The sequence below is a fragment of the Colletes latitarsis genome, chromosome 9 (genome assembly GCF_051014445.1).
Source record: "Colletes latitarsis isolate SP2378_abdomen chromosome 9, iyColLati1, whole genome shotgun sequence".
In the NCBI taxonomy this organism is placed as follows: domain Eukaryota; kingdom Metazoa; phylum Arthropoda; class Insecta; order Hymenoptera; family Colletidae; genus Colletes; species Colletes latitarsis.
This window is the reverse complement of record NC_135142.1, coordinates 28,344,111-28,783,892: the sequence shown is the minus strand read 5'-3', so window position 1 is coordinate 28,783,892 and position 439,782 is coordinate 28,344,111. Positions and strand designations below refer to the sequence as shown.

General features: G+C 40.9%; 24 protein-coding genes and 3 long non-coding RNA genes across 44 annotated transcripts; 15 read left to right on the top strand and 12 right to left on the bottom strand.

Moving 5' to 3' along the window:
* Positions 1-942: 942 nt before the first annotated feature.
* On the top strand, positions 943-4,623 carry Fa2h (Fatty acid 2-hydroxylase). Of its 2 annotated transcripts, XM_076772521.1 has the most exons (6): positions 945-1,593; positions 3,400-3,625; positions 3,849-4,009; positions 4,100-4,232; positions 4,315-4,434; positions 4,498-4,623. In XM_076772521.1, exons 1-6 carry the CDS (start codon positions 1,306-1,308, stop codon positions 4,581-4,583), a joined length of 1,014 nt encoding a protein of 337 aa, XP_076628636.1. In that variant the 5' UTR covers positions 945-1,305; the 3' UTR covers positions 4,584-4,623. The 2 variants fall into 2 exon arrangements, with proteins under 2 accessions (XP_076628635.1, XP_076628636.1); XM_076772520.1 differs by having other exon boundaries at positions 943-1,593; positions 4,315-4,583.
* A 371-nt stretch (positions 4,624-4,994) lies between these two features.
* On the bottom strand, positions 4,995-5,844 carry Kappab-ras (NFKB inhibitor interacting Ras like 1). The gene is made up of 2 exons (XM_076772522.1): positions 5,668-5,844; positions 4,995-5,509 (listed from the first exon to the last, which is right to left on the bottom strand). Exons 1-2 carry the CDS (start codon positions 5,764-5,766, stop codon positions 5,003-5,005), a joined length of 606 nt encoding a protein of 201 aa, XP_076628637.1. The 5' UTR covers positions 5,767-5,844; the 3' UTR covers positions 4,995-5,002.
* A 340-nt stretch (positions 5,845-6,184) lies between these two features.
* Positions 6,185-8,187, bottom strand: Irbp18 (Inverted repeat binding protein 18 kDa). Of its 2 annotated transcripts, XM_076772524.1 has the most exons (5): positions 7,987-8,187; positions 7,605-7,795; positions 7,249-7,359; positions 7,022-7,178; positions 6,185-6,955 (listed from the first exon to the last, which is right to left on the bottom strand). In XM_076772524.1, the coding sequence occupies exons 3-5, from the start codon at positions 7,357-7,359 to the stop codon at positions 6,852-6,854; spliced, it is 372 nt and encodes a 123-aa protein (XP_076628639.1). In that variant the 5' UTR covers positions 7,605-7,795; positions 7,987-8,187; the 3' UTR covers positions 6,185-6,851. The 2 variants fall into 2 exon arrangements, with proteins under 2 accessions (XP_076628639.1, XP_076628638.1); XM_076772523.1 differs by having other exon boundaries at positions 7,605-8,187.
* Positions 8,188-8,569: 382 nt separating this feature from the next.
* Put (activin A receptor type 2 punt) lies at positions 8,570-16,820 on the top strand. 4 transcript variants are annotated; one of them, XM_076773172.1, is made up of 10 exons: positions 8,570-9,315; positions 9,986-10,164; positions 10,317-10,494; positions 10,564-10,718; positions 10,820-11,199; positions 11,286-11,472; positions 11,534-11,671; positions 11,747-11,878; positions 12,081-12,258; positions 13,922-16,820. In XM_076773172.1, the coding sequence occupies exons 1-10, from the start codon at positions 9,264-9,266 to the stop codon at positions 13,999-14,001; spliced, it is 1,659 nt and encodes a 552-aa protein (XP_076629287.1). In that variant the 5' UTR covers positions 8,570-9,263; the 3' UTR covers positions 14,002-16,820. The 4 variants fall into 4 exon arrangements, with proteins under 4 accessions (XP_076629287.1, XP_076629288.1, XP_076629286.1 ...); XM_076773173.1 differs by having other exon boundaries at positions 8,571-9,315; positions 9,974-10,164; positions 10,564-10,703; XM_076773171.1 differs by having other exon boundaries at positions 8,571-9,315; positions 9,974-10,164.
* An 892-nt stretch (positions 16,821-17,712) lies between these two features.
* Positions 17,713-30,076, bottom strand: LOC143345770 (uncharacterized). 3 transcript variants are annotated; one of them, XM_076773167.1, is made up of 13 exons: positions 27,557-30,076; positions 24,560-24,710; positions 24,265-24,478; positions 23,869-23,964; positions 23,308-23,545; positions 22,922-23,223; positions 21,209-22,850; positions 20,862-21,148; positions 20,665-20,770; positions 20,222-20,564; positions 19,905-20,145; positions 18,940-19,814; positions 17,713-18,545 (listed from the first exon to the last, which is right to left on the bottom strand). In XM_076773167.1, the coding sequence occupies exons 1-13, from the start codon at positions 27,735-27,737 to the stop codon at positions 18,374-18,376; spliced, it is 4,848 nt and encodes a 1,615-aa protein (XP_076629282.1). In that variant the 5' UTR covers positions 27,738-30,076; the 3' UTR covers positions 17,713-18,373. The 3 variants fall into 3 exon arrangements, with proteins under 3 accessions (XP_076629282.1, XP_076629284.1, XP_076629283.1); XM_076773169.1 differs by having other exon boundaries at positions 19,911-20,145; positions 27,557-30,075; XM_076773168.1 differs by lacking the exon at positions 23,869-23,964.
* LOC143345775 (uncharacterized) lies at positions 24,800-26,193 on the top strand. Its single transcript, XR_013080310.1, has 3 exons — positions 24,800-25,208; positions 25,342-25,507; positions 25,585-26,193. It is a non-coding gene; the product is annotated as an uncharacterized LOC143345775 (long non-coding RNA).
* Positions 30,077-33,461: 3,385 nt separating the features above from the next.
* LOC143345774 (uncharacterized) lies at positions 33,462-40,297 on the top strand. Its single transcript, XR_013080309.1, has 3 exons — positions 33,462-33,598; positions 38,491-38,641; positions 38,731-40,297. It is a non-coding gene; the product is annotated as an uncharacterized LOC143345774 (long non-coding RNA).
* On the bottom strand, positions 34,101-41,053 carry LOC143345771 (angiotensin-converting enzyme). Its single transcript, XM_076773170.1, has 13 exons — positions 40,689-41,053; positions 37,989-38,176; positions 37,720-37,872; positions 37,568-37,649; positions 37,356-37,496; positions 37,082-37,264; positions 36,915-37,009; positions 36,700-36,851; positions 36,467-36,594; positions 36,135-36,381; positions 35,938-36,027; positions 35,681-35,788; positions 34,101-35,602 (listed from the first exon to the last, which is right to left on the bottom strand). Exons 2-13 carry the CDS (start codon positions 38,172-38,174, stop codon positions 35,002-35,004), a joined length of 2,166 nt encoding a protein of 721 aa, XP_076629285.1. The 5' UTR covers positions 38,175-38,176; positions 40,689-41,053; the 3' UTR covers positions 34,101-35,001.
* Positions 41,054-47,801: 6,748 nt separating this feature from the next.
* Positions 47,802-49,621, bottom strand: Pig-f (phosphatidylinositol glycan anchor biosynthesis class F). Of its 2 annotated transcripts, XM_076772491.1 has the most exons (3): positions 49,271-49,334; positions 49,027-49,150; positions 47,802-48,950 (listed from the first exon to the last, which is right to left on the bottom strand). In XM_076772491.1, exons 1-3 carry the CDS (start codon positions 49,275-49,277, stop codon positions 48,233-48,235), a joined length of 849 nt encoding a protein of 282 aa, XP_076628606.1. In that variant the 5' UTR covers positions 49,278-49,334; the 3' UTR covers positions 47,802-48,232. The 2 variants fall into 2 exon arrangements, with proteins under 2 accessions (XP_076628606.1, XP_076628607.1); XM_076772492.1 differs by lacking the exons at positions 49,027-49,150; positions 49,271-49,334 and adding an exon at positions 49,540-49,621.
* Positions 49,016-56,487, top strand: Ltn1 (E3 ubiquitin-protein ligase listerin). Its single transcript, XM_076772490.1, has 22 exons — positions 49,016-49,438; positions 49,728-49,937; positions 49,999-50,265; positions 50,358-50,473; positions 50,552-50,906; positions 50,979-51,166; positions 51,247-51,382; positions 51,474-52,145; positions 52,219-52,429; positions 52,513-52,858; positions 52,925-53,426; positions 53,510-53,625; positions 53,701-53,854; positions 53,930-54,105; positions 54,194-54,377; positions 54,466-54,640; positions 54,719-55,079; positions 55,140-55,286; positions 55,371-55,501; positions 55,572-55,975; positions 56,060-56,227; positions 56,298-56,487. The coding sequence occupies exons 1-22, from the start codon at positions 49,394-49,396 to the stop codon at positions 56,355-56,357; spliced, it is 5,124 nt and encodes a 1,707-aa protein (XP_076628605.1). The 5' UTR covers positions 49,016-49,393; the 3' UTR covers positions 56,358-56,487.
* A 74-nt stretch (positions 56,488-56,561) lies between these two features.
* Positions 56,562-58,953, top strand: LOC143345404 (natterin-4). The gene is made up of 4 exons (XM_076772493.1): positions 56,562-56,729; positions 57,115-57,314; positions 58,457-58,600; positions 58,699-58,953. Exons 1-4 carry the CDS (start codon positions 56,723-56,725, stop codon positions 58,783-58,785), a joined length of 438 nt encoding a protein of 145 aa, XP_076628608.1. The 5' UTR covers positions 56,562-56,722; the 3' UTR covers positions 58,786-58,953.
* Positions 58,954-60,601: 1,648 nt separating this feature from the next.
* LOC143345489 (putative peptidoglycan muropeptide transporter SLC46) lies at positions 60,602-70,984 on the top strand. Its single transcript, XM_076772657.1, has 6 exons — positions 60,602-62,289; positions 67,101-67,202; positions 68,161-68,298; positions 68,392-68,475; positions 69,165-69,321; positions 69,676-70,984. Exons 1-6 carry the CDS (start codon positions 61,299-61,301, stop codon positions 69,863-69,865), a joined length of 1,662 nt encoding a protein of 553 aa, XP_076628772.1. The 5' UTR covers positions 60,602-61,298; the 3' UTR covers positions 69,866-70,984.
* Positions 70,985-71,188: 204 nt separating this feature from the next.
* Atms (RNA polymerase II-associated factor 1-like protein antimeros) lies at positions 71,189-73,834 on the bottom strand. The gene is made up of 8 exons (XM_076772659.1): positions 73,636-73,834; positions 73,418-73,510; positions 73,028-73,352; positions 72,622-72,765; positions 72,438-72,541; positions 72,145-72,361; positions 71,832-72,075; positions 71,189-71,759 (listed from the first exon to the last, which is right to left on the bottom strand). The coding sequence occupies exons 1-8, from the start codon at positions 73,707-73,709 to the stop codon at positions 71,341-71,343; spliced, it is 1,620 nt and encodes a 539-aa protein (XP_076628774.1). The 5' UTR covers positions 73,710-73,834; the 3' UTR covers positions 71,189-71,340.
* A 67-nt stretch (positions 73,835-73,901) lies between these two features.
* Positions 73,902-78,557, top strand: LOC143345494 (uncharacterized). Of its 4 annotated transcripts, none has more exons than XM_076772666.1 (6): positions 73,902-74,111; positions 74,253-74,333; positions 74,434-74,541; positions 74,614-74,900; positions 75,550-75,751; positions 77,188-77,376. In XM_076772666.1, exons 1-6 carry the CDS (start codon positions 74,051-74,053, stop codon positions 77,229-77,231), a joined length of 783 nt encoding a protein of 260 aa, XP_076628781.1. In that variant the 5' UTR covers positions 73,902-74,050; the 3' UTR covers positions 77,232-77,376. The 4 variants fall into 4 exon arrangements, with proteins under 4 accessions (XP_076628781.1, XP_076628780.1, XP_076628779.1 ...); XM_076772665.1 differs by lacking the exon at positions 77,188-77,376 and adding an exon at positions 75,817-76,096; XM_076772664.1 differs by lacking the exons at positions 73,902-74,111; positions 74,614-74,900; positions 75,550-75,751 and adding exons at positions 76,004-76,726; positions 77,530-77,585; positions 78,110-78,557 and having other exon boundaries at positions 74,255-74,333; positions 74,434-74,493; positions 77,188-77,442.
* On the bottom strand, positions 77,819-79,872 carry Rtc1 (RNA terminal phosphate cyclase 1). Its single transcript, XM_076772669.1, has 7 exons — positions 79,489-79,872; positions 79,050-79,289; positions 78,799-78,965; positions 78,551-78,725; positions 78,313-78,463; positions 78,134-78,238; positions 77,819-78,057 (listed from the first exon to the last, which is right to left on the bottom strand). Exons 1-7 carry the CDS (start codon positions 79,628-79,630, stop codon positions 77,913-77,915), a joined length of 1,125 nt encoding a protein of 374 aa, XP_076628784.1. The 5' UTR covers positions 79,631-79,872; the 3' UTR covers positions 77,819-77,912.
* A 2,162-nt stretch (positions 79,873-82,034) lies between these two features.
* Positions 82,035-91,449, top strand: LOC143345500 (coiled-coil domain-containing protein 170). Its single transcript, XM_076772679.1, has 15 exons — positions 82,035-82,242; positions 86,555-86,650; positions 86,712-86,843; positions 86,945-87,133; positions 87,288-87,557; positions 87,648-87,792; positions 87,984-88,156; positions 88,244-88,444; positions 88,513-88,656; positions 88,764-88,841; positions 89,012-89,175; positions 89,449-89,561; positions 89,645-89,877; positions 90,527-90,696; positions 90,767-91,449. The coding sequence occupies exons 1-15, from the start codon at positions 82,141-82,143 to the stop codon at positions 90,906-90,908; spliced, it is 2,352 nt and encodes a 783-aa protein (XP_076628794.1). The 5' UTR covers positions 82,035-82,140; the 3' UTR covers positions 90,909-91,449.
* Positions 91,450-95,283: 3,834 nt separating this feature from the next.
* Melt (melittin) lies at positions 95,284-95,983 on the bottom strand. The gene is made up of 2 exons (XM_076773104.1): positions 95,816-95,983; positions 95,284-95,444 (listed from the first exon to the last, which is right to left on the bottom strand). Exons 1-2 carry the CDS (start codon positions 95,915-95,917, stop codon positions 95,367-95,369), a joined length of 180 nt encoding a protein of 59 aa, XP_076629219.1. The 5' UTR covers positions 95,918-95,983; the 3' UTR covers positions 95,284-95,366.
* Positions 95,984-107,727: 11,744 nt separating this feature from the next.
* On the top strand, positions 107,728-140,061 carry Mesr3 (misexpression suppressor of ras 3). 2 transcript variants are annotated; one of them, XM_076772672.1, is made up of 4 exons: positions 107,728-108,091; positions 134,881-135,141; positions 135,260-135,472; positions 135,551-140,061. In XM_076772672.1, the coding sequence occupies exons 2-4, from the start codon at positions 134,887-134,889 to the stop codon at positions 135,887-135,889; spliced, it is 807 nt and encodes a 268-aa protein (XP_076628787.1). In that variant the 5' UTR covers positions 107,728-108,091; positions 134,881-134,886; the 3' UTR covers positions 135,890-140,061. The 2 variants fall into 2 exon arrangements, with proteins under 2 accessions (XP_076628787.1, XP_076628786.1); XM_076772671.1 differs by lacking the exon at positions 107,728-108,091 and adding an exon at positions 112,598-112,837.
* Positions 140,062-153,989: 13,928 nt separating this feature from the next.
* LOC143345488 (uncharacterized) lies at positions 153,990-186,785 on the bottom strand. Its single transcript, XM_076772656.1, has 3 exons — positions 186,235-186,785; positions 165,306-165,411; positions 153,990-159,583 (listed from the first exon to the last, which is right to left on the bottom strand). Exons 2-3 carry the CDS (start codon positions 165,409-165,411, stop codon positions 157,200-157,202), a joined length of 2,490 nt encoding a protein of 829 aa, XP_076628771.1. The 5' UTR covers positions 186,235-186,785; the 3' UTR covers positions 153,990-157,199.
* A 4,234-nt stretch (positions 186,786-191,019) lies between these two features.
* On the bottom strand, positions 191,020-194,510 carry Phm (Peptidylglycine-alpha-hydroxylating monooxygenase). Its single transcript, XM_076772670.1, has 3 exons — positions 194,016-194,510; positions 193,644-193,862; positions 191,020-193,555 (listed from the first exon to the last, which is right to left on the bottom strand). Exons 1-3 carry the CDS (start codon positions 194,139-194,141, stop codon positions 192,884-192,886), a joined length of 1,017 nt encoding a protein of 338 aa, XP_076628785.1. The 5' UTR covers positions 194,142-194,510; the 3' UTR covers positions 191,020-192,883.
* A 710-nt stretch (positions 194,511-195,220) lies between these two features.
* Arl6 (ADP ribosylation factor-like 6) lies at positions 195,221-199,676 on the bottom strand. Of its 4 annotated transcripts, none has more exons than XM_076772673.1 (3): positions 199,207-199,676; positions 196,455-196,634; positions 195,221-196,373 (listed from the first exon to the last, which is right to left on the bottom strand). In XM_076772673.1, exons 1-3 carry the CDS (start codon positions 199,382-199,384, stop codon positions 196,162-196,164), a joined length of 570 nt encoding a protein of 189 aa, XP_076628788.1. In that variant the 5' UTR covers positions 199,385-199,676; the 3' UTR covers positions 195,221-196,161. The 4 variants fall into 4 exon arrangements, with proteins under 4 accessions (XP_076628788.1, XP_076628791.1, XP_076628789.1 ...); XM_076772676.1 differs by having other exon boundaries at positions 195,221-196,272; XM_076772674.1 differs by having other exon boundaries at positions 199,300-199,676.
* Positions 196,495-199,065, top strand: LOC143345491 (uncharacterized). The gene is made up of 4 exons (XM_076772660.1): positions 196,495-197,306; positions 197,391-197,878; positions 197,953-198,279; positions 198,360-199,065. Exons 1-4 carry the CDS (start codon positions 197,141-197,143, stop codon positions 198,960-198,962), a joined length of 1,584 nt encoding a protein of 527 aa, XP_076628775.1. The 5' UTR covers positions 196,495-197,140; the 3' UTR covers positions 198,963-199,065.
* Positions 199,677-199,681: 5 nt separating the features above from the next.
* Positions 199,682-201,805, top strand: Ltv1 (LTV1 ribosome biogenesis factor). The gene is made up of 7 exons (XM_076772662.1): positions 199,682-199,822; positions 199,941-200,493; positions 200,564-200,760; positions 200,835-200,960; positions 201,019-201,207; positions 201,278-201,526; positions 201,591-201,805. Exons 1-7 carry the CDS (start codon positions 199,820-199,822, stop codon positions 201,702-201,704), a joined length of 1,431 nt encoding a protein of 476 aa, XP_076628777.1. The 5' UTR covers positions 199,682-199,819; the 3' UTR covers positions 201,705-201,805.
* LOC143345501 (uncharacterized) lies at positions 200,330-204,920 on the bottom strand. The gene is made up of 3 exons (XR_013080275.1): positions 204,842-204,920; positions 204,661-204,739; positions 200,330-200,426 (listed from the first exon to the last, which is right to left on the bottom strand). It is a non-coding gene; the product is annotated as an uncharacterized LOC143345501 (long non-coding RNA).
* Vha13 (V-type proton ATPase subunit Vha13) lies at positions 202,202-203,824 on the top strand. Its single transcript, XM_076772678.1, has 4 exons — positions 202,202-202,360; positions 202,741-202,841; positions 202,907-203,005; positions 203,082-203,824. Exons 1-4 carry the CDS (start codon positions 202,279-202,281, stop codon positions 203,154-203,156), a joined length of 357 nt encoding a protein of 118 aa, XP_076628793.1. The 5' UTR covers positions 202,202-202,278; the 3' UTR covers positions 203,157-203,824.
* Dnr1 (E3 ubiquitin-protein ligase defense repressor 1) lies at positions 204,867-336,775 on the top strand. Its single transcript, XM_076772661.1, has 7 exons — positions 204,867-205,586; positions 306,795-306,991; positions 330,637-330,877; positions 331,349-331,518; positions 331,935-332,151; positions 332,724-332,924; positions 333,867-336,775. The coding sequence occupies exons 1-7, from the start codon at positions 205,500-205,502 to the stop codon at positions 334,191-334,193; spliced, it is 1,440 nt and encodes a 479-aa protein (XP_076628776.1). The 5' UTR covers positions 204,867-205,499; the 3' UTR covers positions 334,194-336,775.
* An 853-nt stretch (positions 336,776-337,628) lies between these two features.
* Px (MAP7 domain-containg protein plexus) lies at positions 337,629-438,511 on the top strand. Of its 3 annotated transcripts, none has more exons than XM_076773598.1 (16): positions 337,629-337,830; positions 339,206-340,116; positions 340,802-341,058; positions 341,167-341,807; positions 341,886-342,077; positions 342,172-342,856; positions 343,170-343,266; positions 398,382-398,429; positions 424,939-425,189; positions 428,232-428,479; positions 430,667-430,819; positions 430,973-431,118; positions 434,176-436,617; positions 436,831-437,037; positions 437,117-437,512; positions 437,648-438,511. In XM_076773598.1, exons 2-16 carry the CDS (start codon positions 339,318-339,320, stop codon positions 437,845-437,847), a joined length of 6,762 nt encoding a protein of 2,253 aa, XP_076629713.1. In that variant the 5' UTR covers positions 337,629-337,830; positions 339,206-339,317; the 3' UTR covers positions 437,848-438,511. The 3 variants fall into 3 exon arrangements, with proteins under 3 accessions (XP_076629713.1, XP_076629712.1, XP_076629714.1); XM_076773597.1 differs by having other exon boundaries at positions 337,629-337,957; XM_076773599.1 differs by lacking the exon at positions 398,382-398,429 and having other exon boundaries at positions 337,629-337,957.
* The last annotated feature ends 1,271 nt before the right edge of the window (positions 438,512-439,782 follow it).

Genomic DNA, 439,782 nt, shown 5'->3' with positions numbered 1-439,782 from the left:
CTAACCGGAAACGAGAGACCGAGGGAACGTCCGCGATATTCCCGGTGTCTCTTTCCGTGCCTCGATAGATAATATCGGTCACGTTATTGGCGCTCAAACAGCAGCCATTCTGGTGAACGCGCGTAAGAGCCGATTATCTTATTCTCGAGAACTGTGACGCCTCCTCCAACACCCCCCCCCCCCCCCCATTGACAATGTCGGTACAGTGATTGGAACAAATATAACGACCTCTTGAAAATTTCAGAAAGCAAAGACGATCGCGCGCTTAAACGTAGGATGTAAATAGTTCGAGACCGGGTCTAGAATGATCCTACGAGCGTATCTAGAGTTTAAAAGGCCTGAATGCCGCGAGGCAGCCAACCATAAACACGTTTCACCGTATAGTATTACCATAGAACTTTTTAAGGGAATAATTTTGTTTCCTAAATAGAAACGAAGTTAATTGAAAATCTGTTAAGCGCGGGTCTTATAGTCCTATTAGCGGCTTGTACCTAGCGAAGACGAATAGATCGCTATGTCTGTTCCATTCGCGTGTACCTGGACTCGAGAACACCGCTGAGAACGCTAACGCGGAAGATACCCATTACTGTTCGTCGCGTTGCGCCGACAACGACGACACTCGAAGCGCTATGTTTTGGCAGCGCGAATGCTCAGATCGCTCGGAAGCGTGTACAGTTCCTTTCGTTCTGTTACTTTGTTTCTGCATCACGCCGGAGCATGACCGCTGCCGCGTTCGTAGACATTTTAAACATTAGATCGTACATAGGGGTATATTGTATACACGAGTATCCAGGAAACGTTTAAATAAAAGATTATTTATTGCCGAGCACGAGGATGATGATTCAAATTATTCCCCACCTAGGTCGTTCAAGGTCTGTTAACACAAGACAAGGTTCGAAACACGAGGGCATAGCTGCGTACGCGAGGAAGATATTTTAGATAAAAAGCTACAGAGAAACGTTGGACATTGACACGCGCGGTGATTACGGTTCCATCGAATCAACAATATATTCTAACGATTTTCGAATAGTTCAACGTAAATGTATGAGAGAAAGAGATGAATGATTCGAAAATGGCGACACTGTATAGACAGGAACTTATCACGATAGATAACGTTTCTCAAAGGTAATACAATCCACCTACTCGCGCAATAATCGCGTACGTGAAATCTTATCGAAAGATTCAGAGAACGCCACGATAAAACAGTAGTTTAAAGGTCGACATTTGCGCGTTCAACGCGGGATTTAGTTTCGACCACGACGCCGATTCGAACGCTAAACTGCTGACCGGCGAACGACCGGTTCGATGATGAAAGACGCGTCTGCTTGCGACGTTCGTGAACGGCCGGGAAAAGTTAAAATCGACGGCGAACCGTCCGAAAAAAAGGAAGATCAGTTTCTGGTCAGTTATCGGGAGCGATACTTCGACATACGTAATTTCCTGAGGTATCATCCCGGCGGGAAGAAAGTACTTCGTTATTTTAAACATGGAAGCCTGGACAAAGCTTTTGACGAGAATCCACACTCGAAGGGCGCTTTTCATCTTCTAGAGGATTTCACGTTGAACTCTGAAGAAAAGTATCAGGAATACGAAGTAAGTTACTTCGAAAATGCGTAATTGCAATACACGCTATTCCCATTAAACTGAAGAGGATAATTACGCGGTCTGTTTCTAGAAGGGCATCGCCTTCATTATAAATAAGATTCAAACAAGGCTATTTAAAATTGACTGAAACACCCGCCTAATTAGCGAATAAGTGATCGTCGAAATTGTTGCATAATAGTGCAAAATATCATACACTAGGTTTGACAATAGATGAAGTAGAATACAAAATTTTACCTTAGCATTTACGACACGTAAACTAAAGTGATTCGGAAAGTAAAGAATATTCCACGCGCAGCGCCTTAAATATACTTTTCCAAACGCAGTAATCATAGAGTTATTAATGATATTCCTTGTGCCATTTTTGAATGGAAATAACTTTTTTTATGGGAGTATAATGACTGACGACCGTGAGAATTACCGTCTAGCAACCAGTCGTTAAAATAACTGCGTAATGTGCCCCTAAAAATGCAACAAAAATACAGTGATTAATAACATGATAATATATAACAGAAGAAAAGGCCCCATTTACCTTATAATTACAATATTAATATACTATTGCTAAACGAAAATTACGGAACAAATAACCTTGTAAGATGCAAGTAATGACAAATTTATACAAGTTTTTGCTCTCGGTGCGAGGTCAACTGTGACTGGCGCCTATAAAAACATCATATTTATGCAACAATCGTATTTAATTATTCAGAGAGCTCTGATCTAATAACAGAGAAAGAAACTTTTAAACAACGTTACGATTATTAATAACTTACACACTAATGAAAATAATTTAGTTAGTGTCCTATTAGAAACAGGCCATTTAATCGTCCCCTAAGAAAAATCTTTCCAATGTCATTTTTAGAAGCATTTACTAGGTCACTGACATTTTTATAACATACAACTATATTTGTGTTCTTTTCTTATACTTTTAACAATATAATTCATTATAATAATACGACCTTAAAACGGTCGCGATCAACCTTGTAGATATCTGTGATAGTAAACACGTATTTACTATCACGATTTTCCTTCAATTGCCACTGATACTTGAAGGCGAAAAAAACATATTAGATATTACGTATTTAGTATTAAGTCCTAGAATTCAAGATCATTTTACAATTATATCATAACAAATGAACGCGTATTAATTATAACGTATAAAAAAGGGAAATCAGTGACCTTGAAATCTCTGCAAAAAATGATATTGAGAAAAAATTTAGCTTACAACGCCCAACCAAGACCTAACCCTTTCAACTATTGGAAATTATGTACGAAATATTTTTTTGATTTTATCACGACTAAACGAAATAATTAAATAATTACTTTCGAGTCGAACACCCTGTATTTCTGCTACATTTCAGCCTGGATTTTAATAAATTATAATGAATAGTTTTTGTATACGATTAACCTAGTCGTGTCCGTCTATTATGTAAAATTTGCTTTTTATCACATTCGACGAACCATTAAGAAACGAATTGTGTTTGATTTACCTGACGTAACGAAGCGACTATCTCTAATCGCTTAAGCTTTTAACACTGTCTGACTCAAACGGAACTCACTCATTCGATTTCGTTACTTCGTCAATTTTAATCAAGTTAGGAAATAACACGTACTGTTCGACATATGTTGATTACATATTTTCAACGACCTTTTTCAAAATCTCGTTTTAATTCTCTACGAATGGCTGACTTTTCCTTTACATCGTTCTTAGGACGCTATAACCAAATTTGAACATTCAAACGTTCTTCGACAACGAATACTATCGTGGACTTTTTATTTTTTCGATTTAACCGTTTCTAGGAACTCATTGATTGGAATGCGCCTATATTACACCAAGTAGGCAATTTAGGTGCCCAATATTGGGAATGGATGAATCTACCAGTAAATCGACAAATTCGACTATTTCGATCAAACATTTTAGAGATCATATCAATTACTCCTTGGTATTTTATACCGATCGTCTGGATCCCGTTATGTATCTATTTCCTTTATTCCGGATTTATGGTCACCGCCGACAATTATACTGGTAATTATTTCACACTATTTTCTCTTACACGTTTCTAGTAGTTCTAATCGATGTATGCACATACACTATCTACTATCGATTTATCGATACTAACAAATTTAACCTCCAATTACCATATTTTTAATATAAACTCCTAAATATAATCTCAATTACCGTTAATTAATAGTGTTTTAAGTTGTTCATTAACTAGTATGAATTTCGCTGCATTCGTTCGAACTTCCAGGAAGCACCTTGCTCGAAGCTTCGATCTCGTACATATTCGGTATATTATTATGGACTATTTTAGAGTACGTACTTCATCGCAAACTTTTTCACTTTAAGCCACCAGCTACCTCGAAAGTACTTATTACTTTGCACTTCGTGCTTCATGGAGTTCACCACAAGGTAAGTAAATTCGAAGCTACAAAAAAAAAAAATGTAATTCGATACTTGAGAAATATCCTGAATCATCCGAAACTTTTTTTCCCGCCTAAGGCACCATTCGATAATAGGAGACTAGTATTCCCACCTGGAGTCGGTTTATTAATAGCAAAATTAATATGGTCTATTTATAAATTATTATTCTCTGAGACGACGGTTTATTTTATTGCCGCTGGTACTACAACAGGTACTACTATCGACATACTTATATCTAATATGCGTATTACGAACGTTAACGGTATTTTGAATACGAAAAATTTTATTTGTAGGCTACGTCTGTTATGACTTAATCCATTATTATTTACACCATGGTGCACCGAAAGTAGGAACCTATCTATATACTATGAAAAGAAATCACAATTATCATCATTTCTTGCATCACGAGTTAGGTAATGGTTCTCTATATTTATGGAATACTAGGCAGATATTTGACAAACAAAACATTTTTTCAGGCTTTGGTATTAGCAGTAAATTATGGGATTACGCGTTCGGAACGAATATTTATTTACGACAATTAACAAAACCAATAGAATGGTGAATCAATCTATTAAAATTACTTGTACACCGTTTGTGTAGTAATTTTTTGCGATACGCGATCAAGACAAATGACGTTAACTGCAATATATGGTCGATCTCTCTCTGGTAAAAATAATTTAAGTACAAATAAGGAACAAAAATGTACAAGGTACAAAAGAAAGGACGGAATGAAAACTTAATAAAAAAAAAAAAAAGAGAAGTTGCAAACAACTTAACAATTTGTGCCAATTTAAAGCTACATATGTCATTGTGCATAATTATAAGCTTTAAACAAATTGATATTTTAAGTACTTGTCATGTTATCACTGTACGCTAATTTTTTACAAAAGTAATTTGATGCTAAGCGTACCAAACAAAATAAATCAATATTAATGGCTACTATAGAGCCACCATTAACTTACAAAGCACAAATAATTGCGATTAAAGTGCTTCAACTTTGAAATTTTTCCTACCCATACTTAGCTGTGGGAAAGTACTTTTATTGGTTGGAGGATTCAATCTGGAGGACAGATGAACAAATGCTTCGAACAAACTAGTCCTTTCCATGACATTTACTTCGTAATGCTTAAGCTTTTCTCTAGTACACCAGTTTGCAGCCTTGCTTGCTGTATTCTCCAAACTATGGGAATCTTCTTCTGCTTTAGATCGATTTCCAACAACAATCACAGTTATTTCTTTCTTATCTTTGTTTCTATCAATATCCTTTTTTAATGGGAAAAGTACATCTAAAGACTCTGGCTTTGCTGTATCATACACCAAAACGTAGCCATCGGCAAAACCAAGGTAATGCCGTGGAAGTTGTTGATTATTCGCGTTATTTTGGGGTGATTCCAATCCTGCTGTATCATAAAATCGCACTTTCTCCTTAGTACCACGATCCGTCTCTATGTTCGCAACATAGATATCTTCAATCGTAGGATGAATTTCCTGTTTTGTTGTAAAATTAAAATTGTAATAAAAAGAATGCAACGTAACATTAACTGTATTTATAGTCGATAAGCAAATATACTTCTTAAGATCATCGTATAATATAAGAATGTGTTTTTTTATGAAATATTTTAAACGAACATAACCTAATTTCTTACTGTCTTGGAATTAACATTTCCGTATACGAGTTGTTCCAATAATGCAGTCTTTCCTACACCTTTCATTCCGCAAACAACAACTTTTGTTGTTTTTCCCATGTTCAACTCTTCATTTAAATGATAATATTGTTTACTTAAACTTGAACACCAAAGCTCCCGTACAAGCGGGAAAAAAGTAACTCCGAACTACTGAAGTCAACACTGAGTCTAGTGATTCGACAATGAGAAGTCCAATTTTCTAGGGGAAAATCTCAATATCTGTATTTAATGAAAGTGTATCTTCCGTCTAGCAAAATTTTTACAAATTACTTCACATTCGTATATTCACATGCATTCCTTAATTAAAACAGACTTCACATGTTGAATAAATACTTATTATATTTTCATATTTTGATTTATTTAATTAAAAATGCTCTCGATAATTCATAAATACTCAAGGAAACAATATTTCTTTATCAGTTTGCATATCTAAGGATTTATTATACATATATTTATTATTTCTTGTTATTACCTTCTAAATTATTGGAGTATTGCTTTTTATTGAAATCGCAACTGCATAAAATGTCTAAATAGCAAATTAAAATACTATACTGGAATGATCAAAACAGTGCTTTTATAAACAAATTAAGGCAGCATATACCAAATATATAATAAATCTTTGTTAAAATGTTTTCTTCATGGAATCATTTTGTTTTTTTACATTGTAAATACTCTTATATATATTATAGTATTTATCCACCAATGTGCTTTTTCTCATTATTTCTTTTGTGTCAAATGAAATTAATATATGTACAAAATTTACATTTTTCAAACTTCAAACACCAATGTGTCTTTCTTTCATTGCACATTATGCAAATTTACATATATAATACACCGTTCTTCCCTTGTTACAAATGATTTGTACTTCATGTGTGCATTTTATGTAATTTTTCAACATCCATTCACGTATTGAATTTTGTACACTCTTTCCTGCAATATCCCAAATTTCAATATTGATCAATTTCGAGTGCAATGAATACCACGTATAAAGATTTTATGCTCCTCAATCTAGGTAAAAATCAAGTGGGAGCAGACATCTTTCCAAGATGTCTGACTTGTTGCTGGAATTAGACGAACTAAAGTACATCCTCATCTCAGATTTTATCAATACCACGTTACTTCCTTCACGTGGAACTTAATATAACCTATAGTTTAGCTTCTTCCTTTGTCTGTTGTAGAGGCTTTATATCATCAGCCAAAAGGGCATTCAAGTCTAGATCTTGAAAATTCACAGAATGCTGACTTGAACCTAAAATAATAAGCATGACTTATATGTTAAGTATAAAATAATTATTGCATAATGTGTAATACATACCTGCATGTGCAAGAAAAAGGTCTTTCAAAAATCCTAGTTCTTTGGTGAGCATTTTAATTTTCTCCTCAAGTAATTCATTCTCTGTCTTTAATTGATTTACACGTTCCAATGTTTGTTGAGTACGTAACTTACTTTTAACTCTAGAACGTTTTACAGCCTGTAAAAACGAAACAAAATTAAATAAAATATATACTACATAATCATAAACATTACCTGATTACATTTACCTGATTATTCCTATCCCTGCGTTTTCGATAATCTTCATCATCTTCCTCCTCAGAAATTTGTCGTTTCTTTTTATTTCCAGGTATAGTGTTCACCTTATTTTTTGGTGCCATCTACGTTCAATATTTATATGTACGATTTGACAGTATAATTTCCAATTAGTTTTTATCATATTGTTTACATAAAAATCTCACATAACATACGTCATACACGCATACAGCATGCACGTCCAATAGTGCGTCGCATAAGTCAGAGTCAATGTTTTTGGAATTCGAAAAAGTTTCAAATGTTTAGGATACTGCGAAGCACCATTGAATGACGAAAGATGTCGTATAATATACGTATCAATTTAACTCACCTTTTACGTTTCATGCAACTTTTTACATTCCTATATATAATTTTCGAGAAAACTTTAAAAAATACACTTTTACAACCAGTACACTATCCTGCGTAACACGGTACAACACAGTTTAAATACGACGTGCGGATGATGAAATGCTATTTAAAGCAAGCTTGCAGGTGATCTGTGATGTGGCGACACCTCCTTAACTAAGTACAACCACCGATAAGATATAGAATAGAATGGACATTCAATGGGAATATGTATTTCACGAACTGAAGTACTGTCTTTGCAAAAAAATTCGTGTTTTTATAGCAAGTTCTACGTTTACGAATAGTGACTTTGAGAGCTATATAAAGCGTAGAAACGTAGTAAACCAATAAACTTATATAGCACTTACATATACAGATAAAATACCCGTTATTCAGAACGCATTTTGAAGCATACGCTGAAGGACAAAAATATACTTTGACTTTCTGACTCCCTATTCTCAGAATGACTCAATTTTGTTCCAATGAATTTTACATTATGCTTATTAATTGTTATAAATATTAATTCTACCTATACATGGAACAGCATCTGCTCTTAATTTAATACACAACAATCACATTGTGACTAAGCCTTTACTACTAAAGTCAATTGAAGTGTTGCGAATATAAAATGAGTAATTTATTTGTCACAATCTCATACCAGAATGCGTCATCTTTCGAACCCGCGCCCATGGCACTCTCGTCTTAAACTCTCGAATAATCTATTCATTGGATTGAATTACTTCTTATAGAGTTTAAATAACCCCATCTAGCGTTTCAGCCACACGACAATTAGAAACTTGTCTAAAAATTTGATGTACTGTATTTTTCTCAAATGACAAGAATAATAATTATGCATATGTAAGTTTTAAGTAAAGATTGTCATTGGTATTATTACTTTTATATAGTAATATTTATCTAGTTTGTCTATACTTTTTTACTTCTTAATTTAGAGTAATAACAACATGCAATAACACAAAAGTGCGTGTGCTTTTCATCTATTCTCTAGTTTCCTAGTGCATAATTTAAAATTCAACAAAAAAACAACGCTACAAGTTGTAGATGCAGTCTTCAGTTTTGCGTTGACGTCGTCATTCTATCGCAATCCATTAGTTTATGATCAATCCTCCCGTGCGTTTGGCACGTTCTTTTGCGAGTTCGGTTGATTTTCACAAACTTTTCGGGAACCTGTCGCATCGTGGGCGTGCTTCGCATTCGTTAAACTCAACTGTTCGTTAATTGAGATAACTGTGATCGGTTAAAAGTGACCGGAATCAAAGTGTTCGAACGGTGAAAAATAACATAAATCCATGGTGTCCGCGTTCCTGCACGAATGTGGGAGGGGTGAGGAAGAGAGATGTGTCGGTGGATGAATTACTACAATTTGCTTAATAGCTAATAGGACTGAATTCTTCTTTTCTCATTTCTTAATTTGATGCGATTTCAATCTCCTCGAGAACATGGAGCCATAAACAACTATTCTAAAAGCAGGCACATGCGATGGTGCGGATCACGTAGAAAATAACCCAGATGTGACGGCTAAGCGCGAACCCCGGACCTTGCGCACCGAAGTCCGGTGTTGTAGCCACATCTCGCGAACACCGTGCATCTAGACTTTAAATTTCTGGTATGCTTTTACGATCCGTTCATGATGTCCGCATACGTGACGATACTGCCATATCTCATCCTAGGATTGTTAGGTAATTGCATGTTCCATTATCTTCCGTTTGACAATTGCATCCGCAACATAAATTATTCGCTGACGCGAAATCTTCCTGGAGATTACGATGCTATTTCCATGCCGAATGCATTTTAAATCGTCACTAAATCTTCTGCATTCGATGGACCGATATTTTGTTTTGTGTTTACAAACGTAACTCGTTGTCCGATATACGCGTGGAATTTCGCTAAATATGCTTTCAAACAAAAGAATAATAGTGGTATATATTATTATTAAGTGTGATCGGCGGTTATTGAAATGAAATGCTATTTTTATTTGCGTTATCGTGAAAATAACAGTTCCATTATTTCTAAAACGACTATTTTTTTAAATGAACACATACAGACTTGGATGTTATTTGAAATATTATTTGAATCTTTCTATTTCAAATTTTATCCAGCTCTGTATATGTATAATAAAATAATTGAAATATATGTGGTTCTATTTTTTCATTTCTATATATGAATTATTTAATACCAATTGTAAGCAGCATTTATTACAATATGTATGTATTATTTATTATACATTTCAGTGCTATTTAACAAATTATTTAATTTCTGCAACTGAAAATTTTATTTACATAAACTGTAACTGACATCTTTTAATGTTAGAAGGTTCTAAAGGATTATAATTTTTAGGACCTATTTTAGGACATGATGTCAAAGGTTCATCTGTTTGTGAATTTTACAATGAAACATTATGTACAGAATCCCAGCAGGAATGCTCGGGAAGAGAAGAATGTGGTCCTCATGACCCAGGCAAAAGAAACCACTGTTATGTATTGTGGCAGATAGATAATGTTACAAAAAAATCTATAATTAAATTAAAGGTATAAATATATACTACTAATATAATATTCTGATAACTCTGTAATACTACTATTATGCATTCTGTATTACATTGTACCACTTTGCATCCATTTATAATGTTTATTTTCTAACTTATTGCTCTATCATTGAAAAGCTATGACATAACTTTCAGGGATGTTTTTTGGATAGTAATGATTGCTATGATAGGCCACATTGCATTGAAAACAGTGCAGAAAGGAAGAAAGAATTATTTTTCTGTTGCTGTGATGGCAACATGTGTAACCAGAATTTTACATGGGATCCTCACCCAACATCTTCTTCTAAACCTATCCAACCTTCTGTTATACGTGGTATGTATTTGTGGTAAATAATATATAATCAGTCTATATTCCTGATCATTGAGTAAAATCCTGTTTCAGAGTCAGAACCTGTTCCAAACACAGAACAACAAATAATAACACTTGTTTTATCAATATCAATACCTATGCTCCTTCTTGCTATCATTTTACCATTTTTATATTGGTGCTATCGACGTAGAAAGTTGGGATATTTCAACGAGGTTTGGAAGACATATGTACATAATATTAAATTATTAAACGTTATAAATCTTTTGTTTTGGTGTTATATTGTCAACCACGTGTGGCATGTAATCGTAATACAAAGTAAATTTTCTAGGTACCCACATTAGAACCTCTTCCATTGCCACAACCATCTCCTAATTTAGGATTACGTCCAATTCAGCTTTTAGAAATTAAAGCTCGCGGACGTTTTGGAGCAGTTTGGAAAGCACAATTGAAAAATGAAATTGTTGCAGTTAAAGTATTTCCTACACAAGACAAGCAGTCTTGGCAGACTGAACAAGAAATTTTCAAACTCGCACATATGGATCACGAAGATATATTACGTTTTATAGGCGTTGAAAAAAGAGGAGATAACTTGCAAGCTGAATTCTGGTTAATTACTGCATACCATGAAAAAGGATCGCTATGCGATTATTTAAAGGCAAATGTTGTTACATGGCCTGAGATGTGTAGAATAGCAGAATCCATGGCAAGGTAATGCCTCAATACCTATTTCACAAATATTTTATGCATTTGAGATTAAATACAATTTGATATAACAATGACTTCAATGTTATCAGAGGTTTGATGCACCTACATGAAGAAATACCAGCCAATAAAGCAGATGGATATAAACCTGCTGTTGCTCATAGAGATTTTAAATCGAAAAATGTTTTGCTTAAAGCTGACATGAGTGCCTGCATAGCAGACTTTGGTCTAGCATTGATATTTCATCCTGGAAAACCTTGTGGTGATACACATGGACAGGTATGTTTATCGTGCGCTTTATTTAATAGATAAAACTCGATTTGCATCCTACTGCTTTTAGGTTGGAACAAGAAGATACATGGCACCAGAAGTTTTAGAAGGCGCAATTAATTTTACGAGAGACTCGTTTTTACGAATTGACATGTACGCTTGCGGACTAGTGCTTTGGGAATTAGCTTCACGATGCACCGTGCAAGATGTAAATGTCCATTTACATATTTAAAAATTTTTAAATATATTAAATGTTACATTATACTGTTTTTATATATTTCAGGGACCAATTGGGGAATACAGATTACCATTTGAAGATGAAGTTGGTCTTCACCCGACTTTGGAAGATATGCAAGAAAGTGTTGTGCATAAAAAAGAACGGCCACTCATTTTAGAAACATGGCGTAAACATCCTGTAAGTAAACTCACATATATGGCATTTTTATTTTTCGATCTATCAGGAAGGATAGTATTGTAATTCGGAACTATTTTGAAAATTTTTTTTACGGAAAAATATGTCTTGAGTCACCTTGACCACGTTCTGACTATTAAACACAAATTTGTACGTTTGTTAACACGATCGCGTCTAAACGGCAATTTCTCTATCACTTTCTTAGGGACTTCAATCAATTTGTGATACAATGGAAGAGTGTTGGGATCATGACGCTGAAGCACGTCTTTCAGCGTCTTGTGTAATGGAAAGAGTTGCTACATTGAGTAGGACGCTTGTTTTAAATTCTTCGACGTTAATAAGAGTTGATAATACCAACGAGACTATCACCACTAAGGAATCTAGTATGTAGTTAATCTACGTGTATTATAGCCTTAGTTACATTGCACAACCATTTTCTGTATCATAATTTTTACATATACATCAATGAGGAATGTTAAGATATTGCATGTCATTTTTTAATAATCATTATTTGCTTTTATCCTCGTTTTTTATACAAATTTTATTTGAAACTAACGTAAACAATTTTATGATCATCTAACATGTTCGTGGATTAATTAACAAAATATGAAGTAAATCTATTTTTACAATGCCATTTTTATAATTATTGTTATTTATTAGAGGTTATATAACACATTTCTGTATCGTTCATATTTAGAATATTTTGATATAAATCATTAATGTTGTTTACACTTTGTAATTGGTGTTGCAAACCAAGTATTTAGCTTTTTTGTACATTAATAGCCTTATTACTTAGAGGTACGAAATGTAAAGCATTAAATCATATGAACTCATAAATGAAGGATTAATAGCATGAAAGACAGTTCTGTTACTAAAGGTTCCTAGATTTTTATCTTCTAAAACATTTATGTTTTACACGTAAATTTTGCTTAATTGAATATACAATGCAATTACAACTACTTCCTCGTGCATGCAGTATTACCGATCAACAGAAAGTTGAGATCTATACTCTTTATTTTATATTAAAAATACTTTCATTTTAGTACATAAAATGGAGATAATATATACACTGCTACAGTTTTAACGTGAAAAGTTCTCTTTTTTTTTTCTATATACGGGACGATTACATTCCTCATTGATGTCAGCAACCACGCAATGATTGTTCAGAAATAACAAAATGGATAAAACACTAGCCAAGTGAATTTCAATGAATGACTTTTATCTGTAAAATCGTATCATATGTGAATTGTTACAAAGATGACTCAACAACCTTATACAAAGTACCTGGTAGGAACAGTCGAGTTAACTGATTGGAAGCCATGAGGAATTTATTAGGATTTCGCGCGAAATAAATGAGCTATTCCGATTATTTTGCATTTTGTAATATATAGTATTTAAGACGACTAGTTTACTTCACGGAACAAGATGTTTTCCATGAACTTCTCTTATTTAATTACGTTTTCACGTTGACCGAGGAAGCAATGAAAATAATACATATTGAAAGTAAATTCATATATTTTATTCATATCGGAATATGATTTAATCTATATGAATGTATAGCTATAATAAATGTAATAACTTCGTCTATTGATTCTTAGTACTGTACATTATGAAAATTCACATTGGAAAATCAAAATTGATGTTGCATAAGAAGAATTCATGGATTATATTCGATCATGTGAAGTAACAGTCTTCCTTTTACATTTTGCTTCGATTGTGCTAGTTTCTTTATAAACATATATAATTTTGTGAAAAGAAGATAATTCTCCAATTCGTATACACATGATCTAGCTTCAAAACGAGTCTTGCATCCAATGTACAATGGATATGTAAGGCCCTGAATACGTGATTATTATATATTATTTATGTATTAGTAATATTTAAAGAAGCGGAGCATCTTGCTTGAACCAGCTTTCTACAGTTCACATAATATAATTGTCTCAATATGAAATATCTGATCAAAAGCGTTCTTATCGTGTTCATTCAATGTAGTATGCTTTATTTTAATTTTTTTTTTAGTAATCGAGTAAATTATTTTCTTTTTAGCATATATGTATAAATGTTCAAATAAGCTTAAATTGAGTGAATCCAATAACCATTGGATATGGATAACTAACAGAAGTTGACAGATTTAATGTTTTTTAATAATAGTTTGTACAAGTTTTTGTCAAAACCTGTTCTACTCTATCAGTACTGAAAAGATTTTGTGCCAAATTTATGTTTTCTCAATATTCTTTCTAAAAATTTAGAATTGTACATTAAGTTTCAATGTCCTTCCAACTTGTTTATGTTAAAGACTGCATAACCAGACTGAATAAGTTTAAAAAGTATTTGAAAATACTTCACCTAGTGAATCTGTGGCAATTTTACTCAGAAAAAAAGATGATCAATATCTCTCAGTATTCTATTACTACTTCATAGATATTTAAAACACTTTGGAATATACGCAATTTCAAAATGGAGTCATTAAAATTTAACGGTCATTTATCGAGCAGTCAATAATAATATTTGAAAACAGACATACCCACGAGCGCCGGTCCTCGGTTATGTATCCACTAGTTGCATATCAAAATTCGACACAAAAGTACGCAACCGATTCGATCAATCATCTGTCGGTTCTTTTTATCGTCATATTAAAAGAATGGCACGGCACTTCACTGAGCTAGTATGGACGATTAATGAGGAACTGAGAATATATCGATAGGTCGTATCGTGTTTCGATTTCGATACGCAATGATGGTACTGAAAAAAATCACACGCATAAGACGATAACTAATGCACCGTTTTTCATGGGAAATATTCGTGTTGAGCGAGTAGAGGAAAAAAGTGCTTGAGCTTCGATATTTGGTTTGGACATGTCTGCTTTAAAATGGTATCGTATAGAATTTTTTCTGGGTTGAAGTGAATATACATATACCATGGCGATTCAAGATGCACGTTTCGAATAACTCAGATTTATTTAAATTGTGGTTTCAATGAGTCAATTTTAAGTACACGATTTCTTTTACTTGCTCTGAATTCTCTTAAATTAGAACTATAATAACAAAGAAATTTTCTTTAAATTAGTGATAAATTGCATTATAAATACATTATAACAAACTTTCCTTGCTTGAGAAATGAGTAAGTCATTGGACTCCAGAACACTAAATTACTTTTATATAATCAAGAGGGTATAAATATACTATAAGCTGTGATAATAATTATGCGAATTAAGTGTTGTAATAACAAATAAGGCCTAAGTGTATTTTGAATATTGCCCATTATTTACAATCATAATTTATCAGAGCAAGTAAAAGACAGCAGGTTTATTTATATTTGATACTGGACTTAACAGTGCCAAAAGGTTAATAATATATGCACACATTAGAGCTTCTTCATCTTTGGATATTCATTTCTAGCTATGTAAGACGCATTGAAATCGGTAACGTGTACCTATTAATCTTTAATACATGATGTTATTAAATGATAAATTAACCCATAGTTGATTATGTAGTATTATGTTTATTTTATAGAAATACAGATTTTTATGTATGATATTCATCTTTGCAATGCAATATAATTATAATAATGTTAAGCAATCTGAGAATCATAGAGCACAGAGTTTATTTAATAGTTATCTTAAATAGTTGATTACACGATCTTGCACATTGGAATCAATTATGGGTTAATTGCAACACTATCTAGATTTAAAAGATTTTTGGACTTTTACATATCGAAAAGCAGAACAACTGCATCCTTTAAAAAAATTCCATTATAAATTTTATTTCATATATGTGCTGTATATGTTAAAAATTTAATTTGTAAAATTCATGTAATAAGAATATTCTAATCTCATCATTGCTAATTGTTGCACAATTCAAAAGGATTGTTGTATAAGAAGTTAGGAAGCAATGCATTTGATAGAAACATCAGTCTATTAAGGTACGATTTAAATATAAATAAAACGTTTGTTTACAATATAAAAAAAAATCTTTCGAATTTTATGGTCTTATATGTATATTGATTCAATAGAGAGCAATGATGAGGTAATATTTTGAAACTCCTTGTATGGTCGACCGCGCATATTCTTCCCACCTCCTAGTAAAATCATCACCTCCACCACCAATCAAGATACTTGTATAAAAAGAGTCTTATTTGGTGCGAGAGATGACTTTCTTTGAGCTGGTAAAAATCCGTGCTGCTGGATGTGTAAATACATAGGTAAATATACAAGTCATAGCATGCATACAATGTATCATGCCACATTGCTTGTCTCTTACTAAATCATATCCCATCAATATATATGGAAGTTAGGTTTTAATATTGACAGTACCATAATGGCATTCCAGTCACATATAATATACTGTATATTAATGTAAATCAATATTGTAATTTGTGACTTTTAGTATATACAAATTCTGACAGATATAGTGAAGATCTTGATTAAAAATTAGAAATTATTAAATACTTTAATAGTTTTCTATCATTTAAATTATAATTCTTTCAATTTTTAAATCTTGAACAAACTACAAAGATTTTTATTAAAAAAAAAAGCTAATTTTAATAATTAATTACATTGAGTTGCAAAAGTTTCCTCATCTTGTAAGATATAAAATACTTGTTAAAATGATGTTTGTAAATATGGTGAATGTCTTTTGTAATTTAGCATTAAAGCATCAAAATACTTCCAATTCCATAGTCGGTCTGATATCATACATAACATGTTATATCATTCAGTATCATTGTCTGTTTCTGCTACCATTATTGGTAAACAATTTTAAGCAATTGATTACATAGTAATTTTTTATAAAGCTTTGTTTAATCATGTATTTTCTTTTAATTACATCGTATTATAATATAGACTAACCAGATATGCTCTGTCTGCATCTAGTCTAATATAAAGGAAAACAATTGTAAATAAAATTTAGTAAGATGTAATTTAGAGATAAGACTTTTAAAAAAACAAGTAATTTCTTAATTATCGTTTAAAAATAATGTGACTCATAGCAATAGAATGTTCCTACGCACATTGGATGTAACTGTTTTCAAAATCATGTTACTTAATAACAAATTTTTGTAATAATGGCCTGATAAATTTTTATAGCACAAGAGTGCAGAAACGTTACTTTACGCTATGAATAAAATGTACTAATTCTAGCACATCATTTTTTTCATAGAATTGTATGAAAGATGTGTTAATTACAGAAAGTTCCTCAGAATATAAAATGATTATAGTATCGATCATAGACATTAACATTATACAAGAGGGAATAAAAAAGCGGTGCTTGAAAAATAGTGTAACATTTTTTAACATTCAAACATGTAGTATAACTTCATCTTTGTTTTAGAAACTAGCATTATTAATATGTTAAAAATGAAAACAAATTATCATCTGTCATATCATAACTGTTGTGTAACAACAGTTTATTTTTTCAATGATATAATACACAATTGCATAATCAAAGGCAAACGGAATAATAAAAGTTTTAGTTAGTCGGACAAATAAAAATTGATCTAACAACTTTGCTAGAAGTGGGAACATACTTAGAAAGTATATTTAGTACATGTGGACAGTTTAATTGTATAAATATATACCGACCAACACGTTTTTTTATTTGCCAATTGTATTAATAAAAAATTATATGCATTGAATACGCGAATGGTATATTTGCACGTCACGTTTCGTCGTTGAATTTATTTGCTGTGTATAAAATAATTAAAAACCATTTGAACGATATTTAAAAGTTCAGTGTTTCTGATGTTACACAACATTGTTTACAGTATATTCATTCATTTATTCGTACTACTCTCATATTCTAAATAAACAGGTTGCCTTACAGGAAATATACAGGGATGAATACAATTACAATTTTAGATTTTATTTGATTACACAGTATGTCGCCGCATACTAAAGAATACATGAAGCAAGTAAAAAAATGTGATTGTTGCGACCACAAGCGCGCGATGTAATAATTTATACATCAGATAAAACTAAATACAATACTCGTTAAACGTGCGATGTACGGAATAGATACGAATAAAATATAAGTTAAAACGGTAAAAATAAAATTTAACGTTATCGCACATTCGCATTAATAAACTTACTCGCCTATACACTATGATCACAGTTACATTCATAATAATTATAAGTTATTACATGTCATTATCGTCTTTATCATCATTATCATTATACTTTACTGTATATATGTACATTCTGGTTATAAATAGGTGTATGTTCAATTAATTAAATATAATCTGGTTTGAAAGCCTATGACTAGTGATACCTATTTACTTACCGATGATATTATGAGTGATAATACTATCGCAATTCGATATAAATGAAGCTTCAAACAATTACGAATAATTACTATGTCATAGATTAGAAACAATTCTATGCCTCTCATTTAATACACTGTACACATTTCCTTTGTCTCATTAAATATCTTCATAATTTTCGAAGTCTTATATAACATTGTTTCACTTAAATTATTTCGTTTTACCTCCACGTGAAGTGTAGGGCTAAGTCTGAATATTATACACACACATCCGCGGTACCAAACCTTTCCGATCACCCCTCGCACATAATAACCAGTTATTATCTACTTCCAAAATTACTTTCAGCTTCTCACCTTCACCAAATGCAAGGTGCCCATTATCTGACGAAATTCTGTGTGTAAGTGTGCGAACTTCTCTGGAATCGAGATGCGCGAACTGTTATTTTACTAATCTATAAAAAGAAAACAGAAGAAACAACAAAACGTTAAGCAATAAAGCTATGAACAAAAAAATTTTACGGCACTAAAAAACACAAATAACATGGGTAGATTCTACAAAAGCTAATAAATGCGAAATACATAATAAAATAATATACATAATTCTACTATTATTAACTATTGCTAATTTCTATTTTAACGATCTTCAGAAATTATTCATTCAATATATCTACTGTGGAATGAAATTTGCAATTAAATTAAATAATTTACATGCTAAGAATTAATATTATACATTACTTTATACTAATTTGTTTCATCTAGGATCTATAGATTGAAAATCATTTAAGAAAAATAAAATATCTCTGTTCTTACTTGAGTGGTTTCTTTGAGGAAGGATTTTTTGTAGTGGTAGTGGTGGTAGTTGGTCGTGGTAACGATGTAGATGCTGCTCGTCTTTGTGGCGACACTAAGTTTTTATCTTTCGACATTACTCCGTACGATTTGTAAGGTAGAGAGCTAGGTCGCGTTAAATGAGTCCGTGTTGTTCCTACAACCTCTTGATCCACTCTACTAGTACGCTTTGTTACTTCTTTGCTTCTTAATTCTACAGATTTTTTTGGTACAGTTTTTGTCGTCGAAAGCATAACAGGTTTTTTCAAGGATGGAATTCCCGAAACAGGGGACTTCGTATTCTTAACAGTTCCCGATACTGCACTCGACTGCTTTACTGGCGAAGTAAGAAGCCTAGGTATTTTAGATTTTCCTACACTCGTAGGTGTTCGAGTTGGTGACAAAGGTGACGATATTGCTGGTTGATTTTTCGTATCCTCCTTTCCAACCATTAACTCCCATTTTTCTTGAAGTTTCCTAAATTTCGCTTCACCGGATATATTTTCGTCATCGTCGGTTTTATTCTCTGGACTATGAGATTTTATAGATACAGGATGATGCTTATTTGACGCTCTGTTCAATGGCGAATGTTCTAAACTATCACTATAGTCTTCAGAATCTTCGGAAGTCAATTTATCGAGGGTGCGGAATACTTTTGAACCTATAGGATTACTTAAACGCTTTTTTACAGTTTCCATGTCTGGATTATGTGTATTGCCAGATTTATCGTCGTAGTTGCTATAAGTAACGCAAGATCTTGGACGTATTTTTCTTGGACTAGAAACCATTGCACAAACGTCCGTTTTATCAAATTGATGTTCCTTTGGAGAAATTTCAACGTTCCTAAAGTTCACAGTCTGTAAAGTATTAATATTATAATAATACTTTGATCTTGTGTAAGAAAAACTATAATAAAAAAACGTTTAGAATATTCTAAAGATACCCACACTTACAATATGATTATTTAAATTTCCGAAACTATTGTGAAGCTGACGATACTGATACAAAAGATCAAGCTGAAACGGGCAAAATGTGAGAGGATTTAAAAAGTACACGAGGGAATTGACAATTGCTCGTGCATTAGCATTGGCTAAAGCTCCTACAAACAAACTGTTATTATTATAATGTTTCCTTAAAATGGATTCCCTTGTACATAAGTATGCGAACCATGCGTCTAGAGCTCTTAAACTAAAAAAGAAAACGGGAAATGCATTTAGACTGTAATGATATATACGTACCACATGTGCCATAACATACAACTTACTTTAATAAACCAAATACAAATGCATGAAATTTAAGCATTCCTTCTGTAATAATATCTTCGCCATTAATTTTTTGTACTAATTCGTTCAATGTCTTAGTAAGTGGACCTTGTTGAGAAGATGCTTCAACCACCTGCCAAACACTATTTGCTATTGGTCCAAATGTAGAATTTAAATGTGGTTTTAATCCATCTGACATGATGGCATACAAAACCGGACATAAATTACTAAGACAAATTTGAGCACATTCACTTTTATCATTGTAATTTTGTCTAGTGCGGATAGATTCGCCATCCCAATATTTCAATAATAAATCTACTGCTTTATTTGCAGACAGTACCATTTCTGAAAATTTATTAATACAATAATTAAAAAAAAAAACTTTTAAAGAAAGTTTATTAATACAATAATTGTTTAAATATGCAAGGATTTTCAATATATTTACTTTTCTTCTCATCTAAATCTAATGCTTTGTTTTCTGGACTCGTATCCCTCCTTTCTTCTGTAAGTGCACAATGTTTAGTTTGTTCGTTTGCATTTAAATTATTGGGCTGGAATAACGAAAGGTTCCATGTAATATGCACTTTGATGTATGCAAAATTTAATACAAAACAATAATCTGAAACTTATGCTTCAAATTACCTTATTATCTAAATATTTTTTCCTTTGGTTTACAGCAAAACTGACAGTCTTTTTCTGCGATTCTATCATATCGGGGGTTTTGGTAACATCTTTATTCATTCGGAGACCTAAAAACTTTCTTACATATGACCTTAATTTAACGTCAGGACCTTCTGTATCTCCGTCGCTACTTTGCGATGAGAAACCACTACGTTTCAAATATTCTTCCAATTGCTTTACATCATCTTCACTATTTTCCAAATTTTCAGTCTCTATGTCTCCTGTACTAGTTGTTTCATTTACTCTCTCTGTACAATACAAGAGAATATGACTAAACTATATAAAATAGCCCATCAATTGATACATACCTGTATGATATCTTTCTTCTGCTTCATCAACATCTTTTTCCGAGTCAATAATTTTTCCACGGCACAACAACTGTAAATCATTGTTCATATAATATGGCTCTTGTAAAGACATTCGTTTATTTACTTCGGGAGATTGATCTTCTATTTCTTCTACATCTCCCATTTCAAACATGCTATATCTTTTATTTGCAGGAACCTTATTCTTTCTTAAAATACTTCTGGGTAAAGGTGGTCTTGGTGGCACTTTTCCGCTACTAAAGTCAGATTCACGATCTCCATGTGGTAATGAAATCGATCGTTTCGGAAGAGACGGGCAATTTGTTTTTGTCTTACTAACTTGCCTAAGGATTTTTTTATCGTTACTTACTAAACTGGCCTCGGAACTAATACTATCGTAACGGTAAAGATATAGTGGATTAGTTGTATTATTTGACGTCTGTTGGTTTGTTGAAGAATCGGTTAATATCGTAGAAGAACCTCGATATCCAGAGGATGGCTGCGTTGCTGTACTACTAGTGGAGGATGAGTTATTTGGTATGATTTCACTTAGGGGGCGAGTTTTATGACGCATTGGAGGCGACAAACAAAACAGAGGTTTTTTCATTTCTTCGTTAATATTTATATGTCTTGAAACTTCTGGCACATCGTGCAAAATTTTCTTGTACTCAGTAGGCAAAAGGAATGTCAATGACTCCCAGTCTTTAACGTGAGAGAATCCACGTTGACGTAACGCATCTATGTCATTACACGAGAATGGTCTACCAGACCGACCAGTATGTTTCCAACTAATTTTATTTTTTCCAAAGCATTGCGGTTTTAAGGCTACATTATTTAATGTTGTATCTTTGATATTGAGAAACGATAAGTCAGGTAATGCATAATTCGGATATACAACATAAACTGGTTTTTTATTAACAATTGTTTCTTTTAAAGATGGATTTTCTTTTTCTGCGGGTGTTGCAAATACTAAAGACGTTTGAACTCCATTATCCTCCGTTTCAGCTATTGCTTGAATGCCTGTAGTTTTGCAAATTGGATACTTCTTTTCTAATGATCGAATCCATGCAGTTTTTCGCTGATGATCAAATGTGTTAGGAATGACATCGAAACTGTTTTGAATATTGTCATTATCATGCATTAAATCCGATTTTGACATGCTTTCTGATAATTCCTCTACAGACGCGGACGATATCATTTCGTCCTTTTGTTCGTTGATTACCGATGAATGTTTTGGAATGTCCTTAAAACTGTCTTTTTGATTCTCTATTTCTTGATTATTGTGAAGATCACCTTTGACCCAATTAATAGAAAAGTCACCTTCTGGAACTTGACATTTTGAGGTATTATTTATATTTTGCCGTTGTATTTGTGTGTTTGTATTAGTACCACTATCACTAGCACTATTGCTTGTAGGCCATCCATTATCGCTAACAGAGTCTGATTGATCCAAAGTAAGACTCATTCCTTCTGCACTCATACTTTTTTGTTTCATAAATAATTTTACAAGACTTAAGTTCTGTAGTTTCTTTCCTGTCGAATTATGTTCTCCACTGTCAGAACTCTCCTCATTCATAGATCGACTCATTACAGATCCTGAACTCTGTAGTTGTTGTGCATGATTATTTGACTCTGCAGAATCAACCTGTTTAAAAATGTTTAAAATGTTAGTAAACATTTAATCTCGTGAAAATAGAGGATTTCTTTGAGACTTACAGAAAAATTGAGAGGTATATTGAGGTGATGTAATTGAGTAGCTTGAGTTAAATCTGGTAAACTCTGACTTCTCTTATTTGTCCCAGACATAATATTTCCGACACCTTGCAAAAATTCTGGTATTGTGTTGTTATTGCCTGAAGGGTGACGCGTCATAATTTTGTTCACAGAAGAATGTTTCAAATTGCTCCATGTAGTATATATTTTAGAATCAGAACATGCCATTGATAAATCTAATACATTTTTCAAATCTGTATTTCTGTTGTAGTATATTTCTGCTGCTTCGTAATTTTTTTGTTTTTCTGCAAAAAAAAAAAAAAAAAAATCACCACTATAATTATATCCGTTTAATACTATTATACATTAGGAATCATTTACTTTCATACCTTGATTTTCAAAATCTTGAGAGCCATCCGAGTACATTGTAATACTGCCCTCAAAAGCAATAGTATAGTTGTTTTTGTTGTTTACTTGGCACGTGAGTAACATGTCTTCACAGTCCAGAGAGTCGACGCTGTAACTACCCCCTGGTGGTAGCACGGGTGTCTCTTTTAGAGGAGAAAAGAGCAATGACGACTTGCATATGGAAATTGTGTCGGTCGTTGAACAGGCTGAATCTTCTCCCTTCAAATTAAGATATATTGTTATTATATTTCGTATGTTAATGAATTATTTACCATGCATTTTGCAGAACTAGCAGAGCTTATCTTCATGCATTGGTTAAGTGGCAGAATTCGTCTGATTAGCTTAAATGTTTGTAACATCTTTTGTGTTTATTACATAAACAAATCAGTTTAAACTCATTTCCTTCATTGGCCATGCAGAATAACTGCAACCAAATTGCATTTTATATTTCATATTAAGCAAAACTCAAGTCCATATAAATACTTTCTCATAATTTTTAACGCGGGACAAAAGGAATTTAACGCTCACAGCCATTATCATACCTGGCTGCTAGTATGAGGGCTGATAGATGTACCGATGTCAAGCTTTTCCATAACAGATCCAGATATACTAGCATATCGTTCCCTTTGATAGTTAAACTGCCGCGATAACGGAATACAGAATATATTTAGAATAAACTATTTATATAATGTAAAAAAGAAATAGGGAATTCATTATACTACTATAACAAGGTATTGATAATTATTTGGAAATTAAATATCACACAGGATATGTATTTACAGACATAAGATACTTCCTAAAAAAAATTCATCCCAATTTATCAATGCATTTGTTTGTAAACTATCCATGATAATCGTAATTTTTTAACAACACTGATAATATTCACTGTAATAACAAATTATAAAATTAATAATAAATTTAATAATTCATATATTTACTTCGGAATGCTGAACTGGATCTGTGCACATAACTGGCAATGCTGTAAGCAAAGTATGAATGTCTGCTGTTCGAAAGCTTTCCATATCAATTTCTGCCAAGTTAGCATCCAGGTTACGGGCAAGATCATCATAGTAACCCAAATCTTCCCGGGAATAAGATGCAGAGAGTGAGGACAATACACTAGGATGAACATGAAGTCCTCCATCTCTGTAACTAAAATTTTATATAGAAATATTAATATTCAGGTTTATAAGAAACTAAACATATATCTATTTTAAGTTACTACAAAATTACCCATAATCAATAAACCACTGATATTCCACATTGTCCTGCACAAATTCAGAACCAATTAAATTATGTTGTATAGAATCTGTTGCAGGATTAGAATTGCAATCAGATCCTGGTGTTTGTGGATCTTCCATCACTGCAGCCCCTTTGCCTGCACCTAAAACATGTACAATATTAATAAACTATCAATGGATCTCTTACAATGAAAAAGATAAATAAACAAAGAACAGATTATCTCTTACATACACAGTGCATTCTCGAAGTTTTTTAAACATGTTTGCAAATTCTGGCAATGTACCATTATATATATTGTATTTTATGCGTTGATCACAGTTCATGACAGAATTAGTATATACATGTATCGAGACTTATCGAGATTTATCGAAATTTATCGAGACACCAAGCTGAATTTTATACGTTAAAATTATTTGTCGATGTAATGCGTATGCAGTGTCAGTGTGTCGTAATAATGGGCAAATGACATTTTTGTAGGACTGCAGAAGAGGAATCACTGAATTTTAGTTCGATAAAAACACCGATAACGCACTGATAAGGATATCAACATTTTCCATTTCTCTGTGCCCGTAGAATGTTCACGATAAAGTAGAATTGTCAGCCAATGACGTCAGGCTGAGGTTATGGCGGACGTATTTGAGTAAGTGCGCCCGTGTTCCGTATCGGGAATAATCAAGGCTGCGCGTCATCATAGCACTCTTAAGAGGGCGTGTTTAAGGTTAGTTGTCACGTAATAAATAATTAATTAATCGATCGGAACATGTTAATTTTAGATTGGGCAATCGGTGATGTTGAAAACACACGTGCGATCTAGAATTATCTTAAAGCACATTCTTCGAAAGATCATCGAAACAAAGCTTGTATGTAAACAATCTCTCAACTAATCTAATACTCTATTAATCGATTTATCACATTAGATGATAAAACACTTGACGCAAGGTATGTATGATATGTTTCAAACAATATCAACATATTATATTTAATCAGCTTCTAAATTTAATTATAAATATACGTAGGCGATTGAATGGTAAGCAATATTATAAAATTATAGTCTAGGAACATACGATGTCATCATTCTTGCGTTATAATTTATGGTTAACAATAAGCGGCTCGGTAAACTCTGGTAATACAAATTTAATTTTAAGATAACGTTTAATTCGTTTTGTTGTAAATAACAAGTATCATATCAAAGAAAAAAAAAAAAAAAATTATTTCGAACATGAGTTATCAACTGTACCTCGAAAAATTCTTTTCCATCGCATCGCCACGGTCGCTTGGATCTTGTTCTACGGAAAATATTTACATTTGATAAATGTTAACCGAAAACACTCATGCTCGCGACCATATGGCGACAACTCTCCCGTCACTCATAGTTAGAAATTCATTTTAACTGCGCCTATGGAATACGATTGCTCATGCGGCGCATGAGCATTACCGATCCAGCGTAAAGGGTGGGCAAAAGGAAATCGGATACAACATGCTTGAATTAAGGTTACGATAGCGACACGCTTGATAGAAGATTTCTTCTGTCCCTCATCAAAATACTCAAACTGAAAAGGAGCACGAAATATTCTTGATGTATTTAAAACGCAACATTCATTTTCTCTATGGAATTAACAGTAGTACACGCATAAAATCTGCGGTCATTTTAAATGTACAGTGTCGTGCGTAACTTTCTAGAGTTGCACTGTATTTAGAAAAAATGACAAGACTTAAGTGAGAAATTAATGTTCGTTGAAGGTAAAACATTAATTTAAAATACATATATACGGTGAAAGTACCATCATATTTGTCATCAAATAACCTTAAATTACGGAAAGTGGGGGTCTTGAAATAGTACAAGGACTTGGCACTATCAACTATTTAACGCTTTAATCTAGTTTTTAATATTATTTTCCAGGTGCAACTCGAGTGTCTCTAAGTTGAGAAACATTTAACATGATTCGTAGTACGAACCACAATTTGACGGAAGTTGTTGCATGCTCGATGGTTTTGCTATTAATGTTTGGTTTTCTTCGTTGAAGAAAAAATCTTTCACGATGTTTCGTTTGCAGTGTCGAGGGTATTGGATAATTTTAGCAAAGCGTAGAAGAAGCAAGGGACGCGGGGAAGGAATTGAAGAGCCAAATTTTGCGACTCGACGAAAATTTTACGCGTGAAGCGGCGAAATATAATCTGCGAATACTTGTGCCAAACGAACCGGTTCGTTTGGTTTGTGCGCTTTGCAATTTTTCGGCGAGACAAGTTAAACGTGTACGTTTTATTTAATCCGAAAGAAGCAAAAAATGAGTTCTTTCTTTGTTCCTTATACAAACTGTACATACATTGCTTATCAGCGTTTCTATGTATTGGGTATGTTTCAGCAGATGTCGTGTAAATATTTCTCGGATACCGAGTGTCTAAAACACTCCTATCGAGCTGTTACCCGAAATAGTAAGACATTAAGCCGTTTCTCGTATACAGCTGCGAGGGAGAAGTCTTTTAAAATAGGAAATATTTTTTACTCATAAAAGAAATTTACGTATTATAACTTTACCAACGTTTGAAACATTTTGCGAGTACAACGAGATCTCAAAATGCATTCCCGCATGAAACTATTAACTACTTATTGCCTTTGCGTGTCTCCCCCTTGACACATCGCGTCTATTAGCAATTGGTAATAAGCACATCCTTGAGCGGAATAATATACGTACTCTCCTAAAGCTAATAATTAATGCGATACGTGCATAACATTAACAACGTGTATAGAAAAAGGGTGAACACGAAGCACGCGCAATATGTATATTACAAGGAGAAAAATCGAAATGACGGGGCGTTACGAATTAAGGTATCCACACTGTTGACAGATTATCTCTCTCTAAATCTAGTACATATTTGACAAACCACTGCCGTGTACGGAACGTTCAAAGATCGGGATTAGTTTTCGGGACACAATACGATGTTAGATATTTATCATAGACATAAAGAGTATTTATTGGGTACTCTTACGGTTGTATAGAAAGCAATTGCATTTCTCATTGGGCCTCCGGTAATATTTTCGTTCCTGTCTCTTGCGTTTGCCGTAGTAAAGATGTGGCGATCGTGCAGGCGCTTGCAGTGGTGGGCTCATACGGCCCACAGAGAACTCTGCTATTTTCATGATGACGCACAACAAAAGCACTATCATCATTTGTCAATGTTCAGTGTTTTGTTATTCTATTACGTTACAACATAGTAGTAACGCTTTCACAGTGGATAACCATTAAAAAAAGTTCGGCGAATGTTTTTAAACACGTACGTCCCGTGGTTGAAGTGGAAGAAAAAGAGAAGTAAAATAATATCACACGAAGTTTATCAATCGTCCAAACGCGAAGACACTAAATCTGGTTCGTCCATCGTTTTAAAATGTTCACTTTTCATTATTTCAGACAGCGAGCAATGTACATTTACCACTTCAAAGTTACATCACGGATGCGAAAAGTTCCCGCGTTGCTCTCGTCTCTCGCGACACTCTCGTACATGAAAGAAAGACGTTTGCACTTTGACGAAGGAAACACGCGCGAAACAGCGTCGTTTACTCCTCTGTATTCCAGTCGATGACACCTTTCAACGATCCCTTTGTTTACAGCACAGTGCTTTGCCTTACGATTTACGCCTCCGACAATCAAGACGTATTGTGGCTGAACCCACGTTTTACTTTTTACAGATCGAAGGAACTTCGTCCATCTATAGAAAGTTTACTCGAGTATTGACAATGATGACGAATATTATATCAATGAGTTGAACTTATCAGGATGTTTCATCGATTACACCGAAATCGTAATCGGACATACGTAGACTATGCTGGTTAATCAAAGATACGGAAGGTCAAAGAGGAAGGAAGACAATAGCGAAATGTATTTTTGGCGTCGGTCTAATATTCTACGTGACAATAGTAATACTAGTCGTTGCGTCAGCAGACGCGTTCAACCGCCTAAATTGCAACAAGTGGCGAACCAATTGTTTCGAGTTAATCGAACGTTAAGATAACGAGGGTTCGTCGGGCCGATTAACGCGTTCGAATACGAGCAGAAGATAAAAATTGTTCGAATACTGAGTCATACTGTCGAGAATTACGTTAATCAGGCCTGCGGGTAATTTTAATTCGTATTGAATTTGGATTAAAAATACCAAGAAGTCGATTCTCAGTTTAAAAATGTATTTTCCAGCAAAGATCGATAGGTTCTATTTTAGAAACGAAATGTACGCGCGACTCCGCAATCGGAGAAAGTTAAGTACACGCAACATGTTTATCCATTCATAGTCTACGGAGTATCGATAATATCGAACGATTTATCTCGCCGGCGTGATAGTAAACAATGAACGGTAAACGCGACTCGTCGCAGTAAGTGCGCGCTTAACGAACTTATCGGTTGCACTTTACGAAGAAGAATATGCACGAGGCTGATGAATCGGAATTAATTTTCCCCTTTCAGTAAACGAACGCAGAACTATACGATCGCGATCGATCGTCGAGCGTGTGGCATTCAAAAAAGCGACAAACAATTCCTGTAAGCCGATAAACATGCGGATGGCTTGATGCGATTCATCGATCGAAATGTGGCGAACCTGTATGATGTTTCACAAAGGAAGAAGCTTTCCGCGTGAATGTACACAACACACACTAGTAAAAAAATGTCATCGGTGCACCGGATGCACGCGAACTCGTTTATTCTGAAATTGGTTCGTTCGCTGGCGAATCACTGGACACCGATTGCACGGGACTTTTCCCTGCGACGTGACCACTTAACGCGACACTCGACACATCGACGGCTTGCTTCTCGATCGCAGTCAGGATAGATAGCTTAATCCGTTTGACGATTATAGGCACGTTGGCCGATAGGCACACGATTTTTCCACGTTTATTTTGGCAGAATCAGTTTCTGGACCGCGGTCTGAGTCAGACTGCCCTAACAGCACGCGTCCTGCGCGGGAGAGCGTTTGCACACGGCACGACACGACGCGGAGTTTAATCTCTATTAATAAATACCCGCTCTGCCTCGGCCAGAATAGAGAGCAGCTCCACTGGCGGCTCATTGAATGCATACGCAGTGTTTCATATCGAAGTTTGTACGAACGCAGGCCAATTTCGCCCTTAATTAACCAATTTTCGATCGAAGCTTGGAGACAGGACGTTTGATCGAAACGAAACGAACGCGTTGCAATCGAATTTACGCTTGAAACGTTGTTCGGGTCTGTCTTAATTGTTGTACTGCTGTTTTTACCACTATTTTTTTTTAAAATTGGTAAGTTTGGAAGAAACTCGGTCACTGGAACGAGTAGGTACTAGTTAATCAGGGTAATGCTTCTGATTTGAAAATACGTTCGGATCGATTCTTGGATTAAACGTTAAAAATAACTTAACGACGTTTTCGCATGCACGAGGGCAGAGCTAAAAAGACTTTGAACCAACAAGTGAAGTTCGGTAATTGATACACTCTGAAAAATCAAAACTTTTTGCAGAAATTGAGATCATATTTTTGTATAAATCTTGTATAACACTCTTATCATTTTCCATCTGATCTGATTAAATTCAAAAGTTGTACGTCATTTCTTTTGGAATCACAAAATATCACAAAATACGATAGACGATAACCGTAACATTGATTTAGTTAAACCTAGTTGTACGAACAAGCAGAAGGAAGCAGGAGGTCGAAATAATCGCGTTTGCCACAATCGCATTATAGGGTTTTCTTTGTAGTGCTCTGTAAATGACTCTGGACAAAGGATATGCCGGAGAACCACAATGCAGTCACTTATAAGGGCATAATAATGTATGGAAAAAAACGTCGCCCCTATACGAATTGATATTAAGGGAGTAGCCAACTACCTTCGACCTTTCTTTTGTGGATGCTAAAAATATTCGTAGTAACGTAATCGTAAAATGTACATTAAAATATAAAGGAATTCTGGATGTAACGTATCACGAAAAAAGTATATAAAAATTATATAAGATGTAAAATGTCTAACTTTATCTTTCGAAAATTGATGTACACTTTAAATAGGTCGGGAGAAATATAAATCTTGTAAATGTAAGCGCAACTGAACTCACCAACGCGTTCTCCGTTGCCGTAGACAATATCTGTCGCCAAGGCCTGAAAAATATTATCGAGTTATTAATTCCGTTGGTCAGAGGTTTGCCAATATTTCTAACGTCGAGAAGCAGGGAGTAGAATCAATCTGTTTTTTACTATTTCGTGATACCGTACTAGAAGGCTTTTCGGGGTTCGTATGATGTAATCATACCTCAATATTTAATTCGAAACGACCCTGCTAAATAGAAGATTGATATAGTCCGTAGGTGTTTTGAAAAGTCAACTTTTTTTTTAGTACTTTCAATTATTCGAAAATATTTTACAACGCAACATTCGCATTCTTAAGCTGTTTCGTGTTTCGCACGTTATAAAACGCGGTGTTATTTTTGAACCTCTACAAGTGAAGCGAAACAGTATCTTCGAAAGAAATCGGTGCATTTCCTCTTCACGACTCAAGAGCTAAGATAAATATCGTCCAGATTGATTTGCCTATCGTACGAGTGGAAACGTAACATTAAGAAATTGGATATACGTACGTAAGAAATAATTAGAGTTTGTAACTATCAAATTACACCACGTTATACCGACACTGCATAATTTTTCAAATGTGACGCAGTTGTCTCGTTCGTGAATGTTAAAAACGTGTATCGACACGAATAGCCCTATTCATTGGGATGAAACAGTTCCGTTTTCAAGGGTTTGTTAGTCGGAAAATGTCCGCAATAAAACTTCGTTAGATATGTAGGTTCTTCTGTTGCAATTTCAAAACGCATTTTTCTTTCCACGGCCCACATGGCTTTGTTCCGTTCTTTTTTTCCTGTGGGTATATACGGTATATCCATATAAATCTCAGCAAGCGAATAAAGGCGTCGAATTGCAATTAGCTTTACAACGATAGTACGTGTATATGCAACTGGAAGTGATTCTCAAGCTGTTTTGCAGTTGCAGTCACACAAAACCCGGAGTGGTTCGAGGAACAAGGTCACTGGATCCCAATAAGAGTTCGTATCTAAATAAGTGGAAGATGAATCATTCTTGATACAATTATCTTCCACGCGTTCGACTTTCGAAATTAATCATCGTTACCTCTAATTTACTAATTCAAGGATGTACGAATGACCCGATAAACACACTGGTAGAAGCATCTATTCACTGCATGAATCGCAATCGTTCTTGAACAATATTGCTCTTCCAGCAATCGATTATAACATACCGACATATTTAAACGAAAAGAAAAAGACGAAAATTTCTTAGAACGTCAACATCTATACAAAACACGGTACGAAGCTTCTCGATTAGACGTAACCTTCGCATCGATTTTACGTGTTACAGAGGTCAATGACGTATTAGGTTCAACTATACTTTAGAAATGCATTAAGAAAGGAAGGAAACAGAAAATATCTCGATCCTGTTTTTTTTTTCTACGAGCCAGCGACACCGCATTCCTGCTGCTGATTATGTTAACACGGTAGAATAGAGGAACGCCCACACACTAGGTGTTAGAAAACGAGTCGATATTAGAGGCGGCTAAAGTACTCACGTTCATGGTGAAGGGACAGCTGACAGTCGATCCACGTAACACTCAACACTGCCACGAATTATGACATCGCACGGAATATCGTTAGAATAACACTATACAATTACAATGTAGCGGTATACCCATGTCACTTCTTAAAAATCACGAAGATGTACTTTCAGGAATGCATATTCTGAGTCACTCTGCCGAAGAGAGCCCCTCCCTGACTGCAACAACCCCTGTCTAGCTTTTGTCGCGCATGCTCCCGAATTCGACTGGTCGTTCGCAACGAAAGGGGATGTTTCCGTTCCTCGTTCTTAAGTTCCCTTCGCGTGCGTGCAATTTTAAGCACTATCGCCCCAAGTATCGTCGTTCGAAACCATGCAAAGGGAGTAACAATAAGACACTGTTAATGACCTGGCCATCCCTTAACGTTTTGAGGTTATGCTGCGCATGTCCGAGCACCCTCTCCAACCGTCGATGATCGAACAACTGATCCACGGTATTCTTTCTCTCTCGATTCACCAAATATTTCTAGATATCCTTTGTTCGACCAAACTACCAGTGGTATTACACATGTATGAGTAATCACTCAACGATAACAGCGAACGAGGAATTATTCTCGAGAGCGATATGATTTTTCAAAGAGAATGCATGATCGTATCACGATTCCAAACCGACTTCGCCTTATATTGATTTTCTGCGCTTTGATATCCGTGGTCGCAAAGGTTGTTACTTCGTCGCATGACCTGTACCTTATGCTTGAAGCACAACTGCAAATAAAGAGCAATAGTAAGGAACAGTCTCTTGTTCGAGACATTGTTTGAATAAAATTTTACATAACATGTGCAAGCAGATTTATGTAACAACATAGTAGAAATATTTAAAAAATTTGTATGAATATAAAGAGATCGCTGTTATACCCATTACTTCTTGTTCTTTAATTTTGTGCTTCAAAAGGAATTTGAAAATAGCGCCACTTGGTTCCGCGAATCGTGAACTATCTGTATATGTATAGCTATTTAGTTGGTAATAGAAAAACGAGATATTTTATAGTTATCATATTCAGGCAAAATTCTTTATTATTGTGTGGTAAATAATATAGTTATTTCATTATTTTCTGAATATGAATTTCGTTCTGTATGCTAATCAGTCAAAACATAGCATTTTTGTAGATAGACCAATTAATTTCATAGTTAAAATTCAACCTTAGTATATTAGTTCGTAATATTTAAATCGATACGCGTCAGCAAACAATCCTCTACGAAAGATCAATACCTCTCGTTAAATCGTTCGTATTAGATAAGTGTTGGATTAAAGGTCAATGAAAGCAATAATAAGACATCAAATTAAATGTAAAAAATACAGATATCGATTTTTGGATCTTCATTCGGATATCTTCACATTGGATGGCGGATACGCTTCTTCCAGGCCGCTTTTTGTTTTCTGGACGAAACCAACGTACGTAAATTAATTCATACGTATGTATTATATACTTTTGTATTTTTAGTACGGAATTGTTTCTCGTGTATAAAAACTTAATGAAAACGTTTCTTTTCAATTGATATTTGAAAAGATGCTAAAAGTTTATACGTGTATGTATATTGGGACATAAGTTTGGACTTTAAGTATGCATATTTTGGTTAAACTTATAAAAGATTGAAGTCTAAAGAAGTGCTGATACAGTCAAGACAGCATTGTCGATATATGTATGTATGATCTTTAGTATGCGTGAGTTAGCATAGTGAACAGTGGTTCTCAATGGAAATAATCAGATGAAATTCAACTACTCTTTTATCTGTTATATAACAGTCGAGCTAATTTTTCTAAAGATTTTATTCACTTTTATGATATATAAAATATAGTTCTCTCGGTTTTAGTATAAAAACATATTTACAAGGTTGTAAATCAATTTTGTACCAGAACAATATTTTATTAGCTTATCTTGCTAGGTACAAAATAAATACTTTTATAAAAAATATAAATCTTCCATACAATTCATTGTATATGTATAAATGGTGCACACATATGCAAGTATCGTACACGGTAATGTAATGGTAGAAAAATAAGTCACACATTCTACTGGTTTTATGATATGTTAGATGTTATGGTGGCTACACGCATTCGTGTATTCGCTATTTCATTCTAGAACTATGTAAATGATTATGTACAAGCCTTATATGAATTTGAGTGTATACTACACATACAGCATTCCAGAAACGTTATTAAAATATATTTTTTAAAGGTTCTACAGAAAAATGTAAGGAATACACTTTTTTATGCATTAAAAAATAATCATTTATAGTTTGGCATATTTGTAGAGGAACTGTTGTGCTTGGGAACTATTATATACGTATATAACATATATATGTTATGATAATTTCGTATGTAATATTTCTTTTCTATTCTTAAGGCATATATATATTTGAATTGCAATGTACGAATTGTGTTACACAAAAAAAAAAAAGCGCATTTGATAAAGTATCAATTTTTATCCTGAAATAGTATTATGCATAGTATATGTGTACATGTCACAATTTAAAGTAAATAAGTTTGTTTGAATCGATTAATACTTATCACCTCGTCTGTTTTTAAGCTCTAATTCTCGTTGTTGATATTCTTTCTGCTGTATAGCGTTCAGTATGCAAATTATAACGAGACTAGTGTTAAACAAAATTCAATTTCTGCAAATAATCTCCACTTGTCTCAGTAACAACAGTAAGGAATGTACAATGACGAATATTGTAAATTAGTAAATGTCTTTCTAGACGAAAGACTTTAAAACAATAACTTATTTGGGCAAAAACTTCCTTAGAAATTAAATGCAAGAATAAATACACTCTTTTTAATGCTGAAGGATACTGTTAAACATATCGTCTATTTTTTGGCGTTTTACGACATCTTTGTCTTCCAAAAATTGCAATTATACAAATAACTATCGTAGCTAAAAGTACTGCACCTACAGCCCACACTGCTTTACTAGTATTAATCTTTGGTTTCGTATCTTGGTCAGCGTCTGTGTTATCGAGTAGTGACTCATCTAAAGGAACTTTAGTTGACGCTTCTGACTTTTCATGATTTTCTGACTTCTCTTCTTGTCCATGTATCGACGATTTAGATTCTGAATTCTTATTACCATTTACTACGGTGTTTATATTGCTTCTTCCATTGTTTTTGTTTGTCATTTCATTCTTTATGACTACGCTTTTTGATGTGGTACTAGTAGTAATAACAGTAGTTGTTGAAGGGGCATTAAATTCTTCAATAACTTTTTTTTTTAGTTCATCGAACTCAGACTCCTTAGCGGTAAATGCTTTATATTCGAAATTTTCTTCCCACTCATCAATGAAATCTTCTAATGGAGAGAAAAATGATAGAAGTGGATCAGACGAGATATAGTCTATTCCTAGAAATTTGTCGAGCACTCTCGTCCAATCGTCTGCCCCTCCTTGTCGAATCATTTTGCTGTTAACAAAATAATAAATTCTTAATTTTTTTTATATAAAAGAAAATATCAAATTGACAGTCGTAAACGATACATACACGAACTCAGCTTTAATTTGTTTTTCTAAGATTGAATCATATCTGACTTCTGTGGACTCCATCAAGTATTGATAAAATTGAAATGCAAGAATTGTGCCGGTCAATTTCCTACAAAAGTGAATCTTCCATTAACATTTGTGTGTAAATTATATCATTTTTAATATCCATGACATTTATTCGAAAGCCACGATGATTAACGTTAATTCCGGTCGCGAAAGCCTCAAATCTTATATTATCTTGTTTGTATTACTACTTACGGTAGATATGGCTTGTTGCTAGTAACATAGTCATCATCTAAAAAGGTGGGTGTTCCAATTCCATTGTAACTCAGTCCTTCATATTCTTGCCTTAAATAAATTTTGTTTAAATTTGCGTTAAAACAAGATTTATAATGTATTCTAAATTAAGATTTGAATTATTTGTACGTTATATTAATATTCGAATAAATTAATACCTGTATTTCCACCAGGATGATACTACATCCTCTGGATTTGTAATGCCAGTTTCTATAACATTAATTCTCCACATATCTACTGACATGTAATAAGCAAGACGCGGCAATGTATTCAATGCAGTTATCATTAAAGACACAATTAAATGTTGATCATTATCAGTAGAATTATCCATAATATGTGTGTAATTTAACCAAGCAGGACTGGCTGCTAAGATACCAAAAAGTTCTGACACACCTATTTCTAAGGCTGGAAAAAATACAAATATATCTTAATATTATCTAAAATTGATTTTAAAAATGTTCGATGTCTCTTCTTTAAATGTTATTCTTACCAGAATATCTATTAGCTGTATTAAGTACAGGAATAGTCTCTACCGACATTTGATTGTATAAAATCTTTCCTATATCTTTATGAGCAGAGAGGAAGTTGCTTATAGTAGGCTCAAAGCAAGTAGATACTCTGTAGAGTAAATGTTCAAAATTACATATAAGAGAATTTTGGAAATGTATATAGAACAAACTTATTTACTAAATTATTTGAAGTACTTAATCATAAAACATATACCTCATAATACCTTCTTTACAAAAATTAATTAATTTTGATGGGCATTGTCGATTAAACTGACTTCTATCCCAAAAATCAGCATGTGGAACTTGATTCAACATTTGTGTGCCCATAGCAGAAGCAGCTTTATATAATGATTTCCCAATAAGTTTCTAAAAAAAAATTTAATTAGTAGATTATTCAATTTAGATATTACCAAAGTAACCATTCTTTACCCTTTTCCAAAGATTCATTTTTATATTATACATTAAATCTGGATAAGGTGTTACATCAACTGATATGGGAGTCCAATCACTTCCTTGTAGGGACCCTTTTACAGAAGATTATAGTTTTCAATTGAAAGTTGTTGAACTAGTCTATGATTATTATAATATTAACTTACCAAGTAAATGAGCTGGTATTGTTTCATTCATGGTAATATTATACTTGTGGGATAAATTATTTCCAATAAATTTCAATACTTTTTTATGAAGATTCTCAATTTTACTCCATTCATATTTAATTTTGTTATAACCATCACTGTATCCACTTAAGAGTTCCCAATACTCTGTAACATCTTTGGCACCTAAAACAAAATCAATGATATATTTACATTCAATCAAATTAAATGATTACAGTATATAGAAAAATTGTAAATTGCTTTTTGAGGTACTAACCATTTGCTTTGGCAGCTTTATCAACAAGTGGGAACATAGTTGTAAAATTCTTAACTAATGGAAATAATTTTTGATGCCAAGCTGTCCAAATACTGTTTTTACTCTCAACATTATTATTACGAGATAGTACTTGTTCTACATCTAAAAACATTTATATTTTACATACTAACATGGTCTACATGTTCTTTCTCCTTAGTAAATGAAATTAATACCTTTGTGTGTGTAATTGTTCAAAACACCTGTATGAACTGTAGATAATCTTAACAATTCCACTACCCCAGCAAAGTGAATAAGCTATACAAAATAAAACTATTTAAAATCTTTTAAAATTTTTTAAAATCAATTTCACTAAAAATCATCTTACTGTTTCAAAATCTTCACTCTCCAAGAGATCATCACCTGCTTTATCAATAACATCATATTTGTGTTGTAAAGATAGATCATTAAGCTTTGTAATATTAGTAATTTCTTCCTTTTGTGTATTTTTAAAAGCAGCATAAGAAATTAATTTTTCTTCCTATAATTCGGAAAAACAAATATATTCGAAAGTTTTCTTGATCCAAAAATTTATATAAATGAATTCAAAAGCGCATAGATACATTTATATTGCATTTATTTTTATCAGAAATTTACCCATATTGATAGTGTTTTATTCGACGGAGAATTAATGAATGCCCATTCTGCATCGGATGTATTGTTACAAGCATCCTCGTAATCAAATTCGATTAATTCTATGAAAACTTTGGCGACGTCATTTTTCAATGATGTAGTCGCGCAAACCACAAAACTAAAGATTATCCAAGTCCATTGTGATGGCATCCCTTTGTGATAAAAAAAATACACATCATACATAAAAATGAATTGAAATTATTAATTTACGAGAAAAATATTTCGCCGAAAACGATATTTGTTTGGAATCTTTCAAGTGTTTACCAAATTTACAACACCGTTATTATGAATATTCAATTTTCTTGTTACTGAGAAGTCTTACGAGTTTGTTAGTTTACTAAACAGAAACTATATTAGTCATCCTTGCAGTTAGTCATTTTATTACGGGAATTTCATATTTATTTTTAACTTATTCCTTATCGGGAACAAGAGGGAATGAAAAGATGTTTTTGTTTTGTTTTCGCAGGAATCTGTTTTCAAAGAAACTGCAGGAAGTCATGATGTTAGTATTCATTATGCGTAAAACGCACAGAATGAACAGTTTCGAGGAATCGGTCAATTCAGCTCTGTTTTATACCAAAAATAATAGAAAAAAACGCTTGGAACTCGGAAACAAGGTCAGACAGAATCCATATTTATTATATTTGAGTGTTGACTTTACCCCTAAAGTTCTGTCTACTAATAATACATTTTTTAATGGATAAAGTATATGTAAATTTGTTACGAATACGCCGCTTGACCTTTACCTATGTGCCTTGATTATGTGTCACTTGTTGTTCACATAAGGCATTACGAAGCGAACCTCTAACGTAAGTTAAGAATCATGATCGAGGTTCGTAAATCCTCTACCATCCGATTGGTCACACGGCTACTACATATTTAATTGTTTCCAATTTGGCATGCGTCTGTGCCCAAGCAAATGATTACAATCACAGGCCATTCTGAGACTTTATTGACACGTTGAATTGAGCTAATATCGATCCTTTGTTACGAAGACAGTGTATTATATTTGATGGCGCCAAAGAAAATTGTGGGAACGTGTTAAGATTTTGCATAGTTTCACTTAACGATTAATTAGTCGAATATAAACTCATTTTTTTAAATTAGCGTCACGTCTACTCGCTATTTTATTTTTATAGAATTTATTTAAAATAATATAAATGTGTATTTTATTCCTATTGTTTTATAAGTTTAGTTTGTAAATCTTTTAAACGTGGAATTTTCTTCCCATTAACCGTAAAGAAGTTGACTCATGAGTTCCAGTTTTCGCAGAATTTAAACGTACGATATGATGCACAATGTACACGATTTACATTATACTGTTTGGTCTCATATGCAAAAATTAACTGTTCATCGATAAGTTACATGTTTTGAATTGTTGTGTATATGGATTAAACAAGCACTGATTATATAATGTTATATATGACATTACACATAAACTGAATTGTTCAATTAATTTTACGATATTTGAACGAATTTACTTCGTATAATTAAACGTATTACATATTACTATTTCAAAATTTTCATTCTATTATCGAACCTACGCATTTTGCAAAACAATTACTAACTTTACCATTGTTGATTTATATTACGCGGACGTTATAATCCGTGTAGGTCGTTTCAATGCGTGCAAATGTCATCTCTTTTATTATCGTTAAAGCACATACTACAAAAAAAAAAAGAAAATGGAATAAATCGCTTTGTGTACGAACTAGTTCGACTGGTACTGTGTGCATCGTTATGAATTTATGTAAAATTTTTATTCTTTTCCATAAACACGTCCAGATGACCGTGTATAGAAAAAGAAACGTTCATTCTTCGGATGAAAGATACCTTTGTAAGCTCCACACATTTTCGTAGAATGAAAGATACTTTCCCGTTTATTAGAAACGCAGCATCTGATAAATTTACGCAACGCATAATTTTACAAAAAAATTAATTACGAAGAGCAGCAATGGTGGTACATTATTATATATAATTGACATACATCTTGTTCAAATTAAAACCTGAACGTTGTGCATGAATATTAAGTGGAAATTAGAAATTGTGTAAATAGCTGTGTAACTGCAACACATCTACAATCGATAACTGCATACAGCTGTATCAATATGTTAGTGTGATCATACGTGCTATGCCTAAATTACGTGATTTCGGTAACACTATATAAATAGAATTGTTTAACTCGGCAAATAACAAGATATTGCAATAATAACATTTAAGTATCGAACCTGATAAATTTAAACTACGTACATAAAGTCACATTTTAACTTTTGTGGTATTAAGATTTAAAAGTCGAACGCCTATAGGCGTTCACCGCATGTTCAACACGCATTAAACGTTTATTGTCTAAAGAGATGTATTATTATATTCTTGGCTCTTTAATCGCTATTCGGATTATACCAACGAATGTATTTCGTTCCGATTTGTTTTGTGTATTTTACTACGGTATTCAAGATGTTTCTAGTTGACAGAATTGTTGAATATCAACAAAAAAAATTGAACGATTACAAATGCAATTAAATTAATTCACATTAAAGTATTTCATTTCCTCTACTTTTTCAATGATTTTCAATTGTGAACAGTTTATTTACGTACGAAGGATCAATTCTTACTTGGATCTGTGTCAAGAAAATAGATTTAGTTTAGTTTCCCAAACTTGCTTACCTTTTCTGGCCGAGCGTCACTTCGCTCGACGTTCACGTTTCACTTCTTTTTCGATGAGCACCTTTGGTATGTATGCAACAGAGATCGACTGTGCGAAAATGACAGAGAACATAGAGTGTTGATCAAAGGCAGCTCGCGTCCTTTCCGTAACTTTTCGACTTCAAAAACAAATGAGCAATTTTGGGCGAAAAATTCGTTGTTCTAAATGAGAAATTACCGGTTAACGCGGTCCTGCGGGTGTGCACGATCTTGAATGAACTATTTCACCCTTATCTCACTGCGAGACGTATAACGCATCGCACGTTCACTCTATGACTATTTGTACAAAGTTCGCACGATCCAAATTCCTTCGCATCATGCCACTTCACTTCAGTGGCAGTGCGTTACTGTGGTGCGTGACGTGACACATGGTCTTCGGGAATGCAGTTTCACAGAGATTGTACACCTTCCAACGATTTCGTAATTCCTGATGCGTAGACATAACTTATGTAGATAAGTGACGTATCATGGTCGTCAATGTAGGAATCTGGGTTACTTTACTTCTCTGTCGATACATCCTCTTTCAGATACAATTCCTACTGACCGTGTTTACTGCGCTTCTCTCTTACAATAGCTATGTGCGTCTGTGTGTGTACTTTTTATTTGCAGAGAATCAGTAATTCTGTACATCTTATGAAACGTTTCTGAATTTTTAGAACATGCTCGAAATCGAAAATTAATCGTAGCAATAGATGTATATTTTGTAATACTTTCAAATGTCTAGTAAAGGGGATTAAATAAAATTGAAATACGATTTGCAGCACCCTCTGGTAAGTGATATCAGAAGTTTCAGGGAACCGTTATGAGTATGTAGTATGCAGTCATATTTAATGTGTTTTCTGTGGTACGATATTCACTGTTCAAACGTCGGCGTGCATCAGCGTAATTGTACAGTTTTATTACGTGAATATTTATATTATAAAAGTATGTTATAAATTTTTGGTTCGGTAAAAGAATGTTTGACCAATTAGAATTAGTTCTCAGGAATGGCTGTAAACGGATCCGGATACGCAGAACGTGTATCGATATCGAAATTTATTTCGTTATATTACAATCAAACAGTAAGCTAAGAAATTTATACACGGTTATTATTCCCTTCACCATGTTAAATTCATAAAAATACGTATATATAATATGCTTGGAACAATAAAAATCTTTCACATGAAATTTTTTATTAGAATCTATTACGTATCTTTTGTGTCTATTACGTGTGATATTTTACTATACAAATTTACAAATCTTCGTAGTCTTTGGGAATCTTTCTGCTTCGTGTCACTGACCGCGTATTTTCAGTAATAGGAGACGAACGATAGTCACAGTTCCCGGAAAGAACGTCGACAGAAAATAAACTTGTCGAAAATTATTGAAGCCAGTCGACGAACGGTTCGAATCAGCATCAGTTGTGTTTTGTCTTATTTACATCAGGAGAACCTCGTAATTCTCATAATACTGACATTATAATTTACATTATAAAATATTTCGACCGTTAGCATTACGTAGGAATCGTATGATAGATCGAGATATATCGAGAAACGGTTTCTTCGCATAGTAACAAGGGCAAATTGTGGCGAAAATATCATTTAGAAACAAAATTTTGGTCTTGAATCTTTTGTAGTCGTATTTTCTACCTAAAACATCTATTGAGACGATAAAACTATTCGAAATCTGACGCTTAATCCTTTTTTCTAAAAAATATCGAAAATCGAAGATATTGAATCTTCCCCCTCCTGCCACCTAGTTCGCGATGTCGCTGCTAATGCCCGGCGTAGCCATTCGTAACGAAGAAATTGGCGCGATAAGACGTGTTTGTAAGTCGGCAGTTTTACAGATAGTAAGGACAGCTAATTACTTTTCATTTAATTACTATTACTCTCTATCACTCCCTAGCAGTACCTTTGTTTAATATTAATACATTTCTATCACGAATTGAGTCGAAATCGTAAAGAAAGTTGAATCGGTTTCGTGGGATTTTTCCGACATCTAACCGAGGTCACTCGTTATTATATTCCTTTAAATATAATTATATACAAAGTCGTACAACATATTTCAAGTTCAATTATTGTTTAATTGTGGTATAGACACATTTATATTGACGCATTTAATCGAAATACGTATTTTATTTCTGTTACAGTTTCTGATTTCATCTTGGGGACGCCACCGACTATGGCGCCACCGTAACGGATTCTTGGTTCGATCTAATTCATTATTGGTAAAATCTAATTCAATATAGTAATTAATAGTAATCGTATGTATATTTACTCATATTTTTTTGTTTCTTTATTGAATTTTCTTCGTAAAGTACAATATGCAATTGCGTAACAAGTCAGTGTTAAGATTAAATAAGAATTCGTCCATTTCGTTTTGTAACGGTCGCGTTGATTTCAAATGGGCGGGAGTCAGTAATGGCGTCGGTAGATATGGACGGACAATTGGAAGTATCTATATTTTACTGTATTTTACATTATACTTTACAGTTTAAAAGAACAGTATTTCCTTTGATACACATTAAATTTAGAAAAAAGAGAGAAATAGGAAAGCACACGATGCTTGTTCAACTAACCCAATTCTTTCAGGAATTTTGATGACCGCGCGCAATGCGGTTAATAGAGTCACTTTTTCGTAAAATAGTTGTTATTTTTTGAAGCACAGTTGCTTCAAATAGAGTTGCGTTTACAATTTAGGCATACGTGGAAGTCGAGTCAGTGTCTATTGCGTATTTAAAAATTTTTTCCAGAGCATCGTGGCTCTTTTTATTTTATAAATCGCGACAGTAGAGCCAATTGTTCGCCGTCTTTGATTTTCGGTCGCGTCAGGATTCTATTCACTTCACTATTATTTTCAATTATTCCTTTGAAAATTAGAAATGCTCGTTACCGGTTTTAGAGTCAGTGAATCACTAAAGAGGAATTTTGGGCGATAGTCTGAGAATGAAAAGTGTAAGTATCTTTGTATTTTTTTTTATATATATTCAGAAAAGAATTCCTGTTTCTAAAGTTTTTTAAAAGCAGACTCTAATGTTTTCTATTTTTAGTATCGTATCCATAGGTTCAACAACATCGACAACGATTCACTATCATCGACAACGGTTCACCAACATCGACAACGATTCACCACCGACGTACTTGATCGCATTCTACGATCGGTGAGTTTTTAACATTTTTTGTTCCTCTGATCCCCAATCATGTCATAGGACGAAAGGTCCGAATTGACACGGGTGATCAGTTGTATACGTGGTTTTGACGAGTATTGTGACCACGGGTATTTTCAATACCCGTGACTAGTAACTTATATTATTTAGTTCAGGCTAGGGTCTTCTTGTGCGTCGCGTTTTTTATCATGATAAATGTTGCATATTAAATGAATATAAGCATGTAATGCAGTAATATTAAAATATAAATCTTAATTACAATAAAATTGCACAATAATATTTATAATACGAATGTTTTGCTTTTCATTACATTCATTATACAATGAATGTTCTGTTGTTAATATTGTTCACATATTAAATGTTGGTCTCCTTTTATATTTTTCTCATTTCATGTTAAAGCATAAATTGATGATCATGGAAAATATTATAGACTTTTGTTACTCGTTTAAAAATATAATGTTGATTTCATGCACAAGAAGGTATTTCGCGATGGGTAGATTTCTAAGTCAAAGTAATATGCATTGTTCACTATTTTCATTTTTTAAACAATTCACTTTGACGACGAAATTGTACCAAGGATAATAAGTTCAATATTTTAATTGATAATTTAATAAATTTGCTTCAATCACCTTAAATTTTTAAAATAAATTATTTTATTATAAAATCTTAATTAAAGTCTTTTCTTTTCTTAAAGTCGTTTTCTCTAAATAATTAAATTTTAAAGACAGTAATTTTCTTTCAAGATTCTTTTTAACAAAGAAATAATATTTTGTTAGACGCTGTTATTTACATTATAATCATCTTTTATAGTTTAGGATTTTCAGGATATCTTTCCGTGTTCATTGCCTAAACTCATTCACGTGCCCAGGTGCTACTTGTCTGAGTGAAGGCAATGGGCACGATGACTATAAAATTTATAATAATAATCCATATGTGTGCGGCTGACAATGCTACTGTATCGTGCACGGCGTACTTTCCACATGTGTGTGTATGTGTGTGGTTAGGCTGTGGGAAGTGCGTCGTTTCAGAAGTTATTATAATTACAATTTACACACAGAATTTTTTAACATTAAATTTTTATCAATTACAATAATAATATCGAATTTCGTTTCACCATTTATTTGACAAATGTTGATGTTGCATTCACAGCGGTAATATAAAATGCTTAATAGATTACTTTTTCAATTTTATATAATATATTTTATCAAAGACTATATTACATACATTAAAACATTCTATATAAATGCTTATATAGTATACGTATAATACGCAATGAACACTAGTTTTTGTCAGCCGATTTCAGAAAATGGTACGTACATTAGAGTATGAAAGTTGTATGCAATGTTCGGGTGTCGGAGGAACCCCGGGGAATCCTCTCTAGTTTAGGCCGCGCCCGAACATTATGCGTGAGAACCGTGGAGTGTTTGTTTGCGAAAATGAGTTTTGCAATTTTTTAAATATAGGGTTAGGTAGGTAGGTAACTTATTTGCTGGTATGTGTGCTAGATGTAAGTAGGTAGGGTCAGGACAGGACTGTCCACATTAGTTAATCGGGTAGGCGCGTTTTCGCGTGGCAGTCCTGTATCTGTAGGACGATTTCGAGAGTTGAAAAGTCAGCCGATCCAAACGGTTTCTACCGTTTGTTTTGGTGTTACTTCCCATTCTTGGAATCGCCGCGACTTTAAAGTCGCTCTTCGCGTTCGCGGTCGCGATTAGGCCCCCTCGAAACGCTCGTCCCGCTCGTGTTACTCCACACGTGTCCCGACAACAGTTCCTATTGTTGGAGGTTCTCGTATTGCACGGAGTGCTCGAGCCTAGTATTAAGTTTCAGGCATCGGTAGGACCGCCGAAGAGAGAAAAGACTCAAAGAGTCGAAGAGGCCCTGACAAACTGTCTCAAGAGTGGGCTACAACAAATAGCTTTTCATCTTCATCTTTGGATGAGGATGGAAAGTTATTCCTGTTACTACTAACGTCACTTTACTCGTCTGTAGTTGTAGTAATTGTAGTTTTCCAGATGGTACTTGATATCGCGTTTTGCATTAGCGTTGCGAAATACAAATGATCGCGTCTGATTCCAAGATAGCGTTGCGAATATTATAAACTTATTGCGATTACTGAATATTTTCGCGTTTATTTTCAGAGTAGTGTCGCGAGTAAGAATTTGATAACGGTTTGCTATTAGCGTTGCGAAAAATGAATGTCATTCGCGTTGTTTGTCTAAATAATTTTGCAAATAATTAGTTTGATAGTTAACTTTAAGAGTTGCAAATGATATGAATTTGATCGCGATTGTTTTTAGTGTTGCGATTATTTTTTCGCGTTCGCTTTTCAGGGTAAGGTCCAGGAATCACGAAGCAACTGAGTCAGCTGCATCAGCTGTGATTGATCGGCTGCACCTGATTATTAAAGTTAGCGTTGCGTATTACTATTGAACATGGATGCACGTGATTTTGTTAGTGTTGCGAGCAATTAAGCGCTCTACGTGGCTGCTCTCGGGAAGTTCTTCATTTTTACGAATAATGACGCATCCCGCGGTTGTTTCTGACAATTTTTTAATTAATAAATTAGAGTTGCGTATAAGTAAGCGCCCTATATGGTTGCTCACGGGAGATTTTTCATTTTATATGTTATGAATTAGTGTTGCGATATGAAAAATAGTCCACTTACGGTTTGTTTTGAATTTATTACAAGTGGACGATACTTCATTTTATAAATTAAGTGTGTATCATTGGAAATACTGTTGAAAAGTAGATTTCATATCTAAAAAAAGATACGTTTTAGTATATTGTTTAATGTATTCTTTTTTTTATCCTAACACTGACACAAAATAATATTTTGCTTGAAATTTACTTGCATAATATTCGCGTTTCGAGTCTAACAATTTTTGTTTTTATGCATCAAATGTTGAATTAAAATTTTGCTTTTCTGATTTTTGTTTTAATTTTTGTAAATATATACTATTTATTTGAAGTGTTTTTTTCAGCTATCAAATTTTTGTTTGTTTGTTTACTAATCCATTAAACAAGTTTCTGTTACAGGATATGTATGCATATTTTGAAGGATTAAACAGTGGGATGTAAGAATGTCAAAAATGGGAACTTGATATGTATAAATCTGAAGAATAGAGTGTAAGAATTACTACACATGGGAATTTCATATTCCTGGTAACTTAAACTTTAGTGAATTTTGTTTCATATTGCTCAGTATATGTTTCAGGAAATTATCATGAATGAGTGGCAGAAACAACAAGGAAGATTATGTATATTTTATGTATTTTTTTAGATAATTATAAACAAATTGTATTGAATTTTTTTTCATATTGCTTAGTTTATATTTTAAAAAATCATCATGAACAATTGGCAGAAACAACAAGGAAGATGCAACAAGGAAGAAAGAACAAGAAAGAAGATATTTTCATATATTTTGTTAGGCAGGTTATAAGAAAAGAGTGAACACTTCACAGTGTTTGGTTGTCCACATTAGCCATTGTGTTAGAAAGGCTAATTCTATTGAGAAATTTCGTTTTGGTTGTAAAAATCACTTGATTGACTTCTGTGTCTTGTGGTGAGCCTTTATCCGGCAAATTCTGTTGAAAACTCTACTCTTTTGTTGGTTTCATCGTTTATTGGGTGCTTCCTTTATTGGTTGCACTTTTGTTTGTTAGTTTCTCAAAAAATCTTCAGTAATGAAGAGTGGTTTAGATTTTAGATTCGGTTAGGGCGGGTCTCTTATTCGCAGCAACCTCCTCGTGGTGAGACCCGGTAATTGATGTTACCCGCGACGAAAGTTCTTCATCGCGGGTAACACCGAGCTAATAGCTGCGTATTTATCCAATAATTATGTTGTGTAGGATGTTCATATTCTGAGGTTAATATCCAAAAATATTAATTTAATTTTTTGATAATTTATTAATCATACACTTACATACGGAATGTGTAACAAATATTACTAATCTCAGTCATTATCATATAATTAATATTAGAAACTTTATAAAATAATTTTATAGGTATATAATGTGCTTATCTTATATAGAACATTTATTTGCTATTTTAGCTGTTTTCATAACTTTTACATAGGTCTATTAATTACTTTTGGCACATATACTGCAATATATATACAATAATACAAGTTTGTTCCATTGTAACTATGAAACCTTATAAAATGCAAGACAAATTGCTCTAGAGAAACTAAATCAACAGGAATTAATAGCTGGAATTATTTTGGTGTAAGACATCAGTTTATTATACAATTTCTTAATGTGGAAATGAATGACTACATATACACATTGCTATATTTACAAAAATGACAGACATTCATAATACTATAATATATAATTATCTGAGTAATTATTAATATTTATCTATGAATCTTTTTACCTAATTTTAACATAGGTAATATTTTTGCAAGAGTAATAAAATGTGCTATCATATAACCAAGAAGAGCACCTAACACACATGGTATTGGCCAAGTTTGCCATGGACGGTCCCAATCTAATGGAATTACAATAGCTCCTAACCATGCACCCAAAAGTGTTGTTTGAATGTTGGTTTTGATAGCATCTGCTAAAACATTACCTTTTTGTGACTGTGCTCCTGTCATGATTTCTAACACACCATCTACTCCTAAATGCAGACTTGCAGGAACAAATGTAAGAGTAGTCAGTGTGAGTGTAAGCATAGTAGTTTCTTCATGATGCATAAATAAAGGAGCACCAAATAATATAATAACTATATAATATACAACAGACAAAAGAAAAGCAGCTAACAAAAATTTAAAAATTTCTTTCAAGTATTTTGACCAATACTTTCTAGCTTTTGAGGGTGCCCGTATTTCAGTTTTCCCTATAATTACTGTTTCAGAATGAAACATAGGGAATAATAATTTAATCACTTCTGCAAAAAGCAGAATTAATAGTACTGGAATAAACTTGTATTTTCCCACATTATACAAGTTATCATTTAGTTTGAGTAATATTAGAATACCAGGAAAGTAAATACATGTGAAAGAACAATATGATAATAGTAATCTTTGACCCAATTTGTTTCCAACATTCATGGTTGATAGTTTCCTTAACCTGTAACAAAAACTTATGTGTTCATAATATAAAAATAAGAAAAAGAAATATTTACATGCATTTCATAGTTTCTTACTTGGTGTAAAATGAAATAGTTGTTCTTAATGTAGTACTTGTTATGTTATCATATTTATGCAATATATCATCATATTCTATTATACCATTTCTTTTTACAATGATTAACAGAATTTTTATGCATACTATTTTTTAACAAGGTATTAATGTCAAATTGCATAAAACCGAAAAATTATGCATTAGTTAATTTCAATTTTTCATTAAATTTCAAAAGATATATTACGATTAGAACGTGTATACGTCACACTTCATTTGTCAATATTGAGAAATCAGCTGTTACAAACGTGGTTCTGGCAGAAAATTAAAGGCGTAAAATTATTGTAGAATTGCAAGATCCATTGTTTGATGTTGTTCTTGGGGTAATCATCATGGGGAAGAATAAACAAGCGCAACGAACAAAAAACAATGCAAGAGTAAGCAAAAGTCCATATCAATAATAAAGCACAATGTTAAAAAAATTATAGGTTAAGTTTTGTTATTGTGAGAATTTTTCAAATCTCGAAATTAAATTTACTCTCTTTCTAAAGAAATGATAATAGTGTAGTGATTTAATCAAGCATTATTTACAAAACAGTGGAGTAATTCAAAGCTTTTGTTCATCGCTGTACTAAAATATGTCCATATTGTTTGTTGCCTGATCTATTAAAACAAAATTTCTTAATGAAATACATCTTAATATTGTCAATTTTTTGTCATTTTTAGCCATCAAATAGCAGCCGCAGTGCAGAACTTCTGGGTACTGCATTGCCAAATTTTGTTGGTTTCTCAGCTGTGAAAGATGGTGGATATGTACCTGTATTACCAGGTTTATCTCTCTGTAGTATAAATGAGATAGAAATGAGCAATGTTGATAGTAATTTCCAACTAGTGTTGAGAAAAATGAATAAAAAAGATGCAACAACTAAGTATAAAGTAAGATGGGATTGTTGTCACATATGTAAATAATATTGAAATTAAATCATTATATTTTCAGGCTTTGCAAGAATTTGTTGTTCTATGTAGAGATTTAGAAATATCAGCTGTTGAAGGAATGTTACCATTTTGGCCACGGATATATTGTACCTTAGCTATAGATATAGAACATAAAGTTAGAGAAGCTACACAATTGGCACATGCAGCTGTTGTGAAACGTGTAGGCAAGGGTATAGCATTATATTTGAAACAACTTGCAGGAGCTTGGTTCATTTCACAACATGATACATACCCCCCTGCTGCATCAGCTGCTACTAATTCATTCAATGTGAATATGTGTTAAATGTTAATTATAAAACACATGAAATTGATAAAGTCTGAGTATATCTTTTTAACAGGAGATTTTTTATTTATATATAGGACACATTTTCACCAAAAAAAGTTATTAATGCTATTGTGCATTGTCAATGTGAAATTTTAACATATATCTGTAATAGCATTACTGTTCATACACCACAGTCTTTGTCTCTGCAAAAGTATGTTTTATAACTATGAAATATAAGTGGTATCAACTGTAGGAACTAATATTTATACCAGTTTATATATATTATTAGGAGTCTCACTGCAGAAGAAATGGAAGCAAAGTACCAAAGGTTGTTAATAGCAAGTGTAAAAGCTTATAGTTTTTATTTAAAGAAAATTCCTTTTGAGGAGATTGAAAAAATGATCGATATTCATAAAAAAATTATAAACAATAACAAATTTTGGAAGTTAGAGAAGTATGATGCTTTATCTGTTAAAACAGCATTTTTTAATGTGTTAACATCACTGATTGAGAATACTGCTATATTGATGCAAGAGGAAAAAAAGAGAACTGTAACAACTATTATGAATAATCTTGATGAAACAGAACCTGCACTCTTGTCTGCTATATGGGAATGTGTGCTCGTAACTATAAATAAAATACCGGTAAATAATTGTTACTTATGCAGTATTCAGTATAGTAAGTCTAATTGAATTATATGAAATCATTTTTATTAGGATTGGTATTGTGTAGTGAGCATTGAAAAACTAGTATTGCCAAAACTATGGCATGTTTTACGAAGTGGAGGACAATGTTGTGCTAGTATTGTTTACCCAAATTTGTTACCATTTATCAGTCAGTTTCCAAAACTAAATGTTAATGCTTATAATTTGTACATAAATTTTTTTGATAATATGCGACAAGGGTACGTCATCAGTATAATTAATAATTTATTGTTTATATTAAATTATACATTATTTTGAAATACGTTAATGTATTTTTTAGATTTTCCGTAAAAAACGTACAAATGGGCCGTTCAGAAATGTTTGCAATAGCAACGTCATTTGTTGAATGTTTACGCTACTCTATTCTTCTAAATGTTAATAATCAAGATTTATGCAGTGCACTCCTCAAAAAACAGGTCTCTTATTTTATATCATTTATCCATATTGAATGTTAATGCAGTTCTTTGTGCAGGGGGAGTATTTATAATTAATACTGAATTATTTCAGCTTATGCCATGCCTAGAAATATGTTTAATGGAAAATACTCCTATGAAACAAATTCTTTTTTGTGAAATTACACACTTAGTGCGGTATTGGAGTAAAAATCGATATAACAAAGATTACAAATCATATTCCTACTTAATACAAGAATTTTGGCGTGAACTCAATGCGCTGTTCAATTCAATCATAGACGCATCCAAAAATTTTGAATCAGATACGAGTAATTCTCAAATTGAGTTCTTGATTACATTGAAGACAGCACCTGTATACGGCCGTAAAAATTTAAAGGTCAAATTTTCTAATTCAGAAGAGGATATAAAAATTAAGTCTCAAACTCAAGATACAAAAATTGATGAGGATACTGCATTCCTTGCTGAGTTAAATAAATTTGTTAATTCCCTTTATATAAAATATTTCAATGAAATCACAGAACATCGCACTAAAAAGTATATCACACGCTTAAATAAGCTTATAACATGCTTTGAAAGTGAAGAACTTACAAACCTATCAGAGTCTTCGGAAATAAAAATAAACTTCTTCAATTTCTATGATCAAATTTTACGAAGTTGGTTACTGGAACAATCGTTAGGAACAGATGATATAGTAGAATTAATATTCAATATCATTAAGTACATGAATGATGCTGAGAAAAATGATGTTTTAAAGTCACTTACACAGGTAAAAAATGTTCACAATTTTGTAAAAATTTATAAAATTGTACAGATTAATATTTTGATAAATGTACTTTTAGTTTGAAGATATTGTAACAATAAGAAGTATTCTATATTGTGCTCTATCAAAGAAACATAGAAACGATCCAGTAGTAAAAAAATGGTGTTCACAATCTAGGATGACTAGTTTATTGTTAGATCTAGTAAAAGAAATTGCTTCAGGCAATTATTCTGAATTAGAGAAAAATCAGAATCTTATTTTATTAGCCTTTGAGCCTTCTAATGATGGCAGTAAGTTTTTATATTTAACTGCATTATATTTTATTAATGTAGCAAAAAATAACATGTATATTAGTATTTATTATAATTTTTAGATTTATTAATAAAAGAAGAGGCAATCAATGAAATTCTATCTATACTTTGTAATTCAATTCATGAAGTGGATGAAACGTGTTTATTACATTTCGCAAAATTAATTTCTTGTATTGTTCCATTGACATGGACTCATAAACAGTTAACATTAGGAGCTGTACATGTTTTAGAAACGCTCTTTGAATTATGTTCTCAAGAGTATTTTAGTAACAATTCCACTTTTATTGAAATAATGCATGATGTATGGAAAAAGGGACTTCTGCAAGCTACTCAAAAACTAGCTCAACCAGCACTGATGGAGTTGACTAAAAAGTTTGCAGCCATTATATGGAAGAAGATATATAACTCGTAAGATAATTATTATTATGCGCGAAATGTTTTTGTTTGTTTTATAACATGATTAATGCTTTATAGAAGCGAAGAGCATACCAAAGAAATATTGGTGGACATAGCAGCTGATTTTCTTGAAGTTATAATTAATAACCAGGTCCATATAAATGAAGATTATAAACAAGAAATTATTTTAACATTTTTAACAGATATGAATATAAATGCATGGATAGCTGAAGTAACTGGAATAATTATCTATGGTGAAGTAATAAGTGGTAAATTATATGTATCCACTCTTGATCAGAGGATACAGATTTATCAAAATTCCATGTCCATTGATTTAATTAGTACTACAGTAATAGATAATACTGAGAATTGTTTAAAATGGGCATTATTTAATGCAAATTTATTGAATAATCTGTGCTCAAGATTAAAAAACAGAGATGAAGAAGAAGATGAAGGAAAGGAAGCGAATATTGAAAAATCATTGATACATAATATGAATTTACCAGGAATTACAAATCTTTTAATAAATATTATATATACAATTATTTTAGGACGAATTTATACAAATTATTACAAATCTGCAAGTATAATAATATATAGCATTACAATATTTAATTAATCGTAAAAAATGGAAGTAATGCTTAACTAATTAATCTTTTTCAGACTAAACATTATAGCAACGTAATTAATATTTTAACAACTGTTCAAACTAGTTTTAAACAAACACAAATGTATATTAATGAAGACATTTATACTGAAATTGTGAATCATATAAAGATGTAGGTTCTTCTTTCTATCATGACTGATCATTAATTTTATTCTTTACTAAATTTATTTTGAACATATTTATACAGGAATTATTCAAACTATGGCAGTATGTTACCATACATAATACATTTTTGTTGCACTGAATTATGCATAAACAATAAATCAGAAGAACTACTTCAAATTTACAGCAATATTAATGCATCTACTGCAAATAATGAGATGTATCTTCAAGGACAACAGGTAGTACAATATTAATTTACAATCTTTTGTATTATAAATTAATATTTTATATAATGACAGAATACTTTATTTTAGATTCTGTCAAAACTTCGAAGTTCGGAAGATACTTCAATAACAACAGATGATGTTCATGCATTGATAGCAGCAAGAAATGTGCTTATTAATCAACAAACCAATTTGAATTATTCTAAAATTTTAGAAAAATTAATATCGTATGAGAAGGAAAACCCTATGCTATTACTTCTTGATTGGTATCTATAATAATTTTACTTAATAAAATTTCGTAAGATTTGTCCAATTAATTATGAAATATACATTCGTATTTCTTTTTTTTTATAGTGACATCTCACAGATTCCGTGGGAAAAACTAACTTTACCTTTGGAAGTTATAAGATTTTTAACGGAACTTATAACGCAAATTCCATCCAATTTAACATTCGAACACTGGAATTTTATTACGATATCTTTGGCTCTGTGGCAATTAACCATTGCGAAATCAGAACAGAACGCTAATGACTTCAAAGTGTGTATACATATAATAACTTACATTATGAAAAATAAATTATTAATTTTATTTAATGTATGTACTTTCCTTCATTGTCTTATTATAGGTATCTACACTGACAGTAGCCGTTTGTCAGCTTTACCGTGCGTTCCAGAATTTAATTAAGCAATATGAACAAGGACAGATAACAGACTTACCTAAAATGTTGTTAGAGGAATGGAAAAATTTTTTCGTTGGTGTTATACAAAGCGGAATTATTAAATTCTGGATGTTTTACGCAAGTATGTCTATTTTAAAAAAATAGAATGGCAAACTAGTTTATAATTGTTGACTTTTCTAATTTGTTAAAAACTGTACAGATTCTTATAATGAAAAAACAACAGGATTGAAACCTGTCATAGTGTTGGATCATCTAGGAAAAGCAGTCAAAACATCAAACGGAAATATACTCTTCGAAAATCAATCAAACGTATCTCCCGAAGTATCCGTTGATTTGAACCAAACTGTACAATTGTCGCTAAAATTATTTCAGTCTCCCATAGTTAGTATACAATTGGGCGCATATCATTTGTTGAAACTCGCAGTACCGGTGCTTGTGAAACAAGACAAAGCAACTGTGGAGTTAGAAAACTTTGATGCAAATACTTTGAACATTAAAAAACTGGAAGACGTGTTGCAAAGTACGCAGAACATCGTGAACGCTATTTTGATGGATTTCAAGTAAGTTTTCACGTAGCACACGATCGAAGGAGCATACTGTTCATCATGATATTTTTGTAGATTATGTGATACAGTTAGTTGTACTATCCAACCATACACGGATTCCTACACGTACACCGTGGGGTATTTGTTATCATGGGCTATTGTATTAGACATGTGTGCGAATGCTCATGGAGATCTGCTGTATCAGTATAGCGAAATACTTCAGTAAAATTCTTTTAACGTTTTTTTGAATCTTTCTTATTACTTGACAGAAATTCTTTACAAATTTATAATGGTTTATTATTGCAGAGATAATTTTTTCCCGAGTTTATTAAATAACATATTCCGTTTAATGCCGGTAGAGGTACTCCAAGATAATAAGAATAAAGGTGCAAAATTAACAGAGATATTTTCTACAGAACCATCTCTCGATTTTAGAGGTACTCGTGCTTATTATTTGTTTCCAATAAAATTTCTTTACAAAATTCGTTTATTCTCATTGTTTTATAGAAAGTTGGACGGAATGGAGATTGGATCATATAGTATGCTGGTTGTACACAAATAGTTTAAGGCATTTGCCAGTATTGGTAAGACAATGGTGGAGCACTAGTGACAGTAGGGTCAGTGCTGCAGTAGACAAGATCACAACGCATTATATTAGCCCTATGCTTTGTCAAGAGGAGCTTTCAAATAACAAGCTACATATTAGTGAAAATATGCAAGTAAAAGTTCATCCAACGTTCCGTGAAGTTGTAGCCTTGTATCAAATGGATGAAACGAAATTGGAGCTTACTATCACGTTGTCGACTAATCATCCTTTGGGGCCAATTACAGTCAAACCTGGACAACATACAGGTGGAAGTGCAAATTGGCGAAATTGTCACATGCAGTTGTCCATATTTCTTAGACATCAAGTAAGGATTTAATACTGATAAATAATTAGATCACGTTTTTTTCTGAAGAGGACATTTTACAAATATTGGTTTTGTTCTGTGTAGAATGGATCTGTATGGGATGGTCTTGCATTGTGGAAAAAGAATTTTGATAAGAAATTCGCCGGTATTGAAGAGTGTTACATATGTTTCAGTATTTTCCATATGAGTTCATACCAAATCCCGAAATTATTGTGCGATGCATGCCGGAAGAAGTTTCATACAGCTTGTCTGGTATGTTTGTGTCTATAATATTTACAGTTTTTATCGAAATCATTTTTGAAAGTTACATTTTTACTTTCAGTATAAGTGGTTCAGTACAAGCCAGAAATCCACCTGCCCTGTATGCAGGAACATATTCTAATTTTCTTGTATTATTTATGAACAAAATTTGTAGCTCTAAGTAAGCTAATACATATAAGTTGTGTATACCTAATCAATGTATATTACGTAAATTAATAATAAATTTCAATTTATAATAACATGTTATAACGGAACAATTTGTTAGTGTTTTTCGTGTGTGAGAAATACTTTGAACCGAAAAGTTTCCAAATATGATACCGTTAATCAATTTATCCAATGTTCTTAGAAGAAGGTGTTCTATCATACGATTTAAAGAATACAAATATTACAACACATTTACGATAAGATTAGGACAGTTTATAATCAGGTGTTGATACAAGATAAGCATCATTCCTTCTTCGAGGGACAGACGAAACAGACTACAAGATGCCAGGTAAGTGTTACAGGTGTGCACAGTCAATTCTACCAATCAGGAATATTTAAAGTTTGAAAACTTTTTGAATCTCTGAACATTTTTTAATAGTTATCGATTTATCAACTATAAAAATATATTCTATAATAATCTTATCGGGAATTACTTAACGCTGTTATATTCAGTTCGTAGCGTTAATGTTAGATAAACATGTATTTATACTTTTATCTTATGACTGGTTTAATTATTATAATTTGTTGAAAAATAACATTAGATGTCAAAAGTCTGTGTTAAATATCATGTCAATTTTACAATGTCATTTGTAGATATTAAATGAGAGACAGTTGACTTGTAAACATCTTGCATGATATAGTTGGTACAGTTTGAGCAATTGTTTGCACCAAAGCTTACAGGTGGATTCGTCGAAGTGCGGAGCAAAGTTTACCCGGAAATGCAGTTGTTGGAGGACGAGACGCCGACGGAACAACCATCTTCGTCGGCAGAGCCTTCCACGAAGGTGATATGCTTCCGGCAAAGGTGATTCCCGATAAAAGCGTTGCTTACGTGTGCCACAACGGAGAGGAACACGCTAAATACGATTTCGAAGTGAGTACTTCGCGACAAGTTTACGCGTTTCTCTTCATTAATTCTCTATAATTAAAATCATGCATGGCTTTTGAAAAACATTATACATTTGAATCATACGTAACATCTAATCCTATGTTTCCTATTTTTCATTACGAATTCTTTCCAGATCATTATCTTGCAAAGAGTTAAACATTTCGAGTTAGAAATCGATCCCATATTAGTGTCTATTCGCTAGCAATCTAATCTGACGATCAATAGGTAAATCTCCGATATCGACGCTATCTTTTCTTATTCCTTCGGGATAGTAGCAGAGAAACCGATTAAACTCAAGGCGAACTAGTGGAGACGCTAGCCGGTTCGATGATTTTAACAAATAATAAATCCTTTCTATAATGAACTTAATTTCCTGATGGAACGAAGTAGCCTGTCGACTCATGCAAACACGGAATTGAGATTTCGTGTCAAGGCGAAGCCGTTTTGCTTCGTAAAATAGGAACACACTTCGTGCGATTTGCATCGAAGTTTCTTTTTACGTGACTGTTTCCTCTACCGCTGTCCCGGTAAATTTTAGTCTTTAATTCTTGGTCCGTAATGTCGTTCAATTCGATAATTTATCATCGTCGATTATACCGATTATGCGCGTCGTGTACTTATATTTTCGATTATCCAATGTTCGATCGAAAATTTGTTTGCTCAAGATACGAAGATAGTGATGGTTTGCAGAACGAAACGTGTGTTTTACAATATCGTATCAATACATCGACGTGTTAAATACGCAGTAGAATATTTGTATGTAATAGTTCAGATAGCAGGTCATGTTTTAAAATCAGTGAAAACTGCCAAGTTAGCAAAGTTACACGGGCCATCACATATTTAAACAAATCTGTGATAACAAATACAAAAATGATTGATTTGGAGCGAAATGACATACGTGTATGGAGTGGCAGGTAAAAGGGAGAGGGGGGCTCGAACACTTGTAGTCCCCCTCCATTGACTAACAGAATCTATTACCTGAATTCTAATCGCTTCGATCGATTTCTTAATTTCTTGATAAATGTTGAACACTCGTCAAGGCTTAAATATTTCTAGTTATTAATTTCTAAGGGTGGAATTCTAAAATTTGAAATTGAATGTATCTTTAATGTGTCCCGTTTTTTTAGGTTCTGTGCCTAGGTGAATTCGCATGGGAGTTCAGCAGCAACGGCAATATTCCGAACGATGCGATAGTCGCAGGACAGACTTCTGATGGAGAGTCTCTGTATGTTGGCCGCGTTCTCCATAATGGATCCCAAACAATTGGCAAGGTCGGAATTGTCTGTTCCTAGTATCACACGATGGCGTAAACGTAAGGGGTCGTAACTGACCGTGGTTCCAAGCAATGAGAGATGTTATTCTTTTGCAGGTCCAACCCAGTCACGGTTGTCTCTACATTCCCTTCGACGGAGAGGAGTTGTCCTTCAAAGACTACGAAGTCCTCGTACTTAATTAATTACTGTGAAACTAAGGTTACGATCGTTGTTATACGCATAGAATACATGACTAATGTTTTTATTATATTTGAACCTTCGATTCTCGCCTAAACGTAACAATTTTTTAACGAAGGAAATAACAATAAATAAGAAATAAATACTAAAGAGGATCAATATCGTACTACAAATGGTTATCCTTACGACTTACCATAAAATATACTGCTTCCTGTATCTTGTACAAAAAGAGGCAAAACCTAAAAATCATTGACGCGTTTAACGCGAAGGTTATCGACGACACTAAAAACTCTGCTCAGAGAAATCTTAATTTGTTTGCTGCATATTATTAGCCCATTGAAATTTGCAAATCTATGAAAGTAGATTTTTTAAAAAGATGATCCAGCTTTGCCAAGGGTAATTGGATAATAGTTCTCGATAATAGTCGAAGAAATTGTTATGATCTACGTGCTTGCGTGTTAAGAGCCAAAGAAATTCGTTAAAAATACAATACCAGAAGTTGACGCGATTGCATGTGATTCGATAATTGAAACGTAATTATCTCGTGCACGACGTTGTAAAAGAGAAGAAGGATGCAAGTGTACCGAGCATTCGAACGTACTGTAGCATTTGACCCTTGAAACGGTTTATTCCGAGTTGGAGCATGCGATGACAGCGGATGTGTCGGTGAAACATCAAAACAACGGGTCTGTCACGGCCCTGGATCGAATACTTTTATAGCATCACTCGAATTGCGAGCATTACTCACTTGAAGACGTCATACGATCAACTTAAGTGCCAGGGCCGTAACTCAAATATCGAATCCAGCTACATGTCCTACGATTTTAGCAATTTCCCCGAAAAGCTTCGTGCCCGAACGATTAATTCCCTTCCAGATCTATTTCGATCTCGACGAATTTCATCTTTCGAGTACCATGGAAATCCACGAGCGTTCAACGATAAATTTGACTGCCGGGACCATTGACCGAATTTCTACGGAACCCGGTCCGCTCGAAGGTCTAGAAAAATCTTAAGCCCACGAAGCACGTACGAATGAAGTAACGTAATTGCCAATTCGTCACAATTGGCCGCCCAGCAAACGTCATTACGGGACCAGAAAGATCCCGCGAGCAAATCGTTGTCGTCGGTATACTTAATGCAATCTTTGATTTATCGTTCTAGGTGGCGGTGCTCAGAGGGGGACGGCCCTGCCTGAAATAGGTTCTAGCCGTAGAAGACAAGACAGCCGTTGTGATTATTTTATCAACAAATTGCTACATTTAACGGCACCTCGACTCTGGCCTACCAGGGATGACGATTTCAACGGTGCTCCCTGTTTACATATCTCTCTCGCTGTTGGAAAGAATGTAGAATCGCTCGATTCCCCTTCGGGCACCTAAAACAACGAGCTGTATGCTTGAAGGAAGTGACATTTGAGAGAAGAAACAGATTGGAGAACAGAGAACCGAAACAAGCCCGGGTTAGGATTTTGTAAATAAGGCAACAAGGATAAAGAAATCCATCTCCTTATCTCTGCCGCATGTTCAGCCAGCTAGAACATTGAAACGCATGAGTAATACGATATTACATATAATGAGAGGGACGTTTTCCTGCCACTTTCAAGGTAACGATTTACACCGAATTAAAAAAGAAAGAAAAAGAAACAATATTCAGCGACTCGACCTTCTTCTAAAATACAGATCAGTGCGATTTAGAATCGTCAAAATGAGCTCGAGAGTCCTCAGCTGGTGCAAATCTCACGAATGATTTCTCAAATCGTCAAAAGGAGACGAAGAAGGAGATCGAGTCAGAGGCCGACGTGTCTTTGCTTCGGAGGTGCGATGGCTAACCTTGACCTGAAAAGCCCCTGAGAGCGGAATCGGAAGCGTCGCGGAACCGGGACAGCGCGTGGTTGGGCATCATCGTCGCAGAAACAATTTGTACCGTCGAAGTTTCGACGAGCAACGCGTATTTAGCGGACTAGGTGGACGTACTCGAGGGTACCTCGCCGCACGTGGAGAGGGCCAAGAGATTAGAGGGGACGGAAGAAGGGAACAGGAGGTGGTGGAGGAAGAGTCGGTGCAGGAGGTGGTCGAGAGGAAGAAGAAGGGAAGGAGGTGACACGCGTATCGCAATGCACAATGGTGCATTAGCCAGGAGTAGACGGCCAGACGGTCTCTCCCGCGGACCGGCTGTGAAATCTATCGAAGCGGTGTATACCGTGGAACAGGAACCACATACGAAATAATCGAACGTTCGTAACTGTTCAACGGAGGAACGATAATCTCCAACAGCTCGAAAGATCAATTCGTCGACGACGATCGTACCTCCGACCGTTTCCCGACGTTGACGATCCTCCTGAAACCGGCTCGCATGACTCTGAACATCGGACACGCTTGGAGACTTCACCCGAGAGAGGTTCTGAAGCGTCTCGATACGAGATAGTGTGCACGTTCGAACACACACCGCGCGTGTACGTTGGGTCCGTACGCTTTCGTAAATAGTCAGAGGCTCGATAGACAGCCTCTTCCCGACGAAGATGGCTGACTCTATCCCGAACGATCCGGTGGCTGGCACCACCGTGGAGAAGAAACGCGGTGACTCGGTGAACGCGTCCGACCAAGGCGTCGTCTGGAAGTCGATGACGTTGCGGGAGAAATGGGCCTATTTCACCAGCAACATCACCGTGGAACCCATGATCGCTTGCTACGTGATACCGTGCATGCTCGCGTCCCTGGCCACGCAGAATCTCAGCCTGGAGAAGGCCTGCAGGGTGAACCTGGCCTATCCGGACGAGGTGTGCACGGCGCTGGCGAACAGAAACACCACCGGCTACGAGGCGGAGGAAACGGCTGTTCAACAGCTGGTAGCCGGCATGCAAACGTGGAAGACAGCCCTGACCAGCGGCCTCCCGACGATACTGATCCTCTTCATGGGCGCTTGGAGCGACCGAACCGGCCTGAGGAAGCCTTGCATGCTTCTGCCGATCGTCGGCGAGTTCCTCAGCAGCGTCAGCATGCTTCTATGCACGTATTTCTTCTACGAGGTGCCAATGGGTGCCACCGGTGTATTCGAAGCCCTTTGGCCGTCGTTGACCGGCGGCTGGTTCACCATGTTCATGGGTGTTTTCAGTTACATAGCGGACATCACGTCCGTGGAGTCGAGAACGCTACGGATCGGTGCCGCCAACGTTTTCTTGTCGCTCGGTGTGCCGATCGGTATGGCGTTGTCCGGTATATTGTACTTGAAGCTGGGCTTCTACGGTGTTTTTAGCATATCGACCGTGTGTTACGTGTTGAGCTTTGTTTACGGGCTGATCGTGATCAAGGAGCCGCCCAGGGCGCATCTCAACCAAGCGAAGAAAACCGACGAGAAGAGGATGTCCCTGTGCGACTCGATCTTGGACTTCTTCGCGTTCAAACACATCGAGGAAACGTTTCGCGTGGCTTTCAAACAGGGCAGGAACAATAGACAGAAGAGAGTCGTGGTGCTGATGATCGTCGTCATGGTTGTATTCGGACCGCTTTACGGTGAGTTCGTCGTTCCGCGAACGAATGCACGAAAGCTGATACGGAATCGGAAAACTCCAGGACGAATCACCCGTTAAGCACACGAATTGCATTTTATTTATTGCGTTAATAGCCGAATGGATTAAGATACATGGAAATTCAAAACAAACGAAAACTCTTAGATATATATAACTTCTGAAATCTCTCGAATTTCTATGGAAACAATATTGTAACTTTCACCTCCGATGGTAATGCATACAGAAAGAATAATTGTTATTTAAAGATCGATGAGATCTAGACCAACGCGTGCGTTCCCGGTAATGCGTTCGTTTTTCTAAAGAGATACCGATTATTTTCGAAACACGAGCAAACTGAGTTTACGTAAGTCCGTACGAGTGATCCGACGTCTAAAATAACGAAACGTAAACACGTTTTGATCTACCGCAATTTTTTCCCGCCAAACCTGCATCGTTCGATTTCTCTTTCGTTGCAAGTTACGCGTATACGCTTTTATGTTTACACTTCGTACGGATCGGAGCACGCGCGCGGATCGTTTTCAACGAGAGTGCTCTCATCGGGTGCAATTATTTCTTTGCTCTACGCTCCAGTGGATCGCCTAAACGCGGTCAAACGATAACTCGATCTTCCGTTCGTCTCGAAACGCGGCTTTTTTTTATTGCGATCTATCGTTCGACGTTACTTTCGTCGACTTTCACGATTTTCTGAGTCGACGCTCGAACGCGAGAAACTCGTCGAAGCTTATCGCGCGAATCGACATCGAGCTCGATGGAATCTTCGATATTTTTGTATAATTTTTTGCGATTTTTATTCGAATTGGAATTTCTCTGATTAAAAATCATCGAAAGCTGTCTCGTTATCGAACGAACCGCAGAAACTTTCGTCCAATAACCGGCATAATTTGTCTCAACCATCCACATTTTGTTTTGCATTCCCTTGCAAAACGTGGAACACGTAGGTGTATCCGAACTCTCTCTTTCTTTCTCTCTCACAGTATACATCGAACGATCGAATGAAAGTGGAAAGAGTTTCACGTAACTCTCGTTAATCTTGTCCGTTTCTATCGCGGTAACTGTACGTTTCCACGTTTCCGTAGGTAATTGCAATAATTCGATCGCGACAAGCGAACCGAGGGAAAGTGGAAAAAATGGTGTACAGTGACTATGAAAATGCTTTGCAATCAGCTTCGAGACTACGATTATCGTTCGACGGTTTGGAAAACGCGATTCTATGAATGGTGGATACGGAGGGACGTTTATTAGCGAAAGTACGATCGATGTGCCTTATAAGTGACGAACTACGTGTCGCGATATCGTAACGTTCCCTAAAATGTTTCAAACACCGATTGAACGTAGAAATTTTAGTGTCCTCATTCTCTCGAAATACCGGGTTGCTAATCTTGAATGACAATACGGTGCCTCTTTGCATCGTCAATTACGGATTATTGGCGCATCACGAATTCGTATTGCAACAGAGGATTCAAGGCAACCGTCCTCGTCATAATTTAATTAGACTGCTAATGTGCTCGACATTATAATGTTTTGTTAGGTCTTCATTCAGTCTCGTCCGACCTGTAAAACGGCACGAGTAATCATCCTGATTATTACAATTTTGTATAATGGACTTCTTCCTGATTTTCAATGCTCAACAATTAGGTGTACGCGGGTATTCGTAAGATTTCTGTTTCTTAATACTATTTTCGATGGGACGGTTTTATTTATTATATATTTTCGGTACGAAACGGTTAAGATTTCGTAGACGTTCGTATTCGTTCCGAGATATAGGGTAAAACGGTTAACAAAGTCTCATCGTTGATTCGATAAGGCAACGGTGTTCGAACACAGCAAGCTAGTTAATCTATCAATACGGTCGGTACGTGACCGAAGCATATTAATACCAATCATCTGAAACATTGTGTAATTGGACCATGCAATTGGTGTACGCTAATTAAATCAAGCGACGCTGTTAATTCGATCAACCTAAGGACTCTTTCGACATAGTAAACTCCGCTGCGTGGTCCTATCGTTTGTCAGTAAAAGTTACTAGACCATCGATCGCAGTAATAATTATTATTATAGTCGATGGTAACGGCAAGGACGATTATTGGAAAAAATTTCAGCGACAATCGATACGCGTGGAAACGAGCTCGTTGCTGTAACGCAAATCCGTGCCCTATTAAACAAATCCTTGCCTATATTGCACAATCTTCCACCGCTTCGTTACTGTGAATTCTTTATTTCCATACTCGCGTGTCTATTCGAAATAAATAAACAGAGTTTAGGGTAACACTTTCACTTCGTGCTGCACCAAACGTAGATTATAAACAGTATTACCCCCCGTACCTTAAAATTATTGTCAAAGTCGATGGAAAGAATTTATCAGAATCATCGAGTTGCTTGAAGAAGACGTCAAGTATTAAGTTTGATCGATCGGTTCTAATTACGTTTATTTTTGCGGCTCGATTCGAGCAAAGAGACATCGTCGGTTTACAAATAGCATAATGGGATCGTCGAACAATCATTATGAATATTAGTAAAAAAAAAGCATTCGCTAAGGTAGCAACTGTTCGTCAGAAGTAATCTAAATAGTGACAATGAAGATGATGGCTTCAAACTTATGACCGGTAGTGTATGTGCGAAGTCAACATACCTATTAGAACTATATTCTGAGCGTACGTATGCTAATACCGTCTGATTACTTAAGTACTCTGATGTAATTTCAGATCTTTGACCGTCGGAAATAAGTCTAGTCTTGGTGGTTCGAAGGGTTCGTGCTGTAACATATTGGGGCCGTTACTTTTATATACAGACAAGTGCAGATCTATGTTGTAGACGTAGACTGCTCGAACCACGATCGAGTCTACGATTTATTTATGAAAATACCTCGGAAATGTAGCATCGTAATTACTGCAGAAGCAATCAAAGTTTCGTGTTAGATTATTTTCGCTCGATGACGATGACGATAATTAAAATCTCCCGTTAGAGTATTCTGGGACGGTGTTCGAAATGAGAAAATTTAATCAAAGTTACGTTAAACGTCGGAGAGGATTAATTGTGCTTGAACGACGATCGATTATCATTTGCATGGTAATTTTTCTCCAGCAGGTATAATTAAACGCAACAATGTCAGATCGTTCGATGCATAATATTTCCTAGTGTTTAGATAACATTGATCGTAGAAATATCTAAGTTCACGTGTCTATAGTAAGAGCGAGAAATCAAGGTCGAAGTTAAAAAATCCGCGTCATTTGTGCAAGCGAACTTGACCCACTCGTGTCGAACAATTTTCGAGTGTCTTGCTTATTCGTAATGAAACACGTACGAATTATCGTGTAGGTTCGTGTTAACTGCAGATTATTCTCACTTGAGTCAACTCGAAAATTAGGTTCTTAGTCGGAATTCCCTGAATCCTCGATTTGGCTTGGGGAATCCTAGTTATCAGCTCTTCCGAGCGAATATACAATCTAGTTAAATATTCTTATATATAAACTACGAACGTATCTTTCATATGTGCGTGTGTGGGATGCAACGATCGCTTTAAGGCACCCCAAACGGACACCACCCTCTTCTCCAATTTTTCTAAACGGATTAATTCTTACGTATTTATTTGAAAAAATAAATCGTATTTGATTTTTCGAAGGATAAGATAAATCGATTCGCGCGTATTTTGAGCTTCTCTTTCGACAAATGGACGGTCGTAAGGAAAACAAGACAATGATGTGATAATGACCCAAACTCGACGGAAACGATTAAATGGAGGCCCTGATGAACGAACTTGTTGTATAACGCTGTGTTCATTCTTATGTAATGTCAGGTAATAACGCGTCGAAATTACTCGGGATAAATTCGTATCGCGGTTTCTCAGTAGTTTGTGAAAATCTTATGGTGATAAAAATATCCTTGAGCGGTAACATGGCGCGTCACGCTGATCGTTTTCGATCTATGCAGTTCTGCGTATTCGATTCTCACGATGTTAAAACTTCTCGTAAAGAGGTGAAATACCCGAAAGAAAGAGAATTTCATAGATGTACGAGTTGTTTTTCAGGACAGTCTTAAGTAACGACCGGAAACATTGAAATCATCGTTTTTAAACGATCGACTCAAAAGACTGACTAGTAGTTTTCAGAGTATCGAAACGGTACGCACGCGTAATTGTCGTCCATTGTAGCTCAAAATTATAATTATCACCGGGCACAATGACATCCATCGATTTTTTACGAAACGTACAGCAAACGTGATCCAACAAGATTCTGGTTTCAGTAAAATTGTAACGATTAGGGTGGATGGCACGATTTATCTGCCGGAAGGCTGCTGGAGGAACTCAAAGAATGTTACTAGCTGGCGCCATGATATTACCGTGGACCGTTTTATCGTTGTTCTGGTAATTTATCCGAGCAAAAACTTGCATACTACGAAGGAACTTCGTTCTTCCTCACGGCTAACGTTGGCCTTCCGCCTATAATTTTCAACTTAATTTTTAAACCCATTACGGACTGCGTCGCTGACGGCAATGCAACATTGCAGACGCTGAACGCGAACTGCAATTCTGAAAAACGCTTTGACCATGATCTTTCATGCTGTGCAAACGGAACCGTCCCACCCACATGGATTCGCTTCAACCCATGGTTTTGAAACCGCGACGTAAGCGTTGTAATTTTTATTTTCGACCTCCCTTCGAACGCGAAGTTACTAGAAACGATTGATCGAACGAATCTAGGATCTACGATAAACCAATTCGTTCGATCGTTTCGTAGGGGTTTTAAGAACGGGGCAAAGCAACCGCGAATCGATAAATTAATGCAATTTAAATTTCAGGTGAAATAGCGGTGATGTATCTTTACATGAGGTATAGATACCATTGGAACGAAGTAATGTTCAGCATGTTCACCACGTTCGCCATGGTTACGAATTTAATTGGTAAGTCATGGTTTTGTTTTTTTAAATAATAATTTCTAATCGTCTTGATCTTAATTCTCTGTATGTGTAAATATAAACAAACACACATAATTATAATAATACTTATATCCTACGAACAACTTGTACATTTAATAGTAAGAGATTTGTGGATAATTTTTGCCTTCCAAGTAATGAAATCGCATTACGTTAAAAAAAAAACGCTACAATCAATGGCGTTAATAAATACCATCATTTTCACGATCAATTTCCGTGATGACATTTAATTCTACATCGACGCTAGAATTACTGGTTTCTTTTTCTCTTTAATGTAGAATCGAAATTATATAGAGAAACTCGGGGAAACCGAGTACAGCACGAATGGCATTTTGCACGTGAGATTGCATCTAATGCTTGTCTGATGCGGTGCATCAAAACGTATTTCCATGCATCCGGCGCGTTCGACGCAGAGTATCGTAAATTGAATTTGCCCTATCCCTTCTAACAGACTTTTTAACGAACTGTTCGTCGTTACGTTTCACTTTCAATCATTGGTGCTTAAATTTTTTGTTAAAATCTTTTAAACGAATTCAAAGAAGGCGTTAAAGCTTGTAAAACTCGTTGTTCGATGATTGCCTTTTTGTGCATCGAACTATGAAAGCAACGAGAATCGGTTATGCAATGAACAGCATTGTTGTCGAGCGGAATTGTTGTCCACTATTTTCATTGGAACGGATTGTGAAAATCCGGAGTTCTACGAATTACAAAACCGTATAAAAGCGTCGATCAATGGACAGAGTCGTTGATCCGGCATTGTGCGATTGTAGAAACGTGTAATCACGTATCCTTGAAGAAAATTGACAGACGCTGAAATTGTTGCAAGATAGATGATCGAAGAGTCGAGAAAAATTTCTGCTAATCGTAGAATAAATGTTGAGATTACTCGCCTGTATTTTTCTGATAGAATATTTTTTTATTTCAGGTACCGCGATATCCGTGGGCGTGTTCAGTCACATTTTGAAGATCGACGATGCGATCGTGGGTATCATGAGTTCCATGAGCAAAATATTGGCTGGATTCGTTTATGCGTTCGCGACCACCGACTGGATGATCTACTTGGGTAAATCTAATTTATCACGCGATCGTAACGTTATAAATAACTAAATCCCGGAAGCGTTTATTAACGAAACAATAACGATGCAATTAATTCCAGGGGCAATCGTTGAAATCGTGAATGGAACGTCTTTTATAGCGATGAGATCGATAGTATCTAAGCTAGTGTCAACAGACGAACTCGGTAAGTGGATGCAAATGCGTTATTTATCGCCGCAACATAGCAGAATGATGTTACTGAGCATCTACCAGGTACCGTTATGTGAACGTGGTTACTGCATCATGCACACTAGAGATGTTTGTCTGATATAATTAACGGAATACTTGAATTTGCATAAGACGGTGATAAAATCAGTTAAAGAGGTGATGATAAACAATCGCGTGACAAGAGTGTCTGCGATAATGTAACGAATTGTACAATTATATAATTAATCGACAGTTTACACCTGGTCCAGCGTAACGCGTAACCTTCGACCTAATCGGAATATATTTCAACGCGTTTACCTTCGTCTTGGCTCGTTTTCTCGGAATTGCGTGTAAATAGAATAATTTTATTTGATCGTGTCTTCTAACGAGTCGACGTCGTTTCCAACCAATTTTCCCTGAACTTTTCTCTCGGTACGAACGAAGCCTTAACGAGGCTTTCCTGTCTGCTTAATGATCTAAGAGTCTCCTGACCATGTTTTTTCATCGACTCGTTTCGTTCCACCTTCTTTCATCTTCCACCGATCGCGTCGGCCTCGCCGATCTATCGATTCCATCTTACATAATGGGATATGCGAAATGCAATTAATCGAGGCAAGAAACACGCCGAAATGAAAAAAATTCTTCGATCGCGAAAGATCCTGTAATAATTGTTCCATCGTTTTATAGGCAAAGTGAACTCTTTATTTGGCGTCTGCGAATCGCTAATGCCGCTCGTTTACGGACCAATGTACAGTTCCATTTATGCCGCGACCATGAAAACATTCCCGGGGACGTTCTTCATCGTTGGTGCCTGCATGACCATGCCAGCTGTCTTTGCGTTTTTGTAAGTCCTTCCTTTTCCGGTTCCGACATACGGCCAGGATGCTGCTATCAACATACTTTGCTTCTGGTCGCCAAATGACCGAAAACTATTAGGTCGGTGAGAAAGTCATTTTGATGTTGGGAGTACGCAAGTTAGAAACAGGCCTCCTTAATATCTTTGCTACTGTAAGGGTTGAATTAGAAAGAAATTTCCAGTAGAAAGACTGCCATTTAGACCTATTCTTATAAGTATATTGAGAACAAATAAAGCAAATTATATGTATTATAATTGGACTTTTTGACCGATTTAATAGTTCTTATCGTACGAGGAAAATGTTTAACAAATCAATATTCGTAAATAATTGTTTACAAACAGCTGGCTGTACACGGAACATCGAAGAGATCGTCAACTCTTGGAGCAAGAGAAGAAAGCGAAGAGCAAGGTCGAAAGCCAAGAAGAAAGTGACTCGAAGATAGCGAAATGGCAGATCACTGGCGAGAAAAAGTCGGAAGTACCTACTATGAACGGCGTTACCAACATGGCGTTCGAATCCGATCATTTATAATTGAAAACTTAAATCGGAATACGTAACGCGAGTAAGTGATCAAATTAGAATGCTACGAAGGAGAAATTGGGAGAAAGGTAATGAAGAAAAAGTAAGAGGTCAATGAGACAGTAAGAGGATTGCGCTGAAATAACTTACATGAACAACAGCATTAGAACTGCTCGTAAATTTTGTAAGAAAGGTTTAATGTACAATTGTTCCCGTTTTGACATGGCGCGCAAACGAATTAATGACAGATAAAATATTTTTTTTCTAGTAAATGTAGTATCACTAGTGACGACATTACAGCGTGATTGTCATGCTTTATTATAGATAAAAATAATTAGAGACTTATTATTTGGAAAAGTTGGAGTTAGTAAAAGGACGGTAAGAAAACGAGCCAAAAAATAAAGATCTTAATAATGCATGAAGTTACGCGCTTACTCAAACGACACAAATAAAGGATAACTACATTTCAAAACATAGCAACTGTGGAAATTAAAATGTTTCAAGTACTATGTCTTGATCTATCGATCGTTCGAGTCGATTTGCGGTGGATAACCGAAAAACGCGAGAGCCTGGTGCATGAAGCTATCCTTTATTGCAAGTTCTAGTACAAGCAGTTTCCGGTACTTAAATAAATGAATTGTTACAATAGATAAAACGGAACAGGTATATAACCTGTTCGAGTGTATCAGTATTACAAATGCATACATCTCCCCGACTACTGTTATTTGAGAAAAATGAATTCACGAAAAAACGAGACATCATGTTACGTAACGTTTAATTTCATGGGTAAACAAAGACACAAATTTTATCTTGTGTTTGGTATTCTAAAATGGATGTGAAATCTACCCTTATACTCGTGTAGTGGGAATAAAAATTTCACACTTTCCAAGTGTATTTTATGAAAAATTTCGTATGCGAATGAGATCAATCTGTTGTACATTTTTATTAAATAGTATTTATATTAAGGACCTGCATCATTTCCGTACGTGTATTATAGCTTATTGTGATATAGTACAATAGTTTTATATTTAGGAGATAAACAGAGTTACGGAAATAAAAAGTTTTCATTGACCTTTACCGTTAATCGTTCTCTTACCAATGATGAAACCAACCATGGGAATTATACATATACAAGGTATTAACAAAATCGCGTACGAAATTGATAAAAAACTTATTTCATTGTTTTGACATATCAAATTAACCCTGAAAAAATGTTTCATATTTTTGTTAACACCACGTATAATAATAATTTATAACGATCTTTATAAATCGTAATTTTTTTTATTAATGTCAACTGTTTAATTGTATCGTAATATGCCATACATTTATGACGATCATTATATACATATAATGAAGAAACGCTTTCAAAATAACAGTCCATTAGTGGCTTTAAGAAATGTCTAATTGTTTCAGTTTACCCGCAAATACTACTAAAATTTTTTTTTTCAGTAGCATTAATTACTTTTTAACGAAAAGTTCTTAATTATTTATTCACTTTCGGAACCACTCTCACCACTGCCACTACCGGAACCACTGCCACTGCCGCTGCCTGATCTTGACCTCGATCGAGATCTCGACTTTGATCTAGATTTTGAACTCGATGGAGATCCAGATCGAGATTTAGTTGGCGAACCAGAACGAGATCTTGAAGCTGATTTCGACCGGGACCTTGATTTAGAAGAGTTTTTCGATTGTGGAGTACCGGATCTTGATCTAGATTTGCTGTGTGATCTAGAAGGGGACCGTGATTCAGATCGCGAATGGGAACCAGATCTGGATTTTGACGGAGATCGAGATCGAGATTTTGATCTGGAACCAGACTTCGAACGAGATCTAGATTTTCTACTGGATGCCCTAGAAGATGCTCTAGATGATGCTTTGGATCCGGCTTCGTTTTCGGATTTTTCTAAAATAGATACACGTTGTAAGTAATATATTTCATATAAGAAATAAAAATATTAGCACTCTGTAACATTACCTCTTTCATCAGCTTTCTCAGTTTCTTGTTGAGGCTCTTCTTCCTCTTCCTCCTCCTCCTCTTCTTCGTCTTCATCTTCTTCTCCAGGTGGTTCCAATTGCTTTTCCCTGTATCTTTGCATCTTAAACTCATTAGCATTGAGTGGTCTATGCCTTACAATCAATCTTGTATTATTTGGTTGCTGTCCAACTTTTTGACGACGTTTACTAAGACGTACGCGAGTCTCTAATTCGTTATAATATACCTGCAACATAAATGATAAAATATTATTTATGATTACATTTTACGATTAGATTTAATTAATTCTGCATACCCCATCTTGTCTTATAACAAGGAAATAATTTTCTTCGTATCCTTTTGAAGCTTTACTTTTAACATTCCAATTATATTCTCTAGCCATTTTATATTCATATTCCTCATCATCTGCATAATCAATTTCTGCTGTAAAGTCTCGCCTGCGTTTCTCTAATGTTTCTTCCAAAGGTAAAAAGTAAGCAACAAATTGTTCGCCACTTTCATCCATTACACCTCTAAAACAACATTTCCGTTAGAATATTTGTGTCCTACTAACAGAAAAACAGATAAATATGCATTATGTTATTTTACCGAATCATGGCTTGTGACATTTCCTCAATTTGAGCAGGCACAGAACGTCCTGTTGGAGCTGGATCTGAATCAAATATAACTTGGGCACAAGGATACTTCCACAGCTAAAATTAAATAATAAAAATGCTATAAAAAATTGAAATATTTCAATTATTAAATATTTTATAAATAATTATTAAAATACCTTGAAATCTGGAAATACTGGTAAAATTTCTACAGGTACCACATTTGGTTTACTGTAATGTCTTTCAATTGATACTTTGTTATCTTCAAATGTCTTTTCTATAGCTTTTATTTGACTTTCACGATCCATATATAATGTTTCTTCCTGAAAATATAAATATACAAATGCAAATCTGTTTCTGATACAGTAACATTAGTGCCCACTTAATTGTTCGCGCTCGGGACCGGCCGCGGTCGTTTAAGTGGGCATGGTTACTTCTCCGAATTCAACGGAGATAAGGGAAGAGGATAAGTGCGAGTGAGATACAATAGCTGGCGCTTCGCTTCCAAGAAGTGGGGATAACCGCGGACACTTAAGTGGGCACCATTGTACAAAGATACATTAAACTACAAAAGTATGAACATACTTTGAAGTTCTTCTTGATGCTATAACCGACTTTAGCTTCAACTTTATCAACAGTTTGTGGTTGAAATCTAGTTTGCTCTGTAGAAATATATTCTGTACGTCTAAGCCAAGACACACTTCTGGCATGATGTCTTGATCTTTTAGAATCTTGTGGAGTAAGAACATCTTCTTCTAGGAGTTTTTCATCTGCAGGGTCTAATTGAGCATTAACATCACCAGCATATGTATCTTTGTTTATAAGATCAATCTCCACACCTAAATCATGTTCTGTCAATACTTCGTATTTATAATTGCGTTCCAATGATGTTGGATTATATTGAATGAATCTAAAAGTATCATTTGATCATAAATTATTCAGAAAATTATTTAAATTTAAACATATAAGTCTTACCTAGTGGATTCAAAGGGATATGTGATAAATTTGGGATCGAATGGAATATCTGGCAATGTATTACAATATTTAACTCTACATATTAACTCGGATCTGCAATAAAAATAATTACAAAGTATTACAATTTGATGTACATATACAATACTAATAGATGTTTACAGACACCAAGTGTGCATAGTATGTTAATTTATGGTTATACTCTATGATAACTTGTTTACCTTTTTTCTGCTGGCCTAGCTGTACGTTTATCTCTTTCAGTTGTGCTACCATTAGTTTGAATTGTAGGAGCCATATCACATCGGTGAGTAAAATCTAATAATATTTTTCATATCACAACAAAATTTCGTTTAATAACGTGAATAACTCCATGAGTGTAAAATGTTATACACCTACATACACATAAACCATACTAGTCCACGGGTGGGGTGAACACTAGATGGCAGTGCAATGCAGTTCAAAAGGCAGATCAGTGCCCAGAGGAACTTGTCCCTCCACTCATGCACACTAGTGCACAGCCACGTGTACGTACAGTGAAGGAGTAGTTTCCTTTGAGCACCGATCTGTCATTTGTGTTCTGTACAAAGTTTGTGTATGTTAAGAATGTGATATATTTTATAAATTAAATGTTATATTATGAGTGGTGCAATGCAAAATGTTCTTCTCTCAAGTGGTTATCTTATGCCTCTCATTGGATGTAAGATTATTAACATTACATAAGATAGAATATTAGTTTCAATCTTAGATTTCAGAATGAATTTTATCAAGTTATAACTTATGACTATAACAAACTGCCGTTTATTATAAAGTATTAAATATAAAATCATTTTGTTTTCAGTTGGCACATATAAGATCCAGGGAGCAGATATAATATATCAAGTTGTTGATGAAAGTTTAAAAGTAGGTTATAGGTCTATTGGTATGTATACACATGTTAAAAAATTAATAACACTGATTGCTTATTCAATTGTAAATGTATTCCAAAGAATTCTACCATTTTGTTATTTTATTATATGTAGACACAGCTACAGTGTATAGTAATGAAAAAGATATTGGTTATGCTTTAAAAAAATTATTACCCAAATATAATCTTCAAAGAGATGATATTTTCATTACAACCAAACTTTGTATGTATCATTAAAGAATTAAACCTAGATAGTGTTAATATAAATTATGTTAAAGCTACATGTTTATGATAGCACCAAGTGAAAATGGAAACCCAAAAGGAATAGAACATTCTGTTCAAAGATCTCTTAAAGCACTTGATACTAAATACATTGATTTGTATTTAATTCATTGGCCGGGTGCTAGTGGTATACCAGAGAATTCTACAAATAATTCAATTTTAAGATCAAAAACCTGGCAGAAATTAGTAGATTTAAAAAGACAAGGGTTAATTAGATCTATAGGTGTATCTAACTATACTGTGAATCATCTAAAGCAATTATTACAAGACTGTAAAGGTGTACCACCAGCTGTTAATCAAGTATGATAACTCTGCCTGTGTTTGATCACAGATGAAGTAACGAGTAAACCTTATAATTTATGAACCTTTGTGGCCAATCTAACTGCCACAGTTACCTGAAAATTTGGAAGTAATTAGCACCCCACCTCCCCCATCATGGATGACATCATTCTCATTAAAACGTTTCAAATCGTTCTGAAAAAAATATTGTTAGCTGCGGGGGTCAATAACAATCATTTTTGGTGAACACACATAACCTCGAAATCCTACGCATTTTCGAGAAAAAAATTCGAGGTGTGAAATTTTTCGGCGAAAAAAAAATTTTTCAAATCGTTCTAAAAAAATTATTTTCGGTTGCGGGGGTCAATTACAATCATTTTTTGTCATTACACATAACCTCGAAATTCTACGTACTTTCGAGAAAAAAAATTCTTTATCGAAAATATAATGCGTGACCAGAAATATTTCCCCTCACATCCAATTGTGTTTATTTCTGTAAATTGTTAGTGATGTTGCAAGTGACACGAGAATGGTAATGAGGTTCTATAGCCCCAGAAAAATGGATCGAAAGATACATTGGATGCAAGGTCAACTCGTATACTTCGTCAATGGTTGATTTATGTTTTAATTCACATTGATTACAAAAGTAATATATACTTTTCTATTACAGGTTGAATGTCATCCGCATTACCAGCAAAAAGAATTAATTAAATATTGTAATGAGAATGGAATACATGTACAAGCATATTCTTCTTTAGGAACTAGTAGCAATACTGATCTTTTAAGAGACTCATGTGTAACACTTATAGCTTCTCAATTGAATGTATCACCAGCTCAGTTACTATTAAAGTGGGCCTTACAACAAGGAATTAGTGAGTAATATACTCTTCCAATTTATACATATATTATGTAGTGTCATCTGATAATGGTATTGTAGGTGTCATTCCCAAAGCAGTAAAGAAAGAACATATAAGAGATAATATACAGTTAGATTTTATTATTGATGAAGCTAATATGAAAGTTTTATCTTCTCTGCCTCAACATAAATATGCTTGGGATCCTTCTAATGTATGTTAAACAATTTCGAAAATAAATGTATAAACAAATTCATAAATACAGTTTGCTTAATGATATCAGTTTGATGTCACTTATAATAGTATGGAAGATTTTGCAGACCAAATTGCAAAGCTTTGTATAGAAAAATATACAAAACTTAGTAAAACTGGTAAACCTTCAGAGACAGAATGGACTGTATTGTCGGGTATAGTATTAAAAAAACCTGATGGTTTATTGTCTTTAGTAGCTTTGGCTACAGGGACAAAGTGTTTAGGGGAGATCGATTTAATAAATACGAAATTATACGAGGAAGGTTGTAGATTAAGCGATTCTCATGCTGAAGTTTTATCCAGACGTGCTTTTTTAAGATATTTGTATGAACAAATCAATTTACTGCTTGATGGCATTAGCAGCGATATTTTTACAATGGACAGTATGAATAAAATTAAATTAAAAGACGGAATATCATTCCATTTTTTCACAAGTCAAACACCTTGTGGAGATTGCTCTATATTTTTGAAAGATGAATTTTATGAAAATAATACGCCACCAATGAAAATCGGAAAATACGATTGTAATGACGAAGGAGATTTGATTACGAAATCATGTAATAATAAAAAGGAACAGATACTTAGGGATATATATAGAACTGGTGCAAAATGTGTTAAAACTGAACAATATCAAGACCCTCATCTTACTGGAGTAAATTATCATGTAATTGGGCCATTGCGCACTAAACCAGGGAGGGGTAATCCTACTCTTAGTTTGTCTTGTTCAGATAAAATGGCAAAGTAAATAAAGTTAGACAAAACTATACCATAAGCCTGCGTTTTTTGACGAAAAATTGGAACCAAAAAAATCACAGATAACAGATACTTAAGTGTCCGCGGTTATCCCCATCAATTCTTAGAAGCTAAGCGGCTTCGAACATCGAGCGTGTCGAGCGTAACTTGACACCGGTCGTTATCTATACATTGTATATGTGGTTTCGGGTGCCAACTATTGTATCTCACTCGTACTTACCCTCTTTCCTTATCTCCGTTGAATTCTGAGAAGTAACCATGCCCACATAAGTGACCGCGACCGATCCCGAGCGTGGTCATTTAAGTGGGCACTACTATAATACATAGAGATGAAGATGATTTCGCGTCTAAATAATGGGGAAAAAATTCAGTCATCAGACGCGGGCTTATTGTACTTCCTTCTAAATATGTACAGAACTTACGACAATGACGTTTTATACCTTTTTTAGATGGAATATTCTTGGATTACAAGGTTCACTTTTATCAATACTAATACCTACAATAAAAGTGGAAAGTATCACGGTTGGAGGAAAATGTCCCTTTTCTTTAGAAGCAATGGAACGTGGATTGTATAAACGATTTAATAAGGAGGAGATACACAGGCTAAAAATCATGCAAGCGAAATTTTCTTTCCAACAGCAGAAAAATTCTCAAAGAAAGAATCCATGTCCATCAAGTATCATATGGTGTGCTGTAAGACATCGGTAAATTTTTGTATTAAAATATTTATAATCTTTTTAGTGTTATATTTATGCTGGAGATGAACAATTGTAGTATTGGTTCATTTACAGTGATACAGAAATAGCAGTCGAGGGTAGAAAGCAAGGAGCTACTAGAAGAAAGAAAGGTAGTAATTTATTTATAACAAGACGTGCTCTTTTTGAAACATTTTTACGGACTTGTGATAGGTATTATAATCTTCATTGTAATATAAGACATCCAAAAAAAATAACATATTTGGACTGCAAAAAATGGTCTAAGAATTATCAAAGTTTATGGAACACATTGAAAATGGAGTCTTTCCGCGCTTGGCCTTCCAAACCAAGTCGCACACAAACGTTTGTGCTGTAAAAGCTTAAATGCATTTTCTGAAAGCAATTTATTAAAGTACAAAGATACATTCTTTATTAATTTAAATTACAAAAGTAATCATATCACAAAAATATAATATATTTTACAATGTTCGTTTACTTATATTAGTATATCCTACACCCACACAAGTTAAAACAACTTGATCCGTTATTTCATCCTCTTCTCTAAGTGGTTCAATTTTAAATACAGTTCCAAAAAAATCTCGTAAATCGCGTAAAAACTGTATCCTGTAATAACAATATTGTTTTTTATTCGCGTCAAAAATTTTAATACTTGTAGGAATTGAAATATATAATTGTTTACATTGCTGGTGTTAAAGGTCCTGTTACAACTTTTGAAACATCGTTTTTACTCAGTGCCATGAACATTGCAGTCATACTTTGAAAAGGTGAATCTACACATCCATTTCTAAATTTGCATAAATTTATATTATAATTTGATTACTCAGTGTTTTCTATCAATTAAAATTACACATGCCATACCGGTAAATTTCATCAATTAGTTTCATAGCTGCTTCTTTACCAAGGTCTTCTGGCACACAAGGTAAAGAACCTGTTGCCATTAGAGGTGAAAATGCTTCTCCACCAAAAACAATTTCTGTTGTGGTTTCAGCTAATAAACTTAGTCCAAAACCTGATGTGTTTATAAATATTAGAGGTATTCACAACATATAGAAGTGAATAATATAAATTTAATGTTGGTAATGCACCATGTATATACCTGGTGATTTTCCACTGGATGCACCTTTACAATGATCTGTATGAATATAGACATCTGGCAAAAATTTTAATAGAACACCTTTAGCAGACTCTACAATTCTGTTAGCAATGGCAGGAGATACCCGTATACTACATGCAATACCTCTTATTCTTTTTACCATGCCACTATTTTGAAGCTGTAAATACACTTTTTTTTAAGTATAACTATTAGTTGTGGATATTATATTTTAAATAAAGAATGAGACTAACTTGAATAGTTCTGACATTACGGCTAGCAGGGCATTTGAAATGTATTTCCCCACCACCCAAAGGTGCTGCCCCTCTTTTCTTAATATTAAATACAACCTCGTTATCACCCATTAAGAACCTTTTTAATATAGGTACAGCAGTTGCTTTAATTCTGTCTACACATGGATCTTAAACATTGAACCATTCAATTTTAATAGATTATTTTTATGTTCCTAATCATAATAATTTCCAATGACAAACTATTTACCCACCTATTGTATTATTAGTAATTCCTCTAAGTTTTATATCAACTGGGCTTTTACAGAATGGAGCTAATATCATAATTCCTTCTAAATAATAGCCAATACCTCTTTGCAAGCTACAATCATGCTCTAATTCACCACCATGTAATAAACCAGGATTATAATATAGATTGGTTCCAGTTTCATTTAATTCTATTCTCGATCCGTTTGTAATTTTATCCAATAAACGTATAAAACTCACTTCGTATTCTAATATACATGATATATTAAGTTATTACAATGAAAATTCCGGGTGCCTTAATAGTATACCGTAATTTTGAAATAATTAAGTTTTGCGCGTTATAATATAGAATACAATGTATCATATATGTTTCTTCATTGTTTAAATTTCGTGTCGTGATATAATATTTAAAAAAATATTTTTTAAGTACCATAGATTCAAACTAACCTTTAAGCCCGGGATCATCATCTTTGATTCTAATATCAGTTATTCGCAACGGTTTGCCTGAAAGCGTAGATAGCAGCAAACGATATCGTAAATAATTGCAACCTTCGTACGTTAAAACTTTATTTTTTACTTTAGCCGGCATATTTATTAAAATTCGCGGTAACGAAACAGCATGAGGTTCGACGGTGTAAACGCTTATGAAAACAATAATGACGTCACTGCAACGTCATAATTAGTGATGGAATTTCATGATTCGAAGCCTAAGACTTTTAATAGTGTTGAGGATCTTGCAATCGTCGCAATATAATCTCAAGTCATAAGAAAGCACCTTCAAAGAATACCATGATGGGCGGTCATTTTACGGTTAGTGTAAATTCAACGGTATAAATCTTTTCTCACTCCGTCGGTGATACTAAGATGGTTTAGACCACAGACGAAGTATACGAGTAGACCTTTCACTCAATGTATTTTTTCGGCCCATTTTTCTGGGGGCTCTAGAGTCCCATTACCATTTTCGTGTCATTCGCAACATTACCAACAGATTTAGAAATGAATTTCAATCCCTTCCATAGTCAATTCACATGCATTTACGTACACACTACAGCTGCCTGACCATCAATACTAATTCAGTGAATAGTTTCTCAACTGACCGCCGTCCATGGGAAGAGGACGCTAAAAATCACCTCCGAATTGTCAGGTCGGTATGGCAGTCAGATTGGGCTACGAAAGTCCATAAGGTGTAAAGATCTACTCGTATACCTCGTCTGTTGTTTAGACAGTCCTGTCAGATTATTTTATACTTTACTTTTTTATATTTAAAAAACTTGGTGAGTAAAATATTAAAGTAATGTGGCGTCTCGGAAATAAAATCCCGAATTACATAATCTAATCGATGTCATAAAAATAATTTAATCACTAAAAACTAATCACAGACGTGGTATTATTAATCAGTTATCGCTGTGGTTTTTATTACGAGCCATTCCATACCATATCGATCACTCTTGGATTTAGATGATAGTGAAATATGTTGTAAGTCATACGAAATTAAGGGCACTTTAAATCATTGTTTTTTAAATTTTATACTTTTTTAAAGAATGTAAGCCCCCAAAATTTGTAGGTTTTTTATTAATCTTTAATTATTTGATTTTACTGGCACATTCTGGTACTTGATACAACCCCATAGGGTTAGATGGCGCGTACGTTCTGAACACATACATAGTTTACATTAAGTTATATGGTCGAAAACGGTTAGGTATCTATTGTGAATATTATTGATTTATTCCGTACATTTCATGATGTAATTCGATGCACGAACAACGCAATAAAACGAACGTGTGCATTAAAAATATCAGGTAAATTGTGTTCCAATTATACACAATTTCAAGGTTGCAATCGAATAGATATACAAGTGAATACAGTACTGGTCTCTCTTCTTGAATCCGAATCGGTATCTCCAGATTTCACGAAGAAATATAGATATTAATTATGCAGCTGCCGGCTACCAGAGTTGGGCAAAATTTAATCTGATTACTTGTTTATGCTCATGCTTTCACCGTAATTACCGAGTAGTTATTGTAGTTACCGTGCAATCATAGTCGTATATCATTGAACCGTGCAATTACCGTGTAATAACGTTGAAATTATAATCGTAAATAAGTAAATAGATTACATTTTTGCCTAATTCGTTGGTGATGATGGTCTCTCACCGCGAACGAAAATAAATCGTGGCGGTGGTAATTCCGTTGCAAGTATCCCTAACGCAGATCGTCGCAACAAGCGGGGTACTATTGCACGTATACAGGGTGTTCGGCCATCCCTGTGAAAAATTTTAATGGGAGATTCCATAGGTCAAAATAAGACGAAAATCAAGAATACCAATTTGTTGATGGAGGCTTCGTTAACTAGTTATTAACAATTAAATTCAAAAATGTCAAATCGTGCTGGAAAAATTATTTTCGGTTGTGGGGGTCAATTACAATCATTTTTGGTGAATAGACATACCTCCGAAATCCTATCCACTTTCTAGAAAAAAATTCGAGGTGTGAAATTTTTCGACGAAATTAAAATATTTCCAATCGTTCTGAAAAAAATATTTTTAATTGTGGGGGTCAATTACAATCATTTTTGGTGAATAGACATACCCCCGAAATCCTGCACATTTTCGAGAAAAAAATTCAGTTCGGTCGGAACTTTAAGCGTTAATAACTTTTTAACGAAGCCTCCATCAACAAATTGGTATTCTTGATTTTCGTCTTATTTTGGCCTCTAGAATCCCCCATTAAAATTTTTCCTTGGGGTGGCCGAACATTCTGTATAAATTCGAGTCGCGTCACTTTTCTTGCGGCGCAAACGATATTATCGAGTCGTCTCTGGAGGCAAAGAAGCTCGGGGTTTCGGATCGATGAATTTCGATTATCTTGAGGGTCGTGCGCGTGGGGTGTTGGTAGGCCGACGGGTCCGTCTCGCGTCGACTCTCCGTCTTCGTTGGAAACGTTTTTCCACCCTCGAGCGTCGCGTCCGTGGGGGTGCCGCAGTCGTGCTACCAAAAGATGTCGATAAAGGAAGTAACTCGTTGACTCGTCCAGCGCGGCAAGAGAAATCCCTAGGATCAGAGTGGTCAACGTGGAGCCTCGTCGGTGCGTTCGAGTCAAGATGTCGAGCGAGGAAGAGCCAAGGGCGACCAGAGAACCGAGAGAAACCACCGAGGAGGATCTGCAAATCTTTGAAACTCTGTCTATATCGTCGCCTCGAAAGGTCTCTTCCGTCCGCGACAGGCGAGATTTATCACAGGGATTGAATGCACCGCTTATCACTCAGCCTTTTCACTGCTCACCGTACACGTATACTAACGCGTGTGCGCATTAGCGAAACCTACGGCGTTGAATCGGTCACGTGCACTTCTTTTTCCCATCACAGAGCTTTCCGGTGCACACGTACAACTCGTCGGAACAGAAGCGTTAACTTCTTATTCCGTCGCCATTTTTCATTCGTTCGGAAATTCCGTTTGTTTTTATTTTACAATTTTCTGGCGTAGAAAACCTGTAAAAATCCCGAGAAATCATGCCTCTTGTTTATTCCGACAATATTGTATTTCATGTACAATGTCGCCATCATCAGATTATCTTTCGTAGTTCTCGTTTGGTTTCCGGTAGAAAATTGGGTTTGCAGTTTACGGGCGAATGATAAGAGAGAAAGTGGGAAAACCTTCGGGGTCGTTATCGTTTCGGTGCTTTCAATATTATGCGCGTTACGCAAGTACCAGCCAATTATTCGCGACGGATCGTCGCGTCGTTATTGTCTGTGTACCTTTGCGTACCGTTGCACGTGCTTACTATACGTCGTTTTCGCGTGAATGGTAAATGTATTGACTCGCGCGCGAGGCAAGGGCTCGGTTGCCATAGCGTTGCACAGAATCGATTTCACCTGTCGCCGCGCACCTTTATCGGCGGCTCCCTCGAGCATCCTCCGCCATTCGCAATTTTCGCATCCTCGGAATGCAGAATTAATTATTTTTATTTGATCGTTGGTTCCGTGGAGACGACGCGCTTCGTCGATCTTCGGAGACCTTCGACGGAAACACGTTCTCCGTCCCTAAAGCGACGAATATGACTTTTATTTGATTCTTGCGTGGAACCAAAGAGGCATGTCTAACATGGAGAATAAAACATTTGATATTCCTCCTTTTACATTTTTCTTTACCCTTTCACGAGCTGCGTTTGCTACTGTTCACAAGTTTTTATTACGTATTCGTGTTCGATTGCATGTTCTCATATCAGGGGATAGTACTACACAGGGTGTTCGGCCAACCCTGGGAAAAATTTTATTAGGAGATTCTGGAGGCCAAAATAAAACGATAATGAAGAATACCAATTTATTGCTCAAGGCTTCGTTAAAATGTTATTAACAATTAAATTCAAAAATTTCAAATCGTTCTGGAAAAATTATTTTCGGTTGTGGGGGTCAATTACAATCATTTTTGGTGAATAGACATACCCCCGAAATCCTACCCACTTTCTAGAAAAAAATTCAAGAAGGTGAGAAATTTTTCGATGAAATTAAAATATTTCAAATCGTTCTGAAAAAAATATTGTTAGCTGTGGGGGTCAATTACAATCATTTTTGGTGAATAGACATACCCCCGAAATCCTACCCACTTTCTAGAAAAAAATTCAAGAAGGTGGGAAATTTTTCGATGAAATTAAAATATTTCAAATCGTTCTGAAAAAAATATTGTTAGCTGTGGGGGTCAATTACAATCATTTTTGGTGAATAGACATACCCCCGAAATCCTACCCACTTTCTAGAAAAAAATTCAAGAAGGTGTGAAATTTTTCGATGAAATTAAAATATTTCAAATCGTTCTCAAAAAAATATTGTTAGCTGTGGGGGTCAATTACAATTATTTTTAGTGAATAGACATACCCCCGAAATCCTACCCACTTTCTAGAAAAAAATTCAAGAAGGTGGGAAATTTTTCGATGAAATTAAAATATTTCAAATCGTTCTGAAAAAAATGTTGTTAGCTGTGGGGGTCAATTACAATCATTTTTGGTGAATAGACATACCCCCGAAATCCTACCCACTTTCTAGAAAAAAATTCAAGAAGGTGTGAAATTTTTCGATGAAATTAAAATATTTCAAATCGTTCTCAAAAAAATATTGTTAGCTGTGGGGGTCAATTACAATTATTTTTAGTGAATAGACATACCCCCGAAATCCTACCCACTTTCTAGAAAAAAATTCAAGAAGGTGGGAAATTTTTCGATGAAATTAAAATATTTCAAATCGTTCTGAAAAAAATGTTGTTAGCTGTGGGGGTCAATTACGATCATTTTTGGTGAATAGACATACCCCCGAAATCCTACCCACTTTCTAGAAAAAAATTCAAGAAGGTGTGAAATTTTTCGATGAAATTAAAATATTTCAAATCGTTCTCAAAAAAATATTGTTAGCTGTGGGGGTCAATTACAATTATTTTTAGTGAATAGACATACCCCCGAAATCCTGCGCATTTTCGAGAAAAAAAATTCAGTTCTGGCGGAACTTTAAGCGTTAATAACTTTTTAACGAAGCCTCCATCAACAAATTGGTATTCTTGATTTTCGTCTTATTTTTGCCTCTAGAATCCCCCATTAAAATTTTTCCCAGGTTTGGTCGAACACCCTGTACATTATTTGACGATGTAAAGAGAGACATAAAATATACTTACTGTATTAGTCTAAAACTTTGTCTAAAATAAAATTCCGGATGGTTGTGCGATACATCGATTTGTATAGATCATGTAAACTTCTACGAATGACACTTTTATATATTAATTAATATAATATGTATGGATGTTAAAATTTGTGCGGTCAGCTCTTAGAGTGTAAGTTGGACGAGGCAGGGATCGAATTATAAATTGAATTCTCGCAGCTTCCTAGAAAGACCGCGCGTAGAAAACACAATTATAGCGGTTGCTCCAGATTCGTGTGCATCGACACTTACGATAGTCGGATCGTTGGGCAGAAAATTTACAAGATAGACGCGTTTATCTCGATACGAAACCGGTGTGCGTCGCATCGCGACTCGTCGCGGTGAAAGTTATCGGTATTTGTACAAAAAGATTAATCCGTCACGTGCAGCTTTATCGAAACACCGACCCAGATGCGGGTTTATCGGAACCGTGATCTTCTATCGATGCATAGAACGTGAAACCACAATTACCGATCATGCTTACGGTGTAAACGGGCCTTGTCGTAGGTAAGTTACGATACGATCTATCTTTAATCTTATTTAACAAGCAAGCTTAAAAAAAACAATGGCGTCTCGATAATCCTGCCTCCGTGCAATATTCTATATAATTAGATACATACGAAAGAATATACTGCGTGTCCTATTTTAATTTACGGGAGCAAATGTCTCGAAAAATACGATATGAAAAAATGGTTCGGACAGAGCTTGTTTGCTTTAGAGGGGTGGCAGATAGTGCTGTCGTTTATTTGACCGCACAGTGAGCCTGGGAAAGCTTATGAAAGTCAACTTGGAATTATTTAATTAAACTTTTTATTACTCATTGTTTTATACCAATGGAAATTCGGTTCCATCTTTTATCGTCTCGACGCTGCCGACCTAGTTTCGCGGGACCATCGCGTATAAGAATCTTGCCTATGTGCAGGTTGCTGCTCTGAATTTCAATGGCGCGGTTTCGTGCACGGATGTATCCGAATAAAATGATCAGAGCCAGGTCGCGAAGTCTCCGGGTTCGCGTTTACCCGGCTCGATTCCAGTCACGTAACTCGCTGTCGCGGGCAGACGAAACTAGTTGGTCTTGTACGTTTCTGTGAAACTCATCAGCGCGATTAGCCTAAAAATTATCTTGTCCTCGCGGTTAGGGCCGTCGACGACCGCGGAAAACTGAAAATCATTCGAACTGTTCCGGAGTTCGTGTCGTTTCGAAGCTTATAATTTCATTAAAAAGGTCCTGCTCGGACTCAGTTGTCGTATGTTACTTAACAAGGATCTGTAATTAAAAATGGCACCCATGGACGGGACGCTGGATCGATCGGTTTCCCCGTAATTCGATCCGTCGACGTGGAACATCCCTCGCATCGCTGCGAGACGTTCTCTCATTTTCGATTCCCCCGATACGCGCTTTAATTTTAACTTAACGATGCTTTAATTACCGAAGCTTTTCGGCACGCGGGAAGTAATTACGAGCGACACCCTTGCAGGAGTTGCAGCGCGAAACGCGTATCGATCGAGCCGGTGGGGCGTAAATAAAATCCAACCACCCGATAAAAATTGACGTCATTTTTTGTTTGCTTTAAAATCATTGTATCTAAATCGGAAAAACTCGATTCGTCGACTCTCCGCAGCCCTACGCGATGCCAAAGTCCGGGTATATCTACGTTGTCGAAGCCTGATCAAATCCTATTCCAAATACGCGCGATAACGTATCTAAAGAGAAATCTTTTCGTGTCTTTTTCTAAGTCATCGATATCTTTTATCGAGGTAGAGCAAAGCACGACCTTCGAACGGCCTCGAATATAAAATTACATGTGAAATAAAGGATAATCCGTGGCTTCAGATCTGCCAGGAAGACGCGATGACCCACGACCTGACGACCACGCTGAGGAGCGAACTGGCAGCCCTCGAGTACAAGCGCGACAGGCTTACTTCCGAGGTAAACGAACGATCGTCGTTCTCGACGAAGCGAATTAATAATCCGTGGATTCACCGTTCAGCTCCAGGAGATGAAGAGCGTGGTGAGATCGAGGGATCAACGGGTCGTGGAGCTGCAGCTGGAGGCCGAGCAGCTTCGCGAGCAAGCCGTCAGACAGAACGCCATAGTCTCGAGTCTAAAAAAACGTATACAGGTTGCTCCGATCTCCTAGTCGTTTCTTCTTCTCGTTTCACGCGGTCTGACCTTGTTTCGAGCGGGTCGGTGCGTGCGTTAAAATTTTGTCCACGGTGTCAGGAACTGGAGGAACGCGAGAGGAACCTTCACGCGAGCCAAGGCAGAAACGAGATCACGATACAGGGGTTGCAGCGGGATCTCAAGTACCACGAGGAGAAGATACGCGAGTGCGAGAAGAAAATTCGCCAGCTAGAGCAGAACGTGTCCGAGGAGATCCAGCAAAGGGAACGCGCCCGTTCGAATCTCCAGGTTAGGAGTGTGGTGCAATTACCGCGATGGGTATCGATCGTCGACAAATGAACTTTCGATCGATGATATATCTCGGAACGACGAGTTCGAGTAATAGAATTTCCCCCAACTCTTCTTGCGTTTTTGTTTCTCGATTTTCGTTGGGGGGGAAAAGGAGTGCACGCGAAAATTGGCTCACGCGTTGAACGTCGACTATTGCGAGACCGTGCATCCTGGTCCCGAGATCGTGATTCACAAGGCCGAGGAGCTGGTGCAGGAGGCGAATCGTCTACGCGCGAAGAGCTCGAACCTCGAGGCCCAACTGACCGCCGTCGAGGCGGATTTTCGAAGCTGTCGAGACGCTCTGGATCGTTCCGTCGTTGAGAAGGAACAGCTACAGCGACAAGTGTCCACGCAATCGATCGACTTGGATCGTTTGAAACAGGCACTCAATTTAGATTTTATTTTACGAACGAAACTTCCTAAATATCGTGGCTAGGCGATTTTTAAATAAGCAATCGGTTCAACCTGGCAGGACAAAGAATGCCTCGAGATGCAGTACAGAGTCGCGGAAAGGGAGACGAACGATCTGAGGGACAAGCTGCTGAATGCGAATAGGAACATAAGCAGTGCGAGCGGAAACATATCGAGCCAAGAGACGCTTATCTGCCAATTGCGAGGTGAATCGTACGACGAGTCTGCTCGTTGAATCTTCGAACGATCGTTTCTTTCAATTTGCATTGAAATTTAGTCGTACAAGCAAGCAAACTAAATATTTATGGAATTAGACAACGTTTATATTTCTTAGGACTAAATTTTAATCGCGTAAAATACGAGAATATCCATTTTGACTGTTTCGTTTTGTTCGCAGACGATCTGAAGCACCGCGAGGAAAAGATGCAGCGAATGCAGAACGAATCGCGTCACTTTCTCGAATCCTTGGCGATACTCGTCAGCGGCCCCAACAGATACGTCGAGTCACACGAAAACGCCATCAAGGATCGCATCAGAGAGATCTTGGCCGAGTCCAAGGATCAGGCTATCGTATTACTCTTTTAAATCACAGTAGAACGTCGATATCGACGCTGGTCTCGTTTTGCGTTTCTAACGTTTCGAAAATCCTTTTGTTAGAATATTCAAAATCTACGAGAGAAAGTGAGCGCAGCGACGGAATCGACGAATCGACAGAGCGAACTGATCGATACCACGGTATCGAAGATGAGAAATTTGGAAAACGAACGGTCGAACTTGGAAGGCAAAGTTCGCAAGTTGGAGTCCGAGCTCACCAGTTGCGAGCTGTCGAAGGAGTCTTTGCGCCGAGACAAGCAGACGGTAATCCGTTCAACGAGATCTAATTTAAATAAAAACACGCTTGCACCATTGACAAATTTCTTCGTCAGTTCGTCGCGTTCTTGGATCGACTTGGAAAGGTGATGCAGATGGACGAGATCTCCGAAGAGATGGGCCTGGATCTTCAAACGGAGTCGCTTCTGGTGCGAGCCGAGCAGTTGGCTCGATTGGAAACCGATAAGCTGGTGGACAAGGTGAAAGAACACGTTTCGATTGTTCGTCGTTGTTTCTCGCTGTCACGTTGCTAACGTCTCGTTTGTTCTGTGTGTTCGTTTCCCGCAAATCGCGCGCTTTCTCGCAGTATTCGTTCCACGAGTACACCACCTTGCCGAGGATTCGACGCGAGCGGTCCTTCCACGAGCTTTCTTCTATGAAAGAAGTAAGCCTTAGGCGCCAGTAGTCGATCGTAGAAGCTTTTTTTTTTATTCGTAGCCGAACGAGTTTAATAGGAATTCGATAACTTTTCGCACGGAATGCGATACGCTTTGTTCGCTGCGCTTGCGTTCGCATTTTTACACGGGCTCGAACTCCCGTCTCTCTTTTGTTCAGACCTCGGTGGTGTATCAATTGCAACGTCGCGTGAGGACGCTGCGGGAACAGTTGCAGCGCAGAGATCTTCATCTCGATCTTCTTCGTCGAAAGCTGTCGCTGCAAGAAGATAGCGTCAGAATGAAGTCGTTGCTGCAAACCGAAAGGGACGAGGCGAATCTACGGCACGTACTCTTTACTCTCGTTACGATAAATTAATTCGTACAGATTTAAGCGGATTATTGGGACCGCAAGTTTAAAATAATAATTGTTTGATATATGTAAATGTAATTACTTGAAAAGTTGATTTCCATTTACCAATTTGATAAGAACCAACGTTAAGTAAAATGATTCAGTTGAGATTGAGAGTCCACTTAAGGGTTGATACTGTAGTTGATTGTCTAGTATATCCTATGGACAATTTATACGTTATGTATGAGAATGATTTCTCTTTTAAGGGCGAAGAAGCTGTCGAAGCAGTTGGATCGGTTGCAGGGTCAGCTTTCGGAGGAGAAGTCGCGAAACCGCGAACTGAGCGCACAACTGACGGAGGCGGCTGATTACAAGGGGCGTAAAGTTTTTCGTTGGATCGACATCCGCGATCCAAGGTTCCGTTGTTCCGTTATAAAGGATTGTTTCCCCGAAAACAGATAGCCGCTTTGGAGCGCAGCCGCAAGATAGAGGAGCTACAGAAACGTCTGGTCGAGAGCGAGATGCTGAGAACGCGGTGCAACAGAAAGCTGGCCATGTTGAAAGAGCAGATGAGAAGCACCACGGAAACCGCCGAGCAAGAGAGATCCATAAACGATCATTCGTTGCAGCTTCTCAGAGGCGAGCTCGCCCAGGTCAAGCAGAACCTCTCCGAGATCACCAAAAGAGAGTCTCAAGTACGCATTTCACGCGATACCAGGCAAAATGTAATCTGATCGAGGCCAATCTGTTACTAGGCTAACTCGGGAAGCACTGAAAAGTAAGATAAATATCGTTAACGTAATCAAATTACATTCTGTCCAACTCTGGGAGTACATCGCTCGGAATTCTTCCTCTGATCTTTTCCAAAATGGAATTTTTACCGGGTAGTTTTAGAGCGTTTGATCTCTGATTAAAGATGCGCATATCTCAATTACGAGATCGCGTTCCGCGACAATACCGGTCGAGAGCCAGAGGCCAACGGGCTCGTCAATTCATTGAAACAATCCCGATGGTACTCGTTGACACCCAATCGAGTAATAGCGCTCTCGTCGTCGAGTGCCTGGCGCGCTGGTTCGCCAAACGATTTCAAGCGTTTCTTTCTTTCTTTTTCGTCGCGAATACGAGTTCGCTGCAGAGTCGCGGATGCAGCCACGAATCGTAACGAACGACCGATATTCGTTAAATCGTTCGAAAAGATCGGGCCGACTGTCGTTCGGTCGCTTCTTTTCCAGGGAAAAGAAAATAATTTTTCGCGTTGAGAAAAAGGTAACTGCAGCCGCGAGTTGTCAGCGATTGGCAGCGATACACGGTTACAACTGGCAAATCGTTAATTTCCTGTTTCAGCTGCAAAGCTTCCGTGTCTCCGTGGTGAAATTATTGTCGGAGCCAATTTGCACGCCCGATTACGAGATAATTTCGAGACTGCAGAAAATGGTGGCGGCGCATCGCGATTTCACGATGCTTTCGCGCAGATACGACGAGCCCTTGGAGGCCAGTCCCTCCAGATGCACCAGGTTCTTTAAAACGATAATTACAATTGCTATTCGACGATCGAGAACCCCGCGTGATTCGTATCCGTTCCAGCGTCCATCCGGTTCATCCTCCCAGGTCGCCAGGATCACGGTGCACCCGGTACGAGGACAGCGGTTTCGCGGATCCTCCGGATCTCCACGACATCGAAGACGAATATAACAAACGACCCATTCGGAGCAGCCTTCTCCCGTGACATCGGCCAAGGTTTAAATTCTAGACGCACAAATTCCACGGGAAAGATCCGATCAAAAATGCTGAAAAAGCCGAAGTCTTTGCACCGTCCAAGTATTGGAGAGTTTGTAAATATGTATTTGTCAGTCTGCCAGACAGCCGACGCGAAGGTATTAAAAATCCAAGAAACGGGAACTATTCAAAGGAAAGTAATACTTGAACTTTCACAGAACCTTATACATATTTATATTTAAGAACTGATCTACATTTTTCTCGGACATTTCGACCTCCATTTTTCAGATCTTTGGAAACACTTTCATACAAAGTACAATGCGAAGGAGAACGATTTGAATTAATTGCGTGTAATATGCTTTAAAAGTTCGAGTAGAAAAAAAGTTGCTTCGCTCGATAATGTTGAAAGGCTCTATCAAAGCCTGAGTATGTGATAATTATTCGGCCGATCGTGTTATAATAATTGAATTTTTATGTGTATATTGATAAAGGTGGAGATAGATACTAATCGAGCACTACTTAACACGATTGGATAATTTGTTATTCGATAATAATAATATACCATTAGAGGTATTTTAGATTTAAAGATTAATTTTTTTTTTCGACGTATTTCGTTCGGTGTTTGAAACCTCAATATAAAAGAGTTACATAAAAATCAGTTAGATTTTTTATTTAATCGTGTTTATAAGTAGAAAACCGACGACTCTTTTCCACTGCACGACGTACTGTTTCGCGATTTAGGATCGAGCCCATTCGTCCTCTAGCACGTGGTGCTCGACGCGTCTCGAAGCCCCACTTCCGGCGACACAGTTCCAATTTGCATGGCCTCTGCTCGCAAATGAGCGATCAAAAGCAGTGGCAAATGGATGACCGTAACGGTACACGTTCGTACGCCGATCGATATTCTCGATCGTTGCTGTTTCTTGATTGCTTGTCGACTGTTGAAAACACTGTATGTCGACGAACGTTCGAAAAATGGTAACCGTGAAGTTTCGATAGATCTTAAAATTATACTTCACTCGACTCTACGTTCGATGCATACTTTCCTTAATTTTTCGTGCGTTTCTCTCGTCGTCAGAATCTCCATATGTATTCTATCAATTCGTTCCCACGCGCGTTACCTAATTTAAATACGTGCTCGATCTTATCAAACATTTGCCATTCACGTGCAACGATACGATATTAACCGTGAATTGAACAGGAATGTTTTCGATTTTCATGGTAATTTGTAAAACAGCGACTCCAGTGAACGAATAACCAATATGGCGGCTATGACGTCCCCATTGGGGAATCCTATATCATTCGTTGCGCTTCGATTCGTTACAGGGAGCTTCGCGACAGGTAAATTTGCAATGTAAAATTTTATGTATTCGTTCTTCGATGCCTCGGTATCGGTTTTACCCAATTTTCCAACAGTTTCAGGAGGATAGCGCGTTCGTGGTTCTTACATCATAACCGTCGTTGCGCACGCGGCTTCAGTACGTAGAACGTAGGCGGTAATATCGGTATAGAGTGGAACAACCGCATTCCAGGATGCAGACGGCAGAACGAGCCTCGAGAACCGGGGTATCCGAGGAGTTGCGGAATTGACGGGAAGAGGGACGAGGGGAACCAGCCAAGTACGCGAATCCCTTCGAGCTTCGAAGCGTCGTACGAGCGTGCATGGTTTTCGAGTCGAAAACGGACTCTTCAGTTTGACGAGGAGAACGTCAGACAAAATTGTTGTTCATATACACTACAACTGGATTTAAGTAACGAAGCAAACGAAGAAATTATAAATTATCAACATTTATAAATTTCTCTGGGGAAAAAGGAGAATTTTAATATTCCTTAAGACGGTGTTAAGAAGTTGTATTCGAGTAGCCAGTTACTTCTATTAAAATGAACTCTTTTGAGTGCAAAGGGTTATGTAAATAATTTCAAGCGACGATTCGCAGAACTCGGTTGCTCCGTAGCGTTGATGCTGGTCTCTTCGAAGTCTCTTCGGAGCGTAGAGTTTTTGGTAGCGTTGTCGCGTTGGTGAAGTTCGTGCGCCGTTGGTCGGCCAGGAAAGTGAGTACCGAAGGCGGGAGAAACGGAAAAGAGAAAAACGGCGGTAAGATCGTAGCCGGGGGAGGCGTGGAGGGGAGGATCGGAAGTCGATAAAAGGGTAAAAGGAACGAACGGCGAGTCTGGTTTGGACCGGGGCCTGAGAAAATAGAAACAAACGTATTCCAAGGACCATGAGGAGGGGAGAAAGGGAGGGGAGGAAAGGAAGAGTGGAAGAAAGAAAGGGGAAGCGAAAGAGGGACTCGAACGGCTAAGGGAGTTTACTCGACGTCGAAGTAAGGTTCAGGTTTTACGGCGGAAGATGCGCCTTCTGCGGTGCTCCAACCGACGGAAAAAGACGCGACTGGATCGGATCTTGTTAGCCCTGAACTTGGCCAGCAGGCTACTTCCCTTCCTCTGCGCGATCGCGAATGTAAACCCGTCAGCTTTGGCCTTCTAGGCTCGAACACTCGCGGCTACCTCGCCTGTCATGGTTACGTTATCTGTCTCTAGCCACGTGCGTTACGCGTAGGAGAAAGTTCCATCCTCTTTACGGTAAAATTAAGATTTACACGTATTTGCAATCGAAAATATTGCCCAACACCAGCGTCCCTTTGTTAATATTTAAGATCGTTCGTTTTGTTACCTTGCTACCATTCGTATAGATAATATTAAAATATGGTATGTTTTTCTCTTTACCTGTACCCATCTAATGGCGTTGGAGTTAAGAGCTACCGGACTTAACGCGAAGCAAGGAGGGGGGAGGTGCATCAAAAAGTAATCTAAAGTCGATAAATAAGGAGCACCTTTGAACAGGCGCGAATCTTTTCGCGTTGATGAATCTTAACGGTCAGCGGACAGAGGATCTTGTGACACGACACGACCGGAGTGAAAGTCGGTTGATCAGAGGAGAGGGAATGCCCCGTGGAATCTCGTTTTGTAATTTTAACGAGAGATTGAATCTCGTTGGCCCTGAACTTGGCCGTTCGCGTAACCTGAACCGCAGCCGAGTCACGCTTTGTGTTTCGCCGCGATTCACCACCCACCCACTGATCCTTTCCATTCGCGTGAAAGTTAAGTAAATTTATTATTCGTACGCGCGTGCGCGATAAGTTGCAAATTGGATTCAAATATCGACGTTCGTAAGAGCTTATAGATGCCGGAGATACCCGAGCGAAACGTTAAACGTTTAATGAAACAAGCAAACGAACATTCTCTTCGTTAACCCCCCGACGTACGATTTAATGTAATTTTTCAAACGTATACTACTTTAATTTTGTTTAAATCTGTTCGCACAAGCGAATGTAAAAATGTCTTGATTTTAATATAAGACTCGATGACCAGTGAGTAGCTTCATGATTGTGAAACTTGACGTCAAGAACTTATAACGAGTCAGACTCTGGGGGTTAATCGTATATATTGGTATCAAACGTTACGATATGATTAGAAATTAGAAGAATTAATATTTTTTACTGACGAGGAATAAACCAAGGTAGTTTCTAGTAAACCACACTGTACAGAATCGATGCTCTTTATATTTAAAGTGCCTACTTAACTCAACAAGTTTAGTAAGAACCTTGAAGTGGGGAGGAAACCAGTCAATTAGACTATCGATTTGCCCTACAAGCGTGGTGTATATCAACTGATAATTTTTAGAATAAGTTATACTATGGAAGGATGACAATAATCAACTTGTCTTTTTATTTAACGAGTAATGGATAAACGGTTGTTTGCCGTTTATTCGTTGTTCGAAATTTGTATCGAGACAAATAGATTGCTCGTCTCGATTATCGGCAGATAGACCGATTCGTGTTTACGACGAGTTCCGTTATGTGCGCGCAAATGTAGATCTTGAGGGAATTTTGCACCTGTCGAGAAGTCAATGTTGGAGTCACTTGTGCTTGGTCCGTTTTAATGTGTGCCACGTGATTCGGAAGGAAGGTCGCGACAATGAGTCAAGGCTTTCTCCGTTAGTGCTTTCACCTCATTCGAAGGTTTTTGTTCCGCGAGACTCATTATATGGGTCAAACGTGTGTCAGTCTTGCTCGATAAACGGAAACGACCCCATTAATTTCGCGTCGATGACAAATCGGTGACGAACCAGTTACGCAGACGACAAGCGATTCTTACGATTGATCGATCTTCGACGGATACGATACCTGTCTCGAGATAAACAACGAATTTCGTTTATACAGAGTGTTTGAGAAATATTTGGTCGTTTTTTTCTTCTTTATTTTGTTCGACAAAACCGTGACGAACTTCGGGAATAAAAACGCGAGAACATGGAGGAAACCTCGTTGCCTTAATTTGCTAAAGCAAGAACAGATCGAGGAAATATTAAATCAGGATACGAAAGATTTGCATTATTAATTGCTGTATATTTCAAACACCATTGTACTTATAATATATAGATCTGTGCGACGTTCCCATTGTGGCTAGTTTATCCTTTCATTAGTTTTATTACGTGGGGCAAAACTTTCTTCATCAAAGCGAGTACGCCTGCTTCAGGGTCTGCTTCCTAAAAAAGAAAATAGTTTTTTGTAATTACAGACATCTGATCGAACGAAGTTCGTTATTGCATATTACTTGGCACAGAAATTGTACAAAGCAAGTCCACTCCATAAATTCACCCTAATATCTACGATTTCTTTCTTTTGGCTTCTCCATACCATATTTCATGATTCACTGATCAACACAGAGACTAATACTTTATATTCAGAACGCCTCGAAACATTCAGAAATGCAAAAGCTGGACAGAGGATCGAAATTTTATCAACAGCAATACTCTTCCACTGTTATATCGAATGACAAGCGAGAAATTAAGACTACGGTCACTTAGAAACGTTACTAAACCAAACGATAGTACAAATATAAATTATCTCGACTTACGGGGTCTGCCATAGGATCAGCTTCAGGTTCTGCGTTGCTGAATGATATAAAAGTAACCATCAAAACGACTGCGATGCTGAGTAAGAATCTCATGGCTTCCATACTTGTAGCTGCTTGTCGTCAGTTTTCCTTAGACAGGTTCTATTTTGTTTGTCGAACACATTCGGTTTGCCGCTATTTATACCGAAAAAATCCATTAAAATCACCGTCGGGACTAGTATTATCTTTTAACGTACACTAAAATGTGTTAATAAAAAAAAATGAAGTAAAAAAAATCGAGAACTTCCATTTGCTGTAGCGTTATTACTTTTAACTGTATCTAATGACAACGAATAACGCGTCTATCGATTGCCATGTCTATTTTCATGGTCTCAGGGTTACAGAGGATTTATCAATATATTACTGGATAAACTAAAATACGATTATGATTGTTTACAGTTTGTCATTTCATTGATTTAATTGCTAATTTTATATCGCGGATAGTGACGTTACAGTTGCATATACGATCAGACGATATTCGTTCGTTTTTGCAATTTCGAACACGAGATAGAAGTTATATCGATTGTTTTAATGTTCGTTTGCGAGTATAAGTAATATTACGATGGTCGAAGTTGTCAACAGTCGAAAAAAAACCTAAACATGAAGGTCGTTACATTTTTGATTGGCGGAGCAATGGCTTTATTGATTGCATTTGTTTCTCTGACAGATGCGGATGCTGTAGCTGATCCTTCACCAGATGCGGTAATGTCGCTTTATTTCCATTCGATCGCTTATTTAAACATTTCTGACGATAGTTTGGGTTATAATTTAAATAAAATGTTTCTACACAGAATGCTGCAGCAAACCATCCTGCATTCGTACCTCGTATAGGTAAATGACGCTTGAAATGAATATCATAGTCGTAAAACGATTTTGCATACATGTAATGTATATGTGCACCTAAATTTTGAAGAATAAAACGTAACATTTTCAGCGAGTATCAAATAAATAGGGAGACACGTAGAATGTAATGCATTGAAATAATAAAAAAAAGTATAACTTCATTGTTTTATTAGTGTTGAATGTTAGTTTACTTCTACGTCGATAACTGGAACAACTCATTGTCCCTTAATTTTGTGGGCATCGAACAGTTTATGTAAGTAAGTAATTTTATGAATGAAACGTGAGTTCGATAAATGTTGAAACATCTATAGTGAAACATATCTTTTAATAGAAAAGATGCCTGGGAAAGTTCTAGTTATAAATTTTTCTCGGCACGTCGTTTATCGTGTTGGCTGCGAAGATACGAACTCGCTTAATTCACGCGGGAGCAAGACCCAAAATAATTTTACGAATTGTTTCGCGCGACACACGTGTTATGGCTGCCATCTTTGTAGCTAGCAGGCCTTCCAGGTCGCCACAGATCTAACGTGCGTTTAGAAATATTATTTTCTCTATAGTTGCGTTCATATTTCTACGATGATTCGTTGGCATATTATCTGTAATTACGTCTTCGATCAAGATCGACGATGGAAAAATTGTGTGGCTCGAGATATGTCGTTACTGATTGGATCCGTACGTCGAATAAGGAACTTCAAGTACAACGATAATTATTTTCTATTGATATCTGAAGATAGCACCTAGATTAATTCTACGAGTTTACTAATCTTTTCGAGAATCATGAATTATTGCTTCGAGACGTTACAAAGTACAACTTTTAACGACACTGCGTTGCTTAAAATATTGTGTACTATACTACAACGATGGCCATTCGACGAAATTTCGATTGTTTCAATGGAAAGATTAAAATTAGGTATGATTTTGTATCGCGAGAACTTTGATTCTTTCTAATCCCTAAGTTTACTAATTTAAAAACTTGAATTCCGTTTATTTCCTTTCGGGTCTCCACTCACGACAACCTCCTCGTGGTGAGATCTGGTAATCGATGTTTAGCCACGATAGAAAAGCTTTTTTATCCTGGGTAAAACCGAGCTAATGGCTGCGAATTTAGAATTGTTTCTCAAGATATAAAACTTTGAATGTACTTAGTATATTAAAACCTTTGAATGTTTAAATTTTATTGTTTCTTTTGGGATGAGACTGGGCATCATTTATAGTATACACGTACCGTGATAAGAGTACTACTAGTCAAAGTGGCTTCCATTTTTGAGAAATTTTACTTTAAAGTTTTATTATAAATATAGCCAATGTTTTTCAACCATTAATAGTTAATATCTGAGTTCGTGTCTACGTCAATATGCAAGAGTTGGGGTAGTTCGAATTAGTGGTGAAGGAAAAACAATCACGAACTTTTATTTCCTGTAGCACTATTACTTTGAACTGTATCTACAGTGGTAACATATGGTCGTTACACTTTATAGCTGACAATGAATAACGTGTCTATCGATCACTATGTCTGTTTTCAAGGTTTCAGGGTAACAGAGGATTTAACATTATATTACTGGATAAACTAAAATACGATTGGGACAATTTATGATTTATTTTATACGTATAAAAAGGTTTAGGAATTACGCGATAAATTATGAAACACACTAGTAGGATGCTGAAACGTTTTATTATTCAAAATTTATTATAATGCATATTATATTGATTTCCAGCGTTATTAACCCACGAGGGATCCCAGAAGTTTTGGGTTTAACGGTTCGGCATTCTGAAAGCAAACGTTATTTTTTGTTTTGTTTTTATTATAAATTCCAATGCAAATCATTTTTAGAAGAACCTAATTAAGGTAGTCGAATAATATTAGCATGTTACCGGATCAGCCAGTGGACCAGCGATTGGTTTTGCATCGGCGAAAGAAACGAATGCAATCATTAGAGAAATTGCTGCGCCAAGTAAAAATCTTACGGCCTTCATGTTTCGATATTTTTTTTCTACTGTTGCTGCGATCGACCACTGCGATGCTATTTATATTTTGAAACGTACATTAAAGTAATCAATTTAACGACGCGTCTTATATAAAAAGAACAATACACGAAACTACTAGAAACGTGACTGTAACATTTTTTGATATCTACGATGCATTATCGACAGGAATAATGCATTTACGACTCGTAAAAAGATATGCCTTCGACGAACATCGTGACGGATCCATAAACACATGCTCATGCTGCGGTGGATATCTATAAAGGATACTATAAAAGAAAAAATCGTCGTACGAACATACGTATGTTATAAAGAAAATGTTTGTTTTGAATTCTGCTGCAAGGTATTACACGAAAAGTTTATGTTGCGTCAGCTTTACGTGGATTGCACATCTCGGTTTCACTATCGACAGAACAGATGACTAATAAATATGACGCGAAGAAATTTATACAATTACATTATTAATTATTTAATTCTTTGACGAATAATCTATTTATCTCTTATTCGTCGTTGTCTCCTACCTCTGATAATATGTGACACATACAAGGCTGTATATTATTTTATATTCACTCTAATCGCCATATGATCATTTGTCATGATAGTCCACGAATGCGTGCCTGTTCACAGTTTGTTATTTGATTGATTTCATTGTTAATTTTATATAGCGATAGTCGCATATGAAATCGAACACGAGATAGAACCGTTTCTTTAAATTGATTATTTTAATGCTCGTTTGTGCGTTTAGAAATATTATTTTTTTTATAGTTGCGTTCATATTTGTACTTGTTGGCATACTATCAGTAATTACGAGTTGGGTTAAGATCGGCGATGGAAAAGTTGGTTGTAGTATCTATGATTTTATATATGTGATTATAGATATAATAAGAAACTTCGAGAATGTTGATAATAAGTTTTTTTATCATCGTCGACGATAATGTAGGTACAGAAATTATTATCTGTTGATACCTGAAGATAGCATGTGGACTATTCTTACGAATTTACTTATCTTTTCGATGATCGTCATAAAGGGAAATGTGTCTTTGTCCCGATCGAGAAAAAGAAAATACGTTTAAGTAACGCGTCGATGAATGGTTATCGGGGGTGAGGAAACTCGGTAGAAAACGTTGCCAGTCGTGTTGTGCAATTGTTTCGAGTTGCTCAATTGCGGGAAGAATACGTAATATCGGTTCGTAGATAATTCTTGGTTGCAATGATAACTCATTCCAATATTGTCCGAATTTGAAATCGTCCGTTACTAGTTTCCATGTTTCGCAATCGCCTAACGGTTTAGCTGCAATGGCGGCTCTCGAAATCGGTATTTCCCTTTCGATTGAAAGAGCTTTCGGTGTGAAATTTACGTCCCGGTTGCCGACACCTGTCGGATATCCCTTATCGTCGTTGCAGTATTTGCAACCTTGAATCAGAAAACAGGACGAGTGGCGTCGTTATCGTTTCGATTCTCGGAAGACGACGGTGATTCACTTTCTTCGACGATTCACGCTATTGTAAATCGTAAATTGCAATTGTAATCGATGCACCGTCGCGATAGCGTTTTACAGATGTAGCGTCGCGCGTTGGACAGTTTCAGAGCATGCAGGAGCTACGATCGTGAGAGTTTCACAATACCTAATCAGCGCGATTATCACGCTCGTGGATATAAAACTGAATGCCTACCTACGAAGATTATTCAAGCAACGGTACCTTATCGATTTAATTTTATTTAACCGTTTATCTGTTCAAAAGTACCGTTTAAAAGATAACGACGCTAGCGCTTTATCTGTACGCGATGGAATTACAACAATATAATATAAAGTCGTCCGTAGGAATTTCCTCGGCGTAAAAATACGGGACGTTTTCATAAACATTTCTCACGACACGCGTTTCTTGGAAGACGACGGGGAAGCACAGGAAATATAGTTAAGGTGAATCCCGGGTGCCTCTTTTACGTTCCGTGTTTCATTTAACGAACGATCCTTGACTTTCCTTAATGGTCACGAGTCAAGGTAACGATTCATAATGGAACCCTCCCCTCGAGGACTCGCTCTTTGCTCTCACGACCTGCCGCGACACGCGAACGATCGAAATTAAGAAAACCAAACGTCAAAGCGGTGGTCGTCGAAGCACCAGAATCTTCAATCCATCGATTACCATCGACGCCAAAGCACAATATCGATCGTTGAATATTTTTCACGGTAGTTTGAACAATCTTTCCGAGCGAGAACCAACGATAGTACTCACTTCGAGGCGTGCAAAGTTTTTTAACGACAGTTCGCGTTGCTTGGAATGTTGTTTGTTCGTTGGCCATTTTCAATGGAAAAATTAAAATTAGCTACGATTTTGTATCGCGAGAACATTTCACTAAAAAAAGGATAGTACGCATATAGGTGTAAAAAGGTTTAACGAATTATGCGATAAATTATGAAACACACTAGTAGGATGCTGAAACGTTTTATTATTCAAAATTTATTATAATGCATATTACATTGATTTCCAGCGTTTTTAACGACCTCCGAGGGATGCTATAACTGCTGGGCTTAGCGGTTCGGCATTCTGAAAGCAAATGTTATTTTTTGTTTTGTTTTTTTATAAATTCCAATGCAAATCATTTTTAGAAGAACCTAATTAAGGTAGTCGAATAATATTAGCATGTTACCGGATCAGCCAGTGGACCAGCGATTGGTTCTGCATCGGCGAAAGAAACGAATGCAATCATTAGAGAAATTGCTGCGCCAAGTAAAAATCTTACGGCCTTCATGTTTCGATATTTTTTTTCTACTGTTGCTGCGATCGACCACTGCGATGCTATTTATATTTTGAAACGTACATTAAAGTAATCAATTTAACGACGCGTCTTATATAAAAAGAACAATACACGAAACTACTAGAAACGTGACTGTAACATTTTTTGATATCTACGATGCATTTACGACTCGTAAAAAGATATGCCTTCGACGAATATCGTGACGGATCCATAAACACATGCTCATGCTGCGGTGGATATCTATAAAGGATACTATATAAGAAAAAATCGTCGTACAAACATACGTATGTTATAATGAATAATTAAAGAAAATGTTTGTTTTGAATTCTGCTGCAAGGTATTACGCGAAAAGTTTATGTTGCGTCAGCTTTACGTGGATTGCACATCTCGGTTTCACTATCGACAGAACAGATGACTAATAAATATGACGCGAAGAAATTTATACAATTACATTATTAATTATTTAATTCTTTGACGAATAATCTATTTATCTCTTATTCGTCGTTGTCTCCTACCTCGTATAATATGTGACACATACAAGGCTGTATATTATTTTATATTCACTCTAATCGCCATATAATCGTTCGTCACGATAGTCCATAAAAATATGTCTGTTTAGAGTTTGTCATTAAACTTGTACTTCAGGCTTGTGACAGTATGTGACATTTCAGAAGTAATTACTATGCCTTGTTAAGCTGTATTTTGGAAGGGAATCCATCGAAAGGGCGATACATAATTTTCACGCATTTGTTAAAAGTATAAAAGTGTAACGGGAAGATTGTATGTTATCTTAGCGTAAACAATGGTATTATAACGCTTAGGGGTATTTCAGCTTTCTTTGTTTTAAAGATAATACTTCCAATCGTATCTATGAATTTTATTTATTAATCAACAACGGTAAAAAACAGACTCATTTGATAAAACAGTCAACTAAACACTATTTGAGGATGGAATACGGTGCAGTTACGTTCCCGTAAAATTGTCAAGCAATAATTAAAAAAGAAAATTTCACGATTTCAGCGAAATCGCGGACTCTGCAATTATCTTGATCTTGTATTTGTCTATCTGTCGGCCACCTCGTTAAAAGCCTATAGTCCACCTCGATAAAAAATTTCGGAATCATCCCCACTAAAATCGAATCGAATCTAACGTCTTTATTCGTTACACGAGTGAAAAAATTTGTTCAATCACGGATATGAATATATTTGGAAATCGTGTATTTTATCGTTTGTATATTTTAATTTTATATCAGATTGTATCGACGATGCAAAGATATGCCGAACGTTTCGTAAAGAAAAGATGTGTCGTAACTGCTCGATTGATTCGCCTAATCGTGCGTTCATAGTGGAATGAAATGAACGGAGGAGTCGACGTTGAAATAACGGTCTGGTAGTTTTCTCGGTTGGACGGACAAAAAAATCACGATACGTTACGGTAACGCGTACTCCTTACAACTTTGAGTATAATTTTCAACAACGTATGCATATGATAATCTGTGAAAATGGCGATTTACGCGATAGAGAGTCCAGCTTAAAAAAAATACCACGTCACGTATTTGTTCCATACAGTACGTAACATTTTTTACGTATTATTCTTTTACTAATATACATATAAAACTATTGGTACTCGTAAAACACTTGTTTTAAAAATCGAAGAACCACCTGCACCTCTCAGTCTTTACAGCGTCACGATTCAATCTGTATCGTATAATTTTGTATTTTGGTCCAAGTTCGAGGCGCGCCAAAGTTCGTCAGCCACAGTAACCCGCGGGAATTAGATAATTGATCGATCGGAACGTTGTTTCGTCGATACACGTGACAAATAGAGTACAGATTGTACAGAGTACAGAGTACAAGTCGGTACAGATTGTTCGCGTTTCAATTGAAAAATGAAATTTAAATCATCGAAGGTATTATTCTCGTTATACTTCAGTCGGTTCTCGCGAACGGATAAAAGTGAACACGACGAAGGATTAAGAATAGATAAAGAGGAGCAACGGATGTACGGTATCGAAATTTGTTTGATATACGTTAATCATTTTACGCTATAACGAACACCTAAGAATAGATAAAGGGGAACAACGGATGTACGATATCGAAATTTTTGCGTATACGTTAATCGCTTTACGGCAAGGCGATGGTATTGATTGGAGGTCTCTATTGAGATAAGCTTGAAGTTTATCGTGATAAGCTCGGAAAGAGTATTTCTATTTCTCCAAGCTTCGCATCACTTGCGTTTCAGTAGTCGCAGTATCGACGTCAATCGGAACACAGAATCAAACATGTTGAGGATGTACAGAGCGTTGGTTGTCTTGTCCATCATTGGATGTGTCGCATTTCCATTTGGTAAAGTATCAATTTTAAAGAATACTCAGCAAAACGAATTCTGCCGTATTTGATTCCTGTCGAGTATTTCGTTTCTTTAACTTTTATCCTCGGTCAGATTTACTCGACAACAATATCGATTTCCGACTGCGAAACCGCTGTAAATTGTTTGACCGTAGGTTCGAGTCTCCCTTTTAGACTTATTTATTTTTTTTTCAAGTGCTAACTATATAACAATGATCTATATTTACTTATAAATGTTCTAAAAGTATTTAAAAAATATTTTGATCACGAATATCTATAAAAATAATTTTTAGCGATTTTACTACCTGATTCTTCAATCCAAAAATTTGAAAAGCTTCCAAAATATGTGCCCTGGTACCCGAAATGTCTCTAAATTTTGTTACATTTTTTTACTCGATAGGACAGGAATAATTGTGCAAAAACATGATTTTCTTTATCACCCCATCACTACCCCCATCGTCGAGATTTCAAGTTAAAAATTGGCACATAAGATTTTCTTTCGATAAACTATCGAATGATTTATTCCACGTTCAATTTGGATTGGGGGCACATTTGACTCCCTTATTCGGCTATACCCTTTACGCGAATCTATTTTTAAATTAGGAAGTGCGTTGAAGTGCTACGTATGCACTCCCTCGGAGGGGAATTCATGCAAGGAGGTGAACGAAAAAATGCTTGAGGAGTGCTCTGCTAATAAAACAACACCGGATACGAGTTCTACTACCAGCAGCGCAAGTTCCAGCGTGGAACCTACCACTGAGGGAAGCTCCACTGAGGGAAGCTCCACTGAGGGAAGCTCCAGCGTGAAACCTACCACTGGGGGAAGCTCCACTGAGGGAAGCTCCACTGAGGGAAGCTCCACTGAGGGAAGCTCCAGCGTGAAACCTACCACTGAGGGAAGCTCCAGCGTGAAACCTACCACTGGGGGAAGCTCCACCGAGAAAACTACCACCGAGAAAACTACCACCGAGGAATCTACCACCGAGGAATCTACCACCGAGGAAACTACCACCGAGGAATCTACCACCGAGGAATCTACCACCGAGGAAACTACCACCGAGGAATCTACCACCGAGGAATCTACCACCAAGGAAACTACCACCGAGAAAACTACCACCGAGAAAACTACCACCGCACATAAGCCCGCTAGTTATTTAAGAAATAAGGGTAAGGTTATAAAAGTGTATTAAAACATTTGCATAAACGCAATATCATTATTTTACACGTGCTGTCTTTTGATGTGTCTCAACACTCGCTTCTGTTGTGTCTCATACTAGCAGGGAGCTTAAGAAATTTCGTCTAAATGAATTCAGAATCGAAGTTTTTGAACTGTTGTTGGGGATATTGTGCCACGTACACGAACGCCTGATGGTATCGTTATAAAATTGAAATATCGTTTAAATTGATGATTTTTTGCCAGAAGTGGCTTATCGCATTTGCGCAGGGAATGGCGAGTCTCGCTAATCGAAGTACGTATTACGAAAACAATGTTAACCTTCGTATGCCCTTCACGCGTCCACTTGAGAGAAACATATACTCGTATCGGACTGTGACTACATTCCCCCCCCCCCCCCCCACTCTAAACCGTTTTATTTTTGTTTGAAACACGTTTTAGTATCAACAGTTTCGACATTTACTTTACAGGCATCGTTAGTATCCTTTTAATCGAAAGTCGATTTATTATTGGGCAAAGTATTTATTTTTACTCAAATTTTAATTTTGAAGCGCCTAAGTAATTTTTGCTTTCCGACATGTAAGGGAAAAATTTTTAAAACTTGCTTTTACGTACGAACATGTAACCAAACAAACTTTATTTTTTATTAATGTATTTACAATTGAGGTGCGCCTTTCAATACAGTTTTATATAAATTATCTCAAAATCTGATTACATTTTCAGCAAAATCAATTCATTGATAACGATGATTACCAGTGGTTTGCAGTGCTTCGGTGTTTGTGACATGTTTGTCATTTATAAAAATTATAAACAATGTTTCAAATAAATTTTAGAGAATTTTCTCTATTTTCTCTAATAAGAAAACAATTTAATGAAATCTTACTCGTTGCATATTTAAGCAATTCAACGTTTGAATTAATATATTTATGAGAATGAACTTTTGCTTAAATAATTATTATCTTCGATTAAGTGTCATATTGAAGCAATGAGTCGTATAGTATTGCTATATTTTCAATGTTATTAAGTATATTAAGTATGTCATATTTAAATATAAATTAATCCGCTACGCTTATATTTGCAGCTTACTACGCACAGCAGAGGGATCGTAGAAGCCTGATGGATCGTTTGTCACCAATGCATCCATTCGCCGAAAATACGACGGTACATTGCTTCACACTGACCAGCGAAGGTAACTTATACTTTATTGTAAATGATCCTCTCAGTAAAAGTTGCGTGACACTTGAAATTGTTAGGCATGTCGGTATAAAAATGTCCTCGTATATTTATTCCTAACTTGCTTCTTATATCTTTCGGTCAATAGTATATAACTCGATAATGGACAATCGATAATGCTTGATAAAGTTTGTACAAGTACGCGTAGAAAATGAAAAATCGGTATCTCTAACATCTTTTTTTAAATTAACACGCAAGGAAAAATGTTTTACCTACTTCCGCGATGTATTTCAAAACTCTTCGCTTTACTTTGCAGATGGTGCCGAAGTGACTAGAGGTTGCAGTACAGACGAAAACATGTGCAGCGGAAAAGATAAATGCAAGACATGCGACTCGGACAAGTGCAATTCTGCGACGTCGAATATTGTGTTCACATCGATGATTATGTCTTTAGTAATAGCTTTAATTATCGCGAAATAAGAATGTCAATTTATTTATTATGATCGAAGCATACTGGAGGACCCGATGACATTCCATTAAAAATAAAAAAAACGCCGTACATCTTTGTTCCTCGTCTCTTTACAGCAATCGAGAATATTAATAGCAACAATTCTATTTAAGATTGTAACCACCATGTTCTGTGTTGAGTTCTTTGTCATTGTTTCCTTCTTTAATTTCGTGAAACTATTTATAACTATTTATTTTTTTATATACTTGGAAGATTCCTAATGAAAATATTTTTAATGCCATATAATTACGGATGAAACTCTTCGATAAGAACACTCCGTAAGTACGTAATTTGTACGAAACACACGAGCGTTCTGTAATTTTTGATCAAATTTTTTCTTTCGTCTATAGATGATGACAGCAACAACAATCAGCGATCGATGTCGTACGTTGTACCACGCGATGAAAATAAAATCGATCGTAAACGAAAGTCCATTCAGGACGGTTAATTAGCTGTTTGGCAAGTAGCTGTACACAACGAGCAGTTCGACGCAAGGGTAACGAACCCGATGCATGCATTTACGTTCCGGCCATTATCCGTTCCGTCCAAGCTTTCCGATGTATGCAAATGCTTCTCGCGCGAGTGCAACACGGCTATCGTTATTCCTGGTTTTTAAGCAAAAATTACTACGCGTCACGATACCTTTGCACGAAAATTTCTTTTCGCTTTCTTGTTCATTTTGCGTAAAACATTATTAAGGTATCTTGAGAAAAAAATTATTAGATCTCGAGATATTTTCAAGAGGCATATTTATTGAAGAAGATGCTCAAACGCCTCTCATCAGTATGAGAGAACGGATCGTATTGGTTATGATATATCGCGGTACAGCGAATGTCCTCTCCGTACAGGATTTTCAAGTTCAGCGCGACAGTCGAGCGAGCCCTCGCGCGACGAGCCGAGAACACGGCGCGTACGAAGAAGGACGAAAAGGATGGGCAAACGAGAAACGCACGGACGCGTTAATTGCGCGAGAAGGTGGACGGTGTTGCACTGCGTTGCATTGTGCGCAATTGCGCACGAATCCGGGCGTGCTTGGCGCTTCGCGCGCGCCTCCTCGTCGCGTCGTACAATACGAACGCGAGCTCCACCGTTCGTGGGAGCTGCGCCGAGCGTCCGAGCCTCAGTCCACCGTCGACCTTCGTGCGCGTCGGTTCGATTCGATGTCTGGTGTCGCGCCTCGAAACCGCCTGCTGCGTCTCGCTGGTCGTTCTTCGTCCTAAATCGTGGTTCGAACCGCGTATCCAGACGAGAGAATCCAGGAAGGAACGACAGGAAAAGATCATCGCGTGGACGTCGTGCGTCGATCGGAATTGGAGCTGACATTTCGAAGCTCGCATCATGCACCCCCATCGTCGCGTTTGAATCTTCAGCGTTGCTTTCGGAACTGTGACATTGGATATCGGAGGAGGCTCATTCGCAAACCCACTCGCCCCCTCCTCAGGCAAACGTGAGTACCTTCTACGTCCTATCTTTACGCGCGACAATTCGCTGGCACGATCGAACGGATCCTCGTTCGACACCTTCGACTGGACGTCCGCCCGCATCGCGGAGAAAGCAGCGTCGACCGGCGTTGCGTGGGACGCGGGCACCACGATTCGTGACGCAAGCACGCAAGCAGCGAAAAAGCTCATGTAGATATATGCCCAGAATCCGTGTTTCGTTTCGTTCTCGCTACGGTGACCGGAAGAGGTCCGTCGTTTCGATGATAGATCCTATTCGCTGTCTGGGCTATCATCCACTATCGATCACTATTTCTGTCTAAATCTTACAAATAATTTAGTCTCGAAGAATTCGGTTCGAATGATTTTATTCGCGTTTCGTTAGATTCTAAACCATTTTGTCATCTATAAATCTTGTATTATCCCGTCAAATACGAATTTGTAACTTTGTATAATTCCTCGCCCGAAACCAGTTAAATAAATATTCCTAATTGGGGACCCAGAAGGTATTGGTTGGTTCTTCTCGATATCTTGGAGCAGCGAAACTTGGGTGTATTCTCGCTTGCATGTTCTTCCGAGAAGCCTCGAAGATATCAACAACAACGAAACCGATACTTTTTTTATTCGCAATTGGGAATTTTTATTCCAACTTTGTCAAGTCTAATTCGTTATGGTATTATGTTTCGTGGTAAGTAAAATATTACATTCTCAGCAATTTAGATCACAGTTTGCCTCTGAGATTTTTGTGATTTGAACTGTTTCACTAGAGTGCAACAGGAGTGTCACGTTTACTGTAATTTACCTTACAATATGCGTTTGTCAAAGTTTTCGCAGAGCCACTGAAAATGTACGAGGCCCATTTATTTATTTATTCATCGGTCTCCGTGAACCATGTTTTGTTCAGTTTCTTCGAGATTTACGTGATAGAAAAATGAACGTTTGAAAAAAGTCGAGAACTGCGGGAGACATCGAAGAAAAATTTCGTAAGAATTAATTAATTATTGAAAGATCCAATATCCATGTGATTTTTCTTCGATGATTACACAGCTTTGCGTACGTGAAACAAGGAATTCGGGTTCTCACCGTTTTGAGAATACGCTGATTTCACTGCTTGCACGCTTTTCAACGTTTAATTAAGAATATTAGTTTAACGAACGAATCTAAAATTACCGAGGGTCGAGGTAACGACTCGAAGGTGATCGGTACGAAAATTAGGCGGTCTTTCGAGAGCAATGGCGGGAGAAGGGCGAAACGTTCGTCGCGTTCTCCGATCCGGGAGGGCAAGTTTCGCGAAAGTTTCGTCGGAGGGCATCCGAATTTCGTGGTTGGCGGGTCTTTCCGTCGTACTTGGACGAAAGTTCGAAAGTTTTCCGCGGTCTGGTCGCTCGTTCGATCGGGCCGGGGTAGTTCCAGGCACCTGTGCGCAATCCCGCTTTCCTCCGAATTAGTTCCAGCGTTTGGCTCACCCCTGGCAGGGTCACGAACTCGCTGGGAATCGAAGATTTCCGACCCGCTGAGCCCGCCGGAGACGCGAATCACCATCCGCTTAGTTTCCTTTAACGAGGACAACAAAGCGTTCGTTAACCGTGATTTCGTCCTGGCGCGCAGAACTCGTAACGCTCGGTAGACTTGCACGAGCGTCTCTTCAACGAAGACGAAGGGGTTTCAAACTCCCTCGAAGACGTAGGAAAATGTTCGTTCTCTCGTTTATGTGCTTTGCAAACTTTTAAATTTGTCATTTGCATTCTTTAACCCTTAAGTGGGCTCTGAATCTCAACTGAATTATATTACTTAACGTTAATTTTTACCAAATTGGTAAATGGAAATCAACTTTAAAGCATTTCAAAAATAATATGCTACTGGAGGATTACATAAATTTTCAAATAATTACATTTAGATATATTACACAATATTAATTTAAACTTGCGGAGGCCCCAATAATCCACTTAAGGGTTAAGGAAGGAGAAAATAATTTCACAAGCATTTAAACGCCGTTTTGCTCAATGCAAACCTCCATTGACCTCCATTTTATGTCATCTTCGTGCGTCTTCCATAAAGTATATCGTCAAATTTGAAAGAGAAATGCATTTTAAAAGCATTTTAAACGTCAGATCCTCGAGTCATGCAAACGCGCTCGTCGCCCGACCGCGGGAACGATTCCGTGTTCAGATCCGGTCGCTCGTGTTTCGTTTTCCTCGACGTCCTCGCGAGATTGCGTGAGAAGCCGACATCCTGAGATACTAGTTTCTAGCTCGCGCGAAACTCGTGCGAAACGCTCCCGAGGAAAAACCTTTTCCCGTGGAAAGTGTTTTGTCGTAGCTCCTCGATTGTAAAACATGTCGCGTCAACCAAAAAAGCGCAACGTCTGAAGTTGAATATTGTGACGTCGTCCCATACTCGCCACCAGAGGGCCACGCTCTTAACCCTCTCGCAAGCGCTCTAATATTTTAACCTTCTTAACATTAGGTTCACGGACACTCGTTGCGCATATTTTCATTGTAATTCGCTGTGTTAACACTTACATTAAAATGCAATTTTTCTTTTAATTAGAGTGTATATTCATATCATTACATCAATTAAATCCAACATAAATTGCTGACAAATAATATTTATAAGTTCTGTAACGTTAGGTTTAGAATCTTAATGCGTCAAATTGACGTATTCCGTAAACCTAGTGTTAACCTTCGCTTCCCAATATTCAGTCGTCGAAGACAGGGCCTGCTAGAAAGCTTCACCGATGAGTTCACTCTTTCCTTTCCTTTTCTACCCTCTTACGACCTTACTCGATTTCCCGCAGCCAGCAAAGCAGCGCCAGAAGTATTAAAAGTTGAAAAGCAGTGGACGAGTGACCATCGAAATTCAGAAACGGTTCGCAAACGAAAGTTTCCGAGTTTCCGTCGTTGGTATTTACGACGAGGCGGTCGTAGAGAAACCGCGGCCCCGTTTTCCGGTTCGCGTGAAACGCGAAAAACGGCCGACGCTGGAACGGGACGGACAACGGAAAGAAAAAGAAGAAGAAGAAAAAAAGAAGCTATTCGCATACACGGTCGGCGAACCGCGTGTTTCCTTATCGAGATCGATCGCGGCTAGCGTACATCGAATCGTACCTGTAATCGAAGCGTGTCGGCGAGCAACGCGCCACCCGTTACTGCAATTAATTTTCCCGCGATTCACGGGGAATCGATATATATCGATAGTCGTGTCGGTCGAACGCGCACGCAACGCTTCCGCTTCGAGTCGTCCTCGCGTTCTCGTGGGATCACCACGCTCCCCTGGCGAACGTTATAATTTATATTACAATACGAAACGCGGATAATCTAAATTTAAATCTAAATACAAATACGCGGACCGCTTGCACGTTACTCGTTAAAGGAAAATTGAAGTTTCGATATTAACACATTAACGACGGGGCATTTTTCTTTCAACATCTGTATACTAAAACTGTGATAAGTATTTTTGTAATTAATATAATTCATTGAAATTATCAGGGGTTATACGTGGATAATATTAGAATTACTAGAAAAGACACACACTTGTGTAAAACGAGATTTCTCGTTTCCCATCGGTAATGTATTAATTTGATTCATGATTGAATAACAATTTTTGAAATGTATAAAATATTTGTTTAAACTTTAGGACGAGTGTAATCGTGTTATACGAGGAACGTTGAAGCTTAAATAATCCATATTTCGTCTCCGTGAAAAATGTTCTCTTACGCCATCCACGATTGCAAGCCCATCGTCCGCCACGTTGTACTTTGAAAAACACTTTGAAATTTTTTTTTAAACTTCGAGATCACTGTAACCGTGTTATGTAGGGAACGTTTGTAGAAACTTGTATTGTATTTTGAAAGACATTGTTTCGTACCGTAAAATTCCACATTGCTTGTGAGAAATAAGAAGTGGTTCGATTAAAAATTTGGCGCGAGAACGTTACGATTCGAGTGCAGTGATTTCGTAATAATCGATTTTTCAATCGCGACGCGCGGAGTAGTCGATAAATCGAGTCGCGAAACAACGATATGCCAGCCAAGCACAATTAAAGTCGAGACGCGTGGATGCGCGAAATCGCGTGGCCGATTAAACCGACTCGAATGGCACGCATGGAAATTGGATTAGTGTGTCAGGCACACGCGACGCGGACGCGATTCGTTGCGTGGTCGAACGTCGAGCCTCTGCAATTTCGTTTCTCGTAACAACGCAAAACCTAGCAAAAATTCATCATAAAGCGAACAACGAATATTTTTATAAATACCCGACGAGATTTGCGAACCAAATTAATACGGTTTCAACGTCTATTTATAAGCGAACGATTACGTACGTAAAATAGCGGACGAATAAGTTCTTCGATCGACACCGATGAACTTTTCGATTTTTTTTTTTATTGGAATATCGTAAACTTTGGAGGGTTTATTCTCCAAGAAGATGGACGTTTTAATTTCCGCGTCGGTGGATGGCGGAGCACTATGGGCGTAGAGCGTCGTCGTACCGCAAACAAGGGCGCGGCGACCGTTTTATCGGGATATTAAGAAATCCTGACGTCATCGCCTTAATGCGACGAGCAAACAATAAATTTCCGTCGATCCACAGTCTTGGGTTAACGTCGAGCGTGTTCGTACGTGGCTTCACACACGGTTCGTTAATGCAACGATGCGTTAAGGGATACGCGCGTCCTCGCGGACTTGACCGAACAATAACAGAGGAATGGCAGCTAACAGTAGTGCTTTCAGCGGCTTCCACGATGCGCGAACCAAGGTACGAACGTGTCTGTGACGCGCTTCTTTTTCAATTTAACATTATCCAAATGCACTTCTGTATCTTGATTTATTCCAGGCCCATTAACATCGCTAAAGAAACGCAGTATTCATTTGTTTAACCCTTTGCACTCCATCGGCGCCGCTACGACGACACAATTAAACTTTCTTTTCTGATAACGCAGGTTGAATTTACGAAATACACGAATAAAATTTAAATCATAGGCATCCCTAAATTTTTTCGGAAGAAAGAATATTATTGTTGAGAATAAGCATTGCACGCATGTATTTTTAATGAAAATTTGTATCCATTGGTGCAGTCCCCTCCCTTGCAAAGGTCAGTACTACCTGAGGAGGATGCTCGTTTATTGCGTTACATTAATTAAATACATACTTTGGTCGAAACTCTGTCCTATGTATTTAGCAAATAAATACTCAACAATTATTTTATTTTTAGAAGTTGCACCATAAAATTGCATCGATATTTTCCGTCCTTCGTATTGATAACAATTTGTCGGAGCGCAAAGGGTTAAATCAAACGCAATTGCAGTCGTCCTCGAAAAGATCCAAACGATAGCAGTACCGTTTTTTTACGCGACGCGTAATATTAATTTCCAAGATCGTAGACCGCGAGTTTTCTCGTTTCGATCTTTCTTTCGTTGCAATTTCTATCCGGAGAGACAGAGACGACAGAATCGTTTCTCTCGTTGCTGACTTCGCGACCCAGAAACGAGCAACGACGCGCTCGAATCGCGTACGTTCAATTCGATTAAAGGGCGATTGAACTCAAACTTGGTATTACGTCACGGAATTGGAATACCGCGGGATTAGGTTCCCGGGTCGCGATCGACTCTCGTTCCCCGGACTATCGATCGTCTATAATCTTTTCCAACTCGTAAGCGCGAGCAAACGCACCACACCAAACGAGTTTCTCTACGCTGGCCCCACAATTTTGACAAAATCGGTCCAAATATCGCCTCTGTTCTTTTATCTTGCAATTGAATCTAGCCTAATTGCTGATAAGACGCTAACCCCTTGCCATACAATGACGTGTCCGACTCGTCACAAATTCTTGATGTCAAGTTTCACAATTATGAGGCCACTCGTAAAACAAATCTATTTTTCTTTCGTGGCCATTCCTTGAAGGAACAAATTTAAACAAAATTAAGTAGTATGCGTTTGAAAAATTAGCGACACATTATAATGGAAAATTCGTGTCACTGTTGTTCTCTATTTAAAATTTAATCGCCAAGATTTCGGTTCCATAGTCCACGTTTACGAGTTGGAGTATCTAGCATTATTAGACTAGAGCACGAGTCCCCTTCGACGATAGTTACATCAAATTGTGAACATGGTTGAACAACCACTACAAGTCAAAATTATTTTCTATATTTTTAGCACCATTCCCACGAAACGAATCAAAATTAACGTATTCGTCTGTTTTCGTTGATGTTTTAGAATCATAGCCAAAATGCTGTTCCCGCTTGGATAACCCTGATCGGCTGAAATAGTTGGAAACGACTATGGCAAAAAGTTTACGCAACGATGCAGGATCGGGACTCGCGTGAATCACGATCCGGTTTGATTTTTCGCTTCTTACGTCGGGTTTGCATCGAGCGTCGATGCCCTTTCGCGATCTGCCTTCCGAAGCGTCGCGGAAACAAAAGTCGAAGGCTAGTTGTGCATAAATGTGCAGCCTGAGTCTTGGCCAGTCAGACATTGACGCATCGATCGCGACCTTCTAACGCGGAATCGTTGCTCGTCTCTTTCTTTGTGATCGAGAAGATCAAAGATCAGCTTCCTAAAAGATTACTCTTACAAACACAATACAACTATTATAATTTACTAGAGTAGATATATACATTGTTACAAAATTCATTTATAATAATTGTAGTCTAACACGGAATTGTTTGAAAGCTCTTCGAAGGCTTTAAGTCATAAATAGAAACCCCAAAAGTCGTGTACATCAGAGAATTTTCACAGAATTTGTTATTCATTAATTCTCTGAATATTCGGTTCCGCGTCATTTTTAGAGTAAATCCGGCGTTTGGTTTTCAAACGTAAATACGGCTCTGTGTAAAATGGAAAGGCAACGATACGAGGAAGCGCGAATCGTGTGCAAGCGCAAGTGCAACATTCGTGGTCGGAGAAATCGGGAATCTAGGATTTCGCGAGACCGACTGCCGCACGATCCCCCCGGATATCCGTTTCTGTTACGAGCAACCGAACCTCGCGAAGCCCGTTCACCCGCGACATTGAAAGTTACGACCGGAGAAATCGGCGTGCTCCGTTTTGCCCGACCACCGAGTTACCTATGCCTCTCGATGTAACACGATCTCTGCGAGCTGTGATACACTGTGACAAAGATACTCGATCGTTCAACAGGATTTCCTCCTGCAACCCTCATGCAGGGGTTGAAAACAGTCTTACGACTAAAGCTATCCTTGCATTGTATCGTGCATTAATTATTTATATTTTGTTTTTCATCGCTTATTACTTCTCTTTGTATCAAAGGATCTTTACCGTTATTAAATGAATAGTAATAATAATATCGAAACCAACATAAGCTAAAACTGATATGTCTACAACGGTTATAATATTTTTTCGGTCCTCAGAATTGTTTCGAAAACTGAAACTGATGTTATCATACTTCTCTTTGTACCAAATGATCTTTACAATTATTAAATGAATAGTAACAATAATATCGAAACCGAAATAAGCTAGAACTGATATGTCCACGGTTAATAATAATTTAATAATGGTAAAAATCCTTTGATACAAAGAGAAGTAATACGTGAGGCAAAACAAAATTTTGCAATGCAAGGATAGTTTTAGACTTCTTAAGGATCGTTCAATTATATCATATAATTCTTATATTACGCACTCTATATTAGAATTTTTCGAGGAATTCTTGATCGTGTACTGCGGAATACAGTTCGGGAAACGCAGTTCCTAGGGTTAACGCGCGTAACTGTTGCTCGTCAATAAGAATTTCTGCCGTGCAATCGTCCAACAACCGTTGCGTTCGCTCGCATCCGTGGAAATCGTACTGAAAAGGCAAGTCTCTCCGGCGAATAGTTTGGCTCGAGATCGATGAATTCACCTTCGTTCTTTTCGAATCGAATAATTGTAGCTTTGCCACCAGAGACGGGCACTACGTTCGTTACAAGTCGAATAAAATTGTACAAATTTTGTAACGAGACTGTCGACGCTTTCGTCCACGTTTGTTCGATCCTCGGTTTATATAGGAAAATGGAACAACACGAAGGGAGCAAAAATGTCGCGGGTAAATCGATACGCGTGTTTTTGTTCGTCATATTTCGTCGAAATAAAATTGTGCCCGTCTCTGACACCGAGAGATACTCGGCTAGCAACATTTCGTCGAGAAGAAACACGAACAAGAAAAGGATCCAGAGGGCCTCGAGGCCCTCGTTGGACGGGTTCATCGACCTATCGTCTGGTCTCCTCAGCCTTTCGTTCTTCACCTTTCTCTCGATCTTCCTTCGGGCTCTTCTCTCTGCTGGTCAGCCAAACGACCGAACCCTTCCACAGGTTCGAGAGAAATTCTCCAGACACTTTTACCAGAACTCTCCGCAAAGAACTCTTTCCACTGGAAGAGAATACTACCATCTTCATTATCCGATCTAATAGACAATCCTGTTAATAATATTAGAGAAATGTCCGTCGCACTTATACTAGGAACAAGATTTAATTTTTTTATATAGAAAAGTGCCACGAAAGAAAACTGTACGAAGACTAATTAAATCGTTACTTATTAACTATCGAGGATAACGAATTATCTCCTATAGTAACGTGTTTCGAATAATTGCAAATTATAGTAAATAACAACCATCGGTACTGGTCAGTATAGAAGATCGATGTGAGTGTATGGATGGATAGGAGGTCGATAGAGCTTGTGAGAGAGACGAGTCGAGCGTGAAAACCGTCGTCACAGGTTAATTTGTTTTCTTATCGCGAAGCGGGACGGTGGGTGTATTATTTGAAACCCCGTTCGCATAAAATCTGTACGAACGAGAAAACGGGGGTAGTTTTAAACCTGATGTCGATCGTAGACGTGAAACGAGAGGAGAGAGAAAGAGCGAACAGCGGTGCAGGGACGCGGTCAAAGCTAATTGCAGCTTCGAAAGGTTCTCCCGGCTAATGACAGGGGACTCTTTCGGTGCGCTCGCGCCGAAGATTTCGTTTCCGGTTTCCGTCTAACGAGTAATCGATGGCCGACCCAAACTGCTTCCGAAAGAACGCGTGCACACGTCACTTTACGCGATCCACGGGAAATCTTTCCCTCGTAGTCTCAATTGCATTTGGATAAATTTATTTAATAGGTTCTTTGCCAGTTCGGTTGGTTTTCTAGGATAAATCATAGTTTTCGTCTTCATCGACGTTTCTCATTTACCTTACAATTATTCTTTTTCTTTTGGAGGGGTTCTCCGCTTGATTATGCAACGAAGACTTAAATGTCCATAATTGATTTAGAGTATCTTTGAAAAATACATCAGTTTTTTATACCGACTGTTTATACATCTAAACTAGATCGTCTGGATGATCCATTGCACGAGTGTGTAATTTATACGACAGATAAATCTTTTCTTTTAAGGTTTTTTTCGTTTCTTTTAACACATTCCACGCTGACGTATCGTTACAAGACTATTCCCAATAGCTGTTAATATTTTTCTAGTTCCGTTCTGACCCACATACTGCGTCATTGATCTCGAACGCGTTGAGAACTATTTCTTTTCGTAATGTTTTATATTCTCATAACATTGTATTAGCATAGACTGATTTAGGCAGTTTCTAGTACCTCTGTTGCGTATCTAGGACGTAGAAAAACAGGTCGGAACGTTTACGTTCGATACTCTTCGCGAGCTATGCTTGCAGATTTGTCTTCGACTGAAATAAAAAACCGTGTATAATTATTGGTTATAGGAGACGGTTTCGCGCAGCCCGTGTATCGGAGTTTGCATAGTTGTTACCTTTCCCGCGAGCAATAATTATCTCCAACGATAGGCATTCCTGCCATCAAAATTATCGAAAAACAAATATACGGCGGGAGTAAAAAACCAACGCGGATAATTATAGCGCGATCGAGCACAATTTACGGCCCTCTTGTACGAAGCTGACGACAAGAGTATCCTTATTTTTTTTAAAAATCGTACAAATTTCTGGGAAACGTCGCGTCGGTCACCGGTGGGATATTTTTCTTCCGGACAATGGTCGCGTCAGCTTCGAATCGTTTGCTCGGATAAGCCGCGCGCAAAGAGATTTCGTTCCGTGTAAAAGATGCACATATATTTTCCAGTCGGAAGGAACGCGAAGGAGGTCGTCAGAAACGAGATCCGTGTGAATGCATCTTTCCCAGAGCTTCGTATCCCCCTTCTCTTCCCGTGTCCCTCTTCGGAGACCCTTCTTAGCATTTTCTTCTTTTTTTCCTTCTTACACAACCGACCGAGAGACGCTCAACGGAGAATAATCGTCCGCCTAAAGCCGGCTACTCTCGGTGGACTGCACGCACACTCGGCAATTAATCGGCGCGAAATTAAACCGGTTTCACGATGCCATCTTCGCTGAGCTGGACCCCGTAGAAAATAACGAATATCGATTTCGACGGGACGCCTAGCGAAACGACAATGTAACAAACAGGAGACTCGAGACAATCGATACTGTGGATCGACAGCATTTCATTTTCGATAAAAGAGACGAAGCTGTCGATGGCGCTACGCCATCTTGGATTTTGTTGAGCTGTAGAGACGAACACAATTATGGAGAAAACTATATCGAAAATATCAGTACGGTTGTTTCTTTTTTCTTGACGATATACTCTTATATTATTTGTAGAAGACGAGTATTTCCGGAAATACCGTTTCTCGCGGTATATCTTCTATTTTGCCGTCTTTCCACCGTTCAATTAAAACGGTGTAAGGGCGAGAAAAGAAACTGGAGGGCAAAAAGCGGACGAGAAAGTCTTCGCACTTCGAAATGTCGTCTTGAAAGGTTCGTTTGCTTTCTTCGAACAATGCAGAGAGACAGTGTTTACATTGTTCTCGGTGGAAGTTGTCGTTTCTTTTCCTACCGGCCAACCAAGGCCAGGAGCAGTCTCGTGGGAGGGAACAAGTTCGAATAAATTTTAGAAGAGTCATCGATTCAGATTTATAACACGATAAGGAACGGGCTTAATTGTAAAGAGATGTAATCGCGTTGAAAAGCGGCTGTAACGACGCGCGCACAAAGCCTTCCTTCGTTCTCGGTCGAGTGTCAGGTGTCAAGACCCTGAAACCTCCTTTGAAGCAGGAAGACTGACCGAGAAGACAGGTCCGAACAAGGTCGAATTTGCCATTTGTGGGTCAACTGGTTCGGTGTTCGTTGTTAAAAGCGAGTCCCTCGAACCACCAGGGCGTTATCCAACCATTAACAAAGAAGAAATAAAAGAGTAATTTTAATCAACGTCGCTCGATAAATCTTCGGTAACGCGTTGCAATTAATTGCGAAACGGTTTTTCATTCGCGAATTCAGTTCCACCGATACCGTCCCTTTACTAGACCTCTTATTCCCGAACAAAATGGCGACAGAGCAATAATTCACCGATATAAAGACCCGCCGTGGCCTGGCAGGTTTATAAACTACTTCTTATCTAACCCATTTCGCTAAAAGAGAGAATTATATTTCCTTATAAACAAAGCTATAAATCTCTCGAACCACACTTTCCACAAAACAAACATAGAATTCTGAGCACGCACTGGTATCTAAGATTATCCGCTATACCTGTTCGCGCTTTTAATTAAGAGTAAATGAAATTAACACCGACTACAGAAACAGTCGGAACAGCGTTTCCTTTGTCCGCAATTGTCGGTTACGTAACATGTATACTAAAAACATTTTATACTAACCTTGTCGCAGCGAATATTAAACAGATACGCTTATTGAGATTACAAACGATACGTAAAACAGACGCTCGAAGTCCACTAGATGACCGTAAAATACAGCCACACTTTCAATTTCCAATATGACTATTTATAGGAAGAGAATTACGAAAATATCTTTTTAAACGTAAAGCACGCGAAAAGATTTTTTCCTTTGGTCGTGGCATCGAACGATAATTTTTGCATATTTTTATTCGTATAAAATTCTTGCGGCCTCCGGAGAGGCGATCATCGAAGAAGAGAGCCTCGCGGAGGACTCGAGAACGAGTTTCAGAGTTGGTTGGCAAAACACGACGAGGGGGGTATAAAAGACGTAAACGAGGAAAAGCAATTATATCACCCTATTTGCTTACCCTAAAAGTTCATTGAGCTCAACGAGTTAAATGCTTTTGAAGTTGCGTCCTCCTCCGATGTCCACACGAATTACAGCGGTCGGTTAACCGCGGTGATCCTGGCACTAGCTAATGAATCATTAGTGGTCCTGTTACTCCATTAATGCCTCTTAACCCCTGGGAGTCTGTTCCATATCCGGTTGGATCGAGGCAGTCGAGGACAGAGACGAGGCTTCGTCTCGTTTGCGTCATATGTGTGTGATTCTGAAACGCCCGGGGGGCTACGGAGACGTTCCAACTTTATATTCCTTTCTTCTTTCAAACGCCGCGCGCCGATCTCTCGCGATCTTTCGTCTCTAACGCTGTTAATTAACCGGCCACAGACTCGTTCTACCAGCAGTTTCATTAATTTTCAGCCGGGAAACAAAGTTGTGCTTTTTCTCGTTGGCATTTTCTTTGACAATGTCCTAACATACAAATACCGTAGTTGTTATTATTAATTATATACTGTTACTTCCACTCGTATTTGTACACTATAATGGAGAACGTTTCTTATGAATTTTTTCTCCATTTATTTTTATCAAATATCTTCTTTTTATTACGCTATGGTTACTTCTATTCGTGAAGTAGTTTTTTTATTGAAATTAACGAGCTAATGTAATATTTAATTAGACAATCGATAGAGATCTAACAATATAAACAACATAGAACAGATATAATAATCCCAACGAATACGTGTTTTTTCCCCCCCAAGCGGTAACCCATCCTGTGCAGCTGCACTTCGATGACCAAACGAGAACCCAGCGTGTTTAATGTACCACAACCGTCGACAATAATATTTCTAATTTATTCAAATATAAACCCTCAAGTCTCCCAATGTATTTTCCAAAACTCAATTCATGAGAAACAAGCTTTTCTTCATTTATGGTAAATCACCATTGCAGTGTACGACTACGAGTAACTGTACATAGATACATGGTATTTTCTAGAAACGGTTGACGTTTCAAGTTGACATAACGTATCTTTATTTGTTTCTCGTACACGACGATGCAATTACCAAAGGAATGGGTGATCAGTGTACACGTAAGTGCATATTAAGACTTGCGTTACGTCTGAATTAGGTTCGAGTCGCTTACTAGATCAACTCTCCGTTCCTTCGAGTACACCCACTAGGTTTTAACCCCCAGAATTTATCGCCGATTCGGTTTGCAATTCCCATTAACTCGATTTACAGCATAAACTCGTATACCCTGAGCAGACTCGTAAAATAGAAAATATCGTTCGATAATAGTTTCGCGTTAATAAAATTACTTTTATTTATTTTCATGCTCCAAGTTCCCCCGGTAGTTAACGAGGTTGCGTATAATAAACATCGCGGAGATAATATGCATTTATGTATGTGGAGTCGAATTGCTTATCGGACTAATTAACCGGCCGTTTCCTTAATTGCATTGCCAATTTTATCCGTCCGCGGTCTCGCGTTTTCGAGATTTTTAAGTTTACGAAAAAATTCAATAATTAAGATCTGATACGCTTTTGCCTTTGCGGACGAACGTTTCGTGCAGTTTCGCGTTTCCAAAGCGAGTTTCTTGCTAGTCTGAAGCTCGTTTAACGGTCGTTCTAAACGCAAGAGTAGCGCGTGCTCGTTTTTCGCGCGACTGGAAAGACGATTGCACTCGGCAGCAACTTACGCTGTTATTGCTTCCACCTGTCGCGTTCTTGCGAGTTTCTCTCGTACGGATCGTCGCAGTCGGAGACCATTGTTCCCTAGATTTTAAGTAACGTTGCCGAAACAGCGATCTTTACGATCCACGAAACGTTCGTAGACACGTTTTTGAACGATCGATGCACATTCGTCGCCTCTGCATAAGACGAAGTTGCAATCTAAAGTCTTCTTAATAAAAATTAATTTCAATAAGCATATTTGAATTGCAACAACTTAGAAATGTTATTCCCTTGAATCTGATCGTTGACGACGTCGTTTAAATGATCCGAGGTTTCTCTCAATTTTTAATTTTAATTCTGGTTTAATTCAGATCGTTTCTAATTCCGTACGATGTAAAATCATGGCACATAGGAGTCTCGCTTATTAACGAGGCTAGAAAGGAAACAGATAGTTATCTAGCCGAAGAATCCCGACGGAACTACGCGACTGACTTTGCTCGCTAACCTCGCACCTGCATTCGCACGGTTCACGGTCGTCGTTAACCAGGACTCAGAGTTCGTTTCTTAGCTATATTAACGAACAATGCTGCAACGAATGATATTCGTACGGCACGGCGGCGGACTGGAGGAGCCAGTTATTATTTTTCGAGGACGATAACGCACGTTCGTGGAACGTGACCGGAATGTCACGTTCGTACGAAGCGTTCTGTTCGCGTTCGAGTAGACACGATTCTTCTTTCGCCATTTTCCAACGATCCGGGAACAGAATACGACTTCTGCTCCCTCCCTGTAAACTTCATTTGCACTTCGTATCTTTCGATTTTTTATTAAAGAATTTTAATTTAAATGGTAACTATTATACTGGCAAAAGTAACTGGTTTGGTCGCCCAAATCTTTATTTACCCTCTATAATTCAGCGTGACTAGGTACCAGAAAATTTGTTAGCTGAAATTTACCTAACATTTATACCTCGTTGCTCGGACTCTGCCTTAGACAACGGAATATTAGTCGATCGAGGAGTGCTTGCAAGAGCTTGCGAGAAAGTCAAGAGCGTAGCCCTCTGGTATCGAGTACAGGAGGTACCAGTATTTATCACTGTTTACATCGTACAAATTTTTACGAGAACCTAAACATAATTTAAAAATAAAAAAGTGCTAATTTGTATCGAACCTATGAAGTCCTATCAAGATGTCTGACTATTCGTTGAACTCCCTACTGTTTTAATATTATTACTTTGCAACATCAATCTGGCGAGAAGGTTTAATTCTCAGAGCCAATAATAAAACGATGTATTAATATAAAACGAAAAGTTAGTTTGAACAATCGTGCCCCTCCGGTTTATTCCCCCCGAATTAACCACAAAGGTCTTTTTTGCGATATCGCGATCAAAGAGTTTGCGTCACCGTGTGTGTTGAACTTTGCAAACGCGGCTGGAAAAGATCGAGTAACCTCGGGCAGGGTGGTTTCGTTCAAGTTGGGGGTCTGGCGAGGCCAACTCTGAACGATAACCTCGCGGATACAAGGGACGATGACGTCAGGTTAGCCTCAGAATCAAGGCTCGTCTCCAGTCTCTCCCCTCTTCGAGGATAACCTGTCCCAGCGACCATGATCGATCCATCCTTCGCGCGGATTCTACACGACCATTTTTGCGAATTTCCATTCGCTTTTGCATGCGTCGGGCAAACGGGAATGCAACTCGATCGCGAGCACGTAATTGCCGCGAAAAACATCGACGGAAAATTGCCCGGACACCGATATCGTTTTGCTCGTGGTTCGTTTCGTCGATCGACGCCATGTTGGACGCTTGACTTCTTCTAACGTAAATTATCCTTTTGCACTTTTAATCGTGCTTGGGGCGAGAAATTGTGAAAAACTAGAGAAACAAAATACTTTTCTGCTCGTATTTATTTATAGACTACATTATATAGGCTTTATAGGCTCTAAAGCTTTTCATCTGACCATAAAGAGCAAGTAAACAAAATATCATCCAGATTGGACGAGGATAGTAGGAGTTATAGGGAGCTCACAAACACACAGATCTTTCGTTCTACGGTTAATAACTGTCTCGCGATAGTATTTCTCTAGTAGAGAGGCGAGTTCAGAATCTTAAGAAGCGGTCGATTTCTCAAACTTTTGCTCCAGATACGTTTCGTTTGAAATTTTCAGTCGCGCGTCGTCTTATCGATACGACTAACGTTTCGAAACGGGAGCGAATGGTATCGTCGGTGACATCATAACGTCTGAGAACAACTGGTCGTTTGTTTGCGGATAGACTTCCTTCTGTTGGCAAAACGCGTCGTAAGAAAAGACATGCACCGGGCCCGTGGTCGCGCGTGCTCGTTTGTATTTGTTTAATTTATAAGCCTTCGTACGTGGAAAAATGTTTAGGTAACGCTCGGAAATTTTCCGCGAATCGTTTCAGATAAACAGGAGGAAAAGACGCGCGCTGTCGACTGGAAAGCTCGTAATCGCATGAATTGCAAGAAACAGGATCTTTCTCGGAAAAAATGAACGTTGCGAAACCGAAAAACAAAAACAAAACGCGTTGATTGCAAATTATATTGGTCATTAGTATAATACAATTATAATCCAATGCAGCATTTGTTGTTTTACACTATTCCTAATGTAAATCACATTATTCTAAATTCAAGGGTAAATTGTAGATTTGAAGCATCCGGTCACCGGTGCCATGCTAAAATTTTGCAAACAAATCCGGATTATATCAAATAGTTGAACGTAATATTAAACAGAAAGGCTACAGCACTGTAAAATAAATTTACAAAGCGTATTAATAATTTTGTGAGTGTGTAGCGTATGTTTTGGAAGAAGAGGTGGCTTTGCGGGCCGATTAAGGCTTCCTTTTTAAAATATATACGCGATGCTCGATTTTATATATAATTTTCCTCGTTCGTGCTTGTAAGGCGACGACATGAACACGTTTGATCGGCTTGCGTAATCGGCACGCGGCTCTTATCGTCGACTTTACCTCTTCGACGTGCCCTTGTAGCTTGCAACGCGTGAGAGCCGATTGTCGCGAGGCGTGCGATTTTCGAGTCGCTGTGAGCGATTACGCGATCGACGCGGTTGGGCGTTTTTCGCGACCTAGCTCCACGGTGGGAAACGTTAATGGGTCGTAATCGGCACACATCGATAACGATGACTAATCGCGTGAGTAAGATGCTGCCGCGTGACGAGAATTTAACGACCTACTGCGTCTTACGTGGAACTGCAAACGGTATGCATCGAATTATCTCGCGAATAACAATTTCTGCGCGCCGGTCTGCTTCGATCGTTGAACATCTCGGTATGTATGGGAACCCGCTCGTAATCGCAGCCATAGAATCCTGTACGATCGCACGGAAGCTGTCATTGATCGAACAAGAAGAAATAAAATATCCTTAAAACAAAATTATTTTAAAAAGCACCAAGGTGTCCAGGGAAGAATATATTTCGAAATATCATGGAAATTAACTGGGAAATTATGGTCCTAATAAAGACGTGTTTTTTCTACCATTTTCGCGAAGAAAAATGAGGAACGTCTCCTGGAGAAAAGTATTTGGCGATAGGTCTCGAAGATGTCTCATCGTTCGTTTGATATTCAACGAGGGGGCTCGATGACTAAGAGGCTACGTAGGCGGAAACAAATCATCAGCTCTAAATTGATATCGCGTCGCGTTAGATAGTCGGCGTTATCGTCCTCGCGTGCACCGCTGCGTTTTTTTCCCGCCGCATCCTTTGATTCCGCGGAATTTTTTTGTGAGAAGAACACTTTATCGCGTAAACAACCGGGTATATCTTTCCGATGCGTTTCCTGGACGAGCATTCCATTTTCGGTTATCACCCCTATCTTATCGTTCTCTTTTAACGACCTGCACTTTTGCAACGTCGTCAATGAACGAGCCTTCGATTTTACGCGCGCGATTAGATTAAATCGCGAGCCCGCCATTAAGACGTTATTCCCAACCGACGAGATTTTGCGCCAAGAAACAGTGCTTTGCTAGAAGTTAGTCATCGATCGTTTTTTATCTGGTAACTTAACCATTTTCATAAATTAGCAAGTTGTAAATAAGCTTTTTCTGGTTCCCTCGCTCGCCAGTAGAGGGCTACGCTCGATTTGTCCCTCTCGCAAGTGCTCGATCGACCATTGATTGTTCTGACGTATAAAACAGAGCCTGTTGACTTAATGTGGTCAATAAATGATGTTCAAATAATTTAATAAAGATGATCGAAACTTGAATTTATGCTCTACCAGTCGAATGGATACGTCAATTTTATTTGTTAATTATTCGATGCTGTAGAGTTAGTATGGAATTGACTGTAGTTGGACGTACGAATGCGGTGGGTCCTTTTAAAAGCGTCTGGAACATTTTCCACGAGAGGATTTAATCCTTTCTGACTACTACTTCGTCCTGGATGCGGTCAGGATTAATCTCGACCGCTGCGGTCGGCTGGTTCTAGCTACCTAAGCTGGTGATATATGCAAGTACATATATTTCCCTGCAATATGCCTCGGGACATGCACATAGAGTACACTTAGACGCTACCGAGAGCTTCTCTGCATAATCTTAAACGTTATTGCGACCACGACCCTACCTCAGATTGCGTCTAGAGTCCGTATAGCGATTTCTTACCGAATGTCGATCCTTCTTTGAAACAGTTTTCTATATACTGTAAAAGTCAACGCGTGTCTGGTTATTATATGCATCAATAATAAACGGAAGAAATATTCAGTGTTGACTCTACAGTTTAAAAATTTTTAATCGAATAACAAAGTAGGGAAATGAATGGCAAATTTTTTTAAAATTGTCTACGATATCTGCGGAAAAATCCGACACGCCTCGCGGATGATATTTTACAAAAATGTGGAAACCTACCTACCCAACGAACCGTGATTTCTTTTTAAATATAAACGAGGCGGTCTTTCCATCCGGGGTCCACAATGAAAAACGTAATTGCACGAAACTTGCATTCATAAAATGTGCCTGACGCGGGGGAAACTTTACGCTTTTCATGTTTTTAACGCGGAATATCATCCCTTTATAGCGCGTCTATAAAGGAACTAGAGTAATATTTTTTATCGTCCCGAGCTCTTTTCTCAAACAAAGATCGAATGCTCCGCCGAAAGGCTCGATTTTGACCCTTTCCGAATTATCCCGAGGCTCGGTTTGACGGTAATAAAAACGCAAAAAAAAATATTTTTCGTATCCCAAAGGTACGCTGAAGAAATGGGAAGAATCCCAGACGGATCGATCCTATCGTTTGCTCGGAATAAATTCCACGAAAATTGTTCCTCTCCGACAAGATGGACTACCCCCTTAACTGGAGGACGTTGTTGAATTTATTCCGTTTTCTCGCGACACGGCGGTTTGTTTTCGAAAGCAAGGGCCCTCGTTATAAAATTACACGTCTAAAACACGATCGTAAGAGAGATTAACTTCTGTTTTGCAACGCGTTTGCCCGCGTTGGCCAACGAGTTTCGAGAGGGCTGCGCGGTGCGTTTATTTCGGCGGTCGTCACAGTTACGTCCCGTTCCCGTTCCAGCGTAATTCCTCTCGCGTACTTTGAATTATGACCCTGCACGATACGTCCCGCGCACCGTGCGATAATATATACATCGGCCGTGCACGGATACTCAATGGAGCAGCAACGAATCAGGAAAGCAACTCGGTGGGCAGAATCGTAGCGTGTTGGTCGAGCGGATTTTTCATTCAGATCATTGTCCGTCCGAGTTTTATTCGTCATTGATGAAATCGCGCGCGTTTGTTGGCATCGGAAAGCAGTAAAACTGGTTCCGCGTAATGTATCCTTTCTTATTACACCTCGGCGATTTTACAATTACGTTACGACACGTTTAACCGTGGTACCAGGCGTACCCATTTGTGGGACATTGACAAAAGAAACGTTTACACGAACGTTTTGTAACTTTTCGGGCAATTTTTCAAACCTGGATACACGGTCACTGTCCATGATCCGTATGTGGACCACAACCCCGTGCTGTTGGACACGCAAATGGGAGAATGGACAGTGGACATTAAAAATGCATTTGAATTCCATGCGTTTTAAGGTACGGAGTTGAGATAAAGTGTATCGTAATTTTGTTCCCTTTAGGTAATGTATTATGAACGGCTGACGCTTTGAAACAATTCACTCTGAAGTTGAAATGTTAAAGAAAATAAATTTTAGCGAAGTTAGATGAAAGTTTTGGTCTAGCAAATAATTTTACGGTTTTGAACTGGCAGTCAACGCGTTAAAGCGTTTTGCAGTAATTCAGTCCTCGGTTTGAAACATAGAAGATACTCGTAGCGTGAAATTGGAGAGCCCGAAAGGTACAAACGTTTATATTTTCTTCGTTGTTAACGATCTGACCCCAAGAATATCGGTTGCGTCGCGTGATTCTCGATCGCTTCTAACCGTGCTCTCGCCATTTTGTTTCGCGGGCGATCGGTTGCCGTTCGACCGCAATTTCGCCCTCCGGATGATCCAGGTAAAAACAGAAAGCTCTGAGAAAGTAAATTTCTGCCGATCGTCGGGGCGCGCGGCGACACAGTCTCCTCGATTTCTCTGGCTCGAGCGTCGTTCATGGAGATGACGCCATTCCTCATTACGGTCATTCACGTCTCCGTAATAATTACGCTACTCCTCGGACGGTTACTCGGCCAGTCCGACGTTTCTGTCGTCGTTCACCATGGCGGCCAACTCTCTCAATAACAATCGTGGGTGTCTGCGACCGATCTCGTTGCTTTCGACCGCGTCTAATTGACGTCTACTAATTTCAGCCAGAGTTAGCTTGCATTCGGGACTCGACCGTTTATGATAATTCATTCGTTCGTACTTTGTTCTACGAATTAATTTTAACGTATCAAAATAATATTGTTGCCTAATCCTCCCTGGAAATGGCGGTCTTTGGGAGGCTTCAGCCGATTTTAACGTATTCTTTTCTAGATTTCGCGTCGTTTGCGATCAAAGGGGCGACGATAGAAGAGTTTGGGGGCGATGCAAAACGCGGTTCGCGAAATAATGGCCCGTCGAGGTGGAAAAGACAATGGCTCAAGGCGGAGAGCGACACGGAGAGGACAAGCGAAAGGGGCCCGCGCGTCGATAGATCGTTTCGTCGTGCTTATTGTACATACACGCGTCTCTGTATCATAGTGTTCCCCGCGCCCGTTATGAGAAACGACGCGTTAGAGCGAGGGAGAAGAAAATCCTCCGCAAGAAAGAGAGAGATTCGAAGCGTCGCAAGTGGAAAGCAGCGACCAAAAGGAGAAACTTAATATAGTTTCCGCCATATTGGATTAGTCCAGCGTTTCCCAACCATCACCTTAACGCCTCAAATACTTATTATATCTTTAATCTGCACGAATAAAAGTGCAACTTTGTACACAACTGTAGAATTTCTATTTTCTGATCTCAGACTCGGATTATTTATTTATTCGCTGGACCCTTCGGTACACATAGGCGTAACGCGACAAAGTTTTACTTTCGTAGGGTATCTGTTACACATTTTTAAAATTTCAACCGAGAATATTCTTATCGCGAGCACCCAAAATAATCCGAGATAAATCGGAACCAAAGACGCAAAGTGGAACACGTCGTCGAAGCCAGTGGCTATCGAAACCAGAGATAAAAATTAAGTAGAATGCCCCTCGGTGGTTCTGTTGTCTCGAACGTGCGACGTCGATGAACAAATCTTGTTTTCTCTTCGTGGAAAGGAAACGCTGGCCGCGCGATGCGTTTTCGAGCATTTTGCGTAACGTCGCGACCACGTCGTTTCGTCTCTTGCAGCAGAGAAAATCGCGGCAGTTCGTTAAGGTGCAATTAACCGTGCTGTGTTCTCGAGCCATCGTAAAGTGCATTCCTCGTCGGCGATAACGATTATCGTCCTTTGACCGTTCGAGGAGATAACGAAATCTCCGGTCGTACCATCCTCCACAGTGTTCTTTCTGAAACTCGTGAACGTCGACATTCTTCCAAAATTCATAAAGCGTACAATTTGATGAATTTCGTAAGTATAATAATCTGTTTACATTATTGAATTCTTTGTCGAAGCATTAGGTATCGTTCCGAAAATAGTTTTCTTTAATTCGTACGCTCGGATTCGTTAGGCAGCGTTCAGTGGAGCTGTTTTTCGTTTATGCGTTGGCATTCGGTCGCCTCCTAGCTTCCCAACAACGCGTTTGTTCCCTCGTACAATGCCCTGGTCCCTTTTTGTTCGTCTTGAAAGACGGTAAACCGGGAAAGGCATTTGCAGCATGTGATGTCATACTGGCGTAACCCTTCGTTAGTCGGGTGACATGTGTCACCCACTCGTACATTTCTCTTCGTAGTTCTGAAGCCGTTTGGATCGCCAACGGCGTACAAAAAAAAGAAGACATTTGAAACAGCGCAACCAGTTGCATCCACCTTTCTTTCGTTAACGAATTCCTTCGAGAGCTAATCCACGAAAGTAGAATTCTCTTTCGATTTAAAATTTATCCGATTCTGGGGCACGGGTGATCCCTCTCAGGTGCACCGTGCGCGTTTCTCGCGTTCTTTGCCAACATCCGAGTCGAATCGTTTTTCTTTTCTTTATTGTCGCGCAATCGTCGGCCGATTTCAGCGATCTTGGCTCCGCTCGCGCGAAGAAAAAGTAGAACTCCGGTACCCACGGCCGAACAATTCTGTCGTGAGAACGCGAAACCACGCGGGCCGAGCGAGCCTAATTATCGCCGGTTGATCCGAGAGGCGTCGTGTTCTTATCGGGGTCGAAACAATGGCGCATCCTCGCTGAGCACACTGTAACGCAGACAATGCGCTTCCGGTGTGCATTTCGCGCGCACGAACAGACGTCTCGAACGGCTCCCGTTTCGATCCACGTATCGTTTCACCGGTATCGATACGAGCCAACGCGTGCGGGCGTCACCGTCGATCGAACACCAACGATCCTCTGCACCTTATAACCTCTTAGAAATTTTTTTAAAAAACCAAGCGTACCTCAATACAACTCTAAATCAAATATCGCTTCGATATACAGGGTGTTCGGCCACTCCTGGGGGATTCTAGAGGCCAAAATAAGACGGAAAACAAGAATACTAATTTGTGGATGGAGGCTTCGTTAAAGAGTAATTAACAATTAAATTAAAAAATTTCAAATCGTTCTGAAAAAAATGTTGTTAGCTGTGGGGGTCAATTACAATCATTTTTGGTGGATAGACATACCCCCAAAATCCTACCCACTTTCTAGAAAAAAATTCGAGAAGGTGTGAAATTCTTCGACGAAATTAAAATATTTCAAATCATTCTGAAAAAAATATCGTTAGTTGTGGGGGTCAATTACGATCATTTTTGGTCATTATACATACCCCCGAAATCCTACCCACTTTCTAGAAAAAAATTCGAGAAGGTGTGAAATTTTTCGACGAAATTAAAATATTTCAAATCGTTCTGAAAAAAATATTGTTAGCTGTGGAGGTCAATTACGATCATTTTTGGTCATTATACATACTTCCGAAATCCTACTCAGTTTCTAGAAAAAAATTCAAGAAGGTGTGAAATTCTTCGACGAAATTGAAATATTTCAAATCGTTCTGAAAAAAATATTGTTATCTGTGGGGGTCAATTACAATCATTTTTGGTCATTATACATACCCCCGAAATCCTACCCACTTTCTAGAAAAAAATTCAAGAATGTGTGAAATTTTTCGATGAAATTAAAATATTTCAAATCATTCTGAAAAAAATATCGTTAGTTGTGGGGGTTAATTACAATCATTTTTGATCATTACATATACCCCCGAAATTCTACCCACTTTCGAGAAAAAAATTCAAGAAGGTGTGAAATTTTTCGACGAAATTAAAATATTTCAAATCGTTCTGAAAAAAATATTTTTAGCTGTGGGGGTCAATTACGATCATTTTTGGTGGATAGACATACCCCTGAAATCCTACCCACTTTCTAGAAAAAAATTCGAGAAGGTGTGAAATTCTTCGACGAAATTAAAATATTTCAAATCATTCTGAAAAAAATATTGTTAGCTGTGGAGGTCAATTACGATCATTTTCGGTCATTATACATACCCCCGAAATCCTACCCACTTTCTAGAAAAAAATTCGAGAATGTGTGAAATTTTTCGACGAAATTAAAATATTTCAAATCGTTCTGAAAAAAATATCGTTAGCTGTGGGGGTCAATTGCAAGCATTTTTGGTGAATAGACATACCCCCGAAATCCTACTCAGTTTCGAGAAAAAAATTCCTTACTGGCGGAACTTTAAACGTTAATAACTTTTTAACGAAGCCTTCATCAACAAATTACTATTCTTGATTTTCCTTTTATTTTGGCTTCTAGAATCCTGCATTAAAATTTTTCCCAGGGGTGGCCGAACACCCTGTATCGATGTCTAAAAACTTTTATTTCAATAATTTCGTTGCAACGAATGGAGTCCTATCGTAATAATAATAGGAATATAATGTCGATGGATAGAATTCCAGCGTGGGGGGAAAAATGTGACGCGTCGCGAGACACGGGATCGTTGACACGATCGTCGATCGCCGCTGACCGAGAGAGGGTTGCGAGTTCGTAGACGTTGGAACGCGGTGGAATTCCACGCTAGAGAACGATGGACAGGGACCTATGGATCGTGATTAGTCACTCGGATGGCTCGTTAAAGGCGTCACTGTGATCGAATTAAGGTCGAACGAGAGCGGGACTTTTCTCGCCTCGATTATGTGGGTCGGTTAAAACGCCATTGGCTGATTAGCTTCGGCCGTGGAGCCGCCAGCATAACCGAACGGAACGACCCATTTTACTTTCGCGGCCAAACTTTACCAAATTCCATTTCCGAACAACTAATCGACGCTTCAAAGTCGACTCGTAACATAGTTTTCGTTCAGTTAGTAAATCGTATTGTAAGTTCTCAGAACAAGTAACATTCTTAAAAATTATTAAATAGAGAAGAATAAAAGTGTTGCTAATTCCATTTCTTAAAGAAATCGTTAACTTTAGAACTCCACACCGTTTTAGTAAAGTACTTCTGTCGTTTAAAAGTTTCCAAAGGTGACAGTGTCTACCCTTCGGCAGTTTATCCTAGAAACTCGATAATTTCTTCTTGTAGGACACGATGGCGAGTCCAGGGCAGGGAATTCAAAATTTATTTTGGTTTAATAGCATCGGTGTCGTTAAATTGCTAAATAGAAAACGAAATTGAATATCCTTCGTAGAAGTTCCTGCGATTAAAAGCGAGAAAGTTAACGCCAGGAAAGTTCCGCGACAAACGATGTCAGGTTTTTTTCTAACCTCGGGGTTCAAACCGGTCGCAGAGAAGGAAACCGATACGGGAGAAAAATTCGCGGTCGCGAGTGCATACTAAACGACTCCTCTTCGTCGAAACGTGCAATTGTCACGGTCGAACAGTCGGCGGGATTAATCTCTTAATTCGGTCTAGGTCGGATAGATTTGGATCAATTTAAGGGGTTACGTCACCTGGCGACGAAAAAAAAGATTTCCTCGGAGATGGAAATTCATTTCTGTTCCCTGTTTAGGCGATCCAAGGGACGCGTGTCGTTACAAAATAGCACCCCAATTAGCCAACGCAGACGCAAGGATTCTGTCTGTTTTCGAATTGAGTGGAAATTTTTGAGTTTTCCGGGTCGTCGATAAAGAGGCCGCGGTTATTTATAGAACGATACCACCGTGGCTGCACGGGGTTCAGCTCCGGGAAATCGATGAGCTTTCGTGGGAGCTCGCGAAAGGATCGTCCTCTGGGCAAGATTTCCCCGCGACAGGCCAAGCGAGTAGGAATATTTATTTGCAAGCCCAACGCGAAAAGAAATTTATTTTAACGTATCATTAACTGCCATTCGTTAAATAAAAATGCGTACGAAACCACTCTTCTTGACCCTCTTCGTTTTTACGTCCGATCGTCTGACTTCGATTTTAATGTGCTTTTGCGGAATGATAGTGAAGTGGTCCCTTTAGGTGTACGCAAAATATTGGATGTAAACACTAAATACTTTCTAAAAAATAGATAATTTAAGTGGGACCATTGCAGGGACTATTCGCAGGATGTCTTCTAAAATTTAATATTGATAGAGTCCAGAAGATTTTGTGCGAAAATACAGGGTGTTCGGCCACCCCTGGGAAAAATTATAATGGTGGATTCTATTTTAGAGGCCAAAATAAGACGAAAATCAAGAATACTAATTTGTTGATGGAGACTTCGTTAAAAAGTTATTAACAATTAAATTCAAAAATTTCAAATCGTTCTGGAAAAATTATTTTCGCCTTCAGGGGTCAAATACAATCATTTTTGGTGAATAGACATACCCCCGAAATCCTACCCCCTTTCTAGAAAAAAATTCGAGAAGGAGGGAAATTTTTCGACGAAATTAAAATATTTCAAATCGTTCTGAAAAAAATATTTTTAGTTGCAGGGGTCAATTGCAAACATTTTTGGTTAACAGATATACCCCCGAAATCCTACCCACTTTCTAGAAAAAAATTCGAGAAGATGACATTTTTCGACGAAATTAAAATATTTCAAATCGTTCTGAAAAAAATATTGTTAGCTGTGGGGGTCTATTAAAATTATTTTTGGTGAATAGACATACCCCCGAAATTCTACCCACTTTCTAGAAAAAAATTCGAGAAGATGACATTTTTCGACGAAATTAAAATATTTCAAATCGTTCTGAAAAAAATATTGTTAGCTGTGGGGGTCTATTAAAATTATTTTTGGTGAATAGACATACCCCCAAAATCTTGCGCATTTTCGAGAAAAAAATTCAGTATGATCGAAACTTTAAACGTTAATAACTTTTTAACGAAGCCTCCATCAACAAATTGGTATTCTTGATTTTCGTGTTATTTTGGCCTCTAGAATACCCCATTAAAATTTTTCTCAGGGGTGGCCGATCACCCTGTATAATACTGTAGCAATTAGAAGCGTCTAATAATGAGCGTCATTAGCTCCTGGTGAAGGCAATTCTCCTAATTGCTGCAGCGTTGGAGCATAAATAAACTCCTACTTACGATACAAGAGTACACGAAAGCTTCAATTACACCTAATGGTCCCCTTTCATCCCTGCGCAAAGTTCAAAGTCTTTCGCTGACCGTGACAACCCCATTATGTTTTCAGGAAAAGATGAACGCACCGGTGTACGCGTCGTCCTGCCCTGCGTTGCAGTCGAATCTGTCGCTGCACAGCTCCTCCTACTACAGCGAGTACAACGGAGCCGCTAGGAGGCGGTTGTCCTCGACGGGGGAAGCCGACACCTCGGCCACGTCGAGCTACGAGGGTAGCGACAGTTCCGAAAACAGCGACGAGTCTCGCCTAGAACCGGTCAGCCAGATGGAACGCGAGCAACTCGAGACCTTCTTTCGGGGCTTAAAATCTCAGGTGAACGACTTGAACCCTTTCGAGGTCACTGTTCGATCAGCTTAACCATCACGATAGATTTCGAATCATTAAAGGGCGATCATTGAAGGGTTGGTAATTTTTCGTTTGGACGACGCAGGTGTTCGTCTGCGAGTCGCTGGCGAACCTGTATCTCGGGAACGCGTCGCAGACCGAAAGATGGGAGCTCCGATTCACCGGGATACCGGTGGTGGTTCTGGATCTCGGGGAAACGCGATCGAGATCCAAGCGGCGGATCCAGATCCTGCTGGCGGAGCGCGGCACTTGCTTCACGCTCTGGCGAGAGACCATCGACAATCTCTCGTCGTACAAGGTAACCGATTTTTCGTACGCCCCCGCGAAGATCAGGCGAGTCCTATTAATTATTTGAATACCGCGGATTCGTGTCCAGGTCTCTGGTCCAGCGTTCCACACGATGTGTCTGTCGTCGGATCACACGCGCCTCGCTGGCCTCAGCTTCGACAATCCGAAAGCGGCGAACGATCTCTGGCAGCACATAGAACGGCTCGTCTCCTGTCCGGAGAACATCAGCCTGTCGGTGCCGGGCAAGAAGAAGAAGAAACCGGTGCCGAAGAAGGTGGTGCTGCCGGCGAAGAGCAACATCAGCCAGCCCTGTCAGTTCCAGCACGTGACCAGCGTGGACGCCGCCGATCGGTCGCGATACTTCTCGCTCCAGACGTTGGTGCCGGCTCTGAACGAGCTGGGCAACTCGTTGGAGGCGAACTTCTGAGACAACGGGAAGCCCGACGAGCCCACGGACTCGTAGTTCCCCGGCTCGTCCCTCCGTTCCCTGTCCGATCGGATCGTTCTAGCTAAATTACGCCGAGAAGATCGGAAGAGAAACCACGATTCTCGAGCTAAATCAAACGCGGAACAGACGAACCTCTGTCGCCGCTTTCCCCTCGCAGGAACCAGAAACGAAGATGGATAATGGCGTAAGATCGTCGGTCCAGATTTCGGTCCCAAACGCCTCGAGCAGACGTTCTCGAAAGTCGTTGCACGGATTTTATGCGTTTATGCACGGAGAATATATTTTGTAAAATATATGAAGAGAGAATTACACTCGTGACGAGGTTCGATGCGTTCTACAACGTTCGTGTTTGTTAAATATTTGTAAATTAACGCGTTGACTGCCAATTGCAATCAGTTTTGGTGAATAGACATACCCCCGAAATCCTATCCACTTTCTAGAAAAAAATTCGAAGTGTGAAATTTTTCGACGGAATTAAAATATATCAAATGGTTCTGGAAAAATTATTTTCTGTTGCGGGGGTCAATTACAATAATTTTTGGTCATTACACATATCCCCGAAATCCTACGCTCTTTCGAGAAAAAAATTCCTTACCGAAAATCTAATTAGGTGGCTTTCGACGAAATTAAAATATTTCAAATCGTTCTGAAAAAAATGTTGTTAGCTGTGGGGGTCAGTTGCAATAATTTTTGGTGAATAGACATACCCCCGAAATCCTACCCACTTTCTAGAAAAAAATTCGAGAAGATGACATTTTTCGACGAAATTAAAATATTTCAAATCGTTCTGAAAAAAATATTGTTAGCTGTGGGGGTCAATTACAATCATTTTTGGTGAATAGACATACCCCCGAAATCTTGCGCATTTTCGAGAAAAAAATTCGAGAAGGTATGACATTTTCGACGAAATTAAAATATTTCAAATCGTTCTGAAAAAAATATTGTTAGCTGTGGGGGTCAATTACAATCATTTTTGGTGAATAGACATACCCCCGAAATCTTGCGCATTTTCGAGAAAAAAATTCAGTAAGGGCGGAACTTTAAATGTTAATAACTTTTTAACGAAGCCTCCATCAACAAATTGGTATTCTTCATTTTCGTCTTATTTTGGCCTCTGGAATCTCCCATTAAAATATTTCCCAGTGATGGCCGAGCACCCTGTATAATCGTTAGAACCTCGATTATCACAGTAATTTTCAGACCCCTATCGCTTCTGTGTCTTGTATCTTGCTTGTTGCTTATCCACCAGCCCCTTCACTTGTTGACAGTACGCAACGAACGAGCCTTTGTACAATAACCACCCTTTTGCGTAGAATTTCATAACAAAATAAAATTGTAGAAGCCCACGTTATTTCATTTTTTGGACTTTCGTATCCCAGTACGGCATAAATGCATAAAGTCCACGGTATGTCACGATTGTTCCAAAATCGAATGGAGTTTCTCTAACAAACCGCGACCGTTTCGAGTGTGCTTTTAGAGAACGGAGGAAATTATGATTAACGGAAGCGTGAAGCGAAAATTATGATACAATGTTCGTGGAAACGCGCGCGTAGACGTCAATGGCGGACGTTAAAGCTCGAACTCGCCGTTGCCGTTGCGACGAGAGCTTGGTTGTTGAAAGTACTCGGCCACGTTTTTGTTCGTCGGTCGCAATTAGCCGACCCTTCTGCGTTCAGAAAACCGTTGTAATTCCTTTTGGCGCGGAGGGGTTCTTTCGGTGCGTTTTTTCTCCGCGATTCCGGTTCCATTTTAACCCCTCAATGCCCATATCGTGCCATTCTCAGACAATTTTCATCGAGTCTATTTGCATTCAACTTTCATTTTCTGTTCTTTCGTGCGTGCGAATAATTGGCATAACGATGCATAATTATCCCAATTACCGGAACGATTTTTATTTATTACGATATTAGCGCACTTTCCTTTCGTGGATTATTCTCTGTACCGCGTAGACTTGCAATTTGCATTATATATTCTTTTTCCAATTTAATCGTGTTTACGATAAACTGTTATTAGAGAAAGAGACGATGTTGCACTCGAGCGTGGGCACTGTGGGTTCATTTTTAACGAACAGTTACTCAGATAATTCTTTTTGTTCGTTCAATATCACTCCACAACTCGAATTCTAATTTTGATCCAAGAAAGACTCAACTTGGACGGATAATTTCTTCACGAGTCGAAGTTGAAGAGGTTTACAAATAGAAAAATTAACGGAAAGGAACCTGTAATTAATATGCAAGCACCGTAGGAACTCCGCCATTCATATTCATAAGACAAGACTGTTTGAATGCGGGAACTTTCGAACCATAGAACTCTCACTTCCTCTGAAACCGATCGAAGAATGAATTTTACGTTAAAAAAGAATAAGTATTCGCGAATCCTTCAGAGGCCGTCAACGACGAGCAACGCGCGTTTCAAAATGGTAGACTCTATTCTTTCCGAAATGTCGACAAATTGCGTCTGGAATGTACAAATGTAGCAAGTTTCGATTTCGGCGTCGACAAATCCCATTTAACGCCTTCTCTGTTCACCGTGTAAATAAATTCGCTTACATACACTAATACTCCGACTAATTTCAATTGTTAATAATTTGAAAGAATTCTATACTACTTTTTAATCATTTTCAAGGCACTTCGTGACCAGCGAACGCGTTAGAAGGACCGACGTCGGATATATAAACATTTACAAGAGCCACGGACGTAACGATTTCTCGTAAAATGGTTAATCTGCGCGAAAAATCGTCCTGTCCGTAGCTCTTACGAGACAAATCATAATAAAAGAAAAACTCGATGTTTAAAACGACTTCAGGATTTACGAGTAACAACGTTTTCGCGACTGTTTAGAATTGTTGTAGTTAATCGTTCGATGACCCTAAGTATTCGTCGTTAGATTTGAAAATGATTCGCCGTCTAAAGTCCAGCGATCGTTGCAAAGCGTGGAGCGCATAGAAAATCGAAATTTTCACCGATCCTTGGCATCGATAGAGAATTACCGAGTTTGTCACGGGAACTGCTTCGCTGTGCGCTCGACGCTGGCGTTGGTAATAATATCGCTGAATTTCTATGCACGATGGCTCGCGAAAAGCTTCTTCGACGTTCACCTTTGACCGTCGGTTTCTCTGCGATCGTGCGTCGAGAATCGTCGATACGCTTTTGCCTCGTGTACCGTTCTCATTCCGCGACACTTTGTCATTTATCACGGAGTCGGGGCTTTTGCGTCGATCTTCGAACGAATTTATGTCGCTATACATATGCCTCGATAGCTCTACGCATACGTCGATGTTTAACTCCTATTCCGAGACGGAGGAGAAGGTAGGACAATTCTAAAATAGTAATTTCAGTCGAAGCGTGAATAATCGCGTCGTAGATCTTAATGTTTCTTTCCCAACGAGAAATAAGAACAGAAATTATATTATGAAAATTTAATTTGAATAATTGAAATGCATAGATCGTATCCTTGTCGCCACATCGAAGATACCTAATCTCGTATTTCGCGTTATCGTTTAACATTCCTACCTTCTGCTCTAACGCGCCACGCGTTCGACTAACGACGCGACAAGACTGTTCTCACGACACTACATTTAAACGAGCGATTTTAACGTAGACAGTGTAACGATAATAGCCCTAGAAAACGTTTCGTCGTTACCAGACTTTGATCGTTAATGTTACTCGCCCCTTTGGCAGGCGATCCTCCGATATCGCGTGCGTATTTAGCCCTTGTCCACTGTTACTTCTGTCCCGTTTCGATCGTTAAAAGCGAAACGTTCGCAGGCCCGCGAATAAAGGATCTTGCCCGGCAAGCATTCTATTCGCTTACTTTTTCGTCCAAGGGTTAAACGGTGAATTTTTTCGCAAGTGGAAAATCACACGGATCGTCATTTCTCCCGCGTTGAAGAATAAATTACCGTCGTATATTCGTTCGCTCGCGATCACCGAGGCTTCCTGGCGGATCATAGAGACTTAAGTGTACACGAAGACAAACTTCGATATCAATTTAACATTTAACTTCTTTTGTCTACGACTGTGATATAAATATATTTGTATAGTTACGTTTCGTAATACGTATCCGCATTGATTAATCACTTTGATATGTATAAGTTTACCGAGCATCGTTAAGCATGTAATAATTGTGGTAATAAATAGTAACTTCATGAACGGGTGTCTATGCGTTTCTCCTATTTTAAAACAGTTTCCTTTTATTCAAATGATATCCTACTTCGTCGTAATGCCCAAATTATCGTTCTATAAAGTTGTTTTGTTACTGTTTCAAACGAATTATACAAGCAACAATATTCTGCATGAAAAGATGTTTAATGCGTCTGACCATTATTTGTTACTTCTACTTGAGTTCGTGAAGTGAAAGAGAGGGTGAAAACAATACTTTGCAGACAGTTTGGTACTGTCGTTCTTCTTCTACACATTAACTAGTAATTATATACGTCGACCCTCTTAATTTAAAAGTTATTTTTACAATAAATAATGCGCCGATTTGTGAAGGACTACATCCTCATCTGCTAAAGGAACGTCGGTATTTGATGTCGAATAGTTTGCTCTCTGTGCCGCTAGATGGCGGGCATTTTTCAACCTCAAACCCCCTGGTGCTAAAACGCCCAAGTTTGTCGTGGAATAGTTCGTTACCTTCAACGCTAGATGGCGTGCATTTCTAGACCTCCAGCCCCCTGGTGCTAAAACGCCCAAGTTTGTCGTCGAATAGTTCGTTACCTTCAACGCTAGATGGCGCTTATTTACCGACCTCCAGCCCCCTGGTGCTAAAACGCCCAAGTTTGTCGTGGAATAGTTCGCGTCATTCACGCTAGATGGATTTCTCGACAAACTTGGGCGTTTTAGCACCAGGGGGCTTGAGGTCGGTAAATAAGCACCATCTAGCGTTGATGGTAACGAACTATTTGACGACAAACTTGGGCGTTTTAGCACCAGGGGGTTTGAGGTCGGAAAACGCGCGCCATCTAGCGTTGAAGATAACGAACTATTCCACGACAAACTTGGGCGTTTTGCCGTAGGTGCCAGTGCAAATCATGTACCACCGATGGGTCACACTTGAATATTTTCAGTAAAGAATTTTTTTCTCGAACGTGCGTAGGAATTCGGGGGTATGTTTATTCACCAAAAATGATTGTATTTGATCCCTGCTACCGAAAATAATTTTTCCAGAGTGATTTGTAACTTTTTAATTTCACCGAATAACTTAGGCAGCTATCCCCTGTCGATTTTTCTTAAACATTCGTTTTTAATTTTTAGTAATCTTGTTTGATGCCCTACAGAAAAGTTGTTTAATACCTTTTTTGTAGGTACCCATGAGCTCTACTTCAGGAAAAGGTTTCATTAAAAGATATTCATTATTGCAGGAGTTATGGCCGTTTGAAATTTGGACCACTTTTATGGAGTTTTTCTCATTTTGCGGGGTCAAGGACCAACTTTTCGAATACTTTTGCGATTTGTACATATTCTCCATCAAAATACGCGTAGATTGCTTTTTTAAACATTAAAATCGTCCAATCCGTTCAGAAGTTATGACGTTTTAAAGATTCGCATGAAATTTCCAGGGTACATTCTGGCCAGAATTTATATTTTCGGTAAGGAATTTTTTTCTCGAAACTGAGTAGGATTTCGGGGGTATATCTGTTAACCAAAAATGCTTGCAATTGACCCTTGCAACTAAAAATAATTTTTCCAAGACGATTCGAAAGTCTTTTTTTTCACCGAAAACTTTCAGCACTTAATCGAATTTTTTTCTCGGAAATGGTTAGGATTTCGAGGGTATGTCTATTCACCAAACATGATTGTAATTGACCCTTCTAGCTAAAAATAATTTCTTTAGAACGATTTGAAAGTTTTTAATTTATAAGTACGGCCGCGTTTATGATTATCCGCAGCACCGTGGCAGTTCGAAGCAAAAGTCTCCTTTGTTTTTCGGTTCCCGTGGCTTGATAAAGAATGAATTCGCGACGCGCCAGTCGTTACACGGCTCATTTGCGCGATCGGGCCGCGGAACGCCGGCCATCGCGCTTATAGATGCATGGAAATTAGTATGCAGGCACGGTGTCGACAGCCCGGAGCAATTATTTTAGGGGACCGGCCACGCTGACGTCGTGCACGTACCCTCGTAAAGTTAATGCCTCGATGTTTGGACTCTCGTCGAACGAGTTTCGGTAACGTTGCTTCAATTTCCCGTGAAATTCGCCTCGAGACTCGAGCCACGACGATACCTCCACTCGATTTCCTCGCTTCACAACGACTCCGAGCCTCGAAGATGCCTTTCGCGGCCCAGAAGAATGCCTCCGAAGATACTTCCGTGGATACTGCGCCCCATGCTTCCTGGTGGAGTTGCATTAGACAGCAAAAACGACGCAACGGAAAAAAGGAAACACGCGTGAATCTTCCTTGCGTCGTCCAGAGTCCCGCGGGACTTGTGGATGTGGTCCTTGGTGCTTAGGATAACGATGGAAGTGGTTGGAATGGATTCTCTTCGCGATCCTCGGGTCCAGGAAAAGGAGAAGTATTTTATACTAATTACTTTTGCTATCAGTGAATAAATATAACATTGTTGCGACGGGGAGGGGTGTTTCAACACACAACTCATGAACACAAACTTTATTAATACAGAGATCTTATGGAATAACCGTCTGCTACGAAGTCTCTCGCGATTCTCCTCTTCTAAATCGTTGCTGGTTCCTCTAGCAACCGGAAGGCTCCTCGCTTCAGCTCGTTCGAAGAGGCAGCTTCACATCGTCGGGGAACAGCCTTCGTATGTTGAATTGTTTCTTAGTGTCAATTTTTTCTTGTTCGACGCTGACTTTTGGCCACTGTACTTATTGGATTTTCTCGTCTAAAAGGAGAAAGTTTTCTTTATGTGAGAAAAACCATTGACGCGCATGTTGCGTTTAGCGTCTCGAAATACAAGTCAAGAGGGTGCAGCTGTGTCCCTAGCTTGGCTTCTTCAGCCAAAGTATAGGACCTATTCATTCTGTATGTTCCTTTCAAAGCGTTAAGACCAGAGATGCCGGATTCAGCACCCGGAAAGTCGACAAAGGCTAACTGACACATACCCTCTTTCTCGATTCACCGACGCAGCCCAAACTAAGTTCGGACCGTCTCGTGGGAGTCGAGAGAGAAAGGCTCACACTTCCCTTCTCGCTCTTCAACAACTAATATCCGACCTCTCGTCAACAGGTCTCCACTGGCCTCTGCTGACCGCTGCTGACCATTCTTGTTACTTCTGACAACGTATAACGATTACGACTGGTTACTGTTAGCCTCTCCAAGCCTCTGCTGACCACTGCTGACCACCACTTATATTTCTGACAACGTATAACGATTACTACTGACTTCTACTGTTGCTGACCACTTCTGATGCTTCTGACAACATATAACGCTTACTACTTGCTACTATTCACCCCTGGTGATCTCTGCTTGCCACTGCTGGCCTCTGCTGACCACCGCTTATATTTCTGACAACGTATAACGATTGCTACTGGCTACTGCCACCCTCTGCTGACCTCTCCCAGCATCTCCCGACCTAAGCTGGCCTCTGCCAACATCTCCCGACGTCAGCTGACCATCGCTGACCACTGCTGACCGTTGCTGACAACTTGTCACATGATATAATATAATATAATGTGTTTATATGTATTAAAGTCCTGTATAATGTAAATCTATGACAATAAATGATATAATTTCAAAGTATTCAATGTGTTCTCATCATTTTTTACCGTCCTTTTCCTCTCCAAATCATTCTCTTACCTATAAGATGCGTACCACCTTCTTCGCAAGTTCACCAGCATTTTAGAAATGTTCCGGGAACTTTGGAAATCCGAATTTGACCTTGACCTTGGCCCAGTTTCGAAAGTGGGTCAAGGCCATTCGAATCTTAGAAAAATTCCGGGCGCTTTGAGAATCCGGATTTGGCCTTGACCCAATTTCGAAAGTGGGTCAAGGCCATTCGAATCTTAGCAAAATTCCGGGCGCTTTGAGAATCCGGATTTGGCCTTGACCCAATTTCGAAAGTGGGTCAAGGCCATTCGAATCTTAGAAAAATTCTGGGCGCTTCGAAAATCCGGATGGCCTTGACCCAATTTCGAAAGTGGGTCAAGGCCATTCGAAATTTTAGAAATCTTTCGACCGACTTGGAAATCCGGATGGCCTTGACCCAATTTCGAAAGTGGGTCAAGGCCATTCGAAATTTCAGAAATCTTGCGACCGACTTGGAAATCCGGATGGCCTTGACCCAATTTCGAAAGTGGGTCAAGGCCATCGAATCTTAGAAAAATTCCGGGCGCTTTGGGAATCAGGATTTGGCCTTGACCCAGTTTCGAAAGTGGGTCAAGGTCACCGGCATTTCAGAAAACGCTCCGGTCACTTTGGAATTCCAGTTTTAAGTAGAGAAACGGTTTCTTATAACTAAGGGAATAATGGGGAGAGGAAAAGAAAGGTAAAAGTGATGAGAACACATGGAATTCTTTGAAATTATATCATTTATTGTCATAGATTTACATTATACAAAGTTTTAATACATGTACATCATGTTAGAAGTTGTTAACAAAGGTCAGCGTGGTCAGCAGGGGCCAGCAGAGGTCAGCAGAGGGATGCAGAGGCATGCAGAGACTAGCAGGGGCAAGCAGTAGCAAGCTGTAATCGTTGTACGTTGCCAGAAGCATCAGGGGTGGTCAGCAGAGGTCGGCAGAGATCACCAGGGGTGAATAGTAGCAAGTAGTAAGCGTTATATGTTGTCAGAAGCATCAGAGGTGGTCAGCAGTGTTCAGCAGAGGCCAGGAAAGGCATGCACAGGCAAGCAGAAACCTGCAAAGGCAAGCAGAGACTTGTAGGGGCATGCAGTAGTAAGTATTAATCGTTATACATTATCAGAAATACCTGCAGTGGTCAGTAGCGTGCGGCAGAGGCCAGGAAAGTTCAGCAGAGACAAGCACACGCTGACAGAGATCAGCAAAGACCAACAGAGGTTAGCAGAAGTCAGTAGGAATCGTTATAGGTTGTTAGAAATATAAGCGATGGTCAGCAGAGTCCAGCGGAGGCAGGTAGAAGTCAGTAGTAATCGTTATACGTTGTCAGAAATATAAGCGGTGGTCAGCAGTGGTCAGCAGAGGCTTGGAGAGGCTAACAGTAACCAGTCGTAATCGTTATACGTTGTCAGAAGTAACAGGAATGGTCAGCAGCGGTCAGCAGAGGCCGGTGGAGACCTGTTGACGGGAGGTCGGATATTAGTTGTTGAAGAGCGAGAAGGGAAGTGTGAGCCTTTCTCTCTCGACTCCCACGAGACGGTCCGAACTTAGTTTGGTCAGCTTCGGTGAATCAAGAAAGAGGGAATATTTCATTTTGTCTTTGTCGACCCTCCGAGGTCTTTCAAAGACTTTAACTTAAGACGTGCCTTCCTAATGTTTCCAATAAAAGCTCAATTGAAAGTTATTCCTTCTATAATTGTTTTTTTTTTATTCCACCACCTATTTCCAATAGTACCGGAAAATAGAAAGGTCCTCTAATTTGTTAAACATTCGCAACGTGTCAGGGCTGAAAATGTAGGATGATCGGAAACAATTATTGCGTTGTTTTGAATTGCAAATCGAACCAGGCCAGATTCTCTATTCGTTTTCCATCGAGAGATCCCAAGATGGCGACGGGAGAACTGGCGTCGATGGGACGCACGAGCGCGACGGATTCGTTTAATTGCCCTCTAATACCGATCGATTGTATGCAAAACTCGACACCCGGGGTCATCGTACCCGGAATCGAAGCGGCACTTTCATCGTCGTCCGAATCGGCTAACTTTCTTCTCGCATCCGGTATCTACGTGACAAACAAACGGAGAAACGGATGAGCCTTCTCTGTCCGCATTGACATTCCTCGCGTCGACTGCTCTCTGCGTTAGCGTTACCTCCAGACACGCGCAAGGATTTCGGTTCCTTCGAGCAGGATGTAATTTGCATTCCACTTTCACCGTTCCGGAACGGACGTGAAATGCACCGAACAAGGCTGTTTAGAAACGGTCGCGACCCACCGTGGGACCAAACCCAAGGTTTAGCTGGGAATACTCGTCCATCGATAGCTTGGAAATACCATAGAACCATAGAAACAATAATACTAAGCTTTGGTATTGATTTTCCTGTTTTTCTATTCAAAAGGTCACTTTTGCACCCCTCCCAGACGTATGTTTTCTTTTTAAGGTTAAAATACAGCGAAACATCGACGAGTTTAGCAATGGCGGAACGTCTGTACTGAGCGTGGAGGGTCAAAGGGTTAAAAGGCTCGTTGGATCCGTCTTTTCCAGGGGAAATGTGATTGGACCTGGTATCGATGAGACACGGAAAGGATTGGAAAGGGGTCGTCGCGTGCCATCACGTATTCTCGTTCCGTGACCCGTACGCACGTATCGCGGCGACGACGCTTCGGGTCTACGGCGTCCTGCACATTCCGTGTCGAAAACCACGGCAAATTTCTCGAAGCAGTACGCGTTCCCCCGTGCTGCATTAACAATTCTTAAGATGGACGTCGCTCCGGGGTTCGCGCGTTCATCTTTCGTCATCAACTGATACGACTCGCATCGTATTTCACGCTCTACTGACTCCAAAAGGGAGGAATAGAAACGTACAGTTCGAGCCACGATATAGCAAGGTCGTAAACTAAACTCTTTTAGGGTCGTACATCACGTTCTGCTTAAGGGTGCCAATAATAAATTAATGGTAGCCTACATATGATTTTGTATTTCAATTAATAAATGGTATTTTACTTACAAATGGAAAACATGTAACTACTAGTTACTACCTGAAATATTTGGAATGTCTTTCTGTGCCCGTAACTGCACTACCTTTTTTCATTTTCTACCTGCAGATATTATAAGCAGGTAAATTAAGATATTAAAGACTTGAGTAAGACCTTTACCTGTTACGATACCTCGATAAATGGCTTTCTAAAAATGGCGACATTGGATAAAACATTTCTTCGTAAGGACCTATGGTCTAAGGCCCTTAGCTACTCGTATTTCTCTCCACTTGTTTCGGGCCAAATTATTCAGCGAAAAAAAAGATATCAAATCGTTCTGAAAAAAATATTGTTAGCTGTGGGGGTCAATTACAATCATTTTTGGTGAATAGACATACCCCTGAAATCCTACCCATTTTCTAGAAAAAAATTCGAGAAGGTGTGAAATTTTTCGACGAAATTAAAATATTTCAAATCGTTCTGAAAAAAATATTGTTAGATGTGGGGGTCAATTACAATCATTTTTGGTGAATAGACATACCCCTGAAATCCTACCCATTTTCTAGAAAAAAATTCGAGAAGGTGTGCAATTTTTCGACGAAATTAAAATATTTCAAACCGTTCTGAAAAAAATATTGTTAGATCTGGGGGTCAATTACAATCATTTTTGGTGAATAGACATACCTCTGAAATCCTACCCATTTTCTAGAAAAAAATTCGAGAAGGGGTACAATTTTTCGACGAAATTAAAATATTTCAAATCGTTCTGAAAAAAATATTGTTAGCTGTGGGGGTCAATTCCAATCATTTTTGGTGAATAGACATACCCCTGAAATCCTACCCATTTTCTAGAAAAAAATTCGAGGTGTGAAATTTTTCGACGAAATTAAAATATTTCAAACCGTTCTGAAAAAAATATTGTTAGATGTGGGGGTCAATTACAATCATTTTTGGTGAATAGACATACCCCTGAAATCCTACCCATTTTCTAGAAAAAAATTCGAGAAAGTGTGCAATTTTTCGACGAAATTAAAATATTTCAAATCGTTCTGAAAAAAATATTGTTAGCTGTGGGGGTCAATTCCTATCATTTTTGGTGAATAGACATACCCCTGAAATCCTACCCATTTTCTAGAAAAAAATTCGAGGTGTGAAATTTTTCGACGAAATTAAAATATTTCAAACCGTTCTGAAAAAAATATTGTTAGATGTGGGGGACAATTACAATCATTTTTGGTGAATAGACATACCCCTGAAATCCTACCCATTTTCTAGAAAAAAATTCGAGAAAGTATGCAATTTTTCGACGAAATTAAAATATTTCAAATCGTGCTGAAAAAAATATTGTTAGCTGTGGGGGTCAATTACAATCATTTTTGGTGAATAGACATAACCCCGAAATCTTACTCATTTGCGAGAAAAAAATTCATTACTGGCGGAACTTTAAACGTTAATAACTTTTTAACGAAGCCTCCATCAACAAATTAGTATTCTTGATTTCCGTCTTATTTTGGCCCCTAGAATCTCCCATTGAAAAACCAAATGCATACCAGAATCCTGTTGAGTGCTGTTATTCTCTTAAAAATGAACCAAGATGCCATATCTGTGGTGACGTGGGAGAAGTTGTTTTTTAGATTTAGGAATTTCGTTTTATGTGTTGTTCGGTCTATTTGATTATTTGGCAGGTCCGCTAAGTTCAAGTTGATGGGTAGTGTCTTGTTAGTCCAAGACCAACGATTATCGTAGACAAAATGAATGTGAAATTACGAGGGAATAACACAGTGGTTCGAATGGAGGGAATTATTTTAATGGTAAACGGTGGATAGAGCGTTGGAAATCGTTGGTGTGCGACCGCGATTGGCGGCGATTCCTGGGGATCGGAACTCTCGACGCGGGCACGCGCGCAATAGAGTCGAAGAGAAAAGAATCGGACGGTATTCGCGCGACAGGAAGCGTTTGGCATGCCGGACGAGGAACGGCAGCGATGTCTGCCGCGACACGGCGCATCCATCGGTACGAGGAATCGACGAGTCGTCAGTGTGTTTCTGGAACTCACGTACCATTCGGACGACTACTCCGCGAGCGCTTACCGGTCTAAACAACTCGCTGGCCGAGACAGGCCCCCGGCTACTTCCGCGATGGCGGACATCCACACCGTCCGCCTCGAATTAGGAACGCCGAGCGACATCCGGATTTATTTATTTGTACCCCGTGTCACACTTGCAGGCCTCGACCCTGGAATCCTGAAAGGTACACTCCGGAAGAAGGAGACCCGGGAGAAAAGTTGGGAGAGTTCTGGGGGTCGAGAAGATGGCGTTCGATCGTTCGAAAGTGCCAAAGTATCGTCCCTTGGGATTCCATTTGCAACTGTTGGAAATCCTATAAAAACAATACGAAAACTGAAACGACTAATATAAAATAAACGTTGTGCCTGTGGGAGTATAAAAAATTCACCCGAAGATTCTGGAATTTTCCATTATATCCAGATACGTATGATCGCGTGATCGCTAGTGAATGCAGTCGTTATGCGAATGTCGCTCTGCAAATATCCAATAATATCCAATAGCAACTATGTTTATGTTACATAGAATCAGGGTTCGCAGTATTATCAATTATTTCGATGCAAGTTTTACTTTTGATACTTGTAAGCGTTCGAGCCTCTTTGGGATGCACCAACTGCAAAGGAGAAGTGTTTTATTAGGAAGATGGCGTTCGAGGATTGACTGTAGTTCGACAACGTTATCAGAAAAGATATCGAGGAAAGATTTCAGAAACGAAACATCGGAAGACGCGGAAGAAATAAATGGCGGGCACCGTGAATCAGGAAGGGGGCACGTGTGTGCCATAAAAGTTGGCAGACAGCGCTCGATCAACGGTGTTATGGTACCAGCAATACCTGGGAAACGAGGTTTCAGGTTTATTTTCGAGATTTGACATTTTTTATGAACCATGAAAAAATTGGTACTGTGTTTCTTTTAGTGGGCAACAAGTCGAAGAAGAGGATATGTATCCTTCTCGAATAGTTAACGTGGAACCGCAAGTGGAAGGAGAACGACCAGAGGTTGTCCTAAAGGACTTAGGCTAGTGGATGATTGTCCAGGCAATCGACTTACGATAATTGCATACGTAGCAAACGAAACGAAGAGAACATTGCTACCGCGAGGGAAAGAATTATGCATTGAGTAGTTGTTGCAATTTAATGTCGAAATTAGGGGCATCTCTAGCGGGAAGAAAAGAACCCAAGGAAGGCTCAGCGCCTCCACTTCCGTTTCCCGCGCGGTTTTCGTGATCTCCTTCGCGTAAGAATAAGGCCAAGCTAGATGCCAGGTGCGTGGGTTCCAGGTACCCAGAACAGAAACCGAACGGAACCGAAGCGAGGCCAAGGGGGGTACGAGGACACCGATATTGGGTTAGTTTTTGCAACTGGTTTCTAGTTTCCACAGTGGTGCAATGAGGCCTGCGTTTCCCGTAGACGATCACCACGTTCCAGATTAAACTCGCACCGTGACGCGGCGAGGACGAGGACGAGGACGTAGGATGAAGAAAAAGAAGTCGTTTCCCAGTCGTCGAGGATGGCTCTGCCGTTACGGGAAATTTCATTTACATCCCGAGTAACCATAATCCCCGCGAATTCAAGGGGATCCTCCTCCAAAAACTCCCGCATTCGCGAAATTTTCCAAAATTAAATCATTTATAACCATTTATTTATATAGTATCTAGAATTTCAGCACGATTCGATAGAACCTCTATTCGTTGTACAGCATCGTTTAGTAGAAGGGATGTTCACTGAGCAGCAAGTTCTCGTTGGATTAGTTTCGTATACCATTCCAGGAATTTTCAGATTTTCTGCAACGATCCAAGTTCTACCTACACATTTTTAAAAAACTTAGGAAGACCTCTTCGATTCTTTCGTTTTCGAGGTTCTACTAAAAATTTACGTAAATGTCTCTGGCAGATCTCGATTGGATTACTGTACCAATTTTCAGTCTCAATTTTCTGTGACAATAAATGTACCATTGTGCTCTAGGAACGCGTCTTTAACTCCTGAAACTCGAAGTGATCGAAGAAGAAAACGTTTGTTGGAAGTTTTTAAGTAAAAGAGCTTTTTAATTCGTTTTCCCGTTCGACAAGCTCGTTCCCAGACGTTTCACTCGAGCATCGACGATCGAGGATGGACGAGAACACCTTTGCGATCGTCTTTGCCGTACAGGCTTCGAAGCGTGTCGTGTCCGTGTAAATCGACGACGAATCTTCTGCGTCCAAATTGCGACGAGATCGATGATGTCGTGTAATGCGTTATTTCTAGACGCCATTATCCGCGAAAATACAGGCAAAAACCGATCAAGGGGTGCGTAGGATAGATTGAACTACAACAGGATGCAACCGGCGCATTCGATCCGCCGCAAATGGCCAGACAACTTTTTCCACGATTCCCCTAGAAATAAATATAACGCTCTCTCGATTTAGCTTCGTTCGATCGTTTCTCACGAATCGCTTGACGTGTGCTGCTTGAAAATTTCCTCCGTGATCGGTACACGGGGGAAAACGAATCCTCGTGGTCGATCCGGGGACCGAAAACACGAATCTCGAATGATCGAGGAATTAAATTCTCAAAAATGAAATACGTAAAGGGGAAACTGAGCTCTGAGAGAAACACTCGATTACTTGTTTGCAACATTAGCATAATTACACAATCTAGTAGCAGGATCGATATAAGAAAGGTTAGTTCTCGAAGTCTTTTAATTAATTCCCGTTTCTCGCAATCTCGAGAATTTTAGAAAACATTGGGCGCACCGTACACGCACCCATGTAACTTAAGATGCTGGTCGAGGATGACTTTCGATCATCGACCCAGAGAAATAAATACCCATAAATATTCATAAACCAGCGTTAACGCGAAACGAAAGAATTCCTACGTTTCTGGAATACTTGCGTCCGAAAATAAAACCCGTTTAAACCGATACACTGTGTTAAAAAAAAAAAAATACAATTTGTGTTTTGTGTTTTGAGAGTCCTGGTTCTATTTTGAAGGTACTAACGGCGCATCGTTGCGCCCATTAGCGAGGTTTTCCTCGAATAAAGGGAATTAATCTGCGAATAAAAAATAAATGGATTAACGGCGGCCGAAGATAGGAGACGAGGAGGCAAAAAAACGTTGGCAAAAAAACTGTTGGCCATAATGACTTTTTGGCGAAAGAAAAAGAGACTACGACCGGCCGTGAGACGGAGGAGAATACCTTGTTGGAAGAGAGAAACGAGAGAGCGGTGTGTTACCTTTTCCATGCACCATCCTCCCCCTTCTTGGTTCGAGGCTGCTCGTTTCACCGTAACATTGTTTCGCTGGAGATATATTTGTAGCCACACCTTACAGAATCGTTCCGCCGAGGCTATCGAAACAACCGACAACGCACCGAACATTGCAATTTTCGAAACGCTTCAAAGTCGTCGTTTATTGGAATCGTTCGAACGAAACCGAGTCGAGACTTTACGTTCGTTTGTAAACCAGCTTTTGTAAAAATGACTGAAATTTGGGGACAAGTACGAATAGAAATAGCGCTTACGCGAAGTTCTTTCGTCGTTTTTCGTGCCCCTGATCCCAAAAGTGGGTTAGGATGCACCCTGTAAGCGCGAACCGGTATCCACTTTCTATCCAGTAACATTGTTGTTGCGAGGCCATTTTTTTCTCTGATTGAGCAATTCTTCAGGCTGTCGCGAAACACCCTTTTTCGAACCTCGATCGCTTAATCTCGAGTGAAATCTACGCTCCGGTGTTTCGCGAGACTCCATTCGAATCATCGTTTCGATCAGTTTCTTGAGGGCGTTACAACCCCTTGGGAGGGCAAAGGAAAATCTTCAAGGAAGCGTTTCTCCATCTGGAGGCGTCGATTTTCTCACGATTAAAAAAGAATGGTAAATTCGAATTGTCTTCTGTAATTTTAAAGCAGTATCTCGCGTATTTTGGGGACAGAAATGTTCGTTTATTATTTCAGAGAGGGTATCGGGTCAGAAGAAGTTTGGAAAGCGGTTTAGATCGATGGGTAACGGAAACGGTAAAGTGGAAATCGGCTCGCTGGGGCAAAGTCCCGGGATTACGAGGAGCAAATCGTTAATCATGAAATTAAATTGAATCGGGCCGTGGCGCGGTGGGAACGGAGCTAAGCGAAACCAAATCATTAAGAGGGAAACGACGAAAAAGAGGGGAGATGTCTTGGGAAGAGAGATACCGGTGCAGTCGGCCGGCTTCTACGTGCCGGTAACTTTATTTCGTCGACTTTTTTCTCGGCACGCACGTCGCGGGGCCCGGACCCCTGTCCTCCACGGGAGATTTATGCTACCGACATTGAAACTAAATTACGCCATAAATTAACCTTAAATTCGTGCTTTCGGTGCACCCCGATCTTCTCCTTCTGCCCATCTCCGCTCCCTCTGGACTCTCCCTCCGCCCTTCAACCTCGCCAATCGCTTTTCGCGTCCCTTTTCGACCGGCGTACATACTTTCCTCCTTTTTATTTACTCTCTTTATTCTTCCTCCACTCTAGTCGAAACCCATTAGCCGACCGCTATACTCCGATTTTCGTGACTCCAGTCGCCATTCAAATCTCCCGCCTTTGCTACTTCCACTTTGCAAAATGGCGTCCTATTCGGTCTACTTGAAAAGCACGTTTCTCTAGTAAATGAATATCAATTAACACGCTGACCGTGTTAGGAATCGGTACAATATTCGTAATGTCGCTGTTCGGATAAAATTTTTGGAATCGAACGGTCGTTGATTTACATTTTGACTAACGTTCGAAGCCTAATTCGATCGATAAGAGGCGAACGACGCGAGAAACCCGGACTTCGATCGAGGCGATTGCAGACGGACGAGCCGAAATTTTTCGAAACGATCCCGTCGCGAAGATAAACGCGTCTCTTTGTCGGAAACGAGCGACACGATACAAAGTTGTACCTTTTCATTTGTCGTGTTGATTATAGAGGAAGGTACGAGCGGTCCACGGTCGGCGAAGCTGCGGTGAATCGACGGTGATTCGAAGTCGAGGGCGAAAATTAAGGATCATTAGGGCCGATAAATCGAGACGAAGTACCGTTTCGGCAGTTTTGACCTCGCGGATGCTTCCCGAGGGGCTATTCCCGTGATAAATTATCCGGCTGGGCATGCAATCGATCGCCATTTCTATCTTACCATCGACGTTTATCAATATTTCGTTATACACATTCACTTGACATATAATTCCAAATAATTGGGACGATTACGAATAATTAAACTCCATGGACTTCAGAGCGAACCGAATAAAAACTGAAACGCGATTTTGCGTCCAGCTTCGCCCCTAAGACCGACGAGGAATTTAATTGCTCTCGTTGCATAATTTGGCTCGTAGAGGGTTGAAAGTGTTACGATGGACAACTGGCGAACTTTCTCGGTCCAAGGGATCGAGGTTCGATGGCTGTGCAACACGTTGATTGTCGGTAATGCGATAATTTATTGATAAACGGAAAAATCAACAGAACGTGTGTCCGTCAGGTACAATTATCATATGTAACATAGTACACACCTATAGTACGTACGAAGTCAATGCTCGCAATCTGTCACGTGTACACGCCTTGCAATTCCACCCTAAGTTTTACGCTCGCGACTGATTCATTTTCTTTTCTTTTCTTTTTTTAATCGTGCAACGAATACATATGCCTCGCGTAGATACAGTCAGAGACGGGCAAAATTCTCATCCAAACGATAAACAAACTGTTATTTGTTGGACGAAAATGAAAATTTCAACCATCGAACGACGCGTTGCGAAACGAACGAATAAAAGTCAAGTTCGATCGATAGAACCGTCGTGAATAAATTAATGTACGTTGGTTTTAATGGTTGCTTGTTGTTCGAACGTTGCCCAACTCTGGATACATAATAATAGACGATTGGTGTTGTAGCGCGGACACGATTGACAGCTACCAATTTCTACGGACAAAGGGAACGGTACAAAGTTGACGTTAGTATAATACGCGATATGTGTGGTAACTGGTGAATGTAAGACTAGTGTTAATAATATGATGTAAGGTCGCATCGAGCATTTCGTTCGTCTAAGAGTAAGTAACGGTGCCGCGTGACGGCAACACGGATTTTCCAATCGAACGACCTATGATAATTTCGCTATGGTGGACGCAGAAATCCGTCGGTTAGGGCAAGAGTACCGATAGTCGACCATATACAGATAGATCGACAGTGAAATTCCACTTTTCAATTGTTTATGATGAATTAAACTCTATAAGGGGTTAACTACCCTAAACGTTCTTTTAACCCTGAAGTATAGTGGGATAATGCATCTGTGTTACCGATTTATTAGCAATTTCCATACAGTATGTTTGTACGCTGATTGAAAAATTGACTGCAAAGTAGAAAATCGTTTGTAGTTAAAAATACCTAACCGTATCTTTATCAAGTTTTAAATGGCCAACTACCGGTACACTTGCCTCACCGATCTATGATCGATCGCGTGAAAGATGATTGCCGATAACACGAGCACCTCGTCGCGTCGATCGCGTCTTCGTAGAATCGAGAGAGCATACATTATGTAATATCGTAGGAGTTTCCTCGCGTCGTGGAGCAGCATAACGATACAATAAATACGTTGATCGCAATAGTTATTAGCTACTACAATAAATACAATCCTAAGTAGAAGCTCGTCGCTGACGTTCAGCTTCGATAAATATCCACATGGCCGTCGGCAGAATCGTCGTCGTTCGACTGTGCAGCCACATCGTAAGCCAGAATTCGTTCGTAACTGCCTTCAGTAATAATTTCGATGATAATAGAAGAAAATATTTAATAAATAGTCCTCTGGATTATTCATTATCATTATCTGGAAAATATTTAATAAGCTTCTTCTGAGCAATTAAGTGTCCCCCATCCCTCTAAAAAAATTCATAAACGTTTGCAATTCAAGTTCTTGGAGCTTGAAGATCGAGTTTACGGTGAAAAAGACGTCGGATAAAGAGTCGATATGTACGACGACGATCGCGCGCGCAGCAATTTCCATCGAAAATCGCGTTACCGCGCGAATCGTTGCGAAAGAGGAAGGAATAATGCGTTTGCTGCGCGATCTGCCTTGAATTCGTTGAGCAAATCCGCTAGTCCGTCACAACACGCGACGTATACATATCGTATACGCGTACGTGTGCGTATTTTGTGTATCTGTATGCGTGTGTTATGCGTGTAGTGTACATGTATACTGGCACATTAGAAATTGGCGCGCTTTTCTCATCGATGATGAGACCGAGGCAGGCCTGATTGATCGCGAACCTGCCACGTTGAGCCTCTACGAAGGTGACTGCGAAATTATGCGATAAAATAATAAATAACGTGGAGAAGGTAAAAATTAATAACAGATATTTAAGGTAATCGCATCAGCAGTCGACGGCGCCTCAGTAGCGGACAGTTTACGAAAAAAGAAAATTTAACGGTTACGATTATTATCGGTATTACGCCTAACAGCGTAGCTTGACGACAATTCCTGCCATCGACTATCAATTCCTACCTCTACTAACGAAATCTACACGATAAGAAGAAAATGGCATCTTATTTTTCTAACGCGTGTTGATGCTTATTATTTAGATAACTCCTGTTAACGTTCAACATTTTACTTTTACAGTTAAAAGGTCTGTTTCAATATCGTCTAATTTCTCAGCATTTTAAGTGTTTACTATCGATCAACCACAGCAACTTTCCTTTCTTTAACGTGTCAACTACTGAAATAGTTTTTAGAGTCGAGGGAGGAGTAGATAAACCACAACGCGTATCAATTTCATCAAAATTCCAACGCGATTAGGGGTGCAAATAGTACCAAACGACACCATCAGAGGGATCGACGTCAGAACGATCGTCCATGAAATTTGTCGATCATCCTGAATCGAAATTCTAGCCATTAGCCTTTGCAATTTTCGTTTATTATTCGATTCTGCAAGGAAAACTACACGACACTGGACAATACTAATCCTAATCACGCTGCTGGGTATCCAATTGGAACCGTCAAACTGCATCAAACGTGATTCCAAATAGTCGAGTTTAAGCTAAACGATCCCGAATAATCCTAAAGAAATTCTACTGTCGTTGGTGTTCCCCCAATTGGGTACCCAACACGCGAGCCTACAAACCATCAAACTGCATCAAACATCGACGAGTTCGAGTAATTTCCAATATATCTTGAACAGAATGATCCTGAAAAGTCCTAATAAAGTTCGACTACTAAAACACGTTGGCGATTACGACAAAATCCCTGAACCACGAGTGCAAAAGAATGATTTGACGCGGTTTGATCGAGTTTCTCCAGGGGAAAAGTGTCGAAGGCGTTCGACTGCTGGCGCTTTTACCTTACGAAACGTATTTCGATCACTCCCGAGCAGAGACTGTGAAACGCGTTATCCGGTCGTTTCGATCCCACGGGATTCTCGCGCGAGTGTTCAGATTCGCGCAGTTCGATCGATCGATTTCCCGTACGTTCCGGAATCGATGCTCACTGGTCGATTCACTTTCGCGGTAAAATGTTTTCAAACGCGATTAACGGGTCCTAGTTGCCATTGATCTCGATCGTAGTCACGGAGTTCGCCTGGTGGTCCTCCTCTGTCGCGGATGAGGAAGGCGACACGGTGAAGCTGCCCAAACCGCTCTCCACGAGGCTCATCAGACTGTTCTGACTAGCTTGCACGAGCTTCTCAGCCCGTGCTTTCTCCTCGGCCTTCTTCTTCTCCGCGATCGCGTTGCCAACGTTCTCGTTCTTCGTGTTCTCCTTGATGAACTGCTCGAACTTCGAGAGCTGCCTCTCGGTGACGTTCTCGTTCTTCTGGGTCGGCATACCGTGCTTGGTCACGGTAGGTTTGTACGTCTTGACCTTCGAGTGGCCCTGAATGATGAAGTACATCGGACCGCGAATAGGTTTCGCTGGTTGTTTGTAATGCGAGAAAATTGGATCCGTGGTCAGGCTGGGCACGGTTGTCACCTGGGGGGTGGTCGTCGACTCCTCGACGGGCGAACGATTCAGTTTCTCGGGATCCTGACCGTCGACGATAACGGGTGGGTTATCGGTGGGGGCGGTGGAGAGGAACGGCGTGGGCGTGGTGATCAACGTCGTGGTGTCTGGCGCGCGAGATCGATGATGATCGAAGGGTTGCTCGTCCATCGTCTGCGTGGTCAAAGACGACGAGGCTGGCGGATTAGTGAAGCCCGCGGAGAAATCTTGCATCTGAGGGGGTCGGTGAGACTGATCCATCGCGATAGGGGCTCCCATGTGATTCATCATCGGCTTGGAGGGTGGCGCGTGTATGTGAGCCATCGGCGGGAACATCGACATCGGGCCAGGCAACCGGAAGCCCATGTTCGGACGCATACTACCCAGGAAGTGCATCATCGCGTGATTCGGCCTGGGCTGGGTGTGCATCATGGATTGAAGGGGAGCTTGGGGAACGCCGAACGTGTGGAGGGGGCCAACAGGGTAACGGGAGAGCGGCGGCATGGCCGTAGGCTGTGAGACAACGTGTTGATGAGGAGCCGCCATTCTGTTGGGCAAAACGACGGAGGATTGGGGGTCTTGGAATATCGGGGAACCGGTCACCGAGTTTCTGGCGGGTTGGGGCTGAGATTTCGGCGTTTTCTCGCTCGACGTCTCCGTCGCCATCGTCAGGTTCTCCGAAACGCTCTGCTCCGACGAGTTCGAGCTCTGAGAAGCGAGGTTCGGCTTCTTCTCCGGGTAATTCGTGGGCATCACCACGGCCACTGGACCCTTCTTGGTCGTTTGCGCCTCGACGTCCAGGCTAGCCGGGGAATTAGCCACGACGATGTGCATTTTCTCGGACTCTTCGTCCTTCGCGTTCTCCGACGAGTTCGCGGACGACTGTACGATCGGTTTCTCCGTCGAAACCGCCCCCTTCTGACCCACGACCACCTCCTCGTTCTCGTTGCTGTCCCCGTCCACGATTATGTTGGCGTTCTGCTCGACCACGACCTCGTGGTTCGACGAGGCCGCGACATGGTGGTCGATCTCGTACTGGTCCCTGGAGTAGTCCGGGGTCCGCCAGACGGACTGGTTCGCGTTCGACGTGGTGGGCGTCGAGGTGGGACCGTTGCTGCCTGGCCAACCGCCGGACAGAGTCTGAGTCGACTGATAAATCAAATTCGACTTCTCGAAGGAGACGGACGGGGTCGTGGCCGCCTCGTATCTCGACTTCGTAGGCTGCACGGAAGACGGAGCGTACACGCTCTTTATTGTCTCCACCTGGGACACTATCGCGCCTTTGCTCGCCGGTTTGAACGAGTTCGAGGACTGGGACTTCGTTGGAGACTGAGGCGGAGGCGGATGTTGATTGTAATTCTTAGACGGTACAGCGTAGAATTGATTGTCCTGGAGCACCGGTCCTTCCTCCGTTTGCGTGCTGAACTGTTGCGTAGGCTCCGCGAAACTGACGATCTTGTCTTTCTGGACCAACGGCGGCGGCAACATCATCGTGTAGGGCTTCGTCTTCTGATTGTAGTACGGACTGGGGTAGTAGCTGGCTGGCACCGACTGTATCCTGTTCTGATTCCTGTAGTCGATCGGTCCGTTCCGGAAGTTCGACGTGCGCACCACTTTCGGCGGTTCCGCGCCCGTGCTTCCGGTGAAGTCGTTCCTGTAGGACACGTCCTGGTTCGATCGCGTGAATTTTGGTCCGTCGACGAACTTCAGGAACTGTTCCGGTATCTTCGGGCTGGTTTTTTTCGCGGTGACGCCCAGAACGAGGATGTCCCGTTTCGCGGACGGCTCCGTGGTGTGGGAGTCCAGCCAGTATTGAACGCGATCGAGAACCGGAGGAACGTAGTCGAAGGTCGGATTGTTCTTCAACGGATCCCCACGGCCCAGGGGCGTCCACTCGTCGTAGTCCATTCGGGGCGAAAACACGCGCGGTTTGCTGTCGCCTTGGCCTGAAAATAGAAACGTTGATACTTGAATTTCTTGTGCGAATAAAAATGGAAAATTCATAATTTTTCAATCCGAGACTTTGTTTCTGAGATACAGGATATGAAATCACGCTAGAAAAGAATCAAATGCGATTGTATTTATTTTAAATACTCTTATTTTCGCGCTTCGTAATGATCTATGAGAATGCCAGTCGTATTACGAAACGTTCGACGACGCTAAATGATCGATGGGGCCGTTTTCGCTGGCTGGGAAAATATTGATATCGATTATGGGATGATTTCTCTGGAACGTAACGCACTTTGCCGCGTTTCGTACGCAGTTGTACCCAACGTGCCAGCATTAATGATACTCGTTCGCCTCGGTACAGATGGTAGAAATAGAAACGCCGACTGACTCGATAATGCAGGAGAAAACGCGAGCTCTCGAGAGCCATTATCGGTAAGCTTCCTCGCGGGATATGGAATGTAAGTGCATCCATATTCGTGCACTTGTGTCCCGGAGTTCATTCGTTGCGTCTGCACATCCTTTTCGACTTGCATGCGCCAGGAACATCTTCCCCCAAAGAAGTCTTTCTGCGTTTAGAATAGGGAGGAACATCGCCGTAATAGCTTCGAGAAAATCAATTTCTTCTCGCAGCTTTCGAAAGATCGGAGCTTGGGAAATATTCTAATATTTCACGAAGCTGTACAATATTCAGCTTAATTAACAATCGTTACCGTTTGATTATAAATATAGAGCTTCTTCGCTAGGATAGTTTTGATTCTCATTGCTTCATCAATGATTCTAGAGTATTGTCACAGACGAGATGGGGTCTCGAAACTCCATTACCATTTTCGTGTCACTTGCAACATTACCAACAGATTTAGAAATTTATTTAAACGTTCTATTACCACGTTTGCTTAATTTGGCTAGTTTCTATCTGGTTCGTGGGTAAGATTCGAGGTTAGAGCGTTCGCGAAGGATATCAGGGACAGGATTTAAATGAAAATTTCGCCCGTACGACAGGGGTAGTACCGAAGATTTCGGTGTCCCGTGAGATCGTAGAAAATTGTCGTCCTGAGAGGAAAAGTCGCGCGCCCCGGCCAGGACGGCTGTCGGTTTCTCTATTTTTCCTGCTTCCAGTTTCTCGTTACGAGCATGGACGTACGGATAAATGTTTCATCGGCATGCCGGAGTGGGCCGGGGTTCACCTCACCCGGTGTCTCTGAATGTCCCACGGGAACGAAACGGCCTGCAGGCGCCAGTACTCGAGTCGTGTCGCATAAATACACGTGTCATGCGACGCGACACAGCCCCGCTGATGCTCCTGCACATCCAAAGCCACGGAAACGTACGCGATGTACGAACACTGTTACTCTACCGGTACGCTTTCGACCCCCATCTCTCTCATTCTCGTTATGTTTCTCGTACCATTCGCGCATACGTAATGCAAGGCGATCGTGGCAGCATCTCCGACTGCGGACCAATTTCCATTCCGCGGCCCGTGGATCACAAAATATTCTAGAAACCATTCGCGAGGTAGGCTCCCGGGACGTCCAATTAATTTCAGAAAAGTTATTTCGAGTCAGGGTACTCGAACGAGCGTCACTTTGAAAATCGTATAATGAAAGAGTTACGAGTAAAACTGCAAACGTGCAAAATGCAACTTGCTTTTCTCGCGACAATTGGAAGGTCGACAAGAAAAATCGCGATATAGAGGGATATTAGATACGTTAAGACGTCGATTTCTCTCTTTTCGAATATATTAAAAAGGTTACATCTGCTGCTTATAAAACCTTGGGTCGCGTGAATACATGTATCAAGAGACGCGACACATCCGCGATACATCCAAAGCCATGAAAACGTACACAGTGTACACGTTTACTCCGCCAGTAGGCTTTCCCTCCCCCTCTCCCTCTCTTTCTCCGGCTATGTTTCTCGTCCCATTTGCGCATAATGCACGGCTAGATGTACGATCTCGGAAGTTTTGCAGGTTACACGATGCATATATTTCACGAAGATGTATATTTCACGCAACGCCAAGATGACGGCCGGGTAATTGCTTCTGCGAGCTTTAAGCGAGACGGGACTTTTTTCCACCAAACGCCTCGTTTGCACGATTAGACTGTCGATTCCGTGTCTTTGATCCTCTGACTCCTCAGTTTAATTGGAGGCTCGAATAAAATTCTTATGTGAACGAAAGATAGAAAATATTTTCATCGAATATACAAGAGACTGCGTTAAGGGAACAAGTGTACTATTTTGGAATTTATTTAAACAACAATTTGCCCTTTTAATATCGACTAAACGTTTCGAGACAGTGGTATCATCGTAGAATCTTCGTTAAAAGCTGTTTCCATGGTTCTTTGGGTCGCCAGGCAAGGGGTCGCGTTCCCCCCACTTTGGAGAACACAGATACGACAGCTGGGCGCGCGTATTTTCGTTGTTGCCGGTCCATTTTCGAATAATGACGGATAAGGCGCGCATAAAAGCGCGAGAAAGTAACGCGACGCTTTTGAAGCGTGTACATCACTCGCGTCACCGATCTTTGCTTTCAATATGCTTCTCCATGCCTCGCTTCGTCTATTATTCCACGCTTCCACGGTCTTCTGGAACGCGTCTCCACGGTTTTTACCGAATATTAAAAATGTTTGTCGAAAGAAGTCGCGACGCAAGTTCGTCGAGTAAACAACAAAACAAGAGAGAGAAACAGAGGACCGTGAAAGAAAGCGACTGCAATCTTTTACGGTTTCGCCAGCAGTCTCGTAATAGACGCGCTCGTCGGACGTTTCGGGTCGCGTACCTCGTAAAAATCCTGCGTCCCCGGCAATTCCTCGAAAGATTCCGGACTATTGTCTCGCGAACTGAAGGGAGCAAAGTGGATTCGAGAAGCTGGTGACATCGACGCTAGTCTCGCCGGCGTTGTCGCGTACGAGAACCGGTGAAAAAGTAATCGAGAAAACGGGGAGCAAGTGTTCAGCACCGGTAATTAAGATGGCGTCAATGTACCCTTTAACGCCCGTGATTCAAGACTCGTAACAATAAATCGGGGACGCGGAAGAAATTCGTTCCCCTCGTCTCGGCGACGGCATGAACTGCAAACCTCTTAACCTTAATGAATCTTTGCTCAGTCGTCGACGAATGGAGCAGTTCCCTCGAAAACAGCTCCATCCGGGCTCTATGTACTTTTCCTTGCTTTCGTATGCACGCGATACCTGCGAGCAATCGTCAGCTTCGCAATTATCGGCCTGCGAATTGCGAGGAACGCGCCATCGGAGATTATTTTTACGTAAAACCCTTAATATTCCTGCGATTCACGGACTTGTCGACGCTCGAAATACGGCATTGTTGATTCTGATCGTATTAATTGCGAAGAAAGAAAATGACAAAAGGTTACTTTGTAACCGCCATTAACTTGCAAGATTAATACCCATTTCGCTATGTGAAAGGAACTCAAATACATTCGGCGTAAAACGTAGTTAGTTTCGAGTGCAAATATGTTCCTAAAGACGCTCATAAGCGTCTAAACGTAAATTACGAGAATCAACAACCACACCTTCCAGGTAAAGAAGTTCGGTTAGTAGAGTCGTTTGATCCATTCTCAATGTAACATTCAGAATTTTAACCTTAATTTGTTATATAAACCGTCGTCCATGAAAGAGGAATTTGTAAACGGTCGATGTTAAATATAAGTATTCCCCATTGCGTTCCTCGAATTATAAGCGAGGCAGTTCCGACGTGTTTAGTTTTAGATAATTATTGCTTCCAGTTGGACGACATTCCTCGAGAACGTAAACCTATTAAACAAGTTCCAACGAACGAAACGAGTCGGTAATATCCATCAGCGGTCGATGGGAATTTAATCGTGTAAAAAGAATTAATCCGACGATTGATACGCGATACTCGGACACGGATAACGCGCGAACGTTAACCGTCGCGAGCACAAACGCGAAATAAAAGCGTTTTTCTACGCTGCACATGTATCCACACGCGTGAGTATTCTTTTAGCACCGAGCTGAGTGACCTACTGACCCGGCACACACGCTCAAGCACACGCACGTACGCGCGTGAGTACACAAAATTTCTCGACGATAGGGATACACTTTTACTAAATATTACGTGGCAGCCTAAAAACTTCGCTGGTAAAATTACTCGACAACGCTTTGGAACGAGCGAGCCAGTTCACGGAACGCTGGGAAGAATTGATTCGGGTTTTTCTGCCCTCGGGAACGCGAGATCGCGGAAAATATTAAATATATTTCAGCTGAGGGGCAAAACTACGTTAAAAGTATCTATTCGTGTTTTCTTTTTTAATTTTTTGCAACCGTAAAGGGAACTGGAGAACCTGGAAAACTGATAGATTGGTCGCTTCGAGCGGCCATTTTGCAAAATTTATAAACTCCAAACTACGCTCTCGACGAATCTTTGATATTAGAATCTAATATATGAAAATGTTCTACAAAATATAGATTTCAAACTTCTTTAAACCATTTTAAATTCTCGATTACCCAACCCGTAAAGAGAAACAGGACCATTAACAGCGTTTTATAAATTTATTTTACGCAGAAGCTTGGAAAAGAAACAGTTGCGTGCTGAGTAAAGTATCGAGAACTCAAAGAGCTCTGGAACAAAATGGCACAGCTTTTGTCGAAACGCCGGAAGACGCGGAACTTGGCTTGGAGATCCCTGGATCGTGCCAGTGGAGAACTTTTTCCGCAGCTTCCTGCAGTATGACGATCGAAGTATCCGCAAAGCTTGTCGCAAAGCCAGCCGCCGATGAGAACGTGGATGTGCGAACTCGGATATTTCATTGGCCACGTAATCTAACGCTCGACAAATCCACTACACCTTTTGGCATTCGCCTCGAAGCGATCCACTCAGGAGATCGGCTATTGAATTTGTTCCAAAACCTCTTGGTTCGAGCGCCGAGAAGATTCCACGAACCGAACAACAACAGACTTCGATCGACATACATCATTCGGCCAAGAAAAATGGACGCTAAAGCCGAATACTTCTGTGTTAAACGTGGAAACCTCGTACGCGATCACACGCGTGAAAACTGTTTCTGGAAACCGTCCAAACATCGTGCAACGGGCATTCTAATCGCTAGAGTATCTGCAAACCAATTTCTAATCGAGTTTCTGGTGTGCAAGAGTTTGGAAACAATGTTTGATTTGTACAGAAATGAGCTTGTTTGCAAGTACGAGCGTGTTTGATCGAACCAATCCTCGGGGGATTTCTTAAAATAATATTCTGACTGTATTCAAAGTATCGAAGAGAAGGTTGTTTGTTCGCAATTGAGCCCACTGAAGTGACTGGAATATAAATATCAGTGAACTATAATTGTTTGTATCTGGAAAACGAAGCCTCGGAATGTAAAATGGTGACTTTAACAACACCACCATTGCACGAGGATTTCAACGTACTGGTCGAAACGATTTTTAAAAATATTCGTGACTATCTGAGAATTTCGCGCCCTTGCAAGATGGTGAAATAAGTGGTCGCTGATGCTAACCACGGTGCTCGAGTAAATCTTTTGTGGGCGGTCACGCGAGTTAGCCAGCATTGTTTCAGGTAGCTAACAAAGCTTGCAACCCAGGCTGTGGAATCAAGGGTTAACGAGGACGGTCTTTTAATTACGGTCTGCAAATTACACAACGTCGCGTTCTTTACTGTCTCGCAGAGCGTTTAAAAATTACTATCGTTAACAATGTTGCCAACGGAGGACCGACGCTACGAACTTACCAGTTTTGTTCTCGAAGGTGGACGAAACGCTTTGACAAGACGAACAGCAGACGAGTCCCGCCAACAGTAGCCACCTACACAATTCCGTCGATCTTCTCCGTGTCATCTGAAACAGCAAATATTGATCTGTATTCTTCAAACCACTCGGCCCCGAGACGAAATTAACTTTCTATTGACGGATGTCAAGAGTCTGTCAGACGCACGGATTCATTACGATTCACTCGAATCTGTCCAGAATCCAGTTGGAAATTCGTTCTCTCGCTGGAACCGGGATAAATATGAAACGGGACAATTTTTTTATTCCCAGAACGGCTGGTCAAATTATCAGATTCACGATCAGCTTTAAGATATTTTATATTATTAAAATAGCTAAATGAAAAATGAAATATTTCAATAATAAATAAAAGAAACAAGCTTGGATACTTCTTAACGGATAAAGCTTGAGGCAGTTGGTCGATTAATATTTTTGTCTAGCAATTTGACCATCCAGTGCAAATAAACGAGCTTGTACGATAAAAGGAAGTTCGTCGAGGCACTTTAACGAGCTCGAAGGGACGTTCCCGATGTTTTACGAAGCGACTCGCGATGCGTGCAATTCGTGTCTCGTTGTCGGCGACCGGCAAGGTTCCCGAATAATTCCAGACGGGTCGTGACCTATCCGAACCGACCCACGAATCGCGTTCCCACGATCTGGACATCCGCGACCGGGCGCATCCTTTTTCGAGAGCGTCGAGAAATCGCTCGGCGGTTACCTTTCATCGACGATCAACCGAGATACAGGCGATAACGAGGGGACTCGACTGAATGAACCGAACACGAGAAAGTGGGAGGATCGGTCGAGAAAATTGCTACGGGCGGATGTTGACTTAGGCTGAAGCGCAGGATCTACGAGCTCGCGATCTATTTCACCTTTACGCGCCAGAATTAACACATTTCTAACGAGAGTGGAAAATACTGGGTATTGTTTTTTCTTTATACCTTTCGTGGCTTACGAACATTCTATATTTTTTATAAGCACAGTAACTCTACGCTTCTTCGTGTAAAAGGAGATTGTTCCTCGAAATCAATTTTTGTTTGAAACTTGTTAATTTTATGGAAGATTCCTTGAAGCTTGCATGAAATGGAATTTCTATTCCGTTCGTATATTCTAAAGTATACGGTAGCGCAATCATCGAGAAACTATCCTATCAATGTTTCAATGTATTAATTAACGAACATCAAAGGGTAATAGCTGGTAGACGAAGGCTAAAGTCCACGTTTACTGCGACTTAATATCAAACTCCTCGGAACTTGTCTCCCAAGTTGACGCTATTAATACAGATTTCCGCGAGGCTTCTCACGCTAACAGTCACTCCTTCTGGAAATCAAGCTTCATTATCTAGCGATCGGTGGCAGCTTCCACATCTGGATCTAAAGTTTCCGGGACGACAGGTCACGAATAATTAAATTGAATCATATTTTAAACAATCGATTATAGTTTTAATTTTATCCTCAGTTTGCTGGATCGTTCAAGATTTTCTTTATAATTCTAACGATGCTCAGAATCGGTAATGTTTCTTTAAACAAATAATTAAGTAGGTACAGGGACGCGTCTTATTTAAATTCGCAGACCGTTCGAAGCAAATTCGATCAACTACCAAACCGTGAAATTGTCTTATCGATTACAATACCGAAGAGGATCGGTCTGTCGAGCGATCTCGGTCTCGCTAACCGTGAAAACTGTCCGTTATGCTGATGTACGACCAGGCGCGAAACGAGCGTTCACCTATGTGATGGAAATTGATCCCACCTACCGATAAGTGGAAGGACTAATTAGCGCTGTCGTACGGCTACCGGTTAGCATAGAAATTATCTGCTTGTACGTTCGCGTGTGTCACCGGGGACTCGTCAGCGGAGATAGCACGATATTAATAGATTCCGATAGCGAGTCTAACATCGTTCATTGTAATTTTACCGACGTTGGTGCCGGAAACGTATCGCCAGAAATTAGAAATTCTTTCTCCCGATCGAGTTATTAATAAATTCCGCGTGCCAGGTGGGCCAGGAAACATTCGAAATTCCCAGACGCGACGCTGTCGTCCGTAGATTCGAATCCAAAACGATCGACAGCAATACTTTCACCCGAGGACACGTGCGAATCGGTTTGCCAAGGGTCACGAATCGGCGTCGCTCGAGCGTGCGAGCCTCTTCTGATTTCTATTTGCCGATAAGAACCTCGTAAACCGTGGATCAAGAATCGCTTAAATCCTCATCGAATATCCTCGAGCGTTCGGCGGAGTATCGGGTGACGAGGAGCTGACAAATTTCTAAATTCTTGGATCTTTTAATTCACCGATCGCGAATGCTCGGCCAGTCAGAATCTTGATACATTGTTAGATATTGGAAAGAATTCAGGTTACATATTGGGACCAACGAAAACTTTAGACAGTCTAAATAAAAATGGCGAGCGAGAAATAATTTGAGAAGAAACGAAACGCTAGAAGACGAGATGTAAGATCGATTTTTGGATGGTCCGTGGAGGGGATCGAACGAGGGGATGGTGGATCGCAGGGGCCTTGGAAAGCCTGCTTGTAAGCGGTTTTCATCGCGTGTATTTGCACGTAAGATCGCGGCGTATCGAGAGGCAGACACGTGGTAACGGTAGACGATGCTTCGGGCGCCGATCTCCTCTCTCTGGAGTAAGATTCCCAAAGAAAGAACGTGGCCGGCATGGACGAGCGAGCAAAGAATGCCGCCTTCTGCGAGGCCGCCTCCAGATTCGGCGAGATACGACCTTGAAGCCTCGACGGACCGCGACAGAGGAACGGCCATCTTGAAATTTTCCGACCGCGCAAAACAAGCGATGAAAACCACGAATTGATCTTCAATTTTCGTGAAAATAAACTGGACAATCCATAATTGATGCTCCATAGAATCGTTCGTGTATACAGGATGTACAAAAAAGTTGGGACCAAACTGTAAATAAAAATCTTTTAAAGATGTTCATGATTTATTATGGCAAAACCTTCGTCAAACTCTTTCGAATGTTGCGTCCGTATCGGAAATAATAGTAAATGCACTTTGAATACATTCCCGATCGAACGCTTCTTGAAACTGCCACGATAAATCATAGATATCTTTGAAAGCTTATACCTTTTCGATAAATCATTTCCGGTCGTAAGTTTATACGAACTTTTTCCGTCTATATGACCTCGGTAACGCGTGGTATAAGTTTAAACCAAGTTATTCGATAGCCTGCAGGTTAAATAAATATTCACGATTACAGTGTTTAAAGTTAGTCTTGCGAATCGTGAAAATCCACCATTTATTAGTAAAATCCTCCGAAGAAGCCACGTGATTTATATGCATCTCGTACAGCGTCACGAACGATCAGGTTTTACGTTATAAAATCGGTTTTATTTCGCGTTTGCGAAGCTTACGCGGAGGAGCCGTGGATCGAACGATCGAATATTGCTAATCTTCGTAAAAGCTTCGCGGGCAAATATTTTCCCGCGAACAGATAGGAACGTTCGAGGGAAAATACGGGTGGCAGGTGATAGACCGTCCGTGTATACGAAACTCGCTCGTGGCTTTCCTAAAAGTCACGCTTGGAAATTTATGTCAATTTCCACGACCCCTACTACCTTCCACTTCCTTAAATATTTGTTGCCTCCTTCGTGGAGTCGTATTTCTACTTAACTATAATTTATGGACGCGCGGCTAGGATGCCTGGAGGATATAAGAGGAAAACAGGAAGAACGGAGAAAGTAGACGCAAAGATCGCCGTACAAGAATCGACTATTCTGAACGTTCTTCGGCAATTACTGCATCTCAAAGGTTACGGAACCGGGACGTTCCAGAGTTATCTCCTCCATCCCGACGCGACAAATTCCGCGATTATTATTATTTCTCGCGCTTTTCCAAGTTTTCTCATTCACCGTTGTTCCGGGATTTTTCTGACGATTATTGCTTTCTGCAGGAATTTCTTTCAGGCGTTTCTCGGTTCTCTCATTGTTATTAATACTAACCTATACTTTTATAGCCACTAATGCATATTCATAGATACGAAACTACCGATGACAGTAATATATCATTCGATAATCCCAAATATGCAGCCGCGCGATGGGAACGAAAGGGTCAACCGAAACACCGGTTTTCTCCTGAGGAATTAATCCTACATTTTATATTATACCGATTGCTTAAATAAAATTATTTTGTTTCTGTCGCGGACCTTCAAGACTTCAAATCAAGATTTTAAATTAAACGACGAAAACTAGTGATTTCAACGCGTGGAAAGCAGCGTCGAGTAAATCTCTATAAATAGCCTTTCAGGCGAATTAATTTTACATTTTAATTTACAACCCACACCGATACATTTTATATTCTCATTCCCCATAACACTTTTTATTTTCCTCTTCAGCAATATCCTCTCTTTCTTATATCCAAGCTCGATCGCGAGTCAAGATTAACTCGGATTAGGTTGCAAACCCGCTGTCTCTTGTTCGTTTTTATTCGTCGAATAAAGTCGTTAACCGAGAAACGAAATATACAGCTCGATAAAACTGCCCCCGCCACTAATAATAACAAGTTATCGAATGCGAGAGCAGAAAGCAATGTTCCGCGTCGCGTCGGGATCAGCATTTTTCGCGGATGCTCGGGTACTTTTTTATTCCGTGCAAATTGAATCCGTTCAATCTGGTCCGCGGTATCACGGTCGGTGGGAAACGATAAATAAAGCAATTTTTTCAGGCTGTTGTTTCGCCCGGTGATTTCGCGGGATCTCATCTGCCTACGCGGCGAATCGAGTGCCTGGATTCACCGCGTATTATTCACGGTGCCAATCGATGGGAAGAAACGAGGTTGCAACAAAAAAACAACGATCCCTTCTTCCCGAACCGGCCACGCAACGATGTATAATTACCGTTTACATCGTTAGAAAGTTATTGTCGGCGCGTGTGGATCGCTTGTTCTCGATCGTCTCGTCCTCGGATCGATCGTCGACGGACCGTGGACCAGTGGACTGATGTTTATGCATCCACGCTACGTACATGTTCCTCGTTAACTAAACCGACCGTGTGCTTCTGGCTAATAAACCAACTTCGACGGTCGACAGATGTAAGTACGACTAAATTTACATCCAGACCGTTTGCAACGCGATAATTAGAGAATTCGGAGGCAGCGAAACGGTCGCGAAACTTCCGACTTCGAGACGATAAGCGAACAGGAAAGTTGCCTGAGGGAGCACATTTTGGCCTGTTGCTCCAACGAGATTCCTTGTCTATTTGTTTCGAACGAGAATCATCGATTCGATAGTTTGATCCGGGAGTGGAACGCTCGAAACGTTTCGAGCTACAGCAATTTAATTTCTTAAATTGTGATCAGTGATCACGGTACTTTGAAAATTTTTAATAGATAGATAGTGTAAGTAGAAGCAAAGTAATTTCGAACGTTTTTAAGAAACAAAGGGGGGCGTAAGAATAGTATAAAAGTAGGCTGTATTAGGGCTATTACTCAGTGGTTTTGTTGCCTCGATGATTGCGCGAATTTTCAGGCCCGATTTCCTGCAACGATCGAGGCGAGAAATGGAACGGAAATCGGAGTCTGCGTTCGAAGACGTTCAAGATGGCGGCGATGGAGGAACGATAGAACGTGAAACAAATCGGACTGTTCTTCGAGGAGGCGATTAACAGTGGAGTGTCGAAAAGAAGGTTACGCGAGGCATAGAGATACATAGCTGGACAGGTCGAACGAAAGCAGAAGCCACAGCCGTCGATCGTGCCCGACGAATCAAAATTAAGGTCGCTCTAATTTACGGTTCCGTACACGCGAGACACCTTACGTAACAGTTCTTCCGCAAGATGAAAAATACTTGTGTACGAATCGAGACACGCGTCGCGTTGCACCAAAGTAAACAGTTCGCTTTCGAACGATCGCAATATCGCTTGCGTTTTGTCTAACGTCTTATTCTCTGATAGAGAAGAGGTCGATCAGTTACTCGAAAAGAGGTCAAGTATTAGAACTTTCGATGCCGACAATTCCCCCTCCACCCTTTTCTCTCGATAGATGTCCACGAAGAATTTTGTTGCACACGAAAACTTTAACCCTTCCAAAGCTATTTAATTTAGAAGGAAGAGAAACGATAGTCTTTATTGGTTTCTGGGACAACGGATTGTAACACTTTATTCGAACCACATGGCACGTAATAGTTTTGTTATTTAAGTTCGAAAAACAAAACGAAACCTTGGTGTTCCCACCAAACGCATAGACAAACTTTACGAGGACGTAAACCTGACTTTGGTGTATCGTAAAATCCGTTCCTCATCCCCGATTACTAAATATTTTAGAAGAGGTTCGTGTTTTTATTGCGTACGAGATAAAATATACGTCATACGATCGATAAGGTTTCCGTAAATTGGTACAAAACGATGCCATTCCCCTTTTCAAACGTCTACGAATATCTCCTGGACTGATAAATTTGAGGAAGACGAATGATACGAGTCGAACGACCTAATGCGCAAGCAATGTGGATGGGAAATATGTTTCCAAGCACGAAATTGGGGGAATCGGTTCCGCCAATTACTCTCGCCGGGTGCTCATCGACGATAAAAATGAGAAAAAACGTGGGAACCGATGGAAAGAAAACACTAACAGGTACGACGAGTTTAATAAGAGCCCTAATATATGTGGTGGCTCGAGCACGGATAAGTGAAAGGCAAAGATGAGAGCAGACGATTAGACTATCGTCCGATCCTAGCCTTTTTATTATGACCATTATTACTTCCTCGGTTCGCTAACCTTCCGACAATGTAGGATGCGAGGAAGTTATGATTATTAAGAAACAACAGAAAGACCACGATTAATTTATCGACGCGGAGTATCGTTTGAGAACACTCTGCTGAAGTTTTATGTCGCAGTTTGGAACAATGTTCCAAACCGCAACGTTAAAGCTGTCGTTATTATTTTGCGCGTCCTCCCATATACCTTTCCAATAAATCATCTTTCGATAAGTCATCGTAAATCGACTTTAAGACATCTTTACAGCCTCGCAAAGGGAGAGGGGGCTTGTGATTAAAATTTTCAAGCCCGTCTTCCGCCTCGAACACCCAGCTACAGGAGATCCTGGAGGCCAACGCTGACACGTCCTGGTGAACGTTTTACGAAAACCTGTGACTACAAATTACATTTTTCATCTCCGTTCAAAAAAATTCACGGGGATTACTGAATTCTGCAACTTCCACAGCGCAATGGCCCCTTAAGACACTTTTCTACACGTTTTTTTCACCGTGTATCGGAGGAATACCTAAAATATTTTAAAATCGCTACTATTTGGTAACCTTTGGAGACCAAGATCAACTTTTTGGATTTCGACGCGATGCCTGCAGGACTCGAGACTGTACGAAAACCGATTTTTCGACCATTTTCAAAGGAGAGAGAGCAAACTTTAGTTGTGGAGGGGGGGTAAGGCGAGACGAAAACCGGAGCGGGAAGAAACACGCGGCGCGAACGGCCCTGAGATCGAGGTTGGATCGCGAGACAGCGTGGCCCCATGGTTTCACTTTATCTCTCTCCTGTGGACCACACAAGGTTATCGTGCGCGCGAGCGCCTCGACACGCATGTAAATCCGTGCTTGCGTGTGCACGAGAGTATCGACGCACGGCCACGGGATCCAGACTATGCTGATGGGAATTAATGATCGACGTTAACCGTCGACTTATGCCACGGGTTTCCGGGAAACGTTCGCGTATCGAACGAAAGTGGTCTCCCGGTATCCTTCGATGCCGAAGATCACCAATTATCGAGGTTAATAGCCGGGCGAAGAAGTTGCGCGTAACGCTCGATCCGTGATCTTTGGATGCAACGATCGACGCGCCAGATTATAGCACGGACAATGCAATCGCAATAATCAACGGAGACCAATGTGTCGTGAAACATTTCGATGCACCACGGTTCTCGGTTACGAGAAGAAAATGGTTAATAAATTATTCTGGTATCGAATAAAATAAAAGATCTGTCGGTACGCATGTCTGAGTTCGAAAGGAATTAACGTGAGATTAAACGCGGTGGAAAGATCGAAATGGATCTATTTAAACCGTCTTAATCTACTGACTATTCATAAGTCCCAGATTATTAATGGTCTAATTAATTGCGCTTGTATCTCGAATTTTATTGATTTTAAATTCTGTCCCGAGGGCTTTACATAACATACCGTCTTTTTTTGCTATCGGAATTCTGCACACCTCTGTGTCCTTGTAGTTTTCGTTCGCTTTATAGTCGATCGTAATTTATCACTATTACTGTACACTGTACCGTTCTTCTTTCGAATGGTCTCCTTTTAATTATTGAAATTGCAAGGCCACAAGGTATCTTTGAATTTAGTCACGTCTTTCGAGTTCGATCGCCAACACGGAAAGAAATTAAACTGCAACGGGAATGGTATACTGTGCAGAGCTCGTAAGATGATTAGTGGAATGGCACAGAGACGATAGGAGCCCTATACGCTTCGCCTGATTCGCAAATGCGTGTCCGTGGAGGCGTGACTAATCCACTACGGCCAATTACGCACGCGTTTCGTCTCTGTATCACTGCACAGTACACTCAACGTCCCTTCAAGCCACTGCAACGTTCTCAAACCATCGTTCCAATTTAACAAGAACAGTTCCCTCGTGGATCACATATGTACCGAAAGCAGTTTCAAACGGATTAAAACGAAAGTTACTGCAAAAGTAATAATAAAGGCTTAGGCAAATCGTTGGCATTGATCGTCTCCCAACCTTTTGTCTATCCCTTTAATTAAAATTGAACAAAGAAAACCACGTACATTTAAAAGTGATTTCTACGCGTGAAAAGTAGCATCGTGTATATCTCTGTTAACCCTTAACGTAATTGATCTCCATTCAATTAATAAATCCACTCAAAATAATTCAATCGAATTTCAATTTGCAACAAACGCTCCAATTGCTCCAGTCTTTCCAAGCAACAATCGTTTTGGGCCCGTGGGTTGAGAAACGCTGGTGTGGAATTAAAGAACCGGAGCATTTCGCGCGGTCCGATAGAACAAATCGTGGAAAATCGAGCGGTGGTTCGAATAGACCGAGCAGAAACAGATGTTCTTTTCATCGGTAGGAGAAACCTTTAACGAGTGATCGAGTCAGAGGGCCGCGGGGGGACCGATGGCCCCAAAACGAAACCGGCCTATATTAGCTAAGAAGGCGTATTACGTATGCAGGCCGTTCAGTCTCGCCACCGCTCCTCTTCTCGCGTGCGTTGAAATTTTCATCGTGGCTGGGCCTTACGGGATATACACTCATGCGAAACCGTACCGATACGCAGTCCCACGAATCTTCGTCGGCGGGGCCCCAGCGACGCGGCATAGCGCGAGCAATAAAAGCCCGCAAAAGCGAGAAAAAGTAGTCGGTCCGCAGGCCTCAGAGACTCTCGGGCCCGTCAAGACGTCGAGATAAGCCCGACAGTTCGATCCGAGAAATCGATTCTCGGCTTGTCATTACTTAACGTAACAGCGATTGCGCTTGTAACGCGCCAACAGAAAAATACGATCGAATTAATGACGCGAACACGCTCGACGGAACCCACGATCGACGCTGCCTCGATCGTTTTATTACTTTTTTCCCTCCATTTTTTTTTTCTCCTCTCTCAACTTTCTTTCGCGAACTATCGCAAACTTGTCTCTTCCGTTCTAGAAATACGCTGCCAATTTTTAGGATGCAAACGTTTCTCGACCGGTATTAGAGAATTTCACTATCGCCATTTTTGACCTTACTTAGCGTTTTGAGAGATTCTCGAAAACTACTGTGCCTCGCCTTAGTTTAAAGGATGATTTATCGGTAAATATCGACACTCGACTTAACTATTTTGTTAGAAACTTAAAAACTGAACGTTAACGCGGGTAAAATAAGAGAGTATAGCGATTTCCTGCGGTTCGCAAGGATTTTCTGTACATACGTATTTCTGTCGGAATCGTGTCCCGAATAGGGGTCACACGATTTACATGTGTTCGCTTCTTACATCGATGAGGATTTCTCCAGTTCTTTTCTAGGTGGTCTTCCACCTGATTGGAGAAATGACGAAAGTTATGGGCTCCCGTGAACGGCATCAATCCCATGAAATAAATTACACCAACGAGACAGAGATACGCGTTAAGAACATCTATATGCGCCAACCGATTAATTCTCGACAGCGTGCCTCTTTCGTTCGTGATTCACTCTTGAGAATTCTCTCCTCGAGCATGCACCCTCTTTTCGATATCAAAAATATACCTTTTGACGACCGTTTTGGGACACGAAACAAAGACAATTAATCTTCTATCCGTCGACGTTGCTTCTCACGATCCGTGGACCATTTCGTACGGTCGATCCACGTTCATAAATATTTATTAAAACATACACGACAGAACGATCGAAGTGATTAATAGTATATGGATCCTAGAAATTATAATACGTACATCCAAAAATATTCTAATTACTCGAGCAGGTTTTCAGTCTAAAATTTTTCAATTTCAGAGCCTTTTCTTTTCGAATCGATTCCGGTGGATCTCGAACGCCATTTTCAGCAACTTTTCCACCCTCTTTTCCTATCAGCATTTCTCGAACGTCGTTCGGCAGTAATATCGTCACAACCTTTTCCTCTCGTCGACTTGGCAAATTCTATTATCGCACCGTTTCTGTTTTCCTTCGCGTTCGACAGTGTTTTCCGAATGAATCGACTCCGGCCATACTCTCCCCAACAAACATTTTAACAACGACGCGTTTTTTCTATTCACTATCGTTGAATGGCAGAGAATAAAAAAGGTGTCTTTGTTCCATCGACAGCTTCGTTCCGTTTTTTCTCTGCTATATTGGGGATCTATGGGAAAAGAATGGAGGCGCTGAAACTTTACGCGAAAATGCGACCGGCGCGGCGTGGCGAAAAAACAAAATTTATCGCGTCTTCCATTGCGATCTCAGGCTTGTTTAGTGACAAATAATTTGAAAGTGTCGAAATTTTGATGAAATATTACTTTAAATTCTACAAAACTCTGCACTTATTTGAAAGTACGAATTGCAATGGATAAGATTACTAGAAATATACGATGATCTACGATTTTCCAGCGACGGTACCAGTTAATAAAACGAATTGAAAGTGTCGTTGACTGGATTGGCTTTGAAACGAGGTGCAGTTCCTCGGGTCAGAGAACAAACGGCGATTCCGGTACACGGTAAGCTCGATGATTTCGCGTTTTCGCGACGATCAATCTCGAGAGACAAGCAGGTCGGCGGCGATTCGTTGCAGAAATGATTGCGTATCGGGCCAACGATTGTAAATGCTTGTAACTCGTCTAAGGAAAGAACAACCGCGATAAATTTGCCTGCACCGACAACCATGATCGTAGGCAATTCATCGCTAGACCGTTATGAAGACATGCAAAATTATTTTCTCCTTCCCTTTCTTCCTTCTAAAACATCGTTCTATCGCGATATCGCCATACATCTGTACGTATTCGAATGTTTGATAAAAAAAGAACAACAAAAATTTGCGTTTAAAATTGAAAAAACTCGAGACTCGATCGAACCGATATTCGAGGATCTTGCCAATCAACGGGATTGCGGATAATTTAGCTCGGGAACCTGGTCGTTTCGAAATAAATGCGATCCGCGTCCGTAGCTACGCGAAATTGTCAATTTAGCTGCGTTGGAATTGCGGTCGCGACCGACGCGATATTCCATTTCATTTCCATATACAATTTTCGCTCGACTGTGGCACATTTCTGAGATAATTGCACGCCTCGTAATACCCGTCTAGTATCGTTTAAGAAATCGTTACACCGATATTAAATTACCATTAACTCCTCGAACGCTTAATTGTTCCATTCTGTATTGAATGCGTTCCCACAGATGCTTTCACTAGGAGACCCTCATTACAACGTGTAACGCGAACTACACGCGAATCTATATACTCGTCTTACACGACGTGCGTGTACATTAAACTTGCGCGCTGTTAATTCATGCGTACACGTGTATCTGTCGTTCCTGTCGTGTTTATCATTACCTATTAGCGGTTTTGTACGTTCATGGGCGTTTAAACGCACGCGACCGTACGCGCGTATTTCGATTCAAGAACGTGTACGAGCAAGAAGAGCCTTGTCGGTGGCTGATCAAACAAACTTCTCTTTATTTCACCGTCAATTTCTCGCTTCTCAAACATCGTAGAAACGTCTGCTGTGGGAGACGTTCGGCTACTCTGCTATTACTGCGATTTGACCGTACGTAAGAGTTGCAAGTAACATGGGAATTATACTTGGCGGATGAAAATTTGCTCGATTTCTACCAGTCCCCGATCGCTCGAATGTATCGAACAGAAACGTAATTAAGGTTACGACAGATGGGCCAATTTTCAAGCTCTGAAACTCTTCTGATCCGCCTGTCGATAATCTTTGTCGACATATTTTATATGTTTATCCAAAGCATAACATAGCCAACAGCGGAAACTGTGCTCGAAAATTACGATCAAAAAGCGTCGTAATTAATTCGGAAACAAATTGTTTTCATCCCTCCTTATCGATTGAATTTTTTAACGACCACGGTTCAATTAATATTCTTTCGACCGGTTACTCCGACGCAATTTTGGGGCGCCGTTTTAGGGAATTAAAACTATACATTCTCCCAGGCAGGTTTGCAAATGCTTGTAATTCAAATTTTTACCCCCCTTTCGTTTCGTTAATTACATCCGCGTGGACTTCGAATCGAGTCGTGGTGGATATTATGCGTTGCAAAAGGTTAATTTTCTAGGACGAGTATTTCGGAAAGCATTCATTAAACGAGATTAGAGATATAAATAAAAATACACCATTTGGTCTCGTATCCAGATGAGACTTTGGCACGATCCTCTGGATTTTGCAGGGTAAATTTATTTGTTTACGCTCCGGACGATAATTTAACTTAGAAAACGGGAAACTTTCGGGACCGATTGGCCTTTGAACTTTGGCTACAGTTCGGATAGAGCCTTTATTTTTGACGATGCACCGCTCGACCCGTTCGCGAGCGTTGTCGAAAATCGATGCACCCGATGACCTCTTGACCAGATATTTACCGATTCTCGTAAAACGTACGAGTTCCTCGAGCGGGCCGCGTATATCGCGTGTCCTCGATAATTGCTTCGCGGCTACGAGCTCGTTAATTGCCCCGCCGAAGGGCGCCAGAAGACGAACGTTCCCACAGAAATGAGAAATCCGAATGAAAACGTCGCTCACGCCTTTGAGAACAGACCTACATACAACGAACGTTGCTTCTTACTAAAATTTAATTAATCAAATAGCTACTCACGGTGGCTGATTTCACGAATCTACGAATGAAAAATATTCACGTCACCAGAACGATTTACAATCGTTCATACTCCGAAGCTATTCGATCCTTTTACGTAAATCGATTCCTTGGACTGCTGCATAAAAGATGAGAGAAGAGATTATCGCAGACTCAATGTAACAATTTAGAAGATACTTCGTCTTTCTTTTCGTATTCATTTTTCCGAATCGAGCAACTTTTTCCTCCGATATTTTTTAATATTGTAAAATGTAAGATATTCGAGATGGTCATTTCGTTTGCACGGTATAGATTGAAATGTAAATTATAAAACAGACGAGAAAACCGTGCGAATAATGCGTGAACGATCGCTATTAATCTGCATTAACTTCGCCAGAACGTGAATGGTTCCGAGTAGAAAAGAGTCACGATCTGAAAAAGTTAAAATGTAAAATGCGATAAATGCTAAAAGAGAAAGTGTGAAAAAGGCTAGAAAGCGTTCGTATAAATACCTTGTCAATAAGAAAAGGAGGAGATACCAAAAAGTAGTCCAGACCGTGTCCGAAAATTGTTTCCTTTTTCTAATTCGCGGCTATTTGCTTTGTCGCAAATATAACGATACGTCACGCGGAAACAAGACACGCGTTTACGAGTAGTTTGCTTTGGAGAATAATCCGTAAAAGGAAAATACTTGGGTGTTAAAATGGCGATAAAAATTGTCTGAGATTGAAAGATGGACGTAAAACGCGACACTCGCGAAAGTGAATAGGAATTTAATCGTTTTTGATATTCCCACTTCGCAGCGAGGGGTCCCTCGAGAATTTACGACGTCTCGCGACAAGATTTTCGCATAAGGCGACGGATTGCATCGCGGTACTACGATACGATTTCACAACGCCTTAACATGCATACGCTCCAAACATAAAAGGATTGTCTCTGACACACTTTTTGCCTATAACGCGTATACATCTCCGTACGTTCAGATTTGTTGAACCCAATTGACTTCAATTCCTGCGATGTCACCGGCTAAATTATGTTCACCGACTCCCCTAACCCCCGATCCGACCTCGACGAGTCCCAATCTAAAGCACAAACGAAATTTCAACCCTCTCGATCTATCGAATTAATCATTCGATTTGTTCGTGCGTTCAAATTTATTAAGAAAAAGTAGAACTTAACTCGGCGCGTGGATAAATTTTTTTCGTTTTCTTCCGTCCTGGTTATCCTACTTTCTATCAGAATTGAAATAGCCCTCAATTAACTAAATCGTAAATTATGTTTTATAAAAGTAATTGGTATTAGCAGAGTATGAAATCTAAATTAATCGTCGGATTTTTATTGAGTTACTGCTATTCCATAAACAAACGATGAGTTAAAAACAGTGTTTCGATGAAAAAGCGACCGGCCAAGGCACGATAAAACGTTCGCGCGACGCGAACGATCTCTGCAAAATTGCAACCGGTCGCGAGTCGCGTTTTCGATCCCTCTTTTAGATCCGTAAATTTGTTATTCTGCGTAGATTTGGGCTTCCTTTTTAAAAGTATCGATGGACACGAATCCACGGTTGAAGACCATCATCCGAATACCATGACTGAGATATACAGGGTGATTGGCCAACCCTGGGAAAAATTTTAATGGGGGATTCTAGAGGCCAAAATAAAACGAAAATAAAGAATACCAATTTGTTGATGGAGGCTTCGTTAAAAAGTTATTAACAATTAAATTAAAAAGTTTCGAATCGTTCTGGAAAAATTATTTTCGGTTGCGGGGGTCAATTACAATCATTTTTGGTGAATAGACATACCCCCGAAATCCTACTCAGTTTCGAGAAAAAAATTCCTTACTGGCGGAACTTTAAACGTTAATAACTTTTTAACGAAGCTTCCATCAACAAATTACTATTCTTGATTTTCCTTTTATTTTGGCCTCTAGGATCTCCCATTAAAATTTTTCCCAGGGGTGGCCGAACACCCTGTACGTCGTTCGTATTCAGAGTCCCTAAATTTGTCCTCCGAGGTTATTTTTTCGAAAACGTCGACGAACAGGTATTTCGTAAACTTATCTGACGAGAGAATCTACTTCGACCATCTTCTTTTTGCTCTTACGTTTCGCGGGGAAGAAAAACCCGAGCTAGGTGCTGCACGGCGACGAAAAATCCATCTCGAAGTCGAGTGTTTTCTGCCTTCTACTGCGATCGACTCGATCTTCGGAATTTTCTTCTTACCCACGGTACATTAAATTTCTCTCCGGTCCCGGTAAAAAGTCCAACGGGACGCAAATCCGAAGAACGTCCAAAGAAGTTTATCGATATCGTAGGATTCATCCTCGATCTCAAGAATTCTCGAACTTGGGACGAATTATTCTTGCAAGTCCATTTTTATTTCACGATCACGATAAAAAAAAAATGATAATAATACGAAACCATTGCAAATAAAACAAACACTATGGAAGCATCTAAGTTTTGAAAACTGACAATAACAAATGTATTCGGAGTAAGCTAAGAAGAATTCAAGCTTTGGTCCACAAGGGAGGTTCTAGTAAATATTAATATTCTAGTTAATATATTCATTGTTTTAAGATGTGAGTAAAATAGACTTCTAGCCTACGTGATTGATAGTTTTATGGCCCCTTGGTACTCCACCAGGTAAATTTAATTTGTCTAGGTTGTCCTGTGTTGAAAATTTTCTTGAACGACCCCCCTTCGCTTCGAAAAACAGTGATTCAAACAGAACGCGAGTTCCGATCGTTTCGAAGGCAACGAAAAAAGGAAGAAGAGCGCGACAACGGGACATGAGTATCCTTCCTCGCCGCTGAACTTCCCTTTGGATTTATGAATGCTGTTCGGTGCAAAGGGACCATGCTCGTTTCCTGGTTGTAAAGGGAGATATATGAACCTTATGGGACACCGTACATTAAACCGGGAACAGTCTGTGTCTGTGCGTGCACGTATTACGTACCGGCCGTGCCGAAAGGGTACAAAGTTATCTCGACCGCAATTCGGTGGTGCGATTGCGCGACGAAATATATTTTGACGCTCTTCGACTCACAGACCGGAAGACCACAATATATTACAATAAAATACTCTAGAAACGTCGTAGGAGTCTAACAAATGTTATCGAATGCAAGGCAAATACCGAAAATTAAGAAACGGAGACGTTTCCTCGTTGATTATTGGTCAAACATAAGTTCCGAGGAACTCGAGTTCAAATCGACTTTAAATAATCGTGGAAATAAATTATCATTGTCCGGAAAAGTATTATTATTTAAAATTTTGCTCCTCGCTGCATGTGTTAAAGCAAATTGTACTCGAGATTTTAGATTTGTGGTGAAGCTTCCCACGCTCGTCGGCAGAGGGCTACGCTCTCTCGCAGGTACTCGCTTCTTCTTACGACAAACCGCCACGAATTCGTTCCGTGAACTAACTTCGCTAGATTTATCGCTAGACTGCGGACGTTTATGCATTTATGAGCACTTTTACATTCGAAAAGCTACAGAATGCATTTGGTGTACAAAACATCACCCTCTACGGTCTCATTTCGTTAATTCTATTAATAAAAACATGAATTTGTTTAAAGATCCGCAGTCTACCGATATGTAAAGATTCGTGGGGTTTCGAAGATCGGTGCAACGAGGTCATGGATCGCAAGAAATGTTTTAAACGGTTGGGGAGATTGATCTACGAGTTGATCGGGATGATACACGGAGAAAATCGGGTATGAATTCCCCGAAGAGGAAGACGGACAACGGTTTCCCGCAGGCGACCAAAGGGAGACGAAAGTTTGGCACTCTTCCTGAATGCCGACGAAACAGATGCAATTTCGTGCGCGCGAAGAGTCGGCTGGATTGGATACAAGAAGGGTATTGCGGAATAGGACGGGGGAAAAAAGGTGGCGACCCAGTTCGAATAGTTTCCATATATGTTATCCCGGCGAACGTCGTTTAGGCTGATTCGCATGAAAGAGCTGATTTCAGTAAAAGCTTGCCAAGCGATGTCGCGGTTCCTGTCGCGAGCCGGCGTTCGTCGCAAAGGAAACTTTTCCGCATTGTGAAAAGCCGCGACGCGTTTCAATCGACGACCATGCTTTCTCGACGTGAAAATTGTTAACAAACACCACATAAATCCTCCAACGTACGCAGACACGCGTACGGGGCGCCAATTTTTTCGTGGGAAGCTTCGTTTGTCACTTGATTCTCCGTTACAAAGTCTTTTCAGTATTTCGGTTTGTGGGAAACTAGAAATTTATTTAGACGAGAACAAAAACTATGACATCAAACGTGGCCAGTGTCTTGCATTCAGGGAACTAATATGCTGTTGCAAAGGAATGCAATTGCTTTCAAGAGGATGGCAAAGTGGTGCACAAAGACTGGCCCGCGGGCTAGACCTTCGTCGAGTTTACCCTTAAAAGATAAAGATGTAACTCTAATTCGTTTTCAAACTTAAAGATAAACAACGTTTCATCCTTGTAATCCTGTTTGAGCTTCTACAACCTCCCTTTAATTTCAATTTTATTTCCACGTAATCGATTCTTCTGGACCGGAATCTACCCTCTCAATTAAATACCAAAGTTAATTACCCAAGAAAAAGAACGATGAAAATTCCCGATATTTAAGACAAATGATTTTAAAGAAGAAATTTGGTTAGTGGAATTAGGGAGGAAGCATTTTTCGCGATTTTCTATCGGTGGTGAAGCAAACGACTCATTGTGCTCGTGCCAAATTGCACTGGAAAGCATTTTCGCGTGGCAACAACGAATCGGTGGAAACAGTGGTACGTTTGCTTATGCGAATTTCCTCTGGCAACCAGAACCAGCAACGAGTGCACGCGTCGGTGCGATTAATGCCAATCAAGGGGGCGATTTCGCGTTCTGAATTCGAGATCGCGTTAACGCGAGAAATCAATAGGGCCGCAAAACCGAGCCGATTAAAGATGCACGAGGGAACGGAACCGCAAATCGTGAAACGCTGCGCAAGGCCTTTCGATCTGAATGCCCGATAACTAGAATTCCGCGACAGGCCACTCCATTCTGCATTCCTAACGCGACGCGTTGCTAAAACTTCCAACCACGCGTCAGCCATCTTTGGAGAACTCCGTGGCGAAACGAGTTTAACCCTTTCGATTACACATGTTCCCAACAAACCGACAACGTTTTTGCAAAAACAATGTATTTACAACAGAGTTCGAAACTGTTATGAGACTTTCCCCGAGCTCTGTGGAAACCGGAACTTTTATAATAAAAGTCCTCGCGTTCGAACTTCCGGGATACGACAAACAACAGATCTTGAAAGTAAAAATTCTAGCTTCGATGGAATTTTTAAGAAATAAAAGTACAAGTTCTGGTAGATGGGGAACGGATATTCGTCTATTGGAAAACCATTCTCGAGGTCTTCTCAGTTTTAAAGAATAAATAAATTCTGATGATTTAAATCGAAAACATTGATATCCTGTACTTCTTAACCGTATTTTATATTATTCTCATTCACAAATTCGCTACTTTCACTCGAGGCACGATTTTGGGAACGCTATTTAAAGAACCGAGTGCATTCTAAAAAATCTTAAAACAAGTTGATCTGATGAAAAGTGGAGCATGTAATAATAGTCGCTTTAAAGATTAACCTACGATTTCCAATACTTATTTTCGTGCAATTCGTTACCGAATAGGATGTGGATGCAAATTATCTGAATATTCTTGTATCCGAACAGAGTCGAGGGTTCGGATACAAGGAGCTATGCGTGAAATAGAGTCGTACGATTTTCGAAACTCTCCACCAACTCCAATTAACTACGCTTCTTTCTCGCTTTTCCACTCTATTACCTTTGTTTCTGGTGTCGAATGGCTGCCATAAATTCGCGAACGAGAGTAAATCGTTCGTACCGCGCGTAGAACGGATCCGAAACTAACGACGTGTCGGTTTTAAGTTGGTAAAAAAAGAGCAGGGATCACGGGGTCGTGCGCGGAACGTAAGCCAGTCGTAACTATCCGTGCAAACGCGAGTGGAACATCGAGATTAACGACGAAACGCGCGTTAAATCGTTTACCAATCGTGAACGGTGACACACTGGCATAAACCACACACGATCCGCCTGACGTATCGTAAGTAACCTTTAGCTCGAGTTCCCGAATGATCCTCCGTGGCACTCGGAGTTCTTGTTTAATGGAACACATTAGCGTGAACTCATTTTCGATCGTGCAAAATACAAGGCTAGAAACTGGAACGCGCTGAGACACATTTCAAAACGAAGATACAACGAATCGATACAAAGTCGATTTTTCTTAAACGGAACCATTAATTACCGATTGTTCCGCGCGCAAAATCAAGATTTGTTCGTTTTTGCGTTAGGAAGTTGCTTTATTCGAACATTTCACTTACCATTAATGTTCAAACATTTAATTACACGGCGTTTTACATTTTTCATTTCATTTTCAAGTTACGTAGCAGTTATACACGCGCAACCGGTTTTAATTGCAACTTTCGTGGCACTGATTGAAACAAAAAGCCGCGAATACGTTTAGTTTTCGAGCCTTTTTCCAGTTCACAATTTTTAATTCATTTATTCGGACTTTCTTATTAGTAAAACCCATTACGTCTTGTTTCGAACTGATTCGTTCTAAATTAGACGTAATTACGGTTCCATTAACGAGTGCAATATGCACCGATGCGTCAAAAAAGGAGTACCTGGACCGTCGGAGAATAGTCCCCGTCGCGGGACTCAATACTTTTCGATTTGTTGCAACTTTGCTTGTAAAAGCAATACAGCTTGTCCCAGTTTCTATAATACATCGGGTGTCAAAATAATATTGATATTTTGATGCATTTAAACGCACGCTCGCGCCAAAACGCGGCATTGTTTTAAGTCGATCCCACGCGCAATTATTTCCGGAATTTCGCCTATTCGAACGTTCCATGGTTAACCAAAAGATTTAAAATTCGCGAAGCAGCGGGGGATCGTCAACCGAGCAGCGTAAATCCGTTAAACGTTCGTACGCGTGTCCTTTGCACGATGGCTATCTTTCGAGTCTCGAATAAAAAAAAAAAACCACGAAACTCGGCTCGCCGGAATTCATTTTTCTCGATATTTTCTTCCCCGTCGGTTCGTCGGCTGCTCTATATAAAATTTTTTACGCGCGAATCGCTCGTGCGATTAATGCTTTCGACGCATCAAATACAAACGAAAGTCCTTCCTTTTGTTTTATGACTTTCACCCGAAGCATCGCGGACGCTCGACGATACAGGGTCACCGGAGCCAGTAGACGATCGAGAAAAAAACTATTCTCTCTATTTTGCCGCCAATTTATCGCGCAGAAACAATCGCTGGGTGTAAAGATGTTCGATTTCTAGCGATCATTGGTCCCCTTTTGTTTTCGAAACATTTCCGACTCGTCTGGTCCTTATTGCGGTAACTTTTAGAAAATCGACGACCATTGGATGGTCGAATCTCGAAGCTTCGAAACTCCTCCGTATTAATTGGAAGCCGAGGCGCAGATGGGACAATCTCCCTATCGATATCGCGAAACTTTATTCCCCGATAATTTCGAGAAAATCAAGATCAACAACTGGGTCACCGCCTGATCGGACGGCCGGCGATATTAATCGGAAACTTGGAGCTTCGGGGCTCTCTTGTATCGTAAAAATAAAAGCGGAAAACTTGAAGACTCACCGTGATCGTGTGGAATCCTTTTCCTGGTCAACGGATCCCTGTCCCTCGAGCGACGTTAGCTTTATCGACGCGTCCTAAACCGTGAGCAGCGACGCGTTTCCGTCCACGAGCATAGTTTCCTCTTCTATTGTCTCCCCGGGTTCGTCTTGCCCTCGAACCGCCGGCAACTGGGGCCGAGAAGGGCAGCGAGGGTGAATTCCCGTGAAACTTTCCTCGTCGCGATCTCGCGGGGCACCGAGAGCGCCGCGACTTCTCTGACGCGACGGATAGATCCGATCGATCGATCGAGGCGTGATGGAGCAATCGAAGGACTCGCGGTGTGGGAAGCTGGTTGGCGAAAGCTCCGGTTCGCTCGGAGCACAGTGGAGAACTGAGCGAAGTGCCGGCCGGTCGAGCAGCCAGGCGGGCTTTTCCAACCGGCTTAACCAATCGCGACTTCTCTCTTGTCCCACGTGTCTCTTTCTCCTTTCCATCACCCTCCCGGCTACGATTTGCCGCTCTCCGCGAAGCGAGGACCGCCGTGGATCCGCTGCATCCACCCCGTAGGTGCATCCCTTGGCGCATCGCGCAAAAACCTCCGAAACGCGGACAAAACGAACCAAAATGGCATTTCTCTAAGCAACGAATATTCTTTGTACCAGTTACCATATCATTAGTGTAGGAGATTTGTTAAATGTTAATTTACGTGCAAAAGGGTTGGAGTTTGTTTGCGAAGAAGTGGGATTTTTCTAAGTAACGAATATTCTTTATACCAGTTACTACATCATTAGTGTAGGAGATTTGTTAAATGTTAATTTACGTGCAAAAGGGTTGGAGTTTGTTTGCAAAGAAGTGGGATTTTTCTAAGTAACGAATATTCTTTATACCAGTTACTACATCATTAGTGTAGGAGATTTGTTAAATGTTAATTTACGTGCAAAAGGGTTGAAGTTTGTTTGCGAAGAAGTGGGATTTTTCTAAGTAACGAATATTCTTTATACCAGTTACTACATCATTAGTGTAGGAGATTTGTTAAATGTTAATTTACGTGCAAAAGGGATGGAGTTTGTTTGCGAAGAAGTGGGATTTTTCTAAGTAACGAATATTGTTTATGGGAGTTGCTATATGCATATGTTTCTAGGGAATAGACAAAAGAGTGAACCCTAAATAGAAGTTTGTTTCGTCGCTAGAGTTATGGAAATAAAAAGTTAAGAAAATGATCGGATCGCGATGAATTTCTTCGTCGATGTCGAGGATCGCGTTGGAACGCGGGATCGGATGGGATCGATATTTCGCGAGAGCGTAGCGCGGACTGAGTTTAGATCCGAAAACATATCTTGTCCATTAACGGCGAACGAGGCTACATTGCGTCGCCTCGGACGCGCGTATTTGTCAATGTGGCACATCTTCGAAGAATCCTCGCGAGAATAAACACGCGGTTAAACGCTCGGCTCTCGATAACGTTTGCATTTTATTCCATCTCCGTTTCTCGAACGACGGGGCAAAACATGCACGTTTCCGGGGCCGCGGTGCCGCGCGATCCCTCGATCCCTTCTCGCCACCGATCGATATTCCTTCCCTGGCGTATCCAAAATTTATTCCCGCGCGTTTTATTTTCTTCCTCCTCGCCGAAAATCCGAACGAAACCCACGGAAAGCGTAACGGAAACCCATCAATTTTCCAGAAAAGTTCGCGAGACGTATCCGCGAGTCTTCGGGGGATAGCGATGGGATCAACCGCGTCGCGAACTGCATCGAAATCTAACCAATCACGTTCGAATTCTATTAGATCCTGGCGAGGATACAATTTGCAACCTACGGGGGACGATCGCCATCTTGGATATTCAAAATGTTCTGAAACTTTGGGAACGTACAAGGCACGCGTGGATACAGTAACAACTTTCTTATTTACGATCGTTACTATTTTTCATTGAAAAAAATTGACAAATTTTAATTTTTAGGAATTTTGTTCTCGAAAATGGTTAGGATTTCGATTGTACTTGACTCCTGCAACCAAAAATAGTTTTTTTTAGAACGATTTGAAATTTTTTAACCTTGCCGAAAAATTTCGATGAAGGAACCTGCGGGCCAGATTGTTTGTCGATCGATGGGGCTTACGGGTTGCGTAAGATCGAGGGAATAATGGTTGGAGCGATCGCGGTTCGCGATTTGGCGCGTCAGAAAAGCGGGGCTCGATGAGCAAGAAAGAGAAAAAAGGAGGAAAGGAAGCTCCGGGGGCCGCGACTACTCCGGTGCCCCGCGCGGCAAGCTGACATCGGACAAAACGTGATCGAGGCCTTACTTTCGAAGTTGCCTGCAGAGCGTTTCAGTCAATCGGGCTGCATGTGCTCCAGTCGCTTTCCTAACGACGAGACATGCTTTTACCAACGATGATACTTCTCTGTGCGCGTGACGTGCCGTTTTCATTGACGCATTATCGAACGACGAACACGTACGCTACGCTAACGCGACGTATGCCGAGGATGGTCGCACAAGAGACCGCGATTGCGACTTCCGGGGAAGGATTGAATATTACTGAAATCAGGAATATCCATTCCCCGTTAACGAGAGAAACGGGGGATCCTTTGTAACCGTACCCTTCCTCGATTTTAATGAAACTCTCTTGCAAATCTCCCGCATATTGAAATTGATTTTTATCTCGTTATAAGTTACTTGCTCGAGAGTCAGATATCACACTTTGGAAAAGAAGTTCGCTTTGAATAGGCGACACTTGTTCCGATTTAATCCCCCACCGGTGTCTACAATTCGTACAATTAAATGTAAATGTTATTTTATACGGTACTCCGATGTTAATAGAAGGTGGAAGGGATAGCGAGAGGACTTATAACGAGTGACGGAAAACGACTTATAACGAGACAATGCTGTACACGGTCGGTTGGCCTCGCCCTGCATGAAACGAAGATTTTACGCTACAGTTAATACCGACTTTCCTCGTTATTTATGATGTATTGTTATTATAGTCGTTTAATTTCGGCCAGTACCGTTATTCTATGATCAACGAGCTAGCGTTTCGCAAAAACTCTCGAATAATCTTGCCGCGTATCGCCAACGTTAACTTATTTTTTCTACTTTCTTCTCCGTACTTGTCCAACCAAGAAATTGACGAACTTTCCAGCATAACGGCGCGCTAAGAAATTGGGTCTATTACGTCCATACGCTTTTCGTACGAAAAAAAAACTTCAAAAGATCATAGTTATTTCAATTCTTTCTCTACTTGTTATTTGTTTGTACAATAGAACCTCATTCGTTGCACGGAGTCGATTAAAGGCACTATAAACGAATCATAAGTAATATACTATACTCGAAATATGTATAAATAAAAAACTTTACTGGTCAAAGAAGAAAAATAGGATGGAAGGTCGAGCGACAAGTATCGAGGAGAAAAGGAACGGTCACCTGGGTTGCGTATGCGCCGCTACAAAAGGAATAATTTGTTTTCCATAGCGAGATAATAGCGGAGTCCCGTGAACATTGACACCGAATCGTTCTCAAAGAGAAGACGCGTACAGGGACGACGTAATGAGAGAAACCGGTTTCCAATTTTGCAGGTGGTAACTCGAGAATCGGCGCCAATTAACCCATAGGAAATCTAAAATATTCTCTTAACGAGCATTCTCAAAGATCCGTGTGACTTGCAGCGAACGGAGGGGAGCAGAAAAGAACCGGAAGTACCGAAGACGATTTCCCTCTTAATCGCGACTCGATTGTTCGATCGTGATCGTTCGCGAAGAAGGATCAAGATCAAAGATTCGCGTAGCGACCAAGAGAAAATAGGCAATCGAATCGGAATTGAACAAGTTAATGCATTAGGCTCGCAAGGTTTCTGCTATGATAAATGATAGTTTGAAATCGTTCGTTTCACCAGTGTGCCGCAAAATCATAAATGAATTTTAATATTTAGAATTAAATAAAATAGAAAAAACGTGTCGTCAAAAACTAAACTCCGTTTTAAAATTCAAGAGTCCTATCTGGTCTTATCTAATCTTGAAACTTTAAAACGAGAAACAATTCTTTGAATGCTTTCAAAAAAATTGAATTTGAATTGCATTTTTATTGGTAATGTCTGATATATCTTATCAAGTGAAACAATCATCGTTGAAAGAAAGCAATGAAAAAATTATCGAGGCCCTTTCGTGGTCCCTTTTAGCTCATTACCGTGAAATTATTGCGCGAAATAAACGACAAGCGCGAACACGAAACGTAGAAAGAAACGTAAGCTGGTTCTTTCGAAGAAGCATCGATAGGTTTTAATGTGCTCGACCGCACCTTCGTTACATAGATTCTTCTACATACTGGCTGCACTTTCTCCGTTCATTTGTTTTCCAAAAACGTACGTACGGAGCTGGTCGACACACTTTTGACGAGGACTCATTTTACGAGGCGATAAACCTTGCAAAACATTTTTACGTATTTACCGAATCGCTAGTATACGACGCGTATCGTCGACTAAACGTGACATTTTTCCTGTTCCTTTCCCGCCCGGAATCGTCGTATTACATGGCCGTGTAATTACTGTTCGTTCGTACCGGGCTTTGGTAACGATTTGACGACAATTAATTAATTCGTTCGCGAATCCCCCTCGGGACAATCGATCCTGACCGAGCAGATCTGTCCAAAGACTCGATCTGCCGAACCTCCTTTCACCAGGTCAGTTAATTCGCAACAATCTCGATCGGTGCTGCCCGATCTTTATGGAATTTATTCCAAATCAGAAAACGATACGATTGGGAAAATATACGATGCAAACTACTAAAACAAAATTACAGCTGGGATCGAACAAACCACATTCTTCAATATATGCATTGTTTATTGATATATCCTTATAATACTATTAAGTTTATAGAAACAAATCTGCGCATCTTCTGTATATTTTCGAAAATAATTTATATTAACCCTTTGACTCCGGCGTGCTTGAAACTAAAAGCAATCACAGCGTACGAAACTAGACGCAAAGAAAACGATTTTTTATTGGGTTTTTCTTCGTAAACACGATCGAAGTAATTTATTACAAAAGTAAATGCAATAAACGGGATACAATGTATAGGCGTATACGTGTGCCCTTCGTAATCAAAGGGTTAATCGTATTTAGATGTATAGTTCGATCGTAGGACACCGTGGAAATGTTTTACTTTCAGTCAATTAGTTCTAAACAAATTCTATTATGTACAGTTCCAGTTCACCACCCAGTTTAAAAATATATTATTGGTTAAAATGATTCGCGTCAGTATGTATACGAGTTGATATTTTAAACGGGCCACTCGAACGATTCGTGGTACTTTCGATGATAAATAAAATAAGGGCAATTAAATTAGAAATTACAACTAAACGAGCGAACCTACAACCTCGAAAGTGAATAAATTCAAATCGTTTGCGAGAGAAATAGATTCATGACATTTTCAAACAAGGAAAACGCTTGCCCGAGCAATATTCAGTGAACAGATAAATGCTTATCTTAACTCAAATTACGAAATCCATAAAGGAAAAATGAATCACGATAATAGTATAAAATTCCCCTCGGTAGAAGAGAAAGTTAGTGCTAGAAATTATATTGGCGATAAGAAATGGTTTTTTAGACGTGTGAAAGTCAGAGCAGGTGTTGATACCATAGTATCGTATCAAACAATAGCACGATCGTACGCAGATATGTGAATTAAATACAAAAATTAGACGAACAAATACCTAACGTAAATGTGTATCCGTTCCTGTATACATTGATTTTATCAATAACCTACGGTTCAAGATCAATAAAGATCAATCACGATAGAAAATATAATCGCTAGGAATAGATCGGAATTTATAATAAAATATTTTCATTCGTAACTAACTTGTAACGATCTTGAAAATCGTACTTGACCTTCACACGTCCTTTACGCCAAAACCAAACAAGATTTGTCCGAAGCATCTTTATCCACCACTAAAAAATGAATAATTCAAGTGGCCTTTTCTAAGTGTCTCAACCTGTATACAAAATCCTTTCATTGTGACATTACGTCATTGTTGATAGACACTATCCTCTTAAGTCTGCATCGCAACAACGTCGCTGGATGTACGGAAGTATATCAAATTTACAAAATAAGTACTATGGAAACGTGTATGGACTTAAGTACTTAATTTACAACTATTTGCCCCACTTTCTAAAATTCTGAATTAAAAGGAACGATACTAAAGTATATGTAAAATACATTTTAACAGCTACAGGAATTAATGAAACTAACATTGACCGAAGGTGTTAAAAAAATCGTCAATTGTGCGTAAGAAAAGTAGTAAAAATATTAAACCTTCCGTTTCGTAGGCCAACATCTTTACATTACCCTTTCTGTTTTTGATATTAGACAATATTATGTACAATACAATACTCACTTATTAATATGGATAAAATGTTTTAAAATTTATAACTAATTAAGTATTCGAAACATAAATAATTTAAATGCAGGTAAGTACACACAGATGAAAGGAACGAATTATAACTGATAAAGTAAAATTACTTTAAAGAGTGTCATAATTGTCTAATAAACTTAAAATGCTAACATCATTAAGAAACAAGTACCATTTTACAACACTAACTAGATAAAATGCATTAGTCTGTTCCATTGTCATCAATCTCGCAGATGTACCAGGTTTTATACCAGATAATTGGGACTACTATTTTACTATAAACTAGATGCCTCTATATCCGGAATGTTAAAAAGTCCAGCATCCTTCCAATAATATTTAGGAGGTCCGAAAGTAAAACAATATTTCATAGATAATGGTTCATCGTTTTCAACATAATACATTAAATAAAAATTGCACATTTCGTCTGCCTTAGTCACACCTATATAGGTCCAACTATCGCGTGTACTTTGCATAGTACAACGAGCCGCTATTTGATCGTTTTGTCTAACCGAGACTTGATTATGTATAGGATAAAACATTTGAGGAGTTAGAGGGTCTCTTTTGCCTAATTCTATCCACGTAAAATCTGGTTTTATCAAATATCCAGAAACAACTTTTCCAAGTGAATGTGTATGGGTTCGATATGCAATAGGATAGATAGTTTTATTTTCTCTTATTGTGCAAGCTGTTTCCATATATGTTGTACTCCTAGGAGGTATAGCACCTGAAGTCCCCAGAAGAAGAATACCAGCTAGCTTATTTAAAGGTCTTAATGTGTAATGAAGAAATACACCAGAATCATCAGTTCTACCATCTTTAAACTGATCTATGTGTGCATAATGAACCTGTAAAACTAAGTACTTAATCGAAGAATCCCCACCAACCTTAAAGCCTACACCAGTTGGCAAAATCAATGTTGGTGCATCTCTTGCCCAAGCATATAATATCTATAAGAATCATTAATCAAACAATTAATGACAATTTATATTTTCAGTATATTATATTATACCCTACATTTTCTTCTGTTTTTTATACCTGGGCATCTTCTGCACAAGGAACCATTGCTTTGTCATTTTTGTTTGTACGATGTTCCATATTGCTACAATCCCAAACATCCTTTGAACTGCCTGGCTTCCCACAACCATACAAAAGTATATGATGAGCAGTTGCCATTGTTGCATTTGGTTCAAAACCTACTATATAGTAATTTTGAGAGGGGTCCACTTTGACAGGTGTACATAAGTACAGTTCTTCCTTAAATTAAATATGTTTACAATATTATATATTTACAAAGTGTAAACATACAATAATAGTAATAATACAGCATTTACCAAAACACTGTCTGAAGAGTATCGTGTACACTTCAAACATATGTAAATCATTTTATAAATTTTATACTGTACTTACCCTGTTTGGTCTAACATTTGGCATAAGTAACGAATACTTTTTTACACTGTAACACTCTGTAAACTCGAATAGAATTGCGAGTAAAATGTAAGAAACGATTGTGCATTTCCCCCTCATTTTTTTCATTAAATCTCAACAGAGTTTTACAAGCACTACGCGGAATTTCACATTAGTCTGACAAATGTTTCGGATCGATATTATTTACTCCCACGTATGTACACTACGGCCGTAGTAGCTCCATCTAGTGTATTAGGAGCCTTACAACCTGAAGCGTACCATGAAGAGGAAGATGCAACGAAAAAATAATATGAATTGACTCATTGATTGTACATTTTACACGAAATAAAGTTGTAATTTTATTAAGTATATCGATTAAAAAAGAAACGAATGATACTTCGATCGATATTCGATTTCAATCGTCCTTGAATTTATTTATTTTTCTAGTAAAAAAGCGGTACTCTTTCGAACAAACTAAAATTTTATGTGAAAGATATAATTTTTACGCAATCGTGTTACGTTGTAACTCATTTAAAACGTATCTATATTGTCTAACTAATGATTTATAATGCATAAATAATGAGCATAATTATAAGCAATATTTAGGATGTACATTAATTTTTCGCAAACTAAGTTTTCGTTAGATCGAAAAGTAACGAATATAATATTACGAGAATTTATGGTTGGAGAAATAAAAAGAATAAAAAGATCATGCAACTCACCGACCGTAGAACGTGATCAAGTACCTCGTGGCGTCATAATAAATCGATGACGATGCTATTGTCAAGTGGAAGACGCTGTGGAAGTCATTAACAAGGTCACGTTAAAAAATAATACCAGAAAATATGCAATCGCGATTAATTTTTCATTAATTATTATTAAAGTACGTAGTATGTTTACGACGAATAATAGTCAGTAAATACATATAAATGTATACATCACATAAATGCGTATATCACTTATTGTTATAATAAATTAAATTGTATTAAGACTTTGTACAACGTACCTTCGAATTGATGATCAAACAACATGGCGTCGATTTGCGCGCCAATAGCACATTTCTCGTACCCGAATTGCATTTAGAGACTGTAACAGAAAAAAAATGCGAACTTAAAGCAAATTCATTAAACCAAATACACTAGTATTATAATTAAGCCCCGATTGAACTCGAAATATATTGTAAAAAATTAATTACATTCAGACAGGTATGACAATTGACATCGAGTAGAGATTGGAGAAAACGCGCGAAATCGATTTTACTTTTCTCACGATGCCGATTGAATTTATAACCAAAAGTTCACTAACAGCAGATAAAAGCATCGATAGAGAATAAACAGGAGTAATAATAGCAATTAGATGCCAACAGTTAAAGAGTACATACCAAGTTAGTCGCGAAATCTTCAACATCTCTTATCATGAAAACTTCTACAGAACGAATGACGACCCCTCGTAAGCAATTACGCGGGAAAGTAGATGGGAGGATGTGGAAAGATCCAACCTCACATTTAAATTTTCTAATGAGAACTATTAATCGAGCTATTATCGTCTTTCCAGATATCTCGAGAATTAGATTTTGATTAGTTGAACAATATAAACTAACTTTAAACCCATACGATCGTACAATGTGTGTAAATAATTATCAATCTAAACTATCAAATTGCAGAGAATAAGATTCTTGAATTGCTAACCTTACCAACTTCGGTGGTTGAGTTGAATGTAGTTCCCATACTCACCGTCCTTAAACCATAGACCATGCATTTTATGGAAAACCATGATCTTGGGAACTATAACCAATTGAACTATCGAAATCTTGTCTACTCGATTAACTGATACATGAGTGTTTTAGGCAAAATAATATTTGTAATCAACATTTACATGATACGTTACGTAATACTTATTACGGCGGATAGACGACTAATACATTTATTGGATGGATTTATTTGTGATTACATTAATAAATTATTCAAACTTTACGTATAAAATTCGTAATTGATAACGATATTTTGCAATTAGAAAGTTAAATATCGACAAATACATAATGTAGATATAAAATATTTAAATGCTGGATTTTAAAGAGGGAATGTTATTGATTGCTTCTAGTTAATTAAATTTCGTGATTAATAATTTGTACAATAAATTCGAGTTATCTTTATCTCTTATTAATATATATATCACGAATTTGATCCGTGAGCCATTCTATCCCAGGTTGCAATCCTTCTCCAGTTATTGCATTTGTTGCTCGTATATTCCAAGGTTTGTTCTGTATTCGTTCAAGACCAAGACCAGCAACAAGTTTAACAGTAGTCAAAGAATCGGGTAAATCCATTTTATTTGCCAGAAAAAGTATCGGTATTTTGCGGCCTACAACGTTTAGTTCAAAAATATTCATTTTTAAAAATATTTTCGTGCCACACGACGAAACACAACAGGAATGTATTGTACCTGCTACGTCCGGATGTTGAAGAAGCATATCTAATTCTTCTTTAACAACAACCAGCCGTAACTTATCACTGCTATCGATTATGAAGATAATACCATGACAGTCCTTATAGAAATGCTCCCATAAAGCTCTGTGACGATCTTGGCCTGACATATCGAACGCCGTGAAATTGACATTTTTAACTGAAAGAAAAACATTGTATCTCTATGCGATTAAACGTTTAGATCCAGATGATCCTTTTCGTGCACGAAATCACATATAAATATACATTATTATAACAATGCAATAAGTATAAACTATAGAGTAGAACGACGAGATAAATTATAATCCGACCAACTTTGTAACATAGCGTGGATAATAGAATTATGTTCGTACACGCCGTAATTGCGACAAGGACTAAGTTAACAAGAGAACATTTAATCTCTATTATTTGTAACAATGTTTTAATTCTGTAAGTATTTTGACCGTTATGTGAGTAAAACGTGTCGTAAAATGAACCAATAGGATTCTAATCAATTGAAGATCATGCAGGCAGATTATTTGCATTAACTCTACTTTTAAGTTGGACGGATAATAAATAGAGTAAACAACTGTTGATGTATATATAAATACATTTAATGTGTAACATATTAATATTCATTTTGATAAAACACCATATATTCTTCAATATCTTTCTGTAAAGATCCGAATGAGAATCACTGAACACGAAAAAGGTAGTTTACATCTTGGTGCGGTTTCGTTTGAAAATAGTATTAAACTATTTTCGAGGAAAAAACCATTAAGTTTAAACATGAGAAAGCGTAATAGCGTAGAAAATGTTGTTGACAATTTACAAAATTCAGGTAGAAATGAAGGTGAGGCAAATGTTGGATGTAAAAATCTAACCCTATACGTTTTCTGACGAAAATAACTTAATGCTACGCATTATTCAATTTTAGAATCTGTAGACGAGATGAAGAAGAAATTAAAAAAAGAAATAGATGAGTTGAAATCTATAATTTTGCAAACTGAATGCAGTTTTGATATATTTCTATTTAAGGAAATTGAAGTTTCCTATGAACAAAATAATTCTGATGTTTCCACTGACACAGATATATCTGAAGTTCCAGATATTAATATAGAATTAGAGTTAGAGTTGTTTAGATATGCTGGTGTTTACTGTGTTGAGTTTTCACAAAAGGAATGTGTATTTAATTTGTCAGCATCAAATAAATATGAAAAAAAAGGTACCTATGTGGTACAAATTTTAAATACTAATGGTGAAAGACGTTTAGGAAAGTGGATAATGCCTGAATCAATTGATCTACATACTTTAATATCTAAATTTCCTATTAATGAGACAAAATATATACCTCAATTTATAAGAATGTGTAAACACTATGTTAACTGTTATTTTCTACGACATGAACAGTGTCATGCATTGATGGTATGTATTTCTTATTAATTTTTGTTTTATTTAAAACAATGAAATAGAATATTAAATGTATTTTAAATTTTCAGAACACTCTGACTCATGTAGAAAATTGTAATTTACATAAAAGTTCAGCATACAATCAAATATATTTAGAATTGATGAATGTATACAATAAAGAAACATATTCATATATGAATATACTTGTACATCTTAACTATAATAACAATGTCAGACCAGATAAAATTACAGTGGAATCACAAACAAAAGATGAATTACATAAAAGAACAGTAAAACAACTAAAAGCTTCATTAAAATGTTTGAAAATGAATGATTTGTGTACAGCATTTAAGGAAATATTAAAAGAAGGACCTTTTGTATGGGAAAACAATGATAATGGAGATGGTCCATTAGAAGTTAGTATATGTTGAAAATCTTAATTCGTTTAAATTAAAGATCGTTTTATGTTATATTGAAATATTACTTTTATGTTTAGAATTTAAACTGTTCGGACGAAGAGGGATTGTTGGAATCGTTTTTAAACCGTCCAAAGGTGTTTTCAGTACAACAATCGCAACAAATAAAGAGAAAGAGAAAACGAAAGACAAAAAGCCAAAGAAATGTGATGCAATCTATTGCTTCTCAAAGTAAAGAGGATGAAGTTACCGATACAAATAATAGATCACATACAGATAAACTAAAGCAACAAAAATCAGAAAGTGCAAAATCAAAATTTCAGCTATACACTGAATCAGATACATGTACTAGCCTTGGTACACCTACTAAAGAAACATCTCCTAAGAAGAAAATGATAAACAAAAACTTAAATAAACTGGTAACTAGTACTCCAATACATAAAATTCATTCCAAATCAATTTCCATTAATAATATTAGCGATATCACAAACAATGAAAATAATTCTGGAAATATAAAAAATAAAACAAATGTTGATTCTGCTAAGGTGAATGAACTCATAAATAACGATCAACCTCAGACTTCTGCATTTGAAAAGATGTTACAAAGCGTGCAGAAAATAAATGCAAAGTCTCTGATACAATCAAAATCGAATGTTAAAAAAAAGAAAAAAAGAAAAAATTAAATAAAACTTAACAAATATCCAATGTAATATACCTTTTGTTTTGTAAGTGATTTATATATGTATACATGTCTCTTTTGTAAAAATAAATTTATTTTTAATACGGTGTGTCTGTTTCATTTCATTGTACAATAACAATTAGTGCTTGAACCAACAGTGTAATAATGCAAGTGCAAGTAATAATATTTTTTTAAGCACGTCAATTGAGCATATAACAACGTCGTTCACTCGACAGTATTTAACTTACATGAAAATTTTTCAACATTATACCCGACAGTGGTTACTATGTCTATGCAACGGTCATCCTCGCGTTTGAAATTATTTATGACCGTCGACTTACCACTATTATTAAGGCCCACTACTAAAACGTTTACTTCTTTTTTCCTAAGACCTAAAAGATTTGCTAACCGGTCAAATAGCCCCATGTTTTATGTTCTCTCGAGGAAGTATTGCGTTTATCGAACATCAATAGTCAACGATATTAACATTAACTGTCTGAAAGAAGGAGAAGGACAAACGTCAGACCGAGGACGAAATCATCCCTTCTTTCTAATGTTTACCCTTATTTTAGGTACTATTAACAAAAATTGCGTGTCTATTAAATTTGAATTTGTTGTATAACATTTATGCAATGTATTTAATTTTAATATCGATGCCGCATAATTCCAGTTTCTGTATACAAATTTTACTTATTACTCAAGTTGAGAACGACTGATAGAACATATGCTTTTGTATTTTGCATGAGGTACATTTCATAACATTGGGGAATGTAAAATTGAATTTATGAACACATTAAAATTACCTATTTTTGTATTAATTTGCTTTTGAATTCTGCATGTTTAAGGAAGAACACTCTAAAAATGGTAAGTTTTAAGTATGACGAATACGTATACATTGAGATATAACCTCAAACCTATTGGATATTATTACGAACACAGACTTTAAGATTAATATATTAAGATAATATCGGAAAATTTTCAGCCAAAAGGAAAAATAAAGAAATTCATCGACAAGAAGAATTCAGTAACATTTCATTTAGTACATCGTTCACAAAGAGATCCATTGATTGCTGATGAAACAGCACCTCAGCGCGTACTTGTACCCGCTGGAAATACACAAGCTCCCAAATTAGAAAAAAAAAATATAGATAAATCTAAACGGAAAGAGGAGCAACAAAAATATGGCATATATTTTGATGATGATTATGACTACTTGCAACATCTTAAGGATGTCACTTCTTTAACAACTGAATGGGAACGCATAGATTCTACAAATGCTTCAAAAACAAATAACGAAAAAGACACTCCAAAAATTAATTTACCATCTTCTGTTTTTGCTTCAAATGTTGAAGAAAAGATTGGGCTTCTTAACAAGGCAGCTCCTGTTTCTGGATTGCAATTACATTTGGACCCAGATGTGGTTGCAGCATTGGATGATGATTTTGACTATGATGATCCAGAGAATGAACTAGAAGATAATTTTATAGAATTAGCTGATAATAGTGATAATGAATCTGCAGAAAATGAAGAATATGGTATGTACAAATACATTGTTTATATGTAATAATTAATTTATATTTTATGAAGGTGAATTGTATTAATTAGATGAAGCATCTGATGTTTCATCAGAGGGTCATATGGAATTATCTGACGAAGAACAAGATGAAGTACATAGTTTAAATGGTCCTCAGTACACTTTCAATGATGAAGAAACAAAATCACGGTTTACAGAATATTCCATGAGTAGTAGTGTTATGAAAAGAAATGAACAGTTGATTCTTCTTGATGACAAATTTGAGACAGTAAGTATTTAACACTATGAGACTAATTTGTTTCTTTAACAGACATATTATATTATACATTATTATGTTGGTAGATGTATGCAACATATGATGAAAATGAAATTGGTGCATTAGATTGTGATGAAATTGAAGGATACATAGCACCAGATTCAGATTTAGTCCTTCAGTGTGCAGCAGAATTTGAAAAACAAAGCAAAGATGTAAGTACTACAAATTTGTTTTCAAAGTAGAAATATTGATTATTATTTGTTTCCACAGACTGAGAGTGTTGCAGAACTTATGAAAGACAGATTAAAGATCTTAGGGAAAGAATATTCTAGTTCTGAAGATGATAATTTAGATGAACTTGTTGTTGATGCAAGACAAAAGGATAAATGGGATTGTGAAAGTATTGTTAGTACATACAGCAATATTTATAATCATCCGAAACTAATTTCTGAACCTAAGGTATGTTACTTAAGAATAATTGATCTCCCATGCCTTTAATGTATAATCATGGTTACAAATTTCTTTATAGCATCTAGATAAGATCAAAGTTCATCCGAGAACCGGTATTCCGAAAAATATTTTGGATGGATCTTCCGGGAAACTAACATCTAAAAGTTTAGCTCAGTTTGATCAACAAAATGAAAGTAGTAATCAAAGGGGGCCTCGATCGATTGCAGAAACAATGAAATCAACTTTAAGCACATTAAGTATAAGGCCCAAAGGAGAAACCCCTGAAGAAAGAAAGGACAGGAAAAAGGCACTTAAGGAATATAGAAAAGTAAGATTTGTTTTGAATATCTACGGTATAAATTAGTAATTGAATTTTTAATTGATAATTCCAGGAAAGGAGAGTAGAACGAAAAGCAAATACTGAAGCATTTAAGGAGGAAAAGAAACGCCAAGAAAAGATTCTATTAAACAATAGACAAAATATACAAGGAAATCGAATACTTTAATATATAAGTTACTTTATACTTCTCTTTTGTACATTAAATAATTCACGGTACTTGTCACTGTATGTACATTGAATGTATTATTTACGTGCGTATTAAACGTATTTAATATAACTTTCTAAATGATTGTACTTCCTTATCAATATCAATCACTGCTAATAATTTGACACTTCTATATTCACATATTAACTAGTGTTTCAGAATGAGGAAATTGTCGAAATATATTTTCCTTGCTCCTAAATTTCATTAATTCAGAAATCGATCTATCGAAATCGAGCGCGCAATGTCTGAACGAGACGTGTAATAAAAATTGAATAAAGCGATATAACGTGAATAGCGTATATGTTTTTGATATTAATTAATCCGTGATGTACTGTTTTTACGCGTTTTTATTGTTGCTAGCCGAGCGTGTTGGCACATTTTTAATTGTTTGAACCAGTGCCCACGTGAGAGTACCAAGGTAAAGCGAGTAAAGCGCCATCGTTTAAGGCGGGGCAAACAACGGAAACTCTAAAGTCATATGATCGATTTGTGATTCTTCCCTTCAGAATTACAGTTCTCTTCGTTCGTTGCAAAGATGGCCAGCCAGACGCAAGGTATTCAACAGCTTCTGGCTGCCGAAAAAAGAGCTGCGGAGAAAGTTTCAGATGCTCGAAAGCGTGAGTTTCCATCCAGCCATTATAATTAATATTTTAACGCGTATAAATGCCGTGTACAGCACGTTGTAGTGAACTCTTCTGTGACCCTGAGTTTAAATGGGTGTAACCTTTCAAATGCAATGAAAAGTGATATTTGAATTTGTGTGTACTAAGATTATGCTTTTCGTTTAAAGTATTATCGTATCTGTTGTCCGGTTGATCATTTTAAATGAATTTCTAGGAACACGAACATGACATAGTGTTTGACCATTCACGTGATAAAATAGAATTAATCTTTATTAATATAACGTATAATATAACCGACGGAAACACCTAATCATTGATAGTATTGTCAAAATTGTTGAAATAAAGTCGCAATTGTAAAGCAATTTTCTTCTTAGGTAAGGCACGCCGATTAAAACAGGCAAAGGAGGAAGCTCAAGATGAAATTGAGAAGTATAGGCAAGAACGTGAAAGGCAATTTCGTGAATTTGAAGCCAAGGTAAATGGTTTTCATGCATAGAAGTTATTTTCTAAATTTAATATTTTTTTTTTTTTGTTATTTAGCACATGGGCTCGAAGGAAGACGTTGCTGCACGTATAGAGGCTGACACAAAAGTAAAAATAGAAGAAATGAATCAGGCTGTGTCTGTGGAGAAAAACTCAGTAAGTTGACAGTATACGTGCAAAAAAGAGTTTTCAGTTACTAATGTTTTTCATATTCTCGATTTATGTCATATAGGTCATGCTTGAAATTTTGGAGTTGGTGTACAACATTAAACCAGAGTTGCACAAGAATTACCGCGTCGAAGTTTAAGTTGCAAGAAATGCATCAACTAATTATAAATATTACATCTCACGCTATAAATGTACATTAAGTACTTTCCTTTACCATATCTTAAAACGTATCTATTATTGTTATGTTGTACTTTTATCAGAGGAAGCATATACCTTTTAATCGTAGATGGTGGTATTTGAATTATTAGAATTTTTTCCGCAGCTGCTATACGACAATAAATGTAATCGTAACTATGCTGAGCTTTTACCACCGTATTGGAAAGTTTAAGGATTATTGTAGTTGCATCACGATAGTAGTATAAATGTATTGAACAAGTTGCCGTCATTGTGATATATCAAGGCCTAGATATATTAGGATGACGTTTATATGTTAAAATTTAGGGTGGTGGCAAACAAATGATACATCATTAAATGTATGTTGCTAGATGTCATTCCATAATTCTGCTGCATCGAGGACATAAAATGTGATTAAAAAATAGCGTACAACCTCCTGAGAATTACAGACAAGCTCCCGGTCGAACGTGGTTCTCGCGACGATGTACAAATATATCGTTTGTTTTATTTGAAATCTTTAAGCTTTATTAAGTTATACGAAATAATAGTTACACCTCATGTGTATGCCCTGTCTCTTCGAGCTGGTTAATCTGTACAGTATTAACGTTCAAAAATAAAAATAACCAAAGTGTATGTATACGTTAATAGATACCTTTACTATGTTGAAATATTTTAGTATAATAGCATTTTGAAAGTAAACGTCAAGTACGTTACCATTAAGTATAGTTTACATAGTTAAGTAATCTACATCAGTATTACGTAAACAATTTCGTGACTACAAAATTCGCGGTAATATTTTAAGTCTTTCAAGTGTTTTAATCGAATTCTTGTATGATATGTTATATAATTAACCTCGTTAGACATAAATACAATAAAAGGAATAATGTATTTTCACCTTGTTTGTGAGGATTGAAATATTTTGCGAAAATATCACGAATTTTAAGATCTCCCGATGTTACCAGTTTACAAGTTCAAGTTGGTTCTCTTTCTTAAGCGCAAACGCACTTCCGGTTAAACTCAACTGCAATCTCATTGGCTGTTCCCATTTATGTCTATTGCAATTGGTCAGTGGCAGTGATGCCAGATGAACAGTACTTTTCGTGCATGCGCCATTAAAGACAGCAACGTGTTATAAAGGCGTTAAAGTTTAGTAGATCAGTAATAATATAATAAACAAGGTAAAATTATGCGGTATAAATATCGAGTATCACGCAATAAATGTAAACGTTATTACGTCTATCATGTAAAGATGCACTTCTTGAACAATGCATTTTTTTGGCGCCAAGATTGCACTTCATCATGAAGCTCGATATCAAATCGAACATTTATTTTACATCGTGATGCAACTGACGGGACTTAATATTTTAGACTATTATTTTAAATAATGCAAGCATTCGCGCAATTGATTTTGTTCTCTTTTTGATTTTAGGAAAAACTATTTATGAAAAAATAAGTGTCAGCGATCTTACCGATTTCAATGGCCTTGAAGATGGGTTGGAGAGGGGTTACAGGCAAGTATTCCGAAATTTCATTGTCAATCATTCAGACCTAGAATTACTTTCAAACTTAATGGAAGTTTTGCTTGCTCCCTTTCGCCATAAAATGTTTAAATAATTCTGTAAAGCAATGAAACAAAGGGTTATAGAATACCTGTTTTCGGTCAATTCCGGTACTTCACTGCCATTTTCTAAGCGCAAGCGCGAATAAATGTGATACATCTGGCATCGCTGGTCAGAGCTCAGATGGAACAGAAATCTTTTAAACATGGAGGGGGAATCAGCTGTGTAAACCTAACCTTTCCTCAACCGACGGATCGTGTTCGCTGACAGCGGTTGGTTGGGTGCGCGTGGTGTGCGTATGTGTGATGTGCGTTCACACAACACTAGCGCCACTCTATAGAGACCGAAAGGTGATTCGATTTCGCGAACTAATCCTGGTAGCGCGGAGCGGTCAGTACGTGTGCCATTCTGCACCGAGAAATGGCAGACGACGAGACGCGTTCGGGTAGTAGGAGAGTGAGCACGTTGCCGACGTACGAAGTCGTGTGTGAGGACGCAGTGACAGCTGTGCACGAGTACGCGTTTTAAATTTGTTATGATTAAGAACGTACCGGGTAAGACCGGTCGCCGACCAGCTGCGAGTCCGGAGAGGAAAAGATCATTGTAGATAACGCGTGTCGAAAGTTCTGTGTGAACGGTGCATTTTTGGTTTTTCGGTTTTCTTGCCTGTTCGGAGGCGTGTTGCAAATTCTTGACGAGCAAAAAGGGTGTGTGTTTACCGAACCTCTTTGGATACAACCTGCCACAAGATGTGGTGTCTTGTTAGCCAAGCGAACTCAGTCATCCTGGAGGTGCAAGTCGACCCTAAAGCTATTGGCCAGGAGTGTCTCGAAAAGGTGAGATTGTTATTACTCCTTTGTTGATGTTATAATCGAACAGTAAAAAGAAAATTATGTATTTACGTGCATTTAACGCGACGTCGGTAGTTTTTAAGATAAAATGTTTATTTTTACTTTGCTCAATTTTTCGCCACGGTGTTAGCGTCGAGAAAATTTCTCTACGACGCTGCTAGATTCGCATACGAGATTTGAACGTGTTCGCGGTACTTTCACGCTTAAATTCTAACGTAACGGTTAATCGCAATCTACAACTGACGTTGCTTTTCATCCAGATGAAATCCTTGCTACTTTCATTTTATATAGTATTCCTTTCGAAGCGATTGCCGTTATTCGAGACGGATGCGTAGTAACAACTCAGATACGATACCAGGTACAACTTTGTCCTAGCGTCGCGGTGTCGTTTCCCGTGTAAACAATAACAGAGCGATCGTTTATCGTCCGTGTCGTCGATAGCGTTACTTTGCAAATAGATACCAAAGCATAACGAAAAATTTGAAGACGCGTGTGTCATCGTTATCGATAACCTCCAAACAAAAATGTTCGGTGTGCCAACGTATTGTTCGGGTCGTGGTAGATCGCGAAAACGTAAGCATATTCTCGCGTATCAAAGACGGTGTGAACGGTGCCTTACGGCTAGATCGTAACTCACGTGCGCAACAGATGCTCCGAAAACATTCGACTACTTGCGGGTACAATTTGAAATTTGATATCTTATGTCAACAGACGAAGCCTATGTTTCCGTTTTCGCGTAAATTTATCTTGCTCCCTATCTTGGATCGGCAGTATTTAAACGCTCCAATTTGAATCGCAACAATGATCGCAATAATTAACCGATAAGATTCCTTTGTTTATTTTGCTATATGATTACTCGTGCCAATAGTTTTTCGCTTGTTCTCGAACTAACTTACGTCTAGCCTAACACGGTGGTGTAGGAGAGATTAAATTTGGTATACTTCCCTTCCCATCCCTTCTCATCGTGTCACAATCCAGTTGTACAAAATAACTGATATCGATGCGTTTTACCTGGTTATCGTATCGTCGGTATTGTAGATTGTTTCCGAGCGTAGTTCACGATCTTTTCGTCGTTCGTTGACCATGCCCCATTGACGACCGGCGATCGTCTGTGCTCCGACGTTCCGTGTCGAAGTTGATCGAAGTAAAGAATGAACGATGAGGTAGCGGCGATATCGAGGCGATCGTATATTTAATTTATCCCCGACCTGAGGTGACCTCATGGCAACCTCGGTGGTCGTTCTACCAGTAACGACCTCTCTGTTCTTCGGGGTTTAACTCTATTTATAGATGTAAGATGTATCGGTTGCGTGTAACGTAGCAGTCGCACGTATGCACGAGATACGCTACGACGAACTAACCTTATTCCCCTTCGTGTCTGCCTGCCTGCTGGGCATCTCGCGTACAAAGACCCTAGCTCGTTGTTTCTATTAAAAATAGCCCCTGGTCGCTTACATAAACAATAACTTCGAACCGGTGCATTTGGACGTAAGTTGTCTGTATTGCGTCGCGGAGTTATCGCGGGTCATTTCGCGCAGGCACTGACGTCGAATTCGGATTTTGCTTAAATTTGCATACGTTGTAATATTCAGTGATATTTCAACCGTGTCTCCAAGGATTTCTTAGAATTTCGAAAAATGTAGATTTTATTGTGACGAAGAATCAGTGTAAATTTGATTCACGAATAACGTACATAACCTGAAAAAAATTTCTACAGCGTTCCACGTGTAATTCGAACAAATCGGTTTTGAAATTTGAACATTACATCTAAAGATGGCTGAAACCCGGGTTTCGAGCAATGTTATAACGTCGAATAAATTCGTTCCCGCGAATTTCCAAATCGTTGAAAATAAAGCAAGGCAACGAAACGAATATTAGCGTTCTTGAATGGTCCTGTAAGGACGATAGACCGCGATGTATCGTCGCGTGGAAGTTCCAAGGAAGCGGAAACGAAGTTTTTCGTCGTGGTCGGTATCCTCGCGGATTCGCTGAAGCATATTCATGACCCATTTTACATTAATGGCGCAAGCAGACGAGAAAAATGTACCGCGATGCTATGTATTTCATAATTTCTTTCGCGGACCGTGCCCGGTTACCAGTTACTCAGCGTCGCGGCAGCGTAATTGTTTACAAAACGAAATTGTTCGACGGCGACGCAAAGCCCTCGAGTCGCGTAAAAATGGCAAATTGATCGTGACGCAAGGATCGTTCGGAATTTAACGAAACGAAATAATCGCATCAAAATGTGTCTGTGAAACGGCGGTGCGGTGCACCTTTGAAGCGTACGAAGCAAACCAAGCAAGTCGATGTCCCATGCAAACGAGACCGTAGATGCAGCAGCTAGTCTTCCAGTGGCGTGTTTACCTTTAATATCAATCCGAGCAGAGCACTCGACGATGATTACGGTGCAAGTAAGTGGGTCAAAGCCTAACTGGGTCGCAATTTCACTGAGCACCGTATTATTAGATGCCTTGGTGCTCGGTGTGCGCCCACCGCGACAAAGTGCCCGACAGAGTTTTTAGTTTTAGATTCGCGCGCCTACAAACATAACCTCTAAACGTTCTAACGCCATTCGTGCCGTATGCCTGCACGTTGGGCGTTATCGTTCTTCGCCTTCTGTTCTTTTGTTTCTATTCGGTTAATACTAGAGATTCAAACATTATCGCGAAGTACCGGTTCGTTGGTTACATCATTCAACTCGCGTAATCTCTCTTCCAGTCACTGCATCTCTAACTTCCCGTTTGAAGTCTGCTCGCGGTAGATCATTGCGTATCTCTAAGCAAATCTTTGTAATTGATGTGGATGTGTTTAGGAACAATGTTCATTTATTATATTGGTTTTAAAATAAGAAAATTTATTCAATGGTTGAGGAGTGTATAGCGACTGTGAGACAGAAAGGTTGACCGTAGCCCTCTGCCGGCGAGTGCAGGAAGGTGCATCGACGGTGGTTATTGCAAGCTTCTTGTGAGTAGTTTACGATTTCGTGTCAATTTTTGAAACCTATTTTGAGTATTAATGATGTGTGTGCATGATCGAGCTGTCTTTTGGAGAATCGAGTTGCTCGTCGAAGGCTCCAGTTCCCAATTAGGTGAGTTATCATTTCTATCGTTGGATTAATCTTGCTCTACGTTATCAGAATACGTTGTGTCGTTCGAGTAGGTTAGATTTCGTATAGACGGAAACGAGGGTGCAAGATGGCGGATCCAAGTGTTTTACATACGATTGCTGGCTCAACATAACCTCAAAGTGGAACTTATTTCCGTTTGTTCCACTTTTAGGTCGAGACGAGGCTGATTTCTGCGCTTAGGCTGTTCAACCCACTCTAGGCTTGATAGTATCTGGACTAATGTTACAGTGGGCGCGCGTAAATTTTACGACCAAGTCTATTTTGTCCTTTTCCGAAGAGTCGGTACGTTTATATTCTGCTTCTATTTCTGGAACAGACTTTCCTTCGCAGGACAAACCTGATTAGTCGGTTGAATAATTTCATCGACAGTCGTTACTGGGAACTCGGTGCGACAAACAGTTGGTTCGAGCAGGCATTCTAACGCTCGAACGAATATTGCGAAACTACTTCTTTTTATTGAAAATCCAGGTAGAAATTTGGCTACGATTTCATAAGGAATATAAATCCTATTGCTCGGAGAGAATTACGAACGACCAGTTCAGTTAATTTACTCGTTATTTAAATTACCAAACGATGGGAGTACACGTTGGAGAGTATGGAAGTACTTTGGTTAATCTTTGGACTTGCGGGACTCGAGTTTTCGGTTGGTAGTGAAAAATGTTCTCCGTTTCAGTCCTCCGACGAGACAGCACCGTGGAAATTAGGTCGAAACTGGCAGGAGTTCGATTCCAGAATTCAATTTACGTCGTCTTTGTGCCCCGAAGTCGATCCGATCAACGCGCAGCAGACGTTTTCAAGATCTAATTTGCGTTTACTGGCGCCTCTTCCTACGTCGCTCTTCCTCCTCGATGTGAAACGCGCGCGACAAAGGTGATAAATGCGTCCAACTCCCTCAACGTTCGAAAACTTCTCGCCAACACGTTCTTTTACTGTTTTGTGTACGCGAGCCGATATCGAGAATTTTTCAAAAATAACGCTCGAGGCTGTTGTTTTCAAAAACTATTCTAAACAAAACTGTTCCATAAATTTCTTTTTTCAAAAACATTGTCGAAGTTGCGTACCAAAGCGAGTACGATTGTTGTCTCGTCCTAGCTAGCGTTTATTCAAAATTGCACAAGGTTCGGAAACTCCGTGTTTACTCTTTCGATCGAACTTTTGGGTAATTGAAGCTGTTGCGAGAAAGTTCGGAGGCAATAGACCCGGAGTTCGCCCGGAGTGTTCGAAATTCGACGTGTCTCGAGCACACTGTCCGTTTCTTTTCTGGTTTTCGTTTCGTGTTCAAAGTTTCTCCCCCCTCGCATTAAATGATTAAACAAACATTTCAGTCTAGTCGCAACAGCGTGTAAGTTCCTGTTACGTCAACGGTAGATAATTAAATTTTAATCCAAGCAGGCCCGACGCTGCGACTTATTCGATTTCGTTCGTCAAGGAAATCCCGTTTATTTCACGGCGAGACGAGCGAGCCGGAAATCGCGTTTGGTCGGAAACCCCGGATCGTTCGGATGCTGCAGCAGAGGATACACACCGACCCCGAAAGTTGAAACAGTTCACGTCAGATTCATAATGCGCCGTCGTGTCCAAGTTAAGTCTCTGGTTTAGCCGTGTCTTGCCTAATTTGCGTTAGGACGACGCCGAAACCGGCCAACCGGTTTCGAAACTCCGCGCAAAACTCCGTCGAATTACTCTTGCCGCCTGCGCGGAGAATCGAACGAACGAATAACGTATTCTACCTCCGAGTTTCGGTAGATCGAAATGGGATAAACGCTTTTCGAAAAGTTTATCTTTCAGATTTATACGGTGCTCGCGATAACGAACGGGAACGATAAATAAATTCGACGTTACGTTTGAATTTCAATCGCGTTTTTCCTTATCGCGATTAATTCGTACGAGCAATAACGATCCTGGCGATAAACAGTTTCCATCGAACTAATCGTTAGTCGAAGAGCAAACCGACAACTGGGCAGCCTCGGTGTTTCCCGTTTCTAGTTTCCCCTGGTCACGTTGCAATACACGGAATAAAAATGTTCGTTGTCCGGGGTAATCGTCTAAAATGCAAATGCCCGTATTAATAATTTGCTCGTAGCGTGACGTTCCGTGCCTCCATGTATGCACGGCCACGCATGCGGTTTTCGGGGATCGTAGTCGCAGAAATGAAATCCAGAAAATTTTAATTACGCCACGCCGGGCTTACCTTTTCGTAAACACGGTTACTCGTGCAGCCACGCTCTAATGGCGATTCGCTGTAAACGAAAAATAAATTTCAAATTGGTACAAATTGGTTCTCGCCCGATCGGCGAAGCTCGCGCTTGGAAAAACACGCATTATCGATTTGCATACCGTTAACGTTAACAAATAAAATTATTCGGTAGAAGTAAATGGGAAGAATTCGTAGGTAACGCGAAGTTCCCTTTCGTTTATCATCGAAAGGATGATTTCTGCGTCGGAAAGAACGTCGACGTTGCTGATCGCGCTCCTTGATTACGTCTTCGATGTGCTTACGTAACTGGAAAGGAAAAAAACCGTTGCACGCTATGAAGCGCGGCTAATTGAAACTGCTGCTGTTTTCGTTTTAAAGGAAACTCGGTTTCACGCGACGATCGCCTTTTTTAAACAGAATGGAAACCCTTAAATAAAAGTAAAGAAAGGATCCGTGTTTTCGTAGAAAAATTAGGATCGAAGGAGGATTCTAAACTCTTTGGTGCTCGATCGGGCTTCCTTTTTCATAGTCTACGACGCGAAGGAAGGTAGCTCGCCTTTGGAGTTTAATTAGGCGCGTGGGAGCGATATCCGATCTCTTTTCCACGAATATTCATTTAACTCGAATCGTTTCCGAATTTCCGCGCATAGCCGCGAGCGTATCCGCGTTGAGAAGACGCCGATCCAACATGGTAGTCGCCGGAATCTCATTACGCCACTTAATTGCGTTCCGCAGGAACCCTTTCTCCATTTGCTGAATGCCCTTTCAGCCCTCTTCTTCCCTTGGAATTGTCTCTGGACCGTTTCTTTCCTTTGACCGAGACATTCGATTCTCAAGTTCTCCCCGACACTCGCGACAGGAATTCTTCTCGCGCCAAAAGCTAAAATTAATTAAGTGTCTCTTAAAAGAGAGAAGAAGACGTACAATACGCGGTGTATTAGGCTCTCAAATAAATAAAAATTACATTTACACAGATCTTCGGTGGGTGTCAATGTACTTGTAAAATATTTGATTTAACGCAAACACGAATGGAACATTTTTGTAGAGAATTCTGTACCGTTCAATTCTTGTGGGAGTTATTTTTTCATAAAATGAATGGTTCGCGCGATATTTTCGAAAAACCACGACCCTGTACCGTAGTGGATTAGTCACGCCTCTACGAACATAAATTTTACATCGTCGTTTCGTGGTGGTTAGGTAAACGAAGGTGGGGATTCTGATCAAAAGAGACCTTTTGATAAAAGCGTTAATCGTACATTTTATGTACGGTCACTCGATAAACATCTCTGTGAGATTTCGAAACTTTTCTATTCGTTCTTTTTATTCGTGACTGGTCGACTGTGGACTGTAAAAGCCCAGGTTGACGCGAAGCACGGAACTTCTTAAGTCAACTTCTTAAGCGCGACTCGTTTGCGCGTTTCTACTTCTCGGCCATTATTATCAAATACGCCGGAAGACGGGGACAAAGCACAGTTTTCTCACTGTTGTTCCATCGTAATCCGTGCACGTCGCGAGTTCATATAGTCGCGATGAGTTCACGTCGGATGTGTCGCGTCGTCAGGTGTATCTAATTAATAGGATTAATTAAGAAGTTCGCGCCACGTTTCGCCCGAGTACCGTCCCGGCTTTCGCCATTTTTCCTTTTCTCTCGCCTCGCTATTCATCCGGCCCTCACGAAAAAAAATATAAGTATCTCGCGTTTTGTAACTTCGATGCAATTATAATCGCGAGAAAATGTAATTCCAGTTATGGCGATCCGCGCTCCTTCGCGTTTGCATTATTTTGCAACGCCGCGTCGTGGCTCCTTGAATGCAAAGAACTGCGCGCATTTACATTCGACGTCGTCGTTGTTGAATCACCTGGCGCTGGACGCCGTTCCACGCGAATAATACATAGTAACGCCTTTGAAACGACGCGATATATGCTCGACCAAAGCAAATGCAACGTTTTAAATACCGGGGGAAAAAATTCGTTATACTCGAAGTCTACTAATTGGTCGTTTGAACTCCGATAGAATTAGATCAATGTTTAAAAGTCTCGAACCTAAAAGACGTCGAATTGCCAAGAAAAAGCCGTTTCTACGAAAAGGGAATCAATCGAGACGTTTCAAACGTGTGGGACTACCCCGAACAGTGGTCGTTGAACGAATGAAAAATTCTTTGGACCGACGAGTCCCAAGTTTCAAGAATGCAATGCTTTCAGATTGCGTCGTGTATGTTCTGGAAAATCAAAGCGTATTTAAAAAGGGGGAAAAATAAGGTTCTCTCCCTCGAAAAGGTAAAAATAAGTCCCAGACAGGGGGGTGGGGGGAAGTATTAAACAAACGACCTTCTTGAAGTTGCGTCTCTGGTGGGTGAGTTAGGAAAGTAAACGACGCCGAGAGAAAGAAAAATAGTCGAAGAAATGTCGAAGGCCGCAAGGGGAGCCGGCAAAGGGGTAGAAAGCTCGTCCATCACTGGCCCTGGCGCGCCCCTAAATGTTTCCTTTGTGGGTTTTAAAAGTTTTAGTAGCGGCCGTATCCGTGTTCCAGGAGTATCTCATCGATTGTTTTATAGCTGCACGGACCTATGGGATTTGTCCCTTCTATAATCCGGAGCCTCGTCGTTACTCTTTCCGTATTCGTTCGTTCCCCGGGGCCACGTGAACGAACAACAAAAAAACATATACTCGCGAATGGGGTTCGAAACGACGTAGCGTTTTCCTGTTCCGTTTTCTCTTTTCGCGTACGCGTGCGTAGGTCCGCCATGTTGACGCAGAATAATTTCGTATCAGTCGCGATTTCAACGCGAAAAAAAGCTCTTTAAACGGCGAAAAGGATACGATCTCTGCTAAGGAACTCGTTTCGCGTCGAGGAACGACCGTCGACCATAAATATTTCTTTTTTTTCCACGCGATAAACGCACGATCTTTGACGATTACGAATCGCGTCACGCGTCTCAATACGAATATTCTACTTTCAAATTTCCCGAGCGTTTTAATCCAATCATTTCCAAATTGGACGAAAATGTTCAATTTCGAGAAATGTGAGTTACAAATCCATTTAGGAACGTTCAAGAAACATATATTAGTTTAATTTATTCGGGGAGTTGAGTAGTTTAACTAAAGAATAAAAATAAAGGTGGAAATTTTTTGAAGCAGAAATTGCTCCCGGGGAAAGACCGATAGCCATTGTTTTAACGCGTTTTAACGGCGCCCGGGTTCTCGACGAAGCGCCGCGACGCCTGTAACGAATTTATTCGCATTGGCAATCCTCTTTGCTTACTGGCGCGAGTATTAGAGGCACATGTCAGAAAGATGGAAGGAACGGAGATAGAAGAGAAGGCTCAAAGGCCGAGTGGGTCGCAGAGAGAAGTACTCGAGATAAATCCGCAGACAGCGGTGGAAATACTTACGGTTCGCGTGTAACGGAATCCATTTAGAAGATCGCTTCTTCCTCTCGAGCACGATGACACGCTTGTAAAACACGCCTTTGGCCATTAGGGCAAGGCAATCGTAATTTTAACCGATCTTTAATCAACGTCTCGACTACTATTCAGAAAGGAAAAGAAACAGTTACTCGATTCTGCGATTCGATGTTCCAAAATTACTCCTGACTCAGAAAATAAACTACAACTTTAAAATCTCAATTCAAAACAAAAATTGAACGGAATAACGCTTTTAGATTCGTGTTGTATTATTTTTACTTTGAAACATTAACTGCAAAGTTTTCTTAAGCAGAATTCCAACGACCAAAGCATTCCCGCAAATTTTCTTCTCAAAGAATGTTTACTTTCTACAGATTCGAACATTGTAACTACAATTACTCGCGATTAAGAACTGTGCCAAGTACTTTTCACCGAATTATTCCGCGGACCCATTGCCGTTAACGAATCTGCTTTTAAACCGTGAGTTTGAAAAGGTTAAGGATCACTGCATTAAATAGGCTGCAACGAATGGAACGTTAAATCCAGTGTATCGAAAAACGAATCGCAGAAATTCGAAAAAAGCGAGAAACTTTTTTGCAAGATTTATTTATATTCCCCGCAGGTTGAATATGCTCGAACACGATTTAAACTCGGTTATTCCGTGGTCGAAACCGCGCGTAACATTATCGTAGCTTTTGGAGCGAAAATACCATCTGCGAGATTGTCACGAACGATTAAGGGAAAACTTAAGGGTAAACAGAAATTATTTCACGATTAGTATTAATTCCGAAATGACCAAAAGGAAGCTTACATTATTCACCTTGGTCTGTTCCTTTAAGGTTCGCGTTTAGATAGAATATCAACTGATCCTCGACACGTAGAAACTTCGGTCGGCGACAATGTACTCTATACTGGGATGAATAAAGTTATCGAGGTCAGACGCGGAAGAAGTTCCGTCGTTCCTTTATTCCGGTATCCTTCTATCGTCCACTGGGTTCTTTGACGAGTCTCGAAACGTTTTTTGTCTGGCAAGGGTTAAGTAGTAGACCCGCGAGCTTTCCTTTCTCACGCAGCGAACGGAAAAGAAGAGAGCGCAACAAAGCCTCTTTGCAGCCACTCCGTCGCGTTCAACGGCCGTTGAATAAGGCAATATCCCGAGGCTTTATCGTGCCCGTTTTACACGAACAAGGGCCTGTTATTACATCGGGAAATTGCTGGACCCGCGTTTTCCCCTCTTACCTTGCCTCCGTCCATCTTTCCTTCTCATCTCCAGCTTGGCAAAGTTCATTTTCGGATCCCTTCCGCCACTCTTCTTTCCTGTTTCGTCATCAGTCGCTAATTACCAAAGATTAATCGCCGCTGGTACATCGTTAGAGGGGCTAATTTTACTCGAAATCCACTCAGACGATCCACAACGTCTGAACATACTTCGAGAGTCCCTTTGAGCGAACAATCGTCGAAATTAATTTTTTGAATCAATGGCGCGTATCACGAGAAATATTCCGACGTGTTCTGTCCGCGATTCTCGGCATGAAATATTACGAGCATTCGAAACCACCGAGAATCCACGGGTACATCGAACCGGTGGAACGTCTGTCGGAGAGATTCGAGGCATACGTTCGTAGGATGTCGCGGAGCGATTGAATTCCTCATATCGACGCGACGAAACATGAATCGAATGCTTTTGGAACCTCCCCCGTCGTCGAATATCGCTAGAATGCTTCGAGTATCGGTCGAATCGAGGTTACAACGACGAGAGTACAATACTCCCGCGATTAGTGACTGAATTCCTTCCCCGCTACTTGGACGAGCAGTCATCCCCACTCCTGTGTCTCCTCAAACTGCGGATGACCGAACTTAGCTTTTGTATCTTTCAATAGAAAGTTGAATATTGTACAGCAAAACAATTTACCGTGAACCACGCAGAGTCGTGTTAACTCTATCGTATTTCAATTATATCGTAATTAAATTACAGCATAGTTGAATTACATCGTTCAAACTATTCAGCCGACTCGATTGCCGATTATTCGAACGGTTAGTGAAATCTGATCGAAACACGGAGCAATTAAAATATAACGAGGCGCGGCTCGCGAATAAATTTTTTTAGAATCGCGAATAAAATTTGTCCAACTTCGTCGCGTACCAGAAAATCGCGACGGAAATTTTCAGCGAACCGCTTATTAACATCCGGGAATAATCAGAACGCAGAAAATCGACGAAGCGCGGCAAGTTTCCCTTTTCCTTGGCGCACTCTGGCCGCACACGACCGGTAAATTAAATTCTCGGTCAAAAGTTTGAGCGGAGTTTCCGAAGAAAGATGAAAGATTACCGTCTAAGAGCGAGAAACCCGCGGATTTAACGGCGAACGTTTAGCGGTTGGTTTTCCAAGGGTCCGGAGAGGGAAAGAGAGCACTGTGCCAGTTATTAGGGAATTTCTAACGTCGTTGCTCGGTTATCGGGCGAGAAAACCAGAAGAAAAGAGGAAAACAGTAATATCTGGGTTACAGGACGGATGAAACGTTAGCGGTGATTGGATTCTTGACGACCGAAACGGAAATTGGGTGAAATACGTTAAATTGGAAGAGACGTGGCAGACGGAAATGAAAAGATCTTCATCACCTACAACCCGTAGTACTCGTGCTTCCTACGCTCGATCGAACCTACCCGCAAATTAGAAGCCTCTATTCCCTAATTTTTCAATTTCGACTTCTTTCATGCGACCGGGGAAGCTTCGCCCTCCAATATTCCCCTTTGAAAACTTTTGCGCGCGATTACAAGTTGAAAATAGAAACTATTCGATATTACCGAAAACGCTTGGTCCCCTAAAATTTTCAAATATTTCTCGCGTTAGACTCTTTTCTACGATCGAACACATATCGAGTAAAACCAGAAGCTCGATATTTTGGTAATGATTTTTCATTATTAACACCGTACTTTATATTTTGCTCGATATTTGTCAGCACAGGACAATATCCGCGACGATAAAGGTCAGCCACAAGGAAATTTGGCACCCCGTATTAGGGTCATGCTCTCGAGAGGGTTGATCGTTAATTTATTCAAACAATTTTCGAACCGTACTCGCTAAGTACTGGAATTCATAACTAAATTATAAACAGATTCAGGTTAAAAAACTGCATGTTTCGAGGCCTGCTTGAAAACCTAATCTCGTATCGGACATTCCCCGGGAAAGTTGCAATTTTTCCGAACGTCGACGCTTGCGGGGATCGATTTTTGCAGCAATTGTCGCGGAATCGCGTACCCCGCGGATTTGTTTCGTCGGCCACGGTTCTCGATTACGATCGATGGAAAACAAAAACATCGAGAACTCGCGATCGTTTCCCGATACGATACGAGAGCTCTCGCCGGGAGATTCGTCACACCTGGAATTAATGTCCGTGGTTTTCGGGGGTTCGACCGACCGCCGGTGTAATTCAAATTTTTCTCTCGGAGCAGGATCGTCGTGTTGTTCCATGAACGAAAATTACAGCGGCCGCGGAACGCACGTAATGTTTCGCGACCCGCGCGAACGACCGCGAAATTAGGCGAAACTCGACAATGCACGAATACGTTTCGAAGTTGGCTCGAAATTGGAAATTTAACAGAGCCTTTCTCTTCCTAGCGTTCATTTATTATCTCGTGATTCGAACTATCGATTATTAAACAAATCGAAAGTATATTTTCAAAATATTTTGTGTTACAAAACAACTTCTTCATATAGAGTTTTACAATTATTCGAAATTTGTTTGGGGATCGTGGTATCATATAGACGGACTAATTCATGGTCATACATCCCGACACTACTGTACCTATCAAAACAAGGCAATTTTTTAAGCTACAATGAAGAAAAAGTAAGCAGTCGATTATCCTGAGACTTTGCACTGTATTTAGGTATAACAAATAATGAAAAAACTCCTTGGCAATGTTTAAAAAATATTTATAATTAAGCCTAGACAGCGCCATGTTCCCGAGCCACTTCATTTCTTGATGCCTAACTGGTGTGCAGGATTATGGTTAAATGGTTGTCGAAATATTCCATTAACTATGATAAAAGTCCTTAGCATTGACGATGAGACATTCCAATTTGTATAAAAATGAACAATATGGCAGATATTTGAAACCTAAAATCGAATTTTATCAAAAATCAAGTCTTTATTACTAATATTTTGCAGAATTATTAGACAATTTATAAAAAAACGGATCGTCAATGCTCAATAAATATAATAGTAAAGATAACTGTAAATTTTCAAAGCAATCGATTAATTAGAACTGGAGTAATTCTGCACACCGTTTTGTAGAACATAGTTCCAAGGAAAATGCATTTATATTATGCAATATTCGTCATTGTTTGAGGCTCTAAATTTTCGCATTTTAAGGCTTCAAACTATTATTTAAGCCAAAAAACAAAATATCGAATTTTTCAAAATTTTAGAGTTACCTAACCCCTTTTAATAGATAACCCCAAACATCGAACTACTTTCTTACAAACAGTTTTACAATTGTCTTAGATTCGTTAGGAAAAATGACGAGTTTCACGAGGGTGGGGATGAGATCATATATCCAGACATAGTTCCTATCGAAGACCTCGTTGCGTATTTAGGTAAATCCTCCGTAGGGTTTCCGGGTATATCGTCGACGATTCTCGCGGTCGTGGATCTCGCTCATTTTTCTGCTGATTTAAAAGCTGCATTTAAAACGCTTCATTACGCGGCGAGACTATGCGCGAAAGGCTGCCTCGGATTATGCATCGCTCATTTGCTCCGGAATACGACAGCGATTTGAAACAGAGCCGCACTAAAACTGGCACAAAACCGTAAAGCCCCCATTCTCCGTGCTGCCTCTTTTCGAAATCGAGCTCTCATCTTCGTTCCAGCGGTCTTTCTCCTTTCTTCGCGGTATCCTCGACAATGCACTGCGTCTGCAATCTCGGCGCATTACGCAGTACGGTGAACCGCATCACGAAACGCTCGCCTCGCCGACGATTTTAGGTACCGGGCGGTTTTCCGCGGAATCTTCGGATACACCCACGCGATTCGTGCTCGTTTTTCTCGCCCGTGCCTCTTTTGTTCTCGCTCGTCGCGCGTAATAATCGATAAGACGGAACTTTGTAAGCGAAACGCTGTTTCCCAACTTGGGAACAACAGTTCCCAAGATTACTTTGCACCAGTGGATTTCTTGGCGAGCCGTCGACTGGGGGATGCTTTCGATGGCCGACAGAATGGCTCGTGTTTGGCACTTTTTTTAATTCAAACCCGCGGACAGATCGTTTTCATATTTCACGGGTGGCGAAAAATATTCCGAACGCTCGTCTGGACGCAAGCTTGAAAAATCGACGAATTTGTTGTCCGTTGTTCGCGAATAAAGGTGTGCCCAATCCTGAAACGTTTATCGCGCGAACGACGCGTTGTCCCAACATTTCGATCGTTATTTAATTATAATTCTCCTCGATGTTCTCGTCACACGTGACGCGTTCGCCGAATATAAATCACCGACGAGAGTTATCGATAATCCCTGTACCCCGGTCTGATTGATGGCACTTCCAAATTTTGGAAAGTGTTTACGGCTGAACAGTTTCGCTAGTCTGCTACACACGCAGGTCTCGACGAACTACGAGTCGTGAGGTCGTATATGTTTTAATTAAAAATTTCAATTACGGATCGAAACATTCCTCAACGAACGCCTGCAGCTATAACTGTTCGATCTACGCGAATAAATCGCTGTACTTTGGTTTTATTGGTCGGTTATTATTCGAATAAAAGTTTCCCCGAGCCTGATTAAGGATAGCGAAGAAGGATAAATGACCTGACAGTTAGTTTGAAAGATGTGTTTTGGGATCTGGCCAGATCCGGTTCACCACCTATTGTGGCGCGGAAGAATAATTTTTATGTAAAAACGATTTATATAAACGACCGCTGAACAATTGATGTATTGTTCTCGGGAGATCTTTATTTTGGTCCTCTGGAAACGAAGAAACTAACTCGAAAAATTTGTACCGTTCCGGAAGAAGTTTGCGGATATAAAATAATCGTAAACTTTATTCCCCGATCGAGTAATTTCGCTTGGAACGAAGATAAATACGAGCCTGAAAGAAACGCAGCTTTATCGCAGTATTTGTATTCACCGTAAAAAGAAATTGATACGCGAATCCCGAAGCAACGAACTCGATAAGACGGAAAATACGATAAAACTGGAGGGAACGAAAGACAGTGACAATTCTCCGTAGACCATTCGTTAGCATCGAAACTTTTTAAGCTTCCGGGGACCGATAAAACTCAGAACAATTCTTTTTCACCTTTTGTTCCCATACGTTTGCATTTAGCATCGTTTAAATACCTCGTTACGCAATTTCGAAGACGTGGATTACTTTTTTTTTTAGGACGATTCGTTGAGGATTACAAAGGCGTTTCAAACGTTCACCAAAATGGCGGACAGAAGGCCTTCTAGCGCTTCATTTTATCATTATTAATAATCGTAGAAGTATCAAATGAAATATGATGCGTCCAGGTAGAGATAAATATACATTTTCTGTGCAGAGGCGAGTTTCGTACATGCTGTTATTAATCTAACCTAGTTCGAGGTCCGAACATAACCTAGAATATTAATACATTTGGCGTTTAGTGTTCGTTTGGTAACATACGTAAAACGGAGCGAATATACAGGGTTCTGCACGCTAACTGGGTCGAGACGTAGCTTTAAAACATAGCTTTGGAAGCTGGACCAAAATTTCGTGGGCCATCTACTTCGTTGGAATCGTTTCGGATGATTACAAGCTCTTTTTTCTTGTTAATCTTACGAAAGAGTATTAAGAATGGTCGAAAAATGTTTAATTTAACGCTCGAAGTCCGGACTCTCGAAAACGGGTCAAACTGACCCAGAATATAGATAAGGTAGCTGTCCGAGTAATGCCCCGGTTATCGGACACTTGGCATAGTTTTTTCTCAGTATCGAGGAAACAGGTTTCGTTTGACGATAATTTATCACTGAATCGAGTGAATTTTCCAAGATTGTACGACTCGTAATACTGATTTTTAATTTTATTTACTTCCTGGGCCCTGCTTTCCAATTCAAACAATATCTTTTATTGTATTTTAGCTGATTCTAGAAATAAACGTGAAAAGATTAATGATAAAGGGCTGTGGGCGTTGTCTCGCGGAAAAAAGAGCAAACGAGGTTGAACATTCGTCTTTCCAAAGGGGGGAGGGGGGTCCATTTGTGACACAGAAGCTGCGAGGGGCGGACGGCGTGTTGCTATTTACGCGCGTTCATATTTTACCGGGAGCAAGATGAAAAGGTGGATCGTTTCGAAGGAAATTGTTGATGTTACTTATTAAACGGAAATTAGAGTGCGACGCCTTTTCGTCGGGACGCCCCGAGAGCTAATTCTTCTGCCAGGGTCGCGAAGTTTGGATTTTTCTTCCTTTTCCCTTAATGCCTCGTACATTCGCGTCCCGGCATTATACGGTTCAGTGGCATTAATTTGAAACTGAAATACCTTTCGCGGATTTAAGAAACGCTGTGAAACGCTACGCCGGATATTACCTGGCTTATATTCAACCGGGAGAAAAAATATCGCGGGTACCCCGGCTGTCCTATGAAAGAAAGAAATATAATACATACGTTCTTCTAACAATAGTTATTCCAGTGTGAAATATAACGACATTGACTAACGTTTAACCGTATGCTTAACGAATTACACACATCGAGCATCGGGTTTCGTTCGCATTTTTAACGAACAAGAGGCGAGAAAAAAATTGGAGCTCATGGAACGAAATTTTAATTGAAAAGCCCCCGGTCGAACATGGCTTGCAAATTGCAAATTGCAACGTCGGTTAGGCGATTCGATAAAGGAGGCGTGCATGCTAAGTGGTAAACGTGCTGGTAAACGCTTCATATTGCGCGCGAGATACAAATTACGATGACCTTCGTCTACGTAATTTTTCTCGGTCTCCATTAACCCTTTGACAACGCCTCGTGCTCGAAACTAAAAGCGCCCGTGGCTTTTTGCTTCCGCGTTCCAACGCTTGCGAAACGCGCGGTTTTCTGCAAAAAGGGTAATTTAATAAGCACTGTTTGCATGATAAATTTCGAAGCGTGGCACGGCCACCAAAACTAACTTTTCCCTCGCTGCGGTACCGCCTCGAACAGCAACGTCGAATAAGATTTCGTCAACGTAATAAAATAGAAATACAAAGGGAACGATCAAATTAAAGTTAACTATCTATACAAATAGCAAGAATATTTTTCTAGTCGAATAAATCGTACGAGGGAAAGATTTTGTCACCGAGGGATTGCCACCAAAGCTAGTAGCAGATGATGCTAGGAATATAATTATAAAGTACTATGAATGTAGATACCATAACGAACAATAGTATACCAAACTCAGATTCAAATAAACTTAACGCTGTGCCACCGGGCAAGTTTGAAACAATAATTCTACGCATTTCGGAGCAGCAATTCTAACTACGGCGAATACATTTAGCTTTATCGATGTACGCGGACACGTCTGCTTACAGAGACGCTAATATTACCATATAGTTGCAGTAGTAATTAACGTTGCTTTAAGAATGCAAAAACCAGTTTCCAAAGAAGATTCGAAGCTCTTGGTCAATACGTATTCTTCGTGTTTTTGCGCCTGGTGGAAAGGTCTCTCAAACAAGAATAACGTTTCTCTTTTCTTCAGAATTCTCGAAATATACATAATTGATAATTCTAAGACTAATATAGAAAACAAGAGATTCGTGAGTGATCAGAAATAGACTGAAACCACGCAAAATCAAGATATTCTTCAATTAATTAACTCAAATTTATCACAGTGGATGAAACATGGTTGTGAAAAGACGAAGGTCGCGCGGGAAGAAGGAAAAAGTCGGAGATGGAAATAAAGTGGTCGTTGAAAAAAATGTTCCCATGCGTCATCCGCGAGATCTTTACGAGAATATGAAAGAATAATACACGGACAGAGCGGGGCACGATATTTCCGAAGGCAGTTACGGCGTGGGTGGAAGGAAGAGGCTGTTTCGTGGAACGGGACCGCCATTTCGAGGTATCCAGCCCGCTTTCTAATCCACGATGATTGTCCGATATCGAGAGGGGCTTATCGTATCGAGACTAGCGTGTGTCGATATCTACGTTCATCTATAACTCTTGCTTATCTTTGACACTGCGTCGTACGAGGGATCCTGCGCTTACAATAACGTTTTCGATGGCTGTCGCGATAGATCGGATCGCCTTCTAAAATCGAGACGAGCGTCTCGATATTTTTCCTACTCGTATTTCGAAGCGCGAACGCCAGCGGAGCGGCAAATATCGCGAAACTCGGTTTCGAAATTTATTGCGAGAAATGTAAATTCGAGGGAATACCACGGCTATCTCGAGGATAATCGTTTCATTTTGGAAGGCTACGAAAATAGTTTTAAGAACGCGTCAAGATTATATTTGTGCGGGCCAAACTGTTTCCGCCATTTGCAAACACCGATGGACGAGATAGAGGTCTTCTAAACGATTCGTGTTAAATGACGAGGTTCGTTAAAGCTGTTTCTTATCAGATTATATGAATTTGATGACAACAAAAATTCGGTGCAATCTTTTTTACCATATTAATTGCACTTGTAAGGGTACATATTTTTCTGTGTACGAAACAGTTCAGGGTGGAAGTGAATGGGTTCTACCCTGTGTTTCGGTTCATTTTCGTCGATCGTTCCGGGTGTTGGTCGGTTCAATCGCGAGGACGAGTTACGTAAAAGCTAATAATGTCGGATGCCTCGATCTCGGTTCTTCCAATGAGCTCGAAAGCAAGGAGGCCTCGATAGAAAATGGTGCTCGACGCCATTGTTACGGCATCTCGCGGCACGTCAAAGGCTTCGTCTTTGAAAAGCTTCGCGCGTCGCTTGTAACTCGAGGCTGGAATTGTTGACGAGTTTAACCCGGGAAAATGTTCCGCTGTCGAAATATTGCGGTTTCGCGAATAGAAGCGTTGCTCGGACACGTTCCCGCGTCGAATATTGCCTGGCTTTCTGCCCTCTTTGTGAAATTCGAAAAGAACGTTCGAGAATTCGCAACGAAGTCGAAACTTCTTTGAAAACCTCGATGGTTCTTCCCAAGTCTTCGCGAAATGTGTATGTATAAAGCGAATTTACATGATCGAACTTTGTCTCGATAGAGGGGCAAAAATAAGAAATAAATTTTGTGTAAATGCGAGAAGAGCCCATACGAGCATAACTCCTACGATAGTGAGTGTGTTTCATTGCAATTTTTAAGAAAATTCATTCTGGAAAAATTATTGTCGATTGCAGGGGTCAATTACAATCATTTTTGGTGAATAGAGTTTCGAGAAAAAAATTCTTCACTAAGTCTCTCCTAAGTCCTCGTTTTAAGATCCGTGTTTTTCTGACTCTCGGTTGAAAATAGCTACTTCGTTTGCAACAATCTGATACATAGTAATGCGTTTACGAAATGACGTGCAATTAAAACTCACAGTGGAATGAGCTACGCGGTTGGCAAGTTTAGAAACGATCGAGAGGTGCAAAGAAGGAATGAAAATTAATTAAGATTCGTAAGAAGTTTGCCTTGGGGGGCTCTAAATACGGAGATAACGCGTAAAAACGACCTTAAGGTGTCGTTCCAAAGCACCGACTGTTCACCGGATACGGTTTCACGCGGAAGTCTATAATCTTTCGGTATCGTGGTCCTCCACGTAAGTACGCGGAGTGGCCGTAGATACGCGGTCTCCGTCAGGAAACTCTACAGGAAGCCGATGGAGGATCATAAAGCGCATTCAGGACCAGTTTAGCCTGCGGGGAACGACCCTAATGCAGCCCACGCTCCTCCCCGCCTTTCCTCTTTCTCCTCCCTTGCATAAGTAACGTCCGATCCTATGTCGACTGTACAGACTTTCGCGTCTACGCACACACGTTCGAACAAACACGTCCATAGGTAAATACTGTTCGTTCAAAGACACGCATACGAGTGCTCCATGAAACGCTTACGCCGACGTTTAATGCTGTATAGCCGCACCGACGTTATTATCTGGTCCATACGGATCCCTGGAAGTAGATACCGTGCTCTATGCTTCTCTTGCAGGTACGTGTCTATCGTTAAAACAGAAGAGGTTGCGATACCAATGCAGTAAAACTGTGTACACCTTGATTCTGCGCGTCGTGGTTATCATTCTGCGCCTACGGAACGTTCGAGTCTTATTCTCTCGATCAAAGTAGCCCCAGTACGTTTACTCTGCAGGTGTTACATCAGCAGATTTCGTTCAGGGACCGAATTCAACGAATTTTTCCTCAGACTCCACGCAACGATCGAGCACCTTCTATATAAAGAAACGCCAGTGCTTATCTCGACAGCGAGAAACAGTTCAAAGCTCGAATCAAAGGTCGTAAAATATGTAACGATAAAGACCACTATGTTTGTATATTAATTACGATTGATGTTTCGATTTGTACTTCGGTGCAGGGTGACTGAAAAGTATATTTTCGATTTTACTCGTAAATGAAACTTTCAATTATTATTCAACACCGGTTCTCAGTTTCTTCTAGATATCGTTTTCGATTCTTTCGTTTCGAATTATGCGGATGTTTCGACCGCGTTGCCTATCGAAATAGAAAGAAAAAAAGGCAATCTTCCGCCTTGTCGGGCCGTGAATTATTCCGTCGGTTCGTTGGATCGCGTCGAGCCACGACAAAACAAAGTTCGAAAAACAGGGACGGGTACGAGGTAACTTTTAAACACGCTTACGCGGCCAGGCTTCTGCGCGACGGTCAAAGCTCCCCCGTCTCTGTGGAACGAGCTCACCCGCGCGAACTTTGGCGATCCTGAATTTTCTGTTTACGAGTTGGAACGTATTAATTCGACCCGGATGTCGCGAACGTGGCCCGCCGAAAGTTACGTCCGTGAATAGGAACAGGGGCCCCCCGAGATTTGCAAGAAACGACCGCGAAGTTCCGCATCGGCGCGATATGGTCGCATCCACGCCCGCATCGCCGCGCCATTATTATCTCTTCTAGGGACGCCTGTCGCTGAAACGTATGGTATATCATCCGCCGGAACGCCCATTCTGCGTTTGCCATAACAGAAATGCACGACGTCGAACGAAACGGAAGATACACGATCGGCCATCTTTGACGAATTCAAATTCACAGGATTAAATTCAAATATTCTTTCGACAAACTCGGGAGAAACGTAATTTAAAAGAAGGGAATTTTTATTTTTATACCACCGTAGAAGTTTCTAGACGTTGATGGTGGGTCCCTTTAGACCCGGGTATTAAATTTGATCTATATTAATATGCTCTCAGAGCGTGTATAAGCATAAAATAAACATCGATTTATTTAATAATATAAAAAAGTGAGTATAAAATATTTTCCATATATACAGTGTCCCAAACGTAGAAGTTAGTTTCTAGACGTTGATGGTGGGTCCCTTTAGACCCGGGTATTAAATTTGATCTATATTAATACGCTCTTAGAGCGTGTATAAGCGTAAAATAAACATCGATTTATTTAATAATATAAAAAAGTGAGGACAAAATATTTTCCATATATACAGTGTCCCAAACGTAGAAGTTAGTTTCTAGACGTTGATGGTGGGTCCCTTTAGACCCGAGTATTAAATTTGATCTATATTAATACGCTCTTAGAGCGTGTATAAGCGTAAAATAAACATCGATTTATTTAATAATATTAAAAAGTGAGTACAAAATATTTTCCATATATACAGTGTCCCAAACGTAGAAGTTAGTTTCTAGACGTTGATGGTGGGTCCCTTTAGACCCGGGTATTAAATTTGATCTATATTAATATGCTCTTAGAGCGTGCATAAGCGTAAAATAAACATCGATTTACTTAATAATATCAAAAAGTGTGTACAAAATATTTTCCATATATACAGTGTCCCAAACGTTACGCGTTATTTTATCCCGCGAACGAATCGCGAGGCAATTTCGCGAGCGTTCGCGTATCCAATCTCGAAAGATTAACATTGTATTTCCGGGGAAACGCGTTAAACTCGTTTCCGATTCGAAGTAAACGGTTCGAATTGGAAGCGAGTACAGGGTACAGGGTATTGGGAGTGCTCGAGAACCACTGAACTCCCGGGTATCTGGACAATATTTACTTGGCAGGAACCGCGGACAGTCGGTTTTTACGTCGAGTGGATTTTCCCGGGCAGAAGAAAAAGGGTTTTGCTTTTGAGACAGAACGCTACGAAGAGAAAGAGACGAGTGGTTTCTCTTCGTTCACGGGGAAAATCGAGTTATACGGTAATAGGTTCCCTACCATGTTTCTTTTTCCACTCTTTTATCTTTACTGTTTTTCCCTGTCTGCTCGATTCTCGGGAAGCTTCTCCTCTTCCCGTGCAACGGGATATACGAGACGCTGAAGATACTTCCACGAGAGCTCTCTGGCCAGGTGCGCCATCGGGCTCCGCAATTCTTCTTCATTCCGTTTCGACAATGACGAAGCTTCTTCTGCTTCGACGGTAACTGGTTGTCTCGCGAGACGAGGAATTACACCGTCGAATGACAAACATTCCCTTATATTCAGTTTTCTGTTAGTGAAAAGCGCTTTCCTCCAACTGTCGCGGTCCTCGGGACACCCTCGACGGACGCGTTATTTACAAGAACCGTCGTCCCAAGTTCTATTTAATTCAGTTTTCATTTATTAACCGAGTTACTCTTCACCCATGGTTACGTATGTTATTGTGTACGTATGCAATTATTATTTATTGTATGTGAACAAAGTACCGAGGCTGACTGCATCGAATTTACAAATATATTCTGAACGTATATTGTGCCAGAGTCTACTCAGAAAAAATAAATGGAAAATGAGACCTGAAATTTTTCTCTACGAGGATTCGTTTTCGAGAAACTACAGTAGAGTAGCAGTAGAATTACCAGTAGAATTCAGTACGACTCCGCCAACGCGTCTGACCATTGTTCGATACTTCTACTTGCGTCGCTGTTTCGAGCATCCACGGTGACGTTATCTCCTTTCCACCGATCGTACCAGTTTGTAATTAGTTAGAACCAATTAATAATAATATCGTACCACTGAAGAATCATGAATTTACATTCTATAATAAAAGATTCTTTTTGTTTGCAAATTCGAGTCAAGCCGTGAAATAAAAATTTCAATATAGCATCGCGACAAAGTACAAGAGAGAATTTTTATCAAAGTGGGCCGTTGGTTTGGTGTGCTCTATACAGGGTGTACGGCCAACTCTGGGAAAAATTTTAATGGGAGATTCTGGATATCAAAAAAAGACGAAAATCAAGAATATTAATTTCTTGACTGAGGCTTCGTTAAAAATTTAATTAAAAAGTTTCAAATCGTCCTAGAAAAATTGTTTTGGTTTCAGGGGTCGATTGCAATCATTTTTGGTCATTAGACATACCTTCGAAATCCTATCCACTTTCGAGAAAAAAATTCGAGAAGATGTGAAATTTTTCGACGAAATTAAAATATTTCAAATCGTTATGAAAAAAATATTGTTAGCTTTGGGGGTCGATTACAATCATTTTTGGTCATTAGACGTACCCTCGAAATCCTACCCACTTTCGAGAAAAAAATTCGAGAAAATATGAAATTTTTCGACGAAATTAAAATATTTCAAATCGTTATGAAAAAAATATTGTTAGCTTTGGGGGTCGATTACAATCATTTTTGGTCATTAGACGTACCCTCGAAATCCTACCCACTTTCGAGAAAAAAATTCGAGAAAATGTGAAATTTTTCGACGAAATTAAAATATTTCAAATCGTTATGAAAAAAATATTGTTAGCTTTGGGGGTCGATTACAATCATTTTTGGTCATTAGACATACCTTCGAAATCCTACCAACTTTCTAGAAAAAAATTCGAGAAGATGTGAAATTTTTCGACGAAATTAAAATATTTCAAATCGTTATGAAAAAAATATTGTTAGCTTTGGGGGTCGATTACAATCATTTTTGGTCATTAGACGTACCCTCGAAATCCTACCCACTTTCGAGAAAAAAATTCGAGAAGATGTGAAATTGTTCGACGAAATTAAAATATTTCAAATCGTTATGAAAAAAATATTGTTAGCTTTGGGGGTCGATTACAATCATTTTTGGTCATTAGACGTACCCTCGAAATCCTACCCACTTTCGAGAAAAAAATTCGAGAAAATGTGAAATTGTTCGACAAAATTAAAAAATTCCAAATCGTTCTGGAAAAATTATTTTCGGTTGCGGGGGTCAATTACAATAATTTTTGGTCATTAGACCTACCCTCGAAATCCTACCCAGTTTCTAGAAAAAAATTCAGTACAGTCGGAACTTTGAACGTTAATAACTTTTTAACGAAGCCTCCACCAACAAATTGGTATTCTTGATTTTCGTTTTATTTTGGCCTCTAGAATCTCCCATTAAAATTTTCCCAGGTGTGGCCGAACACCCTGTATATGTAACTAGGGTGTATGAAAGCACACAAAAGAATGTAGATTGCAAAGAATTTCGACTGGAGTTCACGCGAAAGAACCCAAAATTTGTATGCCTAGTTTTTAAATAAAATTTACCCTGAAACCTGTACAATGTTTAACCGGATTTGACTGCAAGTCGACGGCGTAATTAGTCGCCTTTAATTAGGTTTCGATAAATTTGGCTCGCTTGTAACGAAGGATTGACGAAATATATTCTATTGTTAATGAACGATCGGCCGTTACGGGTCTACCGTCAGGATTACCGACACAACGGGCGCGAAATCGTAAAAGCGTACGATGAGTTCGGGTTTACGTTGGAACTAATCGACGAGCGTAGCGGATTCGGCAGTTCGTGGCTCTTGGTACAATCTGGTTATTGAGATACAGGACGCGTATGTGCCGGAATAAAGCCCTCAACGGCAATAGGTTAATCCATGCAAATGTAACTCCCCGCCGACAGTAATCCGGGCACAAATGTCGGATAAACGTTATTGCAACCGGTTAGGAGTTTTATTCGTGGAACGCGACTTTTGTTCGCCGGTGGACCCGACGCCCGATTTCCTCGAACCCACTTTTGCATTATCGAAGGGAAACAATCGAGGAGCGCGGTTGTAAAACACGGTGGACAGCGATAAGTCGAGCGTTAATGGACGCCCTTTACGATCGCGGCGATTATGTTAGTAACAGGCCAGCCTCTGGTCCGGCGAGGAGCTCTTTCGTTAATGGGTGCACGGATTAAAAAGTAACGCAAAGTGCTACCCGTTTCTGAATACACTCCGAAATGGGCAGATAAAACACGCTACTTTAAAACTCTCAGGTTGTCGCGATAGCGTGGAAATTTTTACTTCAAGTTCTGAAGACGCGAAACGATACTCGAGCTTTGTAGGATCCTCGGTATTTCGCGGGCTTCTATAGAGAATTTATTTACACAGTTACAGGAAGTTTCGTAAATACTTGTAGACCGTGTCGCGTAGTTCGCAGCACGAACGAGAGTCTCGCCATTTTTATTCCCCCCTTTGCGCTGGCTGTCCATTAAAGGTGTTAAAGCTATTCAGATTCTTGCGTCGCGGAAAGTGAACTGCAACGGCACTTGTTCCCATCTACGGCGGTAATTTACGTCGATTGACTGGAATTTTTTTTCTCGCAACGAGCACCCCCGGTGAATTGCCTCGTTAAGCTCGTCCGTTACTCGTAGCAAGGCTGCCAGTAAATAAGTGGGGCCTTTTAATCTCGACAATGAAGCTTTTGCATCTGGAACATCGTTCGGGACGTCGTCCATCGAACCAGCGTTTCTCAACCATTCTCAGATCCCACCCCCTCGAAATTTCATTTATTTCTGTGGCTTCCGTCGTACGTTATTTCACTCTGGGGGTTGGAACTTAATAGAAAATAGTATTTCTTAAAATATACTGCTTTCACTAAGAGTTCTTTAGAATAGTTAAACATTTCTCACACAGTAATATTATAATATTTTTTCTACTCAGAAATCGTGACTTTCCATTTCCGTTGCATCATTTATAATCCCCCAAGAATTCAGCGTGACCGATTGCGAATTTCTGCACGAGACGAAATCGTGTGTGCTTTGCTGGCGACCGAATAAACGCGCGATCAAAGGGAACGTTTTAAACTTGAAACGAACGTTTGGTCTTTACATCGCGTAACATATTCCGGCGTAGAAAAATGTTTACTTGTTAATTGCGGTCGAGACTTTTCCCGTTAATTGCGTGGCTCCCTTGTTAATGTTGTCCAGATCGTGGCTGCGATTTGCCCGCGAATATCTGGAAGCTGGAAACGACCGAGGTCTTTGGAAGACGCGTGTCGATAAATGCGCTCTGTCGTTGCTTCGACGCTGATTGTTCGCCGGAAGTCAATGCAAAAAGCCATTGGGTTTGCGGCGAACACTTTTCCGGCTGATAAATTTCGTTTGAACGGCGACAAAGCACGCTCGTTAAATCGTTCGATACCAGTGTCCTATTTAAAAGACGTTCGAGAAATGTTTTTTATCAATATTTAAATTTATTTTAATATCGTGGGAGTTTTCACTTTGAGATTCCAATGGAGTGCACTGTAATTTTATTGTCACCATTTTTATGATATATCTGAGATATTCTCACGTTTTTATTAATAAATTTTATCTTTCGTTATTATGATTCACGAGGGTTTTGTAATTAAATTTTTAACGTTTGCAACGTGTAAGGTTGATATTAACAATGTGTTAACCATTCAGTAATTACGTGTATTTATGATTGTAATAATTATATGGTTGCTGAGTTTTATGTGCATAGTAATAACAATACTGATTTAATGGATATAGAGAAATGTTATATAGTAGTATTTCAAGCATTTAAATGGTGTTCTGCGCTGTCCATTGCACACGCAGGAGCAATTTAATATGTCATTCATTGCAGGGGTTGGGTCGGATTCCAACAATAAATTACTGTCCATTGTAATTTTGTATAATTTCGCGATTTCGTTCGTTGACGTTGTATTAAAATTATGATTTATCATTTGTGTTGCAGGTGAGCTGAGAACAATGCATATCTTTGTTAGTGGCTGTTAATGTAAGTAACAATTTTGTACAATTTTTTAATGCAACTGGTATTTAAATATGTTTAAATACTCGAATAACATGAAAATTCGCAATTTCTTTGAGGGGGTTGTTTTCACACCTGGGAACGTTTCATCGTCGAAACAAAAAGTAGCTACATTTCTGCAACGTCTGAAATTGTTTCTGAATTTTCGTGTCGTACAGGTTGACATTTAATTTAATATTTTTTACACTAGTAATTCTTAAATTCTTTTTTATTTGATATTTCAAATTACAATGACTCATACCGAGGAAGACCTGAACTAAAGGTTTATTATTCTAGAGGGTTATTATTACAAACGATATGCAGATTTTTGTGTTTAATTTGCAGATAAAAAATAACGAAAGAACATTTATTTCTCGACAGCGTTTCGGGTCGGTTCGCGCGATCCCCAAACGCGTTCGCCATTTGCAAAAATCACCGGCTCGCGTTTCAATCCCGCGGCAGAGTTTCGAGGTTCGTGTGTTTGACGTTTGGCGGAAAGTACGCGTGGATGGCGAAGCGTGTCGCAAAATGGGATATCGAGAGTGAAGGGAGAATACGATTGACACGGAATGCCATTTCCTTCGATGAAATCGAAATAGAAATAGCGAAGAAATGTGCCAGGGCGATAGATATTGCTGCTCCGTTCATGGTCGTTCCCTCCTGATTCGCGATGAAGTACAGGGCCTCCAATAATTCACTCATTCTAAATTCGACCCTTTCGTACAGTTTCTTCTACCCTGAAATTGAACTTAGAGACAAATATAGAAAATTTAAGTAATACGAAATTTAATAATAGTTAAACGAAATTAATAAATCCACCCGTTAGCAGGATTTCATCGAACAGAACATGGACCAACCTGACTAAACTAAAAGCAGGTCACTGTGAAGCGACACACGAACATCTACTAAAACAAACGGAACCACAAATCTGCAATTCCATGAAACGTAAAACTGACAAGAATTGTTCAAACACAGGCAGTAGCAAACTCAAACCAACCTTAGTGCCAATATCGAACAACTCTACGCTACCTAAACCAGTCAGAAAAATATAAATCACTGAAGAAAGTCGTTCACGTGACATTAGATTCAGTCGTGTGCTGTAGAGTGGACGTTGCAAACGCGTCGTGAGTTTGAAGGTCCGTTTGTAGAAAGTCGAGGACGTTTGCAGGGGCGATATCTGTTGCACGCTGGCGGCGATTGCTGCCATCGGGTATTTGGTGCACGGTAACTTTTGGGGCACGTTGTATATTGTCCCGCAACCACCCGAGACAAAATCGTGACCTGTTTCTCTGGTCTCGCCCTCTTCTTTTCTCGCGTGCTTTTCGAGCAAAACGTCGCTGTTGGCACTCGATTCGTTCCGTGTTCGCGCGTGAAAGCTTCATTAGTCCGCATTGGAGGGATTGATCGAACGATAGCTTTCGGCCAGGAACGAATAACGCAACCATTGTCGCGGTGCGTCCAGTTTAACGGGGTTTAACCAAGCTTTTCGATCGTCGTGGCTAAGCCGATATTACGTTTCCATTAAATCGACGATCGAAACTCGGATTTCCCACGGTATTCCGCTCCTACGACTGTTTTTGCACGCCGGTAAAATCCAGTCTTCGCGGAATGGAACAGTTTCCCTGTTTTAGGGTGTAGTTTGTAGAGGCTTAAGCATTACGGTGTTTCTCGAACACGGAACAACTTCGATTTACGAATAGTTATGCTACGGAAGTTCAAAGTGGGTCGCGTACCAGCCGAAGCTGTTCGGAATCTGTGCAAAGCTCAGACGCTTAAAATTTCTTTCCTAAGTGCAGGAAAATACCGGATTTCGTTACGAAACGTCGAATAATTAATTTCGATACAGATTCAACGTGTGTCGTTTCGTAGGAAGAAGTTGAACGACTCCTTTTCCATTATTTTTCGTCGAAAATAATGGGACCCTGCAGAACCCTCTGCGATAAATTGGACCGGGGATAAAGCGTTTCAAAGTTTGGCTAGAAAGTTACAAAAACGTTGGGGCGAGGCAACATATAAAAATGAGGCATTTTTTCGCGGTTTTTCCCTGTTTTTATTTTTTTATTCAAACTTCGAAACGCTTTATCTCCGGGACGGTTTATCGTCGAGAGTTCTGCGGGGAGCCATTCTTTTCGTTGGGAAACGATTAAAAAAAGAGATTATTTCCGAAACGAAATTGCCGAACATTTATCAACCCAGCATAGAAATTTAAAAAGAAGATATCAAACCTCTGGTGGAACCGTTGGTCCACGAATGACTTTAGGCACGCGAAGAACGTATCTTTTTCCCGGGAAGGGAACCATTCTGGAGATTAAAGAGGATGTGTTCTGCCTCGTTCCAATTCGAATAGGAAGGATTCGGTGGGGTGTGTGTTGCCAACGCAGACGATGGCACCGGACAAACTAGCTAAGAACATGGTAGAAAATTTGTGGCGGACGATTGTTGCGAACTTGAGAGCACCCGTATTGCTGTTCGACAGTATGCAATTGTACCGCGTTACAAATGGCCTTAACTCGCGCTATACTTTCCGCACTGGCGATATTCCAGGCGCCGGCGAATCGGTAGACGAGATTAGTTCCTAGTCTTGACGCGAAGCACAATAGAAACGGTGACATACAGCGCGGCCATTATGGTGCCTGGTCGTCTGAATACGCCCAATATACGCCATCGACTGTTTTAAATTCTCGATCGAGCATTACACCGCAAGAATCGTCCGACATTCCCCGTCGAACTTGGCAACGCAATCTTTCAACCCTTCGACGAACAAATTTCCAAATTAACATCAATTGTACTAGCCAGCAAGGTTGCACGAATTTAAAGAAAACTGCGACTTTTACACGTTTAAAGAGAAGTCAACAATTAGGAGAATTTACGATAGAATCGGTACTCCGTTTAAATCGTGGTGTCCTTTTTTTCGCGGAGATCGTTTCCGTCTGCGATTGCACAGTGGGAACGGAAATGAAAAGCAAATTCTAATTTTCCGTGACTCCGGTTTATCCGGACTAATTACGCGAACGGTTTAACGAAGTCGCTTTATGCATTCGCGAAGGTGGATCGCATGAATGCCGCTTGTAACCGCGCGAGCGTTATTCGCGTTTTCTTCGTTCTTTTTTTTTGTTTTTTTTTTTTGTTTTTTTGAGACACGGAAGAGCATAAAGTCGGACGGAGATTTGGAGGAACGCAAGAAGACGGAAAAGGTTACGAGCCGCGGAAATTGCTTTCGAAATTGCGCTGCTGAAATGTTAACGTCGTCCGCGTCTACCTGAATTAAAAGGTCAACGGGAGACGTCGAAAATTTTATTATATTACTAATAAAACGAACGAGCAGCAATTTAGTCGCGACGTCCGTTCGATCGGACGGTTGAATTTTTATCCGTTCGAAAGTTTCATCTGGATTTTCGCGTTTCCAATATGGCGACGTTTCCCCTTTACTTTTTTTTTAGAACGAGGATCGATAACAGTAACGTTCGATTCTTTGACGAAACTGCGTTGAAAATAATGATAGATACGATTTGGAGTTTAATTTTCTGGAAAGTAAATATGCAAATTTTGCATGCGATTTATAAACAGTAAATAAGAACGCGTAACATCGGTTCGTTAAAGCTGCTCTTTTTGCCTCGTTTCCGGTTCAAAGTTTCAGTTGCGTCGTGGAAATATTAAACGTCGAACTGATTATCCGATCATATGGATATCGTGACATTTCGCGCGACGGTGAATATTACCATGGACGAAACACGAATTAAATCAGAAACAACGCGGCTGCTCGACGTTTATCGACAATTTTATCGTTTGGGAAGTGGAAATCGAGCGGTTCGTTATTACATTAAATGTTAAAAAAAAAGTTTTCAGACTTTATATCAGGCGTTATGCGTGTGACCATTTTGAAGTATATAATTGTTATTTGAAACGTCTGTGTTTTTTAATCACCGCAGTCTGGGAACTTTGTTGTCTCACCGTGTGCAGCAGAGGAAACGAGGCTCGTTTGCTAGAGGGGGTCTTTATGATCGTGATTTATTTAAATTGGCTGAACCGACAGAATTGTCTGTTTAAACTAACCCCACCGAACGAGCGTCAATAGCGGTCCAACTACGCCATGTAACGCGTTGGGAGCCTGAAACCGGGATAACGTATCGACCAAAATGTTTGATCAATCCTGTGTTTCGTTATTCGGAAAGAATAATGCAAACAGCAGAGATCATTTAATGGGACAATCAATATCGAAACGAATAATTTCGATAGTTTACTTTATTTACCGAGTTATTTGAAAAGTATCCTTTCCCGAAGCGAGAGTGGTTACAAAATGGTGGAAGATCGCGGGACTTCAACGGGAGAGAAGTCGAGGTTAACGGCGGACAGGAAATTGCGAGGGCAGAAATCGCAAGAAAGCGGTTTCGTCGAAAGGTGAGTTATTGGAAATTTTTTCGGACGGTTCGACGGAGAGCAGAACAGAGGGCGAGGCCATTCTCCCAAAGATTTCACGAGATTCGAATCCTTCCGGGCGAGAGGGGACGCTCGCGGTTGAAAACACGTGAAATTGTTAGGATTTACGAGCGTTACAGCTTGTCACGCATCCCCACAACTCGAATCTTCCATTATCGCGACGCACACGTATCGAATTTATGGTAAATTCGAACAATGGGAATAAAACTCGATCTCCGGGTGGCGTGTGTCGTGAATGAACACGGCCACGATTTTTTTTTCTTGTACATATTTGGCATCTCATAAATTGACTACGAATCAAACGAGAACTGAGTATTTTTTTAGATAACAAAATAGATTTTTTTTTAAATTTCATTTGTGGTCCATTGTAAAGCCACGTAGCCTCTATATTAGTTTAGAAAGTCTCTTCTCCGCACACGAGCCAGTGCTTCGAGGATCTTATTGAACTTGTTGAGCTATAGATTCCCGATCGGCTATAAACGAATCAAAGTACACCGACGCGGTTATGAACGCGTCATAAAGCGAGACAACAATGATATTATGTACTTTGTTGATTACGAATGCGCATAAATAATTCAGGAGTACCAAGGGTCAACGAAACAACGTCCACAAATTTGCTATAAATCGCGAAAATGTCTTTTCGGTCGCGAGTAGCGCGTCAAACGCATAAATTTCGACTCGCGTACGAAACATAGCGCGCAGAAAATCGTCGGGGATGTTGTTTCGGAGTTTCAGAATTAAATTCAACGGGTTGTAACCACATTGTGTCCACCGAAATTCGCGCGAATCCAAATTCTCGTGGCATTGTTCGATTATTGGATCGTTGGATCAGTTTCGAACTTTCCACGCGTTTTACGATCGATCACTTGTTATTGCAAGAACTATCTTCGCCTCGACCCAATAAAACAAATCAATTACATTTATAATCATTGTATTATGAAACGTGGAATTAATTTTTCGTTCTCATTACGCTCTGTTTTGAGGCTTCTACATTGTTACATATTCTATAATATTGCATTTCATTATTTTGTATCGTATACTAAATATTCCGCAGCGTTTTGCGTATTCATCGAACGAAAGAAATATTTGATGTCTTCGAACAAAAGCTGCCCGATCGAATTCGCGTTGCGAATCAATATAGACCGTTTTACGTTAATAATTTATTGTTCGTATAAAATTCTGCCGGTTTCCTGCGCTCGAACGCCTCCGGTTCTATCCGGAATTTCAAGTAGGTATTTACAGATTGACGTAACGCAGCGGCAAGGTACTCGACACCGAATAAAGCGTTCAAATCGCGAACTGCATTTCTGGTCCGGCGTTCGGACAAAATAGGTTTGATCTGTTCATTCGACGAGGCGTTCGCGATTTAATCGGGTCAATAGTTTTCCTCGGTGCCGATTAACGATCTCGTGCACGCGCGCGGCCACAGATAAAACGTGTTTTCATGTAAATGCACCCGCCTCTGGTGCGTCATCGTATCTCCTTTATCAAAGCACCGAGAGTTCATTATCAGGGACGTTTCGAGAATCTAGACCACGATTCCAATTTTCCCCCCCCCCAACGACGCTGACCGTACATGCAACGCGTTATCAGCGCTTTCTCGACCTCGGATCGACGATTCTAGAAACACTTTTGTTCAACCGTTCGATCATAAGCGACGTGGGAATTAAATTTCAGCGAAAAAATAATTTTCTTTTTAATTTAAATGCCATTAAGATTCTCTGTCGAGTCTCTAGAAGTGTCTGAAATGTTAAAAATTTACCATTAACATTTTCTGTTCGCAATATCGTGTCGACGAGCACGCTGTATTTGTAAAATGTTTTTTTTTTCGACGGCCTTTTAAAACAGATTTACGAACACGTGCTCCTGTTCGCGATGCGTCGAGCAATTTCGTTACGCGACGATGGGCTTGCGAGCGTCGAGGGACAGCATTCTATAAAAGAAATAACGACGAAAACGTATGCGCGTGTAACGTACGATCGAGAACGACGTCCGCGAGCGCGAAATTGAATTTTTTCTGTAAACAAAGAGCGCTCGTGAAAATATTACGCTCGTCGAAGCGAGATTGCGCCCGACTAACGAACCGCGGAAACACTTTTTAATCGATTTAACGCAGTCCGCGCGCAAGGGTAGATAACTCGTCTGCACGCGCCTTGTTTAACACTTTGCACTCGATAATTATTTAAACGTGTCCTGTCGTCGGTCTCATTACTCTAGTATCTCCATCAACTGACAAGGAACCCATTCTATGAAATAATTGGCTTATCAACGACGAGTATTTATCAGTCAACTATGAATTTTCTTCAGCCTTTTGAATGCAAGATCCCACGAGATTTAACATAGTAATTTGTTCGATATGCAATTTTGATTCATTGTGTTACATTGCCTTGTTACCATTTGAACTGAACTCTTGTAACATTTAGTTTCCATTGTTGCAGAGTTGTGTTTCAATAAAAAAATGAATATTCCGTGAGAGACTCGCTCTGTACAATGAAAATGTTCTATTCCCAGAGAGGTTAAACATTCAATTAATGGAAATTTCAACCGCGATCGAAAGCAGAATTTTCCAGGGAGCATTCGCGAGTACGGTCGGGCTGATTTACGGGCGTCGATGCATTAGTATGCAAAATTTATGAAATTTTACACGGTATTTCGAGCGAAAGGAGTTAACGAGAAAAGAGGGAAGCCTCGAACGCGTTCGAGTGGTTTAGACGTGCCTTCGATGAACACGTTTCGAGAGTGTCTACGATTTATTAGACTTTCGAGCCGGTAGGACCCGCGGAGAGGAACCTGAAAAACGAGTTTTCGTGTCACTCGAGGCTAACGATCGTTAGTTCGGTATACAAACTAGTTTGTCGAGGGAGTTTCCAATCATCCTCCCGTGACCTTAATATTAAACGCGGCGAGTGTCGTCGACGAAGAATAAACTACGTCGTCGAAACGAAGGCTCTCTTGGAAGACACTTCCACCGTTGGCAACAGTTTCCACTTCGTTCTGAAGAGAACTTCAAACAGATACACGGGATCGGATTCGCGCGCAAGATATTTCTTTCGGAGTCGTTCGTTGGATTTTAGCGGAAATTATTGCTCCGCTAATTTCGTGGACAAACATTCGTCGTCGCGAGAATAACGAACATTTTGTCTCGTATATTTCTTCTAAATTATTAATACGAAAAGCAAAGAGGCGGCCTGTCTAAATTCACATATCGCAGATACTTGTTCAAATTGAGAATTTGCTAAGTCGGTGTAGAAAAATGGCTATAAAATTCGGAAACAAACGCAGCGTAATAAGCTTCGATTTTCGTATATAAATTATCGTATTTGACGGAATCAATTCATACGACGCAAAATTTAAATTCAAAAATAGAGAATGAGATCAGCGGCTGGGAATGCGTAAAATTCCCCATTATTCGAATAAAATTACTCGAATCGACGGGAAAGACGAGTCGAAACGGGTGAAACTTCCCAAGAGCTAAATTAATTAATTCGATTTCGTTTTCTCGCGTTCCCATAGAAATGGCGGGGTATCCTTTGGACCGAGAGCACTGTTTCCAGCACAGATTGTATCGAGAGCCAAGCGAGGTAATGGAAAATTGGAAATGGTAGATCGATAGAGTTTGCGCGGTGCATCAAAGCGTCACGGTCGAACGTAATGCAACGATGTTAAGGGAATTGGTTATCCTGGGTCTAAATGGGACGTGAAGGATTCGTGCATACCAGCGTGTAACACGCGTTATCGTGTTACGCGTCCGTATGTTTGGCAGGAGCGTGGATTCTGGGACAGTGACGCGGGAAAACTATCGTAAACGGGGACAAACCGCACGGAACGCGACGCGATCGAGAACGAAGCGCAGACCGAAACGCGTACCGCGATAACAAGGGTTCGTGTACGCAAATTTCGATACGACACGCGTGTAATAGCCGAGCGTGTAACGCTTGTTCCCCGGAGGACGAGGAAGACAGAGGCGAAACGGCTCGCTGGCGAACCAACAGAGACAGAACCGACAGTTCCGTTGATGTTTGCGCAGACTAACGGCATCCGCGTTACGGTTTAGTCGCGGTGCACGTTCACCATTAATTATTCGCGGCGAAAATTCACCGGGAATCTGAATTGTTCCTTGCATTAGCTCGCGACGCAACTGGTTGAACGCGGGGATCTCAATTTTCCACGAATCCAATCAAACCACAACAGTTCCGGAGGTGCATTGTATTCTCTGATTGAAAGTTGCATCTCATTTCTGGCTATGATAAATATTTGAGGTGGATTAGGATTTTAGGGAAGTCACAGATATACAAACATACGGATTCCAACGAATTGTGCTTGGGACTGCGACATATTTTAAATATAGTGATCCACGAGGTGTGTGTGTGTGTGTAAATAATTGCGTAACAGATTAACTAAGTTTAGAATTATTTAGACGTAAGCGAGACGAGAAGTTTCATGGGAGGGTTCGCAGGGCAGGAGTGACATAGTGTTTACAGGCGTGGATGTCGCAGAGTTTGCGACCGAGAAGACGCGTACGAATTAAGTGGATTCATTACGGTATAACTGAAATATTAAATAGCTGAGAAATAATTCAAACCAGGGCAAACTTTCCGAATTAATCTGAAATTCCTATTCGATGTTATTAAAAGAAAATTTGCACGACTCTAATGAGTATTTCCCATTCCTTCGCAAACTCGTTCCGAACCATAAAGGAAGCTGTTCCGTCGGAAAGAAACGCGAATTCGAGCCGTGAACGCGGACAAAACACGCGGAAAAGGCAATCGAGCAACAAAGCTTTGAAAGTTTCCCAAGAAAAAATATCCAGCGACGCGGCGCGTCAACTTTAACGACGTCCGACCATTCGCTCAGAAACTTTGAAGTAGATTTTCCAAAGTCTCCGTCGTTCGAGCTTTAATTACCAGAACGTAATTGCGAAGCTCTGACGTTGATTGGAGGATGCTGAGACAACATTTTTTACAGGAGATCTCCCCTTTGCCGATCTACTTTTATTTTTTCAAAGGAATTTCCGGACAGTCTTTGGACGGGAAGGCAAATCACTTTGAAGCGGAAAGTGACGCGCTGTTACCTTGCTGAAAAGCGTCGGATCGAATGAGGTTTTTCTTGAATTAGAAAGGCTTCCGTCCTTCTGGAAATAATTAATGGATCGGTAGTTACTAGCTTTCACGAGTCCTTCGAGCAGCCAAACCTCGTCAAACGACACTATATCCATCGTTAAAAAATAACTTTAGCAAAGCATAAATTAACCAAAACGAGTTTAACGCGTCTGCTATACATTTTCGAAGAGTCTGATAAATCTTTCAACGCTTTCGTAACTCGGTATTATTCTTTCAAACCTTTCTACAGTGCTTCCTAACTTTCCCTGGAAAAGGGAATGTAATTTGACGTTGATCGATAGACGCCATTATCGAATCGACTTTCGAGCGGCGCGCGAGTTTGAATTCGTCCCGAACGCTTTCGTTTATGGTCCGGCGTGGAAGCAAACGATTTATTTAATTTCGCGACGAGGGGATTTTCCCGGGCGTTTTTCCCCCATTTCCTCGGGAACTGACAGTTCCGATATCGCGACGCATGATCCGATACAATCGACTGCTCCTCGAAGGGTCACGAGACCGTAAAAAGGATCCCACGAAAGCTCGTTCCTTCGGAGATAAAAGTTTAGGACGCGGGTAAATATTTGTGCGACGACAGGAAGATTTCGACGATTTTTTTTCTCCCAAATCCTTTGATGCAAAGCAATTTTACGACCATACGTTTCAAGAGATAAGCCCTTGCATAACTCTGGAATTACAGAGGATATGGAAAACTGTTTCTAATAAAAATTTCAAAACGAAAGCACTCTCTTCTTTCGAATAAAAATTCAGAGTCTCTCAGAAACGGTTTTAAGCGCAAAGTCTCCGGAAAAAGACGTCGCGTATTTAGAAAATTTACAGACGTAACTCTTGTTAAATTGATCCAAGATTTGAGCGACGTTTCATCGAAACGAACGCTCAAAAATTGCCTCTGCTCTTTTATTAAACGCGACGGCGGAGAAACCGTACTCGACGACGCAAATCGGATCCTGCTAGCGGCATATTTATATCGCGAGTTCCCATTTCCGGCGCATCTATGGCCACGCGGGCACGTTTCCCGTTTTTCAATTTCATCGTCGCCGGGTAACTTTGCTTCCACTCGAATTTTTTCGATTTACTCCAAGTTGGTTTCGGCGCGACGACAAAGCAGCGCGAAGTTTTCCATCCGACGACTCTCGAGCATTTCAAATCTTTCGACGGTGCATAGAAATTGTCCATCTATCGAGAGCAGTTCGACAAATCTTTATTTCGTCCTTCTCGTAGATCAAAGCATACATTTTAAACGCGTCTTTTCTCAGATCCACATTCTATGAATTGAAGTCTAGTATAGCTCAAAAATTGATTTGTTTATTTCGAGCTAAAGAGTCCCAATTTCTGCTCAGATTTTCTCGCGTATACAGGGTGTTCGGCCACCCCTGGGAAAAATTTCACTAGAGGATTCTAGAGGCCAAAATAGGACGAAAGAATACCAATTTGTTGATGAAGGCTTCGTTAAACAGTTATTAACGTTTAAAGTTCCGACCGTACTGAATTTTTTTTCTCGAAAATACGCAAGATTTCGGGGGTATGTCTAATGATCGACCCCTAAAACGGAAAATATTTTTTCCAGAACGATTTGAAACTTTTTAATTAAATTTTTTAATAACTTTTTAACGAAGTCAAGAAATTAATATTCTTGATTTTCGTCTTATTTCGTACACCCTGTATAATCGATTGAGAATAAAAATTAATGCCTGGAATAGACGTGTAATGGCGACGGGGGTCTCTAAAACTAAAATAAACAAACTTTTATACGAGAGTCGATTTCTATAAAAAGTTTACTCGAGGCAACCTATCGGCGCTCGAGTTTTCGTGTAAACAGAAGACCTTCGGATTTCACACGTCCCCGAAGTATCGTCGGAGAAAAGTCGTTGGAGTCGAGCCAGGACGATGGAACGAAACACAATCGTACGACCCGTAGGCGTTTTATCGTTGCTGGTTTTAATTTATAGTCGATAAATGAAATTAACGGAGCTCCTTCGTTGCTCGCGGATAGCGTCGTACAAACCGTGCACGGTTAACCGGTCGCAGAAACGGCCAACTTATCGACCCTACGATCCTGAATATTTACGTTGTTGTTTATTTGTGTCGGGTCCGCGACGTCGATTTTAAATCGAAATTCAAGGATCGCGTTGAAAGCGACCGTTCTCCTATATCCTCGCCGCAATTCCGTGTCTTTCTACGCCCACAATGTCCTTCGTGCCGCGACTCGAAGCGGCGATATCTCAGCCTGGACGACAGGTAGTTCGAACCTTTGAACTCGGTTTTTTGCAGGTACGCGTGTTTACTGCCAGTTTATTCTTAGGCGAAGCTGCCTGAAATATACGCAACGGTAATATTTATCTTGAATTTCAACTTACTGACATTTGATCAGAAATGAATAATTTGTACGATTCACTGACATTAATACCAATCGAGCTTGCGAAATTAATGATATTTCCATACGAAGAATATTCTGGCGAAAATGGAGCCAGAGTTTGCCGATTTGGGGCGTCGAATCGATTTCTAATTTCGTTAACACGATCTTGGAGCTTCCCTCTTGCAGTGGTCGTATTGTTTTAAGATTCAGAGTCGCTCGGAGCGATATCCTGGAAGGATTAGGAGTTGCAAGGTGCGCAGCGTCGCTGATGGAAGTCGTTAGAAGACGGTCTCGGGTCTCGTAAAACGATGAACTCTCTTTATGATCGCTTCGTCGAGCGGCTATCGTCGGGTTCGCGTAATTAGACGTATCTCGATTTATCTACGGGTGTTTTGCCGTGCTACGTTGCGCTTTACTCGCCGTAAATTTCCGTCGAGCCGCTCTAGGCGCGATTATCTGCAAGTTTCCGCGCGACCAAGTATATGGGTCGCTTATTTTTTGCGCCGGGACACGGGCATTTTTCATAAAGTGCCCTTACCGGAACGACGTTGATTAATCTTGAACCGACCCGCGGGAAACTCGCATCGTTTTCGAAATTTCCCGTGGGAAAGGTCTCGGGAACGTACCGGTTGGAAGCTAACCCGTCGATGATGCGTTTCAAGGTGCTCGTGAATTGCGCCAATAAAGCCACTCGCGTGACACTGACGGCCCTGGGGCCCCACTGTGAAACAAAAGATCGTGCCAAGGATGAAGTTTCATGGATTCGACTCCATTTACTCGCGATTATATCCTTCGTTAAAAATTTTGTTCGAGACACACGACTCCCAAACATTACAAGATTACAACTCTAGCTCTAGAGTCTTTTGCTTTTGCAAATGATGGCGAGGTCCACTGGGATCCTGATCCCTTTATTTTCAAATCATTAACGCTAGGTTTACGGTACGCGTCAATTTGACGCATTCAGATTCTAAACATAAAGTTATAGAACTCATAAATACGATATGGATGTATCCTCTAATTAAAAGAAAAACTGCATTTTAATGTAACTGTCAACGTATCAAATTATAATAAAAATATGCGCAACGAGTGTCCGTAAACCTAGTGTTAAGCCAAGAAATATTTGATTGTACGAAAGTAGTTCAACGTTTTGGGAATTTGAAAAATATTTTATGGAGGTTTGTCGAATTCGTGCATTTGATATACGCCACTAAAATTTATGGAAGACTAAAATTGCGTGATTTAATAGTTTTAGATGGATATGGGAGCTAGATAAAAATGGATCGCGATGATCTAGGGTTAAACGATGGCGAGAGCTCTACCTCTTTACCTACGTGCTACACGGACTATAATGTTATTCCCTGCTCGGTCGTTCCGTGAGCTTCGCCTCGGCGCATTGTTTCCAAAGCACGTCTCTCGTCGTTCAAAGTTTACAGCTTTATCAGATATGGACACGCTTAATACCCTTGTTTACGCGTTCTTTCGCGATCGCTCGTTTCCCAACGTTCGCGGATATAAATGCGTTTCTCTCGTTCTCGAACGCGTCGATGTTATTGCACAGTTCCTAAAGCGAAACGATCAAACTTCGGAATAGCTACCCCGTCGAAACGATTGCAAAGTATCGTATAAACAGGTGTCGTTATTGGTCGAGTAATAAATATTAGCCGTAGCGGTATAGAGTATCCGATTCGCAGCATTTCTGGAAAATGTAACGGGCAATTCCGACGCTACCGTATATGGGAAATCAATGCACCGATTCCAACAGGGTCCATTATGGTCACTCGAACGTGGAGCCACTCCCGTGCAATCATGCTAATACGGCGCAACAATAGCCACCGATTGTAGGACACGCCAATAGACATACGCAGATTAGCGATATATGTACTTACAGGAGCGCGATATTCCTAATCTTTCGACGATTATCCACAGAGACTCGCTTCTCACAAAGTGGGCTAAGCGTCGAAGAAACGTTCCCCTTCTGGACTACGATTATTTAACAATTCAACTCGAGTCCATAATTTTGGCTCTGCGTTTCGAGAGTGTACACAATATTTTTCGTACAAAAATATCGACAATTGTACGATCGAGAGGACTGAAAATTGTGTAATCCATCGATCAAAGTCGAATAAATTGCAAAGAATGCGTACGGAATGGCGTTCATTTGACGTTAATTTCAATATCAAGCCGGGCGTTAACGAGACACAACCGTGTGTGTGCATATTTCGCGCGGTCGCTGATGCGATTGTCGCAAGTTATTTATAATTGTTTCGCCGGTAAACACAGCGTTTCGATGCTCGCTGGGAAATCGCGTGCACGAGGAGCGTTAATATTCCGAGCACCGTTTCGAATTGCATTTTACCATCGGTTAACGGCACTAAAGGCCACGGAGCGGTGTTGCTGAACCGGGACAGGAAATTACGTCACGGACTGGCCGGAAATGATGCGACGAACAAAACGACACGCAGCTTGTTTTCGTTTGTCGACTCGATGCATATTCGCGAAAGTCGCGTAACGTCTTCGACATTTCGATAAAAATGCGAAGCAATGCGAAGAATGAAAATAATATTATCGTGAAATGGATTTTGTAGAGATTTGGCTCGATCAGCTTGACTATTAACTCTTTCGTTCCAAAGTTATTGGCGAATTCAATATATGTATTTATGACAGTGTATATCCTTTGGCTAAGTCGTTAACCCCTTTGTTGTCGCGTATACCGAGCAAGATATTCGAGAAAAAGCGGTTTGCTTGAAACGCCATAAATCTGAGATCCAGACGATTTTTGACGCGTGTATTATCATCTTCTTTCGCCGTCAACATAGTCGGGAAACCTTGGGAAAATGTATTTTCAAGACACCGTTACGCCGAGAAAACCTTTCAAGAAAAAACTAATAATCTTTGCATCAGCGATTTATACACGAAAATCGAAACTCGATATTCCCACCGTTAAATGGTTTTTCATTTATTTTTACACTTCGTGGTCGTATAATCCGGGGATATCGTTGCAACGTTGCAATATTGCAGTTACATTTGCTATATTGCGTCCGTTCGATATCGCGTTGGAGATATTTTAAATACATTCCGGCTTCCATCAGTCGAAATTATTTTTAATTCGATCCGAACTTTTGTTATCGAAGAAAGTAGATATCTAAAATTTGGGAAATAGAGTTAATATAGTTGGGAAAGAGGCTCGGGAAAATTGTGTCAGTCGCTTCTATCGTTACACGTCCTGTGAAACTGGCGAACAGTTACGACACGGTCGCACGAAAACTCATTAAAACGCTCGATGGACTGTTCGATATATATTTTCTTTGCGATCGCGGCTCGATTGGTTGTTTCGTTTGCCGTGGAAACGCGACCTCACGCGTATGGAAATTTCCCATTCGCGTTGTATCGACGATAAAGAAAACGCTGGAAATGAAATGTAGCCTCCCCGCGGGGGATGAAAATAAAAAGCTCACGCGTAATGTTTAATTGCGTTGGACGACGACGAGCGATGTACAATGGTCGCGCGAAATATTCGTGCGGCGATTAATTCCAACGAAGGGATCGAATAACGCGATGTAAATTTCGAGGCTGTCGTATTTCGTCGGGGAGAGAAAATTTAAAAAAGTGCTCGCAGGAAAATGGACTCTAACTTTGTTAATTTAATACCTCGAAGGCCCGAGGCAATCATAATTTCAAAACCACCCTGCCGGAGTATTAAGTATTCTTTCTTAATGTTCGAAGTTTATAATATGCATATTTTTCATCGCAAACGAAGGACCGCGAGGATACTTTTTCCTAGATCGAATATATCTCTGCCACTTATTACTCCGCTTTTGCCAGTTCGCGAAATTTCGGTCATTTTAAAGATCGAAGAATGCACGTAGTCGAAGTCTTTTTACAGCAACGTTTTCCACGTTTGTTTCGTTCGCTGTGAAAGCATCGTTTAACCGTGTCACGGTCATTAACTCGATCCTTGTTTCAACACGGTTTATTTAAAACTTCCACCTTGGCGATTACTTTTGGAGAGTCGCACGTGCGCGTCTGTTCCGTTTAAATTACTTTGTATATTTATTTGGTTCCTGACGAGGCGTCGATTGGACTTTGGACTCTGCTCGCGTTGGCCCGAAACCCAAAACTTGAAATTTCAACGAGCAGGATGTAAAATAACCGGCTCGAAAACCGAAATTCGTGGCCAGTTTTGTTTATACTTCCTGGCACTTATCGAGCGGAGTCACAGAGGCTCGTTCAAGTGGTTTCTAACGTTTCTGTCATGCACGCGTCTACGATTGGACTTTGGACTCGGCGCCGTGAAACTCGGTCGCATTGTATTAGGTCATCCCACGAGACCGCGCCAAATTTTGCGCTACAACTTAAAAACAATGTTTCGAGCACACGTACACGCTGTAATCGAAGCAAAGCTATCTCGTTAAGTCGAAAATTTTAATTCGATAACCGGAACTCGTAATAGATCGAATCATACAGGTATTAAAGTTGCTCATCGAGAACGTATGGTCGCCATTAGTGTACCCGGAAAATTCTAGAAACGCGAATTTTCAGTAAAATATCGAGAACCGGTTTCTACATCACGCGGTTAATTTTTCCCATTAACGACAAGGTGGCGTTTACGCTATTTTCTTGGAAACGCGATCGAAAGGTAGGGAAGGGCCTAGTTCGTCGACGAACCGACCTTTCAGTCTCAGTTATCGCATCGGTAAACGCTGTTCGTTTTCTCCGTCTTCGAGTTTGTAAATACGATCGATGAGTCAGGCCCGCGGTTTTCATTTCCACGCGTCGATACGAATTCATGGTCAGCGCTGTACGAGATACGCAGGCTAAACTGTCTCCGAGTGTGTGCATGTGTGTTCGAGTGTACAACGTAATCACGTAAGTACGTATACGCTTTAGCACGCGACCGAAGCGTGACACGAGACACGAAGCCACGTGCTTCTCTCACTTTCGCGCGCGAGGCGTCCTGGGCGCAAAACATTGCTTAAAAATAATCTTCTTCATTTCGTGACACTTTCAATTGGACTTAATTCGTCCGTGATGTGTTTCGAGTGAAAGAAGATTTCCTGCTTTCTTCCGTCGCGTTTTTATTTATCATTAGACGTCACTTTCACGAGATCGACACTTTTGTTTTCTAGGTCATCGAACGTTTCGAACAGCGGGATACGTTTAAGGATAGAACGCTTTCTAAATGTTGGGAACTTTCATAATTCTTTCGAGACAGCACGGGAGACCGATTTTACGATCGTCAGTCCTCGAGTACTTTTCCCGTGTCCGAGTCATCGTCGATTTAAATTGCCCGAAGGATACGCTCGAATCGGTCTCGATAGTTACGTGCGAGGGGAATATTGATAAAATGATAGCCGGAGAAACGATCGGCTGCTCGGTATTCCGACTACGCCGCTACGAAGGAATAAGTTTAAGAGCAGCACAACTTTACTTAGCACGTAACGTATTTATAGCTCGTGCTTCGACTATGTAACGCCGAGAGAAATCACCCGGACGCCTCTGCACGTGGTTGCACGCGCCAGAACCCGCGATACGTAGTTCGAGATCTATAAAAAGTCCGCAGAAATGGCTTATGGCAGTGGCCCCTCAGGAACCCCAATTTCCATGAAAATAAAAATAATTCTTTTCGTCATTCAACGTCATAGAACAATAAATTAACGAGTAGCGAGCAGAAACGCTCAAAAGTCGAGGACTCGGTTCTCGAGGATCTCCGTCCCGATTCTCTCGAGCGTATTTCGCGCGACTGTTGCTAATTACAATTAAGAATTTCGCGCGAATTTCGGCGGACTTCACAAACTAGACGGGCGGGCGATAATTTCGCAATCGGTTCTTGGAAAATTTGTTCGACGCGGGAGGGAGCAGCGAACTCTCTCTGTGCTTCAAAATAAACAAACTCGCAGGAAATTTGCAACTGACGATCGTATTTTCTATCCTCCGTTTCTCGTTCAAAAATGTGCGTTCGAAGAGTCTATTTATACACTTTCTTGAAGTTTAGGATAAACAGGGTACCTCGAAGTGTTTCGCTTTCCATTCGGCGTGGATAAATTAAAGGCAACGAGCAGGGAGCCTCGTTTTTGTGCAGACATATTTTTGAAATTTGTTTTTAAAGCAGCCTCGTTAAATCTATATTTATTTTCTTTAACATCCATTTCCATTTTGTTGATCTGGTCCAGGACATCCTGTAGACGATATGCTAATCGTAGGCAATCAAAGCGTACGCGAATCGAAAAGACTCGTCGTTATCGACAAAGTTTTATTATAGTCTTGTCGTTCTTTTAGCCCTGTCGCGCGTCTACGTGGACGTTGTATCCTGTGAGCCGTAATTAGTTGGAAGAGGGCAAAGAGGAAGGTGTACGGGGGTATCCTCGATGGTATCGGGTCGCTCGTCAGTCGAAGAAGAAGGGTTGATTAGCCTCGGTAAAAGCGGGGAACACTCCGGATCCGGAACAAAGGAGCAACGGACGGATCTAGGGGGGGGAGACGAGAAGGAAAGGCTAAGCGAGACCATCGAGTCAATAGAACGGGGTATCTGCACGGACGAACAACTCCTGGATACGAATCGCCACGGAACGATTAAAGAATCCCGAGGGGCGGGGTAACGGGGGCAAACAGGGTGGTGTACGATCGGTATCGAAGAAAGAAGACTCTTTGCGTTGTTTTAGATCGCCCCCGTCCGGGAGTTCCCGGGGCCTTCGAGTTTCGTTTTATTCCCAACCCTCTGTTCCCTTCTGCGCGCGAAGAATATCGTTTTTCCTCCCCTCGAGTCGAACTCGAACTCGAACTCGAGGAAACTTGCACTCGGGGGGGTTGGTTTACCTTTTCTCTCGCGTCTTCGTGTCGGACTTTGCGGATTTCTCCCCCGACTAGCGAGAAAAAGGATAATAGTAGTACGTCTGCGAGGTACGGTGGAATACTTGGACGTAGGGAATGCAAAAAAATATTCCAACGATTTTTGGTAGCATGTATTTTAATTTATTTCTTGGTAAGTTTTGTTTCCTTTTGGAAACGAACGTGTTGGTTTTACAGTGTATCCAATCCCGTGTCTGTTTAATACCGTTCCCTCTTTCCGAGCAAATTTTGCCATGGTTTTATCCATATTTGTACTGAAAATATTTTCGTTTACTTTTAAAGCAAATGGGAGTGCGTGGAATTTTCCCATTTATCGTTCCAGCGGTTCAGAAGTTTGTATTTACAATACGGAGGTCGCCGGAGTATATTTTCGCAGGCTGATCCCTTTTTTGCAGCTTCGTAGTCACCTCGTGTTGTAATGTTTGCGTTAATTGAAAAACTAAACTCCCGCGTATCTCGCGTAATAAATACCACTATGATCGGAGCTTAAATATGATTCGTTGGGTTCGATCGGTTTGCAAATATTTAATTTAACCAACGAAAAATTCGGTCGTTCGAAATGAAGCAAATCAAATCCGCGAGTCGAGCTTTGGACTGGCGCCTCTCGACTGGAGAACTTGTCGCGTGGCAAAATGTGCTATAAATATTGATGGTCAGAAACCGGTTAATTATTCGCATAGAAGCGTAGTAACGAGCAAAGTCTCAAACGGAATCTTTGAAAAAACCCATTTACGCTGCTTCGTACAAATATTCATTATTTTGACCCGTGAACTACGGTCGTATTTTGACGCTGAGACTTCTCATCTCCGAATGAGAAACCATTTCAATGTCTCGTGGAGTTGAAATATTAAGAAAATGATTTATTAAGAGGTGAGTTCACCTTGTCATGCGAGAATTTATTTCTAAACAAAGACAGAGATACGTACGAACGGTTAACGTAAATTTCTAGACACGTGAACGCCACAAAAACCTGTTGTCCAGAAGGAAAGAAAAGATTGCGTATCAATAAAGCAAACGTCCATTTTGCGATTCAAGCTATTTATTCGGTTCATCGGGCTGAAATCGCCGGAATTACGATTCCAAGTGGAAACCATTGGAAACGTAGGATCTGGAAACAATCTTATAATTCTTAGCTTGGGATCCAGCGAAACGTTCGTTCGAAGTTCGATCGAGATGGACGTTTTGACGGTTCGTGGTGCTCCCTTGCGAGCATTCGGAAGAATCGCGATAGTCGTTCGTCGTAAATTCTTTGCGCTTGGAATACACAGCGGGGGCGGACATGCGGGCGTTCTATCCGTTGCACCGTGATCCTACCTTCTCGAATGGTTCGCCCGCATCCTCGCGAAATCCACGATAATCGACGTCAGTCGTTGCAATCGCGATACGAGGAGGGTTCGACGCACGATTAGTCGTTATCTCGGCTCTTGGGTTATTATTATTCTCGTCGTTGCAGCTTAGAATCAGACAAAACCCAGTCACACACTCCACACTTAAAATCGAAAGAACTCGTGAAACGTACACTTTTGTACCAAGCATGGAACGTCCAAAGTTTTAACTCGGTTCGAAGCAGTCCATTAATTTGTATTAATTCATCTGTCGAGGAATAGAGAAATCGCAGTGCCAAATATCAGAACCAGGACACCTCGAGATTAATTGAAACGGGATCCAACAGGCTGGATCCTGGAACGCATCGCGGTTGATAGGGAAATATTCCACGGCGGATATATGTCGCGTGTTCCACTCGTAGCAGGCGGGCCAACAATGTCGTAGGGCTTTGTTGTGGCGCGTCCTCAGGTTCCTTTACGTCGACCACGCTTACACATCCTCTAGATTGGCTTACGAACATCATGCTTTGCCGCTCTTATTGCTCATCAAAGGGGATACGCTGACTCTCGTCGCTTTTGTTCCACCTTGGTTAACACGGTGACGGGGTTTCGAGGGAAACCCAAAGGCGGGTTGCTCCCTTTTAAGTTAATCGCTCGATGTCGCGTGTATTAATAATTTTACGAGCTTCGGGACACCAGGTCGTGATTCTAGATCGGTCTACTTTCATCTCGCGAGCCATAGGTGTTCAATTATTGCATTTAACGGCGGTCAAACGTGCGTCGAACACGTACAAACATGGACGGATAAATTTCTTTATGTAAAGATACAATATTTTCTCAGACAACAAAATTTAATTATTGTTTCATCGAAGACTGCTGACAGTATGTAATTTAAAATGCAGTGTAATCTTATTTATCACTGGTTGCAGGCACCAATGTTGCATTGAATTCTCTTATGATAAATGAAAATGATTTTCAAGGTCGAGAGCGAAGAGGAGGTAGATAGTTAAGAAATTTAATTAACTTATTTTCGTCGACGGTATCACAGCGTTGATAACATCGATCGATAGCAGCGTCGCGATACAGACTATGTAATTACCTTAATGGAAGCCAAGGAAATTACGCAGCGAACGAGCGGTACCTCGCCTCGTTCATTATGAATTATAATTATTGATTAATGGGTTTGCTAATAAATTAGAAGTCGGTTTCGCGCCGCGAGACCCCAGCGAGTGCGTCCACTTACGTGCTCGTAAATCAGCTATTTTATCTCGTTGCTCGTGTTCTCGCGTGCTACTTGATCGACCACCTGTAACTAACTGCACGATACACAGCGTCTGAACAATTCTGACAATTCTCTGCATTCCCACCGCCACTATCAAAAGCCAAGGTTCGTTTCCCTGCACGCTTGCCATTATAACTCTCTCGATTCACGGTTCATATATCCCTGTCGATCGTTTAACCATCCGTACACCGAGCCCTCTTCTGTTATCGTGTGGCCACTTTGCATCCACAGAACGACAACTTGCAATTTATGCTTCGAACGCATCCGAGTGTAAATGCATTTTCAGAACTTTTTCTAATTGGATTTCACGCGAGTCTCGAGCACTTTCGCTTCGATGATCGTTAAAAAAAAAGATTTGCATCGAGTTAATGTAATAGATCGTTGCATCGTGATAAGTTGCTGGACCGTCCAATGATTCGCGATTACAATGGACGACAGGGATCGAACGATCGGCTGGAACTACTCTGTAACTATCATTAACCGAAATTCGGATTAATCTTGGTTCCAGCTTGGATAGTGTGAAACGGAATCGAACAAAAGGTGTAATCATACCGTGATTGCTCCGAGTCGATAGCTGGAAATGCCGTGGATCCTAGTTGCTCGTACTATGCAGATTTCGTTCATCCTGTGGGATCAATTCCATCGTGTATGCACGGTGAACTGCAGTTCGGCCAAGAACTCCGGCGTCGACTTCGCGTCGCTTCATATTGCGATTAATTTCGTAAATGTAGCTACTGAACGTAGAACGTACAGTATTGTAGCTACTGAAATTAAAAAACAGTTAAAACAGAGCAATTTCGATCTGTATGCTCGTTGCGCGAAACGAGGGAAAAATTAGTTTCGGCGATGAAAAATCGCAGTTTCCCCAATTAATACGGACAATGGGAACTCCGGGGGTATTAAATTCTATCTCTAATTTCGTAGATGGAACAAACCGTGCACAATTTGGTCGGGAAATCGCGGTACGCGGTCCAACGTTTTTGCACTCGTCGAAACATCTGGCGCTGGGTGGTTTCGATCAAGGGTTCGCGAATTTTTTTCCACACGAGCTCGATAATGCTGATATCGACCGATACGCCACGCAAGAAATTACGTACGGGTCGAAGTTTGCGGAAGATGATGGAACTTCTTGGCAACTGTGATTACGTAAATTGAGTTTAATTAGCAAGGCGCTCCCGGGAGCCCGCGGGACTAATTTTGTTTGCGTCCCCGAGTTTGCGGGGCGAACAGTCGCCCCTTTTTCTCGCCCTCTGCGGTAACACCATGGTAATTTTTCATTTTCTATTCCGAACTTGAAGAAACGCTATTCAATTTCTTCGCCCGGGAGAAACGTTCAGAAATTCTAAAGTTTTAATAATAGATTCTGAATGTTGGGAGATTTTAATTTGTTAGGGGATGATCGTGTATAATAATAAATATTCTGAGATGATTAAATCGTAATTTAGGGTTTTTAGAATCGATTTTGTCCCTCCAAAATTGAATTCCCATTGTTGGTCATCGTTTGGTTCCACTTTATAGCGAATGAACAAATATAAATGAAGTTAAATATTAGTGAAACACAATTTCATGGTTACAATTTTGTTCCCATTTTATCGAACGAATGCCAGGCGGCCATGTTGGATTCCGAACGCGTAAATACGCGCGAAACGATTGCATCGCGATAATAGTAACGAAAAACCAGACGAAAATTGCACCGCGTTCGGTGCCAGGTGCAACTTTTTTGCATTCGTCAACATTATGGGCGTAAACAACGGGCACTTGAAATTCAATTCCAGCTAGGAAACTGGTATCGATTGGCGTTTATTGTTATTAAGTTCCCTCCGGTTTCAATTTGCTGATTGTTGTTACGTACGCGAGGAACGGGTCAAACGTTTCAGCAAAAGAGTATAAAATGAAATTTTCTTTCTGCACAGACAGTGCGTCTCGGTTGCAGGAGTTTTATTACGCTCGAAACGAAACACACGGGAATAAAATAGAAACGTTGTCTTCTCTGGCATTTAAAATTCTGTCGCATTATTTTGATAGAATTTTTTGGGGGAGGACAGTTTTGGAGGAAACTGATGGGAAAAGAAACGATGGCGCGATTTGAAATGAAGCCGCCGTCGATGCACCGTGGAAGTGCTCCATTATCTCGATTAGAATACTTAATACGATTTCCGAGATCCAGCAGGGAAGGAGGCTTGAAATTCCCAAGCGAAACGGTCCTTCGACGAAAGGTATTCATTGCGGAAAGATTAATCGATTGACTCGGGAATTCATTTAGCGGTGGATCGACAGCCAAGATGGATGCACGGTTCTCTTATATCCCTTTCGATTCTTTCCCGGTGTTGCTCTCACGGGATTCGTTCTTACCTGGCCGAGTAAATGTTCCAATTATCGACGCGTTTCAAGCAAATCCAGAACTCCGGCTGTTGATCCTTATCCGATTAGGGGAAGATCCAGGACTCTTAGATTTTCACCCACTGACCATAACAGCAACTCAAACTCTTCTCTTACGATCATTAAGAAGCTAGAATCGTTCGAAAAGAGGGAACTATAAGACGAGGCGTAACTGTATGTTAACACTGTGCGGATCATTCGTCCCATAACACTGAAATTGAAATTTCTGTGGCATGGTCCTGATCCTCCGAGTGTCAGATTTTATCACAGAGGTATAAAATAGACCGGGACACTCGATGGGGATTTATGACCCGAAGGGTTCATGAACCGGAGCATCGACCTCCTGTAAAATCAGTGATTTTCTATGGTATGTTGTAAAATTCTATATTCGATTGAACTACAAAAGTTTTACGTAGAAAATAGATCCTACGAGTCTCGGAAAAGATTGCAAAACAAACCGCGAATTCGTTATCCCTTTCGTAACGGAGTCGCGTACAACGATTCCAATGAAATTAATTGAAAGATCCGACGTTCGTACCAAAACGAAGGAAGATTACATATCGAAAAGGAGAGATAGAATAATGGTTTTCGACGTCCCTCCCCTCTCGATCGTGGCCGGTGAATCGAATTTCACGGGTTGCTGGAACGAAGCGCGGAAAGGAAGACGACAGCTGATTAAAACTCTGAATAAAACCGGACCGCTATTTCTGGAACATTCATGTACAGCGAAGCGTGCGAATGCATCGATTCCACGGGTAGTGGACTCTGATGAACGCGTATTGAATTCCATTTCTGCGCAACAAAGGACACCGTCGATGCAGTTTGGCGCGGCAAAGGGGAATTCAGGTTACTGTTTCGAGCGCTCGCGTTTTAATTTTAAATTTCCTGCCACGAGCGCGCGCGCAAGAATGATCCGCAATTTGCGAAAGCATCGATAGGCATCGTTATTCTAATTAAGCTGAAACGAATCGCGAGCCGGTCGATTCGCAGCTCACAAAGGCGTTAATTAAAGTCCATCCCCCCCCGTCCCCGGGGAAATTACGTAAAACGTAGTCAAACGTCGTATTTCCTTTGTTCCCTTCTTTCACTGCCCCCTTTTTCGCTGATTCCTTCGATCCTTCGACGTCTTCTCTGAGAACGTTGACCGATACTCGATTGTCTTCGAAATAGATCCTTTGTTTCCTCTCGACGAATTTACATTTGATTTTCCACTAAAAAAATCCAGATGAAACTGTTGAATTTTGTCGAGGCTGTAAATATAAGCTGTAAATACCGATACCGGTATCGTAGGAGCAAAAACAGAATCGATTGCGAGAATTTGGTCGACTCGCCTCGCATCTTAGCGTCGTTTCAATTTTCAGGAGGAATTCGAGTTACGTCGAGCAAGAACCGGACCAGTGGCGTGTGTAAGAACTGGAAAACGCGCCGCATAACGAGTTAAGCTCTCGACGTAGTTCGTTAAAGGATTACAAACTCGTTGTAAAGTCACGAACGCGCGCGGACACGAGTAAATCGTACGGATTACGTACCAGGACTGTTCGTATCCCGCGCAAATTATTACCGACTCTCCGCAGCTTTCCGTTCGTCGAGCGAATCCAACTTTTCCAACAGCCTCGATGGACGGTAATTTATGTTGCGAATCATTGCAAACGGACCGTCAATATTTATGGACGATGCAAGGCTCGTCTGTCGTTTGTATACGTACGTTAAATATAAAAATACACAGGTATATACGCAGGTTTAAATTGTTTTGTTTTCGAAGTCGATACTCTTTGGACCTGAATGATTTCAGACATATTGAGAAATGCGATTATCGTATCGATATCTGTCAATTACACGATGTTTGATACCCGGTTAATCGTATTCGGATAAGAAGTTGAAAGATGGCAACGACGATTTAAATATAAAAATGATCAATAACTCGACGACGACTTCGTTGTAATTATCTAATTTACACTTAGAGAGTGACGCATCGAGGATCGAAGTTACCAATTATAACATCGAAAGTAACAATTATTTCATTTTTACCTTGATTTGTCATTCCTCGCTATCAGCCTGCTTCATTCTTTATCGATAATGATAGAAATGATTGATAGAATGATTGAAATCGAGTATTACGAATGAAAAACACTTAAAAATTTTTCAGACGATGCTTCCTCGAGTAATCAACACTCGCGATAACAGATCGGTCAAATCGTTGAATCGTATCGATACGACAAACAATGTTAACAAGTACATTTTACCGATATCAATATTTTATATCTCGACGACATACTCGAGACTCGATGCGTAACGAACGCTGGATTATCGTTACAGAGCTCATAAATATTATTTATCGATGCAACGATATGATTGTCCCAATTGAAAGAAAAAGTTCTATCGGCCAATTTCCTCTTTCCTAACTGCAGTCTTTTCGATTATCAAGGATTCGACGTAGTCTCTTGCTCGAAACAGGGGAGAATAAAATCGGTAAGCGACCCGTTAAACTCCCCTAAGCTTCCGGCGGAGGACAGTTTTCGGGGCAAAGTTCGTCCCTGGCGGTATCGCGGAACGTTGTGGGCGAAATATGCAATCGGTCGGTCGAAATGGCCCAAACCGTCGCGATATAAAGGACTTCGTTATCGAATACCGATTCCACGTCCCGCAGTCTTTCCGCCGTCTAATTTCAGACGGTGTTACGTAGCTCGCGAATCTGGAAGCTAATTCCGCCGGCGAAATTACATCGTACAATGGAACGAAGAAGATACGTTCGAACGTCGAGGGCGAATTTACATTTAGAGACGTTCCCTAAGGTCTGTTTCGATGTTTAACGGCGGCAATAAATGATGCAAAAAACACGAGAGACTATTACGCGTTCTGTTCAGACAATTCTGAAAACGATGACCAATTCAATCTTGCCGCGTTCGCGAGTAAATACGCGAGAGCTGAGACTCGTTCTCGTATCGCGTCGATTTCGATGAGTCGATTCGAGCCGGCCGGCAATCGAATCTGCGTAAATTTGCAATCGCGTTTATCGATACTGCCGCGATTCGACCCCTGAAACCCTAGCTAATACACCGGGGGAATTTCCCCTGTCTTTTCGAGTTTTCGTCGATCGTGCAAGAGGAACGAAACAGGGTGCAAATGCAATCTGGAGGAGGTTACCTACGGTCAGCGTGTTTCCATCCGGGGGAAGAAAACATAGAAAAAGGTTAGCACGCGATGAAACGTTGAGCTCATAACGGTTTTTCGTTTATTGGATTAAACTGTCTCGAGTTAAGATTTACGTGCGCGTGAAATCGCAGGCACATCCTTGTTTTCGTTCGTTGATTGCTGTTTAACATTCATTTATATCGATTTCGGTACGATAAATTTCGAGATTTCAAGTTTAAACAAAGATGAAACCTCGGTGAATATTGTTGAGATTATTTAAACGTGCTATATTCGACCGCGCGTGATCAACGTCGAATCGAACGAGGTTTCCTTTGTTACCCTCGCTTGGCAGTATTTTATTTATTCATACCTTTTTTTTTCGCTCGAAACAGGATTGTTTTATTCAACCGTGTCGGGTGACGCTTGCGTTGCATCAAAAGGACAAGCGGAAAATCGCGATGCGTTCCGCAGCGACGTAAATTGATCTGTCAGACGTAACAGAATGTTTTTTTTTTTTTTCTAAAACGAAATTGTTCGCGAAATCGACGGTTTTCCTCGGTGGTGTCGTCGGGAGTTCAATATCCACGCAAACGTTTCGTGCACGGTGACGTGGTTTGTATCAAAATTGACCAAACTGTGTCGTAAATACGAGTCTCGTGAACAATTTCAATTAACCCCTTGACGTACAATTTAATTCCAAATAATTCAGACTCATCATTGTATGGCAAGAGGTTAATAATCGACCAGATAAATAGAAATTTTGTAGAATTTCCTGAAAGATCGCACAGAGTCATCAAAAGTAAAAAAATGGTTTCTTCGTAAATAGACGAAAGGTTAAATTAATTTCTACGTCTGTTGTCTATCGTGTACCACAAGTGGCTGTAAAACCAGATCGTATTCAATCGTAGAAAGTGAAAAGAAATTGCACGATAGGTTCCGGACACCTATTGAACACTGACACCGAGTACTCGCAATTTGATTGGTTTTCAATTCGACTTCGAGCCTCATTAGCTCTGCACTTTTCAAGCCATTCGCGCACATCGCGTAGCCCACGTGTATCGCCCGGTTAAAACTCGACGTGTATTTCTAGACTCCGTTCTCCCTTTATCACTCTTTTCCCCTGACCGATATACAAATGTACCCACTCGATCCTCTATCGCAGTGTTTCTCAAACTATCATCGGTTCTCTGATGAAAAAAGAAATACGAATCTATATTCACTTCCAGAAGAATTTCATCTCGAAAACTAATAAATATATTTCACCCCCTACGAAGACTTAAAATATCTTCGAAACAGCTGGTTATTTTGAAATAGAATTCGATGTAATTAATATTTTAGTACGTGAATATAGTATAGACGACATTCGAAGGTCAAGTTTGTTTTTTCCAAATCATATATGTCTCCCTTATACTTATCCCTTATTCATCCCGTCATTCTTTATAAGAAACTGTATGAATCATAACTCGTCGGAAGATGAATGAATTATTCGAGCGTCGTTTCTGAAAGCTCGATGGACCCAGGGGGTGGTGTAAAAAGGGGGGGCAAAAACGATCGGAGAACGTCGGGGAACGGAAGACTCGAATAGGTTACACCGAGAACCGGGTCGTAGTCGATGCCGCGAAGAATAAAAGGGAAGACACCGGGAACGAAAAAAGAGTTGGGGGTGGTTTGAGGGGGAGGTTGGTCTGATCGATATCCGATGAAATTGGCCGTCGTCCTCGTAGCGTGTGGCAGAGGGTCGCGTGCCATTTTTCTGAAAAGCCTCGATCAGGAGAGCGAAACGTTCGCGGAGGAGGAAAGGAAAACAAAGGGGGAAAACCTGACGGGAAAGGTTGGAAATGGCGGGACGGGGGACGGGGGCGAAGGGGAGGTGGGAGGTGGAGAACAATGCGCAAATGGAAAACTGTGATCGAACGCGGTTCGACGCCGCGCAGCCACTTCAACCTACGAGCATGGCCGTTCGCTTTAATGAAAGCAACCGGATGAAAATTGCGATTGCGTTCCACTTCGATAATTGCAATTATTGCTTTCGCCGTTAATCAGCTGCCACGGTTTTAATTGTATTTTTAATTAGCTGGCCCCGCGACAACGCCCGCGAACGACGATCCCCGGAACGCGTTCGAGCATAATCTTGGATCGACGTTTCGCTGAAATTGCTTCGCTCGCATCTGCCGGCGACGTAGAATGTCTCTTGCACGACCGAGACACGCCATTTTGGCCGCAATATTTCCCGCCCACGCCACCCCCCTAGTCGCGTCAAACTCACTCATCGCGAACTTGTTCCGGTTACCGGAGGATACCACTTCAATTAAACGAGACAAGTCTCTAAACTTTCTTCAACGTTGCTGGTTCCAGTTGTCCTTTACTTTTCGAAAGATTCTATCGATCCTCCGGTTGCTAAAGATTCTCTGATTCTTAAACACAAATTTTATTCCTTTCTTAAAATTGGGGTATGGTATTTAGTAACTACCCTAGTAAACTACCCTATGTGGTGATGACTGTTCTTGGTGAAACCTAGGATCGTAGAGCAGCTAAGAGTATTTTTTTATTAGATTGAAGATGAAAGACACTCGAAACAATACCTATGGCATAATTCGTATCACAATTACGACTGCTATTTTTCACGTTTGGCTACATGGACCACCAGCGTCCACATAACAAGGCAAAGGGTTAAGAACTGTGGTCGTGGAACAGATATTTTAGAGCTCCCGTAAGAAAGTTCCATGAAAACAGTTATATCAGAACTTTCGCAAGAAAAAGTTTCGTCGAGCAGATAAAACGCCATATTTATAGTACGTTGCACGTAATAGTTTTAACGACAATACAACATCGTATTAGATACAATAAGTAGGAAACACGACTTTCGAAGTGGGCGTAATAGTGATCGGGAACCTCTATCGCGCAAGAAAATTCATTTTCGTTTCTTATAGATCGTATTCGATCTGGAACTTCCATTATATTTCATCGAATCACATTGCGTGAGAACTTTTGGTATAAAAGTTTCGTTTTAACGGTGTCGACTCTATCGAAAAAGCTCGATAGCTGTTTCAATCTCGTACTCGTAAACACCGAATCGTGCGCGTCATACCTTGCGTCATCTTAGTCTTCCACCGAAACCTTCTTAAACTTTGCCCTACTCTGTTATCTCTACTCCCATTTCACGTATTGTTGTCATATCTCGCGACAGAGCTGGGAAAAAACCTCGACTCGAAGGGAAATAAATCTAAATCTAAATCTAAATTTTAATAAACTTAAAAATTTGATCGCAGTTTCCGCTGTTTTCAATCCAAAAACCGAATTTTGGCTACGCGTATAGCGTCACGGATATTGATCTGGCACCGTGTTAAAACCGAATGCAATATTGCAGTATATTTCAAATCTATACCGGTGTTTGTGTCGGTGGAACCAGTAGAAATACAAATATATTGCGTGCCACGTCGAACATTTAACTTGTAGAGTTCAACAAACTTGTCGAATTCGTTCTCTCGCGTCCATTACATTAACGATCGATCTACGTAAAAAATCTGCAAAAATAGTCTCTTTCAAATTAGATATCGAGCTCTATACGTAAGATAGGTCAATCGTTTGTTCGCGCGATGTATCATCAAACTCGCGAACGGAAGTTATCAGTCTGAACTTCCGGCGACAACTTTGTTTGCATTCGTTAAGTGCGAAAGAGACATAGTTGCAGAACATGGTTAATAACGTAATGTACCCACCCTTGTTTGCTCACAGTTTCTCCTCTGCACCGTGTGTCATCCTGATTCTGTCACCCATCTTGGCCCTCAAGATTTCCATCGAAACCTTCCTTGTGTTTCGAATCATTTTTTAAAAGGTTAATTATTATTCTACGTTTTGAATTTTTCCGTAGATTTGCACCCTTGGATCTGGGGGAGAAAATTACCAGAGACTGTGTGTTTTGCGACGATCCAGCGATTTCTTCGATCGCGTCGGCGAGAATATCCGATAATAACGCGTTAATAGCCGTGACTAATGCGTTTGTTTAACTGCGTACATAGAAGGGTGGACAAGCGATAGGTGGACGATAAGCTCTGTATAATCCACAGAATATATCGAGTTCGAAGAGCGGTCGTTATGATGCGACACGCCCAACGCTGGCATACGTTTATGCGCCCGTATTAATAATCGCGATCGAGCGGGAGATCTATCGTTCGATATTCGTGCGCCAACGACGTCCAGAAATTTATTAACGAAAGAGACTGAGGGGGTGAAACCACCCTTCAAATTGGGAATTCGATAGGTAAAAATTTTACTGTCACATTAGTGATAAAAATTTGGTATATCTTGCAGCAAAGGTTTATTTATTTCAATTTTATTAGCTTTATTTATCGTTTAATTGCATTGCAATTTTTTTTAAAATTGATACCAAGTATTCTAAGACAGTTTATGAGCAAATTTGCGATATCTATTATCTAACTTGGTGGTCGTAATGTGTCCAGAAAAAGATAAATTGTCGCAAGTAGCAACAAGGTCGTGCACACTATTAATTATAGTACGCTGTGTCCGTTATCAAGACCGTACGTGACATTTGAATATATTAAAATTTAGTTTATCCACCTTACACCAGGATATAAGATTGTTAAGGTCAGACTTAGGGTTACGAGTGCAGTGATATCGCTGTGGAAAATAACTTGAGACCGTCCGCTCGAAGTATATACTGAAAAATTAAATTCTCGTTTTCCATAAACAATATTTGACCAAGATCGAAGGAGAGCCATTGTCTCTGGGTCTCTCGATTTTCTCGAAAATCAAACCAGACCCGGTCACGCGGTATTTCACCAAGATATTCATATCACCCTCTGCGCACAGCACTTTCAGTATGGCCGGTTTAGGCGCCGAGTATCGGAGTCAGAAAGAAAAGACCCATCCTCGAAGAAATTGCGAATCTAGATTGAATCAGAAGCTTTTAGTCAGCTTTTTCGAGGCTCGTGACCAAGCAAAAATTACTCGCTACTGTCCATACTCCACGTTCACTCGTGGTACCATACTCTACATAGTACAAAATTGATCTTTCTCTCTGAAATATTCTGGTAATACCGCAAAGTTCTCCAATCCGTTCCAGCCATCTTAATCTACATTTCTATACTATTTATTTGACTTTCTTTATTTTTTCATACATCTCGTCAAAGATTAATATTGAATTTTCAAACTTGAATCGAACGAGGAATTATTTAGCGCTTTTATGTTTCGAGCAGAAGCATTTTAATCGCGATTGCGACGTGTCGCCCCCACTTCGCGTGGATCGTCACGTAAGGTTCATACACAGAAGCATTTTGAAACGAACTTCTGGTCCCCCGTTCCATTCTCCATAATCACGCTATTACCTCGATTCGATGGAGCTAATACTCCTTCCGGGATGGTCGAATAAAACGGAACGAGGAAACAAAGGCGGGCGTCCGTAAAGGGGAACGGAAAATTACTTTTGCCGACGGGGAACCGCGTCGTTCGTCACGGGCTTTTCCATAAGGTCCAACGCCCGGAACTAAGGGAGCAACGGATAGCACAATTTCAACCTATTTCCATTTCCTTTGCGGCGCTCCGTCCTCGGTCGCAGTCCGAGTCAAGGCGCGTTTCTCGCGAAAGAGCCATTCTCCATAGCCTTCGCCATTCCTTTCTCCCATTTGCAAAGAAACTTTACCTTACCGACTATCCTGGCTACCGCGGAAAATATTCCGGGCTCCGGCCGTCCTAGCATCCGGATAAATATACGAATGCACCGAATAAACTTCTAACATTCCAAGCCACGCAATAGTCCCTCGCTAAGTGACGAAAACTCGGGACCGTTTCGAGCCTATCGAGTCGATCGAACCATTTGAAACATATGAAATCGTTCCTTTACCTTCGCAAGAATAAATCTTGCCACAATAAAATAGAAAAATTGGAACAAATATTGAAAGAATAAATTAACGTGCGCCAATACAACGGAACGAATGTATTTGTTTAATTTTATAAAGTGAAGGTAAATGGATTCGCGGAGTTTTATTTCCTCCAAGTGGAGTCTGTAACGAAAAATGGCACCTTACGTTAATTAATATTATCGTCGAGAATCTGGGGTTTGATTTATGTTTTAAAATATACAGCGAGCAGAAATTAATTTTCCGCCGGACGCGTTTCTCGAGAGTCGAACAAATCTGTGTTCGAGCGTTAAAGCTCTGCCGCTGACCGAACAATTCGTTCGTTTCCCAGGAGAGAGGAATTGAATAGCAAGGCACCGCTGCTCGTTTAATTCGTCGAACAATAATCGCATTTCCGCGAGTCGCCAGGAACGAATCCGTGAACGGCCGCGGAAACGGTGAACGCAATCACGGAGGGAGGGTTCTTTCGCTGTAGCCGGTTAAATTTAACGACGGTTTTTCGCGTTAAATTAGAACGTCAGCTGTCGGCCGTGCCACTTTTCCATAACCCGCGAAGGTAGACAGCGAGTTTTGATTACTGGCTCGGCCGGACGCTCGTCAATCTTCCGCCATCGTTTCGTTTTAGCTTCAGAATTATACGCGCGATAACGAACCACTTCGGTACGCGAAGAACTTCAGAAAACTGGGTCCGCGGATTTATTTTCCTCTACCAGCGTTTCACGAAATCGCCTAAATTACCTCGTCGAGCGTGCGTTCGTTCGAAACACGAGACCCCCTTTATATTTAAACGACTTGACAAAATTTTAATATCGACCTTCGGTAGAAATTGGTACAAGTTAATGGAACCTTTTCGACTCTAAAAATTCGCTGCACATTGCTTCTGCTCGAATTTAAATCACCTGTAATGATAGTGAAATTTGAAAAGATTTATATTAAGTAGAATCGTGCGAGATATCTCGAACAGCTAGTAGCAAGAAATAATTCCACCTGTAAGTGTAGTTCATGAGATAATCGAATTTAAAAATTTGCAAAGAACGCTTGCGATTTGGCTGGCGCGTCTGTCCATAACTCGCTGTTTCTACTTACGCTGATCGCGCGCGCGTACTCTGAGTCTTCGTGGTCGGCTTTTCTCGATTTTCTCTACGTAAAAGAATCCATAAAATTATTAACGCGAAATCCAACTTTATTTTCATCGGTAAAGATATACAAATAATTTAAAATTGTTATTTGGACGTTTTAAGTGACTTAAAGACGTTTATAGTGTTTTTCTTTTGACAATGGCCACCGGGGGGATCAACGTTGACCGCGTTTATGGCGCGGCGAGGACCAGAGGCGCCTTTCTTTCGCGTTTCTCGCCTGCCCGGCCTGCGGATATCCGGGAAAACATGTCGAGCTTCAAAGCCGGAACCGGAAACGGAAACAAGAAAACGGCACGTCGAGAATCCACCTCTTGATCCGGAAAATCCTTTGTCCCGTTTCGTTCCGATCTCCTTTATCCTTTTATTTTCGTTTCCTTCGTTGTGCCCCCGGGACATCCATCCCTTCGCCTTCCTCACACCCCCCCACTCGGAGGCGTACGTTCCAAGGATTTCCATTCGCTATTTAACGTCTTTCGCTGTTTTCTCTTAACGCCTCGGGAATTCAGTTAATAAATCCAGGACTGGAATCGACCGGGCAAATTCTTCCATGTCCGCCCGAGGCTTCCCAATGCAAACCGTGTCTCGTTCGAAGAACGTTCCGATGTCTCGTTAAAAAATTAGACTGCGAGCAACGTGCAGCAATTGTCCCATTTTTAAGCTTTCGAGATACGAGAAATTTCACCGTGGACCCAGAAAAATTCTCAACGATTAGAGCCAATCAATCTGGAAATTGGGGCTCCTAAATTTCGACGAGCTTACAAAAGGCCCGGAGTAGATTCGAAGTTATTTCCAATCGTCGAAAATCCTATAATATCGCAAATTTGTTGATCCTCGCTGGGAAAGGAAACGCGGGACCAGATCGATAAATCGAACGCGATGCAATCCAGGCCGCCGTTGAAAGGCAAATATCTTATTAACGAGAAGAAGAACGGGCGAGATCTCGGCGCGGCTGGTAAGTAAATCTTTGAAAGGGATATTTGCCACCATCATGAATATAAAATGATTCGCCTCGACGGGTTCGTTCGATGTCTGACCTCGTCATATCGCGGCGATCGCGCCCGGGCCACTACGATCCGGATCTCATCTCGCGGAGTATACTTGGGTCAAGAGGATTCTCATCCGTTTCGTCCTCTTTCCTACGCGAGTCCTGGCTCGGTTTTCCCGGAGGACAAACGCGCGGAAAGATTGCGCGGTTCGAAATTACGGGAGAAGAGTACTCTTTGGCCCGAGGAGGATCGTGCACTTTGAGAATCTTCGAATCGCGACGCGAGCGTCCCTCCGCCGACTGGATAATCCAGAGAAATCGATCAGGATCCTCGACTCCTATCCCAGAAATTTTGAGAAACGAAAATCTGATCGAAATCGTGCAATCTTCAATCTTGCGTGATCACATCTTGAAGTTGGACTTGCCTCAAACTACCTATACGATTTTTAATTTCGTTAATACTCTCGTGAACCAATTGTATGCAATTTAGCTTTTCTCGAGTAAATAAATAGTAATGGAATCAATCGACGCATAATACGATTGTACGGTGAAAAGGTATTCGCTTAACGAAACGGTTATTTATTACTGGTATATTTGTTTCCGTAGATTTGTATACCGTACGCCGCGGAGCCTGAATTTAATGTTTGAGAAGCGATCGGATCACTGAATAGACTGTTCTTTATAATCGCGTTGAAAGGCTGTGACGAGAGTCGGCCCAATAAAAGCATCTCCGTGGAATCGATCGGCATTGTTGACCCGCGATCCCAGTCTAGCAAACAGCGGATTTTTTAAGCTTTTTACGAAAGAACCCCCTCGTCCCTGGGATTCAAGTTCCATCCGTCGAAATCACCCGGGAAAACTTCGAACGAATCGCGAAGCTTGACGTGAAATCTATACTACGGAAAATTTGAAATTCGATCGAGAGCAGAGACGATTGAACGATGGACGATCACGTAGCCGTGGGAGCTTTATTATCTTCAACAGAATCTTTTCCCAGGATCGTTTTCGACCATCGAATTAACACGTTCAGCGTGGTAACATTTTCGTAGAGTGCTTTTCGAGCCAGTTCCGTTCTACCAAATTTCTATATTTCAAAAAACAACCACGAAACGATAGACAATACTTTTTTTAGTTTTTTTTTTAACTTTTTAAATCCACTTTCTACGCGCTGATTTTTCCGAAAAAGTTGGCAAATAATTACGAACAACGCATTGTTTATCGTATTTTGTATTACGTTCAAAGTTGCAATTGAATTTTGCTTATTTATTTTCCTTTGTAATACTCGATTACACGTCGCTATTACGTTCCGCGTTTTATTCTCGATATTAATGGCTTTGTGCAAAATAACAGACGGTAGTTGATTGAAAATTTTATCGAAGTACCGGTAATTGAAAAAGTCGGTAAATTTTCAATCTCTGGGCACGATATAGAGCATGTGTGTATCTTTCTCGTCGCAACAAACGCGTTAACGGGGTATTTGCTTTTATACCGGTCGAAAGTAGGTTATTTTTCGGGAAGTTTTTTTGTTTAGAAACCACAGAACATATTAATCAATAATTTTCCATTCATATATTCGGCATTTATGTATACCATTGTTGTCAACGTACACGTAAATTTTCAACAAATCCACTTCATCGACAATCCTTCGTAAACCGCAATAATCGGGCGAAATATATCGGCGTCTCTGTGACAAGTTTTCCACGCGATCATCCATCATTCTTCGTCGATTCGCGTATCGCAATATCGCTATTTTTATATTATAGACAAGGTGTCAAACGAACGTACAAATTTATTTCGACGCGCGCAGTCTGGCCAATAAATAACAGGCGTTCTGACAAAATAAAACAATGCTCCTATCGGTGTAAATCTCATCCCCGTTAAAAATACAGTCCTTCCGCGTTGGAAACGATTTTTAATATTTCAGAATCATTTTAAGAAGATCCACTCAATTGCTTCGTTACGATCGTATTTAGTCCTCTTCGTCGACAGTTTCGGTGTTCAATAATTTCTCCTTCGATCCAAGAACGTAGAATAACTTCTGATCTCGTTGTCAAATTTTTAATTTGTATCAGAAAGATCGTTTTACGAACGTGAGAAAATGGTATTTGTATATAAATTCGAGAAATAGCGGAGGGTGTTCGTCGTAGAATTCCTTCCTGGGATTAGCCCAGGGGGGAAAAATCATTACGGCCGTTTCGAGGAGGAAAAGAAACAAATTTCTTGCCCGAGGCCGCCGCTCGAGCTTAAGCCCCTTATAACTAACGCGATTACTTACGTACCTAAGCTTCCCGCGGATTTCACGGAGATAAAAGTTACGAGGAAACACGCGGGTGTCTCTTATCTTACTGTTATATCGCCGCGATGTTCACTTTCTGTCGTCTAACATTAGATTTTCCTCGCAGACGCAACGCCCCGGGGAAATATCGACGCGAAGCCTTGACCGTGCATAAGTTAACTTGAACTTGACATCCGTGACGTTAGTTCAGAGACTGTTTTAATGCCAGCGATAAACTCCCCGTTCACCGTTCGCGTCACCAGATATCAGTCAATTAATGTCAACGACACGACGACTGATTGGCAAATCGAGAAAGCGCCGGTACAGATCGTAAATAGACCAACGATTGGAAAATCTATCGTGAAAATGCAAACTAGTAATCGAAAAGCAGCAACATCTGTGGATGAACCTTCGTACGCGCTGTTAGTTTTAGGTCATCCCTTACAGTATTTTACAAACCGTGGCCGGTGAATTCTAAAAAAAAAGAACGTTCTATACGCTGGGGGGAACAAATGCTAACGGAAGCAAAGCCTTAAATTTTTAACGCAGCTTTACGTCGCTTATTTGCTCGTACAAGGCCTCTTGTTATTTTTATCCGTGTACAAAGGTTGGAACATCCATTATTCGGATTGTGATCGTCCTCATTAAGTCTATTGCTTGTTCTATTTTAGAAACCCTCGCGAGAGAGGAAGAAAATTTCTCCGTCAAGAATTTATAGACCAGTATGTGTTTTCACAGATCTTTCCACTCGATTTGTTAAAATTGAAATGCGTATTGTAGGAAAATTATTCACCTCAAAATAACGCGTACGCGCGCGCGTTTCCACCGCGTCCAAAGGGATTAATTGGCCGCTGATTGAACCTGCATCGTAACGAATTGCCCGTGTGCGTGAATTTTATTATATTACGTTCGATTCATAAACGAAATAAATAAATAATGAACGGTCACGCGCGGGCCCGTCGAAGTTCGCGCGGCGAACGTAACGTCGAAATTTGATTTTAAAATGATTTCCAGCGATTAGTTCATCGCGCGGAATATCAATTAAGCGGCCGATAATTAGCGCTGTAGCAGCGCGCGTCGTATCCCTCTTGCAACGTGCCTCGAGTGCTCCGGGCTCGTAATTCACAGCTTATTATACGAAATGCTGCTTGTGCCGGTATTTCGTGCACACGCAAGCTCGTGCCACGTATAATCTCGACTGAAATTAACTTTTCTGTCTGAGGACGTTCGCGCCACTATTTTAAACCCTTATCCGTTGGTTGCGCTGCAGAGAGATCTCGTGTCGATATAAAACATTATCTACACCCCGTCGTCTGGAAGAAAGTATTTAATAACCATCGTGAAACGTTCAGAGTAAAGCAAAGGGAAACAAATTGAAGGCGTAACGTTTCTCATTTTTAATGTAAATGGGAGAAGTTACAGGGAGGTCGCCAAACGCTCAGATTTTGAGTTTTCGTACTCGAACGACGAAACGATGTTTTAATAACGAGAGTGGGCGAGCGATGGTAGCCAAAGGCACTATCCGTGCTCGATTTGAAGTTTCATAAAGCGAGTCGAGCGTGAAATTTCGTTTTACACGGAGCCCTCTTTGCATAAGCACGAGGAAGCATCGCTCTTAATTGATTCGACGAAGCGCGACGGCGCAATCGGCCGGTTCCCTTTGCTTTTTTCCTCTCTCCCCCCCTTGCGGATCGGAGTTCGGGAAATTTTCAACAAATTTCATTCCGAGCTGGATGGCTTTAAACTGTGTCCCGTAGTTTGAAGAGTCCCGTAAAAAGGGTCGCGAGTAACTCGGTTTATCTTGGGGCGAGAGTGTCGGCCGGCGGTGCATTTGCGAAAATGCAGTTTCCGTACTTTGTGAGCCGCGACCGGGCGAAGTAACCCCTTTTCCTTGGTGATCAGACCGGGTCGCGTGCATGTGAAAAAACTGTGTACGCTAAAAGCTGGTAAATTAACACTTTGACGCCCGTTTGTTTCGGCCAACGCTCCGTCGTAATATTTAACGCCGACAGCATGGAAGTTTTGTTATTAGGAGGAGGTACAAGGTTTTCGAACGACGTGCTTTCGATTATTTTTTAAAATAGTAGATACACAGGCGTGTTACATCTCTGTGTATGATTTGTTGTATTTTTGGGAATTATTCGACGCAAATGGAGCGTAGATAACAGAGTACACTGTAGGAGAAAGGAAATGGTTTTTAAAAAAATGATTTTGTGTTTGGAGAAAGGAGGCTGGCGGGTCCCCGCACTTTCTTGCAGAATTCAATTACGCTAATCGATTGATTTCTCTGGGGAGATATTCCTGGAGCGCACGGCAGCCCTTACGCCACCCTTACGACCTTATAAAATCTGGACGTAGCCCGATGGGCCCGGAATTTATGGTGTTTCCACGCCGGCGATATTAAAATTCCATTCGTGAGCGACGTTCGTGTTTCAATTATTCGTCAACCCCATCGACGAGATTCGATGATCGCTCATTTTGGTAGCGTAACACCCCGTTCGCGTAAATAACATTTTTCAGAACGATTTGAAATTTTTTTTTTTCGTCGAAAAATTTAGGCACCTACCCCCTGTCGATTTTCCTTAAAAATTCCTTTTTCATTTTTAATTCGTTGTCTAATACTTTTTTGTAGGTACCCATGAGCTCTATTTCAGAAAAAAGTTTCATTGAAATATATTCACAATTGTAGGAGTTGTGGCTGTTTGAAAATTGGATCATTTTTATGGGGTTTTTCACATTTTGCGGGGCCAAGGACCAACTTTTCGAATATGTTTGCGATTTGTACATATTCTCTATCAAAATACGCGTAGTTTGCTTTTTCAAACATTAAAATCGTCCAATCCGTTCAAAAGTTATGACGTTTTAAAGATTCGTATGAAAATTCGGGCAAACATTTCTGTAATTAGATTCTGTAATTAGATTTTCGGTAAAGAATTTTTTTCTCGAAAATGCGTAGGATTTCGGGGGTACGTGTAATGACCAAAAATGATTGTAATTGACCCCTGCAATCGAAAATAATTTTTTTAGAACGATTTGAAAAATTTTTTTTCACCGTAAAATTTCTGTAACTACCCGATTTTTTTTCTCGAAAATGGGTAGGATTTCGAAGGTATGTGTATTCACCAAAAATGATTGTAATTGACCCCCGCAACCGAAAATAATTTTTCCAGAACGATTTGAAATTTTTGAATTTAATTGTTAATAACTTTTTAACGAAGCTTCAAACGAAAAATTGATATTCTTGATTTTCGTCTTATTTTGGCCTCTATAATCTCTCATCTAAATTTTTCCCAGGGTCGAACACCCTGTATATTCATCCCCCAAAAAACACGGCTCAATAACTCAGAATTTTTTATTGATTTATCTCTTAAATTAATTAAAAATGGAGCAAGTTTAAAGGGGGGTGGAACTATAATTCTTTTAATTCGTTCAAATAACAGTGTTAGAAATTTCTCGTGCTCTTACGTAATAAGGTAAATATTCCATGAAGACTCGGGCAGCTATAATTTTGCGATTGACGCACGGATTACGCAATTGCAAAAAGAAAAGGAGAGGGGAGATCGTTGACAAGAAAATAGGCGTATCAATCTCGGTAATTAATAATTTCAATCAACGGGGAGCATCGTAGCAAACCAATCGACGTCCGATGTTTCAACAGCTTTCGCCATACTTCGATTTCAATTAACTGGATTGCCGTTGTGCCCGTAGTTCTTTTGCCCTCTTTTTTCCTCGCCCGTAGGTTCGCTACGCGCGACGATCAGAAATCGATAGCCCTGTCTATTTCGTTAATGTAAATTCGATACTAAATAGTTTCCAGCTCGTAGAACCCGGATGCCCTTTTTGCTCGTTCTTTTCGCTGGCGTTTCGATGCACTTTCATTCCTGCGTTCCGTCGAACACGCGATGAAAACCGCGACGACGTTCGAAACCTAAATATCGAAATCCCAACGTCGAAGGATACGTATTAATTGGAAACAAATCTCATTAACGCCTGGGCGAGACGTGGCTTGGAACTCCGAAATCGACGTGTTTGTTAATTTCCCATAGGAGATGGATAAAGAACAGGAGAACTCGATCGACCGGGAATTGGAATTTATTCCTGTAAAAACCGTACGGGAAAATTGGAATCTTAGTATCGCCCGTAATCGATGGGATCATTAAAGAATTAGTCGAACGACAAGATGGCGTTTCTTGTAGCCTGATTGGTTGGTCGTAGCGAGCGGGAACAGTCAGTGATCGAATCGTTCGAACGTCTGGAAAAAGTAACGTTCCTTCTAGGAAATTTCAATCCCGATTTTAACCGGGAGCTCCGGTGCGTTTCACCGTATGTGGAACAGAACGATTACGTGGCTGGAAACTTCCGTTGAAACGGTTTAAATTTTAATTCAGGACTCCCCGGTAGTTTCTCCAGTTAAATCCAGCGTGCTCGTAATCAAAGGTACCTACCCCCCTGACGGTAATAATAGCATGAATCGGGTCAGTGAATACGGTCGAAATAAAACGGGATTCCGTAAACTGATCCGAATAGACTATCGACACGGTGTTTAATCAATGGACTTCGGTCTTGAGGTTTCGAAACGCCGTGCTACCGGAATTACGATAAACGAAAATGTTCCCACGTCGGGACAGTCGAAGCTTTAAAATAATTATACGTTCCAGCGAAAATATTGTATTTCAGGGAAATTTATTTTATACGATATCTTTCAACATCAATTTTCACGAATAAATAACATTGATGCTTCGTTTATTTTATCGTTCGAGCACTGTAGTTATTCTTGTGCAATCATACCCCATTAGAGTCTATTGGCGTAACGATAATCAATTTTCTTTCTCTCTGCGAGAGGTGTCGTCGATCGGGTCACGTCGACTATCAGGCGTCATTGCTCGGATTAAAAAAAATCGTTTAGCTCCAACGATTCTTGGTAATAAGTTCGTTATAAATTAAAACACGCTCTCTGCACAGGTTTCAGGTTTTCCCTACTCGATAAATCATTTATGCAGCGTTGTTAACGACACTGATATCCTGCTTCCTTTCCTGTATTCAATTTCGATGTATTATTTATTATACGCGTGAAAACCCCGTCACGTGTGAGAGAAAGTACAATATTTATACAGTAGAATATATAAATACGCGTGGAACAAAATAATTGAATTATGAATCATTTGGTGGCGCGCGAAATTGAAATTCGATCCATCAATTATCGAAATAAAGTAAACGTTCGTCGGGGCGAAAAAATAATCGACTGCTTCGAGGATGGGAAAACGGGATAAGCCGGGAAAGTGGGGAAACTTGTAGATCACCTTCGAGGTGTAAAATCCCCTCGGGGAGGATCGTTTCGTTCGCAGTGTTCGATCTTGGGGCGTCGAACTACGCGACTTCGTTGCCTTCTTTCTTCCACATTCGATCCTGATCCGCTTACGTTCCACGGAAGAGAGTTTATCGACGATACGATGGCTCTCTAGCGCGAAACTTTCAAAAAACCGCGTCCATTTTCGAAGTTGCATCGATGATCGTCCAGGCGAAACGTAGTTTTCGATAAACGCGAATCGCGCTGACCGCGGTATTCCTTGCGTTTGCGTTTTCCCGGGATAGTTTTCCGAGACAAAATTACTCGTCCACTATTTGTATCAAGTTTTGTTTAAACACGAGATTGTCGATTAGTCGAGGTTCCCTTTCAAAATAACATCCATGGAAGTATGCAATCGATACACGCTGATAATGTGAAAGAGAAGTATCACGGTTCCCTTATTTTTTTGTTTAATTTATCAAAAGCTCAGCGTATCGGCAATTATACGGTTGGTTTGGCTCCCCAAACTTTGTCCAGTCATCGAGGGGGTGGCGATAGGGTTGAAATACCCGCAAGTCTTGATAAACAGTCGCTCTTTGTCGCCGCTGGTGCGAGAGATTCTCAAAATTGGCGCGAATCGATCGTACAAAGGAGAGTCAATTACCACGATAACGATTCCGTTGAATCGTTAAATTGACAATACCTCGACGAACATTCGAATAAATTTTCTACGTAGAATTCGAATATATTTTATTTTAAACTGACCTAGCTGTTTCGTAACGTCCCTAACAGGCAGGAAATTTACAAGGAGAAACGTTTCCGATTGAAACGAAAGTAGTCTGGATGAGTCGAGTGCAAAAGGACGAAGACTCCCGTCGCTTCGTTCGTTTCGAATAGACTAAAGAAATCTTTGTCCTGCGACGAGAAGACGAGGGAAACGTTGTTCGGCCAACTTGTTTCTTTCCTCGACTAATTTTCAATCGAAGGCTATGAAAGAATAACGTCGGAGATGAAAGGAAACGTCGAGTTATTCTCGTCCCGTTGACTGACGAGTTGCGAAACATGCCCGAAACCCAGAACCATGCTTGCATTTTTATGCTCCAGCGAATTCACGATTGTTTTTCGCGCCCGAGAAACTCCACGAGTGGTCTGGAAAAATCAATCGAACGCAATTGCCAGAGTCTGCGGTTCTCTCGATTTTTATCCCCCAACCTCACGTTTCGACCCTCGATCGTAAGAATTTTGTTCTAAATTTCGAACGTTAGAGAGACTATTTCGGTCCACGATTTAAGCGAGATTAAAATTTTTCAGCGTCCTTAATAAGGATTTTTATTAAAAAGAATTACCTGCCACGGGTTTTAATCTTGTGTAATGATTTTTTAAATTGTCGGAAATATAAATTCATTAGACGCGTCGGCAAAGTTTTATTAAGAAACTTTTTTCTTCTTTTTAACGATTATCGTTTACGGGTACGTTTCTTCCGCGCGATTATAATTTATGTTTCACGAATGCAGAAAAGTTGGACGATTAATCCCCGGCCCTGATCGAAGCCCCGACGCCCGTGGAAACTACCCCCGTCCGTGTCCCGCGACTCCCCCGTATTAAACTCTCGCTACGCTGCTCGTGCCGGAGTTACTTTTATCGCGATTCGCGCCCTTCCACCTTTTAACCCTCCGGAAAACAACAGAAGTTGGATCGGGGAACTTGGTACCGCGTTTCTGGTCGATTCGCCCCGACGACGACCAACTTCGAGAGACCAAGACGACGCCATTTTTGTCGAGACGAACGTAATAACCTCCAACACGTTGTTCGAGATACGATAACATAAATAAATACAATAAGATCGTGCCAAGAAAACATAAAAGTTTCGATATTCTTAAACAATCAACAAACAAAAATTCATCTAAGATATAACAAATTTCCACTGTGTTCAATGACCTAGAGTCAGCAATATTTTCGTTCTCTCTTGGAAAATAACATTCTTGGCGCATTGTTTGTCTTCAATTGTGCATCTCTGGTGCAAATTGGTCCTCGAGTAAAATTAAGTCGTAGCCAGTGCACTCTTCGCGAGAGTTGCCCGTAGAGGACTTTGTTATTTCGAGGGAAATGCGGCAAACAATCGGAATTTTTTCTATGTAAAATTGGCCAGACTGTCTCCTCGACCCCGGAAATGATCTTCCCGACCGTACGAGCAGGTACGAGACCATTAATTCACGAGCGTCCGAATGCTGTACGTTCCGTGCTTATGCAGTCGTAGGCGACGGCTTGGCCGTGTATGCGCCCGAGGAAATACGTTCGCGTCAGCGTATGCACCCCAGGATGCATGCACATGGAAACTGCTCCATGGGCCGTTATATAACTCGTTTAATCTCTCGCGCAGCATCCCTTTTCATCTTGAATCCCGACTGGCTAATTCGGACACAGACGCGTACGTGTTCTTGCGAGCGAAGAATTAGGTCGTAGCCGTACGTAATAGCGCGTATCTGAAATACCAAATGAAGATAATGCCACAGGAATAATAATCGACCGGTGACTAACATCTTTTATTATAAATTCTAACACGACCAGTCGTTTATCTAGCGTGTTGTTCTTTCGAAGGAATTTGTATTCCAGCAGCTGTTTCTGGTTTGACGATTGAGAAGTGAAGTTATTATATCAAGCACGACGATATTTTCCCGGGAAATCGGTGCAACAGAACAATAAAACGGTCGAAATATTAGGATGTTTACAAAAAGGAAACATTGCTGGTTTTAGTCGATTTATTTGTTGGTGTTTTTAGTTATTTTAACGATTGTAACCACACTGGTATTTACCTATTAGCTGCCATTGTAGAGAACACGCAATATTGCGTGTTACAAATTTTAAGGAAAAATCGACAGGGGGTAGGTGCCTAAATTTTTCGGTGAAAAAAAAACATTTCAAATCGTACTGAAAAAATTATTTTTAACTAGAGGGGTCAATTACACTAATTTTTGGTGAATAGACATATCTCCGAAATCTTAACCACTTTCGAGAAAAAAATTCATGTAGGTGTGAAATTTTTCGACAAAATTAAAAATTTTCAAATCGTTTTAAAAAAATTATTTTTAGCTAGAGGGGTCAATTACACTAATTTTTGGTGAATAGACATATCTCCGAAATCTTAACCACTTTCGAGAAAAAAATTCGTGTAGGTGTGAAATTTTTCGACAAAATTAAAAATTTTCGAATCGTTTTAAAAAAATTATTTTTAGTTGTAGGGATCAATTACAATAATTTTTGGTGAATAGACATACCCTCGAATTCCTATCCCTTTTTGAGAAAAAAATTCGTGTAGGTGTGAAATTTTTCGACAAAATTAAAAATTTTCAAATCGTTTTAAAAAAATTGTTTTTAGCTAGAGGGGCCAATTACAATAATTTTTGGTGAATAGACATACCCTCGAAATCTTAACCACTTTCGAGAAAAAAATTCATGTAGGTGTGAAATTTTTCGACAAAATTAAAAATTTTCAAATCGTTTTAAAAAAATTATTTTTAGTTGTAGGGATCAATTACAATCATTTTTGGTGAATAGACATACCCTCGAATTCCTACCCATTTTCGAGAAAAAAATTCGTGTAGGTGTGAAATTTTTCGACAAAATTAAAAATTTTCAATTCGTTTTAAAAAAATTATTTTTAGCTAGAGGGGTCAATTACACTAATTTTTGGTGAATAGACATATCTCCGAAATCTTAACCACTTTTGAGAAAAAAATTCGTGAAGGTGTGAAATTTTTCGACAAAATTAAAAATTTTCAAATCGTTTTAAAAAAATTATTTTTAGTTGTAGGGATCAATTACAATAATTTTTGGTGAATAGACATACCCTCGAAATCCTACCCACTTTTGAGAAAAAAATTCATGTAGGTGTGAAATTTTTCGATAAAATTAAAAATTTTCAAATCGTTTTAAAAAAATTATTTTTAGTTGTAGAGATCAATTACAATAATTTTTGGTGAATAGACATACCCCCGAAATCCTACCCACTTTTGAGAAAAAAATTCGTGTAGGTGTGAAATTTTTCGACAAAATTAAAAATTTTCAAATCGTTTTAAAAAAATTATTTTTAGTTGTAGGGATCAATTACAATAATTTTTGGTGAATAGACATACCCTCGAATTCCTACCCATTTTCGAGAAAAAAATTCGTGTAGGTGTAAAATTTTTCGACAAAATTAAAAATTTTCAAATCATTTTAAAAAAATTATTTTTAGTTGTAGGGATCAATTACAATCATTTTTGGTGAATAGATGTACCCTCGAATTCCTATCCATTTTCGAGAAAAAAATTCGTGTAGGTGTGAAAGTTTTCGACAAAATTAAAAATTTTCAAATCGTTTTAAAAAAATTATTTTTAGTTGTAGGGATCAATTACAATAATTTTTGGTGAATAGACATACCCTCGAAATCCTACCCACTTTTGAGAAAAAAATTCGTGTAGGTGGGAAATTTTTCGACAAAATTAAAAATTTTCAAATCGTTTTAAAAAAATTATTTTTAGTTGTAGGGATCAATTACAATAATTTTTGGTGAATAGACATACCCTCGAAATCCTACGCAGTTTCCAGAAAAAAATTCTTTTCCCCATAAATGTTTATTTGCATTTCAATCGTTTTAGTTATTTTTAAAACGAAGTGCCTCTGCATTATTCAGAGAAATACTTATAATTCTGCAATTAATAGTATAATGTAGACTTTGAATTATCTTCTCCTGACAACGACGCATTTTTTAAACGTGAATTCGTAAAGTTGTTTACGTTTAAAGATCTTGCTTGATATCGTAGACATTTACAACAAAATATTATACGTTATCGTGCTTAAAATGTTGTTATAATTATGCAATGTAAATGATATAGATTAAATTTCACGTTGGAAACGAAATGTCGTCTTCCTATCCAAGTACAAAATTGCGCTTATTAACCGCAAACGATAGATTTTATTGGAAAATTAATCGAGTCCTGCGTATGGGTATTTGCTTATTATGGTTCGTTATTTAGATTTTATCTGCGTTGGAGGCGGGCCGTTATTACGTGAAATATTCGGAAAATAATATTCAGTGGAGCGTGCACGGCGCAGCGATAAGTAGAACGCAGGTGAATTGGTAGATGATGGTCGTTGCATAGGAAAAGTGTTTCAGAACGATACCCGTACGACTCGCATAAATTTCTTTTCACCACCTAACGAGGTTAATAAATACCAGGAAGTAACTGCGACTCTCGTGTGACCGTGGAATCTGTTTTCCCCTTATTTTGTTCGCCTATTAAAAAAGTTTCAAGTTGTAGTTGCCTCTCGTTATTTACACGCGATAATTTCGTTTCTCTCTGTAGAAAACGTTCCTGGAAACGTGGTCGGAATTTAAATACCCAATTCATCCGATACGTATTCCGAACGTGAAAATTATCGAAAACAAATGAAACGCAATCCGTGTTGTTTCGCGTACGGCGATTTTTCCTTTGTAAAATGCAATAACGTTTCGATCGTCGTTTGGATGACGCTTAATTCAATGCAAAATTCAAGATAGAATTTTCGCGTTTAACGAGAATTGATTTTAACATCGCGTTTCTTTCACCGGACCGCCAAAAATGGCGTTTTTCGAGCATCGCCCTTTGTCGCGCGCGAAACTCGATCGGGGCACCGGCGAATTTGGCGTTTTCGAGCCTCTTTCTTTCGCCGCTTTGTACAACGCTGCTGCAAGCGTCACAAAAGATTCTTTTTCACCCATTAAAACGCACGACAGCGCGTAACGAAGTTCTCTATGTTTGAACGACGCGGCTATTAATCGCGGGAGCGCGTTTCGCTAGCAGACGACTCGGTTACCTACAATGACTACGCAGAATTTCGCGACCAGCGCTAGACGAACGGTTCGTGGGTTGCTGCGTAATTGCCGGGGTGATTAAACGGTAGAATTAATGCATACCCAAAGCTCGCCAGAAACACACATTAATCTCGGTATAGTGCTCCGTTCGTTTCCGTCAAGGAGCAACGCCTGCAACGCAATTATACAAACGAAAGAAACTAATTTGCCGCCCTGAATTCGTACGATTTCCCGACCGTAGATTTTTATTTATTTACTCCTTCATATTTGTCTCTGAGATGAATCACGAAGAAAAGGTGGTTTCCAACCCTTTGATAGAGTAAGAAGTCGAAAGATGTATTCGTTGAATATCGGTTAGCTCTTCGTAGTTTGATTAAAATCGGTCATTATCACTTGGAGTAGTTCCCTTGCGGGATGGTCGACCCGTTTACGGCAAAATTATCACGCTGGAGTCGTGAAATCCATTTCTGCGCCATTCTGTCAGCAACATAAGCTTCCCCGCAGACAAATGTTTCGAGCAGCCTCAGCAGCTTCGAATCCGTGACTCTATAATTCTTAACCGCACGAATCCACGAAATGGCGCCTCGTTAGCTGCTCCAATGAGTTTCTAGAGCACTTAATATCATAAAAATAAGCAATTACAAGGCTGAATCGTTAAACGATGGCCGGGACTAACTTCGATACAATTTAGAGGCGACTAGACTCGTGGCTCCTTATTTAAGCACGACAAAGGCGTTTACGGCTCTTTGACCTCGCCGTATCTTCAATACGGATCCTCTTGGACAGATTATGCAAATACTAGCGAATCCTCTTACTGTCTACCGAAGTCGAAATAACTTCGGGTCTTATAAAATCGATTAATCGCCTTTCCGGAAGTCGAAGGAACCCGTTACCTGTAATTCTCCCCCGGCGAGGCGTGATCCGAATTACTCTTGCCAATTTCCCTCGGTCGAAATACTTAGTCCGTCGTTTCGGGATGCGTTTTCGAGCTGGTTTAAAAAGCGTTCGGCAAATTGAAATGTTTTACAGACGAGATCGTTAGCCTACTCCCGTGATCGAAGTTTCATTTATTTCCGTTTCGTCCACTTTTAGGTCGAGGTCTTCGTGGTTTCTAAATTCAGCTTTTACGACCCACTTTATTTTTTTAATAGGAACAACCTTAACGCAAACGCGGAACATATGTTTCCCTCGCTGTTTTATTTTATTCCCTTTATTTTAGTGAAAATTCTTGGATCGAGCAGGATCGGAAGATAGATTTGTCGCGACTGTTTCAATTAGGTTCGTTAATCCGTGTCACGGTGGGGTATGACAACTATCGGAGGTTCTTTTGGAAGATGGACGATAAATTTCGGTCCCGGCGTTGAACATTGCACGGTATCGACAGATCCGCTGAAATTCGATCTAAATTCTGACGGATTACGCGAACTTCAGGCTCTGTGCAATCTGCTGCTTCGCTCGTACCTCGGAATTAGCGAACAACCGAGGGAAACGTGTCGCGCTGGGAATACAGGAGTTCGAGACGAAGCGGAACAGTGTGTGCACAGTGGCCCGTTATCCTTTAGACGGGAAAGACATCTGTCTAAAGCCTCGATCAAAACTCCAAAATCGCTGTTTCGAATACTTCGTTATCCGTACCTAACGTGGAACATCCTTGGAATTATATTTGAAGCGAAAAAGGCGAGTCATCGCTTCGTTTATATTAAATATATTTCTCTAGTTTGACTTCTCATCGCTACGATAAATAGTGAGACTTAGAATATGAAAGAGGCTGGAGATTTGGCGGTATTATGTGGGGATAAATGTGAAGAATGACATAGTACGAGGGGTTAGCGCGAATTAGGTTGTCTAGGCGAAGGGAAACTCGAGTGGACAGGGATGAATTATTGTTCTGGGTTCGATGTTTCTCCTATATAATATATCATTTTGTAATTGATGGTATTAGACCAGAGTAAAAACACACGATGATTGATTTTAACAACTTCTATTCCTTAGAAATTGATGCTGGTCTAACACTAGTTTAACGACTTATATCTTTTACGAATGAAACTTGTAAACAATTGCCAGACACCGAATTAATTTCTTTAAAGCATCGCAGATTCTATACATATATTGCCTTTGTACTCGATCTCTCTGTATCGTTCTCAATTTTCTTGAATATCGTGCACTGGTGTAAAGTGTATTATAAACTTTGCGTAATCTAATTGTCCTTCGTTAGTCCCTTATCGAGGGTTGTCCTTTGAATTTACTCGTTAAATCCAGACAGAGGAATTGAATTACTGGAATTTGACAATGTTCTGAATTATAACGATACAACAGTGACTGGAAAAGTAACCTGGTGTACCCTCGAGGAAATATTATACTGTAATGGCTTCGAAGGGCTTCGGGAATAGTGGAGTTTTGGAAGTTTCGCGGAAAGCACGAAATTTGAGACGACGCAGGTTTCGTCGACGACACGTGACATAGTCTTTACTGCCATAATGCTGTCGAGACTGACGAGGGAAGATTTTTTTAACGAAATCCCCTTTCGTCCTGTGCCTCCCGCGAAGATGTAACGCGCGATTGAGTTTATAGACGGGACTTCGTGGGAGGAAAATACGTCGGTTCGTCGAGGAAGACGAAATACGTACATCGAGGCGAGAAAACGCGAATCCGTTGCCTTTCGACTCGAATAAATGCTTCGAAACGTCTCCAGATCCGTTTCCTGTTCGCCCTCCGGTAAACTCTCGACTTTTGTTTTGCTATCCCGACGATTTACATCTTATTGCCTTCCGTCGGCGTTGCCTCCTCGATCGACACCTTAATTCAGGGCACTGGCTGTCTCGATAACGTCGAGTTCCCAATCTTCCTCCAAAGAATAGCGCCTTGGATCGAAAACTTCTAATAAACATGAGTCGTACCCGATTCTCTTCAGTTTTTAAAGTAGAGTTTTATTTTCGATCCGATCCTTCGTAACTCGGCTCGTGAATTTAATATCGCGTTTACGCGACTGGCGCTCCCGAGAGAAACAGCGAATAAAATATTTAAAGCGACACGCGACAAGGCACACACGGTTGATCTGTCCGGGCATTTTTATGGATCGTAACGTCCCAGAAACGAGGAAATATCGCTGGATAACTGGTTTCCTCGCGAACAGATTGTCGCGTTCGGTAGTTTTCCTCAATTGGCGGAAAGTCGAAGCACGAATTAAAAAGAAAAAAAATCTTACCATCGTAACATTTCAGAGACCACGTGTAAATTAATTTGTACGAGTCTATGGGGAGGGTCGGTTTAAACGATTTTACGCTTTCGTTCGCGGAACAGTGAACGAACGGATGCAACGATCTCTCCTGAAAAGTCTTTTCTTCGATCTTAATCGTCGACATTGGAAGTCGGGAACGAGAGCTGTCTGGTTAGCATGCCGGGTTCTCCGGGTAAAACGCTTTTCTCTCGTTTCCAGCATCTTTTGTGACCTAGGCGGGCGGAACAAGATACCCCTCTATATTCTTTCGCAACCAGCGACGCTAAAGACGGCAGGCTTTCAAGGAATCTCTGATAAAAGCGCATCCTTGCCAACTCTGAAAGGATTCGCTTGCAGGGAGTCGCGCTATGGAAATGCCGGAATCGATTCCTACCGCCGAACGAAGGTCGAGATTGTTTCACGAAATCGCGGATGCCACAGATATCCTTTTCCTACTCGAGCCTTTACATTATTGAGAGCCGTCTGGGCACGGAGGAATCACCCCATCGGACGGAATTGTCTCGCCATTTTCATTTCTAACTCTTTCGTACTTTAGTGAAGAATATGTAGGAATTCTAACAATATCGAAAAAGTTGTTCCTCGACACCGTAAAGTGAGAAAAACCCCCTAAAACTGGCCCAATTATCAAACGGCCATAACTCCTATAATAGTGAATATATTTCAATGAAATTTTTTTCTGCGGTAGAGCTCACGGGCACCAACAAAAAAGTATTAGACAAAATTTCCGTACAGCGTCAAACAAATTTATTGAAAATGAAAAACGGATATTTAAGGAAAATCGACAGGGGGTAGGTGCCTAAATTTTTCGGCAAAATTAAAAATTTTCAAATCGTTTTAAAAAAATCATTTTTAGTTGTAGGGATCAATTACAATAATTTTTGGTGAATAGACATACCCTCGAAATCCTACCCACTTTTGAGAAAAAAATTCGTGTAGGTGTGAAATTTTTCGATAAAATTAAAAATTTTCAAATCGTTTTAAAAAAATTATTTTTGATTACAGGGGTCAAATACAATCATTTTTGGTCAATAGACATACCCACGAAATCCTACTCAGTTTCGAGAAAAAAATTCTTTACCAAAAATATAATTTCTGGCCAGAAATATCTGTTCGAATTTTCGTGCGAATCTTTAAAACGTCATAACTTAAAAATAACTGAAAAATTATTTTCGATTACAGGGGTCAAATACAATCATTTTTGGTCAATAGACATACCCACGAAATCCTACTCAGTTTCGAGAAAAAAATTCTTTACCAAAAATATAATTTCTGGCCAGAAATATCTGTTCGAATTTTCGTGCGAATCTTTAAAACGTCATAACTTAAAAATAACTGAAAAATTATTTTGGTTTCAGGGGTCGATTGCAATCATTTTTGGTCATTAGACATACCCTCGAAATCCTACCCAATTTCGAGAAAAAAATTCGAGAAAATGTGAAATTGTTCGACGAAATTAAAATATTTCAAATCGTTATGAAAAAAATATTGTTAGCTTTGGGGGTCGATTACAATCATTTTTGGTCACTAGACGTACCCTCGAAATCGTACCCAATTTCGAGAAAAAAATTCGAGAAAATGTGAAATTGTTCGACAAAATTAAAAAGTTCCAAATCGTTTTGGAAAAATTATTTTCGGTTGCTGGGGTCAATTACAATCATTATTAGTGAATAGACATACCCCCGAAATCTTGCGCATTTTCGAGAAAAAAATTCAGTACAGACAGAACTTGAAACGTTAATAACTTTTTAACGAAGCCTCTATCAATAAATTGGTATTCTTGATTTTCCCAGGGTTGGCCGAACACCCTGTTAGCAACGGAGGGGTCGAGCATGGGAGGCGACGCCACAGATTGAATTTTGTAAAATTATTATCAATTTGTATGTGTCTAAAGAAATACGGAAATATTATCGGTAAAAACGTGAAGGATTACGTTTGGTGGGTATTTTCGAGGCGAAAGGAAAGTGACGAGTCTTGTTCGCGTCGAAACAAGAAATTTATGCAAATCTGACACGCGTCGGCCAGGGGAAACGCAGGATCGAGTGCACTCGAGTTATCGTGGCGCGTGGGAGCTTAAAGCTGGCGAGCACTTCGGACCAAAAATCGGGCCATCGAGGTGAAGCGAGGCTTTTCCGCGCGGCACTCTTTCCGCCGTCTCTTTTCTTTCGCGGAGCCACTGACTGCATTCGAAACCGCCGCTGCACTTAAGAAACTTCTACCGGGGATGAAATATTGCGCGCCCGTTAGCTCGACGGGCCAGAAAGCCGACGTCGAGGTCGATGCGTGAAATACGACCGCGGGTAGGGGTGAAAGCCGCCCCATTCCACGCTAGAAATTTCAATACCAGAGTGTAATTGTTCCTGCTAGTCGATCTATCCCCATATTATTTACTTCTGCTTCGCTACATTCCTCTCTTAACCCCTTGACGTTCATAAATTCCAAGAATGATCAGTTCTCTCTATTGGACTTGTTTCTAAGCTATATAAAAATGCGGTTTCCGTTAATTACAATGTTACTAATATCGTTTCTCAAAGTAGTCAGACTCGGCCATGAGCGTTAAGGGGTTAACGCTCCGCTGAAATTCACGAGTTCTTAGAATAAAATATTTTTTAACCTAGTATTCCGCCAAATTTCACCAAAAGTGTTCCACAGAATAATTTGCTCGTTCGAAAAACATTTATTACAGTCTAATAACTTTAAGCACCGAAAGAGGTAAAATTAGTATCATCGATTCCCAATGGTCCTCTTTTAAGAGAACTTTAAGAACCGTAAAACGTGTAGTTCGATCAATTTATTCATACCACAATGATTTAACATTTAATGCCGGATGTGCCGGTTATTACGCGAAGTTTTGTCGCGTAATACAGTTGCACGGACACAGTGTAAATAACAACGCGTCCAGCTATTTGTCGGTCGTACGCCATTGACGAGGAGTATTTAATTAAATAGCAACGTTATCTCGGTGTTAATTGAATTTCGTAAACACGATGTTGAATCTGGTATCGTTTTAATTAGCATTTATGGCCACGGTTCGCGCTAAAATAACGAAACGACCGAGGTTACGCGACGCCATAGGCGAGGACGCGATCAACAATGGCGACGACGGTTTCGTAGAAAGTTCTGCGAGAGAGTTGCCCATTTTTTCGGTCGCGATTTTTACGAAACACCGGCAATCGCGTGTATTACATATGATAATATCGAATTGGAAAGTTTGACTCGTCGCAGAGGGAACGACTCTGTGCGTTCTCCTTTCGTTGGGCGAAACTTTCCTCTCTGTTCTCCCGCCATTGTGCGAAATTCGCGGTCGAAGCTTCGAATCTGCAAATTAAATCGAAGGATGCATTTTCGGTAACGAGGACCAGCAGACGTTTCGTTCTCGAACCGCCCTTATCGAGGGGCGAAAGTTTCCCTTGAGAAGAGGAATCCCAGTTTCCTTTTCTTCCTCGATAATGATGTAAAACAAACTTTGACGAGGCTCGCGATAGGTAAGTTTAAATTGCATATATAAATGTTGATCATTTTAATTGCAACTGAAAAAGGGAAACTCGAAAAATAATATTAAAGTGGGCAACATTGGTATACAATTTAAATTCGTGTAATAAAGTTGCTTTATTCTATCTTTACTTGTTTTCGAGATAGATCTTCTGCCAGTTGCGCGAGCCGTCTCGCATATTTTAATAAATGCATATTAATTTTACCCTGGTGCTGTTTGTTGTTCGCGCTAGCAACGAGAATGAATTCCGCCGCAAAGTTTCCTCCGGCTCGAATTCGGTTCCGCGTCCTCCCGGATAAATGAAACGTCGAGCATCATCGAGAGTTCCCTCGAAGGGCAATCTTACGACGCAGAAATCTCTTTTCTGGCCGTTGTGACGTCGATATACGGCGAAGTCGACTTCTAGATGAAACGAGGCAAAGACTGCTCGCAATCGTGGGAAGGGAAATGAAAACTTTAAGCCTTCGAAACTTCGTGGTAGAATAAATAAAGGAAGTCGTGTCTCTAATGGGATTAAATCGAGAAATTGTCCTTTCGTCGGAGAGGATCTTTTACATTTTATTCGCGAGATATTAGAACAAGGGACCGAATATAATCACCGTTCGGTGTATTAACTTATTAACAATCAATATCCCCAGCCATTGTTCCACCCGCCAGGAGGAAACAATAACCGGTGGTACGGTGTATACTGATAATTCGATACGCGAACAATAATTAAAAAAATAAAATGTTAATATGGAGAACCTTTGTGTTCGAAGGGAAACGACTCTAATTATTCCTCGTTCGTCGATTTATCGATTTAACGTGGCCAGTGCTCGCGATCGTCGCGCGTAACAGAAATTATTTTCGACTTATTTTTACTACGGAAGCTCGTAACAAACCGGGACTAGCTGCACGCGAAATCTCTTTTTGCTATTCTAAGCAGCCTGCAAACAATATAAATAACGTTCTCGCGTCTAATTAGCTGTACATACGTACATCGAGAGACGGCGTAGAGGTCTAATTAACCGATCCGCACCGCGTAAACGCTTGTCGCCCTAATTAAGCGGCTCGAATCCTGTAAACGGTTGTTTCATTATTTACCGCGAACATCTGTACGCGGCTCGGGATAATTGACGTGTACTTGCCGTCGCGGAATACGATAAACGAGTATAACTTTGCAAAGACAAGGGATGACGGAACAATTTTTCGCTCGTTTATCGATTCCGAAGATCCACGTTCCTCGTTATGTTACGATAATTGTGTTAAATGCAAATGCCGCATTTGCATCCGCCCCGGGAGCGAGAATCTATAAATCTTACTCAGTTTTATTCGCATTCTGCTACGAGGAGATATTTCCATCGCTGAGAGATTAAATTGCAAATTACTCCAGAAATATAAATTCGTACTTAATTCGTCACGTTTATAACACACGGAACGATCTTATTATTTTTTCAACTATTCCATTATTCAAAAACAGTGTTCGAGTACCTAAAAACTGTAATTGACACGCGGGGAGGAAATATTTATGGTCGTTTACAGCGGCTCGTTAAAGCGACTGGTCGCGGTTCGTTAGACTTAACGTTTAATCGAATTTAAAACTGTCAGAGCGAACGTAAAAATGAATTTCCGTATTGCAAGCGACCAAAATATGTATATCAAAGCAAGTATTCGTAAGGGGATTGTAATATCGCGAGCAATTTGTACGACGTCGCGTTACCAACTTGCAGCTCCCGCGCGCGATGTTTAATTTAATTTCTCGTGTCTGCAACAACGGCTGCGTTTCGTTCGACATGCTGCGCGTGCAATTTATTTAATACTTCGTAACAGCGGCGCGCCCAGAGGGTTGCAAGGACGCCGTTGCAAATCATTCGTTTTTTAACCATTACGGTATCCTTTACACGCAACGGGACGGGAACAAAATTAATTACAGGTCTACGTTTCTGCTGTAGAATTTTAACAAATTAATAAATAAAGCGAAACATGCTTCTTCTACTTTGTTGGTCTAATTTAATCAACCACGTGGTGGACGTTATTAACGCGTCCTTCTGCATTAGTTTGTTTAGTTTGACCTATTTTTAGGAAACCACACGGTAAACAACGATGATTCAGCATTAAGTGTTTCGTCCTTACCTAGTTTCGCGACACTAGTTAATTGGCCGAATTAAACGTCTGGTTTCTGGCTTCGAATTAAATTTCTGCTGCGAAGTAATTAACTGTCGCGACAGTTTTTGAACTGAGGGGAAAACAAGGTAGTTACTTTACTCGTTATCTCCGTTCTTTGTACCGAAAGTAGGTTGTTTCTTTAATGAAATCGTCTGGATATGCAATTTTTCAATCCAATTTCATAATTAAAGTATAATAGCTCTGTCCAGTAACATTTGTTAGAGACAATGATACAAAGAAAGTTTAGATTGCTTAATTATTAGCTGTCTCTGCGCAGCTTGATTCGCGAGTGCAACTATAGTCGCGTGCCATCTTTCGATGCAGCGTTCGTTGTTTCGCAATCGATGAATCATTTGTACAGCGAATCGCGAACGTTGTTCTACAAATTCGCCCCGGGATACTCTCTCGTTCGTTAAAAAGAAGACGACAAGATAACGTGCAACACGTAATTGATAACGCAACCGGTAATATAAATAACCGGTATTACATAAACGGTGGACGTTATGCAATTGACGTAATTGTTAACGGCCCGTAGCGTGCAAGCAGACGACTGGTACCTATTACCTAATATAATAATTACGCTACTAGTATCGCGTGCGTACTCACGGTACTGCCAACGTTGCCTCGTGCATGTTATTTTCAATGTCATTATTTTTGGATAATATTGCAAACTACGCTCCGTTAACAACACTGCGTAAGAATCGATCCATTTGTTTACCTTGCCTTGACTAAATTATTTTCCATTTGGAGTTTAAAAGAAACTCTATATTTGGTGTATTGAATGTGTGTGTAAAACCACGTTTTATCGATGTAACTTCAACACGTTTGTTGCGCGTGAATTTTCCTATTTATAAACCATTTGAATAGTCAACAAATCGACTACTTGAGAAGGAAAAATTAATTCCATCTTCGATAATGGAGTGGTTGTGAGTGTTTCTGAGAAGAGTAAAAAATAAGTTGCGCGAAACGTCGAGCAAAGTGGTTGGAGGGACTCGACTTTTTAACAATGTAGCGAGCACGTCGCGGCAGCTAGTGTTCGTAGCCAAGAAACGAACTGTATCGGCGTACTAAATGCAAAGTCGATACTTATCGAGCTCCGCCTTGGAAAAACGCCGGGAAGAAGCGTCTAGCATATAGGAGCGCGAAGCTGGAGGGAAACGCGCTATCATATTTCCGGTCGAGTAGCTGTTTCTTCGCATAAACCAGTACGCCACCTCGCACCTCGACTTTTCTCTCGAGCTTTTCTACCTTCTTCCACTTATTTATCCGACTCCTTTTCACGCAAAGCCAGGCGTGTGTGTATTTTCCAAACATGCACTCGCACACGTGTTCTTCGAGTTATCGCAACGCGTATTTGTTGCGACCAAGACGCCATTCGATCGAACGTACAGGGCGATCCTACGAACTGGGCCAGCCTCTGAAAATTTTGTTCGATGATTCGATGTCCTCTGTTATCTTGCGATCATCTGAACCCAACAGAAAATACTTGTTAGAAACAAGAACGAATTTTTCTTCTTCTGGAAAGAGCGTATCGATGTTTGGTGGATGCAAATGGCGGCTATTAGCTCGTGGACCGTGCGTGAGTCTCTCCGCGTCCATCTCACTCCACGCATCGATGTCTCCGCGTCGAAGGAATTGATACGCGAGCTGTACGAAACTACGACCACTTATATTTTTGTAAATTAACAGGCTTATCGAGAAAATATGTAGAGATCGTGGTGAACAATAATGACAAGGAAATTAAAATCTGAAGAAGTGCTATCAAATATCGATGTTGCAACCGAATAAACGCAAACGTTATATTTCGAGTCCATTTGCAAACAATTACAAGGCAGGTTTGGAAAGTATTCAAACGTATCTATTTCGTGTTATCGACGAACAAACATCGACGATCCAATTTAGAATCCATAGAATATTCAACAAGAGAATTCCTTGATGAAACGGGAAGCTGAATACGGGAATCGATAGTTGTTTAAAACACGATTGCTTTGTTATTATTTCGTACCGTAACGAACACGGTAACAACGGTGGCCATTTATTTAAAACAAAGCTGATAGAATTTTTGGCCACTGGGATTGAATGTAATTTGCTTTCACGTTGAAAATGATGAAATGTTTTTACGATGGAGTTTTGTTTTTTCAAGCATGCATTTGTTATTCGCGGGGACTAGGTACACGATCATTTTCACAGATTGTTCGAGGTATAAATGAAGCGTAAACAGGTCCTATTTGTCCAGTCAGTACGTAGCGGGAATTCCTGGTTCCCTTCCGGCGTCGTTCGCTCCAGTTTGACATTTTATTTATCAACGACAGACGGGCGTGGAATTTTCTCTCGGTAGAAAAACAATCCGTCGCGAATGGAAACGTTTTAGTTTTAAAACGCGCGACAAATCTCTTCCTCTATCTCGTGCTTCGTGATCCGGATGTAAAGTGGCGTGCAAACGGTCGTAGAAACACTTCCGGGGAGGCAAATTCGCGTAGAAATTCCCAGCATTTTTCCAGATAACGAAACCCAAGAGATCCGCGCCGGAGCTTTCGCGACGTCGACAACATTATTAACTCTCCAGGTTCGATGCCTTTGCATCGTATTGACCTACAATGGCAAACTCGTTCAGGTTCTCTGGTTAAATAGCAGATTTTTACCAAGACAAAATTAGAGCAAAGAGAATTTATACGTATCTATTTCATTCGTATAATGAACTGTCAACAATTTATGCAAATATTGTCGAATTGCATATAACGAAAGTCGACTATAAACTCTCGGTTACAAAATTATAAGCAAATATTGAACACAAGCGTGCAACAGGTAATAATGGAATTTCTATTACAGAGTTTGTAAGGTCGATTGTGTTTATCTTACGTTGTGTATTCGCATAATATTGACGGTAACGTTGAAATGTGGATAGATCTTAATTCCTGATTTCTATCGTTGAAGCAAAATTCTCTAATAAAAAGTTACTCGCGCGTAAACTTTGGCGAATAGAATAATAATCGCTTCTAATACTCGATGGTTCTTAAATAATCGAAATTAAGATGGATAATCTTCTTCGGGATAAGCTTCTTACGAAACTTTATTTACGAAGTATAAAGATTATAGCAGACTAACTTACTTCGGATAACAGATTTCCGTTTAATACGTTCGAGCCGTTAAAAAAGACACTCGAACGCGAAATTGATTTCCATCGAGAATTTTCAAATCGTCGGATCTCCGACGAGGTAATGGAAGTTTAACATGGCCACCTCGTTTACCTAACTCAGACCTCGCCTAACGCGGATCTAATGGACTTCCTCTGGAACTAAGGCAAGACGTTTGTATCAAACTATCAGAGGATGCGAGGGGCACAATGATTAGAGGTTGTAATGCCTTTAATCGCGAGCAGCCATCAAAAATACATTACGTATGTCTTGGGAATCTCATTCTAAGCGTCTGCTTACATTCATACGTAATTCACCTCTCTGCCGATGAAATAAAAGCGAAGAATAATACAAAGTCGAATATTGGAGTCTCCATATTATTTAGAGATCACATGACGAACCACATTGAGTTTACATTTATGACTAAAAGACGTCGCGATTAGTCTGATTTGCAACAGAAATAAATTTCTACGTTTCTTGAAAATTAGCTGAATTTAGATTCACGTGTTTATTTTTAATGATAATAAATTTCTCGATAATTCGAACGTGGTCGCGGGCTAATGTCGACGTGACGGGAGCCGTAGGTGTTTCGAGAACGCAATCTGCGAGCAGTTTGCAGAAAAAGATGAGCCGGAAGCGAGGCGGACAGGTCGACCGGCGTGGAAAGTCGCCGGAGCCGAGTGGTTTTGTTCGCGGACGACGGAGGGAAAAACTAGAGACGTCGGGAGGTTTTTACCGTCTTGTCCTGGCTTCCCTAACGACCCTCTCGAGCCCCTCGGCGAACAGGGACGGCTGGAAAGACGTCGTTGGACGTGGAAGGCGGAATGGAAGCAGAAAAGGACGGTTAGGGCGACGGACACGAGGCTCGTCTCCGCGTCGAAAAAGTTGCGATACGTGCCGAAGTGGTCAGAGCCACGACGAACCGCGTTACCGTTCCTGAGAGCCTCGATTATGCGACGGTCATTAAGTCGTCGTCCATCGCCGACTTGACAGTCCTCGAGAAAAACTCGCGAGGAAACCAGGAGGATCGAAGACGAGTGATGTGGACGTCGAAGAGAACGAACGACTGTGATTCTCGTTGCAGAATCGACTCGACGCCGTGATACGTCGCTCTGGAATCTGAAAATATTTCTCAGCGATAACGAAATGCTCCAAAACGGTCAAACCGTAACGTGAATCTCGGTATTAAAGTCGTAGCTGAGGAAAACACAAAATTAAAAATATCTCATCGGTTTTTTAAATATTTCTTGGGTTAAAAGTCTTTCCATTACGGAAAATAAACTGATACAAAATTATAAGACACCCTGAAAATTATTGGTTTAGATACTTAGTGTCATAGTTATATGAAAGTACATTTCATCGAATCGAAATTTATGATAACAAACTCCTAATTTAAAAAGGGTGTCTTATAATTTCCACCGCGCGAATTTTGAATTTTATATTAGCAACGCGCCTCGATGTGCGTCTCCGTGAAATTTGTAAACTGTTTACTCTATGAAATCGACTCTTGGCTAAATTCGTAACGAGAACGAATTCGTTTCGCGCAGACGAGACGCGTCCACGCAGTATAAATTCACCTCGCGGACCCTGCGATTCATACGCCAGGCTGTCGATACGCGACAAAGAGGCGCTTCCACGCGAAGATAGGACGATTTATTCGTCGAAATTCGAAGTCTGGCGAACGGCTTTGTACGGTTCGTACTCCATTACGCGCTGGAATAGCAATACGTCTCCGAAAGGAAATTCGTTCGACTATTACAGAGCGATCGCTGTGTTTTCCGACGGTCGTCCGGCTCTTTGCGCGTATAGGAAACCTGTCGAATGCTGTTCGATAAGAACAGAGGGGGGAAACGAAAGTTTATGAAACGTCGCGTCCGCCGAATAAGCGAAACGATCGTTAACTCCGCGACGCGGCGGACGGTCGATGGGAAATCCGATTTGTGTCGTCCACCTTTTGAAATCTGCTCGTTTGTCGTTGTTTCTCCCTGCTCGATTCGCTTCTGGATTAACGGACGACGACAAATAAACAACGGCGGGATCGCGACAAAGGACGCTCGGCGAAACAGCGACTAAACGTCGCTGGTGCAGATTCAAACGCGGATAAAAAGGTTTTCTCAGGGACGGACAGATTAATGACGTATGCAGCGAGTTTTCGAAGGTCGTCGTCGCATTCTGAACCGCGACTCTCCGTTCGTTTCAGCCTCAAAATTCATTTAACAAATTCGAGGGCAGTTCGATTTAGATTCGACGACGTTTTTTGTTTAATTAGACTTCTGTTCGAACGAAACATTGGACGAGAGTTTTACTCTGCGACGACGGAGTTTGCACACCGTATCGGTGTCACGATTTCCTGGTTTGCAAATGGCGTGACGGGGGCCCATTGTTTTCTTAGTGCCGGTTCATTCACAGTCCGGGCGACGATCGGATAAAACGAGGCTTCGCCGCCAGTATCGTCGTCCCTGAGCGCCAGAAGCGAGATTCCTCCTACAAGATCTCGCAGTAAACAAAGTTGGCCTTCCGAAAGGCCAGTGCACCAAGCTGGCCCGCCATATTTGCAATTCCTATCGCGCTTCTTCGTCGCCTTTCGCGTGCGCGCAATAACGATCGACTCTTTAAATATTTGCGCCTCGAATCGCGATACGACAGAGGTGGAGTAATTTTCGACGTCGATCGCGATACCGTCGCTCGAAAATATATTGGGAAAATTCCACTCTCGTCGCTTGGAACAAAATCAGAAAAATAGGAACACGATGAGGAACACACGGATTAAAATCAAAGTTACAACGGATTATGCAGCGCCGAGAAAATTAAAAGCGATATTTACCTACGTTATCGTCAACGTTGCACACACACTGTAATTGTTTAAACAGTGACGAGCAGTGAAGATTAGAGATACCGTGACTGTTGAACGATGTTCTTTTATTAGTAACAATTGGAAGGTTCCTTTTCCCGGATAGCGTAAATTACTGGTGAATTGTAGGTACTTTTGTCCGGCAAAAATGGCGTTTCGCGTTCGGATAACTTTATCCCGTGTTTTCGTTTTTAGCGACCACCTACGGATACCTGCGGCAAAGTGAATTCTCGGATATCCAGTTCCGGGGAAGCGACTTGGAATTCTCCGCGGTGTTCCAGAAATACCTCCGCAAGACGTTCGCAAGGTTGCCTCTAATAACTCGCCTCGTTTCTTATTTTCTCCGTAGTTTTGCCAGTCCCCCGGTGTTTCTCTAGCAAACGACGCTGGGTGACCCTCGGTGGCATCCGCTTCTGGATTACACGCGTCGTAACGAGTCGAACAAAAGGAAATTGACCGCCCATTAGCCCCACAGTTTCCTCGAGAACCAAACAAACCAAGAAAAAAATCCACTTCGAACCATGTATCTTTCCAAATCTAACTCTAAATCTACCCACTACCGGCCAAATGATCGTTTTTAATATCTCGTTTACAATCTCTAACATAAAATATCATTTTAGCGCCTTTTAACGTCATGACTTTCTTTTATTGCTTGTTTTCAGAGACTTTTTTTGTAAAAAACAGGACAAAATATGGTATCAAAGTCTGGTTAGCTTCAGATGTAAATAAACAATGCGTATTAAAAATAGTAAAACTTTAAACGCGTGCAGTTCCGAAACTACTAGTGCTTTATCCATAATTCAGCCACTGTTGGAAGCGGCAAGGCCTCCCCTTTAAAATGGCTTTTGGTTTTTGTCGATCCGACTTCCCGTTCCGGAGATATCGCAATTTATGTAAAGAGGTATTTTTTAAATTCCGCTATCCACGCTCTCGCCGCCTTAGAAACGTCTTTGAATGCGCATTAAAAATACTAAAACTTTGAACGCGTGCAGTTCCGAAACTACTAGTGCTTTATCCATAATTCAGCCACTGTTAGAAGCGGCAAGGCCTCCCCTTTAAAATGGCTTTTGGTTTTTGTCGATCCGACTTCCCGTTCCGGAGATATCGCAATTTTAATGAAGCGGTAATTTTTAAAAAATTCTCTTATGGCGCTTCCCGTGTTAAAGCTGGCTACTAACGCGCATTGAAATTACTAAAACTTTAATTACTTGCAGTTCCGAAACTATTAGTGTTTTATGCATTATTAAACCATCGTTAGGGGCGGTGAACCTTCCCCTTTAAAATGGCTTTTGGTTTTTGTCGATCCGACTTCCCGTTCCGGAGATATCGCAAGTTATGTAAAAGGTAATTTTTTTAATTCGACTATGTCTGTCCTTGTCTAGCGGAGTCGGACCTCCTTGTCGCACGTGCGTGGCGCTGACCTACCCCGCGTACGTGACTGCCGTGACCCAGTTCCGTAGTATTTCCAAGAATTTACTACGCGCTGTTTACTATCGTCGCGCGCGCGAGATCAATGAACTCGCGCGAGCGCAACGAAAACGTAAACAAACTTCGGACCCTTATATCTCCGGAACTAACCACCGCATCGACTTGAAACTAAAATCGCTATATCTCCGGAACTAGTTGAGCTATCTGCTCTCACAAACGCTCATTTTAAAGGGCATTTCATCCCCTATCCAATGAACGTAACTGCTTTTATAATTTATTTTGTCTTCTATGTTTATTTTGAGATTTACTTTGACACAGTGCACCCAAAGAAGTTTCGGGAATTTCTACTGGTCATTTGGCCAGTCTTGGTAGGAATTGGCATACATGAAGTGTCGGTAGGTTTAGTTTCTCTCCTTTGGGGCGATCCAAATACTTGGAACTTAAATTTATTGGACTAAAGAAACCTCCAGCTGGAATCCAGAAATATCTAATGCATACGATTTAAGGAATAATATAAACCGTTAGTGAGAGATTAATTAACAAATCTAAAGCAAAGAAATTCAGAACCAGACTTCTTAGAAAGAGGGCACGATCGTGTTTAGGATGTTCCTTCAGCTTCGCGGATCTCGTAGGAACGTTATGGTGGCTCAACCGCGTTTCGACGGAGGCAGTAAGACTCCCGATTGAAATTTCACGAGAGTCGAAGGCAAATAAGAAAATCGGGCTTGCATTCTCTTCGTCTGGGCGCTCGGTATTTCGGTCACGTTTCGCGACGCGCGAAACGGAGAATCTCCGGCGGTGTAACTTCCGGTGGTACCCGGCAACGGTCAAACCGAAGGAGCCAAGAAATCTAGTTTCGTAAACTGGGAGACGAAATCTCGTTACATCGTTAACGACGAAGTTCCTTAAGTAAAATGGATTTAATGAAATTCGAATGCTGTACAGCGCGGAAAAACGAGCTACGCGTTCGAAATTCGGTAAACAGCGGTAGTCCGGGTGATCTTTAAACGCTGAAATGACAATCTTTTATTGTTTCTAATTTATTACACCTCGAAATAGAATATTAATTGAAAATTACGATGTTTCGTTCTGGATACAAACATGGACTCTGCGAGACTGTACCGGGGTGTTTTCTATATTTATTTTAATTATGAGAAAATTCGATTTGGGACATCGTCTGCTCTTGACGATGGTACTGCTCGGTATAAAACTTAGCTGATTACACAAATGATGGTTGTTGATTGGAAATCTCAATCTGAAGAGTCTCTACGAAGGCTCCGGAACGTAGTCTCTTAGCAAGTATCTTAAGGAAGTTTGTTAACAAAGTCTTAGAACGAAGTTCCCTTTTCGGTTCCTGGAATGGATCGTGTCATCCCTTAGCTGGCGTTCTTGGCACGATTTTCCTAGAAAATGAAGCAACTTATTCTCGTTCGAATTATGGGCTCTTATCGTTTAAAATATAATTTACCCACTAAGTTCTCGAGTACCCAGTATTATCACACTCTAAAGTTATATTTTAAGTTTGATATTAATATACAGAATGTGTCTTCTACAATATGGAATCCAAAATTAATGGTAATATTGACATTATTCCTGAGTTACAGTCATTTGTATAGTCCAGTAGTGTCCACTTATCTTCGCAGGAAGTGTTAGAAATGGCCGCCATCGATCCAAATGCAAATTTCCGGACGTCGTGTCGTGCAGTTTCGCGTCTTCAAAATGTCCCAGATACCTTGTACAATTCGATGGTAGCTATTTCCGTCGAACAAACGAGTGTTCTTAATTGCAACCAAAAATAAAAATTCGGTAGATTCGGATCGAGCAAATCAGAGACGGCGGTCTTGCAGGACTGTTAGAAAATCGTTCGTTCGAGAAGTGACCGGTTACTTGGCGGAAATGGAACCATGCACCGCCGTGCATAAATCACACGCGACGTACAACACGTAACGGGACTTCCAATAATTCATGCAATCGATTACTCAAAAAGTTGACGTAACATCGACTCATTAATCGCTGATTAAGAAAAGCTATCGAATATTCTGTGCAAACAGAGTCGGTTATACTAGGTTCTGATCAATAAATAAGCACTCATTTTTATCTCTAGCCTTATCGTCGTTCGAGGGATCACTGAATTCAGATCTAAAACAGAGTTTCTAGACTCTCTAATATTGAAAAGCTATTTCGAGAACAGCACATGCTCGTTGCAGATATGCATGCAAGAGACATCTGTTATCATAAAAACACACTGCGTTCGCTTATGTTACAGACTTCTGCAACGCTATGAATTCTAAACTAGAACCACAGACGAGATATTCGAGTAGATCTTTCACCTTATGGAGTTTCGTGGCCCAGTCTGACTGTCATACCGACCTGAAAATTCGGAGGTAATTTTAGCGTCCTCTTCTCCTGGATGGCGGTCAGTTGAGAAACTATTCTCTGAATTAGTATTAATAAATAAAATTAAAATTCATTTCTAAATCTGTTGGTAATATTACAAATAGCACGAAAATAGAAATGGGATTTCAAGACCCCATAAAAATGAGCCGAAAAAATACATTGGTTGAAAGATCTACTCGTATCTCTCGTCTTTGACAATACTCTAGAATCTTTGCTGAATCAATGAGAATCAAAAATAATCTAGCGAAGAAGCTCTATATTTATGATGACCTATGCAAAGCGAATCGCAGCCAATTCGCTAATATTATTTAGTTTTTAATTAATAATTGCATTACCCAACTAAGAGCGATACGATTATTAATTAAACGTAAATAATATTACCCAGGTCTCACCACGAGGAGGTTGCTGCGAATGGAGACCCGAAAGGAGATAGATGGAATCCAAGTTCCATCGATCTCCCTTTCACATCCTTAGAAACTAGATTAGTCATGCCAAGTAATTATTTTGTTTAAAAGAGGGACGAAGCTAAATCGTGGGCGACGCGACGCGATACGACGCGATGCACCATGCAATAGTGCAAGGAACGAGAGACGCGAACCGAATAGCGAGGTCAAAAGGGTCAGCTCGTTGCCTCTTGGCAAGTCCGATCGAAGGGGAAGGGAATCGACGCACCCGACACGGGTTCCCCATTTCCCCCATGCAGCGGAGGCCAAGTTGACAGTTAAAGACAATTTGGTCTACCGAACAACTATTTCGGTTGGCCCTACCTTTTGGATTCCTGGACCTTTGATCTTGATGTCAGCCTCACTGTTGACCATCGATGACCATTACCTAATCGTTGTTGACCAGCGAATAACCAACGACCCATTAAAGCCACGACCAAGTCGAAGATTAAAGCCTTCTTAGAAGGATCCTCTTAAAATTTAATGCACGATCTTTTTAATATTTTGTTCCATTTTGAAGGAGTGTATCTCAAGACTAGGAAATAAAAAAATAAATGTTAATCGGACATCGCGGATAATCGGTACAATAAGACATACAGTAAGGAGCATAAGTGACCACAAGTTTTGCATAAATCATTATTTATTACTAAGAATATAAAAGAATAACAAATAATAAACATTATAATTATTTTTATCACAGTTAGAAGTAATGTAAGAAAGTCTTTCGGTAATTAACATCTTGTTGTTTATGAATAATACGAACAATAGATCGACTCAGTTTTGCACCACGTCCAATATTTGACAATATTTAATATATTATTCATTTTTAATATTTCGTCCATAACCCTTCTGCTTGCAAAACTGCACTGATTCTCTTTGGCATATTTTCTATTAACTTTTTACAATAATCTGGAGATATTTGTTCCCACTATTCTTGAATTCTGTTATGCAAATTTGTGATTCAATTTGGTTGGGAGTCATATGAATCCCGAAGTCGTATTTTCTGTAACTCCCATAGATTCTCTATGGGGTTGAGATCGGGGCTCTGTGCAGACCAATCCAAAACAGAAAATTTTTTAGTATCGAGTCAATTTTTCACACTTTTAGCAGTGTGCTTAGGGTCTCGATCATGCATGAAAATTACATTTTCTTCTTCGAATGGCATATTTTCAACAGCATCTGTGAGATGATCTTATAAAATATCTTTGTACATGTACTGATTCATGATGTCATTAATTTGGTGCAGTGATCCAACGCAAAATGCTGTTAGGTACCCCCAAAACATTAGGGATCCGCTGAATTCAGCATGATTGCTCATTTTCTATTCGTTAATGTTCGTTAATACGTGTCTTTTCGTACATCAGTTCGAACAATTGCCGTACCGAGCGAAAAATTCGAAGGCTCGTTTGTTGTCGGCGCCGCGTCGGATTAACGGGTTTATTTAATTCAACCCGCCAGCGATATTAATTCCTCCCGCCGCGAATGCAAATTGCTTCGTCTGGCTCGTGTTTTCGCCGCCGCGTTCGTAAAACCGTTGTGCACCTATGGTTTTCCCGCGTGTGAGCGTGAAATGTTGTTCGCGACGCGTCTGTGCGTAGTGTTTTAACCACGGTCCCTTGGCCCCCTCGTTGTACGCGGATACATTAAATTCCCCCGGTCACGTTGCCAGTCAGAACCTCCCCTGTTCGAGGGTCGAAGCAGAAGTTTGAAATTCGCGTTGTTTTCAAATTGTCAATTTTGAAACGCAAACTTTGTTGAAGTAAAACGAAAATTACAAAAGACAATTCGGCGTGCTCGTTCTTTCGATTTGATTTCTGAATTCTTTAAAAACAAAGCCACGTTTCCGTGAGAATTCGTTGGTTAGGATTATTTTTTGCTTTCCGTGGAACGTAATACGTTTCTCGATAATTGCAAATATTTGTCGGGGATGAAAGGGTTAACTAGGTGGATGTGTAAACGCAGGGTCGCAGTCGACAGCCTAAGCAGCGAGCTCCAGTGGTCTTTTGCTCGCGCATTCAGCCTTTTTTCACCTCCGCTTTTCACAGTTTCCGCCCCGTAGGGAAGAGGGGAAACCTCGGGGCCCGTAGGTATTGTGTCAGCGATTTTTCAAAACGGTCCGTCGCGTCGTTTGAATATTCATGAAAAGCCAAGGCGCGCGGTGCACGCGTCTGCACGCGTCTCCGTCGACGGAGAGGTGCATTGAATTCGCGCGACAAACTGCATCCACAGAGAAAAGCCTAGCGTCTCGTCTCTCGTCGCACTTGGAATTACGGTGCACCTTCTACAGGGTGTCCCACAAACTGAAAATGTAGAACAAAACTGTCTCCTTTCATAAATAGAATAAAATCACGAGTACTCTTCGTTAGATTGGTTTACTGATTCATTAAAAATTGGATAGTGCACATTTGCAGAGTACAGAATTCTCAAACTAAAGTTCCTCGTTATTTTATTTTGTATAAGTGAACATCTAGTTTCAATATTTTCCTTGGAGGAAGCTTCGTAACTATTATTTGCGATTTATTTTTAAGAGTAGAATCACCTTTATGATTAGTAGGACACCCTATATAGGACAGTGGTGAAAAGAGGGTGGAAAGTACTGCGGCGCGAGCTGCGTCGAAAGCTCAAGAACACATGCTAATGTCAATATGACCGAGGTTCAGTCCTGTCGTCTCTAAAGTTTCGTCAACGAGTTTGATTTATCATCTCTGTTCGCCTGAAAATACCTGGTTCTTTTATTCTATTTCGTGGTTTGACTCCAGAAAAATTCAATTATTTGTTCAGTAAAGGGCTTCCTGCAATAAATAATACGATATCCAAAGAAAAATCAACGAATGGTTTCTATTTAGGCTTTATTTAGGGCCGATATCGCGCTCGAGACGGAATAGAAAATGTTCCGTGCGGAAAAAAGTTTTCAAACGACTGTGAACAGTCGGTTTTACATGCACATCACGTGCGACTGCATATTGTGAGCGTTTCCAGCGATACGCATTGCATAACCTGTCCCAGCGACGCGTACGCGAACCTTTGAAGCATCGATAAAGCCTTTGTGACCTGATTCGCCCCGTGGATATCGCGTTTATCTTTTTTTTTTTCTATTTTCTGGAAAATAAATCGCGAGGAATCGACAGGCTCAGACGCCCGGCGTGGTATCGAGACGTCCCGATAAGCAACCCGTTAAAGTTCACGGCTTAAATACGAGCGAGGATTTGCTCAAGGACACCGCAAACTTTCCCCGCGAGTTTTCCGGCCGGGAAACGCAAATAGTTCGAGAAACGATCGAAGCGTCCGGAACAAAGTTTCCTGCGGGCTCTTCCGCGATTCCCGTGGAAACATTATTTTCTCTGGAGTAGCGAACAATGGACCAACGAAGGATTCCCCTATTTTAATCGGTAATTTTTTCGTAAAGATGTACGTAGAAACTGAATTAAAAACGATTAAATTTCGATCCAGCACGGGGGGGCGTAAAAATTGAATTCTCGTTACAGACTTCCGTTATAACATGTTCGATCAATCTTTATTATATATGAGATCGTAAGTTCGTAATTGGTGAAGTTTTCGGGCAATTCCAAGTTCGATGTTTTCCAAGTTCGACCCAATGAATATCTCCGTCGGTATCGGGCGAGGAAATTCACGGAGGATTCTTCTGCACGCGTCGCTGGAAAGGAAACGCTCGCGAACGAGAATCCCGTGGATGGATACGTAATTCTTTTCGGTCGGCCATTCGGTTTCCGGGTTCCACTGGATCCGCAAAAAGTGTCCTGGCCTCGCGACGGGCGGCGGGTAAAATTTATTACCGTTGGGCCGGTGGGACCCGCCTTCTCTTGTTCCTTTCCACTCGCCGTGAATTTCCCTTATCGCGACGCACGTGGTCGACTTCCAGTCTGTCACGGGAGCCGGGATAGCGAAACTGGATGCATCCGCGCCCCACAGAAACCAGAACAATTGGATCCATCGACCGCCGGGAATATCGGACGCTTCCTATTGCACGAACGACGAGTACTCCACGATAACGGAGAATATTGGGAACAGCTAAAATGTAATCGTCGTTAAGTAATTTTGCCTCACGACGATCGACCGTAATCTTCCCAATATGCACTGAGGAACGCATTTTCCTGCATATAGAACAGTGCAATTTATTCGCTATTCACATTGGTCGTTCGTAGAATTCTTGGTTATTGTCTTATGTTCAAAAAGGTCAAATAAAATAGAGTAATATTTAGAAGATGGGAATAAAACTATACAGAGTGTTCGGCCAACCCTGGGAAAAATTTTAATAGGGGATTCTAGAGGCTAAAATAAGACGAAAATCAAGAATACCAATTTGTTGATGGAGGTTTCGTTAAAAAGTTATTAATATTTAAAGTTCCGGCTATATTGAATTTTTTTCTTGAAAATGCGCAAGATTTCGGGGGTATGTCTATTCACCAAAAATGATTGTAATTGACCCCTACAGCTAACAATATTTTTTTCAGAACGATTTGAAATTTTTTTTTTCGGCGAAAAATTTAGGCACCTACCCCCTGTCGATTTTTCTTAAAAATTACTTTTTCACTTTTAGTGATTTTATTTGACGCCCTACAGAAAAGTTGTGTAATACTTTTTTTGTAGGTAGTCATGAGCTCTACTCCAGAAAAAAGTTTCATTGAAATATATTCACTATTGTAGGAGTTATGGCTGTTTGAAAATTGGACCATTTTTATTGGGTTTTTCTCAGTTTACGGAGTCGAGGATCAACTTTTCGAATATTTTTGCGATTTCTACATATTCTCCATCAAAATACGCGTAGTTTGATTTTTTAAACATTAAAATCGTCCAATCCGTTCAGAAGTTATGACGTTTTAACGATTCGTATGAAATTTCGGGGAACGATTTCTGGCCTGAAATTTGATTTTCGATAAGGAATTTTTTTTTCTCGTAAATGCATAGGATTACGGGGGTATGTGTAATGACCAAAAATGATTGCGATCGACTCTTGCAAATGAACAAAAATTTTTTAAAACGATTTGAAAGTTTTTTTTTCGTCGAAAAATTTCACACCTTCTCAAATTTTTTTCTCGAAAGTGGGTAAGATTTCGGGTGTATGTCTATTCACCAAAAATTATTGTAATTGACCCCTCTAGCCAAAAATATTTTTTTTAGAACGATTTGAAATTTTTTTTTCCCGCCGAAAAATTTCACACCTTCTCGAATTTTTTTCTCGAAAGTGCGTAGGATTTCGAGGATATGTCTATTGACCAAAAATGATTGTAATTGACCCCTCTAGCCAAAAATATTTTTTTTAGAACGATTTGAAATTTTTTTTTCCCGCCGAAAAATTTCACACCTTCTCGAATTTTTTTCTCGAAAGTGCGTAGGATTTCGAGGATATGTCTAATGACCAAAAATGATTGTAATTGTCCCCTCTAGTTAAAAATATTTTTTTTAGAACGATTTGAAATGTTTGAATTTATTTGTTAATAACTTTTTAACGAAGCCTCCATCAACAAATTGGTATTATTTTGTCCTTTAGAATTTCCCATTAAAATTTTTCCCAGGGGTGGCCGAACACCCTGTATATAGAATTTTTATAAATTTGATAACAATTTTGTATTTTATTCCAACGCATAGCACGATTCCCATGGTATGTGAAATGAATGTTGTAACTTTTTAGTTCGAAAAGGACTCTTAAAAGAAAGTTTCCAAAGACGTTGTAGTATCCAAAGGAAAATACAAGAATGCATTTTCTTCTGCATAAAATATTACAATTTATTCGCTATTAACATTGGTCGATCTTAGAATTCTTGCACTTGGTAATTCAGTTACACAGTTTGAAAGATATCAAATAAAGTAGAATAATATTCTATATAGAATTGTCATAAATTTAACAACAATTTTATATTTTATTTCATCGCATAGTAAAGTGAATGTTCGAGCTTTGAATGTGTAAACTTTTGGACCCTCAAAAATTTTCAAAGACGTTACAGTATCGAGAGGTATAAAATATAAAAAGAAAGTATCTGTAATATAGGGGAAGCGAGAATAAAGTTTTATTACCGTGTCAGGTTATTTTTTTTTAGAGCAATACGTTAGTTAAGAAACGGTGGATGCACCAACGTGGAAAAAAGACGTGTAACCACACATTGGGTGCACACCATCTAGCGCAGAGTTCGTTGGAGGCTGCGGAGCCCCAGTAGGGATAGCGGGGCTAACTTTCTAAATTATTGCCAGCAATTTATTACACGCTTTGCACGACCGCCTAGCTGTTCTCCCGCGAATCGGTCCGCGGTTTCCGAGCGTATTAATCGGGTCGAGTGTTCCGGGTAAACGGTTAATTCTGCCAGAGACATTGGCCCGAGCAAAAAGTATACATAACTCTCGCGTGTTTGCACTAGCTCCAATCGACTGCCCTTAAAACCGAAACTCCACCTGATAAAACACCAGAGCCCCAGAACTCGCTGGAAAATGCACCCGCGACCTGGTGACTCTATTAACCCCTAAATTAGCAGCCAACTATCTTTACGAGAAGAACAATAGTCTGGACTCGTTGCTATTCTGCTATTAACGCGTGCACTGCCAATTTATTCTCAAGGCGAAACGTTAAAGGAAATGAATTTAAATAAAATTCATGAATTTTAGTTCGAAAATGAGAAACATTTCAAATTGTATTATTTGCCCAGAATCGAAATTCTGGTCTCGTAAAAATTATTTAACTTCTCAAGCATTCAACCTTTCTTTCAAAACACTTCCAACGAACGAAATTAATATTTCAAGAGTGCTATAAAATTATACCCCATTGAACTACCTTTTGAGATCAAAATTTCAACAAACGTCGAATGCAAAAACAAGAGTGTCAGCAAAAACGTGTTGATTTAAACAGTGTCAATTTTTATTTAAACATTGGCGTGTAAATGTGTAAGATTTTCAGTGCGGTTGTTAGCGGTATTCGCGAGGCTCGTTACGTGGGAGCAATTTGCGAAAGTGGTGGGGATAACTTGGTAACAACCCCGAGGGAGAAAATTTGCGACAACTCGAAAGTCATTACTGTAATCGTTCTGACTGGGAACCGTTCTGCTTGCAGGTGTGCGATTGTCTGGGCGTCAGCAAGGAGTGCGACTACTTCGGGCTAAAGTACCAAAACGCGAAGGGCGAGGAGCTTTGGTTGAACCTACGGAATCCCATAGAGAGGCAAACCGGAGGCGGTGTAGCGCCGTTGAGGTTCGCGTTGAGGGTTAAGTTTTGGGTACCGCCTCACCTGTTGCTGCAAGAAGCCACCAGGTAAGAAGATGCTTCCTTTTTGCGCCGAAAACGCTACTCCACGGAGTTTGGAAACGAGGTCCCGCGTAATTAGACGACGAGCAACCAGCCAAAATCCGCCTCGAGCGTCCTACGATCTGTCTGGCTTCGTTAACTTACCGAGTAATCGGTATTTGACAGCATTACGTTGCAAATTAATTGGGATACATTCGCTGTTTCTTTCTCCAAGTTATCTATATTGCAACCTAATAATTTCTTTAAAATGGATTCCAACTTTCGGTTTCAGGTTCGACAGAGAGTAGAGAAAAATTTTCCAGCTCGTAGTTAGCCAGAATTAGATCGATCGATCATTCAGGGCAACTTTGTCTCGCTGTGAGATTTAAAGTTTGTAATAATGACGAGATGAAATTTTCACGACGCGCCGAAGGGAAGGAAAATATTTTGACGTAGTCGAGAGGAACGAAAAGAGGATCGTAGGTGGTGGTAGTCGAAGCTTAGTCGAATCGAAAATTGTTTCCGTGGAATGAATCCCCTCTGTCCCGTGGAACGAGGCGGTGGGAATCGGCCGGATTCACCGGGTTCGCGATTGATAGATCGATAGTTCCGTGAAAGAGCTTTCTTCTCAGGTTCGGCGAGCGAGCACGTACAAAATTGCATGCCAGGATCGGGGTACGGGACCTACTGATTGCGTCGCGGAATATGATCGCTGAATATACAGGGTGCCCGGTAATACGTGCCACAACTCGATCCGGGTTTCATTCCGTGTATCTCGCGATTTTCACAAAGAAATTTCCTCGACGCGAAGGGACTTTATTTCACGACGCAATTACGTCAGTGACAACCTTTTGTATCGGGGAACTTCGAAATACGAGCAAAATGGTATTGAAAAATTCCAGATACCAGCAAACACAAATAAATAATATCTGAACGAATAGAAATAGTGTAAGGCTCTCTCAGTCACTTTATTCGTTAATTATTTAAAAATTCTCGAATGAGAATGCAAATGCAAATAAATAATATACAAACTGTTCGGCCAACCATGGGAAAAATTTTAATGGGGGATTCTAGAGGCTAAAATAAGACGAAAATCAAGAATAGCAATTTGTTGATGGAGGTTCCGTTAAAAAGTCATTAACAATTAAATTCAAAAATTTCAAATCGTTCTGGAAAAATTATTTTTGGCTGTAGGGGTCAATTGCAATCATTTTTGGTGAAGAGTCATATCGCCGAAATCCTACTCATTTCCTAGAAACAAATTCCAGAAGGTGTGAAATTTTTCGACGGAAAAAAAATTTCAAATCGTTCTAAAAAAATTATTTTTAGCTAGAGGGGTCAATTACAATCATTTTTGGTCATTAGACATACCCTCGAAATCCTACGCACTTTCGAGAAAAAAATTCGAGAAGGTGTAAAATTTTTCGTCGAAATTCAAATATTTCAAATCGTTTTAAAAAAAATATTTTTGGCCGTAGGGGTCAATTACAATCATTTTTGGTGAAGAGTCATATCGCCGAAATCCTACTCATTTCCTAGAAAAAAATTCCAGAAGGTGTGAAATTTTTCGACGGAAAAAAAAATTTCAAATCGTTCTAAAAAAAATATTTTTAGCTAGAGGGGTCAATTACAATCATTTTTGGTCATTAGACATACCCTCGAAATCCTACGCACTTTCGAGAAAAAAATTCGCGAAGGTGTGAAATTTTTCGTCGAAATTCAAATATTTCAAATCGTTTTAAAAAAAATATTTTTGGCTGTAGAGGTCAATTATAATCATTTTTGGTGAAGAGTCATATCGCCGAAATCCTACTCATTTCCTAGAAAAAAATTCGAGAAGGTGTGAAATTTTTCGACGGGAAAAAAAATTTCAAATCGTTCTAAAAAAATTATTTTTAGCTAGAGGGGTCAATTACAATCATTTTTGGTCATTAGACATACCCTCGAAATCCTACGCACTTTCGAGAAAAAAATTCGAGAAGGTGTAAAATTTTTCGTCGAAATTCAAATATTTCAAATCGTTTTAAAAAAAATATTTTTGGCCGTAGGGGTCAATTACAATCATTTTTGGTGAAGAGTTATATCGCCGAAATCCTACTCATTTCCTAGAAAAAAATTCCAGAAGGTGTGAAATTTTTCGACGGAAAAAAAAATTTCAAATCGTTCTAAAAAAATTATTTTTAGCTAGAGGGGTCAATTACAATCATTTTTGGTCATTAGACATACCCTCGAAATCCTACGCACTTTCGAGAAAAAAATTCGAGAAGGTGTAAAATTTTTCGACGGAAAAAAAAATTTGAAATCGTTCTAAAAAAAATATTTTTAGCTAGGGGGGTCAATTACAATCATTTTTGGTCATTAGACATACCCTCGAAATCCTACGCACTTTCGAGAAAAAAATTCGAGAAGGTGTGAAATTTTTCGTCGAAATTCAAATATTTCAAATCGTTTTAAAAAAAATATTTTTGGCTGTAGGGGTCAATTACAATCATTTTTGGTGAAGAGTCATATCGCCGAAATCCTACTCATTTCCTAGAAAAAAATTCCAGAAGGTGTGAAATTTTTCGACGGAAAAAAAACTTTCAAATCGTTTTAAAAAAATTATTTTTAGCTAGAGGGGTCAATTACAATCATTTTTGGTCATTAGACATACCCTCGAAATCCTACGCACTTTCGAGAAAAAAATTCGCGAAGGTGTGAAATTTTTCGTCGAAATTCAAATATTTCAAATCGTTTTAAAAAAAATATTTTTGGCTGTAGAGGTCAATTATAATCATTTTTGGTGAAGAGTCATATCGCCGAAATCCTACTCATTTCCTAGAAAAAAATTCGAGAAGGTGTGGAATTTTTCGACGGGAAAAAAAATTTCAAATCGTTCTAAAAAAAATATTTTTAGCTAGAGGGGTCAATTACAATCATTTTTGGTCATTAGACATACCCTCGAAATCCTACCCACTTTCGAGAAAAAAATTCAGTACGAGCGGAACTTTAAACGTTAATAACTTTTTAACGAAATCTCCATCAACAAATTGGTATTCTTGATTTTCGTCTTATTTTGGCCTCTAGAATCTCCCATTAAAATTTTTTCCAAGGGTGGCCAAACACCTTGTATAATCGAATAGGAATGGTGGAAGCATTTAATTATTTAAAAATTCTCGAGCAAGAAACATAATGATTTTACCAATCCATTAAGAATGATATCGATGAAATACATTTAAGCTGTTTATGTACGAGAAAAAAGAATCGAAGTGGTGATAATGATATTATCATCGCAAAGTCGGAGGGAAGCTTTGAAATTCGCGCTCGAACGACAAGCGAAAAGTTAAACCGCGATGCGATCGGATCGGTACGGAATTAATAACATTTATTTCGCAGAGGGGGACGAATCGTCCTTGGGTAAACGATTCCAACGGATCGGAACGCAATTCGGATTAAATCGCGGTCGGTCCGAGCCGGACTTGGCGAAGGTAAACGCGCGACGAGCGACGAGTTCGACGCGCGAATTAATTCGTCGACGGGCTGGCCGCGGTAATTACGCCAGCTGACGCGACGTTCGTTCGTTTCGTCGACGCCAACCGCGTCCAGCAACATGTGTTCCTATATTTAAACTACTGGAAACGTCGAAAAAGCCAGTCAATCGCTCCCTGTTCTAATTTATGTCCACTCGTATGGGACTTTCTCAAATTGAGACGTCTTCTATATTAAAATATTCTACGGTAATTAAAGTAACGAGGAGACGCGAATATTTTTAAAGTCACTAAGTGACTTGGATACGTCCAACTTATATTTATAGATCGAAGAAAGCACTTGTATCGAGTAGTTTGAGAATACTAAATTAAATTAGATCGATTGAACAGATATTCTCCTTCGTTCGGATAACAACTTTCGATCTATTCAACGGATGTCGCGATCGTGCGTCACGGGGGATATATGAAAACGATCGAAAATAGAACGATGGAAAAATAGCAGCGCGCTTTAATCAAACTTATACGTCGGAAGTTTCCCTGCTAGAACGTCCCACGTCGCAGCGACTTTAGTTAAGCCCCGGGAAAGCCGATTACAGAAATTCAACGTTCTTTCCGTGGCATTCTCTTAACTCTCGGCTGTATCTGTACACTCTCGTCCCTACAATTGTCGATAGAGACCTGTATTGGCTGAAGTGTAATCTGATTAATGACTTACGATACACGGCGATTATTGCCTGATCGAAATTGTCACTCATTTTTCTAGCGATTCGTTTGGAATTACAATTTCAATCAAAGCTTATTATTAAGCAATTCTTTTGAAGGTAAATCGTAGTATTATTAATCACGAGTCAGCTCAGTTTTTCCCCCGAGCCTGTAAATTGATTAGTTCGAAAGGAACCACCAAAAGAAAATTTTCACAGACGTAGTATCGACTGGAAAGGATCCAAAGGTGTAAAATAAAAGAATGCATTTTATTGTGTTTAAAATATTGCAATTTATTCGCTATTAACATTGGTCGTTTCTAGAATTCTTGGTAATTGGAAGAGGTCAAATAAAATAGAATAATTCGTTGAGAATTGCAATTTCAATCGAAGCCTATTATTAAGCAATTCTTTTGAGGGTAGATCGTAGTATTATTAATTACGAGTCAGCTCAGTTTTTCCCTCGAGCCTGTAAATTGATTAGTTCGAAAGGGACCACCAAAAGAAAATTTTCACAGACGTTGTATCGACTGGAAAGGATCCAAAGGTGTAAAATAAAAGAATGCATTTTCTTGTGCATAAAATAGTGCAATTTATTCGCTAATAACATTGGTCGTTCCTAGAATTCTTGGTAATTGGAAAAAATCAAATAAAATAGAATAATTCGTTTAGAATTACAATTTCAATCAAAGCTTATTATTAAGCAATTCTTTTGAAGGTAAATCGTAGTATTATTAATCACGAGTCAGCTCAGTTTTTCCCCCGAGCCTGTAAATTGATTAGTTTGAAAGGAACCACCAAAAGAAAATTTTCACAGACGTAGTATCGACTGGAAAGGATCCAAAGGTGTAAAATAAAAGAATGCATTTTATTGTGTTTAAAATATTGCAATTTATTCGCTATTAACATTGGTCGTTTCTAGAATTCTTGGTAATTGGAAGAGACCAAATAAAATAGAATAATTCGTTGAGAATTGCAATTTCAATCGAAGCTTATTATTAAGCAATTCTTTTGAAGGTAAATTGTAGTATTATTAATCACGAGTCAGCTCTGTTTTTCCTCCGAACTTGTAAATTGATTAGTTTGAAAGGAACCACCAAAAGAAAATTTTCACAGACGTAGTATCGACTGGAAAGGATCCAAAGGTGTAAAATAAAAGAATGCATTTTCTTGTGCATAAAATAGTGCAATTTATTCGCTATTAACATTGGTCGTTCCTAGAATTCTTGGTAATTGGAAAAAATCAAATAAAATAGAATAATTCGTTGAGAATTACGATTTCAATCGAAGCTTATTATTAAGCAATTCTTTTGAAGGTAAATCGTAGCATTATTAATCACGAGTCAGCTCAGTTTCTTTCCCCAGAGTCTGTAAATTGATTAGTTCGAAAAGAACCACCAAAAGACAATTTTCACAGACGTTGTAGTATCGGCTGGAAAGTACCCAAAGGTATAAAATAAAAGAATGCATTTTCTTGTGCATAAAATAGTGCAATTTATTCGCTAATAACATTGGTCGTTCCTAGAATTCTTGGTAATTGGAAAAAATCAAATAAAATAGAATAATTCGTTGAGAATTACAATTTCAATCGAAGCTTATTATCAAGCAATTCTTTTTACGGTAGATCATAATTATTATTCACCAACGATCACGAGTCAGCTCAGTTTCTTTGCCTTGTAAATTGAAAACATCGACGATCGGTTAAACAGTTCGTTGTCCCGTCATATCGGTGTTCATCGTCATCGAAAACCGATCAATCTTCCATTATCCCGATCGTAATCTCCGTGCATCCAGTCCCCCCTGACATATTTTCAAATTGATTCGATATTTCAGGCCACACGCGCGCGCGAAGGACGCCACTTTATCGCTCGCAGAGATATCCTTTTCCCTCCCTCCGCGTAGGAAGTATCAATTTCTCTAAAATTTCCCGTGACCGTGCAATATCCCGAGCACGAGTGTTAAATATTACAACGAAATATGAAACACGAAGTTGCGCGGGGTTTGAAGTAGGTCGCGAACCGAACACGATCCCGCGACGAAACTTTAAACGCGTTTCCCTTGCGGAACGACGTTTTTCAAGCTCCGCGTTACTTCTCGCGGACCGAACGAGTCGATTAACATTGAATTATACAAGGTGTACCGGTACCTTGAAACTTCGTCGCGGCGAATTAGAATGGAAAACAATTTGCGGGGGTGGCGCGAGAATCGCGGGAAGTTTGGTCGAGCGTGGAACGTCCCTGTGCGATTTAACGCGTGGAGTTTATTAACGTCGTTTGAATATTTCAACGTTCGCGTCTCTGCGGGCCGTATAAATGTCCGTGTCAGACGGCAGAGAGACGAATTAACTTACGATCGCGGTATGAATATTTTATCCAGGCGTCAAACGCGGATGTGAACCCTGGCCGCGGGAAACCAGCGGATCCCGTCGACGAGATTAAAAGCGAGAACGACTCGTTAAAACCGTGGGCTGAGAACCGGGAATTAAGAGGGGGGAAACGATTAATATTTTTCGGTAATAAGAGCACGCTTGACTATTCATCGCCACCGGTAGCTATACGGTCGGTGACGGTAGAATTTCATTAAGGCAAAATTGATCATTCGGTCCTGCTTTATGCAGCTAACTGTGAAACATATGTAGGTTAGCCTTTGTACCGCGCTATGTGGATAAATTCTATGGCGATACCGTAGCCACCGGTGGCCTGGATCGACCGATAAATAATATTTTCGGGGCACATCGATCCTCGAACTTGGGAACACTGATTTACGGCCGCCATATCACGAAACTTGTACACTTAGTATTGCGCTAACGAAAGATGCTCTCCGAACTCGTCAAAATGTCCCCTACGATATTAAAATTATTCTTTCAGAGGATTAAACATCCAGAAATTCAAATTTGTGCATTTCCTTTGCTTTGCCACGTAAAAATGTAGAAACAGACACGTTCTCGGAAGCGAGAAACAGCTCTGAATAGATATAATTTGTGAAACGTCCCAAGAGAAAGAGACTTAAGTAGTGGTGAATCGTGGAATTTCGTGTTGGTTTTATCCCGAGGGTAGACTGAACTTGATGAAAGGGCGGAATTAGCCCGCGGATCGAACTCCGTGCACCGGTCCGCGACGGAACAAAGCGAGTAGTCGCGGAAACGGCCGGTGCAGGATTGGGATTTAGATTTGGCGGCCGTTTGCCCGCGGGGAATATAAATCAGTGGTTATTACAATGGTATTGTCGCAAAGCACACCGAGTTCTGCGTGTTTGCGCGACCGCGTTGTGTTCCGCGATATTGAATATCAGCGACGCGAGACAATACGGTTGTTTCGACCGCGTAAATCTCGCGTTTTAACGCCGTTTGCGTTCCGCTTTTATCTTACCGCGAAAGTATTCATTTCTTGAGCAACAATATAACACGTTTCATAAGTGTATACAGGGTATTCGGCCACCCCTGGGAAAAATTTCAATGGGAGATTCTAGAGGCCAAAATAAGACGAAAATCAAGAATATCAATTTCTTGACTGAGGCTTCGTTAAAAAGTTATTAACGTTTAAATTTTCGACAGTACTGAATTTTTTTCTCGAAAATGCGCAGGATTTCGGGGGTATGTCTATTGACCAAAAATGATTGTAATTGACCCCCACAGCTAATAATATTTTTTTCAGAACGATTTGAAATATTTTAATTTCATCGAAAAATTTCACACCTTCTCGAATTTTTTTCTAGAAAATGGGTAGGATTTCGGCGATATGACTCTTCACCAAAAATGATTGTAATTGACCCCCACAGCTAACAATATTTTTTTCAGAACGATTTGAAATATTTTAATTTCGTCGAAAAATTTCACACCTTCTCGAATTTTTTTCTAGAAAATGGGTAGGATTTCGGGGGTATGCCTATCCACCAAAAATGATTGTAATTGACCCCCACAGCTAACAATATTTTTTTCAGAACGATTTGAAATATTTTAATTTCGTCGAAAAATTTCACACCTTCTCGAATTTTTTTCTAGAAAATGGGTAGGATTTCGGGGGTATGCCTATTCACCAAAAATGATTGTAATTGCCTCCCACAGCTAACGATATTTTTTTCAGAACGATTTGAAATATTTTAATTTCGTCGAAAAACTTCACACCTTCTCGAATTTTTTTCTAGAAAATGGGTAGGATTTCGGGGGTATGCCTATTCACCAAAAATGATTGTAATTGACCCCCACAGCTAACGATATTTTTTTCAGAACGATTTGAAATATTTTAATTTCGTCGAAAAATTTCACACCTTCTCGAATTTTTTTCTAGAAAATGGGTAGGATTTCGGGGGTATGCCTGTTCACCAAAAATGATTGTAATTGACCCCCACAGCTAATAATATTTTTTTCAGAACGATTTGAAATATTTTAATTTCGTCGAAAAATTTCACACCTTCTCGAATTTTTTTCTAGAAAATGGGTAGGATTTCGGGGGTATGCCTATTCACCAAAAATGATTGTAATTGACCCCTACGGCCAAAAATATTTTTTTTAAAACGATTTGAAATATTTGAATTTCGACGAAAAATTTCACACCTTCTCGAATTTTTTTCTCGAAAGTACGTAGGATTTCGAGGGTATGTCTAATGACCAAAAATTATTGTAATTGACCTCTCTAGCTACAAATAATTTTTTTAGAACGATTTGAAATATTTTAATTTCGTCGAAAAATTTCACACCTTCTCGAATTTTTTTCTAGAAAATGGGTAGGATTTCGGGGGTATGCCTATTCACCAAAAATGATTGTAATTGACCCCCACAGCTAACAATATTTTTTTCAGAACGATTTGAAATATTTTAATTTCGTCGAAAAATTTCACACCTTCTCGAATTTTTTTCTAGAAAATGGGTAGGATTTCGGGGGTATGCCTATTCACCAAAAATGATTGTAATTGACCCCCACAGCTAACAATATTTTTTTCAGAACGATTTGAAATATTTTAATTTCGTCGAAAAATTTCACACCTTCTCGAATTTTTTTCTAGAAAATGGGTAGGATTTCGGGGGTATGCCTATTCACCAAAAATGATTGTAATTGACCCCCACAGCTAACAATATTTTTTTCAGAACGATTTGAAATATTTTAATTTCGTCGAAAAATTTCACACCTTCTCGAATTTTTTTCTAGAAAATGGGTAGGATTTCGGGGGTATGCCTATTCACCAAAAATGATTGTAATTGCCTCCCACAGCTAACGATATTTTTTTCAGAACGATTTGAAATATTTTAATTTCGTCGAAAAATTTAGACACCTAATTAGATTTCCACATTAAAATTTTTCCCAAGGGTGGCCAAACACCCTGTATACACGTTTGAATAACTTTGCAATTAAAGTTGTAGACTTCCTACATTTCTGAAACCAATTCTCCGTCTCAACTTGATAATTTCTCGCGATTTACCCGGCCGTAAGATGTAATTTGGCGCGTTTCGGTTAAAAAATCGCTGATTTCGCGGTTACTCTTGGCAGATGGAACAGGTTAAGACGGAGGAGGAGGAGGTTGAAGCGCGAGACGGTAGATTCATTAGCGATGCTCGACATAATTTCGAGTCACTCGTTTGCAAATCATCCTATCCCCGGGAGCGACTTAACGAGCACGACGTACACTAATCGTTTCCCTCGCGTAAAACGCGACTCGACTCGGTATAAACGAAGCATATAATTGAAACGTAAACTCACGAAACCCCGCGCCCAGCGGGCTGCCTTGCGTACAAATTATATTTTAATTTTCAATCCCGGGCGTGTTTTCCTAGAGAACTCCGGAGAGCCTTTGAAATATTGCGTTCGACTTTCCTTCGCAAATTGACGACCAAGTTTTTATATCTCTGAAAAGTTCCCAGTGGGTCGTTCAAACATAAAACCACTTCGAGCCGTACCCTTCGCCCAGCGATCGCGAGAACGTAAATATTTTTTTAGAAATTATTAGTACGGACGAGAACTTAAAAGCTTACATCTTTCGTGTCCCGTAATGCGAATAAAATTATTCAGCTGCCAATAATGGTGTGCTTGGGATCGTTATTTATTTGACAGATCCCATTCCACGGCGCTCGCGTATTTCGAAATACTAATAATTCATGTGTCGCGATTAAATAAACATATCGCCGTGTATAATCTCGTGCACAGAATGTTATTCGAATAATAGATAACCGATGAAACGTCTATAGCGTCTTGTTTGCGATGGATATTCGATCGAACGGTGAAGTTTTCGCTGGTTCGTCGCAAAGTATATCAATCCACGACAGAAACTTTTATTTCCATTAAACGAGTAACGAATAAATAATGTCGTTTGTTTTTTTGATCGTGGCGCATCCTTTCGACGAACGTGGCCAACGATTCATAGTTATTGCATCCCGCAACCCAGTACGAGATCCACCATTTATCGTCGGTTTAATGCAATTCCGACGATATTCTTCACCGACACGACGTCCGACATATATTTCAACGTCGTATCCGAACCGATTGAATTGAGATTTATCGGCGAAAATTACTTTTGACCACTGTTCTACCGTTCGATCGGAGCGATCTCTCGCAAAAACAATTCCACCCTGTCGATTTGTCTTCGAGACGGAGTGCTTCCTCGTTGCAACGCGACTTTTTGAACCAAATTCGATTAATTGACGTCGAACGGTTCCGATATTTACTTCCCCGTTAAGATCTATATTTGGCCATACTTCAGCGTGTCAGTTTCGCTTTTGGCTATCCGGAGCTTTCCGTGCAACGAAATCCGAAGTTCCACGTCGACGTGCTCGCGTGTAGCGTGACAAGAAACCAATGTAAAATGGATGCTCCACGATTCTTGAAAATTCCCCGATGCGATTTTCCTCTGTTGCGAGGCAATTCCACCTAGCGATGTTGTCTCGATATAATATTCTTTCCTCTCTATATCTTGCAACTTTTATTGTCGGGGCACTTCTAACTATTCTCGCTGCTCGACAGAATCAGATAAACATCTCTGAAGAGACGTTTTCCACTCACTCGCGACGTTACATCGTGTCGTGGTCGTTTTCTCAGACAAAAACATTTCAATTCTTTAAAGTACACCGGTCGTATAATCAATAGGAATCGCTGAAACTTTCTTGAACGCATAGAGTCAAAGTAAATGACAAAATAAACATAGAAGACAGCATAAATAATAATAGTTGATGCAGTCATCTGATAGAGGATGAAATGCCCTTTAAAATGAGCGTTCGAACGAGTCGATAGCTTTATTAGTTCCGGAGATATGAGGCTTTAAAGGGTTTGTTTACGTTTCATTGTTTACGTCGCGTGATAAATAGTAAACATTACGTCACTCGGTCACTCGGTCAGTGGGTCAACGTGTGACAAGGAGGTTCAACGCGACGCGTCAGACGGAGACAGTGATAGTCGAATTAAGAAAAATTACCATTTATATAAATTGCGATATCTCCAAAACGGAAAGTCGTATCGTCAAAAACCAAAAACCATTTTAAAGAGGAAGCCTTGCCACTTGTACCAGTATCCGAATCATGGATAAAACACTAGTAGTTTCGACACTGCAGCTGTGTAAACTTTAACTATTTTTATCAATAAAAATAAAAGTGAATATTGAAAGATTCATTGTACGTATACTGTAAGAAAAGTCGTGAAGTTAAATGGCGCTAAAATAACGTTGTATGTCGAAAATTCTGAACGAAATTTTAAAAAGGGTCATTTGACCGGTCGTAGGTAGGTTTAGTGTTAAAGTTCGCATTGTTTCGTTGGATAGCTGGCCCCCCAGCCTCGTTCCTTTCGCAGCGAAGCTTCCGTGTAGCTGCTCCCGGAAGTTCGTCACGGTGAAATCGCCGGATAGAAAATTTGACAGCCTTTTACGAAGTCCCGTAGTCCAGCGTTTTCGAGCGGGGGTGGAGGGAGCTAGCAGAGACGTGGCTTTGAGAGTTCTCGTTTGAATTTCGACGACCGTCTCTCGCTTAACCTTTAAGAGGACGTAACTTGGAATATCTAAAGGACTCGAGAATGTTCGTCGGGGTCGAGGGGTGGCCAGCATAAACTCGCGATTTTCGGGCTCCCGTTCGAATGGGTACCCACTCGAAACTCGGTCGGGCAACTTCCAGAAAGCTCTGGCCCCCCTCTTCCCAGCGTCTCGCGACGCGGATCTAAGTGCATAATTTACTGCGATTGAGAGCTCGTTGAACCATGATACTGCTCAATCCCGGCGAACGAGAGATCTCGACGCCTACGCGAAAATAAGCACTCGATGTTAAGTCGATTCGTCGATATCGAACAAACGGTATTTCTTCGATAAAATTTATAGATTCCAAAGGGGTTTGATAGTAATTCTACCCAACGATCGAATTTTGTTGCGAGAGTAACGTGTTCTGGAAATATTGTAAATTTAATACGCTCGGGTCGGACACGGATGCAGTAAAATTTTGGGGAGAAAAAGAAAGTAGAAATGCACGTTAAAAACGATTCGACGGGTGAAACGTTAATGGTTTTGGAATATATCGAAACCGTCGGCGTCATAAATTTTGCGATTCCTATACAGGCAAATATTACGTGGAATTTTAATCGGGGGAGAAAGGAACGAAATCCAACGCGATATTATGCAATATTATGGAAATATATGTGGAACGATAAATTAAGTACGAAGGCATACGAGCATCAATATGGCTACCGTGAACCAAGATGGCGCCCTACAGCTGCAGTCTCGATCTAGTCCAATAATTCTCGTTAATTTAATCCTCGTTAATAAATAATTGTACGAGAACATCGTTGAAATTCTTCCTTTATTAGTAGCTCACGAATGGCAGCTTTTGCAGCGATATCTCTGAAATTATCCAGTTATCCTGCAAAACTAGGTTAAAATGGGATTGACTCCTCCCTTGTCGTTAATTCATTGCACGAGCCCAACGCGTTGAATCGCGCGAACTCGAAGGGAGGCTCGTCGTGTTTTGGCACGCTAATTGCACGCTCGGGAGCAAACCGGAAAAGGGTTGGTCCCTCTCGAAAGCGCGTAAAACTACGACGGTGGCTTCGCGTGTCGAGCAACGCGGTCAGAGACACGAATCGATAGGACTGGCTCGTTCAGAAATTTATCTGCCTCCGTTTGTTTACGGAATTTTGGCGAAACAACGAAATCGCATTCGGATAGAAGCCCGACGTAACGCGATTCTATATCTCACCTGGATGCTGCGAGGTGAAAAGTTCCCGTTACTTGGGATCGTTTCCCGAAATTTCGAGCATCGTTGCATATCCAGAGGGCGCAGAGTTATGGAAATGTATTCCGATTTATATTTGATTTCGCGTTGCAGGCTCGCATAACTCTCGCCGGAAACTTTGCCGAAAGGAGCAGCGCCACCGTTAAAATCGTTATTTCGGAGCTTAGAACGTCGGGGCGCGTTGCATTCCGTAAACTTATTGGAATACGGCGAAATCACGCTCTGGCCTGTATTCCTGTCTCTCGCGTTGATATCGAGAATTTTTTGCAGAATATCATATTAAGAAACCTCCAATGTTAAAACTTTGACACAGTTAAAGAGTCATCGATCGAAGACTTGTTCGAATATCGTAAAATCGTGAGACCTTAAGCTTTCAAAAAACGTCGATTCTTCGTCCACGCGAGTCCCGTTTTATTGGAACCGCGATCGAATGGCCGGGCGTTATTAATATCATCTCTCTGCGATTGGGCGTTATATTTCAATAGGGGGGATTATCTTGGGTAATTTACGATCATTGAAAGCCATCGGGCGTAAAACTCGCGAAATCATAATCTGATACGGGGTCGGAGTTTCCGTGCTAGGAACGATCGCGAAACCATTAAAGTTTTCTATGCACTTTCTGGTAACCCCTTCGGGGTAAAATTCTGTTATTAAACTACCCCTCGCTTAGCCAAGTTTCCTACGGAACTCTCTAAACAATTTTTAAATACCTGGAAGCTGTTTGCTGTACTCGAAAGCCAGTGTCCGTCGGTTAAACGGTCGTCTGGTTTACTCTCTTCCTCGCTCGATGTATAAACTTTTTACGCTTCCGGCGTTAACGAAAGTCGTCTTAAACATTATACCCCTTTACCTTGTTCTATCCGAAGATTCATCCTTTCGACGCTTATTATTTTCGCCGAGGGAACGTCTGTTCTTTTGATGTCGGCATTAAACGAGATTTTACCCCCGGACGTAGAAGACGGGGAAATTAAAATTCGAGAATTTATAATAGTCGAATTCCACCAATGCTTTCGAACGAGGGAAAAAACATCAAAGGGATTTCAAATGCACGGTCATAACCATCGCTGTAGACGTCTGGCGTCGTTAATAATTGCACGAGCAGCTACCATAATCAACGTTCGCATCCACGGCTCATTACACGGATACCAACTATGGTTGGCATTCGTATTCCGCGGGTCCTCGTGCAAATGCCAACCATACTCGACGTTAGGAATGAAAGGATTAATGTCAGGGCCACGAAAACGACGAAGATAATTAACTCGCGGATCCAATCAGTACGTCGGTGCCGCGTCCGAAATGGATTCAGGGAATTATTAGGTGGAACCCGACTGCATCTGTTGCTTTGGTTCGTTCGAGAGAACACACGGGACCGTTGATCTATGGAAACTGTACATAGGCGTGGACTTAGATCGATCGAGAGCATAGAGTGCAACGACCGTCGAAAGCAACTCGGCCAATGGCGGGATCCCGTTTTCGGGAAATTCGTAATAACCCCAATCTTTTACCAATTAATATTGCTCTAATTATTAGCGAAGCGCGGGTCGCGAATTAATGACTAATTTCGAGCGACGTGCCACTGCATACACATAATTAAACTCACGAGATATTCAATAGTGTTTTCTTAAACTTCTGTTTCTGGTATTCGATATACAGTAGTGGTAATTCGCTATGAATTAATACCCCCTGTCGATTTTTCTTAAAAACTCGTTTTTAAGTTGCAGTAATTTTATTTGACGCCCTACAGAAAAGTTGTCTAATACTTTTTTGTAGGCACCCATGAGCTCTACTTCAGAAAAAAGTTTCATTGAAATATATTCACAATGGTAGGAGTTATGGCTGTTTGAAAATTGGACCATTTGACTGGGGTTTTTCTCATTTTGCGGGCTCAAGGACCAACTTTTCGAATATTTTTGCAATTTGTACATATTCTCCATCAAAATACGCGTAGTTTGCTTTTTTAAACATTAAAATCGTCCGATCCGTTTAAAAGTTATGATGTTTTAAAAATTCGTATGAAAATTCGGGCAGACATCTGGCCAGAAATTATATTTTCGGTAAGGAATTTTTTTCTCGAAACTGAGTAGGATTTCGGGGGTATGTCTATTCACCAAAAATGATTGTAATTGACTCCCGAAACCGAAAATATTTTTTTTAGAACGATTTGAAATTTTTTTTTTCCGTCGAAAAATTTCACACCTTCTTGAATTTTTTTCTAGAAAGTGGGTAGGATTTTGGGGGTATGTCTATTCACCAAAAATGATTGTAATTGACCCCCACAGCTAACAATATTTTTTTCAGAACGATTTGAAATATTTTAATTTTGTCGAAAAATTTCACACCTTCTCGAATTTTTTTCTAGAAAATGGGTAGGATTTCGGGGGTATGTCTATTCACCAAAAATGATTGTAATTGACCCCCACAGCTAACAATATTTTTTTCAGAACGATTTGAAATATTTTAATTTCGTCGAAAAATTTCACACCTTCTTGAATTTTTTTCTAGAAAGTGGGTAGGATTTTGGGGGTATGTCTATTCACCAAAAATGATTGTAATTGACCCCCACAGCTAACAATATTTTTTTCAGAACGATTTGAAATATTTTAATTTCGTCGAAAAATTTCACACCTTCTCGAATTTTTTTCTAGAAAATGGGTAGGATTTCGGGGGTATGTCTATTCACCAAAAATGATTGTAATTGACCCCCACAGCTAACAATATTTTTTTCAGAACGATTTGAAATATTTTAATTTCGTCGAAAAATTTCACACCTTCTTGAATTTTTTTCTAGAAAATGGGTAGGATTTCGGGGGTATGTCTATTCACCAAAAATGATTGTAATTGACCCCTGCAACCGAAAATAATTTTTCCAGAACGATTTAAAATTTTTGTATTCAATTGTTAATAACTCTTTAACGAAGCCTCCATCAACAAATTGGTATTCTTGATTTTCGTTTTGTTTTGGCCTCTAGAATCTCACATTAAAATTTTTCCCAAGGGTGGTCGAACACCCTGTATATAAGGGTTTAAATTAGAAGTAAAATTTGTCGTCGATTGCGTCACATTGAACACCATCAGTTCTCGTTTGATCAGCGAAGTGCAGCTGCATTGGGCCGCGTGCAGCACAGGATGGGTTACCGTCTGGAGGAAAAAAAACACGCATTTATTTGGAATTATTATATATTATACGTATCATTATATCTCCCTATAGGTTTGTTAATTGGGTATTGATCGGTTCGTTAATATTAAATAAAAACCTACTTCACAAATAGAAATAACCGCAGTGTAATAATAGGGAAGTCATTTGGTAAAAATAAATGGAGAAATAAAATTCATAAGAAACAATCGCCCATTATAACATTGTACGAATACGAGTTGGAGGAGTAACTGTGTACATAATTTAGATAAAAAAAAAAGTATGGACGGAGTTTGTAGCTTTCCATTCTTCCAGATTTTCCGCCCTCGAGAAATACGTGGCTCGCTCGAGGGGGTAGTAGGAAATATGGCCGCCATTGAAAATATCTGGAAACGTTAGGAAACGAACGGAAGCCCTTGCTAATTAACGTCGAGCACGGTAGATGGAACGCGATTACGACGAATCCGAAAATTTCGCGAAATTAAACATTCTCCGTGGCCACTTCGGGATTGTTGGTCGAGCGGGGAATTCGACGATGGCGAAAAAAGGAAAACTTGTGCGGTAAAAAAAAAAACCAGCACACAGGTCGCGTGCACCTATACGAGATCCCGTAGGTAAGGGGTAGAATTGCGTTCTCGAGATTTCGTTTACCTCGACTTTCGCAGTGAATCTCGCTTTGTAATCCAGTGGTATTACGAGCTACTCACCTCTCGAGCCTCGTTCCGCCGTTGGATTATTCTCGTCTGCCTCTTGCCCCCTTACATCGCGTGCGGAACTTTTGGAAAAATTCCGCCGCAGACTTTTCACGGGACGAGAAAAAACGCAATTGACTCTCGGTGGAAATTGCACGCGCGCTACGCGAGCCTAAAACCGGCGTTATCGTTGCAGAGCACGGCGTTACACTCGTTAAACCAGTGTTTTTCGAACTCTTTCGGATCCTGCCTTGAGCATCAAAAACGTTCACGGCGTAAAAGAACGTCTGTTGGCGTGAAAAACAATTGGGGAATTTTTTTACTATGTTTCTGACTATTTTTAAAACGTTGGAAAACGATGTATAAAGTGTATATGTGCTAATAGTGATTTACAGTCTGGGTAAAGAACTTTTAATAGTTTCTCCAAATTGAAGACTGCAAGCACCATCGAAACGTTATTTCTCTTACTAAGATTATGTTAAAATATATTACTACCAATTTTATGTACGAGTATACGAACATTTTAACTCGCTGGAGCTGAAAAAGGCCAATTGACTCGACGAAAACTGCATATGAGACGAGTCGTCTTTGCGCGCTGAGAACTCTGCATTTGGTTTCGTCGTTTCGAAACTGTGATTGCTCGCGCGTTGTGTTGTCGAGGAACTTGCCACGGATTACAGTCAATGCTTTCGCGACTGATGTATTAACTAATTAATTATCAAAGAGAATGCTAACTTCGTCGTTTACCAGCGTCGAGAGATTTGTTCGAGCATCGATATAAGAGTTTTATACGGAATACCGTAATAAAGAAGTTCGGGGATGGAAAAAAGAAACGAAAATCAGAGACCTGTTGAACGTTGCACGAATCGTGTGATCGCTCTTCGAGAGATCGACGAACCAATTAAAGGTGCAGTCTGATATTTTCAACTAAAAATCGAGGGCTCTTTAAATTTCCGTTTGCCCGATGGAATAATTGGATCAGAATAAAAATTAATAGAGAAAATTATACAGATGTATTTATGGGGGTGTAGAAAAATAAAACTGAAAAGGTTTGATGTATCATGCAAAATTCCACTAATGAAGCGGGAGCATTTCGATAAAAAATGAAACTCTACAGGGCTCTCTACGATTAATAGACCCGGAGGTATAGCGTTTCGAAGCACGGGTAAAAATATGCTAAAAATCGCGTAAGGATGCCTCAATTTTACGTTGTCTCGTTAAGCACGGTTTGTGCAATTTTTTACCCCAACTTTGGAACGTTACATCTGCACATTTATGACAGAGAGTTCCGCGGAATCTCGTATTTTTCGTTGGAAAATGAAAGAATATTATTTCGCTAAGGCTGAACTTTTTATCAGTAAAAATAAATATATAAACCCATTGCATTACGAAATTATTTTATTATTTCCTTTCACCGACTCGACGATTAGAAGCAGAATTTTTAAATCGATTTGTGGTCTCTGGAAGCATCATTAAGAAACGATAATTGATGTTTCTCTTTTTCATAGATATCTTCGAGTACGTTTCCACAGGTTCTGGCTTAGAACACGGTTACCTTGCTCGCGTAAAATGACGAAAAGGGCACGTAGGAGGATTCCAACATTTGTACATTAAGATCAAGCAAAGACAATGGTGGCATGGCGGTGTTGCGATGAGAAGTTCCCGCGAGTTCTGCGGCGCAACGAAACGTGCCCGTAACTGCGATATCGGTCGGAAACGGAGATACAATCGGAGTTTCTGAATTGAATCCCGTCGAGTGAATCGAGTTCCAGGATTACAATCGATGTTACAGCCACGTCGAGATTAAATTGAAACGCTAACATTAGCTTCCGCGCCTCTTACGGACCGTTTGAAAATACGGATAAAATGGAAACATCCGAGAACTCCGGGAATAAAAACATTCGACCAAGAGTTTAAATTTGAACGTTGCACGGGAAGAGATTAACGCGATTCTCGAACGATCGAGGCGGCCGTTGAAGATCCATAGAGCCGCGATAGGCGACGGAATTATCGGTGAGTGATCTTCCGAATATTTACGCGTTTCGAAATCGGGGACGTCTGTCGAAACGCGTCGACGACGCGCGCGTTTATTATCGGTAACGGTTGATTCATACTTATAAACGACGGGGGAATACGAGGTCCGCCAACGGTGGCCAAGAAACCGATTTAGCTCGCGGCGGATAGGTAATTCATAGCGGTCGTTTCGTGCTGGAAACGCACACTGTGAAATTACCGCGTCCAGATGAAAACGACCTCGTCCGCTTGAATTACTTACACGCGGAACGCTGACGTTGGCCGCGACTTCGACGATGTCCCCGTTTTTCGAGAACAAAGCGAATTTCGTCGTTCCTCGACGAGTTGAAAGGTTAACGCGGCGAACGACGACGGGCAATTACGCCGCCGATGTATAAACGGTCGCGTTCTGTCCCTTTCCGGGACGGTTATTAATATTTTCGACGAGCATAGGGGCCACAGAATTTTAATCACGATCACTTTATTCGTAAACACTGGCGTTTTACCATAATTGAAAAGAAAAACTGATATATTGGTCATTGTTCCGTATATTGAGAGATTTGAGGGACGTTTATTAATGTTTCCAACAGGCAGGGAGGCACCACAGAATTTTAATCGCGATTACTTTATTCGCAAACACTAATTCGATGCTCAAAGAATTAATATATATTAATATAGAAGCTAATATATTAGTCATCGTTTTATATATTGAGAGATTTGAGAGTTTATGTTTGAGTGAATTAGAAATATAATTTGTCGACGGTTGTGGTACATTGAACACAATGGTTCTCATCTGATCATCGAAGTGCAGCTGCATTGGGCCACGTGCAGTACAGGATGGGTTACCGTTTGGGGGGAAAAAAAGACGTATTCGTTGGGATTATATTTGTTGTATGTTGTTTATATTATAGATCTCTATCGATCGTTTAATTGGACATTACTAGACCAATTACTAATTAAGAGAAAAACTACTTCGTAAATAGAAATAACACAGTATGATAAAACAATATTTGATAAGAGTAAATATGGAAAATATTCATAAAAAACAAGCGTTCTTAGAGAATAGAAGTTCCTGTATAGGGAAGAGGGGGGTGTTATATAACTGAAAACTTCTATGCTTCGATAGGGAATAAAATTATTCAGAGAATCTTTCAGAAACTTTAATCTTCCCCGAGAACGGTACAAAAAGTTCTCGATTAAGGGATATTCCTCCAGGACCCGGTAATCCCCCAGGGGATTGTGGCCGCTTGTTCTCGAACTGGCGCCATAATTTACAACGGCAAATCGAGCGAACGGGGGATGTTCCCTTCGTGCAAATGCACGAGTGTAACCGGTAGTAGCGAGAACGGGCGGGTAACGCGCGACTAAATCGTTTGGTAAATCGAGACGCAAATTCTGCACAAACCCGTCGAACTCGCGGTTGCTTGCAAGACAGAAACCTCTCCCCGTCTTAACGGGGAACGCTCAACTTCTCGCTGAGCTCTGCGGTTACTTTATTAACCCAGAACTTTAAGAAGCAAGTTTCCCCGACCGTGGAACCTCCGCGGAACGCCAAGACGAACGTGCGAAGTAAAGGCAAACGAAACTACGGGGAAAGACCTCTCTCCCGGAGTCGAGTTATTTGCGCGGCCGTCTAACGCCGGCGAATCGATCGAAGGTAAATAAAACAGAAATTTCGTGGACTTTATGGCGCGCGTCCCGGTCGAGACGAAAGTCACGAATCTTAGGCAACCAGCTCGCGAAAGCAACGAAAAATTAAGAAATCAACGAAGCTCGTTGAAACACTTGCACTCCGCCATCTTGGAACCACAACAGTTATCACAAATTAATTATCGAACCGTTGAATGGGCACTTGAAAATTATTATCGAGCTAACGTACAGAGTTTCGTATCATTTAAATTTATCATTGCACGTCGATAGCTAGAAAGGAAGTATTTTGGCTCCCGTCAGCAAGTTCCTTCGCCGCCATTTGTTAACAATAAGTCGTTCGCCGGAGAGACAGAGAGTTTCGAGGGATTCGCGAGTTCGAACAGAACCAATATCATCGTCGGGATGACAAATGTCGCGCAGTTGCGTCTCTTCTTGCTCGTTCCGTGGGATCATAGATCATACATCGAACTTACCGACCCGATAAGTTTCGAACGAGGACGACGCGTCTTCCGGACTGGATCCGCGCGGCGAATAACGTTTTCATTTTCTTTCTCTCGGTGGGAAGCCGTTTAATTTTGTGGTAACGCGACGACAGGCTCGTTAACGGCGAAACGCGATCGTTTCGCGACCGGCCAATCAGGATTTTCGGGTTCTCCGTTCGAGGGAACGACTCTCGTTTTTTAAATTCCGGAATGATTCGCGTCCCCGGCAAAATTACCGTCCCCGGGGCTGTTCGGATCGATGCAACCCCCGTTTATTTTCTCGCGAGAATCACGGCCAATCGCGACGTACGTTTGCGTAGGAGTTTGCTTTGCACGACTACGCGACACGAATTTCGAAAAGCTCGCCCGAACTCCGTCGATCCCGATCGTACTTTTCAAAATAAATGTTTTATTAAATCGGAAATTCGAGACTTGCGTCGCGTAGCAGTCGTTGAGGAGAATGCCAAGATTCGTTGTCGCCCAATCGATCAATCAAACTGTTAATTGATCCGACAATGAACAGGAACACGATCAATCTACAGTATAATAGCGAATCTACCACTGAAATTTGAGTATCAGTGTCTCTTAAACCCCCTGAAACGATGAAATTTTTGAATATTTATTCCACGAAGACGCAACTTGCGTCTGCGAGTGAAATGAAAACTTGATTTCGCGTAGTCGTCGTTGAGGAGGATGTCAAGATTCATCGTTGCCCAATCGATCAATCAAACTGTTAATTCATCCGACAATGAACAGGAACACGATCAATCTACAGTATAATAGCGAATCTACCACTGAAATTTGAGTATCAGTGTCTCTTAAACCCCCTGAAACGATGAAATTTTGAAATATTTATTCCACGAAGACGCAACTTGCGTCTGCGAGTGAAATGAAAACTTGATTTCGCGTAGTCGTCGTTGAGGAGGATGTCAAGATTCATCGTCGCCCAATCGATCAATCAAACTGTTAATTGATCCGACAATGAACAGGAACACGATCAATCTACAGTATAATAGCGAATCTACCACTGAAATTTGAGTATCAGTGTCTCTTAAACCCCCTGAAACGATGAAATTTTGGAATATTTATTCCACGAAGACGCAACTTGCGTCTGCGAGTGAAATGAAAACTTGATTTCGCGTAGTCGTCGTTGAGGAGGATGTCAAGATTCATCGTCGCCCAATCGATCAATCAAACTGTTAATTGATCCGAGAATGAACCATAACATAATCTGGAACATGATTAATCTACAATATAATAGCGAATCTACCAATGTAAATCGAGTATCAGTGTCTATTAAACCCCCTGAAACGATGAAATTTTGGAATATTTCTTCCATGAAGTTGCAACTTGCGTCTGCGAGTGAAATGAAAACTTGATTTCGAATGAATCTTCTCTGTTTTTATGGGTGGTCGTGGACACGTTGAAAGCATGTGGAAACCACTATAACTTGCAGAGGCAAACACGACGAGCGTTCTCATCGAAGTTTGCCATGCCGCAACAGCGGATGCTATTCGAATTTGGGGGAAGTTTATCAAAACTCTGTCGATCGACAAACCGCACCGATCCAGCAGTATCTCGAACGTTTCTACCTCGGTTTAGTATCCGTACAAATTAATTTCTCCCGCGAGCTATTTTGGGTGCGCCATGGATTACCCCGACGAGATCCCCTGTTGCATTTTCCATTAATGCGACGGTCCGTACGCGAGACCATAGCAAGCGGATCCGTAAAGCACCCTGGCCGTATTTCGTGCGCCGGTTACCACCCAAACGAGGGTTGCTAGACGTTATTACCCCCGCGGATAAAACTCCCCGACAATAAATTTTTCTCCAACGTTGCTGCCCCCCGTAAATTATTTTCAAGAAGCGTATTACCCGGCCGAGATTACCGGGGACGCTGGAATTATTCAATATTTCGGTACGACCCTCGCGTGTCACGGAACAGGTGGGGAAAAATGCGGGCAACGTTTCTAAAAAAATCTAAAAAAGTCTCGATTTTTCTAAAAATTGAAAAGATTGTTCCATCTGGTCGCAGTTACCTGCGACTAAGTGACGTTAATATTTTTAAAAATTGAATGGTTCCATTTTTGCAATTTATACATATTTTTTTGAACCAGTCGAATGAATGATCGACAAAATTGCATTCGAAAGATTAATTACGGTAAAATACGAGGCACGGTGGCCTTCGTCGAGTTGAAAGAAACGACATTTGTTAGGGACCAAGTTCCCGTGAATCGCGCTGTACATCACCGTAAATGGGACTCGTAGACCCCGTTTCCAAGCTAATCACGATTAATCGTTATCGGCGGTGTTTCTAACGTACCGTTTTCTCCGGTTACAGACATCAATTCTACTTGCACTCGCGCCTGGAGCTAGTGGAAGGTAGACTGAAGGTTTCGGATTGGGGATCCGTGGCTCGTCTGGTCGCCCTGATAGCGCAGGCCGATGCCGGCGATTACGATGTCCTGTCACCCCCGCACGCACTTTATTCCCAGTGCTGTCAAATACAGCCCACGGAGCCGTACGAGCCGAAACCTACCGATTTTCTGCACCGGATAATCCAGCAACACAAGGAAATCAAGGTACTCGTCGCGACGAATCGAGAAAATCCACGCTCTCGGGAGAAAACGAAATCATTTAACCCCTTGACGTACGATTTAATTTCAAATAATTTTTCGAACGTGCACTATTTCATTTTGTTTAAATTTGTTCGTACAAGAAGTAGCCACGAGAAAGATTTGTTTTACGAATACCTCGTGAATGTGAAAATATGTAGATTTTAATAGATAATGATTATGAAACATGTCATCAATTTTTCTTTTAATTGTGGAATAGTTATTTCACGTAGGACGCCATCGAACACTTCTGCAACCCTTATAATCGTTTTAAACCATTCAATTCTATCATTTAAATGTTCTTTACTCGACATCTTCTTGTAATTATTCACAGTCAATCTCACACTTTAACAGTCAGTCTCGTAACATAAAATTTTGTTTTGTTTACTAATGGATATTGAATCCGGTGAATAAACGAATTGCTCGCGTTCTGTGCAGGGCATGAGAACCTCGACCGCCGAGTATTGGTTGCTGAAAGAAATATCGAATCTGGACACGTTCGGGCAGGAAATGTTCCACAGTAAATTCGGATACAACGGCGTATCCATGATCGGAGTCGGACCTCACGGGATCACGGTCTATCGAAGCCAGGACGAGGAAACGCAAAAGTACGTATGGTCGATTCTCCCTGTTAATCAGCGGCTCGTTAGTATCGAGTCTCGAAAGGGGACACTCGAGAATCTACCGACTATCGACCCCGTTGGTCGAGGTACCATTTATCGGGACGCGAATCTTGCAAATCTTGAACCCCCGCGGGGAACCGTGGAACGTCTCCTTACGAAACAGAAGGCGATAAACGAATAATATTTCATTTCGAGCGGTCTCTGGACATTCACGCCTCGGCAGACGCTTCCAAATGGAATGTACTCTGCAGAGACGTTCCCTCCAGTGTTACGCTTTATCGAAACGTTCGTTACGCGATCCATTAACTGCTAACTTCTTTCTGAAATTTCTATAATGCCCTACGGATTTTTTATTGCCGGTCGTATCTTTTTACATTATTTTCTTTATTGTTGTTTTGCAGCATACCGTATACGGCGATACAAAGCGCGACGTCTCAGCGTCGAATGTTTCATTTGGTGTACCTTTCCCTCGATGGCGAGGAAACGTCGTTGAACTTTAAATTGGATTCGAGTCAATCCGCCAGCGGACTTTACCGAGCGATCACCGAGAAGCACGCATTTTACAGTTGCGAGACGGTCAGGAGCGCGGTGACCGCTCAATTTATACGAGATTTGAAGGTATCTACTCGCTTATAATCAGTCTGAGGCTTAGTCTATTTTTTAGCTATTCGAATACCATGAGCAAAACTTTGAATAAAACCACCAGTGATGGACACATCATACGCTCTAATCAACTCCAACCATGAAAATAAGTAATAATAGAATTTAAAAGATTGGAAACAAATCCTATTATTGTGAATTAAATACAAATATGAGTGGAAAATGCAGTCGCTATATCCTGAATTTGAATATCGTTTCAAAGCATGAGTAATTAAAGAACACACTGTTGCTGTTGCAATTACTTCATTACTTAAACATCATAAATAAGGATAAACTTCCAAATATCTTTGCTGTTTTTCACAGTATTTTCCACAACCGAAGACACAGTGTCGTCATAAAGAATATGAAAAAATTTTCTGTATAAAAATTGAAACGAATAGAAGTCGACTGTGTAGTTAATTGTTCGCATAGTATTCGAGTACGGAAAATCGACGAGTCGTCCGAGTCCTAAAGTCGCGAGGAGATTGCTCTACGCGAGAGCAAACCCGAAACGTTGTATGGTGTCTGAATTGGTCGCTGTCGTTCCTCAGGGCACTATAATCTCGATTTTCAACGAGGACTCGACGCTGGGGAAGAAATACGTGTTCGACATTCGCAGAACGTGCAGGGAGGTGTACGATAACGCGCGACGCGCTTTATACTGCGAGGCGACGACCATCAGGTTGCCGGAGGAGAACGAAATTTTGGAGACGCACGGATACGCCGGGGACTGCGAGGATCCCAAGTGCAAGGTATTTCCGACAAATTGCGCCGCATTCTTTCAAAGTGTCGCCTCGTAACCGGTCCCCGCCCAACGTAATCGAAGAATCTACCTAGGAAACAATGCGAGTGCCAGGAATCTAATTTCCAGAAGAACCAAAGTACACTGCAGTCGTTACATTACTAACGAAATTTTCTATTTCTCGCATCGACGATATATGAAGAGAAAGAATTACATCTGCTGTGAATGTGTCAAGCTACAGAAAAGAATATTAAAATAGAATCTTTTATTATATCTCGAGTAACCGATTGGCACTCGCGTTGTTTTCTACAAAACCGACGCTCGACCAGTGATACCATCTATTAGCATTATTTACGACTATCTACAGAGAGATACTTAAATGGTATACCATTTTAATATGATATGGATATTTTAAGAATTTCTCGACTTTGTGGGGCCACTCGAGGTTTCGTCGTTTTTAAGTTCATTGTCGTGTCACGTTGACTATTTGGAAACGCGTATAAAACCGACTATCTACAGAGAGATACCTAAATGGTTTATTACCATATTCCTGTTATCACGTAGAATATTTAAAGAAAAAGTTTCTCGACTTTGTGGGGCCACTTAACCAGTTAACTCTATCGCTACGTGTTGAAAGTTGGAATTTCTGTGTGTCACGAAAATCGATCGATGACGAGTATAGTCGTCAAGCACAGAGTAAGCGTCGCTGTTAAAATATTGCATCAAAAAGATAGGTTTATTTTATAGAACTCGTCATGACAAAAAATCCTGACACAGTTAACTGGTTAAGGTTTCGTCGTTTTTGTATTTAAGTTCATAGTCACATTGACTATTTGGGAACGTGTATAGTACCGATGGACGCACTTTGAAAGAATTCGCAGTACGCGTCGTTAATAGTCGCGAGCGGTCGGCAAACAAGGGAAGCAACTATTCGTGATTGTTCGACTTGCAGGAATCTCGGGAATGTCTGGCAAGATTATTGGACGCCATGCTCTGTCGCATTTGCATGGATCGTAGCCTGGACACCGCCTTGTTCCCGTGCGGACACGCGGTGGCTTGCTTGGATTGCGCTCGACGTTGCGAGCGTTGTCCGCTTTGTCGGGCGGATATCGACCACTGTCGAACGATATACCTTCCCATCGAGCTGACGCACGTCGACAAGCACAATTCCAAGTCGGTCTCGGAGACCATCGGGCCCGTATACGGCGAGACGTCCGCCGACGAGATACAAAAGAGAAGTTTGAGAACCGAGGCCGCGGTGAACGCCAACAACATTTGAGGTCGCCGGGCGGAAGGGTCGAGCGTGCTTCGAAGGTTCATCAGGATCTTCGGTTGTCGGATCGAGAGGATGCATTGAGATCTAGCGGACGGAACGGATCGTTGGATCACCTCCCACGACCTTGTAAATTTTATTTTCCTACTTTTATTCGTAACTTCCAATTCCTCTTTAATTATTTTCCTATCGTTCATTCACCCCTTCGTCGTACCCAGAGACGCCATTTTGTTTCTGTTTCTATTACGTTTCTTTTGCCGTCGTACTGGGGTGGTAAAAAAGAGTACAACGCGAAGGGGTTAACGTAGTCAGTCGTTTCGACCCATTTCAATTCTCAGTTCCTCGAACGTCGGGAAAAAAAGGATCGAGTAATTTTTCGATTTACCTATCTTACCTATCTTTATTTGATTCGAATAATAACGATGTCGTCACTATCTTAATCGAGCGACCGAGAAGTGCTATTAGCAGCATTGACCTCCGACGAACAGTGCTGCCGTTATTTGGACAAAAAGATATAGTATAATTTAGATCAACTCGAGAAAAAAAAAATTAAAAAAAAAAAAAACATTCGACGCGTCGTGTACAGATTTTTTTTTATTCTTATCGACAATCGGACCAATAAGTTCTTTTTTTATTTAATTGTTGTTTATAATACTTCTCGTTATTTTTGTTCCTTTTAGATAGATTGTACGCTTTTTCTCTCTCTTTCTCTTACGTATCAACTTTCATTTAGATACGGTCTCAGGGCACTCGGGTGAAGAGTTTTATCGAAACCGGTGACCCTTCATATTTTTAATATAATACGCGTTATTCATTACGCATACGCAGTATCGTTTACAAAACGACTGCTATGACGGCCCTCCTTGTAAAGGACGTTTCATTTAACGCAACCGCGAATCTTGAACGACTCCGACTATGTGTAAATCGTTGGTTTATCGCGAAGTTTCGTTTATTGCACCGTCGAGACCTTTTGTATAGTTCCGTTCGCGTTCAGATGTATAGATAATTGCCTGATAATCGAGAACTCGTTCGCAAGAGTTAATTAACGCGTTACGTATTATTTCCCCCACCCCCCTTCCGCCTCCTCCTCCTCCTCCTCCCTCCCTCGTTTGAAACGTCCTATACGAGAAGGAATCCTTGTTACAGTAATATCTGTTTATATGTACATAAGAAACGAGATAACCCGCGGTAGGGTCGAGCGAGTAAAAGTCATGAGTTCACCAAATGTCAAATCTGATTTAACCAGCTAAGCGCGTATGCCATCTTTTAAGTAAGTCATAATAAAAGAAATACATACACGTTAATTGATGCGCGTTACGCTCATAAACGATGATTTACCAAGTTACGAGCCGGCCGATATTTCGTTTCCAACGGAGGCACGAAAAGTGGGCTGGTTTACGAACCGAAAGAAACGAGGATGCAGAGACTTCGACCGTACGAATGTTAAACGTATTATTTATTTGAAATTCACGCGCGTTGTACCATCCTTCTTTCTTTGCTTCGATCGGCAAATGCTTTTTATCGTTACCATCGTCGAAAATGAGCGTCGAGCTAGTTGAAACACCTGTACGTAGCATTTTATGAATCTTGCATGCGTGTTGGAGGGGAGAATGAGAAACAAGGAAATCGTTGTAGTCATTCATCAATGCAAAGCAGACTTAGTTTATAATTATTTATAAGAAAAAAAAAAAAAAAGAGGATAATAGCGTTTTTACGTGCTACTACGTTTAACGACAGGTCGCTGTCGACAATCTCGTTAAGTCAAACGTAGCGTCACTTTTTCTTTTCCCCGACACGTTCAACGCTTTACATCTATTAATCGACATCCTTTAGTTTCCTTTAGTATTTTTATATCCTATCGGTTAAGAGAATCGTGATTAACGCTGCTTCTACGAATCGAATATCGATCTCAGTGATTCCGTAATTATAAACGCAGCGACAAGTATATATATGTACAACCCGTTGAATTCGAAGCTAGGTAAAGATATTATTCATGATGATCATGAACTGATTAACAAAAGGAAGGAAAAAAGAAATAAAAATTTTAAATAAAGATATTGTTGTTGGAGCGACGCCGCGTCAGACTACTTCCGCGTCGCGGGGAAACAGGAATATTTTCTTTAGATTTTTTTTAACTAAGCAACTGGTATCCATGGATGGGTGTTGATAGTTCGTTTTTCAAAGCGAACGCACCCGTTCTATAAATTATAATTGTCTGCGATATTGTGTTTTTTTTTCGATATATGTAAAGTTCGTAATAATAACAACAATAACGCCGTAATAATAAAAATTACAATTTTTCGCGATTGACCCTCTGTATAAAAACGTACACAAAGAATTTCGAGATCATTGTAGCTGTTAGATCTGTATGGTAGAGACGAAAGATATCGGAGAGAATGGATTTCTAAGAATTATCATTTTGCAAAGAGTATTTTTAAAGTATTTCCAATTATTTTTTAGTATTATATCAGAATTCCACTGGAATAGTGGTATATACATATGAAAATGACACAATCTATACAAAATAATTTTTAGCATTATAAAGGTACAATGTCCCAACCTGTTGATTAAATACCATGAAACATTGATTGTTGTTTGCATTCCTTTGCCTTTTGCTTTACACCTACTACTTGGTTCAATAAACCGTTAATAAAACAGTTGAATATACGATCATTCGCGAAAAATAAATGTATAAATGGCGTGAGAGCATCCCACAAATATCTCTGAACAATTTTAATTATATTGTTTACACCAAAATTAGCTTCGTATCATTATTCGCAAAATGCTTGTTATGTCTTTTATTCACGATTATTTTTGTCAAACTTTGTACAGACTGTATAAATTTAATAAAAACTCTAATCAGTGCACTTTCTTGCAGGCAGAAAATTATATCAATCTCTCGCAACTCTATTTTTTAATAACTGCAAAACACGTGCTCGCTTTTAAATGAAACAATAGCAGATTCGATCGAATGGTCGGTAATAAAAAAAAAAAAGAACCAACTTTAAAACAATGCTGTTACGCTGCTAACTACTAAATTTTCTGAAGATCCATTGCAGCCCACTTCCAAGGAAATACTTCGAAAAAATGTAAGTAAATCGAATGATTTGATTGATTATTGAATGTATGATTTAATTTTTCAAATTATTTGAATTTACGTTTTCGTATATATCGCGATTGCCAAAACGGACAGAGTAAAGTGTGTTCGAGTAAATCGAATAGACGATGAACGTTACGCGACAAATTCTAAAATACGTAAGCAGTTTGAACGAAAAAATTTCGAACTTCGCGCCGGAATATTCTTAGCGGTAGTTCAGTTGGAAGTTGTTGCACTTGCGCATGCGTTCCGCGATCTGATTGGTCAACACGGCGGCACTGTCATATGACGAAGCTGCGTGGCATCATGGGAAGCGGATCGCAATTTTGCAACATGGCGGTGAATTGAGCCAAAGTCGCGGTGCTGTGCCATCAGAAAATGTATTTTTCATAGTCGCGCGACCTCTTTTGTTATACTTTTCATGCATGCGACAGTGTGATACGGATTCGGGACGCGTTAGACGGTGCACGGTACATGTAAATATGAATGTGTCGAGGCGCAACATTATTTCGAAGGTGACACCCCGCAACTCGGTGTGGTGTTCGAGTACGTATGGCAGAGACTAGAATTCGAGATAAGGAAGCTCTGCTTCGCCCGACTATTACGTACATTCGACCAAAATTACCACCACGAAGTAGCGATGCGGTGGTTACCCCTCCCGAACTGTGAAAATGTGAGTGTTTCGTGTAAAATCTAATGTGTCCGTACGAAAGTGCCGTGGGTGCGTATTTCGGTAGCGAGAAGAGTGTATGGCTGCCTCGTCCACGATCTGTACAATCCCTTTCTTACATTAATCACGATGATTTTATCGTCAAAATTTGCTTAACCTTATCGTAAATTATTCCAATCACGAATGATCCTATTAAATTAGCCTTTAAACGTGAAAACTTCGCTGTACAAATCGGTCTTAACGAATGTGCCACCATTGCATCAAATATTCTTGACGAAGTCACGTTTTCTCGAATTTCGTAGAAAACAGTTTAAAGCATTCATTGAAATTAATATCGTATCCACGTTCTCAGTGTTAGCAGTGTGCTCGTTCTGAAAAGAATGTATATTTCGATCGATTTGCGTAAAAGTGCTTACCTTCGTGGTTTGCTCGTGTTTCCTCCTTAGCTGTGCTTAAATCGTATTCTATACGTAATTATTATGAACATCAGTCAAACGAAAGGTTCTTTCGGCGATTATTCTCCCATTACCGATGTCCGAAAAAATGTTTTATGGTCGGTGTCGGTAAACGTCGATGTAGCAATGCTCCAAAAATACCACATGTTACAGTATTCTAAAAGCATCACACGTTGCAATGCTTCAATAACGATAAGAGTTTGTGACGAATAACAATGCGTTGTGTTTATTGTTTGAAACAAATATTTTGCAAGAGTTAATAGTGATATTTTAATCGTTTGATTAGATTCAATGTGGAATTAAATGGACACAGTATACATTATGAAAGTTTTCATTCAGTACATTTTATGCCTCTGCATTTCTGTTTACATTTATTAATCAATGGTTGAATAATAACGAAAGCATAGTAAAGTTGTAGTTTAATTAATTGATATTGTTCAATATTCAAAATTAATATTATTTCATTAAAATTTCATTAAAATCAAATACAATTAAGGAGGAAGCACAAGATGATTTCTATAAATGTTTGTTATTTTGACAAGTTCTTGCTACATGTTATGCAATTAAAAGACAAATCTGTTTTGACACATTAAACAATTATTTTTTCATTCTATACCAAATAAAAAATGAGGTCACAGCTGCAGCTGAATAAACTCATTTGCATACAATAAAATTTCTTAAATGCTTTGTAACAATATTTCTTATATCCTTTCGCATTCTACTTTCTGTATCTTATATATATAATTATGTAAAATGAAGCAGACATTTAACTAATACAGTGTTTTTCTATTTTCAGAAATGTGCAAAATTCAAAAACTTTATCAATCGTTCTAACTTGTGATCGTATATGCGTGCCAAACAAAGATATATAAAAGGGCGTTGAAGAGACCCAATGGTTTCCTGACACGATGGAAAGTAAACTATATGTGAAAAATGAGCCGGGACTTGACGGGCAATCGCTTACGAATCCACAACCAAATCCATCCTCCGAGGATAACGGAGGTGCTAGGGTTTGTTTTGTTTGTGGTACAGTGGGCCATGGAGAGCAATACTGGCTCAGAGTAAAACCGAGTCCAGGCGGAGCACCAAACGAACCTTACTTCCCCTTTCTCGAATCCCATGAACCACCCGCTGGTTACCGTGGCGAAGGCGCTAGAAGCGGAGCTATTAAGGCATGCAGTCTTTGCTATTCCTTACTCTTACAACAGTGGGAAAGTTACGAGCAGGATGCTAGGCCTCATAGTCAACGAATTTATTGGTTGAAAAGATGCGATGGCGGCCCTTTCACTGGGGCCGAGATGAATCTGCAGGGAGAGTATGTGGCGCAAGTTCTTGGCTTAACTAATGAGCAGACACCGCAGCTTAGACCAGAAAATCGGCCGGTCGGAATCTCTCCACGACTTCCACCAAATTCACCATCCCCCAAAGTGGAGCAAACAAGGCCACCGTCAAATTCTATCGAACTGCCGAGACCACATTCGAACATGGCAGAAACGCACAGACATTTAGAACAAGCAAGGCTTACAATGGAATCACCCCATCAAAGACTGCAATCGCCGCATCAAAGGTTACAAAGTCCACGACAGCCTGTAGAAGATACAAGAGTATCTAATGAAGCTGCATTAGATTTAAGACACGCACCTAGAAGTTCACCCGCACCGCAACCAACTCTACTGCCACAACCAACTTTACTGCCACAACCTCAACGTAAGCTGATGTTGAACATATAAATCATTTTCTTACAGTACATTTCTAGCAATACATTATTACATATTTAGTATGAGTTATTTCTTCTTGACTACATATATCGAGATATACGTTCGAAGCAAAGGTAATGTTTGATAGATACTGGAGCAAAGGTTTTCAATTTCTTAAGAAATTATCGCGTTTCACAATATTTAGACGATAAACGAATGAATGAATGCATTATTTATGTTAAATATAGTTGATTCATTCAGTGGGATAAATGTTTGTAAATAAATGTTAGCAGTCTCCAGATAGAGCATTAAAAATACATCTAATTTAAATTCTGATCTCAACCTTTAATGTGCGTGTAACTTATTCGACCTCTGAGAGATCTAATTTAACCGATCTGATACTTGTTAGTCAGCTTGTCACACTGATAAGTAGGTCGCTCGAAATCAAACTGCTGGAACAGTGGAAATCGCAAACTACAAAATTGTCGTCGTTCCATATTTAAAACGAAGCGATAAAGTCATGAAAAATATAGTGTCAAAGTAGGCCACGTGCAATATGATAATATTCTCTATGAGGCCCGTAAAATGCTAGAAACAGAATGAAAGCAATCGGTTTAATATCACCGCGTTTCCGATGCAAATTCTGCATAGTTACCAATTCAGCAGTTTGTAATCGTTTCGTCGTACGATTGCAGCCATTTACAGCGGTGGATCCTCGTCAAGCGTCGGCACTGATATCTTAGACCTTTCGATGCCAGATAAAAATTCAGTTACGGAAGTCTGTTACGTATGTGGGGATGAATACAAAAGAGGGTCACTTAGTCATATTGCGGCAAAACCACTGCCAACTCCGCCACATCCTTCTGCCAGTCCTCCGCCATTTTTTCCCTCGCTGATGCTTCATCCAAGGCCAAGTAGAAGTCGACCCATGGACAGTGCTGGTCGTGTACAGGTACATCCTTTTTCCGTCGATTTCTTACCCTCCATAAACGGGCTATATACCATATACCATGTTATTCGAGTGTTGCATTCGAAAACTTGTTCGCTTGTTTGGTTTCAGGCTTGTTCGGCGTGTCAGAATCACCTTCTGGCACAATGGACGGGATATACTTTACGGGGAGTACCGCACGGTGACCGGAACTACACGCTTCGTAAACGACAAGCACCTGCGATGGATACGACTACCTTCATCTGTTATACTTGCGCGCTCGAGTACCCTTCCTCCAGTATTAGACTTCTCTATTGCTGTCCTAATCCAGAGAAGGAGGCGTACTATCCTTTTATTTATTCTCTGAGACCTCCGCAAGGAGCTAGTCCCATAAGTCCTCAGGGGATGGTGCAAGTTTGCTCCATTTGTTACAAAGCTATACCGCAAAAGCAGCAAGTATTCGGTGGAGAGAATCACGAGGCTCAACCCTCGGTGCAGAGCGTGGATTTTCGTCAACAAGGCCCGTCGCCACGGCCCGCGGTGGCGAAGTCTCCAGCCAATTCTGCTGGTAGCGATATTCGTTTCAAGCCATACGATTTAAATAAATCGACCGTTGCTACGAATAAGCAACGCAGCGCATCGGTGAAAAGTACCACGCCTGGCCAACGAAATTCTCCGAATAACGGTCCTGCTGAAAATGGAACTGTTGCTCTCGGCCAGAACTATAGGTGCTACATTTGTGAAAGACTGTACCCACGCACTCATATGGAATGGTACGTTGTTTTAATCGTCGTAATTTTCTGTGGGCCCTCTACGATGGGTACCAGCAATCATTACATTTGTTGTTGAAGGTTGTCTACGAGCCCGGAAGGAATGAATTCGCACGCTATGCATTTTCCTTGTTTGAGGGGAATGGCACGCACTTCCGAGAATGCCTGTATGGATAGTCACGGCAGAGTATTGGCTTGTAGTCACTGTGTGAATCATCTTGCCCAACAATGGGAAAACATGGACGCTGAACGAGTTCCTTTAGAACGTCGCAAGTTAGTACATACGAAATTCTTCGTTCGATTTTTCGAAGACCACGCTATCAAAATTCCCGTTTAACCATCTGCTTTTATGTCTCTTTATTCTCAGGTACGATATTCCTAGTCCGCATCCAAACGGTGAAGTGAACCGGTCGATCGCTACACCGCCGAGTTCCAGTTCCGACCGAACGTTTGGTAGCAATCCAGGCACATCGAGCAGTTCTATCTATTGTTTCCTGTGTGGCTTGCATAGTGATTTGACTCTTGCGAGAGTATTGTATGGCCGGCCACAGGGTCGCAACGCTCCGTTTTTCCCTGAATTATTGCATCATCAGTCTCCACCGAACGCCGAACAACTGAGGGAAGATGGTTCCGCTCTTGTGTGCACATTCTGTTATCATTCTCTTTTGGCGCAATGGCGTCGATACGAATCTCTTCCTAGCGACCAGCAAGTGAACGCCGCGGAAAGACAGTACAACACCCACGATTATTGCTGTTACGTTTGTGGTATCACGACATATAGAAAACGAGTGCGAGCGTTGCTCGTGAAAGATTTTCCCTTCTTGAGGTACCACAAACAGCCGGAGAAGAGTCTACTATTGGAGAACGGGGATTTTGCCGTGGTTTGTTTGGACTGTTATGAAACATTACGTACCCAGAGTCTCGAATACGAACGATGGGGCTTACCTGTCGAAAAACGCGAATATAATTGGATAGTGCAACCTCCGCCGCCGGAAGACAGCCCCGATGCAGCCATCGCCAGATTACCGTCTGGCGAAAGATCGGAGAAGGTGGTAAGTCATTTCTTAAATCTACGCATTTATTCAAGCAATAATGTTTAACTCTATACTTCGCTGACGCTGTTGCATCGATGTACATAACCTATACCACCATTCGATTGAAGTTTTATTTACGACAGTACAACTTGAATTAACGAAATAAGTGAATAAAATTTAACAATTCTCGAAGTCTAAAAGTTTAACATCGTCGACATTAAATATTATTGCTTGTTTACTCAATAGAGACTTATTTTAATTTTTCACTCAAATATTCTAGAGACGAAAAAAACAGCTTATTAACGTGTGTGTGTGCACATTTGTGCTCTAGGTTCCATCGACGCTAACCGTTAGACCAGCGCGAAAAAATTGTTCACCGAAGGCACCGGACAAGAAGGCCCCGACGAAGGTCCCGGAAAAAGAACAAGGTAAGTGGCTACTTGTGTTTGAGTTCACCATTTTTTTTACCTTTGAGTGTATATTTTTCTGTAACCAGTAAAACTAGTTACTCGAAAGGTTCAACCAAACGTAAACTGGAAAGGGAGATAACCGTAATCGTACATTTAGAAGCGAACGATGTTCTTTGTTTACTACCGCGGTTTCCTTTTATTTGTAGACCTATGTACATATATACAAAGATTAGACCTACAAGTGCTGCAGATAACGAAAAATGTTCCGCGGTCAAACATTCGCCAGACACGCTAAGGTTATCGGTCTGTATTTTAGCGCTATCTTAAGCGTACGCATTCACCTCTCTAGAATTACTCGAGTCGATCGCGTTGAAGTTTCCGTGCAGGAACAGTATGATACACGATCTGCCCCAAAAGTTTCCGAACTTCAATTCAAACAACAGATTTCCATTTAATATTAAAAAAATTTTGGTTGGGGCAAGGTTGGAATATTGCTAGACTTTCCACTCAACATTTTTCTAACGATTTTATCAATGAATACACATCGAAGCAAGAAATAATTATGTTACTATTTTTCGATAATACCTTCTATTATCAATTATTGGAACTACATCTTATACCATGAAATACACAGTTTACAATGTCTCAACTTTTCGAAATAGTTATAAGATAAAATAATTCTTCAGGTCCACTTAACCTCATCCACTAATCCACTTAAACCTCAAAATTAATGTCAAAACAAATATGTAAACCCTAAAGTGTAGAACAATGGAATAGGATAGAAAAAAAGACTATCTAATAAGGAAAGAGAGGTGGAGAGTTGCCAGTAGAATCATAACCTTATCTGATGTATTTTCTAACTTATAGCAACTGTACTATCTTTCATTTTAGAAAATAAACACTAATTTCTCGAGTGTACTAAGAAGATTACCACCTTCCTGGAAGAGTAAAAATACAAGTTATAAAACGAGTAATAAACAATGTTTATTTTCTAAAATAGAAGATAGTACACTTCCTACGCATCACAGAAGATATCAGATAAGATTGTCATCCTTTACTATAAGTGTCTTTTCACATTATGTGTTTCTAGCCTCATAGTGAAAAATTAAGTCACCCATATGGGTGACTTAATAGGTTAGGAAAACGATTCGTTTCTTGTAACACGTTTCGATCGATCTCGATCGGGACAGGACAACCGTCGTTCTCAGAAATTATTCAATTTCGAATCTGACTTCGAAGTATTTTATATCGAAACGGAAGCAATGGCGGGAGGGGATAGAATGGAATTCTTTTTCGCAGCGTTGAAACGACGGGCGCATTTCTCATCTTCGTCGAATGCAGGCAGAATTTAATTGGCGGTAGACACGTACAATATATGTGTTCGGCCACCCCTGGGAAAAATTTACATGAGCGATTCTGGAACCCAAAATAAGACGAAAATCAAGAATACTAATTAGTTGATAGAGGCTTCGTTATAAAGTTATTAACGTTTAAAGTTCCGCCTGTGAATGACAATCCGCGTACAGCTGCGTTCGCGCGAAAAGTTATGGCAGGCCAGTGCTAGTGGTTCTCACGCAGCCTGAAAAATTCTACTTACCGACGTTATCGACAGCCTTAGATTTTTATCTACTTATAGAAATGTGAACACCTTACGTTGAGTAAGATTCAACCTCTTATAAAAATCCAGAAGGGCATATCAAAACTCGCCCAACGAGATTTTCACAGAGAAGCTAAATGCCACTTCCAATACACAATGTTGTGAACAAAAATCACCCACACGCGATGCTGCGTGAGAACCACTAGCGCTGCACGCGAATTGCCATTCTACAGGTGGAACTTTAAACGTTAATAACTTCGTAACGAAGCTTCCATCGACTAATTGGTATTCTTGATTTTCGTCTTATTTTGGGTTCCAGAATCGCTCATGTAAATTTCCCCCAGGGAGACTTCATTACAAAGTTATTAACGTTTAAAGTTCCATCTGTACTGAATTTTTTTCTCGAAAATGCGGAGGATTTCGGGGGTATGCCTATTCACCAAAAATGATTGCAATTGACCCCCACAGCTAACAATATTTTTTCAGAACGATTTAAAATATTTTAATTTCGTCGAAAATTTTCACACCTTCTCGAATTTTTTTCTAGAAAGTGGGTAGGATTTCGTGGGTATGTGTAATGACCAAAAATGATTATAATTGACCCCCTTAGCCGAAAATAATTTTTCCAGAACGATTTGAAATTTTTTAATTTAAATGTTAATAACTTTTTAACGAAGCCTCCATCAAGAAATTGGTATTCTTGATTTTCGTCTGTGTTTTGGCCTCTAGAATCCCACATTAAAATTTTTCCCAAGGGTGACCGAACACCCTATCTACGTACTGGGAACAAAGATACGACATTCTGGAGACGCGGGGGCGGTCGGTACGGTGAAAAGGATCGAGACAGGGGGTGTGTGGATGAGACGTGAGTGGAGCTCTTAAAAATCCAACGGACAAAAGGATACCGACGGTTGAGAACCATCCAAGAGGAGGGCCTGATGGTTTGCGTCGAGTGAATTCGCTCCTTCTTTTTTTCATCCTGCTCTCGTCTCATTTTCTATCTCCTGCCTCGAATTACGAGCGAGAAAATATCTTGTTCGATGTGTGCACGGCCTGCCCCGAGGTTACGATCAGTCCGAAATCGTTTCGAACCTTTCGTAATCGCGTTGCTCCCTCGGCCAGTCTTTTTTAGAAATGGGATTTTGAAGTAATAGCACCGTTTGTCCGAAACGGGTATCGCTGATTCGTGTAATTCCCACAGTGACCACTATTTCGTGATCTTACGTCACTGTCGGGAAGTTTTTTAATGGAAATCGTTCGATCGGGGTCGGCTACGAAATTTCTACGACGACGCGTACATACGTAAAAAGTTAACAATGACGAATGCTTCGCGATACTTTCCAACATTTTTATCGATTTTTTGAGATCGAAAAATCGTGCACTGACGAAGGAACAAGTTGCTTAACGCATCGATAGTCACGATGGACAACCTTGATCGGTTATTAATCATCTTGCAACATATTTTACAAAAATTAAATGTTACAGTATATTATGTTGGAACATTAAAAAAAAAATTTTTTTCAATTTTTTTTTTTTCAGGACTGATCAATCGCTGTTATAAAATGTGAACTTCGTTCTAAAAGTTTTAGTTGGAAACGACATACTGAATGATACAGATACATTTATCAAAACGATTGAAATGTGGTTTCTCACGGTTGGTATGATAACTGTCAAGGTGTTTCGCATAAACACCAAAAATGTTAGTAAAATTTGTTCTTGTCCAGTCCTTTTTGTAAAAACAGATTATCAAGACTAACCTAGTGCATTGTAAGGTCAATGATGGTCACGGATGACTGCCAGAGAGATAAACGCACTATTATTGAGAATATTTAATATTTTATCGTAATATGCATCTAATAATGAAAATTCTATTGTAACTTCTAGGACAAAGCATATCAAATTTATGTGGCAGTCAGCGTGTTAACGTTTAGCCATAGTAAAGTAATAGCAAATTGCATGATAGATTAAAATTTTTATTGTTCAATTAGTATCTATTTTTTTTATACTTTTTTTTTTATTTGTACTTGTAATTGAAAATTTTGATTCATAAATACAAATGGTTGAATGAGAGTTGGAAGTCATATTTTCGTAAAATGTTATTGTATCATCCGGTGTTATTTTTGCAACGACAACATCGTCCTATTTTGATAGTTCTGAAAATGCCCCCAACGATTGGTCGGAAACATTTACACATAACCTATAAATTGTCAGGCCAAATCGATGGCTTGGCACAACTACGCGAAGCATCGTTGAATTTAATAGTACGTATTTTATTTCTAATAATTTTCTAATCGAAAGCCTCGACGTTTTTCCAGCGAGTCTTGGCGGTAATTCGGGTGAGGTTTTCTGCGATGTTTAAGCCCTTCGTGGCACGTATATTTTCCCTGGGAACGAAATCCCGCCCAAGCAGGCCACTTTCCAGCTTGGCCGCTGTTAGTTCGTAACACCGTTGCTTCGTTCTTTTCTTTTCATCGTTCTGGCTTACCAGCCACGTACGTGCTCTCGTACCAAAAGGTGAGTTTCTTCGAGTTTACGCCCGACGATCGTGTAACGCCACTGCACAGCCTGCTATTTAGAAGTCGTAAACTCACGCTCGACGAGGCGGCACGAGCAATTTTTCTTTTCAATTCAAGCATGCAGAGAGCGCGTGGAAGCACGGTGCAGCTGGAATGGCGTACGTCCGTAAATAAATAATTCCTTCTTACTTGGTTCTACTGTACTAGAGAGCCGAATAGATTACCCGTGAATGGAATTCAGATTCTAGCATTAAACAAGCATTGTTTATTTTCGTCGTAAACGTTCCGTTCTTTTATAGCCCTCTTCATTATGTGGTTACACAATAGTTTCTAACATTAACATGTTACCGGTCCAAATCTCTACGATATTTTACAGGACCAAAAACTTGGTTCAGACAATAGGAAACCACATAACCTAAAATATGTTGTACTTATTTTTCTAATATTTTGTCGTAATATACTTATTAATTTTCATTTTTGATCTATAGTAAAGATTCTATAGAAAGATAGAGAATGACAAACTTCGGATTGAAATGTTTTTCATATTGTCTTTATTTTTATTACAAGTCTTTTACATTGGTAATCGTTTGCATTTTATCGTGGGTCACTCGAGATATGTCGTTGGGTCATTCGAAATATATCATGGGTCATTTCTAATTTATATCGGATAATTAATAAATTTGATAAATTTTGAATGTGGATAAAATATCTGCAGTGTCGATATGTAGATTTTAGTGGCGCTGCTAGCATCAAGAAGGGGAACTGTTCCTTTATAAACTTGGGCGTTTTATCGTAGAGAGCGCTGGCCACACAAATCAATTATAAATCAACCCACAGACTGCCTTTTATACTAATGATATAAATTTGTTTGCTTGCAAGAGGTTCTCGTCATATTTTCCTTCCTAGAATTTATTTTGTACGTATTTAACGACTTCACTCGTGGATTCAAAGCAAAAAGACTAAAGAAATATACCCAGTGAATAATTTCGTACAACCTAACCTAATTAATGTGTAACAAATACTGAAGAGGACCGTAGACCAACAGTCACACGCCATTTATGTATGTACGATTAAACGATACTTGTTTGTGCTACCGTTTTCCATATCGTTTTATTCATTTACCCAAATTAAATTATGGGTCTGCGTCGACTACGTTACAATTTTTAGCCAGAGAATCAAAGGGTTAATTCTGAAAAGGTCGAGAGACGAAAATGTATTTAACGAAGGAATCGAGCGATCGAAGTTTCGCTGGGAACGATTATCGCTACTTACCCGCAAGGGTATTGGTTGTCTCAGAGATTGACGCGAGAACTTTCCCATTACGACGGATCGGCGCGATAAATCTCCTTGGCAAATCCTGTCGTTTAATATGTCGAACTTCTCGGTACGGTCGTATACTCGAGCCTCGAGGTATCGTGAGCGTTTCACTCGAGCCACTCGAGGCCCGTTCTCGTATCGCGCAAAGTCTGTTTCCCCGGGATTACTCTTAGCAAAAGGCACAGGCGTATCAGGTTCCTCGACGCGAACGAGAAAGACACCCTCTTCCGTTACGAGGAACCTGCGGATAATCGGGAATTATACCCCAGCGTTTCTGGGGTCGGTTTCTTCGTTTCTTTGAAACGCCGTGACTCTCGCGGATCGAAAAGTCCCTTTGCTTTTTTCGACTTAGATCACTCGTTCGGGCTATTTACCGACGATGGAAGCTTGGTGAGTAGCACACGGCAATTTTTACGAAATTTTGCACGATCTTTTGGTGGACTTTAGAACTTTGTCGTATTTGGCAACTCTGTGTTATACTTCGTCACATATTTTGAGGTTATGGTGTACTTTTAGGCGTAAGATATTTGTCGTACGAAAAAATGTTTCAAATGAATCTGGTATTTAGAGGAACATAGAATGCAACAATTATTTTTGTGTTTCTATCAAGATACGATCATTCGATCGTGTATTGAATTAGTGAGGTTATGTATCTCGGTAATTTTGTCTGTCCGTCCATCTGTTCGTATATTTTATACCGTTTGAGCGAATTGTAAAAGTGATACGTATGATTGAATCGCAATATTTTATTCTTCTTCGCGACAACAGGTGTTCGTAACCGTTTAGAAGTACGTCGGAGATAAATATTCAATTTTGACAAATATTTCGTGTAAAATGATATCGTGTTTCGGGTGAAATATCGTAGAGTTAGAAATCTTAATTTCTTCAATCGTCGAGCTCTCGCGACTGGAAGCATGTCGCGTCACACGGCGCTCGATGCGTGCCTAACCTCAAAGGTCCTTTCTCGAAGTTTCCATTGGAAATCTCGAGTATGCGAAGAATCGTCGGAGCAATCGAGCGCGAATTAGACGCAGCACAGATTCCCGGGGCAAGATGTATGCGCGTTTGAGAGTAACCGTCGTTTCCACGGAACAGGATCGTCGAGATCAGGGGGTCGATTAAGGTCGGTCGATCTGGCTTAGACGAAGTAGGCGGTTCGAGGTGTTGGTGGGACTTAACGGAGGGTTCGGTGTAGACGGGGTGGTGTGCTCGTTCATAGTGAAAGGGGGCAAAGTGGAGGAGAGCGAAAGCAGGAAGGAGGGTGCAATGGAGAAATAGGAGTGGGAGGGACTGGGAGGAGAAAGAGCAAACGCCCGCAGCGTGACACCGCATTGCGCCCACTTGCCAACCCGCCCAACACCTAAATTCGAATTAGGGAGCCAGCCCTGTCGTTTCTCGTCAACACGACTCTCCTGTCCCGGTAAACCTACAGACAGGACATCATCGTCTCCTTACATCCACGCACGGAGCAAACGGAGCGTGTACGTGTACACTGTCGGTCAAAAGTTTGGCAACACTTTGACTGCCACGTCATCCATGCATGGGTGACGGAATTTACCACTACGATACTAGAAAACTTAATTCTCAAGTTAAAACGTCGAGGGAAACAAATTTGGATGGAAGTTGCGAATTTTAACAAGGTTACGAAAATAAGTACCGAAACAAATGTTAGGTTATGTAGCTTACAATGGTGTAAAATCAAAATTTTAATCTTGCAGAATATTACACAGTTTTCATCTGGCGGTGAATATGTTAACTATCTATGGCTTTTATATTTTGGGGATCCTTGTCAATTTCTCAGCTTTTTCAAATTTTAATCGACTGAAATTGTTATTTTCGTTTTCTATTCTAGTACTTCAGAGGCATAAAAGATAACTAAAGAAAATTTATAGTTGTGGGAGAATCACAAACCCACAGACTTCGAATTTCATATGGATAATAGTATTGTTCAATGTATCGACGACGAGTGATTACAAACTTTTGACCAGTAGTGCGTGTACGTGCGTATAGGTGGAGGCGAAGTTCCTATCCAGTAGCGACCCTCCTTTGCTCTCGCACCGGGAGAGCAATCAGAGGGAGAGAGGCGAGCTCGTTTTCCTCTTCCTTTGGGGATCGATATCAACGTTATCGACTGCTTTCCTCGCTCCTTGTCGCTCGAAGCACCACGTCGGGGTTGCTCACGTATTCTCGGCAGGCGAGCGGCCAAAAGGCTCGATTTCGGCGTACGCTTTCCGCCCCGAAATCAGTGCCAAGACTCGATTCAACCGACTCCTGGTCCGCTCGCTCGTTCGACAACCTAAACTTCTACGCTCTGACAGACGTTACCGCGAGTCGAACCCGTTAACGGCCAATGTCACATCCACGTGACTTCGCCAATCGACGTCCGCAAATGGACGAAATTCGAACCGATAATTAATACGTGTTATATACAGGGTGTTCGGCACCAATTTGAATAAAGAATACCAATTTGTTGATGGAGACTTCGTTAAAAAGTTATTAACAATTAAATTCAAAAATTTCAAATCGTTCTGGAAAAATTATTTTCAGTTGCAGGGGTCAATTACAATCATTTTTTGTGAATAGACATACCCCCAAAATCCTACTCACTTCCTAGAAAAAAATTCGAGAAGGTGTAACATTTCTCGACGAAATTAAAATATTTCAAATCGTACAGAAAAAAATATTTTTAGCTAAGGGGGTCAATTACAATCATTTTTGGTGAATACACATACCTTCGAAATCCTATCCACTTTCGAGAAAAAAATTCGAGTAGGTGTAACATTTTTCGACGAAATTAAAATATTTCAAATCGTTCTGAAAAAAATATTTTTAGCTAAGGGGGTCAATTACAATCATGTTTGGTGATTACACATACCTTCGAAATCCTATCCACTTTCGAGAAAAAAATTCGAGTAGGTGCTGAAATTTTTCGGCGAAATTAAAAAATTTCGAATCATTCTGGAAAAATTATTTTCAGTTGCAGGGGTCAATTACAATCATTTTTGGTCATGAGTCATACCATCGAAATCCTACCCACTTTCGAGAAAAAAATTCGAGTAGGTGCTGAAATTTTTCGGCGAAATTAAAATATTTCAAATCGTTCTGAAAAAAATATTGTTAGCTGCAGGGGTTAATTACAATCATTTTTTGTGAATAGACATACCCCCAAAATCCTATTCACTTCCTAGAAAAAAATTCGAGAAGGTGCAACATTTTTCGACGAAATTAAAATATTTTAAATCGTTCTGAAAAAAATATATTTAGCTAAGGGGGTCAATTACAATCATTTTTGGTGAATACACATACCTTCGAAATCCTATCCACTTTCGAGAAAAAAATTCGAGTAGGTGCTGAAATTTTTCGGCGAAATTAAAAAATTTCGAATCATTCTGGAAAAATTATTGTCGGTTGCAGGGGTCAATTACAATCATTTTTGGTCATGAGTCATACCATCGAAATCCTATCCACTTTCGAGAAAAAAATTCGAGTAGGTGCTGAAATTTTTCGGCGAAATTAAAAAATTTCGAATCATTCTGGAAAAATTATTGTCGGTTGCAGGGGTCAATTACAATCATTTTTGGTCATGAGTCATACCCCCGAAATCTTGCGCATTTTCGAGAAAAAAATTCAGTACGGACGGTACTTTAAACGTTAATAACTTTTTAACGAAGCCCCCATCAACAAATTGGTATTCTTGATTTTCGATTTATTTTGACCTCTAGAATCCCCCATTAAAATTTTTCCCAGGTGAGGCCGAACACTCTGTATAGAAATTCAAAAACAGTTTTAATATAATTCTACAGAATCTCGAAAATAAAATTTTAAAGACATCTATACTTTTTACTCACATTTCAAATAGTACAAATATTTGTTCAAGTGGCGTTCGATTTATATTCGTGAAACATTCGAATTCTAAATTGCGTAAAAATTCGAGTAGCGGCGGTAGCGAGCGTGTGTGGCTGATAAACGACCGAGAGGCATCGTTTCCTCGGCTGTCGATAATTCGCCAGCGGAGCGGCGCGCTTTAATTTGAACTCGACGGGCATGGGGACGCTTTAATCAGATGGCCAGAGGTGATATTTACATTTTAATGGCTCGCGGGCTGATGCCGGGACGCTATATCGCCGCGCGTTACTCTACATGCGCCCTCTTAGCGCGGTCCCTCTGTGTCGGCTCGTGTTAATTATTAACCACCGACTTGCGTGCTGAGTAGCTTTTGCGAGCACTCGCGGCCGACTCCACGGCTCGTTTCGTTTCGAGTAACATTCTAGTTACGCTCTCTCTTCTGCTTACCGATGCAGCTAACGCGTAGCCCGCTGTCTTTTCCGACGATTTTTTCTCGCGCGCCAATCTTTCGGCCATCTTCTTCGAACAGTGGTTGCCAAACCATTACGAGAAAATTAAATGATATTTTAACTATTACAAATCACGATGAAATTTACAGTACTCTGATAGAAGGGAACTATATTTTTACAATTTGTCTTGGAAGCGTACTTAAACAAAATCGATTTTACACGAGAATATCCCCTTAAATCGTTTAGGCTTCGCGTCTTACGTGGTTCGCTTCGTTGTACGACGATACCTCGGCGCGCGAACAGAAATAATTGAACGTCTTCGTGTACCGTTACCGTGGGGCAAGTTTCGTTGGGCGTGTACAAAAGTTTTGCAATTGCGCGAGACCGTTCCGCTAACCTTTGTTCGCGATTAATCAGGAACTTTCGTAACGAACAGCTTTCGCGAGCTTTCGCCCCGTAATTCCACGGGCTGGTTCGCGTACAGGATACCGCAAACTGCGCGTTCCTGGAATAAAATTCTTGAACTGTAAACCGAGGAGGCGGTTTATTCATTTTGTAAAATATCTTTTATATCAGAAAATCGAAATAGATCCATAGACCAGCCCCTTAAAAACTAGGTTTTCATGGAAGATGATATACCAAGCGTTTAAACGAAAATGCGACCGAGTAGGTATAAACTACGGGTCAAGAGTGACCCAGGATCGGGTATACGAGGGTCAACGTCGCGTGTGGAATCACCCTCGCTCGACCGTGACAAAAATAATACAGCTTATTAGCCTCTTGGGACGAGGAGGGGGGTTGGCTGTGGCTCCGGAGGGTGGCGGTGAACGCGAACACGCGGATGGTTGGAACGAGGGTGAGCCACGGACTCGTTTGCAGTCGACAGAAGGGAGGGAACGAAAGGCAGAAAGAGGAGGACGAGCGCGATAGAGAAGAGGGTTGGTCATGACACGAGTTTAGGTGGAAGAGGGATAGTGAACCGCGATGGACGAAGAAGGACGAGAGGGGAAAGTTCCCTGTCGCCGGCACGCATTGATTTTGCTCGACAGACAGCCGCCTGTTGGGTTCTCTGACTCGGGAACCTAACTGTTCGTTGTTCGCCAGCACGCTCTCTTTCCGTCTTCCTCTCGCCCTCTTTCACCCTTCGGTTTTCCACCCTCGACGTCTCGTGCCTTCGGTTGCTCCGTCCGCGCGACGCCTATCGCTCGTCCCGATCTTCTTTTTCGCTTCTCGACGCGGCTTTTACCGCGAACGTTAAAGCTCCATTCCCACCAACCACCAAGAAAAAACCGCCGAGTCCAAGGCGGCGAAAACACGCTGAAAATCCTATAATTCAACCCTAAATATTTCCTGTACTTTCTATTTGCATTTTAATAAACGTAATCATATTATAAAGTCGCGATTAAAACTACTGTGATATTTGTCGACTCGTACACAGTGCATAATTTCTATAGTACAGGACAGTTTTTGTTTCAAGAATTTCGTCGCAGAGAAAAAATTGTCGAATCGCGATGGAATTTGAATTTGGCGCGAACGTCACGCGCGAGCCAGTGGGTGTCCCGCTTAACTGAACGTAGCGCGGAGTCGCGCGCGCAACTTTGTCCCGCGCCCCGTGCAACGCGGAAAACGGTCTCGTTATCTCGCCTCGGTGGTACTTGTTGCTGTCACGCTGCTCGATCGCGCGAAATGAAAATATTGATTAGCGCGACGCGAAACAATCGCGACTGCATCGCGTGCGACTGCTTTGATCCGCAAATGGAACCGGTTCAAAAAGAGAGTACGCTCGCGGTTATATTGGATCGCCGATAAACTTTAATAGACGTATCAATTTATTGGACCGGCGTTTCGATATCCGCGCGTCCCTTCCATCGATCGTGTCCCTTCAGCGTCGGGAAACAGAGATCCGGAAGCGCAGTCTGGACACTTCGAATCGGGAGATCGATTTTTAACATTTTTTGTCGCTCTTACGTCGAGACTACTTCCGCTTAAATTTTTCCATTTTTATTACAATATCGTTCTATGCAAATATTTGTGATATAATATGATTCAGACGAAGTGAGATTAGCAACAACTGTATTAAATTATACAAAATTACAGTGTTCCATTCTAGAGAGAGTAATTGAAAATTATTTCCTGACGGTTAAAATTCACTTGTACACGCAATTTGAACACGTTGTGCAAGAAAATGTTGAATATTTCCGATGAAAGCCATTCTCTTGCTTTTTGGTAAATGAAGAAAAACGAGGATTGTTTTGGAGAAATAATATACACGTGGTATGGTGGTTATTAATTTTCATTCCGAAGCGATTATTTCATTCTAAAGAAAGAAACGAAGGGTCCTAGCACCCTTGAATTTTCAGTCCAGAATACGAAATTGCCCCCTTAATTGCGCATCGAATGCGAAACGTCGTCCGACGTGGGAACGCGAGCACAAAGCGACACAGCTGGCCCGTATAATGTAACGCGAAGTTAATTATATGCCGGCGGGCGTTAAACTGTTTTAAATTTTAGCCTTGGATGTAATTATCGTGTATCGACAACGCTTGTTGCCGCGCAGTTAATGGTCGAAATATCGTTGCAAATTTTACGACCGTGTCGGGTGAGCGTCTTACGTAAATCGCCAGCGCGAAACCGTGGCAATAATATACAAACGTAAAACACGAATCTTAAAAGAATCTTAAAGGATTTTGACATGATCCTTTTCTTGCCCCATGCATTAAACGTCCATGGGCGTTTAACGCACACAGTCGACTGAGCGTCTATATAAATAACATTAGTAGTTTTTTTCCAAAATTCCCTTGGACCACGGGGTGGTTCAGGGAATTCTCCCGTATCGAGGGCCACGGGAATTATTCACGAAGTCGACGACTCCGTAATCGCGATATCTACGACCTTCTTCCGCTCCTGCTTCCGTTTATCACCCCTTGTTCGCACCTACCGCGTTTACAAAGTTTCCGTAGCTCGACCAACGTGCGAGGTTGCACGTTAAAGCGACCGAAGGGGGGTGGGGAGGACGCGGTCGTGGCACGGTCGGACTCGACGAAGTGGCTGGATTTCAACGGGGGTTGGGGGAGGGAGGCAGAACAGGGAGAGGGTGGATCGGTGACTGGGCGATGGAAGGGAGGGAAACCGAGCGAGCGGCTTGCTGGTTTCGCAACGCGTGCCGCTTCAACGCCAGATGGCTTTCAAAGAGCGAGGGAGAAAGAGAGAATGAGTGGGTGGGAGGGAGAAAGACTTGGGATCGTGCTCCGGTATACGTGCCCTCTTCTCGCCCATTACCCCGAGGCGAGCACGGTTACGCAAGAGGGCGGGAAGAAAGGAACCGGAACGTAGCCAACATTCCCGAATACACCACCGTTTTTTCACTTCTCCGAGATTTCATTAAATTCTCTGCTCGCGCGCTGCGAGGTTTTTCCGAAAGGGTTTTCGTCCGACCGGCTAGACGCCGACCGGGTACGAACTCAAACGGGGGTGAAGGCGGTATTATCAGGTTGGTCGCGAGAATTCTTCGTGACCGAAAGGAACGACGGAACCGGGAACTCGAGTCTCCAGGAGGAAAAGAAATGTTCTTTTTTCTCTCGACCCCCGACGATACCGTGCTTTGGACTCTTTCGGCTACCTGATTTTAATCAGACGGCCACTTAAGGCGGACGTCTGGGTATTTTGGGCCGAAATTGAGGGGTCACGTTCCCCTTTCTGTGAAGGAACAATTGGCTCGGAATGAAAATTAACCGAATGAAATTGCGAATGTAGGAAAGTGTAAATAACTGGAAGCATTAGACTTAAAAAGAGCGATATTATTGAAGCTCATATAGCAACTTCTGCCACAGACACGATACTGATTAATCGTTTGAACATTCCCCGATTACTCGATAGTTTATTAGTAAATAATTAGTTTGAACAGACTCCCCGGGCGATTAATAGCATCGTGTCTACGGCAGAGTCTGCTAGATAAGCCTCGGCGGATGAGTCCAACTAAAATTGCTCTTTTTACCACGCCAGTTACCGTATTATCGTACGACGAGCTGATTATTTTTTGTAGAAATTCGAATCCTATGCAAGCCAAATGGCCTAGCTGCATGCGATAGGACCTGCTTATGGCACACGAGACGTTTGCTTGCGCGGCTGCGATAAAACGACGATCGTGCGTCGAATTAACGGATTTTCTAACAGCGTCGGTATGCGGCACTCGAAGCCAACTGAAGAGAAACTTAGCATGTAACACGATTGATACCGACATCGTCGAGGGCCACGAACGATAGAGAAAAATTAGGTCGTTGGACTCGGGAGGATCGAGAAACTGTTCGTAAGATGCGAACACTCGTTAACGAACGTCGAAGCAAAAAATCCTCGAGCATTCTTATGCGACGATCGTTCGTTGCGTAATACATTCATAATTCTGTCACGAAAGTATATTGAGAAATACATAAATTTTAATTTTCATTACCAGTCGTTCGACGGTTGACAAACGTTTGCATATTCATAAGGGAACGTTGCCAATTGTCAGACGCGGAATGACGAAACTTTGTGCAAATGTTGATCGAATGTAAGAACTATGACGCATTTCGTTGCTTGGAGAAACCACCCCTTGTGCCTAGATAAATCAGAAAAAATATTTAAAACTGTTTCAAATCACAGTTGTTATTGTATGCACGCTGAACGCTCATAGGCGTTTGCCGCACGCAGTCAGCTGATCGATCGAGCGCCTATTAGGCGCCACTGGCAATCAAAGGGTTAATTTACAGCTGTCAGCTGCTCGAGTCGACGGGTCGTGATGAAGAAACGTAAACAATGATAGAAATGATTCAATTCGCCGGATAATTTTAGTATTTGAATTTTATTCGACGTGTTAAAAAACAAGTTTCATAATAGTGTTCACTAGTACAAAGTTTCATAGTTGCAAAAATAAGTGCGTAGCATTCCTATTTGGTCGCCAATGTGGCGTCCATCGAATCCCATCGGAAAACATCAATCAAACTGGTGACTCGTTGGTGAAGCGTCACTAACCATGCTTAAATACCATCGTAAAGCGACTGTTGAAATAAATATAAAAGAATGTCAGCTGTAACGGATGTATACGTGCGTATTTCGCGCGAGGACTTCCGATCACGGCGTCAAAAAGTAACGCCAGCCGTCCATGGTCGGACGAACGGGTACGTGACAGGATCAGGTGAACGAGGATCGTTGCCGGGGGAAGGGGGGTCGATTCCCCAGTTCGTAAAGCGATATTCGCAAAGACGCGTGTAATAACGCTCGATGGGGCACCATTGGCCGAAAAGCGAACGTCCTCCGCCTCGTCGCGCGCTCGTACCCCACTCCTGTCGCAGGGATCTGACGATTTTGCTCGGTGGAGCACGGTAACCGTACGATACACCGGCGAACACCATAGGGGCGGGAGGGGAAGAGGGCTTGTGGGGGGGGGGGGCACGAAGTCGAACGAAGCGCGTCGAACGCGCGACTCGGTTCCTCAGTCGGGTAGCAGCCACCGTCGGTATCGTGTCGGGGTAGTCGATGCGGTCTCGCATAGCACGCGTGAGAGTGACAGAGAGAGGGAACGAGCAGCTCGTTAACGATGGATTTTCTCTCGTACGGTGCGTAGCCGGTCGGTCGCGGTCGCTTGGTCGGTGGAAAACGCGAGCCGGCGCACGCGCAACGCGTTTCAACGGACAAAGGACAGCGATACCGACGCGCTTTAAAAGCGTCTCCCCTCGATCCTACTCCTCCCTCCTTTTCCTCCCTCTCGGCTCGCCGTGTGTACCTCCGCGTTGCCCCCTTCTGCACCCCCCCGTCTCCTCCATTCTTCTCTGTCGCTCCGTCGGGCCTCCGACGGCTGCGAGGCGCGCGCGTGAAAATATATCCTGGCCGTCTGGCGGTAGCGCCGAAGCATTCAGTCAATTAGCCGTAATGGCACGACCTGCCGCGTCGGTCTCGGCCAATTAAGTGGTGATTAGTGCGCGCAGCGGAACTCTACCATCGCTGTCCGTGTCTCTCTCGCTCGCGCTAGTGTCTGCGCGCGTGTGTGTGTGCCCCGTACGATAGATCGCGAGCGCTGGTGTTTCTCGCGCGGAGGTGCCTCGCTCCTCGCCAGTTACGAGAGAAGCGCGGCGCGAACAGCAACCGACTCTCTTTCCACTCCGCCAGCGCTAGGATTCTCTTTCTTCGTACTTGGTTTCTGTTGGTCGTTTTCGGCCGATTCTCCTTTTGGAACGGCAACGGAGGAGACCTTTTTCGCGCGTGTCGTGTGTAGTTGTTCTGTGCTCGCGCGCGTCGTGTGTGTGCGTGTGGGTGTGGGGTGTGTGTGTGTGTGTGAACCGTCGCGCACGGTAGCGCGATCCACTCGAGGCTGTAAATCACGCGTCGACGTCGGACGGGAGCAGCGGGAGTATGCGCGATGAATGATGATACGAGTAGCGTTGCCGCGCGTTCCGAACCATTTGGAAAGTGCAGCCGCGCCGATTCAACCGCGGAACAATGACATTTCTCGTCGGCGCGTCGTCGTACTCTTATCGTCGCTAATTTTCGTCGTCGCTGCCCGACGTTCCGGGGTGGCGTGAAACAAATCAGAAAAAAAAAGAGAGAGAGCGAGAGAGGGATTTCAGGGAGCGTACGAGTGATTTATTTTTAACTACCAACGCGGACAGAGAGTGACGGGGAAAAGTGGCGAGGAATGCGTGCGCGTTGATCGACGGATGGATCGCGGACCGAGGCGGATGTGAGAGAAAAATGCTTTACGATCGATTCGACGAGGTCACGATAAAGAAGAGGCATCGCGCGAAAATTTCGTGCTAGCTTCGACGCAGCGTCGCGTGTGCATTCAAGAGTCGTTCTACGCGTCGAGAGCAGCCAGCTCTCCTCTCCCTCAGGGTAGCCAGAATGGACTTCCGGGCGCCGCATCCACTCGTGCATCCCTCGCACGCGGGACACCCCTACTACTATCCAGGTATACGTTCGTCGTCGATGTACTTTAATTCTTTTGCATTTATCGACGATTTCCTCTGTGGAGGGGTTCGTGCGTCACTTTAGGGTTGTCGAATTCCTGCGTGACGCCAAGACTTGCGGAATATTCCCCCAGTACAGGCGTATTCGAATCGACCGTGTTACTAAAATACCGTAGCTCGGTCGATTTCGTAACGCGTCCGTGCAAAAATCGAGCTAAAAACGTACGTTCCGCGTCGCGGCGAGGCGATTTACGTCGACCGCGGTTTCGACACCTTCCTCGCGTGAACCAAGAAATTGGCTTTCACCAAAGTGTCTAGCATCCGCGATTGACGTGCCGCTCCGGGGCTCGCGAAAGAAAAAGAAAAAGAGCGGTTCTCGCCGCGGAGAGAAAGAGGCGCGAGCTTAACTCGCTCGCCGCCTGAGCCAACCGTGTACTCCGGCCGTCGAGTACTGGCAATTTTCTTAACTACCTCGTCGTACTTCGCCTCCGGTCGGTCGCCGCGCGTATAATTTAAGTCATCGCCACCGTCGGTGTTCCCCGAGATACTCCCAGAGAAACCAATCATCGATACGTGTGTGCATACGTGCATATTTGCGCGTTTAAAATATCTTTCAAACCAATTTTTGCACAAGTGTTTTCACCCTGCGCCTGTAAACGCTCGTCCCGTGAGCCAAAGCGCTCCGCTGACGCGTGTAATTATTTTAAGAGCCATTTTTACGTCTATTAGCGATAGATATGAAGCTTGTTTGCTATATTATTGTATGCCTTCGAAACGTAAAAATTTGTTATGCAAGCTCGAATCGATCTCCTCGGGACGAGGCAGGTAACTACGCTTTGTGCAAACGCGAAGAAAGTAACATCGACTTTCGAAACTCCCCGGCAAATATTGGAAGAACGTGTTCGTTGGGAGTTTTAGGTTTCGGTTAGCGCGTGGTTCTGTTGTTCCGTCTCCCTCTCGTTCGCGTATTCTCTTTGACTTTCCGCAAACCCCCTTTCGCATTCGCGTTTTCTGTCTTTCTCGCGAACGTCGGCGCGCTTTCTTCCGCTCTTTTTCCCTTCGTTATTCGTTTTCATCGTGCCCGGGGGCGATAAAACTAACTGGACATCCGTAACGCCGAGAACGACGAGTCCGTTTTAATTCCTGCACGCCGCTCGAATGACGGATATCGGGTATCGTGCCGACGACCGCCCACGAAGCCCCTGCCGCTTCCACGATATTCCCTCCGCGCCAGATCCTCCTCCTCCTCCTCCTCTGCCGTCTCCCGTTGTCGTCGTTTTTTCCACGGAGAAATTAATTATCCGCCGGTGACGAGCGATTCGAAGCGTGGTCTCGACGCCACCGATCGCTTCTTCCCCTCCGGGATGAAGTAACCGTGACGAGAAATGTTTGAACATCGAACGATTATTCGGAATTCCGTACGAAACGTGTCGCACCGGTCGTTCCACCCTCGCCAGAAACGATTCCTTCTCGGATTAATTTGTCCCTTGCCATAATTTCTTCACTTTTCAACGGTCAACGATATTTCCAACGCGTTCACTGTCCGGTCTCTCAGAGGGTGTATCCAAAAGCGTTGTACTATGCCCTCTATATGAGTCATGGACAGTGAACGTGTTACGGTTATTTTTTCAGTCGATCCTTTTTACAGCGAACGTATGAAAGACCAATAAAAAGATCAGAGATACAATTTAGATTAATGGCTCGACATCGAGCACTCGTAATCTTATCGTAATATTATCCGTCGCAGTTAATCCTACTTTGACGTTTAATTTTACAATAGTTACTCGTATCGTACGGTTTTATTCTTTACAGCGTATAAAGTCGTTTTCAGTTTTTAGTTCGTACAATACGAAATCCTGACGGTGGAGCAATCGTTCCCAAGAATCTCGATCGCGATATCTGAATTTCATCCACGGTTCTCCGATATACCTGACGCAACATAGAAAATTCTAATCGAAGCGATACGGTTAAAAAATTCTCTATCGCTGAATTCGAATTCCATCCGGGGGCATTCTAGAACACACAGAGTTCGTTTAATGCGTCCAGTTGTTTGCCTGTTGCGCGCAAGAAACGAGCACTTTTGCGATGCTCTTTGTAATTGGCTCGATTCGCCGCTCGCATCGTTTCACCTCTTTTCTTTTTTTTTCTTTTTTTTTAATCGCGTTGGCGTTTAACCGCGAACAAACCGACGGGGTAAACGCCGACTCATAAAACGCGCATTTCTGTTTGAATATTTTGCGTTCCACGAACGCGTTCGATCGTCGTGCCTTCCTTATTTCGCGCTCCCAGTCAGCTTGTTGCTGAAATTGCCGTATTTGTTTCGAGCGTTTCGCGTTTAATGAAACCCGAGTAACAGTCGGTTGGGGATCGATCCGTACAGCATGTACTGGAACGTGTTCGCCTCTACGCGCAAGACGACGCACGGGACGATCGATAATAATCGAAACACGTGGTGAACGACACGTGATTGCTATTATTAATCCTTTCAGGACATGCCTCTCGACGGGTCGAAGAATTGTTTCAGCACGAATTCTCTATATTATGTTTAAAATTAATCTAAATTCAAATTGATCGTCCCTACTGCTAATATTGCCATAGTTAACGTCAATTATTAGCGTTTAACCCATGGGAAAAATTTTAATGGAGGATTCTAGAGGCTAAAACAAGACGAAAATCAAGAATACCAATTTGTTGATGGAGGCTTCGTTAAAAAGTTATTAACGTTTAAAGTTCCGACCGTACTGAATTTTTTTCTCGAAAATGCGCAGGATTTCGGGGGTATGTCTATTCAACAAAAATGATTGTACTTATCCCCTGCAACTGAAAATAATTTTTTTAAAAAGATTTGAAATTTTTCTTTTTCCAACGAAAAATTTCACTTTCTCGAATTTTTTTCTAGAAAATGGGTACGATTTCGGGGGTATCTGTAATGACCAAAAATGATTGTAATTGATTCCCGCAACCGAAAATAATTTTTCCAAAACGATTTAAAATTTTTTTCCCCGTCGAAAAATGTCACACATTCTCGATTTTTTTTCTCGAAAGTGGATAGGAATTCGAAGGTATGTGTACTCACCATAAATGATTGTAATTGCCCCCCGCAACCGAAAATAATTTTTCCAGAACGATTCGAAACACATGAAATTTGAGGGGAATCATTCATTCATGGTCAGACACAATATTTTCGGTAAAGAATTTTTTTCTCGAAACTGCGTAGGAATTCGAGGATATGTATAATGACCGAAAATGATTGTAATTGGTCACCGCAACCGAAAATAATTTTTCCAGAACGATTTCTAAATTTTACAATACAAATTGGTATTCTTGATTTTCGCCTTGTTTTGGCCTCCAGAATCCTCCATTAAAATTTTTCCCATAGGTGGTCGAACACCCTGTATAAAGCAAACTATGTGTTTTATGCATAGTTTAAGAGAAACGCGAGTGTTGCACCGAACTCGAGCGCGATCGGTTTCAATCGGTATCGAGGCAACCCCCGGAGGCAAAACAACGAAATCTCCGGGGCGACGAGGCTCCTCCTCGAACCGTTTGTCACCGCTGTAAATCGTTCTTCCGATATCCAGAAATGAAACAGCGCTTTTCTTTCTCCTCCAAGCTATTTCCTCTCGTCTTTTACTACGATTCCCCGACCCGGCTCGAGCGTAAACAAAGGAGACTTTTTCGTTCGCGGCCAAGATTGGTCGCGAAGAAGGTTCGAATCTCCCGATCAGATTTTCTCGACGAAACAGCAAAACGAGACGGGAGAAAGAAAGGTATCTCCCGCATCGCGACGAAATTTTCCTTCGAAAATTCGGCGGTTGGGTTTTACGAGCTCCGACGCAGACTCGTTTCTACGCGCCTTTGCGTGAATTTTTATCCCTCGCCTTAATTTTAGAAATCGAATGGAAAAATATTGCAAGTTGGTCGCGGTTTTGAACCGAATTTATGCATCTTTCGTGAACATTCGTCTTCCTGTCAGTGGCGTAGGGACATTTAGAACAACGATGTTATTTACAATTGATGGTTCCGCGGCTGCGAGCGATGCAGATTGCATCGATGATTTACTTCGCCGGATGTTTTGGACCACTCTCAAATTTATTTCTTGCCGCCACAGGCCAACAACCCACGGCGCGGTTTCGCCAAATCTTTTCTTTTCGATGAATTATTGTCCACAGCTTGCCTTGAAAAGAAAAGAAATGGTTACAGATTGATCTATTTTTAAAAGAGATTCAAAGTCGGTAGGTCAAGGGTTAAGAAGGTCGACGAAACCCTCCCCCACGGAGGTCGTCGCTGGTTGGCACGTTGCGACACGGAAAATAGTACCGCGCTTGTTGCCAATAATTGTTACGAATTGTATGTCATTAGAGATAATTCTTATCGTTCGTCGAGCACCGTTCGTCGAAATCGTTCTGTCGCATTGCGGCGTATAGATATTTATTCTAATTGACTTATGTGCGAGCGTTACGGCCTTAAGCGTCGATAACGACGACGACGCGAAAACCGTGGTACGGTTTTACGACGTGCAATATCGTAAATCGACGAGCGACCGTCGAAAGAACGTAAATTGATCGGGCTAGGGGGTGTGAGGGGCCTCGAGACAACGGGCGAACGAAGCCAATTTGTCGAAAAAGTATCGGGGTTACGCAACCGGGGGACGATGATTAATTTTTCTGAGAAATCGTCCCTGGTGCTGGCTGCGATGCTCGTTCGTTAGCTCGTTTAGCGTGGCACGAACCGAGGGGCGGCTGCGGGAGTCTCGGGCTGCGACGAAGCCCCACTGACAGGCCTCGGGGTTAAATCCAGTTCCATTACGGGATCTCCGATCCGGGTGGTCGCCTAGCACCGTCTAACTTGGCTAATTCCCGTAACCTCTCCGTGCCGAGTGCACACGCGTGCAACGACAAGCCTTGCTCCAACTCTACGCTAACAAGAACCCCATCGTCCCACCCCCTGCGCCGACTTTGATAGTCGATTATTAACTGATAACGTTGTACAGGTATCCTTTGCAACACGACGATTTGTGAGAGGTTGAGAAGTCTTTCAAAATCTGTTCTGTTTTGATTACTGATTAGTTTTACACAGGGGGCAAGTGGAGACATTTTTCGACGGAAAACGAAAATTTCAAATCGCTCTAAAAAAATTATTTTTGGCTGCAGGGGTAAATTACAATCATTTTTGGTGAACAGACATATCCCCGAAATCCTACCCAGTTTCGAGAAAAAAATTCGAGAATATGTGAAATTTTTCGACAGAAAAAAAAAATTTCAAATCGTTCTAAAAAAATTATTTTTGGCTGCAGGGGTAAATTACAATCATTTTTGGTGAATATACATATCCCCGAAATCCTACCCAGTTTCGAGAAAAAAATTCGAGAAAGTGTGAAATTTTTCGACGGAAAAAAAAAATTTCTAATCGTTCTAAAAAAATTATTTTTGGCTGCAGGGGTAAATTACAATCATTTTTGGTGAATAGACATATCCCCGAAATCCTACCCAGTTTCGAGAAAAAAATTCGAGAAAGTGTGAAATTTTTCGTCGGAAAAAAAAAATTTCAAATCGCTCTAAAAAAATTATTTTCGGTTACGGGGGTCCATTACAATCGTTTTTGGTCAATAGACATATTCGCGAAATCCTACCCAGTTTCGAGAAAAAAATACAGTAAGTGTCTGAATTTTTCGGCGAACATGTAAACTTTCAAATCATTCTGGAAAAATTATTTTTGGCTGCAGGGGTAAATTACAATCATTTTTGGTGAATAGACACACCCCCGAAATCCTACGCAGTCTCGAGAAAAAAATTCAGTAAGGGCCTGAATTTTTCGGTGAAATTAAAAAATTTCAAATCGTTCTAAAAAAATTATTTTTGTCTGCAGGGGTAAATTACAATCATTTTTGGTGAATAGACATACCCTCGAAATCCTACCCAGTTTCGAGAAAAAAATTCGAGAAAGTGAAATTTTTCGACGGAAAAAAAAAATTTCAAATCGTTCTAAAAAAATTATTTTTGGCTGCAGGGGTAAATTACAATCGATTTTGGTCAATAGACATATCCCCGAAATCCTACCCAGTTTCGAGAAAAAAATTCGAGAGTGTGAAATTTTTCGACGGAAAAAAAAAATTTCAAATCGTTCTAAAAAAATTATTTTCGGTTACGGGGGTCCATTACAATCGTTTTTGGTCAATAGACATACCCTCGAAATCCTAACCACTTTCGAGAAAAAAATTCTTTACCGCAAATATACCGTGTGGTCGAATGTCGAAGGGATGGAAACGTTCAGCTTACGAATCGCGTCCACGTTAATAGCGCGTTAATATTTCCACAAATTTGTAACGCAGAAACACGAGACCGTGATCGAAACAGAAGTTATGGTCATCCATAAATAATTGACTCCACTTACGTACGAAGTTTTTGCGTCGAGATCCTTTTACGATCGGCGTTCAGAGAAAGTAAACGACTGTGCCCATCGATTTTTCTGGTTTCTAAAAAAGGATATAAATTTTACGATAGAGCGACTCTCCCGGGAGTGTCGTAACTTTAACCCCTTTGCACTTCGCTGGCGCCGCTACGACGGCACACATAATATGCACGACAACTCGATTCGAGTTTTATTTATGGCAACGCAAACTGGGTTAATGAAACGGACTAGCAAAACTCCGATGTATAGATTTGCTTGTCGTTAAATATTCGAACGTCCGGAAATTGATTTTGCTCCTTGGCGACAGATTCCTTTTACCGAATTCGTGGTACGGTAAACTTGACTTATGCCGCGCGTTATTTCGTCGGCGACCACAAAGTGCTGAATGAAAGCACATGTTGCAACCAATTGGAAAGTCACGCTCGTTACGATCGTCGGTCGATTTGGTTCGCGCCGCGGGTGCGTTTGTCGACGCTTGGAAATAAATCGCGAGAACCGGGCGGACGATAACGAGCGCGAGAATCGACTTTATCAGGAACAGCTGACGGTTCCGGCGAGTTTCTGAGATATGTCCGAGTCGCGTACGGGCACTCGTTCCTTTTTTTTTTTTTCATTTCGACGGTTTCTCGGTCTGTTTTTATCCGGGCCACCCGTGCGGCACTGTAGATGTCTCGCAAGGCTTGCTCGGTACTCGGACCGTAACGAAGTGGAACGGGCGTAAAAACGAGTGGAAGACAATTAAGGAGGGTCCGCGTAGCCGCTGGAGGGGGGAGAGTGGCTCAGGTGGTGGTGGAAGGAGGTGGAGAGGAAAAAACGGAAGGTCGACCACCTATCGGTCTCATATAGTCCATTACCTTCTCTCCTGGCTCTCGATTCTCCACACGATTTCTCTTCCTTCTTCTGTTTCACGCGCCAAATTCGACCGGGGCCCCCTTCTCCAACCCCCCTCGTTCCACCCGCGGTCAGTTTCTCCGTCTCGCGACCCCCTCTTCCTCCTTGCTTCTCGGAAATTCGCTAGCGGTCGTTTGTTTGCGTTTATTTTCATACCTCTGGCTGCCCGGTCTCATAGAAAAATCCTCAGGCCGCGTTTTTTCCACCCCTTCACTCCCGCTACGGAGTGTCCCTCCCACCAAGCCCCTCTATCCCCCTCGGTGTGTTTCTCGCTCGCTCCGCAGTCCACTAAATAATTGCAAGGCAGCGACGTTACTTTTTCTTCTTCCTGTTCTGCCACGCTCGACAAAGGGCTGTTAAAATAACCCTTTGTGTTTCCACCCAACCCCTTTCCTGCCTGTCTTTTCCACGAGCCTGTGCCGGGTCTCTCTGTCCCCTTGGACCATCGCGCGACGAGCATCCCTGCCGCTTTTCCTTTCTCTAACCCCGTCTCCGCGACCCTTACCCTGCCACCCCTTTGTATCGCGACGTTCACCGTATTTACAAGCACCGGTTCACTACCCCGTCCTCTCCTTCGCTCTCGTCCCGGTGTCTTGTCAATTTTCATTTTTCAAATCCCAATTTTTGACGCTTCGAGGATCGAGACAGGTTTACTTCAACTCTGTATGATTTTAGACAGTCGAAAACAGGTGACTCACGTCGAGTGTTGCAGTTGCACTCAACACGTATATAACATACTCAAGGGTCCAGTTAGCCATTGAAACGCACGATAATTTCAAAAAAAAGCTGCGTAGAGGCTTTATAAATTTGAATATTTCACTTCCACGGTGAAAAGTCCCCAGTCATCCGTGCATGGCAGTCAAAGTGTTAATCTGCGTGGCGAAGGATCATCGTCATCGGGGGGGGATGGCTCGTACGTGCCTTTGGGTGTTTTACCTTCCGGGGGTGGCCGGAACTCGAGCACGCTCGATGAAAAGTGCTTGGTGCCACTCTTCTTCTTTTTTTTTCTTCTTTCCCTCTCTCCGGTAGGCGCGCAGGCGTCGACCTCTTTGAAAAGCCCGTCGCGGCGACCTACAACCTCTCTTTTAACCGCGCCCGGTGCCGTTTCTTGGTTCTTTTTCTCGTCTCGTTGGTTCAGCCGGTTGGTTTTCTTGTTCTTCGTCCGGCGCGGCGGCTGCTCTCGATGGTTTCGGGTGGCGGCGCACGTGATAGGCCGCGAGCGCATGTAAAATGCATGCCACCGTCCCGACACGAGTGTTTCCTGTTATATAACTCACGTACGCCCTCCCCGAGTAACGGCGAGTGGGTGGACGGGCTGGTGGCACGAGGTCGAGGGTGAGGCTGAGGACGAGACCGACGAGAAAAGGGCCGCGAGACCGGCCGGTGGGGCGAGGGGTTGTGTTTTATCGTCGAAACGCGCGCCTCGCGACCTCCACTTTCTCGCCTCGCGGTTGTAAAACTTCTTTGCCGATTACTATCGTATCCAGCGTGGTTTTTACACGGCAAAGTTCGCCGACGCGATCCGGGATACCCGACTGGAAACTTTTCGCCGTGCACCGCGACCGTTGTAACCGAATTAAGGAACATTGGATAACAATTATCGCCTTTTTACTCGAGCGTTTTCCAGTTGCGTCGATCTTCGTTACTGACTCGACTTTCCCTTTCTGTTTCAGGTGAGTCCCAAAAGCTTAACACCGACGAATCCACAGGCATATTGAGAAATTCCTCGCCACCAGGTATTTATCAGAATTATTGCCAACAACGAAGTATCTAAGACTGAAGAAATATTGAAATAGATCAGGTGTGAGTTGGAGGATTAACCCCTTGCACTCCGAATTATATTTGTTTTATTTACAGTATTGTTGCGTTTTGTAACTTTTAAGTGTGTGATATCTCTTGAAACAATTTCTACGTTTCACAAAAAAAAGTTGACTCCAGGTATTCTTCTGTCGCATTTGATATTGAGTGCAAAGGGTTAAAGATAAGAGATTATTCGAACAGTAGAGTGCAACATTCGGATAACGAAGGTTCTACTGTGCTCCAATCGCCTCCTGAAACATATTTATACGCCCAAGAGTGTTCGATCTTATGCGTTCGACGCGGTGTCGCGAGATCCTGTAATTTAAAGCACGGGGAATGGCAGTCGCTCGTTTTACCACCGGCTAATCGATAAACGCGCAGACCCATAAATTGCCAAGGTTACGGAACCCGCGGGGAGGCAGGTTAAATTGCTATAAATTGCCAAGTCCCTTAAATACTGCTTCTGCGTCGTCTCTCGTGTTCCTTTTGCTCTTCCGTTTCCCGTGCGTCTCGTTATGGGCGCGATTGTGGCTATGCAGCCCGGACGACTATCGATTGTTTTCGCCGTAAAACCGTATAATCCGACGTACGAAGGTTACTTTTCCTTTCACGGTAATCGGCCTTGTCCGGAATCCCCGTGTTAGATCACTTTGTTTTAGTTGCTTTAAAAAGATCATCTAACACAGCTTACTCGACTGGCTGTCAAATCCAAACTACGCATCCAATGTAACTTTAGACAGATGCCGAAAGCAACTACCAACATCGCTGTATATTAACCCCTTGCCATACAATAACAAATCTATTCTGTTTTAAGAATAAAATCGAACGTCGAAGAGTTAGAAAATTGCACGAACTTGTTGATCGAACGTCCAGACTGAAACTTTCGCATGTATCGAGGCACTACTGCACGCTGCGAGTTTCACAAGCGGGGAACACGCAGGAAAGGCTTCACGACGAAGCTTTCCGCGTGTCGATTCCCCGGAAACGCGATCAATCGTTTCGATCCCGAGCAAGGTGAATTTTCTGGCCGCGGTATATTGCCGCGTCGTGTTCTGTAACCACCGCGCTCGAACCCCCGTCCGCCATGAAATAATCACCGAGGAGGGTTGGAAGAACCCAAGGACTATGAATTAGGTATGACCCACCCTACATTGGAAACTCTCCCCTTCGATTTCGATCAATACTCGGTAGCGTAGGCGCCCCGGAGAAGGGATGGAAGGGCTCGCGCAAACCACTTTCTTTTCGTCCCTTTGAAAATACCCTCTCGACCTTTTCCCGTCTTTTCTCTTTCGGGGACACCCTCCGGGAGCCAAAGGCCGACAGCCGAATATAAATCAGAAGACAGTCCTCGCCGAACGAGTTGCCGCCGCTCGAGACCTCCGCTTTCGAATTAATTTATCAACGTTTTTGGCCCGCCTGGCCCTTTGACCTCCCGTTTCCGCCTCTGTCGCTCGAGACTCGTTACCGAGTGGTTCTTTACCTGTTTCCCCTCTGGAACCTCCATCCCTTGGGAATTCGCGAAAACCGTGTTCTCGATGACCCGGTAAGTCGCTTACAGAGTTTCTTACATTTCTCCAAGCAAATTAAATCACGTCAGACGTTTCAACTGTATCGTATAAAAGGTCAAAGCCTAGAACTCGAAAAATATCATTTTTTACGTGACCCGTATAATTGAAACGATCGGATTTCACACACGCGTTTTTCTTGTACTCCGCGCCATTGTAAGGGTGACTGTCGCGCGTACATAGGCGCCTATTCAAATGTTTGCTCTCGAACAAGGTATATGCTCTGCCACGCGGAACATTGCTGGAATCGAATTTTCGTTGGCGTTTACACGGTCCGTTGCACGACGCGCGTCGATTACGTTTCAATCCTCTTTCGGCGATTCCCACCTTTCTTTCTCTCCTCCCCCGTCTTTCGTTCGGACCGATTCTTTAACGGCGAGCTTTCAAACTCCGACGGCGTGCATTAACTTTATTGGGGGGGGCTAACTTCGTTCGTTCGACCGACCGGATGCAAAGTGGCGCCCTTTTTGCCACGCGCCACCGCTTCCACGCAAGTAAGTGCCTCCATCGCGCGTACTTTTCAACGGAATGGAAATTTCAAGAACGAAGGAAAGAAGCCTTGGACGCCCGGTAGGCTATAATTGGTGCTCAGTGCCCGAGAAACGGCCGGGATAATTACTTCGACAGGGCTGATTACTGACTTACGATTCCTAGCAATTTTCGAAATTAAATAAAAAGTGACGGTGCCATGAACGATTAAAACCACTTCTATAGAAGCGTATAGGAACGTATTAATATTATAATTTAATTCATACTTGTAAATGTTATGACAAACATATCGTCCCATTTAAATAATTATCCTCGATTAAAACAGTAATGGCGATCGTGCGTGAAGTATCGCGGCGCACTTGTCTGCGTGAATTTTTCTTGCGGCAAATTTATTATACGTCTCTGCAAAGAAGCAAATTGGCCCCCGGAGTAAAATAAGTTCGACGCGTCTTTCGATACAGTATCGCGTCGAAGTATCGCCCATCATCGTCGCCCTCCTCCCTTCCCCCTTGACATGGTTTTACCATATTTTTTGTTCGTTGTTCGTCGGACCTGGCGACGAAAAAGAGAGAGGCCCGACGTCGCTCGTAGCCGCCGTTATAAATTATGGCCGCTTTACATGATCGCACAATTTATGGCTAATTCGTAATCATTAAAGTCACGCGAGCCGTTATGGGACGGGTTCGCGTGTTGACTTCTCGCTGTGAGTTGATAACCATGAGGAACGACCCACGGTGGGGGAACGTGTGTGTGTCATCTGCGTGTATGTGGGGTGCGATGGAAACTGAGGGCTTTGGCGGAGAGCCACTGGCCGACGATGGCGGTTAAGCGGCGTTTACACCAGCCAACTTTTGGTCGAGTCGATCGAAGTCCCTCGTGTTAACAGGATTTCCACCGAGTTGAAACCATTTCCGATCTGTCCTGCCAGAAGTTTCCGGCCTCCGTCCACGTTCGGTCGACTTGGTAGTTCGATCGTGCACTCTAAATTTTATTACGACACAGTATACATAGTTTAGAGTATATTCCTTCTTAACCAAACCGTTAATATGAATATTTTTCTATGAATTTCTATAATTTTCAACTTCGTCCCATCCAACTTTCCCATTTTTATTCATTTACGATAGATCCCGTCTTTGGTATCTCGAAAACGGCGACCTGAATGCTTCAGGTGGCAGGCGTAAGATTCGATTTCAACGTCGGCCATCTTGGTATTCTCGAATCCTGACTTAGAATCGATTACGGAGTCGAGCAACGCCAGATTGCCCGGTGTAAACGTCGCTTTACGGAGGCGGCGGTTGGTCCTGCAACGAGCGTTGTATTTCATTGGATTAACGTAACTGGCGAACGGCGTTTGCGTTTCAATTACCACGCAAATTTACGATTCAATCGCGCCTGCGCGCCCGATGCGCCGAATGGGACGGACGGGTGGCCGCAGGCTGCCCGGAGAGCGAGAAATGGATCGGAAAAATGGCCAGTCGAAATCATCGGCCAATGAAATTAGCGCGACTCTTCGGTTTGCCGTCAGCTTGTGCCGCTGCTACGGGTAAATCGGTTCGTTTTTCGAATCGGGCCCGCGGACGTAGCACACGCGACCGGGCTAATTTTTATTTGCTTCTTGCTTTCGCGGTATTTGATTTTCCAACCGAGTGCTTTTTGTTTTTTCTCCGCCCCCCGCCCCGCTCTCGCCCCGGTGCCGGAAACGTTTAATCGTATCATAACGCGTTTCGCGCGCCCCAACGAGTACACGCCCGATCCTGGGATGTAATTGCCTTTATCCCGCTTTACGCGTTCTCGTCCGCGTTATCCGCTGTTTCGGATCGTTTGCAGGCATTTTATCTCGGACTTTGGCTACGTTTGGGGTGTGCTGGATTCAGGGGATGCCCTTTAGAGACCCCTGGGCAAAGAAACCCAATTAGCGAACGTTCGGTGGCGACAAGCTGGAGCCTCGAATTTTTTCGCCTCTATCTTAACGTCTGCAATATTTAGGGTCGCCACAGTGGGGTACCAATCGTTTTTGTACCTCCATAAAATTTATTTTCACAAGTTCTACGGGCCATTTTGCTCGTATCGAATATACCGTGACTTCCAAAAGGTTAACAGCGATTTTACAGAACGAATGAATCATCGTATCGGTTTAATATTTTCCCGCTACCCCTGTTCTTTTTACGAGGCTCGTACGTTGCTTCGCATACTCGGGGGATGAAACCCGTGCACCCCTTTGGCAGCCGGTAAACCGTATTTATACGTCGATAAGCTACTTATAGAATGCGGACTGGAACACGGAGATTTCCGTGTTTACTCATTGTTTCGCCCTGTGGGAAGAGAACGATGGTCACGGACCCCCCCTCGTACTGGAATAGGATTTCCCTCGAAGCGGTAACTTAGGGGCCGTGGGGACGCGTTAGCGAGCCACAGAGTCCGACCAGTGGTATTCCGTGCGTGCCTAACCGTGTTTAAGTTTCATCCGCGTACCCGTTAGCTTGCTTTTGTTGCCCTCTCCCTCCCTTCGAAATTATTAATCACCGATGGTACGTCGTTCGCGTGGCGTCGTTGCCGTGTTCCATCTTGGCATTGTTCCAGCCACGGGCCAATTTAACTGTTGTCGACGTGGATAAAGCGCGAGGGAACGAGAGGGAAAGAGAGAGAGAGAAATAAAAGAGAAAAAGAAAAAAAATTAGTGGCAAAGTAAAGAGACTTCAAAGTGTCGGTAATTAACGCGGGTATTGTGCCAGTTCGTTATCTTTGAAGTTCGGATAACGGCGCATTACGTTTTCGCGTGCTCGAAACGTCGCGTCCTTTGTCCCACGTTGATTCATCGTCCTTGTACAAATCGCTTTTAACGCTCGCGAACGTCGTCGTTCCTTCATTTTTATTGATTCATTCGAAAGTCCTGAAATTTAATTCACGTTCTTCGAATTGTCTCGTCGATTAGACGCAGTGTGTCTGATAATGGGGGATTCTAGAGGCCAAAATAAGACGAAAATCAAGAATACCAATTCGTCGATGGAGGCTTCGTTAAAAAATTATTAACGTTTAAAGTTCCGCCTGTATTGAATTTTTTTCTCGAAAATGCGCAACATTTCGAGGGTATGTCTAATCACCAAAAATGATCGTAATTGACCCCCACAGCTAACAATATTTTTTGCAGAACGATTTGAAATATTTTAATTTCGTCGAAAAATTTCACACCTTCTCGAATTTTTTTCTCGAAAGGGCGTAGGATTTCGAGGGTATGTCTAATGACCAAAAGTGCTTGTAATTAACCCCTGTAACTACGTATAATTTTTTTAGTACAATTTGAAATTTTTTAATTTTGTCGAAAAATTTATGCACCTAGATTTTCGGTTAGGAATTTTTTTCTCGAAAATGCGTATGATTTCGAGGGTGTGTCTAATGACCAAAAGTGCTTGTAATTGAACCCTGTAACTACATATAATTTTTTTAGTACAATTTGAAATTTTTTAATTTTGTCGAAAAATTTATGCACCTAGATTTTCAGTAAGGAATTTTTTTCTCGAAAGTGCGTAGGATTTCGAGGGTATGTCTAATGACCAAAAGTGCTTGTAATTGACCCCTGTAACTACGTATAATTTTTTTAGTACAATTTGAAATTTTTTAATTTCGTCGAAAAATTTATGCACCTAGATTTTCGGTAAGGAATTTTTTTCTCGAGAGTGCGTAGGATTTCGAGGGTATGTCTAATGACCAAAAGTGCTTGTAATTAACCCCTGCAACTACATATAATTTTTTTAGTACAATTTGAAATTTTTTAATTTCGTCGAAAAATTTATGCACCTAGATTTTCGTTAAGGAATTTTTTTCTCGAAAGTGCGTAGGATTTCGAGGGTATGTCTAATGACCAAAAGTGCTTGTAATTGAACCCTGTAACTACATATAATTTTTTTAGTACAATTTGAAATTTTTTAATTTCGTCGAAAAATTTATGCACCTAGATTTTCGGTAAGGAATTTTTTTCTCGAGAGTGCGTAGGATTTCGAGGGTATGTCTAATGACCAAAAGTGCTTGTAATTGACCCCTGTAACTACGTATAATTTTTTTAGTACAATTTGAAATTTTTTAATTTCGTCGAAAAATTTATGCACCTAGATTTTCGGTAAGGAATTTTTTTCTCTTAAGTGCGTAGGATTTCGAGGATATGTCTAATGACCAAAAGTGCTTGTAATTGACCCCTGTAACTACGTATAATTTTTTTAGTACAATTTGAAATTTTTTAATTTCGTCGAAAAATTTATGCACCTAGATTTTCGTTAAGGAATTTTTTTCTCGAAAATGCGTAGGATTTCGAGGGTATGTCTAATGACCAAAAGTGTTTTTAATTGAACCCTGTAACTACGTATAATTTTTTTAGTACAATTTGAAATTTTTTAATTTTGTCGAAAAATTTATGCACCTAGATTTTCGTTAAGGAATTTTTTTCTCGAAAGTGGGTAGGATTTCGAGGGTGTGTCTAATGACCAAAAGTGCTTGTAATTGAACCCTGTAACTACATATAATTTTTTTAGTACAATTTGAAATTTTTTAATTTTGTCGAAAAATTTATGCACCTAGATTTTCAGTAAGGAATTTTTTTCTCGAAAGTGCGTAGGATTTCGAGGGTATGTCTAATGACCAAAAGTGCTTGTAATTGACCCCTGTAACTACGTATAATTTTTTTAGTACAATTTGAAATATTTTAATTTCGTCGAAAAATTTATGCACCTAGATTTTCGGTAAGGAATTTTTTTCTCGGGAGTGCGTAGGATTTCGAGGATATGTCTAATCACCAAAAATGATTGTAATTGATCCCCACAACCAAAAATAATTTTTCCAGAATGATTTGAAATTTTTAAATTTCTTTTTTTAATAACTTTATAACGAAGCCTCAGTCAAGAAATTGATATTCTTAATTTCCGTCTTATTTTGGCCTCTAGAATCCGCCATTAAAATTTTTCCCAGGGGTGGCCGAACACCCTGTATATTGCAAGCAGTGAAAGCAAGCTGGAAAGGCGAGGTTCGTCGAATCGGTGTTCTGCGATCTAACTGCGGACTGTAACGCGACTCGAAAGTTACGGGACCGTGATGAAGAACCGGTGCTTTTTGCTTCTCGCTTTGCATCGTGATCGAGCGAGTTTTTTTTATCCCCCCTCCCCGCGTGCTACTTTTCAATCGAGCGTTTCGTGAATGTCGAATTACCGGCGACCGGTTTGCGAGAGGATAATATCCAGAGCAGGACTCTGCGCGCCGCGAAACAACGGAGACGCGTTCGAGACGATCACAAAGGCGGCGTATAAAATGGAATTTACGCCGCCGGGTAAAAGAAACGCCGGTGAATTTCGCCGGGGAACGGCGAAATTTACGATTATTCGCGAAACGCCGCTTATCTGAGCAAACGTTATTATCGCCCCGTGATCCGAGAAACAATAAACGACGCGTGACGTAACGCCTTTCGAGAATGTCGCGAAAAAAAAAAGATACGCGCGCCCGAAACGTTGGTTAAAATTATTGGACTGCAATTTCGGGACCTCTTCCGTACACCAAGTTACAGATAAACGACAAACTTTTATAGGAAAAATAGTTATCTCTAAATGTATAATAGGATTATAGGATTGTGATTATTTTAAATGAACCCAAAGCGCAGAATGAAGTTGTTTCGTACGAGTCCTTGTCGAAATAATTGGAGAACATTTAGTAAGTCCACGCGTAATGGAGTATGTCTAACGTGTCTGCCCATTACTGGTTATTTCTACTTTTGTACGCGAGCATCGTTCCAACCGGTTCTAATTAGTCGGTAGACAGTTAAATCAACGAAGAGCTAATATTAACGTTTATAGCTGGAAATAGCGGCAGCCATGGTGTACTCGCTCTTCTAGAATAGTAGAATACATTTTCAAAAATTAATTCAAGAATATGGGAACTTTGCAGAGGGTTGTTTCGACCCCTAAATACACTTCGAGTATTTCTCATCGAGCGTAGTCTTTTGAGAATAAAAATTTCCCATAAATACGTAAATATCCTTAGTCTACTGATAAGTAGAAACAGCGAGTCACGAACAGACACGCGTGGACCATATTCTACTCAATTCCAGAGGTTTTGAAGATCGTTTGACGGTTCTATAAATGTAGAGGACTCTGTTATGGAATCTGGAATGTAGAAATGCGTTAAAAAATGGCGTTCGGTAGAGAAGGATCAGACTTCCTGTCTCGTCGGCGTAAAGCGTATTGTAGGCGGGTGCGTTTGAACCTGCGCCGAGCTGGGCACGGCGGCGCGACGACGAAGCCGTGCCTTTCGATCGTAATGAAAATTGATGGCCCGACTAACCGCGTTTCACGACAGTTGCAGCTGCAATCGTACCTTCTGCTGCATCCCCGTCCCGGTCGAGCAACATCGATGCAACTGGTCCGTGTACTTTCTTGGACGGTTGCGCGCCGCGCGACACCCGCAATAATCGTTCCCTCCTGTCGTTTCGTAGCCCGTCCGCGTACTTTTTCTCCGACGTGCCTTTACGATTATCATCGGCCGTTAAACGATCGCTAGTAGGCCACGTACAACGCGCGCGACCATAAAGATTCCTGTTAAGCGATGTTCGCGACGCGAGAGAAATCTATCTTTGCGCGCCAAACGCATCCTCGCGATACGCCATCGATTGCAATACACTCCTCCATATTTACACGATTTCCTACCTCAACACCTTGCAAGACTCAAGTTTTCATTACCGTTATAAACTACGTGACAAAGAATTTGTTTCACGAAAAATTAGTTTTGTAATATTTACTTTATAGATATTCTGGAAAGGGATTGATCCATATTTGCACGATTTCAACGCGATCACTGCCACATTGGAATCGTATAATATTCTTCGAGACTGGAATTATTATTTCAAATCATTGTAGATTACGTAACATAGAATTTGTTTCACGAAAAATTAGTTTTGTAATATTTACTTTATAGATATTCTGAAAAGGGATTGATCCATATTTGCACGATTTCAACGCGATCTCTGCCACATTGGAATCGTATAATATTCTTCGAGACTGGAATTATTATTTCAAATCATTGTAGATTACGTAACATAGAATTTGTTTCACGAAAAATTAGTTTTGTAATATTTACTTTATAGGTATTCTGGAAAGGGATTGATCCATATTTGCACGATTTCAACACGATCTCTGCCACATTGGAATCGTATAATATTCTTCGAGACTGGAATTATTATTTCAAATCATTGTAGATTACGTAACATAGAATTTGTTTCACGAAAAATTAGTTTTGTAATATTTACTTTATAGGTATTCTGGAAAGGGATTGATCTATATTTGCACGATTTCAACACGATCTCTGCCACATTGGAATCGTATAATATTCTTCGAGACTGGAATTATTATTTCAAATCATTGTTGACTACGTAACATAGAATTTGTTTCACGAAAAATTAGTTTTGTAATATTTACTTTATAGATATTCTGGAAAGGGATTGATCCATATTTGCACGATTTCAACACGATCTCTGCCACATTGGAATCGTATAATATTCTTCGAGACTGGAATTATTATTTCAAATCATTGTAGACTACGTAACAAAGAATTTGTTTCACGAAAAATTAGTTTTGTAATATTTACTTTATAGATATTCTGGAAAGGGATTGATCTATATTTGCACGATTTCAACACGATCTCTGCCACATTGGAATCGTATAATATTCTTCGAGACTGGAATTATTATTTCAAATCATTGTAGATTACGTAACATAGAATTTGTTTCACGAAAAATTAGTTTTGTAATATTTACTTTATAGGTATTCTGGAAAGGGATTGATCCATATTTGCACGATTTCAACACGATCTCTGCCACATTGGAATCGTATAATATTCTTCGAGACTGGAATTATTATTTCAAATCATTGTAGACTACGTAACAAAGAATTTGTTTCACGAAAAATTAGTTTTGTAATATTTACTTTATAGATATTCTGGAAAGGGATTGATCCATATTTGCACGATTTCAACGCGATCTCTGCCACATTGGAATCGTATAATATTCTTCGAGACTGGAATTATTATTTCAAATCATTGGAGACTACGTAACATAGAATTTGTCTCACGAAAAATTAGTTTTGTAATATTTATTTTATAGATATTCTGGAAAGGGATTGATCCATATTTGCACGATTTCAACGCGATCTCTGCCACATTGGAATCGTATAATATTCTTCGAGACTGGAATTATTATTTCAAATCATTGTAGATTACGTAACATAGAATTTGTTTCACGAAAAGTGATTTTTGCAATATTTCTTTTGGACATTGCGAAGAGGTAGCCTAGATCGATTAATATTTTATTTTTCTCGAGTCGATGTTGAAATGTCGGAAGGAATAGAAGTGACGCGCGACGATCGGTGGGCCAGCGGACTTTTATGGCCGATTACACGGTAAAATCCGATATCGTCTGTGTAAAATGACCGTCGACAGGCGTGTCGGACAAATTGCCTCTTGACCCTGTTTCATCGTTGCGGGGAATTCGTTCCGCGACGCGATTTTTACGTCGGGCCGCGAAATTAAGTTCTCGAAACGATCGAGGTGGCGAGCGAAGCGAACTACGGTCCCGTTCCAGGCGTTTCTCCGCTCGTGACCCCGTTCGTTTACGAGCAGTTTTCCTGCTCTCGAAGCGTCGTCGTTGCTGCCGTTACGCGCCAAGGGGGAGAAGAAAGCGACGTTAAAGCGTCCGGAAGTTTCCACCCTCGTCGCGTACCACCCCTCAAGACGGTGGTCGCCATCGAAACCGACGCCAGAAATGTCCTGGGGTCGTCGAATATATTCCTTCTAATCCCTTAACGGCCCCACGCGTTTTCGATATTTCCAACTGGTACACGTTCCTTAACACGCATATATTTTCTTATTTCACAATTTACAGTTGTATAATATATTATAATATACATATATTTTCTTATTTCACAATTTACAGTAGTATAATATATTATAATATACATATATTTTCTTATTTCGCAATTTACAGTAGTATAATATAACTGACGATTCAAAATTAGCACATTTTTAGAAGACTGTATCTCGTTAACCCTTTGCACTTATATTTCAATTTTGTTACCAGCAGCACCTAACGCTTTCAAGTGTTTTATTCGAAACTTACCTGTTAAAATATCTGTTTTATTTACGCTTTGATTTGAAAAAATGTGGAACTTGACGAAGGAGCTCCTGAGATAAAAATTGATGTCGAGTCGCACTCGATATAGGAATGCAAAGGGTCAATAAAATTTGATTTGGTCCGGACGATTACGTTTGAAAATTAATGACCAATGCGCGGTCAGATTGAGATCTCTCGCAGTAAATCAAAAACAGTTATTCTTGTAATTATCGGCCGCGATAATTTACATTCTCGATTGAAGAATAATTATATGTGCCGGTTTGAGCGTGCGGTTTGGAGAATGGCGGCCGTGGTTGGGTGGAATGGAGGAACTGGGCGACTCGATGGTCGATTGCCAGCGGTCGTGTCAACGTGACCCGAAAAATTCCGAAGCGGAACCACCGACAGAGACCCGGTGAAATTGCAGCGACGCTCGACTGGCATATCAAACGGGGCGTCGTTTCGCGTGCAACGTTCGTCTCGGGATCGTTGTAGAATTTTCCAATTATGCACTGTATTTCGATACTAAAACAGATCAATTCTACGCTTCCAAAGTTACAACCGCTCGAGATGCTCGATCGTTACTGTATCTCTGAATTTGTATTTATTGGAATTGGGTGAAAAGGTAGCACAGTTCGGGCTAAAATATAGCGTGGTTTTAAACTAAATTCTTGAGGGTTGAGACCGACTCCTGCTGGGGCACTTAGAGCCGTACGTGACATCTTGCTTGAGGGTGCCTTTCTGAATGTTTTTCTGCGTCTATAACTGCACTACCTTTTTTCATTTTTTACGGTCACCCCTGGGAAAAATTTTAATGGGGGATTCTAGAGGCCAAAATAAGACGAAAATCAAGAATACCAATTTGTTGATGGAGGCTTCGTTAAATAGTTATTAACATTTAAACATTAATATTTATTAATGTTATTAACATTAACATTTCCGCCTGTATTGAATTTTTTACTCGAAAGTGCGCAGGATTTCGGGGGTATGTCTATTCAACAAAAATTATCGTAATTGTCCCCCACAGCAGAAAATAATTTTTTCAGAACGATTTGAAATTTTTTTTTTTCGCCGAAAAATTAAGCACCTACCCCCTGTCGATAGTAATTTTGTTTGACGCCCTACGGAAAAGTTGTCTAATACTTTTTTGTAAGTACCCACGCGCCCTACTTCAGAAAAAAGTTTCATTGAAATATATTCACAATTCTAGGACTTATGGCCGTTTGAAAATTGGACCATTTTTATGGGGTTTTTCTCATTTTGCGAGGTCAGCGACCAACTTTTCGAATATTTTTGCGATTTGTACATATTCTCCATCAAAATACGCGTAGTTTGCTTTTTTAAACATTAAAATCGTCCAATCCGTTCAGAAGTTATGATGTTTTAAAGATTCGCATGAAATTTCAGGGAAGCATTTCTGGCCTCACATTAGATTTTCGGTAAACAATTTTTTTCTCGAAAGTGGGTAGGATTTCGAGGGTATGTGTAATCACCAAAAATTATTGTAATTAACCCACGCATTCGAAAACAATTTTTTTAGAACGATTTGAAAAAAAATTTTTTCGCCGAAAAATTTCACCTATTCGAATTTTTTTCTCGATAGTGCGTAGGATTTCGAGGGTATGTGTAATCACCAAAAATGATTGTAATTAACCCACGCATTCGAAAACAATTTTTTTAGAACGATTTGAAATTTTTTTTTTTCGCCGAAAAATTAAGCACCTACCCCCTGTCGATAGTAATTTTGTTTGACGCCCTACGGAAAAGTTGTCTAATACTTTTTTGTAAGTACCCACGCGCCCTACTTCAGAAAAAAGTTTCATTGAAATATATTCACAATTCTAGGACTTATGGCCGTTTGAAAATTGGACCCTATTTTATGGGGTTTTTCTCATTTTGCGAGGTGAAGGACCAACTTTTCGAATATTTTTGCGATTTGTACATATTCTCCATCAAAATACGCGTAGTTTGTTTTTTTAAACATTAAAATCGTCCAATCCGTTCAGAAGTTATGATGTTTTAAAGATTCGCATGAAATTTCAGGGAAGCATTTCTGGCCTCACATTAGATTTTCGGTAAACAATTTTTTTCTCAAAAGTGGGTAGGATTTCGGGGGTATGTGTAATAACCAAAAATGATTGTAATTAACTCACGCATTCGAAAACAATTTTTTAGAACGATTTGAAAAATTTTTTTTTCCGCCGAAAAATTTCACCTATTCGAATTTTTTTCTCGATAGTGCGTAGGATTTCGAGGGTATGTGTAATCACCAAAAATGATTGTAATTAACCCACGCATTCGAAAATAATTTTTCCAGAACGATTTGAAATTTTTGAATTTAATTGTAAATAAGTTTTTAACGAAGCCTCCATCAGCAAATTGGTATTCTTGATTTTCGTCTTATTTTGGCCCCTAGAATCGTCCATTAAAATTTTTCCCAGGTGTGGACGAACATCCTGTATATTTGAATATTACGTTTGAACGGTCGAGTAGGATGGTTGGTAGGTAGAACGAGCGTTAAATATGACGATCAGTAGCGTTATTTGCATCGCCGTCGAAACGTTGGGATTTATGCAAGTATTTGGCTTTTTATCTTATTGCCACGGGACACGACGTTCGCCTGGCGAGAATGCTTGTCGCGCGCACCGAGGGCGTGTTTAATCCCGCGAGAATGCGTTTTCGTGTCTTTGAGATATCAATTTTCAAGCGAGCACACGCGCGTTAATTGAAATTTATATTACCGCGACGTTGCATGCCCGCTGAGAGGCCCTGGACATCGTTTCGCGTATTTATTAATGGATCGGTCGATCTGTTCGTGGAGCTTATTCCGTTGCAATAACTTGATACGCCTCGCGACACGCGATATCCGCGCGCAGCTCCGTCGTGGCTCGTGTTTGTCTTATCTCGTATGGTAGCCGGAGGCACTTTGAATTCGTCGTGCTTGGCATAAACAAAAAGAAGAAAAAAAGAATTTTCTCACGCAACTATTTCGCCTCGCTTTGGAACACTAATTTTAAATCACGGCGATGTTATTATTTATGATCGTCGACAGCGTTGTTCCGATTCCCTCTGAACTTTCGTGGGATCGGTTTCTCAGCCGGTTGAAAGTCGAGGAAGTGGCCGACAAACGACGCGAATTTATCGCGGGAACGTGTCCACCAGGAATCGAATCGGAATCTAATATTCGTCCCGCGATCGTACGATCTCCAGAGAGAGAGGTGGCGAGATCTTGCCACGGGATCGAACGGGAAAGGGCACTTTGTTACCGCGAAGGTTTCACCGTAAAGTACGAACGACGTTAAGATGGCCTAGTTTGCATGGGCGCGAATCCACGATCTCAAAAGCTGGTTCGTCCCGTAAAATATTCATGGGATGCAGGCCAGGCTTCCACGAAGTAGCGTTATAACTGATACCGACGAGGACGAGGAGTATCTTCTCGGTTCCGCGGGTAGATTGCATTGAAAAAGTAACCGCGATTCGTCTTTTTCGCTTTTTATCCTCGCGGATGAACAGGATCGGTCGCTTATTCGATCGTCCCGGCGTACATTATGATTAACCTTTCCAAGGAGAACCACCGAGGTGTTACTCTCGCTTTATAACGAGCTTTTGCACGACGATAATGCTTAAAATGATTTATGGCTACGGTGGCCAAACCTTGTCACGATACCAGCCGTGTATCGTCTTGTCAGAAATGCTCGAGAGCCGCGTTCGAACGTTTCGCGCAATAAAAACACCGCGCCAAATAACAATCTCTGTATAAATAAAACGTCGGTGAATGTTACGCGAAACTTGCAAGGCTTGGAAATCGTTTGAAAATATTATTCGATGTAAAAGTAACCCAGTTCGACGAAAATACACCGGACAACGAGAACGGTGCAAGCGCTCCGTATTTTCAGAAAATATGAACTATAAACTACGAGCCGGAAATATGGCCGTCGATAAAATCAATTTGCTCCCGCTAAATCGCCACGCTTTATAAATCTCGAACGGCCGCGAGTGTTGGATCTTCGATATTTATTCGATGGATATCAAACCGGTTCCCCCCTTTCCTCGATCCCGTTTTCTTTCCACGTATCATTTTCTTTTTTCCCGCGGATATAATGAGGTTGCTAAAGCCTTCGTTAAAACTGCAAAATAGAATTCGATATTTGCTATAATATACATATAGAAAACTCCATTTAACGGACTTAATTTTTTAATAAATAGAAAAGTAGTAATTTAGACGCAGTTTTTCCCGCCGGTTATATTTTAGACACTCGATTCCGTCGCCGGAGATTAATGCAATTTCCGACCCTTCTTCACTAGTAAAAATTAATTCAATATACTTGAGACGGATATCAAAGCGATACGGTGGGCTCGAAGGGGTTAAGAGGCAGCGTCGAATATATAAACATTTATGCAAAACGAGCTGTAACTGCGCCCGGGAAACCCGGTAAAGTCATTGCCATTTTTCATGGCCCGCAACCGCCATGAAACTTTTGTCACGTCCGCGACTCGAGCAGCTCGCTAAGGTCGAGAAACGTCTGGTGCCCTCGAGGAGCTATCGGACCTCGTACGTGTTCCCTCGTTTTATTAGTTTCGTGCACTCGAAGCGTCGTCTTTTCGAGAAAATGCAACGTCCACGTCCGTAAATCGACCAAGTATAAATCGTTTTCCTTTTACAGCACGAGCTTAATATATTCGTTTAATCGCGTTCCCCGTGTTTCTCGAACGAGCCTCGTGCGATTATTTCACGGTTACGGTTCCAATCGCGAGGGGCGTAAACCCCCCCCAGGCGGACATCGCCAAGTAACAATAAATTTTCCCGCGGCGAAAAGCGTGTTTCGACGGTTTCTCTCTCGGGTGGCGAACGCCAGGAATCGCGTTCGATGTTTATCGCATAAATTCCGATTAAGAGCGGGCGGCGGGTGTCGGCGAAGTCGAGCCTTTTTTCTTCTTCGTTTTTCCCCCCCCTCCCGTTGCAGTCGTTGGCAAGGAAATTATTGGAATAAGCGAGTAGGAGGAAAGTGGCTGAAGCGGGCAATTCCCTCGGCAATTTGCTTAAGCCAAGAGCGGATCGCCGCAACTTGGAGAGCAACGAGAGTCGTTAAAATTTCCCATCTCTCTCCTCGTCTCTGTCTTTCACCCTTTACCGGGGGTGTCCCTCTCGCTCCTCGTCTATTCTCCCGGGAGGCATTCAGCCCCGACGATTCGAGACGAGAACATAAACGGGCGTAGTAACGCGTAGTTATGATCAGATCACCCTAGGAGACCGTACCGGAGAAACTCTGGGCGCAAGGACGTTTTCGCGAGAACTCGTAATTTCGGGAAACTTCACCGCTTGGATATCGAATCTCTTCAAGTTTCTTAAGGCTGAAACTGTTCTCGTTTTAATCACGGTACGAAGCGTTTTTAATTCAACACGTTTACTGCCGTTTACTACGTAATAGGAGTACATTTATCAGTATCGATATTTGCGCGTTAGAGCAAGAAATGTTAAAAAGAAAAACCGTGAAAGGAGGATGATCTATAGGATTCACCGGGTCCAGGAATTTTATTTAACCTAGCCCAGCTATATATACAGGCAATTACCAGCTGATTACTTTTTCGTGGAGTTGAAAGCTTGCCAGGGATCTCGTCTATCCGCCACGAAAAGACTTCCGAGCAACCGCGCGTTATTCGAGCACGTAATTCCGAAGAGATCGGTCCTCCTCGTGGCTTCCTTCCTTCCTTCCTTCCTTCCTTCCTTCCTGTCTTCGTGTCAGCCCTCTGTATTCTCGGATCGCGCTCAATTTCGAAGGTACGCCCGAGCATGTGTATCTCGCACTTGTCGTTCCGTTTGCTTTCATCCCTGGACAAGCGATGTATGCGGGATCCGCGGAAATCCCCGTTCCTCGAGACGCATCGGTTTTCCAATCCCCGCAGATCGAACCGGATCCCCAAAGGCTTCGAATCTTTTCATCGGTGCTTTATCGAGCGTTTAATATCGACGTTTCTTTCGTGGCGCGTGCATAAACCCCAGCTTCCGGCGGGGAAAAATTATACGACCGTGTTATTTGCGTTTCGCGATCGCTAATAACACACGGACAGAAATTATTTGCTTGGTATCGTTAGGTTTTCGTTATGCAACCTCCATTTGTAATTTTTCCATCATCATAATTTCATCTAAAAATTATAATTTTAACTAAGACAGCGTTGTACTATATAATGCGAACTATCTCAACCCCACACGTTCTAATCTGTCAAATTTATTTCGAATGAAAATATAGGAATCGATAATCGATAGAAGGGTATATTTACGAATAACCACGTCGAGTTCAGCTCTTCCTGGAGCCAATCTCGCGAACGAGTACGCGATCTATTCTTCCCGTGACGCGTGATCTCATCGAGCAGTTTTCCCGCGGCTCGTTCCATCTCGAGCGTCCCTTAATTGCGGATACGTGCATTCGTGCCTGGAGTTTATTGGTTCGTAAAACTCCTCGCGTTTATTCACCGCGGAAATGAGAAAGGGAGGGGGGGGGAGGGGGGGGGGTCGAAGGCAGACCGAGACAACAGTAGGTTATTCGAGCGATGCGAGTAAGAGGCGGCAGGTTCTCCTCTCGGGATCCTCTTAAAAGTTCTCCTAGTCGAACACGTTGTTCGGTTTCTTTAGTGCAACGCGCTTCAACTCCGCGCTCTAGGCTCTCCTCTTCGTCGAATGGTCTATACAAGAACGAATTCCACCAGAAACCTGTTTCCGGCTTCCCGACACGACGATTCGTGCACAGGTACTCCGATCCTCTCTCGTTTAGATACCCCCGTTGCCCGCTTCGATCGACTCTTACCGACAAACGTGATCTCGTCAAGGCATGCCGGTCTCCTTACCTTGAGACTACTTCTTTTTTTTCCCCTTCTTTTTACCAGACTAGCATCGACGTGTGTGCTCCCAGCGATTACGGTGATTCGTTTAACGCGTTTCAGCGAACCGAACGACGCTTCTGGCTCCGGGATTCGATCTTTCTGACGCAATCGTAATCCAGTTTTTCCGCCATCTTGGTCATCCCCTTCGTGGCTACTTAACTCTCTTTTATAGACTACACTGGGGGGGGGGCTTTCAATTAGCAAGCAAATTTTTACGAGAATTTAGATAGTATTCAAACTTGGTATATTTATAGTTTGGGGGTCGAGGAACGTATACAGACCCCACAATAGAAAATTAATGTTCGATTTTTTAATATAAGAGATCAGCCGCAAATCAATGCAGAACCGTCCCAAGCACGAGAAAATTCTACAACATCGCAAGAAGCTTGAAACCTTTTTACCGAGGTGCAGAGAATTTTCGAATATAATTGGGGTACTTTGAGAGCTCTTCGATGTGGGGGGTTTGAACAATCCAGGGATCAATTTCCTCGGACTCCGGGCGGGGAGAATGGATTTTCCGGGCGGCGGTGTTGTACTCGAAAGCTCTGTGGAGGACATCGACGGCGATATGTCCTATAAATCCTAAACGGATTAATTAATAATAATGCGTGGTCCCGTGCATGTTAAGCCCTCCTTCCACCGTTCGGTTTCCAACACGGCAGGGGCGCGCGTGCCCATGATTATTTTAATGAGCGGGCCACTATAGCTGCGTGGTCGATCGATTACCCGGCCAGCCGACGAAATTAATAACCCTCCGGTCTGTCCAGTCGGTTCGGTGTGCGTGTGCAAATGCAACCCTTTTGCACGGCTCTCTGTTCGACGCGGAGTGCCTCTCCGACGGTCGTTAACGAGAAAATGTTTTCGATCGATGCGTTCGACGTCGATCGCGCGACGATAACGACGAGAGGACCCGTCACGCTGCTAAAATGTCGTTCCCCGCGGGATCGTTGGTCGCGTTATCTCCGTCGTGCACGCCTCTACCTCGAAATCTCCTGCTTCGCGGGCAACAACCTGTGGCCCACCTATCCCCGTCCTTTTTTACGACATTTGTCCACGCACCCGGTCGCGGAAACTTCGTCCAAACCGCGTTAGGGATTCTTGCAAACGTGCAAAAAAGTGTACACTTTTGCTGTGATATTGAAGCTTCTTTAATATTTTATTTTAATAGCTATTAGTTATTTTTAAACGTTATTACAAACAGAGACAAATTGTCTACTGGTCTGATTATTTGCAACTCTAGATCGTTCTGAATACTTCAACCTACTTATAAAACTAGAAAATACGTAGAATATATTTAATCCTCTGCACTGGACTGTACCCTCTAAGGAAACGCAACGATATTACTGATTTAAAGTGATTATATTTTAATGGGAGATTCTAGAGGCCAAAATAAGACGGAAATCAAGAATATCAATTTCCCGACAGAGGCTTCGTTATAAAGTTATTAAAAAATGAAATTAAAGAATTTTAAATCGTTTTGAAAAAATTATTTTCTGTTGCGGGGGTCAATTACAATCATTTTTGGTGAATAGACATACCTTCGAAATCCTACCCTTTTTCGAGAAAAAAATTCCCTATCGAAAGTGTAATGTCTGACCACGAATGAATGATTCCCCTCAAATTTCATGTGTTTCAAATCGTTCTGGAAAAATTATTTTCTGTTACGGGGGTCAATTACGACCACTTTTGGTCATTACACATATCCCCGAATTACTACCCACTTTCTAGAAAAAAATTCGAGAAGGTGTGAAATTTTTCGACGAAATTAAAATATTTCAAATCGTTCTGAAAAAAATATTGTTAGCTGTGGGGGTTAATTGCAATCATTTTTGGTGGATAGACATACCCCCGAAATCTCACCCACTTTCTAGAAAAAAATTCGAGAAGGTGTGAAATTTTTCGACGAAATTAAAATATTTCAAACCGTTCTGAAAAAAATATTGTTAGCTGTGGGGGTTAATTGCAATCATTTTTGGTGGATAGACATACCCCCGAAATCCTACCCACTTTCTAGAAAAAAATTCGAGAAGGTGTGAAATTTTTCGACGGAAAAAAAAGAATTTCAAATCGTTTTGGAAAAATTATTTTCGGTTGCAAGGGTCAATTACGATCATTTTTGGTCATTACACATACCTCCGAATTACTACCCACTTTCTAGAAAAAAATTCGAGAAGGTGTGAAATTTTTCGACGAAATTAAAATATTTCAAACCGTTCTGAAAAAAATATTGTTAGCTGTGGGGGTTAATTGCAATCATTTTTGGTGGATAGACATACCCCCGAAATCTCACCCACTTTCTAGAAAAAAATTCGAGAAGGTGTGAAATTTTTCGACGGAAAAAAAAAAATTTCAAATCGTTTTGGAAAAATTATTTTCTGTTGCAAGGGTTAATTACAATCACTTTTGGTCATTACACATACCTCCGAATTACTACCCACTTTCTAGAAAAAAATTCGAGAAGGTGTGAAATTTTTCGACGAAATTAAAATATTTCAAACCGTTCTGAAAAAAATATTGTTAGCTGTGGGGGTTAATTGCAATCATTTTTGGTGGATAGACATACCCCCGAAATCTCACCCACTTTCTAGAAAAAAATTCGAGAAGGTGTGAAATTTTTCGACGGAAAAAAAAAATTTCAAATCGTTTTGGAAAAATTATTTTCGGTTGCGGGGGTCAATTACAAGCATTTTTTGTCATTACACATACCCCCGAATTCCTACCCAGTCTCGAGAAAAAAATTCAATACGGGTGGAACTTTAAACGTTAATAACTTTTTAACAAAGCCTCCATCAACAAATTGATATTCTTGAGTTTCGTCTTATTTTAGCCTCTAGAATCCCCTATTAAAATTTTTCCCAGTGGTGGCCGAACACCTTGTATAGATCAAAATACACAAGCAAAGAATGTAAAAAAAGATACGTTTGCTTGGGAGTATTTACTATCTATTTCTTAAGAAAGTGTGTGAAGAAGAGACTCCGAGTGCAGAGGGTTAAAATGATTTCTCAAGAGTCACGTAAATTTATCGTCGTTGATAATATAACAAAGGCATCGCGAGGATTGATTTGTCCGGTGTGCGTATGGAGGAATTGTTTACAATTGGGAGGGGGTAGGGCCATAAATCAATTAAAATTAATTTCCTAGAATCTCTGGCGCGATCTGTAGATTCTGGAACCGGTGTGTTCGGGTTTCTGGAAACGGCTCTGGCTGGTCGCCTTCCGGGGCACGGTTTCGCCGCGGCAATTGGCTTCTTCGTCAGCCAACGCTAATCACCGAGCGGGTAATATCCGAGCAGCTGCCGGGTATCTCGCGTTTTGCTCGGAAATTCCGAGCAGACGCGTCCGCGTAAATTAAATCCGGGGCGTGCTCGATTTTGTGGGAGAAAAACCCTCCCCCCTTTGGGGAATCTGGCGGCGGCGACTTCTTTCCGCCGCGATTTATTGGACAACGGGCGGATCTTTTTGCGCTCGATGCCTTGTTTACGAAATCCACGCTTACGAATCCACCGTCGGATTTATGAACGTTGATCGCGTATCCGGTTCCATCGAAACTCGAAAATTTCGGGCTTTTACGAGGATCGTAAAGGAGAAATATTTCGAAACGATTTTTATATGGAAACACACATTTTCTGGAACGCCAAAGAGATTCACCGGACATCGAAACCGATGCTTGCGGAGTATATAACCCTCTTGATTTTAATGAAACCGATTGAGGGAACGAGCGACACGAATCTGGGGTATTTAAATCTCGGGGGCCGGAATGCTCAGCAGACTTCGATCTCCACATTAGTGATTCTCCGCACGGAGGTCGGATAGGAAAAGCAATCGACTGGGAAGACGATTTCCCTGACACCGTGAGCCCGTCCTCGGTTTCGTCGGGAACATCGCCGCGCGGATGGGGAGAATAACAAATAGGGCGTCGCGAAAGGGTTCGAGGATGGTCCGGGGCTGTCTAATCGAACTGTCGGTGCCAGATATAGGGCGATAATTACTTCTGGAAGCGATATCTACCCTGTAACGGAAAACGGCTAATCGCCTTTTTTCTCTGCTACGTCGATTCGCGCCAAGGCCTCCCTTTTTATACGCTTTTTATCGGCGTTTCTTAACGCCAAAAGACACACAACCAGTATTTAAACCTTTCCTTAAATTCCTGGAAAATAATCTCCAACTATTTGGGGATCGATCATAATAAAATAATTTATTTGATAATTATTGCAAATTTTAAAAATTCAGTACCAAATGTTGACAATCTTCGATTCTCGGTTATATTCTTTATATTATTGGGTTGTAATAGAAATATGTTCTATGTTGTTTATATTTATTAAGAAAGTACATATCCAGAAAAGGGTTGCAGCCCTTCCTTCTCGTTATTTTCCGGTAATCGATATATCGGGACGTACTCCCGTTGGTTAGACGCCTAGACAGAACCGGAAGTCGCATTGTACGGTCAAAGGCTTCCCAGTCCCGCGATCTCGAGAGACCTCGAGCAAACCGAGGTTCCCTCGTTCCTAAACGGGCCCGTTTTCTCTCGATCGCGTTGCTTTCATTTTTCTCGCAACAGTTTCCCTCCAACGTCGAACTTCCGGGCATATTTCTCGCTTTTCCGTGCGAAATTTCTTCGCGTTCCTCTGTGGAAGGAATTCACAAACCGGTAGTTCGCAACATTGCTGACTCCTAACTTTAATCAAACCAACCACTTTCCAAAATTTTGTTTGAAATATTATCGAGTATACTTGTACATTAGACAGAACTATACTACAGGGTGGCCACCCCTAGGAAAAATTTTAAGAATATCAATTTCTCGATCGAGGCTTCATTAAACAGTTATTAAAAAATTTCAAATCATTTTGAAAAAATTATTTTCTGTTGCGGGGGTCAATTACAACCATTTTTGGTGAATAGACATACCCCCGAAATCCTACCCACTTTCGAGAAAAAAATCCCTTACCGAAAATGTAATGTCTGATCACGAATGAATGATTCCCTCAAATTTCGTGTGTTTCAAATCGTTCTGGAAAAATTATTTTCAGTTGCAGGGGTCAATTACAATCATTTTTGGTCATTACACATACCCTCGAAATCCTAACCATTTTCTAGAAAAAAATTCGAGGTGTGAAATTTTTCGACGGAAAAAAAAATTTCAAATCGTTCTGAAAAAATTATTTTCGGTTTCAGGGTTCAATTACAATCATTTTTGGTCATTACACATACCCCCGAAATCCTTCCAGTTTTCGAGAAAAAAATTCGCCTGTGTTCGCAGATTGTCGTTCTACAGGCGGAACTTTAAACATTAATAACTTTTTAACGAAGCTCCAATCGACAAATTAGTATTCTTGATTTTCGTCTTATTTTGGCCTCCAGAATCTCTCATTAAAATTTTTCCCAGGGTTGGCCGAACATCCTGTATAATAATGTGAAGACCCAGAAAATGTGACGAACGGAGAAGTATTGGGGTTAAATATCTGTGATCCCTAAATTGAGACCATCGGTTAAATAGAATAAAACATTCTCCTTGTTTATAGATACTTGTTTCGTTGAAAAATTCTTTGCGTTAGAAAGGCGGTATTTATGCACGATAAGAGATACAGATTGCACAGTGTAAATATTATTTAGAAAACTACGAGAAATTTAGAAAGTACTATTTCTGAGGTTAAATAGAAAGATCGGTTATCCAACTTAATTCGTAATATAGTATATTAATATGGAGTTAGAAAGTTACACGAGACTGGAAAAAAATCTCATAGATTCACATTTCAGTAGACTTTAGTAGCCTTACGGTAAATTGATGCGAATTCTCTCTGTACGTTCTCAGATCAACAGCAAGATTAAAATAATATTTACTAATGAATTTTCCTCCTTGTTACTATTTGTTAAGGTCAAGACGTATCTTCAGCGTATGAAAAGTAAAAAAGTGATAGAACCAATGGAAGTTAAAAAAAGACAGCCACGCCCTGTAGATCAAGGATCTAGCTTTGAATCCGTCTTGGCGAAGGCGAAGAAAATCAGATATCCGTGCGTCGATCGAACGCGTAGATACCGGGGCTCGTTGCACGGGACGAAATTATTAACGTTTCGAGATCGTGCCAGCTACCGACAGCTGCGAGAGATTATAATATTTACGAGGTAATTAACGGGGTCCGTGGACGGCTCCCGCGCGATCTCCCGTCGACGCTTTACGTGTTCCTATTTTCGTGATCGCGTACGTTCTCTCTCGGCCACGGCGTGACAAACGGTTACCGAGAAACGGCCGAGCAAGAAGAACGACCAGCAGATACAGTGGACAGCTACGTTTGTTTCCCAACAGCCTATTGGCGTCGTTTGACACTGTTGGCCCCAATTGGCACTCGTTGACCCCACTGTACGCGTTGTCATGACTCCGAGTCATCGGCTTACCAGCCCGTTAAACTTGCTCCCTGGCCTCATCGCCCTCCGTACTCATCCGCAGGCGTTCTCCGTTTCTGTCTCTCTTTCACTTTCGGTTCGCGCTTCTGTGGAAGCGCGCGCCACGCACGGACTCGCTTCCACGTAGCAGCTCGAGCGTGTTCGCGAAGCTGGCAGTCGAGTGTAGGTACGCCCCACAGTGTGCACGCGAGCGGAGCTCCTCCTTCGACATGCGTGCGTCGAAGCCTCCGCAACTTCCACCGTGGATCCGTTAAATTGATTCGGGCCACGAAGTTTAAGGCGCGCTTGCGACTCACGAACCTTGGAATTCCCTCCCCCCGACCTCCCTAATCACTCCACCGCCCGAATACCTGTACGAATCTCATTATCTAAACGTTCGAGTACTCGGATCATCGTCACCCGGATATCTGAATACTCGGATACCCGGATATCCGAACACTCGAGTATTTGAATATTTAGACACTATTATCGTAACGTTTGAACACTCGAATGTCATCGCCCGGATATTTGACTACTCAGATATCCGGGTACCCCAATACCGTTGCTCGAGCCTCGGTTATTGCAACAGAAATTGCTGCATCGACTAGCGTAGGAGATGGCCATTAAGCAACAAGTAACGTCGGAGACGTTACGCAAGTGCTACAAGTAGTAGGGATTCGCTGTGTGGGTTTAATTCTCGCTGCATTACCTTCGTTACGGCAGGAATTTTAGCCCAGACATTCGAATATTCGAACATTCGAGTACTCGAATATTATTGTCCTCGTATTTAACTGTAACCTCCATTATACAAGGCGGATAATTGCGTGAGAGCCTCGTCCATTGTACCAGTGTCGACAACCGAAGGGAGTGGTCGCTAAGCAACAAGTAAGGTTAGAAACGCAACGTGTATCACAAGTAAAACAGAGCCACGGTACTCTGTGCGTTTCTCACAAGGTTGGCTACTCGAGTATTTAAAAATGTTATTGTTCGAACAACGCCGCTACCAACGATGCATTCGAACATACGAATAGTTCGGATGCAGAAAAATTCAGCGAGTCTCGATATGCCGTGGCTCCCGCTGCGCTTTCTCTCGTTCCTCTCTGCTCTCGCGGTTTACGGCTTCCGTTTGCGCCGCGATATTTGCCACGTAACGTTTATCGATTCCAGCGAAAAGCATGCACCGACCTCGCGTTTAATTACCGTCGGCTTCCTGTTCCCGGGAAGATTTTTCCCCGACAGATATCGAGCCGGATACGTTCGTTTAAATTGTTTCGATCGATCGACGCAAGATTCTTTCGCATCGAGGGCTAATTTACTTCGTTAATGTACCGGGGAAATAAATAGGAAAAAGAAAGAAACACGGGTCGTTACCTGTCTCGTAAGATACAGCGAACGAAGGAAAAGTTTCAATCATTTTTCTCCCAAACTACGTTCGACTATTTCTTTTTTCGAATTTGGGTCCGTTCTCGTGTTCGTCGCGTACAGCTGTTTCGCGCCGCAAAACAAACGCGCGCGCCATTCCCGCGCTCGCTGTTCCAATCCGTAATTGATCGTAAACTGGTGGAAGTCCGGTGGTTTTACGATCGACTCGGTTTTAGAAACGTTTTCCCGGGAACCCCGGTGTGTCCCTGTTTCATTGAATTTCTCGGTATCGCGCTCGGCCTCTCTTCCAGCCAACTGCGCATACTTTGCCAACGTTTTTTCAACGATACACATAATTAATCGCGGTTCTGGTTTTTTGCTGGACCGACAGCCTGCAATTTCGAGCTTACGAGAGTTTGTAATGATTTATTTCCCGTGTGCCAGATAATTAGCTATTTTACACATTCTAAAACACAACGTTTTTTTTAGAAATAAACATTGCAAATTTCAGCGCAAAAGGGGTTACAGGTTCTCCGCTAAATCTCTAAGGGTATCGTCAAACTGTTTTCCAAATACTAGGAAAATCGGATTCAACGGGTTAAGACGTCGAATAAGGTATCGAATAACAAAATCGACGCGAATCGTTCGATGGATCGAACGAGAAATCTCGGGGGGCAGCGTTCCGCGGAGGTACGGGCGCGCAATCGGCGATGTTTCCGATAAGAGGATCGCGCTTGTCGGCGAGAGGAGGGTGGGAAACCCCCTCGTCCCCTTTCATCGCGAACGTTGGCATCGACGTCGACGTCGAAGCGGCGGACTGACATCAAAGGCATAGTATATAAATCAATTACCGACGACAAAGCGACGCCAGCGACCGTGCCGGGCCGGGATGCGCCGATACGTCGGCGTTCTGCGCAAACTCGATTATCGATACACCTCCGAAGGTCGATGCCTCGTCGACTACGGTCGACCATCGATAACGAGAGCTAAGGGCGACACGGCGCGCCAATCGAGAGCGACGAAAGCTGGACAGGGTGCAGAAACTCGTCGCGTGCTGCGTAATCCGCTCGCGTTACGCGCGACGAAAGCGTCGAGACGGCGAACATTCACATATTCAACCTACACCGTGAAACTGGGGATCGTCTCTTTCGGAATAAATTATTTGAAAAATAATCGCGGAGATATTATCAATCTGTTATCTGTTCGTTATCTTATTTCGAGTAAAATGTGCATTGGGTAGGGATCGTAAGATGTCGACGAACGAAATTAGCTCTACTATCTCCCGGTCACACGATTTGTCATTGTTGGCCTAATCGATCGCGTCCACGAGGCAACATCGAATCACCCACGATCGCTAAAAATCCGAGGGTGGGGACTTCTGGAGAGGATTAGGCGTAGTGGGCATGCTATAGCTTATCTAGTTTCATGCGATCCTCGAAGGAGTGGCTCGACCGTGGGTGAGTAATGATAGGGACGAAGCTGCAGGCCGCGACGGAAAGTCGAATTTATTTTATTTCTGATCTGCTCTACTCGAGCCATTTATACAAGCTTTGTGCACTTCAAAAAGAAAATATATCTAATCGCTAATTCGTCACGCCTTAAGCTTGCAAGATTTCTGTGAATCGTTAAAAAGTTTTCCCAAGTGGTTCCTTGGCAGAACGGTTCAGAATTTCGCTATTCCGCTCTCGCGTGCAACGTCTCCGATTTCGAGCGAGTGGCATGTATCCCGCCGGCCGTGAAGGGAACTTCGCGTAGGTCAGACGGGTACACCTACGTGACCCACATGAGATTCGTTTTTTCCGGAGGAGTTCGAAGGTCTGATGCGTCACGTATGCGCGTCAACGCTCGAAAGATGCTCCCCGGTTTTTACGATAAAACGGTCCCGTATCGTTGTTTTTCATTTTGTTAAAACTAATTCTCGTCCCATATTAAGTATTAACGTCTTGTCGCGTCGGTTGGCATCGATCCAGTCGCGACAACAATGGCGAATTGGCAGACCCGTTCGCCGGACAATTAACAGAATGTCGCGCGACGAATCGCAATTTCCTGCTAAAGGCAGTCCGCATTCTGGCGCCGTCAGCGACGCGGTTCGCGCGTTTACGCGACGAGTTGTCGAAAGCTGCAAGCGCGAAACGATCGTTAGGAAGTTTGGCGTCGTCGCCGGAGAAATTTGTCGCCAGATTTCAGAGTTCGCGGGAGTGTCTTCCCCCGATTTCGCCCGGTGGCGGTCCGTGTTTATTCGATAAATATTCCGAAAGTCGACGAGCGGAGAAAGACAGGGAGAGAGAGAGAGAGAGAGAGAGAGGCGAGCTAATTAACTCGGCCCGCGAACAGCAATTACACGGACAAAGGATCGCAACTTTCTACAACCGCTGTGTCGCGCTTGAGCGTGAACTCCGCTTCGCCTTTGATTCCCGGTCCGCACCTACGGGGAATTTTTCATCCGAGAATTCCGAGGTTTCATTGATCGCGGGTTAAGTGGCTCGGTGACACCAATTAACCCCGGGCTCCGCAGCCCGCGTACGATCCGCGTGATACGAATTACGTTGGCGCGTATTTACGTCCTCGTCTCGACGACCAGGCGCATTCCCGACGCGCCGAAAACCCGGCTCGAGCTTGCTCCCGCTCGTAAAATCACGCTCCCGCGTGTTTATCGCGCCCGCGACCGATGATGGCGACAAAATTTCAACCCCGCACGACGATTTATGTTAATCCGGAACAGGAGAAATTGTTGGCTACATTGCAATTCGTAGCGTAGAGTTGATTGACTTCAGTATCCTCGAGAAGCAGTTTCAACTACCAGGTACATAAATTAGTCGAAAATCAAAGTCGTGTTACGCATACATAGTCGGAAACAATTGGAACTTGGAACGTGGAGGCTTCCATGCCTCCTACGCAAGTTTAGCAGTCGTGGTTGACAGTTTCTCCGCTAGAGGCGCTACTAGTAGGGAACAATTAAGTCCACCGTTGCCTACCGTTCTTTCTCCTCGGAAAGAATACTGTATATTTGCAAAGAATGTACTAAAGTGCGTTAAGTCAAAGTAAATAATAGTTGCAAGCTTTTGCGAGCGCGAGATTAATAGGAAGACACGCGCGTATGTCACCGGGTATAGTCGGGACCGATCGCGGGCAAAAATGGCGAACAACGCGAGCGTAACGACTGACATGCATATCCGTGCGAGCTATATTTGGCCCGATGCAGCTAAGCGGCACGTTCCACTGCCACGTTTACCGTGTCAAATTCATATCGTTGCATCCGGCTGGGGACAATTTCGTGGCGGTGGTTATCGAAAGCGTTCAATTGCTCGTTCAACTTAACCACTTGCGACAGTGTGGCTTTGGCTTGGCCCACGAGACGCTCGCGCGTCGCAACGCTTAACGCTATTGATGGGAACCAATCCCACGACATACTAATTAATACCGATACCTATCAATTTCCAAGCCATCGTAAATACAAATTCCGAATAGAGAACTAAAGTATTCGTTCCACGATCGTCCAAACCTATACGAAAGATAGAAATAAACTGTTCGTTAATCGTTCATTTCCTTGTGTGTTTCAGGTAAGCTAAATTTATTCGACCATCGAGTTTCTTGGTGCAATAAACATCGTAAGTCCAATAATCTTTATATAAAATGTCCGGGTCTCGAGGGAACGGGGCAAAAAATGGAGTCGGAATCACTGTTCACGCGTTAGATACGGTTTCACGCGTCTCGTCGGGTATAAACGGCGAGGACTTCTTTGTTCGCGTCCGTAGTCGCTGACCTGCATAAATTAACCGTAATACGCGAGTTCATCGAGTACTCGAGCATTTCGTCGTTAAAATCCCTTAACCCTTTCGTTCCCAAATAATTCAAAAGCCGCAGGAAGAAATTTCTAAATCATTAAAAGTCGTAGCGCGTAATCGTTGAAAATCCAACTTGAAAAATTTGTAAATTGTTGTATTCCTTTAAAAAAAAACAACTAAAGTGCAAATTAGAATGAACCTTAATATGTAAATTACAGTCGAGGAAGAGGAATGTAAAAAGTACAAAATTGGAAATTTACAGTGTCGTACTTATCTCCTTTAATGATTAGCGATATCTATACGCAAATTTTCCGTTTCAGAAATAATGTATTTATAGCAATACTTATCGCCTCAATGACTTCTAAACGAACTGACAGTAATGGATTCTATTTTGCCGGGTTTTTAAATATTTGTCGAAATACGTGCGCCAGCGTTGTTTGCGGGAAACAAAATGGAACGGATGCATATTCACGGATTCGAAAGTACAAATGACAGTAATATTTTACTCGATATTTATGAGCATGTAGCCGCGCGGATACGGTGGGAATGAAAGGGTTGAGGCAGAATCGGTCTTGGAGCATTCTTCCACGAAGGTGAAAACTTTAATGGCGATGAAACTCATCTCCTTGAAGGACAGCGACGTTCAGTCGCACGCTTTCTTGCGAAACTTTCGTGTACCTACTTACATACGTGTCGCGTCAGCGCGCATAGAACGTAGAATCGGTTTCGATCGGGCTTCACGAGCGTGCAACTTCTTAAAAATAAATACGAAATTACGCACCGATGACAAAGTAACGAAAATTCCAGACAATCTTACAAAAACGCCTATTATTTATTCCCTACGATGAAGTGGTTGAAACAGTAGTTTAAAAAAAAAAAAAACCGCGACACAATTCGCATGGGAAGCTCAAAAATGAGCAGACAGTTTGCCCCGGCGTTTTGTCACGCTTCGACACTTCTGTTTCGATGTCGAAATGGCGTACAAAACCTTTTCAATTGGTCGCTGAACGGCCACGCACGTTCCAATCTGTTATTTATCAAATCTGCGGTGCGACAGATTTTATGACAGCAGTGTGTACTGTCGTGCAATACGCGCTATAAATGTAATGATTTATTACACACAGTCCGTTCAAAAAGTTCGATGTTTTTCGCGACAGTCCATACGCTGTTCGTCGAAACTCGTCGATACTATTTTCATCCATAATTTGAAATAAGTTTCGCGCGACGAGACTCCGAAAATCCAGCGAATCAGGCGAGAAATCGTTCGCGTCTCTGATCCCGGATAAGAACGACCGTCGAACCGATGCGAATCAGAAAGCGACCGTTCGCGGCGCGAGTCGCGCCGGTAAGCGTCTCGCGTTCTCGAACGCTTAGGCGGGTGAAAAACGGCACAAAGAGGATTTACAGATGCGGAGTGCGGAGTCGTAGCGATTTCACGGGCGGACGGTTATTCGGATGCGAGCTTGTCGTGCGGAGAAGTGGCGAGTGTAACGAGAGACGATGGCCGTGGGTCGGGAAGCGAGGGTGGCGGAGAAACGAGGAGCAGGCTGTGCTCTCTCGCATGCACCGCCGCCCCCGTAATCGCGGTTAATTAACGAGCCGGCAGCTCGTAACGAGGCTGCCGATTGCTTGCCGCGCATCGGCCACGATTATTCCGGGCTCCTATTCCCTTCCGGTTCGTCGAATCCGCCTCCGATTGTCATCGTTTTCGCCGGGAAAAGCTTTTCTCCCGTCTCCGGGGGTTTTTCCTAGGATTTTTCCCGGAGTTTCACATTCCCCTGTCGTCAAAGAGCTTCGTGGGTCACTCAGTCCCTGGGGGAGGAGACACACAATAATCAGGAGTAAACATTTTATTGCACCGACGGGGGGTGTGATATGGGAATATTAAAATTCAGGATAGCACCCTATATAGGGTGTTCGACCAACCCTGGGAAAAATTTTATTGGGGGATTCTAGAGGCCAAAATAAAACGAAAATCAAGAATATCAATTTCTCGACTGAAGCTTCGTTATAAAGTTATTAAAAAATTTTAAATCATTTTGAAAAAATTATTTTCTGTTGCGGGGGTTAGTTACAATCATTTTTAGTGAATAGACATACCTTCGAAATCCTACCCTCTTTCGAGAAAAAAATTCCTTATTGAAAATGTAATGTCTGACCATGAACGAATGATTTCCCTCAAATTTCATGTGTTTCAAATCGTTCTGGAAAAATTATATTATATTGCAAGGGACAATTACAATCATTTTTGTTCAATAGACATACCCTCGAAATCGTACCCACTTTCTAGAAAAAAATTCGAGAAGGTGAGAAATTTTTCGACGGAAAAAAAAAATTTCAAATCGTTCTGGAAAAATTATTTTCTGCTGTAGGGGACAATTACAATAATTTTTGGTCATTAAGCATACCCTCGAAATCCTACCCACTTTCCAGAAAAAAATTCGAAAAGGAGTGAACTTTTTCGACAAAATTAAAAAATTTCAAATCGTTCTAAAAAAAATATTTTCAGTAGCAGGGGTCAATTACAATCATTTTTGTTCAATAGACATACCCCCGAAATCCTACTCAGTTTCGAGAAAAAAATTCCTTACCGAAAATCTAATTTCAGGTCAGAAATGTGACTCTAAAATTTCATGTGTATCTTTAAAACGTCATAATTTCTGAACGGATTGGACGATTTTAATGTTTAAAAAAGCAAACTACGCGTATTTTGACGGAGAATATGTACAAATCGCAAAAATATTCGAAAAGTTGGTCCTTGACCCCGCAAAATGAGAAAAACCCCATAAAAATAGTCCAATTTTCAAACAGCCATAACTCCTACAATTGTGAATATATTTCAATGAAACTTTTTTCTGAAGTAGAGCTCATGGGTACCTACAAAAAAAGTATTAAACAATATTTCCGTAGCTCGTCAAACAAATTTATTAGAAATGAAAAACGAATTCTTAAGAGAAATCGACAGGGAGTAGGTGCCTAAATTTTCCGACGAAAAAAAAAATTTCAAATCGTTCTGGAAAAATTATTTTCTGCTGTGGGGGACAATTACAATAATTTTTGGTCATTAAGCATACCCTCGAAATCCTACCCACTTTCCAGAAAAAAATTCGAGAAGATGTGAAATTTTTCGACAAAATTAAAAAATTTCAAATCGTTCTAAAAAAAATGTTTTCGGTAGCAGGGGTCAATTACAATTATTTTTGGTGAATACACATACCCCCGAAATCCTATCCATTTTTGAGAAAAAAATTCATTACCAGCTGAACTTTAAACGTTAATAACTTTTTAACGAAGCCTCCATCAACAAATTGGTATTCTTTATTTTCCTCTTATTTTGGCCTCTAGAATCTCCCATTAAAATTTTTCCCAGGGTTGGCCGAACACCCTGTATATCGATATGAAAATTAATATAGTATAATTAGTCACCCAATTATGAAGCGTCTATTTGGAAAAGAACACCTACTTTACGGGGATTTGTGTCAATTTCCACCATACGCTGAGTCTACGCGAGATATGATTATTGTTTAAAGTATCGAATGGCTCCCATGCGTTCACTGCGTTATTATGCGTTGTCTGCACCGTGTAGAACATTTGAGCCAAACGAGTCACCCGAATTGCGCAAAGGCCGCGTCGTGGGACACGATGTGTGGCGTACGAAGTGTTTTCGAAAGAATTCGAACGTCGCGCGGTAGCTGGAACGCAATCCGCGAATAAATGCCGGGATTTCTTTTCGGTGCCAAGGATTTCCAGATAAATGTGTTTTCCGAGCGACGAGTGATTAAAGCGTTCCCTCGTTCTCGCGCGTCCGCACAGCCTCTCTCTCTCTTTCTCTCTGCACGGGTCTCCTCTCCTTTCTCCTCGTACCGTCGACCGACGCAGCGAAGCGTCTCTATCTTCGTGCTTGAAAAGGATCGCAAAACGTCCTTTTCCTCGCTTTAACCAGCCGAGGCGTTCTTTTTACGGAAAATGCGGCTTTTAAATCTCGATCCGCGTCGTTTCACGGCGGAAAACCCCCGACTGCTAGTACCTTTCTTGGGAACGGCAGAAACGCGCGGGAGAGAAGGAAAAAAAAAAAGGAAATAGAAGCAGGACGACGCGGGGACGAGAGAAAACCGGGAGACCCGTGGATCGAAACGGTCCGTCGTCGTGGATACCTCGCCTCTATGGATGCTCCTGCTCCCCCTCGATGGATAAGTCGAGCCCCGGAGACCGAATCCTTTATTAAAAATATCTCTGAAACGCCGAGCAGACTCGCCCCGGAGGGAAAACGGGGGAACTCGAGAATCGAGCGAGCTCGAACCGAACAGAGGTTAGGATTCTTTGCTCTCTGCTTTCGCGGAAGAATTAATCTAGCGAAATGACACGGACCAGTTCTCTCCGCTCGTTCGGTCTCGCTCTGTCTACTTCCACGGCCACTGTTTGCGCCCATGCTAACGGACGTTACTAGAGCGTGCTATAAATCTCCGGCATATGCACTCTTCTCCTCGCCTTTTGCGTCTAATCCTCGAATAACGAGCGACCCCCGGGTCGAACTTTTATCTCGAATCTCGTAACGCAATCTTTGAGCCGCTCCAGAAATTAAAAAAAGATTACTTACGTTCCCGAATCCGCCACGAAGCCCCATTCGAAGTATAAATCGAATTTGTTTGCGGAAGCCCGAGTCGCAGCTCGTTATGTTCGACTCGTATGATAAATGGTCGCGACCTGGTGGCTTTTCTCGCCCCAGGATCGTCGACAGATTTCTATTCGCGACTCTGACCGTTGCAGAGATTGGAATCGCAGTAAAGGGGTCAGGACTGGCGCAGATGGAACCCGAGGAACTTTCCCACTTTTAGCCCCAGACGAATCCCACCCGGCCGTGTAGTGTGTACTTGGCGTGAAAAGTTCTCGTGCCCGTTAATCTTCGCCCTCCCCGTCCTCCCCTCGAAGTTTATCGTGCGTTACGTAGACCCCTCCGAGCAAGTTTTCGCCGAGAAACGCCGGAAGCCGGAGGGCAGATAGAAGCAAGGTTTCCTCCGCGTTTCCTTGGCAAAAGCTATCAAGAGCCGCGAAACTTGCCCAAGCTCGCGAATAAATAATAAGGGGGAGGAAAAAAGTTGACCGACGCGCTGGTCTCGAACTCGCTACCTCCGGAATTCCCTCGGGTTCCCGGAAATAAACGCTTTAGAACACTCGAAAGTGGGTCGAAATTCTCAGAATACTTAAATTTTTACGAAAATATGGCCCCCTATGCTTTCACCCTTAACGGTTGAAAAAGGTATTTCTAATACGATGGGAAATTATGTACCAAGTATGAAATAATATTTTCTCAGTAATAACGGTAGTGAATTTATTATAATAAGCATTCTAGTTAAGGAGTAAAAGTGTCATGGCGACATTGGACTATCGAGGGTTAATAAAACTAAATAAATGAACCTTAACGGTTCAGAAAGGTATTTTTAATACGAAGGGAAATTATGTACCAAGTATGAAATAATATTTTCTCAGTAATAACGGTAGTGAATTTATTATAACAAACATTCTAGTTAAAGAGTAAAAGTTTCATGGCAACATTGGACTATCGAGGGTTAATAAAACTAAATAAATGAACCTTAACGGTTCAGAAAGGTATTTTTAATATTTCGCGAAGGGAAATTATGTACCAAGTATAAAATAATATTTTCTCAGCAATAAGGTAGTGAATTTATTATAACATTCTAGTTAAGGAGTAAAAGTGTCATGGCGACATTGGACTATCGAGGGTTAATAAATATAAATAAATGAACCTTAACGGTTCAGAAAGGTATTTTTAATATTTCGCGAAGAGAAATTATGTACCAAGTATGAAATAATATTTTCTCAGTAATAACGGTAGTGAATTTATTATAACAAACATTCTACTTAAGGAGTAAAAGTGTCATGGCGACATTGGACTATCGAGGGTTAATAAATATAAATAAATGAACCTTAACGGTTCAGAAAGGTATTTTTAATATTTCGCGAAGAGAAATTATGTACCAAGTATGAAATAATATTTTCTCAGTAATAAGGTAGTGAATTTATTATAACAAACATTCTAGTTAAGAAGTAAAAGTGTCATGGCAACATTGGACTATCGAGGGTTAATAAAACTAAATAAATGAACCTTAACGTTTCAGAAAGGTATTTTTAATATTTCGCGAAGAGAAATTATGTACCAAGTATGAAATAATATTTTCTCAAAAATAAGGTAGTGAATTTATTATAACAAACATTCTAGTTAAGGAGTAAAAGTGTCATGGCGATATTGGACTGTCGAGGGTTAATAAAACTAAATAAATGGACCTTAACGGTTCAGAAAGGTATTTTTAATACGATGGGAAATTATGTACCAAGTATGAAATAATATTTTCTCAGCAATAAGGTAGTGAATTTATTATAACATTCTAGTTAAGGAGTAAAAGTGTCATGGCGACGTTGGACTGTCGAGGGTTAATAAATGTAAATAAAGTCGATTTGCTCCGGAGAAGAATGGATTGCCCAAAATGTTTCTCGCGAAATTGCGGACGCGTGGGGAATCCTTCGGGGTGGCCAGATTGAAAGAGAAACGTTTGGAAAGTGGATAGGAAGCAGTCGCGGCGATATCGATTGCTCTGTGCACTCTCGAGTCACCCCCGAACGATCCTTTATTCCGCGCCGACTTTGTTATCAGCCGCTCGGAGAAGAGCATCGCTTGGCCTCGTATTTCTTTCTTCCGCTCCGGGAGCGTTCGCCCACTCCGCGACTCGATCGAGATAAGCGCGAGCGCTGACACGACGTCGCTGCTGTGGGACTTCTTGCTTCTCGTCTCCCGTTCCGCCTACTCTTCGTCGAAACCGAGCTCTGGCGATCGATGCTCCGTTCGTCCATTCTCATCGACGATTCGATGGCCGATCGACAATTAGGCATAGACTTTGAGAACAATCTTGGGAAATTCAGTGAAAATTGCACTGTTCCTTTTATTATTTTATTCCTCCACGATGTATCGACGATACCTAAAAAGAAAACAGCGGTTATTTTGTCGGGGACGCTACTCGTTCCATGAATTTACGAGATACCGGGAGGATCTGCTGGATAGGATAATCTATCTCGTCTTCTCATATCCTGGGCGTCGTTATCGAGAAATTCTCGCCGTGGGACAGGGAGTAGGTCGATTCATCCATTCGACCCTGGCAGCACTCTCCGGCTCGTTAATATTAATTAACGGCGGTGACATCACGGTCTCCTAAATATTTGATTACCCCGGGTAGGGGAGGGAGCCGGGTAGCTCCGTGGTAGCTCGCTTTTCCGGACCGTTAGGCGCTGCTAATCACCCTTTAAATTCGTTCCCCGGCCCTCGGAAATTGAACGACTTCTGGGTCGCTTCCGCGCTCACGGCGAAAAATGATTATCTAGAAATCCCCCGAGGAGCCGCCGGGAGCGACTCGAGAACTTGCGTTTTCCTTCTTCGACCTCGTTCTTCCGGGGCCGCGTTGGAATTACTCGCTCGAAGGAACACCCGGTCCGAGACGGGACGTCGAGTCGATGGACGAACACCGAGCGCAACGGAACAGAACTAGCAGATGGGCGTAAAGATAGGTATAAACGAGGAGCGTGTACCTGGAACAAGTACTCTGTTCGAGTCAGCTTCTTCGAGTGGTCTGGTGACTGGAAAAATAAAAAAAAACACAATTCTTCAAGATGCATATATTTCGGTTTGGCTTATTGAAAATTAACGTATGATTCGTTAGTCGAACGTTTCTACGTCCCCCCTTGGAGCCAGCGAAGACTAATATGTAATTAGAATATAATTCAAATCTTGTTTTAATCTCTCGCAAGCGCTCGACTGCCTTCCTACGATCTTTCTCGCTTCATCCACCAGCAAAAGCTTGCCACAAACTTATATAAGCAACATGAAACGTTGCTAGTTTTCCTCATACAATAATTATAATCACCTGCACACGCTCTGACGTAAGTGTTCTTGAGTTTAGAAGTTCCTCCTGCCGGTGTTAACAATTTCAACGTTGCGAAAAGTACCCATGTGCGATTCCCCGGTAATCCCTGGCCAGAATCGCGTTTGACGGGCATAGTTGTTCCCCGAATCTCGCCATTACCTTCCAGCTTCCTCGACCACGAAGTTCCCCAAAGCGCGTGCAGGAATACTCAGAAGGAGGAGGAGAGACAGAGGGAGGTAAGAGCGGATTGCCGGGGCTGTAGTTCCCGAAAAGGGGGTTCCGCAGCGGGTTTGTACGGAGGAAATTGGAGGCTTCTCAAGAACATATTGCCCTCTCAATCCTCTCCAACCACCCTGCTGGCACCGGGGGATGACTCCTCTCCTCGAACAGGTTCCGGGGGAGGTGGCGGAAGGCCGAGGGGACGGGGGAGACGACGGTTGTGGGTTTAAAGCCAACTAGTTTCGCAACTGCTACCCGCGTTCCAGCAGCCCTCGTCGAATAAAGAGACGCGGGAGGGTGTGTCGGATGGCGGGGGTGGCGGAGGACGGCCAGAAGCTTCCCCGTAGTTCGAACGCGGACGTTGGAAGGTAGTCGAGAATGGCCCTATCGGAAAAGGGTCGACCCGATGCGGTGTTCCGGTTTCCCCTGAGCGCCGGAAATGAAAGAGCCACGGCTTCGACCTGCGACCTACCCCCCCTCACGGCCGGCCACCGACCGCCTAAACTTTCCTAATGAATACCGCGCGGACTGTTTACCCGGTGCATTTGTCGAGAGTCGAGCGTCGTGGCCGGAGGAGTGGCGTTCAAAGAGGGAGCCCGGAGACGCTGCTTCGAGATGAAAAGGAACGGCTGGCAACTCGACTCTCGAGAAGAGCTTCCGGCTTTGTTGTCGGCGCGACATCGATGCCAGAGGGAGCCAAGGACTCTCGTCGGCCAACGGGACCGAGATTGCGATGGGAAACGTCTACTTGGAAATCTGCGCGTCCCTCTTTACGCTCCACGCTACAGGCTGATGCAAAAGTTATCATTTACACGTTATTCTCTATATCATCGAATTGTAAGTGTGGAAAGTCTTGAAATCAAAAATTGGTTCCGTAAATCTAGCGCGAAGGATACGTTTATCGATGCTGTAAATTCTCTTCTCCCGCTTCTCGATGGAGTCGGTGCTATTTATGAGTCGCGATATGTTATTGCATGGCGTCACGTTCCTCTTACACGCGCGCTGCTGGTTTACCCGTTCTCTGCGTTATATTTGAGCCCTCCGCGATACTTATTTATTTTCCTGGACAGCAGAGTCGATTCGTTATCTTTTATGTTAACCTTCGGTTTCGATCTCTTAAAGAAGTTGCGCGACAGAGAATTACTAATGACTTCCGGGGTCTGAAAGCGAAACGTTAGTTCCACGCCCGTTGAAAAACGAAAAAGGGGGAGCAACGTAGTTCCCGTTTCCTTCGCGTCTGTAAACTTTATCAACGAACATTTCCTTCCATCGGATCCCTCTGAAAAAAGCAGGATTCACCGACAAAGAAGAGATTATCCTTCCGCCTCTGGTCGTGGAGATCCGTTAGCGGAACTCGGCGAGCATTCGAGGAACTTTACGCGTTTGATAACGTCCGCGAAAAGAAGTCGAGCCGTTTAATGACGTTCCAGGATCTCCGCTTTGTTTGCGCGAATTAACGGGGCACGTTGCCGCGCGGCTTTAGCGACTTAAAATAAAAGACCAGCCGGGGCAAAGTCCGTGGAAATGTCGCGAGAAATGTGCCTCCCGGCTTTGCGTCCCTTGAAACGCGAGATATTCGCGCGGATAACGAGACGATCGAACGGTGAAAGCGTTCGTTTTCTTCGACTCGTTATCGGTTCTGCTAAATTCGCCCTTGTTTCGAAGGTTTCCCGCGATATTCCAGTTTTCACCGACCACTTGCCCGTGGAACGGGGAATCAACGGCTCTATCCGTATTCGGTGAACCGTCGTTAACGAGCCTCGACTCGTTCGTCCGGTAACGTTACGCGTGTAACGCGATCACCGGCTGCGAATCGCGTTCCGTCGACTGCGGGAATTCTATTAATACCGCGTTCGATCGGGTTAATATTCGATCCGGGATCGATTAACCTCGTTATTTCCCGCGAGGGCCGATCGATTAAAATCGGCTAAACGCCTCTGCGTTGCAGTGATTACAAAATTCGGACCTTCGACGTTCTTTGCGTCGTCACGTAACCCACATATGGACTACAGGATTCACTGATTTCAGATTTATCTTAAAATCGACCGATTTCGATGATTTCTAAGCGTGTTATAGAATTTTACATTCTGGACAACTTTTTATAATGGATATAACCCTCGTTCGGCTTTAGTTAACCAGTTAACTGTGCTTGACGACTATACTCGTCATCGATCGATTTTCGTGACACACAGAAATTCGCACTTTCAACGCGGAACGACACAGTTAACTGGTTAAGAATCATCGAAATCGACGATGGGTCTTCTATTCTAAACAACTACCATAGTTAGTATTTCAAAATTCGAAGCGTTCTAATGATGTCAAGAGCATCTCTATTCCCAGTGAATCCCCCCAATCATCGTTATTTACCGCTGAGGGGGGCCCGTTCTCGTGAAACAGTCCGTACAACGCGTCGAAGGGGCAGGATTTCTCGAAGGTGCGCGCCTCGATCTCGCCGTATCGATTCTCGTATGCTCGCGCGAGGGATCGAGACTGTATCTCGCGGTGTGTACGATCCATCGTGCTCGCGACGGGTGGGCAATACCGACGTGCAGCGTTTACAGCGGATTGACCAGCTACCGTGGGATTAAACGCGACCGTGTAAAACGATCGGTCGATCGAATACGCAAATACACGTGTAACACCGCGAGCAGCGGGACTCGCGTGCACACCGCCCCCTCGAAAGTCTCACACACTCTCGAATTAATCCTAGAATACCTCATCTGGATCCTGTCTATTTGCTCGCGTTCGAGTCTTTAGCGTTCGCGGTGTCAATTTTATAAGCAACACTGTATTAACGCTAGATTTACGGGCATTGATCTCACGTATATTTATTGGTACCTTTTAATTGGAATATGCATTGATGCCATTGCATCGAACAAATTCAACAGAAGTTGTTAAAAAATACTATTTACGCGTTCTGCAATTTTAAATATGGAATCTGACATCCGTAAATCTAGCGTTAACATGGGGTTGCTTGGAGAAATCGGAATAATTCAGCGTTCTCGCGAAGTATTTCGTCATGGAGCTCAGACTTTTATTTAAAAGATAGACAGTTGTTTATCCCGTTGGGTGGAATTTTTATGCGGATAACGACATTGCTGGTGTCCGCGTGCGTCGGTCGTATTATCGCAGGCTTTCGAGGGATCGTGTGTGCGTGGGCGAGGATCTACGTGTCCCGCTGTGGGACCCGCGGGGGTGTATCGCGTGCGGTTAACTGATACACATATTGCCTTCCGTTTACGAGTTGCCACGTGCACGAACACGCACCCACCCACTCGGAGCTCGAAACTCGGACGAGTGCAACCCCCGACCTGCACATAAACTATTCCGCGGAACAGTGGTCGCGATCGACGCGCGTTTTGGACTCGAGCCACTTCGACTGGTCCAAAGAAATTACTATATCATAAACTATTTCAGAGAACGCCTGAATAACCATTTCAAACCCGTCTTCAAGGGTAGATTGGTACTACAAAAATCTATTCTCTCTCGCGGCTATTTCTTGCACTAAAAAATTTAAACAAAATTACATGATACACGTTTAGAAAAATTACATTAAATCGTACGTAGAGTTAATAAAGACCGTTGTGTTATCGTTCCGGGGGGAGGGTAACATTCGGCGAAGACGTTTCCACGGCTCCCCGGTTACAATTAAGCGACGCGATAATTACGGGCGAAAGGGACGCTTTCTTTCCGCGTTCCTCCGCGAATGAAATAAAAACGGACGGGCAGAGGAGGTGACCGTGGCACGAAATGAAATAACGACTAGGGTGGTGGCCGGGAAATGGAATGAAAATTCACGCAGGAGCGCGGGAACGCGAGAAATTAAACTCACAGTCCCCTCCGCCCCTGTTCCTCCGCCGTCTTGCAGCGGCCACCCTCTCTTTTGTGGCCCCCGCGGCTTTTTATCCCGGTCGAGGGGAGAAAGGAGGGAGGCGAGACGAAAAAATTGGAAGCCGGGGGGGGGGGAGGGGGTGGAAGAAAACCGATTCGCGTCGGCTGATTGCGATTGAAATCAAAACGGTCGCGGCGGTAGAGAACGATCTGTCCGCGAAAATGGTTTTTTTTAATCTTCTCGCCGGGAATCAAACCCCCGGTAGACGGGGTTTCACCGACGCCGATACAGAGGAATCAATTGACTCTCGTGTTTATTATCGCCGATGGGTCGGGGTTAATTTCCACTTGAGTCGCTCGGATTACATTTTATCGTCCGACGGTCTCTCTCTCTCGTCCGCGTCCGGTAAGGTGAACGATCCAATCGTCGGCACATTTTACGCTAATGGGAACTCCGGCGGTTATGCCCCCGGTCTGGTTTCGTCGCTACTCTTCCTAGGACACGGACGAAACTGTTATCTGGTCGCGAACGACGGAAAAACTTCGCGAAATAGAATACTTTGCCGCGCAGAAGCCTCAGGAACCTCGCGAATCGTTCTCGTCAGGTCTGAATTATGAGTTGGTATATGGTAAACTTGATTATCATCAATTTATATACTTAGGGGTTGAGACAACCCTCTGCAAAGCTCCCGTTTCAATAATTCTGTTTATAGAAATATGAACTCATTGAATTTTAACTGTTCGAAAAGAGAGTATCGAAGGTCCAGAAGCGTCGACAGTGGAGAACGGAAGCAGGGTAACGCGCAAATTGGGAACGAACGGGCCGAAACGCAAACGACCCGTCCATTGTTGCGGTTTCGAAAGCAGCGGGCAATCATGCTGTCGTTAGGCGATCCGTGATTACCCCGGGACGCCTTGAATGCCGTTCAAGGATGAAAACCGAGCCTCCGCGGTTCTCCGAGCAAAGGTCTCCCTCCTCCCTCCCGCTACCTTCCTACGTGGCTAATTACGCGCCTGAGGAAACGGCGAGCGCACGCGATACGTACCCGTCGACGTGTTTTCCCCCCGTGTCCCAGAATCGGCGCGTACACGCGACCGTGCAAACGGTTTCGCGCGCTGAACCCGCCGATCGTTAAATCCTTTAATCGCGTTAAAAGCGCGAGACAAATTCGTCGCGTGACTCCGCGAGGAACCGAGCGGAACTCGAGTCGCGGGAAACGACTTGTGGATTCCCAACGGGGAACGATAATGGACGCAACTGGCGTGAAATATGCAACTGTGTTCTATTATACGGTGGAAATCTTCTCTATTCTATGTTAGATATTATTCATCGTCTTTCGTTTGGACCCTTTGGCCTCCTTGAAATCGTAGTACCCATTTTGGTTTTCATACGAAGGATCAACGTTGCTACCACTTGATATAGGAAATCAGAAAGATCGTAGGAAGGTAGAAACAGTGTAAAACAAATTTAAAACAAAAATCGACAGGGATTAGATGGACAGATTTTTCGGCGAAATTAAAAAATTTCAAATGGTTCTGGAAAAATTATTTTTGGCTGCGGGGGTTAAATACGATCATTTTTGGTGAATACACATATCCCCGAAATCCTACGCAGTTTCGAGAAAAAAATTCCTTACCGAAAATACAATGTCTGACCATATATGGCATTTTTCCCTGAAATTTCGTGCGCGTCTCATTAAAACGTCATAACTTCCGAACGGATTGGAGGATTTTAATGTTTCGAAATGCAAACAACGCGTATTTTTGTGAAGAATATTTAGAGATTCTAAGAATGGTCGAAAAGTTGGTCCTTCAATCCATAAGGTTAGAAAAACAAGGCAAGGATTAGACAACATTTAACCGGTTCAAACTGAATTTCTAAAGTTTCCAAATATTTTTAAAGGCTTGGCAAAGTCCATAACTGGTTTCAGACCGTTTTGAACCGGCAATTATAGTAGTAATAATATAACAAATTGAAGGGTTACGATTTAGGAGACCGGGTACGCATTAGGCTCCCCGATGTCGAGTCACGAGGGGTGGAAACTGCGGAGCTGTGCGTCAGAAGGCCGAGCGCCGCTGGGGGTGACAGATGGGACGCGAGAAGGACAGACAGAGACGGAGGAGGAGTTGGAACTAGCCAACGGGGATTCGCGAAGGCTAGGACAGCCGACAATTAACGCGTCCCCGTGCAAATCGACTCTTAATTCGAAGCTTATTTCCCGCGCGCCATCGAGCGCGAACACACCCTCTCCGCAGGATCTGGTGGCGTTCGAGGAGGCGGAGGAGGTGGATGAAAACGATTATCCTGGGACAGATTAAAAGAACCGCGATATACCGTTTTCACCTCGTTCTCTATTTATTTTTCGATTCCCTCGCCACCCCCCTTTCCGGCCTCGATCCTCCCTCTCTACGTGAGCTCGTGGGCGGCAACACGGGGGCGCGTTTGCCCGCAACGTTTTCGCGTGCAGGGCTCGCGCGATTGAAACGGCCGGACGGGGACTGCACCCAGCACACGGCGTACGTGCGAAACCAGACGGGGAATATTTTCCATGGCGTGCACATTCGTTATTCGAGCGGTCGATGCCGGGTAATTGAATACGCGGCTTTTATACGTGACCGAGGGTGGTGTGTAGCACCGGTACCCAGAGGGCGGAAGAGGGCGCAACGGGGAGAACAGACTAGGCGGGGGCGAACGAGGAAGAACGAAAAGGTGTCGACGGGAAAGAGAGAGCCAGAGACGTACCGGAAGAGGGCGAAGGATGAGACGAAAAAGGGTTGGGGACTGGGCTACGCTCGACGTGTTCCGCTGTTCCGGCGGCGGGAGGGGGGTTTTATAGCGGCGGTCGGAATTAATGAGGGGCCGTGTTTTCACGGCGGCCGAGTGGCGGTGCAGATTTCATTTTACTATTTACCTCGGGGAATTTATTCGGCAACGAGGCAACCGGCACGCAGGATGCGGTGGCGTTTGTCGATGCTCGCCGCCGGTTCAAAGGGAGAGGGTTGACGCGACGTTTGACACCGTCGGGGATCGGGAAACGATTCCACGCGATGCCCCCGGACATCCTATTCCTCGGATCGACGTCCTATTATACGGAATCCCCGACTTTATCTACCCGGTGCAGACGCGGCGACCGCGGCAGCGTTCTCCAAACTGTCTTCCAGAAAATAATCCTGTTAGGGAATCGATGATGGCCCTTATCGATCCGACAGCGATCAATATCGAGAGTACGTTTCTTTAACTTTCTTCTAAATATACATTTATGTCGAATGTGTCAGCTTATTACAAAACCCAACAAATCCGACGGGGAAATTGGTTCCCAAATAATCCTTTGCAAACTTATGCAACTAGAATTATTCCACCGCCATCGGTGGTAGACTTCTCTTGAGAGTGACACTATTCAAATAAAAATCGTGTACTAGTTCAGTTGAGCTACCCACTGTATTTTTTTACTAATTTAGAATATTTTACAATGATTCCAAGGGCGAAATATCCGCTGGCAGCGCGACTGTAAACCGAAAAGTTCCAGTCGCGGTTGTTTACGCGTACAGTGCACACGGATCGTTGCATTTGGAAAGGATCGCGGGTAAAATCGCGTGGCTGCATTGTTCGCCGGAAACTCTCGGGTAGCCTTTTTTCCCGTCCCCGGTTTCCGCGGAGTTCAGATTGGTCGGGGATACCACCGAGGTCGTCATACTCGCGAGCGACGCGGCGGCGAACCACGGACAAAACGTTATTAAATCGTGGATTCCCGTCACGTTCCGCGATCTAACGAATTAATATGGAAATTCCAAAGCACCTTACGAACGAACGAACGAACGGTGTCGACGCGAAATCCCAGAGGCACCCTTGGGGAGAGCCGCCGCCGGCATCGAGGGCGAGGAGATCGAGTCGCATTGGCGTCGTCGTTTCCATTTTACTTCGCCCTTTCGATTTCCTATTCCGCGTTACACCCGGCCACGCGGCTCGTTCCATTTATTTCCCTTCGTTCCGTAATCGGAATGTCCGCAACCGGAACGTTCGAGGGGGCGGGCGGGTGGGGAAACAAGCTAAATCGTTCCAGAAATACGAATCCCCCCCGGAAACTTTGCGTTTCCCTGCGAGTCTCTTTTCCCTTTTTGTTTTTTATTCTTCGATCGTCCGTTTCGAGAAGATTTCTCGCGATAAGAGCCACCCCGTTGACGGACGAGAGCCTCCGTACGCGCACGATCGAGAACAGGGGCGGGTTCGACGCCAATGACGACGGGTAAGAGCGTCACGGCTACGACCGTACTAAAATGAAACGTATATTTGAGGTTAGGGCGGATCAGGGGTTGAGCTCGCGGACCCCCGAGTCGTTTATATGGTGATTCAATGGGGGCGCTTGGCAAAATGTCAAGGGACTCGTAAGGGGTGGCCCGAGTTTCGAGCTTCCAGGTCTCCTCGACGTTCTCGGGTTATTCGAACGAAAATTTCACCAACGTTTCACACCCTCGCGATCCCCGCGGGGACGAGAGTTTTTTCTCGTCGGTTTTCTTGGCCGACGCGCTCGGAATCGAAATATTTTTAACGCGATCCGGGGCGTGTATCGTTTCCTGGAGGAAAGAGAGAACGACCGGGGCAAATTGATCGCGGGGGTTGGAAGAGGGGTCGGAAACGGCAACGGGTTCGTTCCGGGTATCTTCTGCAACGCGTTATCGATATCGGGAACGGCGAAAATACGGATGGTCGGAGGCGGAGATAAACGCGACGGCCGATCGGGGCGAATCAATTGCTCAACTTCCCAATAGGGTTTGACCAGCGGGCCAGATAAAATGGGTACACGTTTCCCTCGAAACTTTTATTTCCGCGATCCGGTAACAGGCCGATCGCTGACAGGAGGGGCTGGCTCGATGACGCCCTGCGTCCTTCCGACCTCGATTTCACGCGACCCGTGGAATCGATGGCCATTCGTGTACCCCGCGCGACAGATGTTGATCTAACTGCGTGTGGGCAACCCTTTGTAAAAGCTGCAATTTACACGCGCCCACCTAGCGACAGAAAAATATGGGGGACGGGGCAGCGATGAGTGGTTTCGAGCGACGAGTGACGGAAGGGCAGAGGGTGGACCAACGACTCCCGTCACCGGTGATTGTTCCCGACCGCACAAAGCCACCGTCCACCGAACAAAAGGGGACCCTCCTGGTATCTGGCCCTACCCCGCTGCCAGAAGTCCACAAATCCTAGCGCTAACCCGGGTCCTTTCTAACCCACGGTTTCTCCGTAGGTCGAGCACAACCCTTTTTTAAAAAAGCGTCAGTACATGAGTTCATCGTTTTTGGGGCGCACGGTACTCGTTTTGGGTGGAGTAAACAGTGTCTGGACAGTGTATCTTGAAATCGATTCTTTCGAAATGAACTTTTGATATTTATGAAAGGGGAGACTCTTTAATACTAGGTTTACGGACACTCGTTGGGGATATTTTTATTATAATTCGCTACGTTGACAGTTGCATTAAAATGCAGTTTTTTCTTTTAATTAGAAGATACATCCATATCATTACATCAATTCAATTGAACATAAATTGCTAACAAATAATATTTATGAGTCCTATAACGTTAAGTTTAGAATCTGAATGCGTCAAATTGACGCGTACCGTAAACCTAGTGTTAAAATGAACCATCGAAAGTAGTAAATTTAGGGAGGTACGAGTGGATCATTTCGAGGGCTCATAGTACTCATCGAGAGGAGCAAAGAGTTTCTAGTGGACACATCTAAATTCATTCTACGTGAAACTAATTTCCAATATTTATGAAAAGGGAAACTCTTTAAAATACACCCTCAAAACTAGTACATTTAGATAGTTGCAAGTAGGCTATTTTACCATTTGACATTATTAGTAACGCTTATGTTATCGATAACGTTCTTTGTTATCGTAGATGATCCGGAGAAGGAATAAAATAAATGATATTCACAAGTTAACGATAATAAATGTATTTTGACGTTATTAGTTCCGTGTTTACAGTTTCTCGAAGGTTCACACTTCTTAAAACTGTCCTCCAGCCCAGTCGAGTAACAGCCAACGATCGGAGAAGCGTTTCCACCCTGCAAAATACAGGAAAATAACTTTAAAAACGAGTCCAGTAACGTACGATAGGTTGAAATCTGTGGTATCTGTTTCCAGGCCGCGTCATAAAGCCGTGGGGGTGGACGGAAGCCTTAACGCGGCGGATACGCCGCAAAATGACACGCTTCCGTCTCGGTGGCGATCGATGTTTCGTTTCCAAGCGTGGAAGCGAGCGAACGCGTGTCCGTAGGTCGATCCTCTCTGTATAATTCGCCCGATTTCCCGGTGGTTCGCCGTTTTCGGGGGTTGCGCGCCCTCTAACCGACAGGTCGTTTCCCCTTTCCGCGACTCGCCGTGGCTCGTTCTTCCGGTATCGATTTTTTCGCCGCGAAACTTGGCTTCCCGGTGACCGAGCCGCGCCGAAGGGTACCAAGAGTTCAGGGGCTTAAGCGGGAAAAGGTCAACCACGATCCGACGCGAAGGGTGGTGTCGGGTCGTTCGCTCTCTCGCTCCGTTCTTCCTGTTTTCGACCGCCTCCCCCGTCTTCTCGTTCACGTACGTCGAATGGGGAACGATCGAGGACCCCGATAAAACGACGAACGTTGTTACGGGGACGTCGTAACGACGATCCCGTCGACTTATCGAATCGTTTAAACGGTCTACTCGAGGGGGTTTGATCGGATTATCAGCGGTTCCTTCTTCCGCCCCTCGGTGACGCGTTTCCTTATCCCCTCGGAAAGGGTTGGAGAGACGTTAACTCGATTTCCGTGAAACCTCTGGCGTCCACCGCCGTTTACGGCGAAAGAGCTTGCTGGTTTAGGTTTCCAATTTCGTTCTCTTCTAATTTTATTTTCGCGTCTAGGATTACAGTAATAATTGCTAGACCTGCTCTAGTATCGAAGTGGATATACTGCTGTTTCCGAAAGAATAGGAAGAAGAGAAGTTCGTTTCTGTTCGATGCAGTAGAACCTCGATTATTGCACGAAATTGGACCCGAGAACGAGCAGTACCTCTACTTGTTGCTTAGCGACCATCCCCTCCACTTGTTGACACGCAAAGAACGAGGCTCTCGTGCGGTAATCGAGGTCCCACGGTGGTCGAGAATAACACAATTATCCAATTTCAACCCTTTGTGCTCCAAGCAATTAACGTTTGCAGTCGACTATTAGATTTTTCTCAGGCAAAAGTGCCTCGACAATTTGTCGGTCAACTTTTCTTCGGACACGCTCGTACGTAAATCAACACAGTTTTACCAACATCGATAGCTGAGGAAGGTACTTCAAAGACTTCGAATACCGCGAGAACGATCCGAACGACGTATAATTTAAGAATGCACCGACACAGAATCGTTGAATTCCGTCCATTAAATCCGAACGCCATTAAATCGAGGGTTTATCGTACAATGGTCGATTTCTCCTCGAGTATGACGGGAAAGAACTTCATCCCGCCAAGAAGGCGGACCGCGTCTCTTTCTCCTTCTGCGTTTTAATATCGCGTCGTTGGCTGGAGCGTCCTTGCCACCCTTACGGAGATCTCTTTCTCTTTCGACGTCCTCCATTTGCCGCGTGTTCTCTTGCACGCCGTGTACGGGGTGATTCGCGAGAAACGCAGCGCCTAAATATCTCTATCAGACTTTACGATACGCGTAAACACACCCATTCTCTTGCTATATCGAGAACCTCGAAAGTTTGTGCTCATTAAAATTTGTAATTTTATATTCCATCGATGTTACCCCAAACGTAAAGAAATCAATATACAAGGTGTTTGGCCAACCCTGGGAAAAATTGTAACGGGGGATTCTAGAGGCCAAAATAAGACGAAAATCAAGAATACCAATTTGTTGATGAAGGCTTCGTTAAACAGTTATTAACGTTTAAAGTTCCGGCAGAACTGAATTTTTTCTCGAAAATGCGCAAGATTTCGGGGGTATGTCTATTCACCAAAAATGATTGCAATTGACCCCCAAAGCTAACAATATTTTTTTCGTAACGATTTGAAATATTTTAATTTCGTCGAAAAATTTCACACCTCGAATTTTTTTCTAGAAAGTGGATAGGATTTCGGGGGTATGTGTAATGACCAAAAATTATTGTAATCGACTCCTGCAACCGAAAATAATTTTTCCAAAACGATTTGAAATATTTTAATTTCGTCGAAAAATTTCACACCTTCTCGAATTTTTTTCTAGAAAGTGGGTAGGATTTCGGAGATATATGTATTCACCAAAAATGATTGTAATTGACCCCCGCAACCAAAAATAATTTTTCCAGAACGATTTGAAATTTTTGAATTTAATTGTTAATAATTTTTTCACGAAGCCTTGATTTTCGTCTTATTTAGGCCTCTAGAATCCCCCATTAAAATTTCCCCCATGGGTGGTCGAACACCCTGTACATTTGCAAGAGTCCCTAACGCGGATTCGAACGTCTTTCGCCTTGAGTTCTCTACAAGAAAAATAAATAAACGCAAAACGGAGTGGCAAACACGCCGGATACCTAGCGGGACACCCTGTATAGGTATATATCCGCGCATCGAACGCGAGAATCTCGACGCCAGGCGTAATACGCGCATATTGCTCGGAATTTACGACGCTCGAGAATTCGGTGGGACGCGAAACCGCGCGCCTATATATCTCGCCAGCCTCTGCAATCCCGCCTCGTCGAGTTTCAGAATTTCAACGTCAGCTGCGTTCGAGCACGTTTCCCCCCTTTCTCGCTTTAATTTCTTCCCGTTCGATCGATAGCGCTTCGCGCGGTCCACCTACGATTACCCGCGTCTGGTTCTTCTTTCTAATTCGATCCGCGGAGACGCCAATGGCCCCTGGAATTCGAAACTCGCGCAGCCTCGATGGGGGAACGATCGCCGGTGACGGGCGTGCGGCCGCAGACCACTCGAAACTTTGGCACCAGCGGCCAGGAAATATTCCCGGACGCTCGATGGAATTCCCAGCGACCGGTGGGCTCTCGTGTTTTTTTCGCGAACGGGCAGAAACCCAACGACGGAGGGAAAAAGCGAGGTCAATCCCATCCAGAAGGGGAGCCCTTTGACTCTTTTACGCGCGGATAATAATTTCATCCTTTGCAACCGTCTCGTTTTCCCCCCTCCGAGCTTCGATCGACGTCGAAATTACGCGTGTTGCGTGAAACTGGTCGTTCCTGGCACCCAGCGATGGAATTCGTCCGAAAACGGGCGCGTCCTCGATAAAGCGCTCGAGTTCGACGCCACTGGGAGCGCTTTAACGAGGTAGGTCGCGGATTTGAGCCCTGGAGTCGATCTTCCTCGTTGTGTTTCTCAGGGTATACTTGGTAGAGTATTGTTCTCAAGCTAGTGAGGTTTTCACTATGAATAGAACCTAGTTTAGACTATTTTTAATTACAGTTCTGGGAGGGAGATCTTAATAGACGATCTATTTGAATTTTCTGCGGGAATATCAATGTAACGAAATTTAACGTGTTCATTTAAAATTATTGCAAAGTCGATCGAAGAACTTCGAATAAAATATTTAAAAAGCTTCGCTAAATATGGAGGTCTATCGGTCTGCTAGCAGAATTGGTAATTTGGAGTTTATCTAGACAGTGTCTTAGAGCAACAATTATGGAACGAAACCACCCTCACACTCGCTATGAATAAGAATTCCGTCTATCTTCGACGTTCGTCAGTCAGAGTTTCGCGTTGTGAAATTTATCGACAATGTTTCCACCTGTTGTTTATCGTCTTTCGACCGAGGGAGGGACAAAATATCGCGCGTGTCACCCTCGTCGAAGAAAGTACAAGCGATCGAATAGGTAAAAGGGTATCTTCCAAGCCTGGATACACACCGATTTTCGTCGATCGAACGTTTCATCGTGCTTGCAAATTCCGCTCGTTTCTCTGTTCGTCGATTCTCGACGAAACCGTGTTTCATGCTCGCCGTTTCGTATTTTGATGCTCGTCGCGCATTATTCCCGCGAATCGAACGCGGGAAGCGTGTCCCAAAACTCGCGGAAGAAATTTTGATCGCTTCCAGCGTCCGTTCGATGGACAATATACGCTCGATAAAAAAACGAACCGAGTTTATTGTTCGTCGTTTCGACGCAGTTTCGAAAAATGTGTGTTACGCGGCTTCGATTTGATGATTAAAAACTGGATTTCTCGGTATCTATTCAGAATTTGATTCCCTCTGAAAAATTAAACCAGGTGCAAATATTCGATTCTGTTTTCGCGCGATTCAGTGAAAAGAGACATTTTTGTATACCGTTAGGGCTCTAAATAAGCAGGGAGCCCGCGAGTTCGAAGCCTTAAAGGCCCCCCGGAGTCTTAAAGCTTTGTATTCCGAAGCTTCGCGTGCAAACTTTCAGGATCCCGCCTTTAAGATTGATCCTTAAAGCTTCGGAGAGCGAAGTTTTCTACGTCGCTGCCGGGGGAAATCGTGCTTTATCGCTCCCTCGAGCGTCCCGTCACTCTTCGCGACGCGTAACGTCGGGTTATCGAGGGTGAAACGTTTTCGTTTCACAATTTTACCGGGAAAACGACGTCTCGATCCTCCTGGCGCGATCGACGACGGGGTCAGATCAAAAAAATGCAACCGTTACTTCGCTCGACACTCGACGATATACGAGAGAGACCCATAGAAAATGTAAACAAGCAGGCAGAAGTGAAGGAATAATTTTGATTTAGCTTCAAAGAGATGCTCGACAAAATATGTTAACAGCTAGTGGTCGCCATATTACCTAGACTACAATCGTCACTGAAAATGATTTTTGTAACATAGTAAGACGGTTAGGAAGTCCAACAGTCGAAGATCACGTCGGAGTCTCTAGTCTGCTTTTGCATTCGGTTCGTGGTCGAAGGGGTTAAACGAGGCTCGGTGAAATCGGTTTGGCAAGTCGCGGAATCGGTCGCGAATTACAGGGTGGCCTGTACGTATCGGAGGAGCTCGGTGAAAACACTTTGGTGTAAAAACAGAGTTAGTGGCGTAATCCCTTCCCCTCTTTATCCGTCGTCGACGTTTCTCCTGGCGTCGCGGGCTGGCTCTGGCTTTTCTCCCTCGTTCTTCTCGCGGGATGCAGGGGTGGGTGGAGGGCGGGAGGAACGGTACACGGTACACGGAGGGTCGCAGGGACTGTAGCAGGCTGGGGGATTCAGGCTCTTCCTGTCTTAGTGGTGTGGCGTTACCATGGTAACAGACTGTAAGCCGCTTAACACCACCCCCCTACACCCTTTCCACTCGCTGAGGGAATCCTTGTGCTTCCGACGTCGAGTCAAACCCGCCCCCGCGTGGGTGAATCTCGCTTTCTCTTTGCTCTGTTCCCTAACCCGCGCTCCGCGCCCTTCGCCACCTCGTCTGCGTTCAAGAGCAACGTCCACGCTAGTTTTTTGCGCTCCTAACGAGGGGTCAAACGTCCCTCCAAGAATCATCGAACCAACCCTCCAGCCACGCCGACTTTCGGGATATTACGAACGGGGAACGCGATTGTTAACCGTCTCGATAGGATCTTCGTGCGAATTCTTCGCTCTATGCACGCGGTGGGCTGTCTTTTTGGGCGGAAATGGATACAAACACACCGAAACTGTACCAAAATGGCGTCGAAGAAGAACCAGGATCCTCGTGCACCATTCTAATGAATTCTCTGACTCTACGCACACGTGTGCTATCTTTCTGGTCAGGAATAAGCATAAACACACTATGCAGATTGTTCGAAGCTGTACCAAAATGGCATCGGAGGAGAAAAGAAGGGGTAAAGAGGGACGAAACCAATAACGTCGAGGAAGAATCGTCGTCGCGTGTCGCGATATTAAAAGCAACGCGGTAAAATATGCCTCCCGCTGCGATTCGTTCCGAGTTTCGATCATCCTGGGTCTCCCCTCCGCCCCCGCTTATTTGTTCCACGGAGCGGGAAAGGGGCGGAAAGAAAGGTTATTAAGACGACGACGGGGGGTACGAGTGAAAAGAAATCGCGTTCCGAAGTCGAACGTTTTCGCGGGTTGGGTTAGGGGAGGAGGGGTCGAATCGAAGGGGAGAAACGAGACACGGGGGGATGGGGAGGCAGAGTCGCGTGTCCGTCGAGAGGAGACGACGGTGTGTGCGGCGCAATGCTGACGAGGAATTGAATGGAGGGTGAAAACCGTCCTCGGGTATCCTCCTCCGTCCTTGTTTTCTCGTTTTAACTGGATGGGAGAGCGCAAGAGAGAGGAGAGAGGACCGTTTGCTCCCGATGTCTTCGTCGATCACCGTCCCGAACAAAGGACCACCCGGATGCCGACGTGTCCTGGGCTCGTCCTTGATTTATATAAAAAAAAGAAAAGTGGAAGAGGAAGCGGATTGGGGGAAAAAAGAGGGCAGAAGAAGAATGGATTCGCGATCCGATGTCGTCTCGATAGAGATCGAATCGCGCCAGCGCCGCGAAAAGCCCGCCCCGGAGATCAAAGAAGCCTCCGGGGAGGAATTTTGTTCCTTTTGAGGGCCCTTCCGGTCTCCATTAATCACTATTTTTTAGTCGCCACGGTATCTGCGTTCCTCGGTAATCGGTGGATTGTATCTTGCAAAATTATATATATTCTTCTTGAGATCAAGCGAGTAGTGTCGCGTTGTACGACGAAAAGTTGGGTCCTTTAACACGTTCACTGTCCACGACCCGTATATGGGTCACATCACCACGCTATTGCATATGCTGCTGAGAGACCGGACAGTGAACGTGTTAATCCTTTATTTATTTATTTGTTACACACTCTGCTACCTTTCAATATTAGTTTTCTATAGTTGTTGATAGGTGAAGATAAAAAAATTAAAATCGTGCCAACGAAGGCGGAATTGGAAAAAAATTTTATTTTAATAAACTTGCCGACCTTGAGGTCGCAAAAACGAATAGGTGGAGAACGCCTCGCGAGGCGTTTAAACGGTTGGGCGGGGGACTTTGGTCGCGCAATTACGAAGGAAATTGTAAACGCAGAAACGGCGCGCGACCATGTTGAAAAATATCGACGCGAGCGATTTGTAATTACCCCGGACCGTACAGAGTTATTGCCTTATTGTCGGGTTGTCACGTTCCCGCGCGACGGATTAAAAACTGCAATTTATGTTACGTCCGGGATCGTAGAAAATAATTAGCGTCTGTCGGCGCTCGAACGATACGCTATTATCGCGCGGACTAATGCTTCCTCCTCCCCCCCCTTCTCTTCATGGTTATCGTAATCGCGCCGACGAATTATGCATTCCCTTTCAGGAAAACCGAGATCAAAGAGGTCGACGGTTACATTCATCCGACTATGTATCGACTTTATTTTAATAGGAGGACCCCCGCCACGTTTAAATCCGGCCAGACAACGCGAGTATTAAAATATCGTTGCAAAGAAAGGGTGGACGCACGGTTACAAAGTCGCTAAAACCGAATTAATTGCAACCCCCCTCGTTGTTGCGTTTTGTTTCGAAAAATTCTGTCGTTAATCCCACGTGTACCAATTACACCCCTAATACCATCGATAGATACTGACAATGGGGGTGTAAATTGATTATTTACGATGTTAACACGTTCACTGTCCATGACTCGTATACGGATCATGGCACCACGCTTTTGGATATGTCGCTAAAAATCCGGACAGTGAACGTGTGTAAATCTTATATAGGATGTGACTTTGGATCTTATACCGAGTTCGAGACTGTACCTAGTTGTTGTAAGATTGTTTGGAAGTCATAATAGATAACGCATACGTAATTTCCGGGTTAAAAAAAGGCATTTGATCGATCACGATTGGATCATCGTAATTATAATAGCAAGGTCGCCTAATCATCGACAAGTGTAACACTCGCGAAAGGTCAAGATCTACGACGTTCGCTGGAAGAACCGATACAGATCGATGGATAATTTATCGACACGTTATTTGCATTCTGCGCGTTTTTTTCCTGCCTATCGACTGCACGGCATGACGCGTTATTAAACAATTATGTTCCTCGCTCGATATGCAGGAATAATTAATTCCCATCTAACAACTTTTTCGCGTTTTTCTGCCCGACGACCTCCGAACCCCGCGGGGAAATTTATGTATCCTTGCTCGCGATAAGATACTTTTTCCTGCTGCTTTAATCGTGTCGTTTGTTGAGATAATCGAACGATATTTCTTCAGCGTTAACAATAGACGCGTCTTCATAGCGAAAACACGAGAAGCCCGATCGACGCGTGTTTCTGGAAATAAAAAATGCATTTAAGGGTTGAAAAGAACAAAAGACTTTCTATTCACGCGTACGGTCTCACGAGAATTAGCAAGGACACGTAGTAGCAAGAATGTTAAGCGATATATTCGTAAGGGTAGGCCCAGAAGGACTCGTCTCATTGATCTCTCGACCTCTTTCAGGTCTCCAGCCTGCCAGCACCAAAGCGCAACCCACCACGATCAGCAAGTCTCACAGACCCAGTTCCGGTGTTTTACCTCAGGGTCATACCCCTGGCCCCGGTCCAGGTGCTCAGCAGAACAGCAGAAGCTTCGCCGCCGCTCTAAGGAACCTGGCTAAGCAGGCAGGCCCAGCACCTCAGGAAGAAGAGCCCCGCGCGAGTCCCAAGAATCGAGCACCGCCTCCTCTGGTCAGAGGTCCTTCCCCTGCCAGGGTGAGTAATCGCGCGACGATCCGACGACCTGTGTGTCCCCCTTTTTTCTTCCATTATCCGCTTTCGCGCGACCGACTAAACGTGTGTAGCCTGTCCACTTTGGGGACCTAACAAAAGGTCCCCACAACCTTTCCCTCCCGAGCGGCCGCCGGAGGCACCTTTTCGTAACCGTCCGATTCCCCGTACGGGACAACCAACAGAAAAATATCCTACCACGCGCGATCATGGGACGTTAAATTTGCTTAAATAATTCCCAACTGCACGAGCACGACTCATCAAAAGTTACTCGCAATTGTATTGTGCTTATTCTCTACTTTAACCCTTGAATGGATTATTGCAAGCTTAAATTAATATTTAATATTCCCCATTTGATGAAAGTTAACACGTTCACTGTCCGTGACCCGTATACGCGTCACAGCGCCACGCTTTTGGATACGCCGCTGAGAGACCAGACAGCGAACGCGTTTACGTTAAGTAAAATAATTTAGTTGAGATCGAGAGTCCACTCGAGGGTTAACGTAAGCACTTTACACGTTTGTTTACGCGTTAGCTATGATCTCGAGGTTACCGGAACGCGGGAATAAAATTTATTTTCACGAGGATCGAACCATCTATTTTGGACTGGCCTGTATAAACCTCGCCTCGATGTTACGGAGCGACCGGAGGTACGTCTTTCCTGCCAATTTCCATGGTGAGCTCATCCGAGCGGCAACTCATCGCCGGTTCGCTCCGCGACTTCGTAGCGAGACTTCGCGATAAACTGAATGCGTTTCGTAACGTTCGAACGCCGGGGGATGAACGTGAACCGAAACGAAGCGAATTATTACGCGAGGGGAAGCGATTCGTTGCTTGTCCGAATATATCCGGGAGTCCTTGTATTCTTTTTTTCCTTATCGAATGATCCTCTTCCGCCCCAGGGACGAATCTCAGGAAGGACGAACGAAATTTTTGAGGGGGCTAGGGGGTAAAATGACAACCCCACAACTCCACAATTATTAACTGTTAACTGTTACATTTTAATGGGGGATTCTAGAGGCCAAAATAAGACGAAAATCAAGAATACCAATTTGTTGATGGAGGCTTCGTTGAAAAGTTATTAACAACTAAATTCAAAAATTTCAAATCGTTCTGGAAAAATTATTTTCGGTTGCAGGGGTCGATTACAATAATTTTTGGTCATTACACATACCCCCGAAATCCTACGCAGTTTTGAGAAAAAAATTCGAGGTGTGAAATTTTTGGACGGAAAAAAAAATTTCAAATCGTTTTGGAAAAATTATTTTCTGTTGCAAGGGTCAATTACAATAATTTTTGGTCATTACACATACCCCCGAAATCCTACGCAGTTTTGAGAAAAAAATTCGAGAAGGTGTGAAATTTTTGGACGGAAAAAAAAAATTTCAAATCGTTTTGGAAAAATTATTTTCGGTTGCAGGAGTCGATTACAATAATTTTTGGTCATTACACATACCCCCGAAATCCTACGCAGTTTTGAGAAAAAAATTCGAGAAGGTGTGAAATTTTTGGACGGAAAAAAAAAATTTCAAATCGTTTTAGAAAAATTATTTTCGGTTGCAGGAGTCGATTACAATAATTTTTGGTCATTACACATACCTCCGAAATCCTACGCAGTTTTGAGAAAAAAATTCGAGAAAGTGTGAAATTTTTCGACGGAAAAAAAAATTTCAAATCGTTTTAGAAAAATTATTTTCGGTTGCAGGAGTCGATTACAATAATTTTTGGTCATTACACATACCCCCGAAATCCTACCCACTTTCTAGAAAAAAATTCGAGAAGGTGTGAAATTTTTCGACGGAAAAAAAAATTTTTAAATCGTTTTGGAAAAATTATTTTCTGTTGCAAGGGTCAATTACAATAATTTTTGGTCATTACACATACCCCCGAAATCCTACGCAGTTTTGAGAAAAAAATTCGAGAAGGTGTGAAATTTTTGGACGGAAAAAAAAATTTTTAAATCGTTTTGGAAAAATTATTTTTTGTTGCAGGAGTCGATTACAATAATTTTTGGTCATTACACATACCCCCGAAATCCTACGCAGTTTTGAGAAAAAAATTCGAGAAGGTGTGAAATTTTTGGACGGAAAAAAAAAATTTCAAATCGTTGTGGAAAAATTATTTTCGGTTGCAGGAGTCGATTACAATAATTTTTGGTCATTACACATACCCCCGAAATCCTACCCACTTTCTAGAAAAAAATTCGAGAAGGTGTGAAATTTTTCGACGAAATTAAAATATTTCAAATCGTTCTGAAAAAAATATTGTTAGCTGTGGGGGTCAATTGCAATCATTTTTGGTGAATAGACATACCCCCGAAATCCTACCCATTTTCTAGAAAAAAATTCGAGAAGGTGTGAAATTTTTCGACGAAATTAAAATATTTCAAATCGTTATGAAAAAAATATTGTTAGCTGTGGGGGTCAATTACAATCATTTTTGGTCATTAGACATACCCTCGAAATCCTACCCACTTTCGAGAAAAAAATTTAGTACGTGCGGAACTTTAAACGTTAATAACTTTTTCACGAAGCCTCAATCAAGAAAATAGTATTCTTGATTTTCGTCTTATTTTAGCCTCTAGGATAGGACAGAAAGACGGAAAAAACTGGAAAATGTTTAGTATAGGAAAAGTTTAGCTAGAGTGAAAGAGGGTAATAAATTCAAGAGGGTCGCCTGGCCCGGATCGGGGTGGTCCAAGGCCCAGGCGAAACCTTGAAAGAAAACAGGCGCCTCGTACGGTTCTGGTCGCCAAGTGTTTAACAGGACGACCAGGTTCGCACGAGACCCTGGGAAAATGGGAAAATAGAAAGCTTAAAACTAGCCTTGCATTTCATTCCCATTCACACTCTGGCAAGGGCGTAGTGGCTGTACAATGGCCGCTACACTTTAAAAAAATTCATTATTAGTAGAATCCCATTAATGTGCGCGTTTGCATGTGTAGTTCCCCTTCCTGGTCCTGCTCTTGGTTGTCTCAGCGATTGGAAAACGGTGACGATTAATAACCACGTGGTATTTGTATTTTAGGAACGATCCACCCACGAGAGAAGACCAGAAGAGACTCCCTCCTTGTACACGACCGCCAGGCCAGCGGACACCAGCAACCACAGCGTAACAGCCGCAGCTTCCGAATTGCTGGCACGTTCTGGCTTTCAGCCGTACCGGCCCGAGCATCATCCGGCTCATGCTCCGCCGGCCTTTGCCTTGGACCCTGCGGCCTACAGTCACTACCACCACGGTCTCTATCCACCGCCACACCTCCAACACGCTTATAGGTAATTTCGCGACACTAGCCAATCGCGTCGGTAATTCCTCGCTTAATAGTTGAAAAATTGGAGACTTGGTAAAGTCATCTTGGACCCTTTGGGCGCGGCTGCCCCCTCTGAGAAGTCATCATAGACCTAGCAACACACAAAGGAATTGCTTCAAACTGATTAGATGTGGCAAAGACTCAGTATACGTTTCCTTGGAGTTGAACCTATTTTGTATGAAAATCTGTTCCAGTTGCTATGTCGTAGGCGATCAAAGAGAAGCTATTTGTCCTTTATTAGTTATTGGAGATGTACTTCTGAATAAGAATTCTCCCTGTCTGTGGGTACGTGCATGGAAACATCAAAGGGACGTTGCACGAGTACCAGCGTGTGTCGAGACTATTGTGTATTTTGTATTATATCTTTCTGCGAGTAATATCAACCAATCTGTGCAGTTTGGACTGGAGAAGCAATAAACAATGATTCGAAGCATTCCCTGATCGCGTAACTCTGTTAGAAATTATGTCATTAAACGAGGAATTATTGTATCGCGATCTTGTATTCAGTGTAATAAATATGTAGCTCGATGAATTAGAAAAAATGCAGCGATGGACGCTTGGGACCCAGTCTCTTCTCCCACCAGGCGTTTATATTATTCAGCACATTATAAACAGTTATGTTAAGAGATGTCACGTGGTCTTAAGAGAATCAGATAAAAATTACTAATGAGTCTACTAGCAGTTACTCCTGTTAACTAATCAATCAACATCTCTGGGCACGGCTCATTATCCTTGCAACATATCTTTTTTAGTTTTAGAAAACATTACAGTTTTATTCTATAGGCGATATTTATTGAGTCGAGTCAGCCCTGACCTACATATGTGTCAGAGTGAGCGCATTAAAAAGAGAAAACGATAGGCTGCAGCGCGCCATTTTTAATTATTTCTCAGGTGACTAGCTTCTCGAGGGAACAAAAAAGTATCTACGACTGTCGATGTAGATTGATTTCATTAGCAGCAAGAAGCCCGAAGATCTGTATTAATCCAAAGGCGTAAATCTTTGTACATAATTTTTATTGGTTTTAAACTACACGTATGTAGAGATTCATACTTGAGAAATTACAAACTTCATAGATTAAAGTCCTTCTATACAGGGTCATGTATCATAACTAAGAATGTTGATATTAACACGTTGACAGCTATAATGGTCACTGATGACTGGCACTTTAAACTTACACTGATCGAAACGCTTAGATGGAACGATCATTAATATTTATATGCTTTTGAATAATGTAAGAGTAATTAGAAATAATGTAGATTAATAAGTACATCTTTAAACTTTCGAACATTTTGATTTGACGTACAATATGTTTAAAAAAAAAACGATGAGGAAATCTAACGCGGCAGTCAACGTGCTAAATCGATATTTTCCAATCATGCTTAAAAAGTCTTTATAAAAATATGGAAATATTCCGATACACGATATTCGTAAAACTGCAGTAAAAGGGGATATTAATAGAAGAATATGAACATGCGACACAAATGATTCTGTTACGCCCAAAAAATTGAGTTTCATAAAAAACGAGCGAATACACGCTAAATGAACTTCAGCAGCCACGCCATGTTATTTTCAGCCAATGTGTTATTACCGAATAAAATTCGGACACTGAAAAACAGACGACATTTTTAATTCGTATAATTTGTCATATGTTTTGCTTTTCTTCGTTCTTGGATAAATTCTAAATTAAGAACCCGAATCACGAGTATCCACACAAAACATTAATTTTAACCCTTACGTGGATTATTGGGGCCGCTGCACATGTTTAAACTAATATTGTATAATACATGACAATGTAATTATTAGAAAATTTATGTAATCCTCCATTAGTTCATTATTTTTTAACCAGTTAACTGTGTCCCTCCGTATGTCACGAAAATCGATCGAGCACAGAGTAAGTGTTGCTGTTAAAATATTACATCAAAAAGATAAGTTTATTTTATAAAACTCGTCATGACAACTTCTCCATGTCGAGTATACTCGTCGAACACAGTTAACTGGTTAAATGAAAAGAATGAGGAAAATAATTCAGTTGAGATCGAGAGTCGCATTTGAGGGTTAAATAAATTAATTTGCCCGTCTCTGATCAGTGTTCGCCATTTCCCCTCGGTCAGATATCAAATTTAATCACGTTCTTTCGTTGGTGATTGACAGATTAGAGGAACAGTTGTATTTGGAACGGTGTGGAATGCTGAGACAGCCGTTGTTTCCCGGGCTACCGTCGTACCCCCTGTACGGGCTACGATATAATCCGGACATGCTACCACCGGCATCCCTCGGACTCATGTCTCCCGTGATACACGAGAGGTAAGTGAAAATCCAAAAACAAAAGAGATCCTCTAACGATATAGCGAGAACGTCCGTGACGAAAATTTTCGCGGGGCCCACCTCACCAACGCGCGCGTCCCCCCCCGTTGGATCGTTTCACGTTTATAAACGGCGACACGAATCTCGTTTCAGACTGAAACTGGAGGAGGAGCATCGCTTAAGGCAGGCACGGGAACAAGCTGCACTGCGGGAGGGGGAGGAGAGGAGAAGAGCGGCACGAAATTCAACCCCCGCCGCCCCGGTACCAGCGCCTACACCTGCATCCGCTGATACTGCAGGTGAGCGAGTCGCTCCACCCCCCACTGCCTTTCATTAAAAAGAAAGCATCGATTACGAGCGATCGCGAGACGTCTCTGTCCCGCCGTCGTTTCTCACGCGCCGGAAAATACTCGTTTCTTTTCCTCCTGCGAGCGCGGTCACGCGCCATCGTCTCCGCTCTCGACACAACGTCCAACCGCGAACAACAAATTCCTCTCCTTCTCTCCCTCCCCAATCAAACGCCCCCCCTCATCATCGCGGTATCATCGTTTCTTCCTTCCGTCTGTCTTTGTTCGAGAGACCCCCCCCGCCGTCACTCACCACCCCCCCTCATCGTATCGTTTCCGTTCGCCACAGTGTTCGTTTTCCATTGGAATCTTTTTATCTTGTTCTCGGTTTTAGTCCCATAATCGGTGCCAAGCGATCGAACCCTCGGCGACGAAACACGTTCGTCGGGTAACACGCTCCACGTTCGAATAAATCTGTACCGCAACCGACGAGTTCCATCCCCGTCACGGATCGAACCCGAACACACGAGCGAAGCAAGCGAGGAGAAGTCGTTGTAAAAAAAAAGAAAAAAAAAAAAAGAAAAAAAGAAAAACTATAACCTGACTGTGAATCGAAATCGACAACAAAAAAGAACATACTACGCTTCTAATTTTAATCTAGATTATAATCGAAGTTTATAGACATTGTAGTTCGTCGTTTACTTTTTTTTTTTTTTTTCTTTGTTTTTTGTTTTTTTTTTCTTTGTTTTTTTTTTTTATTCGTATGGGAGGTATAGATCGATATTTTCTAGGTAAGCGGCACCCAGCTCTCGACGGTCGAGTTTACGTTTTCACGTTTTTTGTTCCTTCTTTCGGCTAGTCGTTTCGAACTCGAGATTGAAAACGCGCTGCTGGCCACGTTAAACGCACCCCGTTGAGAGAACCGTTCGCTTCGGTAGTCGAGAGGGTGAGAGAACGGAAACGTCGTCGTGTCTATCCTACGTTCGGTTAGGATTAATCGAAGAAAAAGATAAAAGAAAAAAAAAAAAAGAAGAAGAGAGTAAGATGCAATCAATTCTCCGAGGCCCGATTTAGCTAATGATTTTTTGTTTACCTGTGGACCGAAGTCAGACTTATCGGCAGCTGCCAAGAACGACTTATCCTCTCTCTGTTCATGTCGGAAGAGTAAGTCGGCCTTCGGTCGGCCGTCTAAATCCATTTATATCGTATTCGAGGCAAATGTGTTCCAACTGATTTTTGTAGCGTTGGAATTATACCTCTTATTCATGTACAATGACAATGTTCGTTACATAGTTAATCGTTTTGTAGTTAGTAACGTCCTTAAACGGCGAAACGTCAACATAAGAGTGCACACCTTGTATGGAAACAAATAACAGAAACATATTTTTGTCGTTGTTACGATCGATAGTCCCGTTCGATGGACGACGTTGCGTCGTTGTACAACAAAAACTCATGTGTTTTCTATGAACTTCTTTTAAGCGTTCTTGTTTTGCAAATGAATTCTTTTCTTTCTCTCTCCCCCCCCCCCTGTCCCCCCTTTGGAAAAAATTCAACTTTGTATTCCAACTGGTTTTTTCATATGCGTATGTACGACATGTTTAACGTATATATTATAATTTAAAGAAAAGAAATGATAATCGGTGGTCGTAAGTCGTTGGTAAATGTACTCCTTATTTTTCATGGACCCCGTTCGATATCGTCTGATTTTTCTTCGCTTGCCTTTTTGTTCTCTTCTTTCTCCATTTTGTGGAACAACTGGTAACACCGTGAACGTCGACGAAACATTTCCTAACGCGGGAACCTACGCGTAACTCTGAAACGATCCGATCACAAAGACTTTTGTATCCTTTCCCCCAGGCGCAGTGCACTCTTGCGTTAGCTCCCGCAACTGTTTTAGAAATTTGCAATTAAACACTGAATGTCAGAATAATTTTTCTTAATTGTAGTGAACACGTATTTCATCCGTCATTGACCGAATCCACCGATGTATATAACTTTGTCAAACATGTTCTTTTATCAAAATTATACCGTTTTTATATAATTTATTATGTAAACATGTATATTTGGACTATAATTGAAAATAAACATTGCAAAAAAAAAAAAAAAAAAAAAACGTGATCAAAATTCTGCTTGACTTGGAATTCTTGACCCTCGATTCATTTTCTGAAACAGTTTTGGGGAAGATTCGGTTATTTCTGCCGGGCTTTGCGTACCGTACGTTGATTGAAGAAACATGAAAAAAAAAAGAAAAAAAAAAAAAAGAAAATTGTTGACTGCGAGCGTCCCGATAGCTAGCGAAATTTCTTTCTTTTCCGATCTATACGTTGTCCAATTATCGTGGAAAATTCGAATGGCAATCATCCCCAATACTTCGATGCGAATACATTAAGCTACTTCTTATAACGACGCGCTTGCGTGTGCACGGACCGCTTCAGGTAAGTTGAAGTGAACGAACGATCTCGTTGTTACGAAAGATTGCGATGTTCTTTCTTTTTTCTTTTTTTTTTTTTTTCTTTGCGCGCGCTTGAAGTGTTCTAGGGGGCTCGAATCCCGACGGTATTCGCGCGGAGTGGCCTGCACAGACGTTGCGTTCTAACGAGAGTTTCCATCGAGATAGCTGTCCGATACCGCGACGATCGTTTCTCGCAAAATGGTAACAGCGTTCGTGACACGCCTTAGGCTGACTCAAGAACCGATTTAACGCTTCTCCTCGCGCACGAATCTAACCGAAAGCTTGAATGCCACGCGAGGTAGTAGCTTGGAGCTAGATCACTAAGCGAAAAGTGTTGCTCTAGACCAGTGTTTCTCAACAGAGTCTGGTAAACAGGATGAGATACTTTTAGATAGTTATAGAAAACCTTTCACCGAGCGTTGTGCCAGGAATTATTATATGAAACGTTTCTCTTCTCCAAAGAGCTCCGATCGACGCGTTCACGGCCGTCCAGGGTTCCTTTGGCCGCAGTTTAAAGAAACACTGCTCTGGACGACTCGTTCGCCGTACCAAATAAGCTCTAAATAGCAGTAGATCAGTGGAAGATTACCAAGCACTGTGTTCGGGATTTGTTCCAGCTAGGAAGCCGACCATAGCGGTTCAGATGCATAGCGACCGGGAGCGAGAACGCGAGAACAGAGATCGGCCGAGCGGTAGCGGGAGCAGCGGTAGCAACAACACCAGCACCGCCAACAACAACGGTAACAATAGCGTTGGATCGGTCGGCAACAGTCACCATCAGTCCAGAAAGGAAGATCAGTCCTCCGGGCAGCCGCCCCAGCCAACCGCGCAGCCACAGTCGTCGGATCCATCCGGGACGCCAAGCATCTATCATTCCCGTTTGCCAGGCTACCCGAATCCAGCGGCTCCCATCGGGCCACCACCGTCCCTGGCCACTGCCTCTATCTGTTCCGTGAGCTCAGCCGCCATGCCGCCTCCTTTGGCTTCTACTTTGCCCCCTCTGAACCTTGGACCTCCGCCAGCCATAAGCTCAGCGCCTATCGGCCCTCCGCCTATACCTTCTATAGCCTCTATGTCATCCTTAACGCCGGCCGTAATAGGACCGCCGCCTCCACCTCCGCCCTTAAGTATGCCTCTGGCGCCGATCATTTCTATACCCTCCCTCCATTTGCCTCCCGTACCCTCGACCACCATTCATTCTAGTCAGCACACAGCTACGATAATGAGCAGCGCGACAACCACCGTTACGACCTCCATATACCATCAGCAGCAACAGCAAGTGCAACAGTCGCAACCAGCGCCGCCGCCGTCGCAGCAGCAACATCAGCAACGGAGCAGCAGCGCGAGCGGCACGACGACGACCAGCTCGTTGTCGAGCAACGGCACGATAACCACCCACGCGACGCACAGTCTGACCACGCCAAACGCCGTTCCCTCGACCATGAGCAGCGTCACTCACATGACCTTGACCCACAAATCGCCGCCGTTGTCTCACGGCGTCCACGCGTCGAGAAGCAAAGACGCGACCGCGGTACCGACGAGCACGACGGCGAACGCCTCGACCACGACCACCACGATGACCGCCATCGCGACGACCACCGCGACGACGGTCGCGTCGCAACCGGCCTTCGTCAGACCGTTCGAAGATTCCTTTCGTTCCTCGTCGAAACCCCAACAGAGGCCGATCGTGAACAGCCATAATCACAGCATAACGAGTCAGCTCTCCCATCCGGAATCGCCTATAAAGTCGCCCGCAACCACCTCGAACGCGTCCCAACCGATCGGTCAGATGATACCCGACAACTCCACCGCGGACAACTCAAAGATCAGTCTTCAGCAGTCGCTCTCCCAGCCTATACCGTACCCGCCCCAACAGTTCCATCATCCCCATATACCCGTCTCGCACGTACCTGGCCTGTACAAACCGCCCCACTTCTCCTCCACGTCCCCTCATCAGCATCATTCCCAACCGAAGATCAGCGTTCCAACGTTAACGACCACCAGCGGCACGAACGTGACCAATTCGATCTGCACGAAGCAGCAGAGCTCGCATCACGCCAGCGAAACGGGCCAGCAGCAGGCGATAGCGACGTCCCAGCGAAACGAGAGCACCGCGTCGAACGCGGTGAATTGCATAGCCGCGGAGAAAACGACGGTGAACGCGAGCTACAACAGCAACAGCCTGATCTCTAACGGCGGGAACAAGATACCGAATCACACGAACTCCCACCATAAGAGCAACGCGGACACGACGACGGCCAAGGATGGGAAACCGAACTCGTGCAACGAGAAAGTCGAGAACCACGCGAAGCAGCCAACGGCGAGTCAGAATCATTTGGGTAAGAGCACGCTGCAAGACAAGCCGTTGACTCCTCATCTGACCTACGAGCAAGGGAAAGGTCCGCCTTTTCAGCCGATAAGTTTCAATCTAGCCGAGAAGGAGATCAAGACCGAGGTAGAGTCTAATGTAACGAACGATCAGAGTAACGTTTTGTCCACATTATCGTTTCAACCGAGTTTTAAGTTTAGCATAAACGACATCGCGCAAAAACCGATAGACACCACTCAACTGATGCAGAGCATCAAGTCCGAGGAAGTGTTGCGCACCTGTCAGAACGTGTCGAACGTTCTATTGCAGATACCAAAATACCAGGAGAAACTGTTGAATTTCTCGACAGAGCTGAAAACCGCCGCATTTTGTTTCACCGACAAGTGCAATAATTTGACTGAGATTTCCGTGAAGTGCGAGCCAGCGGTGTTGAACGTGCCTGACCTGAGCAAGGCTCTAGTCAAACAGGATGTCACTGGCGACAAGTCTTTTCTTGTACCTGAGAAACCGAAAGAGTTGACGTCCTCGCTAGATCTAGCCGAGAGGAGGAGGAAACGGAAACGAGAGAGGAACGCGAGCCTCGCGTGCAGTTCCGATTCCGAAGGCGACGACGATATCAAGGACATGGATCTCTGGATCACCAAAGGTCCGCCGGCCAAGTTACAGTATTCAGAAAAAAAGTTGGCGTTCCTCGCCATGTTCGGCTTGACCACCTTGAGCAGGAGAAACGGTGAGAATCTGGTCTTGATTCGACTACCACATACTTCACATTCCTCCGTAATAAGAAAACGTAATCTCTAAATAAAACTGTCTAAAAGAGCTTACCGTTATGCATTGTCGACTATTGTACGAGATTCTTTAAATGTTCCATTGATCACCCACCCTCGATACTTCCCAACCACCTCTTCAAGCTTTTTTGTTAACGCGTTCGAGGCTGTTACAGAGATAGAGCTTTGCAAAGTGGAAAAGAGATACAGATTAAATCCTGATCCACCAGACGTACCTTTGGAACCGGAACCAGTAATCGAATCTGTATTGCCGATACCGCGTGACCATCCGGACGTGTTGCTTCATGCGCCAGACTTTGAACCGAAAGTTGGTTTCCTCAGGACCATTGGTCTCGACGTTATGCCTCCCACTAGAAGAGACGGTAAATATCCTCTACGATTCTGTTACATGTATCCTAATATATCCGAGACGATTAAACGACACTCTCGTTGAACTTACAGAGGCAGAGGTAACGTGGCAGTACGTGCTACAGGATCGTAAGAAACGGAGGAGCACGAACTCCGTGACCGCGTACTGTGAAAAAATTGCCAAGATTTATTCGAGCAGTCCTCCGTCGTTACCGAAACCAACGCAGAAGATGAGGCTATTGGACAAAGTAAAAGTGAAGCATGTTCCAGAACGGCCACCGCCTCTGCCGCCTTTGGTTCCAAGCATTTTCTCCATGTGTTATCCTGCTTTGCCCATGCCCGGCGAGAATGGCGTGAAACATCACTGCAAGGTCGTGGATATTAAGATCGTGGACGAGAACGCCGACGAGAACGTCGCTGGGAGAAGGGAAAGATCTAAATGGGCCGGGATCGAGGACATCATGTTCGCGTATAGAGAATATTCCAAAGGTAAAACCGTCAGCGAATGTCTCTTATTGTTTCGTTGAAGCGTGAATTTATTTAATAATAAATTGTATTTGTTATACTATCTGTGTTACGAATAATGTAATATTTTCTGATACGTTGGAGTGTGTTCCGTTTCAGAGAAAGCATTGGAGAAGAAAATTTTGACGAGCGAGACATCAAAACTGGTGGCACAGTCGAACAACTTGCGTTCCGAAACGATTCAGCTGGAACGAAGGATATACGAACTCTTATCCGCTAGAACGGCTCTTGATTCGGAGAGGCGAGTGCTCGGTGAAAAAATTGAAAGGATTAACGCACTTGTTAGGAACCTTAGGTAGCGACGCGCAACGCACAACACGGAAACTCATTCATCTGTGATATTATCAAAGGGTTAAGGGTCGTTAGCATACAGTACCGAGTATAAAACCTCTTACGATACTCGGGGGGGGAAGCGAACGATCGCGTGGGAAGTTTTATTGACCAAATGTACAGCAGCCTTTCGTATTGTTTTGCGACTAAATATATACATGTTATACAAACACAAAACACAATAACAGGAATTCAAGCGACGTTGAAATAGTCGCTGGAACCATCTTTATATTTCACGAACGAGAAACTGTTCAGGATGTTGTTGTAACGATGAAAGCCATATCAGCAGTATGAGAACACGTGTAAGATTGATTGTACAAAACGAAATTATACTGAAATATATGTATGCACTTCTTAGTTGTCTACAGAAGTGGCTAATAAAGATTTTATAGTTTCAACTAACGGCTCTTAGACCCTGAACTATAAATAATTGTAATTTGTATCATAATATTTTAATGAGAAATAGACAAATCGTATAACTTATTTTATTCTGCGTAATGTGGACTTTATGTCAGACAACTTGAAACAATGATATGGCGCAATTTGTATATGAGTCGATCGTTAATATTAATCGATATAAAAGAGAGGACGGAAGATCGACGTTCACCGAATCGGTTCAGTGATGATCGAAAAGTTACTCCGATATATAGACTGTGACATTTTTCTTTTCTTTTTTTCATTTTGCATCGTGATGCTCGATGGTGTATGTAAGCTCTGTGTTGATGCAAATTTCGAAGCACATTTGAAATCGTACCACAGACTGCGATTGCGATTAATCGGGATACAAGGAAAAGAATCGAAACGGTAGACTTATAACAATTATTTTTAACTTAAAGGATGTTTCGAGATAGAAATAACTCTAGTCTACGGACATTCGTAGAATACGGGAAAATCACTTCTGATTCCGAGAAATCAGAGCAGTGATCGATCCTTCCTTTCGATGTCCACTGTTCACAATAGTGAACGCGAAGGCCAGTGAATGCAAGAAAGAAAAAAAAATTTAATGTAACAACAGCAGTGAGGTACTTACAGTATAGGTAAAGTGACTTAATTTAAACGAAAACGTTGAAACATCGCGCGAGCACATTCCACGTGAAAATATGCTTGTTACCCGACCTCCAACATTCCACACGTTCGAACCGCAATCGAATCGCAAAACAATAATTGAATGCGAATAAAATTCGTTTCGTTAAAAAGAAAATTTTGTTCTTTTACATTCAACTAAATCGTAGCTATACTAATTCTTGAAGTATCCTTGTACTTGTATCTCACTCTGCTCTCTGAGTGCATCGTTCAATTATACGTCGTAACACCTGCAGTATGTATAATAGGAAAAACCATTTATAATTTTATCGTTTTGTTCATTGAGTGCCTAACGTTATCCTACATTTGTAAATATCATTATTTTTATGTATTGTATAACAAGAAGAGACCGCAAAATATTTGTTGGTCCCGATCTGGCCAAAACAAGAGCCTAGGAGTAAATTGTTGAAAATATGAACTATTCGAGTATATTTATTCCTGCCTCTGCTACGCGTGTTCACCAACGTTATTTCTGACCATTGATTACCTCCAACCTCCCAACCCATTACAGAATATGTTCTAATCCACTAAAGGATATGTGTGTATTGTAGGGAAGAAGAAAAAATCAGCAACGAATCGAGGAGTAAATGATACCGTAAGTAAAATGTAAAGAGTTTCTTTCACTTGGTTGCAAACCTTATAAAGACTAACTAAAAACGTTTGATACCAGACAGACGCCTCATTCCACTTTCTCACACTATGCCAGATCACGTGAGCTCGTACAGTTCGAAGAGTCGACGAAGACAAACTGACACAGGCCTTCTTTCATTCAACAGGCTATAACTTTGCTATTTTTACGAATTTTAATGAGTCTCGAGCCC

Coding starts and splice junctions, on each gene's coding strand:
- LOC143345489 (XM_076772657.1), top strand. CDS start 61,299: ATGGCTGACTCTATCCCGAACGATCCGGTGGCTGGCACCACCGTGGAG. Junction 67,203..68,160: donor CATGGTTACGAATTTAATTG/GTAAGTCATGGT, acceptor TTTTTATTTCAG/GTACCGCGATATCCGTGGGC. Junction 69,322..69,675: donor CCAGCTGTCTTTGCGTTTTT/GTAAGTCCTTCC, acceptor GTTTACAAACAG/CTGGCTGTACACGGAACATC.
- LOC143345494 (XM_076772663.1), top strand. CDS start 76,038: ATGGAAGATTTTGCAGACCAAATTGCAAAGCTTTGTATAGAAAAATAT. Junction 76,727..77,187: donor TGTTCAGATAAAATGGCAAA/GTAAATAAAGTT, acceptor TACCTTTTTTAG/ATGGAATATTCTTGGATTAC. Junction 77,443..77,529: donor TGGTGTGCTGTAAGACATCG/GTAAATTTTTGT, acceptor GTTCATTTACAG/TGATACAGAAATAGCAGTCG.
- Rtc1 (XM_076772669.1), bottom strand. CDS start 79,630: ATGCCGGCTAAAGTAAAAAATAAAGTTTTAACGTACGAAGGTTGCAAT. Junction 78,966..79,049: donor AATTACTAATAATACAATAG/GTGGGTAAATAG, acceptor TCAATGTTTAAG/ATCCATGTGTAGACAGAATT. Junction 78,464..78,550: donor ATCCAGTGGAAAATCACCAG/GTATATACATGG, acceptor TAAACACATCAG/GTTTTGGACTAAGTTTATTA.
- Px (XM_076773598.1), top strand. CDS start 339,318: ATGGAAAGTAAACTATATGTGAAAAATGAGCCGGGACTTGACGGGCAA. Junction 342,078..342,171: donor GTTCCTTTAGAACGTCGCAA/GTTAGTACATAC, acceptor CTTTATTCTCAG/GTACGATATTCCTAGTCCGC. Junction 343,267..398,381: donor GGTCCCGGAAAAAGAACAAG/GTAAGTGGCTAC, acceptor TGTGTGTTTCAG/GTAAGCTAAATTTATTCGAC.
- Ltn1 (XM_076772490.1), top strand. CDS start 49,394: ATGGGGAAGAATAAACAAGCGCAACGAACAAAAAACAATGCAAGA. Junction 49,439..49,727: donor GAACAAAAAACAATGCAAGA/GTAAGCAAAAGT, acceptor TGTCATTTTTAG/CCATCAAATAGCAGCCGCAG. Junction 51,383..51,473: donor GTGCACTCCTCAAAAAACAG/GTCTCTTATTTT, acceptor GAATTATTTCAG/CTTATGCCATGCCTAGAAAT.
- LOC143345491 (XM_076772660.1), top strand. CDS start 197,141: ATGAGAATCACTGAACACGAAAAAGGTAGTTTACATCTTGGTGCGGTT. Junction 197,307..197,390: donor AAATTCAGGTAGAAATGAAG/GTGAGGCAAATG, acceptor ATTCAATTTTAG/AATCTGTAGACGAGATGAAG. Junction 198,280..198,359: donor ATGGAGATGGTCCATTAGAA/GTTAGTATATGT, acceptor TTTTATGTTTAG/AATTTAAACTGTTCGGACGA.
- Put (XM_076773171.1), top strand. CDS start 9,264: ATGATGTCCGCATACGTGACGATACTGCCATATCTCATCCTAGGATTG. Junction 11,879..12,080: donor AAACATGGCGTAAACATCCT/GTAAGTAAACTC, acceptor TCACTTTCTTAG/GGACTTCAATCAATTTGTGA. Junction 12,259..13,921: donor TATCACCACTAAGGAATCTA/GTATGTAGTTAA, acceptor TTTTCTTTTTAG/CATATATGTATAAATGTTCA.
- LOC143345488 (XM_076772656.1), bottom strand. CDS start 165,411: ATGACACGGAGAAGATCGACGGAATTGTGTAGGTGGCTACTGTTGGCG. Junction 159,584..165,305: donor CACCTTCGAGAACAAAACTG/GTAAGTTCGTAG, acceptor TTCTATTTTCAG/GCCAAGGCGACAGCAAACCG.
- Dnr1 (XM_076772661.1), top strand. CDS start 205,500: ATGTGGTGTCTTGTTAGCCAAGCGAACTCAGTCATCCTGGAGGTGCAA. Junction 205,587..306,794: donor GCCAGGAGTGTCTCGAAAAG/GTGAGATTGTTA, acceptor TTCTGCTTGCAG/GTGTGCGATTGTCTGGGCGT. Junction 330,878..331,348: donor AGCAACACAAGGAAATCAAG/GTACTCGTCGCG, acceptor CGTTCTGTGCAG/GGCATGAGAACCTCGACCGC.
- Vha13 (XM_076772678.1), top strand. CDS start 202,279: ATGGCCAGCCAGACGCAAGGTATTCAACAGCTTCTGGCTGCCGAAAAA. Junction 202,361..202,740: donor AGTTTCAGATGCTCGAAAGC/GTGAGTTTCCAT, acceptor TTTTCTTCTTAG/GTAAGGCACGCCGATTAAAA. Junction 203,006..203,081: donor TGTCTGTGGAGAAAAACTCA/GTAAGTTGACAG, acceptor TATGTCATATAG/GTCATGCTTGAAATTTTGGA.
- Melt (XM_076773104.1), bottom strand. CDS start 95,917: ATGGAAGCCATGAGATTCTTACTCAGCATCGCAGTCGTTTTGATGGTT. Junction 95,445..95,815: donor CTGATCCTATGGCAGACCCC/GTAAGTCGAGAT, acceptor TTTCTTTTTTAG/GAAGCAGACCCTGAAGCAGG.
- Fa2h (XM_076772520.1), top strand. CDS start 1,306: ATGATGAAAGACGCGTCTGCTTGCGACGTTCGTGAACGGCCGGGAAAA. Junction 1,594..3,399: donor AAAAGTATCAGGAATACGAA/GTAAGTTACTTC, acceptor AACCGTTTCTAG/GAACTCATTGATTGGAATGC. Junction 4,010..4,099: donor TTCATGGAGTTCACCACAAG/GTAAGTAAATTC, acceptor TTCCCGCCTAAG/GCACCATTCGATAATAGGAG.
- Mesr3 (XM_076772671.1), top strand. CDS start 112,787: ATGGCAGCTAACAGTAGTGCTTTCAGCGGCTTCCACGATGCGCGAACC. Junction 112,838..134,880: donor TCCACGATGCGCGAACCAAG/GTACGAACGTGT, acceptor TTATGTTTTCAG/GAAAAGATGAACGCACCGGT. Junction 135,473..135,550: donor ACAATCTCTCGTCGTACAAG/GTAACCGATTTT, acceptor ATTCGTGTCCAG/GTCTCTGGTCCAGCGTTCCA.
- LOC143345771 (XM_076773170.1), bottom strand. CDS start 38,174: ATGCCATCACAATGGACTTGGATAATCTTTAGTTTTGTGGTTTGCGCG. Junction 37,497..37,567: donor GAACAATTACACACACAAAG/GTATTAATTTCA, acceptor AAATGTTTTTAG/ATGTAGAACAAGTACTATCT. Junction 36,852..36,914: donor AAATGAATCTTTGGAAAAGG/GTAAAGAATGGT, acceptor ATTTTTTTTTAG/AAACTTATTGGGAAATCATT.
- Atms (XM_076772659.1), bottom strand. CDS start 73,709: ATGGCTCCTACAATTCAAACTAATGGTAGCACAACTGAAAGAGATAAA. Junction 73,511..73,635: donor GCTAGGCCAGCAGAAAAAAG/GTAAACAAGTTA, acceptor TTTTTATTGCAG/ATCCGAGTTAATATGTAGAG. Junction 72,362..72,437: donor ATGTCACAAGCCATGATTCG/GTAAAATAACAT, acceptor ATGTTGTTTTAG/AGGTGTAATGGATGAAAGTG.
- Kappab-ras (XM_076772522.1), bottom strand. CDS start 5,766: ATGGGAAAAACAACAAAAGTTGTTGTTTGCGGAATGAAAGGTGTAGGA. Junction 5,510..5,667: donor GAAATGTTAATTCCAAGACA/GTAAGAAATTAG, acceptor ACAACAAAACAG/GAAATTCATCCTACGATTGA.
- Irbp18 (XM_076772523.1), bottom strand. CDS start 7,359: ATGGCACCAAAAAATAAGGTGAACACTATACCTGGAAATAAAAAGAAA. Junction 7,179..7,248: donor GCAGGGATAGGAATAATCAG/GTAAATGTAATC, acceptor TCGTTTTTACAG/GCTGTAAAACGTTCTAGAGT. Junction 6,956..7,021: donor CCTTTTTCTTGCACATGCAG/GTATGTATTACA, acceptor TTATTATTTTAG/GTTCAAGTCAGCATTCTGTG.
- Ltv1 (XM_076772662.1), top strand. Junction 200,494..200,563: donor TGCAGAAAATGAAGAATATG/GTATGTACAAAT, acceptor TGTATTAATTAG/ATGAAGCATCTGATGTTTCA. Junction 201,527..201,590: donor CACTTAAGGAATATAGAAAA/GTAAGATTTGTT, acceptor TGATAATTCCAG/GAAAGGAGAGTAGAACGAAA.
- Phm (XM_076772670.1), bottom strand. CDS start 194,141: ATGAAAAAAATGAGGGGGAAATGCACAATCGTTTCTTACATTTTACTC. Junction 193,863..194,015: donor CAAATGTTAGACCAAACAGG/GTAAGTACAGTA, acceptor ATTTAATTTAAG/GAAGAACTGTACTTATGTAC. Junction 193,556..193,643: donor CTTGTGCAGAAGATGCCCAG/GTATAAAAAACA, acceptor TGATTCTTATAG/ATATTATATGCTTGGGCAAG.
- Arl6 (XM_076772673.1), bottom strand. CDS start 199,384: ATGGGGCTATTTGACCGGTTAGCAAATCTTTTAGGTCTTAGGAAAAAA. Junction 196,635..199,206: donor TAATGTTGAAAAATTTTCAT/GTAAGTTAAATA, acceptor TTTTTCTTTCAG/TTAAAAATGTCAATTTCACG. Junction 196,374..196,454: donor TCAACATCCGGACGTAGCAG/GTACAATACATT, acceptor TAAACGTTGTAG/GCCGCAAAATACCGATACTT.
- LOC143345500 (XM_076772679.1), top strand. CDS start 82,141: ATGTCGAGCGAGGAAGAGCCAAGGGCGACCAGAGAACCGAGAGAAACC. Junction 86,844..86,944: donor GTCTAAAAAAACGTATACAG/GTTGCTCCGATC, acceptor CCACGGTGTCAG/GAACTGGAGGAACGCGAGAG. Junction 88,157..88,243: donor AGTCCAAGGATCAGGCTATC/GTATTACTCTTT, acceptor TCCTTTTGTTAG/AATATTCAAAATCTACGAGA.
- LOC143345404 (XM_076772493.1), top strand. Junction 57,315..58,456: donor ACGCTAAATACGATTTCGAA/GTGAGTACTTCG, acceptor CCGTTTTTTTAG/GTTCTGTGCCTAGGTGAATT. Junction 58,601..58,698: donor GATCCCAAACAATTGGCAAG/GTCGGAATTGTC, acceptor ATTCTTTTGCAG/GTCCAACCCAGTCACGGTTG.
- LOC143345770 (XM_076773167.1), bottom strand. CDS start 27,737: ATGATGATAGTGCTTTTGTTGTGCGTCATCATGAAAATAGCAGAGTTC. Junction 24,711..27,556: donor CAATTGCTTTCTATACAACC/GTAAGAGTACCC, acceptor TACATGTTTTAG/GTGCAGGCAAAGGGGCTGCA. Junction 20,146..20,221: donor TTTGTATTTGGTTTATTAAA/GTAAGTTGTATG, acceptor TTTCTTTTTTAG/TTTAAGAGCTCTAGACGCAT.
- Pig-f (XM_076772491.1), bottom strand. Junction 48,951..49,026: donor ACTATTTCATTTTACACCAA/GTAAGAAACTAT, acceptor TTTTTGTTACAG/GTTAAGGAAACTATCAACCA.